Source organism: Sciurus vulgaris (assembly GCF_902686455.1).
Source record: "Sciurus vulgaris genome assembly, chromosome: 1".
Classification (NCBI taxonomy): Eukaryota; Metazoa; Chordata; class Mammalia; order Rodentia; family Sciuridae; genus Sciurus; species Sciurus vulgaris.
Window position 1 is genome coordinate 144,977,104 of NC_136461.1, and position 576,716 is coordinate 145,553,819.

The window sequence follows — 576,716 nt, forward strand, 5'->3', positions numbered from 1 at the left end:
GGGAAGCCAGTAGGGCTGACAGGGCTCCAGTGCCTTGGGTCCTACTCAGGCAAATCAAAGCACAACTCAAAGTAAATAGAAAAACTAAAACAAGCTTACCCAATCAAAACCCTACCGAACTAAACTTCTAAGTAGGGACTTCCACTTCAACCAATCAAATATATTTTCTTTGTTTTGCTTTGATGAGAACATGATAAAAGTTTAGCTTGCTCCTTCCCTTTGCAGAGCCTTGAACTGCTTGTGGTCTGATGGTGGTACCTAACACATAAATTGCTATCTGCTAAAATAAACTCATTAAAATTTTAATGTGCCTAAGTTTATCATTTAACATTAGATTCTAAGAATTATTAATAATTTCTTTGCACCCCAACCCAGTGTGATTCTACTGGATCAGCATCTTTCTTTGCAAACTGAATGACAAGTTGTCTGAATTGAGTACTGTTCCAGCCTTTGCAGGGAAGTGAACTTATGAAGAATTTGTTCTAATTTCCACATTGCTTATTGCCATTCCAAACTGGATCTAGAATCTTGTACTGAGCTCAGCAAAACACCAATCCTCTGATTACAAGAAGCTTCAATGACTAATGCAATGAGCACAAGCCTCCCTACACCCGGGAATACTTGCAGCTGGTGGCAAAAGCCTCCTTAGCAGGCCTTGTTTGCAACTAAAGGTCAGGAGGAAAGCAAGCTAATGTGAAAAGTAAAGAAAAGGAAATGGAGATTTTGCTATTGTTGTGGGGTGGCAGGGGGACCCTACGTTACTTAAGGAATGTTGCTATTTTCATTTTTGAGGAATTTTTCACTTTATTTCTTACTATGATCAGCATGTTTGGCTACTTCAGTTTAACACATCTGATCAAATTTATCTTTTCTCTGATGAGAATGTAGTTCTCACTGCATTAATGACAATTCCACATTGTTCTTCTTCTAATTTGCCAACTCTTTCTTTCTAGAAAATGCATATTTTCCTTCTATCTCTTCCAAAACTTCTCCAGCTTAAACATTAGGTAGATTTAAAATGTACTTTTAATACCTATTCCTCCTCTCCATAGCTTCCAAGTAGTACAGATTTTGTCTTTGTGCAAATTACTTAGTACATAAATGAGAGTGAACGAATGACAAAAATGTATTAAGAATTTAATTTTTTTAGGGACTACTTAATCCACCCTCAATTAAGAAAAAACAGCCAGGTGTTGATGGCATACACTTGTAAACCCCAGCAGCTTGGGAGGATTGCAAGTTCAAAGTCAGCCTGAGCAACTTAGAGAGGCCATGAGCAACTTAGGGAGACCCAGTCTCAAATAAAAAAGGCTGGGATGTGGCTCAGTGGTTAAGCGCTGCTGGGTTCAATCCCTGGTACCAAAAAGTCAAACAAAACAAACACAAAAAAACACATTTGCAAAGAACTTTTTTTTAGCATATATAGTGTATATGTGTGTTTGTGCACACAAGGGTTTGGTATGTTTCCCTACATCTGTTGTAAACCTTGTGGGATTATTTTAGTATAAAGTGTAATTGCCCTTGTTTGGAAATCAACTCAGAATAACAAGACTTATTTCCTCTAGCTAATAGTAATTCTTTAAATGGAAAGGACCTTTGACCATTGTTTCATTTTTAGAGGTTCCAATTATTTTAGTATGATTAATGAGAGCAGCAGTACCTTGACATTCTTAATAACTGTATCCTGTTAGTCTAAGACCTCATTTTGCTTCCAATTTACGGTTAAATGCTCTAACTACATGTACTATGTAATACAAATGGCTCTTACAATGACTATGACAGAATTTAGAAATCGTAGTTTTGATCATGCTGGTATCCCCATGAAGAGTAGAGAAAAAAAATAAAACAGGAGTCTAACCAATTTGACATCTTGCTTAAATTTCATTGACTTACCAGGAACTCAAGGAGCCCTACATACAAATCAATAATTAACAGAATCTCAGAGTGCCCAAATACTACTGATTCTTTAAGGAAAACATCTTTCCAATTTTATTTCTGCATGCTGGGTCTTTTTAACAGGGGTGCCCCTGCTGAGGAGGGAAGAAGCCATGGACAGAAATGGCTGCTTGGGTGATTTCCAGAATCACTATTGGGCCCTGTCCCTTGCTTGTCTGTCTTGTCTTTTATTTGTTTGTTTGTTCTTCCATTTATACTGGGGATTGAGCCCAGGAGTGCTTACCATCAAGCTATAATCCCAGTTCTTTTTATTTTTATTTTATTTTGGCTAAGTTGTTGCAGAGTCCTTCTAAGCTACCAAGACTGGCCTTGAACTTGTGATCCTCTTGCCTCAGTCTCCCCAGTGACTGGGATTACAGGTGTGCACCACCATGCCTAGCTCTGGACTTTTATTCTTGGATGGTGAACTAGGCGGTGCATTTAGAGTTCTCTGTGGCCTTCTGGACTCGGCTTTGTATATTGTTCTGGCTCTGGTTTTCCCCCAAAATATCCAATGGGAGATTTTCCTATTGTCTAAGTCTACTGCCTGCATCTATCTCCTGAATTATCATAAAGGCCAAAATAAAATAAATCTTTAGTCTTGCCTCTTCGATCCATTATTTCCAGAATAATCTTTCTTAAAACCCAGTTTCAATCCATCATCCTCTCCCTCCATCTTTGCCCTCAGCACCTTTGGAAGGGACAGAGATCATTTTATAGCTCCGGGCTCTTTCATATCGTGGCTCACCTCATACACGATGTTCTAACCCAGGTGGAGTCCTAAGGCCAGCAATGTCAGTGGCACCTGGAAACTGTTAGAAATTCAGATTACTCAGGGCCCCACCCCAGGTCTGAATCAGGAACCCTGGGATGGTGCCCCACAATCTGTGCTCTAACAAGTCCTCCACGGGACCTGTAGTGTAGGCTCAGGCTGGGGAAACCACTGCTGTCGCCCCAGACGCCTGCGTTCTACAGCACGCTTCCTCTTCCCAGCTCCAGGAGCAGCCCCCACTTTTCCTTCTGCATCCTCCTCACCTGTCACTTCCTGTTTTTCTTTCAGGGCAAGATAGAACCTCCTCTGGGTGTTCTGTAAATCCCCCAAAACGGGGTCAGTCATCCCGTCTTACTGTCTCCATTCAAACCATGTGCTACCATCTAAAAGGCTATACTTCTCTGTCATTTCTCTGTCTTCCCCCGACTTCAAGTGCGTCAAGAGTAGGGCAATATTTCATGTTTGGCCAAATTCTTTTTATCTTTTCTCGAGAAATGCCTGAGGCAAATCAGTCAATAAGTGTGAAACAAATGTTTACTGAATGAGCGTTTCCTATTTGCTTTACATTAGCTTCTAATTGTTATTAGAATGACTGGACATATTTTATACATGTGGTAAGGTCAGATGCGGGTGACCAGAAAAGGAGTCAGCCCAAAAGCAGCTGAACAAGGCTTTACTGGGGTTTGGGGCAAGATTCAGCAGTCCTGGGGCGAAAGGCCAGGGTGGAAGGCACGGGAATCTTCGCAAGGCTCCGACTGGTCGGGGCCTTTATAGTCCGGAATTGGGGCAAGGGGTCCCGCTGAGTGACAAGTGGGTGAGAGGTACCATTAGGGTTCATCTGCCAGCATGATCGGTTGTTCTTTGGCACGCGGGCTGCCTGACGTTCAGGGGCGCGCAGCCGGGGTTTCCAGCTGCCCCGCTTCCCTGTCACCATCCGCCTGAATCCAACCTAACAGCGTGTACATGATGTTTCTCTGATTTGAATTGAAGATTGAAAAAAAATCCTCAAGGGCAGGGGTTATTCTTTGATACCACCTCTGCCCACTTCTCCCAGTATTGCAAAAGCAAAATCTTCTGTACATCAATTTTATTTCAAAGCATTACCTGAAATGGCATACTGTGGCATCACTAATTATCATCAGGAGGAAGAGGAGGGTGTGGGCAGGATGGTGCCTATGAGCAGGTTATTTTTAAGTGAACCTTTAGTATGTATTTTTCTTAATGTAGATTCATATATGTTGATGAATAGTGTACAAAGTCTTTTTGGAATCAGCCTGGGAAACTGGACTATTTATTTATTATCTGGAAGTTGATAATATGCTCGCCATTGCTAAGCCTTTAGTCTTTTTATGTAATTGAAAACATTTATTCCAGAAAAATACCAGGACACATAATCAAGATCTAGTGAACGCTCTCAAATCAATGAATGATTTCTACCAAAATAGAAATTAGGGTTTTCTACCCCAAATTGCATACACATGGGTAATTGAAAGTAAAGACTTTCGTTTGTTCATTTTTTGAGGTACTGAAGATTGAACCCAGAAGCATTCTGCCTCTGAGATATATCTCCAGTCTCTCCTCCCTTTTTTTGAGATAGGGTCTTGTTGTCTGGGCTGGCCTCAAACTTGTGATCCTCCTGCCTCAGCCTATGAGTAGCTGGGATAATAGGCACCTTGCCTGACTAGAGAGCCTTAAATTATCTTAACAATTTCCAGGTTTAGGCGTAGTAAGTCAGTGGATGCATTGAGAGCCCCATCTTATGGAATAGCTGCTTAAACTCTAATTCAGAGATGGTATGATGGTTAATTTTGTGTGTCAACTTGATTGGGCCAAGGTATGCCCAGATTGCTGGTGAAACATTTCGAGGTGTTCTGTAGGGAATCTGAATCAGCAGACTGAGTAAAGAAGATTCACCTTCTTTAATATGTGCCAGCATCATCCCATTCACTGAGAGCCCAAATAGAATAAAAAGGCAGAAGATGGGTGGATTTGCTCTCCCTTCTCAAGTCAGACTTCCCCCTTTTCCTCTCCTTTTGCACACTGGAGCTGAATGGCACAGTATCTAGCATGGCATAGATGCTCATTCATGAAGGTGTTATTAATTAGGTATGCCAACCTCTGCCAATTCTTAAATGTACAACTTCAGGAAAGTCACTTAAACCCATGTTACTATCCTCAGTCAAACCTGGAGTCTAAAGTCTCTCTAGTAACCACAGTGGTGAAGTTCTCAACAGATGAAAGTGCCTTTGGGTGAGAATATCAACCATTTTCAAGCTGGTCTATTCCTGTTGAGAAAAATATTCCATGGTTATTATTATTATTATTTTTTTTTTGACTGATTCACAATTTAAAAATAGGTTGCCTAGGGGGAGAGCGGGAAGTGCTGAAAGGATTCATTTTCACAAAGTTTGAAAAACACTTAGTTCCACAGCTCTATGAAACCCCTAAAGCAGTTGCCAAAACTGGTGGTTGGTATTGTATCCCTTGGCCCAGAGTCTCCGACTTGCTATGGGCAGATTGAAAACAATACAGGAAATACCTTATTCAAGAGAAGTTCATTATCTTTTCTTCATGCTGCCCCATCTGTGTAATGTACAAAGCTGCTCCCCCGACGTTTCTGGTGCAGCCATTTCCCTGCTTCCCAACCACTTGTCAATCTATGAACATCCTAGCTAGCTATTGGTTCATCAGTCAGCTTGCAAGTATCCTTCTCCATTATTGGTCCCCTGTTAGCCCAGCAGAATTCAACTGCTTCACGGTAGCTACCCCCGCCATCTTTTCTCCACGCTTCTCCCTCTCCTACTCACTTTCTCTATCCTCGTCGCTTTTCCTTTCCTCTAGTGTGCGCCCTTTCTCCTTTCCCTTTCTTTTCCTCTCATTTTCTCTCTTACCCTGCAGTAGACACTCTGTTTGCTTAATAAACTCCCTTATGTGATTTCCTGTGTCCAGCGTGGTTTTCCGTGGGATTCCTTACACTGGTGCCATGAATCGGAGGGTTCTTCCAATGTCTTCTTAAGCAAGTGGAACCCCATCTGACGCCCCAGTGCCCCCAGACACAGCCCCACCTTCCATTCGCCCAGACGCTCAGCTTTTTGCATGCAGCCACCGGACTTCAGATTGGTGAGTTCCCTTAGAGGGTCCCCACCCTAGACCACTTAAACACACCTCTGCTGACCTGAGAAGCAACTGTTGAGTGTCCGGGGCTCTGAGGCGGCTGAGGGGTGGGGGTACCCCAAGCCACACTTTTATAGTTACGGCTGGCCCCTATAGTCGGTCCTATCTGCCGGGTGGATTTCTGATTTTGTGGTGGAGATTCTCTCTCAGAGTTGAGGCTCATCTCGTACTCGCACTCAAAAAACCCTGATATCAAGTCCTCAGACCCTTCTCGGCCTTTGCCCAGTACACACATATTGGTGCTTGTGTGATGACACAATCAATGTGCTGCCCCTCATCTCCAGCCCAGTACTCTGGCCTCGGGACGCCCTGGCCACAGACTCAGCTGTATCAGTCCCCACCATGGGATCTGGGTCCTCCAATCTGGAAGATTCAACCCTGGGAACTCTTTGTCCGACCCCCAGCTTAAAGCCATCAAAATTCCTTTGTGTAATGGCACACAGCTTCTGTGAGCGAGCGGGCAGATGGAAAGGGATTCCTTATCTTCAAGTCTCTTCTTTCTTGCTTCTTGGCTCTTCCTGCAGGCCAGGTGCCTCGGCCCTGTTTCTCCATCTTCCCTGCTTCTCCATCTCCTTTACCCCGTTCTGTTTCTGCTTCCATTCCCCGGCCCAGCCCAACCATCAGTGGCATGTCCCAGTAAGGAGTATGATATAGCAGCCCCATTCCCCACAAGTAGTGGGAGATAATTGTTTCACAATTTTCTGCGTCCAAACCTGAATTGATTACTAACCAGGAGAAAGGGTTAAAATGCCCTAGGCATCAAGTTTCTGCTAGAACATTTTAGCCCCTTTCAGATCCAGATCTCAGTCAAGGCTTACATTGAAATGTAAATGGAGGAAACCAGAGTGCTCAGTGGGAAACCAGTCTCAAACCCAAGGAAAAAAAGTGTCCATTTTAAATTTCTCCTGGGCTGCAACTCAGAATACTTTTTCTCTCCCTTTCACCTCTTCTTTCTTATTTTCTCATGCTATAATTAATGACCATTATCATTTTTCTTCTAGGACTTTTGTTTTTCTTAAATGCTATATTTTTGAGCTCACAATTTTGATCCTACATACCTAGGTTAATGATTTTGATCAGTTCTTTTTATCCAACTCTAGAGTTATTTTGAACATCTGTTACATTGCAATGGAGATAAGCATTACAGGCCTTTGCTTTTGTGTTAATATAAGCACGCATAAAAATTAAAATTTTAAAATGGATCCAAATAAGTTTGATTCACATGATTTAAAAAGGTTCAATTTAAATTGGGTAAACTAATAGAAGTAAAATGTCTTTAAAATTAACTCACAAGTCTCTAGGTGGTCAAACTAATAAAATGTTGATGTTTATAAATGTCTAACATCAATTTTTCTAGGACTTTTCTTCAACAGGAAAGAGATGGCAAACACTGTTTACATTTGTCTGACATTCTTGTTTTTTTTTTTACACTTGTCTGATATCTTGGTTTTTTTACAATAAGATGAGTGAATTAGATTTGACACATGGGATTACTCAAATGTGTTTGTTAGAGACATCTGATTAATTTACAAAGTTATTCCATGGGGTAACATACTTAAACATTATTCTTTGTATATTAATCGTGTTCTATGTTTCCAGGTATACAGGCCTTTAAAGCAGAAAATTTATCAAGCTGTTGTTCTTCAAATTAAACTTGTCTGTAATGGTAAACTATCGTTTAATGTTCTAGAAAGGACCTGTCATCAATAGGGTATATGTAAAATTTGTTAAATGTATTTCTAAAAGTTATTGAGAGCCTGATTTGTTTAAAGGTTAAGCATAAAAGCATTTTACACTTGCCACACAAAAGGAAACTTAAATGCTCTCTCAGCCTTTCTTTAATTCACGTTTTAGATATAATGTTAAATTGTGTTAACTAATGTTCATATAGACTCAGGAGTCAATATATGTAAACTTCTTAAAAGGACATTTAAGAAAGAGTGTAATGCGCAGTAGCAGAAATGGGACAAACAGTGACTGAGATTGGGGTCTCTGACCTCATGGCTGTGGCATGCCTGGTGCCTGGGAGTGCTCCTGTGCAGGGGCACAAGATGCCTAACTGCTGTGGCAGTACATTGATCTCAGGCACACAGCTCTTGGGCAGGAAGGAATTCTTTTGCTAGATAACCAGTGTTTTCATCAGCTCCCTTCTTCTGGTTCCTGCCCACCTTACAGTAACTTTGGAATCTAACATTGCACATGTATAAAGATTGCTGACATAATTCTTTAGATCTGCATTTCCATCAGAGAACAGAGCTAAAAGCCCCACCTTACCTGAGATAAGGCTCTGCCTCACAACTCTGCTGCACATTAGAATGGCTCCAAAGTAAGCCACACTTTAAGTCATTTAAAGTTGTGTTCAAAATTTGACGTTTGTTGTAAAGATTACTGTGATCTCAACGGGATATAATGAAAACTCAGCCAAAATTCAAGATAGCTATTGTACAAAACTGAATGTTTTACTGTTGGTGATTCCATTTTGTATTTTCCTTGTAAACTCTAATTGTTGCCTAATCAATATTTTGCAGAAGTACTGCTTCAGAGCGAACACTGTAAATTAACTTGGAATAGTAAGCCATCACCTGTAGGACAGATAATGTAAACCCCAATTAGATAAAAGGGGGTAATAACTGTAAAGTCATAGACATTGAAGTTAAAGCCTAGTACTCTTGCTTTATGACTGGTGAGACTGACTTGCTTGATGGTTAGATCAAATTTAGAGATTGAGATTAAATACAGAGGTCAAGAAAGTCCATATTTGGGTCTTGCCCTCAACGTCAGCCTAAACCCAGGGAATGAGAGGACTTCTCTAAGGGGGTTTGCAACTCTGGGTCACACAACCTCCTGATCAAGGAGATTGATGAGGCCACTAGAGAATGAAAGCCATGCAGTGCACCTGCTGCAGAGGAGAGTCAAGGAAAAAGGAAAACATCCCTGGTGCTTTCAAGGGAAGCCACCTTATCGAGGAGACCCTGCCTAACCAATGGCACTAATAGAGCTAAGAAGCTGCTCTTAAGTTCTCTATGAGTGACCCCTGGGGGAACTCAGCTGACTCTTTAACAGGCAGGAACAGGTCACTTTGACCAACTTGGTCTTAAACACCTAGCAAAACAGTTTAAAACCAAAATATACCCATTCTTAATACTTATACTTAATAATACTTAAACTTCAGAGTCAGAAGTTTTAGTCAGTTTAAGGCCTACAGACACAGGTAGGCTTAATCTATGTTTGCTAGTAACAGAAGTATAGAGACCTCTACTAAATGTAGTGTTTACATTCCTGATAACCTGGACAGCGTTAAAGTTCCCAAATAAAGGCCTTGTCCTCTCCAGCCTTTGCTAGGCCTTGTTATGGGAACAACTTCTCAGTTCTTCCACCCCCTGGTGAGGAATTATTGACCTCTATCATCTTTATGATATTCATTGGCATGTTCCAGATTCTGCAAACATTTATATTGTATTAATCTCATTTCAGTACTCATGTCTTTTTGTTCTTCTTTCATAGAAGCACCTATCCCCAGATGCCTATACAACCTGCTCTTCCCCAACTGGACTTCTACCATGAACCCCTCAATTGACCTGATTTCTAAAAGGGGAACTTTGAACTGCTTGCCCCACGCTGCCCCCTTCCAGCTTGAAGAAGCCAGATCGGTCATCACCCCCTTTCCCTACAGCAGTGAAGGGGTTCCTAAAATTAGAGGGGTGAATGAAGCCAGAATTGGGGACAGGCAGTTAATGTAGAAATAGGGGATCAGTCAAATAGAGGAAATGAAGTCCATGAAAACCATCTGCCTTTGGAAGTCTGGAAAGAGAATGGACTTTTTACATCTTACCTGCAAAAGCAGCCCCAGTCACTTAGGCAGGAAGGAGAGGATGGCTTCAGAAAGAACTGGAGAACAAAAGATTTTCTTATAAAAACAGAAAAGAGGGAATGTAATGTACAAAGCGCTCCCCCGACCTTTCTGGTGCAGCCATTTCCCGCCTCCCACCCACTTGTCAATCTATGAACATCCTAGCTAGCTATTGGTTCATCAGTCAGCTGCAAGTATCCTTCTCCATTATTGATCCCCTGTTAGCCCAGCAGAATTCAACTGCTTCACGGTAGCTACCCCGCCATCTTTTCTCACGCTTCTCTCTCTCCTACTCACTTTCTCTATCCTCGTCGCTTTTCCACTCTCTCTAGCGTGCGCCTCTTCTCTTTCCCTTTCTTTTCCTCTCATTTTCTCTCTTACCCTGCAGTAGACACTCTGTTTGCTTAATAAACTCCCTATGTGATTTCCCGTGTCCGGGGTGGTTTTATGGGATTCCTTACAATCTGTGCTAAATCTAATTATTCTTAAAGGTCTTTATATCATTCTGTATTGGTTGGATTTTAAAATGAAAAGGAATGTATTTCCTTTGTATTAGCTTCAGGATAAGTATATACTGTTGAATCAACCGTAAAACTAAAGTCAGATGATGGCATCCCACTGCTTCAAACCTCCCAGTGGCATTCCATCTTGCTCAAATCCTCACTCTGGGTCCTGCAAAACTAGTCCTGTCTTCCTCCCCGACCTCATCAGTCATTATCCTCCTCCTGTTATGGCTGCCACCAGGGCCTTGACACTGGCTCCACCCTTTGCCCAGACGGTTCTCCTTCACCCAGATGTCTTCATGCTTCCTTTCCTAACTTCCTTAAGGCTCTTACTGAGACTGTCATACGTCTCTGTGGACTTCTCCTGCCCCACTTTTTGTTATTGCATACTCCCTTCCCACACCTCATTTATTATCAAACAATGTTCTATATGCTTTACTATTTGTTCATTGTCTCTTCCACAACTTTGTGTGTTATAGGGAGATAAGATTGGGGGTTTTCAAAAATGTGTTTTATTCTCTACGTATAAAGTCTTTGAAACAGGACCTCGTCTGGAATAGGTTTCCAATAGAATATATTGAATGAATGAATGAGTACTGACTGCCTAATCAAGGGAAATGATACTTCAAGACAAAGCAACAGAAAGTATAGAGTGTGAGCTCCTGGTAGAAAAACTAAATCTCAGCAATTCTTTACTGTCCACTCAGAGCTTTATGAAATGCCTGGAATATATTGGACATGCAATAAATATTTCTTTTATAAATGAAAGAATTATATAAGCTTCCTAATTATCACTCTGTGTACTGCTCCAAGCTTGGAGAAATTGATGTCTAATTATAATTTGGCTACCATTTTGTTGTAGTAACTACCATAAATTCAACATTTCTGAGCCTCAGTTGTCTTGTCTTTAAACAGGAGTGATATTATTCTTAAGGTATGTATGTAAGAATTAGAAGAGGTAACCTATGTATAGTGTCCTGGCACATAGTAAAATTTCAATTAATATTATGTAATTTTTTCTCCTCTTTAAAATCACCTCTGGCTCTGAAATGACTTGTATGATCCAATATACATTTACATTATTCTCTGAGTCAGAATTCAAAATCTCAACTACAGCTCAACCATCTATAACAGTAAACAAATGGTAGAGTCTCATTCTCTTCAAGTTCCTCCCTAAATTTCAAGCTACACCTGTGCAGGAAGTATTACAGCACATAAACAAAGTCTTAACCATTGACCACCACTAGAAAGGAGGAAAAAAAGTTTACAACTTCCCCAGGAAATTCCAAGCATGAATTCTCACAGTTGCCTCTATTCACTTGTCCTGCTTTGACCATTGTTTTGGACTATGGCTCAGAGGCATATATTTGATGGTATTTTTATGTTCTTAAGCAGAACTTTAAGAACTATGGCTCCACACTAATCTTGATGCTCACAGTCCTTGCACTATACAGTCAGGTTGAACAAAGCTTGGGGAAAACTGGGAGGCCAAAGATTAAATATAGGAAGTTAAATTAAAGTGGAATTTTTTTACTCCCAACTGCCATAAAGGGTGCAGTTCCTTCATTTTTAGACCCAGCAATCAGTCCTTGCTGGACAGCATGCTTCATTAACTTTAATCATGCAGGCCTGGGGCAGATAGGAGCATCATCTTATAAAATTAATCACGTTATGCCTGTAATTTTCTACTTATCACTAGGAGTTAGATTTGTAAAAGGAATGGTTTTAAGAAATCTAGATAAGGGAACTATATAATACTTCAGAGAGATTTCTAAATTTATTCCGATTGTGAACTTGCCCTATTTATCTAAATTTCCTGGAATTTATTTTTGGTTTTGTGCTGGTCAGCCACCAAACTCATTTATCTCATTAGACTTTCTTTGTTAATTTTAATTAAGTTTTAGGAGCTGCCAGTGGTTAGAGAATAGCACTTATTGTAGTGTGGTGAAATTTGTTTTCTGAGTGGTAAAAAAATGTCTCTAAGTTGGTAAAAATGTCTCTAGTTTGGTCATTTTAGTCATGATCTGACTCTTCAGCATGGTTAAAAATGCTACTTTTTAAAAGTAAATAGGGCAATTCACAATTGGATCATTATATAAATGTCTTTAGAATAATATACATACTTTTGGAAGATTTCCTTGAAATAATAATATTGTATATAGACATGATTTAATCATCATCCATGAAAGTTGAATTCTAAAATGCTTATATTGTAACATGGTTTCTGTTTTATCATATTTTTATCATATCGTACTCAAATATAATGCTTCTCAGTACCATATAAACAAATTTTGAGCTTAATGTGACAACATTCTGTTGAGTGAATACTTGGATCAGGATAACACGTTGATTCTCTTATCTCTAAACTGACTCGAGCTCCACACAGATCCAGGACAGAAGGTGGGGATAGGAGGGATAAAAAAATGGTTGTCATTTTCAAGATCCTCTGGTATTGATATTTTTCTTTCGGTGGACCATTGCCTTACATGCTTGGTTGCCAAAACTCTCTCAGAAGATGAAAGATATACTATTTTGCGAATTATGGTTGTAGCAAATGTCTAACATTTAAATTTATTCATTCCTCAAGTATTTCCTGAGCACTACTTTAGTTATCTATTGCTGAATATGAAGCCACCACAAAATAGTTGCTCAAGAAAGCAACCATCTTACTGGTTTTTCAGGATTCTGGGGATAGGATGCAGCTCAGCTGTGTGTTTGCTTTGCTGGCATTGATTGAGGTCTCACTTCAGGTTGCAGTGAAGTAGCAGATGGGGCTGGAGCATCTAGATGACTTTTCCATTCATATTGGGCACCTGTGGATTCCTACATACAGCCTCTCTGTCCATGGCTAGATTTCTTGCATGGAGGCTCAGTGCCCTAAGAGGCATCTGCTCTTTTAAAAATCTGGTTCAAAGACCCAGAACATCACTGTCTTCTATTGGTCAAAACCAATTAGCAGATAAGGCCATTTTCAAAGAATTTTAAAGGAAGGACAGGAAGGTTTGTGTAATACAAAGCTGCTCCCTCATCCTTTCTGTTGCATCACAACCTAACTTGTCAATCTGAAAGCTGCTCTCCCCGCCCTTTCTGCTGCAGCCATTTTCCCCACCTCCCAACTACTTGTCAGTCTGTGAACATCCTAGCTAGCTATTGGTTCATCAGTCAGCTTGCTGTTATTGGTCCCCTGTTAGCCCAGCGGAATTCAGCTGCTTAAGGGTAGCTACCCCGCCATCTTTTTCTCATGCTTTCTCTCTCCTACTCACTTTTTTTCTCCTCCTCACTTTTCACACTCTTTCTTGGGCGTGCCCTTTCTCTTTTCCTCTCTTTTACCTCTCATTTTCTCTCTTACCCTGCAGGGAGACATTCTGTTTGCTTAATAAACTCCTTTATGTGATTTCCATGGGATTTCTTACAGTATGAACTCAGGATTTGAGAGCTGGATAAATCTCTCTCCTTACAAGACAAAAGTGGGACAAATTACAAAACAGACATTTTGTGAACCCTTGAGAGAACTAAGGTCACTTGGCAAATAAATATGTGAAATCTGGAGAGAGACAGCTACCTGCAGGGTGAAATAAAACCTGTGCATTTACTTCCTTGGGACATATATCACCAAACAAAATATAAACTGGTAAGAAGATTCTGCTAGCAATTTTTTTTGAAATTTATTTTTATTGTACACAAATGGGATACATACTCTTTCTCTGTTTGTACATGAAGTAAAGGTGTACCATTTGTGTAGTCATACTTTTACATAGGATAATAGTGTTTGATTCATTCTGTTATTTTTTCCTCCCCCCCTCCTACCCCTCTTTTCCCTCTATACAGTTCCTCTTTCCTCCATTCTTACCTCCTTCCCACCCCCCACTATGTGTCATCAATCCACTGATCAGGGAGATCATTTGTCCTTTGGATTTTTGAGATTGGCTTATCTCACTTAGCATGATATTCTCCAATTTCATCCATTTGCCTGCAAATGCCATAATTTTATTCTTCTTTATATATATATATATATATATATATATAATGGAATGTTACTCAGTATATATATATATATGTATATACATGTATATATATAATGGAATGTTACTCAGCCATAAAGAATAATAATATATATAATATATATAATAATATATATATGTATATATATATATACTCTACAGTTTCTTTATCCATTCATCAATTGAAGGGCATCTAGTTTGGTTCCACAATCTGGCTATGGTGAATTGAGCAGCTATGAACATTGATGAGGCTGCATCTCTGTAGTATGCTGATTTTAAGTCCTTTGGTTACAGGCCAAGGAGTGGGGTAGCTGGGTCAAATGGTGGTTCCATTCCAAGTTTTCTAAGGAATCTCCACACTGCTTTCCAGAGTGGCTGCACTAATTTGCAGCCCCACCTCTGCTAGCAATTTTTAATGAAATATGAAAGGCCACATACGGGTTAGAATGAAAACACAAGTCCCCTGGATATTACAGGTGGCGGGGGGGGACACTGCATCCATGTGCAGATTCTCCCTCTAAGAATTCCAAGTGCTCACAGGGAAGACCAGGAAAAATCCTGAGAAAACTTGCTTTCTGGGGTGGGGAATCTCACCTACTGCCACACCTCTGCCAGGAAACCTCTCCCCTATTTCCATTATAGAACAAAAGTCTTAATCTTCATGGGAAAAGACAACAAAACTGTAACGAAGCTGGGAGAAGATATCAAGAAAAAGAAAGAAAAAGCTCTATCCACGGGAAGGGCAGGGATGTAGAGAATGTGGGGAGGGCTGGATGTAGTATTAAATTTGAAGAAGGCTCAGGAACCCTGGCAATGGCACACTCCTAAGACCCAGGTTCACAGTGCCTGCCCAAGACTGAGGTTTAATCAGAACACCAGAAAACAACCTCTCCCACCACCTGGGACAACTGTTGAGCACAAATAACAACAGAACATACAGTGGCAAACACCTACCAACAGAAGAACCCACGCTAAACAGGGAACAGGTGTTAAGAAAATCCACTGGCAGATGAACCCATACCATAAACACAGAATATCACTAGATGAATTTGAAGAGTTAGTTCACCACAATAACAAAAACTTCAAACATAGCCCAATTTCAGGCTAGACTAACACAATCCCTACCTTAAAAGCCTAACAGAAGGGAAGACAAACTTATCTGCAAACTTTAAAAACTCTTTACCAGTACCTGGTATCCTATACAACATGCCCAGATATTTTTAAAGAAAAAAAAATTGTGGAACATGCAAAATGGCAAGGAAGAAAAATCTGGAAAACAAATTAAGTCCTCTTGGATTCAGATATGACACCGAGTTGGAACTACTGGATATTTTAGAATAATATGATTAATATGTTAAAGGCGCTAGTGAAAAACAAATATGCCAGATCAGATAAGCAAGTTCAACAGAGAGATGGAAACTGTGCAAAAGAATCAAATGGAAATTGCAGAAGTAAAAAAAGAAGTAAAAGAGATGAAAAGTTCACAGAAGGGCTTGTCAGTAGATTTAACCTAGCCTAGAAGAGAATCAGTTAAACTTGAAGATAAGTTCATAGAAATTACTCAAATTGGAACATAAAGGGGAAAAAAAGGTGAAGAACCAAACAGCTGTGGGACGGTATCAAATGTTATAACTTATGCATAACTGGAATCCTGGAGCGGAAGAGAGAGAAAATGAGACAGAAGAAATATATGAAGAAAAATAATGACTGGAATATATGACAAACATTAAACCATAGATCAAGAATAATTTTTTAAAATTCTCCAAAAAGAAAAAAATGTAAGCCTATACCATCATATTCAAACTGCTGAAAGCCAAAAACAAAGAAAAATATTGAGAGCAGAGAAAATTCATTAACAGAGGAACATAATAAGTTTTACAGTAGATTTCTTATCAGAAACCATGCAAGAGAAAAGACAATGAAATGACACATTTTAAGAGCTGAAGCAAAATTCTATATCCAACAGAACTATCTTTCAAAAAGTAAAGGAGAGGGGCGGGAATGTAGCTCAGTGGAAGAGCACTTGCCTAGCTCATGAAAGGCCCTGGATTTGATCCTCAACAACTCACTCACACACACAAAGTAGAGTAGAAATAAATTTCTCAGACAGAGGGAGAGGAAACAAATTCTACCTCTTGATGTGAGGAGTGGCATGTGCATTTAGGGAGAGAGTAAACGGGTGGCAACACACCCTTACAGACCAGCTCCAACGAATATCAATTGCATATAAAGTAAAGGTTATGGTATTTGTAGTAAGTCCATTTTATCTCATTGAACATAAATTTTCTTATTTATAAACTGGTGGTATTGATATTGATGATTTCCATGATTTCTTAAAATTGAACTACTTTTCTCATAGTGGTTGTGTATTGCTGTTCACTCTTTATCAATCTGGATATAGGTATTCTTTGTACAATATAGTCTTCTTAAAAGTAAATAGATGAATATATTTAAGAAATTTTTGGGGTTTTTGTTTTGTATTGTTATGCTTTTCAGGACTAGGGATTGAACACAAGGGTATTCTACCACTATGTCTTCAGTCCTTTTAATTTTTTATTTTGAGACAGGGTCTTTGCTAAGTTGTCCAGGCTAGCCTTGAACTTGTGATACTCCTCAGTCTCCTAAGTAGCTGAAGTTACTGATGTGCACCACCGTACCTGGTTTAAGAAATTTTAGAATGGTTACCCATACATAGAGATGATGGCTGATTATAATCTGTCTATGGAAAATTAACACATCTATGGAAGATTAACAAAGTATACACATAAGCTAATATCTATATGTTAATAATTAAGTCAACCAAGAGTTAAATTGATTAACAATGGTCAACAAATATAATTCCAACTTCAGAATTATGTTTATTTTATTTTATATTGGGGGGGGGGCACCGGGGAAACCACTGAACCACATCCCCAGCCCTATTTTGTATTTTATTTAGAGACAGGGTCTCACTGAGTTGCTTAGCACCTCACCATTGCTGAGGCTGGCTTTGAACTTGCGATCCTCCTCCTGCCTTCCGAGCCACTGGGATTACAGATGTGACACACAGTACCCAGCAGAATTATGTTTATTAAAGTTATCCTTTAGCTTTCTTTTTTGTCTCATAATGTAGTTAAAAGGAGGGCTGCAGTTGTAGTTCAGTGACAGAGCACTTGCCTAGTTGAGGCACTGGGTTTGAGCCTCAGCACCGCATATGAATAAATAAGCAAAATAAAGGGATTGTGTCCATCTACAACTAAAACAAAAATTTAAAAAAATATATAGTTCAAAGGAAAGATCCTGGGTATTCCAATTCAATTTTGACACCTGTGTAAAAAGAGTCATTTTCTTCACTATTTACTTTTTTAAAATTTCATTTCATTTCATTTTTGAAGTCTTGCTATATTGCTCAAACTGGTTTTGAACTCCTGAGCTCAAGGAACCTTCCTATGTTGGTCTCTCAAGAGGCCGTGACTGAAGGAGTATGCTACTGTGCCTGACTCCATCTTACTTTTTTTTTGTACTAGGGATTGAACCCAGGCGCACTTTACCACTGAGCTACATCCCCAGCCCTTTTTATTTTTGTTTTGTGACAGGGTCTCACTAAGTTGCTTGGGCACTCATAAAGTTGCTGAGGCTGACCTTGAGCTTGAGATCCTTCTGCCTTGGCCCTCCTGAGCTGCAGGTATAAGCATGTGCCACCACTCTGGCACTCCACCTTGATTTTTTAATCTGTAAAATGGAGTGATAATTCCTATGGAGTTGTTGCTAGAATTCAGAAAGCGTTTGCTACAGCGTGTAGAAGAGAGTGTGTATCTAATAAATTAAAGCTGTTGGTTCTATTTGGGATGTCTGGTGATACAGGTATCATTGAAATGTTACATTGATCTCAATACATTAACTTACACCTTCACAGGTATCAAGCAAATTAAGTAAATAGATTTTATATTTTGTTCCTGGTTATGTTAGCAGGATCCTGTTATGTTAGTACCCATTGAATGAGAAGTGACTATTTCAGTTCTGTTTCTCAAGAGGGATCCCTATTTTGCAAAACAAAAACTGCTCATCTAGTATTTATTGAATACCTTTGTGCCCAGACAGAACACAGACACACTCGCATACACGTATACACTTTACATTGAGTAAAAAAATGCCTGTTTCACTTTTCTTCTTCTCCTATGGTTTTGTCTCAAGTTGGTGCTTCAATCTGCAGGTTATACTCCTTTGCTTTGTGTCCCCTCCCCCACATTTCAACAGGCACATCTTGCATCAATTGAAGACTTGCAACAAAGTGGCTAACACATGCCTGGGCCCTGTTGCATTCTGGGATTGTAATTTCCTATGACTGAAAAAAATGAGAAGTGTCATCAAGGAGTCCAGGGGGATTTCCTGACTAGCAATGTCTTTGAAGTGGAAAAATATTTTAAAACAGAGGTTTTTAATTGTAAAGAATCTTAATCATGTCGGGAAACATGCTCTGGAAATATTTTTCTTTGAACAATACACTTGACATTTCAGAGAAACTCATTTCTATGAAATTTTTTAATATTAATATATTTATTTCCCTTGCATTGTATGTATCTGTAAAGATACAATTTTATTCTGCCTTCTATTTATTACATCTTGCAATTAGGCTACTTGCCTTCAGCTACTCTACAGAATGTTTTTATTTCTAACACTCAATGTTTTAGAGATGCAATTGTAACATTTGATTGCAGAAAACAATATGAAGTTGCCATGACCAAGACATTTTGGGTTTATCCTCTTGCCATCCCTGTGGGAGGCTGTTATCCACTTGAAAATCTGAGAATTCCCATTAATGTTAATTCTGGATATAAACTCATCATCAGTCTGCAGGAAAGAAGACTTTATTTCTAAATTCAGCTTTCCTAAATAATTCCATTCATTTGAGTAAACTAGATTCATCTTAAAATGAAGACTTGATCATCATGCAAAAGCTGATATAGAGGAGTGAAAGATTGACGTTGTTTAAGATAGGAGAATGATATTGTTCAAAGTTTATGTTCAAAAATTGCCATAAATATTTTATTATTTTCCTCACTTCGAAGGTAAGGTTATTCTTGTGGGTTCACATTCTTAAGTAGTTTATGTGTCTTGACTTAGAAACATTTTATATCTTTGGATGGTTTTATGTATAACACATAAACGTAATTTTACATACACACACATGCAACACACTGTGGAAGCCCAAAAAACTCACATTCATTAGGAAACAACACTATTCTAAATTAACTGTAATTCTGAACTGAAATCTCTTTTACTTTAGAACCCAATCACTATCTGCAAATGACTGTGTTCACATCATCAGCCTGGACTGACTGAATGTCTTCCACATTAAATTAAGTATGTCAATAAATTATACATATATATGTATATTAATAAATCTTTGGCCCAGCGTCTTTTAACATTTGAGTAGCAAATTCAGTTTCTAGTTTGCCTGTTTTGTCCAGATTTTGTTCTCAGTGATGTCAGTATTATTGCCAATACCTTTGATTTTGATCTAAGAGAAGAGCTTCTATTCTCATCTTCTTTTCTACATAAGTGTGTGTGGGTGAAATCTCTGGGTAGATAATAATGCTTTCTTTGTCACAAGGAAAGATGTGAGGCAAGGAAGTCTACAAGCAGGTACTGCAAGTCAGGTAAAGTCTTTTGGGAAGGACTTGCATTGTGAAAAGTTTACAGAGGGTGAATCAGGGCCAGAAAAATGTGGGAACCCACCTTGAACCTGACTGCACAGCACATTACATAATATCAAAGAAAAGTCAACTGCAAGTGAGGAAGAATGGGTTTGGGTAGGATCTCTGTAGGATACTAGAGATTATGATTATAGTACAGATGATACAGAATGAGGGTAACAGAGAAATAAAATGGTACATTTTAGTGTCAAAGACATTCTTTTTTTTTTTTTTTTCTTAGCTGGAGACTTGCCTGCCAAGCTACTCAGTTTTTGAAAAATAAGAATCATCTGGATTTCCCAAATATGCTTTCATCTCTGCTTAATGAGAAGCCCAGGAAAAAGGCCTAGAGCAGCTTCCTAAGTCATCTTCATTTTGGTTAAAAACAAACAAGTACACTTTAGACAATCCCACGCCTGACCCATCCAAAGTTATTTCTTAGAGTCTCATAAAAACAGTATTCCTTTAAAAAGGAGCATTTGAAAAGTCCATATGTGGCCTAAGTAATAACTCCTATGAAGACTGATATACTAAAAATTTCTGATCCAAATCAAAGACAAATTTTCCATGGCACCTGATTTGACTTATATTTTCCCCCCAAATTTGAAAAGACTGGAAATCTTGCATTATAAAGATATCTCAAAAGAAACTCAGACAGATTCTCTAATTCCATAACTAAATTTTCAAAGACCATGTCAGTTATATAAAAAACAGTCCTCACATTTTTAGCAGATTATTTTGAGTTCCAGAAAAGAAGTTTTAAGTGAAAAATACTCCCTTGTATTCATAAAAGTTAGGAATTAAGGTCAGCATCAGTAAGCACCTTTCTTGTGCTAAAGAGCTAAGGCATATTGTGATTCTTTTCAAGCACAGTTAGAATGTTTTACTTCACAGAACCATTTTTGATCTTTAGAGTCTGTGGTGGAGGATGCATAGCAATAAACTCAAAGGGTATTTAACTCTGATAGAATAAATATTTCTTTATTTTTTTAAGAATTTAATCTTTATTTGTGTTTATGTGGTACTGAGGATCAAACCTAGGGCCTCACCCATGCCAGGCAAGAGCTCTATCACAGAGCTAAGATCCCAGCCCAAGGATTTATTTTTATTTCCTTTTATTTTACAACCATTATATAGAACTAAAATATATACCAGTATGTTATATGTCTAAGCATACTAGGATATCAACTCTCACTCTAAACTTTGAATAAACGATGTGCTGCCTATAAAAAATCATCTTGGAAGAATATTGTTCATGGGTAAGATGCATTCTTTTTAAGGAATGATAGTGCCTACTAGCCACTATTCTTCAATATGCAAATAGGATATATTTTGTTTCTCTTGAGGATCCTTTTTTTTTTTTTTTTTTTTTTTTTTTTTGCGGTGCTGGGGATTGAACCCAGGGCCTTATGTTGAGTTGCTTGCTTAGCATTGCTTTGGCTATTCTGGATCTTTTATTCTTCCAAATGATTTTAAAGATCATTTTTCTAGTTCTGTGAAGAATGTCATTTGTATTTTGATGGGGATTGCAATGAATCCGTATATTGCTTTTGGTAGTTTGATCATTTTGATAATATTAATTCTGCCTATCCAAGAACATGGGATGTCTTTCCATCTAAGGGCTTCTTCAATTTCTTTCTTCAGTGTTCTATAATTTTCATTGTAGGGCTCTTATTCCTCCTTGGTTAGATGAATTCCCAAGTACTTTATTATTTGTTGAGGTTATCATGATTGGGATAATTTCCCTGATTTCTTCCTCAACTGAATCACTGTTAGAGTACAGGAAAACTATTGCTTTATGGGTGTTGATCTTTCGCCTGCTACTCTGATAAATTCATTTATAAACTCTAGAAGTCTTCTGGTGGATTTTTTTGGATCTTCTAGATGTAGGATCAAATCATCGGCAAACAAAGATAGTTTGACTTCTTCTTTTCCTACCTGTGTCCCTTTGAATTCCTCTTCTTGCCTGATTGCTCTGGCTGATTTTTGAGGACTATTTGAATAGGAGCGGTGAGAGTGACAACCTTGTCTTGTTCCTGAATTTAGTGGAAATGCTTCTAGTTTTTCTCCATTCAGTGTGATGTTGGCTTCGGATTTGTCACAGATGGCCCTTATGATGTGGAGGTAAGTTCCTTCAATCCCTAGGTTCTCTGGCATTTTAACATGTTGAATTTTATCAAAGGGCTTTTCTGAGTATACTGAGATGATCATGTGATATTTGTTCTTAATTTTGCTTAAATAATGAATCACATTTATGATTTGCATATATTGAACCAACCTTGCCTCTCTGGAATGAACCCCACTTGATGATGGTTTGTTGTCTTCTTGATTGGTATCCTTTTGGAATGCAGGGTGCTAATATTTTATTTGGGATTTTTGCTTCTATGTTCAGCAGGGATATTGATCTGTACTTTTTATCCTTGATGTGTCTTTGTCTGGTTTTGGCATCAGGGCTATAATAGCTTCATAAAAAGTATTTGGGAGTATTCCCTCTACTTCAATTTAATTTAATAATTTGAGAAAGACTGGTGTTAGTTCCTCTGTAAAGGTCTGGTAGAACTCAGCTGAGAATCTATCAGGTTTAGGGTTTTTCTATTTTGGAAGGCATTTAACTGCTGTTTCAGTTTCATTACTTGATATTGTTCTGTGTAGGGCTTCTATATCTTCCCGGTTCAATTTGGGCAGGTCATATGTGTCTAGAAATCTTCCATATTTTTCAGTCTATTGGTCTATATCCTTTAAAATAGGACCTGATAATCCTTTGAACTTCAGAAGGATCTGTGGTGATATCTCCTTTTTCATGCCTGCTCTTGTTGATTTGCTTCTTCTCACTCTTTCTTTTGGTTATTTGGCTAAGGGTTTGTCAATATTATTTATCTTTTCAAAAAATAAACTCTTTGTTACATTGATCCTGTGTATTGTTTTCTTATTTTCAATTTCATTGATTTTAGCTCTGATCTTAATTATTTCCGGTCTTCTACTGATTGGGTATTAGTTTATTCTTGTTTGTCTGTGGTCTTGAAGTGGAGCATAGCTTATTTATTTGGAACCCAATTTTTTAATGTAGGCACTCAATGCTATAAATTTACCTCTTAGAACTACTTTTATACTATCCCAGAGCTTTTGATATGTTGTCTTTGTTTTCATTCATTTCCAAAAATTTCTTGATTTCTGTTCTCATTTCCTTTTTCATCCTTTCTTCATTTAGGAGAGTATTGTTTAATTGTTGCAACCACTGTGGAAAGCAGTATGGAAATTTCTAAGAAAACTTGGAATTGGAATCACCATTTGACCCAGCTATCCTACTCCGTGGTTGATTCTCAAAGGACGTAAAATCAGCGTATTACAGTGATGCAGCCACATCAATGTTTATAGTAGCTCAATTCACAATAGCTAAACTATGGATCCAACCTAGATGCCCTTCAACAGATGAATGATAAAGAAAATGTGGTCCATATACACAATAGAATATTACTCAGCCTTAAAGAAGAATATAATTATGGCATTTGCAGGTAAATGGATAGAACTAGAGAATATCATGCTAAGTAAAATAAACCAATCCCAAAAAACCAAAGGCCAAATGTTTTCTCTGATAAGCAGATGCCGATCCATGATGGGGGGTAGGTAGGGAAGAATGAAGGAACTTTGGATTATGCAGAGGGGAGTGAGTGGAGGGGTGGGGCAGTAGGGTTGGGAAGGATGGTGGAATGAGACAGACACTATTACCCTATATACATGTATGATTATACTACGGGTGTGACTCAGCAACATATATAGCTAGAGAAGTTGTACTACATTTGTGTGCAATCTGTCAAAATGCATTCTACTGTCATTTGTAACCAATTAGAACAAATAAAAAAATTTAAAAAAAAAACAGGCAGATTGAGATGGTGGGCAACATCTTTAAACGTTCTGGAAATAAATACTACTGAAAGAAAAAAATAGGATTGCTTTTTTTGGGGGACTTTTTTTCCCTCTTGGGTAGGCATGCTACAACAAATCTATGATCCATATAAATGTTGATGTGGGGGAAAAAAGGGAATATTGTTCAACCTCCATAAGTTTATGTGGTTTCTATTATTTTTCTTGCTGTTGATTTCTAGCTTCATTCCATCATGATCTGATTGGATATATGGAATTATGTCCAATTTTTTACATTTCCTAAGATTTGTTTTGTGAATATGTTCTATTTTGGGAAAAGTTTCATGTGCAGCTGAGAAGAAGGTTAATTCAGGTGTTTTGGGGTAGACTATTCTGTAGATGTTTATTAGGTCCATTTGAGTTACAGTGTAGTGTAGGTTGGAAATATCTTCTTTTACTCCAAATGTGACCTGTTGTTTCTCTCTTGTGGCTTTTAATATTCTTTCCTTGTTTTCTGTGTTAGGCATTTTGATTATGATATGTCTTAGCGAGCTTCTAATTTGACTGGGGCTATTTGGGGTCCTGCAAGTCTCCTGTATATGGATGCCCATCTTGTTTCTGATATGGGAGAAATTTTCTGTAACTACCTCATTGAGAATGTTCTTTTTGCCTTACGTTTGTGTCTCCACTTTCTCTTCTACACCAATGATTCTCAGGTTTAATCTTTTAACGTTGCCCCAGAGTTCTTGTATATCTAGTCATGTTCTGTAATTTTTCCCTTTACTTCCTGCTGTGTATACAAGATCAGGTAGCCTGTCTTCAATGCCTGACCTTCTCCTCAAGGGCTGAGGTTCGTTTTTTTGCACTCTCCAGTCTGTTTTGACACCTTCAAATGAGTTTGTAATTTGTTTGTCTTTCATTTCTAGGAGTTCTGCTTGTTTTCTTTTCACTCTATTTCTTTATTAAAATGATCTTTCATCTCCTAATGCTCTCTTAGTTCCTTCCTTAAATATTCTCTTAGTTTATTAAACATTTTGAAATTTTCTTTTATAATCTTTCTCTGGGTTTCTTCTATCTCACTATCAGTGGGTTCCTTTGTTGGGGGAATTGTAGATTTTGGGGGGAGCGTTTTTTTTTTTTGTTGTTTTTTTTTTTATAGTTGTAGATGAACACAAATACTTTCATTTTATTTATTTCTATTTGGTGCTGAGGATCGAACCCAGTGCCTCATATGTGCTAGGCAAGCACTCTACCCCTGAACTACAACCCTGGCCCTTGGGGGCACTTTTGTTTGCCTATTTTTTTCATGTTTTCAGAAGTCTTAGTCTTGTGCATCGTTTGAAGTGGACTCCACTACCTCTTTTTTAGAGCACAGTCTTCGGTTGCTTAAGTATCCTAGAGTGATCTGCTCTGAGATCCTGTCGTAGGTGTGGTGTCCACAGTCTTTGTGTTATTTCTCTTTGTTTCTGCTAAAGGAATGGATGTCTGAAGGCAGGACCTGGGGACCCATCTCAAGCTGTTTCTACTTGGGGCCTGATCACTAGTTTGGTTTTTTGTCTTTTCTATTCTTTGTATTAAAGAATAGCTGTAGATTGAATGTCATTAATTTGTGTGTGGAGTTAGGTGTGCTATCTTTCGGTTGAGTTTATTTTAGCAGAAGAGCTTCTACTCGGTGAACTTGTAATGTCCCTATAGGTTCCCAGAAATTTACAGATTAGGGGGTAAACAATCAATAGTAACAAACAATGAAAACAATATACAGCATTAAACTAAATACTTGATTCCTAATATGATATCTACAATGTTAATTACCACACACACACAAACAGAAATGGTAAGGGTCAGCAGTTGCTAACAGCAAAAATGATAAGTAACATGTATTATATCTGGTATCAAATCAAAAAAAGGTGTCAACTATGGTATCCACAACAATAATAATTGCAACAGTATTAATGGTGGGGGCAGGCATATATAAACCAATGAGTGCTAAAAGATGGTAAGAAAACAATTAATCAAGAGAAAAGAAAATGTAATAGGAAGGTAGAAAAGAGTTTATAATTTCAAAAAGTGAACAGAGAGAATGCAGAAGAGATGTAGGATGTGATGGTTATAAGGAAGGAGGAGAAAAAAGTAGAAATAAAAAATTAAAAAGTGAAAGAGAAAACAATAAAATTTGGCTGTTAGCAGATGAAAAGAGAGAAACAGACAAATGAAAAACAATACAAAACAACACCAAAATATAACCCTCAAAAGACAATGCAAGGAAAAATAACTTAATTTAAAGAAATGCTACAAATGAGAAAAGAAAAAAAAAGTATGTGTATATATGTCTATGAACAAATCAGCACAAAACAAGAATAAACCACACAGACACACAAATAAATAAGAATTTAATGAAAAATTTAAAAATTGTTCCCACTGAGGTCATCAAAATAGTCAATGAGATATATATATGGTCACTGTCTATGCCCAATTGTCTTTCCACTTCTATGTACTGAGCTGAGAGTAAGGGCTCTTCCTCTTTTTGGGGGGTTGCTCACCAAGTCACCAGTTGGAGTTTAAAATATTCTCAGTTTCCCTTCTCACCAGTGTGAGCTAGGATGGGATGGGCTGTCCTGTCAGCTGGAGTTTTGTCTTCGCAGACCAGGCTCTCCCAGGGTAGGGCCACTGCAGACTTCTTTGAGTAGAGTTCCCACAAGGGGGGCTTGGGGCTAATCAGGCCTCAGGAGCTTTGTTGAGTGTTGACTGCTTGAAGAGTTTAGATCAACACACCTTTGGAGCCTGGCAGTTGCGATCTCTGCTGTTAGTCTGGGTCTCATAAGTTTCCCTAGAAGTCTGCTCATGGGGTAGAGAAGTCAATCCTTCACCCCTCTGCTGCCCACAAACACACCTCTCCAGGATTCCTGGGTTTAGTCCTTGAATGTTTTCACGCTCACAAATGCCTGATCTGCTTCAGCTGGGCTCCCTTTCACTTTTCTGACTTGAATCTTCCGGGGTAAAATATTCTCTGTGCCTGTTGCACTCTCATCCTGTCAGGTACAGGCTGGGTCACACAGAATGTGCTTGCCAGGAACACATGGTTATCTTTGCTCTCATCTCTCAGCTCCTGCAGCAGCAGCTGCAGTGGGGCCGCCGGAGTTGGCTCCTGCCTCAGCTCTCTGTGGTCAGATGGGAAACGCAGGGTGCTTTTTACACAGCCTCTGGGTCAGCTAAGGGCAATCTGCTTTTCTATCTCAGAATTTTTCAATCTAAATCTGTCCATTGCAATTCTCTGCATTCTCCTTCCTTCTGGGCTGAACCAGTGCTGCTACCGCTGCTGCTGCAAACAGCACAATGTAGTCCTTTTTTCTTTGTATAATGTACTCAAATTTCTGAGCTTCTAAGACACTCTGACTGTCCAATATTGAGTTTTATTGAAATTCCTCTTTTACCCACCTCACAGAGAGGCGGTATTCCCACTGCTTGAATCCTGCATCACGGAGCAACAAGGAACGCCGCAGCCTTCCTCTAGCTCACCATCTTGAATCTCTCTTTCTCATTAAATTTGATGGGAATTTTTTTTTTCATATAATGGCTCTTGATGGCGGAGTGTCTTAAATGCATTATAGTCATTCAGTAAAGGGATACATTTTCTTTACATTGGTAAAATTGAAAGAGATGAGTAAGTTGTAGTGTCAACTTTGAAGGAATTTGATACTTTTAAGAGAAGCTGAATAGATTTACACATAAGTGCAGGCAGCATGTAATAAGTTCCTGTGTACTATAAAGAAATGGGACTTTTTAAAAAAATAAGCATATCTGAGATTACATTCTGACCTTGGCATTGTCTTTTTTAAAAAGGTCTCCTGGAAAGTGTACACTGTCATGTCTCAAAAGCTTATTTGATTAAAAAATGAATCGTGATGATAATGTAACAGCAACAGTGTCACCAAGGAGCACTGGAATGTAAAATTCCTTGAACCTAGATAATTGGTTTCTCAAAAGGGTGATGATCCATAAGGAAGCCTTTCCATATCTACTTAATGGAGAAAATCCTCTATTCAACATTTTCTACACGAGACAGTAACAAGGTTAAGAATAGCTGATACAAGGAGAGCATTTGATTACTAAAGTCCCAGTTCAGGAGGTTAGGTCAAGCTTGGATCCCACAGAATGTGGACATTTTTGCAACAAGAACCAAACACAAAAGGAAGTGACTTTGAATAATAGGGGAAAGGCCATCAGATAGGACTCATTCCAGAGGATATTCCTTTCCCTACTTAAAACTATTGGGGGTAGGGAGTATGAGGAGGGAGATGTGAGTACCTTCCTGTCCAACAGAAACAAGCATCTGTGGAGGCTATCCAGGACATTCTAGGACATTCAAAAGGAGTTTAAAAGGCAAGAGAAACAGGCTGATCAACTGTTTGAGCAGGATCTGCAATCAATAGCAAGCATTGCTATAAGTAAATAGCCACCCTGAGTGGACCAGGTTGAGATTTTAAATATGAGCAACTGAGGATAATACAAAAGTAGGACAAAAGAAGAGGTTCCTGAAAGGCATTCTGCTGTGCCTTCTGGCTAGGCACTTCAGTAAGCCCTATAAAAAGTGGATCGGTAGCCAGGTGGTGGTGCACACCTGTAATCCCAGTGGCTTGAGGCAAAAGGATCTCAAGTTCAAAGCCAGCCTCAGCAAAAAGAGGTGCTAAGCAACTCAGTGAGACCCTGTTTCTAAATAAAATACAAAATAGGACTCGGGATCTTGCTCAGTGGGCAAGTGCCCATTAGTTCAAACCCTGGTTACTGCTCACCCCTGCCAGAAAAAAATAGAATGGGTAGCTAGCATCACTGCCTTGAGAAATACTCATTTACATTACTTGCAATATATGTATGTATGCGTGTGTGTGTGCCCACAAGTGCAGGAGTACTTTGTTTCACAATGTTAGTTCACTTTTTTCAACCAATTCTTTTCTGTTCCAAGTTAAAGCAAAACCTATATATATTTAAATTTATTTTTTAGATGTTGATAGACCTTTATTTTATTCATTTATTTTTATGTGGTGCTGAGAATTGAACCCAGTGCCTCTCACATGCTGGGCAAATGCTCTAGCACTGAGCCAGAACCCCACCCCCAACCTCAAGATTTTTCTTTCCTTTTCTTTTCTTTCTTTTTTTTTTTTTTTTTTTTGCAGTGCTGGGGATTGAACGCAGGGCCTTGTGCTTGACAGGCAAGCATTCTATGAACTGAGCTATATCCCCAGCCCCCCTATATATTTTTAGAAAAGTCTCTAGAACTGAATGAACGTCGTGAACGGATATTGTGTTTCTGAACTTAATGAATGCTGTATTTTCTTACATCCTGATTTGTCAACAAGTAGACATAATATTGATGCCCTTAGAGAGTGAATAGGCTCATTAAGTAAACATTTTTCTCATATAATTTTTTAAGTCTAAATTTAATTTATTCTTAATTGATACATAAAAGCATAAAAATTATCCACATTTATAATGTATCATGTGATATTCCAGTACATGAACACATTATGTGATATTTGAATTGGTTAAATATATCAATCTTCTCAGACATTTATTACTTGTGGTGAAAACATTTAAAATCCTTTCTGGTAGCTTTCTGAAAATTATACATTCTTAAATAAGCCAACATTTATTAGGCCAAAATTGTAGTTTTTTAAAGTCTCCCTGACCCCACCCACTATAGACATATAGAGAATTCTTTAGCATTGTTTGGGCTTATGCCTCTATTTCAACTGCATCATTATTCCTAAATTACATGCAGTAGTGGTTTAGTCAGCTTTTTTGCTGCTGTGACTAAAAGATCTGACCAGAACGATTGTAGAGGAGGAAAAGTGTATTTGAGGGCTCAAGGTTTCAGAGGTCTTAGTCCATAGAAGGCCAGTTCCATTCCTCTTGGCTCAAGGTGAGGCAGAACATCATGGCAGGAGAGGGTGGCAGAGGGAAACAGCTCACATCATGGTGATCAGGAAACACAGAGAGACTCTACTCTCCAGATACAAAATACATGCCCCATAACCATGTCCCAGTTCCCATGTCCTCCAGTCACACCCTACCACTTCAATTAATCCCATCAGGGATTCCTGCATTGTCTCACATGTGATCTTTTGGGGGACACCTCACATCCATATCAAGTAGAAAAACTAAGACTTTGTGAGCACACACTAGAGTCGGTCCTTCTCTGTGTGCATGTATCTCCTGACACATTCTCTGCTTTTCTCCCTCCTACGCCCTTCCCTACTCCAGGAGGCTGACCTAGAAGAACTACATTACCCAGGCATATCTGCCTTCCTCCTTCTGGTTGGGTTTGATGAAAGCATTGCAGGAGATCGGGCAGTGGACGAGGAAGAGTTCAGCACCTTTCTTCCTGCTGTTCCCTGCCTGGTCTGACAACGTGAGCATAGCTTCACCGTGGCCTCAGCTCTTTTCAAGGTGCCTTCCCTCTCAGCACTACAGCTCTAATCAGGCTCCTGACCACCTTCCTTCCTTGCTCTTTCAGGACTAGGAGTGATAACAGGTCTTCCTGCTATTCCTTCAACATCCTCTGCTGTTCCTTAACCTGTGCAATTAGTCCTTCATTAAACCCTCCTTGATTTTCCCATAAGTTGTAGGTTTCCTGCTTGAAACACATACATTATTTCCTCATACATATATTTTTAATTTTCATAACACTCTTGGAAGAGATTTATCATCACTAGAAGTCTCAAAATAGGATCATACCTATTAAAAATTGGAGTTCAGATTTAGATTGAGATTTAAATTCTAAATTCAAATTCTTGCTGCTTTCTGTGCATATACTTTCCTTCTGAGAGTTTTGTTAATACTTAGTAACATCACCCCTAAATTTACTACTCTGGTTCCCATTTCGCAAATGGGAAACTGAGAATGGAAACTATCCACTCTTCTCCTTCCCACAAACACAACTTATTGTCCTTGTTATCGTGGTTTTATTCTAACACTGTCTTCATCACTATGACTTTACTATTCCAGGAAATTTTTGTCCAAGGAGATAAAACTTAAAAATAACCTTAATGTTTCTTTCAGGGATTCAGGGGAAAATTCCTTTTTAAAAACTCAAGACTGACTTTTCAATAGATGGTATCAAACATCACTTTGCTCTCAGAAAGTTTTCCATATTCTCACCTCAAAGCCCTCATTTTGCTGCCCCCTCCAATCCTATTATGTTCTTTAGTGATCTTTATCCAATTCTCATTAAGTCCTGGCCCTAACTTCCAAAGACTTGACTTAATCCAAACCTCAAGCCACACAGTATCACGTTTCTCTCTCCCCTCCAAAATTCTACTAATTCATTTTCAAAGTGTTTTTCCTTACTGCAGCAAGTAGTGCACTCAGATTTACCTTATAAATGGATTATTCTGGCAACATTTTCAAGGATCTACTATTGGACAAGTCTCTCACTTACAAAAAATAATGGCCTACATCCATTGAGGTGGGAGGAGGTGGAGCTGAGACTCAGACCCAGGTAGCCGACCCTAGAGTCCACTCACAAACAGTACACTGTTTGGCCTCCAATGTACTATAACTTCAAAAGGAAAATGTGACAAATGATCCTTTGCTATTGTTACTGCTTGGCCACTAGATAGTTAATGAAGTCTCTGATAGCTTGAGTACCAGAGCATTATTATCTTTTTAGCTGTTCACAAATGAAGTAACTAGTCTTTTTTTTTTTTCATCTGAAGCTTAACTTTTTAGTCTTTCGTCACATTTAGAAATATGTATGCCATGGAGGTAATTAACAAAAGTAAAAAAAAAAAAAAAACTTTATGGTGTCATCTCATTTCATGGAAATATTAAATTGCATTTTATCTTTACAGAAAAGTGAAAATTGTGACTTGCCTTGGTGTGATGTATTAACTAAGTGGTCCTTTTATGAGTTGTTTTCATTGTGTGACACATTACACTATCATCTAAATGTAATACAGCAGCATTTTACTTTTTTTTTAAAAGTCCGTTAGAATAAAAATGGACACTTTAATAAAACAGCATGTGATTTTATTCTTGTGATGAGGCATGTCTTAGGGAGATGAATGAGAATTAAAATTTTTAATTGCATATTTAATGGCAATCACGAAAAGAGGAAGTGATAAACATAACCAAAAGGAATCTATAAAATTCTGGAAGTGGCTCCTCTTCCTCTTCTTGTTTATTTTGATTTTCCTGATAGTCTCTCTCTGTCCTTTGGAGACTCCTGAATTAATTGATACAAACAGTTGTTAATGTTTAGTATTCTCTAGTACATTCACATTGGGAACAACTTCCTAAGCCAGCCTCCACTGAGCTGATCCTCCTGACTAATTGGCTCTCTCCCTTCTCTCCCTGAATGACACTAGTTCCTGCCCATAGCAACCGGGCTTCACTGAGGCACTCTCTGTTCCGGCCAGTTGAGTCATATGTTTCCCTGGACTCCATCATGCTTGATCCCAAATTTTGTCATTGTAATAATATGACAACTACACATTGCCTGGCCAGATAGATGACAAGACTTAAAAGAAAAACATGGCTGTGAAAACTAAGTTAAATACTTCAAAAAGCAAACAACACAATAATATTGGGTGATTTTAATATACATCTCTCACTAGTGGATAGATCTTCCAAACAGAAACTAAACAAAAAACTCTAGATATAAATAATACAATCAATAATTTAGACGTAACAGACATGTATAGACTGTTTCATTCGTCATTGGGTGAATACACTTTATTCTCAGCAGCACATGGATCCTTCTCTAAAATAGACCATATCTTATGCCATAAAGCATTTCTTAGAAAAAAAAAAAAATAGGAATAATACCCTGCATCCTTTCAAATCATAATGGAATAAAATTTGAAATCAATGATAAAACAAAAATAGAAGCTACTATAACACCTGGAGACTAAATAATATGCTATTAAATGATAACAGAAGAACTCAGAGATGAATGAGAATAGTGACACAATATACCAAAATCTCTAGGACACCATGAAGGCAGTGCTAAGAGCAAAGTTCATTGTATTGAGCTAATTCAGTAAAAGAATAAAAAGACAACAAATGACCCAACATTACAACTCAAAGTCCTAGAAAAAGAACAAATCAATTTCAAGTAGTTGTACCATAATCAGTAAAAGACAGGAAATAATTAAAATCAGAGCTGAAATCAATGAAATTGAAACAAATGAAACAATTGAAAAATCGACAAAAAAGTTATTCTTTGAAAAAATAAATAAAATTGATAAACCCCTAGCTATGCTAACAAGAGAAAAGAGAAACCTCAAATTACTAAAAACACATGATTGAAGAAGGAATATCACATAGATATGATTAAAATGCATAAGATAATTAGAAACTATTTTGGAAAATTTATACTCCAATAAATAGAAAAATTTGAAGACATCAACAAATGTCTAGAGACTTATGACCTACCCAAACTGAATCAGGAGAACATACATGATTTAAACAGATCAATTACAAGTAATGAAATAGAAAATGCCATCAAAAGTCTACCAATCCAGAAAACCCAGGACCAGACAGATTGTCAGCCAAGTTCTACAAGACCCTCAAAGAAGAATTAACAACGATACTCTGCAAAGTATTCCATGAAAGAGGAAAGGAGAGAACCCTTCCAAACTCATTCTATGAAGCTAGTATACCCTGATACCAAAAATGGACAAAGACACTCTACTTCATAATAGCTTCAAAAAATACATAATAATATACTTGGGAATCAATCTATAAAAGAGGTGATGAGACCCTCTACAGTGAAAACTACAGAACACTAAAAAGAATTGAAGAAGATCTTAGAAGATGGAAAGATCTACCATGCTCCTGGATAGGCAGAATTAATATTGTCAAAAATGGTCATACTACCAAAAGCATTATACAGATTTAATGCAATTCCTATTTAAAATCTCAACAATATTCTTCACAGAACTAGAAAAAGCAATCATGAAATTCATCTGGAAAAATAAAAAACCCAGAATAGCCAAGTAATCCTTAGCAGAAAAGTGAAGCAGGAGGGCATCGCAATACCAGACCTTGAACCATATGATGGAGACATAGTAACAAAAAATCATTGTATTAGCACCAAAACAGACACGTAGACCAAAGGTTACAAAATAGAAGAAGCAGGAGACAAACCCCTATTAACATACAGCTATTTCACACTAGATAAGGATATTAAAAACATTCACTGAAGAAAAGATAACCTATTTCAATAAATGGTGCTGGGGAAATTGGAAATCTACATGTTACAAAATAAAATTAAACCCCTATCTCTCACCCCTGCAGGAAACTCAACTCAAAATGGATCAAAGACTTAGGCACTAGACCAGAGACCCCGTGTCTCTCAGAAGAAAAAGTAGGCCCCAAATCTTCGCCATGTCAGTTCAGGTACTGACTCCTTAACAAGACTCCTAAAGTGCAAGAAGTAAATTCAAGAATCAACAAATAGGATGGATTCAAACTAAGAAGCTTCTTCTCAGCAAAGGAAACAATCAATACCATGAAGAGAGAGCCTACAGAATGAGAGAAAATCTTTACCACATGCACCTGAGATAGAGCGTTAATCTCCAGGATACATAAAGAAACTCAAAAATTTAACACTAAAAAACAAATAACCTAGTCAATAAATGAGATAAAGAACTGAACAGACACTTTCAGAGAAGATGAACTACAATTGATCAACAAATGTATGAAAAAATGTTCAACATATTTAGCAATCAGAGGATGCAAATTAAAACTACTCTAAGATTTCATCTCACCCCAGTCAAAATGGCAATTATCGAGAATACAAAAAACAATAATTGACAAGGATGTGGGGAAAAAGGTACACTCTTACACTGCCAGTGGGAATGCCAAATTGGTTGCAACCATTGTGGAAAGCAGTATGGAGATTCCTCAGAAAACTTGGAATGGAACCACCGTTTGACCCAGTAATCACACTTCTCAGTTTATACTCAAAGGACTTAAAATCAGTATATTACAGTGATGCAGTCAAATTAATGTTTATAGCAACTCAATTCACAATAGCTAAACTATGGAGCCAATCTAGGTGCCCTTTAACGGATGAATGAATAAAGAAAATGTGGTATATATACACAATGGAAATATGGAATATATATACACAATAGAATAATGAAATGATGGCATTTTTCCAGTAAATGAATGGAGCTGGAGAATATCATGCTAAGTGAAATAAGACAACCCCCCCCCCCAAAAAAAGTCACATGTTTCTCTGATATGCAGCTGCTAATTCTTATTGGGGGGGTGGGGACTAGGAAAGAATAGAGTTATTTTAGATTAGGAAGAGGTGAGTGAAGGAAGAGGAGGGAGTATGAGTATGGGGTAGGAAGGATAGTAGACATGAATCAGACATTATTTCCCTATGTACATATATAACTGTATGACTGGTGGGATTCTACATCATGTAGAACCAGAAGAATGAGAAATTATACTCCATTATATATGATGTATCAAAGTGCATCCTACTGTCATATATAACTAATTACAATTAATACAAAAATTCAACTAATTACAACAAATAAAATAATTTTTTAAAAAATATTTTAAAAAATGTAGATTCCAAGTGACATTCCAAAAGAACTATGAGTGGCATTAGAAAGCCTTGGGATTGTAGGGAAGCAAAAATCCAATACAATGGAGAGCTAAAGAAAATTCCCAATAATGGAGGGAAATCCTGTCTGACAGCTGTGTAGCAAGCTAAGGATGTGGAATGTAATTAGGTGATTTCTCTGCTGGGAAACCTGAGGTAAACAGGATCCGGTGGCATGAAGGACTCACTACCAACAGGAAGGTGGGCACTCAGCCATGGTCTGCACTCAGCCGGTGATATGGGGGAGGTCAGCTGGCAGCTATTCAATCCTGATGCTTCACTGAGGAGACCGAGGAGGTCTGATGGGAGAGAATGCCCAGAGACTGTATGGAGGGTATGTCCACCTACGATGCACAGAATTTTCTCAAGTGTTCCTTATTTATTTCTTGAAATCTCCCTTGTATGTAACTGCCAGTCTTGTTGAGAATTTCTTAGACTAGAAAAATTCTCTTATAGGTATTACCTAGTCTATGAAAGACTCAGTAATTGCAAGTATCATTGTCTATTACTATTACATACATGGCATGGCTTTTCTAGCCAATTTGTGATAAAGTCACCCTTTTGAAGTACTTGTGTAATGGAGATATTGAATTTGTTTTCATAGCAATTTGTGCTAGAATTTCTTTGTGGAAGAAAACTACCTGGGTTTGAGGAAATGCCTTGATTAAACCTCAGTGAGATGTATTGTTCAGGAAAGCCAAAGCCACAAAAGAGAATGGTTCAAATGTTCTTTTTGGTAAAGGGATTTCTTATATTTCTGAGAAAGAGGCATATAGAAGAGAGGGAAGCCAAGAAGAGAGAGAGGAGGCAGAGTTTATGAAAAAGAAGGTATGATATGCTGGATGATAGGAGTTAAAGCAGGAGCCAGGGGGTATAGAGTGACTGAAGGACTTTCTGAGAGGACTGTTGAAGACTAGTGGAAACTGTCTACAGCCTACAATGAGAGGCATTCATCTGCTGGCTCATCCCTCACCAAGTCCCTACATGTACCACATTCACCAATGCAGGCACAGACTGGCTGGATAAAAGATGTGATTCTCACACCCTGGTCAGCTGGATGTGAAACAGAGACATCAGGTCCAGAGGTTTTGTTTTGTTTTGTTTTGTTAAAGGAATTTAATGAGAAATAGAATCTTCTCAAAATATATAATGCAGAATCTGAAAAAAAAATGAAAATGCATTTCATGTTCTTTTTTTAATTTTTTTTTATTTTTACAGACTGCATTTTTGATTTATTATACACAAATGGGGTACATCTTTTTGTTTCTATGGTTGTACACAATGTAGATTCATACCATCATGTAATCATACATGTACATAGGGTAATAATGTCCAGAGTTTTTAAACCCATAAACAGATTAGACCTTAAGAAGGTTGTTCTCCAAGTATGGGAAACTTTGGATTTCCCCAATATGCAAAATGATGATTCTAGTCTGGACTCTTGAGAATTCAACAAGGTGGGAGAGTCCAGCTGATGCGTAGATTGATAGTTCTAACAACACATCACGGTCCATGACGGTTTTGAGTGTGAACATTTTTGTCTTTCATGGCTGATTGCCTCTCATTATTTTAACTTAAAGCTTGTTTCAGTATAAGCCACAACTTGGTTTTCATTTAGTTATTTTCAGAAAATCCTGTGTGAAATTAATTACATCTGAGTGGTATGTGTTTTTTTTTTTTGTGTGTGTGTGTGTGTGAGTTTCCCATGCTTCAAAAATAAGGCCAGTTCCTTATTAAATAAGTCCTTTGAAAAATCTAATTCTGCTATGCACAATGTGTATTGTTTCCTTAATTATGATACTCAATATCACTTAAAGACATGGTATTATGTGGTACATATGTGCTAGTTTGTTCCTCTGTTCATTCAACTCTCTATATCCATATGTATAATTTATATATTTATACATTTTATATATATGTGTATACACCTACACTATTTATATACTTTTTTTGTTGCCTGTCCATTATCTATGTTGTTTTCTTCATAACTTGAAATTTCATCTCTTGACATCTAGTTCTTGTAACAGAAGGAAAATTATGCCTAAAGAGATTTCTTCCCCTCTTTGAAATCCCACTGTCATCTTCTTTTAACTAGAGTCATTTAAATTAATGTCATAGAGCAATTAAAAAATATTCTGTGTCAGTTTAAAGATTTTTTCCATAGTTAACATTTTCCTAGCTTCTGATCAAATTGATCTCTGCAACAGGAACTCATCTATTAATGTTTGGCTGATTTTTTTAAAAACATACAAGGTCTAGTTTTATTTTTTCTTTGTCTTCACTGTCCGGGAATCTTCTTTTAATGATATGACTTATCTCACTGCATTTATGAGAACATGCCTGAGATAAAGACATCTTCTTTTCCTGAACTCTCTTACCTTTACTGTGAAAATCCCCTGTCTGACTTCTAGACTTGGAAGTTAAACATACTAGCAAATCTATTCTGAAATAGAAATGAAGCTATTTCAAATATGGTTTCCAGTCTCCCCAGTTCAGGATTTAGTCCATTTGAAAAAAGAATACAAAAATCCCATCAAACCATCACCAGCTAATGCTATTAAACAGTATAGTTAATTTTTGAAAATCTGTACATTCTCAGGATAATCAATAATAAAGCATAAAAGAAAAAGAACACTGTCACTTCTCTCCTACTTCTTACATTATCAACAGATAAACTTAACGTCTGTTTTTCCTGATTTCAAAAATCTGAAGCCACAAGAACAAATTCTTCCTTTCCTTCTACCAGCATCAGATGTACTGACCTCTGACCCCAGCCTCTCCTTGTTCCCAAGCATGTCCCTTTTCTCATCCGGGCCCAGTGTCTCTGCACATAATCAAGATCCTACCTTTTCTCACCGTAAAAAAATATACCCTACTCATTGTTTCCTCCTGCAGGTTTTCAGTTTTGATTCATCCCATCAGCATTTAAATTGCTCTAATCTTTCCCATTTAAAGACCAAACCCTCCGCCCCACACCCCCCTTCCTATGTTTGTCAACCTTCCTATGTTTGTCCTAACTTCACAGTTCAACTAACCAGAAAGTTCTTCGTGTTCACTGCTTTTGTTTCCTCACATCCCGTTTGTCCCTCCACACCCTCCATCTGGCTTCCATCCCCCATGTTTCCAACAAAATGACTCTCTTAAGGTCACTGTGACCTTTGTTGAGAGACGTGTGCTCTTGTGCTTTTATTTCACCTGGTTGCATGTGGCTTACTCCTTCTACCCATGCACTACTATACTTTCCTTCTGGGAAAAAAATAAAAATGATTCTATGGCTTCCATCATCACCCACTCCTGTGGGTTTACACTGACTTTTCTGCTCCTTCCCCAGACTCTTTCCTGAATATTTCTCCTACTTCTCAACCTAAACTACAGGTACCAGTTGCTCAGGGATTGGTCCCTCTCTATGTCCTTATTTTACACTCTTTTCTTTATACATGGAGATTTGCAGATGATTTACTGACTTCTTTTCCCCAAAGACTAATTTAAATCTCAGTGGATATAAGGCAAGTTCTGATGAATCCTATTTCTGGAGAGTCTTTCTCTTTTCAGGGACAGATTCACAGAAAGGAGCTGATGTCTTGGCATCACCACATGGACAGATAATCAAAAGGAGCACTTTTGTGTGTGTGTGTGTGTGTGTGTGTGTGTGTGTGTGTGTGTGTGTGTTTGTAATATTCAGGATGGAAACCAGGGGTGCTCTACTACTGAGCTACATCCTCAGTTCTTTTTATTTTTTATTTTTGAGACAAGGTCTTGCTAAGTTGCCTAAGCTAAATTTGAAGTGTTGTGATCCACCTGCCTAAGCCTCCTGAGTGACCTGTACCACAGTGTCCAGCAAAAATGAGGAGTTCTTCAATAGAACATGAGCTCTTGAAATGAAGAACACAGAGTCATAATTTTGTCCTTCCTTGGGACTCTGTGATAGCACTTGAAGTCTCTATGGTTTATTTTTTTAGAGTTCTTCTTTTAGCTTCAAAAGGTTATTTCTTACAGGCATTATATCTCAGGCATTATTTATTCAAGATTAGTTCACTGTTGGAAGAAATATTTAAAATATTTACTCTAGAAAATTCCCAAAACCTTTTAGTGCAGTTCAGTATTTTGTAGTTGAATGGACTAGCAGATGGTTATATCTGTAGGCAACATGGCTACTTCGATTACCTCAGAAAACATTTGCCTAAGTATAAACATTTCTTAGGACCCTGCATGTGTTTAAATACTGAAAAAAAATGTCCATAGCACGAAGGAGTTCTGGTTTTATAGGGACTGTTTGCTGCCAAATCAACCAGGTTGAAAGTCCTAGTTAGCTAGTTTATATAAGGATTAACTGAATGTCTGAGTCTCCATCAAGGATATGACCATACAGTTGGTCCTTGTTGGGAGATAATTATTTGAGGAATGTTGACTTCTTCCAGTTAACCATCTTAAAATCATCCTACTATACACAGTGACAATACAAAACCGTGGGAAGGGCATTTGGAACTAGTCAAGCCCCAGTTCAAATGCTGACCCAGCCACTTGTTAACTGGTATGAATTAGGAGGTGATTGAACTTTCCTGATCCTCATTTGATCACCTATATAAATTGGTTTTAGTTTACGTAAATCATAAGATTATTATGATCATTAAATTCAATAATATATGGAAAATATTTGGTTGTTAATAATAATAATAATAATTCAATCCCAGGATAGGTTCAAAAGCTTCCTCTAGATATCCAAGTTTCTGAAATGAATGTGCTTATAGTTTGGTAGAATAATAATTAAAATGTGAACTGGGGATGTGGTCCAGTGGTCCAGCTCATGACTAGCATGTGCAAGGCCCTGGGTTCAACGCACAGCATTGCTAAAAAAATAAAACATGAACCAAATTTCACAATTTTTTGTATATGGTATGTATTTTTATCCTCTAAATTACCATCTGTTTGGCAGGACTTATCCTCATTGTGGACGAGGAAGCTGTGGTGTGGGAGTTGCTGGGTAACTTCCTTCAGTTCAGCCAGCCTTTAAGCATCAGAGCAGGGTCTCTGCCCTGCTGGGTATCAGTGAGCTAGCACTATGGAGATGGAAATGAACCTTAGATCAACAATCATAATATTCAGCATGATGTCTTACCCATAATACAGTTTCTGTTTGTCAAGTAAGTGCACCTGTCTGAGGATATTACTAAGTGTGGCAGAAGTCCAGTGCTTCTTTTACTTTTTATTTTTACTAGTCAAAGTAATTAAATATTAAATCAACTTGTAGTACAAATTGAAGGAAAGCTGGAATATGTTTATAGTGCTAAATCATCTATAATAGAGTTAGAAATAACTTCTTTTAAGATAATAGTTTTATGTTCTTTCCCATGATACATGCTTTCATCTAACTTTGTTTTTCTGATACTCTAAATGGAATATTTTAGAATTTCGATCATTGTACATTCCCAGTCCACATCCTACTCTTATGTTAGTACTTTTAGTATCTAGTGCCTAGTGTGTAATCAGTTTCTTTTTCCTTTTACCCCGACACACACATACACACACACACACACACACACACACACCCCTTAGTTTCTAAACCTACTTGATGATATTTTAAGCTTTTTCATTACTTAGTATGAAAACTTAACTAAAATTAAAACTTTTTGGCCAATTAGTCATTTATTGTTTTCAACCAGACTATTGCAGTAAGAAGAAAATAACACGAAAGCTGAAAAAAAAATGGATTTGATTAGTTTTGAATTTTTATTTAAGAATCACAGTGCTGTTAGAGAATATTTTGTAAATTTATTTTTATCGTAAACATATGGGATACATCTTGTTTCTCTGTACATGAAGTAGAGGCATACCATTTGTGTAATCATATATTTACATAGGGGAATGGGGTTTGATTCATTCTGTTATTGTTTCCTTCCCCCCACCCGAGAATAATTGTTTAAGAAAGATGAAGGCGTGATTCCTATACAAATATAAAATGAACATGTGTCAAAGATTTTATTTCTTTCATCAGTGAGAAAGCACAGAGATTTTGCAACCTGACCAAAAATGTCAATAAGCAAGGCCATGTATAGATGACAAATACTGGAAATTTTGTGCACGTGAATATGACTCAGCCTCCTACCCCCCCCCTTCTCAATCCTTCCTTCTGAGAGTACAGATGTGGGGGTGTTCCCTTCACTGGACAGAATTTATTGTATTACTATAAAAAGAATTATTGCATTGCTACCTTTGTTCTACATATTACAATTGTAAGATAGCTCAAGGGCAATGAAGGTCACAGGGCCCCCATGGAATAAAAGTCATATAATTCCCAGGGTTGCATGCTAAAGTTCTAACCAGTACACAGTTTTCCATTGAAGCACCCATTTTTCCCTCTTAGAAGGTGATGGAGGGACCAAATGAAATTTTGTGGTCAGCTTGTAATATTCACTGTTTTGGTTTTAGTACAGTTTATATTGAGACAGAAATATTTGTTTATTCCTTCTTAGAGAAATAGGTAAACTTGCTCGAAGAAAGCAAATAAGTTCATACAATTTGATAAGGCCATGGAGTAGATAAAGTAAGTGACTTTGAGAAAAAGATCTCTAAGATTGCTTACCAATCTGTTAAAATTAACTGGGAAGCCAGTAGGCTGACAGGGCTCCAGTGCCTTGGGTTCCTACTCAGGCAAATCAAAGCACAACTCAAAGTAAATAGAAAAACTAAACAAGCTTACCCAATCAAAACCTACCGAACTAAACTTCTAAGTAGGGACTTTCCACTTCAACCAATCAAATATATTTTCTTTGTTTTGCTTTGATGAGAACATGATAAAAGTTTAGCTTGCTCCTTCCCTTTGCAGAGCCTTGAACTGCTTGTGGTCTGATGGTGGTACCTAACACATAAATTGCTATCTGCTAAAATAAACTCATTAAAATTTTAATGTGCCTAAGTTTATCATTTAACATTATGATTCTAAGAATTATTAAATAATTTCTTTGCACCCCAACCCAGTGTGATTCTACTGGATCAGCATCTTTCTTTGCAAACTGAATGACAAGTTTGTCTGAATTGAGTACTGTTCCAGCCTTTGCAGGGAAGTGAACTTATGAAGAATTTGTTCTAATTTCCACATTGCTTATTGCCATTCACAAACTGGATCTAGAATCTTGTACTGAAGCTCAGCAAAACACCAATCCTCTGATTACAAGAAGCTTCAATGACTAATGCAATGAGCACAAGCATCCCTACACCCGGGAATACTTGCAGCTGGTGGCAAAAGCCTCCTTAGCAGGCCTTGTTTGCAACTAAAGGTCAGGAGGAAAGCAAGCTAATGTGAAAAGTAAAGAAAAAGGAAATGGAGATTTGCTATTGTTGTGGGGTGGCAGGGGGACCCTACGTTACTTAAGGAATGTTGCTATTTTCATTTTTGAGGAATTTTTCACTTTATTTCTTACTATGATCAGCATGTTTGGCTACTTCAGTTTAACAACATCTGATCAAATTTATCTTTTTCTCTTGATGAGAATGTAGTTCTCACTGCATTAATGACAATTCCACATTGTTCTTCTTCTAATTTGCCAACCTCTTTCTTTCTAGAAAATGCATATTTTCCTTCTATCTCTTCCAAAACTTCTCCAGCTTTAAACATTAGGTAGATTTAAAATGTACTTTTAATACCTATTCCTCTCTCCATAGCTTCCAAGTAGTACAGATTTTGTCTTTGTGCAAATTACTTAGTACATAAATGAGAGTGAACGAATGACAAAAATGTATTAAGAATTTAATTTTTTTAGGGACTACTTAATCCACCCTCAATTAAGAAAAAACAGCCAGGTGTGATGGCATACACTTGTAACCCCAGCAGCTTGGGAGGATTGCAAGTTCAAAGTCAGCCTGAGCAACTTAGAGAGGCCATGAGCAACTTAGGGAGACCCAGTCTCAAAATAAAAAAGGCTGGGATGTGGCTCAGTGGTTAAGCGCTGCTGGGTTCAATCCCTGGTACCAAAAAGTAAAACAAAACAAAACAAAAAAACACATTTGCAAAGAACTTTTTTTTAGCATATATAGTGTATATGTGTGTTTGTGCACACAAGGGTTTGGTATGTTTCCCTACATCTGTTGTAAACTTGTGGGATTATTTTAGTATAAAGTGTAATTGCCCTTGTTTGGAAATCAACTCAGAATAACAAGACTTATTTCCTCTAGCTAATAGTAATTCTTTAAATGGAAAGGACCTTTGACCATTGTTTCATTTTTAGAGGTTCCAATTATTTTAGTATGATTAATGAGAGCAGCAGTACCTTGACATTCTTAATAACTGTATCCTGTTAGTCTAAGACCTCATTTTGCTTCCAATTTACGGTTAAATGCTCTAACTACATGTACTATGTAATACAAATGGCTCTTACAATGACTATGACAGAATTTAGAAATCGTAGTTTTGATCATGCTGGTATCCCCATGAAGAGTAGAGAAAAAAAAATAAAACAGGAGTCTAACCAATTTGACATCTTGCTTAAATTTCATTGACTTACCAGGAACTCAAGGAGCCTACATACAAATCAATAATTAACAGAATCTCAGAGTGCCCAAATACTACTGATTTCTTTAAGGAAAACATCTTTCCAATTTTATTTCTGCATGCTGGGTCTTTTTAACAGGGGTGCCCCTGCTGAGGAGGGAAGAAGCCATGGACAGAAATGGCTGCTTGGGTGATTTCCAGAATCACTATTGGGCCCTGTCCCTTGGCTTGTCTGTCTTGTCTTTTATTTGTTTGTTTGTTCTTCCATTTATACTGGGGATTGAGCCCAGGAGTGCTTTACCATCAAGCTATAATCCCAGTTCTTTTTATTTTTATTTTATTTTGGCTAAGTTGTTGAGAGTCCTTCTAAGCTACCAAGACTGGCCTTGAACTTGTGATCCTCTTGCCTCAGTCTCCCCAGTGACTGGGATTACAGGTGTGCACCACCATGCCTAGCTCTGGACTTTTATTCTTGGATGGTGAACTAGGCGGTGCATTTAGAGTTCTCTGTGGCCTTCTGGACTCGGCTTTGTATATTGTTCTGGCTCTGGTTTTCCCCAAAATATCCAATGGGAGATTTCCTATTGTCTAAGTCTACTGCCTGCATCTATCTCCTGAATTATCATAAAGGCCAAAATAAAATAAATCTTTAGTCTTGCCTCTTCGATCCATTATTTCCAGAATAATCTTTCTTAAAACCCAAGTTTCAATCCATCATCCTCTCCCTCCATCTTTGCCCTCAGCACCTTTGGAAGGGACAGAGATCATTTTATAGCTCCGGGCTCTTTCATATCGTGGCTCACCTCATACACGATGTTCTAACCCAGGTGGAGTCCTAAGGCCAGCAATGTCAGTGGCACCTGGAAACCTGTTAGAAATTCAGATTACTCAGGGCCCCACCCCAGGTCTGAATCAGGAACCCTGGGATGGTGCCCCACAATCTGTGCTCTAACAAGTCCTCCACGGGACTGTAGTGTAGGCTCAGGCTGGGGAACCACTGCTGTCGCCCCAGACGCCTGCGTTCTACAGCACGCTTCCTCTTCCCAGCTCCAGGAGCAGCCCCCACTTTTCCTTCTGCATCCTCCTCACCTGTCACTTCCTGTTTTTCTTTCAGGGCAAGATAGAACCTCCTCTGGGTGTTCTGTAAATCCCCCAAACTGGGTCAGTCATCCCGTCTTACTGTCTCCATTCAAACCATGTGCTACCATCTAAAAGGCTATACTTCTCTGTCATTCTCTGTCTTCCCCCGACTTCAAGTGCGTCAAGAGTAGGGCAATATTTCATGTTTGGCCAAATTCTTTTTATCTTTTCTCGAGAAATGCCTGAGGCAAAATCAGTCAATAAGTGTGAAACAAATGTTTACTGAATGAGCGTTTCCTATTTGCTTTACATTAGCTTCTAATTGTTATTAGAATGACTGACATAATTTTATACATGTGTAAGGTCAGATGCGGGTGACCAGAAAGGAGTCAGCCCAAAAGCAGCTGAACAAGGCTTTACTGGGGTTTGGGGCAAGATTCAGCAGTCCTGGGGCGAAAGGCCAGGGTGGAAGGCACGGGAATCTTCGCAAGGCTCCGACTGGTCGGGGCCTTTATAGTCCGGAATTGGGGCAAGGGGTCCCGCTGAGTGACAAGTGGGTGAGAGGTACCATTAGGGTTCATCTGCCAGCATGATCGGTTGTTCTTTGGCACGCGGGCTGCCTGACGTTCAGGGGCGCGCAGCCGGGTTTCCAGCTGCCCCGCTTCCCTGTCACCATCCGCCTGAATCCAACCTAACAGCGTGTACATGATGTTTCTCTGATTTGAATTGAAGATTGAAAAAAATCCTCAAGGGCAGGGGTTATTCTTTGATACCACCTCTGCCCACTTCTCCCAGTATTGCAAAAGCAAAATCTTCTGTACATCAATTTTATTTCAAAGCATTACCTGAAATGGCATACTGTGGCATCACTAATTATCATCAGGAGGAAGAGGAGGGTGTGGGCAGGATGGTGCCTATGAGCAGGTTATTTTTAAGTGAACCTTTAGTATGTATTTTTCTTAATGTAGATTCATATATGTTGATGAATAGTGTACAAAGTCTTTTTGGAATCAGCCTGGGAAACTGGACTATTTATTTATTTATCTGGAAGTTGATAATATGCTCGCCCATTGCTAAGCCTTTAGTCTTTTTTATGTAATTGAAAACATTTATTCCAGAAAAATACCAGGACACATAATCAAGATCTAGTGAACGCTCTCAAATCAATGAATGATTTCTACCAAAATAGAAATTAGGGTTTTCTACCCCAAATTGCATACACATGGGTAATTGAAAGTAAAGACTTTCGTTTGTTCATTTTTTGAGGTACTGAAGATTGAACCCAGAAGCATTCTGCCTCTGAGATATATCTCCAGTCTCTCCTCCCTTTTTTTGAGATAGGGTCTTGTTGTCTGGGCTGGCCTCAAACTTGTGATCCTCCTGCCTCAGCCTCTAGAGTAGCTGGGATAATAGGCACCTTGCCTGACTAGAGAAGCCTTAAATTATCTTAACAATTTCCAGGTTTAGGCGTAGTAAGTCAGTGGATGCATTGAGAGCCCCATCTTATGGAATAGCTGCTTAAACTCTAATTCAGAGATGGTATGATGGTTAATTTTATGTGTCAACTTGATTGGGCCAAGGTATGCCCAGATTGCTGGTGAAACATTTCGAGGTGTTCTGTAGGGAATCTGAATCAACAGACTGAGTAAAGAAGATTCACCTTCTTTAATATGTGCCAGCATCATCCCATTCACTGAGAGCCCAAATAGAATAAAAAGGCAGAAGATGGGTGGATTTGCTCTCCCTTCTCAAGTCAGACTTCCCCTTTTCCTCTCCTTTTGCACACTGGAGCTGAATGGCACAGTATCTAGCATGGCATAGATGCTCATTCATGAAAGGTGTTATTAATTAGGTATGCCAACCTCTGCCAATTCTTAAATGTACAACTTCAGGAAAGTCACTTAAACCCATGTTACTATCCTCAGTCAAACCTGGAGTCTAAAGTCTCTCTAGTAACCACAGTGGTGAAGTTCTCAACAGATGGAAAGTGCCTTTGGGTGAGAATATCAACCATTTTCAAGCTGGTCTATTCCTGTTGAGAAAAATATTCCATGGTTATTATTATTATTATTTTTTTTTGACTGATTCACAATTTAAAAATAGGTTGCCTAGGGGGAGAGCGGGAAGTGCTGAAAGGATTCATTTTCACAAAGTTTGAAAAACACTTAGTTCCACAGCTCTATGAACACCCCTAAAGCAGTTGCCAAAACTGGTGGTTGGTATTGTATCCCTTGGCCCAGAGTCTCCGACTTGCTATGGGCAGATTGAAAACAATACAGGAAATACCTTATTCAAGAGAAGTTCATTTATCTTTTCTTCATGCTGCCCCATCTGTGTAATGTACAAAGCTGCTCCCCCGACGTTTCTGGTGCAGCCATTTCCCTGCTTCCCAACCACTTGTCAATCTATGAACATCCTAGCTAGCTATTGGTTCATCAGTCAGCTTGCAAGTATCCTTCTCCATTATTGGTCCCCTGTTAGCCCAGCAGAATTCAACTGCTTCACGGTAGCTACCCCGCCATCTTTTCTCACGCTTCTCCCTCTCCTACTCACTTTCTGTATCCTCGTCGCTTTTCCATTTTCTCTAGTGTGCGCCCTTTCTCTTTCCCTTTCTTTTCCTCTCATTTTCTCTCTTACCCTGCAGTAGACACTCTGTTTGCTTAATAAACTCCCTTATGTGATTTCCTGTGTCCAGCGTGGTTTTCGTGGGATTCCTTACACTGGTGCCATGAATCGGATGGGTTCTTCCACTGTCTTCTTAAGCAAGTGGAACCCCATCTGACGCCCCAGTGCCCCCAGACACAGCCCCACCTTCCATTCGCCCAGACGCTCAGCTTTTTGCATGCAGCACCGGACTTCAGATTGGTGAGTTCCCTTAGAGGGTCCCCACCCTAGACCACTTAAACACACCTCTGCTGACCTGAGAAGCAACTGTTGAGTGTCCGGGGCTCTGAGGCGGCTGAGGGGTGGGGGTACCCCAAGCCACAACTTTTATAGTTACGGCTGGCCCCTATAGTCGGTCCTATCTGCCGGGTGGATTTCTGATTTTGTGGTGGAGATTCTCTCTCAGAGTTGAGGCTCATCTCGTACTCGCACTCAAAAACCCTGATATCAAGTCCTCAGACCCTTCTCGGCCTTTGCCCAGCACACACATATTGGTGCTTGTGTGATGACACAATCAATGTGCTGCCCCTCATCTCCAGCCCAGTACTCTGGCCTCGGGACGCCCTGGCCACAGACTCAGCTGTATCAGTCCCCACCATGGGATCTGGGTCCTCCAATCTGGCAGATTCAACCCTGGGAACTCTTTGTCCGACCCCCAGCTTAAAGCCATCAAAATTCCTTTGTGTAATGGCACACAGCTTCCGTGAGCGAGCGGGCAGATGGAAAGGGATTCCTTATCTTCAAGTCTCTTCTTTCTTGCTTCTTGGCTCTTCCTGCAGGCTCAGGTGCCTCCGGCCCCTGTTTCTCCATCTTCCCCTGCTTCTCCATCTCCTTTACCCCGTTCTGTTTCTGCTTCCATTCCCCGGCCCAGCCCAACCATCAGTGGCATGTCCCAGTAAGGAGTATGATATAGCAGCCCCATTCCCCACAAGTAGTGGGAGATAATTGTTTCACAATTTTCTGCGTCCAAACCTGAATTGATTACTAACCAGGAGAAAGGGTTAAAATGCCCTAGGCATCAAGTTTCTGCTAGAACATTTTAGCCCCTTTCAGATCCAGATCTCAGTCAAGGCTTACATTGAAATGTAAATGGAGGAAACCAGAGTGCTCAGTGGGAAACCAGTCTCAAACCCAAGGAAAAAAAGTGTCCATTTTAAATTTCTTCTGGGCTGCAACTCAGAATACTTTTTCTCTCCCTTTCACCTCTTCTTTCTTATTTTCTCATGCTATAATTAATGACCATTATCATTTTTCTTCTAGGACTTTTGTTTTTCTTAAATGCTATATTTTTGAGCTCACAATTTTGATCCTACATACCTAGGTTAATGATTTTTGATCAGTTCTTTTTATCCAACTCTAGAGTTATTTTTGAACATCTGTTACATTGCAATGGAGATAAGCATTACAAGGCCTTTGCTTTTGTGTTAAATATAAGCACGCATAAAAATTAAAATTTTAAAAATGGATCCAAATAAGTTTGATTCACATGATTTAAAAAGGTTCAATTTAAATTGGGTAAACTAATAGAAGTAAAATGTCTTTAAAATTAACTCACAAGTCTCTAGGTGGTCAAACTAATAAAATGTTGATGTTTATAAAATGTCTAACATCAATTTTTCTAGGACTTTTCTTCAACAGGAAAGAGATGGCAAACACTGTTTACATTTGTCTGACATTCTTGTTTTTTTTTTTACACTTGTCTGATATCTTGGTTTTTTTACAATAAGATGAGTGAATTAGATTTGACACATGGGATTACTCAAATGTGTTTGTTAGAGACATCTGATTAATTTACAAAGTTATTCCATGGGGTAACATACTTAAACATTATTCTTTGTATATTAATCGTGTTCATATTTTCCAGGTATACAGGCCTTTAAAGCAGAAAATTTATCAAGCTGTTGTTCTTCAAATTAAACTTGTCTGTAATGGTAAACTATCGTTTAATGTTCTAGAAAGGACTTGTCATCAATAGGGTATATGTAAAATTTGTTAAATGTATTTCTAAAAGTTATTGAGAGCCTGATTTGTTTAAAGGTTAAGCATAAAAGCATTTTACCACTTGCCACACAAAAGGAAACTTAAATGCTCTCTCAGCCTTTCTTTAATTCACGTTTTAGATATAATGTTAAATTGTGTTAACTAATGTTCATATAGACTCAGGAGTCAATATATGTAAACTTCTTAAAAGGACATTTAAGAAAGAGTGTAATGCGCAGTAGCAGAAATGGGACAACAGTGACTGAGATTGGGGTCTCTGACCTCATGGCTGTGGCATGCCTGGTGCCTGGGAGTGCTCCTGTGCAGGGGCACAAGATGCCTAACTGCTGTGGCAGTACATTGATCTCAGGCACACAGCTCTTGGGCAGGAAGGAATTCTTTTGCTAGATAACCAGTGTTTCATCAGCTCCCTTCTCTGGTTCCTGCCCACCTTACAGTAACTTTGGAATCTAACATTGCACATGTATAAAGATTGCTGACATAATTCTTTAGATCTGCATTTCCATCAGAGAACAGAGCTAAAAGCCCCACCTTACCTGAGATAAGGCTCTGCCTCACAACTCTGCTGCACATTAGAATGGCTCCAAAGTAAGCCACACTTTAAGTCATTTAAAGTTGTGTTCAAAATTTGACGTTTGTTGTAAAGATTACTGTGATCTCAAACGGGATATAATGAAAAACTCAGCCAAAATTCAAGATAGCTATTGTACAAACTGAATGTTTTACTGTTGGTGATTCCATTTTGTATTTTCCTTGTAAACTCTAATTGTTGCCTAATCAATATTTTGCAGAAGTACTGCTTCAAGAGCGAACACTGTAAATTAACTTGGAATAGTAAGCCATCACCTGTAGGACAGATAATGTAAACCCCAATTAGATAAAAGGGGGTAAATAACTGTAAAGTCATAGACATTGAAGTTAAAGCCTAGTACTCTTGCTTTATGACTGGTGAGACTGACTTGCTTGATGGTTAGATCAAATTTAGAGATTGAGATTAAATACAGAGGTCAAGAAAAGTCCATATTTGGGTCTTGCCCTCAACGTCAGCCTAAACCCAGGGAATGAGAGGACTTCTCTAAGGGGGTTTGCAACTCTGGGTCACACAACCTCCTGATCAAGGAGATTGATGAGGCCACTAGAGAATGAAAAGCCATGCAGTGCACCTGCTGCAGAGGAGAGTCAAGGAAAAAGGAAAACATCCCTGGTGCTTTCAAGGGAAGCCACCTTATCGAGGAGACCCTGCCTAACCAATGGCACTAATAGAGCTAAGAAGCTGCTCTTAAGTTCTCTATGAGTGACCCCTGTGGGAACTCAGCTGACTCTTTAACAGGCAGGAACAGGTCACTTTGACCAACTTGGTCTTAAACACCTAGCAAAACAGTTAAAACCAAAATATACCCATTCTTAATACTTAATACTTAATAATACTTAAACTTCAGAGTCAGAAGTTTTAGTCAGTTTAAGGCCTACAGACACAGGTAGGCTTAATCTATGTTTGCTAGTAACAGAAGTATAGAGACCTCTACTAAATGTAGTGTTTACATTCCTGATAACCTGGACAGCGTTAAAGTTCCCAAATAAAGGCCTTGTCCTCTCCAGCCTTTGCTAGGCCTTGTTATGGGAACAACTTCTCAGTTCTTCCACCCCCTGGTGAGGAATTATTGACCTCTATCATCTTTATGATATTCATTGGCATGTTCCAGATTCTGCAACATTTATATTGTATTAATCTCATTTCAGTACTCATGTCTTTTTGTTCTTCTTTCATAGAAGCACCTATCCCCAGATGCCTATACAACCTGCTCTTCCCCAACTGGACTTCTACCATGAACCCCTCAATTGACCTGATTTCTAAAAGGGGAACTTTGAACTGCTTGCCCCACGCTGCCCCCTTCCAGCTTGAAGAAGCCAGATTGGTCATCACCCCCTTTCCCTACAGCAGTGAAGGGGTTCCTAAAATTAGAGGGGTGAATGAAGCCAGAATTGGGGACAGGCAGTTAATGTAGAAATAGGGGATCAGTCAAATAGAGGAAATGAAGTCCATGAAAACCATCTGCCTTTGGAAGTCTGGAAAGAGAATGGACTTTTTACATCTTACCTGCAAAAGCAGCCCCAGTCACTTAGGCAGGAAGGAGAGAGATGGCTTCAGAAAGAACTGGAGAACAAAAGATTTTCTTATAAAAACAGAAAAGAGGGAATGTAATGTACAAAGCTGCTCCCCCGACCTTTCTGGTGCAGCCATTTCCCCGCCTCCCACCCACTTGTCAATCTATGAACATCCTAGCTAGCTATTGGTTCATCAGTCAGCTTGCAAGTATCCTTCTCCATTATTGATCCCCTGTTAGCCCAGCAGAATTCAACTGCTTCACGGTAGCTACCCCGCCATCTTTTCTCACGCTTCTCTCTCTCCTACTCACTTTCTCTATCCTCGTCGCTTTTCCACTCTCTCTAGCGTGTGCCTCTTCTCTTTCCCTTTCTTTTCCTCTCATTTTCTCTCTTACCCTGCAGTAGACACTCTGTTTGCTTAATAAACTCCCTTATGTGATTTCCCGTGTCCGGGGTGGTTTTCATGGGATTCCTTACAATCTGTGCTAAATCTAAATTATTCTTAAAGGTCTTTATATCATTCTGTATTGGTTGGATTTTAAATGAAAAGGAATGTATTTCCTTTGTATTAGGCTTCAGGATAAGTATATACTGTTGAATCAACCGTAAAACTAAAGTCAGATGATGGCATCCCACTGCTTCAAACCTCCCAGTGGCATTCCATCTTGCTCAAATCCTCACTCTGGGTCCTGCAAAACTAGTCCTGTCTTCCTCCCCGACCTCATCAGTCATTATCCTCCTCCTGTTATGGCTGCCACCAGGGCCTTGACACTGGCTCCACCCTTTGCCCAGACGGTTCTCCTTCACCCAGATGTCTTCATGCTTCCTTTCCTAACTTCCTTAAGGCTCTTACTGAGACTGTCATACGTCTCTGTGGACTTCTCCTGCCCCACTTTTTGTTATTGCATACTCCCTTCCCCACACCTCATTTATTATCAAACAATGTTCTATATGCTTTACTATTTGTTCATTGTCTCTTCCACAACTTTGTGTGTTATAGGGAGATAAGATTGGGGGTTTTCAAAAATGTGTTTTATTCTCTACGTATAAAGTCTTTGAAACAGGACCTCGTCTGGAATAGGTTTCCAATAGAATTATATTGAATGAATGAATGAGTACTGACTGCCTAATCAAGGGAAATGATACTTCAAGACAAAGCAACAGAAAGTATAGAGTGTGAGCTCCTGGTAGAAAAAACTAAATCTCAGCAATTCTTTACTGTCCACTCAGAGCTTTATGAAATGCCTGGAATATATTGGACATGCAATAAATATTTCTTTTATAAATGAAAGAATTATATAAGCTTCCTAATTATCACTCTGTGTACTGCTCCAAGCTTGGAGAAATTGATGTCTAATTATAATTTGGCTACCATTTTGTTGTAGTAACTACCATAAATTCAACATTTCTGAGCCTCAGTTGTCTTGTCTTTAAACAGGAGTGATATTATTCTTAAGGTATGTATGTAAGAATTAGAAGAGGTAACCTATGTATAGTGTCTGGCACATAGTAAAATTTCAATTAATATTATGTAATTTTTTTCTCCTCTTTTAAAATCACCTCTGGCTCTGAAATGACTTGTATGATCCAATATACATTTACATTATTCTCTGAGTCAGAATTCAAAATCTCAACTACAGCTCAACCATCTATAACAGTAAACAAATGGTAGAGTCTCATTCTCTTCAAGTTCCTCCCTAAATTTCAAGCTACACCTGTGCAGGAAGTATTACAGCACATAAACAAAGTCTTAACCATTGACCACCACTAGAAAGGAGGAAAAAAAGTTTACAACTTCCCCAGGAAATTCCAAGCATGAATTCTCACAGTTGCCTCTATTCACTTGTTCCTGCTTTGACCATTGTTTTGACTATGGCTCAGAGGCATATATTTGATGGTATTTTTATGTTCTTAAAGCAGAACTTTAAGAACTATGGCTCCACACTAATCTTGATGCTCACAGTCCTTGCACTATACAGTCAGGTTGAACAAAGCTGGGGAAACTGGGAGGCCAAAGATTAAATATAGGAAGTTAAATTTAAAGTGGAATTTTTTTACTCCCAACTGCCATAAAGGGTGCAGTTCCTTCATTTTTAGACCCAGCAATCAGTCCTTGCTGGACAGCATGCTTCATTAACTTTAATCCATGCAGGCCTGGGGCAGATAGGAGCATCATCTTATAAAATTAATCACGTTATGCCTGTAATTTTTCTACTTATCACTAGGAGTAGATTTGTAAAAGGAATTGTTTTAAGAAAATCTAGATAAGGGAACTATATAATACTTCAGAGAGATTTCTAAATTTATTCCGATTGTGAACTTGCCCTATTTATCTAAATTCCTGGAATTTATTTTTGTTTTGTGCTGGTCAGCCACCAACTCATTTATCTCATTAGACTTTCTTTGTTAAATTTTAATTAAGTTTTAGGAGCTGCCATGGTTAGAGAATAGCACTTATTGTAGTGTGGTGAAATTTGTTTTCTGAGTTGGTAAAAAAATGTCTCTAAGTTGGTAAAAATGTCTCTATTTTGGTCATTTTTAGTCATTATCTGACTCTTCAGCATGGTTAAAATGCTACTTTTTAAAAGTAAATAGGGCAATTTCACAATTGGATCATGTATATAAATGTCTTTAGAATAATATACATACTTTTGGAATGATTTCCTTGAAATAATAATATTGTATATAGATCATGATTTAATCATCATCCATGAAAGTTGAATTCTAAAATGCTTATATTGTAACATGGTTTCTGTTTTATCATATTTTTATCATATCGTACTCAAATATAATGCTTCTCAGTACCATATAAACAAATTTTGAGCTTAATGTGACAACATTCTGTTGAGTGAATACTTGGATCAGGATAACACGTTGATTCTCTTATCTCTAAACTGACTCGAGCTCCACACAGATCCAGGACAGAAGGTGGGGATAGGAGGGATAAAAAAATGGTTGTCATTTTCAAGATCCTCTGGTATTGATATTTTTCTTTCGGTGGACCATTGCCTTACATGCTTGGTTGCCAAAACTCTCTCAGAAGATGAAAGATATACTATTTTGCGAATTATGGTTGTAGCAAATGTCTAACATTTAAATTTATTCATTCCTCAAGTATTTCCTGAGCACTACTTTAGTTATCTATTGCTGAATATGAAGCCACCACAAAATAGTTGCTCAAGAAAGCAACCATCTTACTGGTTTTTCAGGATTCTGGGGATAGGATGCAGCTCAGCTGTGTGTTTGCTTTGCTGGCATTGATTGAGGTCTCACTTCAGGTTGCAGTGAAGTAGCAGATGGGGCTGGAGCATCTAGATGACTTTTCCATTCATATTGGGCACCTGTGGACTTCCTACATACAGCCTCTCTGTCCATGGCTAGATTTCTTGCATGGAGGCTCAGTGCCCTAAGAGGCATCTGCTCTTTTAAAAATCTGGTTCAAAGACCCAGAACATCACTGTCTTCTATTGGTCAAAACCAATTAGCAGATAAGGCCATTTTCAAAGAATTTTAAAGGAAGGACAGGAAGGTTTGTGTAATACAAAGCTGCTCCCTCATCCTTTCTGTTGCATCACAACCTAACTTGTCAATCTGAAAGCTGCTCTCCCCGCCCTTTCTGCTGCAGCCATTTTCCCCACCTCCCAACTACTTGTCAGTCTGTGAACATCCTAGCTAGCTATTGGTTCATCAGTCAGCTTGCTGTTATTGGTCCCCTGTTAGCCCAGCGGAATTCAGCTGCTTAAGGGTAGCTACCCCGCCATCTTTTTCTCATGCTTTCTCTCTCCTACTCACTTTTTTTCTCCTCCTCACTTTTCACACTCTTTCTTGGGCGTGCCCTTTCTCTTTTCCTCTCTTTTACCTCTCATTTTCTCTCTTACCCTGCAGGGAGACATTCTGTTTGCTTAATAAACTCCTTTATGTGATTTCCATGGGATTTCTTACAGTATGAACTCAGGATTTGAGAGCTGGATAAATCTCTCTCCTTACAAGACAAAAGTGGGACAAATTACAAAACAGACATTTTGTGAACCCTTGAGAGAACTAAGGTCACTTGGCAAATAAATATGTGAAATCTGGAGAGAGACAGCTACCTGCAGGGTGAAATAAAACCTGTGCATTTACTTCCTTGGGACATATATCACCAAACAAAATATAAACTGGTAAGAAGATTCTGCTAGCAATTTTTTTTGAAATTTATTTTTATTGTACACAAATGGGATACATACTCTTTCTCTGTTTGTACATGAAGTAAAGGTGTACCATTTGTGTAGTCATACTTTTACATAGGATAATAGTGTTTGATTCATTCTGTTATTTTTTCCTCCCCCCCTCCTACCCCTCTTTTCCCTCTATACAGTTCCTCTTTCCTCCATTCTTACCTCCTTCCCACCCCCCACTATGTGTCATCAATCCACTGATCAGGGAGATCATTTGTCCTTTGGATTTTTGAGATTGGCTTATCTCACTTAGCATGATATTCTCCAATTTCATCCATTTGCCTGCAAATGCCATAATTTTATTCTTCTTTATATATATATATATATATATATATAATGGAATGTTACTCAGTATATATATATACATGTATATGTATATACATGTATATATATAATGGAATGTTACTCAGCCATAAAGAATAATAATATATATAATATATATAATAATATATATATGTATATATATATACTCTACAGTTTCTTTATCCATTCATCAATTGAAGGGCATCTAGTTTGGTTCCACAATCTGGCTATGGTGAATTGAGCAGCTATGAACATTGATGAGGCTGCATCTCTGTAGTATGCTGATTTTAAGTCCTTTGGTTACAGGCCAAGGAGTGGGGTAGCTGGGTCAAATGGTGGTTCCATTCCAAGTTTTCTAAGGAATCTCCACACTGCTTTCCAGAGTGGCTGCACTAATTTGCAGCCCCACCTCTGCTAGCAATTTTTAATGAAATATGAAAGGCCACATACGGGTTAGAATGAAAACACAAGTCCCCTGGATATTACAGGTGGCGGGGGGGGACACTGCATCCATGTGCAGATTCTCCCTCTAAGAATTCCAAGTGCTCACAGGGAAGACCAGGAAAAATCCTGAGAAAACTTGCTTTCTGGGGTGGGGAATCTCACCTACTGCCACACCTCTGCCAGGAAACCTCTCCCCTATTTCCATTATAGAACAAAAGTCTTAATCTTCATGGGAAAAGACAACAAAACTGTAACGAAGCTGGGAGAAGATATCAAGAAAAAAGAAAGAAAAAGCTCTATCCACGGGAAGGGCAGGGATGTAGAGAATGTGGGGAGGGCTGGATGTAGTATTAAATTTGAAGAAGGCTCAGGAACCCTGGCAATGGCACACTCCTAAGACCCAGGTTCACAGTGCCTGCCCAAGACTGAGGTTTAATCAGAACACCAGAAAACAACCTCTCCTCTCCCACCACCTGGGACAACTGTTGAGCACAAATAACAACAGAACATACAGTGGCAAACACCTACCAACAGAAGAACCCACGCTAAACAGGGAACAGGTGTTAAGAAAATCCACTGGCAGATGAACCCATACCATAAACACAGAATATCACTAGATGAATTTGAAGAGTTAGTTCACCACAATAACAAAAACTTCAAACATAGCCCAATTTCAGGCTAGACTAACACAATCCCTACCTTAAAAGCCTAACAGAAGGGAAGACAAACTTATCTGCAAACTTTAAAAACTCTTTACCAGTACCTGGTATCCTATACAACATGCCCAGATATTTTTAAAGAAAAAAAAATTGTGGAACATGCAAAATGGCAAGGAAGAAAAATCTGGAAAACAAATTAAGTCCTCTTGGATTCAGATATGACACCGAGTTGGAACTACTGGATATTTTAGAATAATATGATTAATATGTTAAAGGCGCTAGTGAAAAACAAATATGCCAGATCAGATAAGCAAGTTCAACAGAGAGATGGAAACTGTGCAAAAGAATCAAATGGAAATTGCAGAAGTAAAAAAAGAAGTAAAAGAGATGAAAAGTTCACAGAAGGGCTTGTCAGTAGATTTAACCTAGCCTAGAAGAGAATCAGTTAAACTTGAAGATAAGTTCATAGAAATTACTCAAATTGGAACATAAAGGGGAAAAAAAGGTGAAGAACCAAACAGCTGTGGGACGGTATCAAATGTTATAACTTATGCATAACTGGAATCCTGGAGCGGAAGAGAGAGAAAATGAGACAGAAGAAATATATGAAGAAAAATAATGACTGGAATATATGACAAACATTAAACCATAGATCAAGAATAATTTTTTAAAATTCTCCAAAAAGAAAAAAATGTAAGCCTATACCATCATATTCAAACTGCTGAAAGCCAAAAACAAAGAAAAATATTGAGAGCAGAGAAAATTCATTAACAGAGGAACATAATAAGTTTTACAGTAGATTTCTTATCAGAAACCATGCAAGAGAAAAGACAATGAAATGACACATTTTAAGAGCTGAAGCAAAATTCTATATCCAACAGAACTATCTTTCAAAAAGTAAAGGAGAGGGGCGGGAATGTAGCTCAGTGGAAGAGCACTTGCCTAGCTCATGAAAGGCCCTGGATTTGATCCTCAACAACTCACTCACACACACAAAGTAGAGTAGAAATAAATTTCTCAGACAGAGGGAGAGGAAACAAATTCTACCTCTTGATGTGAGGAGTGGCATGTGCATTTAGGGAGAGAGTAAACGGGTGGCAACACACCCTTACAGACCAGCTCCAACGAATATCAATTGCATATAAAGTAAAGGTTATGGTATTTGTAGTAAGTCCATTTTATCTCATTGAACATAAATTTTCTTATTTATAAACTGGTGGTATTGATATTGATGATTTCCATGATTTCTTAAAATTGAACTACTTTTCTCATAGTGGTTGTGTATTGCTGTTCACTCTTTATCAATCTGGATATAGGTATTCTTTGTACAATATAGTCTTCTTAAAAGTAAATAGATGAATATATTTAAGAAATTTTTGGGGTTTTTGTTTTGTATTGTTATGCTTTTCAGGACTAGGGATTGAACACAAGGGTATTCTACCACTATGTCTTCAGTCCTTTTAATTTTTTATTTTGAGACAGGGTCTTTGCTAAGTTGTCCAGGCTAGCCTTGAACTTGTGATACTCCTCAGTCTCCTAAGTAGCTGAAGTTACTGATGTGCACCACCGTACCTGGTTTAAGAAATTTTAGAATGGTTACCCATACATAGAGATGATGGCTGATTATAATCTGTCTATGGAAAATTAACACATCTATGGAAGATTAACAAAGTATACACATAAGCTAATATCTATATGTTAATAATTAAGTCAACCAAGAGTTAAATTGATTAACAATGGTCAACAAATATAATTCCAACTTCAGAATTATGTTTATTTTATTTTATATTGGGGGGGGGCACCGGGGAAACCACTGAACCACATCCCCAGCCCTATTTTGTATTTTATTTAGAGACAGGGTCTCACTGAGTTGCTTAGCACCTCACCATTGCTGAGGCTGGCTTTGAACTTGCGATCCTCCTGCCTCAGCCTTCCGAGCCACTGGGATTACAGATGTGACACACAGTACCCAGCAGAATTATGTTTATTAAAGTTATCCTTTAGCTTTCTTTTTTGTCTCATAATGTAGTTAAAAGGAGGGCTGCAGTTGTAGTTCAGTGACAGAGCACTTGCCTAGTGTGAGGCACTGGGTTTGAGCCTCAGCACCGCATATGAATAAATAAGCAAAATAAAGGGATTGTGTCCATCTACAACTAAAACAAAAATTTAAAAAAATATATAGTTCAAAGGAAAGATCCTGGGTATTCCAATTCAATTTTGACACCTGTGTAAAAAGAGTCATTTTCTTCACTATTTACTTTTTTAAAATTTCATTTCATTTCATTTTTGAAGTCTTGCTATATTGCTCAAACTGGTTTTGAACTCCTGAGCTCAAGGAACCTTCCTATGTTGGTCTCTCAAGAGGCCGTGACTGAAGGAGTATGCTACTGTGCCTGACTCCATCTTACTTTTTTTTTTGTACTAGGGATTGAACCCAGGCGCACTTTACCACTGAGCTACATCCCCAGCCCTTTTTATTTTTGTTTTGTGACAGGGTCTCACTAAGTTGCTTGGGGACTCATAAAGTTGCTGAGGCTGACCTTGAGCTTGAGATCCTTCTGCCTTGGCCCTCCTGAGCTGCAGGTATAAGCATGTGCCACCACTCTGGCACTCCACCTTGATTTTTTAATCTGTAAAATGGAGTGATAATTCCTATGGAGTTGTTGCTAGAATTCAGAAAGCGTTTGCTACAGCGTGTAGAAGAGAGTGTGTATCTAATAAATTAAAGCTGTTGGTTCTATTTGGGATGTCTGGTGATACAGGTATCATTGAAATGTTACATTGATCTCAATACATTAACTTACACCTTCACAGGTATCAAGCAAATTAAGTAAATAGATTTTATATTTTGTTCCTGGTTATGTTAGCAGGATCCTGTTATGTTAGTACCCATTGAATGAGAAGTGACTATTTCAGTTCTGTTTCTCAAGAGGGATCCCTATTTTGCAAAACAAAAACTGCTCATCTAGTATTTATTGAATACCTTTGTGCCCAGACAGAACACAGACACACTCGCATACACGTATACACTTTACATTGAGTAAAAAAATGCCTGTTTCACTTTTCTTCTTCTCCTATGGTTTTGTCTCAAGTTGGTGCTTCAATCTGCAGGTTATACTCCTTTGCTTTGTGTCCCCTCCCCCACATTTCAACAGGCACATCTTGCATCAATTGAAGACTTGCAACAAAGTGGCTAACACATGCCTGGGCCCTGTTGCATTCTGGGATTGTAATTTCCTATGACTGAAAAAAATGAGAAGTGTCATCAAGGAGTCCAGGGGGATTTCCTGACTAGCAATGTCTTTGAAGTGGAAAAATATTTTAAAACAGAGGTTTTTAATTGTAAAGAATCTTAATCATGTCGGGAAACATGCTCTGGAAATATTTTTCTTTGAACAATACACTTGACATTTCAGAGAAACTCATTTCTATGAAATTTTTTAATATTAATATATTTATTTCCCTTGCATTGTATGTATCTGTAAAGATACAATTTTATTCTGCCTTCTATTTATTACATCTTGCAATTAGGCTACTTGCCTTCAGCTACTCTACAGAATGTTTTTATTTCTAACACTCAATGTTTTAGAGATGCAATTGTAACATTTGATTGCAGAAAACAATATGAAGTTGCCATGACCAAGACATTTTGGGTTTATCCTCTTGCCATCCCTGTGGGAGGCTGTTATCCACTTGAAAATCTGAGAATTCCCATTAATGTTAATTCTGGATATAAACTCATCATCAGTCTGCAGGAAAGAAGACTTTATTTCTAAATTCAGCTTTCCTAAATAATTCCATTCATTTGAGTAAACTAGATTCATCTTAAAATGAAGACTTGATCATCATGCAAAAGCTGATATAGAGGAGTGAAAGATTTGACGTTGTTTAAGATAGGAGAATGATATTGTTCAAAGTTTATGTTCAAAAATTGCCATAAATATTTTATTATTTTCCTCACTTCGAAGGTAAGGTTATTCTTGTGGGTTCACATTCTTAAGTAGTTTATGTGTCTTGACTTAGAAACGTTTTATATCTTTGGATGGTTTTATGTATAACACATAAACGTAATTTTACATACACACACATGCACACACACTGTGGAAGCCCAAAAAACTCACATTCATTAGGAAACAACACTATTCTAAATTAACTGTAATTCTGAACTGAAATCTCTTTTACTTTAGAACCCAATCACTATCTGCAAATGACTGTGTTCACATCATCAGCCTGGACTGACTGAATGTCTTCCACATTAAATTAAGTATGTCAATAAATTATACATATATATGTATATTAATAAATCTTTGGCCCAGCGTCTTTTAAGATTTGAGTAGCAAATTCAGTTTCTAGTTTGCCTGTTTTGTCCAGATTTTGTTCTCAGTGATGTCAGTATTATTGCCAATACCTTTGATTTTGATCTAAGAGAAGAGCTTCTATTCTCATCTTCTTTTCTACATAAGTGTGTGTGGGTGAAATCTCTGGGTAGATAATAATGCTTTCTTTGTCACAAGGAAAGATGTGAGGCAAGGAAGTCTACAAGCAGGTACTGCAAGTCAGGTAAAGTCTTTTGGGAAGGACTTGCATTGTGAAAAGTTTACAGAGGGTGAATCAGGGCCAGAAAAATGTGGGAACCCACCTTGAACCTGACTGCACAGCACATTACATAATATCAAAGAAAAGTCAACTGCAAGTGAGGAAGAATGGGTTTGGGTAGGATCTCTGTAGGATACTAGAGATTATGATTATAGTACAGATGATACAGAATGAGGGTAACAGAGAAATAAAATGGTACATTTTAGTGTCAAAGACATTCTTTTTTTTTTTTTTTTTTTTCTTAGCTGGAGACTTGCCTGCCAAGCTACTCAGTTTTTGAAAAATAAGAATCATCTGGATTTCCCAAATATGCTTTCATCTCTGCTTAATGAGAAGCCCAGGAAAAAGGCCTAGAGCAGCTTCCTAAGTCATCTTCATTTTGGTTAAAAACAAACAAGTACACTTTAGACAATCCCACGCCTGACCCATCCAAAGTTATTTCTTAGAGTCTCATAAAAACAGTATTCCTTTAAAAAGGAGCATTTGAAAAGTCCATATGTGGCCTAAGTAATAACTCCTATGAAGACTGATATACTAAAAATTTCTGATCCAAATCAAAGACAAATTTTCCATGGCACCTGATTTGACTTATATTTTCCCCCCAAATTTGAAAAGACTGGAAATCTTGCATTATAAAGATATCTCAAAAGAAACTCAGACAGATTCTCTAATTCCATAACTAAATTTTCAAAGACCATGTCAGTTATATAAAAAACAGTCCTCACATTTTTAGCAGATTATTTTGAGTTCCAGAAAAGAAGTTTTAAGTGAAAAATACTCCCTTGTATTCATAAAAGTTAGGAATTAAGGTCAGCATCAGTAAGCACCTTTCTTGTGCTAAAGAGCTAAGGCATATTGTGATTCTTTTCAAGCACAGTTAGAATGTTTTACTTCACAGAACCATTTTTGATCTTTAGAGTCTGTGGTGGAGGATGCATAGCAATAAACTCAAAGGGTATTTAACTCTGATAGAATAAATATTTCTTTATTTTTTTTAAGAATTTAATCTTTATTTGTGTTTATGTGGTACTGAGGATCAAACCTAGGGCCTCACCCATGCCAGGCAAGAGCTCTATCACAGAGCTAAGATCCCAGCCCAAGGATTTATTTTTATTTCCTTTTATTTTACAACCATTATATAGAACTAAAATATATACCAGTATGTTATATGTCTAAGCATACTAGGAATATCAACTCCTCTAAACTTTGAATAAACGATGTGCTGCCTATAAAAAATCATCTTGGAAGAATATTGTTCATGGGTAAGATGCATTCTTTTTAAGGAATGATAGTGCCTACTAGCCACTATTCTTCAATATGCAAATAGGATATATTTTGTTTCTCTTGAGGATCCTTTTTTTTTTTTTTTTTTTTTTTTTTTGCGGTGCTGGGGATTGAACCCAGGGCCTTATGTTGAGGATCCTTTTTAACTAGAAAGTCAACTTATTTTTATTTTGTCTTGTGTTTTTGCTTTGATGATTTTGGCCATGGAATCAAGGGCCTCACACTTGCTAGATAAGCTCTGAGCTACATCCCCAGCCCTTTTCATTTTTTATTTTGAAACAGAGTCTGACTAAATCGCCCAGGCTGACCTCCAACTTCTGATCCTCCTGCTCAGGCTCCCAAGTAGCTGGGATCACAGGCATGCACCACCCTGTGGGGCAGAAAAGCAAACTTGGAGCACAGAATTAAATAATAGTTCTTCAGGTAAAAATAAAAATAAATTAAGAATATCATAAGTTAGATCTAAAGAGGATTCTCACTTTTGCTGATCGTTCATAATACATGAAAATTGACTTCTTGAAAGTTCCATAGAATTTCTGCAGAACTCAACTGGTGTCAGTGGAGTGTGACCACCTTCATTCCTACCTGATTCAGAGTTCAAACTATCCAACTTTTTCAGAATTGTCCAGATTTCAAATATTCTTCTTGTTTGACTTCCCCATATTCATCTCATCAGTTCTGATTTTAGTATAAAAAAACAGAGCTCTTTATTCACTCACCTGAATGTCTTCTGATTCTGCTTCTGAGAAAATTTAAAATAAGAGATAAGCACTCAAAAAGCTGATTTGAATTCAATTATGCAAAGCTTTGTGTAAAATAACAAAAATGTTTATATTAAGGGAAGAAGGGGAAATTTCTTTCCCAACTTTCCCTTTGACTGATATTTCAGTTTTCTAATCCCTCTCTGCCTCTCTTCATTTTGGAAATAAAATGTGAATAGCAAGGTATGAAATAAACATCTACCTCTTTTGGATGATCTATTTTTCGTTGGTTCTGTTTATTCTGTGAGATACTCGTGAAAGAATGAACATTTTTTTTAAGCTGTTTTAAAGAGTGAACATTTCTAAGCTGTAAGCTGTTCTAAAGAATGAACATTTTTTATCTTAACTCCCTAAGGTCTCCTGCCCATTGTCTTAACTCTCTGATGTCACCCTCCTGGTTATCTTAACTCCCTGAGGTCACTCTCCCAGTTATCTTAACTCCCTGAGGTCACCCTCCCAGTGATGGGAGCAAAAGCCCCTAAAAGCTGTTCCAGGAAATAGCCCCAAACAGAGGGTAAAAGAGTAAATTGGGCTAGATGACTAAATAGTGCTCAAACAGTAGGATTACCAGAAACTATTGACCAGAATCTTACGCCCTGTTGTAAAACATTGTAAAACATGTTGTATGTTATCAGACAACTTAGACCCCCTTTGGAATTTCCCGGCAGCTTTGTTCCCCCATTTTTTTCTTTTCTTTTCCCTTTTCTCCCTTTCATGTGCGACCCCTCCCGATGTGTGGTTTTCTGCCTTTATAAGCTTGTAAGATTTTCTGCTAGGGACTCGACCCTTGCACTCCTGCGTGAGTCACGAGTCGGGTCCCAGCGCGCTGGAATAAACACCTCTTGCGGTTTGCATCAAGTGACGCCTCCTGTGGTTGATTGGGGTTGCCGTCGGTCCGAGGGATAGAGTCGGGGTCTCCTTTTTGGAGGTCCTTCATTTGGGGGCTCGCCCGGGATAAGACGGCCCCCCCTCATCCGCGGAGTCGACCTTGGAGGTAAGAAGGGGTACCCCGAAGTTGTCTGTCGTTGTCTTGTGTTTTGTTTTGTTAGTTGGTCTGGTTCTGCGAGCGCGCTTTCGGTTTCGGTGGCAGCCGTTCGGTGACCCGTGAGGGTGGCCGGACAGTGGCCGGTAGACGTGCCTAGGGGGCCACAGGTTGCAGCCCTGGGGGACGCCCTAAGGGTGGAAGGAGAGCCAGGGACGCCTGGTAGTCTCCGTCGGTAAGGGTGCTGATCGGGTTCAACTGGTGGATCAGAGATTGGCACCCGTCTGGTTCTGGTTCTGTTGTATGTTTGTGGCGGACAAGGTGGAGTAGGTGGGTCCTCGTGTTTGTAGCATTTTTGTTGTTGTTATTTTTGTTGTTTGTGTTTCTAACGACGGACGAACTGACGATGGGACAGACTGTGACAACCCCTCTTAGTCTGACATTAGACCATTGGGCTGAAATTAGGGGAAGAGGTCGCGACCTATCAGTTGAGATCAAGAAAGGCCCATGGCGAACCTTCTGCTCCTCAGAATGGCCTGCTTTTAATGTAGGATGGCCAGCAGAAGGGACCTTTAATCTATCTGTCATTCTTGCTGTTAAAGAGATTGTTTTTCAGAAGGAACCTGGAGACCATCCGAATCAGCAGCCTTATATCGTGGTCTGGCAGGATCTGGTGCAAAATCCACCTCCCTGGATTCGACCTTGGGTGGCAAAACCCAAGCCCCGGCTAGCCGCACAGATCCTAGCCGCCCAATCTCCCAGTTCTGGGGGAAAATCCAGTCACTTAGAACCCCCCAAGAAGATCTATCCCGAAATCCAGGCTGACCACCTTCTCCTTGACTCACCTCCCCCATACCCTCCCGCCTCGGTTCCTGTAGGGGGTCAGGAAGAGCCAGAAGAACCGCTGGCCCCTGCAGTCGCCCCCTCTGCTCCCCTTAACGAGTCTCTGCCGGGGCCCACTCAGGACGCCACAGGACCTGCACGGGGCACCAGGAGCCGCCGCGGAGTAGTTCCCGACACTACCGTTGCCCTTCCCTTAAGGGCTTATGGGCCCCCGCCGGTGGCAACGGATGGTGGACCGGCTCCTCTTCAGCCCCTCCAGTATTGGCCTTTTTCCTCCGCAGATTTGTATAACTGGAAAACTAACCATCCTCCCTTTTCAGAGGACCCCCAGCGCTTAACCGGGCTGGTGGAGTCTTTAATGTTCTCTCATCAGCCCACATGGGATGATTGCCAGCAGCTACTGCAGACCCTTTTCACTACTGAGGAGAGGGAGAGGATTTTATTGGAGGCAAGGAAGAATGTACCAGGAGCAGATGGACGACCCACCCAGCTCCCCAACATCATTGAGACTGCCTTCCCCCTCTCCAGGCCTGACTGGGATTTCAACACGGCAGAAGGTAGGGAGCGACTGACAGTCTATCGCCAGACTCTAGTGGCTGGCCTCCGTGGGGCAGCGAGACGCCCCACTAATTTGGCTAAGGTAAGAGAGGTTATCCAGGGGGCCACGGAACCCCCGTCAGTATTTCTCGAGCGCCTAATGGAAGCTTTCAGGCGCTACACCCCATTTGACCCTACCTCTGAGGGGCAAAGGGCTTCCGTGGCCATGGCTTTTATAGGGCAGTCAGCAATAGATATTAAGAGAAAGTTGCAGAGAATAGAAGGGTTACAAGATTATACCCTACAGGATTTAGTTAAGGAGGCAGAGAAAGTGTATCATAAGAGGGAAACTGAGGAAGAGAAGGAGCAAAGGAAGGAAAAGGAGAGAGAGGAAAGAAAAAACCAAAGGGATCGTAAGCAGGAGAAGAACCTAACACGGATTTTGGCCGCAGTAGTAGGTGAGAGAGGCCAGGAACAAACACAAGGCAGGGCTAAAAAAGGGTCAGGTAACCTGGGCAACCGCACTCCATTAGACAAGGATCAGTGTGCCTACTGCAAGGAGAGAGGTCACTGGGCTAGAGAGTGTCCTAAGAAGATGACCGGGCCCTCCAAGAAAGTATTAGCCCTAGAAGAAGAAGATTAGCGGGGACGGGGCTCGGAACCCCTCCCCGAGCCTAGGGTAACACTAGAAGTGGAGGGGAAGCCAGTTGAGTTCTTAGTGGATACTGGGGCTCAACACTCGGTCCTGCTCGAACCGTCTGGACCCATCTCCCACAAGAAATCGTGGGTCATGGGAGCTACAGGGCACCGGCAGTACTCATGGACTACCCGAAGAACAGTAGACTTAGGAATGGGACGGGTAACCCACTCGTTTCTAGTCATCCCCGAGTGCCCTGCACCTCTACTTGGGAGAGACCTCCTAACCAAAATGGGAGCTCAGATTACCTTCACCCCTGATGGCCCAGAAGTGACCCGGAGCAAGAGAATAACTACTGCCCTGACTATGCGCCTGGATGATGAACATAGACTTTTTGAGAGACAGGGAGCAAAAATATCTCACATAAATAACTGGCTGAACAGGTATCCAGGGGCGTGGGCCGAAACGGCTGGAACAGGACTAGCCACAGAAAGACCACCCATAGTTATAGAGCTTAAGGCCACAGCTACTCCTGTGGCTGTACGTCAATACCCTATGACTAAAGAGGCCCGGGAAGGAATTAGGCCCCATATCCAGCGCCTCCTTCAGCAAGGTATCCTAGTGAAGTGTCAGTCACCATGGAACACTCCCTTGTTACCTGTTAAAAAGCCTGGCACAGGAGACTATCGCCCGGTACAGGACTTAAGAGAAGTAAACAAGCGAGTACAGGACATCCACCCCACTGTACCTAACCCTTACAGCTTGCTGAGCTCTCTTCCCCCGGATCATATTTGGTACACTGTCTTGGACTTAAAGGACGCTTTCTTCTGCCTGCAACTACACCCTTCCAGCCAAAACATCTTCGCATTTGAGTGGAGGGACCCTGACTCTGGGACAACAGGACAATTGACTTGGACCCGACTACCCCAGGGGTTCAAGAATTCCCCAACCCTCTTCGATGAAGCTCTCCACCAAGATTTAGCCCACTTCCGAGCCAGCCATCCCCAGGTAACACTTCTGCAGTATGTAGATGACTTATTACTGGCCGGGGCCACAGAGGAGGAATGCCAACGGGGCACGGGACTGCTGCTAGAAGAACTTGCCCGCTTAGGATATCGAGCCTCCGCCAAGAAGGCCCAGATCTGCCAAAAGGAGGTAACGTACCTGGGGTACGCCCTCAGAGGGGGACAGAGATGGCTGACGGAGGCCAGAAAACAAACTGTGACTCAGATACCCGTTCCTCGCTCGCCCCGCCAGGTGCGAGAATTTTTAGGGACTGCGGGGTTCTGCCGCCTGTGGATCCCCGGGTTTGCTACCCTGGCAGCCCCCCTCTATCCTCTGACTAGAGAAGGTGCCTCATTTGAGTGGGGTAACGACCAACAACAGGCCTTTGATGACATCAAGAAGGCACTACTTTCTGCCCCCGCCCTGGCTTTGCCAGACGTAGCAAAGCCCTTTGTTCTATTTGTGGATGAGAGGAAGGGGGTAGCCCGAGGGGTGCTAACCCAGCCTCTAGGGCCATGGAAGAGGCCGGTAGCCTACCTCTCCAAGAAGCTAGACCCTGTTGCTAGTGGCTGGCCTTCCTGTCTGAGGTCCGTGGCGGCAGTGGCAGTATTAGTAAAAGATGCTGACAAACTAACTATGGGACAAAAGCTAACGGTCATTGCCCCTCACTCCCTGGAAAGCATCATCAGACAGCCCCCTGACCGGTGGCTGTCTAACGCCCGCATGACGCATTACCAGAGTCTCCTACTGAATGGAGACAGGATCCAGTTTGGGCCGCCTGCCATCCTTAACCCAGCCACCCTACTACCTGACACGTCCACTCAGGAGAGTGTGCTGCATACCTGCCAAGAGATACTAGCAGAAGAAACGGGGACCCGAAGGGACCTCCAAGACCAGCCCTTACCAGACGCTCAGCTGACCTGGTTCACTGATGGAAGCAGCTACATAATAGAAGGTAAAAGGGTAGCCGGGGCGGCGGTAGTGGATGATGAACAAACTATCTGGGCAAGCAGCCTACCCGAGGGGACGTCGGCTCAGAAGGCTGAGTTACTAGCTCTGACTCAGGCTCTGCGGTTGGCAGAAGGGAGAAAAATTAACATCTACACTGACAGCAGGTACGCCTTCGCTACTGCCCATGTCCACGGGGCCATCTACCGGCAGCGGGGGCTGCTAACCTCGGCAGGGAAAGAAATCAAAAATAAAGAAGAAATTCTAAGCCTGTTAGAGGCCATTCACCTTCCTAAGAAAGTAGCGATTATCCACTGCCCCGGACACCAAAAAGTGGGGTCAAAAGTTGCCAGAGGGAACCAAAGGGCTGACAGGGAAGCCAAGCGGGCGGCTCAAGGACTTAACATCCTATCCTTGTCGGGGGAAAAACTGATGTCTCACCCTAAGGAGGCGGTATACCCCTCCATTAGGAACTTTGAATATTCAGAACTAGACCTTGAGGAAATGGACAGATTAGGATTTCGCCTAGAGACTCCAGAGGGGATCCGGGAAACTTCAGAAGGAAAGAGAATTCTCCCTGAAAAACAGGCGATCATATTTCTCAGACACCTTCACAAGTTAACTCATCTGGGCCCAAAACATTTAAAAACTCTTGTCCAGTCTTCACCGTATTACATCATGAAGCTCGGGGAGCTTGCAGATACAACTGTAAAAGAATGCAAGTCTTGCCAGATGGTGAATGCCCAGCCCAGCAAGCTACCTCACGGCAAACGGCTCCGAGGAGACCGTCCTGGGAGTTACTGGGAAGTGGACTTTACTGAGGTAAAACCAGCCAGGTATGGATACAGATACTTATTAGTATTCATAGATACATTTTCAGGATGGGTTGAAGCCTTTCCTACCAAGAAGGAGACTGCTCAGGTTGTGGCCAAAACAATACTAGAAGACATCTTCCCGAGGTTTGGGGTGCCCAAGGTAATCGGGTCAGACAACGGCCCCGCGTTTGTTGCCCAGGTAAGTCAGGGACTGGCCAAAATCCTGGGGCTTAATTGGAAATTACATTGTGCTTATAGGCCCCAAAGCTCAGGGCAGGTAGAAAGAATGAATAGAACTTTAAAAGAGGTCATGACTAAATTATCCTTAGAGACTGGCATAACAGACTGGACAGTCCTCCTTCCATTTGCTTTGTTTCGGGTGCGCAATACCCCTGGCTCCCTCAAGCTAACTCCTTTTGAAATCCTTTATGGAACTCACCCCCCACTCATTACCATACAACACCTTCCGTCCCCAGAATCTTACTCCTCTCAATCTCTGTACACCAGATTAAAAGCCCTTGAGACTGTGCAGAGGGAGGTGTGGAATCGGTTGGCTGAGGCTTACAAGCCTGGAGACCTTCAGGTACCTCATCAGTTCCAGGTCGGAGACTCAGTGTACATCCGGCGTCACCGTGTGGCCAGTCTGGAACCAAGGTGGAAAGGACCATACATAGTGCTGCTTACAACTCCAACTGCAGTAAAGGTTGATGGCATCGCCGCCTGGATTCACGCTTCGCATGTCAAGCCTGCACCACCACCAGACCCAACGTGGAAAGTGGAAAAATTGGACAACCCCCTCAAGCTCCGCATCCACCGTGTTCCTGCTCCTGTTGATGCACCTCCCGCCGATAAGTAGCCCTAACCCTCATGCCCCCCAACGACTAACATGGCAAGTCCTCTCCCAGACTGGAGATATAATATGGAGCACCACCGGGGAGAAACCCCTTTGGGCTTGGTGGCCATCCCTAACCCCAGACATTTGCGCCTTAGTAGCTGGGTTAGATAATTGGGACATCCCTACCCTGACTTCTGAGGAGGCCCGTAGACATTGGCCAATATCACGCAGGCCTCTCGGGGGATCAGAATACCGCCTAGTTGAAGGGTACGACCCAGGATGTAGCTACCCACGCTCCCGTGACAATCTAAAACAGACCCCTTTCTATGTCTGCCCCCGGGATGGGAGGTCACGGAATAAGGCAAGGAAGTGCGGAGGCATAGACCATTATTATTGTGCTGCATGGGGGTGTGAGACTACTGGCAACACTTATTGGCACCCTACCTCCTCCTGGGATTTAATAACCGTACAGCAAAATCTCACGGCAGCCAAATGTTACAACCAAGGGTGGTGTAACCCTCTGAACATCTCCTTCACGGAAAAAGGAAGGCTATCACGTGAATGGATAAAAGGGAGAACTTGGGGATTCCGTTTCTATATGTCAGGGAGGGACAAAGGATTTACCTTCTCTATCAGGCTTAAGATTGAAACATTAACTACCGTCCAGGTAGGACCTAACCTAGTATTATCTGAACAGCGGTCATCACCCGCCCATATCAGGCCGCCTGTTTTCCGAGCCCCAACAAATAAGCCAGTTACAACCCCCTTGGCCCCCAACCCAGCAAATACACCCAAGGTACTGAACACAGGGCAGAGACTCCTTAATTTGATACAGGGAGCTTTCAGCGCCCTCAACGCTTCCAACCCTAATCTGACTGAGTCTTGCTGGCTATGTCTGGTGTCAAGTCCTCCGTATTATGAAGGCATCGCCTTCTCAGGGACCTTTAACAACACCACCTCCCATGACTCCTGTAGCTGGGAGTCAAACAGAAAGCTCACTCTTACAGAAGTCTCTGGGCAAGGTACTTGCTTAGGTACAGTTCCTGCAGACCATAAACACCTGTGCAACCGGATAATAGAAAGCCCTCAAACAACTACCAACTATTATCTGATCCCCCCCGTAGGCGGATGGTGGGCCTGCAGTACAGGACTGACCCCATGTGTAGCCTCATCAGTGTTCAACACCACCAAAGACTACTGTGTCCTCATACAACTGATACCTAGAGTTATCTACCATGAGGCAGGCTCTTTTGAGGCTGAGTTCGACCTTCAGCCCCGTAGACAGAAGAGGGAACCGGTCTCACTCACTTTAGCTGTCCTGCTGGGCCTAGGAGTAGCGGCCGGAGTAGGGACAGGGACCGCTGCGCTTGTTCAGACTCCCCAGTACATTGAAGAATTACAGGCAGCTGTAGATGAGGATCTGAAGGCTATAGCGCAATCAATCACAAAACTAGAGGAGTCACTGACCTCTCTATCTGAGGTAGTACTACAGAATAGGCGAGGCTTAGATCTCTTATTCCTTAAGGATGGTGGATTATGTGCTTCACTAAAAGAAGAATGTTGTTTTTACATAGATCACTCTGGTGTAATAAAGGATTCCATGTCCAAACTTAGAGAAAGACTGGAAACAAGACAACGAGATCGAGAAGCACATCAAGGGTGGTTTGAAAGCTGGTACAACCGGTCCCCCTGGTTCACCACCCTCATGTCCACCCTGATGGGTCCCCTTGTTATACTGCTTTTACTCCTCACTTTTGGGCCCTGCATCCTAAATCGCCTAGTTACCTTCATCAGGGAAAGAGTAAGTGCTGTACAGGTGCTAATGCTCAGGCAACAATATCAGTCCCTCCGCCAAGGAAACAATTTGGGGGAAGAATATGTAGAGACAGAAGTTCCATGATTAGAACTTTCCGAAAAGAAAATGGGGAAATGAAAGAATGAACATTTTTTTTAAGCTGTTTTAAAGAGTGAACATTTCTAAGCTGTAAGCTGTTCTAAAGAATGAACATTTTTTATCTTAACTCCCTAAGGTCTCCTGCCCATTGTCTTAACTCTCTGATGTCACCCTCCTGGTTATCTTAACTCCCTGAGGTCACTCTCCCAGTTATCTTAACTCCCTGAGGTCACCCTCCCAGTGATGGGAGCAAAAGCCCCTAAAAGCTGTTCCAGGAAATAGCCCCAAACAGAGGGTAAAAGAGTAAATTGGGCTAGATGACTAAATAGTGCTCAAACAGTAGGATTACCAGAAACTATTGACCAGAATCTTACGCCCTGTTGTAAAACATTGTAAAACATGTTGTATGTTATCAGACAACTTAGACCCCCTTTGGAATTTCCCGGCAGCTTTGTTCCCCCATTTTTTTCTTTTCTTTTCCCTTTTCTCCCTTTCATGTGCGACCCCTCCCGATGTGTGGTTTTCTGCCTTTATAAGCTTGTAAGATTTTCTGCTAGGGACTCGACCCTTGCACTCCTGCGTGAGTCACGAGTCGGGTCCCAGCGCGCTGGAATAAACACCTCTTGCGGTTTGCATCAAGTGACGCCTCCTGTGGTTGATTGGGGTTGCCGTCGGTCCGAGGGATAGAGTCGGGGTCTCCTTTTTGGAGGTCCTTCACTCGGAAGGAGCCCACACCCTGGTTGGGGTCTTTCTTTTAAAGTTTCCCTAGCAACCTGCTTGCTGCATAATGCTCTTGTGAAATAAAAGTATTGATGAAGTCAACAGAATTGTTGCATTCAATTGTACTCAGTAAGTCACAAGAATCTTTTTATGAGTCATTCTACGAGAAGTTGGTTCTAGAAAATACAGACACGTTATCAACTTTTACACTTACGAGCATCCTAGGAGTTAGGGGCTAGAGTTGGACTCAGTGGTAGAGTCCTTGCCTAGCATGTATGAGGCCCTGAGTTGGATCCTCAGCACCACATGTAAATTAATTAAATAAAGTCCATTTGACAACTAAAAAAAAATAAAAAATAAAAAAGAGAGCATACTAGCTTATAAAAATAGATATAAAATGGTTTGAAAAATACACTGAAGAGTGTCGGGGGGGTTGTAGCTCAGTGATAGAGTGCTTGCCCCTCATGTGTGAGGCACTGGGTTGGATCCTCAGCACCACATAAAAATAAATAAATAAAGGTATCGTGTTCATCTACAACTAAAAAACATACTTAAAAAATACACTGAAGGGCTGGGGAGATAGCTCAGCTGGTAGAGTGCTTGCCTCGCAATCACAAAGCCCTGAGTTCGATCCCCAGTACCGCCAAAAAAAAAAAAAAAAAAAAAAAAAACACTGAAAAAAAAGATACACCGAAGAGAAAAGGGTACTATGTAACATATTCAATAGTAATAAATGAACATGATTTAAAAAATAATCCACCTGATTGAATGTACATGATCTCTTAGTCAAAGGAAAGGGATTTGAGAGAGCAGACACATTCTGAGTCAGGACTGCCTACTGCAGTAAATAGATCTGTAGTTCTTTTTCTTATGAAAACTTTGGGAATTACCAATCTGTCTCTCTGCTTCCTTTGTTTTCAGTGCTCAGAACACTTGGAAGCTGCTTGATGCTTGAAGAGAGGGAGAAGGTGGCATGGGAAAGACAGTGGGCTATAGGGTTTCCACTGTGTTCTGGTGTGATTTCTGGGGCTCACTTTTGAGTAGCAGGCGTCTTGCTGGAGGAAGTCACACACAAGTCAAACTGAAACCTCTATGAAGCTATGATTTTCAATTTCATCGAAACCTTCAGTTCTCTCCTTCATCATCCTCTGACTTTACGGTCCACCGGGAGGAGCTCACCCAAGCATGTCCAAACCCACCTGTGCCACGTTCGTGCCTCTTACTTTCTTCTTATGACAGCTGATCCATCGTGGTCTGAGAAGCCCTCCATCTGTGCTTTGGATTCCAGGTCTCATCCCTTCCCACGAAAGCTTCTGTTGGGTTTTCTCTTGCTCTCCTTTCTCTTCAAACTCTTTCACTTTCCTTCCTTTAACTCCATTCTCCACATATGACAAACTTTTCTTGTTAACCTAAATATGTAATTTCCTCTCTTTTCATTTCACTTTTAATCCATAAGTGTATATCATTGATTGCTGAGAAGAGAAGGAAAATACTGTTTCTACACTCCAGTTGCTCAAAATAAATAAAGGTCCATCCCCACTGTATAAATATTTTTATTTTTAGTATTTTTATTAATATTCATTACTTGCAGAAATGAATGGGGTTCAGTGTGACATTTCAACATGTGCATATGGCATGCACTGATCAAATCAGGGTAATTACCATTTCTCTCTCTTTACCATTTCTTTATGTTTAAAGCTGTCAAGCTCTTCATAGATCTGTTCATAAAATGCATAGTAAGTATTATGGTTTGGATGACCCCCAAAAGCTCATGTGTTGAAAGCATGGCATCCATCACAGCAACATCTAGAGGTGGGGTTTTTAGGAAATGATTGGATCACAAGGACTCTAACCTCATCCATGAATTAATTCATTTGATGGATTAATAATCTGAATGGATGATTAGGAGCTGGGGCCTTGTTGGAGGAAGGAGGAAGTAGGTCATAGGGGGCATGCCCTGATGCGTTTATCTTTTCCCTGGATTTTACACACACACACACACACACACACACACACACTTACTCTGTCTAGTAATGGTCAGTGGAATGAAAACCAATAACATGGTAACATAGCAGGGTCACAGATTTTAAAGTATTTTGTTTTTCTTTTTTGTACCGGGGCTTGAACCCAGGGGCACTTAACTCTGAGGCACATCTCCAGCCGTTGTATTTTTTTATTTTCAGACAGGGTCTCCCTAAGTTGCTTATGGACTAGCTAAGTTGCTGATGCTGGCTTTGAATTTGCGATCCTACTGCGTTGGCCTTCTGAGTTGCTGGGATTACAAGTGTGTGCCACTGCACCCAGCTAAAGTTTTCTTTAAATTAGTATTAAGGCAAATGAATAATTGAACAACATAGAAAAATAAGAACAGGTGCACAAACCCTGAGAATAAACAGGTGGAAACAAAGGGAGTCAATTAGGAAATACATCAAGAAAGAAAGATCAATGGAACTAACTCCTGACAGGGTCTATTGGAGTCATTATAAAGTTAGGATTTATGGCCATAGATTTTTCAATGTCTAGCAGAAGATAAATTTCCTTAGTAGTGTGGGAACGCTAAAGTAAATTCTGACCACTCACCCCAGTAACTACATTAACATAGTATTGACTTGTAAATGAAGCCCCCCCACACATGGGAAGGCCACCAAGACAGTTCCAGAGAAGACCAACTAGGGTAACTAGGGTCAAAAACTCACCTGACCAGAAAAAGGAGTTGAGCACCTGATTGGCATAGAGTGCAAAAGGTGGACCCCAGTTCTGAAGGCAACCATAAAACAGCAATAAATTTGGAAACAGCCCTGATTCCTTAATAGGGCTCTGTCAGAAATGACCCACTCTCTCGAGAGTGTTTTTGCTTGAGTCTTACTTTACATTCATGTTATTTTCACTTATAATAAAGTTCTCTTGTTTGGCTTTTCATGTCTGACTTTAAATTTTCTTTCATCAGAACACAAGAACTGAGGTCTGGAGCTTTAACTTCCCACTCTTCTGTGACAAGGTGAGCAGCTTTTCTCCACCATGCCCTGCCGCCATGTTGTTTAGCCTCACTCTCCGACTCAGAGCAGTGGAGCTGGCTGACCATGGACTGAAACCTCCAAAACCCATGAGACAAAAATAAACCTTTCTTCCTCTAAGTTGTTGTTGTCAGGTGTTTGGTAATAGCAACAAAAAACTGACTAAGACAATTAGTTATGGTAAGCTACAGTCATCCCATTGTGCTCTGGAACATAAGAACATACTCCTTCTACTGAATTGTGCTTTGATATTCGTTATCTGACCTCCCTTTATCCACCCCATTCCCCTTACCCTTTTACCATGATGTTGCCCCATTGGGCCATTCTTTCCTTTCACTCCCTTCTCTTTCCGAAGTTAAAGCTTTTTATCACTCAAGCACCGTTTAGAAATTTCTTCCATGAAGCCTTCTCTGATGTGCTCCAAGTCAGGGTGAGATGTCCCACAGTTGTGCTCAGAGCACTCTAGACTTAGCTCCCTCAGACCATTTAACATGGAAGTCAAGAGGTTCAGACTGTTTGGTGGCAGGAGCCATCTGAACCTGTTTTCCTGAAGTATTTTTACTCCTGGGCTCCATGTGTCCTCAGCTCATAGGTCTATTGTTCACTTGCCCTTTCTCAGGAATCACTGCTGTCATAGTCCAAGGTTTGAGAACTGTGGTTTCATCTATCAAGTTTGCTTTTTGAAATGTTTGAGAGGCAAAATCAAGTCCATAATATTCCATCATGGTGTGAGGTGGAAGTACCATTTGTACCCACAGTCTTTCTTATTTTTTATTTTGAGACAGGGTCTCACTAAATTTCTAAGGACCTTGATAAATTAGTTAGGCTGGCTTTGAACTTGTAATCCTCTTTACCTCAGCTTCTCAAGTTGCTGGGATTAGAGCAGTGCACCACCGTGTTTGATATCAGCAGGGAGATTTAAGGAGAACTTTTTGGGGAAGGGATTGTTTGCAGTGGTGTGGACAGGGTGAAGGCAACTCACAGAGGGTGTTGAGCACTCTGATGTCCTAGTGACAGCCAGAAACCATCACTACTTGTTAAAAAGAGTACAGAAAACTACTCATTTACTATTCTTATGAATATGAATGCAAACCCCTAAAAATAAATAAAATATTGAGTAGACTTCATCAAGTCAGTACCATATTTTTAAATTGAAAATATGATTTGAATACATAAAAATGTGTGAGAAGAGAATGTGAGAACTGGGAGAAACCTGCCCATGGTATCCATAGTTTTCATTTTCAGTTCCCCTTGTTCTGCCCCTTGCACAGCACTGCAGTTCTAACTGAAGGAACATGCAGCCTTTTCCAGACCATTCACAAGTCCTTTACCTTAGTGGTCAAGCTCAGATTGGATATTTCCCTCTTCTTCTCCATTTATCGTTTCTGATTTCTGCCTCATGTCTTCAATTTCTGACTCATGTCTTCTGTCTTTTCAGCTTTACCATTTTGGGTTATACCCTTCCCACACCCTGTATTTAGGTATTTAGATAGGAAAGCAGTCCAGCACCTTGGTGGTAGTTGCAATCCACTTTTAAAGTCCAGGTGTCTCAATGTGGAGGAACTTCATGATGTTGGCAGCAGTGGTGTGGAGTATTGGCAGAGACTACGTCAGGTTCGTGTCAATTCTGATGTGGCAGGGTAGGGAAAGGTGCCTTCCATGGTGATAATGTGGCTTTAGGAGAAGAGAGATCAGATGTTTCCTGTGGTCAATTGCTACTTTCCTACATCTGTCATAAGCACAGCCTCTTCTGTGTTTATTTCACTCTCTCCCCACTTGCTTGCATGGAATTCAGTTCATCCTCAGCTCTAAGAATTCGAGCAGATTTGATCCAAGTCAATCATGGTAACTTCTTGCTACAACAAAGAGTTTGAGGATAAGTAAAAACAGCCCCACACCATCAGTGCATGGAATTTCTTTAGCTATAAGGGATTGCTGAAGGGATGGGCCCATATCATGAAAATGGTCCAATTAGAGGCAAAAAAAAAAAAAAAATCAGAACTTCTGTTAAACGTTTCAGTAAAAATTGCTCAAGAACAAACTACTCCGAAGTGCATTGTCTTAAAACATCGAATACTTACTATTTCTCTCCCATTTGTGAACTGGGGTTGTGAATTGTTGGTTCTTCTTCTGGTGTAGCCAGATGTCATTCATGCAGTTTTAGTCATCTGGCAGCTCAGTTGGGACTGAAGAGTCCCAGATGGCGTTACTTCCATATCTAGCACTCGATGCAAACTGTTGTTGGGGTCTCTTGGCTCTCCTCTGTGTGACTTCTCATCCTATAGTAGGCTACACTGGGATTTTACCTGACATGGTAGTCTTAGATTTCCAAGAGAGGAGTAGAGGTGTTACGGTTTGGATGTGAGGTGTCCCCCAAAAGTTCACATGTGAGATAATGCAAGAAGGTTTGGAGGAGAAATGATTGTCTTGTGAGAGTCTTTACCCAATCAGTGATTTAGTCCCCTTGATAGAGACTGACTGGTAACTGAAGTGGTAGGGTGTGACTGGAGGAGGTGGGAATTGGGAGCGTGACTTTGGAGTCCATTTGTATCTGGCAAATGGAGTTTCTCTGCTTCCTGATCTCATGTGAGCTACCTCCCTCTGCCACACACTTTGCCTTGATGTTCAGCCTCAAATCAAGCCCCACAAAGAGAGAGGGCCTTCTAAGGATTAAGACCTCTGAAACTGTGAGCCCTCAAATAAGCTTTTCCTCCTCTATGATTGTGCTGATTGGGTCCTTTAGTCACAGTGGCCAAAAGGCTGACTAAAACAAGAGGTTAGAAGGTTCTTTAAAGCCTCTTTACCTCTGGTACTTGTACATTATCATTTCTATCATATTCTATTGGTAAAGATAATTACCAAGGCCAACTAAGAGTTAAGGGTAGAAAGATTAGACCCTCATCTCTTCATAGGAGTAACAGAACGGTTAAGTAATAAAGGGGTGAGAACACAAGGTGCCATAATTTATTAAGGGACATTATCTCTCTACAGTGGTTGAGTGAGGCAAATTATGTAACAAAAGTAACAGACGTTGCATAACCCATGGTCCTGTATTATCTTTAAAAATTATTGTGTGGATCACAATCTATAGCGCACTGCAGTTCATTACTTTCCCTTCAGAACTGGCTTTGTGTTCTACACATCTGTGCATATGAACATGTGTTCTAGTGTACGTGCACATGTCATTAATCAAGCTACGAAGACACCACTGATTCCATTCTTTTCTTCTGTCATAAATTCCTTTATTTAAATGTTCCTCTAGCAGCTGTATTATATTGCAATTGAAACTTCTAGTTAAAGATGGTTCAAGATAGTTGGCAGAGGATCTATCTTTCTCCTTAATTTTTAAACCAGCTCCCCACCACCACTAGATAGTAGGGAAAGAGAGAAACCCATTGTTAGGAAGAGAATTAAAGAGAAGCAGGAACAGAAGACAGACTTTGACAAAATTTTGCAAGATAAAAAGAGAATGGAAGCTTTTTACAACAACAACAAAAAAGAACAAAGTAGTGGTAGGACCCAGAGACAGGAAAGCAGGGGAGAATTGGGGTCCGTGGGATTCCTTGAGAAGTTTGTCTGCAGAGTAACTGAATGCGTTCTTCCTGACACACCCATTTATTTGCTTCCTTTCTGTGGTCTTGATATTTAGCATAGGAGCAAAGTGTCAATCTCTAAAATTACCTGAGGATTCTTTTCTAATAAAATATAAGAATCTATCTAGGCAGAATAGGCAGAATTAGAACTTTGAGTGCCAGCACTCCAAAGTGAAGCCCTGACGTTACCTTATGGTACTTGGGACCTCCATGGCTAAAGACTGGCTCCCTGGAGGGTGGGATTTGTATATGTGTGTGTGTGTGTGTGTGTGTGTGTGTGTGAGAGAGAGAGAGAGAGAGAGACAGACAGACAGACACTAGAGTGCTATCCCACTGACTGACACCCCGAGCCCTTTCTATTCTTTATTTTGAGGCAAGATCTTACTAAGCTGCTGAGGCTGATCTTAAACTTGTGATCCTGCTGCCTCAGCCCTCCAGGTCACTGGTACTGCAGGTGTGTGTCACTACCCCCAGCTTCCCTGACTGTACTTACTGAAAGCTTCACTTCATTTAGACAAGCAGGTTGAACATGTATAAAGTCCCCATTCAGGCTTCCTGCTAATGAGAGAGATCAAACAGGAAAATGGATCTGCATACAATAGGGAAAACAAAGCCTTGCTACACAGAGAAATTATTCAGTTCCTGTCTTAAATAGAACGAATGTCCAAAGACTATCAACATCATGAAAGAAAGGATAATTAAAAAACAGAAAAACTGTTTGCAGAAGAAACAAAGACAAGTCAGAGAAAGATTTGAGAGGGTAATGCTTCCAAAGTATGAAGCCAGAATGCTATATGAAAGGAACAATTGGATATTGGATAACAATTGTATCAGTTAGCTTTTCATCACTAAAACAGATACCTCAGATAAATCAATTTGTAAAGAGAAAAGGTTTATTTTGGCTCACAGTTTTGGAAGTCCAGCCCAAGATCATTGACTTTCTTGCTTTTAGGTCTGTTGTGAGGGCATGTGGGGGAGTGCATGGTGGAGCAAAGCTGCTTACCTCGTGTCTGGGAAGTCAGAGAAAGGAAGGGACCCATGGTCTCACAGTTCTCTTTCAGGGTCCTGTTCAAAGACCTGAAGACCTCCTACTAAGTTCCATCTTCTAAGGGTTCTGCTGTGTCCCCAAAGCACCACAAGCTGGAGAACAAGCTTTTAGCACATGGGCCTGGGCAGAATATTCTAGATCCAAACTGTAGCAGGGATCATATCAGAACATTTGTTACATGTGTAATCATAAACCAAATGAAAATTTCAGAAAAAGGGTTAAAATATGTAAAGTCTCTCACAACAGAGAGGAAGAAAAAAGTAAAGAGATTGAACAAAACAAAACAACAACTAAGCAAAACAAAACAAAGCGATTGGGCACTGGAGACAGATAAGAGAATAATTCTAGGAAGTCCAACTCAAGTAATAGGAAATCCAGAAAAATGGGCACTTGATGACAGAGGGGAAATATTTTAAAGAAATAATACATTTCTATGCTCACATATGAATGCACGACCAGTGTAACTTCACATCATGTTCAACCACAAGAATGGGATCAAAATTGTAATGGGTTGCACCCCATGTATGTATAATATATCAAAATACACCCTGCTGTCATGTATATCTAAAAACAACAAATAAAAAAACCTATGGCTAGATGTTGTCCAGCTGCAGAAAAAAGGACAAATGAACAGAATGCCAGTCTTTCATGTGATTAATAAAATCATTATTCCTGACCTCAAAAAAAAAAAAAAAAAAAAAAAAGAATAATATGAAAAAAATCTACCCAGAGACCAGAGAAACAACTTTGCTTTTGGGGGAAAAATATGTGTCAAGCTCCTCGCAAATCATTGAAAGAAAACCAACATGTAAACATGGTTTTGAAATCCTTTTCTGTCAGAACCCAAGAATAAAGAGAAGATTCCTAAACACTTTCGTGTAGATAAAGGATAAGAAGTCAAGCTGGCATGTACTCTCATCACCAACATTGAATGATACAAGAAAAATGAGAAAAGCATTAAGAATTCCAAACCTAAAATTCTCACAGTTAAGCTATCCATAGAGCACAACAGCAAAATAATTACATTTTAGATACACTAGAACTCAAAAATCTTATATATCTTGCACTCTTTGTAAGGAAATTATTTGAGATATAATACGTAATAGAAAATCTACAAAAGTGAGTATCCATAGCAAATGTTCCTATTTCAAATGTGTCCACAAGTTTTCGACAAGATGTTGATGTCTAAACCCCACTATATGTAAATGCAAATTTATTTGCAAATTAAGTCTTTTTGGGTTATTAAGATGAGGTCATAAATTCAGTATGATGATGTCCTTACCAAAAGAGGAAATTTGCATATAAGAGAGAGACACTTATTAAAGATGATGTGAAGACACAGGGATAACACCATCCAGAAACTAAGGAATGCTTGAGGCTATTAGAAGCCAGGGGGGACATTTTCAGAATCTTTCTTACTATCTTCAGAAGGAAAGAACTCAACAGATCCCTTGATCTTGAACTTTTACTCTCTCCAGAACTGTGAGGCATTGATAATTAGTTATGGAAGCCCTAGGCAATTACATCAAGAGAAATGATTTCTGATACAAGAAAGGATGGAATTCACCCAAAGGCCTTGAGAAAACAATACCAGGATGAGAGTTATCTATGAGATCCTCAAGTAGTCAGTCCAAATTGGGAATGGAATCAGAGAGCTTCAAGAAGAAAGAACATAAAAACAAAACAAAACAAAACAAAAAACAAATAAAATCTAGCCTAAGGGGCTAGATAATGTTAGTGACTTTGTGAAGAAAGGATATATTTCATCTTTCCACTTAGGATCACTACCAAAAATAGACAGCAAAAACAAACAGGCTGTATAATAAAGTCATGGTTCAAATAGTGAAGAAACCAAGAGATATCATGCATGCCTTTCAGCAATTGGTGTATGTTATGAAACAGACACCATTTAACCTAGGAGTAATTCCTTGAGTGTCATGAGGACTGTGACTTTATGAATACAACTGGTTTTGTTCTTAAATACTTGATTTTCCATGTATAAATTCCCAAACAACAAACCTCAATGTAATCCCATCCCAGAAAGAATGAGAGCCATATTACTTGCACCATATTACTTGTTTATGTAGTGAGCATTGTTAAAATAATTATATATACCCCTGTTTATTAACTTCAAGCTTTTAGAAAGAAACATGGTGATTTACACGTGATCACAGAACAAAAGGTAGATGTTATCAAACCTGAAAATATAAAGCCAATATGACATAGTTCAGAAGGTAGAAAGCAGAAGTTGGAGAGAGGTAGAGAGAAGGGTGGAATTGCTGAGTCTCATCTAAAATCGTGAATAGTCCTGAGACATTGTCTATTTATTTGCTAAATAATAAGTACTTGTTTAAGTGTGTTATGTATTGTATATCAGTGTAAGAATTAAAATTATAACTATAAAAAATGAGTACAACAATTCTTTGGCTTGCTAAAGAACATTTATGAAGCCTACATCTAGAATTTACTTAATAGGGAGAAACTAGATGTTGTCACATTAAGATTAGGAACAAGGAAACCATGTCTGCTGTCACCATTCCTGTTCAACATCTACTAGAAGTTCTAGCTAATACAATAAGACAAGAAAAGGAAACAAAAGTATACAGATGGGAAGAAAGAAGAGAAATAAAACTGATTTCGTTCATAAACGACTTGATTGTCCATGTATAAATTCCCAAAAAACAACAAAAAATCTCAATGCAATCCCAACCAGAATCCTAGCACATTATTTTGTGGATGTCAACAAACTGATTCTAAAGTTTATGTGGAGAGACAAAAGACAGTATAGCCAGCACAAGCAAAGTCAGAGCACTAACTCTCCCTGCCTTCAAGACTAACTATGAGGCCTGCTGTAGAAATGTTCAGTAGTCAAGACAGTATATTATTTACCAAATAATAGGCAAACAGACCAATGGAACGTAATAGAGAAACAGAAATTAGTTACTAAACAAATATAGTCAACTGATAAATGGTGCTGGAACAACTGGTTATCTACATGCAAAAATAAACCAACCAAACAAAAAAACTCACCATTCACAACCACCACCAACAAAAATAATCCAGACATGGTACTTTTTACATCTGAAAAGGCTGCCAATTGTATGACTCCAATTATATGAATTTCTGGAAAAAGCAAAACCAGAAAGATGATAAAAAGATCAGTGGTTGCAAGGAGCTTGGAGGGTGATAGGCAGGGAACAAGGAATAGATGATGCACAAAGGATATTTAGGGCAGTGTAACCATTCTGTAAGATACGATTATGGCAGGTAGATGTCATTACACAGTTATCAAAACCCATAGAATGCACTACACCAAGAGTGAATCCTAATATAAATTGCAGACTTGAGTTAATAATAACATTGCATCAATATTGGTTCATTGTTATAGTTTGAACATGGTTTGTCCCTCTTCCCACCAAACTCATTCAGGAGTTTAACACCCAAAGTCTTAATTTAATGTATTAAGAAGGTAGAAGCTTAATTCAGTGATTGTGTTTACAGATAGAGCCTTTGGAAAGTAGTTAGATTAGATGAGGTCATTAGGATAGAGCCTCTATGATTAAGTCCTGGTGGCTTTATAAGGAGAGGGAGAAAGATCACACACACAGAGATGTTCTTGTGCCCCTGCCATGATGTGATGCAACCAAGGACTGGGCCTTCACCAGAGTCTGCACCATGCTCTTTGGACTTTCCAGTCTTAAAATTATGAACCACAACAGAACTTTTTTCTTTATAAAGTAGCTTGCCTTGGGTATTTTTTAGAGTAACACAAAACCAACTAATTGACTCATTAATTGTAACAAACATACCACACTAATGCAAAATTTAAAACTAGCAGGATCTTGGAGGAGTTATATGGGGGGATGTATGGAAAGTCTCTTTATTTTCCACTCAGTTGTTCTGTAAACTTTAAAATGCTCAAAAATGATTTTGAATAATTTTTAAAAATTAATTATTTTAAAAATAATTTTTACTTCATATGGTTCTATTTTATAATTATGTGATTCCTGAAGTATTCCATAAAAAAGAAATTTTCCATTTCTAAAGGAGTCCTAATAAATAAAATATCTATTTGCAGTAAACTTACCTTTGTGCTCTGGTAATTATGATTTCTTTTCTAAACATATCATACATTTATTTCACTATTTTTCATGATTGGTTTGGGAGCAGAATCGATGAATTTCATCAAATGATTAGCACATTTCAGATGAGGTAAATGATATATCTTTGAGAATACAATAAAATAAATGTGATATTTTTTATTTCTTTTTCACCCTGAACAAGCTCACAATGAGCAGTAAAGATCTGTTATAGAAAGAATATTTTTTGTGGGCTGGGGATGTATCTCAGTTGGTAGAGTGCTTGCCTCGCAAGCACAAGGCCCTGGGTTCAAATCCCCAGCACCACAAAAAAAAAAAAAAGAATATTTTTCCCTGAGGAGACTAGCAGGGTATGTTGGCTTCTCCTAGTAAGGAATGAATGAAGACACAGCAAAATGCCACATCAGACTTATTTTTATTTAGAAATAGAATGATTAAACTCTGAGAAACCAACAGAATCCCAGTGTATTCTATTCTTTCATCCGTTCATTCATATATTTATAAGCAAATGTTTGTTGAATTACAATTCAGGTTGCCAGGTTCTAGAGAGGCTCTGGGTCCTTTCCTTAAGACAGGAGAGAGTTTTGTCACTTGCTCTACAATTGTGGTAAAGCATGATCAGTTCTGTAATAGGAGAAAGGACCCTACTATACCACAGAGCCTGGCATTTTAACAATTCCGAAAAGCACTCTGGTCTGACGAGGGTAAATATTATGTATTGGGGAACTGGCACAGAATGAAGCTGGAGAGGTTAGGTCATAAAGGACATTTGCCTTTATCTTGCAGGATCGGAAGCAGGATCAAATCCCTCTTGTATTCTCTTATTCCTGATGATCACAGAACTACTTCTACAAAAGCTCAGACCAACCTCATATAAGAACAGTCTTACCTGTAAAGTCCTCTAGCCATTTACACCTGTGTAACAAGAAAGTACAAGGGGTAATTAATGCCAGTTGGACAATCCTTGACCCGTTGAGAGTAGGAGATGATGAATAAATGGCCAAGAGGAAGCAAAAAGAAGGTCGCCTAGGACCAAACACCCAAGAACATCAACTTTCTGAAATGGGCCATGAAAGCGGACTCTGCAAGGAAAGGCAAAATGGATTAAAGGAAAACCAGAAAAACAGTATCATAGACGGCAGAGTGAAAGAGCTTTACCTGGTCAAGAGACAGCCAACACTGTCAAATGTTGCAGGAAGGTTAAATAGGACAAGAAAGGAAAAATATCCATTGGATGCAGCATACAGACACTGGTGACCCTTAGAAGACTGGTGTCTTGCCAATAATCGAAGAGTAGTCATACTATAGGAATTCGAGAAAAAATTGGGAGGTAGAGTTGTAAAAACAATGTATTAGATTTTATTTCTGAATAACAAATTCAGTGGCTTCAAACAACACACATTTATTATCATATAGTTCTGAGGGTGAGAAGTCCAAGGTTGGTGGTATTGGGTTAAAATCAAGGTGTTAACAAGTGTGTTCTTTCTGGGGTCTCTAGGGAACAATTTTCTTACTATTTTCAACTCCTGGAGTCTGCAGGAGATCCTTAGCTTGGGCCCTGCTCCCTCTGTCTTCAAAGATAGCAGTACTGCATCTCTGACCATCCTTCCTAATCACATCTCCCTCTGTAATCACATCTGGAAAGGTTTTCTGCTTTTAAGGATTTGCATGATTAGGTTCTTCCAGTCTCCCTGGTTGTCCAGGAGAATCCCTCCATCTCAAGATCCTAAATTTAATCACATCTGTATGTGATGACCTTTGGCTATTTAGACCAACATGTTTGTTGTTCTCGGGATTAGGATGCAGGACAGTTTGTATATGTGTGAGTGCTATTCTGCACATCTCAGGAAATGAGTAGAACTCTTTAGAATAATTTTACCAGGGAGCAGAGAAATAGGGTATAGTTTAAAGGTATATGGATCAGAGGAATTTCTAAGGAAGTGGTAGTGACACTACAAAGGTGATATTTTTCTGAGACAAATAACAGATCCAAATTGCCTGTTGATTTTGCTGGGATGATCATAAATTAAGTCCTCAAAAGTGATTACCCATTACATGTTAGATAATGGCTATGAGGATGATTTAATCTTAATCAAATTAATCTGGAAATGATCACATCTTTAAGAACTTTAGAGTCTTGCTGAAGTAATATCATCCAAATATTTATTTAGTTTGCTTTGCCATAAAATATCGTACTGGAAATTAAAATATGGTTTATGAAAACTGTATTTTGTTTTTTAAAACAAGACACATTCTAATAAATTTATATCAGTATGATAGAATTACATGCTCCAGAACATGCTGTACTTGTTATGCAAAATTGTCAACAAAATTAAGTGCAGGTAACTGAGGGATTAGGTAGAAATTATTAACTAAATTAATAAATATTATTAGAATTACTTCTTTTTGAAGACTCATAAAATATACATTAATATAGATGCAAGGTGTCCATAATATTTTTCTACACTAATATAATATAGGGACATCTATCATAGATCAGAGCAGTAAAGGAAATGACAGAATCAATTTTACCCATGGATAAAGAATATTTTGATTCTGTTTAACAAGATGGTTATGCATTAAAGCAATCTTTCTTTCTTTCTTTTTTTGAACTGTATCTTTTACTTGTCTTCAATATCTAATTTGATTTAGTCCTTTACCCAGACAAATAGTAATATTAAAATGATAAAGAGGCTAAAATGACCTCTTTCTAAAGTAGGTTTGGGGAGTTCTCTTCTTGCAAAGAGCCAGCCTTGGAATTTTTCAATATTTTAGTTCAGGAGTTGTCCTTCGCTGGATCTGACCAAAGGAAGCCTACTGTGTTCCTGAGCTTTGGCTCTTTGAACTTTATGATAATGGGTTCTAACCACACCAAGTTCATGCATACAAAATAAATTTAATGGCTGAGCTAGTTTAGTACTCAGCTACTTCTCTTGATGTTCTTTTCTCTCATCTCTTTTTTATTGGAGACTTCAACCTCATTAGTATTTCAGGAAAAAACTGGATCTTGTCCATCATTTTGGTTGTTGCTTTCCTTTTCCTGGCAGGCAGAGCCTAAAATTTCAATAGGGGAAGTGGGAAGGGATACAACACATTCAGAGTTTATGAAAGACCTTATTTACCATCAAAGTGAAAGTTTCCAGATACTCCAGCCCTGTTTTCTTATGCTCTTATGTCTTTGATGAGGAATTAAGAACTCCAGCCAGGGTTACAGAAGACACTGAAAGGTGCCTGGCAGAAGGCATTACATGGTGTCCTGGAGTTGTTCATTAATTATAAATGATATTGAGGAGCAGACTGAGGAGCAGAAGAAAGAGCAGAAACTATAACTATAATATTTTATACACAGGTACTTCTGAGAAAAAATTGAATCTGCACAAATAAATGAATATCTTCTAGCTTCCATTGTATTTTGTGTGTGTGTGTGTGTGTGTGTGTGTGTGTGTGTGTGAAGCATTCATTGCAGCTTGCCTGTATTATAGTTCCTTACACTTCTGACCCTCTCCCTGACTCTATTGGCTTTCCTAAAAGGAATTAAGGTGTAACGTCTGAAACGTCTGAAATACTCATTCAATACATTTTGGGGGCAGAACCCAGGAATGTTCACTTTAACAAGAGCTCAGGTGTTGTAATGCAACAAATTTTGCCCAGATATCTGTGCATTGTAGTCCTGGTGTCTTAACACTATGCGGTGTTCACAAGGTCCTGGGTGCATGTTGGTGAAGTCTAGGCAAATGTTTTGAATGCATTAAACTTCAGTGGTGATTCAGAATCAAGTATATAGTTTGCAAAAGTGAGACCACAGTTTGCGAGGTTTGCATAGGGACTAAAGTTTTTGATAAAAGGAAATTGCATAAGCAGTTTTCTATTTGGGGAAAATTTTAAGAGGATTCTCTTTTGCCTAATGTTCCTGATGAAAAACTCTAGATAAATTTACTCTGGATTATCTAGAGTTTCTAATGAAAAGATCTAGATAACTTAGTTTTTTTTCATTGAGGAAGGGTAGAGACCTGAGGAGGAAAAGATGCATTCATTCTTTGCTGTCTGTAATGCCTGGAGAGGCAGTTAGGTCGGGTTTGAGTTTCCATTCACTACTGGATGTGTGATTCCTAGCTCTTCCTTTTCTTTTGTTTATTGTTTACCAGGTGCTGTGAGGTCTGCTCTTTAATATGCCTTGCCCTTTGTTCTTCTGCCACAGGGTGTGAAGCTATCTACTTATATACTCTTTGCTCTTGGCTACTCTAAATAGCCATGTGCAAAAGAAAGAGGAAAATCTGCATCTTTTTCATCAGTTCCACACACATCATTCAAAAACTGCATTTTTCATTTAAGAAGTAGATCCCTCTCTGTCTCATTACATATTATAGTCACCATCATGCTCTGGAAAGACATCATCATCAAGCTGATGATGATTTTAATGTAAATACTGGGGAAAGCATCTTTATTTTTTAGAGTTTCTCAAGTGTTCTCAACTACAGGAACAAAATAACATGCCACACTTTCTTGCATCAAAACCACTCACTCATCTAAATAAACATTTAGATGTCATTAGTTGTGGACTGTTTAAAGTTGTTTTAAATAGAAAAAATGATTCTGAAAAATACGTGATTAATAACTAGGTGAAAATATACATATATGGGTTATTTTGTTTGTTATATTCAATGGAAGTAATCAGTTTCCAAAGTCAGGTCTTGACTCTTATTTTCAAGTGAGAAAAAGCAATGAATTTAAACCTTAAAATCAGGAATGCTCTATTTTCAAACTTAAAATAATCTCTTTCTTCCTTTTTTCTTTGTCTCTTTTCCATGAGCATTCAATGACAGTTTTATCTTTTTAAATCACAGCAGCTCTTAGAAACAAAACTAGCACAAAGATTCTGCCTCTCCTTAAATTTACATACTATGTGCATGCTGAAGAAAAGTTATAGACATGCAAAGATGTCTAAACACTGCAGTGCAGTGGTGATGCTTATTGTATCTGGAGTTTATTGAATGGATAGGGGCTGTCACTTTCCTATAGCATCCTCATTTATTATGCTAATTGACTTTCCAAGTGCAGACAGGAGGGTGTCTGTCCTGTGAAATATTCTCAGTTGGGGGTTTTTAAATGCAAACCTGTTTTGTGCCTGAATAAAACCAGAAATCAATGTGTTTCTTTTCAAAGATGGGAGGGTCAATACCGTGGTTGTTTTTGTTCCCATCAAGTTATGTAACCGCCGGGGACTTGTTTCTTTGCTTTCAGGATTTGTGCAAAACACATTAAAGCTTAACAATAGGCGGGAGTCTCAGGAGCAACCCTCGAGCTGTCTTGGAGTGTGTCCTCTTGGGTTTGGGAACCTCCAATTAGTTCCATCTCAAGTGCTGATTGTGTGTGTGTGTGTGTGTGTGTGTGTGTGTGTGTGTGTTTAGTTAGCTGGCACGACACACTTCCCCAGGGTTGTGTTTCCTTTTTCCTGAGATTTGGCCAAGGGTAAAGGGTCGGAGTCACATGGATAGAAAGCATTTGATGAATGTCCAAGACACCGCTGTGGCTGCAGGAGCCGCCTGCACTCGGGCTCAGGCCGCGTGAGGCCGGAGCAGCAGGGCTGGGCGCGCAGAGCAGGAGCGGGAGCTTGCTCTCCCGGGAGTTTCCTGCGCAGAGCCCCGCGCCTGCCGCGCGGGAGTTGCAGTCCGAGTGCCCTCCTCTCCCTCCTCCCCATTCTCACCACAGCATGTAAAGTCGCCTGTCCCTCCTCGGACTTTGCGGAGGCGGCAACTTTCCTCTCTTACCGCCGGGGGCCGAGCAGCAGCAGGCGCGCGGGGCAGCGCGCAGCAAGATCAGTCAGCCCCGCGTCCCGCCGCCCACCATGAGCGAGGAGAGCCGCGGGGACAGCCGCGCCGAGAGCGCCAAGGACCTGGAGAAACAGCTTCGCCTGCGCGTGTGCGTGCTCAGCGAGCTCCAGAAGACCGAGCGGGACTACGTGGGCACCCTGGAGTTCCTAGTGTCGGTGAGTCGCCCTGCGCTGCGACGCAGGGGGACCGCGGGGTGGCGAGGGGGAGTGCGTCCTGGAGCGGCCGCGAGCAGCGTCCGCTGCATTGTCTGGGTAGGCACTGGGGGACCCGTGGGGCATCACCCCTATCCCATCCCGCGCTAGGACGCGGACTTCGCGGGCGTGGAGATCCGCCGCAGGGATTTGTCAATGGTGAAGAGTCCCACTGAGTGTGGCCGGGGCCTTGGAGAGCTGGGAATCTGATAAGTTAAGCTCAAAAGGAAGGCGCCCTGTCCGGGAAATCCTGGCTGCCCCATCTTCCTTCACTTTTCATTTCCCCCTCCGCGGTTTGATCAGTCGCGCTGTGTGACCACCTCCCCCTCCCCCGGTCTCCCAACCCTGGAGATTTTGTTGTAAAGCCTTGGTGATTAAAATCTAATCTGCTGCATTCAGGTACATGTAGTTAAAAAAAAAAAAAAAAATCTTTGAATCTACTGGAGCTGGAGTTACTCAGGTAACCTGGCAATGAAGTCCCTTTAGTTATAATCTTTGAAACATCTTGGCGGGGCGGGTACGGAAGGAGCAGCGGGGTTACCATTCTATCGCAGCTGTTGGATATTAAAGCCACATGTGCGCTCCCCCGGTCCCTGGTCCTACAATCTCCTTCCTCCTGGTTTAAATCTGTCCTCTGCTCTGTTGCTATGCACATGAGCCCAAGAGAGTGGTGTAATAAAACTCGCGTCTAACAACTTCAGGATTTCGTAGAACGGGGCACGAACTTGGCTTGCAGGTTTCAATTTGACTCGAAGTCTGCTTTGAAAATATTTCATTTTAGGGCAGGAGGGGCAGAATTTAGTGAAAGTAACTTCTGAGCCATCACTTAAACAGTACTTTTTTTCCTGTTCACTGTTGGCAAGACAAAGAATTTGAAGATTGGCTTCTGTCCACCCAGATGCCTAGGACAGCATCATTTAAAGAAGCTTTAAAATCTCAACTCAAATCCTCTGACCTTCTTCTTCTTTCACTGTGTTCCATACCCCTCTTGTCTGAAGGGAAATATTTCAAGTGCCAAACTTCCTGCTTAGTTGTGTGAAATCTGTAAAGTTTCTGCTTACAGTCCCCATAGAGGAAATTCACTTCTTGGCTGAGTCAAGAAGGAAAGAAGGATATCTCAAATGCACAGGTTGGCTACTACTTGACTTTTCAAAGTCAGTATACTTCAGTCCCCAAGGGGCCACATTTTTTGGAAAGGTTCAGGTATTTGAGAATATCCTGGCAATTGGTGTTACACAGGACTATTTTACACTTCAGTGCCACAGTGACTGTGAAAAGAGCGTGTTTTTAAGGAGATTTAACTTTTAATAACTTTGGGTTTGGCTTTCATGATACTGTGTGGGTGACAAAGTCCTTTGACTTTTGAAGAATCTGAGTCATTTCCTAAAGAGTTACTGCTCTTTGAAAATAGCTGGAAAAAGTACCATGCAGAGTGCTAAGCTGGAGAAATAGACAACTAACATACCTTAAAAAATAACTTGTTGATCTTTATTTTAAAATGTCAGTTTTTCCTCTAATCTGAACATCTGATTATTACAATTGAAAACTTATTGTTCCCATATAGAGAGTGAGGTAAGAAAGTATGGGAGGTGTAAAATAAATTGTATATTCCTTTTTTACATGTAGAAGATTATTTTATGATTTTACTGTTTTTGTCTTATTTAGAAATTATGAACTCTTCCACTTCATCCAGTATTTGTGCTTGTGTATGTTTACACAAATGCACTTATTGACCAGAATATCATCTTAAACAAAGGTTTACTCTGTCTTCTTTTTGGTCATAACCATTCAAAGCCAAAAACCATTTAAAATTATTATATTTAGTTTTCTCTCTGGGGAGTTAATTATAAAATTATGACTTGACTTTGTCATCTGTAGTTGATGTACTCAGTGTAGTTTTCATATTAGACTATACTGATATGTCCCAAGAGCTTTAAAATATTTACACTCTTTTGCTTGATAATTTCTCTTCTAGGAGCCTATTCTAAGGGAATGATCAGAAACAGACAATTAAAATTATTTTTTTAAGACAATCAACCATAGTATTAAAAAGTTGAGTGGTAAATATGTGGCAACGAAATTGATAGTGCATTCCTAAGTCAAATCTAAATACTTGATTTAAATTGTTTTAGATTTCTGTCATTGCTTTAAGCCATACAGATGTGGAGGAAGGGTGGCTTTTTTAGGAAGAGGAAGAAGAGATGGAAAACATTTTTAGTTCTACCAACAACAAATTTTTTACTTACAGGTCCAAAGATGAGCAAACAAAATTGTATTATTTCCTTTGATTAAAAGATCATAGAACCAGAGGGGAAAATTTGTTACTCTGATCTTAAATACTTTTGAGTCCTGCCTCCTCAATTCTACCTTTTGGCCTTTTAAGGAAAAGAAGTACTTTTTCCTACCCCGTCCCCCAGAGGGCTGGTGCTCTGCACTCTTTCCTCTGTACCATAGAATCATTAGCCCTATGCATCTTTTTTCTAGTTGTCACCGGCACACACTTATTGTTTGGGTACAACTCTGTGCATTAAGGTGGCTGTCATCATTCAGAATGGCCTGCCCTTCCCATAGTGTGCCATGTTTTCTCAGGCCTCTGCCTTTGTTCTTTCTGTACCTGGTAGATGCCTACTGGAGTTTCAAGGTTCAGTTTTCTCCTCTCGTGGCATTGTTCCCTGCTTTGTACCTACTTCCCTACCCCATATCACGGCTCCCTACTTTATACCCACTCTTCCCCATATTTACTTCCTCTGATAGCCAAAGTAATTGATGCATTTATTTGTTTCCCTTTGTCTCATTCTATGACAAGCTCCTTGAGGACCCAGATATATCTTGCTTGTCTGTGCTTCCCCAGAATTATGTGCAGTGCTTGTAACACTGTAGCTGATCAATAAATGCTTATGGAGCGATTGAATGAATCAATGAATGGACCCATCCTCTATCTATCCCCCAACCCTATTTTTAAAGGACAGTTCCTCAATCATTCTTAACATTCAGATTTCCCCTTTTCCTCCCATTTGGTCTTAAGTTTCTTAAGCTTTGCTCACACACATATGAATTGGTACAACAAAAAGTTTCAAATGAGACATTTACCTGTCCTTAAACCAGAAACATGTCTTAAATCAGGCATTGAGATAGTAAAGACTTTGTAATGCACTATTATTTCATCTCAGGTATTTTTAATTTTCACTTGAGAATCATGGGTAGATTACATTATCTAGATGAGTTGTTTTGAGATCGTAGATAAAATGCTAGAGAATGACTTAATTTACTTTTATATTCTTCTTTTGCTCGGGAAGTGAAATTTTGTATTTCATTAGGAATACTGTAAAACGGTTCTTCTAAAGAGATGATTTTATAGACCTAATATCCAGTATTTATTGTCTGAAGTGTGGACAATAGTAGGTTGTGGCCTGCTTCCTGTTTGTAGTCCAGTGACACAGCATGCCAAGATCACAGACCCATTTGAGTGGATGGAGAAAGGGCAGACTCGGGGCTCTTCATGGGTGTGCATCCTGTGCAGTGGTACAGGGCTTTGAGCTCAGAAAGGCTCCTTGCTTGTTTTAGTGCTCAGCTACCACCATCTTGAAATTCTTACTGATTTTGTCTTTCATCTTTTAGTTTGCAAGTGCAATCAGATGGGACAGTGGGGCACCAGCAGAGCAGACACATGAAAGAAAAAAAGCTTTGTCTTTCCATACCTTTACTAGTATTTTCCCCCTACTGTTTGAACAAGGGGGCCTCACATTTTTATTTTTTCAGTGGAAAATGGTGTGGACAAGTTTCATCATGGGCCAGTGGCATTGAAGCAGAATGACCATTTAATATTTTGTCTCCTCTATATTTCTTTTTTTTAAAGTAGTTTTAATTGTAGATGGACACAATACACTTATTTTATTTATTTATATGTGGTGCTGAGGATCAAACCCAGTGCCTCACACAAGCACTCTACCACTGAGCTACAACACCAGCTACAACCCTCTCTACATTTCTGAGAGAGAAAGGGAGGGTGTTACTAATTATACTGGAAACAGATGCAAACAGGGATTGTTCCTGGCATACCAGAAGGCGTGGTTATTCCACATTATAGGCATATTAAGATAAAGTGTTTGAGCTATGAGTCTTGTTGTAAATATAAGATTTTGACATATGGTCTGTCTAGGTTTTGACCTCAGATCCTCTCAAATCTGAGTCGTGTCTCCAATTTATTGTGTAACTTAAGACATTCCTAAACTTCTCAGGCCTCTCTTTCTTCATCTGTAAAAAGGGGAGATAGCATTTCTACAGATTGCAGTGAGGATGAGATGCACATGCTGTGCCCTAACCCAGGGTCTGACTCTTAAGAAGGCCCGGAAGCAGTTCCTGTTATTTCTTCTGATACTACAGTTATAAAGAGCCAGGTTTTAATAGTCATTTGATATAATTTTCTCTGTATATTTTCCTCTATGCTTTTTCTATGTTTCCAAGTCTCTTCTTGTATTTCCCTTCTGTCAGTGTAGTCCTTTTCATGGGACTACATTTTAAATGCTCAGTTGACTTTAAGACAGTGAAAAAAATTTTAATTTGTAATAATCACCGTAGGTAGTATGGTGCCTTGTAGTTTACACTAAAAATTTGCATATTTTCTATCTGATTTGGCTTAGCATATAGTGCCTTTAGCTCTTTTGTTTTATTTTTTTTGGTGCTTTACTACTAAGCTACATCCCCAGACCCTTTTGTTTTTTTATTTTGAGACAGGGTCTCCTTAAGTTTTTTAGGGCCTCACTAAGTTATCGAGGCTGACCTCTACCTTGTAATCCTCCTATCTCAGCCTCTGGAGTCCCTGGGATTACAGGTCTGTTAGCTCTTTCACATCGTGCTCCTTGGAGCTCCGGGGACTCTTGCAAGAGGTCAGGGGGGAGCTGAATTTCACGACTGTTGGTTCTCTACTCTGGCTTCTCCCAGGCTCAGCCCACCTTTTTTAGATTTGTGCTTTTGCAAAAGCAAGTTGGTAAAACCACTAACCTCCATGATAAATTCCCAGTGAACAGTTTCCATTGAACAGGGATTGCGCGTGTAAGTTTACTTCCTATGTGGGCTTTTCTTGGCTTGAACACGGTGCTTTGTAAATAGCAGGTGCTCCTGAAAACAAACAAACAGGCAAACACAGCAAAAGCAAACAAAGCACAGTTTGAATGAATCTGAAAACATCCTCTTTCAGTCATGACCTGACACTTCCAGGCAAATATGAAGTGATTCAACACATTGTGCCTAAGGTTTCTGCTCCAGCCTGAATTGTGTCTTTTCCTCTGCAAGATTCATATGTTGAAGTCTTAACTGCCAGTGCTTAAGAATGGGACTGAATTTGCAGGTAGAGCTTTTAAAGAGGTGATTAAGTTAAAATGAGGCTGTTCCAGGAGACCCTAATCCTGTGTGACTGGATTCTTAAAAGGAGAGATTTGGACACACAGAGAAACACCAGATGCATGCAGAGGCAAGGCCATGGGAAGACACACAGGAGGTGGCCATTTGCAAGACAAGGAAGGAGGCCTCAGCAGACACCAAACCTGTTGACACCTTGAACCTGACATCTAGCCTTTGGAAATGTGAGGAAACCAATATCTGTTTAGGTCTTCAGTGTGTGGTATTTTGTTATGGCAACCTGAGTAGACAATTATAACTTATTGTTAGGCATTGGTGATGCAAAGAGAAGTTAGACTTGGTTTTATCCATAATAAGTTCATGATTTTCTGGAGGAAAAAAAGAAAAGTACACAGATAACTATGATCCTGTGTGGCAGCCGTAACGTTTAAGTCATAAGCAAAGTGACATGAGGACAGTAAGGGAGTCCCCAAGACGAGGAGTAAGAGAGAGGTGAAGAAGAGCAGAATCAGCAAGAGCGAGAAGGAATATGCTAAGTTGGAAGGAGTCCTGCCTGTCCCCCAAGAGCAGAATGTGCAGTGTGACCTTGGTATGGCAGAGCTTGGCACCCTGGGCTACTGAAACAGTCTTCGTGCCTGGGCGTAAAAAGTCCTGTGTTTGGGGCTATTGGTAGTGGACCAAATAAGTTCAGTCCAGCTTGAGAAAAGTTCTATTCTTGAGAATTCTGACTTTTACTCTAGGTAATGGGAAATCTACTGCGAGGGGACACTGGCTCTTTCAATAATAAGCAAGCCTGAGACCTCTGCAGTTGGCACTGAAAGGGATCTCCCTTGGGAAGAATTTGCCAGGCCAAGGTTTCCTGAATCGCTGTGTGTGAGTTTCCCCTTGAATTCTTCTCCTGGCTTACTGCTTCCCCCACCTCACTGGCCTCCTCACATAGATTTCGCTAGCGGTTTGCACAGCGTACAGAGAAGCCTTCTCCTTGCCCTTCCTAACTTGAGACAGGCTATAACCTTCAAAATGCTGTTCCTTATTTACTAAGGGCGAGCACAAGTCAGGAATCATAGAAACTGCACGATACGTAAACACAGTCTAGCTTGTGCAGGACCAAGGTGGTCCTGCTCTCAGGGTCTGCAGACCTGCCCTGTTTTCCCTTAAGCTCCAGGATTGCTCTGGTTGGATCACCCTACCTCAGCATTACTGGCTGACTTGCCTGGGTTCTTTGTTTCCTAGTCATTAGCCTGAATATGTGTACAAGAAGGATGGCATCAGGAAGCTGCCTGCAGAATGAATTGACTTTTCTTTTGTAGCGAATGAACCATGAACTAAATGGGGTTCTTTCTTAATTCTGATTTTTGGAGCATTAATCATAGGGCAAGAGCCCATTCCCTGCTCAGAGGGATATGGGTTTAGTCTTGATTTCATCTGCATAATTATACTTTAGCACAATGAGATGACATTAATATAAGAACAGCCTCTATTTGAAATTAGATTTGTTTCCTATAAAGAAAATTCCATCCACAGGGTTGAGGAACTAAGACTGGAATCTAGTTACTCATTAGGAGTTCTTGCCACTGTCTTGGTTCAGGTAAGAAATGTGGAATGTCTGATCTAAGGTAGAAGAAATCAAGAAGATGAAAAACAAACAAAAAAATCAACACCACCACCAAATCAAACCATGGAAACCAAAACCCAAATGCTGTGAGGCTTTTCTGGGGTAGGACCTTGAGTATTTGGTGTTCACCAAGAAGTGGAGGTTTAAGTAGAATGGGGAACGAAGGATGGTACCAGACTCTGCCTTCGAATGGTAGGTGGTGAGTGCCGTTAACTGAGAAGGGGGGAATGCAGGGGACAGAGGGAACAGCCTGGGAAGAGGAAAACATACTTGGTCTTGGACATGGTGATCTGAGCTGCCAATTCTTCTATGATTTTTGAAGATAGGAATGTGAAACTTATGAAAGAATTTGGGGCAGAAGTTAAAGATCTGGAAATTAATCACGAATGTTGAAGCCATCCAGTACATGGGGAGCCATTAGCTGAAGATAGGATGCTGGAGAGTCCATATGTCAAGATGAGAGGACGTGTAGAGGTCACCAGTGGCTTCAAGGTGTCAAAGGTTGAAATAAAGAACCAGGAGAGAATAGTGTCAGGCAAACCAAGGAAGGGTTTAATCTCCAGAAGAACTTCCAAAACTTTGGAGAAGCAGGTGGGGTGAAGACTGAAGAGATGGCTGGATTGGGCAATTAGGTTCCCTTGGGGCTTTGACTTCAGTCCTGTGAGCAGAAGCTGGAATGCAAGAATGAGGTGATACACGATGGAAGCTGAAGAGAATGATGGAGAAATCATTCAAGGAGTTTGATGGTAAATACAAAAAGAGAAATGGTTAGGATCATAAGGGGATAATTTTGTCCAGGATAGTTAAGGAAGTTGGGGTTAGTCAAGTGGAAGGAGACAGTAAAAGGGAACTAAAGCAGCTACAATGGAACATGGCAGAAGGCAAAAGGCATCTTCAGATAAGTCATGGCAAGGGCCTTCCTCCCTGGCATTGGAAGGTGGGTAGGCATTTGGCAAAATTCACCAAGCCATCCTGCCATGGAACATACTCACAGAAAGCTTCAGAATGAGCAAGCTGTCTCTCGTGTGTTTTAAAAATTGTGCTGCTTCTGCAGTCTACACCTTGTGAACACTGCAGTCTACACCTTGTGAACACTCATCAAGGGCTCAGCCTCCACTTTGTACGGAGAGGTGAAGCACATGGCCCAGATCATGGGCAAGGGAGTCCTAGGTCCAAATCCTGGCACTGAAACTTATGAACTGTGTCTCTTTGGGCAAACTTACATAGTCTTTTTATGCCTCAGTTACATGTTTGAAAAACATGCATGTGGTAGTATCTCACAGGGCTGGCCTGAAATTCAAACCAGCTTCTGGAAGGTAAAGTCCTGATAGGTAGTAAGCACTTCCTCCTTTTTCCCCCACCCTCTCTCCAAACCCTAAGTTGGACTCTGCAGTCTCAGAATGGGCCTAGTACTTGTTGAGATCTGCCTAGCCTGCACCTGGCCTCTTTCTTTTCAGTCTGGATGCCCAAGGTAGAGTTTAATAGGGAGAGGTCCTGGGATGGTCAGAGGGGCTTTTTGGAGTGCAGGGGAGGACTTGGTCTTGGTGTCAGGGAAACATGCTGCCAAGGACCACTTTGGGAAAGAGAGAGGTTAAAGGAGAGGGAAGTTATAGGTTTCTACCTGATGATCTGTATTTCCCTATGAAGTCAAACTCTAGTTTTTCTTGTTTTTGTTTTGTGGTGTGTTCTTGCTGAGAGTGAGGGGCCCTGAAGAGAATGGTAAAGATTTGGGGCATTGCACATTCAGGAATTAGAAAAGGGAACTGAACTTGGGCATCTGAGATTGGATATATGACACTCCTTGTACAGTTATTTTTTTCAATGTGATTTATCTGCAGCATGTATATTTAGAAGTCAAAATAGAGAACTGAGCACTCCTGGTGTATTAAATGTATTATGACTAGGTTCAAATCTTGGAAATAGCGACAATCGTTTTTTGAACCATAGTGCATATTTTATAGAGCTGCCGTTTTGCATTTTATGCACACATCAATCACTGTACACACTTAAGGAAGCATGGATTTATCTGACATTTTGATGTGATTACATTTTTTTCTCAGTGCTTCTCTTTTAAAAGTGTTTTTTGAGTCGTCTTTTTCTATATACCTGATGTTAATACCAAATAAAATTGTTTTGAGTATATTAGTTTGAATTGAAATTGTTTTTGTTTGCTTGAATTCTTAACAAATCTTACTTGTAATTTAATTTTCAAAATAGTTGAATTTTTATTAAAATATTTATTAAATTTATTTAAATTTTAGCTTATTAGGATTGTATTATTAACTATTAAAATCAAGACCTTCTTTGATTTATGCATTACAGTTGCTTTGAACAATCCAAGTTCCAGGAAAAACATCCCTGAGGATATGTTTTTATTGCTTAAAAGTGTGGTTGGGTCACTTTTCCCATGGCATTGAGCATAATCATTTGAATCCTGACACATCTAATAAAAATATCTTTTCTAAGTTTTTTCTCATTTTCATGAACTGTTGTTTTTGATCCAGGAATTCAATGATTATAATGAAAGGAAAACTGAAAATTTAAATTGAGATTATGAATTTAAAACAAATTTTAGGTAGTATAAGTGATTTTAAACATTGAGTCCTTGAGTAAATTTTCTGTCTTCTATCCTTACCCTATAGCTGAGCTTAGAGTATAAAAAAGGACCTATTTTGCTGGAGAATATCTAAGCCAAGGACATTGTGTTCTCTCATTAATGCGAAATACATATTTTCCATTAAAAGGCAAGCCCTTCATTTGAAAAGGTTAAATCGTATAATACTTAAGAAATGACTCCAGCTGGTTAAATTTAGAATACTGATATAAAAGTCTTCGTTGGGTGTATAGCAAAAATATAGCAATCTGGGTAAACATTTTTATTCATTTTAAAACTTTCGCTGAGAGTCGAATAAGGGTTGATAAATGTTTGACTTTGCTTTGCCACTTTCGCTCTTTCAATTATCTATTTAAGTTGTCTTCTTGCCAGAAGGAGAGACTTTGTAGATGGTGACACATTTTTGCGATTATGCAAGAAATGTTGATGTTTTCTTTAATGCCTTGGCTTGGCCTTGTTTCATGCTCCTTTGAATCCCAGCCTGTTCTTATTCATGACTGTGGCCCCAAAGAAAGAGATCTTAGGATTCCAGAACTGACACCTTCCTGTCAAAGCTTTGATTTTATCAGTAGCATGAGGGTAAGGTCTATGGAAAGGCATTATTATATGCTATTAATTCACCTAAATGTTAGGCTCCCACCCACATATTCCATGTCATTCTTGACGGTGTATAAATTTAATATATATTTATATTTTATGTAAGAATGTATTTATATATATTTTTACACAGTTTATTTTGAATATCTGGACATAACTTATTTCAGATTTTCTTATACCTCTTAATAAAGAGGTTATTTGGCCAAGACTTCAATACCCATTGTTCTCTTCTACTATAGTGGTAAAACAATTTAGCTCTATATATGATTGTGCAATTTAAGACCGCCTTCCCCCGCCCCCCGTGGTGCTGGGTATTGAATCCAGAGCCTCAAGTCTCACACATGCACCCACCACCCACTACTTGGCCTCGGGTTGATTCTAAAGTGTGCCCTTTTACTGAAGGAGTGTGTACTCTCCTCCACCTCCCCTTTCTCCCTTCTCCCTGTCTGGTATCAGGATGTAATGGAAGGTGATGGGGCAGCCACTTTGGACCATGAAATGGAATTTACATGTTGAGAGCGCAAATAGTAAGAAAATAAACCATTTCTTAATAAAACAGTCTCATCTGTGTTCTATCAAAAATAGGCCTAAAAAAAATGGGCCTATAAGATAAATCAGTACTTATTTTAACTGTATCCTAAAGCATCACATTTTGATTCAAGATCTCGTTGGCTTTTGCAAATCATTAACAAATTGGCCAAATTTTATATATTTTCTATCTTTGTTTTGTCAAATTGAATATTCTTCGTATTTATAGTTTTTCTTTAATGCATCTTCTCTGCCTGAGTCATGATTTCCCTGGATTATGCTTAAACTATGTGTGTGTGTGTTTTCCTACAGGTATGTTTTAGTTTTTTCTTAAGAAAAAAACTTTTTAGCCTGTACTGACATATTCTTTCTCCTGAAGACCAGAATTTTCGTGTTTATTATCTAAATTTATAGGTATATTTGTTCAGCTGCTTTAACTGAGGCCAAATTAAGAGTAGTTTAAACAATAGAGGAGAATTGTTTGTGAATAGGAAAGCCATATATACTCAACATGGCCTTTGTTTGTATCCTTATTTGGAACTCCGGTTATTTAGGTTTCTTTTTTGTTGTTGTTGTTGTTGTTGTTGTTATTGTTACCACTGGGCCCAGTGGTGTTCCAGGGGAGTAAGGAGCTCAGCCACATCAGGTCATTCAGACACCTTGGGTTCCTTCCATCCAATTGCTTCAGATCCCCAGTTAAATCAGAGTCTGTTTCTCCTGGTGTTCCAATGTGCGGAAAAGGTGGGAACTAGGACAGTAGGTGTGATTCTTGTCTGTGTGGTTGAAGCTGACTTGCCAGGACCCCTTTCCCATTCCAGTCCTGGGGGGATGAAGGTGGGAGACAAAGTGGAGGGCAAGCACTCCCTTGAAGGGTGTGACCCAGAAATTACACACATCACTGCGACTGTCATCCCTGTGGCCAGCTCTTTGTAATGTGGCCAGACCAGCTCTAAGGGAGACTGGGAAATATGCTGACTAGTTGGAGAGACATGTGGCCAGCTGGAACCTGGAGGATTTCTGCACTAAATAAAGATGGGCAAATAAATAAAGAGGGGCAAAGGGTAGTCTCTGCCACTGTTTGAACCCAGTAATTCTTTAGTCTCATGTTCTTGAAATTTTATATATTTAATTCTTTGCTTCTTTACTGTAAGAACTGATGATATTAAAAATTTAAAGATTATTTTCCTCCTATATTCTTGCCCACGTAGAAATCCACCTAATATTTATCTCTTCTCTTAATGTGTTTTAAAAGTTCCTCTTTTTTACATTGGTTTATACCATAGGAAGACTGTGGGGGATTTGGAGATTTTCTTTGATTTTAAAATTTTCTGAAAATGTAGTAATCATTGCATATTGTGTGTTTGTTATGTGTCGGTGCTGCATATTCATATACTATAACTCAGCTCCTTTACATCATTGTAACACATCTGAGGACACCCCAGGGAGAGTGGGGATCCTTTGGGTGGTTATTCTAGGACTTTCTGCTGCTGATTGACTGGCCTGGGCATTTCTGGATTGTGGGAATGGTGTGATTAATCTGGACTAGGAAAATCAAGGCCAGTGTTGGAATTGGGCACAGAACTGTTGACTCCGGAAGTGCACAGAAGCTAGAAGTCAGGAAGGAACAGTAGTTCATTTCAGGCAAACCATCAAGAGCAAGAGAGCAGCAGAAGCTCAGGGTCAGTCTAAAACAGGTCAGAGCTGGCAGGCACTCAGGAGCCAAGGTTACACAGAAGCCGGGATCTGTTTCCCTCGTGGAAATAGGAAAACACTAGGAGCCTTTAAAAATCATGCCACCTTCCTTTTCCCGTTGGTGTACTTGTTAATAAACATTATTATGGTTACTAATTTCAGTTTTGTTTAATTCTTTGGATAATTTTGTATCACTGTGTACTTAGTACACATAACAGGTTTGAAACCACGGTTTTATATTTAAGTATAGCTCCTGTGTTTATCCTATATATGAGTAGATCATAAGATATTTGAAGCATATATATATATATATATACACATACATATGTACACACACAGCAATTTTACACATGCATAAAATTAGTCCGTATATACGTATACTCTCCAAAATGTGTGTGCTATTCTGTACACAACAGCTATTACATAGATTCCTTTGCTAGAAAGCAATGTGATTTAAACATAAATAAACATAAGCGTAAATGAAACAAATTCTTCATTGTTAAAATGATCATTATTTCTCAGACTTCTTCCTCCTTTTTTTTTTTTGGTGGTACTGGGATGGAACTTGGGGCCTTATGCAGGCTAGACCGGCACTCTACCACTGAGCCATGTCCCCAGTCCTACACCTTCTTTTTTGTCATAGAATAGATGAGAGAAAGTGGTGTTCTGATACTCTCAGAACAGTTTGATAATTTGGCCATATTATATAGATGGGAATATTTTCCTCAGTTTCTAGTCAGGACAAAGTTGCACAACCATAAAATCTTAGGGTCCCAAAGGGGATCATGTCATGAATAGGTGGACATAGCTTTCAGTTAAAATAGAGAAGTTGATGTTGCTTGATGATTCTAAGACTTTGGGTTTTACCCACTAAATTCTTTAGCTCTTATTTCTTTTTAGTATATTGATTTTCACATGGTAGGTATGTAGTTTTTGGAAGTATAGATGAAAAATATGCCACCTCTCTCTGTTACAGGCTTATACCATGAAGGAGCATATTTCGTGGAGTGTTTTGCTAATAGGGTTTCAGTCCCAGCAGCTTCGCACTGAGTGGGATCCAAATTCACCACGAGTGGAAATTCCGAGTGCTGTCAGCGCATGATTGGCTTGACAAGCTTCTGAAGGGAGGTGTCCTTTAGCAAGGGGACTGCCGCCTTGAACATGTGGGGTGGGGTGTAGGCTGGCCGTCCTGAATGTGCAACAGAATCTAATGGCTCTTTCTGGCTGTTGCCAGATCATCCCAGACAGGAGTGAAAGCTAAGGTATGAAGTGCTTTCAAACATTTTTCTTCTTTAAGGCCTTTCCCTGGGAGGAAAGATAAAAAGTACCTTGCAAACCGTCCCTGCTCTCTTCCTGTGGTGTTGCCTGCTGATGGCCTGATGGTAGTGACTCCCCTGAGACTGTGGACAGCTGGATGCAGCCCCTTTGGGGCCTATAAATTGTCACTGGGAGCTGCTGCCAGAGGCTGTGGGGGGAGGGGAAGGTCACTTAAGGACTGTGGAAAATATTCCCTCTTTCCTCAGCATCCCGTGGCCTTATGTCTTGCCTAATTGTTAATAGAATCTGGAAGCTTGGGTTCTGGTGCTGAAATCTTCTTCAGGGTTAGTTCTATAAATGATATTTTAAAAACAGCTTTTGCAGAGCTTCATTCTTCAGTTTGCTGAATTCGTAGCACAGAGGAAGGGAAACAGATTCATCACTGGCGTCATTACCAACTTCAGAATAGAAATTGGTGAATAATTATATTAGGCTTTAAAAGAGTATAACCGAAGGGAAGGGATTTAGCTGTCTGTATTTTTTGATAAGGTTATATGCTTTCCTCTTCCGTTACTCTTTAAGGAGACCTTTCTATGGCTAATTCATCATAAAAGTTAAAAGGAAGTGCAAACACAATTACCGCAGAAAGTTGCAGTCTTTGCCATTCGAGTCTCCTTTGTGCCGTTTGTGACTTGTCTGCCTGATTGTTTCCAAGTAAGGAAAAACTTGGGTTCCTTATCAGCGGAACTGATTTTTGACTGTGGTGTGAATCTGACAAAATGGAGACAAAAATCAGCTGTAATGCCAACAGCCATTGTGCCAAACTAACCATGAGATGTGGACTGGGTACATGCAGGTAAGCTTTAAAGTCAAGATTTTCATAATGAAATCATGTAAGATATGGTGCCTCTAAGGGAAATCAGATATATGATGTCCCTTTAACTCCAACAAAAATTTCAATCCCATCAGTACCTCTGCTTGGAAGCTTAGTTTTTTTTTTTTTTTTTTTTCTTTTTTGTACTGGGGATTGAACTCAGGGGTACTTAACCACTGAGCCACATCCCCAGCCCTTTTTTGTATTTTTATTTACAAACAGGGTCTCACTGAGTTGCTTAGGGTCTTGCTACGTTGCTGAGGCTGGTTTTGAACTTGTGATCCTCCTGTCTCAGCCTCCCGAGCTGCTGGGATTACAGGTGTGCAACACCGCACCTGGCTGGAAGCTTAGATTTTCTGCTTCACTATGCTCAGTGCATTAGTGCTCATGCGGGTCTCCAGACTGTGGAGTGGCTGCGATCACCCTGGCCAAAGTCTGAAGAAGAGCCACTGAGGATGAATGGTGCTCACTAATCAGTAGCACAGTGGTTTTGGTGGGGGCAATCCCTGGGAAGCCAGGCTGGGTTTAAGAGTTTAGTCTAAGATAATATCTGAATATGGCAGAGGGATATGAAAGGACTGGGGTCCGTGGTTAACCCAGTTGAGGTCTGTGGTCTGTGATGACCAGAGCCAACAAGCTGCTTCCAAGGAGCTCTGCCACCATCTAGACTTGAACAACGTGGTTCGTATACTCCAGCCCCTTCCCGTGCACTCGGGTGTAGCCAACCTCTGTACCCTTTCACCTGCAGGATCCTTTGGCAGATGCAATTTTGTTGGACTGACTGGGTAGCTTGGAGAATGGACTTTGGGCTGATAACTTCTGAAGGAGGGATGATCCTATAATGTTGAAGATCAGGACTAAAAATTGTAACCAAATTAGAAGTAGATTTTGACTGACTACTTTTATTAAACTTATTTACTTGGATGATTAGAGCAATCATTTGAGCCATTTGGTTTGTAGTTACTCTCCCTGGTCCATTTTCTACCCAGGAAGTTTTATTAATATTTTACGATTATTGTATAATTTAGAAGATTACTTACCACCACTGGGACCTTCCTTTAATAAATCAAGTCCAGTTTCATCTGGAGATGGAGCCATTAGGAAAAGCTTAGAAACCTTCCTGACAGCTTGTTGGAAGGTTGCTATTTATTTTGGTCAGCAGGTCTATTTTGTTCCCACTGTGCACACATTTGAAAGGGCCTTCTTTCCTTCAGCTCATGTACATTTCCAGGTGCACACAGGGGAAATGGATTACTCTAAAGGCAAGAAATAGAGTTAGAGAATCTTTTGCCCATCATCTGAGCCCGATTCCATTCTTACCTATGATTAAAATTTCTGTGACTTGATTTGTTCTAATTCCCAGAACCTTAAATGTTTCTTCCCCTTGATTGTTGGTATTATTGTTATGATTTGTCCAGCAATTCTGAAAGTATGGGAAAATAGTAAGAGGGAAATCAGTCATTCCCATTTTGGAAAAACCAAAGTGCGAAGTGGTTTTGTTTATTAACTTGATGTGTGCATTTGAGTAACAGTTGTTTCTAGTGAGGTTAAGATCTGTTCCTTGGAACCATAGCCCCTAAATTTCAAGTAAGGCAGTATAAAGTCCAGATAGAGTTTAGTCATCAAACTTCTGCCCCAGAACAAAACCCAAAAGTGAATAGAAAACCCCAAGCCTCAAAATCTCAATTGAGAGCTATTCCTGTTTATAGGAAGACATACTATAATGATCATCAGTCTTTCAACAACGTGGAATTCATTATCCCAGAAAAAATAACAATACCCCTAATCTATTTTCATGGTTCTGTGTCTCCCATGGAACCAATTTACAAATAAAGCCTGATATTTCACTTTGCAGTTCTCAGCCCCACCAACCTCCTACAAAGATGGGGCTGGGCTACTAGTTTGGGAAAATAGAGTTAAGAGTCTCACACTAGTAGCTACAAACTCATGTTTTCTTGATCCAAAGGTAATTCTTTTTTTGACTTCAGAGTAAGTATCGTAAAAAAAAAATAAATAAATAAAAATCAGTAGAAAATCACTCTCCTTTTGTGTGTTTGTGATACAATCGATGACATCCAGTAGTTTTCCCAGAGCTCATGTCAGGAGTCCAGGGTTGGGACAGGCTGGGAATGCTCAGCTCACTTTGCCCACCTGCTGACCCTGTGAGGTCTGTACTACGTGAGCCAGGGTGTGGTTGTTCTTCCTATACTTGTTTACCTAAAGTAGACAGATTCTCTTTGTGTATGTGAGTGTGTGTGTACTGGGGGTTGAACCCAGGGGTGCTTAACCACTGAGCTACATCCCCAACCCTTTTTATATTTCATTTAGAGGCAAGGTCTCACTAAGTTGCTTAGGGCCTCGCTAAGTTGCTGAGGCTGGCTTTGAAGGCCGGATCTTCCTGCCTCAGCCTCCTGAGCCACTGGGATTAGAGGGCCAGCCAGATTTTCTCTTATCTGTCACTCTGGTAACATAGAATGAAAGCCTGTGTTTTTTGAGTAGATTATACTTTTGATGGGCATTGTTGGAAAGGGTGTCTCATCTCATGGTTTTACTTTTGTAAGAACTGTGATTAAAATGGTCTGACTGCAGACTGGTGTAGGGGAGGGGTGCAGAGTGGATGGGGGTGATCAAGGCATTCTGGGCCTGAGGGCGGACGGCTTTGAAAGCCAAAGGTAGGAATTTAGAACTAATTTAGTAGACAGTGGGGACCTAGGTGAGGTTTTTAGTGAGGGACTCACAGAACTGAGCCTTGATTCAAAGGAGTCATTTGGTAGGGAGGGTTAGCAAGGGAGTGGACTGACTCTGCTGGGCACAGTGGAGATGGAGAGAGATCAACCCATTAAGTCCAACAAATGTGGGAGGGACTAACACAGTGTGTGATAGGACAATGCCTGGATCACCTGAGACCACCTTCATTAGAATCTCACAATGGAGGGGGAGGGGCAATAGGTGTTTAAAGTAAAAGTTAATCGATTCAAATAATTGCATACATTTTGAGGCACAGGCTGATATTTTGATACAATATGGAATGACTGAATCAAAGTAATTGTAATACCTATCACCTCAGATATATGTCCTTTCTTTGTGATGAGGTCATTTGAAATCATCTAACTGTTTTGAAACATGCAATAAGTCATTATTGGTTATAGACACCCTACTATGCTGTAAGACACCCAAACTTATTGCTCCTATCTAACCATAATTTTGTACCCTTTAACATACCTCTCCCTGTCCTTCTTCCTTCTCCCCATTCCAGCTTTTGGTAACACTGCCCTACTCTACTTCTGTGAGACCTTTTTACCTTGTGCCCATGAATGACAAGAATCAGTAGTAAATTGAAAGCTCCCCAGGTGATTCCAATTTGTAGGTAGAGTTGAGAACTACAGGAAAGTGGACAACAGGACATTCGTGTGCATCGAGGATTGAGATGAATAATGTTTTCTAATGTGTCCCTAGAAAGTTAATGCCTGTAGTTTAAATTGGGTGACTGTTTTCGAAAACTCTGAGATGACAGAGGAAAATAAAATGAGTAGAGGCTGAAATGTGTTTATGGAGCAGTTTAAAAACTACCAGTAGACAGAGAGAGAGACATTGCTGATGGGCCACAATGACCAGAAATGAAGCAGAGTGACCTCACTCAAGGGCAGAACAGGCTTTATCAGCAGTTGAATGTGCTTAGGGATTTTTTGATTTCTCTCTTACTCTAATTCTCCAGATTCATGAATCTTTGAAAAGAGGAATACCTTCTACATCTTCTTTCCAAGATGTGCTGTGCAGGGGAGAGTTAGATTGGCTACTTGGTATAGTGAGATCTGTTGTTTTATTCTTCCACTGCCTATTAGGAAAAGGGAGAAGGTAACAGTATGCAACTCCCATATCATAGGAATTTATAAATGTCATCAGTAACCTGCACGCCAGTCTTGTGGTGTGAGAACTAAACCCCTAATGTGATAGAAAAAGAAAAAAGGGGAATCCAGAAAGTCTGCTGACTTAAGAGAAAACATATACTTACTCTCACTCTGAAGTCTTTCTTAGCATAGGTGAGAGAAACTTGAAATGCTTTCTCACTAAGGGGAGCACAGAGATCATTATTGTCATGATTAGTTATTGTGGTGATAACCAGATGAAATAACCCAGATGGATGGCGTCCTCAGGTACCATGAAGATAAAGGAGATTGCATAAGGGAGCAGAGTTCCCTTACTAAACCCCAACAGTAGAAAGAAGAGTTGGGCTGAAGACTCATAAATTGACCCATAAATTCACATTACTCTCTTCACATTGTTTTTTTCTTTTTTTCTGGTTTAAAATAAAACCAGCCTGAATCAGGTTTCCTTTTATTTATTATTATTATTTTTATTGTAAACAAATGGGGTACAACTTGTTTCTCTGGTTGTACATGAATTAGAGGCATACCATTTGTGTAATCATACATTTACACAGGGTAATGATGTTTGATTCATTCTGTTATTTTTTGTTCCCCTCACCCCTCCCACCCCTCTTTTTCCTCTATATAGTCCATCCTTCCTCCATTCTTGCCTCCCTCCCACCCCCCATTATGTATCATCATTCGCTTATCAGCGAGACCATTCGTCTTTTGTTTTTTTGGGGATTGGCTTACCTTACTTAGCATGATATTCTCCAACTTCATCCATTTGCCTGCAAATGCCATAATTTTATTCTTCTTTATGGCTGAGTAATATTCCATTGTGTGTGTATGTGTGTGTGTGTGTGTGTATATATATATATATATATCACGTTTCTTTATCCATTCATCAATTGAAGGGCATCTAGGTTGGTTCCACAATCTGACTATTGTGAATTGAGCAACTATTTTTTTTTATTAGTTGTTGATGAACTTTTATTTATTTTTTTATTTGTATGCAGTGCTGAGAATTGAACCCAGTGCCTCGCACATGCTAGACCAGTGCTCCACCACTGAGCCACAACCCCAGCCCCTTCACCTTGTCTTTTGAATGCAGCCCTACTGGCTTTCATTCCATCATTCTTTCAAAAATGCTTTTGCCAAAGTCACCAAGCATATTCTTATTGCTGAATCTAGTGGTTGGTTTCTTAGTCCTGATTTACTTGACATAAAGGAATATTCAGCCCCCACCTCCCTAGGACATGCCCTTCCAGGATGCTGTACTCTTCTGATCTCCTCCTGTCTGTGCTCCACCTTCTTGATTTACTTTGCAGGATGCTCTCCTTCTCCATGATATGTAGCTCTGGGGTGCCCCAGAAATCATACTCTGGGCTCCTTCTCTTCCTGACAGTGACTCCCTTGGTGATCACCCCAAGATTCCATCTTGTCTATCTGCCTCTCTCCCTCTGGATGTCCAGTAGGCAGCTCAGGCTTATCATGGCCACCACCGAACTCCTAATCACCCCCCAGACCCCTGCTGTGCTCTCTCCCTGCCAAACCACGTCTTCTTGAGATCTTATCCAGGCAAGTAAACAACTTACTCGCATCCTGCATCCAATAGCAGATCCTTCTAGTTTTATCTTTAAAAAATATCTGAACTTCAACCATTTTTCGCCACCTTTGTCTATTACTGTACCCTGGTCTTGTGGCTTCCTGGAACTTGCTGTCTCTTGTTTCCTGTCTTGCATCCTTGTAGCCACAGGTTTATCTAGTAGCTTGAGTGTTTCCTTTAGAACATGTTAGGCCATTTAATTTGCTCTGAACTCTCTAAATACAGTGGTCCCTTGGTGTCCACAGGGAGTTGGTTCCAGGACTTCCTGCAGACCCCCAAATCCACAGACGCTGAAGTCTTGTGTAAAATGGCACAGCATTTGTATATAACCTAGGAACACCCTCCTGTGTCCTTCAGGTTACCTCTAGTTTACTTGTAATACCTAATACAATGGAAATGCCATGTAAATAGTTATTATGCTATACTGTTTGTGGAATGATGACAGGAAAAAAAAAAAGTCTGCACATGTTCAGTCCAGATGTGAGGCTTTTAAAAAATGTTTTAAATCTGTGGTTAGTTGAATCTGTAGATGCAGAACCATCCGATATTCAGGGCTGGTTATACTTCTCATTTTCATCATCGCAAAAACCAGTGTCCTTCTGGTGGCCTGTGAGACTGTCTGATCTGCACCTTTGCTCATTTTCCTTCTGATCTCATTTCCTGCAATTCTTTGCCTCACCTTCCAATCACTACATCCTCTTTGCTGATGCCCTACATGCTGGCATGCTCCTGCCCCAGGGCCTTTGCACTGTTGATCCATGTTTTGGATTGCCTTCTTCCTAGAGTCCAGTTCCTTTGCTTCCTTTAGGTGTTTGGAGTGAGGCCTTCCCTGATCACTGTATTCCAGGCTGCGATCATTCCACCTTCAATCCAGGACTCCCCACCACCCTTCCTGCTTTAATTCTCTGCATCACTTGCTGACATACCCATTATCTTAATAATTTTGTTTATGTCTGCTTTCTCCACTCGAAAGTGCACTCATTAGGAAGGGACTCTTTGCTCAGCCCCTAGACAAATGCTGAGCACCTAGTATATGTTCATTTAATGTCCTTTGAATGACTTAGTGTGACTAGTGCTCAGCATATTAAAGTAAGGAAATATTTTTTAAAAACCTTTCGTTGAGAAAAATCCTGGAAACAATCATCATATTGGAAAGGAATTAGAGGTCTAATAAATGGTTTTAAATTTGAGTCAGATCCATAAATGTTACATGTTTAATAAGATAGATAGTATCAATAATAGAATAAGTAGTAAGAGCTGCAGAGACAAATTTAACTTAGAAAAAAACTAAGAAGTAACACAATGTTGAAAAGGAAGCCAAAAAGAAATAGAATTAGCCAGGAGGCTGCATTCATAAGAGATATTAAATCCAGTGGTGACCTAGTGATACTTTTTGATAGCAAGAAAAAATTCTGGTAGTGGAAAAGATATTGTTAAAGTTTTGATACAACTTAGAAAAAAAAGTCAATTTATTTTCCATGTATCTGAGCGAAGCAAAAGCTATTAGCGGGAAGTACTTTTGATGTGGGAAAGGAAGTAAGCTACTTTGGGAAATCAGGATGTTGTAGGAATTAATATTTTAAAGTCTTTCGAGGATTCCCACAGGGCACTGATGTATTTTCCAAGGTCTTTGTTGTGATGACCTTTGGAGGGTTATTTTCTAAGTGCCAACTTGTGAATGTAAGCACATGCATATCAGGGAAGATTTGAATGGCAAGAAATTGATTTATGTGATACCACTTGTTTGCTTCAATGTCCTTAATAGTTTTGCTTTGTTTTCATCTCATCCCTTGTGTCTAAAGGTATAATTAAAGTTTGCTGCAGTGAGAGGCTCAGATGTCTTTATTTTTGGCAGTAATAGACCTTGATCTGTGATTGCTGTAATTTCTGTAATAAAGGAATTCAGTCTTTTGGTGGGATCCACAGAACTCATTACCCTTGTATGTGAATAAGGAACAAAAGTGTATCTTTAATTTCTTTCTGACTATGCCACCAGCTACAGTCAGGTATTTTGGGTTGAAAAGGATGTGTAAAACCTCTCTGGAATCTCATTGCCTCTTGTCATTGCTGTGTAAATTCTCTCCCAAGATTCCTTGCCCTCTGGCAGCCATTTCCCGGTCTGACTTCCTGAACAGGGCCTTTGGAAGAGAGACCCCTGGGGTTTTCCTGTGACCATCTTTTAACCACATTTTTTAACTCTACCAATTTTGATCTCCTTTTGCATCCCTGCATTTGACTTCATTTTTCAGTGTTACTCTTTTGAAATTCCCTCCCTGTATGTTTCCCTTGGGTTCACTGATGAAATGAATCCCATATCCTTTAAAGGACACTGTACGTCTTACTTTTGCCCCTGACTCAACATGAACCCATCACTTTCCCTAATAAGACTCTCAACCTCTTTGACCCCCCTACCCCACTTCAGTAATTCACATTCTCAGTTCTCTCTGGATTGGCGGGCTCGCTCTCATTTTGTCTCCTTATCCTTCATCCCCTCTGCAGCTAGTCTCAATGCCCTATTGATTTCCCTTTCTGAATGTCTCTAGATTTACCCTTTCCCCTAGACCTCCCCTTCGTGTTCTGTGAATCAGTCTCCCTTCTTCAGAGGAGATCCGACAGTGAAGGAATGGGCAGAGTGCTATCCGTCCCATGAATATGCCCAGCTTAGTCTTTCTATAGTCCCCCCTTATTCATGGCTTCATTTTCCAAGCTTTTGGTTTCCTGCCATCAACTGTTGTCAGAAAATATTAACTGGAAAATTCTAGAAATAAACAGCTCCATTCTATTCCGCTTCATCCTGTCCAGCAGCATATATGATCCCTTTGGCCACTGTATCCATGTTGTATATGCTACCTGCCCATTAGTCACTTTTGGACTGTCATGGTATTGCAAGTGCTTGCTTTTCAGTAACCTTAATGGCCCCAGTGCACAGGAATAGTGATGCAAAGGAAGCACCAGGGCACAAAACTTGCAAGGACAGATTAACTCTGAGGAACTGGGTAGCAATACTGCAGGGCCTGTAGGAAAAGGAAACAGTATAGAAGAGACCCTCAGTATCCTTGGTGGATTGGTTGTAGGGCTCTCCTTGGATACCAGAATCCACAGACACTTAAGTTCTTTATATAAAAATGCACAGTTTGCATATAATCTATCAATCCTCCCATAGACTTTAAATAATCTCTATATTACTTCTGATACCTAGTACAATATAATGCTATGTAAATAGTTGTTATACTATATTATTTGTTCAGGGAATAATGAGAAGAAACAAGTCTATACATGTTCAATACAAATACAATTTCATTTTTGAATATTTTCAATTTTCAATTGGTTAAATCTACAAATGCAGAATCTTTTGATAGAGAGGACCCATTGTACGTGGGGTTTGTTCATAGACCTCACTTCTTTGATACTCAAACATCCTGATTTTTCAATTTGGCATTCTAGAACTTTTATAAAAAGGTCTTAGCAGGCAGGTGTGGTGACGCACACCTGTAATCCCAATGGCTCAGGAGGCTGAGGCAGGAGGATCACAAGTTCAAAGCCAGCCTCAGAACTCAGTGAGGCCCTAGGTAACTTAGTGAGAACCTGTCTCAAAATTTAAAAAAAAGGGGGGGAGGGGAGGGAGGCTGGGGATGTGGCCCAGTGGTTAAGTGCCCCTGGGTTCAATCCCCCCAATCTAAAACAAAACAAAACAAAACAAAACACAAAAAGGCCTAACTATATCTGTCCAAATGTGAATGTGCTCATTATGTCTCCTAATGAATTCTTCCTGTTGGGTAGTAGATTCTGAAGTAATCCAATTAAAAATCTTGCTGGTCCTGTACCACTCTTACTTTCTGTCAGTTTTTTATGTTTTATTGTTGATAACACATATTGTTAGACTTTGGTGTTTTTGGTTTTTGTGATCATTATTTCTGTGGCACATCATAGTTAATAAAGCATTATTTTATTTGTCTCATAAATTAAAGGGTCAGACATTCAACCGTCGGGAAGAATATTTGTAAGAGCCTCAGAACACATAGGTACTGAGAGTTACATGAAAAGAGAACCTAAGAATTAATGTCCAGGGCAATGCTATTTTAATTATTCCAACTTTGAAGGTGCTTTCATTTATTGTAAAATTTAGTTTTCTTGATATTTTTCATGGAAACTAGTATGTGTCATTTACAAAGAAATGTGAACGAAATGTTGTCTTGATTGAAATATTTATATTAATATGTGCCAAAAGTAAGCAGGCAATATTTTTCTCAATTATGAAAGTGTATTTAAGTTTATCTTTGTGCACTTAAAATTGATTGAAAATTGGAGTAAAGGTGAATGATTGCCCCAAATTGGTTAGATGTGCTTGGAAACACAGTTTTCCTAGGATAATTTGAATTACAGGAAGCTCATGTTTGACAGTTCCTTTCAGTGGTGCTTTGGTGACACTATTCTGGACTTAAGCTGGTAAGATATAATAATTTTACCAGTGTCTTGATTAAGAAGAAACAGATGATTGCTATGTTGAAAAGATAAAAAGAAAGCAAAAAAATAAAAGTGGTAGTTTTTTTTTTTTTTTTTTTTTTAATTTTAATTTTTGCAGTGCTAGGGATTGAACCCATGGGCAATTTACATCACTGAACTACATCCCTGGCCATTTAATTTCTTTTATTTTGAGATAGGTTCTCAATAAATTGCCCAGGCTAGCCTTGAGCTAGGAATCCTATTGCCTCAGCCTCCCAAGTAGCTGCGATTATAGGCCTATGCCACCATGCCCAGCTGAGTTTTTAAAGGCATTCTCCTAAGGTCGATTTTTCAAATGAAAATTTATGAATATTTTTCATAGTATGAAAATATATTTTAATAGGTATCATACTTTATAACATGGTCTGAGATGGATTAACTAAAATTCTACCTATGAATATCATAGTTTATTAAGTTTTGGAGCTAATTTCCCAAATAAAGGATAACAAAAGAATGAATGAAAGGGAGTTGAGATTTTTATTGTTTTTGGTAGATTAAAATAATGTGGTTTGGCCAAGCATGAGTGTGAGAAAATTTTCCTACTACTTATCATGCGAATTCTGAGAATTTGTTTGGAACTGATTGTACAAAAGCTAATGCCATGAAGTTACTTAGCTGGCCTGAAGGGGAGCGCCTGTACTCCCAGCTCCTCCCAGCTTCTCCCTGCTACTCCCAGCTACTCCCAGCTACGGTGGGAGGATCACCTGAGCACACTGATTTTCACCAGCCACCTGGGCAACACAGTGAGACCCTCTTAAAACACTACAGAAAAGAAGTTACTTAACTTTTATGGCAGGGAATTGTCACAAGAAGTGGTTCTCTTAGTCTAAAGATAATATGGTGATGGAGTTTTAAAAATAATTGTGTTTCAAATCCATTGATTGCTTTGGTCTCTTTTAGTTTTAGTGCTTTTTTTTTTTTTTTTTCTTTTTCCTTAAAGATATAAACAATGGGATGTTTAACTAGTTGCAAAAATAGTTGGAGAAACGGGCAGGTCTTGTCTTCACATCCAACCTCTGCTGCAGTCGGACTGTTGTAAATCGGAATCAGGTGCTCGCTCCATTTTTTTTTTTTTTTTTGGTACTGGGAATTGAACTCAGGAGCACTCGACACTGAGCCACATCTCCAGACTTATTTTGTATTTATTTAGAGACAGGGTCTCACTGAGTTGCTCAGTGCTTTGCCCTTGCTGAGGCTGACTTTGAACTCATGATTCTTCTGTCTCAGCCTCCCGAAGCCTCTCTGGGATCACAGGCTTGCTCCACTGTGCTCCATTCTTGCCATGTGTTTCTCCTTGCACCTCAAGCTGGAGACCTCTGAACTGGCTCCTGACTATTCTCTCTTCTCTAGCCCTCCTGCACTGCTATGATATGGGTTTTCCTCATGACTTCTACTTAATCCCTCCCTTTCTCAAACCAAGACATGGCTCATCATGACCTACGGAAAACTAGTGTGAACTCCAGGCCTTCCCCCACTCAGACCCCGAAGTCATTTGAGATATTCTGAACAAAGGAACAGGAGTGCCAGGGGGTCTGGTCCATTTCCCTGCACATGGTCTATCTAGTGGGGTCTCTGTTTTGCTCATTGTGTTTTTATACAAAGATTTGCAGGCAGGAACCGGGCCTTTTTCACATTTTTATTCTTTTTAATATATTCTGAATGCTGTGTCAGTCCCCTGGTGAACTGAAAGTGAATGAATGACTCAGGTTTTTAAAGTGAAACAAGTAAATGTTACCTTTTTACCTCCTACATTTCCACGCTCATAGTAATTTCTTTATAAATTAAATATAGAGAATGAGAACAACAGAATTGAACAGTTAGATGGAGATTGTTATGAATAGATATCGTGGCAGGGAAGCAGTGTGTAGGTATTATATTTTTAGCCTATAAATTATATCTTCCCAACCACATCTTATTAATCTAGTTTTTCTTTCTTTCTCCCTCCCTCCCTTCCTCTCTTCCTCCCTCCCTCCCTTCCTTCCTCCCTCCCTCCCTCTTTCCCTCCCTCCCTTTCTTCCTTCCTGTTTGCTGGGGATCAAATCCAAGGTTTCTTGAATGCTTGGCAAATGCTCGGCCACTGAGCTACATCCCCAGCCCTATCTTTTATCAGGAAGTCAGTAATTGGCTTTTATTATTATTTTTTATTAGTACTTTCCTTTTTCTTTTTTATTTTTACAGACCGCATTTTGATTCACTGTACACAAATGAGGTACAACTTTTTGTTTCTATGGTTGTACACTATGTAGATTCACACCATTCATGTAATCATACATGTATATTCTGTCATCTCTCATACCCCACCCCCTCCTCCCTCTCATTTCCCTTTACGTAATCTAAAGTTTCTTCATTCTTCTCTCCCCCCGCCACTCCCCCACTCCCATTATGTATCATCATCCACTTATCTGGGAAAACATTCGGCCTTTGGTTTTTTGGGATTGGCTTATTTCACTTAGCATGATATTATCCAGTTCCATCCATTTACCTGCAAATGCCATAATATTATTCTTCTTTATGGCTGAATAATATTCCATTTTATATATATACCATAGTTTCTTTATCCATTCATCTGTTGAAAGGGCATCTAGGTTGGTTCCACAATCTAGCTGTTCTCTCTTCTCAAGGCCTGTAGCTTGAGCCCTGAGCTACTGTAAACATTGATGTGACTATGTTATTGTAGAATGCTAATTTTAAGTCGGTTGGGTATAAACTGAGGAGTGGAATAACCGGGTCAAAATTTGGGTCCATTCCAGTTTTCTGAGGAATCTCCATACTGCTTTGCAGAGTAACTGCACCAATTTGTAACTCCACCAGCAATGTACAAGTGTGCCTTTTTCTGCATGTTCATACCAACATCTATTATTGCTTGTGTTCTTAATAACAGCCATTCTAATTAGAGTAAGATGAAATTTTGATTAAATAAATGCATGAATTCTTTCATATATATATGTATGTGTATATATATATATATATATATATATATACACACACACACATATTTGTAATTAAGTTTTTGATTAAATTATACTACACCATTGCAACTGGTCTCTAAAGTTGTCTTCCCAGTAAACCGAGCCTCCCATAGACACTGCTATGTAAACACACTTTCTTTGATTCTGGGCTGGCCCAGTAACTTGCAGTTGATGGGTCTTCACCGCTCTGCCTGGGTCTTACGGAAAATTTGCTTCTGGATTGCTCTCTCTTTACTTCAGCTGCCATGTAAGTGGTGTTATTCTTCTGAGACCACCACGTGAGAAGCTGAGTAATGTGGAGAGACCTGAAGTATGGAACACCATGGAGTAGCAGGGCAGAGACCCAGATACACTGGTGTGCCAGACCTGTAAGGGATGGAGAGAAAAAGCCACCTTAGATGTGGATCCTCCATCCACCCTGGCTGATGCCGCCTGTAGCAGAGATGAAGCCAAACTCTGCCTGAGTTACTAACCCACAAAATAGTGAGAAAACAAATGGTTATTTTAAGTTGCTAGATTTTGGCCTAGTTTGTCATGCATTGCAGTTGTTTTGGTTTGAATCTGGAATGTTGTCCAAAGGCTAATATGTTGAAGGCTTGGTCCCCATGCAGCAGTGTTCAGAGGTGGGGTTTTTAGGAAATGACTGGATCCTTGAGGACTCTGACCTCATCAGAGGATTAATGCATTGATGGATTCATGATTTGATGACATTTTTAGGAGGTGGTAGAAACTGGAGGAAGAGAACCTGGTTGAAGGGAGTGGATTTTTGGTGGTCGTGGGGTGCCCTTGGGGAGCATAGCTTGCCCTTGGCCCTTCCTCTCTTTCTCTGTTTCTTCTCTGCCATGAGATGAGTAGATTTGCTCCACCATGCTTGCCTTGCCATGATGTTCTGCCTCACTACAGGGTCAAGTAACTGGACTGAAACCTTTAAAGCTATGAATAAAAATGAATATTTTCTTCTGTTAAATTATCTCAGGTTATTTTGTCATTTCCTTAAGAAGCTAACATGGCAATGGGTTGAATGTCTGTGTCCCTCCTTGCCAAAATTCAAATGTTGAAATAGTAGCCTGTAGTGTCATGGTATTAGGAGATGGGGACTTGAGAGGCAATTGGTTCATGAATAGTATTGGTGCCCTTACAAAAGAGGTCCCAGAAAACTCCCTCGCCCTTTGTCCTTCATTGAGAGACTATGACCAGAAGTCAGCAGTCTGCAACTTGGAAGAGGGCCCTTACCAGAGCATACCTTGCTACCATCTTGATCTTGGACTTCTAGCTTCCAGTACTGTAAGAAAAAAAAAATTTCTGTTGTTTATAGATCACCCAACATATGATAATTTTGTTATAAGAGCTGGAAAAAGACATGCAGCAGTAGATAACTAAAACATAACATGTAGAGATACGTGTAAGTCATTCATAAATTTCAAAAATTGAATATTCCTGTGTAACTAGCACCCAGCTCAAGGATCAGAATATTGCCAGAGTCTCAGAAATCATTCATGTCCTCTTTCAGTAGTGGCCTTGTCCAAGGGTTATGACCACTGACTTCCAGCACTACATGTTAGTTTTGTCTGGTTTTGAATTTTATGTAAATAGACATTTATTGTATACTTTTTCTTTCAGTGCTGGAGATTGAACGCAGGACCTCTATCACTGAGCTACATATCCAGCCCATTATATATGTTTTCATTTATTATGTTTGTAAGATTTATTCCTATTATTGAGTATAACTGTAGTTAAAACATTGTCATTGCTATAGAGTAACACATTTTATGAATTTTATAAAATTTGTCTACTGTTGATGGATATTTGAGTATTTCCAGTTAACAATTTTTAATATCCTGCTATTAACATTCTTATACATATGTTTTGGTAAACATATGCACACCTTTCTTTTGGGTGGTTTTGCATTATTTTATGACAGTTTTCATACTCACTAACTTCTATTTCTAAAAGTAGCCTATAAGCCAGTTTGGAGAGTAATGACTAGATTATGTATATATATATTTTCTTCTTTCTCAATAATATACCTAGCAAGCAGATTTCTTAGCTTAGAGTGCTTATTTAATAAATATATGCTGATTGATCCTTCAGAAGTTTCAAAGCACATATTCTTGGCTCCTTATAAAAAGTTCTGAATTAATCATGAGAGTATTTGAGTACAAAAAAATAGGAAATGTCCTTTCAATTAGACATTCTTTTAAAATTAATAACAGCTTATTTGAAAGTATTTCATCTGCTCAGAGCTATTGTTATTTTGTTTTGCAAATAGCGTGAGAAAGAAAATCACTTTGTTTCTTATAATGATAAAAGAAAGGATGCTAATAAACTACTGAAAGTTTCTGTGTGGCATTATCATACTTAAGGGTTTTAAGGGTTTTTCAGTGAATCATTTGTTAGAATAGAACTAATAAATTATGTTGGTGTATGTAACAGAAAAGAGTCTGAGTGCACATATTCTTTATTTTGATAAGTTATGTTTTCAATTGCATCATATCGTTTACTTCAAGGAAAATTAATGGACACTAAAATTATAATTTTTTCTTCACATCCAATTAACTGGAGGAATTTTCTTGTTCCTTGTTTCTTTGGTGTAACATTTGAACCATTTACTTAAAAAATTGCAGTGATCAAACTATTCCAAGTAAGCCAGGTCTGATTATTTTCAATCCTAGCACACTTATTTACATGCCAATACCATATGGAAAAGTTTGACTCCAAGATGCCAGACTTTTTAAATTTTTTTGAGGGGGTGTGGGTTAGTGTGTAGCTCTGGGACAAAAAAAAAAAAAAAAAAAAAAAAAAAAACAAACAGTGAATGACATGGAGATTGAAATTAATGGCAGATGGTTTTGTAGCTTGTGGTTCATGTTTGTGGTCATTGACTCTGAAGCATCAGGATATATAAAAAGATTAAAGAGTCTTTCAACTACAAGCTTAAAATATATATGTTTACAAACAAATGCCATGCACTTTCTATCTTGGTTTATCCTTATTTTATGATGTCTTTTACATTTACCATTCGTCTATTTATTCTGTAAGCATTTATTGTTTTCTATGCGGTGAATACCACTCTGGAATATTCCAGTTCCTTAGACATGGCTCTTCCCTGGAAGAGGACATGATATCATATTTGTAGATAGATATTCACAACATGGCATCTCTTAGATAACTTATTCTGAGTATGGGAGTCCTGGAAATTTTACAGAAACGTAAGGTACATTGGGGTCAAGGAGAGAGGGGAAGCATGGGGATGAGGTAGGTTCCTGTCCTCACGGACAGAAACCAACAGGTTCTCTCCCTACCTTTTTAACTTGGAATGCTGCAGTAATCTGGGAACTGGTTACTCTTTGTGGAAACGGCAGGAGTTGAAGGAAAGGTAGATTTAAAATTTTATTTTTTTTGATTGTAGATGGACACAATACCTTTATTTATTTATTTTTATGTGGTACTGAGGATTGAACCCAGTGCGTCACACATGCTAGCAAGCGTTCCACTGCTGAGCTACACCCCCAGCCCTGGAAAGGTAGATTTTTTCATAGGAAAAAGTATAGGACTGGGTGTTCTAGAAAAGAAAAAAAAAAATGAATATGAAAAATTGGGAGAAAAGCCCAGCATGTTCTCAGAACAGTAAGCAAATCAGTTGGCTATTCCTAAAAGAGACGTACTGCAGATGAACTGGGAGCAGGATTTGGAGGGAAGCCTCCCTTAGATTTTTAAGAGTGTTGTGCCTGGCTGTCTGCATCCCTTTGTCTCTGTCTTTCAGTGACCTGTGTGAAATTGTAGAGGGCAGTCGGATGGAATAGCTGTTAATGTGATTAAGCAACAAGAATTTTTTTTCATGAGAAGATATGAAATGAGAATGTAAAATTTAAAAACATAAATTCACAGTTCCACAGTTCAGTTACAAGGAAAAAGACGTTGGGTTTTCATACAAATGCCTAATGTGAGGGAACAGTATTTTGAGACTGTCAGAGAACCAAGTGTCGTCTTACAAGGAAAGAAAGACCTGGATAAGGGAAGAGGGCCTCACCCCCGGCCTCCAGCCTCTCTACCTTCCACCAAGGCACTTCATTTAGTTCTGGATGCCATCTTTAAAAACCAACATTACGAAGAAGAGAATGGCCAGGGCAAGGAAACCAGGGTCGTGAAAACTCTGGGAACAATATTGCAGGCAAAACAGATAATGAAACTGAGGCTTTTTACCCTCTAATTGAGTTAAAGTGACCAGACAGTTGCTGAGACCAAGAATTGTCTGGAAGGAAGACAACAACCACTAAATACAAGTCCAGGGTGGGAGCTTAATTCTGTGATGAGATGATTTTTCTAATGCTTTTCATTGTGAACAGAAAACTACACAGCACTGGAATAAATACCCTGAAGACAATGAGTTCCTGTGACTGGGAGGGTTCCTGCTGTGGATGAACCCAACTTGTCAGGGATGCTGTGTGCTGTGACAGTTTCACCTAAATGACTGTCCGTGTCACTAGAAGATGTCTGAGAAGGTAAACTAGCCTCTGGATTTCCCTAAGATGTGTATGTTACAGATGGCCTCAGCTGGATGCACTTAGGAGCCTGGGAGGGCCATGTGCCCAGAGCTTTTATTGGTGGTTTTACGGGTGAGAAATGACTTGGTTGCTAAACTCGGATGTGTCTATAATAATTGCAGCTACTAGGGATTGGATTGAGTGCCTGTCAGTGTCTCCTCAGTTGGGCACTCTCTACATGTCATTTGGTTTAATTGTTATAACAAACATAGATGGTGGGACTTTACAAAAAAATCCAATCCTCTTTTTACCAGTAAGTAAATAGAGGTTAAATAACTTAAGTCCAGTTGTGGTATTTACTAGCTTGGTGACTTTGAGAAAGTTATATAATGCTTCTATGTCTCTGTTCCTCCATTTAGAAGTGTGAATAATTATGTTTGCCACATAGGTATGCTGTGAGGTTAAAATGTGAGTGTTGAAGTCTGCCATCATATTTTAGTTTTTATTGTGGATTCAAAACCGAGCCTACATTCACTGCAACACCTTGATTATCCCTCATGTAGCAATGGATGGCAGGCAATGTGACCATTAGCAAAAGAAAATATTGACAAACATTAGAATCTTCATTCTTTACAGGGAAATATTTAAAAACATATGCATTGTGTTTGAGAATTTGGTAGAGAGCCCCCTAGGAGTTCATAGACATATGGATAGACTTATATTTTCCAAGAACAGTTTACAATATTTTGCTTTTGTATTTCTTCATCAAGCACAAAATCTCTCAAAGCCAGTCTAAAATGCTACTTACTTTGTACAGCTTTTTTCTGACCCTCAAAATGGTTTGGGCCTGTGTTTTCCTTTGAATCCTTCCAGAATGTTCTTACTTGCCTATGAGGTTGTTTCTGACCTTACAATATATTTACTTGTGTTATTTTCTTATCCTCTCCAATAGAGCCAAAGCTCTATTTTGGCATGATCTTCAGTGCTCTGTTGGTGGTATTTCTTGGAATACTTTAGTTTTGGCATATAGGGACTCAAATCTTTATTTGATTGAGTGGAGTCAATCAAATAAAGCTATGTTAATCTATAATTTTTATCTCTTTTCCCAATCCTTTCAAACAAACAGCGAGGGACATCTGCAGAACATTTGCTGTGTAGAAGCCATCGTGGTGGTATTTCTTTTAAACAGATAAGCTAATTCCTAAAATTTTAAGTTTGTGTATTTCCTCAAAAACAAACATTACTCTTAATGAGATCAGATTCAGAATCTTTGTTTGATATCTGCATACTGATGATTGTGAATCAGTGGTGAAAGAAACACTCTTGGTTTCACTCTGACCTGCCCCAAAGAGCTTTCAGGAAAGAAAGATCAGATAAGAAAATGCTCCCCCCTAGTTGACCCAGTTCTGCTGACCCGGAGATGTAATTCTCCCCTGCATTGCCCAGCCGGGTGCTAGCTCAGTGGTATTTGGATATGCAGGTGCTTTGTAGTATCTGTCATCTCTCCATCCTCTACCACTCATTTTGTGCTCTGAGTTTCTTACCTGAGTTATTATAGTAGTCCCATAATTGAGATTCCTGCTTGCCTTCCCTCTTTTTCTCTCTTATGGAGATTGAACCCAGAGCCCTGCACATCTAGGCAAAGCACCTTACACTGAGCTATGTGGTTTCATTCTTTTTATTTGCCCTGCCTTTGGCACCACAGCTTGGACCGAAGGGCCCTTAACCTCTGAGCCACATCCACAGCCGTTTGTATGTTTTATTTAGAGACAAAGTCTCGCTGAGTTGCTTAGGGCCTAGCTAAGTTGCTGAGGCTGGCTTTGAACTTGCAATCCTCCTGCCTCAGCCTCCTGACCCTCTGGGATTATAGGTGTGTGCTATCGTGCCTGGCCCCTTGCCTTCCTTCTTGACTTGGCAGTGTTCCTCACTTTGCTGTGATGGGGAACTTTTTATACAGTGATCCTGTCCTTCTACCCAGAAGGGTTGCAGGATAGGTTCCTGGCATTGAAGTTGACCCCCAGGGCCTTCTATGCCCTCTGCTACTGAATTTTCAGCAGCATCCTTTTCCTGCCCTCTCCCTTCTGCCAGACACCTTGAACTTTTTGCTTCAAAATTACAAATTTGTTTGCGCTTGTTCCGTATAGATTATTCATTAAATATTTTTGAGCACTTAGTTGTGGTTGGGGACCTGGGGACCTTAGGAATTTGGGAATATTCTAGATTCTCATGACCCGTATCAAAGCTGTGTGATCCTAGAGGAGGTTCTTAATTGGTCTCCTTCGGTTTTCGTATCTGTGAGATGAAACTAGAATAGAATTGTTGCCAGGATTGAGGTGATGCCTGGAAAGAGCATAGGACAGTGCCTGGCACAAGCGAGGTATGTATCCTTTCACTCTTTGCTCTGGGAATTGTTAAAATCATGCCATTGTTCCTGCCCTTCTTCCTGTGTTATGTTCTCCTTTGTCAACTTGAAGAGTTTCTAACCGTCTTTTAGAATTCCTCTAAAGTATTGGCTTCTTAGCAAAAACTTCCCATATCACCCCTTCCACCCTCAGAAAGAACAGATCACTCCATCTTCTGTCCTGCTTCTGAATCTTGCAAACAAAAGTATATGTAACACACTTTATTTGAGTGTTTGTATACCTATCAGTGTCTCCTGCTGGGCTGCAAATTCATGAGAGCAAAGGCTCTGATTTATTCAGCTTCAGTTTCCTGGAGGTTAGCTCAGTACCTGGCACATAGAATTCGATAAATAATTGTCGAACTGTGTTTTTCAAATTGAACAATAAAGTGCTTTATGACTCTAGAAGATGGAGGTATTGCATTTCAAATTCTAGGACTCAAATCCAGAGCACTTTATCACTGTGGCATGCTGATGCACATGCATACATAAATAGCTATATGTGTGTCCTTTGATTAGTATGTGCCCGATTAAATAAAATAATTTCTGGGAGTTGTTCATTTATTCATCGACTACTGGTAGTTTATAGAAACGAGTTTCTGAGTCTTTCTCTGTAGAACTGCAAGCCAGGAGTTGTGGTGATAGAGTGCCAAGGATCTGTGACAGTTAGCCTGGGAGACTGCATGTCGGCTGGTTCAAGCTGTTCTTTAATAAACAGGAGCTCAGACACTTTATGATGGGAGGTACAGCTGAGGACTCTCTCAAGTGCATGGGCTGATCATGCTGAATGCTTTTCTGGGTCATGTTCATTTCATAGAAACAGCCAATTCCCAGCCTTTCCTGAAGAGGAAATGCTGAAGGTCCCTAGCTGCCATGTGGGATGAGGAGGAAACCAAGGATGGAGAGGGGGGAAGGGCCCTCCTGCCTCCTCATTCCTTGGCCTGTAATGGGACAGGCACTCAGCCAGTCACAGAGGTCTTCACTCAGGCTTTCGGGTTGTGCTGAAATGCAGAAGTCCCCCCACCCTTTTGTAGCAACTATGTTGTTCTAGTGACCAGAGCAACGTGACATTAGAAGCAGACAAAACACACCAAGTTCCTGCCAGTTGCTAGGCAGAGCAAATGCAGTTGGATGTTTGAGGTACGCTTCCCATGTTGATTTCCTAATCATGACTTGTTTTCAGAGCCAAACACAATAGCTTCGTGAACACTCACCAGCACTGGGTAGGCTTTGCTGCCAAGCTAATTAACAGATTTTGATTTAGAGGGACAAGAATGAAAGGGATGCTTTCTGTCAAGAAGCTCTGTGGGAAATTTGACTTTTCCTTACTTAAGGATTATCTCTAATTTTTTGATATGATGGCATAAATATGAATTCCACTGGCTATGTTAATCTTAACTCGTGTAGTGTTTAGGTAATACTTATCATCGATGCTAATGTAGTAGCAATGGATTTTACCCAAGTTTTCCTTTTAAAAATAGGATGAATTTTTGAAAAGCCACTTTGCTTTGGAGCTACATGTCAATACCAGAGCATCTTATCTGTGTGATGATTTTCTTGTGCCCCAATGGAGCTTCATTGACCTTATTGTCAGGGATAGGGAAACGACTGTTTGCTCAGGAACATCAGAGCTCTCACTCCTAAGCAGTGAATCGTAAAGTCAGAGGCTGAAATCCCTAGGAGGTTGTTGAGTTTGGGAGCTGGGAAGGAAATTAGGACAAGGACTCTCTTCCCTGAATGATCAGACAGATTTGCAGGAAATGGTTTGGGGGTTGGTGCCAGGTAGGACTTTTGGGTGTGAGTTGTCCTGGGGGTAGCTCTTTTCCTCTGGGCAGTGGCTGCTTCATCCATTCAAGCAGCCAGTGGAACCCCACCAGAACTTTCCAGAGTGATGACCCTTTAATTTTATTATCAGGACCATGAGACTTCTAGCAGGGAACACAGTTCCCTTGGAGGCTGTAAGGAAACTCTGTGAATAGAAAGTCATGTAGTGGTGGAAAGATCTCAGACCAGCTGTCCCTTGGGAGATGGAGTTCAAGGTTAGTTTCACTTGGTTGGCAGAAAAGTTTTGAGAGAAAAGTTCATTTTCATAATGTTTCTTTTGGCTAGAGACAGAGAAAGGGGAAAAGATGAATGTGCTTTTCTACATAGGCTAATTGGTTTATATTGATGAACATGATTACGTGTCCAAGGCACAATTTGAGATGCTTTGTTTCTTTTAATCCCCACTATAATCCCAGAAGGTAGGTACCATTACTCCCCACTTCTTACAGATCAGAAATTGAGATCTGGAAAGATTGTGGAGTTGTCCAGAAACACCCAGCTGGTAAGTGGCAGAGCTAAGATTTGAACTGAAGTCTTGTGACAGATCTCTGGTTGTAGCCAGCACTCTGCATTTTCTGGGCATGCAGGGAGGGTCTAGATAGTATGGCCGGGTATGTTCCTGAGCTCTGTAGCGTTTCTGTGAAGCAGTGTCCCATTGGGTGTAAGTCATCAATCTGCATTTGTGTGACTTCCGGTGGACTCCTGGAGGGAAGGGTTCTATTCCGTGTCCTGGCACCCTGCTTGGTGCCTGCCATTCAGGACCTTTACCCATTTGCAGATCACAGTGCCAGCAACCTGGGACAGAGAAGAACAGGAAAGCAGAGGGCTTCAAGTGGTCTCTGACTCTTGTCAGCTCTTACCAGGATGAACAGAGAAAATGTCTTAGATCAGAGTTTAGAATTCACTGAAACCAAAGTTAAAAATGATTTTAAAAAAAGAAAATCACTCATTTCTGATGTGTTTATTTGCTTTCCCTCTTTATCATCAGTATTTTCATTTTCCTTGAATGATGTACGGCCAGTCAACCTCCCCTGTTCTCTGAAAAAGCTAAGCTAGGAAGGTGTTTGGTTATCTTTGCCAAATAAATTAATTGAGAGCCACTTTTGTCATCTTAAAGCTTGATTCTTTCCCTTTGTATTTTCTGGGTGTTTCTAGAACTTTTTTTCCTCTCTAAACTGCTGGACTTCTGCAGGGGTTCTGGATTTGTCTCCCCATGGGGAGAGTTATGTGCATTGAGTGCAAAGCTTCGGTTACTTAGTGCTTAGTTTAGCTGTGGTTTGTTCACCAAGGGTTCTTGTGTTGGAAGCTTACTCCTGAGTGTGGTGATGTGAGGGATTGTGGAACCTTAAAGAGGTGGAGCTAGTGGTAGGTCACTGAGGTTGCTGCCCTCCAAAAGAGAGACCCGGACACACTGCCCTCAGAGGAAACTCTGGTTAGTTCTTGCAGGAGGGTTGTTAGGAAAGTGTAAGACTTCTCCCCAGTCTCTGTCTTCCTATCTCATCACATAATCTCTTCCTTTTGCTTGTATTCCTGCAACGATGCCATCTGCCATGATCTGACATAGCCAGGGGACTTTCACCAGAGGCTGAATCATATGGAACTTCTGACTTTGAACTTTTCAGCTTCCCAAACTGTAAGCTAAATACACCTCTTTTCTTTGTAAAGTGCCAGCCTTAGATATTTTGTTATAGCAACAGGAAACAGACTAATACACCACGTGTATCCTGAATGAAGTTGCAGATTAGCATTGACATCTTCAGTGTTTACAGAGAGGCAAATCACCAACACTGAGGTCTTCCAACTGATAATCCTACACCTGAGCCCATGACTGAAGCACAGGTCTGCCTGATTCTTCTGTTACCATTATAACTGTCTCTCAACTACCCAAAATATATAAAGGAAGCTTTTCCACATCTTCCTTATTTCCCAGGGTTTCTGCCTACCATTCACCTTCCATCTTCCAGGTCCCATCCCAGCTATGTAGTCTTGGGCTTAGGTTAAGGAATCTCTTCCTTGATTAGCTTATTCTTTTTGTGAAAAAGTTGGCAACTCAAAAGTCCCCAGTAGCTTGGTAGGTCACATATTCATGACTCACAGGTTGTGGTGACTTAAGACACTGGAGAGAGCCTGTGCCTGTTCAAGGGGGCAGTGAGACTTAGCTCCAGCCAACAGTTGCTAGGAAAATGTGACCCCCATGTTCCTAGAGCTCCTGCTTTTCCAGAAAAAACTGGAATCTGGATTTGGCTGTGAGTTTTTCACTTTTTAAAAACATGGAGCAAACAAATGAAGCATGTGTCTGAAGCAGGTTCGTTGGCCATCAGTTTTTGATCTCTGTCTCAGGACCTTGCTCTGCTGCCACTTAGCTTGGGTGGTCTGCCCACCCCATGGACATCCAAATGTGCAAAATTTTTAAATGAGATGCAGATATGAAAAAAGAGGTAAGATAAGAAAACTAATGCTTGATTAAAAAAAAGTCATGCTAAAATAAGTGGAACACTTCTAAATTTACATTAAAATACAAATGGAATTCTAATTTAGTGACTTGAAAGAATGCATTTCCTTAAAATAATCCCTTTTCCAAAATTAGTTATCACTTTACCTAAATTGTGCTTAACAGTGTTTTTAAATGTTTTTAAACTTCTAAACTTAAATATTCTGAGCTAATTTGAATATCAGATTACTAAAGAATTACAATAACATTTTATTTTATTGACAAAATTGCTTGAATGACTAGTGATTTTGTTTATTTTTTATTTTTTTGCTATTCTAGATATGTTACTATAGTTTTGATAAACGTTAGTCAAATTAGTATGGAGATTAACTTTTATATATGAATGTTGTTTTAATATTGTTGCTTTACATTTCATGCCATTTTAAAGTAGAGAGCTTAGAACTTGACCACAGCAATTTAAAGTTGTCTTAGTATTAAATACAAACAGTCTTATCTGTCATTAATTGATTACTCCATATGGTATTGCTAAATTCAGTGAAGTTTTGAAGTTTAAAAATTATTCCTAAATCTGTGTAAGTGAACCTAAATAGGCATTTAAATTAATCTCTGTGGGGACACACTTTTAAGAAATACCATATTCCATGGAGTGTGGTGGTGTACACATGTAATCCCAGCCACTGTGGATGCTGAGGCAGGAGGGTTGTGAATTTGAGACCAGCCTCAGCAACTTTGTGAGACCTTGTTCTAAAATTTAAAAAAAAAAATTGAAAAGGGCCTTGGGCAGTAGCTCAGTGGTAGAGCACCGGTGGATTCAATCCCCAGTATTGCAAAAATGAAAAAAACACAAAACACATTCCATAAACATTTGTCTTCATATTTTTCTAAATGTGCAACAGTGGTGACCACAGTGCAGGCATGTTTACAACAGTATTTTCTGCTAGACAGACAAGTAATTTCTGAGTTGTAAAGCTTCCTAAGCTGCTCATGGTAAAATGTAGACCTCTTCATGAGTCTTGCTGGATGGGCTGGCTGCTCTGTGTGCCATAGATCAGTGGTTCTGGAGCCTCTCTGTGCATTAGAATCAGTGGGACCTTAAAAAAAAAATCTAGGTCCACTCCAGTACATCCTGATTTACAGGTTCTGGGGTAAGGCCTGAGCATTGTTAGTTTTTAAACTGCTCCCAAGGTGGTTTTAATGTGCAGCCACTAGTAAAATCCATCATTAGCCTTCAAGGAGAATGCCAGACAAACTGAGTGATGTCTCTTGAATTTCAGCACTCAGCTCTCCTCCCCCAAAACCCCCAGCAGCGGACATAAGTGATGCTCCCAGGCTCTGGTTCATCCGCCTTGACCTAAGGTTAAGTCTCCAGGAGATGGCAGTAGAGGGAATCCCATCTAACCTCATTTGTATGTTTGTGTGTTTTCTTTAATAACAGGTAATTTGTGAAGGTCCTGGGCTATGTGCTTGCTGTCAGAATCGTGTTTAATTCTCCCAACTACCCTATAAAGTAGTTAGAATTATTATAATTTTATAAGGAGAAAACAAAAGAGCAGAAGGAAGAAGGAAAGTAATATGTCCAAGCTCACACAACTAGTAGGTGCCAGAATTAAAACCCAAGCGATGCTGATTCCAGCATTCACATGCTTCATCTTCATACCAATGGGCCCAAATAAGAACATTTCTGATGTAAGACAGGGAGCAGAAATAAGGGGTATACTTTAGGGAGTAGTGGGAACTGGGGAACACAGAGGCCCACTGCCACTCAGCTCTGACCAATTGTTACCAGGCCAGAATGTGATCCCCAATATAGTTGGGATATGTCATTTTCTAGGAAACAATCTAGAAAGTTTGAAATTTTAAGCATGAATCTTTTACAACTTTTTAAAGCAAGTCATTCTTTCTTTATTATAGGTTACATTCTCTTCGTTGTTTTTCATTCTTGCTAAAGCAAGCCCTAGCCAAGACTGAGGTGCTGAAAAGATAGCACAATTAACGCATTAAACTCTGAAAGGAAGTATGTGGACTCTTGGTGAGGGATTTATCTTTCTCATAGACAGGGTCTGTAGTGACCTATACTTGCTCTTTGTCTTTCTTTCTCTGGAACTGGTGTAGACTAGTGTTCTGGGAAGTCAAAGATAAGGTATGGAAGCTGGAAAACCATATTGTTCTGAAGGTCATGCCAAGGTCAAACGCCCAGTTTCCTTGTCATCTCTATGGTCAACAAGGATGGGAGAATTATAATGTCACATGTAGGTGTTAAGATGCAAACCTAGTGATGCAGGACTGTAATCCCAGCTCCTTGGGAAGCTGAGACAGGAGGATCACAAGTTCTAGGCCAGCTGGGTTACTTAGTGATATACTGTCTCAAATAAAATAAAATCGGTCTGGGGATATACTTTGGTGGTAAAGCACTTGCCTCACACATGTGATGTCCTGGGTTTGAACCTAAGTGCCCCCCCCCCCCCCCCCACACACAGATACACAAGAAAAAGAAAGGAAGAAAGAAAAAAAAAAAGAAAAAGATACAACCCCCTAATCAACTTAACATCCTGGTTTTGCTCTATTTTCTTGTATCATTTTCTAATTTGTGTATATTAATTAGGCTTGGCTGAGAAGCATGATTAATGTTTCTTTAGCAGTTATTCATTCAGTAAGCATGTAGGCTGAGAAGCATTTTAGAACTTGGAGAGATACAGCATTTGTAATTTCACGGGGCATTGCTTAAAATCTCACTTGATTGGATATGGAGCTTTTTTTCCCCCCCTGGGTACTGGGAATTGAACCTAGGGGCTCCTATATGCAAGGCAAGTGTTCTACCACTGAGCTAAATTCCCAGCCCTATTGAGACAGTGTCTCCCTAAGTAGATGTTAAACCTTTTTAAAAAAGCATTTCAGAATAAGGAGCGTTAAAAGCAAATTTTAAGACATGGATTTCTTCTTCATTATGATGCATTAGGTATTTTTTTAAAACAGTGCAGTGTGTTGCAAAAAATACATTGTAAATGGCCATATAACTACAGGATCTGAAAGTTGGCACTTTGATATTGAAGCAGACAAAAGCTTATTTCCATAGCCGCTATAGCAACGGTCCAGATTCCTTTAGTTTGGGTTATTCATCTGAACATAATAGTAGCTGTCTTCTTGTTAGAGGAACCAAACTTTATTCTTTCAGGGACTATAGGGGGTCATGACTGGTACCCTACAAAAACAGATGCAATGTAATTAGTTATTCTGAAGGAAGAACTTCAGATAAATACATTTCAGTTGAAAACTCTAAGGTCATTAAAAATTGCAGCATTTACTTGAAGAAAACAGACATTTGAAGGATATGAATGGCTTCTTTTAGAACTTGAACCATTTGAAAATATTGGCTTATATTTAGAAGAAAATTTCAGAATGTTCTGATTTTTTTTAGTAATGAAGAAACAATGATTTAAAGTGGCTCTAGATGTTTAAGTATAGGTGAATGTTCTAACTATTAATTCTGTGTCTGTCTTCAAATACAAATAGTTTCTCTAATTTAAACCTTGCTTTGGCTGTATTTTATAATATTCACAAGCTGTTTTCTCAGACCATGTACCTTTTTCAGCATCCATTTAGAACCATACGATGACTTGAGAATGAAATGTTAATTAGTAATGTAAATGTTTCAATTTGCACTTTCTTACAATACTACCTCTTGCAACTCTTTTTTTGACATTTTAGACTATTACTTCAGTTCAGTAGCTGTTTATTGAATATTTACAGTGCTAAATCACCATGGGAAGACTCAAATATTAAACAAGTAAGCATTTTGTCTAGTATGTTCTATCAGCGATCTAATTAAGAGAAAAATATATGGGTTAAAGAAATCTTCTTGGAGAAAGTGATCTTTGATTTAGGGATTCAAGGATGGGTTGAATGTATATAGACTTTTTTTTTTTTTTTTTTTTTTTTTTTTTTTTGCAGTGCTGGGAATCGAACCCAGGGCCTTGTGCTTGCAAGACAAGCACTCTACCAACTGACCTATCTCCCCAGCCCACAGACATTTCTTAGTCAGTGGTAACATTGATAATGATGGAAGGAAGAAGTGATTAGAGTGACTGTAAGAAGATAATATTAAAGATAATATTAAATTAGGTAATGGATAATATTTGAAAAGGTAAATTAGGTTCTGTAGGAATGAAGCAGAGCAACTGTATTTATCTCTAAAATAAGTGTTACTCAGCAATTGTCAACTGGCCCTGGGTGATTCCATTGGTAAAGCATATTTACGATGGAAGCCAGACCATGTTGGTTCTGGTCCAAGGCTGTAGGCAGCACTTAACTGTCTCAGAAACATGTCTGACTGGGTATCAGCAGGCGAGTGGCGTGATCACCACTGTTAGGTAAGAGAAGAAAGTCTGGGTTAGTCCAGCCCATCTTGTTTGCATTTGACAGATATTACACCCTGGTGTAGATAGGAAAACCAAATTTCAACTGTTTTAATGACCTTAAATTGTTACTGGATGTATTATTTTAAGTCGGGGAGGGTAGAGTTATAAGTTTGGGGGTAGAGAACAGGGGAGCTTCATTGATTGCAGACTTTAAAACTAGGTGGTTTTCTTATATCTGGAATGAGATATCTTCCTGTACTTGAAGAAGATAAGGCTGGTTATGAGTTATTTTTTACTTTAATAGTGCATTTAACAATTGTTGGAAAAATCAATTCAGAAAGAAACCTTGGAGAAAGGAAATATGTGCATATATAAATATATCATGCTTTCATTAAGCATTTGATATTATGATCTAGTATTGGGCTGGGTTCGATGGGCAAATCAGAGAAATAGACTTCATTCTGATCTTCAAGAATTTTATCAATAACTGGCATTCCTGATTACATTTTTAGGACATGAGGTCAAATCTATGAGTTTGCACAGGTTAAGTGCTATGTTCCAGGTGGTGTCAAATTTAGGGGGATTTAAAGAAAAACAAACAACAAAAATGAAAACAAAAAAATAAAAAACAAAACAAAACAGAAACAGGAAGTTTGTCTATAGATGAACTAGGGGTTAGATCCCAGAGGACATTTTACACTAAGAGTTCTGTAGTTTTTAGATAATTCCATATGTGTATAGCTCTACTTAAAACTACATTTTAAGCTTTATAAGGTGAGGAGTTTTATTTCCTTGTATGTTTTTCTTTTTCTTTTCTTTTTTCCTCCCCTTTTCTCTCTTCTACAGTCTCCTCTTATTTTCCTTTGTAAGACTAATTACTTGAAGCCTTTATGTCCACTGCTCTCCGTACATAGTAGTACCTAAGAAATATTTTATGAATAATGAAAGTATACATTTAGAATTATATAAAGCCAAATGGAATTTACATGGCATTTCATTATTACATTCTTCATGATGAGTACAATGTCTAATATTTTCTTTTTATGAGAACTTTTATTATTGATTTTAATATTTTATATTCATTAATATGAATCACAAGCAGAACATAAGGCCCAGATTTGAAGATAATTGGTGATTGTCACTTTCGCTTATTTTTAAAATATCATTTGTATTCCAGAAAAAGCCATATGCACTTGATTATGTAATACTGCAATTTGAAAATCATTATCTTTGCACAACAGATAGAATTAGTTTGTTATTTTCCTGCATTTTATTATCCATGTTCAATCTATTTAGAGAAAATTTTATTCACAGTGAAAACTTTCAAAGTCAACATGAGTGAAATCTATTGAGTTGTTTCATTAGATAGGTAAATATTTACTTCATCAGTAATAACTTAAAATATGTCTTAATGGATAGGGTTTATGATAAAATGATATGTTCACTTATGTTTATAGCACATAATGAGAGCATAATTTGCTTATTCATTCACTACTTGATAGATGTTTGTTTCCAGTTCTTATCTATTATGAATTAAAGCTACTATGAATGTTTCAACATGAATCCTTGCCTTGATATGTAGTTCAGTTTTCTTGGGTGAATTCCAAAGAGTGAGATTGATGGGTCATACGGTAACTATATTTTGAACTATTTAAGAAGCAGTTTCTTCTTAAAGTTGCCGTGCTATTTTACCCTCTCAGTAGCAATGCATATGAGTCCTAGTTGTTCCAGATCCTAGCCAGTGCTTGGTACTGTCAGTGTTTACGATTTTAGTTCATGGTATTTAATTTTCATTTGAACTTTTCTGATAACTGATCATCTGAAGTACCCTTTAATATACTTGACATTTCTATATTGTTCTTACATTTAAAAATTGAGTAGCAGGGCTGGGGAGATAGCTCAGTGGGTAGAGTGCTTACCTTATAAGCACATAGGCCCTGGGTTCGATCCCCAGCACCCGGGAAAAAAAAAAAAAAAATTTGAGTAGCTTTCTTTTTCTAGTATTGACTTTTAGTATTTTAAATATATTGTATATAAGGAAGTGTGTGTGTGTGTGTGTGTGTGTGTGTGTGTGTGTGTGTGTATGAGATACTGTTTCCCAGTCTGTGGCCCATAGTGGTGTTTCTCATGAGGACAAAAGTTTTCAATTATGATAAAATCTGTTGTACATGTTGATCCTAAAAATATTTGCCTATCCCAAGATCATGTTATATTTTTTCTACTTTTTCTTTGTATCTATTTCCAGCTTATTCATTTAGGTCTGGGATAAAACCATGATTAATATTTGGTAAGGAATGAAGCAGGAATTGATGAGTATTTGATTTTCTTTATATGAATGTACACAGCTCTGGCAACATGTATTAAAATGGCATTTCTTTCTCTATTAAATTCAGTTGGCATTGTAGTAAAACATCAGTTATTCTTTATGCTTGAGACTGTTTCTCCATGGGTTGGGATATTCTGACATGAACAGTATATTAAACAATATGCTATTATTTGGTAACATGCAAGAGAGGGAAGCCTGTGTTACTCAATCCCGGGAATCATCTTGCTTGCATTTGACAGATATTCTGTTTTATAGATTTGTCTATTCTATGCCCTTGCTACCTTGTTTTGATTATAGTATCTTTGCAATAATTCTTGAAATCATAATATGTAAGTTTTCTAACTTCCTAATTTTGTAAAGATTGTTTTGACCATTCTAGAGCTTGTTTTCCCAATAAAATCAAGAAACAACTTGTCAATTTCTAAAAAAAAAAAAAAAAAAACCTACAAAAAATTTGATCGAGTTTGTGGTGACTCTGTCGTCAATTTTGGAAAATCGATATCTTAATTTTAAAAATAGCTCTCTAATCTGTGAACATGGTCTGTTCTCTATTCGTTGGATCTTCTCTATATCTCTCAGCTGTATTTTATAATTTTCAATGTAGAGATCTTTTACTTCTTTCTTTTGATTATTTGCAATAGTCAAAAGAAAAGATTTTGATGTTATTTTAAACTATAACATAATTTTAGTCTTTTTATTAATGGTATTTAAAAGAAGCTGCACCTTTTCATTTGTTCACTTCTATCTTTGAATGCTTTGAATATGGGTCAGGATTTCCTCTTCTGCTCTGCTTGGGCTTGGCGTGCTGCTGAGGGTCAGGAGATCTCTTTGTATTTTGCAGCCCAGTTGCCAGACTGGGAGAGTTCACCCTGCTTTGCAGTCCTGCTGTCAGCTTATTATGTAGTGTGTTAGTCCCCACAGCGGGTTTTCTGCACCTCTGCAGTTCTCTTTCTGTCCACTACTCCTGAGCCCAGCCTTCTGAGAGCTACTGCAGTGCACTCTGTAAAGAACTGAAGGACTTCCGAAGGATTCCTCTCACAGCTCTTCTGCTCCCTTTCCCACTTTCAGTGGGTGCCTGCCTTGCACTGGTGAGACCTCGAGCAGGTCTTTCTCAGCTTTGCTGCCCTGCCTTCGACACACTTCAGCACTGGGTGAAGACTTGTTGGCTGGTGCAGGGGAACTTGACCTGTGGCTGGGTCTCCCTGAGCTTCTAGTTTTGGATGCAGCCTATAAAAGTTCGTTAATCATGTAGCTGATTGCCCTGTACTCTGATCTGCAGCAGGTTCATATTCCTCCTGTTGTTTCTCCAGGTACTTAGAGAGGGCTCATCACTTTCTAGAATTTTATTTAATTCAAGTGTCTTTGCATCATTAGCTTTCTGAAAAATCTGTGAATTTTTTGCTTATGTAACTTGTTCTGCCTGTTTAGGTGGGAGCACTGGTATCTTGCAACTTCCTGTGTCACAGCTGAAATATGGAAGTTTAAAGCAAAGGTTTAAAAAATATTCATTTAAGATGCATGGAGAAGAAACTAATTTTCTTAAAACGTTTGTCCCTGTTTTGGTAAAAGTAATTGGTGTATTACTTGTAATATGTGAACTTATTGGGAATATATTTGTAATATGTAAACTCAGGAAATTCAGACAGCATTCTTAAATGGATCTTTTTTTTTTTTCCTCTCTCTTTTCTTTTTTCCCCATACCAGGGATTGGACCCAGGGATGCTTAACCACTGAGCAACATCCCAGCCTTTTTTATTTTTTATTTTGAAACAGGGTTTCACTAAGTTGCTTAGGGCCTCACTAAGTTACTGAGGCTGGCTTTGAACTTGCAATCCTCCCACCTCAGCCTCCCGAGTTGCTGGGATTACAGGCCTGTGCCACTGTATCCAGTCTTAGATGGATTTTTACACCCATCCAAATCCATTTTCTTTAATAAAAAATTTTGGTTTTGAGAAGTATTCCCTAAAACTGTGCTGCAAAGTGTATGTAGAACTTGCCAAATTAAGAAATTTGGAAAATACCATCAATGAATTTAAAAACAATTCACGGTGGAACTTGTTGAATGCTTGGCTTATGAAAAGTGGCAGACATTATATAGTTTGATGACTGAATAAATGTAAGTTAATTTTGTTTGAATTACAAAATTCAGGGAAGTGCTAGTAGATAGAGTGTGTTGTTTAAGGGACACACATTTTAACATTGCAAAGGGAACTAATAGCTCTCCAGAAGATAGCTGCTTAGTATAATAATTATGACTTTTTTGTGTGTGTGCCAGGAATTGAACCCAGGCACACTCAACCACTGAGCCACATTTTCAGCCCTTTGTATGTTTATTTTGAGACAGGGTCTTCCTAAGTTGCTTAGGGACTCACTAAGTTGCTGAGGCTGGCTTTGAACTTGCCATCCTTCTGCCTCAGCCTCCGGAGCCACTGGGATTACAGGTGTATACCACCACTACGCTTGGCTAAGTATGATTAATTTTTATCATTGACTTCATTCGTCTGTTTCAAAGGAGATTTTTATATTATTTTTAATTAATTCATATGTTATTCTTAAGACTTTTGAAGACTCGGGGTTTGGGATTTATTCGACCTATATTCTAAAGTCTTTTTAAACTCATATATATCTTTGTAAAAATTTCTTAATACAGTAATTTCTAATTAAAACAGTGTAACTTTTTAAAAGATCTGAGTTCCTTGGGATGGGGAGGGGACACCTTTCCTGGTGGAACTAGTGAGTATGTTAACTAGGAAAGCTTTAGCCTGTCCCTGGTAACACCTGGAACTTGTTAACTAACAGTAGGTGCTCCTTGGCATTGTGTTCTTTAATGTGGTCTTCTTAACTTACATGCTATAATTAAGATGAGAGGAAAGGATTTCTGGAGAATTTTCTTTTATAAGCAATATTTTTTTTCAGAAACATAAGGTTACTCCAATTCTGTGATTTTTTTTTTTTTCTTTTAAGTTAAAAAGAAAGAAGAACCATTCAAGTTGGTTTTGAAGAAGAGAGTTTTAAAATTTCTCTGTTGAGGCAAGCAGGTATTGAGTCCAATCTCTTTCATTCATTTCCTGGTTATTCCACCTTTGGGAAATTAATCTGTCTCTCTGAGACTCAGTTTCTCCATTGCTGAAAAGCAGCTAAAATGACACCTAACTTCACAGGATGATTGAAGCATTAATTGAGATAATTTATGTAGCTGGCAAAGAAATGAACACTTTATAATCTTCGGTATGACTCATTATTATAGAGTGTGTTGGAGTTGTCACTTTAATTGTTCTGTAGCTGCTTTTCTTGCTTTTTCTGATCATCTAATAAAGTTTATGTATCTATGTATGTATTTACTTATTTGATGGTGGGGAGAGAACCCAGGACCTTGTGCATACTAGGCAAGCACTGTACCATTGAGATAAATCCTCAGCGTATTTTCAAAAAATTGATGGATAAAAACATAAAATTGTATAATTAATGGGATATCATGTGATATTCAGTATGGGTAGTTATTTCTGGCCATTCATTTATGTGTTTCATTTGCCTGTTTAGAATGTGTGTGAATCTGCTATGCCCTTTCTTACTGATTGGGACTCTTGAAAAATTCACAAGTCTTGGTTTTTGCAACTAATTAAAAGACCATGTCAATGTACATGAAACATTCTCTTTAGTTTAGATTTGCAACTTCATATTGGTGAAATAATTTCTTGATGAAAATAATTTTTAATATTTCTCTTTAATATTATTAATCTCTATAATAGTATACACAGTGCTTTTCATTTCTGAATCCATATACCCTCAAGCATGGGCTTTTGATATCAGCAGGTTTTCATTTATTGATGTCATTTTGAAATAAGAATTCTAAAACAAGCATGATAATATCTCATTCTTAATTTAGACATAGAAAATAAGAAATGAATTGTTGATGCTATTTACTAGTAATGTTTTTGATGATTTCCCTTAATTTGGTTTGTAGAACAGAAGGTATTTAATGAAGATAAGAAACAAAACAGATGAAATAGCCATACATCTATTTAATTGATGTTTCAAGTAATTTTTAGAAAAGAGAATTCCTTAGATAAGTGCTTATTAATTGATGTTATTTTTGTGTGGATTGAGTTTTCTCCGTTGATTCAGGTACTGCTTTGACCAGATAAGAATTAACTTATGTTTTTCCTCCAACTCTGCCATCCCCTGTCCTTCCCTAACCCAGTAAATGGCCCCAGTATTTACTCAGTTGCTCAAACCAAAAATTTATGAGACAATCTTGATTTTTCTCTTTTCCTTACAAGTTCACATCAGTCTATCAGCAAATCCTTCCATCACTACCTTCAAAACATATTCAGAGCACTTGCCATTTTAGCTACACACAGTATCATCTCTATTTGTTTCAATAGAAACCCAGTTGGTCTCCTCCACAGTTAGTTTCCATGCAGTAGTTGGAATGAGCTTTCAACCAGCTCCTGTGCTTACAGTCCTTCAGTGGCTTCTCATCACACTGAGACTAAAATGCCAAGTCCTCACCGTGAGCCCTCAGGCCCTCTGTGAGCTGCCTTGTTAGCTTCTTGTTAGCTACTCCTTGAGTCATGCTGTCCACTCTTCCCTTCCTTGTTGTCTGCACTTCCCCTTCCGTCCTTCACTCCAGTGGCTGATACCTTTGCGCGCTATTCCTGTGCATCCCCTCAAGATCTCTTCTCAAATGACAACTACTCAGAGAAACCTTCTCCAGTTGTCAGTTCCTCATCTCTCCCCACTAGCTTGCTTGCTTTATTTTTCCAAATGTTTACCACCACCTAATCTTACATCCTCCATTTAGCGATTTATTCTTCTCCTTCTTTTTTTTTTGGTACCTATGATTGAACCCAATGATGCTTAACCACTGAGCCACATCTCCAGCCCTTTTTATATTTTATTTTGAGACAGGGTCTCACTGTGTTGCTGAGGCTGGCTTTGAACTTGTGATCCTCCTGCATCAGCCTCGCTCCCGCTGGGATGACAGGTGTGTGCTGCTGGCCCCACCATTTATTCATCTTTTGCATGCTCCTTGAGGGCAGGGAACAGGCCTTTCCATCATCACTGACCTGGTGCTCAGACAGGGCCTCGCATAGAATAAATGACTGTCTCATTCAATGAGAGTATTACTCCTTTTGGTCTAATGACAAGGGGTAAAATTATTCAGATACTTCAGGACATATGCATTAGTTCTGCAGAAGGACACCTGCTCCTAATGTATCTGTGGGAATATTATTGTATATGCATTTTATAATACAATTTCTACCATAATCCTTTGATCAGAATGTATAATTTTGCAGCTGACATGGAGGGAGCTGGTCCTGTAAACTCTTGTGTGAGCAGCCTTCTCTCATTCTGGAGGGTAAGAGAAACTTCATCCACACCAGCAAGCAAGGGTCTGAAATTAGTCTTGCTGTCCTGGAACATCAGGTATCCTGGACTGAGATGAGGCCCTAGTTTCACTACTGAGCTACAGACCACCAGTCTGTCTCCATAGTGTATATCCATTCTATAAAATTATATTTCATCCTCATCCAGAGTTTTACTCTAACTCTTGAGAGCAGATCTGGGCCTCAAACCTAAATCAATCTGCATTTGAAAAAGGCTATAATAATCATCATCATATCCTATTAGCTATTACCTCCTGGTTTACATCTCTCTTATTTTCATTCCACTTCAAGCAAGTATCTCGTTGGTGTCAACATCAGTGACCAGGTGCCATCTGCTCCTTTCTGCCTGAGTACTCTCACTATTGCCTGGAGTCTATTTTCAGAGGTGCTTAGGGCCTCCAGTCCACACTCCCAAAGATTGACTCTTGTTCAGATTAGGTTTCAGTTTACCATATCCTTTTACATATTATATGCACTTACAGGCTTCAGACTCTGCAAATAATTGCCCTAAACCAGATTAATTATCATACCCAGCCTAGGAACCATTTCATTTGTATCCCCAAATGGCTATTGCATGTGAACCTAAAATTTTGCAGATCTACTTCAGGCAAGAAACTATTGTTGCTAGTAGATATTTGCCTTTTTGCAGTAGTTAAGTAAATATGTTCTGTCTTTGTGGTTATGTAATAAAACTCATCACACTGACATTAGGTATGTTTTTCTTACTGTCCATAACCCAAATTGGAAAAATATGCATACAACATTTTTCAATTATGGTGTTTTCTTCTGGAAGGAAAGTTTTCTTGTTTACCTACACCCAACTTGCCTCATGAATATTCAGCTGTTGACAGAGCTGCAGGCCAATATCCATGGAAATGAACTCATTAGTCATGTTTTGCTGGTTCCTGTTTGATTCATGAAGTATGTGGAAGTGTTTGTGATATTTCATATTTTATTTTCTTGATTTTTGAAGCACAATATTACTGATAGTTTTAATCCTAAATTTTCAGTCGTTTATTATTTTTTCTCATCTTTCCCAAATGCATAAGCAAATGGCCTCCTATAGGTTGTTGATATAATTTTTACAAAGCAAATTATGAATAATAAATCTCAAATGTCTCTAAAACAGATTTAAAATGTTTTACATATTTATGCATCCCCAATACCCATTCCTCTTAGTTGGTGAATTCTCTCGAAGTTGACTTGTTGTGTGGATGTTGTACAAAATAATGATTCTCCTTGACAGTATTCCTTCAAGAATGTATTGTTAATAAAAATAATGGTTAAATTGTGTTATGTGCATATATGAATATGGCAGAGTGAATCCCACTATTATATATAATTATAATGCACCAATAAAAGTAAATAAAATAAAATATTACTAATCTATGCCAAGCTAAGTAGTTGGTTTTATAAGGTGGTAGATGAAACGGTACCCTTGTATATGCCAGTAAATTAATATTTTTGGCGGGGGATTACCAGGGATTGAACTGAAGTGCACTTACTCATTGAACCACATCCCCAGCTCCTTTTTGTATTTTATTTAGTCAGGATCTCACTGATTTGCTTAGTGCCTCACTAAGTTGCTGAGGCTGGCTTTGAACTCGTGATCCTCCTGCCTTAGCCTCCCAAGCTACTGGGATTACCATGCATGTGCTCCTGGGCCACACAGTAAATTAATTTTTAAAGAAATATTTCATGGGCTTTGCATGCCTAATAAAATATTAAGTGTTTAAAAAAAGAAAATAATGAAAACAGCATCCAACAAGTGTTTTTGATGATAGAAAAAAATTAGTAACAGAAAACACTTATATATTGATCCTGGATGTGCCCATTACTTATATTAATTTATTTAATCCTTACAGCAAGTTGATAGGAATAGACACCGTATTAATTTTATTATAAAAACATGGAAACTGTCTCAGAGGAGTAAACTTAACTATCTAGTATTTGGCAGAGTTGGGATTAAACCCAGGGAGTTAAAGTAGTTTTTGTTTGTTTTGTTAGTTTAGTACTGGGAATTGAACCTGGGGCACTTTACCACTGAGTCACATCCCCAACTCATTTAAAATTTTTTGTTTTGAGACAGGGTCTTGCTAAGTTGCTTAGGACCTCAGTAAGATGCTGAGGCTGATCTCAAACTTGGGGTCCTCTTGTGTCAGCCTCTCGAGTTGCTGGAATTACAAGCATGTGCCACCCAACCAGCCAGAGTTTAAGCTTTTAAAAACCACTTCATGTTGTTATCTTTTGTTTTATTGAACTGCCTATTGTCCCAACACCTGGCATTCTTTCTCCACTGATTTGAAATGCCCTCTATTTCAAATATGGACTCCCTGCACACTTGGGATGTTTCCAGAGCACCTCGGTGCCATTGATCTTTTTGTCTATAAACAACCCAGTGGTAACCATTTCCGTTACCACACATTAATTCCTTTAAGGAACAGAGGAATGAATAGAATTAAGAAGGAAAGGAAACAAAATTATTGACTAAGAAACAGGCTGCATATTGAATGAAGGTAAAGACAATATTTGGTCATGAGAAAAGGTGAGGAAGGGATATATGAAGTTAGAAGTGGCAAGAGGGAGGAGTTGGTCTGCATTGTAGTTGTGTGTTTTCAGGAAAAGGGTGAACAATTTTAGAAGTCAGTTTTAAAGAACAGGTAACAGGTACCGAAGTTTCTCAGGTATAAAACTTAGAGAAGGTGAATAATTAAAGAATAAAAAAGGACTTTTTATTAATTAAATCCAACATCGATCATGAAACTGTTTGCAAATCCTCCCTCTGTCCCTCATGGAATTACATAGTGAGTTGGATCCTAGGGAGAGGGCAGAGGGCTGTGGAGGCCAGGCCTTCACAAATCTTCACATCGCTATACTGATTCATTTCTTTGGGTTGTTTTCCAGCATTAAATACTTTTCCTTCCCCCTCTGCTAACATTTCCTTTTCATGGGAACTGAATTCTTGAATAACGACTTGAACAGGAATAGCGTTCTGCACTTTAAATTTGGGAAATGACCAGTTTCCTGTGCTGGAGAGAAGTCTGTGCCTGAGAATATTATCTATAGACTGTGCTTTGTACTTCCCGCTTTGCCTTTTCTTTCATTGTGCTGTGTTATTTATCTGCTATCAATGTAAATTCCTGACCAACACAATATGAAGTATTATATCAGAGACACAATAGTCCACTGACATCTCAGTATAAATATTTGTGTAAAAATAAAAATAAGGTTATGTAGCCAGTGTCTTACTAAGGAAAAAAACAATTCACAAATATGTTCATGTAAGCTTGTGAACTACTTTTAGAAATCCATTTTCTTCCATGGTGATCACCATCTGACACTGTGAAACACACTTTTATGTGAAATGCCACCAGAGAAATTGTGGGGTATTTGAAATCTCTTTATTTCTTTGTTTTTTTTTTTTGTTTTTTTCCTCATTATTTCTTTGTTAGTCTCATTCAAAATTTATTGTTTTCTTCCAATGTTAAGTGTCTTTACAAAAGTAATGATTTGTCAGACATAAAAGAATACATTTTGTTTTAATTTTTGTAAACCAGTCTGAGCAATTGTCATTGTTTAATTGTTCTTTTGGTGCTACAAAGGGTTGGTAGTATAGAGAAGAACTAAGACAACCGCAAGAGTAGTGGTCACGTGACATTTCTAAAGAGGCTGTCTCAGCTTGGTCTGCCATTTTCCTTCATCAGCCTGTATGATTCTTATCCACACACAGACCTTGTAGCATCTCAATGAAATAAAAACGGCACTCTGGCCATGCTTCCCACATATTCCCCAATTTCATTAGCACTTTGTACCAGAAGGCCTGTCAAAGATTGAGGAGGCAGACATCAATCTCTGTGAGATCTTTTAGTTTGATCCTGAGTGATTTTTTTTCCCCTTTCTTCCACCCTTGGTGAATTTCCAAATTTCCAGAAGGTTGAAAAAGTAAATGTCTGAATAGAAATATTGACAGGTATACACAGTTTTGGGGGAACAGGCTGGAATCCAATAGAGTATGAAAGATCCACTATTTTAAGACTACAGACAGCTCTTGATTTAGAATGGTTTGATTTAGAAGTTTTTTGATTTAACAATTGTGTGCAAGCCTCGTACATTCAGTAGAATCCATACTTTGAATGTGGATCATTTCCATGGTAGTACTATGCAAAGTGGCCTTCAGCCCAGCTCCCAGTCATGCGACCCCACATGATCATGAAGGGCAACAACTGGTAACTCTATGAAGGACCCACGTTGTTAGCAAAGATGTTCTGTAGGTTAGGGGATGAAAGGCATTTTTGACTTAGGATAGTTTCAGTCTGCTGTGGATTTGTCGACATGTAACTCCTACCATAAATTGAGGATCATCAGTAAACATCGAGTTTTCTACCAAAGTTCTCAACTGCATTTGTTTTCAGATCAAGGGATGATCCAGAAGTTGGAGTCCCTCAGATTGAATTAATATCAACAGAGGAGCAGAGAGGAGAAGGCAGCGACTTTCCCTTTTGGGTTTGTTCTTTTGAGTGTTAGTCATAAATACAACCGATGGAAGGAAAAGAAATATGACTGTAGATGTAGATAGTGATGATAGTGGCAGTAGCAGAAATATCAGCTAACATTTTTTTGGGTCCTGATTGTGTGTTTGTAGTATTTTACTGGGCAAAGTGCCAACTAAAAAGACCTCCATGTAATTGTCTCCATCTTTCTGTGAGGCATCTATCATTACTAACCTGACATTGGGTGAAGAATCTGAGACCTGAGCCTTTGGCATCTCATAAATGCTCACCACAGAACTGAATGCCACCCCCAGGAGACATCTGTGTTTGTGTATGTGTTGGCTGAATATTTTCAGGTGTGTTGGGGGAGAAGGTGGAGAGTTGATTTTAAAGAGCTTCCAAAGAGCTCACTGTAAACACTATTCACTTTCCAGTCTTCTGTACTTTCTTTAATTGAATTCTCCCTAGATTTTGGTGTATCCATGACCATTCTGGAAAGACGTTAATCACCCCAAACAATACAAGGGAACACAGGATCTTCATGAATCAAATGACACTTGGAATGACTATGCTAAACAAAGTTTGTTGCCAGCAAGTTGCCTCATTAAAAGCATAGTTTAAAACAAAGAACAAGAAGTTGTTTGAATCCTTGTGAAAACTAGCTAAATACATGACTGTCAGAGCTGGCTTTAGCAAGCATCTTCTGAGGGTTAACATCTCACCTAATATTAGATTCTTTGGAAGACTCGAGTTAAGTAAAATAGGCACCATTTTTGTAGGTTATTTTTGAGTTTTTAATTTCTTCCTTCTCATCATGGGAGGACTTTTAAACATTTAAGGTTAAGTGCCATTTAAAAACTTAGAACTTTGGAATGATCAGTACTTAAAATTTGTAAGATCCAAAGAACCTTAGCAAAAACCTCAAGATGGTGACTACAGAGATTTCTAAGTCACAAAAATGAGCAAAGCAGGCTTTGCATGAAGAAAAAAATAATATTAATGTGGAATTGCATAGCATTAACATTCGACTTTGGCGTAGAGTTTAATAGGGAATAGTGGTGGCTGTGGCAAACCGAAGTGAACATGCAGCCCCCTTAGCTCTAGCCTGCTACCATTGAGGAATATAGATAAGCCTGGTGCTGGGTTTCTCCAGGTGTTTGAAGAGAGGCTGTTATTATTGACTCTGCGTGAATGCTTTCCCCCCCACCTTTTAATGGTAGCAATTGAATCAATGTTTTAACTGCATTGTGCTATGCTAAAAAATACCTCCATTGTTTTTGACCTCTACAGTAGACAAGTTTGTTGTTTTAGGGCAATGGGAAGTTAAACATCATATTAAAATAATATTTTTACAGGTTCAGTTGTGAGATGAATTTGTAGGAATTGAATAAGCAGAAAATAAAAACAAATTAAAAAAAGCAAAAGTTAAATAAAACCAGGAACAATAACAAAAATCTCACCTAAGAAAAGTTCGCATTTTTGTAGTATTTTACTATAGGCATCTCAAAATGTTTCCCCATTTTCCCTTTGACTTTTAATAATCTTATGCTTAGCTCTAAGTCTGTAATGTTTTTGATTTCTTTTTCATTTTCTCCAGCTTCACTATTGACTTTCTCAGTCATTTATTAAACATCTTTAAAACCTTGTATCTTATACAGAATAAACCCATCATATGTGGACAGATGATGAACTTTTTTCCTGAAAACCTCTGAAGAACATAATTTTATTATATTTGTTCTTTGGCTTATTGAGGTCAAAGTGAGTATACTAAAAATGTTTTAATTATCTTTAATCATCTTCAAATCCTGGCCGACGGAAGTTTTAAAAATTTTTAAATGATAAGATAAAAAATTATCTTTACCTAGCTGCTGAGATGAATGAAGTTTGGTTGATCTGAAAAGAATTAAAAAATCTTTTAGTGGGAAATCGAGCATATGTTAAAAGTAACAGTGACACAAGTCCCTTTAGCTGTGAATCACAATAAAGAAGTGTTGACAGAGTCTTTCCCTGGGAGTTTGGCCTGCAGTCCTTTGTGGGCATTTATTTGAGTAACCCAAGTGTGTTCTTTCCATGGCTTGTAAAGTGGTGAATGCCCTTGAGGGTGTTTTATGCTAGTGAACTACTAAAAAGTGAGTTATTATTCCATACATTTTTGCAGTTTTGTATGGATGGAGCATTGTCATGACAGTTGAAGGATAAACCAATGACTTGGAGAGATGAAAAGAGGTGCTGCTTATGTCCTGTAGGGACCTGTGGTCTGGTGGGGAGCAGATGTGCAAACCAACATAATTTTATGACTACTGTTCTGTGTGTCTGAATAGGAAAGACACTACTCACCATCCTAGAGTGCACAGGGCAGTCCACACAACAAAAAAATTACTCAGCTCCAAAAGTCAGTGGTGTCAGGATCCAGAAGTGCTGCCCCATGGTGATGGAAAATAATATGATGTGATATCCTGTATTCCAAGTTGCTTATGAGTATTCAGGAAGACAATATACTAGGTAAATTAATTTTTGGCATGCCCAACCTCTAGAACAGGGGTAACAAACTTCTATTGTTTACAAATTACCCAGGTTAAGGCATATTGTTATAGCAGCTTGAATGGACTAAGACTAAGGCCTTGTGGGCCTGGGCAAGGTATCTGCATTATTTTTTTGTGGGAATGGACCCTTTGAAGATTTTGTGCTGGAGTGTAAGGCAGATTTTCATTTTTAAAAATGGCCATTGGCAGTTGCATAGAGAAAACCAGGTTTTAGGGAGACAAGAATAGAGGCTAGAAGTTAATAATAGGAGGTCTAAAACCCTAGACCAGGGCCATGATGGTAAGATAATAATAAAACTATCCTGAGTTGGTCATTTTCCTGAGTTTACGATTTTTGTTACTCTACTGCCAAAAATGAGATTGAGGAATACTAGTATCCTTTTTGGGGGGGCAGTAATCAGGAAATGGAGATGGGGGCCTAGGGCTTCCCCTCACACTGAGTCTTAGGTATACAGCAGGTGCCAGACTAGGAGAGACCTAGAAGGGAAGGAAGGAGAGGAAACGAAGTTGACCTGTGTGAGAAGTGATGCCTGGGATGTACCATGGAGAAAAGTTGTTAAATAGTAGCATTGAGTGGTACACATTTATTATGATGAATCTTGAGCATAGGAAATGGAATTACTATAAGGTTTTTCAAATATTTTGTTTTTAAAGTTATTACGGTAAAGTTATTGCTCAGTTTTAGCATAACTTTTTTTTTTCCTCACATACACTAGGCAGGTGCTTTACCACTGAGCTACGTCCATATTGTTTAAATTTCTTTAGGTAAGGCTCTGTAGTTGCCCAGGCTGACCTTGAACTTGAAATCTTCCTCCTTCAGCCTCCTGAGTAGCTGGGATCACAGGCACATGCCACTGTGCCAGGCCTAACCTTATTACCTTCTAAAATACCAGAAAATTTACTATTTGTTTTATTTATTATGTATCGTCTGACTTTCCCCCCGCAGGATATAAGCAGGGACTTTTGACTATTTTGTTTATTGGTTTGTCCCATATGCCTAGGCCAGTGTTTCCCAAGGCGTGGTCTGCGGACATTTGGAGTTTCGTGACAACCTTTCAGGAGACATACAAGGTCAAAACTATTTTCATAGCAGTACTGGAGACTTGCTTTTTTTATTATGCTGACATTTGCACTGATGGTGCAAAGGCAATGGTGCATAAAATGCTCATGCTTCAGTATGAGTCAAAACAGTGGCACGGAACTGTACTCAAAGTAGCCACTGTGGACTTCACTGTCACTCACTCACAGCGGGTACGGGGAGCTTAATATTCTTGATAGAATTGTAAAGATGAATTTTATTAAACCTTGACTGTAGAGGACTTTGTTTTTGGTATTTTTTTTTTTTGGGGGGGGGTGGTTTTAAATTGTTTACTGCAATATAACAAGTAAACAGTCATTAGACACCTCCTAATTTTCCCCCCAAACAAACAAACAAAATGTAAACAGGAAAATAACTCTGCCTATACTTGTATAACTTCTCAAATTATGTTTGAAAGCTCTCTCATTCAATGATTAAGAAATTTTAAAATAGCAGTAATTATTTTCAATTTAAGAAAAAGTTCCCCCTCTTCCCTCGCCCAAACCAAGTATTTAAGATGAAAGAATGGGCTTCCTTACACATTAATTTTATACTTTATGTGAAGCAGCAACAATAACCATTAATAATTTGGCATTTCTGTTTACAGTTGCCCCAAAATTTTTTTCAATTTTAAAAAGCATTATCCTGTGTTGTCATGAAACAGAAACTAAATTCTAGGTAGCAAAGATTCTTTCAGAAATCAATATTAGGTCAAAGAAATATAAAGCAGGGCATTACACTAAATTTCTGGGTTTAGTACAGTAAAAAGAGTGAAATCCAGGAAAAGGTACCTACTGTTTCAGAGAAGAAATAAAGACCTGCAAAAGCTGATTTTTGGTTGTATAATATTTTACACAGTGTTTGGATTTGCAGCATCTGCTAATGGAAGCAGACAGGCACTGTATTTATCCCTGCACAATAATCAAGATCCCTCCCTCCCCACCTTAGCAATCTACTACCATATACTAAGTACTGTGGATATGAGCCCAAGTCATCGCAGACATTCCAGTGAACAGTTAGTGTAATGCACTGGTGTGAAGTATGAGATGCAAAAAGTTCCCTTCAGTCGTCATCAATGTTCTGCTGTAGAAGAAAATTGGCAATCAAATTCTCATTCTTCTCACAAGCAAAATATGCTTGTGTCACAAGTCCTTCAGGAAATCCTAATGCCTTTAACCTTTCTATAACTTCTTTTTCCTGAGGTGTTACTTGAATGTAGTTCATATGCCCACTTCAAGCTTCTGCAGTTCCTCCACTGCCACTTCCACCTCCTCCTCCTTCTTGACCCCCAGCTTCTTGAGCTGGTTCACTTAACATCTGAATAAAATGGTGTTGGCTACAACAGCAAGTTCAAGGGCATCCCCTTGAAGTTTTACGGAATCAGCCTCAGTTTCAGCAGAGAGACAAATTATTAAACAAAATCCTTCCCTGCTTCCTGCATTGCTACAACAGATAGGTCCAGAAAATCCTCAGTTACTGCAGCAAATTAGCCAGCACTTCGTTTTTAATATCCTGTGTATCCCTTAAGCACTTCTGCTGCGTACCCAAGTATTATGATGGTCTCCAGGAAAAGAACTGCATGATGGCTTGAGTTGCTATGGAACATCATATTTACTTGAAATCATAGTTTGCAGGACAAACTATGGTTACTGTTTCAGAGTATTTGGGTAATCTGGCAGACATGTGCTCAAAAAAATGAAGTGATTCTGTCACTTCAAGGAAAACAACTGATACTTTTAGTTGATGATAACAGAATTCAAGCTCATAAGTGAATTTTGAATTTTAGAAAATTTGTGTCTGTCTCTGTGAACTTGACAGTTTTCTAATACTTAATGACTTTTCTGATAAGCCAACTACTGATATTAATAAATGCGATGTGTTTATTTTAGTATTTAACAAAATATGACAATAGTTGGAAGATAGCTATAATTCTCCGTGAACCAATACTGAAAAAAGATCACACATGGGTGAAATATCCCTTCAAAATGCAAGATAGACCAATGGATTTTAATGTAACTATGTGAAAAGTTAACTGATATGATTTCCAACCCTATGCTACTACTAACTTTTAAGAAACAACCATGTATTGAGTTTTGGTTTTGCATAAAGGAATAATACCCACAATTAACCTGAATAAGTTATAGCAAGGAACATACTGTTTGCTTTTTCTACTATTTTCTGCATTAGGTTGCATTTTCTTCATATAGTTCTATCAAAACTACATATCACAACAAATAAAATTGTAGCATACATGAGAATTCAGCTGTTTTCTATTCAACTAGGCACTAAGAAATTTGCAAATATCTTAATATACTTTTCATTGGAATTTTTATTATTAACCTTAAATTTATAAATAAATGCATTTATTAATAATTTAAAAATTCCTCACATTCGATTTCTAATATATTAAACAGTCTTCAAGTTGTCAATTCCTGTATCTGCTTTGTTTCACTGGATTTCTCACACTGTTGAGCGGTTGACCACTGCCTTGTTCTTAAAGCCCTCTCTTTTTCTGTCAAAGTCCTCTCTTTTCCTAGCTTTTGTGATAACATGCTGTCCTGGTTTTGCATCTAGCTTACTGGAAGCCTGTTCTTACCCTTCTTTGGCTTCATTTCTTCTGCCTTGAATTCTTCTGCCCAAAGATTCTGTCCTGGGGTCCGTTTTGTTTTTCATCTACACACTTTCTCCAGTGGACAGGGGTTGTTGTCCCTTCTTCTTCCTCTTTTCCCTGGGTTTTGTGTTCGTGCTCTTTACCTTCAGCCATGATCTCCCCACAGAACTGCTCAGGTTGGTACAGCTAATCCTCTACTGGGGATCTCCATACGGCTGTCCAGCAGGCATCTCAGACTCGACCTAGCCACTGCCAACTCTGATTATCTCATCCCTTCTCCTGTTTCTGTCTTCACCATTCCAGTAAAATGGCACCATATGATTAAGGCAAATTCACTGGCAAGCTTTTTCATTTATTAAGACTTTGTTTTCTCTCAGGAAAACAAAACAAAAGCTGATCTTTCAAATACTTGTGATGTGATAATATCCTAAATTCAAAAGATAAAAGGAAAGTATACTTTAAGTTTACTTTCATAAAATGAATATACTTTTTTTTCCCTACAACAGTGCAGCCCCTCTTGAAATTTTCCCTTTTTGCCATTGCATATAAAATGTTCTCATCTCTATTCATATTAAATATTTCTTAGATGACAGGGTATTGGTAAGATGATTCTGAATGTAGAATACTTATGGGAAAAATAAGGATTAGTACCTATATGATGTTATGAAATTCATATTGGCCTTGTATGTCTAGAATCAAAAATGTAAACTATTAAAATCTGTGAGAATTTTGAGAGTGATCTGTGATGTGTGCCTCTTATGGTTTGGATGTGAAGTGTTTCCCAAAGACTCCTGTGTTGAATGCAGCAATGTTCAGAGGTGGTGCTTTGGTAAATGATTGGATTATGAGGGCACTGACCTCATCTATGCATTAATTCATTGATAACTGAATGGACTACTGGGAGGTAGTGGAAACTGTAGTGGTTGGGGGAAGTAGGTCACTGGGGGTGTCCCCTTGGGGACTATATCTTGTCCCTGGCCCCTTCTCCCCCATTCTCTCTTCTTTCCTTTCTCTCTGTTGTTGGCTGTCTGAGCTGAGCACCTTTCCTCCACCATAATCTTCCCGCATGATGTTCCGCCTCACCTTAGGCCCAGAACAATAGACAGAAATCTCTGAAACCATGAGCTGAAATAAACTTTTGCTTCTTTTTATTTTTAATGCTAGGTATTTTGGTCATAGCAATGAAAAGCTGACTAACATTGCCTGACTGATGAAAAGAATGGGAAGGACAAAAATGAGGGAGACTGTTTAGAACATTGAAATGATAAGAAAAGTGTATTCTGAGAATGAAATTCTTGGTCGGCATTGCCTTACTTTTGAACTAGCAGCAGCACAGATGTACGAACGAGGAGAAAAGAGATTGCTGTCATTTCCCTCTTCTTTCTTAATGAGTTTCTTCCTCCTTTTTTGACCTTTTGGTAGCAAATTGGTGACATTTCTAGGGTTCTGAATCTTGAATTAGCATATTCATTTTAACATGTACTTTTACCAAATACATGATAAAAGGAAAACAATACAGGCAAGGTAAAAAGCAAATGAGTTCTGCTCAGAGTAGGAAAAGGTGGCCCATGACCGGAATGGTTCCTCGGAATACATTGTATGGTGCCACTGTTAGGGGAATGCTAGAGAACTGAGCGTGTGAGTTGTCCTTTGAGGGGCACCTGCCAGCTTCACTTCCTCCAAGTGTGACATCCTATCTTATTTAGCCCACCTGTCTCTATTTTTCAAGTCTTCAGAGACGATCATGACCAGTGTATTTAGCTCAGGCTGTAATTTTTGTGGGTTGGGGTTGGGAAGGCAATCCTTGGTCAGGGCACCAAAACCTCCATGAGGTTGGATATGAAGGTGATGTACAGAGATAACCATTATTTGAATTCAGAGTCAAGGTGAAATTAGTGAACCTGTTTTCCCCACTAAAAGTCACTTATGTGCTCCTCAAAGTCGGTCTTGTTTTTCAGTCTGGAAGAATAATCATAAGGGACTGACCATCAGAAGGTGGTCCCTTGAGCAGTACGCAAGTTACTGAGGAATCCTGCTTGTAGTGCAGATTGTTGAGTCATAAACTAATCTGCTGAATCAGGCCTTCCAGGACTGGGGTTAGGAATCTGCATTTAGGAGACACTCTCTAAGTCTTACATAAATTGTAAAGTTTAAGAATCACTAGCATTAGCAGCTATTTTCCAGGGCTTATTTTCAAATGTACTTGTATCAAGATGAAGGTGGTCTAATTTTAATGAAATTATGGACTGGCAGTAATAAATGAAAGAAGAAAACAGTGTATAAAATCCTTTGTGGGGTTTTTTTTTTTTTGCCTAAGTTACTAGTGCTTCCTTGGTTTACATAAAAATTAAATGCCCAATTGCTAGAGTCTGAAGGAACTCTGTGGATACTGGTTGTTAAAGAATGGTTCTGAAAACATGTATTTATTTTTGTTTTCAGGAAGAAAGACTTAAACATTTTCTAAAAAATGTCAACAGTTGTCGTGATTCTGCATTCCCAGTAAACCATCTAAATCTGCCTTCACCGTTGTATAAAATGAAGCCCTTAGGAAAAATAAATGCTTGGTCAGAGATGCTAGCATGTTCCAGGTTTCCTTTTATATATAGTTTAACAAAATAGTCCATACTGTCATGGGGGATAAGAAGATAAAAAAATTGTCAGATAAAGATATGGTGTACCATATTGGTTTGTATGTTCCCTTTTAACTTATATGTTGACTCAATTTTATTACTTTGTAGCTTTAAAATTTTTGGTTTCAAAATGTGACTGAGTTGTTTATGAAAAAAAGGTTTATAATTGCAGAGGTGAAGTTTCAGTTTTACTTGCATGAGAGGTTACCTGTTTACTGTGTGGTCAATGTAAAATGTAAACTAGGCAAGTAAACCATCCATGTTATTTTAAGACTAAATAAAAAGGACTGGAGAATATTTGGTATCAGCATTTGGAAAATATTCAAGAAAAGCAAAACTAAAATTAAAAATTAAAAAGAATAATACTAATTAAAATAGAACTCAATCATTTTCCATGGCCATTTATGTATAAGTTCAGATAATAGTTAAAAGATTGTATCACATATTTTCAATAGAAATGAAGATTACACCCAATACTTATTCATTTTATTTAATTCAGCTGATGTTAAAGAGTTGTGGTATTAGTGTTCTTTTGTATTTTGTTTTTGGTAGGTACTGAAGATTGAACCTAGGGGTACTTTCCCACTGACCTGCCTCCCCAGCCCTTTTTAAAAAAAATTTATTTTGAGATAGGGTCTGGCTAAGTTGCTGAGACTAGACTTGAACTTTCAATCCTCTCGCCTCAGCCTTCCAAGTTGTTGGGAATACTGGCTGGGGCTATTAGTTTTGATATGTCTCTATAGTTATAGAATCTGAAACATGAACTGGTAGAATCAGGAACAAAGACGGTGTTGAAGCTCATGCTATATGTGAGTTCTTCGGGCTCATTTGATTTCTTTTCAATAGTTTTTTTTTTTTTTTTTTAAAGTTATGCTGAATATTCTGGAAATAAAGTGTACAAAGGTCTCCTTCCTACCACATGTAGGTAACTATTGTTTTCATTTTGGTATATGCTACCTATTTTTTTTCAGTCTGAATAGACACATCATACATGTGTGTAGATGTATGTATATTTGTATATATGTACATATATGTACATATATGTTAGGTGTGCTACTTAATACATAGTTTTTACCACACGATATTTCATGAGTGTCTATGCTATATACCTTCATGCATATGTGTGTACCTGTAGTTTTCTTCACATTCCATTTATGATTATACTTTTGTCATAACCACAATATCCCCTCATTTGTATATACAGTGTAATATATTTAATGATTCCCTTATTGGTGGGCCTTTAGTTTCCAATATTTCTACTTTTGTAATCAATGTTTTGAAACACTTTGAAAATTTTTTTAGGATAAATTTCTAGAAGTAGGATTTCTAGATTTTAAAAAAAAGTACCCATTTAAAAATTTGGGATTAGGTCTGGAGATGTGCCTCAGCAGTAAAGTGCTTGCTCAGCATGCGCAAAGCCCTGGGTACAATGCCCAGCACCTAAAAGAGAATAAATAAATAAATAAATAAAAATAAAAAACAACAAACAAACAAAAAAACTTTGAGCTTTGAAATACTAATGTGCTCATTTATCTACCACAAGGAAATAAAGAGCTCTGACTTGAACCCAGAAACTTAAATTTTCACTTCCTGAAAGTGTGTTTGTATGGGGTAGAAATGAGGAAAGGAAATTCTTTCATTCCCTTTAGAACCTGAAAATAGTTATTGGCAAGGATGTGTGTATGTATGTATCTATTTCTGATTCTCTCAGTTTTAAGGGAGTCACCTTAGAATTCCTGGGTCTTTTGTTTTTTATCCGAAATGCCGTTTTTCTTTAGATTTTGGTCTTTTTATACTTTGCAATGCTCATAAATTTAGGAAACACCTGATTCAAAATATTAATTCCATAACTTTGAAAGCCTGTTGGATAAATTTAGTTCATGTAGACTTGATCATATTGGCTCTGCTCAACATCATAAAGTGGATTTAATTCCCAGGTAGAGAGCAGTGCACAAGGGTTTCATATGTTAAAACAAAACTGTTTTCAGCATCAGTCAAAGTTTTATTCAACTATTGGATTTCGAGCTTTGGTTTCTTATTAAAAAAAAAAAAAGAAGTGAATTTTGATCAACACCCAGTCATTTTATGAACCTAATATTCTCTTCATAATTTCTTTTCTTGTTTCATGCAGGCTTTCTTACACAGAATGAACCAATGCGCTGCAGCAAAAGTTGACAAGAATGTAACGGAGGAAACAGTGAAGGTAAGGAGGTGATTTCTGCACCCAAACACGTGTTCCCCGTAGATAAACTATTCCTTGTGGGATGCTCCTTCAGGACCCTTCAGTGTGTCCTCGATTCCACTCGAAGTTCCTGTGTCAGTTATTTGCATTGGTAATCATGTGAAAAGGGTAATTAGGATTTGGATAAAGGGAGGTTAAGAAATGGCATATAAGGTATATAGATTTTTTTTTTTTTTTTAAACCAAGATCTTGGAAACATTTGCAGAGGAAGGAAAAAAAATTCTAGGAAGTAAGACTAAGAAAGGACTTCAAGAGGGAGGAAGTCGAGTAAGGTGTCAGCCGATTGCTAGAGGTTATTCAAGAAGGCAGACAAGGGCGAATGCGACTTCCTGTCTGTGATAGCTGAAGAATAAGATTTGGATGGTTCACTGTGGTGCACATGACATGTTTAAGTCAGACACAAAAGTGTAAATATTTTCTTTTAGAATGCAGGAAAAGGGCACTGGGGATAGAGCTCAAAGATAGAGCGTGCTTATTGTGCACGGGGCCCTGAGTTCCACCCCTAGTGTGAAACACACACACACACACACACACACACACACACACACACACACACACACACACACCACACACCACAGTAGTAAAGAAAAAATTGGGAAGAAAAGGATGGCAAATGCACTCATTATGCTATAGAGATTATTCGTTTAAATTATATAAATCGTTGATGTTGATGCTAATTTACTATTTCATTTGACTGAAAACAATTTTGAAGGATTTTTTTAGGTTCTTCTGACCCTATTTCCTCATAATTTAAGTATGTAACTTTCTTTTTGAACCTTCTATTTTTTTTTATTCGTGCATTATGATTATACATAATAGTGTCGTTACATATCTGTACAGCCACATAACATAATTTGGTAAATCTCATTTCAGAATTTTCTGCCACGGGAATATTTTAGTTAGCGAGTTTTTGGTTGCAAGAAAAAGCAACCTATAATTCAAATGAACTAGAAGACACTTTCACTCACACACTGGGGACTCCCAATGGAAGTAAAGGTTCCACCCAGGGATTCAGGGAGGCCAAGAAGTTGCTAGATCTTCTCTTGCAAGTCACTCTTCATCCAGGTTATCAGTGTTGTCCCTGAGCTGGCTCCTCCCATGGTTGTGAAGTGATCTTGTAGCTGTCCCAATTGTCACTTCCACCCACAGCACCTTCTAGAGGGGAAGGGACTGTCCATTCCAGGATACTCTTCTTAAGAGCAAAGACATGCTTCCCCCAAAAGCCTGCCCACAGACCTGCCTACACTTTTATCTGAAGCCCATCCCAGGAAGCAGGTGGAACTATCATGCTTGGATTTGGAGACTCAGGCTTTGTCCTGAGAGCCAAGAGTAGGGTCCTGGTTCCCAGAGTGCATGGGAGTACAGGGGACGTTCAGACAAAGTAAGGGTTAAGCCAGCAAGGTGAGAGAAAGGATTGGATGTGGGTAGCTCTCCACTGAAGGTTTCACTTGGAGAGAGAATATTGTACCCTCATAGCCCATTGGGGTGATAGTCTTTCCCTTCTTATTTTTTCGCTGAGGCTACCATGTTGTAAGAGGGAGAGAGAACGCAAAGGTGATGTTTTTCTTCTTTCTTCTTTTTTTTTCTTTTCAACTTTCTTTGCTGTTGCACTTAATCCATTTGTTTTTTTCTTTTAAACAGATGTTGTTCTCAAACATTGAAGATATCCTTGCAGTACATAAAGAATTCTTAAAAGTTGTGGAAGAATGTCTACACCCAGAACCCAGTGCTCAACAGGAAGTGGGGACCTGCTTTCTTCACTTTGTAGGACAAATTCTTATTTATTTTACAATCTCTGTCTCCCTTGATCTTAAGGTTTAGCTCTTGGCATAGTAGTATGTGTGAATTCAGCATTAGAAATAAAATCTGACGCCAAAAGTTTAGGGTCTTTTAAGGCCAATGAAATCTTGCACTTCAAGCCAAAAAGGGGAGAGTGCCCACATCATCCATTTTATTCAACAAAGAATAAACAGCCTTTTCTTTTCCTGACAAGTTAGTTCTTCGCATTCTCTGTAGCTTTGAATTCTAATGAATATTCAGGCTGTTCATAATGAATAGATTTTTATGTTTCTCTCAAACATAGAGCATTTTTCTTTTGAGGTGGAAAATCCTCACTCTTATAATGCACTACGAGCCTTTTATTAGTCAGAATGTTCCCTTGTTAATTGGCTTGTGACAAACCTGGAGGTGAACTAATCCAGTATGCCTGGGACTGAATTCTCCTCAAGGGTGGCTTCTCAGAAGACTATTCTGAGTGAGCAACGTGGAAGGAAGAAGCAGTCGATGCTCAGTTTTCTCAGGTTACATGCCCTGTGCCTGTGTGATCATTTCCCTTTATATTTGATAGCTGAAATCATTTATACAATCAATGTGTAAAATTAGAAGCCACCTGTACAGTGAAAATTGTTTCCAGGCTAAAGGACATTCATACTTAAAAAAAAGCATGCACTATTTATACCATTTATGGATACTCATTTTGAGAATACCAGTTTGAGCCCATGTATCTATCAGAATGCTACAGAATTCATGTTTTACTTGAAAAAATAGGTGAGAGTATTATAGAAATCCAACCTTGTATATTTTTGATTTTCCCATTTAGTCTTTTATAAAGATCTCTGTATTTGGCTTCTACATCTATATGTGATGAGCAGGGTCTGTATATGTTCTTCTTATAGTCAAAATATTTCATGAAGATAATTACCTTGAAGGCAGAGGCTCCTTGGGAGCAGGAAGATCATGCCAGGCTTTTCTGGGGCACAACGGGAGGACATGGGTGTTTGTGTCCACTTACTCTAACCTATTTCCTTTCATGAAGGGATCAGAATCTTCTGCCAACTGGACTAGTTGCTAATCTCAGGCCAGGGGTGCACATGGGAATCTTGTATCCTGACAGTCACTTCCTTAGTAGCACATTATGAATCTGTCATCCCTGAATTTAGCTAAGTTATTTCTGAATTTTTTTTTTTTTTTTTTTTTTTTTTTTCCTTTTTTTCCTGGCTCATACCATCTCTAGAGATAAGTAGTTCAGTACATTCTGTGCTGGCTATATAAAATAGGGCTTAATGTTTCTAAATGCATGCCTTTAAAATTTCAAAGGACATACTTCTGTTCTGATATTTGATCAATTATTTTTTGTGCCTTTCTCTTTTGTTGTTACTGCCTTGATACCTCCTAGGTACTTTGAGAAAAAAATCTTACAGATGGAAGGGGGCTTAGGGATTATGGGTAAAATTACTTTTTTTCTTTTAAGGAAAACCCCCTCTATCCATTTATGAGGACCCTTCATTTTGTTCCTACTTCATCACTTTTAGTGACAGCTCTAATTATTAGATGTCTACTTTGATCCCACATCTGTCCATCACTGCCCTTGCAATTCCCACCTAATGATCCTTGTGTTCTTTGTTATAGCTATGTAGAATTGTCACTCTCTTACAACATGACAGCTATTTGAAAGTAGCTATCATTCTCTGACTTTTCTAAACCAACAATTATCTCTTTCGGAAATGATCTCACAGATACCATGTCTTCAGGGTCTATCATTATCTCAGTCACTTGTTACTGGATATTGCTCTGTTTGTCAATGTCCCTGTTAAATACAACCTTTCAGATTGGTGTCTATTAACTGCAGGTTTGTATGGCACATGCTTTTTTCTTGATCAAAAATGATTTTCCCCTACCTGCCTGGGAATCATGGATTTATCCCACTGGACCTTGCTTAGAAGTAGCAGCTTTTTTTTTAAGCTCAGTTCTCATGGCAAAGCTGAGTACTCTCTTCTCTGTGCTTTGTTACCACTTGATTCATTTTTATATTACTGCTTTCATCATATTGGAATATAAAAATATATATATATATATATCTGTCTCCTTTTCTTGACTATTTTTTATGAATCAGGGAAAATACATAAATAATAAGCAAACACACACACAAATACACACACACACACAGGGTGGCTTTTGAGACATAGTAAACAGTAATGTTTATCTATGTATATCACATAGATTGAAATTTCAAAATGGTGAATAAGCTGACTCTAATTTATTTTATTTTGAATTCACAGAAAGACAGGTTTCGTATCTATGATGAATATTGTAGCAACCATGAGAAGGCACAAAAATTGCTTCTTGAACTGAACAAAATAAGAACAATCCGGACATTTCTCTTGGTAAGTGTATATTTATGAGTTATCATAGGCTGATGTTTATTGATAGGCCCAGGAAGAATCAAGGAAGTATCATTGTGGTGTGAAAAGCTGATTGTGAGATGACTTCCAACATACCCAGGCTGGGCAACTCGAGTCCTTTGATAAAGGTAAGCAGTGAAAGCTGGAGCAAGTTCTTTATAGGGAGGTACTGCTAATGCCCTCTCCTGGATGATCATAAATTGCTTGTGAGACCCCACAGGTTCTAAAGGAGCAAAGACCTTCTGCTAGAGTTCATTGTTGCTTTATATTCTCAGCTCCCTAGGGCTTTATTCCCTTCTCCTAAGAACTTTAAGTAGGGCAGTGGCAGGCAGGAGGCAAATCATGGATATGGAAGAAAATAAATGTAAAGATCACCCTACACATCTTAGTTTTCACAAAAATGGCAAAAATATATATTTCATTTTTCAAGGCAACACAAATAAATGCATATTTTGGCAGTTACTCGTAAAATCTAATTGCCAAAGAGGACCACATTGTAAGTGTACAATTCAGCAATATTTGGCAAATTGTGAAGTGGTACAACCACCCCCCAAATCCAGTTTTATAATATGTCCATCCCCTAAAAAAATCCCTCATGTTCCTTGATTTCCCTTGACTTTTTTTACTGTCTCAAATCTGCCATTTAGCCTATCCCATGTCTATATGCTTTGACTTTATAATTTCTGTTTCTCTATTGAGATTTCCTATTTGTTTATTCACTGTTAACATATTGTCCTTCAGTTCAAAAAATTCTTTGAGCATATTTGTAATAGTTGTTTTAAAGTCATTGTTTGCTAAATCCAGCATCTGGGTATACTCAGAGTTATTAACTATGTATGAGTCACATTTTCTTGTTCCTTTGCATATCATAATTTTAAATTAAAAAGTGGACATTTAAAATAACTTATGATAACAATTCTGGATTCTGTATTTTCTCCCTGAGATTGATTATTGTTATTTTTTTGTCTCTTTGCTCTGTGTTTGATAACTTTCCTGGACTTAATTGAGAAATCTCTTTTCTCATATATCTGCAGTAAGTGATATCTCTGCTTACTTTATTTTCATAATTCAACCTTGCTTTTAGGGATCTCTCCTTTGACTGCTTAGTTTAGTGGTCAGCCAGTGATTTGGAGCATTATTCTCTCTCTTGTCCATGGGTCTGTGTGTGAGTGTGGTTATGGACACATTCAAAGGTCAGATGGTCTGCAAGTTGATTCAGGTCTCTCTTTCTAGGGGTTTCTCAGGTCTTTTTTTTCTGCATGCACACACAGCCTTCCAGTCAGCCAGAGATAAATGCAAAGTTTCTCTAATCCATCTATAGCTCTCCAGGTTTTCCCTGTAAAGGTTTGGCTAATCTGCCCATCTTACCCTTGCCCCAGACAGGACTGCACTCTCAGGCTGAAACCAGGGGTATTCCCTGTTTTCCTTATGGAGTGTTCTAATCTAATTGACAGCACTCCTGGGTGTGGAAATTTTGCCTTCTACAGGCCCCATCCCCCCTGCATCCCCATTTGGCAGAAGGTTTTCCCGGCCAATGCTACTGTTGCACAGAGTGTGGGGGCGGATTCTTTGTCTCAGGAATTTGAAGAATGAAATCCACAGACACAAGGGTGAGAGCAAAGTAACAGGAGTTATTAGAGTAATAGAAAGAAAGCAGAGCTCCCAAAGAGGGAGAGGTCCCAAGAGAGGAATACCTAAGAGTGACTATTATCTAGGGATTTACACAGATCTGTAGGTTTAAGGAAGTCAGCCCCCTGCCCAATTCTGGGTAGGGCAGTCAGTGTCCATGAGGTATTCATGCAATCTTTAGTCCAATCAAAATATCAATCAGGCATTTTTCCTTCTTTGGAGAGGCATGGACCCTAGTCACGTAGGTCCTGATTTAAAAATAGCCTCTTTGTAAGTTTCTTAGCAAATATCTGCAGGTGCTGTTTGTCCAGGAAGTTACCCAGGGGCCCATGTCCCTGTCCTCCCAGTCTTATCTCTTCTGACTTCACTGCTGTGATGAAGCCACCTAGAGAAATCCTCCCTGGAGGATGAGCTGTGGGTGGGGACGGGGTCAGGGGATCAGGTGAGTCTAAGGGAGAATGCCGTGGACTCTCACCATTCTCACCTCAGATTAAAAGTTTCTCGTGAATACACATTTCTAAATTTGTTATTTGATCACTGATGTCTAGAGTATGAAATTGGCCCTGTTTTTTTGTCCAGCATGTAGTTGTCATTTGGAAAGAAGATTTACTGATCATCTCTTCTGCCATGGCTAGAAAAACCCTTACCTTGCTGAGCATTTTGGGCTCTTTCTGAGGTGTGAAAATTCTTGTCCAGTATATTCTGTTCCACTTTTAAACTAGTTTGCTTAGTAAATTGTGTGAGGCTCCAAGAACCGGTGTTTACGTGATCCTATGGCACACTCTGGTAGACAGAACCTGCTTCTCTACTTCTTGCCCTGAATTATCTGGAAGACCTTAGGACACTGATTACATCCCTGGTGTCATTTTCCTTCTTCATAAGATGGGAATAGTGACTATACCCTTTAACAAACATCCAAGAGTTCCTGGGTTTGACCCCTTGACTGCTACCTCTAAGTTTCTGGCCAATGAAATTTCTGGAGGCTTGTTCACACGTAGTCTTCTTTATGTGTGCAGAAAGAGTCTAAGGTATACATAAAGCCAGTCTAAAGTGGTGATCGGCTTCTGCCATTTTTTTCCACCATTGGTCTTCTTTTTGCATTCGATCTTGTTCAGCACTTGGCCTGTCTTCTCAATGAATATGGAAGGAACAGCGTTTTAAATCTGTGCCTTGAAAGTACTAACTTACCAGTTAGACATAATGAGAGGCTCTCTTCTTCCTTCATTAGATACTTAATATTTATTATATATTTATTCTAGGTGGTCATTCTGATAGGCACTGCAAAAAAAGAATTTGGCAAGTTTCGAGTCTATTTCTTTGCATTGATGTTTAGGAGAATGTTGGCTTTATCAGAATCACTTTTCTGCTGACCACCACTTTAAGGTCATTGGACACACCTTCAATTTCAGGTCACTATGATTACAGATTTAGAGATTTCTCCATTCACATTGAATCTGTGGAAAGCCTGTCTGACTGACTTCTTTGAGTTGGCTGCCTGGTATCTAGCGGAGTGTATCAGCAAATAGTAACTTAGAGATCATTTGGTTAAACCTACCAATTCTACAGAGAGGAAAACTGGAATTCTGTGGTTAGTCTGTGCTGTGTCAGCTAATGGCAGAGCCTAGAAGTAACCAATTATCTGTACACTTGCTCTTCCACAGCACAATGTATCTCTCCTTATAAATGAAATCTGTCATCTGTTTGTCTATCTATCCTCTCCCTCTTCCTCTCTACCTTTTTTCTCAATTTTCATTCTCAGGAGAATATATAAACTAATTTTAAGCTAGCTATACATTGAAAACACATTTTGGGTTCTGTGTCCAATTTGAAAGGCCAAAGTATTTCTCTTTGGCTCTGTGTTATTTGTGACAAGAACAGTGTGCTCTTCTCAGAGAAAGAAGGCCTGTAAGGACACAGGCTTTCACAACTTTTCAGCCTAACATTTTACCATAGAAGAAAAGTTTCACAGACCCAGGTTTATAAAATATACTTAATTATGTTTATTTCCACCTCAGAACTGCATGTTGCTTGGAGGACGAAAGAACACAGATGTTCCCCTGGAAGGATACTTGGTAACTCCAATTCAAAGGATATGCAAGTACCCTCTGCTCTTGAAGGTATTTTATGTGCTGCATCATTGTAGCATTTTCTTTGTGTCCACATATGTTGCTGATGATCTTTTAAAGACTTGTCTTTTAAAGAGTCTGTCTTTTTAAAAAGACAGGCCATAATTACTGGAAAAAGTGAACTATTTTTTCACAAATTTATATGAGTTAGAAAGCAAATTTCCATCGGAAAAGGCACTGTAAAAGGCTTTTAGTGCTCTTTGTAGAATACATACTTGTTTTCAGTTTCATTTAGAGTAAATGCATTAGTTTGAAGAGAGATCCCATTAAGTGCATTATGACTAGTTCATATAGCACTTTAGCTATAGGGCTCTTTAAGTGAAACCACAATTGGTATAGTTTTTGATTTCCCCAAACTTCAGTAACTTCATGATGCTAATGAAGTTAAGGTCAAAATTGCATAATTTTAGAGCCTGGTTTAAAATCATTATTGTAGGGACATAGTGTGGATCAGATGGGACAGTAAATGGTAGAACATGAAACGAGATTGCTAAGAAAACACGACACCTCTTAAAGATAGGAAGTGCCCCACTAATGGTTATAGATCTGTTGCCTCATTATAGTAAGCAATATTTTTATAATGACAAACATATTGTACTGTACTAACTACTGCACTTACTGCAAGGTTTTATGACTAGGTCCAGAGTATCAATTTTTAAAAATGTTTTTTGGAACTATAACATCAGGATAGGCAGTTGCAGGTAGTGGTTGAGTAAATGAGCTGAGTTTAGATCCCAAGTATGGTGCTTACTAGCTCTCTGACTAGAGTGTGTAATGTAAACCCTCGAACCTTGGTTTTTCATTTATGAAATAGAGATGGTGATCATGATTATTATAAAAGAACAAAAAGAAATTACAGCATGTAATTATGAGAACGTGTATATGTCTGTGTGTGACTATGCATTGACATACATAAGATTTAACATAATGATTAACTATTTTATATAAATCATTTAGCATAGTAGGTAGTCTATACATTTTAGTCATTATTCTATTTGATTCTGCTTTATTTTGATACATCAATATCTAGTTGACATCTACATTTTTTAAATACTCAAATGGTATGGACATTAGTGGTGTTTTTGTTGATTTATTTTTTAAGATATACATTTAACTACAACTTTTGTCAGTTGCATAAACTTTATCTATGTAAAATATGTTTGAAAAGAATGCCTCTTAGGAAAAAGTCAAAAGTTGCTTGGCACTAAGCTATGAAAAAATTCATACAGTGAAGCTAATACAGGTGTCTCCATTGTGCAAAGCTTTGGCGCAGTCTTTGGAAGGTAGAAAGTATTGGTGCAAATGTAATTCTTTTCTTTCTTTCTGAGATCCCTTCTGTCCTCTAACTATGGGACTCAGTTTGTATGTGTATTCATAACTACAGTTTTTCTTGGTCCTAAATTTTATGGAATCTGAGGGGACATGTGATCTCTAGCTTTCCTTCCTTCTCCTGCCCCCTTTCTTTTTCCCTTTCTCCCTCCCTCCTTCCTACTGGGAATTAAACCCAGAAAAAGCACTCTCCCACTGAGCTACATCCCCACCCCTTTTTATTTCTTTATTTTTTGAGACACAGTCTCACTAAGTTGACTGGGCTCCTTAGAATTTGTAATCCTCCTGAGTAGCTGGGATTACAAGTGTATACTACCATGCCTGACAGAAATTTGTTTATTCTAAGAATAAGAAGGGAATGGGAATATTAAGAAGACCGTTTTCCCTTTTGGTAAAGGTTATTTTCACAAACATGGAAAAACTGTTTACTCATGTAGCAGATGTGTTGGTGTTGATGTTTGTTGTTCCATCAGCTGAAGGATTGTTCTGGGATTCTCTTTGATTTTGGGTGTTTTTTTTTTTTTTTTTTTTTTAAACTCAGAGAAAAATGTTAAAGGTATTGGGATACAAGTGTTCAAAAAATATACCATTGGTCTTGTGGAACTTGAAATTATTGAGTCAACTAGTCACCTCAAGGTTTGTGACAAGTAACTGTCAGATTATTATTGATGGTGTCTCTTGTTATTTTATAACATCTAACTCCACACATACCCATTAGGTACCCACCTCATGGCCTACTGGTTGACTTGACTACTTCACAGAACTTACCAGTACTTGGACTCCACAGAATTTCTGGAGAAGGCCGTGTCTCTCCTCTATGGATCTGTGCTCCAGTATAACTTTTTAAAACTTGTCCTGGGAAGTGGCACAATGAGTTTTTTCTGGGTGTTAGCTCTGCAGAACAGAATGTGAACAGACCAAATGCAGGGTCAAAGTTGGGCAACTCAGGAGAGTGTAAGAACTGCCCACTTTCCACTGCATGTTGAGAATTAAGAAAATTCTTTTGAAGGGCTGCCTCAGGGTTTCTGTAATTGTGTTAGCTACATGATGGCAGCTGTAGTAAGGAAACAAATGACTAATTAAAAGTAATGTGGTCACAACTGTCTAGACAGTGGGTGAAGATGTTTAATTTTGTGCTTCTAAACAATAGCTAACAAGACCTTTTAATATATTTAAAAGATTAAAGATTACTCTAATTTTGATATCCTGAGTGGAAAAAATATAAATTTAAAATCCCCCCCCCTCCAATCCCCTAGACACTAAAAACAAAAAAGGAAGATATTGGGTATGTGTTCATTCATCAGAGGAAGAATCTACATACCTAGTGGAAACAGCGTAAATTCCTCCTTTTAAAAAAATAATTTTAGTTGTAGATGGACACAATACCTTTATTTTATTTATTTTTTATGCTGTGCTGAGGATTGAACTCAGTGCCTCACACATGCTAGGCAAGCGCTCTACCACTGAGCTACAACCCCACCCCACAAATTGCTCCTTAATGAAGAGTATTGTGAAATGTGTAGACTATTTTACCTGAGTGTAAGACATATATAACTTTTGCTTTGCTTAGTTTCTCAAAATATGTTAGAAAATAGACATTTAAATTACTTTTGAATTATGGGACATACTTACTTGAAGATTTGTTCTGTTAAAGACTCTGGGAAAATGTAATTAACATATAAAGATGTGCTTCTGTTCGAACAAAAGTCAGAAATTTTAAAAAGTTACATGCTCCAGGTGAGTTAGTTGATGTTTTGAAAGAAGAAATCGAACTTTGTTTTTAAAAATAAGTTTGAGGATAAAACTGGAGTGACGAGAAAATATGCATTGGGATAATGCTTGCTTGCTTATTGATGCCATCTTTGGTTTTGATCTTAATCTTACTGGAGTTTGTGATGTCACTTAAAGTAGCTCTCATGATCTTTGTAATTTTCATTTCCTGGTCAGTCTGAACCTGCTATACCAGAAAACTGAAGATCAAAGGGTGATTCCTTTTTTGGTGTGTATAAACAGGAGTTGCTGAAGCGGACTCCACGGAAACACAGTGACTATGCAGCAGTGATGGAAGCCCTCCAAGCCATGAAAGCAGTCTGTTCCAACATAAATGAGGCCAAGAGACAGATGGAGAAGTTAGAAGTTTTAGAGGAGTGGCAGTCTCACATTGAAGGCTGGGAGGTACATTCATTTTGCCCAACTATGGAGATTCAGATAGATCTCTTAGGTCATATGCTATGAGTGGAATTATTGGCATTGGTGGAACCATAAGTGGTTGTTTTCCTAGGTATTGCTAAAGGACTATAATCAATTCTGAGAAGTGCTCACAATATTTTTAAGGTGGCAGTTAATTGACAATCTCATTCTGAGAAATTTGTGATGGAGCCAATACACACTGTAGCTCTAAACCTTGGTATTTCAGAATTTGTGCTTTATGGACTCTCCTTTTCCCTGTCCTAACTTGATTAACAAATGCATAGCCTGATTCATGAATGAGCAAAGAATGGGAATAAAGTTCAATACGTGTGTTGTGATATTATTTTCAGACTCTAGGTGTTTGATGTTGAATTTCATTTTAAGTCCACCCAGTCTAAGTTTTGATTTCTTCATTTCTAAAATGCAAGAATGTTCTGTGATTTGTTTTTTAAGGTCTGTTCAAAATGAGAAACATGGTTTCATGAGTCATTAAGGAAAGGTTTTTAAAAAGGACAAAAATACAAATGAAGTCTAAGGGCCAGAATCTATAAGATGCTTTTCTGCTATCATTAACTTTGAGTCCCAGTTGTTTCATGGGGGTTGGAGTCCTACATACTTTTCCCGCTATACAAAATATAAACCAAAATTCTGTATTTAAACTGTTTTAACTTAAATGTCTATGAGCTTTGAGTTACTATAATTTTTCTGAGTTATAAAGTAAGCAATTAAGATAAGTTTTAACAAGTGTAAGCAAAATTAAAAATGTTCCCAACCAAATGCTATATCACATAAATTCAAGTAGATTGCTTTTATCTTTAGGAATTTATAATTGGCCATTTTGTTTCTTATCTTCAATATGTTGGTTTTCATTTAGATCTAAAATTATATTCACTAAGATGTGCAAAGAAACTTCAAATAGTCTCCTTCAGGAATTCTTGTATTTGTCTACAATTTCTCTGCTATGAATCTTTTAAAATGCTAACTGGGATCTGACTTAGCTTCCTCTTTGGCTATACTCTTCCATTTCAAGTGTCCAGGGTGACCTCCCATTTGGGCATGAATGCCACCTCTTTCAATCAGTTAGAATGGTTGTGTGTTTTACAGTTGATTCATGATGATAATTTCTCTCCTGGGGAGCCGGTTGTCCTGCTGGGATGAGAAAAATGGAGTAAAGTTTGCTTTGCAGTTCTGTTGTCACTCAAACATTGGAAGAAAAACTGAACTTGCTTTAAATTGCAGGATTTGTCAGTGAAATCTGCCAGGCCTATTCCTAAACAAGAATTTCAGAGACTTCTTCTAGTACGCTAGGGAAACGAAATCAGTCGTGACTGATTTTGTTTCCTTCTGGTGTGTATTCTGAAGATTGAATCTACTGCAGAATGAGAGATTCCTCAAACACTAACAGTACTGTTTGCACAGTATGCAACAGCTACTGAAAGGGAGATCTATGTGGTTCTTACTGTGTCATGTAGCCCGTAGCAGAGGGCGCCTCAGCTTCACCAGCTGCTCGAGTTTGGATCTAGAATGTCCCCCAAAGGCCCATGTGTTCAAGACTTGGTTCCCTAACCTGTAGCACTATAGGGAGGTGGTTAAAAAGTTAGGTCATTGGGGGCATACCCTTGAAGGGCATATTAGGACCCCAGCTCCTTCTGTCTCTCTCCTTTGCTCCCTGATCACCATGGGGTGAGCAGCTTCCACTGTCCCATGTTCCCATCAGGATCTGTTGTGCTGCCATAGGCCAAAAGCAACAGGGCTAAGTGAATCATGGACTGAAACCTCTAAAAACATGGGCCAAAATAAACTCTTCCTTTTTTTAAGTTGATTTATCTCAGGTATTTTTTACAGCGATGAAAACCTAGCTAGTGCACCACCTGGCTGATTTTACAATACTGAATACAAGAGAAAAGTGGAGTATTGAAGCCAAAGAAAGTTAGTGGTATTTAGGGAATTCAAGTTTTCAGGAAAATCAAGAAGGCACAAGGCAGGTAACATGAATGTGACCTTCCTAGAAGGCCGGCAGCGTGAGTTCCAGTTGAGTACATTTTGAGATGTGTGCTGCACAGCTGGACAGAGTGTTTGGAGTTTTGGTACTTTGGGGGATGTAGCTTACAGTAGGGCTTAGCCAGCTGGTTGGCAACTTGTGGTCAGAACCTGATTATCATTGTAGTTCACCCTCTGGAGAGATGGGATGAAGCTATTTCTGAGGACTTTAGGAGAAATGACTAGTCTCGTAGGACTCTGTAGGAATGTAGAGTTAGACAGAATGCATTCAGGCCCTGAGAAGTAAGGAGTGGATTGCCAAGAGCTATTTTTGAATGCCTAACAAGAATTACTGCTCAGCCTGAAGACAGCTTTGTGTATATGTGGTGTGGCTCTTGTGGGGTTAGGACAGGGCCAGGTTCAAATGTAGGTGGCAGGACAATTCCAGAAGCCAGACTTGCTTGAAGAGTTTTCAAGGTAGCCTTGAACAAACACTGTGAAACAGTTCCTGACTATCAGGACCACCTCCAAAATGGCACCCTTGCTTCAGTAACTAAAATTCTCTTGAATGGCATCCAAGTCTGATGCACTATGAATTTGCACTATTTCCATTTTAGGTGGATATTCTCTCATGTAAATTACCCAGGATGTCATTTTCCCATTAATCAACTGAAGGTTTTATTGTTTTTGCAATAAATTCTTGGATCTAGAATTGTCCTTTATGTGAATAAATGCTACTAAATTATCATTTATATGAATTTAGGTAAAATGGCAATTGAAATTTATCATTCCCAAATAATATGCCATAGTGAAAAGCATGACTTTTGAGTAGACTTTGTTTTAAATCTAATTACCCCTTTGTTCTTGGGTAATATGTCAGACATCTTTTATATACAGTGTGAGTTATTGCAGGGGTCAAATGAAGTAAGTGAGAATACTTAGAAAACTGTAAAATGCTCCGCAAATATGGTAGTATTTAAATCTTTGGTCCAAAAGTGGGACTTTACCCTTGAGAAATTTCCCTCATTTGTCCAGTATGCCCATACACTGAAGGTGTTGATTATCTTAGGTTATATAGTTCCATGCAATGGAAACTAAAAGAAAAATTAATTTAAAAGATATTGGATCACTTACAGAATCAATAGGAAAGCCATTGTCAGATTTAAAAGGTGCATTATGGTAACTGTGGCTGTCTGGTAGTCTCATCAGCACCCAAGCCCACAAGAATCAACTCTCATATTTTTTCCATCCTTATTTTACTCCATTCAATATTAAGAATTGAAATCTTAAGATTCCTCTAATTTGGGGGATAAATTTTCTTAGGGAAGGGCAGAGGTCCTAGATTGCCAGTCATCTACTTTCCTTTCAGGAAAATACTCATCTTCCATTATATGCACGCAATCTAACAAAATACCTGATTCTAGGTACTTTAAAAAGGAAAGAGGTTTGTTTAGCTCATGGTTCTGGATGTTCAGGATCAGGTCACAGGCTCAGCTTTATTGAGGGGCTTATGGTGGAAGGCATCATAATGTGGGAGTGCAGGAGGAAGAGGCCAATGATGTGATGTGTGTGGAGAGGAATTCAGGGGAGGTGCAAGGCTACCTTAAGATGACCCACTCTTGTGGGAACTAATTCCATCCCGTAAGACCTGCATTAATGCCTCCTAATGGTAGTGCCTCCATGACCTAATTACCTTCCACAAATTTCTACTTCTTAAAGGTTCCACCACAACACTACTAGCACATTAATCTTTGGGGGATAGATGATATGCAAACCCCTTCAGTGGGGTTCAGCAGTTTGCTGAGGTAGTATCATCCCCATTACATAGACTTAAAAAAAAGTGAGGCCTATTTAACTTACATTCCTACAACTCACAGGTGGCAAAGTTCAGTTTGAAAAACAGTAGCCAGATTCTAAAGTTTAATATATGTCTTACTTTGTTATAACCACACTTAGAGAAAAATTTAGCCAGTACTTTGGATTTTTTTTTTTTTTTTTTTTTTTCTTGTTTTCCTGCTTGCGTTTTCCAGTAAGTTGATTATAGAAATTAGGTTTTTGTCAGCATTTATGTAGTAACTGGCATCGAAGATCTGTAGTTACTGTTTTAATTGTTCATTTAAAAAAATATTCTTTAGTTATAGATGAACACAATACCTTTACTTTATTCATATTTTTATGTGGTGCTGAGGATTGAACCCAGTGCTTCACGTGTGCTAGGCAAGTGTTCTACCACTGAGCCGCAACCCTGGCCCCGTAATTGTTCATTTTTGAAGTAATGCCTTTTATTAGCATAATCTGTTATATCTGTTATATATCTTATCTAACATTCAGAGCATCCCACAAGATATTCGACTGAAGATAATTGTATGGAAATAATGTGTTTTGGACGGGAAGTTTATCAGCTGTTTAACCACTTGCCGATTCATTTTGTAGAATAGGACCATTCTGTTTCATCCTTCTTCTTTTTTGGTTGACTGTATCATAACAAGTATAACTTTTGGAGTTGTATAGAAGTATTTTGACAAGGGAATGTCAATAAACACTGCAATGTTTAGTAATTGAACTTTAAATCCTTGATGTGCCTATTTGGAATTAGTCTCTCAAATCTGGAAAAAAAAAAATCTCAACAAAAGAGAAGAGAAGGATTGTTAATATTGAAGGTGTTGGGGAAAATGAGATTCAAGATGAGTATTGTGAATCAGAAATTAAAGAGAAGTAGAAGTCTGGCATTTTTTGATTACTTTTTTACGTGGAGAAATATAGTGCTACAAGACCATGTCGAAGACATCTTGGAATCTACTGCCTGCGTTTGATTGAGTGTGCTGTACAGTGTACTGACTGCAGGTCATGTTCTTTTGTTATTTCTTGAGTCTGAGTCTTCCTGAGATTGGTGATGATGCTGTTTTCTTTTGTATTCTGTACTATGTGATTTGGTAGGTACAAATTCATCTACCTTGAGGTGGAAATGATTTATAGATGGTCCTTGTTATTTGAGGATAAGTGGATTTGGTAAAAGATCACTGAGACTGAATGTACTTAAACAGAGGAACAAACTTCTTTAAGTGGCAGTGGGAGAAAGTTTTATCTTGGCAAAATGAATATTTATATTATTGTTATGATTTATATATGACAGAATTCAGTTTACAGTTCTAGTTTGAACCTCAAAAAATGAATAAAAGTTGAGTGCTTTTTTTGGGGGGGATTGTACATTTTATGATGAAGTTGTATGATAAAATTATGCTAGTCATCATGTTTAATTACACAGCATTTTAAAAAATTGCTCTTTTGTAAGAATATTCACATGCTTCATTAGTTTTCTCAAGAGAGAACTTTGGTGGGAATAGATCTCCTGAAAATCAAAGGGAGATCAGTAGAGGAAGGGAACCAAAGGGTGGGAGGGAGGGAGGGGGGAGTACTAGGGATTGACTTTGGCCAAATTTTATTGCCATATTGTGTGCATGTATGAATATGTAACAACAAAACTCATCAATATGTACAACTATGATGCACCAATTTAAAATGTGGGGGGGGAAAAGAGACAACTATGATGTTGAACTCCTATCAAGTTGTTGTTCTTGTCAGTTTTCTCACTATTAATGGGCCTGTCTCCATTAGATCTTGTTTGGTTGTGTGTTGTATATAGTGTGGAAGGTGCAAGCCTTTCTGTCATTTCTCATCTTTTCCAAGACTGTGGTTTCTCTCTGTGGTCAGTTTGTTTTTCTGATTGTCATGCAACATTTAGTTCACGAGATGAACTGATTATGGAGTCTGATTTTAAAAACTAATCAATGGTTCCATATTAAAATAGGGTCAACTTGGTAGAGATTCATATCAGGATAAAGTGTTTAGCACATTGCATGACATGAATAGATATATGAACAGCCCAATTTTAGAATTTATCTAGATAAGATGTGTATTATGCATGGTTGTTTAATGACTAAACATATTTGCTTAAGAATAGATATGCAGAATGAAAAATGAACACTGATTTTCAAAGGGAAGGAAAACTACTAACAAGATAAATAACAGTATGTAGGCGTAAAGGAATATTCAATGATGATGAAATATATATAGTAGATTTAAGAAAAGATGTTCAAAAAGCCAAATTACTCAAAGATAGGCTGGAGGAAAATAGCTGGGGGTTTTGGTAACTACCGAGCTCTTTGAATCAGTGGTAAGATAAGGCTGTCATTATAGTTAGTTCAAATTTATGCAAAATATTCCCCATATTTGTTTATAATCCACAACATGTCAGGATTTCTGTCATATAGGAATGTAACTACTATTATCTGCCTATGTTAATTTGGGGGTAAGTAATAATTGTTTAATGTTCAAGTCAGGATAATGTTGCAAAATTCTAACCATTTTGTAATATAATTTACCATCCTTGGTTGGCCACCATAAGCATAGTCTAAGGAGGTGGTATTCTGAGCTGTTAGTAAAATTGCTACTAATACTTTCCATAATGTTATGCAAGGTCTTTATTTAAGAATCAATTTTATGTTTCCATTTCTATTTTCCAATTCTATTCTAGCCTTTTTTTCTAAGGGTACTAAGAATAGATAAGGGTATATTCTTTACAAGTAAATAGTAGGACATCAAGAAGTAAATAATAGGACATCATTGATACTGGCCACTGGATTTGAAGTTTATATTCATATTTCATGACAACCCTTGCTTAATGAACTCATGACAGAGTACATGAAAGTGCATAAAATTTTTACATCTCCATTTATATATTTACTGTTAGAATGAAAAAAATAAAATAGGAAAATGTCTAAAATTTAAAATGTATTTGTGATATAAATAACCAAGTTAACCTAGTAGCATTTTCTCCTAAGTTATGTTCCCTTTTGGAAGTTTCTTATTATAGACATAAAGAGTTGTTAATTTAAATTTTTATGGTCGACTAGAAAAACTATATTAGTAATTTTGTGGAAATGTGAAATTTTAAAAATAAAATTAAAAACATTGATTCAATCAAGAATCAGAAATTCACCTCAGATTAAAAGAAACCAGACATATCTAAACTTGAAATTCTCTTGCTAGATCTCTACTGAAAACTTCCAAAATGTTTTTTATCCATCTTAGTGTATTAGTTATGACACGTTAGGTATAGGAACATTCTACATTTCTACATTTCCATAGAAAATTATGTGTAGCTCACACGAGAAACCCTTGTGTATTCTGCTTAGAAGGGCAGCTTTCTCTGTTGAAGATTCAGGGCCCAGGCTCCTTCATCTTGTGGCTCTTCTCATTGTTTAATGGTTAGCATTGTGTTAAGAATCAGCATTGTTGATCTGAGAGGTGTAGTCAGTGGTAGAATTCTTGCCTAATATGCATGAGACCTGGGTCCCATCTCCAACACTGAGAAAAGAAAAAAAAAATCAGATTTGTCACTAATCATGTAATCTTTGTGGGTACTCAGTAAAGCCTTGTTTAATCAGTAAGTGTTCCCGTGCCGTCCTTTAATAAATCTGAGGCTCTTTGGAAGGTTGTTTCCTTTACGTCATTTTTTTTTTCTCTTTTCCTTTTTCATACCAAGGATGAATATATAAATTGATAACTGCTAATAATTTAAACAATTTCATACACTTTTTTTTTTTTTTTTTTTTTTTTTTACATTTCCATGGATCCTTTTCTCCATACTGGAGAAACAAATAAGAAAGGGACAATATGAACATTAGTGTTATGAATTAGTTTGAAGTTATCTCCTTTCAAAATAACATAGACAACATGATTATAATGCTTGTGTCTTGTGCATATGTACATTAGCTGTCTGAACACACACCCAGAACATCTCTGCTGAGACTGACCAGGAACCTGGGAGGGAAAGGAGACCTACATTCAGTATAACTACTTAATAGTGTTTGCACTTTATCCTGTTTCTATATTGCTTCTTAATAAAAAGAAGTATACTTTTAAGGAGAAGAATCTTTGCATACAAAGGTCTCAACCAAGTAATCAGAGGTTATTAATTTAATTCTTTTTTTGACTTAGGGGTCCAACATCACTGACACCTGTACTGAAATGTTGATGTGTGGAGTCTTATTGAAAATTTCCTCTGGAAATATTCAAGAACGGGTGTTTTTTCTTTTTGATAATCTTTTGGTATACTGCAAAAGGAAACACAGGTAAGATCATAAACAAGTTTCACTTCAGAAATGGTCCATTCATCTCACAGTTTCTTGTTTTCCTTTGTGTTTCCCAGAGCTCATCCTCTCACCAGTAAATTGCTTCATGTCCTCAGCCTGTCTGCTTGGTCTCTTCACCTTCTTGGTAGACCTCACAGAAGTATCACTCCCATCTCGGGACGCTGTCTCCCAGGAGCCCTACCAAGGAGGGGTGTTTGTTCCTAATCTGTATACCCCAGGGCCTGGAGGAGAGACCCATGTGCCTTCCCTGTTTCCCAAACCTGCTTCTTTCCCCCTCTTCCCTCAAGAATCTCAGCAAATGTGAAGTTCATGCCACTAGTCTTCCTGACCCACTGATGTTCCTGGTGACTCTCTTCTATGGAACACTTATTATCTCCCTGCTGCACACAAATCCAGTGATTGCTTTAGCTCTTGGGTCACTTTCTTTCTACCCTATTCCTTGTCACCATTTTTTGGAAAGTTCAAAATTTACATAGAGATCTATCCAGACTTCGGGGCCTGTATGTCCAGTGTCTTCATCTGTGATGATCCTTTTCCTCCACACTTGAGCTGCCTATCTTCTGATGTCCCTTTACCTTGTCAATACCAGCAGTTGTGAAGTGGAAAATCTTCCATTGTAAGCATCCCACTCTGACCACCATCCCCTGTCCTGCTACTTCTCCTCCTCTGATGTTCCCACCTAAGTTACTCTCTGACCCTTGAACCTATTACTTTGGCTCCAAATATTGCTTGATATCTCTTATCTTTAAAAAAGACATATCTCTTGTTGTCACACTGTCTCCTATCTCTCTGCTCTCTTTCATAGCTGACTTTCTGGGAAGAGTTTTAGGTTGTCATATTTCTAATTCCTCTTTTCTTGTTCTCCCCTTCACAACATTCAGTGAGACTCTAGTCCACACTAATCCACTAACCTGCTCATGTGCAAGGATCCACTGTGTTTCTAATCCAGTGGTCGCTTTTATACTTTTTCAGGTTTTCCTTGTTTTCTTAGGACCTTTTAACAGGTTGAGTAAAACTTCTTAAAATGCTGACTGTAACTGGGACACTAGTTTCAGTGAGATGGTACCAGTAAGCTTCATTCAATTAATAGGCACAGTGAAAGGTTGGAAGTGCAGAATATTGAGTGATTGTATATGCTAAGTTCAGAAATCAGGAAACTCACCGACCATTTTATGGTAGAGTGAGAATGAGAGATACAAAACTGATTTACTAGGCAGAATTAAGGGAGCTTCCATTTTTATCTCTTGAAATGACTTTTCCTAAGTCTGTTAAGCAAGATGCCCAGAGAAAATGAGTGAAAATTTGGCAGCTAAGTTGATGATGTATGGTATATCAGCAATGTGGATTAAATTCTCTAGCAAGAGATAGTAGTTTTTAAAATGGTGATGACATGAAGCAAGAAAACATAGAACTGCAACATGAACCTTCAGGAAAGGGAACAGGTCTAGGAGAATCAAATTGTTGTCATCTCTACCTTAATGGAGTTTAAAAAATTCTGCCCTCCCACCCATCTCCTTTTATTTGAGATGGGACCTTGCTGTGTATCCCAGACTGGTCTTGAACTCCTGGGCTCCATCTGTCCTCCTACCTTAGTTTTCTGAATAGCTGGGACCACAGGCATGTGCTACCATGTCCAACTCAAAATATCTTTTTACTTTGTGGAAATGAACCTATTTATTCTTTATTGTTCTCTTTAAAATTCTTGTGTTTGATAGCGTAGGGGTGAATAGAAGTAAGCTTTAGGAAGATGAGGTAATTAGTTTTACCCATGCCTGTAATCCTAGGGAGTTGGGAGGTGGAAGTAGGAGAATCGTAATTTCTAGGCCAACAACTTAATGAGGCCCTGTCTCAAAAAATAAAAAGGGCTGGGATGTAGTGTTAAAGCACCCCTGAGTTTGATCACCAGTACCACACACACAGAGAATATTTAATGTGAATGAAGGTGTTTTGGTGGAATATTCAAAGGCAGCTGTTTGAGAATGAGATCTTTTCTCATTACAGTTAATCTTACCGATCTGTGTATCAGTCTGTCTGTCAGTAAGTCCAGAGCTTTGGTAAAATTAGCATCAATATACAAATTGATGTTATGTTATGGCTATAATTGTTAAATAAGTTAACTGAAAATGTTTTACCAAGTTAAATTCCTACTGTTTAGTAAGCATCCTTAATGAATGTATAATCTGACCTTCAGTGATGCCAATTCATAGTTACTTGCCCTGAATTTCTGATTTAAGGATTTATTTAGGCTTATTAACTAAGGATATGTAGAGGTTGCTGTCAACATGAAGTTGAGAATGCAGGGTGGTGCAGGTTTGGGGCTCACCGACTCTCCAGTGAGATTAATTATCATCTGTTGTTCTTAGTAGTGATGAAAGACTGCTAAGTTTGATGAGGGTTTAGGATAAAAAGACCGGGAATATACAATCTTTTTCAAGGAGGGAGCCCTGGGGCTGGAGTGGCAGTATCTTGAGACACCTCCTGTGTCCATCCACTCACTTCAGGGCGGGTGTCTAACTGCAAGGGAGGAGGGATGCTGCAGGTGGTGGACAGGCACATCTTGTACTAGGTGTGCCTAGATAGCACAGTAAATTAATCTTTGCTTCTGTCTATTCAGTTGCTGGCCAGACTTTTGTCAGTGAGTCAAATTGAAGAGTCTGGGTCACTGAAATCTCTTGAGTGACTAGGTATTTTTTAGCCTCTGTGAATAATTTCTCAGACTCAATTCTGTTTAATTTAAAACATGTTTTGTTGTTTTAAAACATTTAAATTGTTTAGAATTCTAATCCACAACTTCCTAGCTCATTGTTAATGTTCATCTGTAAACCTTGGTGCTTTACTGTGTTATATACTTTTGTGATTAAAGGTTGGCACTACACATAGTCTACACAGATTTTTTTAAACATGTTTTGAGTTATTTTTAAAATAACTTTGGAAAGGATTATACATGCATTAAGTGAATTGTTCAACAAGCATGCAGCAATCATATCATAAAATGAGTATAGAAGAAATATTTTTACACCTGAATGTCTTTCATCTTAAGAACTTCTAACACAGTCAGTTTCTTTGAAGAGGAGAGAACTTATTTTATTTATTTACCAGGGATTCTTAAAAATGGGAATTACTAGCTACTGAGCAATGAGAAATAAAGGTGAAACTAACTCAAATGCAGCATCAAAATAATCAACCTGTAGTATGTGTCAGAGTTTGGGCAAGGCAGATATTGAGCAAAAAGTATTTGGTCAACTCTCCCACCTGTGTATGATCTTTAGCTCAGAACGTAAATTTATTTAAAGAAATTAGTTTATCTGTCGCATCTTTTAAAGCAACTAGAACATAAGTCAAATCACCAAGTGCCAAAAAACTCTTATACCGTTGACTGAATTGATGCCTGTTTTTTTCCCCGAAGAATCTCTTAAAGTATGATGTTTTGACATCGTTTTGCATGAAGTCTAGTAACAAAGTCTTTGTGGTCTCATTCATTTAAAGACGGTTGAAGAACAGCAAGGCATCCACAGATGGACATCGGTACCTCTTCCGGGGCCGGATCAATACCGAGGTGATGGAAGTGGAGAACGTGGACGATGGCACGGGTGAGTGGGGGGTGGATCGAAGACCCAATGCCAATGGTAAAGTCCCCCGGGAGACGGAGTCCATCTGCACACATTAGAGTTTAGAATTATTTTGTCAGATAGAGCCATTGGGCTAAGGGAGGAGGAAGGGTGGGTAAATGAGTGCAGGACTGTTGTGGAGAGTTAGGGTTGGCTGACACTCCGTCATTAGTACAAGAATGCTGAAGGAAGAGCTGTCTTCTAAAAGGTTCCTATCCCCAGGAACTGAGGCCCTGAGGCTGGAATCTTCACAGTCCCAGTGAAACTTTTCATGGGATTGAATCCAAGGACCCTTGGTGTAAAATCTGTCCAAGTCACTCCTCACTGGATCTCACTCCCTGACCACCTAACTGCATTGTATGCCCAGGCCCCCAAAGGCCCTGTGCCCTTCTACCTCTTCATCCAGTGCCCTGGTATCCCATAATCATCATCAAAATTCAGTCTGACCACCAGTGCAGATGGTACCAGTGGTGGCAATCACATCATTAGGGGGACAGAGAAGGAGGCAGAATGCAAGGGGTGGAGGTTCCATCCTCAGGAAGTGAGGCCAGGAGCTCTCAGCCTATGGAAAAGCATAAAAAGGAACCAAATAAAAGAGGCGACAGAGTCAATGGGGAAGAGCGGTCCATCAGGGAGAGAGGAAGAATTTTAAAAAAACAGAGTGGAGGTTGTGAGTTCTGACTGCTGACTCTTGTGTAAAGTGGGCTTTTGTACAGCCTCTTCGACATTCAGGTTCCTGGAGCAAGACCGATCTTAACATTCTAGACAGACAATAGTTTTAAATGCCCTCACATAAAATGACTTACTGTCTCCTTATGAAAAATAATATGTACATCCAGCCATGGCAAGTCAGCCTGTTGGGTTCACACATGAGCATCTGCAACTGGTTTAGCCTGCAGCACAGAAAGGGATTTGAAGTGGGACAGCCACCTGTGCCAGGTGTCGGTCAGGTCCACACTCTGCCTCACAGTCAGTCAATGAGGAGCCCCTCCACGTGGTGAGCGGATGCGCAGGCATGTGATTCCTCCTCCCAGGCGCCTCCAAGTTTTGATTAATGTCTGCCTTTTTCCAGTAAATGCCACAATCAGCTCACTCTTTTCAGTACCTGACTATATGTCATGATGCCCACAGTGGGGTCGAGAGATAGCTCACAAGTGAGCATTTGAAAATCTCTACCCCTTTCTGGTGATAAACACTCTTCTCTCTGGGACCCCAGAATGACAATACAGGTACATGGGAGGTGGACAGCTGAACTGTGCCCCATCCCATGCTTGTAATGAACATTATAAAGACATTCCTCTACATGAAAACAAAAGTCACTTAGCAACAATTAATATATTTTATTTCATCCTATCACTTTCCCTAGTTTACTTTTGAAATCATAATAGAAATCGCTGGGGAAGGAACTTTAGATTATGTAGAGGGAAATGGAGCAGGGTATGGAAGATAGTGGACTGAGACAGACATCATTACCCTATGTACATGTATGATTACATGAATGGTGTGAATCTACATCATGCACAACCATAGAAACAAAAAGATGTACCCCATTTGTGTACAATGAATCAAAATGCAGTCTGTAAAAATAAAAAAAAATTAAATTAAAAAATAAATCACTGGGGAAAATGTGATTCAGTTTCCTAATCACTCAATTTACAGACAACTTTTTTCAAATAGAAAATAAAATTTATTTTAACTTCATTTTATTTAATACTTGTGACTAATAATTTCATGAGCTTGTCTGCAAAGGTTCATACCTTCAAATCTACAAAACAAAAAAGTATTCCCTTTGAGTAATAAGATATTTAAAATAAGCATTTAAAATCACACAAATCACCTCAACCCACAACTTTCCTCTATAAGCAAACTGACAGCCCATCTATACTAGTAACAGTTGTGTAGCACAAACAATTCTACAGACTGTTATATACGATGGTGAATTTGTTACAGGAACAAAATGTCATACACAGACTTCTAATACGAACTAGAACTTTAAGAGAATTAAGTTATTCATTCATTAGATATTTTCCATGCATAGACTCGATATACTAAGAATTGTGCACGTCCTGTGGGATTAAGGCAAAATGGATATTCTCAGAGAGAACACTATTAAGCTCTTCCCTTCAGCATTCTTGTACTAATGACGGAGTGTCAGCCAAACCTAACTCTTCACGTTCGCAACATTTTGACATATTCACAAAAGCATGGAAGGAATATAATTTGCTCTAATTTAGTCCTTAGCACTTCTTCCCCTCTCCTGCCTCCCCCTGCTCCCCTCTTTCTACTGATCTTTCTGAAATCTACATATATATATGCATATATGTATGCATATATATATAATTAATTAGTGTCTTGTGGGATGGATATATTTGAAGTTAAGATTCACTGTGGCATATTCACATAAGTACATATGAAAGTTCAGTCATATTTATACCACTGTTCTTTCCTTCTCTGGTCCCTCCTTCCTCCTTCTCTGTTCCCTTTATAACAATGGAATATTACTCAGTCATGAAGAAGAATGACATTATGATATTTTTTAGTAAATGTATGGAACTGGAAAGTGTAATGCCAAGTGAAATTAGCCAGTCCCCAAAAGTCAAAGGTTGAATGTTTTCTGTGATATGCAGAAACTAATCCAAAATAGTACTGGCGGTGGAGAGAAAAAAAGAGAGAAAGGAAAAAAAAAATGGGAAATCCATCAAAATAGAGGAGAGATCAGTAGAACTACATTTCTTTGTGATGAGCTCAAGTTTTAAGTCTGCTTATTTGATACCTTGTGATTGGAGCTGTGATGCTGATAGGTCTAGGCAGTACTGAATGATGCCCACCTGCCAAATACTCTCCTCACCTGGACCCTGGATAAGTTGAGTGAGGGATGGGCAAATACTTTCAGGCTTATCTGTCATTGCCAAACCCTAAAACCAACATCTACACCATATCTAGTTATAAATAATGAAAATGGATGAATCGAGATATATATTTAAGCATGCTTGGAACTTTTGATGGAAAACTGAATAAAAAAGTTTTTCCTTCCAATAGAATTATAGAAATGTTGAATATTCTTGTATACTGTATATATAAGTAAAATGTTTTTTTTTTTTTTTTTTTCTAAGAAAGAAGCTCTGTCAGAAAACTAATTGCATTGATTTAGCACAAAACTTGCAGAAGAAATAATTGCTTTTGGAATGAGACTAAGCTCTCAGCTGACATGTAAATATCTCAAAACTTTTGAGAAATAAATGATCATAATTTCATTGATAATACTTAATGACTTGTATTAGATCATAGTTAATGTTAGTAAAGAAAAATGTAATTAAATGATGGTATGAAATGCAGAAGTACAAAAATTTGACTATTTACTTAAATCTGTTCATGTTATTATTTCCTGTGTTCAAGGAAGATATTAACCATATAGTTTGTGACCTGAATCAGATTCTCTAGATTACAATTCTGACTTTGTTGAATCAAACTTAATTCCTCTTTGAGGATTCTTTCTGGTGATCTTGGTTTGACTTAAAAGTTAAAGTAGGAATAATTTTCATGGTGATTTTCATAGTGCATACTTGAAAAACCATACAAATAGTAGCACTAGATATTTGTATTCTCTCTTAAGACCTAGTTTATTTGTGTGTGTGGACAGAAGGAAAAATGTTCACCTGTAGAAAATGTGTCCTATAATTCAGTTGTGGCAGATCATAGATTTCCATATAGCAGTCAAATTTGAATTATATTGCAAATTTCAATATAGCAGTCATTTTTTATTCTTTTAAAAATTTGTTCTAATTAGTCTTACAAGACAGTAGAATGCATTTTGACACATCATACATAAATGGAGTATAACTTCTCACTCTTCTGGTTGTACATGATGTAGAATTATACCAGTCGAGTAATCATATGTGCACATCAGGTAATAATGTCTGATTCATTTTAGTGTCCTTCCTACTCCATACCCCCTCTCTTCCCTTCACTTCCGTCTGTCTAATTCAAAGTATTTCTATTCTTCCAAATGTCCCTGCAGCCCATTGAGAATTAGCATCCAAACATCAGAGAAAATATTTAGCCTTTGTTTTTTGGGGATTGGCTTATTTCACTTAGCATGAGTGTCCACTTCCATCCATTTACCTGCAAATGCCATAATTTCATTCTTCTTTAAGACTGAATAATATTCTATTGTGTGTATATATATATATATATACCATATTCTATTGTGTGTATATATATATATATATATACCATATTTTCAATTGAGCTACTATAAATATTGATGTGGCTGTGTCACTGTAGTATGCTGATTTTAAGCCTTTTGGGTATAAATCGAGGAGTAGGATAACTGGGTCAAATGGTGGTTCTATTCCAAATTTTCTAAGGAATCTCCATACTGCTTTCCAGAATGGTTGCACTAATTTGTAGTCCCACCAGCAATGTATGAGTGCATCTTTTTCCTCACATTCTCGCTAGCATTTATTGTTGCTTGTATTCTTGATAATTGCCATTCTAATTGGAGTGAGATGGAATCTTAGGGTAGTTTCTTCTTTTTTTTTTTTTTAGAGAGTAAATATTTTATTTTTACTTTTTAAATTTCATTTATTTATTGTGGTGCTGGAATTAAACCCAGGATCTTGTGCATGCTAGGCAAGCATTCTATTTTACTTTTTTTTATTGTAAACAAAAGGGATACATGTTGTTTCTCTGTTTGTACATGGAGTAAGGCATACCATTTGTGTAATCATAAACTTACATAGGATAATGTTGTTTGATTCATTGTTTTTTTTTCCTTCCCCCTCATCCCTCCCATCCCTCTTTTACCTCTATACAGTCCTTCCTTTCTGCATTCTTGCCACCCTCCTTAACCCTAACCCTAAACCTAATCCTAATCCTAACGCTAACCCCTCCTACTCCCCATTATGTGTCATCATCCCCTTATCAGCGAGACCATTCGTCCTTTGGTTTTTTGAGATTGGCTTATGTCACTTAGCATGATATTCTCCAATTTCATCCATTTGCCTGCAAATGCCATAATTTTATCATTCTTCATGGTGGAGTAATATTTCATTGTATATATATGCCACAGTTTCTTTATCCATTCATCAACTGAAGGGCATCTAGGTTGGTTCCACAATCTGGCTATGGTGAATTGAGCAGCAATGAACATTGATGTGGCTGTATCTCTGTAGTGTGCTGATTTTAAGTCCTTTGGGTATAGGCCAAGGAGTGGGATAGCTGGGTCAAATGGTGGTTCCATTCCAAGCTTTCTGAGGAATCTCCACACTGCTTTCCAGAGTGGCTCCACTAATTTGTAGCCCCACCAGCAATGTATGAGTGTACCTTTTCCCCCACTTCCTCGCCAACACCTATTGTTGCTTGTATTCTTGATAATCGCCATTCTAATTGGGGTGAGATGGAATCTTAGGGTAGTTTTGATTTGCATTTCTCTTATTACTAGAGATGTTGAACATTTTTTCATATATCTGTTGATTGCTTGTACATCTTCTTCTGTGAAGCGTCTGTTCATATCCTTAGCCCATTTTTATTGGGTTATTTGTATTCTTGGTGTAAAGTTTTTGAGTTTTTTATACATTCTGGAAATTTGTGCTCTATCTGAAGTATGAGTGGCAAAGATGTTCTCCCACTCTGTAGGTTCTATCTTCACATTGCTAATAGTATCCTTTGCTGAGAAAAAGCTTGTTAGTTTGAATCTATCCCAGTTATTGATTCACGTTTTTATTTCTTATGCTGTGGGAGTCCTGTTAAGGAAGTCTGATCCTAAGCAAACATGATGAAGGTTTGGATCTACTTTTTCTTCTATACGGTACGGGTCTCTGGTCTGATTCCGAGGTCCTTGATCCATTTTGAGTTGAATTTTGTGCAGGGTGAGAGATAGGGGTTTAGTTTCATTCTGCTGCATATGGATTTCCAGTTTTCCCAGCACCATTTGTTGAAGAGGCTATCTTTTCTCCATTGCATATTTTTGGTACCTTTGTCTACTATGAGAAAATTGTATCTATTTGGGTTGTGTCCATGTCCTCTATTCTGTACCATTGATCTACCTGTCTATTTTGGTGCCAATACCATGCTGTTTTTGTTACTATTGCTTTGTAGTATAGTTGAAGTTCTGGTATTGTGATAACCCCTGTTTCATTCTTCCTGCTAAGGATTGCTTTAGCTATTCTGGGTCTTTTATTTTTGCAGATGAATTTCATGATTGCTTGGTCTATTTCTATGAGGTATGTCATTGGAATTTTAATTGGAATTGCATTGAATCTGTATAGCACTTTTGGTAGTATGGCCATTTTGACAATATTAATTCTGCCTATCCAAGAACATGAGAGATCTTTCTATCTTTTAAGGTTTTTTTGTATTTCTTTCTTTAGTGTTCTCTAGTTCTCATTGTAGAGGTCTTTCACCTCTTTTGTTAGATTGATTCCCAAGTATTTTATTTTCTTTGAGGCTATTGTGAATGGGGTAGTTTTCCTAAATTCTCTTTCAGAGGATTCGTTGCTTATGAATTAGAATGGCTGTTATCAAGAACACAAACAATAATAGATGTTGCCATGGATGTGGGGAAAAATGTACATTCATACATTGCTGGTGGAGTTGCAAATTGGTGCAGCCACTCTGGAAAGCAGTGTGGAGAATCCTAAGAAAACTTGGAGTGGACCCACCTTTTGACCCAGTTACCCCACTCCTCGGTTTATACCCAAAGGACCTAAAATCAGCCAACTGCAGTAACACAGCCACATCAGTGTTTATAGCAGCTCAGTTCACAATAGCTAGATTGTGGAACCAACCTAGGTGCTCTTCAACAGATGAATGGATAAAGAAACTCTGGTATATACACACAGTGAAATACTACTATTCAATCATAAAGAAGAATAATATTATGGCATTTGCAAATAAATGGATGGAATTGGAGAATATCATGCTAAGTGAAATAAGTCAATTCCAAAAAACCAAAGGCTAAATGTTTTCCCTGATATGTGGAGAATGATATATAATGGGGGTGGGGGGTGGGAAATGATAGAATAATGGGCGAACTTTAGAATATGTAGAAGGAAATGATAGGGAGGGGGGTATGAAAAATGGTGGAATGAGACAGACATCATTATTCTATGTACATGTGTGATTACGCAAATGGTATGAATCTACATTGTATACAACCATAGAAACGAATGATGTATCCCATTTGTATACAATGAATCAAAATGCCGTCTGTAAAAAATTAAAAGCTAAATAAAAAAATGCATTAGATTTATGAGCATTGATTTTATATCCTGCTACTTTACTGAATTCACTTACGAGTTCTAGAAGTTTTCTGGTGGAATTTTTCGTCTCCTCTAAATATAGAATCATGTCATCAGCAAATAGGGATAGTTTGAGTTCTTCTTTTCCTATTCATATCCCTTTAATTTCTTTGGTCTGTCTAATTGCGCTGGCTACAGTTTCAAGGACGATGTTGAATAGAAGTGGTGAAAGAGGGCATCCCTGCCTTGTTCCAGTTTTTAGGGGGAATGCTTTCAGTTTTTCACCATTTAGAATGATATTGGCCATGGGCTTAGCATAGATAGGCTTTGCAATGTTGAGGAATGTTCGTATTATCCCTATTTTTTCTGGTGTTTTGAGCATGTAGGGGTGCTGTATTTATCAAATACTTTTTATGCATCTTTTGAAACAATCATGTGATCTTAACTTTAAGTCTGTTGATGTGGTGAATTACATTTATTGATTTCTGGATGTTGAACCAACCTTGCATCCCTGGGATAAAACCCACTTGATCATGATGTACTATCTTTTTAGTATATTTTTGTATGCGATTTGCTAAAATTTTGTTGAGAATTTTTGCATCTATTTTCATTAGGGATATTGGTCTGAAATATTCTTTCCTTGATGTGTCTCTGTCTGGTTTAGGTATCAGGGTGATAATAGCGTCATACAATGAGTTTGGAAGGGTTCCCTCCTCTTCTATTTCATGGAATACTGTGAGGAGTATTGGAATGAGCTCTTCTTTGAAGGTCTTGTAGAACTTGACTGATAATCCATCTGGTCTTGGACTTTTCTTCGTTGGTAGGCTTTTGATGACTTCTTCTATTTCATTACTTGAATTTGATCTATTTAAATTGTGTATGTCCTCCTGATTCAGTTTGGGTGGATCATATGTCTCTAGAAACCTGTTGATGTTCGAGATTTTCTATTTTGTTGGAGTATAGATTTTCAAAATAGCTTCTAATTATGTTTTGTATTTGACTCATGTCTGTCGTGATATTTTCTTGTTCATTCTGGATTTTAGTAATTTGAGTTTTCTCTCTCTTTGTTAGTGTGGTTAAAGGTTTATCAATTTTGTTTTTTTGTTTTTTAAAGAACCAACTTTTTAGTGTCATTTTTTTTGATTGTTTCTTTTGTTTCAATTTCATTGATTTCAGCTCTGATTTTACCTATTTCCTGTCTTGTACTACTTTTGGTGTTGCTCTGTTCTTCTTTTTCTAGGGCTTTGCGCTGTAGTGTTAGATCATTTATTTGTTGACTTTTTCTTCTTTTATTGAATGTGCTCCATGAAATGAATTTTCCTCTTAGTACTGCTTTCATAGTGTCCCAGAGATTTTGCTATGTTGTATCTTTGTTCTCATTTACCTCTAAGAATTTTTTTATTTCCCTCCTGATGTCTTCTGTTATGCATGCATCATTCAATAGTATATCATTTAATCTCTAGGTGTTGTAGTAGTTTCTGTTTTTTATTTTGACATTGATTTCTAATTTAATTCCATTATGATATGATAGAATACAAGGTAGTATCTCTATCTCTTTGTATTTTCTAAGAGTAGCTTTGTGGCATAACATATGATCTATTTTAGAGAAGGATCCATGTGCTGCTGAGAAGAAAGTATGTTCGCTCATTGATGGATGGAATATTCTACATATGTATGTTAAGTTTAAATTATCAATTGTGTTATTGAGATCTATGGTTTCTTTGATCAGTTTTTATTTGGAAGATCTGTGCAGTAGTGTGAGAGGTGTTAAAGTCACCCAGTATAATTGTGTTGTTGTCTATTTGGTTCCTGGGATTGAGAAGGATTTGTTTGATGTATACAGATGAGCCATTGTTTGGGACATAAATATTTATGATTGTTATGTCTTGCTGATTTATGCTTACCTTAATGTCCTTCTTTATCCATTCTAACTTTGGCTTTAAGTCCACTTTATCTCATATGAGGATGAATACCCCTGCTTTTCTTGCTGAGTCCATGTACATGGTATGTTTTTTCCCATCCTTTCACATTTAGTAGGTGGGTATTCTTTTCTATGAGTTGAGTCTCTTGAAAGCAGCGTATTGTTGGGTCTTTCTTTTTAAACCAATCTGCCATACTGTGTCTTGTGATTGATGAGTTCAGGCCATTAATATTCAGGGTTATTATTGAAATGTGATTTGTATTCCCGGTCATTTTGGCTTCTTTTTGGTTTTCAACTTAACTTGGTTTCTCCTTTGACTAACTTTTTCTTTAGGGTAGTTCCTCCCTTTGCTGACTTACATTGTTGTTTTTCATTTCTTCCTCATGGTATATTTTGTTGAGAATATTCTGGAGTGCGAGCTTTCTATTTGTAAATTCTTTTAGCTTTTGTTTATCATGGAAGGATTTTATTTTGTCGTCAAATCGGAAGATAAATTTTGTTGGGTATAAGATTGTTGGTTGGTATTGATGTTCTTTCAGAGCTTGAAAAATACTGTTCCAGGCCCTTCTAACTTTTAGGGTCTGGGTTAAGAAATCTGCTGATATCCTTATTGTTTTCCCCCTGAATGAATTTGATTTTCTTCTTTCACAGCCTTTAAAATTCTGTCTTTATTTTGTATGTTAGGTATTTTAATTATAATGTGCCTTTGTGTGGGTTTGTTGTTATTTGATTTTCCATTTCGTTCTTCAGATTTGTGAAATTTTCTGACATTATATCATTGAATAGATTGTTCATTCCTTTGGTTTGTTTCTCTGTGCCTTCTTCAATCCCAATAATTGTTAAATTTGGTCTGTTCATGATGTCCCGTAATTCTCGTAGATTTTGTTCATGATTTCTTACCATTTTCTTTGTTTGGTCAGCTTTTTTTCAAGATTAAATATTTTGTCTTCAATATCTGAGGTTCTGTCTTCCAGGTGTTCTATCCTATTGGTTATGCTTTCTATGGAGTTTTTAATTTGGTTTATTGTTTCCTTCATTTCAAGAATTTCTGTTTGGCATTTTTTTCAGAATCTCTATCTCTTTATCGAAATGATCCTTTGCCTCCCGCATTTGCTCTTTTAACTGTTGATTGGTGCGATCATTCAATGCCTGAATTTGCTCTCTTATCTCATTGTTTGCGTCTCTGATCATTTTAACTATGTACATTCTGAACTCTCTTTGAGACATTTCTTCTGCCATGCTGTCATTGGATTTTATTTATTTATTTTTTTTGGATGCTATGTTCTAAATTTTATTTTTCCCAGCCAGCTTTTCATACAGTAAAAGGTAGGCAGTTACACATGTTTTTTCAGAACAGGAAAAGGTCACATGGAGAAAAACAAAAATATTTTGTATGATCATTACTAGACTAGACAATGAAGTATACTAATTATTCTAGTAATTGTTTACTTGTGATAACCTATAACTAAACAATAAGACATATTAATATTTAACTGATCATAAAGGTTAAAGCAAGTTAAGTAGGGTTGAATTAAAGTCAGCCCTGTGACTACTGCTGCTGTAGTTAATAAATGCTAGACATTTTAAGCTAACGAATATATGATATCATCTTATACTGTGTGAACTTAACGTTGAGGAATGACGCCGTCCAGCGGAGTCAATTTGGCGTGGGCAACAAACGAGTAGTAAGGCTCTTGAATTCGGAAGGGTTTATTGTTGATTCAGGAAACCCGGGAACCCAGGTGCTCGAGGGTAGGGCTAATGGTAATTATGCGAGGATTAGGCGAGGAGCTAGCTGTCCAATCACGGTAAAGGTCAACACGAGCAGGCACGATCAGGAGCACTCGGGAACACCTGTGCATGCGTTGTGTGTGTGGACTTAATTGAATACGGCCAATGATAAATCACCTTGGTGTGCTTATGTTAATCAACCTCTTCACCATGGATGTGATCAAAACAACCTCTGGCCGGCTGCCAGGCGCCATCTTGGTGTAGTCCGCATGGCGTAGCCCCCAACAGAGGAACAATTTATTTCTTCTGTACCTGTTATTCCTTCCTGATGGTGTTGGAATTATTTGCCTACGTGTTTCAGGTCATCTGAGAGTAGTCAACAGGGAATCGGCAGCTAGAATCTGTTTTTGTATTTTCTCATAGCAATCTTGGTTACTCAGAGTTTCATAGCAAATGACTAAATCTGAAATCACTGTTCCACAAGAAATCTGGTTTTCATGTTCTATCCCTGGTTCTGTTAAGACCCCTATTTTCAGGGAAAACACATAAAATATTAATAGTAAACCTACACATACTAAGCAAGCAAAGAAGGAAAGCCCACAATTCAAATTCCCAATGAGATGAGACTTTGCAAACATCTTTATTACTCAGCAGAATCCTTGTCAAGCACTGAGGGGAATTGCAGGTGGTGTAACACAAATCAAAAACACCCTATTAGTTCATCTCATTTCAATTAGAATGACTATTACCATGTCATTGGATTTTATTGATGTAGCATGTATGTTTGTTTGGGACTCTTTCTTCCCTTGTTTTCTCATATTGCTCATGTATCTTCCCCTTTCCTAGTCTTCAGTAGCCTGAAGTCTTGGAGAAACTTGATAATGCACTGACCCAAAAAGTATGCTGTGCCTCTAGGGATGGTGGACTCAGGTGGGGTATATTCCCTGTTAGTGGGCATAGGCACCTCCACGTGTTGACAGATGGTCAACTGCAGGGGCCCTAGACTGCGGACTGGGGCCCGACTGGTCTGGTCCTGGCTCTATGGGCCTACCTCCCCAGTGGGGAAGGCTCGCCCAATGACTCTCCTTAGAGTTGTTTTAATTTACATTTCTCTAATTCCTACAGGTGAACTTTTTTCATATATTTGTTGATTGACTATATTATTTTCTTCTGTGAAGTGTCTATTCAGTTCCTTAACCCATTTATGATAGGGTTCAATGTTTTTTTTTTTCTCGGGGGGTGTTAAGTTTTTTGAGTTCCTGGCGATTAATGCTCTATTTGAGGTGAAGGTAGTAAAGATTTTCTGCCATTCTGTGGGCTCTTTCTCCTCATGTTCTTGATTGTTTATTTTGCTGTAAAGTGCTTTTAGTTTGACACAATCCCCTTTACTGATTCTTGATTTTACTTCTTGTGCTGTAGGAGTCTTCTTGAGGAGGTGGGTTCCTGAGCAGTCATGATGGAGAGTTGGGTCTACTTTTTCTTGTATTATGCACAGGGTCTCTGGTCTAATGCCTAAGTCTTTGATCCACTTTGAGTTGAGTTTTGTGCAGGGTAAAAAATAGGTGTTTAATTTCATTCTGCTGCATATAGATTTCCAGTTCTTCCAGCACCATTTGTTGAAGAGGTTATCTTCAACAAATGAAAGCACCCAAAAACCACTCCAGATGCAGGAATACACGCAAGAGAGAGGCAGAGTGTTTGCCTGCAGGGTGAATGAGAGAGAGAGAGAGAGAGAGAGAGAGAGAGAGAACGAACTAGATTGCGCCAGGAGCGAGAACAAGGGAGAGAGGGAAACAATGGCAGTGGAGTCATTTTTAAGCTGTGGATTTTCGTGGGCTAATAACAACGGACCAATGGATGTTGAGGAATTTGCGGACTAACCATCTGGACCAGTTACTGGCTAGTAGGTTTGCGGGCTAGCAAGCTGGGTTGTAAAGTGGTGTGGGGGAGAGAGAATAATGATGGCAGCAAAATAGCAGATCTAATGCCAGTAAAATCAATATGAGCAGCACCCAATGCAAATAATATGCAGCCTTAAAGCAAATAGTCCCTATGAAGACGTTTACAGTTTTGTTGCAATAAACAAAATGATGTGTTCGATTATTATCTACAATACAAGCGGTAGGTTTGCAAAAGGGTCTACAGTTTCTAATGATGGACAAAGAACTGGGGTTGTGTAGGATGTGTTGTTTATGAGGCAGGAGGTGAGTATGTAGAGATATTAGATCATAGGAAGAGTGAATGTGGAATCCATAGAAGTCAGCTGTTAGCAGGAGAAAAGAGAGAATGCGACTCTGGGGAAACAGATCAGTGAGAGGAAAATATATAGAGCGAGTTAAAAAGAAAAAAGGAAAAGAAAAAATGTAAAAATAAAAGAATGTAGAACAAAACTGTAATATACTATTCAGACATCCCAGTCCACAGTAGCCTGATACATGAAGAATACTTGGTTTCAAAATGTCGGAGATGTGAGGTGAGAAAAGAAAGAAAGAAAAAAAAAAACTCAAAGGCAAATTAAATAATTGCCTCTGCTGGAGTTCAGTATCTTCTCTGCTTCCCTTTTCATCCAATAGGTGGAGTTGTCAGGAGTTTGCTGGATCTCCACCCTCAGGAAGGTGAAGGTTACAAGGGTGGGAGGAGTTAGTTTTGGAGGCAGACCTCCTGGAGGCAGGGTATAGTAATTGCCAGTCCCTTTTTTAAGACTACACCCAGGAATCTCCTTTGGGGTCTGCTCGTGTGATGCAGGAGCCTCGTCTTAGCCCCTTATATCACCTGCGGACCCCACAATTCCTGGTCTCTGATTTTGTCTCCACACTGTATCTCTCCTTCCCCTAGCTTTTCAACTTCCCAATCAGGAACCTCTCTCTCCAGAGGTCTTGAGGGCTGAGTGCTGGGACCTGTGCACCTGTCATGGAGAGCTGTTCTGTATTTGGCAGATCAGGACCAGGCGTTGAGAGATGCAGGGTGGCCACAATGCTGGACCAGATTGTTGGCTGGAGGGGGTTGGGAGACTGGGGTGTGGGGAGCCAAAGAGACCTGTTGACTTCCAAACTGGTGGAACCAATTGATTGGTGGATGCTGGATTCCAGGCTGGTTGCCTGGTTGAGCTGGGATCAAGATACCCTCACATCCTCTTCCAATCTACCAATCCTGTGCATAGTTCTCACCTGCCTCTTCAGCAAGATGATGGCTATTTTCACACCTATCAGGGAGACCTCAGGTGTAACCAAACCTGCAGGAACTTTGGTGATGGTCTTTTAGTCCCTGGCTGTTGCCCCTAGATGGAAGTGGCTGTGTCCCCAGTTGGTTGCAATGGTGGTCGCAAACCTCTGTGTACCTTTCAGAGATGGGGCCACGAGGGTGGGCCATGTGATGGTGTTCGGTGGCCTGTTTGGAAATGCAGTGCTGTTGTGGGTGGTGCTGCAGTGGGCGGCTGCCTCCAGACCTTGTCCAGTGTGGAGGCTACCATGTTGAGGGCGCTATGGTGGCAGCTGCCATTTCCCAAGATGGAAGTGGCTGGGGGAGTAGATGGGAATCCCGCGGAGCACAGGCAGTACACCCCCGGACGAAGTTACGCCCAGGGTGGTGGTGGTGCTGCTGGTGACGGTGGCACAGATCGGGGAGCCTAACTATGTACATTTTAAACTCCTTCTTTGTCATTTCTTCTCCTGTTTTGTCATTGGATTCTATTATGGGAGCATCTTGGTTTGTTTGGGGCAACTTGTTGCCTTGTTTCTTCATATTGTTTGTGAGTCTGCTCATCTAGCTGTATGGATCTGAGGCAGTATGGTTTCTACCCTGTAGACTTACAGTGTCCTTGAAGGTTTCAAGTATCTCACTTTTAAGGGGGTGACAAATAATAGCTCCCAATGCAAACAATATACAGCCTTAAACCAAATAGCTCCTACTAAGATGTCTAGTTTTGTCACAATAAAAAGAAATGATGTTTTCAATTATTGTCTACAATATAAACAGTAAGTTTGCAAAAGGGTTTACATTTTCAAAAGGTGGACAAAGAGAGTTCAGATGTGGTATAGGATGTGATGTTTATGAGGGAGGAGGAGAAAAGAAGTATAAAATTGTAGGAAGAGTGAAAGAGGGATTAATAGAGGTTGACCATTAGCAGGAGAAAAGAGAGAAAGAGATCCAGGGAAATGTAAGTGAGAGAAAAAAAAACCACATACATAATATAAAAATATAAAAACAATTTAAAATAGAAAGAGAAAAGCAAAAATAAAAAAAAAATACAACAAAATGGCAATATACTATTCAGATATCCCAGTCCTCAGTAAATTGATGCATGAAAAGTACTTGGTTTCAAAAATGGTAGAAATGTGAGAAAAATAAAATATAAATAAAAGAAAAATTAATGTCCACGAAAAATTGAACGATTGTTTCCATTGGAGTTAAAAAGTTTCTCAGATTACCTTCTCAGTAGGCAGATGGGGTTGTTTGGTATAGAATGCTAGCTCCTATCCGGGTGGGTCAGGTTACTAGGGTGAGAAGGTTCATCCTCGAGGCGGAACTACTGGAGGTGGGGTCTAGGCTTAAGTATGGTCTGATCTGTTTGCTGGATGCCAATTGGCTGGAGATTTTACGTCAGCCCCATTGCCGATCTGGGCTGGAAGACCGCACCCCAGGAATCTTCTTTGGGTTCCGACCGTGTGGTGTAGGAGCCTGTTCTTATCCCACTAGGTCGCTTGTGAACCCCACAATTCCTGGTCTCTGATTCAGTCTCTGAACTCAATCTCTCCTGCTCCTGCCCTTTTGAATCTTTGGAATTCCTGGTCAGGTGCTTCTCTCCAAGCCAGTCCTGGAAGCAGCCGGATTGGAAGGGAAGGAAGAAGCCAGGTGGGTTTCTGCAACCAGTATTCCCCTGTTTAAACCTCTCTCTGTGCTTGATTTTACCCTGGTCACCTAGGCACACTCGGTCAGGCAGACTGGGTTTGCCAGACTTGTTTTTTGAGCCAGACTTGGGTCTGCCAGTAATCGACTTTCCTAGCTGTCTGCCGGGCTCCATGTTGTGGCTGCAAAATGGTTCCCTTCACTGTCCTCTGTGTCCACAGGAGAGATGGCGGCTTCTTTGGTGGCTTCTTTCCTGCTCATGGGTACTGTACAGCACAGCTGACTGTTTTTGTTGGGCGATGACTCTGATCTCTAAACTCTCTGTACCCTGACACACCTCTGTCTTTCTCAGAAAGGGGGTTCCTTTAATTCCTTCCTTACTTCAGTGTGTTCATGGAGGGACTTCTCTGGCTGCCTCTGGCCGATGCGGTGGCTATGGAGTTGGGTTTTTTTCCCCATGTTTTATTATATCTGATCCTCTCAGTCCCCAATCTGTTGTTGGTTTTTTTTTTTTTTTTTTTTTTTTTTTTTTTTTTTTTTTTTTGGGGGGGGGGGGTTACATTACACAGGGTATTTGGAGGACTTCCCCGGATCCTAGACAGGGCAAATTGGTGCCGCGTGGCCATGCCGCGTGGCAGTGCCGCGTGGCGGTGCCACATGGCCGCATGGCAGTGCCGCGTGGCGGTGCCGCATGGCCATGCTGCATGGCCACGTGGCAAGCTCTCCTGTCCAGGCTGATCAGAGGGGTTTGGGGGCAGAGGGCCCTTGCCAGGAGCCCCCAAACCTCCAGTCAGCCCCCTTCCAGAGCTGGAGAATGGAAGGGCTCGGGCTAGGGGACTTGTGTGTCATAGTCCTGTCCCGTGCCACCTACCTCCCTGTTAGGTCAGAAATTAGGCGACTGTAGGGGGCAAAGCTGAACAGCTGGAACAAAGACCAGCTCACCAAAAGGTGACCAGAAAGTTTGCAGCAAGGTGGATGGAAAGTTCCGATGACCCTTCACACCCACCTGTCACTCAACAGGACCGCCTCCCATCCCAGTCTATAAAAACCCTGGGCAGCCAGGGCCACTTGCGATTTTCTCTGGGTGCCTATACCCCGGGGGTCTGGGAGTTTCACCCGAGAGCCAAATTCCAATAAAGCTTGCTCTGGCCAATTTCTGTTCGATTTATTTGGCTGCTAACTGTGCCCGCCAAGCCTGCCGAACTTACATTTGGTCCTGCAGCCGAGCCCACCCGAGCTTACACTCCCCAGCTCGGAGTGAGGGTAGCCGGTGGGCACAGGAGAACCCACCATTGCTACTTACTCCCCTGTGTCCTGCTTAATTACCACCCCCCTCTTTTTCGAGTGTCCAGTTTTAAGTTCCGGTAAAGTACCCCCTAATTCCTGGATCATTTACCCACCTTACTGAAAAACTGCTCGTCTGCTTTTCTTAGTTCACACCAAGGAGCCACCCAGGAAGCCACCCCCTATTCCAGCATCTTCTCACTCTCCTCCATCTTTCTTATTTTTTGAAAGTAAGATTATTTTAAAGAAAAAATTCTGCCTTCATTTTTAGCATAAACATCTGAAACTGTCTTAAAATATGAAATATTGAGTATAAAATTAAATCTTGTTTCTAAGTGATATTTCAAAAATATTTTCTTCCATTTTTCTTTTTATGTGTAAATTTTAAACTGTGTTAGAATGTGAACTGCGTATTTTTTTGTCCTTTTTCATTTAAAAGTGTTATCTTACTGATAGTTGTAAGTTTATCTTCATGTCTTATGGCCAAAGAAATGTAGTTTTAAATTGTTGCCTAATGGTTAATTGAGTAAACCAAAATTACCTTAGCAATTATAACATTATCCCATAGGCTACATCAAATATATCATAATAACTTTACAATGTTGAAAAGAGAACTAAGAGCATGATAGTGATTTTCTGATACACTTAAAATTTGAATGTTACTAATTTAGGGGATTAAAAATTCAAAAAGTTTGAGGAATGAGCTACATTTTAGCATTATGAGGAAAAGTAATTTAGAATCTTTGTGTTCATTGTTGCCATAAATAATGTTCTATGCTATTGTGGATGCCAGAAAAAATGTCTGCTATTATTTGATAAAAATCAAAGAATTATTACAAAAATATGTTACACAACATTAAATATTCTGTTCATGAATAAATTGTAATTTAAAAAATTTCATTTAGAAATTTGTATATTTATACTGTTGTCATTAGAATGAGGACTGACTACATTATGTAGACCCTTGTTTTAAACAAAATTTTGGCATTTTCTTTTGATTCTTTGTCAATGAATACAATACTTGGTTAGTATTCATCTTATTAAAATGCAAAAGTATTGAAAGGAACCCAGCGTGTCCACTGAGATTTCTAGAATATCAGTTTTGGATGAACCCCATCTCATTAAATGAAACTGGCCTGCAGTAAGAGTGATAATTTGCAAACTATATAACTGCAAGCAATTAATGATATGTTCAGTTCCATCCCATGGACTTTTCTGATTTTGAAAGAAATAGACTATCAGACTTGGATTCTCCACATTTAATCAAGCAATTTTAATTCAGTTTTTGGACACTTTCTATAAAATTAGTATTTTAGATCTATTGAGGCTTGTGAATTTCTGTTTTTCATTTGAGAAAATATTTATTATTTAATTAAGAATTTTTTAAAAAAATTCCTACAAAGAGCAAAGCACTGTTGTGCTTTTCCATAATCTTTGAGTATTCTTTATGGATAAGTTTAGTTCCTTTCTTGACTATGTTGAACAATATATTTAAGTCATGACTAACAATATATTTAATTCATAACTATATCTTTTGAAGTAAACAAGAAGCAGTTACTTATTTTGTAAAATAATTTGTAATTATTGATAGCATTATGAAATAGGTATACTACATTTTGAGGCCTGTTATATGTATATGTGTGTGTGGTTTATATATGTGTCTGTGTATAAATATATTTACATGTATATATTTAAATTTACATATAATTTTAAAAATTGGCATAGTGAAAATCAGCATGTATACTTTAAACGGAACATTATTTTTTCATTTAAAATTATCTTTTGACTCTAGGGAAGGATCCCTTCTTGCCTCCAGTGACAAACCCTCATTTTTCTTGGCATGTAGCTTCATGACTCCAATATCTGCCTATGTGTATCTATATGTCCCTCCTCTTCTTAAAAGGACATATTGCTATGGTGTGAAGTGTGTGACTTGTCCAAATGCCTGTGAAACTTAGTCACCAATTACCAATAGTAGCATACAGGGCCTCGTTAATGGTTTAGATACAAGATGTCTCCCCCGAAAAAGGAAATAATCTGTGCAAAAGAGGAGAGGAGGGTGGCTTCATGAGAACCTCATCCTGAGAAAGTGTCCACACTCACAGGACAACTAGGAAAGCAACAGATGAGACCAGAGTGGCGGGAACATATTAGCTCATTGTGGAAAATGTCAGCTAGATTGAATGGGGATGTTACAGGACCCTAGTCTGGGTCCTGTATGAGCTCACGGCTCATACGGTTCAGTTAAGTGGAGAGATAAGAGATGAAGGCAAGGAAGGAGACTTTATTTGAAAAGCTAGTTGGTTACAAAGATAGAAGTTTCTTAACCCACAGTCCCTCTTTCTGGGAAACTAATTCAGGAGTGGTTTATTTTGGCAGTTAGTGGGTATTCCCAGACTGATGGGCACCTTTTCACACTGCGTGTACAAGACGATGCATACCTAGTCCTAATAATCTAGTTCTGAGTTGGTTTTCAGTTCTGCTAATTTCAAGAATGTTTCCATCAATGCTCAGCTTCAGGCATAGAAGAATCTCTAAAGCAAGTTCTACACATTTTGACTTGATTTGGCGGCAAGACACCAAAGACTTTTGAGCTCAATGTGATGTGATGAAAAAATAGTAAAGAGCCAGCAGGGTAAAAAGAGGGCCGTGACATGACTTGAGTAACCTAGGAGGGGAAGGAAGGAAGACTGGGTTCCAGAGGTGGTTGTTCCAGAGCGTAATACCTGTGCATGTCAGGAGCATTGGCCTGATGACTTTGGTGTATGAACTAGTTTTCTCTTGTGCTCTATAGGAGAAATATGTTTCTTAGTTGTTCATTTTTGTAGCTATTAAGGAGGGCTTGGAGTATAACTATGAAGTAATAATTTTTATTTTCCCTCTGCCCATTAAAACTTAACCTGACATGCATGACGAGGTTCTGCTACTTTGCAAGGAATGTGAACACAAATCAAATATGTAAAAGGAAGAAGAAAAGTACAAAAATTATAACATCTATATAATTCTATTCTAACCCAAATGTATATTGAGAGTTTGAGAGACCCACCACTCTGCAACATCATTTGTGCTTTGGGAATTAATAGTCTAAGAGCAAGTCATGTGTGGTGATTTGGTCATTAATGAAAGACTGGGAATCAGATTATCAGAAACCGAGTGCCAAGAACATCTGCTTCTACTCAGAACTTAACGAAGCAAAATCAACCTTTGAGAGAAAAACCACCACGCCAGTGCCAGTGCTACAGAGTCCTTCTCTAAGCCACCTTTAACCTTTTTCTGACTCCTCTCTTGTCTATTGGACATTGCTGCTCAGTGAATTTCAGGAGAGACAAAAGGGTCACTTTAATTGCTGCAGATGCTGACACAGCCCTCTGTACCCCGTTATTCTATCTTGAAATCTTTGTTTCACAGTGGCCTCCACTGTGCCACTAAAGTTTTCTTATAAACTTTAAGAACGTATAAACTTTCTTGTCACTGTTCTCTATCTGTAGTCAGAGAGCTGCGGTAGAGAGCTTGTTGGGGACATTTGCAAATCCACCTTAGCAGTTTAGCTGAAGTTATGGTAAGATAGCAAATAAAACAATTCAGTGTGGTCTTCAAGGAAATTTTATCTTTTTGTGAGTCTTTGTTCCTGAGAATGATATGAGATAATGTGATTTTTAAGAATATGTTTTAACTACATGCCATGATAATGGTTTGGTATTTGTGTGTTTCCATTGTATTCAGCTTTGGTAAATACTCTTGTGTTCCATTGACAATTCTTATTTTTCCTGTGCTGTTTCTTAAATAATAGAGGATTGTTCTCCAGCTATAGACTGTCCCTGAAATCTTTTATTGCTTTAGAAACTTTAACAATATTTTTGGACCTAGAGCAAATGAATGTTAATTAGTTTGTAGTGCTTAATTTCATTTAATATGTTATGAATTAGAAAAGTTGCATAGTTGAGCACTGACTGCATCCAACATATAACTATTTCTTTATTTTTTTAAAATATTCATACAAAAACAAAAATATCTTTAAGAATTCTGTGGTTTTGAAACTTTCATGAATCGAATGATCATGTTGATGTGATATTGTATATTATGTGTTGCTCATGGGCCTTTGCACATTAATTTCCAGCTGACTTCCATAGCAGTGGACACATTGTTGTTAATGGTTGGAAGATACATAACACAGCAAAAAATAAGTGGTTTGTGTGCATGGCAAAAACACCTGAAGAAAAGCACGAGTGGTTTGAAGCTATTTTGAAAGAAAGAGAACGACGAAAAGGTGGGTAAATGAATTGGGCACTGTGATTTTTGTGTGTGTGAAGAGTCTAACTTGGCACCAGAGCAGATAACAGGAAAAAGCTATGAGAAGGTGGACTGGCAAATAATGTTCACTTTGATTTGCTATGTGATGTAAGGTCCACCCTAAAATATTTTTGGATCATTAACAATATTGTTAATAACATAAAAGGGAAACTTTATAAAGTTAGCAAAGTAATTATGGTATAGATGACAATGTCTTTTAGTTTCACTTATTTTAAAAGTTGTTCTGTTATTTGGCATGTTATTCTTGCTGCCTCTAAAGCAGATCACAAAGTTTTCCTTTAACCAGACTTCAATAATATATCTCAGTGAAGACTGGGGATGTACCTGAGTCGTAGAACACCAGCCTAGCATGTGTGAAATCATGGATTTGATTTCCAGCATCTAAAAAAATACACACCCACACACACACCTACCCACGCACACAGTAGACTTCTCTGGTTTCAGATATTTCCCCTTGAATATACAAAGTATTCATAGTATATATCTAAAAATTTCTGAAGCATTTTCAAATCCTTATTCCTTTGATGGATCATGGATGAAGAACCCAACAGAAAATTGTAAAAGATACAGATGTGTAACTGACTCTAAGATTTGCTGAATCTAGCAATCAGTTCAAGTAGAAAAGCAAATAAATTCAAAGGAAAACTGAATTTTTCATCAAGTTGAAACTTTAAAAAAAATGCTTCTAGAATAACTATGATACACCCAAGACAAGATCTTGAAAGCAAAAGGGTGAAAAAAAATTTAAGAAACGCATTTTATAAAATTATTACACAAAATTAGGCTCTGTTCCTGTGGTATTATTCACTATTTTTGGTAAATGTTAAAGGCTCCTATATTGTAAGAAATTAAATTTTAGTAGGTATTTTTGTAGCTTGGAAGACTAAAAATAATTGAAATGTTTCTTATATAACAGTCCTTTCTCCGGCCTATCTGCTGATTAAGTGTTGCTGGTCCAGCATTTCAGCTTTGGCACTAGCTGCTAAATAGATTCCTTTCTTGGGTTATCTATTCCCAGTAGATTAACTTCCACTTTACACTGCCAGTTTCCCAATCTTCATGTCCAGCCTTGTCCTCTGTCCCGGGCTCCATACTTGTGCATTTTACTGACCCCTGGATTCCACTCAACACTCTGAGCACTGATGGACTCTTTATTGCTTGAATGCCTTTTTCCAGCAAGCATCCCATTTCCATCTTCTTCCTCTCATCAAACCCTGGAACATCCTGGTTTCTTCTCCCTCCTTTACACCTACATTTAATCAGTTGCTCTGACCTATCATTGCCACCCCCTACCTGTTTCTCAATTTCATCTTTTTTTTGCCCTAGAGTCCCTTATTGTTACAGGGTCTTAGACTTGCTTAAACTTTCAGTTTCCTCTGAATAGGCTCTGTATTAGTCAGCTTTTGGTTGCCGTAACCAAAATACCTACAAGAACAACTTGAAGAGGAGGAAAAGTTTATTTGGGCTCAAGGTTTCAGAGATTCAGTCCAGAGTCAGCTATCTCCATTGCTTTCAGCCTAAGGTGAGGCAGAATATCATAGTTAAAAGGTGTGGCAGGGGAAAGTTGCTCCACTCATGTCATTTGGAAAGCAGAGGGTGGGGGAGACAAAATTAATCAGACAGAGACAGAACTGAAGAGCTAAGGCTAAGTTATAGCCTTTGAGAGCAACAACCTCAGTGACCTACTTCCACCAGCATGGTCCCACCAGCCTATAGTTACCACCCAGTCGTTCATTCCAGATATTAATCCATCAAATTTATTAATCTACATATGAGGTTACAGCTCTCATAATCCAGATTTTTCCTAAAATCCCCATCCCTGAACCTTGCCACATTGGGAAATATGCTTTCAACACATGACCTTTGTGCGGGTACATTCCAGATTCAAGTCATAACATTCTTCCACTTTGTAAATCGACCCCATGTTGTCCTCTGAACTTTGTTTCCAAAGCAACAAAATTTCTTTCCTACACTCCCCTGCCTTTCCTTTCCTGATATTTAAAACACTTAGATGTTTCCCCTCTTTTAAGTCGAAACCATAAGCATCTTGCTTAACCCACCAGCATATCTCCTTGCCTTCTTGCCTAAAACCCAGAACTCCAGGGCCTCTGTGTTGCTTGACATTAGTCAGCTCTTGCAAATACTTTCTCTTTGTGTACAGATACCTGTTTGTAATGGTGCATTTAAACATGGCCCTTCTGTAAAAGATTTCTTAACATTTCCCAGGTAGAGATATGGTATATTCCTGAATATTCCTCTATTGTATCACACTTTCCCCCTCAAGAGGATGCCTAGGGCCTCCCTGCCTGGTATTGCTGCTCTTATCTGTGGCTCTCACTTCCCTATATTCATTTGAGGTGTGATTGTACAAAGGTGCTCTATGCTCTGAGAATCTTACCTCTCCCTAGCATTCCATGAGCTTCTTGAAAAACTGCCCTATCTTACAGAGCTCTGCATTTCGTGGCTATTTCGCGCTATGACTAAATGACCCGACCAGCACATCTGTAGAGGAGGAAAAGTTTATTGAGGGCTCATGGTTTCAGAGTTCTTAGTCCATGAAGGCTGGGTCCATTCCTCAGGGCTAGAGGTGAGGCTGAGCATCATGGTGGGAGAGGGAAGTGGGGGAAGCAGCTTACATCACGGTGATCAGGAAGCAGAGAGAGAGAGAGATAGAGAGAGAGAGAGAGACTCCACTCGCCAGATACAAATATATATACTCCAAAGTCAAGCCCCAATTCCTGCCTCCTCCACCTATACCATACCTGCCTCTATTTACCACTCAGTTAATCCCATCAGGGATTAATTCACTAATTAGGTTAAGACTCTCAAAACCCAGTCATTTCTCCTCTGAACGTTCTTGCATTGCATTGTCTCACATATGAGCTTTCAGGGACATCTCAGATCCAAACCATAATAGTATTCATACCCTCCAGTACATGGTAGACACGTAATAAATGCTTGTGAAGCTAATGAATGAAGAGACTTTTTCAATTAAATGTCTTTTGTCTTTTTTTTTTATATATAGGTTTAAAATTAGGAATGGAGCAAGACACCTGGGTTATGATTTCTGAACAGGGTGAGAAACTTTATAAAATGATGTGCAAACAAGGAAATCTGATCAAAGACAGAAAAAGAAAATTGACAACATTCCCTAAATGCTTCCTTGGAAGGTAGGGTTGGTAACTTCACTGCTCACATTCCTTTCGTGTTTACTACCTCATGTTACCTTTCCTTTACTTTTTCTTTCTTTTTAAAAAATATTACCTAAGCATTTTTGAATATTTCTTTATGATTCACTTTTTCCTGGACCATGGCCAGATAAGGGGATGGAAAAGAGAGCCAGGAACCTGACTAGATAACTTAAAAGCATCCATCCATTCATCTATGACTTCAATAGTTTCTGATATACCATGTTCTGAGAGTCAAGTAGAGGTTGGGGCCAGACAGGGAGTAGCCTGAGATTTGATGTACTTGTAGGGGACAGGATGGTGTGTCTGACATGGAAAGGTACACAGGGCCTGAAAGTCAGAGTTGACAGTGCATCCAGATTAGGGAATACAGAAGAGCTGAAGGGAAACAGTCCAAAATCCCAATCAATTTGGAATTTAGACAGCTGGGTTCGGGGTGAAGGGGAATAGATGAAGAGTCTAAACTAGTGAGTCATGTGAGGGGCCAGGCACCATCAACAATGTCATTTGTTTTCTGCAGACAGCATTTAGTGGGATTCTCCGGTTTAATCAGTGCAAAAGCAGTGAGAAGGATACCATCTTCAGGTAGCTCTCCATAGGCTAGACTCTGTGCTGGCCTCTTTCTCTGTACATAATTTCTAATAGCCTAATACATACCTGGGAGGTAAATGCCTTTATACTTTTTTTAAAGATGCAGAAACTGTGGATCAGGAAGCTTAATAAGTTCCTATGGTTTTTCAGTGTTGAGTTCATTAATGTAGATTGAAATAATAGTTCAAAGCACAGATTACAGTCATGCTTTTTCTGTTCAAATCCTGGTGTATTCACTGACTAGTCATGTGACTTGTGGAAGTTAAGTTTCTGTTTCCTCTGGATACATGGAGATGATCATAGTGCTTACCTGCAATGCCCATCAGCCTGTCTTTTAAACTAGTGTGGGGACATACAACACAACCATATCCATGTCTGTCCCCTACCCCAACTCAGGAAAATATAGTCCCTTCCTGCAGAGCATCCTGGACTTTCTCCAGGGAGAATGGACCTCAGAGAAGGCCATACAGCTGTCCTCAGTGGCATAGCTCCTGGCTGCCATGCTCTATTGTCAGTCCCCCAGGTGACAACTCTTGTTGAAAGAGCAGAGCAGATCTAGAAGTCGTGTGCAGCAAAAGGATAGTGTCTCTTGTAACCACTCCATGGGTATTAACTCCCAAAGTCCCCACAAACATATCAAGCATATGCCCACTTGCAAAACAGTCACTTCATGCTATGACTTCCTACCAGATTTTAATAGGCATGCAATTGAACCATTAGGAGTCATTTTTATCATAGCACTGCTGACACTATACCTTCACCAGGTGAGCAGGTATCTAGGGGGATAAAGCTAGAAAGTTAGTGCAGGTCAAATTTGTTTTTACTACAGGAGAGAGGGTTTTGCTGACCCTTAACTCACACTATCTCATGTATTGCTCATTAATAGTTCTGATGATACATGAAGCATTCTTCAGAGCACCTGATGCATGGGATAGGCTTAGTAAATGTTTAGCTCTGGCTTTTCCCTAAAAGCAATCCATTTTGGCCAATTTTCAGATCTTTCCTGAGTGGGCCATGATCCTTTAGCATAGTGTTGTTGGAATCTTCTTGGTTCTGAGTAGGTCCCTTGACAAAGCCACTCCTTAACTTCCTTTCTGACCTCCTTTCCATTTCCAAAAATAACATTCCCAGTGTATAGCAGTATTTAAATGGGCTCTTTCTCTCCTTTAAATTTGACATTTTCAGGACTCTGGTGACTTCAGAATGGAGAATTACAGGTTAGCTACATGTCAGCCATTTCAACTCACCGGTTAGTCACTAATACGAACTCATGGTGTGGTAGACACCATGCTGACGTACACCATCTCACTGAATCACCTGATAGCACTGTCACATCGATATCTTGTGTTATGATGGTAAAACAGATTGAGAGCTAATCGACTAACCCAAGATCACATAGCTGATAGAAGGAGAAACAGGATTTGAATTCAGTTTGTCCTGTTGCAAAATACATGATCTCAACCATTATAGTTTACCTTCTCATATCTTTGTTTTATTTTTCTTCTTTTATTTCTCTTATTCCTTCTTTTTCTTATTTGTGGCCTTTCTTTTGGATGGTTCTTATTTGACAAGAGAATTGAAAGCACTTTAACAACTTTTTCTGCCTTAAAGTGTATTTTTTAGACTAGACAGTTTATTTTTAGAATATCCTGTCTCTGGATTATTTGAAGCATTTGTGTTGCTTTTGGTTTAGAAATAAATGGAAAATAATTTCCTGATGCTTTCTAAAGGTTTGACTCTCTGACCTCTGTATAAAAAAAGGTAAGAAGTCTTGAAACAAATTCATTAGTATGTCAAAGTTTCAATGTTAGTTTTAAAAGAAAATGACCATGAAAATATTTTTATTTGTAAAATGCCTGTGTATTTAGTATTCTTTTAATGATAGCACATGATCATTTGCCTTTATTTGGACAGTAGCCTTATAATTAAGGCTACTCTAAGATTTTCACTTTGGATTTATAAGGGACCTCAAGAATTTGAATAGTTTATTAAGTATAGTTTAGGAGAGTCTCAATGTGTGGACCTGGGTTTTCTAGAATTAAGTCCACTTTCTATGACTGCAAGTCTTACATATGTGAAAAAATATCTGCTGACATGGTATTGCCAGTATCCCTTTATACTTTGAGACTCCTTTCATAGTTGTTTCATGACTGCATGGTACAGATAGATTTTCTGGGAGGGAAATGAACTGTTCTACTTTTTTTCTTGCTTTCTGTTACAGTGAATTTGTGTCATGGTTGTTGGAAATTGGAGAGATTCATAGACCTGAAGAAGGTGTTCACTTGGGACAAGCATTATTAGAAAATGGAATCATCCACCATGGTGATTATTTTATGAATTTAATTACTTAAAATTCATACTTATTTAATCTATTTATTTACAAATTGCCTATCTCTTCATCCCATGGATCAGTTTATAATTTTCCACATTTTAGGAAACTTATGTTTTCCTCGGCATTTTCAGCTCCTAATGTATGTAGAATAGTGAGTGTGGATTGATGGTGAGGTGGGTTTATGAAGTGTGGGTTTATGGTAATACAGTTGGAAACATTAAATGAACACCTACCGCATAGGCAAAGTCGTAATACTGATAGGAGCTGTGGGATTATGGAGTAAGAGATGGCTTGTACTAACTGAAGTATGTTGCATTTGTTTAAGTTATAAATTAATTACAAGTTAATACAAAATAGAACAAAATTTTAGTCTTGATCAAATTACCCACCCAATCTTAGGTACCACTTTCTTCAAATAATACGGTTTTGAAATGAAAGTACTAAATACATTTTGAATTAAATTAATTTTGTTAAGTCCACATGCAAGAATCCTTCAAATATCTAAATTATGAGAACTGAAGTTTTTGAACAATGATATCTATAATCTGATTAAGTCTTCGAGAGATGTAGTTCCATTTATTTATTTATATATGTATGTGGGTGTGTATGTATGTTTGTTAGGGATTAAACCCAGGGCCTCATGTATTACAGGCAAATGTTGTATCATTGAGCTACATTCCCAGCCCCAGCACTGATTTCTTTCTATTAATACAGTTCCACTTGCTAAATTTGATTTTAGTGGTCTGGCCTTTTACTATTATCAGGATTTGATCAGTTGTAATACACTGAATTTTCTTGATGAGAAACTTTTTTTTAAAGTCTCTGATTACTCCAAACTGGGGGTTAAAGAACATATTCAGCAATTTCACATTAATAGAGTAATTCTATTAGACGGAAGTTATGAGGCAAATGTGCTAGTTTCATTAGTATGTAGTTCCAGCTGCATTTTAGTGAAAACAGAATCCCGAAAATAAAGTTGAATGAACCATCTGTTATAAGAGAGCAAGCAAAAAAATAAAAAAGTTGACTGTTATTGTTATTCACTGGGCAAATATTGTTGAGAATTTGATCAGGGGCAATACCCGACTATAGCAGTAATTCTTTGGTTCAGGTAGTATGTGGTTTTTCCATAGTATGCTGTTAATATGTATCTTGTTTGACTTTAGTACTAATAGCTTAAATGCTTATGTGAGAATTCAGAGACTTCATTTGTTAAATCCTATAGTGTGCTGAAGTTGGCTCATAGAAGCGTCTGAGAGCTGATAGTTGAATTAAAATTATTTTGCAAGTTGGTTGGTTGTTAAGAACAATTATTCGGCCTTTGGTTTTTGGGGATTGGCTTATTTCACTTAGCACGATATTCTCCAGTTCCATCCATTTATCTGTAAATGCCATAATCTTCTTCTTTATGACTGAATAATATTCCATTGTGTATATATACCAGTTTCTTTATTCATTCATCTGTTGAAGGGCATCTAGGTTGGTTCCACAATCTAGCTATTGTGAATTGAGCTGCTATAAACATTGATGTGTCTGTGTTACTATAGTATGCTAATTTTAAGTCTTTTGGATATAAACCGAGGAGTGAGACCCTGTATGATTACACGAATGGTATGAATCTATGTCGTGCACAACCATAGAAACAAAAAAATGTATCCCATTTGTGTACAATGAATCAAAATGCAGTCTGTAAAAATAAAAAAGAACAACTATTATTAACATTGAAATGATATAAACCTTTACATGAGTTATAAGAAAAGGTGATACATTCATGAAAGTTTTAAACACTTCCTAATTATTTCACTTCATTTTACTGTTACCTATGCTTCTGAGGGTATTTATTGTTGAGATTATTATTTCTGTGTGGTGGAAATATGCTGTAATGGTGGGACACTTGTAATTAATCCTGTGTTCAGTAACTGTTAAGTTGGTAGCTTGATGTTGCCTAGAATGAGAGTGTTTATATCACAGAAATTAGCATATACTACAAATCAGAAGTCCTCCTTCCCCACTTCCCTCTACCTCTTTGTACCTACCTGGTTATTTCAGAGTTGTTGAAAAGATTGCATTAAGCAAGATGGCCTAAACTCTTCCCTGTTAGTTAATAATTTTTCATGCTTGAGAATTTGGGGTAGTGGATTTGAATGTGTTTTTCCAAGTCTTCAGTGTTTTTCCAGGGCAGTGTCTAAGATTTGCAGAGTAACTCAGGGCTAGACTATCAGAGTCACAAGCATTTGCCTTACAGCTGAACCCTCCCTTATCAATGAGTTCAAATATCACTTGTTTTATTGTGGTGAGAGACATTTGGGCTCAGCATTTCCTTGAAATTTGTAATATCAAGACAATAATTTATTTCAATGAATATTAAGGGGTAAAAATAAGATTAGACTACATAGGAGAAATAAATTACTGATCTTGAAACATTCTATAAAATTTCAAAGTATTTCTCTTAATTTTAATTTTTTAGTGTGTATGCTTTGCTTTATGGCTTATCCTGGGAAAAAAGATTCCAGAAGACTGTATTATTTGTTTTTGGGATGGGAACACTCTTGGTTCAATTTTATGGCCATATGCCACAAAGTTTGGTGGGCTGTGTAAAAATGTGTGTGTGTGTGTGTTTGGGGGTGTGTGTGTGTGTGTTTGTGTGTTTGTGCATACGCAAACACCTGTATTGTGCGTGTGTTTACTAATAAACTTTTAATATTCTACTGGTTTCATCAAATGTAGTTAATGAGAATTAATTTTGACAGTTTTTTTTTCTCCCCTTTCAGTATTACTAGCAAAAAATAGGGGTCAAAGTCTCCTGAAAGTATAGGTCATGGCAGCAAATTGTTTCTTTTTCAAATGTTGCATTCCCCATAATGAAAATATTTAAATGTAAACCTTTTTTTTTTTTTTTTTTGTGGTACTGGGGATTGAACTCAGGGCCTTGTGCTTGCAAGGCAAGCACTCTACCAGCTGAGCTATCTCCCCAGCCCCTTAAATGTAAACCTTTGAACTTATTTTAAGTTTTTATTTTCTAAAACAGTCACTTAAAAAATTTTATAGTCTGTGAAATAACTTAGCCTGGAAAAGAGAAAACCTGAGAGGAGGTTTAATGGGAGTCCTTTATTCCATGGCTTTACTGAGATATGATTGACAAATAAGGATTATATGTAATTAAGATGTACAACATGATCTTTCAATAAAGTATGAAATGATCACCAATCTAGTTAGTGAACATATCCATTCCCTCACATAGGTTTTTTTTTTTTTTTAAACATCTATTCCCTAAGCAATTTTCAAGTGTACAATCCATTGTGCCACATTTTCTGTTTATCCACTGGTGAACACTTAGGTTGATTACATATCTTGGCTGTTCTGAGTAATGCTGCAGTGAACATGGGTGTGCAGATATCTGTTTGCATACTGATTTCAGTTCTTTTGATTCTATTTCTACAAGTGATACTGCAGGATCATGATTCTATTTTTAATTTCTTAAGGATTCTCCATGCTATTTTCCATAATGGCTGTACTAACTTACATCCCCACCAGCAATGTACAATAATTCCCTCTTCTGCATATGCTCCTCAACACTTCTAGTTTGTCATTTTGATAATTGCCATCCTAAGAGATGTGAGTGTTATTGTTGTGGCTTCGATTTGCATTTCCCTGATGACTAGAGCACCTTTTCATGTGTCTGTTGGCCATCTGATTTTCTTTTTTGAGAAGTACCTATTTAGATCCTTTGTCTATATTTCAGTGGGGTTATTTGTCATGTGGCATTGAGGTAAATGAGTTCCTTAATATGTTTTAGAATTTAGCCCTCTAATTGGATATATAGTTTGCAAATACTTTTTCCCATTTCATATATTTCCTTTTCATTTTGTGAATTATTTTACTTCCTATGCAGAAGCTTTTTAGTTTGATATGGTCCCATTAATTGATTTTTGCTTTTATTGCATGCACTCTCGGTGTCATATGCGATCAGTCATTAACCAGACCAATGTCAAGAAGCTCTTTTATTAATCTTTTTACTTTTTTTTTTTTTTTCTTTTAACAGTGTCATATCTTTAAATCTTTACTCTATTTCCAGATGATTTTGGGTATAGAGTGAGATAAGGGTCCACTTTCACTCTTCTGCATGTGGATATATAGTTTTACCAGTACCACTTTTTAAAGAGACTGTCTGTTTTAGTCAGTTTTTCATTGCTGTGACCAAAAATGTCTGAAGAGAACAACTTAGAGGAGGAAGAGTTCACTGGGGTTCATGGTTCAGAGGTCTCTGTTGCTGTGGGCCCAAGGTGAGACAGACATCATGCATGGTAGAAGGATGTGATGGAGGGAAACTGCTTTCTTCATGACCTGGTCAGAAAGCAGAGAAAGAGGGAAGGGGCCAGGGGGAAGAAGAACCCCTCCAGGGCATGCCCCCAGTGACCCACCTCCTTCAACCATGCCCCACATTCCTAGAGTCCATTCAAACTAGAATAGACTGATCAGGTTACCACTCTGATGGTCAGGTCATTTTACCTCCAGACTTTTCTTGCATCAACACCGAACTTTGGACTCATTCCTCACATTCATGTCATTACTCTCCCTTTTTCTATTGGGCATTCCTGGTAACTGTTTTGGAGATAAATTGACTATAGATATTTGGGATATTTCTGAGATCTCTGCTATGTTCCATTGATTTCTTATCTCTTTTTATGTTAGTGCTTTGATGTTTTGATTACTGTAGCTTTGTGGTTTGTTTTGAAGTCAGGTAGTGTGTTACATTCAGCTTTGTTCTTTTTGCTGATAAGGGTCTTTGATGATTCTATTGAAGTTTTAAGTTTTTTTATGTCCATGAAATATGCCCTTGGAATTTTAATAGGGGTTGTAGTCAATCTGTAGGTTTCTTTGGGTAATATGGACATAATAATAATTTTTCCTTTTTATGAACACAGTACGTCCTTGAACTTATTGTGTCTTCAATTTCTTTCATTAGTATTTTCTAGTTTTCAGGATACAGATCTTTTCATCTTCTTGATCAGGCTTATTCTTAAGTGTTGTGTTTGATTTTTTGAGTACTATTATAAATATGATTGTTTCCTTAAGTTCTTTTTGGATAGTTCATTGTTAGCATATGATTCTTGCTGTTCTGTTGGATTTGATTTAATAGTGTTTTATTGAGGAATTTTGCATTTATGTTCATTGAAGATGTTGGTCCATAATTTTATTTTCTCGTAGTGTCCTTGTCTGTTCTTGTAAAATGAGTTTGGACATATTCCTTTTTCTTCTGTGTTTTAGAAGAGTTCGAGAAGAATTTGCATCAATTCTTTAGAAGTTTGTTAGAATTTGCCAGTGAAATCATCAGGTTCTGGCTGTAAGCAAAAATAACCAACGCAGTCTTGGTACCATTATGAAAACACATAACTGGGACAGAAGCAGACCTCAGATAGATCAGCTAGCTTTTCTTTCTTTTGCAGTGGAGTCAATCAGTGAGGCACTGGGGGGGGGGGGGGGGCTCATTTTCTGGGTAAGAAACTGGCCACTGGCTACAAAGGGGCTCTGAGTTTTATAGTTTACTGTGAGGGTGGTTTAATTATTGGAGACTGAAGCAGGATGTGTTAGTTTGGACAGTTAAGAAAAAAGTTGTAAAAAGCCTGAAATTCATTGTCATTGGGAAAAGCCTAGAACTCCGTATTTGGTGCTTATCCTCTTTCTTTGGGATTCATTGTTTCCCAGAACTTCACTATTTGCTTTTCTCCTTCCAGGACTCATCAGCAATGGGAAAGGGTAAAAGTCCAGGGTCCAGCCTTTCAGTTTCCACCTCCTCCCTTCAGGTCCCATCTTTGTTGGGAAGGGATGGATGTTTGCTTTGGTGGAGATGGTGGAGATGCTGGAGATCGAACCCAGGAAGAGATAAAAGTTGGCTTTTTTCCTCTTGGGGCTCATTGTTATTGGGAGAGGATTTACTGGGAGAAGATTAATGATTGCTTTCCTCCTCCATCTTCCTCTGGATCAGACAGTTTTGGGGGTTGTCATTTCCTTGTCCTGGGGATCGTCATTTTCCTTATCCTTCACTGGGAATAGGAGGTTTTAGGAATATGACGGTCTTATCCTCAGGATGGTAGTGAAGGATGACCACTCTCATTTTCCACTGAGACAAAACATTTTAAGTGACTGGTAAGAAAAGCATTTCTTAGTGTAAGAACTTAAAATTTTGGAATCAGCGGCGTATTGAAATTATTTAATCTACTCTGGAGGTCTGGTCAAGATTGGTATATGTGTGGTCTTGGCCTGATCAGAGTGTGATAAGACTGATAACTGCTAAAATTCAATTCCAAGACTGAGAATCAGATCATAATTCCAAATATGAGTATCTGCTCTTTGAAAGTCACTTTGTGTTCAGTTTTGTATTATTGTAAAGAAATGTAAGACATAGTCTTGTGCAGTCGCGTGAATATAGATATATACTCTATATATTTATACACACGTATGTATGTGTATTAGTTTTTGTCGAAGTTTCAGTATTTGGGAATATGTGTTTCAAGAATGTTTTTTGGTCTTTTAAATTGTCACCATTTTAATGTATTGTTCCTATGTTCTTAGTTACTGATAAACATCAATTCAAGCCAGAGCAGATGTTATATAGATTTCGCTATGATGATGGTACGTTTTATCCAAGAAATGAGATGCAGGATGTGATTTCAAAGGTAATGCTCTCTGCCACAATCTCTTCAGTAGCAGAATTCATGTTGTCATGCTAGGGAAAGATAAAAAGCCATCGAGAGACTTAAAAATAATTTCTTCTATCACAGAAAATTTAAAATTCCACACACAACAAGCCTCTTTATTTCTTTTAGTAATTTAAAAATTCTAATGTTAGATCATAACTTTGTTTTCTTATGTAGTTTAAAATGGAAGTAGTGCTATTACTTCATTCAGAAGCATGAATAGTATTCATATCTGTTGAAAACTGTTTTACATGTAGCAACATGTGGTCATGGTACCTGAATAAATTCAAGAAATATAGGTATCAAAATAAATAAAATACCATTTTTAATTATATATGTGACACAATGTGTACTGACCTTCAGTGAACACATTTTCCAGATTAATTTACTGTAGAGATTTACTTCCTGATTTTGTCTTGAAAATTTTATACTTTAAGAAAAAGAATTTAGAAAAACCTATCTAGAAGGTATAATGTATATGATAAATTCAGAGCACAGTTGAGTCCTATTATTTAATGATTTGAAACATTATTTTTGGATTTAGCATAACATTGGAATAATTTTTACATTGGTTGAAATTGGTGTAGTGATTGAAGGATATTGACAGTGAATTTGCTTGTTCTTTCAATACCGTGTTGACATGTCCCTTGAAGGATCTCACTTGCTTTTAACATGTCTATATTTTTCATAGGGCGTAAGATTATATTGTCGTCTTCATAGTTTGTTTACTCCAGTGATAAGGTAAGTCTGGTTTCTGTGTTTCAGGAATCTTAAATAGAAATATTTATATTGCATGTTAGAACTTAGTTTATTTTGTCTTCTTCTGAAAATGAAAATTTTACTATTTAGTATTTTAAGGAATTATTTATCTTAACGTATACCTCAGTTTTTCTGATTCTATACAGTGTCTTACTCTTTTTTATTACAACTTCCAAAGTTATTTTGCTATTTTAAACTATTTCATAGTAAATTATAGACTTGAAAATGGAATAATCCACACTCAGTTAATATTAATAAGTAATAGTTGAATGGGGATGATTTGAAAATACCATTAACTGAATGTTTACCATTATGATTACTTGTATACTGACCCTTTTAATTACACTGTGTAATTAGTTATTAGATAATATATTTTACCTTATGGGATTTCCTTCTAATAGTCTTTTTTTTAAAGAAAAGTTTTATATTTGAAAATTTAAAGTTTATTTGAAGTTACTAAGTACAATTTTTAAATTTTATTTTCTTATGTTTTTGTTACTGAAGAGATGACTCTTTTTTTTTTGGAGGAATTAGGATTAATTTTGTTTTTGTCTTAGAAAGTGGATGATCTTGAGTTCTATATTAATGATTACTGATAGATTAGAGAGGAATATTGTTGAGCCTTGGTAATATACATTAGCTGATAGAATGTTAAATTCATTTCAAGTGATCAGATATTATTTGGAATTTCTTCTCCAAATCATATTTTCAGAACAGAAATGCATATTCCATTTCTGAAATGAATAAAGATGCTTTTCATTCTTGGCTGCACGATCCAAATGTTTTATGTGTGCAGTGTTTCTATTTTTCATTCTGATATTCAATTTCAAGAAATGCAGAGACTAAGAGAGAGAGAGAGAGAAATTGCAGAAGTCACTGTCTTGAGTGTGTGCAGTGTCCTCTCACTCTGCATAATCACACTACATACAGGTTCTGCGGAGAACTCAGGATCGTATCCACTATTCCTGAAAGTGTTGCATGTCCTTTGACAAATAGGCTTTACAAAGTAGAGAGAAATGAAAAGAATGAATATTTATTCACTTTATGCCATAATCCTATAATAGATACCCTTCAAATATTTTGGATAACTTAACATTGAGTACTTATTAGTGACTGGGTACTTATTTTTTTTTTTTTTTTTTTCTGCTCAACGAATAGAAAATAGTAATGGTTTAATTCTACATGTCACCTCGGTGCATGTTGATCTTATATGTGTGAAAATGTGTTCTGAAAATATATTTTAGCCATATGGGATTTCTTATCAAAAAGGTTACTTTCTATAAGAACTGATAAGAAAGAATTGTTCTCTGGCTAGAAATGGCAATTGTTGGAGTTGTCAAAGGAAATTTTATGGGACCAAAACCTAATACAGATGGAATGTATGTTAGTCATGCTTTTAACATGTTTGACTTCAACTTACACAGAGAAAAATGGGTATATAGAACCACAGATCTACATGTGTTTTATAATAGACTACCCCTTTCCTTTCTTATTGATAGTTATGGAAACCAAGATGAAATGGGTGTTGAGGTATCAGAAACTTGGAAATGGATTAAAAAGAGTATAAAAGAAAACGCTGCTGTTGATTACTGATTGACCTAATTTACTTATATTGAAATCTCATAATTTAAACTATTTTTGGGAGATTTTTATGCAAGTGGGTAAAAGGATGGAAATATTAATTGTAAATTACTGACAGAGCTAAACAACAGTGACTATAGCTAGTAATTTGTAGACACTTAAAGCTTTTTGCAGTTTGCATTTTTTTTTTTTTTTTTTTTTTGACATTTTGAAAGGACCATCATTTTCTCATTCCCTTTTGATCCAGGCCTGCAAAATGAATGAATTATAGATTTCTGCCCTTGGGCCTGATCATGAGACTTTGTTGGTATCTAACTGAACTTTGAGTGGTTTCTCAGTTCTGGGAAATCTACTGAACTGATAGAGAGCCTGTTGGGCCGCTTGTTCCCTAGAGATGTGGTTTCCACTGTGTCTGTGCTCTGATCAGACAGAAGGGGTAACAAGTTCTCAGTGTGTCTACTTCAGGGCAGGCCTATAGGTTTTCCAGGACAACAGAGCCATGGGGATAGTCCTGCAATGCAAATCCTTCCTTCTTGGAGAATACAAAAGCAGTAATAATGGGTATTGCTTTCTTCTCCACATTTTGAGCAGATTTTTAGTAGAACCTACTGTGACTTAAAGGAAGAAATTCTATTTTATTATTTTATTTATGAGGTATTCTACTTCTAGCTAAATTATTACTAGACATTATAGCATTAGTAGTCTATTTGTATATAAGAAAATGTTCTGCTTCAGTGTCATAGTGGGTCTCTCTTCCCCTTGTATGAGATGATGAAGGATTCTTTTTAGGCATTGTACTTACATGCTTTGCAAACCTCTTTCATTTGCACAGAATGTGGGCAATTGATTCTGATTACATTGGTAAACTTTTGTACACTGACACTTAATGAAAAATATTTACTTATGCTCACTTATTATTTACTCAATGTTTTCGGTTTCTTTTTTCTTTATAGAGATAAAGATTACCATTTAAGGACTTACAAATCTGTGGTCATGGCCAACAAATTGATAGACTGGTTAATTGCACAGGTAAATACACAAGTTGCTGAGTTTCATTTACTACTGTTCTAAACTTTGAGCCATGTGACTTAGGTACTTTTTAAAAAAATTCATAGATGCCTACAGATGAGGTACAATGAAATATCTTTTCCATTCCTATCACTAATAGGAAGCAAAGTTAGAATTTGAACCTAGATACTCTTGACTTCAGAGTTTTTAAACTTAACTTTTATGCTGTCTTGTCTTTCAAAATTGTAAGATGTCCCTATCTTAAAAGTATCAGCTGAGATCCATCAAAGAACACTAAGCATAATTTGAGTATCATTGAAGACCTGCTATGTTCACACACTGTTTTTTTTTTCCATATTTTTTCTTTTCTTTTTTGGGGGTGCTGGGGATCGAACTCAGGGCCTTATGCTTACAAGGCAAGCACTCTACTGACTGAGCTATTTCCCCAGCCCCCATATTTTTTCACTAGTTTGTTTTAAAGTTTATTTTTTATAAGTCCTAGCAAATTATTCTAATTTCCGCCTTTTTCTCTATTAGATAACAATTATGCTTTGGTAATGTGAGCTTTAATATGTCTATGTATATTTTAAATAGCAAAGTATAGGTTTTATTTTTGTTATTGTGGTTCTGCTTCTTAGGAATTAGATGCTGACAGCTTGTGTTGAGAAAATAATTTGCTTATAAGTGTAAAACAAAATAAGGCATCTAGCCCATCATAAAAGATTCAAATATAATACTTACTTAGATGTTTTCTCATAATAGGTCAGCTAATAAGTGACTGAAAATATTCCACTGATGAAAGAAAAGGCTAAAAGAACTGATACCCTTTTAACTGAACTTATCTGGAGGCAAGATAGTGCTTGGCTGAAATCTTGTTATTACATTTGCAATTCGAGTCATTTTATGAGCAGATTAACTCTTGTTTTTAAAGAAAGTCTCTTTGTTACAAGTAGATAATAACATTTGGTATTTCATCGTGAACTGTTTATTTTTGTTTCATTTATTAAAATTTAAACCCTATTTGGTTCATCTTTGCACATGTAATTTGAGATTTTTATTGTTTTATATTATTTTTAGATTGTTCAAGACCACTTATTTTTTAATGACACCTAAATTTTTACATTTAGGAGTTTTTAATATTTTAGATGAAACCAAACAGTTATTTTCAGATAAAACCCTAATTTGTGTATCCAGCAGCTTTGCCTCTTATAACATTGTGATTGCATGTCACTGGAATCAATTCTGTATTCAGTATCAGAGTTGGAATTTCACAGATTATACTGATATAAAAATCACATGAACGCATGCAGTATGTTGCTTATATGAGAAAATTGAAGAAAATTTATTTAAAGCAAAAACTAGTACAGTGTAAATAAAGTTCTAACTCTGGAAATCAGCTGTCAACTTTTTCTTTTTCACTTTTACTTTCCAGTGGTAAGCATTTAGAAGAATACAATAAGCTGCTTGAAAACTGGATCAAGTCAAATTCTTTTTTTTTCCTTTAGTTTTTCATAGTGGCCTGCTTTGATGAGGCCTGTAGTTGTGTGTGGTAGAAATTGCACTGGACTTGACTCTCAACCTAGTTGTGCAAATTTGGGCAAGGCATTCCATTTCTCTTGATTATAGTTTTTACAGCTGATTACTAGACAGTGGCATAGCAGTACCCGTCATCTTTTAACTATCATTGAAGCTTTATGATTCTGATATTGTGGAGCTTATCCAAGTTCAAGGAGCAGACATACTTAAATTCATCGCTTAACTCCAAACTAGAATAGTATGGGCTTGTCTTGGAAGAGAAAGACATACTAATGGAACGATAAGAGACGAAGTTAAAGTTTTAAAGCTAGTTATGAAGAAGAGATTTTAATAAAATAAAAGTCTCTTTCTATCACGATTCTCAAATGGTAAGACTTAATTTACAGTATTGACCAGTATTGACTGGATCGATTTGGGTAGTTTTGTAGGACAGAATAAAGACTGATTTCACTAAGACTGTGTATGTGTTGTTTTGGAATGTAGTCTAGCTCTTGTAGTTTTCTTCAGTATATTGGGTGATGTCATTTTGGATGATGGAATGACTATTGTTTTCTTTTTAATACCCTTCTTGCTTGCTGTTGTGCTGCTTCTTGTATAATGCTTTATAATAAAGTAACTTATTCCATGATGTCAGGTCCTTTCTGGACAAGGGCATCAGGTACTTCTAGCATATTATTTCCTCTTTTTTGCAAGTTGTGATGTGTGCACGCATCACTCCTGATTTATAATTAAATAATGCCTTGTTTCATCAACCCCAAGCAGTTTGTCTTGTGCCTTTCTTTAATGCTCACACGTTAATGTGGCACCAGTAGGATTTTTAAAAGGCATAGGGAGGCCAAAACATTTCAGATCATATATTTATACTGTTAATGTTCCATGTAATATTTGTCTGACCTATGAAGCATTTGAATAATTAATCAAAATAAACAAATGTCAGTGAGTATTAAACAAGCTCTTATTGTAAACTGAACATTTAAACAAGCCCTTTCATGATTAAAATAAAAGAAACCAACAAAACCGGAAGCAGGTATAATTTCTGCCTTCAGGCGCTGTTGGTTACTGGGCTGATTGTTCCAGCATTGTCTGCCTCAGGAAGCCGTGCTAGATTCCCTGACCGGGCTCAGGGGTTTCTTCTATGTCCTGGTACACTGGGTATATCTGCCTGATCAGGAACATTGACTATAATTGAATAATAGTACTTACTATGTGGCACATTCTAAGTGACCAAGTTCTTAAAGTAGATTTGAAAGACTAGAAGGCAAGGAAATATTTTATATTGAACGTTTTAAAATTTGATCTGTAGCACTTGGAATGATATGCAGAAAAAGTATTTTGAATTGAATGTATTGTAATTACCAAAAAGCTAGATTTTTGAAGAAGGTCTGAGGTTCGAAATTACAGATTATAAATGCTTTGGGAGGTAACGGGGTTGCAGGTGTCACAGTATGAGGTGAAACTTAATCTGGGTTCTTTATAGACAGATGGATAGAATTTAAATGAATGGAGGGTAAAGGAAAGGGCAGTGTAAGCATGAACAGTTATAAGAGTGAACACAAGGATGAAAATGACAGAATTCAGACAACACAGGGAGACTGAACTGACTAGTGTGAGAGCTGTAGGTCTTAAACTTTGTAAAATGAATTTGGAGAGGGACAATAAAACCAGGACATGGAAGGTCTTAAAAACTCAATAAAATTTTCGATATACTGTGATTCTTTAAAAAAAAAAAAAAAAAGTTCCTGTAAAGTTTTGGAACATGAAATTCCTGTGTATGAAAGTTTGATTTTATAATTGCATATGTTAAAAATCCAAAAAATAGTTGATACTTTGTACAAGGGATAAACAAATATCAGATTAGGGTACTGACAATAGAAATTAAATAGAAGCCAGAAAGAAGAGAAAATAGATTTGGTAGAGGACCTAAGTGCTAAAGAATAGTCTAGGGAAAAAAAAAGGAGACAGAATTTGAGAAAAAGATTCTTAAACTATAAAGCATACAAATATGAGATTATATATCCACAAAGATACATGTTCATAGAGGTATATGGATCCTTATTAGTAGAATCATGTTTTCCAAATCAAAAAACAAATTAAAAGATTGTTTTGGGCTGTTTTGTTGGGTTTAGTTGCTTGATCTGATTTTTTTTTTTTCCAGATAGTGAAAGAAAAGCTTGCATTTACTGGCTTGGCCAAAAAACACTTTAAGGTTTTACAAGTCACCAGAGATTAATAGGCTGTTTTAGGGCCCCTTCAAGAGCAAGGGCATTTGGTGGAAGGGAAGAGTGAATGGCCACAATCATGCAAAATGATTTTTACTTACCTTTATTTAGAGTATTATCATTTTATAGCTATTTTTCTGTTACTTAACTGGGATATGGTATCTATGAAAAAACAGGGATTATGTATAGAAGCAACAAATTTTATATACTTATATATTTTCATATTCAATAAAATTTTTACTCAGAAAATATTAAATATTTTTTATTTATTGTCAAAGGAAAGTGTTTCATATTGAGTGAATGTTGTATGCATTCTGTCTTCTGAAAGGATGGATGTGTGTTGTAACTGTTGGATGCCTTTTGTCTTATGAAATGATGGATGCAGTAATATATGAATGACTTTGCCTGAATCTAGTGCTCGGGGCGTCGAGTGTGGTAAAGATGCAGCCTTGAGTTGACTCTGACTTACACTGTACTTTTTTTGGTTAACAGGGGGATTGCCGCACCAGAGAAGAGGCAATGATATTTGGTGTTGGACTCTGTGACAATGGATTTATGCACCATGGTAGGGATTTTTGTCTTGGAAACTTACAGATGTATTTCATTGTTTTGGTTCTTCTTAGGACATTGGGAGTATCTCAATACTCTATTGAGGTCGAGATGAACCAGCAAGGCTGTCTGGGTGTTGCCTTGGGTCCGTGCTGAGTCACCACATCTGCAATCCATTTCATTGCTGGTGCCATTTCTGTGTCAAATTGCTGTTATCTACCCGTTGCCATGACTTCTTTTATTTTTCTAGCTGATGCTGATTCCAGAAGAGCAATGGCTTGAGCTAGAAGTTTTGCTCATGTACCTCTTTGAATTGATTTCAAATTAGACTCTTTTTTTTTTTTTAATTACACTAGAGTGTAGAATAATTTAATGACATGTGGTTGAATATTTACTTTTCTTTTTGGGAAAATATTTTCAAAATCACCTTAGGGATTTAAATTATAGATCTCTGGGGGAGATGTTTCTTTTTGGTCATTTGAGATAGATTCTTGTTTGATGACTTTTAGCAAATCATCAAATAAGAGTTTTTAAATAAAGTTCATGGATTTATCAAAACAACAAGATTGGGCTTTTCCTTTGTCTTCACACTAGGTTTTAGAATCCATGGACCCAACCATTTTTCTTTCAATTATTAATGTATTATGCCTCTAAATGTATTTCCCAGCCCTTATATTTATTTGTCAGTTATTTATAGAAGATTGTTACATCTTTATGAAGGAAGTACACCCAAAATCACAGCAGTTCTGAGAGTATCCTTGGTTATCATGTGTTTGTTGGGGATTTCTGTCCCTTCTCACTCTGTGTAGGCAGATCACTGTGTGGGTTGTCAAAGAGAAACACCAGTCCCTGAAGAACAATTTAATGGAAGAAATTATAACATTTTAGGGAATTAAAACTAGACCATCAAGCTAAAAACCCTCAAAAGTTTTGATTCATTCTTCATTTTAACATAAAGCATCGGCAAGCAGTAAATTTATCTAAACATTTATTGTAAAATATGAAGTGACAACAAGAGTAGAGAAACTGGCAAGGAAAACCAGTTTGCCTGGTGCCCCCCTATACTGATGCCTTCCTCTGCTCCTGGGGATGGGTTGTTTGGTGAATGAAAACAGCTGTAGCAGAAGCCTCATGTGAGCTTTGGAATTCTGCTTAGATCCTTTAGGAAGACTTAACCTGAACTATGTTATCATTTCTGTTTTTTCCCATGGCTTGTGTTGCTTTTATATCATGGTTGATACATTGCCAGCGAGTCTTTCATTCAAAGATCAATACAGTCTCTCCATCCAGTCAACAATTATTTATTTGAACTCTGTAAAAATAATGAAATAAAATAGGGGTCTTTTGGGATTGCTTAACCAAGTTGCCAAGTGATTTACATGGATTACCTCCTTTTAGTTTAATGCAACATGGTGAAGGTTTTATTACCCTAACTTTACAGATTGAGAAAATGGAAGTTTGGAGTGTTTAGGTTATATTCTCATTGTCACATCTAGAATCAGTTCCAGACCTGGGCTGATCTGTCACAAAACCTAATTCTTTCTACTGTGCCCTGGGACCACTGCCATGGCTTTAGCTCCTGGCTCTGTGAATCAGCTTGTCTCATCAAGTACACTTCAAGGTAGTAAGGATAGATAATGAGAAATAAAGAAGATTTCTCCTGTAAAGCATTTTGACAGCTGTCAGGATCTCATTCTGTACAAATTCTTTAGTAATTACACTTTATTTAAACAAGGCTAACAAAACATAAACCTTATGTCATCAGTCCATGGCAAGGATTTTAGGGGCTTTGGGGAAAAACGTTAATGGTCAGATGGAAGGGAGAAAACTGACTCTGACAGAAATGAGGTTATCGGAGAACACTGCTTTTAAACAAAAGAGAACTATAAATTTGTAGAAACTAACATCGCGTTTCACCCAGAAGGCACCTTTCTGGTTGAAGTCGTAGAAGAAAAGTGACACAGTGTGATTTTTCTCACACAAGCAGGGCAACCCTTCACCCATTTGAATTTTCCATAGTTGTACTGGATATTAAAAACATGCATAAAATGTTTACTGTGAGTTGAGAACACTGCAGGTTTCTAAGTTTGCATTACATGCATTTTAGGATTTTTCAAAATCTTCTACTTAAATTTGGATTTTGATCTGCTTAATGACAGACTTGGATAAATACAAAACAAGCTCACATTGGAAAAATAATTATTTTAAAAATCTAAAAATATTTACATAACAGTAATTTAAAGGAAACATTGATTTGAAATTATAGAAAGAAATGGAAAAAAATATCTGAGGGATATTTGCATCATTTGTCCTAAAAATATAAAGTTGAGGTTATGGGCAGATATTTATTTACTGGATGTCTACGGCTATGAAACACTAATTGGATTTTTGAATTAAGTGAAATAATTTAAATCTTTTTCTATTTTCTATAGTCCTTGAAAAAAGTGAATTCAAAGATGAACCCCTCCTTTTCCGTTTTTTTGCGGATGAGGAAATGGAAGGATCAAATATGAAACATCGACTTATGAAACATGATTTAAAAGTTGTGGAAAATGTTATAGCTAAGTCACTGTTGGTAAGTTTGTTAATATGTAAGTCTTCTGTATGGTGGGAGACAATGCAAGAAGGTTTGGAGGAGAAATGATAGGGTTATAGCCTTAACCTAATCAGTGAATTAATTCCTGATGGGATTAACTGAGTGGCAATTGGAGGCAGGTGGGGTGTAGCTGGAGGAAGTGGTTCATTGGGGGTGTGGCTATTTTGTATCTGGAGAGTGGAGTCTCTCTGCATTCTGATCGTCATGTGAGCTGCTTCTCTCTGCCACGTTCTTCTGCCATGAGGTTCTACCTCACCTCGAACCCTGAGGAACAGAGCTAGCCTTCTATGACTAAGACCTCTGAAACCTTGAGCTTTCAAATAAACTCTTTCTCCTTTACAATTGTTCTGGTCAGGTCTTTTAGTCACATCAGCAATAAAGCTGATGGAAACATCTTGATTAGACAGTAGCAGGAGACTGAATAAACATATATGGTGGTGATGCATATGACTTCATGACTTCATTCTGTTTTATTTTTAACTTTGTTCATAGTTGTGCTAGCAATAATGTTATTATTTTGCATTTCAGATTAAATCTAATGAAGGCAGCTATGGCTTTGGGCTAGAAGACAGAAATAAAGTTCCAATAATAAAATTGGTAGAAAAAGGGTCTAATGCTGAGGTAATGTAAATTAACATTTTTATTTAAAATTGTTGTCATGATATACAAACAAAAAAGTTCTAAACAAACTGAAATCAACCTTTTAAGTAACCTTTTCGAAGACAGTGTCTTTGGATGATCTAATTCTCAGGTTCTACCAAATACCCTTGAGGTTTGTGGCAGATGAACTCCTATCTATGCAGTCAGAGATATTGGGGATGGGGAGGTGGTGACATTCCCAAGATCTACAGCTCTGAACTTGTTGACCTCTTAGGAGACCAAACAGCTTGGCTCTTCCTATATACCTGGGCCCTCCCTCATCACAGATTCTAACAGGAGACTTATAGGGGTAGCATAGGGTGTGACTGTCTGTACCATTTATTTGAGATGACTCTTCTTCAATCAAGGGCTGTATCTTCTATTTATCTATCCTCTTTATCTTTTCTGTGAATGTAACTTCCATCAATAAGGCACATGCTTTGATTTATTTTCTCATTGGATTAATGCTGATTGACATTCTTTTATTTTGCCAGGTTTTGAAACAGAGGAATCCCCTAATCACTTATTCCTTCATTCAGAAATATTTGTTTAATAGCTGTTATGTGCTTGATAGTGTTCTAGTCTCTGCTAATACAGCAATGAATGAAACAGACAAAATAAAATCCCCAGCTCTCTAGGCACTACTTTCCAGTGCTGTGTCCCACACGTATTATGTTGAAAGTATCCTCACCTTGCTGCCTTTCTCATAAGATACTTCATCTTCCAGCAAACATGTCAGTACTCATATCTCAATAAAGAATGTGAGAATTAAAGAAATAAAACTTTTAACTTTGAATGTATTTAAATTTGATGGTAACTTGTCAGCTGTCCTCTTGTCTACTAATGTTTATGGTCTCTGCTTTTACCAAAACACAGATGCATGCGAGATAAAGCTTTATGTAGAGCATGCTATTTTCAAGCAAAGTAACTCTGGCCAACGTATACTTTATTCATGGGCCTGGTTAGCAGATGACCTCAAGATGTTTCTCCATGTTGTTTTCAGCAGATGCTTTTACAGCCCAGCTGCATCTGCTCTGATGCTGATGAAACGCCCTCTCCCAAGGTGTTCATTGTTTAGCTGGCCGCCAAAACAGCAGGGAGTTTGTGGGTAGTAGGTTGGGTAAGAAAAGCTTCTGGTTGACTTAAAGGGGTGATGTCTTCCTTGTCCTCTTTCAGCATCTTGCACTGTTGATGCCTCCATGATTATTGGAGCTTTCTGGCCCATTCCTCTCCTCTGCCCTGGAGACTGATGCTAATGAATCTGGTCTTGAAAATCAGGATCAGGTCTCTTACCCCTGGTGTTGAAGATTAAACACCAAAGAAATGCTGAGGCAAGAACAAAAAGTTTTATTTAAAGGCTAAAACTGAGAGACAGAGAGACTTCTCCAGAAAGGAGGGTGTCCAGAACCGGTGCCTAAGGGAGTGGGGGAGCTTTGCCCCTTCAATAGATTTTAGGTTTCCTTTCTCTCATGTCCCCTCCTCCTCTTATCTTTCCTACCTGATCCAAAGCCAGGAGAGGAGCTTCCCAGGGGGTTCCTCTCCCTGTTTTCCATTTCTGCCCTGAAAGGCAGGAAGGGAGCCACCAGGAGGTACTCATTAACAACTCTGCTGGGAAGAACAATTCCCTGGAGGCAGGTGACCTTGGCAACAGGTGGCAAAGGAGGGGAAATGTTCTGGAGGTATTAGCATTTGATTTCCTTTTGAACCACCCCCATCTTCCAGACCCAATCATTCATTATCTACACTGACTGTCCTTTTGCACCAGTCTCACTAATGTCAGGCTAGAGATGTGTAGTAGATAGTATATAGACTTACACACACATGCAATGATTGAAACTCTCTTAATATTAAAAAAAAAAAAATTACCTGGGGTGTGATTATAGTTTTAATGGGTAAAATTTTAAAAGGACCTCTCTACAACAGAAAAAGGAGTAAGAGGAATACAGTGTCAACTCAAGGAGGAAAGGATGAGCATTTCAGTAAAGCTTTGTAATCAGATTCAAAACTAGGCCTGGGAAAACGATGACAGCTATGTTATTTCATCCATAGATCTCTGAATTTGCATAAAACATTACAGATGTGTTTGTAATGCCAGAGTCTAGGCTCTGAACTTTTTCAGATTCTAGTTCTGGGAAAACCTAGATTCTTTGTTAAATTACTATTTGAATTTTTTTTTTTTTTTTTTTTTTTTTTTTTTGTGATTTCTCTTTTAGATGGCTGGCATGGAAGTTGGGAAAAAGATTTTTGCCATTAATGGTGACCTGGTTTTTATGAGACCTTTCAATGAAGTGGATTGCTTCCTGAAATCATGCTTAAACAGCAGAAAGCCTCTAAGAGTTCTCGTGAGCACAAAGCCAAGGGAGTAAGTTGTATGATTTTTGTGGGATTAAAAAAATTATACATAGATGAGTGAAATAGAAAGTTAACTAAATAAATTTTAGAATTAAGCATCTCATATTTTAGAACATTTAAACCTAACCAGCTCACAAATACTGGTCTGTAGGCCATGGAAAACTGTATCACTTGTTGTGAAAAGTGCTTGCTACTTGAATCATGTAGTTCAGTAGAGAGATGCTTTCCTTTTGCTACCAGATTGCATGTGAACTTGTTGCCAAAAGGTCGGTCCTTGTCCCTGATACCAATTCAATAATAAGGACACGATTTTGAGAAAAAGGAGAAAGAAAATTTTATTGCTTTGCTAGCAAAGAAGAAACACAGGGGACTTCTGTCCTGGAAGCCGTGATTCTTATCATCAGCAGGAACAGGGTACTTTTAGGTGATTCAAAGGCTATATTCCATGTGTTCATGGTTGGAGTTGTAATTCACTTGTTCATTTGGGAGACAGTCATTTCTGAGATCTTCTGGTACCATCCCCAAAGTCTGGATTACTTCATTCCTGTGGTGAATTTGTACTCAAGGACATATAAATTGTCCTAAAAGGGGAATAAAGATAATCCTGTTTCCCCTGAGATGAGGGAGGAGCAGAGAGAGAGGAAGAGAAAGATACATGTCCATTTTAAAAATAAGTTGCAGTGGCAGAGCAGCAAGGGCTATGTTCAATGCATAAAGTAGGCCAGTGTTAGAAGGCTATCAGACTTTCTGATACTCTGAGGTGATTAGATACCATTTTTAATTTAGTGCTCATAAGAAAGGGTATCAGCCTGAGAGTTGCTTCAGGATTGTGTATGCCTGGTAATACACTCATTGTTTAAAAAAAATCTGTAGAAATACCTTTCAGTTTTCTGCCTGTACTTAGAAAAATATTCATGTTTATTGTAGAAAAGTTAGTACAGATTTTTCTAAAGGGAACATTTTTCTTATAGTCTTATCCATAGCCATTTTTTTGAAATTTTGTGTTTGATGCATTTTCTCAATGTCGATGCATATATGTGTAACCATATGCATACAATGTGGGGCCATGCTTTATATGCTGCTATGTGTTCTGGCTTTTTAAAGGCATATTGTAGGTGTATTTGCAACTGAGTGATTTTTCTTCTGAAAATTATTTTTATCAGTGCACTAATATTATCAGATTTGCCCTGAATTGTTTAATCAATTGAGATAACACACATAAAGTACTTAATGCATTGTCTTTGTGTACCATGATTATATCAGAATTACTGTTTAGACATTACTTACATCATTTATCAATAAGCAGCTTCATTAATTTCAAGATAAATGTTATTATCACTTCAAAACCAAGATTATTTACTTACAAAAATTTAAGTACACCTTGTAAACACAAGGCCTTGGGTTCAATCCCCAGCATCACACACACACACACAAAAAATTAAGTCCATATAGTATCCTTCCTTGTCTTAAAATGTATTATTATATGTAAAAAATATTGCATAGTTATATATAATCACAAACATCTGGATGCCCTGTGTATAGTTTACTGGAGTCAAAGTGCAGTCTAATGGGCTAGATTCTCCCTAGTAAGTCTATTTCTGGCAATGTTAAATCATTAAGGTGGATGAATGCTTTAGCTCCACCAGTAACTTACCAAGTGGTCTAACAGAGTGACTCATTAATTAAAGTTAGTAATTTAGGAAGACTGGGCTAGGGGGCAGCAAAGAACCACAACAGTGTCTTCCCTCTAAACCTAATCATGATCTGTTCCTCTCCCTTAATCCAGCTCTGCCTGGGATGAGGCTATTCCACTTGCCTATCTCTTGATACTTTGAGGAACTTTAACAGGGAGAGGACTGACTGGAAAGGAATAAGGGAGTAGTATTCCAAAACAATCATAAGTAAGCATAAAGGCTTTGCCCATTTCTCTCTAGTTTAATCCCATAACTACTGACTGGTCCACTGACATAGATATATATCAACAGTTAGAAGGGTGTGAGTCCAGTGTCTTCAAACTAAGCAGACAAACTAAACAAATCCCCTACTAAAATTAGTGCTGGAAGAGCAGAGCTGGGACCTGTGGAACCTGACCTTTCCCTCAGCATGGTATTTGAAACCAGAGGTCCAACCCTTTCTTCCTCTGCTTGCCAGCTGAGTGTGGCACTTTACTTCAACATTCACTTCAGTGTTAACTTCCGCATACTCATTCATAAGATGGGCAGGCTTGTGCACAGAGCTGCCAAGACACTCAGTAAGTCTAGGCTCGTTAATGAAGTGTTTAGCACATAGTGAGTACTCCCATGATGTTATACATGGTACTTTTACCCATTTTCTCATTTCATTTTGTCCCATTGATGATTATATCAAGAACATATTTTGTTTCATGTCACGTTTAATGTATAGAAAATTTGAGGTGAGAAGACCATTCCTAAAAGACAAGGCTTGAAAATACTAGAATTTCATTATCAAAAATGTATTTTATATTTAATAATAAAAAAGGACCTATTTTGTATTTAAAAACTTTTTTGAAGATGGTATATTCCTTTTTCCCCTTTTCTTTTGTTTGACTCCTTATTCCACTGAGTACTGTAAATTACTCATTTACACACACCACACACACACACACACACACACACACACACACACACACACACACACTTTAAGAGACAGTTTGAAATAGTATGGTCATGCAATTTACTAAGAGAATAGGAAAAAAAGTTGTAGTATAGTATTTTAGATAATATACTTAACCAGTAAATAGGCTAGAGTGATATTTCATGTGGAAAATCTTAACACAAGTCGCAAATTTTATTGCACGATGTGAACATGTACATATTCTTTTTACAGTTATGCTGGTTCCCATTCAGGAAAATTTCTGGTGAAGTAAAATACTCATCTGCTAACTACATCCTTGAGGACATGCTGTGTGCACTGTAGATGTTTACCTGCATCCCCATCCTCTACCCACTAAATGCCAGTAGAAGCTCCCAAATTCCAGTTGTGACAATCAAGACACCCTCCACAGTAGTACAATGTGCCCCGACAGGCTGTGCAGCTATTATTCTATTATTATGGAACCAAATATTTTGAAAATATTATCAATACCAAATTTAACATTTCTTTTGAAAATTAACATTCAAATTATGTAAATCGATAGCTTCCCCATCATTACAAGTGTTTTTGGAAAGTTTTGACATATTAAAGATAATTATAAAGATTTACTTCATTCTTGGTGTTCATTGTGATATCCTTGCTTGATAAGGCATTCCCGTTGTTTACAGTTTCTCCCCGTGAGTTCTTTGATTTTCTTTCCCCTTAAATTGATGAGAGTGAAAGGTGATAATGCATGTTTCTCTCTTGTGAGAATTTTCTGATAAAATAGAACAGGTAATTTTTCTTAGGAAGTCCATGAGCTGAATTAGCTACTGTGGACTACTTGTGGTCCAAACAGAACACACACAGTGGCTCAGCAGAGCAGGTATTTATTTCGCACATGAGTGAATGAAGTACAAATAAAGGGGATTTGGATAGAGGTGGAAAGATCTCTGCTTTTTCCAATCAGTTCCTTTTGTTTTACATCATCGTTACCTTCTCCTGCCTTTAAATTCCAAGGCTATGCTGGAGATTACCTTCACTTTGGGACTAGAGGGCATGAGACCTCAGGAAGAGCTGCATGGAAGTTTTTGTCTGGCGCCCTTATATTTTCTTAAAATATCTTTTTAAAAATTTAAGTAGTATCCTGTTTGGAGGAGAAAAGGCAAAAATATCAGAGGCAAATACAATAGAGCTTTCTTTTGATTCTAACTGTAGTTTACACTTGATTATATCAAGGATTTTTTCAAAAGCCTATATAGCAGAACTTAGCAAACTTATTTTCTACAGGAAATAGAACATTCCCCTTGTATAAATTTAATTCTTCTTTTAACAGGAAATATAGTATTCCTAACAGGAGAAATATTTTCTCACAAGATCATTTTATTATTGGAGTTGAACCATTTCCCTAAAAATGAATCTTCTGGTGTTTTGTACAGTTTTGTTAACAAAAACAAAAGAATCTTCTTGAATATTAGAGTCAACCTTACATAGCAATATCAGAAGGATAGAAAAACCTGCTCAGAAAGGGTTGAAAGGCAACTGTAAATTACACTTAATTTGAAAGCAACAGTAATTCATCATGCCCCAAAACTCCTAAGTTATTTCAGTACAAGTGAACTTTTATTCATAATATGCAGGCCATTTTTGTTTCATGCTCACCAGAATATGTATTTATAATCTTATTTTTCTCAGTATCTTTCATTTTCAGTGTAATGCAAATTCACTGTGTATCCTTGACAGACACTATTAACTCTGTGCTATTCAAAGGAAATGGCTATAGTCTTGTACACCAAAGGGTTTTTAATTAGGGATAAAGGGCATATTAATTCTCTGACCCCATCCCACATATATGTAGGTCACTTCGTACTGTATAAATTGATTTATAATAAGGCTTCAAAGTTTCCCTAGAACATACAGTTTGTATTTTTATCACCAAATGCCTTATATGCAAGGTTGCATGTATAGCCTTTGCCATCATTGCCTAATGCAGTGTATGACTTTCTCAAGTTTTCTAGGCACAGAGTATTGCTCAAATTACTTCCACCAGCTCTGTCTAACTTCAGACTTTGTCCAACCTGCCCTTGAAGAGCTGTGAACCTTGATTTCATAATTAATTCAGTTTTTGGAAAATGTTTCTTGAGCATCAAGCATTATCCATCCAAATTTATTGCATTGTATTCTTTTGGTTTTGCCCTCTTCTGCAGTCTATTTTGTACTCATTTTTATTGTTATGATGTTACATCTTATCTGGTGTTCTCTGCTTTTCATTGTTGCTATCTGATTTCTGGCTTCCTTCTGTGGAGTGCCTCATTTATTAGTGACAAGTTGAACATCCTTCACTGGTTTGGCATGACAGCTGACTCAGGTTTTCCATGCCTTCATATTTTTTTTCTGCATGGATTTAAAAGAAATATTCCTCTTTTTTTTTTTTTAATTCAGGTTTACCTTTTGATGTATTATTCTTTTAGAATTACACTGCACAAATACTAAAGTTAATCATATTCTTTAATTATTTTGATGTAGTGTTTGACAGCTCTGTTCTTTATAACTGGTTCTTTGTTGGTGATCTTTGATGAAGTTCTCAACAGGTAGAAACCTATTAACATTGTGTTTCTGTTATATTAATATTCATCAAGAAGTTTCACAAGGTATTCCTTTCTTTCTTTGTACCAGTAAATTAATGAGAGAAGCTTCCATTGTATTAAGTACCTACCTAGCTCATGGCACAGCACAGGGCAGTTTATCAACTGTGTCTCTTTTAATACTTAATGACACCCTGAAAAGTAAGTTTTAACAACAGTTAACTTTCTGTGAACAGTTTCTTTGAAGCTTTATGTCAAAGAAGTTAAGGAGTCTGTATAACTATCAAGTGACTGAATGAGTTTGTCTATCCCCAGACTCCATTCGTTTTTCAGGATATGCTATGTAATGATTGTGTTCAATTTAAAAATTAAGTATTGCATACCTGCTCTGTGCTTTTGTGTTGGTGGGGACCATATTTGTCTCCAAGGGCTTCTAGCCAATGTCTTTTATGTGGCAGACCCTCCATATGTATTTATTGAAAGAGTGAGTAAAGGTGTAGATGACTGTCATTTTAACCAATTGTGGCATACAAAAATTATCTTACCTTATTTTTCTGATTAATATTAGGACAGTGAAAATCCCAGATTCAGCTGATGGGCTTGGATTCCAGATCCGAGGATTTGGCCCTTCTGTTGTGCATGCAGTAGGAAGAGGTAAGAAATTCATCTTGCTTGGTATAGAGTTTTGCAGCATGGTTTGGATATTCCTTTCTGAATAGGAATATGTTTAAAATATTCACAATCATGTTGCAATGAATTTTCTCACTAATCATTTTCACTGTATTAACTGAATGGTAGTACATTCAGGAAACAAAAATTTCCAAGGAAATCTCTTAAAAATTCTGAGATCCTGGATAAATATTTGGTAATACAATGACTGATACCTCAATCTCACTTTTCTATATGCTTCATCTTAACCAAAGGATATTGATGATTTTAAGGTTGTATATTTGTATTTTACTTGACTGCAAGTAATTATTGTTTGTTTTGTTTTTGGTTAGTAATGCAGTTTTAAGACTTTAGAGTGTTTTGTGAACTCTATATCCTGTTGCTACTTAATTCCTTCAAGTATTCCTCTGAATCTTGGATACATTTATTTTAAATTAAATAATTTTGATAACTAAAAAGTTGTTCATATTTTATTCTATTTTTTGAAAAACAAGTCAGCTATTGACATGTTGTTATATGTATTTTTTGTTTTAATGACTCTAAGAGTGGAAGGGAATAACAGTTCCCACATTGCTAAATATAATAAATAACTGAGTACTATTGCAAGAAGTGTTACTATAAGCATGAGAAGCCATGTATTTATTTAACAAAGGGGACATAAATACCTTTTAGTGCTGAGAAACATGAAGCATCTTAATATTATCACTCAGACCTTAGAGAGGAAAATATTAAAAGGGCCTTGCTATCAGAATAAAATTTATGAAGAACATATAGTTAGACATTTATTAGATTATAAAATTTATTGTGCATGTTATGATAAAAATCCATCATACCAAAACTTGTCTTTTCACTTAAAGTTTTAAAAGTAGAGATGGATAGATTTTTAAAACTGTTTCAGTAACTCATTAAATTTTTTAAAATGGAAATGGGATATTAGATATTAAATTTCTTTTTCATTTTCAAAAACCCAAAAAAGGAGTTCACATCACCAAGACTAGAAAGTTACTGAAATCCTGAGTGAACTGGGTCTATTTATTAGTGTCCTCTAAGGAACAAGGTTCTGTCTTTGATGAGGTTGGTCTAAGTCTGGTTCTTGTACTTTTCCGCTTCTGAAGAAAGACAAATGCTTCTATGTTTGCCCTCTCAGGTGTGCATTACTTGAAAAGATGTTTTTTTCTGGTTTCTTTTCACACTGATGGTATGTGGTCAAAGCAGAGAGGCCTCCCCAGCCTTGTTCTCACAGTGAGTCCCTGCAGTCAACTCACTCCAGCATGATCAGAAGTCCTCTTGCCTGTATTCAGGCCACTGGCTTTCAGACTTGGATGAAGATTTTTGTCCCTTCTCCTGAGCAGCTTCATGATTGTGGAATTAGTGACTCCCAATAGACTGTCTTGTCTTTACTGGACCACTGTTATTATTCAGCAGTTTTTAAATGTATCCTTCTTTTTTTTAAAAAAAAATTAATTATTTAATTATTTTTTAATTTTTTACAGACTGCATTTTGATTCATTGTACACAAATGGGATACATCATTTTGTTTCTATGGTTGTACACGATGTAGATTCATACCATTCATGTAATCATACATGTACACAGGGTAATGATGTCTGTCTCATTCCACCGTTTTTCATACCTCCCTCCCTCTCATTTCCTTCTACATAATCTAAAGTTCCTCCATTCTTCTCTCACTCCCCACACCCCCACCCCCATTATATATCATTCTCCACTTAGGGAAAAGATTTGGCCTTTGGGTTTTTTGGAATTGGCTTATTTCAGTTAGCATGATATTCTCTAATTCCATCTATTTATTTGCAAATGCCATAATATTATTCTTCTTTGTGGCTGAATAATATTCCATTGTGTATATATACCACAGTTTCTTTATGCATTCATCTGTTGAAGGGCATCTAGGTTGCTTCCACAATCCAGCTATTGTGAACTGAGCTGCTATAAACATTGATGTGACTGTGTTACTGTAGTATGCTGATTTTCAGTCCTTTGGGTATAAACCAAGGAGTGGAATAACTGGGTCAAAAGTTGCTTAAAATTATCTCCTAAGGTTGACTTCTGTTTTCTTACCTGACTAACTCTGGCTCTTAGACACAAGGCCTTCAGAGTCTTCTATGCCTATAAAGTTCAGAGGCTGAGGGCTTCACACCAGCCATACAAGGTCGCTGGGGCTCTGCTCAGCTTCCCATGTCTCTCTCCTTTACACCCTCCTGCCCAGTACTGAGCTCACACCAGGAGAGCTGCTTCTGTGCCCCCACATATCCAGGTGATTTCTTGACTCCATTCCTTTCTTCCTGCTGGTCTCTGCTGGGAATGTCCTTCCTTCTCCCAAGACTCAATTCAATGCAGAAAAACCACTAGATATTTTGGGGAGTGAATTTTGTTGGGGACTGAGAGGAAAGGAAAAGGTTCATTCATAAATATTAATTTTCTTCAAGTGTTTAATACTTCCCTCATGGGAGAAAATGCTTACAATGAACATCTTTTCTAGCATATTTATGATATTTTACAACCATTTGTGAAAATTACGTGTATTATATTTAAAATGGTATTTTGTCAGTGTTGACAATATCAGTCACTGGAAGGTTCAGAAAAGTCTTAACTCATTGGTTAGAATATGCTACTTCTTATTTAAATCTGTACCCATGCAAACAAAGTGACTGAAAAATTGGTATTATCTGCTCTGTTCTCCACAGATTCTCTGGTTCCTGAACATTTATTTTTCTTAGACCATCTAGGCTGCTCATAGTGGCTAATTGACTTGAGTTTTTTGCTTTTAAGAATTTATTTTTAGGGACTGAGAATGTGACTCAGTGGTAGGGTACTTGCCTAGCATATGCAAGGCCCTGAGTTCAATTCCCCATGCCACCAAAAAAAATTTTCTTTTTTATATTTATATTAAATTGTTGGCATTTTTGGAAAAAGTAAATTCTCTTAATGTTAAGTCTTCTGTAAAGAAAGATAAGACATATGTTTCTGACTTGTAGTTTTTATTATATATGTATATTAGGAAATTAGGTAGACTAGACATTTAAAAAGGAAAATAACTGATTAGCATTTTAAAGGTCACTGTGAAATATTCCCTCAAACTAATTCTTAGGAAGGTGGGAAAATGTTCTTTTAATCACAGTTTGAATGGTGAGTTAAAAAGCAGAAAAATGTTGAGAGAGCATTGCTATCAGAACCAAATTTATCAGGAGCTAGACCTTTATTATATTTTAAAATTGCTTTCATGGTTCTATGTATGATAAAGATGAATCTTATTCTTTAACTTCATTTTTGGCAATTTTCCCATTTGTATTTAAAGGAACTGTGGCCGCAGCAGCTGGCCTTCACCCTGGACAGTGTATTATCAAAGTAAACGGAATCAATGTCAGCAAAGAGACCCACGCCAGTGTCATTGCGCATGTTACAGCCTGTAGGAAATACAGGCGACCAATGAAGGTAAAGTGCTCCTCAGTTTATCTGGATGTGATTCAGACTTGCAAAGGAGACCGAGGGGATAGCCTAGAATAGTGCCAGAGCTGTTTGTCTTTTCCACTTCTAAGTGAATTTAAACACAGCATTGTAAATCCCATAATGACTATTTTATCTGCATAATTAATCAAAGTTGACTGTGTTTAATTGGTTGCATCTTATTGTTATGATATTATTACTTGCTTAAAAAAGTGCTGTTGGGTATTTTCATTTTCATTTTGGTAAGAGTTTATCTAATTGAAATTCAAAGGTTTGAGCTATTTTCTTAGAATCACTTTAGAATATAATAATGATCACTGTATCTGTGTATGTACATGTAAATTATAAATATACTGTTTATCCTAAGACTTCTGTGAAAAAGTTGCAATTGTGGGTTGATTTTTGGATATTTTTATTTAGGAAACTGGGTTAGCTTTTAAGAGAAAGTGCCAAAATGTGCTTGGCTTTCCTTAAAATTTTAATCACTATTTTTTGATCCATAAGTGACACAGAGAGATAAAATTAGAATCCTAATTCACAAGCAAAGTTCATTATCTCATGGCGAAAAAGTGAAGGTTGGACTATAGGAGAAAATTTTGCTCAACTTAATCAACTAGATGCAGAAGGAACTTTAGAGAGATCTTGTATTTTTAATAGTCATACACGGTGAAGTACTGTCTTCTAGATTTGAGAATTTGAATGTGTTCATGCCAAGAACGTAAATGGTGATTTTCTCATAGACCAGGGCCAATGTTCTGCAAAATTTTGAACTTGCATGGAAAGAACCGATCAATTTTGCTTACTGATAAGGTCAAAGCTAGCATGGAAATTGGAATTTACACATAAACTCATAGCTTATTCTGATTTATAGTATAGTTCAATAAATATTTGTTAAGCTATATGATTGAATACATTTTTCAAAAGATTTTTAAGAAATTATCAAACCTTCCCCCTTTCAGAATTTTTATCAAGGCCCAAACTGAAATATTTGAGTTTCATTCCTTTTCTCTTTCCCAGCCTGTCTTCTTAGAGGAGTATTGATCAGTGAAATAATTTTAAAAAAGCAATAAATGGACAGAAAAATTCACTAAATAACATGTTCTCTCAGGTATCCATTGCTACAAAACAGACTACCCCAAAGTTTAGTGATTTAAAGCAACAGTGATTGATGATTTCTCCTGACTTGACTGGGGGTGGGATCCTACGTGGCTGTGTTCAGCTGGGATCTTACTAGGTGCCTCAGTTGCCCTCCCCGTGGCCTCCTGCCTCATGTGGCAGGTTGTTCTCCAGAGCTTCTGTGTACGGCTTCCCTTTCCAGTCTCCTGCAGAATTTCCTTTTCTGTATGGTGTGTGGATTTCCAGAGGGAATATTATCCCCTACTTGAACAGGTACTTGCCTTGGACATATGGAGTCACAGGATTAAGCCCAGGTTCAGTATGGGAAGGCACTACAGAAGGTGTGGATACAGGGCGTGTGGTTCATTGGTGGCCACAGCAGGTGACCAAGTTAACTAGCATGCTTTTATTTGCTTTGGGTTCTGGGGATTGAACCCAGGGCCTTTTGCGCGCTAAATACATACTCTACTACTAAGCTACACGACATCCCCGGCTCTTAACTATCACTTTAATGATTTATGATAGTATAATAAACACAAGTGTGAATCTGGTACAAGGGAAAAATAGATTATATCATACTTCAGTAATTCTGTTCAATTTGATTTATAACTTTTTCTAAGAAAAGTATAAACCTTGAAATAATATAACTCTTGAAACATTTATTTGGTAGCCATTTCATCTTTCTCATTTCTCTAAATAAGATTGGAACTTCTGTTTCAATTAAAATACAAGATGATTTATGGCACGGAAGGATTAAAAGATAGTTACATGAGTTAGAAACTCAATGAGATAAAAGATGTTCTTCCAATTTTCATGTTGGTTTGATTCAAAGCAGCATTAAATGTATTAAAATAATGTGACTGTTGGGGGGCATTTAAGTGGTTTGTACAATTATAGAAAATTGATTCAGCTCCAAACTGTCCATCTAACATTTTCTTATTTTAAAATATAATTTATAACTCATTTTAAGATGTGCTTGAGGCATTTAAGTAAGACATTTGAGAAATACATCCTATTTAAAAAAATATCTTTGGAACATATCTTTGGAAGATAAATTTACATAACACATATCTTTGGATGATAATTTAAGCTTGAAAAAAGTCAGTTTGTTAAATTGTTATCGACTCTCCATTCTGATATTGTCTTTCTCTTTCAAATTTTGCTATTTTTCAACAAACTGGAGTAGTAAATAAGATGGCCAACTCTTCTTCTAAAGCAAGTTTATGAAATGGATATGCATTTTAAGAAGTACTATTTATTACCTCTGAGGTTTCTTTCTCCCCTCATTTCCAGCAAGATTCCATACAGTGGGTTTATAATAGCATTGAGAGCGCTCAGGAGGACCTCCAAAAAGCCAACTCCAAACCTCCTGGAGATGAAGCAGGGGATGCTTTTGACTGCAAAGTTGAAGGTAGGTTTCTTCTTTTTCACCCTATACATTTAAAATTTTCTTTTCCACTCTGTATCTACTCGCTAATATTGAAGGTCTTGTGTGTTCCATTCATGACATCGAATCTTAAGTCATTATTACCACATAGATGTCCTGTCAAATAAGTGGTAATAGCCATACCCTGATTGGTAGGCACTATTTAAATGTTTTACATGAATGATCTCACTTGGTCATTAAAACAGACCATCTCATCAAGTAGGTAAGATTATAAACATCCAGAAATTGAGGTCTTGCAGGTTGAGGGCTTTGCTTGTGCTGGTTAAGTGGTAGAGTGAGAGTTCAATTCTGAATTATGTCACATTTCCTTAGTTGGAATTGAATGTTGTTTATTTACTTATTTTTGTTCTTTTGCAGTTGTATATGAAAGCAGAGTATAATTTGACATATTTATACAAACATGGAGTACATCTCATTCTAATTAGGATTTCCGTCTTGTGGTTGTACATGATGTGGAGATTCACTGTGGTGTATTTATATATGTACATAGGAAAGTTATATCCGAATCATTCCACTGCTTTCCTATTTGCCACAGACATCATTTTATACTTAGAAGACACAAAAAACTCCACCAGAAAACTTCTAGAACTTATAAGCAAACTGAGCCAAGTAGCAGGATATAAAATTTAACACCCATTAATGGGTGTTAATTGGGGTTCCTATACAGCAATGATGAATCAGCCTAAAGAGAAATTAGGAAAACTATCCCACTTACAAAAGCCTCAAAACAAAAAACAAAGCAAAACCTGAAAATCAATCTAACAAGAGAGGTGAAAGACCTCTACAATCTACACTATAGAACACTAAAGAAAGAAATTGAAGAAGACCTTAGAAGATAGGAAGATCTCCCATGTTCTTGAATAGACAGAATTAATATTATCAAAATGGTCATACTACCAAAAGCACTCGTACAGATTTAATGTGATTTCTATTAAAACTTCAATGACATTCTTCGAGAAATAGAAAAAGCAATCATGAAATTCATTTAAAAAATCAGAGGCCAAGAAAAACCAAAGCAATCCTTACTGAGAAAAGTGAAACTGGAAGCATCACAATACCAGACATTAAATTATACTACAGAGCTATAGTAACAAAACCAGCATGGCATTGGTACCGAACAGACATGAAGACTAGTGGAAAATAATAGAAGACCCAGGGTACAGTTACCTCATACTGGACAAAGGTGCCATAAATATACATTGGAGAAAAGATAGCCTCTTCAACAAATGATGCTGGGAAAACTGAAAATCCATATGTAGCAGATTGAATGTTGTTTAGACTTTGCTATTCCAGTGATCACAAACCAGACAAAAATGCAGAACCTCAGCTGGGTATGGTGGTGCATACCTGTGAGCCCAGTGACTCAGAAGCCTGAGGCAGTTCAAAGCCAGCCCCAGCAACTTAGCAAGACCCTAAGCCACCCAGCAAGACCCTGTCTCTAAATAAACAAACAAACAAACAAAAAAAGGGACTGCAAATGTGACTCAGTGGTTAAGGCCCCTGGGTTCAATCTGTTACCAATAAAAAAAAAAAGCAGAACCTCAGGCCATCCTCATTTTGACAAGATTTGCATGTTCATTAAAATGTAGAAGCCCTGGTCTGGGAGGTCCATAGTTTCTTTAAAAAAATCTTTTCTTGATTTGAGTAGCTTTTACTTTATTCTAACGTTGACAGTAAGGAAAGAGGCAAACTAATAATGAGAAAAGAAGAGAGAGAGGTCTTTGGATAAATTCTCCTGCTATTTCTGTTTTCTCAATTGAGCAATCCAGCAAATGGCTTTATCCAGAGGCTTCTTTGCCAAGAGCAACTGAGGCCATTACATTTATGTCTACCTCTGACAGATACCTTGAATTTTTATTCTAGAACTTTTTCATAGAAAAAGAATCCTCTTTTATCATTCTTTTCTTTCCACTCATCTTATTGGTGGATGACTCTGGACATTTTTATTTATACCATTAGATTCTTTCAAACCAGTACAGCTGGAGAATTCCCTATTCTGGGCAGTTTTTACTGGCAACACTTCTAACACCATATGTGTGGGGTTTTTTTCCCCCCACATCAAGCAATTCTCCTACTCTCCAGATACCAGTGGGGTGTGCTGTAATTCAGTTCCAACACCTACTGCTGGGAGTTAGCATGGACCTCACAAGTAAAAGGCTCAGTCCCTCAAGACTGCCCTTTCCTTAGATGCTGTTCAATGTCCCAGGTTTTCACCTGTATTTCTGACAAACTGGATCTAAATTCAGGGGTTCGCACACCCTCTTCTTGGCTCCAATAATTTGCTGGAATGATTCATGGAACTCAGTAGGACACTTTACTTACTATCACTGATTTATGGCAAAGGATACAACATGAACATGTACACAGGGTGAGTGCTGGGAAGGTCCCAGGCACAGGAGCTCAGTCCCCATGGAGTTGAGCTGTGTCTCTCTCTGGGTGTATGCTTGTGTTCACCTCCTTGGGCCAGGGGGCTCTTTAGTCTACATCGGTTTTTAGGGGGTTCCATTATGTAATGTGTTTAACTAAATCATTGGCTATTGGTAACTAAACTTAATCTCAGCCCAACCCCCACCCCCAGACGTCTGTGGGTGGAGTTGAAAGTTCCAAACCCCTAAATGCATAGTGGATTCCTTTGACAGTCAGTCCCCATCTTGAAGTGATCGAGGGGCTCGCTAAGAATGACCTCATGAACACAAACTAGTGTATGGCTGAAAGGAGCTCATCATGAATATCAAAAGACACTCCTGTTGTCTCAATAGCTCAGTAAGTTATAAGTATTTTAGAAGCACCTCATCAGGAATAGGGACTAAAGACCAACTATGTTTCTTGTCATATGACATCTGTATATACCATCATGGAAGGGATTCCTAGGAAATGCTCCTTAGAGGGCTGCTTAGTTGGATCTTATCCAACCCATGGACAAGATCAGAAATATCTCAACTTCATTGGAGCAGTAATAGTATTATGTTAAGACATGATAGTAGTTATTCAAAATAGGATGAGCCTCAGAGCCTCATCCTGAGGCTTGTATTCCGCATTTGACATAAATCCACTTTGGTGTCACAATGTAAGATAGGTTGGTTTATTGATAGTTGAAAATTGATTTCTGGCTGTTCTGGGACTTAATTACTTAAGGTAAACCAGTATTCCCCTTCAGTCTATTTAATACATACAGTTTACTATCCTGTTCTAAGACTGTTGTTCTAAATGATTAATTTTACTTTTGCTTATTTAATATTTATTGTTGAGTCTCCTAGTTTCTTACATGGCATTTTAAGTGTTTTTCCACCAGGTGACTGATCACAGGCTAAAAATCTATAGGCGGACATTCTATATAGAAAGTTTTAGTGTAGTGAATAATGATGAATTTTCTCAGTGAATTCTCCCTAAAGATGCTGTTTGGGAAACTTCAGGCATCCTATCCTCTCTGTTGAAAAAACAATTCTTACATCTCCTTTCTCTTCTACAATATGCCCTTCTTTATGTTTTTTTGCTGCTTTGAGAAAATACTCATTCAGTGTTTGAAGCATTTTTAGAAACCCTAACTTTAAATTGTGTATGCTTCTCATGAAAAAACAAACAAAATCACATCTGTAGTGTTTATATTGGTAAAAATAAATATACATATGGTCCACAGATCTAAGTGGTATGCAGATGAGACTGATCATATTAAAGTGGTGAGATTTGGTTCACTCAGTTATTTGCTTTCTAGAACATGCTTTTATTTTTCAAATTGTTAACAAGAATAGATGCTTCATTTATTAGCACATCAGATTTAGCCATCCTTTAAAGAACTGTTTAAAAATTATTTGAGTATCAAAATTAGTTGAGGAAATGAACAAACCATTCATGACTTTGGTGAAGTAAGATTGTCTGCATTCCAGAGGCAATTGACAAGTTCAACACCATGGCCATCATCGACGGGAAGAAGGAACATGTGAGCCTGACCGTGGACAACGTCCACCTGGAGTACGGGGTCATATACGAGTATGACAGCACGGCTGGGATAAAGTGCAACGTGGTGGAGAAGATGATTGAGCCCAAGGGGTTCTTCAGCCTGACGGCCAAGGTGGGAGTGGCCCCGCCACCCCCAGGGTCACCCTTAGAACTAAAGCAACCTGATAAAGTGGAATGGCTGTATGTGTTGCAGCTGCTAGCTCATTCAATTTTTTTTTCCCCCTTTTTCCTTCATTATTAAGTATGTGTGCAGTCTTCCTTTTATTGATCCTTTTGGATCACAGTGTTGACTTAGATAGAATTCTTGCCCAGGCAAGCATTAGCTAATTGGGCAAAAAGACTTTCCTATGTTTAGTAGGTTTGCTGCCTCCATTAACTCAGTATTGTGAATATGTTTCAGATAGTTTTCATGACAGGTTTTTTTTTTTTTTTTTAATGCACATTATCTCCTGACCCTAGTCATTGACATCCTGAAATACCTTATAAAAATTTTCAAATTCTGCAAGTATCAAAAATTTCAAGAAACTTAGAGATAAGGTTATGAATAGATCCACAGACATTTATACAAGTCGTATTTGGAAAGGACATCACCATATGGTCCTTAGATGAAAGCAAGATGAGGGAGGAAGTGAATTTATATCCAAATGGACAAAACATGTGACTCTGAGCTTTCTTTTCATGGCACTTCTAAAAGTTGAGTCCCTCAGACTCCTACTGTGCCCTCCACAGCCTGGACTCTAGTGTTTCCTTCTGCTTAGCTCTCATCCTGTAAGAACTCAGATATTCCAAAGAAAAATGAGATATATCTCTCCTATCTATATTTTTTCATTTTATTTCTTGTTCTAAATATATATAGTTGAGACAGTTACCAGTTACAATATGCATTTTTAAAATTTAGTGGAAGAAAATAATATGGATATCTAAGTGAGCTATTTTAAAAATAAGTATTTTACTTTTTTATTTTATATTCCAGAAGCCAACTTTAAAGAAAATATAATTATGATGATATTGTACCATCTATGGATATATATTTCCAAAATGCAGTCCCTTTCCAACTACATTATACAATCAGTGGGAACCATGTAAGAGTTTAGAACCACATTACTATAGTTATTTTATCTCATTGTTAATCTATTTCAAATTTGTAGAATTGCATGGATTATTCTACATATGATAATTATGTTAGTACTGCAAATATCATTTCCATTTTACACATGAAGAAAGTCAAAGGAATTCAGTTATTTAGCTAGGAACATACTGCTAATGATAAGGCCAACTCTGATTGCTAGACTAATGATTAAATAAAAAACTCACACTGCATACTTAGTGTAAAAGGGAAGTGGAGGTTGTAAGAGGCTGAAATAAATAAATGGCAACACATTTTATGTCTTACAGAGTATTATTAAAATATTGGTTAAGGGTAAGATCAATCCCCGTGATCTCTAACAGTCATAAATGCCATCTATAAACACACCACATAATTCTCAATCCATTGGAAGTTCTCAGCATCCTAAGGTAAACACACACACACACAGCCTTACAATTGATTCAAATATTCAAAAAAATTGTTAATTGAAAACATTATATGGATGCTTTATTTGATGCTTTTATCAGCTAAAGCTCAGACACAGCATAAACTTAATTTATATTTTACCCAGATTACTTTTCATTTATTCATCCCTTCTGCAAGCATTTGTTAAATGCACTCTGTGCTGGGCTCTCAGTTATCAGGATGCTGTTGCTTTTCCTGGCTTTTTTTGTTCTCCCACCAAATTGAAGGGAAAAAAATGTTCTGGGTTACTCTGACTAAAATATAGAAAATATGTTCCCACATCAGAAGTACTGATTTGTCCAGCAGGGAGTCTTTGAAGTCCACTTGCCTCCCCAAGCAGCCTTTTATACTCAGCAGAGGTGTAACCTGAGATACCAAACAGACAAATCAAATCACCTCCCTGACAGTGCCTCAAAGAACATGGAAATCCTGGGGAGCCACTAAGAGAAGAGCAATACCAGAAAGTCACCCTGGAGTGTTAACTTATGAAAATTTTATGTGGCTACTTTTGAAGTTTGTTTTTTCCTTATTTGATTTTTGTATTGTGTGTTTATCACTACAGATTCTTGAAGCCCTGGCTAAAAGTGATGATCATTTTGTACAAAACTGTGCTAGCCTAAATTCTCTAAGTGAAGTGATTCCTCCTGACCTTCAGAGTAAATTCAGTGCCATGTGCAGTGAAAGAATTGAGCACATTCGTCAGAGAATTTCCAGTTATAAAAAGGTAAAGATTCTCTAAATCTTACATGTAATTAGTACTGAAATTATTGATTATTAATGTGTCAAATTTAAATCAAATCTTGATATTCCCTATATATAATATGTATATGTACACACACACATACATTTATATATTACATACTATATTTATTGAAGTAATGATAACATTTATACAACTACCCTAGTCTGTTGCTTTCTGTTGCTATAGCAAAATACCTGAGGATAGCAAAATAGGTAGTTTATAAAAAACATAAATTTATTTAGTTCATGGTTCTGGAGCTTGGGAAGTCCAGTATCAAGGTGCTGGCAATTTGGCAAGGCCTTCTTACTGCATCATAATGTGTCAGAGGGGACACGTGGGGAGACAGGGAGCTTGCTACCTTGGGTCTTTTTCCTCTTTCTTCCACTAATGCCATCATGGGAACTGCACCTCATCTAATCTTAATTCTTCCCAAAAGCCCAATTCCCAGTGCAATCCACACATGAATTTGGGTATTAAGTTTTCAACACATGAATTTTGTGGGCTTACATTCAAACCATAGAAATAGTATGTTAGAGTATTTTTAAAATCTCTTTGTATTCATTACCTCATTTGATCATTGCAAGCCTGTAAGCTATGTTATTATCCCGCATTTTCCAAAAGAAAATAGTAGCTGAGGCCTAAAGAAGTAAATAATTTACTTGTAAAAGACAGAGCTGGGTTTTACATGCAAATCCTTTAATTCAAATTTTTAAATTACGCTACAGCTCTTCTTTCCTTTTTCTCCCAACAAAGGGAACAGAAGGCCTCCATCAAAGTATGTGGCACACAGACTGCTTTAAGTTGATTGATTGGCTTATGTACTTGTTGTACATTCTTGGGTACCTTCTGTGTGCTGAGCACTGCTCTTGTTATGTGGAATGTAACCTGGAATGGGACATACAAGATCTCTCGTGGTGCTCACATTTGAGTGGGGAAAATAACAAAGAATTAAACTCCTACAAAGGTGATACTCAAACACTGAAAAGACATGAGAAAATCAAACTAGGGAGGTGTGGTGGGTAGTTCCAAGATGGTACCTCTGGACTGGGTGACTAGGGAAACCCTTCTTGTGAAACCCTGGGTGTGAATGACAAGTAAAACTCTCCCTTTGATTTGGAGGAGGGAACATCTGGCAGAAGAAACAGCTGGTACAGAGGCCCCAAAGCAGAAAGAAGTCCAGGTGTCCCAGGGGAGAGTGGCTAGCTGTAAGGTCAGAGCCTTCTGCAGGGGCCAGTTAAGTTAGAAAGAGTTGTAGAAACGTGCATTTTTTTTTTGGAACTTTGGAAGGAGTTTGGGTTTCATTCTTATATTGATGAAGACCAATTGGAAGACTTTAAGCAGGGGGCCCCTATGATTTTGTCTGCTTTAGGGTTTTAAGGAATCATGCTTTTGTAAGCATGAATTGCAAGGGTAGGAATGGAGAAATGGAGAGGAATGGAGAAATGAACATTTGGAAGCAATTATAGTAGTCCAGTTGAGCAGTAGTGCTAGCAGTGAAGATGGAGGAGACAGAAAATTAGATGGACTTGGAACTAAATCCTGGAAGTAGAATCAATGGGAATTGACCTCCAATGCATATCCTATAACAGTTTTTAATTTTTTTCTATTTATATCAATAGAAGACTAATTAATTAAAAATTTTCCTCAAAATGCTGTGATTGCTTAAAATTTGGTATGTCTACACTAAAGATTATTACTTATTTTGGTATATATGGATATTATTTAACCATATGTGTGTTTTATGTTGCTGACAGGGTAAGTGAAAATAAGCCCTACATGTCTATAAACAGATGAGAATAGGAATGTATATGAATGAGCACCCAAAGGACTGTCATTACTGGCTGCATTGGGTAGAGTGAGACAAGAGGGAGAGGGCTGTTGCTTTTTTTCTTTAAGAACTTCTTTAATGTTTGGTTTGTTGAGTATGCATTACTATCACAATTTTCTAAAAGTTCAGTCATATGAAAAACTGATTTCAAAATCGATACTTGCCTGTCACACCTATTAGCTCTCTTTCCATCATTGCTGAACTCAGTTCACCTGTGAGTTTGGAAGGAGTCCACAGAGGGACCTTGTTGGAAGCTGAAGGGCAGAAGATTCTCCTTTTACTTCTCTTTTTTATGTAGAATGTGACAGTACTTTGAAGTCAAACTCAAAAGCTCTCAACAAACGCAAACTCGTTTTATTCTCCTTTTGATCACATTTTGAAAAAGAGAATCATTCTACTTCAGAGATGGATCTGTAAAAGACGTGATGGGGGCTCAGGCAGATTCTGGGTGTCAGACTGATCCCTTGTGTCTGTGTGGTTTTTCCTTCTTTTTTTGATTTTCTTCCCTTCTTTCATACAAGAAAAACGCTGCGAGTAGCTTAAAGGAACATACAAGGAAGGGGTAAGCTATTACACTTCCAAAACATTAGGAACGAGGGTAGATTGGGTGTGAATTGCTTCAACTGCTTCACAAAGGACCAAGATAACACAGGCTTAGAGAAGATGGATTGATTTTTTTTTTTTTTTTTTTCCACATAAAAGTTCATCCTGACAGGAGTACAGAGGGGTGGGATTTGGAAATCTTAGAAATGTTCTGCCATGTATGGTTTTGCTCTTTCTTCTAGACTATTGCTATCTTCTGCAAGGTTAAATCTGGCTTACCATCACATCTAGGCTGTGACCCCTCAGAAGAGCAAAGAGGAAGTACAGAGTATGAAGAGTGTGCTTTTGCTGCCCAACCCAGAAATTCTCCACACCATTCCTGTTTACCCCATAGTTATTTAGTAAAAGAGAGATTGAGACATATTTTCTCAGACTGGCATTTGTGAACTCAGCTAAAATCTGGGGAGTCTTATTGTAAAAGGAACAAGAGGAGAATGGATGTTGGAAGAAAATTATTAATGTCTACACCGTGGTAAAGCTGTATTAGAATAGATGGTACTGGCCACCAAGGGAAAGGGTCCTAAGGTCCCAAGATTCTCTTTAGGTGCTAAAATTGAATACTGCACTTGACCTTCCACTTCCTGGTAATCAGAATGTAAAGGCAAACAGCCTGTTGTTTTTGTCAGCATCCCTGTGAAATAGACATTTTTCATAAGAGAAGAATAGTTTTTCTTGGGCTAAGTTAAAAGAAATCTCTCACATAGATATTGTAGGGCAACACCAAGAAACATTGGTGGTGCCCGTAAGTGTACCATCTAGAAAGAAGGAAGGGATAAAACAAAAAAGCATCTGTTTTACATTGCAGATATTTTCATTGCTCTCTTTAATGAAAGCCAAAGACAAAAAACTCAGTCTCATCAAAGCAAATCTGTTGTAGGACGGGGCAGGAGGAATAGGGAAATATTAACTAATATGCATTTTTCATGGAAAGAGTAGAGGCACAAGCATAATTGCTCAAGGATGCCTGCCCTCCCACACTTAGCGTCTAATCAAAAGGAAAGGCTAAAGGGACATGAGCAATACAAGTATCCACTTAACCTGCTAGGAGTACCCCTGAATGGCTGAGTTTGCTGGCCCCATATAACCTGGTTTACACGGTGATCTCTAGAGCTATGTAGCTCACAACAGTGTGTGCACATACATATAGGTGTGCGTATGTCCTGTCCTTTCTCTTCCCTTCCTTTCTTTCATAGTACTGGGATATAACCCAGGACCTTGAGCATGCTAGGCCAGTGCTGTACTGCTTTTGAGAGAGGGTTTTGCTAAGTTGCCAAGACTGGCATTGAATTTGCAGTCCTCCTGCCTGAACCTCCCAAATAACTGGTATTTTTGTCAGGCTACAACCAGGTATTGGCATCGCCTGAGTCTTTTTCCAGTTTGTTTACATTGTAGAATTTACCAAAACAGTGAAATGAGGTACACATTACTCATTTTGTGGAATGAAGTGCCCAAAGTTCAGAGTGGTTAAGGAACTTGCCCAATGGCCCACAGTTGGCAACAACAATGGGATTTGAACCTTGCTCCCTTTTATACTGACACTGGTTGTTGTTCGTTTACCTGCATTTGATGTTGTGTTACACAGCTTAATGTGGTTCTGACTGTAAGAGCAATAGGATTTCAGTAAAGAAAAAAATCACTGTGGGTTGAATAGTCACCAAATCCTATAAGTTGGGATGATTTGTCAGAGTGAAGGGAAGGATGACATAAAAAGAGATCTAAGTTCAGGCAGAGATATAGAAATGAGACTGATCCAATCCCCCCAAAGCAAAAGCCAAATGTTTTCTCTGAAATGAAGATGCTTATTCACAATGGGCGGGGCACTAGGAAAGAATAGTTACTTTAAATTAGGTATAGGGGAGCAAGAGGAGGGGAGGGGTATGGTGGTAGGAAGGATAGTAGAATGAAACAGACATTATTACCCCTTGTACATATATAACTATATGACCGGTGGTATGCTACATCATGTATAACCAGAAGAATGAGAAATTATACTCCATGATATATGGTGTATCAAAGTACATTCTATTGTCATGTGTAACTAATTAAAACAAGTTTTGAAAAATAAAAAAAAAAAAGAGGAATGAGACTAATCTTATTGATAAAGAATTAGCATACTTCCTGTACTAGAAAGGAAGATCTGAGTTTGGATGTAATTAAAAAAAAAAAAAAAGTGACACTATCACACTTTTCCAGTGATATTTTGGAATAACATAATCATCAGATTTGTTTGTAAGAAAATTACTTTGGCAATTGTGTAAGGTATCTGTGAGAGAAGAGCCAAAGCAGGGGGGTTGGCAAGTGGTCTTTTCTACGTGTGGACGTGCGAGTTGATGGTGACATGGACCGTGTAGCAGTATTGGAAATGGAGAGGTCATTCCAAGATACGGTAGGAGGCAAACAAATATGTAGAAATATGAGGATGTGGTTATGGCAGATGAAGACACTGTCATTTCTTGGTTTGTAACAAAAACATGGTTTGCAATAAACTGAGTTATGCGTGTACAGGAGATGAGAAGCATATGCCATAGTGTTTCCCCCTGAATGGTGGAGATTCTCAAATTCATCATCTTGGTGAGTAAAAAATGTGTTCTGCTTAGTCATAAGTAACTAACATCCTGGAAGTTTTAAGTTAGAAATGGACAGGCTAATGATTTTATTTATTGGCAATGATTTTATTTTATTATTGGTGGTGCTGGGGATCAAACCCAGAGCCTCTTGCATACCAAGGAACACTCTACCACTGAGCTAAACCCCCACAGCCACAGGCAGCAATTTTAGATAACAAAAATTATGTCATTGAATTATAGAAAGCACATTATCGCACATTATTGTTCTCTGAGTCTCAGAACATCTGTGTGTACTGAGGTGTCATCTGCTTCTTCCTCTAGAAGGTAACATTTGCCTCCGGTCACATAGCTGGCAAGTAGCAGACTGAGTATTAGTCCTATAGAATGCTGTCTCACTTATTTTTATGTATCATTTAGAAATAAAAAGAAAAGTCTGGTCAGAAATATCAGGGCCTAAGTGCTTTAAAAGTTAATCTTATCATCATCTCACTTGGCCATAAATATTCTTAAAATAATTGGCCATCTTCTCAATAGAGAAGCAAGGTAAGCAAGAAAGTGTTACAAGGGTCTTTTCAATTTCAATGAAATGTAGACGCCTAGGATGATAATTCTAATAGGTTATATAAGGTTAGCTTCCTTTATATTTCAAATGCATGTCAACCAAAAACATTTGTGATTATAGATTTTTTAAAATGTTCGCATATTTATTTTAAAACTATTATTAGCAACGTATTTTTCTTCCAGATGAAAATTTCAGCACTCCTCTTTTTGTGAAAGAAAATGTATCCATAGAAACTAAAATCTGAAAGAGTCGAGCTTTATTTTATTTTGACTGTAAAAGTTTTAGGTTTTAAAAATAGTAACCAGCTGATTTCTCTATTTCTATAGCCAGGCTATAATAATAGATTTCCTGACTGTGTGTACAGATATTTTATGATAAAGTTGGCTTGTATTGAAGGCTGTACTGAATCTTAAGCAGGCATTTATTCTCTGTGGAGCAGGATGTGTGGACAGTTCAGATGTAAAATTATGCCCTGTTTTGAGGAATATTTGCCTTCTAAATTGTCTGGGAAACTCTTCTTAATTTTGGAGTCATTCTTTACCTTGTAATAATTCTATAAATGGGCTTTTTCCAGTATTAGGGATACTTCCTAGATATGCATTCAAAAGATAGTTTCTGTTTGTACAAAAGTAGTGTTAGTAGGAATCAGAAGTCTTACTTTGAATATTCCAAACACTTTTACTTACCTAATGTCAATTCAATTCCTCAGACTTCTAGTTGGATTTGGAAACTTGCATGTAAAATTCTTCCCCATGTCCCCTTAGAGGACAATCTAATACAAAACTTTTGTATATCCTTGCCCAAGGAGTTTTATTAATTGAAATGGGAGACTATCTTCTGCACAATAATAGCTTACTTTGTATTATTTATGACTTTTAGCCAAATGACTATAATTGAATTTAAATATGTTGCCATGGTCAGTAATTTATGAGTTAGCTACCAATGTATTAAAAACTTGAAGTTCCAACTGTAAAAATTTTTTCTTCCCATCAATATACAAATGTGCTATGATATCACCTTTATTAGAAATAAATGCTTCCCTTGCCTGTTACACTCCCCTCTACCTCCCATTCCAATTCTTTGACCTTCCTGGAAAGAACTTTCTATACCCCTGTCTGTCCCTGCTTTCTCACCTCTCATTCCCCTTAACGCTCCAGTTGGACCTGGTACCTGCCACCTGACTGAATTGGCTCTATTTTGCCAGAGCCTGTTCATGTCCTGTGGAATTCCTTGTCTTAGTAGGCCCTGATGCAGCTGACTTAGAGCCTCTCTTTAGCCTTCTCTGTGACACTGTGGATGCCTGACTTCTATCCTTTTTGTTGGGGGCTCATTCAAAATGTTCTATGCTGATTCCTCCTTTCCTTCCTGACCTCTTCCTTGACCACACCTCAGGCCTCAGGCTTTGGTCTTCTCCTTTTCTCTCCTCATCTCCATCTCCCTTGGTGATCTCAGTCTCCTGACTCCCTTGACTTCTCCATCTGACTTCCATGAGTCTCACAGACTTTGCATGTTTGACATCAACTCCTAATACCAGCCCTCTCCACACCCATCCTTCCGTTAATTATCTTCATCCCTTTCCCTCTCCTCTGTTTTGACTCCACCTTCAGAATATGCAGACCTTCCTTACTGTCTCTGTCACTGATGGCCTAGGTGAGCCACTGCCATCTCTCCCCAGTAGGTGGTCCTTCTGCTCCCACCTGTGCTCAGCCAGTTCTCAGTGGCTCTGCATTTCAGTCCTGGTAAGAACCACATTATTACGTTGACTACGTGTGTCTTTCCTGTCATCAAATGCAACTTCTCAGAAGTCAGGAATCTTTGTTTCATTTACTGATGTTCCCCCACGTGCCTAGGACAGTGCCTGGTACACAGATACCCCCGTGATTCCAAGTGGTCCCTCCATATTCATGGGTTTCATATCCACAGATGATATTAACCACAGATTAAAAATATTCAAAAATATAATACGAACAACAAACAATGCTGTGTAAGGATTATTTATGTGATGTTCACTTGCGATTAGGTATTATAAGTAATCTAGAAATGACTTAAAGTATATAGGAGAAGGTGTGTTGGTTATATGAAGTACTGTGACATTTTATATAAGGGATTTGAGCCTCCATGATTTTTTTATATACTTGGGGAATCCTAGAACTGATCCCCTGAAGATACTGAGGAACAAATGTAATTGACAAATGAATAAAAGTGGTAGTAAATTCAGGCTATGCTATTCCATAATGGGTCTAATGTGAGCCTGTATTTATGGGCTGTGAATTTTCATACTTATTCTTGAATTTGACCTAGGAAAGGTAGAGAGTGAACCTTGTAATATTCGTTTTTATTCCTTTTAATGACAAAATTATTACTCTATTAGTATCATAAGTAGGTAGGATCATGGTTATAGTTTTGAAGCAAGAAGAGAACATAGAGATCATATAATTCATATCCCTTATTTTACCAAGAATGATGAAAAACCTTGACTTGTTTGACTTCTTATTAGCTACTGTGACAGCTGCAAGAAGCATACAGGAAGCTAGTGACTTGCAGTCCTCTGCTTTTGAGACTGCAGTTCTGTTCAGCTCTATGAAATACCTATTGATGGTCACAAGGTGGATGTAGTCATTACCCTCTTGGAGTTTACCATCTGCTGCCTGAACTAGAGATGAGCAGTTATTTACAGTTGTAAAGAGAGTGACAATGTGCTATATCTTAGCATATAGCCAGGAAGAGGGAACCTAGCCTGGGACTCAGGGAAGGCCTCTTGATGATTTGCTAGAATCTGAAGATGCATAGGAAAAAGTTTGGTCATGAGAGAAGAAGAAAATTATAGGCACAATGAATAATGTGTAAAAAAAAAAATAAAAGACTCAGCATGAGTAGATAGTGTATGAGAAGAACCACGTGAAAGGCTGAAGGAGCTCAGAGGACAAGGGAGGAGAGCTTTGGGTAGATAATAAAATGGATAAGAGCTGGATTTCAGACAGCTTTATAGACCCTGGCAAGGAGTGGATGGGCTTGATTGGAAGACTACTGTAAGGTTTGAAGCAGGGCCGAAGCAGTGGACTGGCCACCCATGGAAGTCATACATCATTTGAGTATCAGTTTATGGTCAATGGCATAAAAGTGGAGTGAACACTGGTCTCATGTTCATTGTGACCCCAAAACAAAGCAGCCATTAGCAGGAGACATGGGTACTACAGTTGTTCAGCCATTCTGGTCGACACCACAGCACTTTGCTGTCTGGCTTGGACTTAGGCTTTAATTTGGCTTTCTGATGATACTTGAAATAATCCTATCTTCTTTCACCCTTGACCTGATAGTTGCCCTATTTTTAACATCTTGCCTTGCATCCTGGTGCCCTAGGATGCCAGCTTCTCTGTTATACTCTCTCACGTGCTGGGAGGCAGTGGGACAGAGTCCTAATAAGTTGCGTTGGTCACTGAGATTCATTTCTTTTAGCACATAGCTTGCAGTCAAGAGTTTCAAAGGAACCATGCATTAACTGTCTATATTGCTTTGCTTTATTAAAAAATGTTTGGCTTTTGAAATAGCAATTTAATTTCTAACAACTTGTAATTTATTTCACTTGTTCCAGTTGGCATGATTTAATTTTCTTTTGATTTTGTTATGGATGACCCAAGCGAAATGTTTGAGTAATTATTACTGTGTGTTCACCTGCTTTTTCTTCCTTCTATAATTTGCAGTTCTCTCGTGTGCTGAAGAATAGAGCTTGGCCCACCTTTAAACAAGCCAAATCTAAGATCTCCCCACTGCACAGCAGTGATTTCTGCCCTACCAACTGCCATGTCAATGTGATGGAAGTGTCTTATCCTAAAACATCAACCTCCCTAGGGAGTGCATTTGGTGTTCAGCTGGATAGTAGGAAGCATAATTCTCATGATAAAGAAAATAAATCTTCGGAGCAAGGTATGTAAGCTTTTGGAATTTTATCACATGAAAATTTAGGAAATTATAACTATTCCTGCATTTTATAATAGGATAGATTCTTGGTATACAAGCAATCTTGCACTTAAAAAAAAAAAAAAACAGAGTTCTCACTTGGATAGTTATGCATAAGTATATACAGAGTGAAATCAGAGTTAGTCATTCATTATTATCTTTCTTTCAAGAAAGTCAATTGCTCTTTTCTTCCTCTCTTGTATGATAGGCCTAGCTCATCTCAAATGTGAAAGCTGCTAATCTGAAATGGCTTTGTAACTTTGGGAAAAATCCCAGAGGAGCTGGTTAGAGATGCATAATGTCAGTCTGCACCATTGCAGTGGGACAAGATATTGGACTATTTGTAGTTTTTAATTACCACCCCCTAAAGCTTTAATTCCTCAGTTAAATTCAACATTGGATTGGCATTTTGTTTTATATAAGCCTGAACCTCTAAAATATATTAGACTGGATAGTCATCCATTAAAGGTAATAAATATTACTGTGGAATGATTTTGATTCCTTAGGGAAACTGAAACCTATGGTGTACATTCAGCACACCATTACAACCATGGCGGCCCCTTCGGGTCTGTCTCTGGGACAGCAGGATGGCCATGGTCTCCGGTATTTGTTGAAAGAAGAAGACTTGGAAACCCAAGATATCTATCAGAAACTACTGGGAAAACTCCAGACTGCACTGAAAGAAGTGGAGATGTGTGTTTGTCAAATAGACGAGTAAGTGTTTTATACTATACTTTTAAGTTTGCCTGATAAACTAGCTGTAGACAGTGGAACTTCTGAAAAATTTATTCATTTTCTAGAATGTAGGAAATTTTTGCTAATCATACAGATCATCTTCATTCCAATATTCCATGGATAGATTTTTTTTATTTGTTCTGATTAGTTATACATGACAGCAGAATGCATTTCAATTCATTGTACACAAATGGAGCACAAGTTTTCATTTCTATGGTTGTACACAATGTAGTCGCACCATTTGTGCAATCACACATGTACCTAGTATAATGATGTCTGTCTCATTCCACCATCTTTCCCACCCCCATGTCCACTCCCCTCCTCTCACTCCCCTCTACCCTATCCAAAATTCCTCCATTCTTCCCTTGCCCTACCCCATTATGGATTAGCATACATACATCAGAGAAAACATTTGGCCTTTGTTCTTTGGGGATTGGCTTATTTCATTTAGCATGATAATCCCCAACTCCATCCATTTACCTGTGAATGACATAATTTTAATCTCCTTTAAGACTGAGTAATTTTCCATTGTGTATATATTATATACCACAGTTTCTTTATCCATTCATCTATTGAAGGACATCTAGGTTGGTTCCACAGTTTAGCTATTGTCAATTGAGCTGCTATAAACATTGATGTGGCTACATCACTGTAGTATGCTGATTTTAAGTCCTTTGGCTATAGGCCAAGGAGTGGGATAGCTGGATCAAATGGTGGTCCCATTCACAGGCCCAAATCTTTATCATGTCAGTTTAGGACCTGACTTTTTTTTATTAAGTAAGACTCCTAAAGTTCAAGAAATAAAATCAAGAATCAATAATGGGATGAATTCAAACTAAAAAGTTTCTTTTCAGCAAAGGAAACAATCAATAACATGAAGAAAGCCTATAGAGTAGGAGAAAGATCTTACCACATGCACCTCAGATGGAACACTAATCTTCAGGATATATAAGAACTCAAAAAACTTAACACCAAAAATAAAAAGAAAACCAATCAATAAATGGGATAAGGAACTGAGCAGACACTTCACAGAAGAAGATATACAATTGATCAACAAATAAATGAAAAAATGTTCAACATCTCTAGTAATTAGAAAAATGCAAATTCAAACTTCTCTAAAATTTTATCTCACTCCAGTCAGAATGGCAATTATCAAGAATACAAGCAATGATAAACATTGGCGAAGTTGTGGGGGAAAGGTACACTCATACATTGCTGGTGCGACTGCAAATTGGTGCTACTGATCTGGAAAGCAATGTGGAGATTTCTTAGATAGATATTTTAGTAGACATTTGATACCAGGAAAGAGAATGACAAAATTCTATCTTATAGAGGAACATCTCAATGTGAAACTATGATGTGAAAAACATGTTTTGTTTTGTTTTTTAATATATATTTTTTTGGTTGTGGATGAACCTTTATTTTTATTTGTTTTTATGTGGTACTGAGAATTTAAATCAGTTCCTCACATATGCTAGGCAAGCGCTCTACCACTGAGCCACAACCCCAACCCAGAAAAACATGTTTTAAAGTGTAACAACTGTGTATGAGGGTTTCCTTGTTATCTTTTGAGTTCAAATTCCTGATATTTGATATATGTACACTGGAGATATTTATGAAAGATGTGAAATATAATAAGTGTTTCACATAGTTGTTAAATGAGTAAATACAGAACATGTACCTCCAGGACCAATGCTTTTTTTTAAATTTTCTGTTTTACTTATGGCCCAAAAAGCAATAGCTCAAATTGGTGGGCCAGTAATTTGGAAGTTTTAACCAAGATAAGATGGAAGCATTTAATGAGAATGCTTTTTTTTTATTTTCTGTTTTACTTATGGCCCAAAAAGCAATAACTCAAATTGGTGGGCCAGTAATTTGGAAGTTTTAACCAAGATAAGATGGAAGCATTTAATGAGAAGTTTTCTAACCAGATCAATATTAATTCTTACTTAAGAATTTGACAGTTGGTAGCTAGACACCATGGCTCATGCCTGTGATCAGCGTTTTGGGAGGCTAAGGCAGGAGGATTGCAAGTTGGAGGCCAGCTGCAACATCAAGCAAGGTCCTAAGCAACTTTGCAAGACCCTGTCTCAAAATAAAAAAATTAAAAGAACTGGAGATATAGCTTAGTGGTCTTCCCCCTCCCCCCCCAAGCTGGGTTCAATCCCTGGTACCACCAAAAAAAAAAAAAAAAAAAAAAAAAAAAATAAAAATATATATAAATAAATATATCTTATCTGAGGGTTGGAAAATTGCCTGTTCTCTGTAGGATGACTTGTCATATTCTTTTCTGTGATTAACTTCACATTTAGTCAAGGCAGTCCAGTATGGTCAGAACAGCATGGCTTTGCAGGTAGCTCAGTTTCTTATATATTGAAGGAGATAATAATGAATTTCAAGTTTTTGGTGAAAATTATAGAAAGTAATACAGAAAGCAGTCAGCATAGTACTGAATATCATGCTTGCTCATTCAGTCAATGGATGGAAATCTTTGAATACATTGCAAATCGGCATATTCTGAGAACAGTTATAAACACCATTCTCTTGTTAGTATTTTACTCTTTACGAAGTTGTTGATTTAATTTTCTGCAAGAAGTATATTGTTTACTTCACACACTCAATATCATCTCATACTGAACTAGCTTTTTAAAATTATAACATTTTACATATTAAATCATAACTTCCCTATTTACAGATGAATTAAACTGACTGCAGTTGCTAAGAAAACTATTTTTAAGCAATTGCATTGTATTTTTGAATTCTCTTAAAACCCTGTAACGGAGAAGTTTATAATGTAGGACATCATATTTTGCTTAATCTAATACATGTGACTTTATTACATGATGTGTTCTGCTTTATAAACCAGTTCTTTTCCCCTTGAGATATTTGGAAAATATATAGAAGAAGCATCTTTATCAGTGAAGCCATAAATAATGGCACTGGTAAATCATCAATGCCAACTCTCAAAGGGATTTCACAAGAATATCTGGAACAATCTCATACTTCCAAATGACTCCTTTTTCTGTGACAGAATTTTTGGTGTGCCTTAGCTGAAACTGCCTCAGAAACTAAACCTCTGATCCTCTGACTGGCCAGCACTGCCTGGCGATCATCAGACTTGTCTTTATTGATTGATCTTTTTTTGTTTTTCGAAGGAGGTAGCATAGATACATTTTTAAGAAAAACGTTTGAGCCACAAAGGTTCCTTTACTTGATCTGAAATGTTTATATTGAAAGCATTAGCTGCAGAAAGGCATTAGGTGTCTTTATTAGCTAGAACTACTTAAAATGATTAATTATTTTTCATTTGTTCCCCCCCATTCTGTTATTCTAAAAGCCTTTTCTCAGCTCTGTGTGTTTATCAGAAAAGTGACATGACATAAACAAGTGATTGGTGCAACTCACTTGGTCTTCTCTGTGCACATCATATAATTTAATTCTAAATATAAACATGTTCCACATAATTCAATCTGCAGTATAATCACTTTAAAACAGTACAGTTGTCCAAGTGCCTGAATTCCCTGTTGCCCTTGGTATTCAGAGATGCTGTAGTGCATTGGAGCTTAACAATTTATTTAAAAAGCTAGTTACCAAACAATTTTCTCACCATGTAGTAATTATTCTTGGTCACAGTGGAAAAGCAGATCTCAGATGCTTTGCCAAGTTTTAAGAGAAATTGCCTCTTAAGAAGTTGCTTATTCCTATGCAGGGTTGGTGTTGAACTTGTCTTATCATGAAATCTAGACATCCTGTCACTTGAAACACTTCTCCTAGAAGTAAAATTTCCTTTAATACATAGGCATTTTGCTAAATCCTCCTACTTAATTTCAGATCCTAAGATAGTATTAGAGATGAATTTACTATCTAGTAACATGAGATAAGGTGATATTATGAATTTAGCCAAGATTTTATGATTTCTCTTTCACTTTGTGACACTAAGTACTTTTGCCCTTGAATGGGCTACTTCTGGTTAATGACACTTAGATTTGAAATATGTAAAACAAAAAATAATTTATGAGTAGACCAAAATCTTTTTTAGAATAAAGGATCTGTGTGTTATTCCAGGAAGGAAACAGAGTATTGGGGAGTAAGAAGGTTAGGAAATTTGAGAACAGATTTCATTTTGCAGATGCCCCAAGATTAAGAGATGAGTTGACTGCATTATAGGACAGTTAGTGACCTGGTGGGGTGGGGGGGGCGTACAGATGGAAAGGGTGGTGAGATTATTTTTGACATCTCCTCAAACCTCGTGCTGAAAAATGTATGAATAGAAGCATAGATTGATAAAAACCAATATCTATGATAGGTGCTTCCATGCCAGGCAGGATTACTCTGTTGTATACACTCATTTCATTCTCACAGTTCCTCTCTGATTTGTATTATGAAACCCTGGGATATGTCCAAGCACCTCAAACTTAACTTTGTTTCCAAAACTGAATTATAATTTCCTTATCTTCAAACCTATTTTCACCATTCTTCACCCAGGCTTCCCATTCTCAGTAGATGATCCCCTATCTCTTCAGTTCCTCAAGCCAGCATCCAGGAGTCCTCTTTGGTTCTTTTTCCTTCCCCTCCATCTCTGATTCCTTACCAGGTTCTGCCAGTTACACCTCAGAAGGCATCCATATCTGTCACTTTAGATTAGTTACCATCCTCTCTCATTGGCACCCCCGAGGAGTTTCCACACTCTGCCTCTCTCTGATACATTCAACGTTCAGCAGATTTCAGAGGGACCTGTAAAGGAAAGCTATGCTAGTCCCGTGCTTAGAACTACTAAACATTATGCTACAGTTAAGCTAGGGCTGTCCCTTGGTATTCACAGGAGATAGGTTTGAGGATCCCTTGTAGATACCCAAATCTCAGGATGTTCAGTCCCTTATGTAAAATTGTTTATTATTGATATGTAAACCTGCACCCATCCTCCTGTATACTTCAGATCATCTCTAGATTATGTATGCTGCCTGTACATTATAAATACTATACAAATAGTTGATATATTATATTGCCTAGGGAATAATGGCAAGAAAAAATTGCACATGGTCAATATAGATAGGTTTTCTTTTCTGAATATTTTTGATGTGTGGTTGGTTAATTCTGTGAATGCAGAATCTATTGATACAAATGTGTTATTGGGGCCTGCAAGTGCCTATATAATCTGCCCCTGTCCTCCTCTCCTAACACATATCACTGAGCTCCAGCTTCAGTAGACACTTTCTGTTACCAGAACTCTGTTCCACCTCAAGGTGGCCACTGCTTCCAAGGTATGAATGCCTGGCCTTCTGAGTGCTCAAGAGTCAGGCTCACAGAGAGGCCCTGCCTACTCCCCAGTTAAAGCAGATACTCCTTTGCCTCTGTTACTCAGTCCTCTCTTCTCTGGACATCTCTCTGATGTACCTGCTTTTCACCCCCTTCATTGTTCGCCAGAAAGTCTCACAGACAACGAAGGTTTCTTTCTCACTCGCTCTGAGGCCACCTTGGCCCACGAGTTCTCTGTTCCACATTGTGCTTGCTCAGAGTCAGTGGCAGCCATCCCATCTGATGGAATGTTTCTGTCATGGCAGGGAGAAGGGAATGAGGCAAACTGTACTGGTGTGTGTAGAGGCTCCTGCCTACCTACAAATGACCCATTCACAGGCACTCACATTACTTTGGCTAAAGCAAGTCTCATAGCCATGCTCATCCTCAGAGGGTTAAGGGAGCACCTCCTAATCATGTGCTCACTCTAATGACCCGGCTACTCCCTCCAGAGCATGTAAGGCATATGCAGGGAAAGAAGGTTCTGCTTCATTTGCAAATCATATGGAACAGTGTGTCTTTCTCACCTCACCACTAAAATGAAATGACAAAGTTACCTTGCTTCATAAGGTGGTTTTGGGATTAAATGAATTAATACCTGTCAAGTATTTAGCATAATGATGGACATAAATAGCATAATAAATGTTACTTGTGGTGAGGATGATGAGTATGATGATATTTAAAAAAAAAACAAGTAGTTGAAATTCACTGTGCATAGATTTTTTTTTTTTTTTTTTTAATCAGTGACATTAGGAGGTGACTAATCTGGAATGAAATGTTGCCTAGAATTTTAATTAATGGACATTTAGTAAATAGCTTAATACTATATATGAGCAAAAGCAAAGGAAAATATTTTTTGCACATATAGATAAGTTCTATAGTCTGATGCTTTATTGTTGCTTTTCAGAATCTGGAAATTTTATGCAAGAACATGGTATTGAAAACAGGTCTTCCTATCATTTATTTGTGAGCTTAAACACTTGTTCCCACAGGGTCAATGCAAGCATGATCGCAGCTGTTTGAAATGAAAAGTAAATATGTGAAAATAATTCTCTTCACTTTGAGAAAATGTTTTATGCTTAGCCCCATGACTTCTAATTTAAAATATACACAAGCACAGAGGGCTCTTGGCAAAATGAGAACTCCTGCATATCTTTCCTCTTTGATATTCAGAGTTCATCTGTCTGTGTAGTGTAGTGCCTGGGTAATTGGAGTTACTCTAATGTTTTAATCTTTTGGGTAGAAGGAGTGAATAAATATACAGTCTGTCTTACAAGACATTAAAAGTATATTTTCAAATAGAGAGACTGTGTTTAAAATAATTCATAGCTTTCAGTTATTGAAAATGTTCGCAGAGCCTTGAGCAATGTAACAGGGCTCCTTCAAACTTCCACTGATGTCTAAAACCTGTGAAATGCCAAAATAATATTCAAATATCACTTCACAGCAACTCCTTCCCCAACTCTACTATTTGAAATTGTAGCTCCATGTTTTCTTTATTTTTCTGTTATGCTCTATAACGTTTACTTCTTCACTCTGCTTCTCTTCCAGTGAATTTTATACTCCAAGAAGGCAGGACCTTTGTGTTTTGTAAACTGCTGTATCCACAGCACCAAAAATAACACCTGGTACAATGAATGTGCCTAATTAGTGAGACCTGTTAACAGGAATTTCTCTGAGCACACAGCTTTGGGTTTGATGTTAGGGGATATGTGTAAGAGGTAGAAAGTCACAAATAATAAAACTAACCTTGCATTGCTATGAAAAAAAAAGGCAAGATGTGCTATTGGTTGGAACTCAGATGTCATAAGTATGTGGAATGAGCCTGTTTGCTGTAGCCATGCGTGGGACCTTAGTTTAGATATGGTTTAGTTCATGTGAGTTTGCCTACCTGTTGGGTAATAAAGCCCAATTCCGCTTTTGCCTAATTTTGAGTTGGTTCTAATGGAAGCGTTCCACGGCCAAATGTTCAAGCCTTAGGTTAGAGTGGTCGATCCAGCAGTTTGCAGTCTTCCTCGGGCCTCACACCAGTTCATTCTCCATATGGTGTTCTATCCTTGAGCCTTATAATCACTAAAGCCAGGCTTCTGCTTGTCTGAGCGCTGAGAAGCCATTGGCGACACGATGCTGTCTCTATCAAATAGAACAGGCCTGGGAGAAATCCCAGGTGGGGCTCGATGCATTGGTGGGTTTTTACTATTTGAAGGTGAGCCAGTGAGGATTATAAAGCACATTTAGTGTCTGGGTTTAATATTTAGGAAGCACTTAAAGCTTACCAGGTGTTTTCATATGGTGGCAATAGCAGTAATTGTGAGAGGAAAGGGGAGACAGCTATTATGCCCCAGAAATAAGTGGCTCTCATTTCAGTCCACAGCACCATGTGGGCTAGTTATTCTTATCTTCCCCCTTGTATGAGTGTCCATAGCTTTGTTCTGATAGCAAAGCTGAGAGTTTTCTGTCCTAAATTATATGTTGTTTCTGTATGTATTCTAAGCAGAAAATGTGAGCTCTCTACTACGTGCTTTTTATGTAAGAGGATGTATTTGATGTGAAATGTGTACATACTCAAGAAATATTTGTAAGCCTATCACATTAAACAAAGTAGTTATCTGTAGCAGCCAGTTTGAAAATGTGCATTTATTTATTTATTTTTTTAAATATCACTTTTCAGCCTTCTGTCTTCAATCACATATTCTCCTAAATTGGAGCGTAAGACATCAGAGGGCATAATACCAACAGACAGTGACAATGAGAAGGGAGAAAGAAATAGCAAACGAGTTTGTTTTAATGTAGCAGGAGATGAGCAAGAAGATTCAGGTCATGACACCATCAGCAACAGAGACTCTTACAGGTAATTCATTCATTTATCCCCCTCATTTCACCTGTGATTATCAGTCTCAGACAAAGCATAGTGGGACAACTTAATCTTTCAAATACTTCCATTTTATAATCTGAGTAACTTGGAAAGAACATTTTTTCTCTAGCTGTATGGACCTAATTTGGGAGACTTGTTCTAAAAATGGATTGTGTAACATGCAGAGCAGGTAAGAAAATTGTACCTACATTAACTGTTTTTTGTTGTTGTTGTTTGCTTGTGTTTTTGGATATCTGTTTCAGATCATTGGTTTGTTGGGTAGTAAGTGGGAGTTCTTTTTGCCCTGTTCCTCCCCCTTTCTTCTTAAATTCTGTATTCCAATCTAATTGGACAGATTCCACCTGTCCAACTGCATAGCCCAACTTTCTGTTTGTTTCTTCTCTTGGATGCTTTTTGTATTAGTTTGCTAGGGCTGCTATAGCAAAACACATACACTGGGTGGTATAAACAACAGAAATTTATCAAATGAGAGTTCTGGAAGCCAGATGTCTGAAACCAAGGCATTAGCCATGTTGGTTTCTTCTGAGGGTGGAGGGAAGGATCTTCTAGGTCTGTTTGACATGTAAATGGTCATCTTCTTCCTATGTCTCCTTACATTGTCTTCTCTCTGTATGTATCTTTGTGTCCAGATTTCCCTTCCTTATAAGGACACTGTTCATATACTAATAACCAGTCCTAATGATTTCATTTTATCTCTCTTACCTCTTTATAGCCCATATCTCCAAATAAGGCTGTACTTTGAAGTACTAAGTGTTAGACATCATCATTTAAATTTGGGGAGGGTGCAGTTCAACTCTCCTTTCCAAAAAGTCTGTTGTCATGTTCCTTTAGACTCTCAGGTGAGAATTCCTCCAGTGAACTTCCTTCTTTGAAAGTGCTTTTTCTCCCTTGAATCCTTATATCACCTGAAGCCTCATTGAGGACTGTTGCAATCAATCAGCCACAGATGCTGCATGGGCACTGTGACATCTCCTGCTCCATTTAAATTAAAGGCAAAAACCACCTCATTCACTCATTTCTTATGCATCATTTTCCAGTGAAAAGATATTGTGTGAATATTGATTACATCAAAGATATTCTCACAAGGAATGTTTATTACAAACTATAACATTTTTAAGAATTCACTTTTTTTCTTGGCACTGGGGATAGAACCCAGGGCTTCATGCACAGTACCTCTGTACTCTACCTCTGAAATGTATTCTATCAGGCTCATGGGGGAACGCGAGGATTTCAACCATTTCCCCGCCACAGCCCCTTGTGGCAGGTTCTGGTAGACACTCCATTTTACATGTAAGGAAGCTGAGCCCCATTTGAGTTGCATGATTTACCTGCATGACCAGGTTGTCTGGCTTTCCCATTTCTCTATTATCCCAATTCCAGTGTTTCTGGGATGAATTTTAATGAATACATAAGAGCTAATTATTCCTAGAGATTTAATAATATATCACACAGATTAACCACCTTTACCATTTCATTTACTTTTAGCATCTAAAGAGAGCAGCGTGCTCTTTAATAGGAATCTGTGGTTTTTCTCCGGTGGGAAATTACATGTTTTAAACTTCTTTCTACCTCACATTCTAGTTATCAGATAATTAAAATTACCCTCACAACCTCCCTCTAGGCTAAGAAAGAGACTTCAAATGCAAATTTAAAGTTAAATAAGTCCTTTTTACTAACTCTAAGAGGAAAAATATTTGTCTCCTGCACCATTTATGAAATCCATATTTATGTCCATATTCCCACACAAATAGTTTAAGCTTCTTTTCTTGGATATTCATCATTATTGAGCACTTACCTGTGGGGATAGACAAGATATTTAATTTCCTAAAAGACTTTTGAATGTAACCCAGTACCTTAAAATTTAAGGTCCTGGAAAGGATTGAAAGACAGAAATCATGAAACAGAACTTTGTCCCTCTAAGCAAATTAGCTGCAGGCCTGTGTCACCAAATAGATTATGAAGACTTTTATGTGTTTGAACTCCTAGTGTTATAATTATACATTTTTTAAAAAATTCACTTAGGATTAGATTACATGGCATAGGAACATTTGACATTTGGTCAACTTAAATATGCATTTTTTAAAGTGAGATATATAAAGTTGAACGAGCTTTTCTGCCTCATAACTTAGTAGAAAGTGTATTAATAAACATGACAGAGGCATAAATTCATGTAAGAAGTGCTAGCAGAGGACTTGGGAAGGTGTGTTCTTAAAGTGATGTGAAACCGGTTCTTTTCAGCGACTGCAACAGCAACAGGAACTCCATCGCCTCCTTCACCAGCATCTGCAGCAGCCAGTGCAGCTCCTATTTTCACAGTGACGACATGGACTCGGGTGCGTTGGGTGAAGGCATTTGTGTTTTCTGATGTCGGTCTCACTGGAGATAACTTTAAGGGATTCCTGTCTTTGATCCATAGGCATATTTACCATTTATCAGTCATTCTCAGTGGCCGCACATACTGCATTCCAGTGTTATGTGCTTGATAAAGTCAATTTCCCAATCTCAATTATAAAGTGAGTGAATTAAAAGGAAATGAGGGGCTTGGGTTGTGGCTCAGTGGTAGTGTGCTTTCCTAGCACATGTGAGACACTGGGTTCGATCCTCAGCACCACATCAAAATAAATAAGTAAAATAAAGATATCGTGTCCATCTACAACTAAATTTTTTTTTTTTTAAATGAAAGAAGCAGACTCATTTTTATCTTATGTGTTTTATGGTCTTTCTATGGCACTGTAAAAGATTATAAGTATATAGGAAATAAATTTTACTGAAAGCATTAGGTATCGTTGATTGGGGTGGAAGTGTGAGAAGGATTTTCAAACTAAGGATTTTTTTCAAGACAGCAGGTGTTCCTGAGGAGGCCTTACATGTGGGAGACGGGGAGAGGGATGGTGAGAAAAATACAGAGTGATCTAAGTAGCTTATAAAGTCCTCTTTTTTGTGTGTGAAGAACAAAGAATTTTAATCCAATGGAAAAAAATCTAAATTCTTCACTGTGCGGTTTGTTTCAAACCTTCCGCCATTAGAAAACCAGACCCTTTGAAAGAATTATTAGCATGGGGCAACCAGGGTCCTTTCTGTATGTCATTTTCCTTTCCCCTGAGAGGGAGCTGTGATCTGACATCCTACGTGTTCTGAAAACTTTTGGAGTTGTATTTTTGCACATGACAACTAATGTGGAATAAGAGCTTGTGTTCATTTTTTTTTTTTTTCTTTTAATGTGAAAATATTTCATGAAATGGATGATTTTTTTTTTTTTTTTTTTTTTTTTTTTGACATCTAGGTGATGAACTTCCCCTAAGTGTTCGCATTTCTCATGACAAACAGGACAAGATACATAGTTGCCTTGAGCATCTTTTCAGCCAGGTATGACAGAATGGTTTTCAGTCTTTTTTTCCACACATACAAAAGAAACTTCTCAGGTGTAGTAAAAAAAAGTCTGGAGGTAGAATGGAGAGGCCTCTGTTCCTCCCCTGCCCTCACTTTAAAAGGGGAATAAAGATTCCTTTAGCCAAAAGATTGTCGTGGTTATCAAATATTTTACTGTCTTTGAAAAATTAAAAGTGTTAAGCACATAAAAGATAGTTTTTAGATTATTTGTGCGGTTTTTATATGTGTGCGTCTGGGGGTTTTCCAAATACTTTGACATTTCTTGCTGTTCACTCAACATCATTCTTAATTTCAAAAGGTACAAGATTACCCTGGTTTTCATGTTGCTGTTTTGCATTTTAGAAAAAATTATAACCATAACTAAAGTTTGTAGTGTTTGAAACTTTTACTACTTTGAAAAGGAGTCTAATAACTTTTAGTTTCTTAATAACTACAGTTGTGAAGTTAATATATTAATGTGTGTTAAGATAATAAGACGTCTTTGGAACTGTTATCACGTGAACAAGTGAGTTTATTACATTATTTTATTCAAAGATTTTGCAAACATGGTGGGATTTCCAAAGCAATTGTTTCTTTAAGGGAAAAAAATATTTAGACAGGTGTGGTGGTATACTCCTATAATCCCAGCAGCTCTGGAAACTGAGGCAGGAGGATCACAAGTTTAAAGCCAGCCTCAGCAATTTAGTGAGGCCTTAAGCAGATTAGTGAGACCCTGTTTCTAAATAAAACATTAAAAAAGGCTGGTGATATGACTCAGTGGTAAAGTGCCTCTGGGTTCAGTCCCTGGTACCATTAAGAATATGTACATTTTACAGGATTTACCTCTTAGGAATATTTTTATGTATTATGAGAAGTATGTAACTCCTAGGACTCTGCTATTGGCAGGTGGATTCAATTACCAATCTCTTAAAAGGACAAGCCGTTGTGAGGGCCTTTGAACAAACCAAGTATCTCACACCAGGTCGGGTATTACAAGGTAAGTTTTAAAAAATAAATAATATAAGAAATTGGGTAATAGACAATATCATCATGGAGGAAATACATTTTATAAGAAGAAATTACCAATCTCTTAAAAGGACAAGCCGTTGTGAGGGCCTTTGAACAAACCAAGTATCTCACCCCAGGTCGGGTATTACAAGGTAAGTTTTAAAAAATAAATAATATAAGAAATCGGGTAATAGACAATATAGTCATGGAGGAAACACATTTTATAAGAAGAAACATGTTATTGCTCATGTTTCATTATTCACTGGATACTTACCTCTGTTTTTGATAATTTTCAAACATATAAACTGTTCATAAAAATCTTTTTTTTAATAGATCACTATGAACCTTTTTCGGTTTCCTTGAAAGTTTAATTTTAATATTGATAGTGGCCAGGGTAAACAAAAATGTATCAGTTGAAGATACTTAAGTATTAAGTTGCTTTTGCTGAATTCAAGAGTGATGCCTACTTCGTTATTTCCTGGGGATGAGAAACTGGCGTGGGAATGTGAATCTGCAAACAGAGCAGCCAAACAGAACAAGAGGTAGAGCTGCCACTCTCTGACATCTAGTTTAGGATGTTTAAAGTAGAATTTTTGTCTAAATTTGCTTTGTTGAAACATCTATCAGAAAATAACATTAAGGTTTGACTTTTTAGATTTACCAATTCTGCTATAATTAAGCTAAGGAAATTACCATCTTGATGTTATTTTAGGACGACAGTGATTTTAAAAACAAAAAACTCTGAAGCTTATGGGCTGAACCATTTGCGACTTGCTGAGAATTAAAAGAGATTTTTCTGTATTTATTTAGAATTTCAACAGGAAATGGAATCAAAGCTGAGTTGTCCGAAAAGGTTAAGGCTTCACATCAAGCAAGATCCTTGGAATCTTCCCAGCAGTGTGCGGGCCCTTGCTCAGAACATCAGAAAATTTGTTGAAGGTCAGCATGAAAAGCAGAGAACATTACATGATATCAGCAGTAATAATTTAAAAACCCATTAAAACCAAAAGTCCAGTAATGCCTCATTACTTTTCAGTTTTTCATATTGTGAGGAAAATAAAAGGAATGAAATGGGTGAGGGAGAAGCAAGGGAATAAGATTGCAGAATCTTGTATCTCAGGGATCTGAAAATTTGTATAGTGGATCATGGAAAATAGTCTCAATGAATAAAACAAGGCTCCTATTTAGAAAGACAAAAGCAACATAGATTATTTTTCCAAAAGATCACAAAAGGCATGAAGCTAAGTTTTATGGAAAGTCCAAAAAAATTCAGTTGTGTATCTGTGTGAGAATCAGATAGTTTGATATAGTTTTCTTCAACAGTTTTAAAGTTTCTTAATCACAGAAGTGTTTGTCTCGGTCGATTGTCATTGACTACTACGGCATTACTTACACGACATCCTTTAATTTGTACGACCTATAAATTGGAGATATAAAACATGGAGACAACTACACTGAGTCTGATTGCATGTTGTTTGAGGCCAGAGTAATTAAGTAGAAAATTCTGGGCTGGGGAGATAGCTCAGCTAGTAGAGTGCTTGTCTCGCAAGCACAGGCCCTGAGTTCCATCCCTAGTACTGCAAAAAAAAAAAAAAAAAAAAAAAAAGAAAAAAGAAAAGAAAAAAGAAAATTCTGAGAATTTCCAGTATGATTATGGTGGAAAACATAAAATGAGAAGTTTTGCATAATCTAAAAAAATTTATAATTCTGTGGTTCCCTTCTCAGTGACTCAGCTAGTGGCTAGCCATGTCTGATAACTTTTGCTTGTCACAGTCATGAGTATGCTATCTGCACCTAGAGGTGGGGCCACGGGTGCTACTCAACTTTCTTGCAGTGCCACAAAGTCACAAGCAAGAATTATTTGGCCCAAAATGTTGACAGAGCTGAGTCTGAAAAACATGTACAGTAAATATCATGCTTCTTTACCTTTTATTCCTCAGTCCTTTGTATGCCAGTTGTGTGTGATAAATAATATTCAACAGGATTTCAGCATAACTCCAGTCTCTATAATTTTGGGGGTAAATTAGAAAGAGTTACATACTTCACTGACAAAAGACAGCTCCTAATATCTGATGGAGTTTGAGCCTGTCACTCAATTGCTTCATGCCTCAGCTTACTCATTTATTAAATGTCAGAGATGGTCTAAGTGTTCTGTGATTATTAAGTCTTCTGTGTAGAAATATTTTCCAGTGTAGCAGCTCAGATAATGTTTAAGATTGGAAAATTTTGGATAGCTATGGAACACTTTCCCAAATAAATCACAGCAGTTCTATTGTGTAATGAATGAAATATTTTGATCTTGACAGCTGAATTTCTTGGCCATATTTTTTATTTTATGGCTTCATGTCATTGTACCTGTGACACTTTTTGATGTCATATTTAAGGGAAAAGTCTGAATTTAACCCCCACCAACTAAGGAATAGCAAAATTGATGAATGCATCTATTTTTTATAACACATTCATTTTTATTGTGGTAAAATTGGCACATTACATTTACCATTTGAACCTGTGTGTGTGCATGTGTGTGTGTATATACAGTTCATTTGCTTTAAGTACATTCTTATTGTAGTGCAAGCATTATAACCATCTATCCCTAGAACTTTTTTAATTTCTCAAACTTAAATTCTCTACTTACTAAGCAATTACTTCCTATTCCCTCCTTCCCCAAATCCCAGTAACCACCATTCCATTTTCTGTATCTTTGAATTTGACTCCTTTTGATATCTCATGTAAAAAGAATCCAGACATTTGTTTTTCAACATCTAGGTTATTTCACTTGGCATAATATCCTCAAGGTTTATCCATTTTATTGTATGTGTCAGAATTTCATTTCTTTTTGAAGCTCATATTTCATTTTATGCATATACCACATTTTGCTTATCCATTCATTCATTGATGGATAATTGGTTTGTTTTTACTTTTTGACAATTATGAATAATGGTGCCATGAACTTTAGTATACAAATACCTATTTCAATCTCTGCTTTCATTTCTTTTGTGTGTATCCCCAGAAATGGAATTGCTGAATCTTACAGTTCTATTTTTAATTACTTGAGGAAATGTCATACTGTCTTCCAAACTGGCTACACTATTGACACGTTTTTTTATTTGTTCTTTTTAGATATACATAATACAATGTCTGACATATTATACATAAATGGAGTATGACTTATTCTAATTAGGATCCCATTCTTGTAGTTGTACATGATGTGGAGTTTCACTGATCATGTATTCATATATATATGTCTGATTCATTCTACCGTCTTTCCTATTCCCAAACTGCTCCCTTCCCTTATTCCCCTTTGTCTAATCCAGTGAATTTGTAATCTTCCCCTCCCTATCTTCTCTTGTCGTGGGTTGATGAATGCATTTTTTAAAAGACAATTAAGTCTTTAAGTAGGGAATTTAAGCCTATACTGAACTAAATAGATGCCACTATCATAACACTCTAGAAATTGTTAAGTCTGCAGTTCATTATCCTTGAGTTTTTCTTGATGAGCAAGGAAATTAATTTAATTATATTTATTTTTACAGTAAATGCTTTTATCTATTAGAAATGGAAAAATTCTTAAAACCTCTGTTGTTTTTGAAGAAATAAGACTTCTAATGTGGGATAAAAATCGTAATTTTTAAAAAGGGTTTCATTTAAGAATCCTGCATTTTCATCTCAAGTCCTGCTTTTATACTCTTTGTACCTCGAGTCACAGTTGGCAGCCATAGAAATGATAACTGTGTATGCTTTGATTGACTGACTAGTTGGTATACTGCTACCTCTCTTGGTCATGGGAGCCCAGTAGCTGGTTGAGCATGGCTGGGTGTACTGAGAGCTCTTAGTAAGTGGTATGAGGAGGGCTCTCTGCAAAATTTAACATAATGCCGTGTGCCAGAATTTCATGGTTTATGTATGTAGATGGGATGACCCCATTTCTGATGTTTCCTTGTCTCTGATTTCAAAATACCTCATCAAAGGTATGCCAAATATAATATCAAAATATCACCATTCTATGATCTTTACTTAGGGAGGATTGTTACAGTGCTATTCAAAAATTATATTTTGGCAGGAGAGGTGGCTCACACCTGTAATTCCAGCTTCTTGGGAGGCTGAAGCAGGAGGATCATAAGTCCAAGGCCATTCTGGGCAGGTTTGAGGCCAGCCTGGACAACTTAGTGAAACGCTGTTTCAAAATTAAGAATAAAAAAGGGCTGGGGTTGCAGTTTAGTGGTCAAGTGCCCATGAATTCAATAACCAGTACCACCCCCTAAACACACACACACACACACACACACACACACACACACACACACACACACACACACACACATTGTTGTATCCTTATGCTCTCATCCATTTGTAGCTTCCTAAATTGAGGGAAGAAGAGGGTGGGGGAAGTTAGGGGACTCCATAGGAGACTGGTTATTGCAAGTTGTTGTCAAGATGGTACCTGTTTCCTGCTTAATCTCTCAGTTAAATTATGATCTTATAATATCAGATGAATGAAGATACATTTTTTTGAGTAACACAGCATCACCTTAAATTCAAATATTAGTCAAAACATTTTCAGTTCTACCCCTTATGAAAATTGTACTCTTTTCAAAATCTGTCCCCCCCTCTTTTTTTTAAGCAACCCACTCTTTCATTTTTTTTTTTTTTTTAAATTTTTCTCTATTTATCCCAGTGTCATAAAGTACAGCTCTTACTTTTTCCTTTTTTATCACATCTCAGTAATGGTGATGATTTTCTGGCTAATCTTCCCGTCTCCATCTTTGCTGATTCATATACACCATTACCAAGTTCATCTTCTTAAAATATCTTATTTGTCTTTTCAGTGCTCTGCCCCAGAGTCTTGTAGTGATTATCTGTTATATAAATCCAAATTTCTCAATCTGATTTTATAAGTTATTTTTCATTGGGATTTTCTAATTTTTATTCCTATCTCAGTCATTTAATAGATAATAAAACCTCTCTGTTCTAGATTGTGGAATATTTGTTACTCATTCTCTTTCAGATTCCTTTGTGAGCACTGTTTCCCACTCTTAGCTTATATAACTTCCCTGACAGTCTGAATTTTCAGTTTTTTATAAAAGCTTTTCTAGTTTTACTTAGAATTCTAGCCAAGCTTCAGCTAGGTCTAGATTAAGACAATAATAATCTTATCACACATACAGAATGTTAAACAACTTTCAAAGACTTTTAATATATATTCCCATTCATTTTTCCTACACTGTACTGTAAAATTGATAAAGTACATGTTATTATCATTTATGAATGAGCTGGTTGAGACTTACAGTAATTTAGCAATTTTCTAAAACCACAAAGCTAGCGTATAACAACTCAATTTTTTTACTTTTAGCTCACTGTACTTCCCTGCCTCTGAAATCCTTTTATTCTTGCAGTCTCATAAAATTGCATGCTCTTTGAAGTATTTCCTGCATTGCTGAAGTTAATTCTGATTCTAATTCCACTGTGAACCTGTCTCAATTAGGATGCAAATTAACTTTTTTTTGCTTCTCATAATCTTGGGTACTTCAAAGGGACTTTGTAAGTTTTTTAATTCACCAATTACAAGTGATGTGTTTTCCACTTGGAAGCAAATGGTAACACATACCTCATTGGATACACAGCAATGGGTGTGGAGCTAGTACACATTTATCAAATGTCTGTGTTTTGCCTTATGTAAGATGGGGTAGAAAGAAGAATGTGTGTGTGTGTTTCTTTTAAAGTTTAAGTAACAGTAGCAAAAATGTTTGACTCTTTATTGATACAGACTATAATAGCTACAGGAGATTAGAGAACCCCATGCAGCTACAACAGCTAAGGGTGACCTAAAAGCTGTCAGGGTGCGATGTTTCATTGAGTAATATAATTCAGAACTGGACGACATGTTGGAGTTTAAGTGGTGGGTAGTATTTATATAGGCAAACATAACATGTCACAAAAATGAGATTTTTATTATCCCATGTAGTACATTCACGCTAATTTTTACTACATAGTTAAAATGTGATGTTTGTGACTGAAAAAGAGTGAACAATTAACTGAAGTGTTTTTTTTTTTACCCCTTTCTCTGCAGAGGTAAAGTGTAGGATACTCCTGGCTCTTCTTGAATATTCAGGTAACATTTTACATTATTTTTTGAAGCATTTGTGCTCCAGGATCTTACAAGTCTTATAAGGTGACGGCAATACCTTCAACTAGTTTAAAGATAGATGAAAATATTATCCCTGTCTTCTTTAAAACTTTGAAACGATTCAAAAAATACATACTTACATAGTTTTAATAAAAACGCAAAGCATATGCTTATTTTTGATTACAGGTAGTAACATTAAGCATTCATAAATATCTAAACAGTATTATTGAAAAAGAGGGAGCAGATTTTGGTAAAGTTAATTGTTCAAATAGGATCGATTGTGAAACTGTGTCTAACTTTTGTTTATGAACAAGGATGCCTGTAACCATTTTACACATCTTATTCATGTTAAGGCACTTCTACCATGCAATAGTAGGAATTCAAAAAATATCAACACTGAGAAATGACACTAAGGACCACTAAGTATTTGATCAAACTCTAAAATACAGGCGATAAGATGCTAGCCTTATGCAGGCAGGCACTGTATCTATTTTGATCATCAACAAATGCTTAAAACAATAACTGGAATGTAGTGTTCAACAAATATGTCTGCAAGAATATGATTTGCATTAAAAAGGGAAATTTTATGAAAATATTTCAGCTAGGTTTTTATTCAAGATGCATTTAGAAGGATATGGATCAGAAGATTGGGAAAACTCAGATGTCATTTTTCTGTAAATATAAAAGCATATGGGTATTTTGATTGACTTATTTCTGCTATTTCAATCTCTTCCTTATCAAGTATGTGCATATAAATAAACAAGTACTATTATAGTAACTTTAGATTTGGATAGAAATTCACACCTAAAAATGCAAGCTGAATAATTATCCATTACATCAATTAGTTTTTGCTTTTTTTTTTTTTTTTTCTTTAAAGAACATACTATGATCTTTGTGGCTTTAAACTATAACTTAATCATTGGTCCCGTGTCTAGTGTCACCTGAGCTGTTCTGCTGATCTCCACCAGGTTTGGTTGATGGTGGTTAGGTTTGCCCATGTGTCTGCAGCCAGGAGGAAGTTGGCTGGGCACAGATGATCTTGGGTGACCTTGCTTGCCTATGTGACAATTAGTTGGCTGATAACTGGGGTAACAGGACTGATGGTTATGAGGGTCTTCAAAACCACTATGTGGGAATGTAATTGCCTCAGTTCTAAAGGTGAATAAAGTCGACATTCAGGCAGATTAATAATAGCTAGTAAATGGTATTCATCTGACACATAATTTTGAGCATCATGAAGATTAGGTAAATTAGATCTTATTGAGTAAATTAGTCCTTTCATCATCTATGAAATGAGTCTGGTCATTTCCATGTGGAGAATTTGCAGAGTTCCAAGAAGAGAGCAGAAGTGTGCAAGAACTCACTGTCTTCTGTTGACCACAACATATAACTGGCAGCCTCAGAGCTTCAGATGCAAGATGCAAGGTTGGAGACAGACAATGCCTTTTTTTTTTTTTTTTTGAGGCAGGGTCTTAGTATGGGTCCAAGCTGGCCTTTAACTCCTAGGCTCAAGTGATTCTCTTGCTTCAGCTTCCTGAATAACTGGGACTGCACGTGTGCGTGTGCTCATCTTGGGACTATGATATTGATGGGAACAATATCAAAATTGTATTGCAAGGGCCTGGATACATAGAGGGGAAAATTTGTGACCACTTTTACACTCTACCACCTGTGGTGGAAATTTTCAGTTATAAATGAATGAATGAGTCTAGTTAACTAAGAGAGCTTTTCTCCTTGTTGGTTGAGTTTTGCTTAAATTAAACAAGTTTTTGTCTTGCTTTTCTGAGTAACAGTAATAACAGCAACAACAAAAATCTTGCAGTTTTAAAATTTTCCTAATAATACCACATGCATCGTGGGCCAAATTTTCACAGATTTTGCTGGGTCCTCACAACCACTGTGTGAGAATGTTATTGTTTCCAGTTTTAAAGGTAAAGAAATCACCATTGAGACAGATTAATACTAACTAATAAATAAGAAATAGTTGGTTTTCATTGAACATAATTTTGAGCATCATGAGGATTAGACAAAGTGGGCCTTAAGGAGTAAATGAATAAAAGTTTTGAATTCATACTTAGTTTAACCAATTCCAGAAGTGATCCTGGAAAGCATTGTTTTATCATTAACATTCATTAACATTCTGGTAGATGCTTATCTTCATTTTTTTTTCATTCCTCCCACAATTTGTTTTCCTACTTCATTGCTTACTCTCTTTTCCCACCTATACATAGGATGGCATCAAAACAGTAACCAAAATACTCCATGTTTCTGGCTGTATTATTCACTTGAAAAATTGTGCACAGGTCCACTAAATATTTTCTTAACCTTTTGTTTCTATCTTTCTTTTTCTCGTGTTCTTTCTTGTTGCTCTATTTTCTTTCAGCTATCTTTCCCCTGCAATCTGTCAGTGTGATGTCTGATAGTCGCATGGATCTAGAAAACATCTCATTCTTTTTTGACCCGCTAACTAGTTATAGAACTTGAACTTTTAAATAGTTGAGATTGTGAAGTGTTAATATTTAAAAAATAATTTGTAGGAGGTGAATTTAGTAGGTGCTTAACTATTGAAACAAAGCCATTTATTTGGAATGTATTCCCACTATTAGAAAAGTCTTACTCCACAAAAATAATAAGCAATCTGTCCGAAAAACCTAGAATCCCTTGCATTTCTTCTTTTTTGCTGGAAGCTAGAAGCAGCTGTTGTAATTCTTGTTGAACTTCTTTCTTCTTGGTAGAAGTGCAAAGAGCTTTGGTAAAAGTTCCACTTTTGTGAACTTTGAATAAATGATTAAAGACAACAGAGTGGATGTTTTGCTGGGAGTTAGCAGATTTGGGTTTTTTGTTTGTTTTTCATATTGTTTCTTCTCCATTCAACAATAAAACTGAGCGCCTACTTAGTGTCAGGCACTGTACTATTCTGGAGAAAAGAGGAATCACAATAAGAAGTCTACCCAATTTCACTTTAAGTGCTTTCATTGTTTTTAATCTTATTTATCTTTATCACAGACATAAGAAGTAAAAATGAACCACATTTTACATATAGGGATCCATGACCTAGATGCTGTGGTTTAAAGTGGTAGTTGTATGGAGATTATGTGCCTCTAAAACCCATAGGCATAACCCACATGTTACACCACTTCCTCTGGCCTTGGTGTAGTGATGATCCCTTGGAGGACATACATATGTAAACGGACTTACAGAATGCTATGAGGTCAGCCCTCTGGCAGGGACACCCCAGGTGTGTGGTGACAAAAAGAAGTTCAAGGTGCTTCATGGGAAGAGGGGAAGTTTTACAAGGGCAGGCAGAATGTTTTAGTATTTCAGTGAGTTCAGGGAATTGACATTTGAGGAATGACTTAAAGTTTGCTAGTTGGAGAGGAGAGGACAGGGCCCTTTGCCAGAGGAAAACACGAGATCAAATATGGGCTGTAAGGTACACTTAAGTGCATTTGATGTTTGAGGAATGTCGGGCAGTACTGTGTGACTCAGAGGGCAGGTAGTGCACCCTCTGTTCTGGCAGCTTTCAGATCCATTATTTTATTATATTCTGACAACTCTGAGAAGACTGTTGCTGGATTGTGGAATACATGGAGAGAAAAGTTGCATTGAGAAGCTGTAAATATAAATTAGGGCTATGTTGCCAGTATCCCTTTATACTACTGAGTTTTCTAACTTCTTTATTCACTGTAAACTAACTTGTTAAAGTACTTGAAAAGCTCTTGATATACGATGTGCATTTTGAAGTCTGTGCAAACAAGTCGTATGCTGTCTGTTGAAAATAGGCAGGTGGCAACAGAATATCACCTCATGAAGTAATAAGCTTTTATTGAGTACCTGTCATTTGTAAATATGATTTAAATTTTAAGTGATAATGTGGTCCAACACATCTTGTATATCTATGGTTCTTGTGAGTAGAGACGTGGCCAATATCCCAACTTCAACTTCTCTATACCTCAAGTATATTGGTGCAATGTTTAATTCCTGTGAGGTATTCAGAGTTAAACATTTGAATTAATGAATGAATACAACTTTCACAGGGCAGTTAGAGTTATCAACAAGTTTTTGCATATTGGCAAGGCTCGTGAACATTAATTGTGATCAATTGCAAGTCAATAATGAGGTTGAATGAAAATTTCAATTTGGCTTCAATACATATAGAATATAGTAGCAGGGAGTAGAATAAATATCTATATATTCTTTTTAAGATTAAAAAGAGAAGTTTGAGAATTTCATCTCAAACACAGTTTGTATATAAGTATGTCTGCTCATGGCTAAGTTATTAAACCTTGGAATCTCTTCTAAAGCTCACGATGGAACCAGAGCCCTCCTGCTCTAGACTTTTGGTATCAGAAAATTTCTTTCAAATTATATTTTTATGAAGTTATTCTCAAGTTACAGGTGATAACATTTCTGCAAAGCTTCTGAAGTAGCTTTAAAAGTTTTAAAAAACTTCACTCAGGTTTTCTGCTATAGTATAGGACAACTGAAAAGTAAGAATGTAAAAAGAAGCAGTAGGGAAATTACTTCTTTGGTTTCTTGGACCTCAGTACTCTAGCTGTACATTTGAAAAAACAAGCTATATGAATTTCTCTCTTAAGTTCAACTTGGTCCAGAGATGCCAGGAAGCCAGAGGATTAATTAATGCATTTCTGTTTCATTTCATTCATTTATTAGCTTCTTTGGTTTGTTATTTTCATACATTCATTTTGCAGACATTTACTGAATACCTACTCTTTGTTAGAAATCATGCACAACCAAATAGTCATTTGGTTTTTTGTTAATTGAGAATTGGAAAATACTAATTCCCAGTTTAGACATTTTGTATTTATAGAACACTTTTTCCCATCTGGTAGCATGAGGCACGTGGTATAGACCTACTTAAGGGAAATATCTAACATATGTGGATTATATTAGTAAAGTGAATCATATGGACCTGCCATATTCAACAATTTTGACCCCACAAAGTGGCAAGTTCATATAGCTCAATGTACTAAAGGAATATTTTCAATGTAAAATTAAATATTTTAATAGTTAATGTATTTCTAAAAAAAAATTTCTAGAGTACTACTTTAGAATTTCTACGTATTACTAATGATTAAACTGAGTAAAATGCACAGCAGATACTTATGTGCACATGTGCTTTTCATGGTTATTAAAAACAGATGTTCAGTATTCTTGGTAAACATCTTAAAATTATGCCTCTTTGTCAATAATGCAAGAACTTGATCCTGAATAAAGGCAGCATTTATCTCAGTTATACACTAATATTGATAATGCTTTTTTATACCAGAGGTTCTATAAGCCCTTGAAATGTTTAGAACATTTTTGGGAGGAGATTATTTCTTGCTGTGTTTTTCTTTTAGTGCGTATAATTTTTCAGCGTGCAGAATGTGTTACTTGGAGTTATATGCATTTACCCATAGACAGAAATTCTGGATGTTAGTTTCTTTTCATTTGAAAGAAAACTAGCTCAGGAATGGCAATTCACAGGGCAGGCATACCTTTAAATGGGTCAACCAAAAAATCCAGGCAAATGCAGGAAATATAGCTTCTATATCAAAGATATATATGTGTATATATCTTCGATACATAAAAATCAATTTGTGATAGAACTGTAAATCCATTACTTATGTCAAAGAAATGTAGGAATTTGTCTCTTATACATTTGAACATATTTATAGCTGATGAAATGACTGAATCAATTCAGGAGATACAGATTTGCTTATTAATATGAATAATTGGACAGCAAATAATCTTTCCCCATATGCATTTTGCATTAATATTAGGACAGGTTTAGTAGGTAATAACTTTTTAAACAATATTAATAATATCATATTTCATTCATCAGCATAACCTGAGAAATTAGACATTGAGTCTTCATGGCAAATGCAAATTATGTCCTATAGGTAAAGAAAATATAGATAAATGAACCCTATCTTTTCCTCACATTTTATAAAACAATTTAATGATTGCACAATAGAGTCACAATATAAATAAGAAGAGCTACTTTAATATTTCTAACACTTTTTGGGGCTTAAGATTGCCAAACAATGTATTTGGTAAAATGTGTGCTCATTAATAGAATCCAAAGTCAGTTTTCACATGGTATGAGTTTGATGAAAAGGTGTAATACTAATAGACAGGTGTGGTGGTACTCACCTGTTAATCCCAGCTACTCGAGAGGCTGAGGCAGGAGGTTGGCAAGTTCAAGTCCAACCTGAGCAACTTAAGGAGACCTTGTCTCAAAATTAAAAAAATACAAAAGATTGGGGATGTAGCTCCGTGGTGGAGTGCCTCTGAGTTCAATTCCCAGTACTGGGACAAAAAGACGAAATACTAGTCAATGTAATGTAAATGCTTAATGAATTCATCTTCTCCATCTGTGATATTTTTTCAAAGCTGTTGTTGTGTTCTCTTATTTCACAGACAGTGAGACACAGCTCCGGAGAGACATGGTTTTCTGCCAAAGTCTAGTGGCTACCGTCTGTGCCTTCTCTGAGCAGCTCATGGCAGCCTTAAACCAGATGTTTGACAACAGCAAGGAAAATGAGATGGAGACTTGGGAAGCTAGCAGAAGGTGGCTGGACCAGATAGCGAATGCAGGTGTTCTCTTTCACTTTCAGTCACTTCTGTCCCCAAACTTGGTAAGGAATCATATGACTCTGGCTGTCTATATCAGCTGTAACCTGTATTATCACACAGACCCAAACATGAAGTGGTTAATCATTTCCCCCTCATTCTCTCCTTCGTTATTACATCAAGTGCCATTAGCTACTTTATAAGGTTACCTTTTTCCATGGTCATTCAAGTTTTAATAAGTATGTAAAATATATTCCTTCTTTCCTGATTTTTATCTCTTTTCTGTTGCTGGTAAAAGCAGAGAAAACCTCCATGTGCTACTGCTTCTTGTGTTCCTAAGCACTGACTGAAAAAGGTCATCAGGAAAAAGAGGTTCTTTCTACTGCAGTTCCCTTATCCAGTCCAAAAGAAACAGCCCACTTTGAAACCCGAGCTCCCATTGAGGTTGATAATCAGGAGAGTGCTTGATAGAGGTCACACAACTCACATGCATATGTACTGTCTGAGGATCTGTTTAGAATTTGCATGTGTTAAAGGAATTAGTTCCTTCTGTAGTACATTTGCTCTGTTGAATCTATGAGCCCTGTGTTAATTGCAATAGGATTGCCATTTTTGTGCATCTACACTAGATATATGTAAGGCATCTTGAAATATTTGAAAAATAAAACCATGGTGAATTCAGAGGGTTTTTTTTTTCCACATATACTTTCTGTGATTGTGATAGTTATCATGATGTTTAAAGGCACAGAAGTTCACTTTTACATATAAATCTCAGGTGCACATTAAAAGGAATTACGATTTTAAACATGAGAGCCTATTTCATTTGTTAAAGTATATATAAAAAATGTGGCTCCTAAGTAACACGGTTGAGTTTTAAAGTAAATATGTATGAAGTTATACATAAAATAAGGCTTTGGGTGATGGTGAGGATAGGGAGGTGATTGATGAACTGCACAGCACAGCCATAGAAGGTTCTGGAATGATGGGTAAGGAAGTCCATCTCGGTGTACTTCAGAGAAACTACATAGATTCTTTTGAAAAGACTGTGCATCCATGTGGGTGATTTAGTTTTACTTATTTGTGGTACTAGGGAATTAAACCCAGGACCTTGTACTTGCTAGGCAACTGCTCTCCACTGAGCTACATTCCCAGCCCTTTTAATTTTCTTTTGAGATAGTTTCTTTATGGTTCTCAGCATGGCCTCAAACTTGCAATCCTTCTGCCTCAGCCTCCCAAATAGGTGGATTACAGGTTATCAATTTTTTATTTGGTTAATTTGAAATAATTATTTGGTTAATTTGAAATAAGGCACTTTTGGAAAAGCATTTTAAAACAAGATGAAAATTAATCATTACTTATCAAATATAAATTAATTTATGACAGGAAGCTCTCTTCCTATCACATAGTACACATTTAGTATTTGTTATATGAGCAAGTAAATGAATGAGACTTCTCATTCTCCTTACTTTAAAACTATTATTGTCTAAACAGATGCTGTTAATTTTTAAGCAAAATTTAATTTTATTTGCTTTCTCAATGATTAGGAGAAAATATTTACAAATCATGTAACTAATCAGTGACTTATTCCAGAATATATGAAGAACCATTACAACTCAACAGTAAAAAGACAAATGACCCAGTTTAAAAGTGGGCAAAGGATTTGAGTCAATATTTCTCCAGAGAAGTTACAAAAATGGCAACGAGAACATGAAAAGATAGCCACTATCAGCCACAATTGGGGAAATGCTACTCAAACTGTGAAGAAGAACCACATTACATACGCTATGGTTGTGGCTGTAATCCAAAAGACAGATAGTAACAAGTGTTGGTGAGGATATGGAGAGATTGTGGTCCTCATAAATTGGTCATGGGAATATGAAATAGGACAGCTATTGGGAAAACAGTTTGGCAGTTCTTCAAAATGTTAGAGTTTCTTTATTATCCAGAAATCTACCCATAGGTAATACCAAGAGAAATGAAAACTTACAGTAACACAGAAACGTGTACACAAATATTCCTAGCAAGATTATTCAGAACAGTTAAAGAGTTGAAGCAATCCAAATGAACGACTAAACAAAATATAGCAGACTTGTACAAAAGAATATTAAACAGAACGAGGAATGAAAAACTGATACATGGTGCAGCACAGATGAACCCTGAAAGCATGATGCTGAGTAAAATTAGCCTGTCATCAAAAAATCACATATTATTTGATTCCATTATCATGAAACATGTTAAATGGGTAAATTTTAGAGACTGAAATTAGACAAGTGGCTACCTAGGGCTAGGCATTGGGGGAAGGAAAAGGAGATGCTAATGGGTGCTGGATGATAAAAGTATTTGGGGGATGATAAAAATATTATGAAGTTAGATGTTTGTAATAGTTGCCCAGCTCTATGAATTTACTAAAAACACCTGAGCTGTACATTCTAATTTCCTAGTATGTGAATTTTCTCAATGAAGCTGTTCTTTTTTAAAAGTGGATTTTGTCAAACCCTTAATTTATTTAAATAATCGATGTAAAAATATCCCCAAAGATTGCTGGGCGGGGGATGAGAATCAAACCTGTAGTCTTTCTTCCTCCTATCACAAACATAAGAATCCACCTAGGATTATGAACAGCTATCTGTGAGCTGCAGACACTGGGGTCTGTCTGTTCCTGAGTTCTACGCACAGCCAGTTGTCTGACCACTTCTGGTGGGAAGTCATGCCTTGTACTGTTGCACTCAGAAGCCAGACTATTTGGAATTTTTCTTCCTGAGTGTGTTCTTCTCACTCAGCAAAACTGATTCTTCAGTCTTGTCCTTTCCTTCTAGCTTCAAGACACTTTTCTGGTGCTTCAAATTTTTTAAAAATTAGAATTCAGCAAACATTTTTTCCAGCATTTACCATACTGTGCACTTTATCATGTAGTACACCAAGGTGCAAAGATGACATTTTTCACAATCTATTTGTGTCCATGTTGTACTTCTTTGACATTGGGGGTTGCCTTACTAATTCTTTTTCACATAATGAAAATTCTTTATCACCTCCTTTCCCTACTCACACTGCCCTCCAAACCATGGTAAAAGGTTATACCAAGATATTAAACTGTTGTTTGAAACATGTTGCACTAGTTGTTTAAAAGGATCATACACATTATTAAGGGAACAAAAGTTACTTTTAAAAGTTGTATGTGGTAAGGTTAATTATATTTTCATTGTGAGACCATTAAAAGACCCTATAGAGAATGCATTACACTGCTGATAGGAAGGTAGGTCAGAATCTAGTACCAGAAAGGTCATATTGCACTGATATGATTTCTATATCTGACATAGCTACCACAGCTGGAAAATTGTATGTTGTAAGAATGAGACAAATGGTTAAAACAAATTGGATCAGGTATTCACCAGATTCTAGACTAAATCCCCATAAAGACAAGTTAGGTGAAAATTATTCCTGCCCCTAAGCTCTTTATAAGACAAATATATACATACATAGAAATTGCTTTTATCACAGTTCTAATAAACAGCAAATTGAACAGTGAAGAAATTATCCCATTATAAATTAGGGTAGCCATTATGTAATATGGCTTTTAAATAAAACAGTATTTTTACTTTTCAGCTGTTATTTTTATCAGACTTTAGAAATTAAGTGTCAAATGGCATGCTCTGTGCATTTATTTGTAAATGAAATCAACAGGATTAGAGTCTAGCTACAAAATAGATTGATAAAACATGTATAACTATTTAAACAACAGAGCAAAGGAAATATAGAAAATCATAAAAGGAATATGTAACCTGGTGGAACTTGTTAATTTCACTTTGGTCAGGAAATTCTTAGGGATGGATTGATAATATTTTGCATGTAAATAAAGCACAAATGAATCTGTTTCATCCAAATTCACATTATGTCATGCTATCTTATATTACATTGCATTATATTTTGTTATATATTGTTTTTCTTTCTCTGTAGACAGATGAACAAGCCATGCTAGAAGATACACTGGTTGCACTATTTGATTTGGAAAAAGTTTCATTTTACTTTAAACCATCAGAAGAGGAACCACTGGTTGCAAGTAAGTAATTACATGTTTGTAGAGTTTCTTCAGCACCAGACTTTGATATTAAAATCTTTTATAGTTACTTTATGAATTAAAAGATTGACAAGTACCCTGTTGTTTTAGCAATTTTCTACCATTAAACCTGACAAAAGCAATAATTTAAAAGTTATACATTCAGAAAAGTAGCAATACCTACAGTTTAATGTTCCACATCTTCTAGTTTCTGCAAGTTGTGATAATTCATATACTGTTTCAACATTGTCGTGAATTGGTTTAAAATGGATTTATCAGTCCAAGGAATCTTCAGCAGTTTGCTTTTGTGTGTGTGTGCCTCTTGTTTTTTCATAAATACAAGGATCCCCCATGTTATGATAAGAGATGTAAGCTTCTTTCAGGCTGTAAGAGGTTACTTTTCACCTTTTTAATGTTTGTGCAGTAAATAGGGACTCAGTAAAGGCTCATTGAATTTGTGATCTGATTTAGGGAGTGATAATTATTCTTTCATTTGTTCATCACAAGTTTCTTGACTGCTACTTCTTGCCAAGGATCTTCTAGGTGTAAGAGTCGAGAGAGAACTAAACAGATGATATCTCATTGGGTCTATATTCAAGTCGAGAAAGAAAATAATATCAAATGAACAAGTTAATTTTATAATGAATTAGAAGATAATAATAAAAGGGAGTGAGGGATAAAGATGAAGGGGTCGATGAGAAGTCACAAATAATAGGGAAGTGAGGGAAGTTGTGTTAGGAAGAATAGAGCCCTGACAGAGTGGAGGGTATAAGTCATGCAGTCTTAGGAGAGGGGTTCCCACTCATTGGACTCTGAGGTGAAGTGTGTGTAGTATGCTTTCAGAAGAGCAGGCAGGCCTCCGTGGGTACAGGATAGCGAGTGAGAGGAAGAGAGAAGGAGACCAGACCAGGCAGCACTCAGCAGCCATTGGAAGAGCTTTGCCTTCCCATCCAACCCATTGAGAACAACAGGAATTTGGCTTACATAATAAAAGGCTGCCTCTGTCCGCTGTGTTGAGTTGACAGTTACCTGGACTAGGATAGAAGCCCAGGGATGAGTTAGCTAAGCACTGAATGACTCGGGTGAGACATCATGGCTACTTGGCCTCAAGGGTAGCTGTGGAGGTGGCAAAAAATGTCAGTGCTGTTTATATTAATTTAGGAAAGTAGATAGAACAGAGTTTTATTAAAGTTTTGTTTCCAGTAGTGGACCAAACAACCAGAACATGAAGTACAAAGTTGGAAATACAGATTATCTTCAAGAGAGAATATGGCAGGGGGCATTATTTGATGAGGATAATATTTGAACCAATTATGTGATCTTCTGTGAATATGTATAGAATAGGATGTATTTTTGTTTACTTCAGTAGCATAGGCACAATTCTGCTGAAGGCAGAGAAGACTGTGTTTTTGGTCTAATTTTTTAAAATGTTTTGCCTGAGGAACTATAAACTCACAAGGGGTACTGTTTTCTGTGATTCCAATGTGACGTTTTTGGCAAGTGGTCTGTGGAACAGTGGAAGAATGAGTATCATATGCTTGTTAAAACACTTGTTACAAAGCCATTGTAAGAGCTTTTTAACACTGTCACATTGGAACACATGCTAAATATTAAAAGTAACTGAGACCTTGTAAGTAATGGTAGTGTATGAATGTAGCTGTACCTGTAACAATCTTTGTGATACATATTCAGCAATATATTTTTGTATTTTTTCCTCAAAACATGATCTTGACTTCCAAAAGTAGGTCTCTAATGAAGGGCTAGTTTCAGTGCTACATGAGTAAATATCCCAAGCAAATATTAAAAAGTGATGATAAGAATATAGTTCTCATTTTATGTTGGTTCAGGAAAGAATTATTCAATAACCAAAGGTCATCAAGTGTTATTTAAATGGTATAAGAAAACTAGAGTTTTATCATTCATTGCACATAGTTTCATGTTTCTATACATGTAGATGCAGAGAAGTCAGATTGACTAATAAATTCTGCATCGTGGGAATGGATTCTAGTTGACTGCTTGACTATGAAGGAGGAAGCATAAGAGACAAATGTCTTTGACCTAGAGAGATCTGAGTTCAGATCCTGGCCCCATTTTCACCTGCAAACGTGAGAACATTAGTTTCCCCTAACTTACAGTGTCGAGGGACTTCAATAAAATAGTATTTAAAATGCTCTAGCATCATATGTGGCTCATTGTAGTACTAAGTGTTTAAGTCTCTCCTTACTTTATTTCTCTGACATTTTTTTCAAAAGCTATTTTTATAGTCTCACCCATAGTCTTATTTTTGTACTAGAGAATAATGAAATTTGGAAGAATATGCATGCCAAGCACATGGAACTCAGAAGTCTAGATTGAAGATATCTTGTTTTTAGTTGAGGAAATAATTTTTATACACACATACCACCACTACCACTACCACCAAGTGCTGCACCAAGTTCAAGGAATATAATGATAAGTGAATAAAACAAATTCCTTATCAGCATGGAACTTAGAGACTAGTGAAAGATACAAAGGAATAAATGGGCACACTTTGCCACTTCAGTGATAAGGAAAGTACAAGGTACTGCCCATGAAATACTTTAGTGAAGGGGTAATACACTAGCTGAATGATTATATTGTATAGAATTCAATTTACTGTATAGAATTAAATTCATTTTGTGGAAAATATGCATTTTTTAAAAGAAATACTGATAGCAAGTCTTTTCAATGAAAACTGAAATGGAATATGAAATAAAAGAGGCTTACAGAACACCAGGTGCACAAAATTACAACAGATCCACACCAAGGCACATTATGATGAAAATGCCTGACATACAAAATAAAGATAGGATTTTGAAGGCTGTAAGAGAAAAGCAGCAGATTACATATAGGGGAAAACCAATATGGATATCAGCAGATTTCTCAGCCCAGACTCTAAAATCTACAAGGGCCTGGAACAACATATTTCAGGCTCTGGTTGCCAACTAAGAATCTTACACCCAGCAAAACTAACCTTCAATTTGAAGATGAAATAAAATCCTTCCATGATAAACAAAAGCTAAAAGAATTTATAAATAGAAAGTCGGAACTACAGAACATTCTCAGCAAAATATTCCATAAGGAGGAAATGAAAAACAACAAGCAAAGGGAGGAATTACCTTAAATGAAAAACAAACCAAAGAAGAAACCAAGTCAAGTTAAAAACCAAAACTAAGCCCAAATGACTGGGAATACAAATCATATCTCAATAATAACCCTGAATTTTAATGGCCTAAACTCGCCAATCAAAAGACACAGACTGGCAGATTGGATTGGAAAGAAAGACCCAACAATATGCTGCCTTCAAGAGACTCATCTCATAGATAAGGACATCCACAGACTAAAGGTGAAAGGATGGGAAAAAAACCTACCATGCTCACGGACTCAGTAAAAAAGTGGAGGTTTCTATCCTTATTTCAGATAAAATGGACTTCAAGCCAAAGTTAGTCAGAAGGGATAAAGAAGGACATTTCATACTGCTTAAGGGAACCCTAAATTAGGAAGACATAATGATCGCAAATATTTATGCCCCAAACAATGGTGCATCCCTGTACATCAAACAAATCCTTCTCAATTCCAGGAATCAAATAGACCATGACACAATAATTCTGGGTGACTTTAACACACCGCTGTCCACTGGATAGATCTTCCAAACAAAAACTAAACAAAGAAACCATAGAACTCAATAACACAATCAATAACATAAACTTACCAGACATATATAGAATATTCCATCCACCAACAAGCAAATAAACTTTCTTCTCACCAACACATGGAACATTCTTGAAAATAGACCATATGTTATGCCACAAAGCAGCCCTTAGTAAATGCAAAAAAACTTGTCTTTTTTCAGGTCATAATGGATTGAAAGTAAAAGTAGTTGTTAAACTGAGATCTGTAGGATGAAAAAGATTAATCATACAAAGGGTTAGGAAAGGGTAATCCACTCAGAGGGAGCTAATAACTTCAAAGTCATAGACTTATTATCAAACTTAATAATGGCCCACTCAGTGGTTGGCTGCCATGTTTATGGAGATGTTGAAACTCACCTTAGGTTGATTCCCTCCACAGGCTCCTACCACAGAACTTTTCCTCAGGGAAAAATGGTTTTGAATCTTTCAATCATCATATCCTAGTCACAGAGTTTGTTTTTCACAGAGATAAATTTCCACAAGAAAAAGGCAATAATTTTCAAAAGTGCTTTTGAAAAATTTAAATTTTTTTTTATTTTGTTGAGTTTTGAGAATTCTTTGTATATTTTGGATGACGGTGCTTTATCAAATGTGTCTTTGCAAATATTTTCTCCCAGTCTGTTGCTTCTCTTCTCATTGTTTTGACATTATTTTTACAAAGCAGAAGTTTTAAATTTTAATAAAACTCCCTCTTCAATTCTTTCTTTTATTGAACTCCCTCTTCAATTCTTTCTTTTATTGATATTCTGTTGGTTTTGTCTAAAATGGAATTACCATACTCAAGATCTTCCAGGAGTTCTCCTCTACCATCTTCTAGGATTTATGTAGTTCTGCATTTTACTTTTAGATCTGTGATTCATTTTGAATTAATTTTGTGAAGACAGTAAACACAGTGTCTAGATTCTGCAAGTAGATGTTCAGTTGTCCAGGATCATTTTTAAAAAGACTATTTGGTACCATCATATTATCTTTGGTCTTTCTTTCAAAGATAAATTGACTCTGTGCACATGGGTCTGTTTCAGGGCTCTCTATTTCTGGGTTTTGTTGATCTGTTTTTCTATTCTTTGTCAACATTACACTATCTTGATTTTTGTAGCTTTATAGTAATCCTGATGTCAGGTTGTGTCTGTCCTCCTATTCTTCTTCAACATTGTGTGGGCTACTCTGGGTCTTTTGCCTCTCCATTTAAACTTTAAAATCTTTTTATTGGTTTCCATGAAATGACTTGGAATCTTGATTATGTATTGCATTAGAACAATAGTCAAGTTGGGAACTTGCAGTAGCTGGAACTTGTAGTACCGTGGAGAAAAGGAGTAATGACATCTTGACATTATTAAGTCTTCTAACCAAGGACATGGGGTAGTTCTTTATTTAGTTCTTATTTTGATTTATCAGAATTTTTTAGTTTTCTTCATCTTGTACATTATTTGTGTTATATGCTAATATTCCATTTATAAGGGGTACTGATATAAGTGATACTGTTTTTAACTTCAGATTGCAATTTCATTTAGTAAAGTAATTGCATTTTGTATGTGACTTTGTATTCTGCAGCTGTACTAAAAGCACTTACTAGTTCTAAGAGTTTTTCCATTGACATTTTTTTTTAAGGTTCTGTTTGGTTGATCATCTTGTCTGTGAATGCAGATGGTTTTATTTCTTCTTTTTTAGTCTTTATACTTTTCATTCACTTTCATTGTCTTTTGCATTAGCTGGAACTTGGAGTACAGAGAAGAAAAGAAATAATGAGGGATCATTCTTGCCTGGTTCTTTAATTAGTGGGGAATCTTCTGCCTTCTCACCATCAAATATTATATTAGCTATGATTTTTGTAGATATTCTTTATCAAGCTGAGGAAGTTCTCCTGTCTTTCTAGTTTAATGAGAGTTTTTATTATGTTTGAGTCTTGGGGTTTGTCAGATCCAACTTTTTTGATATCTATGGATATGAGCATGATGTTTTTCTTTATCTTATTGACATAATAGATTACTTTAATTGATATTTCAAATGTTGAACCAACCTTCCATACTTGAGATAAATTCCACTTGATTATGGTATACAGTTTCTTTATACATTGTTAGATTTGATTTGCTAATTTTTGGAGGATTTTTCTGTCGCAGTTCATGAGAATTAATCTCTTTTACTGGTATACCACATATTTTGAGGGAAACATTTTCCATTCTTTCATGTAGTTCACTTAGTTTTAACTGCACTTGGAAATAATACACTTGCTAATTTTTATTAAGTTTTTCCTGCTCAATTCCTGATGTGTCTTCATTTATTCTGTGCTAGTCTTGCTTAGGGAATGGAGCTAACAAAACCCTAATATTTCCCATTCAAGGACATTATTCATTTGCTAACACAGAGATTGGTAGTATTGATACCAGCAAGTATCTGTCTGAACTTTAACATGATTTAAACTATATATGATGGTGTATGAAAGAAAAGCTAGAAGAAGCAAATATTTAGTATGTATATAAATCTGTTTCCTTTAGTGTCCATAAAACATATATTTTTTATTTTAGAAACCAGAATAAAAGAAAAGATTTTCCATCATTAAAATGTTATTCATTTGCAACCCCTTCACCAAGAAACTTATTTTCTCTTTCCTAAACTTACCCATTTCTTTTTTTTTAAAAAAGTAACAAAGTACAATATTCATTATTATGTGGTCATTATCATTACAAACAAAAGATACTTGTAAAGGTTAATGTAATGTCTCCTTTATTGATAAGAATCAAATAGATAAATTTAATAAGGAGTTTGGAATCTATGGTCATAAATGGCATTTGACCTTGAACTCTACTTTCACATCATTCATATTTCAAGAAGCAGGTTAGAAGTAGTAAATACTGAATTAACAACATATATTAAATGCCTACTACACATTGGCTTTGGTTTCTAACTAGTTATTGTGACCATTCTAGCTTTTTAGGAAGATTTTACATTCTTTTTTAATGAGGTAGAAATATTTGTCATGGATAAGTATCATAAAATGAAGAGGATTTATGATAGCATTGTTAAATACATACCATTTCAGCTTTTCAAATAGTTGATTTTTTTTAAGTAATTAAATTTAGAATCTTTGGAAGTAGCTACAATTTGGACAGATAATTTCTAATGACTATAGGGCATCAGTAGAGGATGATTCATTTTTGATCTGGTGCTCAGGGAATGGAGCTGACAAAACCCATGCTAATTTTGTTAATGGTTGCTATGTACTCAATTCCTTGCACACTACTTAAGAAGGATACCCCAAGGACTCATTTTGACTAAAATATGAATGAAGCAGCTGCCCTAGGAGATTTTGAATCCAAACCATGTGTAGCTAAACTCCTCATTTAGTTAAGTGAGACATCTGGTGTGTCAAAGTATAACGAAGTTTCATATTAAAATTTTTAAAATGTGGTATAGTAATAAATCTGTTGCTTTAGCTAATAAGAATGAGATTTAATACACTTTGACTGAACAACACTTTATGTCTAACCTGAACTTGATACACGTGAACACTTTTAATGTATTAGTTTCTAGTAATTATCAGGATTCTTTGTAAAGATTAAAAATACCTGCCTTAAATAATCCAAATATCCTGAATAGCATATTCTGATTTCAGGAAGTAATATAACATTGAATGTCATTTTAGATGTTCCTCTTACATATCAAGTGGAAGGAAGTCGGCAAGCTCTGAAGGTTTACTTCTACATTGATAGTTATCATTTTGAACAACTGCCCCAAAGATTGAAAAACGGAGGAGGATTTAAAATTCATCCTGTTCTTTTTGCACAAGGTAAACTTTTCCTTTGTATGCTTCACGTACTAAATTATTTGATATTTATCAATTTTTAAAATAAATTTAATTTTAACAATGAAGCTTTTTTTCATTACTTTGAAAATTTTCATAATATTTAGGTAATATATTTACTCTGGGGAATACTTACTGTGGAAGGAATCATCTGTGATTTAAATATTTATCTAATAGGATTATAGCATTATTTATAAGGGAGAAATAAGATGCTGTTTAAAAAATAAGAATAAATCAAATAAGGTTAAAAAAACTTGCTTAAATAAGTGGAATTATGGTAAAGTCATTAAAATTGCATGTTTAGAATATTTTAGTAGAGAAAAAGTTTGATAATATAATGCATGCAAATTATTTTATATATTTTAATCTCAATTCTGTCATTTATGTGTGAACTCACATGTATGTTAAATGTTTTCATATCTTGGGGTGATTAAATTGATACTTTAAAAAAAGTCATTATGTCAATTCTTTTGTCAAGAAATACATATTCCTGACCTTCCCTCCCCCCCCAAATATAAAGATGTTAAGAATAGTATGAGTAAGAGTCTTGCCATGGACTATGTTTACAGGGGAAGATCCTAAATCTTTTATGCTGCATCTTTTATGGTGCCTGAAAACGATCAGAAATCTGAATTATTATATAGTTTCTTTTAGTTTAGGATCAACCCTGGCCCCTAAAATGTGCGTGCACATTGTTATTACAAGATTATATCAACCTCTCTGATTGATATCATAGGAAATTTCATTTATTCTTTAAAATTTTTAATACTGTATTGTTTTTGCTATGGAATCTTAATGTTTTTATAAAAAAATGAGAAGAGGAGAAAATAGAATCCATCTATATGATGACTAAAGAATGGACAGGTTTGTGAAATCTAAATTCAGTACCAAGTAAAAATTTTGTTTTGTGCTAAATACATATTATTTTAGAACTCCAAATACTAAATGATAGATTATCCTCCCTTCAATTGTCATAGTTTGAAACTGTGTCTGACTTAAGACAGATTCTTGGCAAGAATACATTTATGCAGAGGAAATTTTCAGTGAAGTTGTTAGTAGATGTTTTCATTTAGAAGTTGTTAGGAGGTATTTTCATTTCATTTCAGAGGACCATGATTTATTGGTAGACTCAGTGTAGATAATAAAAATTCTGGACTGAAAAGGAATACATAAGAAGTAGGAAAAATGAGCAAAAAGACACTTGGAGATATATTAGACTAATTTAACCTTAAATATGTTAAAAAACCCATGCAGGGATAGATAGTTTAAGAAGACAGCATTCTAAAATGTTAACTGTTGGAGTTTAATTAGTGCTTAGAGTTGTTAAAGATTTATGTGTTATACTTTATTTCTTTTTGCTTAAAATATTTTTCTTTGAAATAATTATTGGCATGACAGATGGCAGTAAGCATATTTTTAAAAAAAATCTTGCATTTGTGAACCATCCACCTTAAATAACTGAATAATCATACCCAACAGCAAATATGCAAAAGAAAATGATTATTTTGCAAGCAACCTTATTTTCCAATTTTTGCAAAAATGGATTTAAAAATATTCCCTAAATATATAGTGTTCCAGTGAACCTAATATTGCTTTTAAAATGTAATTTAAGCAAAACTGTAATAAACATTAGGTTTTCATATTACCAAAGCAGTAAAATGTGAAAAATGGTTTGAATAAGCAATACAGGAAATAACTTGTGTACTTGAAGCCACAGATAGGTAAAGATCACTAGAAAAAAGTTTGTCTCATTAAAAATCTGCTAGTGATAAGGCACGCATGGTGTCACATGCCAGTAATCCCAGCTGTTAATAAGACTGAGGCAGGAAGAGCACAAGTTTGAGGCCATCCTGGGCAGCTGAGACCCTATCTCATAATAAAATAAAAAGGCTGGAGATGTAGCTCAGTGGTAGAGCAGTTCTCTAGTATGCACAAGACCCTGGGTTTCATCCTCAGCACCTCAAAATAAAGAAAACTCTGCCAGTGATAAAGTTGTTTCTTTTAAAGGAATGCAACAAGTTCTTCTTCCATCATAAAACTCACATGAGGAATCTTTCATAGTTCTCAGTATTTGGATTAAGGAGAAGGATAGGATCTAGACCTAATGTGAGTAAGTCAATCTGGTAATTGGAAGTAGTGATAAGTGGAAGAGATTCCAAATGCAGCCTATTCCTGGAATGAAAATTTATTTGAAGGGGTTTAGTTTTGTATGGTTCTTCCCTAGGGAACAAAAAATTAAATGAAGGTGAAAATTTCCTGGGAAATTTATCGAGCCTGCCTGAAGTTGTCTGTGGTACCATATACTTAGTGCCGAAGCAGCAAATACATCATCCTCTCCCATTTTTCTTGGCTCCATAGAGGATTAGATAGAGGTGGACAAGTAGTTGATGGTGGATCCTGAGAGACAGAATCAACTGTGAGATCAGGAATTTCAGAGTTGGAAGTGAATGTATATTCACTTCAGGGTTGAAGATGAATGTATATTGCTGAGGAAGACAGGGATCCAGACAGACAAAAGTGATACAGATTTCCAAGGAAAGGCACACATAAACAGCCAGACAGGAGAGTGAGCACAATGCATACCCAGAATGCTAGAATATGATCATATTAAAGCAGTCTTCCACCTAATATCTATACAGGTTCCTATAGGTTAAGGAATTAATGCTGTTGGCACCTGTGAGCCCTTAGTGAGATAAAGCAAATCATTCAACTGAATGAAAATAGGAGCCCAAGGAGGGTACATATTTGGGTCCCCTTCCACCCACTCCCCACTGACTTATTTTCATTGTCTGATAGTAGTTCTTGACTAGCTGTACCTTAATCATCTTGGAAAGGTTTTAGAAAATACCCATACTCAGCCCCACCCCAAATGAATGAAGATAGAACTGCTAGGAGGTGGGACCCAAATACCAGGATATTTTAGCATCTTTTCAAATGATTTTGGAGTTCACTAGGATGAGAAACCAAGGGTCTGTGTGGATTATGAAAAACTGTATAATCATGCAGTTAATCTTTGTTTAATTAGACTAATTCATTTCATAAATGTTCAACTTGTCTAGATTCTGGTGCGCTGAGGCAAGGAGGCTTGGGACATTGTAAAAGATTTTTATATTTTTAGGTCATCAGGATGTAGGCTGGCCCTCGAAGGAGGTGTGACCTTGGGTGGTACAGTTTTCTTAAACAAAGGCTAAGATGCTCTGGGGATTGGGCAGCTGAGGATTGTCTTCTGCTGCAACCACAGCAGCTGGGCACTAAGCCTGTATTTATGAAAGGAGATCTAAGCTCTTGGTCTGACTTGGCCATGCCTTGTATGTATCAGACTGTTGTCTTAGTGTAAGATCTGGGAGAGACTCCTCTAGGATTCAAATGGGCCTCCCTTCCTGGGGTAGGGATAATTTAGGAGACAAAGGTTACTAGGACAAGCTATAGCCTTTGTTGCTGCATCTGATTTTGGGACCTCAATAGATTCCTCCCTCTTCTCACAGGGCCACAGTCATTGAATTTTTCTGATGGAGACACCAGTCATTGAATTGGAGCCTGCTCTAATAGATTAGCTTCGTTCTCAGCCTGAACCTCTACTGGTCTTGTTAGCTAACCTGTGGCATGACTAAGACCTTTGTCCCTAAGGGACTTGATCTCCTGGTTGCTGTGCCCTTCTCAGGCCAGGATAGTTGTCCATTTACCATGATATTCAGGCAAGAGAACTGCAAGAGAAGGCCCTCAGTAGATTATCTGGTTTCTTCCTTCTCCATTTTAAACAATAGCTCTGTCTCCCTGTGATGATCAGGGTCAACTAGCCTTGCCACCTCTATTGTTACTTGTATTCTTGGTAATTGCTGTTCTGACAAGTGAGATAGAATCTCAGTGTAGTTTTAATTTGCATTTCTCTAATTGCTAGAGATGTTGAACAGTTTTTCATATGTTTTTTGATCATTTGTATTCCACTGTCTTTCCTTTTCCTATTCTCTCTCCTTTCCCTTTATTCCCCTTTGTCTTATCTACTGAACATCTCTTCTTCCCCTGGCCCCCCTTATTGTGGGTTAGCTTCCACATATCAGCAAAATCATTCAATCTTTGATTTTTGGGGACCGGCTTATTTCACTTGGCATAATAGTCAAAGTCATAAAGTCACTCTTCATTATGGCTGAGTCTCCATTTTTTATATATACCACAATTTCTTTATCTATTCATCTGTTGAAGGGCACCTCGGTTGGTTCCATAGCTTAGCTATTGTGAATTGAGCTGCTGTAAACACTGATGTGACTTTGTCTCTGTAGTATGCTGATTTTAAATCCTTTGGATATAAACTGAGGAGTGGGATAACTGGGTCAAATGGTTCTATTCCAGGTTTTCTGAGGACTCTTCATACTGCTTTTTACAGTGTTTGTGCCAATTTGCAGTCCCACCAGCAAAGTATAAGTGTACCTTTTTCCTTACATCCTCACCAATAATTATTGTTACTTGTATTCTTGGTAATTGCTGTTCTGACAAGTGAGATAAAATCTCAGTATAGTTTTAATTTGCATTTCTCTAATTGCTAGAGATGTTGAACAGTTTTTCATATGTTTGTTGATCTTTTGTATTTCTTTAGAAACTGTTTTTCTTGATTAATCCATTTTTTGGGGGGACGGGGGACAACCTTGAAGTGTTTGAGTGAGTGGAAATGAGGCTTACTTTCAGTTCCAGAATAATTTCGCCTTTAGTTTTCTCTTAACATTTACCTCATTTTCCTTCTGTGCTAATGCCTAAGTTTAATAGAATGTGTTCCCTCCTCTAATTCAAAAGATAAATATAAATAAAACATGCAAGTTATATTTTAAATACTATTTTTAACTACATACTGCTAAATAAATTAAATATTTAGTCAAACAAATATGTCCATATTACTTTTGTGAAATATGTTATATGAATGGAAACTAGGAAGTGATGATAAGGAAAAACCAAGGTTTGAAGTTACCATGACATTTTTTCATATCTAACCTAAATTTATTGAGACTAGAAATTAACTTGGCAGAATGCCATTCTGTTGTCTTTCTTCAAACTACATAATAATAAATAAACATCTAATTCACCCAAACTAAAAAATTTTCCTTCCTGTTCCTGGCCATATAAATTTTAATTTTTAAATACAGAACTCATCTTTTCTTGTTCCTTTCCCACAATCCTATTATGTACCATAAAATTCTTGCTAAACCTCTTGGAAAAATTATTAGTTGACACTATTTCTATTTTTTATAAATTTTGTGTGATTGCCAATTTTAATTGCTTGCTAATTTGAAAATATTGTCAAAAGATGTGATGAAAACAAATTTATGGGAATGCAGAAGCATTTATTAAAATTAATTTCATATAATTGCTCTTAGAGCAGGACTGGCCATTCTGGCCAAAGTTGAACCATCAAGACCTTTATAAAAATTAGCTCCAATGGACACACAGTTCAACTACTTCTCTTTCCCAGTGTTCTTTGTTTCTCTGGTCCTAAGTCACAAATTGAAGTGTCCTTGCATACACCCTTGGTTCCCAAAACATTCTGTTTAGCTAAGCACACTGATGCATAATCTATATCTCATGGAAATTGAATTAAATAATGCCTGAGGAGTATTTGGCATGTTGCCTAGTACATAAAACTCATCCAATAAATAAGAATAGTTGTGGGTTTTCTTAATAATATTATTTAATCATGTTCTTTCCAATTAACCATAATTAGTAGATACTCTTTAGTTTCCACGTGAAAATTGAGAAACCCGAAGATCTCAGATATTAATTAACTTGCCAAAGTTGCAAAACTACTGAGGAACAGAAATTGGGCTTTTACTTTAAACCTGGAGGTCTCATCATTAGCTTTCCCAACTAGTAAGAGTAACTCACATTGACGTTTGACTAGTGATAGACTGAATCCTCCTGGGATCACAGCTTGTTACCAGAAAAACAATTAGCAGAAGTTAGTGGAAGTGAACTTGGCATGTATTTGAGGCTGGTTTTTCCAGGAGGCTTCCTTTTACTTCCTGTCAGTTTTCAGGACCTGGGAGTTGACTGAGCTAGTTGCAACTGTTCTAATTAATGCCAAAGTCTAAGGAATAAGCAAACACAAGGTCCATCAAGACAACCCTATACATTTGATATCCTATACTGAAATAAATGTAGTATGCTCCCTCTTTACCCTTCCACAGATGCTTTAATCAGTTATAAACCAATTATACCATCTTAAAATTCCAAACTTAGTAATATTCTTAAATAGCTTCCTTGTTTGTCCAATGCTCTAGAACTAGTTTAGAAAATATAGCACAGCTAAAATTAGCAGTATCTTTCCTGTTTTTGTGGAAAAAAGTGGTGATTACTTCCGTTGATTTGTAGAAACCTCAGTATTTAAGAAACTATTAAATTTAGCAGTTTTGAAAGTTTAATTTTTTTTAATCAATTTCAAAATAGTTTGGAAATTGAGGCTCAAAAAATAGCAATGTACTTCAAGGAAAAACAGTTTTCATTGTCAAATTAGACCCATTATCGTTTCTGATGCTGGCAAACTTTGCATAGGAAATTTTCCATTTCTGAGTCCTATCGTGATGCTTGTCCTCTCCAAAATTTAAAAATATCTCTAAATAGAGGTTAAAGGGAAAAGAAATACTTGATAAAAAAAATGTTAGTTAAGAAAAGGAAATATGTATTAACCAAAAGACATTTAAAATAGTGTAGTGTTTAGTGAAGAATTGAAGGGAGATCAGTAGAGGAAAGGGACCAAAGGGAGGGAGGAAAGGAGGGAAAGGGGAAATACTGGGGAATGATACTGGCCAAATTATATGGTTATGTTTTGTGCAGATGAAAATATGTAACAATGAATTTCACCATCATATACAATTATATATGCACCAATAAAAAACCATGGGAAAGCTGGGCACAGTGATGCACACCTATAATCCCAGCTCCTCTGGAGGCTGAGACAGGAGGATTGCAAGTTTGAAGTCTGCCTCAGCAAAAGTGAGGTGCTAAGTAACTCAGTGAGACCCTGTCTCTAAATAAATACAAAATAGGACTGGGGATGTGACTTCGTGGCCAAGTGTCCCAGAGTTCAATCCTTGTACTCAATAAATAAAAAAAAAAAAAAATTTAAAAATGGGAGAAAAAAATCAATGGAGTGTTACATGTGTGTTAACTAAATTAAGTATTTGAGTAGAATTAGTTTCCTAAGATTCTACTTTATCTATACTTTTTATTTCACTATATTGATTAATTTAATTGAGACTATAAGAATGTAAACATACATGGAAAGTGACAATATCCTTTCTTAAAATTCTGGTGTATGTTCATATATAGTTCTGCCTCTAATGCATACGTTCTCAATGTGTATGCATAATGCATAATCTGTGCATATGAGTTTATATATACTTAAATTGTATATTTGAATCTTGAGTTTAGTTTCACAAAGATTGTTATAGGGATGGAAAATAATTTCTGCCCTTCATAGTTCTGAGTTGAGATGACCCCTATAACAAAAAAAATTCACAAGAGAAAAACAGAAGTTTAATAACCTGTGCGCCTCATGCCTACGTGGGAGACACCCACAGAAGCACGAGTGAATTTCTAGGAGGTGGTTTTGAACTTAGGCAGGTTTGCATACCATAGTCCCCCTTAGCTGTGTTCTCACGTTTCATGGCTTTAGCTACCTACAGTATGGTCTGAAAATATTAAATAGGAAAATTCAGGAAATAAGCAATTTGTGTTTTAGAATGTCTGCCATCCTAGGTAGTGTGGTGTGTCATATCCTGCCCAGGACATGAGCCATCTTCTTGTCCAGTGTCCAGGCTTTTTTACACCACCTTCCCATTAGTCAATGGTTCCAGTTACCACATCATGACCATTGCAGTACCACAGTGCTTTTGTCCAAGAGACTCTGATTTTACTTAGTACCAGCCCCACAGCTCAAGAACATTGATGCTAGCAATTAGGATATGCCAAAAGAAGCCATAAAGTGCTTCCTTTAAGGGAAAAGCTGAAAACTCTTAACTTAGTATCTACGTGAGACTAGATCTTCTACCCACAAAATATTAAAGAAGGAAAAGAAAATTATCCTAATTTTACTGTAAAACCTCAAATTGTAGAAGTTAGAGTCACAATAAGTGATAAACACTTAGTTAAGATGAAAAAGGCATTGCATTTATGTGGTGACATAGAGGAAAAAACACAAGATACACAGAATCCCGACTGTGGTTTTGGCTGTCCCCAAGGTGGCTGGTGTCTTGGAAGGTACACCCTATAGATGAGGGGGCCCATTGTACCATCATCCATTGAAACAAAGAAAGAAGGGTTGGGAAGGATTCAGTCATGGTGAGGTAACTGGAAAGAGCAGGTGATAAGTAGGGGAGACCCTTACAAATGCAGATTTTCTTTACAGATGCAAATTTCCTTTATAAAAGATAGCTTCTTTTGTTTTCAGAGTTTCTCCTATGTTTGCAGTTTCTCAAAATAACCAGCTCAAAATAATCCTTATGCCAAACAGGCATATTTCGGGGTGCATATTCTAGTCTTCTACAATGCATACAAAATGTTTTAAAAATAGATGACAGTTTAAACTAGAAATTTCCTTTGCCTACTTAACAGAAAAATCACCAAATGTTTGGTATTTATTTTGAGAGCAGAAAAACAGTTTTCATTCTCTTTTGAGCTATTTAAATACAGTAAGTATGCTCATATTTGGTGCTATCTCGTGCATTTACTAATAGTAAAATTTGAAGGTGGAGAAATTGAGTTATCAAGTTTCATATAAAGTATACTAACTTGTCTACACAGCACTGGAAAGCATGGAAGGATATTATTATAGAGACAATGTTTCTGTGGAAGAATTTCAAGCCCAGATAAATGCAGCCTCCTTGGAAAAGGTCAAGCAGTATAACCAGAAACTCAGGTATGTACTGCCCAGATTGGCTGAATGTTGTTTTTTAAGTCTCTATTTTGAACACATCAATAGGATTTGTGACATTTCCATTATATTATTTATTATTTTTTCTTTTGATATGAAGTCCTCTTATGTAATGTTTAATATATTCTAATGGCTAATCTTATTCCTAATAAAAATGATTAAAGTATTTTTAAAATTTTTTGTTTTAATGTTTTAATTTTTGAAAGGATAAAGAGAAGAGAATAAGTATACAGTAGGCCATTTCCAGGGGAGGGGGGACATTGACATGTTATCGTGGTGTCCCCAAGGAGATTCTGTGGATTAAGAGTAACATAGGTTCCTTCAAGTACATGGAACAGCTGGTGACTCCTCAACTGGGAGAATATCTTCCGCGTGGAAGATATGACAGGTCACATCTGACAGGTCATATTGACAGGTCATATTTTTCCAATACCAAAATATCTTCTTACAACTAGATATATTAATGCTTGTATGTTATTTTTTTCCCCTTAAAACAGTGTTATGGTCCATTGATAAATGGCAGGAGAAATTAACCACCATCAGTGGCAGAGAAGTTTATTGTAATTCAGTAGCTTTAATCTTCAACAATTTTGGCATATGTATCTTTTTGAATTTGCTTGAAAAATGTAAGTTTTTTATTGTTCGTTTATGTTTGTGCCTCTAGGGATCAAACCCAGGACCTTATGCAGACTAAGCAAGTACTCTACCACTGAGCTACATTCCTAGCCCAAGGCTTTTTATAGATAAAAGAAAAAATGCTCTATTCAGAAATACTGTTGTGGTATTTCTTGATTTTTGTCTACAATTTGGTCACACAAAGATAATTCCTAAAATGTCCAGCAGGAGGTGGTATTGGTTCAGGTGGTTAAGATAAATGGGTTAACTTTTTCCTCTAGGAATGCTTTGCCTCCTTCCCTGGTCTCACAAGCCTGGCCCTTCTCCTAGGGTCTCTATGTCTTCCACCATTTATCATCTTCTGAAGCTCTCAGTCTCAAATTCCTACAACCTTTTTACCTCCTCTTAAAATGTGGTTCAAAATCCTGAGGAATCTGAAATGTCTCTTAGACTGCTCCTACGTTATCACCTTGTCTAGACCACTATTTCTTAAAGGCATTCGATGTACTAACTCTTTTCACAACAAGAAGCTAATCTGATGTTTAAATATCCTACTCTGGTAGAAAGTCTACTTTCCTTTATAAAGTATCTTTCTTTTATTTTGGAGTTAGAGTGCAGTTGGGGCCCTAGAATGTTTTAGAAACTCCCTAGGAGATTGTAATGTGCAGCCAGAGTTGGAAAACAGTTCCTAGATCTAAAGTTCTCAATGGATGATTCCCAGACCAGCATCATCAGTGTCATCTGCAGACTCGCTGGAAATCCTGGGATGGGTCCAGTAGCCTAGGTTGTAACTAGCCTTCCTGGTGATTCTTTTGTACACTCCCAATTTCAGACCACTATCCCAGGCCAAAATTAATATCAGATCATTTTTCCACCCTTTCATTTTGCTTCATGATACTATAGAATCCTGAACTTCTCCTCCTCATTAATACAATTATGTGTACAGAATTCTCATCTTCTCTATCTAGTATAACCTTTATGAGATGAGGGGTGAACTTATCTTGGTATCCCATTGTATTTATCAAAGGGTTTTGCATAAGAAGCTCTCCACAAATGTGCTTCGTTTCTCTAAAGTATGTAAGTGAAACTAAAGTTATGGAAAATAATATTCCTATAAGATGGCTCCCCAAGAAAAATGGAGGGTTGATGTGGCTGGGGAGGAAAGAGGGGAAATTAGCCAAACATTAAACCTCTCCCAGTGCTTTCTTTCCTGATAACAATGGGCCCTAAAGGAAAGGGGCGGCTGCAGAATGCTGGGCCCTAAACCTTGACCTTACCCCATGGCAAATTAGTCCTAAATAATAGTGGGCAAGATTTGAGTACTTAACCCTTGGAATTTGATTTAAACCTGTATAGCTAGCCCCTGACGGTCAAAACTGCTCCTACAGGACTTTCAATGATTACATCATTGTATCCTATAAAACCAAAATCCCCTCTGTAACTGAAAACCATTTTCCCATCCGGAGAACAGGCCCCAATAGCACCCAAGTCCCTGAAGGATAAAAGGCTTCTCTGAGTCTGTTGAGGTCTGCTTCCCGTTCTTTGGCACTTTAAATAACTAGCAGAAAGAAGTGGGGCTGTGGCTTACCATTCTCAGCCCTGTGGGGTCTTTAAAGAAAAAAAAAAAAACACAAATTTTATATGTACGCACATAAGCCAGATTCCTGATGTTTATTAAGAAAATAACACATGCATTAGTTATGTGCTATCATATTCTTCTAGGAAACATTTTAGCGTATCTTTCCTTGAGAAAACATTTTGAAAAGTATCAGCTCCTCAGTACCAGTTAGGTGCCCTTGTCAGTAACTGCCTGCTATGCTTCCTGCTTACTGCATGTTAGATTTACTTTGCAGAGAAAGGCAATTATCTTCTTCTTTCCAATAGTATTTTTCCTTCTTGCTTGTTTCTGAAATAAGGTGCTAATTTCTTTCTTAATTTTTCCTGCTACTCTGTAAATACAAACAGTCCTAAATTGCTCATGGACAATTTGTTCTTGGTTTTCAGAGCTTCAAGTCAACATTAACCGTTTCAAGGGGCACTTATTGTCCCCTCTTAAAAGTAGTCCTGAGGTGCCTGTTTCCTCATAACCCTAGCGCCCTTTTCACATTTACACTGGAAATCATTTCATTTTAGACATTGATTTATTTGCAAATTGGATGCCAGAAACAGCCTCTTTCTCCTTAACCTTACATCAAACTACTGTTTAATTAGGAGGCATTTTTTCGATTATGGATTTCAGAAACCAAACTCAAATAGGTATAAGCAAACCCTATTTTGGGCTAACATAATAGGGCTGTCTAGGACTGTGGCTGCTACAGGCACAGTGTGATCTGAGGTTATGAGTTCCTCAGGAAACTGTTGAGCTTTCCATCTGCTGGTATTCCTTTCTTCTGTGTACACTTTATCTTTGGGCTTCCTTTTACTCTCACATTTCGATAAAGTTGGTTACTATAGACCAGTGTTACATTTGCAGAAGAAAAGAAAATGCCCCAAGCCCACCAGCTCTAGCCAAGGACTGGGACAGACATGCATTAGGTCAGACCAGATCACAGCCCATTTCTGACTGGGTTCAGTATCATAGGAGCAGCAGACTCTCACCAAGAGTGAGAAGGGAGAAGGATACAGGATAAGCAGAAACAACAGTCTCCACTCTAGTTATAGAGATTGCTCCAGAATGGTCAAGAGTAGATGGAAATAATTTTCTACTTAAAAGAAAATGATAACCGTAATACAAAATACCAAAATTTTCAGAATGTATGAGTCAGTAAAAATGCTAGACAAGTAATGTGGATTGTTTTAATAAAACCTAATGAGTTCCATACTATCATTTCCATTGTAAAGGGAACTTAGGTTACCCAGATAAATATATGGTGAAACCAGGATTTAAGTCAGACTTTTTTCTCTTTATTGTCTATATATTTTTTTAATATTTAATAAGTCTATCTCAACGAATGGAGTGAATGTTTTACACTGAAAACAAATCCTCTGATACTAAATATTGGTTTCATATATTACCCACAGCCCACATTTCTTCTGGTTTTTTGCTATTGGTCTTTCATTCATCCGGAGTGCTTGAAGTTTCCATTCTTGTGGGAATGGGGAAGACAGAAAATGAACAAGCAAACAAATCTATAAACAAAGTTTTTCATATAGTGAAAGTATACAGAAGAAAATACAAAGCAAGTTGATGCATTAGGAGTATGATAATTCAGAGGGGTAGTGAAGGATGACTTAAACATTAGCCTGACTTACAAGAAGGCAGACTTGCCAAAATATGGGGGAAGATCTGGACAGAATCAGTGGATGGATGTCATATGAACAAGCTTGTCCTGTTGGAGGAGACAAAGTCACTGTGATTCTAGCACATACTGAGAGATACAGGCAGAACCCAAATCTGTAAGGTGGTAGACCATTATAGGATGTTTGGTTATGATTGTAAGAACAATAGAGAAGCTGTTAGAAAAATTTTATTGAGTTAATGCTGTGCACTTCTATTTCATGCATCAACTACAAATAACATTAAAAAATGGTTGAAGTTTTCACAAGGTAGTATTAAAGCAAGCCACAGCCAGCTGACTGGTCTAACCTCTTGTCTCCTGTGGAAATCCACTGAGACATGCACTTGAGTGTCTTTGTCACATGTATGATGGCTCTGGTTCTGGGTGCCTAAAGACACCTTCCTGTGGCTGTTTCCCCTATGAGCAAGACTGAGCTGCAGAAATGGTTGACAGATGTTCTAAAACATAACCTCCCTCCTGGGCCAAGTCAGGTAATTTTTAAAAATGTTATTATTATTATTATTATTATTATGTACTGGGGATTGAACCTAGGGCCTCACACATGAAAGAGGCAAGTGCTCTACCACTGAGCTATACCTCCAGTTATTTTTATTTTACTTTGTGACAGGGTATCACTATGTCGTCCAGGCTGGCCTTATATTTTTGCAGCCCTCCTGTCTTAGCCTCCCAAGTGGGTAACATTCTTGATTGATTTCTTTCTACCTATTTAAGAGGAGCAGCATACACAGTGTTTAGCTCTGATATTCTGACAAATTTATGATTATCTTCTCCCTTCACTGTCCTCACCTATCTTTATTCTCTTTTCTACCTAGGACTTTCCTTTTTATTCCCTCTGGCCATAAGCCATAGTCTCTATCAGCCTCATTTTCCTCTGCCCTACTTAAAGGTAATTTATTATTACTAAACCCTTTCATTTTAATGCATCCTTTTTATTGGCAAAAAGCACCACTTCGTGGTGACTAATGAGATAAACTATAAATGTGAACAGTGTTCCCTGTATCAAAATAATCCTTTCAGTTTCAGAGGCCTAGATTATTATTTTTTTAATACAATATTTTCAGTGTAAAATAAATGGGAAATAATGAAATTCAGAAGGAAACAAATTACATATTGGCTGCTGTGATCTTTTATTTTTTTGTGAAATGACAGCTTCATACTGATTTTTTTTAGAGCCCACAATTTGGGGTATCAAAATGAAATTCATCATCTCCGTAGTAAGAAAACAAGAAAATTATTCAAAACAAATGTGGTCTTGAGGTGTGCCTTTGTGGATAAAGAATGACATATTTCTTTTAAAAAAGGGTTTTAGGAATTCTAAATGCATTTTCTGTAGTAAATAGAAAAAAGGTAGAGATATGTTAACAGGAAATACTACACATAGACACCAACCTCAGAGCTATAAGTTTTGGAAATTTTTACAACTGAGAAATGTCTCCCCAAAGTGTGTGATTTAACTCTTCCCATGATAGTGTCTCCATGAGACCTGTCACTTCTCTCTACCTCTGCAGAAAAAAAAAAAGAAAAATGTTAGCGAGTATGCACCCCTGACACAGGATGGATTTGAAAGATGTCAGTGCCTCACTGCCATTTCACATCTTTACCTACAACTATCAAACAGCAGGAAGGGACAATGGGACTGCAGCTTTTATATCCTCTCCTGGATCCCAGACTCACATTCTTCTCTCCCTCGAGATCCTCAACACATAAAACACTGTTTCCCATTCCTTGATTGGATAGCAAACAGTATGTCCAGGTTGAATAGAAAATATCATGTTCTATTGATAAGTATCTATGGAAAATCCATATTAAACTGCCACAACCAGCACAGCCAAACTTGCAGTTCCAGGGAGGGGCGAAGGGGGATTAGAAAAATAAAGACTCACAAACATGGATTTTGAAGATTAAGCTGGGATCAGGTGGAGCTCTGCTTTCCAATGGACATGCAAATCTGAAGAGTTATGCCACCAATCTTTATATATGTCTCATTATCAAGTTAAAGACTATGCAACCACTAATCTTTGTGTTCAGGAAAGTTACTAGGACATCTATGTAGCTTTTCCATACTTGCAATCCACATTTGTAAAGTGCAGTGTTTGGAGCTTTGTGTAGCTCTCAAGAACGTCCATTGTTTAAAGTTACTGTAAAGTGGGCAGGAACTGGAGAAGCAGAGCTGATGAAACACTGTGGTTGTCTAGCATAAGAATTTCTTCCTTCTTAGGAGCTGTGTGTCTGAGATCAAGGTCAGAACTGATAGGACTCTTGCCCAGAGCCTCCTCATGCAGTGCATCGCCATATCAGCTAAGCATCCTGTGCCCTTGCATAGGCACCAGGCATGCCACAACCATGAGGTCATCAGAGACCCCCAATGTCAGTCACTGCTCTCCCATCCTCTGTCACCACTCTGCACATTTAATCAATGAGAGTATAGGCTAAAATTAGAGAACAAGTGAATGAGTGTGTGATAATATTAATTAGGGTATAAATAATGCCTATGTTATTAAAATTATTTCTATATAGAGCTGAAGCTTATAGAGTTAAGTGATAGAATTTCTCTTTTAATTAACCAGAAACTTTCTAGTTTCATATTTGTCTCCTCTATTAGCAGTTCAATATTTTTTCCACTGTCTTTCACCAAGTAATTGTTATTTTTGTTTTGTTGTTTTGCCTTATTTTTAGCTTAAGATAATCCATATTTTGGTTTCTTTACAACTATCCATATATCAGATATCTACATTCAATTCATTTCTGTTTTATGAATGTGAACACAGAATTTTCAGTGTTGTGAGTTTTGTTTTATTTGAGAAATAATTATCCCATGAAAGGAGAAAAAACAGTCTAGAAACTAGAATTTGAATTAGCTTATAATGCTTAAAAGTTCAGAGACTTTTTTTCTGTATATGAAGTGTAGAAAGGATCTACTATTTATAAAGCATAAGTTATACTGGAGTGCCAAATTCTCACAAAGTAAAACTAAAGGAACGGGTAGATACTTAAATTTATTCAATAAATGTTGTTTGCCTACAAAGTACCAAGGACAGCGCTAAATATTGGTGTCAGAACAATAGATAAGGTCACTGCCTACTAAGAACATTTTTGTCTGTGAGTTATAATAAATATTAAATATTCTTTTCACTAAAACATTGTAAAAATATGTGAGACAAATTCTGTGGGGAAGCTGTAAGGTGCTAGGCAGGTGTTCAGGAAGGGAATGGGGTGAAGATTTCAGGAATTTATTAGTTGAGCAATGACCTTTAAACTGAGATCTGAAAGAGGACTTGAGGTCACAGTGTTTAGGAAGAAGGGGATAGGAGGTAAACTTGTGATGGGGGGAGGTTATTTTCTAGCAGAGGGAACAACATGTGTGAAAATCCTAAAGAGAAATTGTAAGGTGCTGTGGAGGCTTGAGTTCAAGAGAAAGAGGGCCATGAAACTAATCTGTGAACGGAATCTATATGCTCCTTTTCAGTTTTCCCTTCTTGTTTTTTAACTCAGCCTTCAGTCAAGACACACTTCAGCTCCTTTGCTATTTGCTGAACGAGTATAATTATTTAGGACCCATCTCAAATTTATCTTCCTGCAGGATACTTTCAATTATAGCTTTAGCTGGAATTGATGACCTTCTTCTTTAGAACTGAACAGACTCTTCTATTCCATTTGTTTTATATTGTGGATTATTTACCTGCCTCCCTCATGAGGCTAACCTGGTCCTAGATCCCACTATGCTCAGTACATAAAATCATAAAATTAGTTGAATTGGGAATCCTATTAATTGTAATACATGGTGACTTTTTTGATATTATCATGTTATTGAATTTATTCCATTATCCAGTCTATTCAAAAAATTTCAGGCTGTTTGAAGGGTACAGATGCTGACTCTGTTGGAGACCTCACTAGAAAATTTATCAGTGTAGCCAAGGTTCATAAATTTCACATGAGACAAGATCAAATGAAGTTGTTGTGGCACTTTGAGAGGAACATATCTCTTTTTTATTTGAAAAGTACTATAATGCTATTAAACCTTTCCACCGTTACCTTACCAAGAATGGAGTACAGCTGTATATACATTTATGCATGTAATCATATTTAATTCACCTCGAGTGTACTTATTTGAATTCAGACTAATTCATTTGCCCTTGAGGGATTTTAATTATAACTATTTTACCTTAAAAGAATTTTAGTGCAGTTTTTAGATAAGGGCAGCACTTTAGATTAGGATTCCTTAACTATGAGTTTTCATTTTTGTGAAGAGTCCTGCATTGTGGTAATATTCACAAGGATGAACAGATAGACTGCCTGACAAGTAGAAGCAGATAAAATGGTCTTCATTTTTTAAAGGATCCTTTGAAAGGAATCATCTCTATCTGAATGCTACAAAAAGCTATTGTTTTTCCATCCCCAAGCTAGGAAATGTTACTGTGTTCACCAAAGCAAAGGAAAGATCACAGTACTTCGTGCTCAGAATTTCCTTTGGAATAAATGAGAACTGGAAGCGTCAAAGAAAAACTAAGCATACCCCAAAGCATCAGTTAGGGAAATATACTCTGTGATGAAAAAGTTTTCAGTGCTTATAGAAGCAAGATTGATTTTTATTTTTAACTCTGCTGACTTCTCTATCTGATCACAAGGACAATCAGCCTTAAAAATATATTCAAGGCAACTTAGTCAAGCTTTCTTGAGTGAATTTTTTTTCCTATTGCTTTTTGTTCAGTTCCTTTTTGTGGACATTTATTTTGTGGATATGCCATGGAAGGTGAATGAATGGTTATAAATAATCTTTTCAAAGAGTTATCCATACTTCAGTAAGGAAATTTAGCTTGGGCCCAGCCCTTCTCATGCAAAAGACCTGATTCTAACTTGGAAGAAATTAATATGCATATATTGAAACTCATGATTTGTGAGAAGAAAATAGCACTTGATTTGTTAAATCAGTCGCCTCTTTAGATAGACTGCCCAACTTTGCCTGAAGGCAAGGTTCTATTCTTACAAGTTTATGAAATTCTGTCATTTAGGAAGAAAATCAAACAAACGTTTGCTTGGCTTTTGGTAAATTAAGCAGTAATGACTCATTTCAGTTGCCTTGGCCAACTCTTAATCATCTCTCCTGACACCTCAGAATTCACTTCCATGAGGTCTTTCCAATCTCTCCAGATTACTCTTTTTCTTTACATTTCCTTATGTGTCTATGTGACACCATTTATCACATTGTGTTTTATGTTCATTTTATGTGTTTCTCCTTTTCATCTTGCCTTGTCTCTTTCTTTCTTTCTTTTTTTTTTCCTCCATTGCTAGTAAAGTGTCTACTAATAGACAATTAGTAAGTATTCATATAAATACAAATGCCCGGAAGTTAGGACAACCAATCCAGAATACAAGATAACAAACTGTGGCAGGTCCCTGACTAGCATCATGATAACTTCAGCAGACTACCTGGAGAATAATCTGGACTCTAATCAGTGTCAAATGGGTCTTCCTAGCCGCTCCCATCCTGCTGTGGGAACTCTTCCTTATGACTCATCAGTATTGTGCTCTTTACTGCAAGTACAGGCATGTGCATAGCATTGGGACTACAGAGATGATTCAGAATCCAAGAGAAAAGAAGAAAAAGTGAAATGAATGGACTACCTTGAAATACTCCAGTGAACACCATGGCGGAGGTAGCAGGATGGGTAGGGAGCGTGGCAAAGGAGCCCTAGAAAAAGCCTGGGAAGTTTAGGAGCTGTGGGTAATTCCAAAAGATGAAGGTAGTAGGCCTGTTGGAGGAGGAGATAAGCACTGTTTCAGTGGGTGGGAACAGTATGCTTAGGCACCCAAGAGCTGCGAGGGGTGAGGAGGAGCAGAGGGTGAAGCAGGAAGGGTGTGCAGACCCTGAAGATGCCAGTGGAGGAGCTTAGGCTTAAACCTGGAAGGGAAGCAGTTTGCTTGTGAGTTCTAAGAAGTGGGGTTCTGAGGGGTGATGGCACCGCTGAGGACAAATAAAGGGTGAAGAAGGTAACGGACAAGCAAATCCCTTGCTAGTCTCGAGGATTACTGTTTTCAGTAGATTTAATAGGCATTCTTATGAGCCAAGTGAGAGATATGGGGGGGAACCCCAGAAATAGTAGATCAAAGGACATTTACGATATGGTGGCAGGGATAGCAGAAACATGAAAATCTGCAAAGATATAAATAAGAAGAAACAGGATAATGACATGAAATTGGCCACTGCTTTATTCTACTAGAGAATGTCCATCAAACTTGTAATCCAGTCCCCATTTCTCTGTTGCCTAGCTCTATGACTGGAGCAAGTTCTTAATATTTCCAATCCTGTTCCCTCCATTGTCTCTTGGAACTAATTGTGCTTTGTAGACTGTTAAGAGTATTAGCTGAGAAGTATGTTCAGTCCTCAATATTTACCTAATATTTACTATCACAGAGGTTTGTATCTGAAGATGGGTTTCGGAGGTTTCCTGCAGAGCAAATTAATTGAAGAGCAAAATTAGCGTCAAGAGTTTCTTTCTCCAAGATGCTTGAGGTTGGGGCAACTAGCTTCACTGTTCAGTGGGAAGAACGTAGAAGAAACTTGCATAAATGCAATGCCAAATGGAGCAGGAAGATGCTTCTGAGAATAATGCAGATAACTGCATTTGAAATCACGCCTGAGAGCTGCACAAGGATAGGCGATATGGGAAACTGTCAGAACATACAGCTCCAGCTGTGCTTCCAGTCCCAGTTTTAGCTCAAAGACAGGAAGTAGGTTTGCCCAAATCTACCATAAACAATTTTGTTCTCCCTCCAGAGACTATGCCCATCTGGTGCGTACCAGAATGCAAGATCCCTGAGGGAAGGAACTTTTCCTCTTGCTCATTGCTGTATTCTAAATATAGAATATTGTTCTGTGCCTAATTGATGCATAAAAATACTTATTGAAGTAATTCAATGAAAATATTAAGAACATGTCCTTATGAATAGAAATCATAGTTGTGGAAATACTGTATTTTATTACTCTCAGGCTCCTGTTGAATGCCATGGGGGTTTCAGGAAAGTAGAGAAGATTTTTTTTTCAGTAGTTTTTCAACAGTAAGGGCAAGGAAAAAAAATATTAAGCATCACATCATTTACCTCTTTACTTCTGTCTAATACAACATAGCAGAATCTATGATAAATAAGGGATAAGACTCTCACTCTCCTTCCCCCTCCAGCCTTTTTGTCTTATCTTCTTCCTCCACTTTCTGATTTCACCATTTTTTTCTTTTTCTTTCAACTACTGTTCATATCTACTCAGTTAATCCCCCAATTTTTTTCAATGCTTCCCCTCTCCATGGAATTCAGTAGCTGTACACAGACTTAAAGTTCATGATATAGATGCACATTCTTTCTTTTTCTTACCTGTAAGACCCTCCTCATGCCTTAAAGACCCTTCTTTCCCTTAACTTATTAATACCTCCTTGTCCTAGCATGCTTAGTAATGTGCTTTTCTAGTGTGCTGCTAAACCTTTGTAGTAGTCACACTGGATTGCAATTACCCTTTTATTTTTCTTTGTCAGTCAATACTGGTGGGTCCTTTGCAGATAAATTTTGTCTTATTTTCACTTTATTATCCGAACATGTGGCAATGTACTTGACCTGTGAATTATTTGTTTATGAACAAATATCTGAATACAGAAATCTGGAATTTAGAGATATTTGAGTACCTATGATAAATAAATAAACAAACGAATAAATAAAGCTGACCTGGGAGAATGTTCAGAGCAAAAATAGAGTGGCAAGGCAGAACCTAAGAAAACAGATACTTTAAGGGTGGTATGCAATGAAGAGTAGTATAGGGAGGAGGCAGAAAAGGTAAAGCAAGAAAAATATTTGAAAATCAGCAAGGCAACCAGTTTTCAAAGACAAATTTAAGAGAATAAAGAGTTTGAAGATAGAGTGGGCTTCATTTATAAGAAGAGATTCAGAAAGTAATGTCTGAAAAATCTCCATTGGATTTGGTTAATGCACAGTCCTGGACATCATTTGAGAGGATGACTTTAGCAGTGTGGCAGGAGCACCCTGGCTGCCATCAACAGAGCGTGGGTTGAAGGGTTCAAAGTGGGATCAGTCAGTGTGGCTTCCTTGGGAGGAATTTTGGCTGGAGGAGGAGGGAAGTTACCGGACAAGATCAAGGTGGGGCATGGAGTCAATGAATTTAGTCAAACTCCCAGTTCTTTGCAGGAAGGACTCAGTATGGCAGGAGGTTGTCCTTTGTTAATCATGGTTGATTTTCATTTTGTTCTTAAATTCTTTACTTTTGTTTAAGTTCAGAACTTCTTATTGAAGAATTTCTCTGTTGGACAGTTTTCTAGGTGTTGATCATGTGGTGTTAAATGTGACAGAGTCCCACCCTCATGCAGATTATCTTCAATTCCAAATATTTCTTGAAGATGTACCTTTGATGTCTTTGCTTATCTGAGGAGTGAAGTTACCTAAAGAGTCTCAAGGAGGGGGCTTCATTTAATTAATATAATTCTTTTGCCATATTTACTAAGTCTTTAAATTCTCATGTCTCCATATCTATAATTCTAGTATGATGACATTTCTCCTGTTATTCCCTCAGAGGATAATAATGGATAAATAACTGTTCTTCTACAGTTATTTTATTTTTTTAGTTATTTTTAAGATGAGACTCATTCTAGAAGTATTGATCTTAATATCTTAGAAGATGGTGATAATTCCATGCTGCTTCTGCTAATTTTAATTGAGCTCTGTAAAAGTTTAAGATAGGACAAAGACCTGGATTATCTTTTCCAGCCAATTTTATCTTACTACTGTAAATTCATTTTATAAGAGAAATAGTGAGCATGTCTGTATGTTTTGTGATGGAGAAAATTGATGATACTTGATGGGTTTTTTCCTTGACCAAATAGCTAGCTACCATTTATGATGGACAATTTTCAGTACTTTGTGAAATAGAATCTTACTTGAAAGAAGATGCAGTCTCTTTGGAATTGGTCGAAAGCTGACATTCATGAATGCATTTTGGAAATTAATTATTCATTTATTTATTCAAACAAAAAATGTTGAACACTCAGTGTGTGTCTGGTACTCTATAAGGTGATGGGTAACAAAGATAAACTGTCCATTGTATCTTCAAGGTGCTGATAGTATAATGGGGAGAGAAACATGAACAAGTCCCACAGATAGAAAACTGTAGACACTGATGTTAGGAGAGGTACAGGAGGCTGGGGTATATGGAAAAGCCAGTGACTCTAAAGATTAACTGAGAAAGTTTGAGAGAGGAAATTTTGCTGACGATGGATCTTGGATAATGAATAATAATAATAACTAGCACTGAATGACTTACTATGTGTAAGGTTCTATATTTAAGAGTCTTGAATTTGCCCAATAAATGAAAACAGCTTTCTGTAGATTCTAGTACAGAGTATACAAACTAAGAATTAAGATACATAAAATTCTCAGTGTTATAGAAGATAACCATATTTATTTTCATCTCTTCTTCTTTAGAACTGAAAAAGAATTTTGCTGTGTCATTTTCTACAGTCCTTTATAGGTAAAACAGGGCTGACAGAGGTTGCTAGGGATTCTGAGAAATTTTTCCTCTTGATAATACTTGTCACTCTCTGAAGTAGGGGTTGTCAAACATCCTTGCTCACTAATGTTAAGTTCTAAAGATTGTTTAAGTATTAGGTTTCAATATTAATTGAAATGCAGTCTAATACTTATAAGACTAAGAATTTCTCCTGCATACAGAAAAAAAATCCTTTTTAAAATATTTGTAAAAATGATGATTTAACTATCTGTAATTAAAATTTTTAATGTATTTCTTTTCCTCTTTCAAGTCACATGTATTTAGTAGCTTTATAGTATAGTAACTCCAACTTTTTATACTTAGCTCCCAAAAAATAAAGTTCAATTCAGTTCATTACTACTTCAAATATTAGATATATGGCATGTGTTAGAAAGGTTTTGTGCTCACCAAGAGTACGTAATTTTGCTGCCAGGAAAGGTGGCACAGGCCTGTAATCTCAGGGATTGGGAGGCTGAAGCAGGAGGATCACAAGTTCAAAGCCAGACTTGGTAACTTCACAAGAGTCTGTCTGAAAATAATTTTTAAAAAATTTTTAAAAAGATAGGGATGTGTCTCAGTGGTTAAAAGCACTTCTGGATTTAATCCCTGGTGCCGAAAAAAAACAAAACAAGAAAAAAACATAATTTAGCCTAAGCAACAAAATGAGATCAACCCAGTATAATAGAATGAGATAATTTATTTCAATAGAGTTCTCAAGATGTCATATTTGAGCTGGACTTTTTAGGATCAGTAGACTTTTGCTGAACAGAGGTAATTCCAGGCAGGAGAGAACAATGTGCAAAAAGGTGGGGAAGCTTATAATTTATGGATGGTGTGTTGGGGGGATGGGGTATGAGCAGAGCACAGTTCTGAGACGGGATGGAAAATCTTGTTGGTAGATCATTAGGAAACCCTCTAAGACTTGAATTTGTTGCAGACTTCTGGGATTGAACCTAGGGTTGCTTAAATACTGAACCACATCTGCAGCCCTTTTTTATTTATTTATTTATTTTTAATTTTGATACAGGGTCTTGCTAAGTTGCTGAGGCTGGCCTCAGATTTGCAATCCTTAAGCCTCATCCACCTGAGTTGCTGGTATGATAGGCATGCTCCACCATGCCTGGCCTAAATGATTTTAAAGCAAAGCAATAAGATGATTATATCTATGCTTTATGTAGGTAATCCTAAAAACCACAGTTATTTACAGGGGGTATACAGAGAAGTAGTGAAAAAGGAATAGACCCATCCCTAGTAATAAAATATTATTATTATAATTATTCTATTATAAAATAATGTATGGCAATATTATAATATTAATAATGTCTTTATAAGACTTTTATCATTTTAAACCTAAAAATTTATTCTTTGATATGAAAATGCCAAGCTGTCTTGAAATGTAATTATAAAATTAAGTAGAATTATTTTAAAAATAAAAATGTCACTTTAATATTTTTTGTGGGTATGATGAGATGTGTTTTATATGGTATAGCTAAACATTATTATTTAGAAATGCTTTCTAACTTTAAAGGGTTTGCTTCTTTTTCTCTCCATTTCTACAGAGATTGTGTCCCATGATGGCAGGACATTGTATTGTCATTGGAAAATAAGTATATATGCGTATATTTTAGCAATTGATGGATACTATCTATTCTATAGCAGGTGCAGGAAAAGCAGTGTCACCCTAGCAGACTCATGAAAGGAAGAGCAAAGATCAAAGTGGAATAAAAGGATATTTGTAAAGCAGATAATAAAATTTTAATCCAGTTAGGTCACTTACTGTAGGGTCTCAAGAAGGAGAGGAGTAAAAAGAGATTATTGATCACAGCATGTCTGACACCATAATTACATTTTCAGAACACAAAAGAAGTTGGAGAAATGCTGTCTATCCAATATCCATATGAAAGTTTTTCTCTCTGTGGTCACATACCCCTATGGTCTTTCTTGTGAACCTTCGGAACATTTGGATATGAAGCTGAAAATTGATATTGGAAGTTCTATGACAACTATAAGCTTAAGTTTTTCCATTTATGACAGGCAGACAAACATGCAGTCAAATCAAAGATTGTCTTAAGTTTAGAATTTCTGTTCATGTAACTTGAAGCAAAATGTCAAGACTAGTGCTTATGGTCAAGGAAAATGGATGGAATGGGGGAGCAAATGAACATTCTCCAACTTTCTCACTCAGCATGTATTCTTTTACCATATGTGGCCACAATTTGAACTTGTCCAGTGATTTTCATTTACATAAGAGAGCAGAGGCTTTTAATGAGATGTTCTATAGTTTTGGTTTTTTTCCTAACATAAATGTCATGGTAGTTCTACAGTAATTCCCATGAGACACCCAGTCACACCTGTGCTCAACTTCTAGACCATTGTAATGACTTCCCTAATCCTATGAACAATATGCCATTATAGTTCTTTTTGAAATTCAGAGTAACCACTAAAATCCAAAGTAAAATAAAATAAAATAATAATAACCTGGTAACAGTTTAGTATATTTTTTACACGATACAGATATTAGGAGTTATATGTGTGTCTGACCAAGCGAAAATGTTCTGTAAATGGTCATAAATATAGAAATGACCTCATAAGCAATGATCTGGAAAAACAGCAAGAATATAGCAACGATCTGGGCTGAAAACTTTACTTCCTTTTTATTTACAAAAATACCAGAGGCTCTTTTACCTTAATCATCTCTCTTAGAAATTGGATATTCTCTAATCTGCCCAGAAAAGTCGGGGGGAAAGTTTGCCAATATGAAGGATGCCTCTTTTGTCATTGATTTAACTTTTGTGTCTCTTCCATGACAAAATTAATTAGTTTAAATATTTCAAATGAATCTGCTTCATTGTCTTTATGTGAAAAACTGATTAAAACTGGTCTTCTCATTCATGGAGCATGAGGCTGACCCTGTTCAGCTAGGGTCAATTTACCTATTCAAGGAGGCAGTTTCCTATTAAGTTAGTACATTAACTTGCGTGACTGTGTAAATTAATCTCAGTGTGCCACAAACTGTGTTTTGTTTTCTCTCATGGCAAGCATCAGTTCCCTTTTTATATTATCACAGTCTTGATAGTAAATGATTTTTTTTTTCACCTCTAGGATCTCATGCAACTCAAATTCCCTCAATTTTCCTGTTTTATGAGTATGCATTTTTTCCTGTCCAGTTCTTATCATTGCTCATAGCTAAGCATGCATTTTGTAGCCCTTCTTTACTGCTTAAAAAATGAACTATAGTTCTTTAGTTTGCTGTTTTATCTCCCCAGAACATGTATCCAGTCATCTTCTCTGGTGTTTTCTCTCCTTCTCTTCCCTGAACCCAGTCTTCAGTCCAGTTGGCCCCATCTGTTCTGTCTGCTCAGTTGTTCATGGTGTTACCTTTACTTCAAATGTCTCTTTCCCATTTGACCTGTCAGAATCCTAATTCAGCCATTCAGGTCCAACTCTTACACTGCATTCTTGTGACCTTCCTTCTGTATACCCAGAAACTGTTTGTACCTTTTAATTCACCTGCCATTGTCTGTCTTCCATTATAAATGCATGTCTAGCTGTCTTTGCTATTAGATGGAAGGCAAAATGTGCCAAGATTAGTTTGTCCTTATTTAACATGGATATATTTATTAACACTACTTACTGAAACATATGATATTATCACCTCATTCATTGGTATCTTATTTTATGGGAACTTAATGAAAAATAGTATCAATATATTTATTTTACATGGCAGAATTAATTTACAGACTTGTGACAGTGAAGTCTGATGTACATCAGCCTGAAAGGAAACCCACAATTCAGCCTGGGTGAAATAGCAGCACGCTTTCAAAATGGCCTTAATAAGATTTCTATATTCAGACGAAGGGACAATGACTTCATTCTTACTAACCTCAGAAGCATAATAAACTACCATCAGTTCTGGCTTTAATCCAATTTTTCCATTAACTTTTCCCATAAAATTTGATTAAGGACATTACAAGACTTTCATAATTAAGGATAGTGCATTATGAATTTATTTCTTGTCCATGGTTTGTCATAGTCTAAATGATCATTGAAATTCTGTGAATACCTATAAACCTTGTGGCTGGTAAAATACTTGGCTGAATAACCTTTGTTCTGATGAGAATACCCCAAATTAATTTCATCCTTAGTCCAAATTCTTACTTTAACAAATAATAGAATTTAAACATCAGTTAGTTGGCTTTGTATATTGCATGGGAATGTTGAAGTGGCTATCACTCCTAATTATCTTCTGGACTTTATCAGTGCATTGTTAATTAATAGTTGTTACTGTGACTTCCATATTCATGGATTAACAATTGTTAATAATTTTTAATTTGTTTTCCAATATCATGGATTAACAAATATTAACCATGGGCATAAATGTGGATGTCAACATATTCAAATTTGAATCTGTAGTAAGCCTTTATCTTTTAAGAATATTTTTAGTGGTTCAGTTATGTCATTTGCAGTTATGCTATGTAGCAGTTAAGATGTAATTCTTTCTAAATAAATTTTTATGTGATGCAGGCTACATTTCCAACCTATAAAATTATTTATCTAACTTATTTTCTCTTCATCAAATATGGGCTTTTTCTTTAAAGATTTTGCCCCATTGAGTGTTTAAAGATATTTGTCAGGTCTCTTGTGAGTATAGCAGAATCAGATCAACATGCTTTCAACTGCTCTTAACTGTCTAAATCAGTGACAACTTTTTGTTTTGTTTTGTTTTTAAAGAAATATCTTTTTTCAGAAAGAAGAAAGAGTGTGCCCAGCAATGGTGGCAGATTTCTATAGCAGTACTCTCCTTAGGTGGCACTAATTATCCATGGGCTGCTTTTTTGTTTTTCTCCCCAGATGATTCAAAATTTAGAAGACCTGCAGTTTCTACAATTAATGCAATAAACTCTTTAAATGACAGTCTTTTTTCCTTTAACCTAAAAATTTTTTTTTTCTCTTTTAGACCTAAACTTCTACTTATGCACTTATGGAATTATCTAGATTTCAAATATCTAACTTTATTTTCATTTTTCAACATCTTTTGTAAAACATTCAGGTGACCTCAGGAGAAAGCAGGAGGTTTTGTTTTATATTCCTAACTATATCTAAAAATCCTCCTAGACTGATTTCCCACTGTGTGCACTTGAAAGATGGTGATTATAACCTATTGAATGAGTCCTACTAGTCAGAGGTCTGAGTGTACTAATTTAATCTTTTATACTATAATATATGTATGTTAGACAGTTTCAAACTCCATTTTTAAAATGAGGAAAATCAGACCCCAGGAACCCAAATAACTTCCCTGTTATTTGTTGTTATGTTGTTCTTTCTACCAGTGATGCTCGAGGAAAGGCATGAAGAGTGTCTGTCTAGTCAGGGCACTTCTGAGGGTTCCACATTTGAGGCCCACCTCTGTTCCAAGTGTTTGGTTATCCTAGATTTTAAAAAATATACATATGAATACAGAAGTTAAAATCACAGCTGAACTCAAATACAATTTCTTATCTCTGTGGTCTGTGAATTGAAATGCAAGAGATGAGTTATAGGCTGTGCTCAGGCTGCTAGCCTTCTGAGCTCTGGAGAAGGACGGAACAAGCCAGGACAGCTTCTGCAGGATGATGGGATATCAGTGTTCTCTTACACTAAGTGGAAATCCATAGCTAGCCTCAGCATTTGACATGAAGTCCACTTTATCTGATATAAGGATGGAAACCCCCGCTTTTTTACTGAGTCCATGTGCGTGGTAGGTTTTTTTCCCATCCTTTCACCTTTAGTCTGTGGATGTCTTTTTCTATGAGATGAGTCTCTTGCAGGCAGCATATTGTTGGGTCTTTCTTTTTAATCCATTCTGCCAATCTATGTCTTTTGATTGAGGAGTTTAGGCCATTAACATTCAGGGTTATTATTGAGAAATGATTTGTATTCCCAGTCATTTGGCTTATTTTTGGTTTTTAAGTCGGCTTGGTTTCTTCTTTGAGTTATTTTTCTCTAAGGTAGTTCCTCCCTTTGCTGACCTCCATTGTTGTTTTTCATTTCCTCCTCATGGAATATTTTGTTGAGAACATTCTGTAGGGCAGGATTTCTATTTGTAAATTCTTTAACTTTTGTTTATCATGGAAGGATTTTATTTCATCTTCAAATCTGAAGGTTAGTTTTGCTGGGGCAACCATGTTCTTTCAGAGCTTGAAATATGTTGTTCCAGGCCCTTCTAGCTTTTAGAGTCTGGGTTAAGAAGTCGGCTGCTATCCGTATTGGTCTCCCCCTATATGTAATCTGATGCTTTTCTCTCGCGGCCTTCAAAATCCTATCTTTATTTTGAATGTTAGGCATTTTCATTATAATGTGCCTTGGTGTGGATCTGTTGCGATTCTGTGCCTTTGGTGTTCTGTAAGCCTCTTGTATTTGATTTTCCAGTTCATCCTTCAGGTTTGGGAAATTTTCTGATATTATTTCATTGAATAGGTTGTTCATTCCTTTGGTTTGTATCTCTGTGCCTTCCTCAATCCCAATAATTCTTAAATTTGGCCTTTTCATGATGTCCCATAGTTCTTGGAGATTCTGTTCATGATTTCTTACCATCTTCTCTGTTTGGGCCACTTTATATTCAAGATTAACTATTTTGTCTTCATTGTCTGAAGTTCTGTCTTCCAAGTGGTCTACTCTGTTGGTGATGCTTTCCATGGAGTTTTTTATTTGGTTTATTGTCTCCTTCATTTCAAGGATTTCCATTTGGTTTTTTTTGAGAATCTCTATCTCTTTGTTGAAATGATCTTTTGCTTCCTGCAGGTGCTCTTTCAGCTTATTGGTATTATCATTCATTGCCTGCATTTGCTCTCTTATCTCATCCTTTGCTTCGCGAATCATCTTAATCATGTATAATCTGAAGTCCTTTTCTGACATTTCTTGTAACATACTGTCATTGGAGTCTATTAACTATAGAATCTAGATTTGTTTGGATCATTTTCTTCCCTTGTTTTTTCATGTTGTTCATGTATCTTCCCCTCTAGCAGTGCAGATCTGCAGATTTTGAGACAATAGCCAGGCCCCATAGGACCCCTGGCTGGACTGATTGAGCCCCATCTCCAGGATTCCTCAGCCCACTGACCACTAGCAGAATCATCTTAATCATGTATAATCTAGCAGTGCAGTGCAGATTTCCCCCTATAGGCTTATAGTGGCCCTATAGGTTTCCAAAACCCTTTCTTTAAGGGGAGATCAATATTAGCAGTGCCCAAATCAGACACTATGCAGTCCTAGACCAAATAGCCCCTATGAGGACAATAACAAAATTGTCATAATAAACAAAATGAGTTCAAATATTATCTTTGGTAAAACAAACAGGTTTGCAGTAAGGTCTGCAGTTTCTAATGGAGGACATAGAGGATGCAGAGGGATGTAGAATATGGCTGTTAATGGGATAAGAAAAGAATATACAGAAGTTCTAGAAAATAGAAAGAGTGAGAGTGTAATCAAAAGAAATCGGATGTTAGCATGCAAAAAAGGGAGAAAGAGACTCTGAGGGAACAGGTAAACAAAAGGAAAAGAAAGCAAGAAAGTAAAGAAATAAAAACAAAAATTTTTTTAAAAAGGAGAAAAAAGAAAATCTATTGTATAACAGTCATATACTAATGAAACCTCCCAGTGTTCAGTAGCCTGATGCATGAGAGGTACCTGACAATGAGCTTCAAGCCTCCAGCAGGTGTCTCAGAATGGGATTTGCCCCACCCGAAAATTGGAGCTATGGCTTCCAGGATTATCCAAGATGGCCGCTCTGGCTTCGAAATGTGTTGGCAAATGGGGAGCTGCAGCTCAGGGGTGGATGTGGTCAGCTGGAGGTCCTGGAGAAGGGATGCAGTTGGTCTGGCAGGGGTCCTGGGGGTCCAGTGTGTTTGGTGTAGTTGTGGGATCCTGGAGGCCAGGTGCAATCAGTCGGTCTGGGTTCCCGGGGATAGGGCTCAGTCAGTTGGTCTGGGGGTCCTGGCGGCAGGGAGCAGTCAGTTGATGTGAGGGCCCCAGAGGCAGGGAGTGGTCAGTCGGGCTGAGGGATCCTGGAGATGGGGCTCAGTCAGTCCGGCCAGGGGTCCTATGAGGCCTGGCTGTTGTCTAAAAATCTGCAGATCTGCACTGATAGAGGGGAAGATGCATGAACAACATGAAAAAACAAGGGAAGAAATGATACAAACAAGTCTAGATTCTATAGTAATAGAATCCAATGACAGTATGTTAGAAGAAATGTCAGAAAAGGACTTCAGATTATACATGATTAAGATGATTCGCGGCAGCCACGTGTAATCAAACCTGCAGGTACTGTGACAGTGAACTTCCAGGTGACATCAGGCAGCTGGTGCTCCACTGGCGGTCTGCGGTCAGTCTGCTGGCAGTTGTCCGATGATGGGGAGGTGAACCTCGAGCGTTGGATGATGGATAGGGGTAACGTAGGCGATGGACAGGTGAGAGGCAGGCAAATGGCAGATGATAAACGCCTGACAGTGAGCTAGCCTCAGCATTTGAAACCAGGACTTAAAATACTTGTCCACATCTGAGTGAAGGATGAAGTCATCTGCCTCCTACTGTTTTGGGACTACCATTACTCTGATGATCAGGGCTTAAGGTGGCAGAAGGAAACCAACAGGGAACTAAGAACTAAACCAGACCCTCACTGGTTAGTGATGTGGCTGTTAATAATCTGGATGTCAACACAATGTAATACTCAAACTACTGAGGCAAAGATGTTCCAGGTATGTGATTCTGGGCACAAAATGGCCACAGAAACCATTCTCAGGAGAAGGATGATAATAGAGACTGTATTTTTTTTTAAAAGGCTAAATAAAAAAACTGTTTTAAAAAAACTAAATAAAAATAAATGAAAAAAATTCTTATTTCAAGAGAACTTACAGACTGTAATTCCAAAGCTCTCGGGGAAACCTGACACTAAGAAAGACAGCCAAAAAACTGACTATGGAAAATAAATATATCCTAAAAGAATTTGATAAATGGAAACAGCCAGGCAGAGTATATTATGGATGCTTAAAATATAAACAAAGTAACGTTATACATAAAGAAAGGCAGAAAGTACTAATACAAAAAAGTCAATTAATTATCTTGATACTAGCAATTCTAATTGGAGTAAGATAAAATCTTAGAGTTGTTTTAATTTGCATTTCCCTAATTACTAGAGATGTTGAACACTTTTTCATATATTTATTAATCATCTATATCTTCTTTAAAGTGTCTGTCCAGTTCCTTCACCCATTTATTGATTGGGTTTTTTGTATTTTTGTATAAAGTTTTGTAAGTTCTTTATAAATTTTGGAGATTAGTGCTCTATCTGATGTGCGTGTGGAGAAGATTTTCTCCCACTCTGTAGGCTTTCTTTTCACATTAATGATTGTATTTTTTGCTGAGAAAAAGCTTTTTAGTTTGAATCTATCCCATTTATTGATTCTTTCTTTGATTTCTTGTGCTTTGGGAGTCTTGTTGAGGAAGTCTGCTCCTAAGCCAACATGATGAAGATTCAGGCCTACTTTTACCAAGAACATAAACAATAATAGATGTTGGCGTGGATGTGGGGGGAAAAGGCACACTTTTACATTGGTGGTGGAGTTGAAAATTGGTGCAGCCACTCTGGAAAGGAGTGTGGAGATTCCTCAGAAAACTTGGAATGAACCCAAGTTATCCCACTTCTCAGTTCATACCCAAACAACTTAAAATCAGCATAGTGCTGTAACACAGCCACTTCAATGTTTATAGCAGCTCAATTCAAAATAGCTAGATTGTGGAACCAACCTAGATGCCCTTCAACAGATGAATGGATAAAGAAACTGGCAGATATACAAAATGGAATATTATTCAGCCATAAAGAAGAATAATATTATGGCATTTGCACATAAATGGATGGAATTGGAGAATATCATGCTAAGTGAAATAAGCCAATCCCCAAAATCCAAAGACTGAATGTTTTCCCTGATAAGTGGATGATGATACATAATGGGGGTGGGGGAGAGGGGGGTAAGAGAAGAATGGAGGAACTTTAGATTATGTAGAGGGAAATGAGAGGGAGGAGGGGGCAGGAGTATGAAAGATGGTGGAATGAGACACCATTACCCTATGTACATGTATGATTACACGAACGGTGTGAATCTACATCTTGCACAGCCATAGAACAAAAAGTTGTACCCCATTTGTGTACAATGAATCAAAATGCAGTCTGTAAAAATAAAAAAAAAAATTTAAAAAAAATGCTTAACTTCCAATCTAAAGATAGCTTGCTGGTCAAAATATCAGCTTAATATTCTGTTTAAAATTAGTTTTTGTATTAGTTTCATACTGTGACATTTTCACAGTAAGTATTCTCCAATAGTCACAATGTATGCTTTCAATCTTCATAATAATTTTATTGTAAATATTAAAAAGTACTCACTCTGTGTTAGACACTGTTCTAAGCATTTTTTCCACATTAACTCCTTTACTCTTCTTGGCAGTTACGAAGTAGAGGCTAACGCTATTCCCAAACTACCAATGAGGAAAATGAGCAGACAATTATCTGAGGCCACACAATATATAATAGAACTGATGGTAGATTTAATTGCCCCCACCTCAAGAGATAAATGTGGACTTTTGTGCAACCCCATTCATCAGTGGTTCAATGCTTTATTCTTTTAAAAAAAAGAAGTCAATGAAAGTTGAACATCTTCATGCATTTTAAGTTTTTTCTACCAGTCAACGATAATTTCTATTTTTGGATTCTGACAGGGCGTTCATTCTGGACAAGTCAAATTCACCACCAAACTCCACATCCAAAGCTGCCTATGTAGATAAGGTAAGAGTATATAATTATATTTTTCAATGCTTTGTTATTCCTAAAGCTTCCTTACTTAGCTTTTTTCCTGTTCTTGAGCAATGAGTAATTGCAACATTTGTAGACTCCAGCTCTGTTACCTCTGTAACAAACTAATTTTAGTTTAGTCTATACTTTAAAAGCTGTAACAACTGTGAGTTGCGTCCCATCTAAAAGGGTTTCTACTAAACATGTTGAATTTTATGTTCATCACTTTTTTCTGCAGCTAATGAGGCCTCTCAATGCTTTGGATGAACTTTATCGACTGGTAGCCTCATTTATCAGATCAAAACGTACAGCTGCTTGTGCAAACACAGCCTGCAGCGCCTCTGGAGTTGGACTGCTGTCGGTTTCCTCTGAGCTGTGCGACAGGCTGGGAGCTTGCCACATCATCATGTGCAGCAGCGGAGTGCATCGGTACGTGAGCTTCCTCGCCTTGCTTGCATTTGTTAGTCCCCATCTTCAGTGGTGGTTCTTGTCTACAGATGGGCTGCATGAAATCAAAACTGGAAGCATCAAAAGGATGCAGATGCATTTGGAATAAGATTTTGGATGTTTTCTGGTTTTAGTACTTATATTTTTAGTGAATACAAATTTAGTCCTACAAATGAATGCAAGCCTACATTTATACCATGGTGACCCAGAATCTTATCCTTCTTGCATTTGTATGAACCATATTTGTATTTTTGGTACAAAAATGTGCTTCCTTATTCACTGTAGGGATTTGCTTAGAAGGAGCTAAACTCAACGAGCTCAGTAATACTCTTTTCTCAGTAGCTTGATAGGCATTCCACTGTTCAGTGCTTCCCATCCTTATAGCACAGGTGCTATGAGCTCCATGCTACCCTGGGGTTGCTGCTACCTTCCTCCATTGAATAAAATCATAAATGGTCTAGGAGCTCACCCATTATGCTCTTCTTGAGAATACAAGGTGAAATCTTTGACAGGTTCTATTCAGGTGGTTTGTTTTAGGCAACTGTGCTGTCTGGGGCAGCCAAGGCAGGTATGTGAATTCATGTGGCTTCATCAGACTCAGACTTGTGATGTGAGTGGGCACCCCCAAGTCAAGTCCCTCTTCATAATCCTCTTTCATACTCATGATGATATGAACCCTTATAGGTGGAAAGCAGGGGCAGAATTTTAGTCCTTATCTTAATCTGTGTAGGGAGCAAATCTTCTCTCCCAACACTTAGTTCATAGTAGTGGGCCACTTAGGTTTTGAAGATGGTGTTTACTTATTTATTCAAATCTACTTGGTACTTAATCCATGCAAAAGTTTGCAGATGGTGCTTCACAGCCTGCTGTGTAACATCATAAAGTGGGGCATCCATCTTGGAGACATAAGGCGTGAAGAACAGAATCAAAAAGCTAACAAAAACATTAATAATAAGATCAAAAACAACACAGTGAAGAAAATGACACACAAAAAAACAGACTATAAGAAAAATATAAGTGGCCTAGAAAAGTTACAGCTGAAGAATGAATTTATAGGGGCAATATATCTCTGAGATGGTGAGATCTGGAAACTTTCCGTGGAGACGGTGATGTTTGAATGGGGGTTTGATGGATTGGGTTGTAGAGGTAGAAAGGGCTGAGGGGCCATTCAAGGCAGCAGCCTCTCTCTGTGAAATTCCATTTTGACGTGGTGTGGCCTGGCACTAGCTTTGAAGCCCCACACAGCACTCTCTGGCTTAAGAAACGTACCAGGACTATTTCTCTGAAAGGAACATTACATTCTTGTAGTTGACAAAATACATGGAATTTTCCCTTTGTTTTGATTGCTGTGTACCTTGTGCACTATTGTAAGCTTACTAAGAGCTTAATTGAAAATCTTATCTCCGACTGAATGGATCAAATATTATTTTATATCCTTTTAGTAGCAGAGACTCGATCTCACCTCTGATAAACTCATGTTCATTCAGTCTGTTTCTCATTCATTCATTATGCATTCAAATAATCAGTGGCCACAGAGCATGAAATAGGTGCCAAAGCTGATCTAGTTGCTGGCGTTCTTGCACTGAAAAAGTGAAGTCCTTACTTTCGGATAGTGTGCATTGCATTGGGATAAAATAGATGAGGAACATGATTATGGCAGGTGGAATAAATACACAAGCACAGAAGTCAGAGGAGCAAAAAGGTTACACAAAGGGAAGGAGAGGTATACCTTCTAATCGGAGTGGGAGGATTCATTATGTGAAATAAAAAAGTGAGTCCTGCTCATGTCTCGGAGAAAGAATTTTCCTGCCATCGGGAGCAGCATTCCCAACACCAAGGGGGAGCCTGCCTTCTGTATTCAGAGAATGGCAAGCAGTCCACAGTGGCATCACCTGGGCTGTGTTGCTACCTCACCCTACTTTACAGTAATAGTTAGACTTAGATGCACCTGGTCAATTAAGAAGACACTTTCCACTTTAACCTCTGTAGATATACTCTTACCTCTGCGTTAAGTTATGAAAAGTTAATATAATTAAATCTCCCATTTAATGCCGGAGAACATGACCATGTGCAAATTACTCTTATAGATGTTCCATGACAGTTTTAGAGTTCAATAGGTGTTATATAAGAGAAACATGTCAGTGTTTCCCCAATATTTTCTATTGCTATGTTCCTTGATTGGCATGCTAGAATTTTAAGTAACATTAATTTTTAAAATAATTTGACTTTCTCCATTCCTATAATTCAAAATAAATCGAGCTTTAGTTAGTTCACTTCAGAAGATATTAAGACTTAAGCCCCAATGCACCATAAAAGATGCTGAACTTAAAGTTAAACCTATTTGAAAATCCTTTATTTTTCTATTTTGTAGAATAAATGAAACTTTAACATAATCTTTAATATTTCAGTGAAGGCTTTCCTAAGATTTTTTTTCAGAAGATAAAACCTGTGCTAATTTATACTGGAATCCAAAATCCCACAGAAGACTGTTCTAAATAACCCTTTAGAAATTCTAATACAGACAGCAAGGAAAGAACCAAGCAGCTCCCCACCTGCTTGGGGTTTACCCTCAGGTTCCAACAGAGGGGAGAAATTCACAGGGTTAATCAGAACAAACATCGCACAGGTTGTCTTTATCATTTACTTTTTAAAATTAAGATGAGAAATAGTACAAAGTACGGTATTCACATTAGGCTATCAACTTTCTGCCTTTTCTGACTTTATTGGGCAAACACAGAGGACCAAAAATATTTTGCTAAGTATTGAATTATATTGCATATGTTCGATATTAAAAGAAAGAATGTGGATTTCAGAATGAAAAGGCAGACTTAATTAGCTTTAACGTGTAGATATTTTGATGCCAGCTTGAATCAGAAGCCAGAGCTGCATACAATAATGAATATAAGATTAGTAGGAATCGAATTCAGGATGAATTATTAAAATCTCTTCATAGCACTAAGTCTGGCTTTGTTTTTCTTTATGTTATGGTTTGGATCTGAAATGTGCCCCAAAGGCTCATGTGTTGAGCTTGGTCCCCAGTGCAACAGTGTTCACAAGTGGGGCCTTTGGGGAGTGATTGGCGCATAAGGACTCTGACCGCATCAGTGGATTAATCCACTGATAGCTGAATGGACTATTGAGAGGTGGTGGAAAATGTGGGGGTGGGGCATGTCCAGTAACAGTATTTCTTCTCTTCTGCCCCTCCTGCTCTTTCTCCTCTCTCTTCTCTCTCCTCTCTCTGCTTCCTAACTGCTATGAGCTGTGCAGCTTTTCTCCACCACACCCTTCTACCCAATGTTCTGCATCATCTCAGGCCAAAACAATGGGGCCAGCTGACCGTGGACTGAAGTCTGAGCCAAAATAAATGTTTTCTCCTCTCAGTTGCTCTGAGAGCAACTCTGTCAAGCAATACCCATTTGGACATTGTTTTAGTAGTATGTATAGCATCTTAGACTGTTGGAGCCACTATTACAAAATACCCCAGACTGGGTAGTGTTAAAGAATAGAGTTTCTTTCTTACAGTTCTGGAGGCTTGCATTTCAGGATCAAGGCCACCCACAGGTTCAGTATCTGTTGAGGGCACCTGTCTCTGCTTCCAAGATGCCACTTTGTTGTTGTTGTTGTTGTTATTGTTGTTTTTAATTGATTGATTGATTGATTGATTTATAGACTCTGTACACAAATAGGGTACAACTTTTCATTTCCATGGTTGTACACGATGTAGATTCACACCACTCATGCAGTCATACGTGTACACAAAGCAATGATACCCCCACCCCCTGCCCCCCTCTCATTTCCCTCTACATAATCTAAAGTTCCTCCATTCTTCTCCTACCTCCACATCCCACCCCCATTATGTATCATCATCTGCTTATCAGGGAAAACATTTAGCCTTTGGTTTCTTGGGATTGGCTTATTTCACTTAGCATGATATTTGCTAGTTCCACCCATTTACCTGCAAATGCCATAATTTTATTCTTCTTCATGACTGAATAATTTTCCATTGTGTATATATCCCACATTTTCTTTATCCATGTATCTGTTGAAGGGCATCTAGGTTGGTTCCACAATCTCGCAATTATAAATTGAGCTGCTATAAACATGGATGTAGCTGTGTTACTATAGTATGCTGATTTTAAGTCCTTTGTGTATAAAATGAGAATTGGGATAACTGTGTCAAAAGGTGGGTCCATTCCACGTTTCCTGAGGAACAAGATGGAACTTTGAATGTTGTATCTTTACATGGCAAGAGGAATAGAAGGAAAAGGGGAGGGAGGCAACTTGCATTTCTTTTGTTTTGTTCTTTGAGTTTTTGTCATTTTATACCAGGGATTAAACCCAAGGGTGCTTTACTTTACCACTGAGCTACTTCCCCAGGCCTTTTTTTATTTTTTATTTTGAGGCAGGGTCTTGCTTAGTTGCTTAGGGAGTAACTAATTTGAGGCAGGCCTTGGACTTAATCCCTAATGCAATGGTGTGCAGAAGTGGGGCTTAATAAGAGGCGATTAATCATTACCTCTCTGATAACCCATGTCATTATCATGGGAGTGGATGGGTTATCACAACTGTGTGTTGCTAAAATAGTGAATTAGGACCTCTCTTGCTCATCTGCCACTCATCATGTGATGATGCAGCAAGAAGGCCCCCACTTTACACTTAGAAATGCAGGCCTCTCAACCTCAGAGTTCTCAGCTTCAACTATAAGAATGAAATCTGTTCTTTATAAATGACCCAGTCTTAAGTATTCTTTACAGTGGCACAAAAGGAACTAAGCCTTTCCTCTTATCTATCTGATAACCTGATATTTCAACCAGTGGATATACCAAACACTAAACACTGTGTTCTATGATTTATCTTCTTTCCCCATTGCACACAATACCTGCAGCAAGACAACTTTCTAAATGTTGATATTTAAGTGCCGGTTTATTTTCTTAGTACAAGAAACAAAAATATCCTCCAGTCAGAATTTAAAATTAAAGAATTTAAAGCTCTTTGGTTAATATATTGTTGTTTAGGCTCTCAAGAAGATTGTCCTTTTATACAATATAACTAGCGGGGTAGCTAGCTGTGGAGTACTCTCACACCTTACCTGGTCTTCAGAGGGTATTAGAATCCATTTGTGTATTGTTTCATTGCTAGAAGTGAAATTATATTTCCATAGTGTTTTAATTTGTATTTCTTTATCCATAAATGAAAGCACTTGATACTTTTTGACTTTTCCTTCCTACAAAGACTTATGCTGTTCATATTGTGTATATTCCTGCTTTATTGACAAAGTTATTTTTTTGCCAAATTGAACCTTGTTAAGGCATTGAATCAAATCAGCTCTGTGACTTTTCAAGTTCTTTTCTGTACCCATGCCAGTTATTTGTTGCGCGCAATCAAAAAGCTTGCTACAGGGGATTTCTAAATTTCCCTTTTCTTTCTTACTGTAGCATCCTTCCGTTCAATGCAGTATTTTAATTTGTTTTGATTCTTTATTCCCACCCTGCTTAAATAGCCAACTGTTTTTTTCTTTAACCAGTTTATATCAGCATACTGCAAATGTTACCCAACTCAAAGCCTGTGTCTTACTGAGTAGAGAAACAAAGACATCATTTTTATTGTACACATTGGTTTCTGCTTCCTTAGCCAGAGGGATCAAGTGAATAGAAAGTTCCAAAGAAAACCCTCAAAGAATAAAGGATATGTAAAAGAAATTTCTAGTGAGGGCAAGAAATCTCGGATCTTAGTTTTTCTTTCTAAGGACTCATTCCAGAGAATTTTTGTTCTCATATTCCTCTCTCTATTTTTAATGATGGATTGTCAGTGGTGTGTGAGCCTTGGTATGGCCCTATTGCAGGTGGGTGATTTGAGTGCAGGTCTCATGATGCCAACTAGCCTGTGGTCTTTGAACCCAAACGTTGGAGATCTGTATACATGAATTACCTTTTTCTTCATGTTTCTTGGGAGGTTGAATCTCTCCCAGGAAGCAAAGCTCTGCATTTTAACTAAATATACCTTGAGTTCCATCATCTGAAGGGAGGTGGTTAGTGACATCATCAGGAGGACCTCAATGTCTTTGTGACTCATCAACACCCAGCTCCCATTACATGAAACTCTCCTGTGGGTACAGTGCCACACAGGCATGAGGAGACGTGGCATGCAACAGTGGTCATTGTCAGGCTAGCTACTGCTTGCACAATCCAGTTGCTTTCTTTAATACACTGCAGAAGTTAGCTTTAACATATATAAAATTTTAAGAATTGAATTAAAAGGATGTATTTCCAAAATGCACTTATCGGTTGGTAATTTGGAAATTAAGCACCATAGGGTGGTTGAATTCCCTGGGTCATCCTCCCTGCCCTTTGCCCACTAGCAGAAGCTTGTGTTACTCATCATTTAACCATAGTGCAGGACCCAAAGTATTATTGTGAGCATTTGTTAAAGAGTTGAAAGCCAGGAGATAAAATACAAAAACAACTAAAAAGGAATTTGTACTACCGGTGTGGTTCATGGAGTAGTTTTCATTTCAAATGAAGATCAATATGAACTTTTTGTTCATATAAGCTTATATAAGAATCTTATTCAGGCAATACCAATTAATAGTTTTAAAAATCACTTTGAACTTCTAAAGGATTCTTTCTTAGTAATATTTTATTCTGTCATTACCATGACATCAAAGGACAAATTGACAAATAGGCCCAGATTAGGTAATGAAGTCTTGTAAGAGCATTCAAGGTAACCTGACTTAGGTAATCAGAGTCCCAACAGGGCGAAACAGGGAAGCTGCATCTTTTCCACTGTGTGCAGATAGGTTAAGAGGAGTGGGTTAGATTCTATATGTGGGACAGAAAATAATAAATTACTTCCACAAGCAAATGAAGGTTTCAAATGTATCCATTTATTTTTTGGTGCAAAAATGTTTGAAGGGATCTAGTAACAAGATTAGAGGAGACGATGGAATTTTAAATCACTAGAAAGATGACTAACTAGAACCGAAGAAACACTTCTGCTAGCACATGATTCAAGAATATTGTACATTCTCAGTAAGAAGTAGTTCTAAAATTATGTTCCAATTTTTAGAAGGAAAAAAATAATATACTGCAGTAATGGGGCTCTGAAAGACAAAGAGATCCAACTTATGATAGATAAGTAGCAATGTCTTCTGTAAGTGTCCATCTTAGGCTCATGACTTCCCTTCATTAGAAGTAAATCCAGAATTCTATGTTTTACTGAATTTTAAAGTTGGCAAATAAATACTAAATTTATGCTTATTAAGACAACTAAAGAGGTATTTTTTTGGTTGGAATAATAGGGAGAAATCAAACATTTCAAACATGGTGGCTCTTCTTTCTTTTACTGTTCTATTATCTTTTATAAAAGTTTTTTACCCTAAAAAGCTGGTCACATTTTTCAGGGATATCATTGTCTGATTGTCATCTAGTATCTTTGCTTGATTGATATGAATCTTGATAGATTAATACAGTAAATTATTTTGAAATTTTTATTGTGTTCTTAAGGGTACTATGAACAAAAGTTAATTAAGCAATATTTCTGAGAGTGACGTATTATTGCAGGTCTCTAATTCTGACATCTGTGAATCTTGTGATGCTGACCAAACAGGCCTCACTTTCGGTACATATCAAACAAGAGTTTATATGTGATTACTTTCCAACATTAAAATAAGAAAAGTCTAGGTAATCATGATTTGTTAAGCACATAGTGTAACTAACTAATATAATTAAGCATATCTCTATAACTAACGTTATTGGTTATATTTCACCTATATTTACCAAACCAAATTTTACTCCTTGAGCTTATTAATGAAATTTAAGTATTTATATTACTGAATTTGTATTTAGCTATGTAACAGTGATAAATGCATAATCTAGTTTTAAAACTATTAACAAGGGCATGGTTCTTCAATATTTATTTTAAATAAACCAAAGTTATTGTTTTTCCTAGCTGTGCAAAATTATGTTAAAAGCAAAATAAAATTCCAGTCACTTTTCTGGGTTATATTCCGAAGGGATTCAAGGTTAGTGCATCTGTAACCACTCTGATGAATGACATAAAGGTTCTTCATCTTCTGTCTGTTGGAGGACAGAGTATAGGTATCTCACAAGTACAAATGTACATAGAGAATATTGATATTCACTGGAGAGCCTCTTCCTGTCCTCTATGCCCTGATGGGGAGATGCCTCAGAATAAAACATGGGAAGGATCAGCTAGAAATGTATGGAAACATAAACCTCTGTTCCATGTCTTGGATAAATAGCTCAGAGAGAAAACAATTACACAGTGTTGAAGAACTAGGGGGACAGATGAACATCGTGTACCAGACACCTCTTTTAAATATTGATGTCATCAAAGAACCTGTGAGAAGTGAGCATAGAAGTCAGATGGCAGATGGGAGAACACAGACCCAGAAAGGTGGTATCAGGCAACTTTAGTTAGCTGGGAAGGATACCTACCCAAGCTGTTCAGTTAAATCCCAAAAAGTAAAATAGAAATAAGAGTAATAAAGGCAAAATGAAATAAGTTGTTGAAAGAAACAAGGCTGAAGAATCTAAAATGTAGGGAAGCAGATTCTAACCTTAACTGTCTGATATGCATACACATCCTCAGCATAGCAAATACCTCATCTAGGGCCTAAAAACTTCTCCATTACCCAAAAGGTCAGTGGTCACCTCTCTGCTAACCTTTACACAGAAGTGAAGTCAAAGAAAACACACCTTAGTGTGCTTTGATAGAAAGGCACGGGGGCTGTGGAATTGTTTATGCCTGGCAGTTGGTTTTTAAGCCTAGGTTTGAAGATATACGTGGAGAACTTCCAGCGAATGTATTGAAAGTTGTAATAGAAAGTCCCATTATCTTTAATGAGAATTTCATGGCTAATTCCCTGTGCAGTGCTGAAAATGTGCCCCTTAAACTCGATTGCTTTTTTGCCTTAAGATAGATGGAGTGAGTGGAGTATTCAATTTAGCTCTGCTTCTGTCACCAGGATCTCACTCCAGCTGTTACCCATCACTTCTGCATTCTGTTCTGTTGTTTTCCACTGGGCCTTTCTCTGCCTTCCATCTCTCTCTCTGGTTTTTTGTTTTGTTTTTTTCTTTTTAAATACCCGTTAACCCCTTGCCTTTCTACTCTCAAGACTATAAAACATAGGAACACAGTACAGCCGTGGGAAGATTTCATCACTACTGTCTGTTTGACAAGAGCCAAAGAATTCATATATCTGGATAGCAACAGTTATCCAGATATCCAGGGATTGTTTCTATAAATTATACCGAAAATTTGCCTGAGTGATTACTGGGTTTTGGATTACAGCTATTGTTGTACCGTCATTCAAATTGTCTTAAAGGGAGAGAGTAAATATTTAATGTTCTATTGTGAGCATGTGTAAGATACGATAATTTGTTGATGAAACAAATAGTCTGCTCTCTTTTTTCACACACACACACACAAAGTGCTTCAGGATAGGGCTTCTCAGTTACTGGGGAACAAGAACATAAGTGCTGGGTTTTTGAAATCCCTGTTGACTTGTGGCAATTTTCTCAAGCTTTTCATATGTCACCAAGGCATTGCTAAGGGTGAATAAGATGGGAGAGATCAATAGGTCAGCAGCTGGCCTTTCCATATTAATTTTGTGGGGTTCTGCCTGTGGAGAAAGAAAGTAGGCATTTGGGGATTGATGAGTGCTTAACATACTGCATTAGACCTCAGGTGTACATTTCTGTTCAGTGCAAGGTAATAAAAGGGAGCAGGGAAAAATATAACCATGCACCATGGAAGTATTGGTTTCTTCAGTTGGGTGCTTCATCCTAGTTGTCAATAGACATTTCACAACAGTACTCTGTGCTCTGTAGTTAAAAATAATTAGAAGTTAGAATAAATGTGATCATTGCAGGAATGAACACGTTTGCACAGAACAGTGCATTTTATGTAGAAAAATGCAAATCTTTAGTGGAAAAAGAACACATGCTCCTTTCCATTTATTTTTATTACTTGATCGCTTTACAATCGATATATTTACTTAGCATGCTTCAAAATACTTACTTAGCATGCTGCAAATCTAGTTCCTTTTTAATCATGAACACATTTTAGAACAACGAGGCCCTCATCCCTAGTGCAGTAATTTGAGCTGCTGGATTTGACTCTGCCAAAACAATGCATTTAAAATACAAATGCCGGGATCAAGATTGTGATTGTTGAATTATGGATGCAGGGAGCTGGGATTCTCTAAATGTATTTGTCTACGTGATGCGAATTTGGCATCCTGCAAAGAGCCCTGGATTTGGAATCAAAGAAGGGTTTTTGAATCCTGTCATTTACTCCGTGTTTAAACAAGGAAGTGAGTGCCTCACCTGGTCTCTCAGAGACATATAGGTGAAATGGGAATAATGATTTCTTTTGCACAAAGATGGTGTGAGCATTCAGTGAGCAGAGTGCATTATATGTGGATGCATCTCACAGGATCTAGCATTGGTGAGTACTCTGGTTGTTCAATCTAAATCTGTGCTTTCAGCAGTCAATCCATCTTGTCATTGAAGAGTTGAAAATATGAAACACATCTAACTTTATTTTTTATTTTTGAGATCCTTGGGATCGAACTTGAAGCCTGGCACATTCCAGACAAGCACTCTGTCACTGAGCTGCATTCCCCAGCCCACAAAAGCATCTTCTTAAAATGACTACATCATATCTACTAAAACAGAGGAAACCCAGTAAGAACCATTACAAAATCACTCTATGGGGTCACCATAGGATGAAAAGGAGGAATGTGAAAAATACAAAGAGTTTACTCTCTGATTCATAGGAAATAGAATCCACAAAACCCCAGGCCCTATTACAGTTGCATTTAGAATCCTCCTTTGATAACTCATAGACAGTCATCAAAGAACAGCAGAACAGCTCCCACTGAATTCAAGGTTAAGATGTTTACTTTCCTAGAGTGAAAAACCAAGAGCATGGGTTAAAGACAAATATTTAGGACTTGAAAAGAGTCAGGTGTTTTAGCAATTGTTTATTCTTATTTTTCAGGAGTGTACATGTAATATCATTGGCACATATTAGGTAGGAATTCATGTGACTTTTCAGTAAGGATATGTTGAATGTTTAATGGGTCTCAAGAAGTATACTAGGGTATAGAAGGGCTATGAGTAATATAGAGATTAGTCTAACCTGTTGTTGTTTGGGGTATTAATGAAAATCACATTTGTTGAGAATATACTGCATGCCATATACCCTGTGCTAAGTATTGAACATGAGTTATTTCATGTGATCCTAAAAACAGCACTCTGAGGTATATACTATTATTAAACTCAACATGTGGAAGAGAAAACATCATTTAAGAACTTCAGTAACTTGCTCAAGGTCATGTAACTCTTAGCAAACCTGAAATCCTACTCAGGAGGTTTCCTCAGTGTCCATGTTCTTAATCCCTACACCATTCAGACAAGTATGTAGTATGATTGGAGATATGGTATGTGACTTAAACTAAGGCATGTGAATGAGGTCATGTAAATGAGGGAGCACCACTTGAGAGTTTGAGATGGCAGAGAACTGTAAACATTATAGTTGAAGCATGGGTAGAAACCAGGAAAACCAGCTACCGTATTGTGAAGACCTTATATTCATGAACCTTATAGTTCAAATGTTTGTATTTTCATGTGCACTTTAAAAGATCACCTTGGCTCTAGAGGAAGACCAGTGGGAAGAGGCCAGATGAGGGATTGTTCCAGCAGAAGCAAGAGATGGTATTAACAGTGCAACTAAAGAGATTTGAGGGATTGTAAGAATAGGAAATTAGTAAGTCTCAAATGTGCTGCAGTAGATCCATTTACACACAGGACTGCGCAAATACATTAATCTCTTGTAATGGATGAGTTTAATTCAGTAATTTGGGGATTTATGAAATTCCTGACCCAAGATGTGAAAGATAACAGGTTATCAAAAATGCTTGACAAAGATTTTTTGGAAAGCAATCATTTTAATCCTGACCACACCCATTGGGAATGTTTTGTAAAAATAGAAAGGCTAAGGTCCTTTAAAATTCCTGTACAATGCACCTTTAATAAATTAAATAATTTCTGTATCTCATTTCTCTTTTTTTCCTTAGGGTCAGTGAATCTTTAACATACAGATGCTTTCTTTAGAGCTGAACAAGAAATAAAATGGGACCCCAGGAAAAACTATATATTTTGAAACTGAGCAGAATCATTGACATTTTCCCAACAGGTAGAAATGTATGTTTGGCTTAAAAAATCATTGAAACTAATCTGCCTTAGACTTCCCAGGACAGAAGTTCAGATGACGCCCTGGAATGCATAAAATCAGTTGGCATTCCCTTGCATCTGTCAGGAGAAGCATCTGTGTTTCAAAGAGTGGTGTGAAAAGCAGCAGGAGCTGCTGACATGCAGCTCCTTGCACCTTCGTCATCCTCCTGGTGTTGAAATAGGTAGACATCATGCCTCTCCCAAATTCGAATGCTGCTCAGGTCGCATCAGCTTAGTAAAGTATCATAGAGAACCACAGTTGATTAGATTCCTAATAAACTTGTTCACAATAGTCGCTTGAACAAAGATAATGACCTGGCTTTTAATGAAAGGAGAAATACAGAAGAATCTCAGAGTAGGGGACATAATTTCATGTTCCAAAGTCTGAATCTGTAAGATTCTAAATATAAAACTCTAGCTATATAAAGGCACAATTCATGGGAAGGATATTATCAAAATGATGGGTTTTTCAGGCTGTCCTTCTATATAGCCTCTCGCAGGGTGTGCCCTAAGGGAATTTTCTCCCTCTTGTTTCTGGCACTAAAAGGTGGCACCTTCGTTTTAAAGGGCAGTGGAAATGGGGCCACACATGTAAAAGTTCAGAGCTAAAAATCAAAATCCGATTGTGAGTAATGGGTGGAATCCTACATCAAGGCAAACCTCGCTGATTTCCAATGTGTCAACAAATGTTTACTTATATTACCAAGTACACAATCGAATTAACCTGTGAATTGGTACAAGGGAGCTAATATGAGTTTCTTGATTAACCAGTTTGTCTCGATTGTTAGGGGCCATTTGTGTCTAGTGTGTTTCCATAGTCAGAACTACTGTTCAGCACATGGTCCCTTAAACTTAGAAAACCCTGACACATGCCTTTTAGAATTTGAGTATATGTTTATCAAATACCATATTTTTCTTTTATTATTAATTAATTTTGGTACTGGGGATTGAACCTGGGGCCCCCAAATGCCCTGTTTTCTAACAATATATTAGTCTGCTAATAATAAATAGCATGCCAAAAAGATCACATTGGTGCAAGGAATTCAGTTACATCATTAATGCTTAAAATAGTTAAAAATTGCTGTGCAGGCAGTTTTTGAATTATCAATATAAATGTGTAAGTTCAGCGATTGCAGGGGACTTTTTTAGGGGATAGTTTTTAGTGGCAACTGAGTATATAACATTTTTTGAAAGGAACAACAGAAATTTTCAAAATAATGTTCAGTCCCACTGTAGTTTTCTAAATGTGGGGAAATCATAAAGTACTTTTTTATTAAAGTTTGCATTTTCTGCTTTTGGTTACTTTAGAAAGTTTTTTTTTTTTTTCACCTCAACATCTGCATAATATCAGTTTATGACAAATTGAGCTACAAATTTAGATATTATCACTCCAGTTTTTCATGTGTTTAATGTGTTTTATTTAATGAATCAGATTATAACAAGAATCTGAATAACCCTCCTCCACTAATAATAAAACTCTTTGAGATTGCCCCCAAGAGATAGCAGTTTGATGATTAGCTACCAAGCAAAGCATCACAGGTCCTGCAAATAAATCCATTGGAGGGAAACAAAATGCAAAGCCACTACCATCACATTGTTCTGGTTCCTGTCAGGTTTTTTTTTTTTTTTTTTTTTTTAAATAGACCTTTATTTTACTCATTTATTTATATGCCATGCAGAGAATTGACCCCAGTGCCTCACACATGCTAGGCAAGGGCTCTACCACCGAGCCACAACCCCAGCTCCTCCTGTCAGTTTTTTGTGAATTCTGCATCACCCTTGTGGCCTAAAAGAGGTACTACATTTCACCCTGTGGAAGATTGGTGTCCTTGTTTAGTACAATTAGGATTGACATTACACGAGTTAGTAGACCTCTGGAAGTCTCAGAATATAGTCAGAATTATCATGATATTTTTGTATGGGATTATGGTAAGTTACAAATACGGAGAAGGTTCTTTTCGAGAATTTTTAATATAAAAATGTCATTAATCTTCTTAAAGGGGAGGATTAACATGTATAAAAAGTTGCTTCGAGTGATATGAAGTCTTACAAGGTGAACTAAATATGGTATAGTCGATATGCTATGTTTAATAAATGGATAAAGCACAATATTTTGTTTGTAAACCAATTTAAGAAACTATGATTTGTCTCTAGTGAGGCTTAGTTGAGGAGAGACGAGAGTGGCAGAGTGTGCCTCGATCATTTTGTACCCCAACATCTGGTGAACAGGAGACTATTTCGCATGCTTTTCCTAACCCTTAGCTCTGCAGTTGGGCATATAAAGTTGAGACCTGATGTCTGACATCTGTTGAGACAAACTCATGAACAAAAAAATCATAAAGAATTCTATCAGTTCTATCAGCAAATACCAGATTATGGTCAGGTGAACTCTAACTGAACCTCAATTTATGGAAAAGATGTTAGTGGAAGTTTGTCAGTAGCTTTATGAAATCGTCATAACCCTATCATAATTCACTCCAAGGTTTCCTTAATGAACACCTCTATAGAGAGGTTAAATAGTTAAAATATGATGAGGTTTGTGAAACTGGAATTTACAAAAAGCTCCTGTTCCTCAGATTTTCAAAATAATATGTTGCCGATAATGAGGAGACTCATGCGAAAACATACAGTATGAATTTATCAGCAAAGAAAGAAAGAAATGGACTTACCATGGGCAGTACTGAGTGACTACACAGAGCACTTCAGATCTTCCTTACAGACTTTATAAAGACAGTGCACCTGCTTTCCTCGTCTCACAGATGAGGAATGGAGACTGAAAGAGTAGAATTAACTGGCCAGGATCCCACAAGATTGTCCCAACGTCCCCATGCCTCTGAATGTGAGACCCTTTCTGCCAACTGCCATTCTATATTTGGGAAGATGTTCCAAGATATTTTGAAAGTCATGAAAGACAAATAAAATTGGACAAACATTCAGATTGGAGTGAGTTTTCTGTAATGGTACCAAGACATTGACCACAAGACAGAAAGAAGTTGTGGGTTGGGTGGAGTATGCCTGGTATAGCAAGGAGTTGGGGTAGGATCAGGATGTAGAGCTTTGATTTTACAAATATTGCCATTAGAAAGAAATTGAAAATGTCTGGAATTAGGTATTGATATGATATTAAGACTGGGTACTTTAGCAAATTAGTTAGCAAATTTGCTTAACAAATTGTATTTTAATATCATATAATGTAAATGTTGAAATTCTTTCCACGTCAACCAAAGAAATAAATAAGAAGCCAACTTATTCCTAAATTCTGACCCCCAAGGCCTGCATGTTTGGGCCCAGGCTGTTTCCTTAACCTCATTGTCTTCATCTTTGTGTGTGCATTTATATAGAGAGAGCATCTTGCTTTCTTGTGAGCAGACCAAACAGGTATTAACTTCAGGTCCTTTCCATTTATTCCTCCTGAAATAATTTTCCCCAAAACAGCACCTCCTTCTGCCATCCCACCTTCTCTTAGTGCCATTTCACTTTATAGTCTGCTATAAATTTTTTTTCTAGACAACTTATCTCCATCTGATACTATCTGTTTGCTTCTTCTTTTTTTTTTTGTTTTTTTTGTTTTTTTTGTTTTGTTTTTTTCCTTCCTAAAGTTTGATTACTGAAAGGAATGGTACTTGACTTTGCTTATTGTTATACCCCAGACTTGCTGGAATGATGGAGACTTGAGATCTTAAACTAAGTGCCCTCTTTAAGAAGAAGAATAGAAAGTCACCAAACAAAATGGAAATGAAAATTATTATTTACTCAGAATGCCAGGAAAAAAAAACAAATTGTAAAGTTTAAAGATAAGCATTATAAAAATAAGCAAAATCCAGAAAAATAATTTTATTACTTTATTGCCTAACCTGCTGCTATTCTTTTTCCTCCCACAATCTTTAGTAACATTGTCTTCAATTGACTCTTCAAATCATAAGTTTAGTCATATAACATTCTGTTAAGAGAATCGAAAATTTTTCTATATTTTTACTAGCATGGCTGATGAAATTTAAATTACTGAGAGTTTAGAAAGCCTTTCAACGTCAAAATACATTATTGCAAATGTCTTGTAAATTTTTAAATTATTGTGAAATACAAAAAAAGGAAAAACCTGTATAAAGTTCTTTAGCATATGAGCCATAGTGTTTGAAAGATTATTCCACAGAGTAGCTTCTGGCTTTATGCATTTCCAACCTGTTTCTTCTCTACCACACCCATACTTCCCAGTCCTGGGGACCCCAGGACATAGTCATATTTCATCACAACCTCTGACCTTAAACTTCTCTTCCAAATGGGATGACTGTGCAGTGAGCTGTAGGAATGTTCTGGAAGCCATTCCTATACCAGGACACAATAACCTAACTATAAACAGAAGTCACTGTGAATCACATAAATAAGCCCTAATAAACCTATCCTCAGTGCATCTATAACTCAACTTCTCTTAGCTCAGTTCCAGAAATAACTGCCAGCCATTTAAACACTAAACATCAGGACAGAAGGAAGATAGAATGTGAAGAAGACAGCAATTACAACCTTGCAGTTAAATCATTTTGGTTTTGCAAATTTTACAAAAGCATGTGACTCCTGAGTGTATTTCAAGGTTCCTGCAAGAACCTTGAAAAAAGATGTGTGCGTGTAAGGGGCCATGGAAACCAAGCATGTTTAGTTTTGCTGTATATTCACTTCTACCAGCACCTAATGGTACTTGTAGGTACAAACTAGACCCCAAGGGGGAAGAAAATACACACACAAATGTATTTGTTAACACCAATTCTGTGGAAGAAACACAAAGAAGTACTTTCCTACTCACTTAATAAATACATAATATAACAAAGTACTTCTTCGTGTTTCTTCCACAGAATTGCTGAATCAAAGTGTCTTAAATTTAATTGGACCCATTAACTATATAGGTACATCTGTCATATTAAACTATGCTAACTATGAGTGATTTGGGATCTCAATACAAAATATGTCAGGAAGATATATTAATGAGAAGCACAGATATATTAACTCTTTCCCTGTTCGTTCTATGGGGAAATCAACAATTTCTGTATGATTTTACCACTTCATCAAGTGCACTTCCCCACAAGTACAGGGCAGTACTTGGAATGTCTTATTATGGACATAATGGTAAGACGTTTTTTAGTGAATGTATTTGTCTTTTTAGGACGAATAAATGCTAGCCTGTGACATTTATTCTTATTTTTTGCAACATCTCGGGAAGGAGTTGTCCAAAAGAATTTAATGACATAGCAGCTAGAGGGAGCTGAAAATTTTGAAGGCCCACATTTTCCAGATGGTATAAAAATATAACTTTACTTGAATTTTAATTCAACTGTCTAATGTGAAACTAGGGATGATAATAGAAAGGAGATTGGTTGTTCAGGCAAGAAAGCTCATATTGAATGGGATCTGCTTAGAGTTCCTGGCCTTCAGAATGTTCCTTTCACGCTCTTGCCCAAGGTTACCAGATCATTTCTCCAGTGATCAAAAGAACCTATAAAATCAAATGATGCCTTATAAAACCAGACTCTGAGTATACATTTATGTACCTTTGAAAAACCATGTGCCATTTTGTGGACCTAGAGGCTTTTAGAGAATGCCACAATCAAAACATGTCTTGAAAATGCTAAGTTTTTTTTCTGGTAGGCATTCAGATTGATATAGTTGAAAGAAGATAAAAAGCTATGGGGCAAATAATGATCTATTGACAGCAAAGTTGTGTATTACTGCTAGGCTTTCGTTCATGTGCTTAATTTAAGGTGATGGGATTTTCGTGATGCTCTGAGTGGAAATAACTAGGCCTCCATTGGATCCAGCAACCCTGAATCAAATACAGGAAATATTTCCAACATTTACATGGTTGTCGCTTTCACGGTTTGTTACTGTTTAAAAACTTCAAGTCAATCTTGGAACCTAACTGAATACACACAGTATTTAATATGAAAAGACAAATATAGGTACAGTTATTGATTTTGGATATGTTGGGAAAGAAAATATATGTATCCATTTGGATATATCCAGTGGATTTTTCTGGGAGGTGATATGTGATTGGTTCCAAAGAGGTGACACTTTGAGGTGCCCTATGAGAGACAGTGTCACTGGCATATTGATTTTCTGATCATAGTAAAATTGGCTTAATCTCTGGCAGATAATTTGCTGCTATACTGCTGTTTACTACAACTTGAAGAAGGGAGGAATAGGTCAGTTTAAAAGGATTAAGAGAATGGATAAAAATTATAAGCTGTTAAAATACCCTCATAGTGTGTGTTTGTTATAAGTAAAGAAGGGTGAGTCATGCTTTATCAGGAAAGTACAGACATGTTTCAGCATGATTAGAAAAAGGTAAAGATTTTTTCTCTTAGTGTCATTCAGCTGGCGTAATGAGCATTATTGATTAAAATGTTAAGATCAATAAAGATTTAAAGTTGGAGTAGAGGAGACCTTACAGAGGAGAAAAAGGTTACGGTCTGTTGAGTAGGCAGGCAATTAAATGCTTTGTAGAAAATTGATTTCTTAAACTTGAACTGTCATTTATACCTCTTGGCCTTCATCGGCATGGATTCTTCTGCAGAATGTGCACAGAAAACAATATGTACTCCTATAAGACTCATACACTAAATATTTGTGAACATCGTATACAACAAGAAGCTTGTTATTTAAGGTTTTCCAAAGAATTCTCCATAATGGTAATGAAAATGAAGCATGACTTGCCCTGCTCTACTATGCTTTTCATGTCATTGAACAGTCAATGAACTTAACTTTTTTCTCTTTAGAATGCAGATATGTATAATACGTGGTCATATTTTGTAATACTTAAACAGTAATGTCTTAAATCCCTCCTTTTCTCAATTCCTCAGGCTCAAAAATCTACCAAATGTATCAGACTTTTTATGTTACAGCCTCATAATCAAGGATCATGAGCCAGATATTCTTCACACAGAAGCAAATCCATTGTTATTTGCTGCTTATTATTATTATTTGTAGGGGAAAATACTGGACAGATCTGGAAAAATACATGACTAGAAAACCAAACCATACAGGGGTTCAGGGCAAGAGTGGAGAAAAGACTAATCAAACTATCAACAAGACAAAAAAGGAAGTAAAATCCACTAATATCAATTTTAAGTAAAACATCGCAAATTAATAAGCATTTTTTTGAAATATGGGCAGAGTACCCCTAAACAGTTCACAGGCCAATACCTGAAAAAACTAATGACTAAACGTGGGCTTTAAGGGGTGCTATGGAAAAAAACATGGACAAGTCTTAAAAGAAAGGGCTTAAATGGAAGGAAAAGAACAAAGCCTATTAGTCCCTCACTTCTGGTTAGGACATGTATTTTAGGGTTATTCTTTGTATTATATTTCCATATAACTAATTTAAGTTCCTTTAAAAACTTTTACAAATAGTATTTTAGATTGGGTTCAAGAAACAAATTCTTTTAAATCATACCTCACCTTCTTGAAACAGTGAATTTCACTGTTTATTTTTCTAAGATATTTGTGCATAAGTTTAATCTAGTAACTATCAATATGTAGAAATGAATGATAAACATTACAAAGACATTTCTTCTAAGTTGCATAAAAAATCAATAAGGAATAGTTAATTATAAAAGTTTTAATTTTCTTTGGAGGAGCTCTTTTACAAACAACTCATTATAAATTTGTTTCAATTTTAAATTCTTAATCTATGACTCCAGTAATGTGCCTGTTTAATCTATTTTTAAACAGATATTCTGGGTAGAAAAATCAGTGGTTCATTATCTAGCTACTTTGATTTTGGTTGATTTCTGATTTTGTAATCAGTATTTCATGCTTTCTGGAAGAGTGTTTTGGAAACCAGTGAGGTCTGACTTCCTCTTGCCTTGGCACACAGGTGCACCCTGAGCGTGACACTGGAGCAGGCCATCATTCTAGCCAGAAGCCACGGGCTGCCTCCTCGCTACATTATGCAGGCTACAGATGTGATGCGGAAGCAGGTGAGTCTAATGCATCTTTAGGGAGCTGATTTCTAGAACCTGGATTTGAAGTTTCCTTTGTTCATTTATCAGGTCAGGTGTCTGACTGGTGCCTTGATGTGTAGGGCACTTTTCCAGGCACATGACTTGCAGGTAACTCATGGGTGAGAAACAGTCCTATGGGATGAGAATTTAGGGTTCTCCAAGAATTTTGGACAACTCTGGAAAAAAGAACACCTGTGCAGTAATTTCAAGGAGTAAAGGGAATTGGTTATGCAAATTAGGACAGGAATGGATTGGGGGCTTGTATAAGGAACAAGATAAAGGACATATGGAATTTTCTGGGAATTGTAGGTGATTTGGTAAATCTGGGAGAATGGATTGGGAGAGGGACAGAGGCAAGGAAAAAGAAGAAAAGATTGAGCCCTGCTTACTTCTGGTGATCTCTCAGAGACTTCTATGCAATGCTAAGAAGTATATGTATTGTTTCAAGGTTAAAGTACTGACTTCAAATTTTCCTTTAGAGAATGAATAACAGCCTTTGGACTGTGTTTAGGTCACTGTGATACTCAGTTGAGAATGAATTCTCTTGTTAATTGAATGAACTTTGTGTACCACCACCCAATAACTTTTTAAGAGTAGTAGCTTAGGACTGGGACTGTGGCTCAGTGGTAGAGCACTTGCCTAGCATGTGTGAGGCACTGGGTTTGATTCTCAACTCTGCATATAAATAAAACTCCATCAACCACTAAAAAAAATTTTTTTTAAAAGAGAGTAGTCACTTAGTTTTTAACCTTTAGAATTCTTTCAAAAAAAATTTGAAATGCACTAACTTATAATTTACTGATTAGGAAATGGGCTTAATCTAGAAGAAAAGACAGTTAACCTACAGAATGACAAAAAAATCAAAAGACATCAGTGTCTTACTTTTTTCTATCAACTTTGAGCTACCACAACAGCAAATCTCTTTACTGATTTGGTTTAAGTTGTCCTCTGATAATGAGTGATTATTTTTTAATATATGCTTTTGTAATTATGACCACTTGTATTTATCAAAGATTTAGTGTATAACTCTTAAGCAAACACATAAATCCCTTTGGATTTGCTCCCAAGATTACAGTACAGAATGACAATCAAGCCAATGGAAAAAAAAATCAACAAAGAGACTACCACTGAGCTGGCATCTGCAATGTGGAGATCAGGCACAGTAAGGGCATATACATGACACTTCTGAAGAAGAACCCAGGAACTGAAGATTGACAACCTAGATCTTAGAAGGTCAAAGAGATATTTACTAAGTAAAGGTTAGATCTCTCAGAAGTATGTGATATACTGTTGTCCAGCTGGCAAAGGACAAACACAGATGAAAATTGCCAGAGGGCTCAGAAGAATTTTTGGAGCATAGCTATAAAATTATGCTTTAAAAAGTAAATCAAAACTTATGATTCGCCACATCAGAGTTGGTATTTGCATTGCTATGACAGAGATTAAGTGCCTTTTTGTTTCATTGTGTTGCTCTTAGAGTAAGTTTCTAGGAGGATGTGGAGGAGCCATCTCAAAATTGTGACTTATGGCAAGAAAAAGAAACTGGAATCAACCTTTCTTTGGAATATTCCACTAAGGAGGTTAAGTCACTACGTATATATTCCTGTGCTGTGGAAATGAATAACCATAATTCAAATATCTTTAACTTCCTAAAACCAAAAATGGAAATAGAAAAAATAGAGATAAAGCAAAGACAATGTTATATAGGCCCTAATAACTCATTTTGTGGTGCAAAGCTCCTTAAAGCATGGTGTATTTATATAGTATTAATACATGATATTTGAAATATAACTTAAAATACTGAAAAATTGTGCAGTTTCTTGTAAAATCTTCATTGATTTCTAAGCTGCATTATTTTCCCAGTATTTATCATTCTTTCATGCTTTTGTTTTTTTTAATACATACATTTAGAATAGGTAACTGTCTTTCTTTGTTGCTGATTCCTTGGCACCAAGTTATGCATCCCAAAGAACTGATTTAAAACTGCTTTGTGGAAGATCTTAGGGCCTGGGACCCTCTTTTAGGGAAAGCAAGCAGGGTGCTGCTGTACAGCAGATATTTCTGCAGTATTCCTTCTGTGGCTGATCATCTTTTCAGTATTCAGCAGAGTACATGGTGGGCTTAGTGGCCGGGATCCAGTCCCCAAGCCAATTCTTACCCACTTATGATCTGAGCCGTTAGAATACAAATCTGAATCAAAACTCTAACTTGGATTTTCTGTCCCTTTTGCCTTTCAACCTCAGAGAAAATTATTTAACCATTTAGACTCAACTCTTCAGAGATAGGTTAGAAAATTTGCCATCTTTACAATACATTAAAGTATTTGAATTATTTCATTATCAATTTGAATTTTTATATATTAAGGCATAATAATTTATTAGCTATATATTGAAGTTTTGCAATAAATAATATAACGAATAAGCTAAGATCTTCAGTTTCTTTCTAGAAACAAAGCTTTTTGACATGATTTATTGTTCTTATTTACAATTTCAATATTATTTTCATGTAGAGATTTTGTGTATGTATTTTTTATACACATGATATTTTAATTTGTTGCTCAAGTTCGTAGAAAAGATAAAAGAAGGGAAAACTAACAAATGCCTTGCCTTTTTTATAATGATTATAATAACCATAAGCAGCTCTTTTATATAACCAAGTGATCTGATTAATAAAAATATTGAGGTCTACTCTTTCATTTTTATTATAAACTTATTAAAGTTTTCTATGCTATAAATTATGCATACCAAATGTCCTTTGGAGGAAATCTGTACAAAAGTTTGTTATCAAGGATCCTACTAGTCACCAAGAACACAGACCTGCAGATGATGAAGTCCTGCCTAGTCTCATGGTAGACATGTGTAGGCAAATTGCCATGATATGGGCATCCACGGGCAAGTGCTCTAAATGGTATAAAACCTCAGTCTATCAGGACACAGAATGGGAGCAAATGAGTAGACCATGGCCCCTCAATGGCTGGGAAAGTGAGACTTATTCACTGAGGTATCAGTTTCCCACAATAGTACCGAGTACAAAGTTAGTGCTAAATGATATTTGTTCAGTAGTGGTTCTAACTAGGAAGATTGGGAAAAGACATCCTGCACAAGGTGAATATTTGATCATGGCTAAGAGCACAGATTCTTGAGTCTAGCCACCTCAGTTGGAGTCTCAGCTCCATTGTTCTTTATCCCTGTGACAAGAGTTTAGATTCTCTATTCCTTAATTTCCTCACAATTATAACAGAGACAATAAGAACACTTGCCTCCTAGTGTTTTTATGAGAATTCTGTAAATCAATAGACTTAATGCACTCAAAGCAGAACCTGATTTACTGAATGACCATTTATTAGCAAATAAAATGATATTTTATTTGGGCTTCAGAGAATAAATGCAATGCAGATCGAGAGAAGGGGAATTAGGCAAAGGGAGCAATGTGAATGCGGATGTAAGAATTCAAGTAGGGCTGGGGAGATAGCTCAGTCGGCAGAGTGCTTGCCTTGCAAGCACAAGGACCTGGGGTCCATCCCCAGCACCCAAAAAAGAAAAAAAAAAAAGAATTCAAGTAACTGGCATGTTGAATATATGAAGAATTATATAAACAGATTCAAGGTAAACTATACCAAGAGATGTGTTCAACATGGTGAGCATCAGATTTAAAGAAAGCAAAAAATATTTCTATCCACTACTTAATGGAATATTATGGCATTGTTGACAAAGAATTAAACATGAATACTGGGCTTTTGTTATTGAAACTTTTTCACATGGATTTTACTTAAAAATTCTAAAACTAATTTATGTGTACACTAGGATTGAACAAATAAGTAAAGATGTTTTAAAGAATGAGAAGCCAAACTGTCAGTGACTGAAAAAGAAGTCACACATAAGGAAAGGGTGAAGACTAAAATCTAAAATGAACCCTGTGGTACTAGGTTGGAATTAGCAGTATCCATATGACTGATGGATGCACACACACAACACACACATAGATACAAACTGATACAGGAATGATATGATGTGCAAGTGTGTGTTAGTAAACAAGCCCTATCTGCTGGAAAGGCCTGGAAGTAGTTGTGTTACCAACAGTAATGAATACACCCTTATGCAAATTCTGGCTTCTAAATAACTGTATTCTAATGAAAAGAGCCAAAGCCCTTGGAGAAGTGATAAATTACCAACTGAGAGAGAAAATGAACCTCGAGCATCTTGAAGTTCCAGAAAATAAAGTACTAAAATTAAAACATGAGTGTATATCAAAAGGGCACAAGAAGTAATGAGAAGGAGCTCCCAGTAGCCAAAACTAGAACAATTTGAGTGCAAAAATTAATAAAAATATTGGATTTCTCATACAATGAAACTAATATATCTAAGTCCATCCTGAGTTAAATATATAATTGAATAACTAAATAATTTGAGGAAAAGAGATAGCTCATCTTTACAGAAGAATCCAGTCATAAACACTACACTATTTTTGTTGCAGATAAAACATACCTGTGGAGGCTAACATAGTGAGTGAACATTTAAAGAGAAGCAGGATGTTTGCAAAGTCTCATACTATGTTCCCCAAAGTCTTTGTTAAGTCTGCCAAGGAAAGGTGGTAATGTTATAGTAGAAAAATGCAACAGACGCCACTTAAGCCAAGTTAATGTTACGGGTCGTAAGATCTATTGGCATCATGTGTCCCCAAAACAATGCATAGAGAAGGGCACAACATCACTTCTGTGATTTTATTGTAAAAGAAAAAAAAATGCTTTTCTTTTACCTAATCATGTGAAGACAGCAGACAAGGATACATGGAGACATTCTGCAAGGTAATGACTAGCCCTCATCAAAAGTGTTAAGGTGATAGAAGACAAGGAGAGACTAAGGAGCTGCCCGGGGGGATGAAGAGATCTGAAATGAAATGCAATAAGGGATACAGGATTGGGTTATAGAGTAGAAAATGAATATTAGTGGGGGAAATATAGAATTGGAGTAAGATGTGCCATGTAGTTAACAGTATTATGCCAATACGGTTCCTGGTTTGGGGATCATTATACTGTGGTTAAGTAAAGGGTAAACATTAGGAGAAATGGATGAAGCATGCAAAAAATTTCTGTTCTATTTTCATACATTTTCTCTAAATCTAAAATTACTTCAAAATAGAAAGTTTTAGCTACTTAATTGCAATTTCTTAATCCCATCCAAACTGTCTTTTGTCACCAGCACTTCCACCCCCACCGTTTCCCTATTTTTTATTAGGTCCATCCTAAGAAAATATATTGTTTTAGGTTTTCTTTCATTTTCTCCTTCTTTCTCTTCCCTTGACTTAGTTCAGTATTTACTAGCTGGAGCATTTCACAGTTTCTTTTTTCTTTTTTTTTTTTTAATATATATTTTAGTTGTGGATGGACACAATACCTTTATTTTATTTATTTATTTTCATGTGGTGCTGAGGATCAAACCCAGTGGCTCACACAGGCTAGGCAAGTGTGCTACCACCGAGCTACAACTCCAGCCCCAGTTTCAGTTTCTTAAGCAACCTTCCTTCACCTATCCCCAGCCACAAACTCTGCTGTTTGATTCTCTATAATAACTAATTTCCATTAGGAACTGAACAGTAATTATAACTTTATTCATGAACTTGACCAATTTTAGAAGCTTTTTTCATTGCTAAGGAAGATTATCTTTGCTGGGTGCGGTGGCACACGCCTGTGATCCCAGCTACCCAGAAGGCTAAGGCAGTTCAAAGCCAGCCTCAGCAACTAGTGAGGCCCTAAGCAACTCAGTGAGACCCTGCCTTTAAATAAACACATAAAAGGGCTGGGGATGTGCCTCAGTGGTTGAGTGCAGAAGAAGATGATTAAGGGGAATTGGGGGAAGGGGAGGGGGAGGAAGAGAAGGAGGAGATGATGATCACCTTTAAAATATAAATCTTGAGATAAAATTTTTAAATTTCAGAGATCCATGTGGATATGACTTATCCAGAAATACTTTAGAACTATTTTTGAAAGCATTTTCTTGCTAAATGCTAAATATTAAGTTTAAAATAGCCAACTATTCAGCTAAGGAAAAACAGGTGCCTGACTGTAACAGAACCATGATTTCTGTTCCATGAAGGTGGTAGCACAGCAGGTATTTATACCTTGCTTGTTTCCTGTTTTCAGCTTTTTTTTTTTAATTTAGTTATTGATGGTCCTTTATTTTATTCATTTATTTATATGTGGTGCTGAATTAAACCCAGTGCCTCACACATACTAGGCAAGGGCTCTACTACTGAGCCACAACCCCAGCCCTGTTTTCAGCATTTTAAGTTATTAATTGTGTCTAGGAATGAAGACAAATGGGATGTTGAACAGAAAGCTATTAAACTTATTTGAATGGTTTAGATGTCTTTAGAAGTAATTATTAATAATTTTAAACAGCATAGCATATTTTCTTTTTTCTCCCCCTTTGCTACTGGGAATTGAATCCAGGGGCTCTGCCACTGAGCCATACCCCCAGTCCTTTGTTATTTTTTATTTTGAAACAAGGTCTCCCTAACTGGCTTAGGGCCTTGCCAAGTTACTGAGGCTGACCTCAAACTCATGATCCTCCTAGCTCAGCCTCCTGAGTCACTGGGATTACAGGTATGCACCACCATGCCTGGTCATATTTTGATTTCTTAAAAACATTAATTTCAAAGATGCTCACGTGATGATTTCTCTTAGTCCTTATCCATTCTCTCTTGATGTTAAATACATTGTTGGAATAAGTATTCTACCCTCAGATATTAATGATATTTAAGTAGGTAGAAATATAGTATGCAGCTAAAAGTGATTTTCCTAATTTCCAGGGAGCAAGAGTTCAGAACACAGCAAAGAATTTGGGAGTGAGAGACCGGACCCCTCAGTCAGCTCCAAGGTAAGTACATCCCTGTCTGCTCTTTCTGTAGGGTTCACTAGCTTTTCTTCTACATGGCTAGTGCACCTACTTTAGGATATGCCCACTGTGGTACTGATAGTATTCCTGGGCTTTTCTCTCATAAACAACACTCAGCAACTAAATGTGATTAGGGGTAAATGATCTCATAATTAAGTGGACATCATCCTATTTTGCACATTCCATCATGAATTTATAAACAAAAGTCCACACAGGTACAGCTAAAGATTTTAATCCAGCTGTGCCAACAACCATAATGCCATTTTCATTTATCCTTCTATGATCATCCATATTCTCTCCCTCTGTCATGATTCTTTCCCATCTGTTTCTATATGGAAAACTCCTACTTAACCCACAAAACCTACCTTAGATGTCATCTCCTGCTTGTAGTCTTGCTTGAGTTCCTTTTTTCTGGTCTCCCATGGTATCTTGTATATTGCTTTATGATAGCCCTTCTATCATGTTGGTTAACATGTTTCCGTGCCCAAACTGGATGTGATTTCTAGGGAGTCAGTATGTATTTTAGATTTTATTTATTGCTCACTGTGGATGTCAAATATCTAAACTGATTTCAAGAACATATGAATGAGTAAGTACACTAATAGGGATGTTGTTTGAGATGCTAAATATTCACAGTTCACACATCATCATAAGAAAGGACTCTAATCTACCTTTAAAATAAATGAACATAGTTAGCAGCCACAGAGAAGTGTTTTCAGCTCAACTTCCCTGGTGATTAGGGTAGGCAGTCATCTATCTTGAAGTGGAACAAAGCTAACTAATTTCTTGTACATTCGATTGTTTTTATACATTTGCCTTTGAACAGGAAGTAAGCTCCTCCAAACACTGTCACAGACAAGATACTTTTTATTTGTTTTTATTTGCAACACCATTACCAGAGCAAGAATGAAGACTGCAGCATTTATGAAGTTATATTTTATTCTGAAAAACTGCATGGACAGTGAAAATTCTTTCTAAAGGAAAAACATATCCCCCCTGAAAATGGATGAAGCACTCATGTTATCGTTGCATTTATTTTTAGTGCTGACTCCTAACTCTGTTTAATCCTCATCTTGTTAACATTATCTTCCATAGTTGATTAGATTAGAATTTCTCATTTTATGCTGCTGAAGAATCATTTCACATAAGCATTGTGTCCTCAAGGCCTTGAGCAGACATGGTATATTGTATAACAGACCCACTGAAGTGTTAAAACCCCAGTAAGGAAATAAGATAATGGCTCACAAGGTGTTTTTAGCTAGAGCTTCTAAGCACTAATAAACAGCGGGGCTGGGATGAGACTTTAGCATCCTGATCAATAAACCAGGATGCAGGCTGAACACAAGCAACTGATGAACTCACTTGTTTTCTTTATTGGTTTATGTAATACTTGAAATGAAGCACAATAAAATTAGCCAGCTATAAAGTTGAAATAATAACCCTGAGAGAGAAATTAAGAGTAATTTTTAAAATGTACTTTGTTTACTCTTTTGTTCATTGTACAAGCATCTATTGAAATGCAACCCACTCTGCTATGCCTCATGGAAAATGTAAATCTGAAATAGAAGGTAGCTCTGCCCTCAAGGAGCTTTCAGTTAAGTAGACTCGATGAGGAAAACATTGTAAGCAAAGGTAGAGTGTGAGAAGCCATCCTTGGAGGATGCAGAGAGGATGCTGAGGAGCACAGAGGGGCTGGGATCCCACCAACTGGAATATCACTCCAGCCCCAAAGGCAACAGTTAAAGAAACTTTTGCCTTTCTGAGACCATCCACAGGCAAAGCTGTAATGTTTCTGGAAGGTACCTTCACAGAGGTCTGGTGTGCTCTCTCTGCCTGAGATGGTCCTTGGTTCGAATCTCCCAACCCATCTCCATCACAGTATACCACATGTGATAATAACTGTGACAAACCAGGCATAAATTGTCATGAGAACACAGAGAAGAATCATACACAGCCAAAGGAGGGAGAAGGAAGGTCACACAATACTCCTGGTGCAGACTCTGGGCCCAGAGAAAACATCACATTCTGAGAACCATACTTCAGTCTGTGTGACTGACAGTTGAAAGTGATTTAAGAACAGGTTTATAGTTGAGGCTCAGTGGTAGAGTGCTTGCCTAGCATGTGTGAAACACTAGGTTTGATTTTCAACACCTCATAAAAATAAACAAATAAAACTATTATATCCATCTACAACTAAAATATATACATATATATACACACATATATATAAAGAATAATGTACAGCAAGACTGGAGAAGCAGATCAGGAAGAGCCTTATCAGAAATACTGAAGATTTTTCATTTTAACTTGAAGACAATAGGGAGGCATCAATAATCTTACTATTTGGAAGATCTTAATTTTAGAATTTATCTCAGGTGACATTAGAAGGGTCCATTTATAAGACTGAAAACATGGTCTGAAAGAAGACTGTGATGATGTTGAGAACCCAGATGGGAGGGTGAATTAAAGCAGTACTTAGAAGGTAGACTTCATAGTCTTTGGACACTAATTGAAGGGGTCAGTGATTACTGCTACTGGGAGAGTGGGTGAGGGGAACTTCCATATGGGTTGTTTTTTTGGGCAGTTCATACTGGCCTGAAGCCAACAAGAGGCAAATAGGTGAAGCTGTGGTCCTGTGAGTCATCAATATTTAGAAGGTCAGTGAGGATCTAGAAGTGAATTTCATTGCCGTGATGAGTGGATAAAAGATGAGAGAAGATCCAGAACCCACCAGAGATATGTCAGTATTGAAGAGAAAGCAAAGGAATAGGAGTGACAGTCAAAGATGAGCAACTGGAAAAGTTAAAGGAAAATAGGAGCTGGTTTTTCTGGAATTCAGAAAGGAGGAAGTGGCCATGATCACACCATAGAAAGAGTGAATGTATTAATTTCAGCAATCAGAATGCTGGAGAGAGGAGTATTAGGATTTAATAATGCCGAGGTAGGTTGGGTCTGAGTAGTGACAACTTAAAATTCTGCTCCTGGGAGTGGGTTTCCTGGACATCCTTGGCCCATCACATTTTGCATACTCCCTCTAGGAATCAGTGTCTGAAATGTGCCAGAAACTGCTTTTGGTTTTAGGATATCAAGATGGATGAGAAACACTCCATGTGCTCTGGGAACTTGCTGTCTTAATAGAATGGAAAGAAAAAATAAATTTGGGCCATCAGATAAATGTGTTGTGATTGAATGGCAGTGACGTAGGGGTTGGAGGTAGACTTTCTCTCTTTGGCTTCCATGTTTGCATTGGATTTTCAAAGCAATTAGCCAATTTTCGTCAACAACCAAATATTACACTCCAGATGTCAGATCACTAGTTGTGGCATATTGGCCTTATTTTCTGTTATGTCGCAAAATCTGGAACTATTTTGCTGTGAAACTTGATTTTATTTATGTAATTGGGAGGCAACATCATACTATAGTGGTTAAAAATGGGAAAAAAAAAAAAAAAAGGTGATTTTGAGTCCCAGACCCTGCTATGTGATCTTAGTGAGGTTTTCTTTTTCTGAGATTCTGTTTTCCAACTTACAGGATAAAGAGAATTGTCTTGAGATAGAGTACCATTAGTAGTTTAACCTCCGAAGAGGCATTTGCTTTGTGGTCTCCTTTAATACATCTTTTATTTTTGCTGTGTAGAAAGATAAAGAGCCTGATCTATAGAATCAAGTTTGAAAGTTCTTCTCTCTGCTAATTTGAATTTGGACTGAAACACCAGCTCCAAAATGGCTGCCTGAGCCCAAACAGGAATAGGAGAAAGTAGAGCCAAGAACAGACCTCATTCCTGCAGGGCACTGGTGTGCATGAGTGTAATGAGAATACAGGAAGGACCCCAGATGTTGGGCAAACAAAGGCCTCCCATTGCCCAACAATTTAGCTGCCAAAGCACAGATGCCTCAGAGCAGAGTTGAAGTCCAACTCTTTACCTATTACATTTTACTTCCAAACTTCATCTGCCTGCTCTGAATTCCCACAGCTCCACAATTTCCATTACAAATGTGTCTGAACTCAAATAACCCTGAGTCGCTTCCAAGAAGCTTCAAAGCTGAATCTGTCCAGCTCCACAGAACCCAGAGCTATTATTTCATTAGGTGATCACAGGGAGTAGCCTTTTCTCCAATTTGCAAGGCAGACATTTCAAAGACTTGTCTACCAGTGGCGTTGGTTACATTCTGTGCAAAGGAGGAGAGCAAGGTAATGGAATGTGGTGGCCCAACCCAGATCTCTTGGGGCAGGACGTCCACCACCCGTTCTACCTGAGTAAAGCCATTGTGCTTTTCCCCTTGTTAGACAGCACTGTCAGGGAAATAAGAGGACAGAAATTAAGGAGGAAAAGAAACTTCTGACATTCTAATTTTTCAGCCCTGAGAATGCAATTTGAAGCAACACCCTATCTTTCAGCTGCAAAAGAACATTTCAAGTACATCGGCTCAATTTAATACATTATTTTCTCCAGGAAGGAAGAAATAAGCTTTTCTGATGTGACATGTCCTTAGTTCAGTATCCATCTCTTCCATGCAGATAACATATAGAGCATAAAGCCACCTTCCAGACTTGAAGTACATTTTGAAGACCTTCAAAGATAATACAGTCTGTTTCCTAAGAAAGTTCATGTTTTTAATCAAATTTACAATTCTAAATTAAATCTTTCTCATTATTTCCCATTGATTTAGAATTAGTATGGAATTAAATGTCAAATTTATAATTTACTAAATAGGTTAACGACTCATTTAAGCTGTGTTCAACTTAATCTGTAAATGAATCACTACAGCTAGCCTTGGGTTTGGACTGCTTTTTAAAAAGGTGAAAAGTTGGGACTCACAGTGTAGCTCAGTGGTAGAGTGTGTGCTTAGCATGCATGCAGCCTTGGGTCCAATCCTTAGCACCAAAAATAAACAGATAAAAGTGCAGCATTGAATTCTGTATTTGAAGTCATTAGCTTAAGCTCTGCAGTGGGACCAGTGTGGCCTTGGTCACTATTAGGGGTAACAGTTTGTAGTCTAATACCCACTCAAGGTCAGCCCATCTTCTTTCACGATACACTGCAAGTAATGCATATGGCCTTGAGGTCACTAGGTTTAGGGTTATCTGGCAGCTATGATGTTTATTTTTACTTTGATTCTAGAGTTAGGATTTAACCATTCAGAAGAATTTGGAGACTGGAACTTATGTAACCCTGCTAATTCCTCTGAGTTTTGTGTTAGTGCTCAAACAACTAGACCTGGGCTGCAAAGGGGAGCATATTCAGGCATCTCCACAGTTATAGGGGATTCTTTGACCTACTTTTAGACTCCACTGACAGGTGGGTGATAGATAGCAGAACCAGATGACCAGTCCTTAGGAACCCCCAGTTACAGTGCCTTTGAGATCCAGGCCTCCACCACAGGCCATGCACATCCACACCTCGGGCAGAGTCCAAAATGCATTAAACTTCAAAACGGGTCAGAAAACCAGCAGATCCCTGTGACATAAGTACTGTGTTCCTGTAAACAAGATATTCATGATGATAGAGGTGATGGCAATTAATCACAATAATATCACCTCCTGGAATTCAGAGAATAGATTTTTTGCTACCAGCAAAATAAGCAGCCTGGGTTGGCAGTACTGGAGCAGAATAGCAGGTTTTAAAAATGCAATGTTGCATAATTAGTAGCCATTGAGAGACGTAAAGAAATCTGCTTTTGTAAATCATAGAACCAAAATTTTAGTTTGCTAATTCATTTGCAATGTTAAGTGAAATAAACAATGGGACCTTGAATCATAGAACCAAAAAATTATATCCAATGTATTTGTTCTACCAATGAAAATATCTCAGGTAAGGGAAATACACTGGGCAGATGTCAAACTTAACCTGTGCCTTTTCTAGGCTGTACAAGCTGTGCGAGCCCCCTCCCCCGGTTGGAGAAGAATGAAGAAAATCAAGGAACCAAACAGGCGGAAGCTTCCGAACACTGGCCATGACTAAGTACATGCTGGGTCAGCATTCACCAGCAAGCTAAAGAAAAAAAATAAAGAGAAGTGGTTTTTGTTTTTTGTTTTTTGTTTTCCTCTAAATCTTCCCCATAGTGTAAATAACTAATGCTCAGTTTCTACTTGGATATTTATGCTGGAAATGAGTAGGAGTTCATTCAGACTATTCAGCCTCACAAACTGATCTTTCTATAGATTGACCTTAAGTCTTCATTTTTAGGGCAAAATTCGTCTCTGGAATTTATAGGAAAAAAAATTGTCAGAGATTATTGTGTCTCCTCTCTGATTCATGAATTTGATTGTGTGTTTTCAGTTTCTCCAAATGGATACATGTAATAATGGATAGTTTTGCTTGAAGACGTCTGGCCACACTTGGCACATCATCATGTTGAAAATGTTAAGAATGATATAGACTGGGAGTCATAGGTGTTCTATCCCCCATTTTTGTCAGAGGAGGGTATACGTGTGGAAGCTGGAAATACATGCTTCCCTCTTTGCCCTCAGGGCTGCTCAGTAGAGGGGAAGAGAGCTACCAGGCCTTCAGCAAGACTTTCTTCCATTGCTTCCAAGTGTACTTTATGCTCATGGGCAAGTCCAATGAGCTGGTGCTGTCCTTGGTCTCTACTGTGGGCCTGGCTTCCTACGGACACATGTCCTGCATGCTGTAGCATCAGTGACCCTGGGTAGGGCATGGTGGGGATCAGGAAGGTGAGGGAAAAGGGAATGGGTGAAGAAGAGAAAAATGAACCTATTTAAAAACTCACATCTCTACCTTAGAAAGATACCTAAAACTCAGGCTGGGGCTGTAGCTCAGTGATAGAGCACTTGCCTAGCATGTGTGAGGCACTGGGTTAGATCCTCAGCACCACGTAAAAATAAATAAATAAAATAAAGGTATTTTGTCCATGTACAACTAAAAAAAATGTAAAAATAAGAAAGAAAGAAAGATACCTAAAACTCTCAATTTTATGAAGCCTTTCCACAAGATGTCAGACTCTTTAAAGAGTATACCATCAGGTCTACTTTCTCAATCAAGGTATTATACAAGACATGAAAATAAAACTTGTTATATTTTAAAAGAACCATTAGAAACCTTGATTATGGACACAAAGTATTTTCCATCTTTATTCTAAAGTATATGTAATTTTTGTCATTTCTCTGTTGATATGATATATTGTTTTATCATTGTGATTAATTAACATTTATTTTAAATTCATAATTTTCAAAATCATGGAAAGATTCTTATTGTGGTTGTAATAATTCGAGTCACACTTTGCTTAACAACAGGGGGAAGCTCTGAGAAAAGTGTCACTAGGCAATTTCCTCATTGTGCAAATATCATAGCGTGTGCTTACACAAGCTTCAAGAAGGCTACAACATCATTAGTCAGATGGTTAAATTTGTGGGACCCCTGTCATATATGCTGTCCATTAGTGACCAAAATGTCATTATGGAGCACATGAAATGTATGTAGATTTAGACTAAGTTGTGAAATAACTAAAGTTTAGGGAAATCATTATTACATTTTAACTTGTGAAATCTAAGAATGGCTTTCAAATTATCCTTAAAAATCTTCATCACTAGCAGTTGTGTTTTGAATAACAGAAATACTGTGTTCTATGCTATATTTATGTACTACTGGGTCAGGGTAATAATTGTTATTTGACACAGAAGCACTTGAGACTTTTCTGTTGAGCCCATAGGTATAGTGACAAACAAGGAAACCAAAGTTTCCAGAAGGAAAGGTCGAACATTTTGAGTTTAATAAAGACAATGACCTCCACCTAAGTCTCTATGTTAAGTAACTCTTTAACTCTCAGAGGTCTCACATTCTTGATGTTTTCAGCAAGTGATCCCAAAGGCTCATCGAATTTGAGATTTTTCCTGTTCTGAAAATTTGATAACTTCCAATGCAGGGCTAATGAGTGAACAAAACTGGTTAATTAGTCAGCACTTTTCATGTTGTCATTACTGTCTTTGAGTCACCACTCTGGCAGTGATCCTCATTAGAGGCATGAAAGGGTCACCTGAACATTTCAGTACTTTGCTACATCTCCTGGGTCCACTATCTGCTCTTTAGGTATTTACACATTAACATATTTTAAAGGATCTAATCTCTATATAATAGAATATGCTTAATATTTTCAGGATTAAATGTAAGTGTACCATCTATCAGTGTATATGCCACTTACTAAATTCATGAAAGCCAGTAATGTTTTCTATCAACATGGGTTGCTGTTGTTTTTTACTGTAATAAAATCTGTAGCTAACATTTACTAAATGATCACTTTGTACTGATACCTCTGATTGCTTTGCCTGTATTTTGTTACTACTTCACATAATCCTCATAACATTGATGTTAGGTGGTATTCTTTTTATTACTCCCATTTTACATTTGAGGAACTGACTTGTACAAGTTCACATGACTAGCACTTGGTAGAACCAAAATTTGAACAGGAAATCTGCCTTCTTAATATGTTATGCTGCTTTTTCTTGTTGATACAAGAACTATTGTAATATTACCAATTACTTGTTACTAAAGTTCAAGTTATATGGCATGTGTTGCCATTAAAATATGCATATTATGCTGAAAAGAAAAAGTGAATGGAAATATGTAAAATGCCTTTAATGCATGAAAATCATAGGATTTCCTGGAAAATTTACCATTTGTATACACATTTTGAGGAAAGCCAGTGCTGTTGCAACCTGAACAAAACATTTTATATCATATTTCTAATAATTTAAGATAGCAGTTTTAGACATATATGTATTGCAAGTCTGGAATATAATAATACAAAATTCGCTGATAATTCCAAAACAATGGTAACAGTAAAAAAGTAGCTAATGAATCAATTTTTCCAATACCATAATATATTTCCTTATGATATTGCACATTTAACTTGCCTTGAGTTTTACAATGTGTTTACCTAAGTGCTCCATGCTCCTTTGTAACCATTGTTCCTTTGAACGTGGCTAAAGCCTGCTAAGTGTTCATCCAAACTCTGGATTTGGACATCTACCTAAAAGGAAGGAGGGTCATCATTGAAATTTGGGATCGCAACAAAGGACCTGACTTTAAAATAATTAGTTAGTAATTCAGAGCCAATGCATCATAAACGTCCCATCATAACTGACTTATTTTCTAATATTATAAAATTTAACATGCTGCTAAGAGTATGAGGAATTTGAAAAGACTGGGAATTTGCATCTATTTCCATTAAAATTTAAAGAGAAAGAGGAAGAATTTCTGTACTAGCTTTACTTATGTTGGGTATGTAATGTTGGACTTAGATTGTAAGCTTTATTTTATAAACCAGTATCCCAGTCTGAGGTCTCATACTGTCATCTGTCCCTTTAAAGTACATTCTTTCAGTGGCTTAGAGTCCTGTGCATTTTGGCCACTCTTCTTGCAGCAACAATATTCTATTCAAAGTGAGGTAAATTTCTTAGGATATTATAAAACATATGACATTGGTTGTGACTCTATTCATTTGAATTTTGTGATCATTAAGTGAAAAAAAACAAAATGGAGTTGACCTTGATGATGACCGTATTATCCAAGAAAATAAACAGGCAAACAAATTGTAAGGGGCAAACTGATTTAAGAAAGCAATACATCAAGTTTAAGAAAGCAATCTTGGGCTGGGGAGATAGCTCAGTTGGTAGACTGCCTGCCTCGCAAGCACAAGGCCCTGGATTCAATTCCCAGCACCACCAAAAAAAAAAAAAAAAAAACTTTTTAGTCTTCTGGCAATACATTTTATAGGCAAGATTAATATTTATTGATTTGGAAGTATTGGGTTGAGAATAAATTACTCCTTGTATTTAAAACTAATACATTTTTACCTAAAATGCTAAAGTAGCCTTTCTTTAGATCAAGTAGATCTTATTCTGTATAGCATTTAATGCTGATTAGTGGGCACATTTTTATTCGCTTATGATTTTCTAAACTCATAATAAGGAAATTAAGATCAACAGTCATCCTTCAAGTTGCTTGTACTTCATATTTTATTTTAAATGTCACTTTCAGACTTCCTTCACAAGTGGTATTGGAGCTAACTTTAGGTTTGACTGAATTGCTTCTGAATTTTTGGAAACTAATTTTCAAGGACTAACTTCAAGTGTAACATCTTGCTAAATTATAGTTTAACAACTCTCATAGCCAGTAGTAACCTCATGAGCAGGTATATATTTTCACCTGTTTGCTGAATGAGTTGTCAGTTGTCCTGTTTAGGTATTTAGGGAAGAAGATTTTGAAATGGTTTAGGATGATCTGAATTTCAGTTATGAAAAAAATATTTTGTACTCTCTCAAGTATTTGGATTTTTAGAGATGATCCTCAGCAAAGCTTTAACTTTCAGAACAGGTGGGAGGAAAATGTAAGATGGCTCTGTGCCAAGAATGGCCCCAGGTGATTCCCTTTACACATACTGACCACCATCTCTCTAGGTGCTGCAATTTCAGAAGAATCTTAACTACTTCAACAATTTGCCATTAAAAGCATGTAAAATGCCTTTAATGCTCTGTCATCATTCATATTGCCAAACATCTACAAGCAGGCATGGAAGACTGTTAAAAGTATGGCCCCCTGTGTCTTTTAGCATTTGTTCACTGGACAGGAGGCCTACTTCACTCAGGATAGTGTGTGTCTCTCACTGAGAAGAGATTTCTGAAGTCTACTAGGTGTACTAAATGAGATATATGTGTATGTATGTCTATATATATATTATATATATTTACTACTTTTGTTTATATGATAGCACATTATAAAATTACTGAGATTCTTAAGTCTTGTTTTATAGTAAAATATGAAAAATGGAATTGTTCAGTGTATGTAATGTAGACATCAGAGCTGTCCAAGTAGTAAGTGTATTTGGTTGAACATCTTTTTGATCACTGATGCTAGTTTGGTGTTAGTCAGCTTTCTGTAACCATTATAAAATGCCTGAAATAATAAAATTATAAACAAAAAAGGTTTGTTTCAGCTTACAGTTTGAGAGGTTCTAAATAACCAGTTGGCTCCATGGTTTTGAGCAAGAAGGGTCCAGGGTCCTACAGTTCTTTTCAAAGGTACACCCCGCATGACGTAACTTTCCCTCATAAGCCCCACTCTGTGGTTCCACCAGTAGTGCCACTCTACTACATGAACTTTTGAGGGACATTCAAATACCAACCATACCACTATTCAATTTGAAATTATTTAATCTGGCTTTGCCATCAAGAAGTAGCTGGTTAAGAAAAAAATTGTTAAATTTTAAAATTACATTTTTTCTAGAAATGGGAAACTTTTGATATTTAATTTTAGGTGCAAATAACAATAAATGTCATGTAGTAATTTAACAAATGTTTTCAAGATTTTATGTTGTACACGGTGTAGCCGGTGGGTCTAGTATATGTGTTGTGTTTGGTTTGAAAATCTTTAATATCTGTGTTTATTGATCACTTGTATCTTTTAAAATGGTAATATTCATAACAAACCTAATACCATGTACTCATAAATATTATATGTAGTCAAGAATACTAAGTTGATGAAATACTTTAGAAGACACTTTCAAATTTGAATATCTAATACTTTCAAGTAAATTTATTAGAGTTCCAGATGAATATATATTTTTGTAATTGCCAAGTAAATTAGAACATAGCTTTTTGATTAAAAAAATATTTTTATAAATACTTATTTACACAGCATTTGTTATTTTAAACAGTAAAATATCAAATTGGTTCTATAAATAGTAATTGTTTTGAATATATCTATATTTAACATCATATAACATCCCAAATTTTATGATGTATTTCATCTGAATGTGTTATTAGCCCTTTTTCTTGTAAAATATCTATGTAACATAGTTTTGATCACTTCATATTTTGTGTATGATTAAAATTACCAGAGTACATTATATATTTTATGTCATTTGTGTCTGCATAAAAGATTGAGGTAGTAACATTGTATCATATATATCAATAATAATAAAGGGAATTGTAGTGTAATCAGTTTAGCTCCTTTTCATTACATTTAACTAATTCCTCTTACATTCTTCCCTGATTAAAAGATGAACTATGAAATATAGATTTTCACTGTTAAAGAATTCACAAACTCAACTGGCTCAGTGATGCATACCTGGAATCCCAAGGACTTGGGAGTCTTAGGCAGGAGGGTCGCAAATTCAAAGCCAACCTCAACAACTTAGCAAGGCTCTAAGAAATTAGCAAGACAATGTCTCAAAATAAAAATAAAAAGGCCTGGGGATATGGTTCAGTGGTTAAGCACCTCTGGGTCCAATCCCTGGTACAAAAAAAAAAAAAAAAAATTGCAAACTCAGTAGAAGAAAGTCAATGTACGCATGAAGCAAATCTACAAATACCAGCTGGAGAGATGGGAACTGCTAAGAAGGAACCAGAATAAAAAGCTTGATATGAGGCATAGGAGAACTTCATGGGAGATGAGACCTACGCTGTTCTCTGAATTAACTAACTGAATTCTCAAGGTGTCTCCAGTACTTAAATTATGTATGAGCCATTCTCCTGGTTGCTGAGGGTGTTACAAATGCACACAATTCCCTAAACATAAGGTTAAAGAAATTGGTATATTTAAAGTGATTCATGGAGTGCACAGACCAAAATGTTAACTACCAATGGAAGGCAATGAGAAGCACAGGCTATAGAAATTGAATTTAGATTCAATTAAACTTGAACTTCTGGAACATCTACAGATTACTTATCAGATACTAAGCGAGGCTGGAGAATTTGTAATTAGAACACATGGCCATTGTCCTTATGGAGTTTACAGTTTAGAGGGGGAAATATTGATATTAAAAATTACCAAAAAAACTGATGGGAGGCTAGGTCAGCAAGGGTAGTTGCTTTCAGGACACATAAGATTAAGCATCAGGAAAGGGGAAACTTTTTAACCTTGTTTGCAAGAACTGAATGAACACATACTCTAAAATGGAAATGCACTGGTATTTTGGTAGGGTGTTGAGTGGACTCGTCAGGGCAGAGGATAAAGACGTATGAATGTGATTAGAAAAAGACACAGATGGAAAATAAGCTTGGTTTTGGATGGTGTGCATTTCTGAAGGCCAGGCTAAGAGGTCTGGACATAGTATAAGGAAATTGAGATAAATAACTGATGGCAGTGATAAGGAATTACACATTCAAAGTGGGAAGCTTGAAGAATATGTATGCTGTTGATTGTGTAGGCTAGCTCAGAAATGTCAAAACCAATATTAATGGAAGAAACAAAAATCAATAACTGGATTTTACTTTTTGCAGATTGCTAGTATACTCTGAGATGGCAAATTTAATACAGCAATGAGAGTGAGAAAATAGAATCAGCAAGTGTAGGCTGTTTGTTTTAAAATAGACTTCTAGCCCCTGTGTTCCAGAGATGTTATTAGACAACACACACACACACACACACACACACACCATGCAAGATTTGTGTGTGTGTGTGTGGTAAAATTAGGTTTAAGAAACACAAAGTTAAGTTTATTACAGGACCCCCCCCCCCCCCATGCTTCTAATGTCTTAATAACAAACGTGACTTTGGAGGAGAGAGGCAGTATGGGAATGTTCCTCATGCTCACTAGAAGATGGGATGTGTTTCAGGGAAGACTTGTTAATATTTCCCTGGAATACAATTATTCATCAAAGTTCAATATGGGGAAACTTCTGGGAAATAACATGAAAGAAAGAAAAATAGTTAACACATTAAAGGGGATGGCAGCGTGTACCTGATGGGGTGTCACTGAGGCTTAAAGGAAGAAATGACAAGTATTTACATAAATGAACTTACTGTTACATAAATGAACTTACAGCAAGTTAGGGTTAAAAGCAGGTTGTGATGGTGTAATTCTTTTGCCCTTCATCTGTGTTCAGGGCATGGTGGTCAGGAAAAACTTATTCCACAGAAATGCAAAGGTATCCCTCTCCTTCTAATGCCTAGACACGTGATGCGATGTCGGGTCATAGGGCACTTCCATATGAAAACTTGTTTCCAGTTTGTCCTGATTCTGGACTAAATTTAGAATGCTTGATGGCCATGGCCAGGGTGTCATAAGTTAGATGACTTAAAGACTAATTTTCTCTTCACAAAAAGTATTCTGAAGACAGGCTGTATGGGGTTCTCCAGCTCGGCCTTGGTTGACCACTTGAAGATCATCTAAATGCAGTGATATAAATTCTGATTGATTTCTCGAAACCAGGTCAAACTGCGAAAACATAAAGCCCTAGATTTAGAAAGATATAGGTCCCACCCTCTGCCCTCTCCAAAGTTTCTTTTAATCTGAAAATTTTCCAGATTTAAAGGTGGATCCTGTCATTGTGAATATGTGGGAGGAAGTTTCAGTCTGGGACTGCTTGGAAATTCAGCAAGTCATAGACATCTTAGACTCTCTGCCCTTGACTCACTGTGTTGCTCTCATTTAGGAGAAGCCTGTGAACTCCTTGCCAGAAAAGTGATAAAATATATTATTCCAGAGCTGTGTGCTCAGAGGGAAAGGCAATGATTACCACATGATATAATAGAGTGTTCTGTTGAGGGCACTTTACTTCAGAGGGATGAAGACAAGTGAGGATATAAATAATGGTCAAAGAATGACTAAGGACATGTGGGGATTGATTGCCAGGAAATATTAGGTCTACTAAGAACTCCTGCTGTTCTGACTGCCCACATGTCGTCTCACTATTAAAAATGTTTACCCGGAGGTTAGACATTAGGACATTACCTAACTTTAGCAGTGAGGGAGTTGGAAGCTGGAAGCACATACTGAATGATGAATAGACCAAAAGGTGCCGAGAGGCTTCTGCACTCAAACTTTGAAAAACTTATTTTGTATAGATCATTAAAAGAATGCTTAGCTAGGATAAGCTTTTCCTTCATTCTTTTATTGAGATGAGATTCACAACATAAAATTAACTATTTCAGATCCACAATTCCATGGCATTTAGTGTATTCACAATGTCAGCTTGATCTACTTCCAAACAGTTCTCATCACCCTGAAATAGGGGTTTCTAAAATTAAACATATTGACACAATTGAAGATTCACATTTTGACCAAGATGGAGAAGCAGTTCAATGAAGGTTGGATAGCCTTTTCAACAAATGGGGCTGAAATGGTTGGACTTTTGTAGGCATGAAAACGATCCTCAAACCAAACATTACATCTTACACAAAAAAATGAATTCAAAATGGATCATGGACTTAGATTTAAAACATAAAATTACAAAACTTTTAAGAAAAAATATAAAATAAATTCTTAACTATCTAGAGCAAGACAGAATTTTTAGACTTAACACAAAGTCATAATCCATAAAAGGAAAAAAATTGATAAATTGGACCTTATCAAAATTTAAAGCATTTTCTATTTTGAAGCCTATGTGAATACAATGAAAAGATGAGTTACAGACTGGGAGAGAAGAGTGGAAAGCCATTCCATAAATCACGTGTCTTAAAGTATTCCTAAAAAAGTTGCAAAAGGTTTCATGCCCTATCACTCTAATCACATAATATTCTCAAATGGCAAAATGCTAGAAATGGAGAATAAATCAGTGTAGACAGGAGGGAAGTCGGCGTGGCTGTATGAGAGCAACAGGAATGTTTCTTATGGTAAAGGGAATATTCTGTAACTTGACAGTATTAATGTTAATATTCTGGTTTGAAACAACTACGCTTTTGCAAGTTGTCACCTTTTATTTTTTTATTGTAAACAAATGGGATACATGTTGTTTCTCTGTACATGGAGTAAAGGCATACCATTTGTATAATCATAAATTTACATAGGTTAATGTTGTTTGATTCATTCTATTTTTTTTTCCTCCCCCTCACCCCTCCCACTCCTCTTTTCCCTTTATATAGCCCTTCCTTCCTCCATTCTTGCCACGCTCCTTAACCATAACCCTAAACCTAACCCTAACCCTAACGCTAACCCCTCACACCCCCCATTATATGTCATCATCAGCTTATCAGCGAGATCATTTGTCCTTTGGTTTTTTGAGATTGGCTTATCTCAGCATGATATTCTCCAATATCATCCATTTGCCTACAAATGCAATAATTTTATCATTCTTTATGTTTGAGTAATATTCCATTGTATATACATGCCACAGTTTCTTTATCCATTCATCAATTGAAGGACATCTAGGTTCCACAATCTGGCTATAGTGAATTGAGCAGCTATGAACATTGATGTGGCTGTATCTCTGTAGTATGCTGATTTGAAGTCCTTTGGGTATAGGCCAAGGAGTGGGATAGCTGGGTCAAATGCTGGTTCCATTCCAAGCTTTCTGAGGAATCTCCATACTGCTTTCCAGAGTGGCTGCACTAATTTGCAACCCCACCAGCAATGTATGAGTGTACCCTTTGCCCCACATCCTCGCCAACACCTATTGTTGCTGCTTGTGTTCTTGATAATCGCCATTCTCATTGGGGTGAGATGAAATCTTAGGGTAGTTTTGATTTGCATTTCTCTTATTACTAGAGATGTTGAACATTTTTTCATATATCTGTTGATTGTGTGTACATCTTCTTCTGTGAAGTGTCTGTTCATTTCCTTAGCCCATTTGTTGATTGGATTATTTGTATTCTTGGTGTAGAGTTTTTTGAGTTCTTTATATATTCTGGAAATTAGCGCTCTATCTGAAGTATGAGTGGCAAAGATTTTCTCCCACTCTGTAGGCTCTCTCTTCACATTACTGATAGTTTCCTTTGCTGAGAGAAAGCTTTTTAGTTTGAATCTATCCCTGTTGTTGATTCTTGCTTTTATTTCTTGTGCTATGGGAGTCCTGTTAAGGAAGTCTGCTCCTAAGCCAACAAGTTGAAGGTTTGCACCTACTTTTTCTTCTATAAGATGCAGGGTCTCTGGTCTGATTCTGAGGTCCTTGATCCATTTTGAGTTGAGTTTTGTGCAGGGTGAGAGATAGGGGTTTAATTTCGTTCTGTTGCATATGGTTTTCCAGTTTTCCCAGCACCATTTGTTGAAGAAGCTATCATTTCTCCATTGCATATTTTTGGCCCCTTTTTCTACTATGAGAAAATTGTATTTATTTGGGTTTGTGTCCATGTCCTCTATTCTGTACCATTGATCTAACTGTCTATTATGGTACCAATACCATGCCGTTTTTGTTACTATTGCTTTGTAATAGAGTTGAAGATCTGGTATTGCGATACCCCCTGCTTCGCTCTTTCTACTGAGGATTGCTTTAGCCACTCTGGGTTTCTTATTCTTCCAGATGAATTTCATAATTGCTTGCTCTATTTCTGTAAGGTACATCATTGGGATTTTAATTGGAATTGCATTGAATCTGTATAGCACTTTTGGTAGTATGGCCATTTTGACAATATTAAGTCTTCCTATCCAAGAACAGGGGAGATCTTTCCATCTTCTAAGATTTTCTTTAATTTCTTTCTTTAGTGTTCTGTAGTTCTCATTGTAGAGGTCTTTCACCTCTTTTGTGAGATTGATTCCCAAGTATTTTATTTTTTTTTATGCTATTGTGAATGGGGTAGTTTTCCTGATTTCTCTTTCTGAAGATTCATCACTTATGTATAAAAATGCGTTGGATTTATGAGCATTGATCTTGTAACCTGCTACTTTACTGAATTCACTTATGAGTTCTAAGAGTTTTCTGGTGGAATTTCCAGGTTCCTCTAAATATATAATCATATCATCAGTGAACAGGGATAGTTTGAGTTCTTCTTTTCCAATTCGTATCCCTTTAATTTCTTTGGTTTGTCTAATTGCTCTGGCGAGAGTCTCAAGAACGATGTTGAATAGAAGTGGTGAAAGAGGGCATCCCTGCCTTGTTCCAGTTTTTAGGGGGAATGCTTTCAGTTTTTCACCATTTAGAATGATATTGGCCATGGGCTTAGCGTAGATGGCCTTTACAATGTTAAGGAATGTTCCCACTACCCCAATTTTTTCTAGTGTTTTGAGCATGAAGGGATTCTGTATTTTATCAAATGCTTTTTCTGCATCTATTGAAATAATCATGTGATTCTTAACTTTTAGTCTGTTGATATGGTGAATGACATTTATTGATTTCCGGATGTTGAACCAACCTTGCATCCCTGGGATAAAACCCATTTGATCGTGGTGCACTATCTTTTAAATATATTTTTGTATGTGATTTGCTAAAATTTTGTTGAGAATTTTTGCATCGATGTTCATTAAGGATTTTAGTCTGAAATTTTCTTTCCTCGATGTCTCTCTGTCTGGTTTAGTTATCAGTGTGATATTGGCTTCATAGAATGAGTTTGGGAGGGTTCCCTCCTCTTCTATTTCATGGAATACTTTGAGAAGTATTGGAATGAGCTCTTCTTTAAAGATTTTGTAGAACTTGGCTGAGAACCCATCTGGTCCCGGACTTTCCTTTGTTGATAGGCTTTTGATGACTTCTTCTATTTCATTGGTTGAAATTGATTTATTTAAGTTGTGTATGTCCTCCTCGTTCAGTTTAGGTAATTCATATGTCTCTAGAAACTTGTTGATGTCTTTGAGGTTTTCTGTTTTTTGTCACCTTTAAATAAAAAATACATATGCTCTTTACTTAGTCTTAAAGAGCAAAATACCTGAAAATGAATCCTGTTTTGAGAGTCAAAGCTAATAAACACCATGATTGCTTTTTTACCTTTGTGCCTTCTAGCATTGGTTCATATTAGAAAGTTGGTTGCACACATTGAGCATTTGCTATATGACAGACTTAGTATTAGTATTTGGTACCCTGTCAGATCCTGAGGAGTTTGTATTTCAGAGGTAGCAGCAAGTTTGTAGCCTGATTAAGAGTCCAACACCAGGACTTAATAGCTCTATGATCATAAGCAAGTTATTTCTTTTAACATCAGATTCTTTGAACTGTAAAATTATAGTCATAATGCCATTTACTTCACATGGCTATAATATGAATTAAATAGATAATATAGATCAAAATTTAGCACTGAGCCTGACAGCTCGAAGCACCTTATAATGTTGACTAGCTGATGGAGTGTTAAGTATTATGGGATTGATCTAAGTTAGCAATAGAAGGAAAGATCTACTCTCCAGAGACATTTTCTTAAGACAGATGGCTTATTTGAGGAATTGAGAAATAGAATTGGAAGAGTTAGCTACAGTTTGAAAACTTGTTTTCCCGTGTAAGGGAGTTGTAGTATATCTTGAAGGCAGGGGTGAACCTTTGAAAGTTTCAAGCAGGGGAATCAATGAACTCATCATAAGAGTTACATTCACAGCAGTGCACTTAGAAGACTATTGAGATAATTCAAATAGTGTTTCTCAGAATGGGATTTTCAGGTTAAGCCCATCAGAATACTTTAAGGAATTATACTTGAGGATATCATTCTTACTAAGCTTTCTAGGTTCTGGGTTTTTTTTTTGTTTTGGGTACCAGAGATTGAACCCTTACATGCTTAGCCACTTGGCCATTTCCCACATTCCTTTCCTACTTTAAAACGGGGCCTCGCCAAGTTGCTTAGGGCTCACTAAACTGACTTTGAACTTGCAGTCCTCCTGCTTCAGCCTCCTGAGCCACTAGGATCACAGGCAAGCAACACTGCACTGGACCCAAGTGTTTTTTTTTTTTTTTTTTTTTTTTTTGTGCACTTGTATTTGTGAATTGCTAATCTAAAAGTGGTAGAATTCTTTTTTCGTTGGTTGGTTAGTACTGGGAATTGAACCCAGCGTAGCTTTACTATTGAGCTATATTTCCACCCCTTTTTTTTTTTTTTTTTTTTTTTTAATTCTTGAGGTAGGGTCTCACTAAATTGCAGAGGGTCTTTCTAAATTGCTGAGGTTAGCCTGAAACTTGTGATCCTTCTGCCTCAGCCTCCCAAGTCAGTGGGATTATAGGTGTTCACCACTGTGCCTGGCTAAAAGTAGTGGAATTCTTAAAAAAGAGCATCTGAGAAAATAAAGGTAAAGGAGCTGTTTTGAGAAAGACTTAGAAGGTAAATTAACAAGCGTTGCCAATCCATAGGGTGTATAAAAGTGAACTGTAGAAACGAGATGGTATGTTGGCAAAGTGTTTAGTTTGGACAGTTCGTCTTCATACTAAGAGAAAGCAGGATGAGGAGCAGACTAGGAAGAAATGAAAATACATGCCATTTGGCACATGTGGAATTTGAGGATTTTCAGATGGAGGTAGTGAATAGTCCTGTGGAAATCTCATCTGGATTTCAAGTGAAAGATGAGAACTGCAAAACCAGCAAGTGTATGTGAATAATCAAGGTATCAACAGGAGCACACGAGGTGAGAAGACTGGAGATCTGAGGATGGTATTCTGAGGCACTGAAATTTAAGCAAAAGAAAAGACACTGTGAATGAAATCCAAAACAAATATTTGAAGTGGGGTTGGGAGGAGACCCAGTTAAATGCCTGGCCATGGCAGTCCGGAAAATGGAGTTCAAAAAGGGAATTATCAAATTATTTACTCAGTCATTTGGTTGAGAAGTAAAGAGGACATTTAGTCCTTGAACTACTTTTATTTTTATGTGTGCATGCTTTCTTTAATTTTAGTTACAAAAGTTTTTATGTACTTGTTTTAAAGATCAAGAACATTTTATTTTTCAAAAATTTTACAGCAATAAATAAACAATCCCACCAGAATTCCTATTGCCCAGCACCTTTATCAACACCGAATGATATTTATATGAGTTCAATACTTTTAGTATTAAGTAACAGACACCAAAGTATGACAGGCTTTGACAACTAAAACATAACATTGAAAAGAATGTAACAAAACTGTAATATGTTGCAGGCGACTCCTCTGGGCAAGACCACACTTCATAGTTAAAGTGCTTCCATTGGGAATTCCTCTTTATCTCCTTTTACTCTTCTTATACTAGCTGACCCTTGAGATCAACCAGTTGAAGAGAGAGAAATAAAAGAGATAAAACTAAGAAAGGAAGAAGTCAAATCATCACTATTTGCAGATGATATGATCCTATACTTAGAAGATACAAAATCCTCCATCAAAAGACTGCTATAGCTAATAAACAAATTTGGCAAAGTAGGTTACAAAATCAACATGCAAAAATTAATAGTTTTCCTATATGCTAACTATGAATCTGTTGAGTAAGAAATCAGGAGAACAATTCCAATAACAATAGCCTCAAATAAAATAAATTACCTAGGAATAAATCTAAGCAAGGAGGTAGAAGACCTCCCTAGTGAAAACTGTAGAATGTAGGAGAAAGAAATTGAAGAAGATCTCAGAAGGTGGAAATACCTCCCATGTTCATGGATAGGCAGAATCGATATGGTTAAAACGAACATACCACAAAAAGCAATACACAGATTCAATGCAATCCCCATCAAAATACCAATGACATCCTTCACAGTAGAAAAATAGTCCTAAAGTTTATTGGGAAGAATGAAAGACCCAAAATAGCTAAGGCAATTCTAAGTCAAAAAAGGAATGCTAGAAGTGCCACAATACCTGACTTCAAATTATACTGTAGAGCTGTAGTAACAAAAACTGCATGGTACTAGCATAAAAACAGACACATAGACCGATGGCACAGAATAGAAGACACAGAGACAAACCCACATATCTATAATCATCTGATTCTTGACAAAGGTACTAAAAATATACATTGATGGAAAGACAGCTTTTTAACAAATGGTGCTAGGAAAACAAGTTATCCTTATGAAGAAGAATGAACCTAGACCCTTACCTTTCAACCTGCACAAAAATCAATTCAAAATAGGTCAAAGGCCTAGGAACTAGATCAGAAAACTATGCAACTCCTAGAATAAAATATGGGGTCAACCCTCCAGCATACAGACACAGGCAACAACTTTCTCAATAGGACCTCTGAAGCTCAGCAAATAATGGCAGAAGTTAATAAATGGGATGCATTAAATTAAAAAGCTTCTGCACAGCAAAGGAAACAAGAATGTGAATACAGTCTACAGAGTAGGAGAAAATCTTTGCTAGCTACACTTCTGACAGAGAATTATATGAAGAACTCAGTAAACTTCACAACCCTCCCCCCACAAACCCAAATAACCCAATTAATATAAGGGCAAATGAAACAGACACTTCTCAAATACATGAAAAAAAAAAAAAAAGATTCAGCATCACTAGCAATTAGGAAAATGCAAAGCAAAACTACATTGAGATTTTATCTCACACCAGTCAGAATGGCAGCCGTCAAGGATATATTAAATGCTGGAGAGGATGTGGAGAAAACACTTTTACACTGTTGGTGGGATTTTAAATTAGTACAACCATTATGTAAATCAGTACAGAAGCTCCTCAAAAGACTAGGTATGTCACCACCATACCACCCAGCTATACCACTTCTCAGTATTTATCCTGAAGAATTAAAGTCATCTTACTGTAGTGATACATGCATAAACATGTTTACAACCAAACTATGGAACCAGCCTAGATGTCCATCAGTGGAGGAATGGATAAAGAAAATATACACATACACAATGGAGTTTTATTCAGTCATAAAGAAAAATGAAATGTCATTTGCATAAAAATGAATGGAACTTGAGATCATTATCATTATATTAAGCAAATAAACCAAATGCAGAAGTCCAAGTGTAAGCTTTCTTTCATATGTGGAAGTTAATTACTCAGCCATAAAAAAAAGAATGATTTTATAACTTTTACCAGTAAATGAATGGATCTGGAGAGTAACACGCCAATTCCCCAAAAACAAAGGTCAAATAGTCTCTGTGCTATGTGTGCTAACTCACAAGGGTAGGGGGAGGAGAAGAATAGAAGTTCAGTGGATTAGACAAAGGGGAATGAAGGGAAGAGAGGGAGATGTAGGAATAGGAAAGACAGTGGAAAGAATCTGACATAACTTTCCTATGTACATATATGAACATACCACAGTGAATATCAGCATCATGTACAGCCACAAGACTGGGATCCTAAGTAGAATAAGGTATACTCCAAGTTTGTACAAGTTTATCAAAATAGACTCTACTGTTGTGTATGACTAAGGACAATGACAACAACAAAAATGGTGTGGTGGGGTTGGGGTGTCCCATGAAAATCAAAGGGAGATTAGTAGAAAGAGGAAAGAGACTAGGGGATAGGAGAAAGGGAGAGGTGGGGAAGTGCTAGGGAGTGATGTTGGCCAAATTTTATTATTATAGTATACATATATGCAAATATGTAACAACAAATCCCATCATCATGTATAATCATAATGCACCATTTTTTTATTGTAAACAAATGGGGTAGATCTTGTTTCTCTGTACATGAAGTAGAGGCATACCATTTATGTAATCATACATTTACATAGGGTAATGGTATTTGATTCATTCTGTTATTTTTTCCTTACCCCTCACCTCTACCACCCCTCTTTTCCCTCTATACAGTCCTTCCTTCCTCCATTCTTGCCCACCTCCCACCCCACCCATTATGTATCATCATCCACTTATCAGCAAGATCATTCGTCCTTTGGTTTTCTGAGATTGGCTTATCTCACTTAGCATGATATTCTCCAATTTCATCCATTTGCCTGCAAATGCAATAATTTTATCATTCTTTATGGCGGAGTATTATTCCATTGTGTGTGTGTGTGTGTGTGTGTGTGTATATATATATCACAGTTTCTTTATCCATTCATCAATTTAAGGGCACATAGGTTGGTACCACAATCTGGCTATTGTGAATTGAGCAGCAATGAACATTGATGTGGCTGTATCTCTGTAGTATGCTGATTTGAAGTCCTTTGGGTATAGGCCAAGGAGTGGGATAGCTGGGTCAAATGCTGGTTCCATTCCAAGTTTTCTAAGGAATCTCCATACTGCTTTCCAGAGTGACTGCACTAATTTGCAACCCCACCAGCAATGTATGAGTGTACCTTTCTCCCCACATCCTTGCCAACACCTATTGTTGCTTGTGTTCTTGATAATTGCCATTCTAATCGGGGTGAGATGGAGTCTTAGGGTAGTTTTGATTTGCATTTCTCTTACTACTAGAAATGTTGAACATTTTTTCATATATCTTTTGATTGCTTGTAGATCTTCTTCTGTGAAGCATCTGTTCATTTCCTTAGCCCATTTGTTGATTGGGTTATTTGTATTCTTGGTGTAGAGTTTTTTGAGTTCTTTACATATTCTGGAAATTAGTACTCTATCTGAAGTATGAGTGGCAAATATTTTCTCCCACTCTGTAGACTCTCTCTTCACATTGCTGATAATTTCCTTTGCTGAGAGAAAGCTTTTTAGTTTGAATCTATCCCAGTTATTGATTCTTGCTTTATATCTTGTGCTATGGGAGTCATGTTAAGGAAGTCTGATCCTAAGCCGACATGTTGAAGGTTTGGACCTACTTTTTCTTCTGTAAGATGCAGGGTCTCTGGTTGGATTCCAAGGTCCTTGATCCATTTTGAGTTGAGTTTTGTGCAGGATGAGCGATAGGGGTTTAGTTTCATTCTGCTGCATATGGTTTTCCAGTTTTCCCAGCACCATTTGTTGAAGAGGCTATCTTTTCTCCCATTGCATATTTTTTGCCCCTTTATCTAGTATGAGAAAATTGTCTCTATTTGGGTTGTGTTCATGTCCTCTATTCTGTACCATTGATCTACCTGTCTATTTTGGTGCCAATACCATGCCGTTTTGCTACTATTGCTTTGTAGTAGAGTTGAAGATCTGGTATTGCGATACCCCCTGCTTCACTCTTTCTGCTAAGGATTGCTTTAGCTATTCTGGGTTTCTTATTCTTCCAGATGAATTTCATGATTGCTCACTCTATTTCTGTGAGGCATAACACACCAGTTTTTAAAATGTGGGGGAAAATAAAAGAGTGGCAAGTTGGCCACCAGGATTACTAAATTTATATTTCACCCACCAACTTCAATAGAAGAGAACATTCCAAACACCCCAAAAATTGTTGCCTTGCTTCTGGTTGGTCTAGACAGAGTCACATGCTTTCCCCTGAACCAATCACTAGACTCAAATGGTACCTCATTGACCAAACCAGATGACACTGTCCATCTCTTGATTAAGAAATGGAGCTGACAGAGATTTTCCAGAAGAAAATCAGAGTGGTATTATCAAGGAAGCAGGAATGGATTCTGGGCAGGCATAAACAACAGATGGCTAGGAGAGTAGCACTAGAGTGTTCATGTGCCAATCTTAATTATGTACTTTATCTTGCATTGACGTGCCAGTCATGGGAAATGGACTGTAAATTCTGTGAATTTGCTATCTTTTAAAACATGAACAAGAGAGTAGTTATCTTTAAATGGATGCTTTGTCCAGAAGCCAAGGGGTAAAATACTGAACAGAAGAGGAAGGCAAAGCAACTGTGGATCACTTTCTTATTTAGTTGCTAGAAAGAGAAAGGAGAGAGCTGGGGAGTTCTAGTTTGAGTAGGAGACAGTAAAAAAAATATTTTTTTCTATTTCCTTATAGGCAGGGATCACTTAGGATTTCTCTCTTATCAACAAAGAGGCTTATTTTCCATGTATTAGGGAAAATGCTCTCACTATAAGAGTCTGTAAATATTCCATGTCTTGGATTTTTTCCCCCTGCCCTGTTTTATTTGGCTTTAATCCCTTGCAGACGCATTATTCAACTATGAGTTTCCAATGTGAAGTTAACCTTGGAAGGGATCCTGTTTTGTGTGAAAACGGGTTAAAGAGTCCCAAGGCATATTGGCAAATTGATGATACAAACGTGAGCTTCATATTTTACATCAGACATCACCAAGAATTGAAAAGCAAATGACCTAAACGATGGTGGTTTCCATGTTTAAATGGTAAACATTATTGTCCATATCATGAAAATATTATTTAAAAATAAAGTTCTTTGGCACACCTTTGAATTCAGCTCTAGACAATGGGTGGAATGTGCAATTTTGAACTTAACTTCCTAATCATTCCTTCTAGGATAAAATAAAAGCTGTGAGATGGAAGATTTGAGGATTATTACCACGGTAGTAATTGCTGCATATGTGAAAGAAGAAATATCAATGCCTTTGAACTTAGATTTTAAAACTGAGATCCAAAACCAATGTTTTGTGCCATGATGAGTAAAAGGAGATGATTGAAGTCTACTATGCAATGTTGACACATCCGATGCCCCAAATCATGAGGTTGTGTGCAAGAGGCACTGCCTGTGGCTTCTCCTAGGCATCTAGGATGCATTTCCAGCATCTTTTGGAATGACTTTAACTTACTGTCACTTTACTCCTCAACCAGAGGGGGAAAAGGAAAGGACTATGATTAAGTTTCATTTTACCCAGGGCTAGTTCTTCAGAGTTGCTGACAGAAGCTCAACAGTTCACACCTGTGCTTAGGTCAGCAGATGAGCCTGGATCATAACACCAAATTTGCCTTCAGAGAACAGGCACAGTAGAAAGTGGTCTGAAATATCTGTTTAAATAACATTTATATTGACATTGGTTAATGGGAATAGATTGAGAAAATAAAATTGATTGAGAAAACTTTGAAAGCAGAATTCTGATGGTAACCCCTGCCAATCTTCATGGAGTAGCAGCATCTGAAATGTCGCAATTGAATCACATCTCAGCTTTCAGAATCATATTTGTCATTATGTTAAAAATAGAGACGGTGGAACATGATATGCCAGAGAGGAAGGGGAGGATATTAACAAGGAGATGCATTTTCTACAGGACAGAACAAATTCTAAGACAGGAAGTAAATAAACGTTTCTGATTCTGGCAGACTAAGGGTGGTGGGGCAGGGGCACTGTATTAATCATATCTTTTGTTTTCTGTATTTCTGATGCTTTGTCAATTTGCATTGCTGACCCTGAGGGATTGCCATTCCCAGAGGTAGTCAGTGCATAGAGGTAGAACACAACTCACACACAGTGTGCTTTTTCATATTCAAAGCAACCAGTCCAGAGCCCAAACACCTGGCCAACTCTATCATGGGTTTTCATGCCCCAGACCACTATTCTCCTGCCCTCATCACCCCAGAGCCAGCTCCTAGACAACCAAGGACAGCCCTTTGAGCCACTGAAACTATTCAAACCAGCTCTTCTTGAACCTGCTTACTCTGCCCTGCCCATTCCTTCCCAGAGAAACCACAGGAAGACTCTTGTCCTCACTTCCTCCCTTCCCTTCTGCCTCCTGAGTCCAGTGCTTCCTTCCTGGTGCAGGCTGACCCTTCCACTTGGAATCGGAGAGTATAACGAACTGAATTTTCGAGGGCAATTGTTTCTTGATCTTTTTATCCTCACCATACCTGAATGATACTAAAATCTATTTTTAAATAGGGATGGGGTGAAGGGACAGCTGTAAATTTCATCTTAGTGTCTCGGAAAATATGACAATAAAACTCTATTGGAGTTCTAATTGTTCCTGAAGCCATTTGGGAACGTCCTAGACAGATACTCTTATTTTTAAACTGCTTGAAGGCACCTCCTTTGGGGTCACCAAGGCTCATTAACATCATCACCTGTACTTAAATTCTTAACCGGTTGTGCTAATTAGGTAGTTACTTTTACTGAATTAATTGGTTAGATTGTTTATCATATGCTCATAACTGAGGCATAGGACCAGATGACCTTTTTCTGAGGAGGCAAGGACTCATTTTCTCTTTAAAGCCTGTGGTAAGCTAGTCTGTATCTGGAGAATAGGAGTCAAGTTGTGGTTTCTGAATCTGGCTCACTATCAGAGCCACTCAGATAATCAGAAGGAAAATAATGCACTGTTCTCAGGCCTCACTCTAATTTTTTTAAAATTAGATTCCTATTCATTTAGTGAATAATTTGGTGACACATTTTGACTCTAAAGCTCTAGCCAGAACATTGATTTTTATGCCCCTTAGTCTGATTGATTGATTTTGTTGTGCTGGGGATTGAACCCGGGCCTAATAAGTAATTTTAGTGACAGGTTTGAAAAATTCCCAGAGATATAACTTAGGCCAGTTCTGACTCTTTTTTTGTTCCAGTGCTACGGATTGGTCCCAGGGTCTCACACATGCTGGGTAAGCACCCTATGTCTCCAGCCCTTTCTTAAATTTCAGTGCACTTAGCAATCCCTAGGATACCTGTTAAACCTCAGTTGTTCTGAGTGAAGCCTTAAAGTCTGCTTTTTAGCAAGTTATCTGATGCCATAACCACATTTTGAAGAGTAACCATGAACATAATTTACCTGAGTACCTTGTTTAAAAATAAAGATTACTGGGAATTTGCCTGGAGATTCTGATTCAGCAGGGTGGGTTGAACCTGGGAATCATTCCAGATAATTTTATCATCAGACAAGTTTGGAACCTACCAGCCTACAGAAAAATATCTGCATGTCATATAATAATGACAATAACAGTAATAGAACTAATTTATTCATGTGGTATTTTTTGTCAACTATTCGTTGCTAGTTTCTGTTCTAGGCTAAGGGCTCTACTATGATAAATTAGAACAAGAATTCTTGCTCTCACGAAGGAGACAGCAATGAAATAACAAACACTACAAAAGACAAAATAATTCCACAGAGGGTTAGTGCTTTCAAAATACAGAGCAAGACTAAGGAGTGCAGCATCCTAGACAATTGCTGATAGGTACAATGGCAGAAAGAACAGTAACTATGATAAGGACAGTCAACATGTAAGGAAGAGTATTTACAAACCAGGGCACATTGAAGCATTTTACATGCATGATTTTGTTCATTTTTACAGCAAATGCATGAGACATCTGTGACTATCTTCATTTTACAGATGAGCAATTAAGACAAAGTTTTAATAACTTCTTTAAGCTTCATTTTTAAAAATACTGCGTTTAGTTATAGATGGACACAATACCTTTATTTAATTTATTTTTTATGTGGTCCTGAGAAATTGAACCTTGTGACTCACATGTAGTAGGTAAGCACTCCACCACTGAGCTACAATCCTAGCCCTAAAATTCATTTTTAATTACAGTAATACACATAAAATTTACCATCTTAACCATTTTAAGTGTATAGTTCAGTGATATTAAGTACATTCAAATTGTTGTGCAATTAACTAATCTTCATAACTTTTCATCTTGCAAAGCTAATTCTATACCCATTAAATAACAACTCCCCACTCCTCCCTCCTCCTAGCCCCTACCTCTGTGAATCTGACTACTCTTAAGTATCTCATATTAATGAAATCATACAGTCCCTTGTCTTTTGTGACAGGCTTATTTTACTTAAAACAAATTTGGTCCATCCATGTTTTACTATGTGTCATAACTTCCTTATGTTTTAGTCCAAATCACACTCCATTATAAGTATATACCATATTTTGTGTATGAATTCTCTGCTGGTGAAACACTTGGGGTTGCTTGCACCTTTGGGTTATGTGAATAATGTTATTATGGATGAGCGTTAATAGCTGATCTTCTTGCCTATTGTTAAACACACTGATCTCACCAAAGTCCTTATCTCAGGGCATTATTGTTATCCTTCTTCCAGGAAAGCAATTCCCAGATTCTCCTGGTTCAGTATAACATGTAGCTCAAGTCTTTGCTGAACTATTATCTACGAGGAGAGGCTGTCCCTGTCAACCCCATCTAAAAGTGCATCTCTCTGGTCATACCTGTAATCCTAGCAGCTGAGGAGGCTGAGGCAGGAGGATCACAAGTTCAAGGGCAGCCTCAGCAACATAACAAGGGCCCTAAGCAATTTAGTGAGATCCTGTCTCAAATTAAACAGACTGGAGATGTTGCTCAGTGGTTAAGCACCCTTGGATTCATCCCTAGTACAAAAAAAATTAATTAATTAATTAATTAAAAAAATAAATAAATAAAAGTGCATCTCCACACACGACTCTAATTGCATCTATCTTGCTATTTTATTCGTCAGAGCACTTGTTGACGTTAGGCTCATATATGTACTGAATTTATTTGTTTATTTCCTGTCTCCTCCTAACCCTCAAGAAGACAAATTTGATATGTTTGTGTAATGTTCTATTTTCAATGCCTAAGACAGTCCCTGGCAATGAGTAGGTGTAAGTACTCTTTTTAATACCTTATTTTATTTATTATTATTTTTATGTGGGGCTGAGGATTGAACCCGCGCCTTACACATGCTAGGCGAGTACTTCACTGTGGGGCCACAACCCCAGCCCCTAGGTGTAATATTTATTAATTAATGGGTGAATGAACAAACAAATGGAATGATGGAATCTATATTTGAACTCAGGCCCTCAGTTTCCAAAGCCTCTGCATAGAAGCTCCCTTGTCTTACAAGTCGGATGAAACATGAGAATGGAGTTTCTAGATGGAAGAAAACTTGTGGTTGGCATGAATGGTATCAGTCATGAAATTCTGGAAGTATCAACCAGGTGCTGAAGGTTGAAGAGACAAGATCCAGGCATAAGAAATTATAACTGAAACAATATCTTGATAGTGGGTTGAATGGTAGCTCTCAAAATGTATGCCCTTTATTAACCCCTGAAATCTGTAACTTTGGAAAAAGGATCTTTGAAAATGTAAATAAGTTAAAGACTTTGCTGGGAAGCAGTATGGATATTTCTTAGAAACCTGGGAATGGAACCACCATTTGACCCAGCTATCCCACTCCTTAATCTATACCCAAAAGACTTAAAATCAGCATACTACAGTGATGCAGCCACATCAATGTTTATAGCAGCTCAATTCACAAAAGCTAGATTGTGAAACCAACCTAGATGCCCTTCAATAGATAAATGGATCAAGAAACTGTGGCATATATATAGAATAGAGTAGAATATTACTCAGCTTTAAAGGAGAATAAAATTATGGCATTTGCAGGTAAATGCACAGAGTTGGAGAATATCAGGCTAAGTGAAATAACCCAATGCCCCAAAACCAAAGACCAAATGTTTTCTCTGATATTTGAATGCTGATCCATTATAGGACAGTGGGGAGAATGGAGGAACTTTGGGCAGAGGGGATTGAGGGGAGTGGTAGGAGCAGGGGAGTAGGAATGATGGTGGAGTGAGATTGACATCATTACCCTAGGTACTTGTATGATCCCACAAATGGTATGACTGTACATCATGTACAACCAGAGAAATGAAAAGTTGTGCTCCATTCATGTACAATGAATTGAAATGCATTCTGCTGTCCTGTATAACCAAATAATAAAAAGATAAGTTAAAAAACAAATTAAAAAAAAACACACATATACACAAAAATTTTGAGATGAGATTATCCTGTATTATCTGAGTGGACTCTAAACCCAATGACAGATGTCCTTAGAAGAAAAAGACAAAGGGAGATTTGAGACAGAAAAGAATTCTATGTGAAGACAGACAATACGAATGAACCTATAGAACATTATTATAGTAAAAGTCAGACAGACAAATACTGCATGACCTCACTTCTGTATGGAGTCACAGAAACTGAGTAGAAAGGTGGTTATCTAGAGCTGAAGGTAGGAGACTGGGGAAATAGAATCTGGGTGTGAGGGTACAAATTTTCAGTTATGAGATGAATAAGCTCTGGAGACCTAATGTACAACATGGCAACTATATTAATAATACTGTACTGTATATTTGAAATTTGCTAAGTAAGTAGATCAGTGTTTTCACCATAAAAAAATAACTTTTTGAGATGATGGATATGTTATGAACTTGATTGTGGTAATGACTTCACAACACATATCAAAACATCATGCTGTGCGCCTTAAAAATGTAAACATTATTTGTCAATTACACCTCTTTAAGGCTGGAAACGAAAGACAAAGAAACAGTTTGGAGGGATGCAGCCACTCAGAGAACACCTGAGGCTTCCGAAGTTGAAAGAGGTAAGGTAGGATTCTCCCCTAGATCCTTTGGGGGATCACATCCATACTGGCACTTTTGTCCTCCAGAACTTTGAGAGAGTAGATTTCTGTGGTTTTAAGGTCACCAAGTTGCAGTAGTTGTTAACCAGCCACCCTAGAAAACTATACAATTCTAGACTTAGTGAACCCAGAATAGATGAGGAGAAAAGGCTGGAGTTTAATGTTCTTGTTAGAGCCAAGACCCAAATTAGCAACAGCAAAGGCACATCTTGGTGCAATAGGGTGTTATTGCATTCCCTATTTCTCATCTGCCAACCCACTGGCTATGACACTGGACTAGGTGACAGAGGGTAACATCTTCATTCATTGAGCTGACTGGGAGGGAGTTGGGTAAAACCAGCAGGACCAACACAGTGGGGAGTACAGTGGGGCTTAATGAGCTGGTCTGTGCTTCTGGTCCGACAATCTTCATGATTGTGAATTCTTCAACCTCCCAAACGGCAGAGGATTATAAAGTGCTGAGATGCACAGCAATAAGATAATACTGCAGCCATTGAAATAAAAAATCTCCCAAAAGTAAATTCTTGTCTGAACGATAAAAAAAATTCCCAAGTCTTTTTTACTGATATGAGAAAACCTATTGGGGTAAAAGAGAACCCAAAGGGAGGGGAAGATGGATACAATCAAAGTACATTATATGCATGTGTGAAAATGTCCATACAGAACCACCCACCAAAAAACAAAACAATAACAACAACAACAATAAAACATTGCTGGGCGCAGTGGCTCATGCCTGTAATTCCAGAGGCTCTGGAGGCTGAGGCAGGAGGATTGTGAGTTCAAAGCCAGCCTCAACAAAAAACAAGGCACTAAGCAACTCAGTAAGAACCTGTCACTAAATAAAATACGAAAGAGGGCCAAGTGCTCCTGAGTGGCCCAAGTGCTCCTGAGTTCAATCCTCAGGCAAATAATAATAATAATAATCCAATTGAGATCTTAAAAAAATGGAAAACTGTATGCTTCAAAGGACTTTGTTTTAAACCATATATGGCTTATACTTCAATGAGTCTGATTTAAAAAAGTTAAAGAAGAAAACTTCTTGTTTTTAATTAAAAATGTTTGTATAATTGACAATTTATAACTGCATATATTTATGGAGTACAAAGTGATGTTGTGATTTACAAAGTTCATGTGCAATAATTAAAGTCAGCTAATTGCCGTTCATCTCTCAAATACTTTTTGTGGTGGCAACATTGAATTTACTCTCATTGTTTTTTAAATTTTTAATACACTATTATTAACTCTGTTCAATATACCGTTCAAGAGATCTCATGGAGAAACCTATCCTCCTGAAACTTTGTATGCTTTGAACATCACTTCCCCATCTCTTCCCCCAACAGCCTCTGATAGTGCCCCAACCTCCTCCACCCCAGCCTCTCTAGCCCCCATTCACTCTCTTCTTCAACTAGTTTGATGGGTTTAGATTTCACATATAAGTGTAGACATGTGCTTAAATAATATATAAAATTATAAAGGCAATACCAAACAGAGTTTAATATACTACCATACTAAGATAATTTTTAAAAACCTCTTCCACTTTCTTTTCTAGATAAGGTAACAAGCTGGTATTGTGGGCAGTTCTTCTTGGTCAGGACTAATCATATAGCAAAATATCGACTCATTACTACAATAATTCCCACACGGACAATTTTTTGGTTCTCAATTTATTTTGCATCTTCATGAGGCGTGCGTGGACTGTGGAAGGAACAATATATACAACAATAATTGTGGCAAGCAGTCTGTATAAATATTAATAACTGATTATTAACTTTGGCCAAGTCATCCTTTTTCACAGTGTGGTCATATGAATTAAATAAATAACATAAAGGGCTCAAAATAATACCTGCACATAGTAGCATTTAATATATGTTATTCTGCGTGGTCAACATATCCCTTTTTTCCTTTTCCCATAGCAACTTCATTTCTTTGTCAACTTCTAGAGAAATAGTCCTATTCCTATGCCTGTTTGTATATCAGGAGTGTTTTTAGAAAATTTGATTTTCAGTTCTAATGTCACAATTGTAGAAATTTCCAGATTATCAACTATTCTCATCTTAGAACACTGGTTGCATAGCATTCATTAGCACAGCTTTCTTCTACTTGTTTTTCCACTGATGTTTCTGTATAATAAGTAGCCAGTAAAAGCAGTTCCACCGCCTCCAGAATATGTCTGCATATTCATGCTGTTTCTGGTCTAAAGGTCCATTCATCTCTTAAGATCAGCAGATGGAGAGATCCCTTGCTGACAGGTGTGAATAGAACTCTTCTGAGCCTGTCAAGAACTTGGCTTGGCTTTGACAGATAAGATGGTTCTGCTAGATGGAGTTAATAGGAAGAGGCAGACAGGATTTATGCTAAGATGTTCAGAAAATAAAAGGCCCTGCTAGAGCAATGCTACGTTGACTATTATTATGGTTATCTTTTGCAAGGGGGCTCTGAAACCAATCTTGCTAATAATGCAACACATTGGCAATAAAACATGTTAAACAGGTTAAACCAAAAGACGAGCAGAGCAGCCAGATCCTAATGGAAATTAACAAAGCACTGTGGGGGTCATGGAAAGAACATACTGCCTCGCCAGTTCATCTTCGACCTTTGCTAACTGCTTCATCATAAAAGCTGAAAGCTGTAGTTTAGTTCAGAAAATGATTTCAGTTTCTAGATTATAGTTGAAGAGCTCATAAAAGCTTCTCTTTGTGAAATTAATATCATTGTGATGTATTTGGCTTTAAAGTGCTTTATTAAAATAAGTCTAGAACTTAGGCGAATATATTCAGTTCATATTTATGAAACTGAGAAATGCTTAAGTATTAGACTCACGAATAGAAATGTATTTCACTGTGAACGTTTCTGATTTATGAATATCCTAATTAAAAAGAAAAACTCATATCGAGTGAGAATAAGTATTTCCAGAAAGTAGGACAGCACTTTTTAATTGTAGCATCTTTGCTGTGGTGACTTAGGTTGACAAGAATACCCACACATCCATCAGATGTGTTAGCACTCTGAGTTGACAACAGCGAGGTTGGCCATCTCCCTTAGGAAGGTAGCACTGTGCAATAGAAAGAACACAGGAGACCTGATCTGCAAACCCAGGCCCTCCCACTGAGTCGAGTAGCCTTATGGGAAGCCCAGGATGCTTTGAGGCTCTGCTTTCACATATGCTGAATTAGAAAGTTGGGCCAAATCAAATTAAGGCCCCTTCCAATTCTAAAAACATGTAAAAGGGAGCGACGAAATGTTTAAGGGTTCCAAATGGAAAAAGAAGACCAGGAAATACTTCTCAGAGAAGGCAGAATTGGAAACAGACCTTAGAGGATGCATATTCATCACCAACATTCTGGGTTTGGGGTTTAGGGAAGCAATTAAATCCTCTATAAGTGTATAGGAATGAAAGTTGGGCTATGTTGTGCCCTTAGGGCACCAACCAGTGGCCTCCTTTGACTAGAACAGGAAAAATATTTGAAAAACAGGCTTGCAGGTTGGAACCATGCAGCTTATTCAGCAAATATTTATTAAGCACTTGCTATGTGCCAGACACCTTAAACATAGGATACAATGGTAGCATGATAGAAGTTCTCTTGGAAGCTGATAGTCTATTGGGACAGAGATACTAGTTGAGAGTTATGATAAGGAGCACATGGTAAGAACATCTAATGAAGTTTCCAGAGGAATGGTTTTTGAGGAAATTCTGTTTAAGCTGAAACCACTGGTTGAATATATGTCAGCCAAGAACTGTTTGAAAAACTTTCTACTTTCTCTAATCCTCTAATGTCCAAATCCTATTAACCAAATTATGCATTCTGTGTCCAGTAGCCAATACATATGACTTACTGGTACTCTAAGCAATTGAAATTGGCATGAAAAAGTATATTTGTCGTTCCTAGTCTAGAAGATAGTATGCCAAATACAGCATGATTTCTTCATTTTTAAATGAAAAAAAGATAATTATTTAAATATCTCACAAAGAGCCTTTGAGAAACTCAACAACAAATTGTTCACTCCAGTTTAACCAAATTTTGATAGTTCATTTTTTAAACATAATATATGGCACTTGGACAGTAGAGAGAGCTTCTGGTTATATGTTCATTGTCTGCTGAGAGCCCAGAGGTAGGATACTATATATTTTAAGCTGTGGGGTTCTTTAGCAAGATTTTCCAATTAAAGTATATGAACAAAATAAACCTAATGAATTTACAGGAAAAAGTAGGATTGATGGAAGTTGTCAGAAAGAGGGTCTAGGCTAAAGAGAAAAAGATGCTAGGTCAGAGAATTACTGATAGATTGAGCAAATAAGGAGATGCCCAGGAACTTGCCCAGGAAGAGAAGAGAATGAGTTACAGACAAGAAAAGGGAAGTGACAGACATCAACAGAGAAAGTAAGCAGGGAGTGGGATACTAAAATATCAAGCATCAGAAAGGGGACAGTTCCGGGGATGTGCCAGTTTTAGTGTGTCTATAGGAATGAGTGGCTGAAAGAAATGGAGAAAAGCAAAGTAAGTGTGAAGCTAAGATGTTGTTTGAACCCTGCTATGGGTGGAAGATGGTGGGGTTTAGGGGTGGTGTCAAAGCATTAAGTCACATGTGAATATTCACATTACCCCAACTGGGGACCAAATGGGAAGTAAATCTCAGCAACAGGGTGTATGCAAGAATCTGATGTAACAATCAGCCTACTAGGATTCAGGGTTAACTCCATTCTTAGCATGGATCTGGGGTGAATTTCAAATTGATGAGCAGTGGTGAATGGGGAGTTGGGAAAATGCAGAAAGAAAGAATTGTCTTGACGTTTGTCCTATACACAGGCCACTCGATTTCTGGATAACAATGAAAAGCCACAATACTGGAATCAGAGCCCTATCACTTTTCACAAGAATTCACAAAATTTTTCCAAATATCACTCCCTTTGATTTCATGACCAGATGCAATGAAGGCAGCGGTACAAGAGTGGCATGAATCTACATAACTTTGGCTATGAACACGTTGACAATCTGGGTCATTTAGGTGCAAGTCCTTAAAAATAGTTGGAAAACAGGGTAAGAATTTTAGAGACAGACTATTTTACCTACTGAAGATGAGCAAGCTCATCCCTCCAATGAGGAAAGAAGTCTGAGGCAGACACAATTTACCTCTTTCTCTTATCTGGACAGAAATCTGAAGAGGACTGATGATGAATGCTGTCCTGAACCAGATGAAGACATATGCATGCTTAATGTTGTCAACATGTACAGTAGCAGGCCCTAAAGACATGTATCCTGGATGTATCCTCAGTGTTCAGAGTATCTCTCAGAGCATGGAAACTTTTCAGAGTACAGCAAACCAACACCATCCCCAAATTCAAGAAAAGAAAGAAGGGGAACCTGGAAAATGCTTAGATCGCAAGTGACCTTTTAAACCCAATAAAAGATGAATGTGCTATATAAAGACTCATAATAACAAGGCAAATAGCAACCAAATGTTACCCTCTAGAGGACAATGGCATCATGGCATTAATAATATACTAACAGGCTGGGAACATAGGTCAGGTTTTCTTTCTATGGAGTGATTTTCTCTTGGCTTTTGATGATGTGAGATGAGCTCATAATTTTGTTTCTCAATGGTAGATTTTTCTTAACCTGATGATCTATTCAGGTAACAGTATTTGTCAACTAATATGTTAAGCGAAAGGAAGGTGAAATGTAACCGTATACCTCCAAGATTGTTAAATTTTCCCATTTTGGGATATACTTACATTTCTTGGAACATATCTCCATAGTTAAATGACACATGCCTAATTACATTAATGCAGGTATATATTTTATTATGTACTTATAATTGTGGACTTTATTTCATTTAAAGTAGCAATGTATTAACACTAAATTTATTTCCAAGTGGTTTCTCATGAGTCAAATGACATCAGTTAAAACTTTCAACTCATAATACACATATTGTAACATTTAAATTTCTTAGACATAGAGTATTGAGATACAGAATCATCTTTGACCAAGTCTACACAAATTGCAAATACATGGATGTCCAGTGCATTAAGGAAGTTTTGTAGAATTTTAACTCATCATGGCATTTTTTTCCTATTGATAATGCAGGCTTCCTACAACCATCTGGGTTCAAGAGATGAAAAGAAAACTGTAAAAGCTATAAAGGAAGAACACAGCTGGTCCTTCAAAGTTTTTTACAATCCCATATCAATCTTCGTGCGTTCTACTAGGGGAATATTGAGGGTCAAACTGAGAAAAGCATAATCTGCAACCAAACTCAAAGGGTGGGATGTAAGCTAAAGGAGATACAAAGTCTATAAAGTATTAGCAACTGAACACCAGGAATGTGACAATGAGCAAAGTTGGTCTGAATCCACCAAGCTCAGGGGCTACCAGCAGACTGGAAGGCCACCTTGGTTTTTCATTTTCTTTAATGCAAACTCTTATTGAACTTCATGGTATGTGGGCATGTTGGCCTATTTTAAAATTAGACACCAAGGAATCTGAGTTTTATTCTGTCACTATTGGCATGCACACAGAAAGGAAGGTTTAAGCAGGAGAAACAGATGAACATTTCAGAACTCTTTCATCTGGCAATAAGGCATAGGCTCAACTTCAGGCCAACCTTGATCAGTTAGAAGCAGTAATTCAAAAGGGAAGGAGTGAAAAGTCAGACTTGAGTAAATAAGCATAGGAATGAAAAACAAATTTATTTTGGAAACAGTTGGCACAAATTGGCAACTCACTGCAATAAGGGATTTTGATTAATAAATTAATTAATTAATTATTTGGTAATTCTTAAAGATAAAATTCAGTAATTATGAAATATACTATAGAACATCTTTTACCTTATTTCTGTTCTTCCTTTTGGGCCAAAGCCAATTTGATGACATTGAACTTGCCAGGTGGTTGAGTATATGCCTCATCTATAAGTATCAATCAAATACTAAAAAGGTAGAAATGTATAGAGAAGAATAATCAAAAAAGTCCATTATTATCTCAGCAAGTATGTATATAATGTTCCTTTATTTATCCTTTCCCCTGACACTACATTTTTAGGTTGTGATTCTTTGTAAGATCCATTGGAATGCCTGAAAACAGGACCCAGCTTTCCATTCAACTTGTCCAACAATCTTGTGACCTGCCTATCATATATGGGCTCTGGTCCTCAGGGCTATGCAGTTTCTAACTGATCTCAGCAGTAGCTGTTCCAACTTCACATACCACATGAAGCCTTTGCTGATTTCTGATGCTGTGAGCAAAAGGGGATCTTAATTACATTTTCTCACCATTGCTATCTTCCCCCATGACTTACTAAGGTATAGACTCACTTCCATTACCATTTTTGTAGACTTTTGCCCCCATTTAAAATTCCAAAGAGTTTCCTGCCCTGTCAGCTCTATTCCCAATTCTTCCTAGTGTAGTCTTGCACTACACTCAGATGTAACCATTTTGTCCCTATTGACAAAAAAATTATCAAACATCATTTGGTTTAGGAATTGGAATGCTCATTTAAATCAATGAAAAATGTTTTGTGTTTCAACAAAAGTTTTGTGCTTCAAAGAATTTAGTGGAATTTAATTCCAGGTTACTTAGCAGTAGTAATTTAGGGAGCTGGCTGTCCCCCGCACAGAGATCTGAACAGAAGACCCAAGGTAGCTCCATTGCAGTTGTCTCGGCACTTCTGCTGGATGACTGGTCATTGATAGATGGTGCCTTGATGGATGTGTATTCACTGTGGTGGTGTGTAAATGTCAAGGGCACTAAACCATGGGTGAGTTTTCATTTTATTCTAATCATTTTTGAAGTGACAAGACAATACTTTCTGTGTCTGGAAACAATGCTGCAAATCCACTGAAACTAGTTGGAGAGTGAAATTTGGGCTGTTAGATCTGCACTCTTAGGATGTATAATCACAGGGTTCACAAGAGGCCACTTTTTATATTCAGCCAATTCACAAAAGCCATCACCCAGTTCTGCTATCTTTATTTGACTTTTTGAACTGTAGAATATTTTGTTTCCTGGCTGAATGGAAAAATAAGATCAAAATAAATACACAAATAAAGTCTTCTTAGTAGAAATCACTTTGGATTGAACTATGATTTCTCATGGTCATGAGCAAGTAGCCACCTGTCTCAAAGAAGTGATTGAATTCTGCTCTGATGGAACCTAGCAGGGGCAGCCTAAAGCTATGAATTTAAAAATAATGTGTTTGTATCCTTCCTAAGGGTGGTGGTCTGGGATTTTATGAACTGTGCTTTCCACGAGAGATTAGTTTCCTACATGACAAAGCCCAGGTTCCTTCCATTTAAAATGTTTTATGAACACTATTTTACACAAAATCTTCTGTTTCTTCAGAAACAGAAAAAATGTTGGCAGTAGCAGAGCTACTAGGCATTGTTTAATTTTACCTCCAGATGCTTCAGAGCAGAGTGGAGGAAGAGAGGCAGCTTCAGATTCAGCTCCACTGTTTATAGCAGGGATGCTTCTTTTTGTTTATTTTGGGGAGTATGGACCAAGCTATTTCAGAGGTTCTCCTGAATTTTCTTCTTCCTTTATATTTCCATGTCGAATGTTTTGTTTCTGCACCTATATTTTTGGTGAAAATTGTCAGAATCAAAATGCAGTCACTCAGTGGTACACACCTGTAATCCAGTGTTTTGGGAGGCTGAGGCAGGAGGATCACAAGTTCAAGGCCAGCCTTAGCAAACCTAGCAAGGCTCTAAACACTTAGTAAGACCTTGTATCAAATTAGAAAAAAAAGGGCTGGGGAGATAGCTCAGGTTGGTAGAGTGCTTGCCTCACAAGCACAAGGTCCTTGGTTTCAATCCCCAGGACCCACAAAAAAAAAAAAAAAAAAAATTAGAAAAAAAAGAGCGGGGTATGTGCTCAGTGCTCAATACTTCTGGATTCAATCCGTGGTACAAAAAAAAAAAAAAAAAAAAAAAAAAAAAAGGAGCTACTTGAGTCCAGTCCTAACTGCAACAAAAATATAAAGCCAGGAAGTTATGAAGGAAAGGATCTCATGTATGTATACCTAATAACAAGAGCTACTCCCAAAGACTCTATCAGAACCACAACCTTGCACAAAGTCCATTGCACCCTTACACCAAAGAATATTTCTGTAATGGCATCTACCCAGCAACTCTGTTTTTTAGGGTGCTATCCTTGTTATGAATTCTTGTGGCCAAAAACATAAAAAATGTCTAATGTAATTCTTCTCATTTTTGCCTTAAAATCTTTTCCATGCCTTAACCTCCTTGAAGATGCTTATAGATCAGCGTGGTGTGCATATCCCAGCACAATGCTATTCTATTCTCAAATAAACTCATTTGGTATTTAAAGAATGTCTCTTTAATTGTTACTTTGGTTGACATCTTTTATTGCTTTATACCTGGTTCACTTACAGCATCCTCCACATCATGGCCTAGTTATCTGTTCATACAGAAATGCCTAACTACTGACTCATGTAATAAGGAATTTACCAATGTAAGAAATCTCTATTCTAACTATAGTATCAGAATAATGATACCAAAATATGTTCATTCATGGTTCAAGACTATGGGTCCTATGCATTCAAATTTGACTGTAGAAATATACTTTATTTTTCACTATCAAGGTGTTATGGCTTTAAGTGTATGTCTGTCCATTTTAAAGTGAAGAACAGAATGTGAATTGGTATTCATTCCATCATACATGATCAAGATTTATCAAAAATACTCTATCATCACTTATTTTACCCAAAGAGTGATACAGTTAATAGACTTGAATGCAAATTCCAACTCTTAAACTGTGCAGATTTGTAAACATGGATGAGTTTTTGATTCTTAGTCTTCTTGAAAGAAATTAGCAACAGGAATTGGCACATAGGATTAATAAAAGAATCAAATAAAAGTTCATATGAATGTACTATGTTGATATTTATTGTTTCAGTAATTAATGAAGCATGGGTTTTTACGATCATGCTCTACAAAAAAGTATCTAGTTCTTAGGTCTTCTGGGATATGCAAAAAAAAGTTGATTTTCAAGATATTATATTTCCAAGAAATCATTTATCTTTACTCAGAAAAATAGATCAATGATTCAGAAATATTGAGGAAGTAAAATGTCAGCTTTATTAAAAACATTTGGTAATGCTATGATTTGATGACATATGTATTCTCACTATAATTCTCTACTCATTTTCACATCCAGTAAGACATCTACAAAACTGGAAGGAATAATTTTGTTGGGTATTTTAAAAGCATTTTTCTCTATTAAAAATATGAATCTGATTTAATTGGTTCACAAATGACTTTCTTTAAAGAAAACTGTAGTTTTTTAGTAGGCATATAATTAAAATACTGAGTTAATGTTTGAAATCTTTGAAAATACATTTACCAACTTAAAATGAAGAGGTATCAAAAACTAAGAACTTTCCTTAGGCATTCTTGGCTTGGAAAGTGGATTTGATCCTTGTATACATGCATAAGTTAATTTGAATTTATTTTAAATGCAATTAGTAAACTTACATATTATGGTTTTTTATCTGAATTATGGTTTAGATGTAGAATGTTCCCTGAAAGCTCATGTTTTGAAGCATGGTCCCCCAATGCAGCAAGGTTCAGAGATGCAACTTGTAAGCAATGATAAGAACTATAACCTCATCAGTGGATTAATCCATTTCATGGATTAATAATTTGAGGTGAACAACTAAGTGCTAATTGTAGGTAGGTGGATATAACTGGAGAAAGTAGGTCATGGGGGTGGCACTTTGGGGACTCTATCTTGTCCCTGGTTCCCCACTCTCTCTCTGCTCTCCTGTAGCCATGAACAGAGGAGCTTTCCTCCACCACACCCTTCCTCCTTGAGCTTCTAACTTGCCTGAATTGGCTGAGCATGAACTGAATCCTTTGTAACTGTGAACCTAACATAAACTTTTCTTAATGCTTTCATATCTATTTTTAAATTTTTAAAAATTTGTTCTAATTAGTTTTACGTGACAGTAGAATGCACTTTGACACATCATATATAAATGGAATATAACTTCTCATTCTTCTGGTTGTACATGATGTAGAGTTACACAGGTCATGTAATCAATACATGCACACAGGGTAATAATGTCCAATTCATCCTAAAATTCCTACCTTCATAACCCCTCTTCTTTACTCCCCTCTGACTAGTCCAAAGTACCTCTATTCTTCCTCCCATCACACTGTGAATTAGCACCTGCATTTCAGAAAAAAAAAATATTTGGATTTTTTGGATTGGCTTACTTCACTTAGCACAGTATTCTACAGTTTCATCCATTCACTGGAAAATGTCATAATTTCATTCTTCTTTAAAGCTGAGTAATATTCCATTGTGTATGTATACCACATTTTCTTTATCCATTCATCTGTTGAAGGGCACCTAGGTTGATTCCATAGTATAGCTATTGTGAAATGAGCTGCTATAAATATTGATGTGGCTGCATCACTGTACTATACTTATTTTAAGCCCTTTGGGTATAAACCTAGGATAGGATGACTAGGTCAAATAGTGGTTCCATTTCAAATTCTCTAAGGAACCTCCATATTGCTTTCTATAGTGGTTGCACCAATTTGCAGTTCTACCAACAATGTATGAGTGTAACCATTTCCCCACATTCTTGCCAACATTTATTGTTGCTTGTATTCTTGATAATTGCCATTCTGACTGGAGTGAGATGGAATCTTAGAGTAGTTTTGATTTGCATTTCTGTAATGGCTAGAGATGTTGAACATTTTTTCATATATTTTTTGATCAATTGTATGTCTTCTGTGAAGTGTCTCTTCAGTTCCTTAGTTCATGTTTTGAGTATTGATTGGGTTGTGACTTTTTTTTTGGTGTTAAGTTTTTTGAGTACTTTATATATCCTGGAGATTAATGTTTATCTGAGGCGCATATGATAAGATTTTCTCCCATTCTGTAGGCTCTCTCTTCACATTATTGATGTTCCTTTTCTGAGAAGAAGACTTTTAGTTTGATACAATCTCATTTATTGATTCTTGATTTTACTTCTTGCACTTTGGGAGTCTTGTTAAGGAAGTCGGTTCCTAAGCCAACATAGTGGAGATTTGGACCTGTTTATATTTTATTGGGCACAAGGTCTCTATTCCAGTGTCTATGTCCTTGATCCATTTTGAGTTTAATTTTGTGCAGGGTGAGAAATAGAGGTTTAATTTCATTTTGCTACATATGAATTTCCAGTATAACTTAAGGTCTGGTATTGTGATGCCTTGTGCTTCACTTTTCTTGCTAAGGATTACTTTGGCTATTCTGGGTCTATTACTTTTCCAAATAAATTTTATGATTGCTTTTTCTATTTCTATGAAGAATTTCATTGGGATTTTAATAGGAATTGCATTAAATCTGTATGATGCTTTTGATAGTATGGCCATTTTGACAATGTTAATTCTGCCTATCCAAGAGCATGGGAGATATTTCCATCTTCTAAGGGCTTCTTCAATTTCTTTCTTTAGTTTTCATTGTAGAGATCTTTCACCTCTTTTGTTAGATTGATTCTAAAATATTTTATTTTGTTTGAGACTATTGTGAATGGGGTAGTTTTCCTAATTTCTCTTTCAGTGGATTCATCACTGATGTGTAGGAACACATTTGATTTATGGGTGTTAATTTTATATCCTGCTACTGTACTGAATTCATTTATTAGTTCTAGAAGTTTGCTGGTGGATTCTCAATATAGAATCGTGTCATCGGCAAATAGAGATAGTTTGAGTTCTTCTTTTCTTATTTGTATTCCTTTAATTTTTTTGGTCTGTCTGATTGCTCTGGCTAGAGTTTTAAGGACAATGTTGAATCAAAGTAGTGAAAGAGGGCATCCCTGTCTTGTTCCAGTTTTTAGAGGGAATGCTTTTCAGTTTTTTCTTCATTTAGAATAATGTTGACAGTGGACTATGGCCTTTACAATGTTGAGGTATGTTCCTACTAGCCTTATATTTTCTAGTGTTTTGAGCATGAAGGGGTACTATATTTTTATCAAATACTTTTTCTGCATCTATTGAAATGATCATATATCTTTTCTTTAAGTCTATTGATGTGATGAATTTTGCTTATCGATTTCTGTATGTTGAACCAAACTTGCATCCCTGGGGTAAATCCCACTTGATCATGGTGTTATTTTAAAATATGTTTTTGTATGCAATTGCCAGAATTTTATTGACATTTTTGCAGTCATATTCATCAGGTCTGAAGTCTTTCCTTGATGTGTCTTGGTATGGTTTTGGTATCATGGTGATACTAGCTTCATAAAATGAGTTTGGAAGGATTCCCTCCTTTTCTATTTCATGCAGTAATTTGAGGAATATTGGTGTTAATTCTTTGATGGTCTTATAGAACTTGACTGAGAATCCATCTGGTTTGGGGCTTTTCTTAGTTGGTAGACTTTTGATGGCATCTTCTATTTCATTACTTGAGATTTATCTGTTTAAATTGTGTATGTCCTCCTGATTCAGTTTGGGTAGATTATATGTCTCCAGAAATTTGTTGGTGTCTTCAAGATTTTATATTTTATTGGAGTATAAATTTTCAAAATAGTTTCTGATTATCTTCTACATTTCAGTAGTGTATGTCATGATGTCTTTTTCATCATGAATTTTAGTAATTTGAGTTTTCTCTCTTTCTCTTCTTTAGTGTGGCTAAGGATTTATCAATTTTATTTATTTTTTCAAATAACCACTTTTTTGTTTTATTAAGTTTTTAATTCCTTTGTTTTGATTTAATTGATTTCAGCTCAATTTAATCATTTCCTGTCTTCTACTGCTTTTGGTGTTGATTTGTTCTTTTTCTAGAGCTTTGATATATAATGTTAGATCATTTGTTCATTGACTTTCTATTCTTTTAATGAATGAGCTCAGTGTAATGAACTTTGCTCTCAGCACTGCCTTCATAGTGTCCTGGAGTGTTTAATATGTTATATCACTATTCTCATTTACCTTTAAGTATTTTTTTTTAACTTCATCCCTGATTTCTTCTGCTATCCAGTTGTCATTCAATAGCATATTATTTAATCATTTAATCTCTAGGTGTTAGAGTAACCTCTACTTTTTATTTCATTGTTGATTTCTAATTTCATCCCATTATGATTTGGTAGAATGCAGGGTATTATCTCTATTTTTTTTAATTTCCTAAGAATTGCTTTGTGGCATAACGTATGGTCTATTTATAGAAGAGTCCATGAGCTGCTGAGAAGAAGTGTATTGGCGTGTTGATGGACGAAACATTCTATATACATCTGTTAAGTCTAAATTATCAATTGTAGTATTGATTTCTATAGTTTCTTTGTTTAGTTTTTCTTTGGAAGATCTATCAAGTGGTGAGAGAGGTGTGTTAAAGTCACCAGTATTATTGTGTTGGTGGTCTATTTGATTCTTGAACTGAGAAGGGTTTTTTTGACTTATGTAGATGCTCCATTGTTTGTGGTATAAATATTTACGATTGTTATGTCTCGTTGATGTATAATTCCCTTATGCAGTATGAAATGTCCTTCTTGGTACCTTCTGATTAACTTTGGCTTACGTTCACTTTATCTAATATGAGGATAGAAACCCCTGCTTGTTTACATGATCCATATGAGTTATGTTTTTTCCCATCCTTTCACCTTTAGTCTGTGAATGCCTTTGCCTATGAAGTGAGTGTGTTGAGACAGCATAGTGTTGAGTCCTGTTTCCTAATCCATTCTGCCAGTATTTGTCTTTTGATTGATGAGTTTAGGCCATTTATGTTCAAGGTTATTATTGAGATATGATTTGTATTCCAGGTCATTTTGGTTTATTTCTAGTTTTTAACTTGAGTTAGTTTCTCCTTTGATTGACTCTTCCTTTAGTGTTGTTCCTCCCTCTGCTTGTTTCTTTTCTTTTTTTTTTTTTTCAATTTTATTTTCATGGAATATTTTGTTGACATATTCTGTAGTGCAGGCTTTCTAGTTGTGAATTCTTTTAATTTTGGTTTATCATGGAAGTTTTTTATTTCATCTTCAAATTTTAAGCTTAATTTGGTGGATATAGGATTCTTGGTCGGCATTCATTTTCCTTCAGAGCTTAGCATATGCTGTCCCAGGACCTCCTAGCTTTGAGGGTCTGGTTGAGCAATCAATTGAGATCTGATTTGGTTTACCCCTATATGTAATCTGATATTTTTCTCTTGCAGTCTTTAAAATTCTATCCTTATTCTGTATGATAGACATTTTCATTATTATGTGCTCGTTATAATATGATGTGGGTCTGTTGTAATTTTGTTCATTTGGGGTCCTGTAATCCTCTTGTATTTGATTTTCCACTTCATCCTTAGATATGTGAAATTTTCTGATATTACTTCATTGAAAAGACTGTGTGTTCCTTTGGTTTAAATCTCCACATGATAAATTTTAAATGTGGCTTTTTAATGTTATCCCTTAATTCTTGGAATTTCTGTTCATGGTTTCTTAACATCTCTCTGTGGTCAATCAACTGTATTTTCAAGATTATATATTTTGTTTTCATTGCTTGAGTTTCTGTCTTCCAAGTGGTCTAGTCTATTGCTGATGCTTTCTATTAAATTTTTAATTTGGCTTATCAAGGATTTCTGCCTTTTTTTTTTTTTAAGAATCTCTGCCTCTTTATTGAAATGATCTTTCGCTTCCTGTATTTTCTCTGTATTTCATTCCTTATACTGTCCTTTACTTTGCAGATCAGTTTAACCACGTACATTCAAAACTCCTTCTTTGACATTTCTTTCCACTGTGATGTCAATGGATTCTATTATTGGAATATCTTGCTTTGCTGAGTTGACTTGTTCCCTTGTTTCAGGGTCCACGTTGGAAGACTTTACCCCAAGAATCTCCCCTGGGTTTCCACTTGTGTGGTGGGGGAGCCAATTCTTAGTCCCCTATATCATTTGTGGACTCCATGTATCCTATTCTTGGATTCAGTCTCCAATCTCTCCTGTCCCCACCCTTCTGAATTCTTCACCAGATGTGTCTCCCAGCAGGTCCTGCAAGTAGTCAGATTGGAGGGGGAGGAGTAGAGTCAGGTGGGTTTCCATGACCAGTTGTCTCCTGTGTAAACCTCTCTCCATATTTGATTTTGTTCTGGTCACTTAAGCACACTGTATGTATGTTTACTCAGTCCTGTATTTTGGGCCAGATTTGGGTTTGCCAGGAATCAGCTTCCTCACTGTTGGCCCCTGCACTGCAGCTGCAAAATGGATCCTTCCTATGGCAGTTTCTCCCCCCCACCCCCACCCCCACAGATATCATGCAGTGCATCCTTCAGGTTTGTTGGGCAATGTCCTTGGTCCCTCAACACTCCATACCCAGACACGCCTCAGGCTTCCCAAAAATGTGGTTTCCTTTAATTCTCTTATCCCTCCACTATGGTCACAGAAGGACTGGCTTGTGCTTCTGGCTGTGCTATGGCTGTGGCTGTGCCACTGGATATCGTTCCACTATTATATCTGACCTCCTGTGTCCCCAGTATGCTTTGAATAACCAGTTTAAGTTCCACTAAAGTACCCCCCCCCCCCCCCCAGCTTTTTTTGTTCACCCACCTTGCAGAGAAGCTGCCTGTCTGCTTTCTTGGTTTCATGATGCAGAGCAGCCAGGAAGATGACCTCCTCTATTCTGCCATCTTCCCAACATAAACTTTTCCATCCTCTAAGTTGTTGGTTTTCATAATAAAGACTTAGACCATGTTGAACTTTTTCCATATTTATCTGAAATTATGTTTCATTTTACTTTATTTGTGCCATGGTGTGGAGAATTTTGTTTGTTGATTCTCCTCCAGCTTGTTGATTTGTGGTGGTATGCTGTATTTCATATGCCTTATATCCTCAGCGATAGAATTAAGAACCACCAGTGATTGCTGTTATTCAGTTAGTATTATGTTCAGTGTTGCTCTGAGATGAGAACCAAATTACAAAGAAGACTTCAGGAAAGGTCTTGACAGTGTGTGGTACCACCACTGAAACAAAATGGTGTCCAACACAAGGTCCTAAGAAAGCTTCCTACCATGACAATCTTGCTCTTCCCTTTCTGAGGTTTACCCTACTGTCCTGATCCTTTACCAGCCTTTCTCTGTCTTCATTGTTCTTGATCTCAATGGAATATATGGAATAGGACACTGTGGAGTGCCTTTTTTGCTTAATCATTTCATCACTATATGACCAATTACATGGCTCCAACTTTTACCTGAGAGAAAGCTTCAATATCATTTTCCAGGATTGATTCTTCCTTAGTGTTCAGTCCAATTGTTTCTTTTACTTTCCTCATTATCGAGTCAAACTCCACTGGTACACAAATAGATACAGTAGTTCCCTCTTATCTCCAGTTTTGGTTTTAGGGGCTTGAGTTACCTACACTCATGCATGGTCTATAAATATTAAATGTAAATTTCCAGAAATAAATCATACTTTTTGAACTGTGTGCTAGTCTGAGTAACATTATGAAATCTCATGCAGTCCTACTCTATCACCCAGGGTGCAAATCATCTCCCTCTAGTGTGTTCACACTGTCTGCACTACCTTCCCATTAGTCATATAACAGCCTTTGTGGTTAAGTTTGTCATAGTATCGCAGTGCTTTGTTCATGTACCCTCACAGTGTCTACAACATCAAACCTCTCCCGTGGGTATTTATTGTCTCACATCATCACAAAAAGGGTAGTACTTTATAATAAGCCATTGTGTGAGAAAGATCATATTCACAAAATTTTTCCAGCATATTATTATAATAAGTCTTCTATTTGATTATTAGTGATCTTCATCTCTTTCTGTGCCTAATTTGTAAACTTTATAATTGGTATGAATGCATAGGGAAAAACAGAGGAAATGCAGGGTTTGATCCTCTCTGTGATTTTAGGCATCCCCCTGGGGGTCTTGGAAGGTATAACCCATAGAAAAGGGGAAACTATTGATACCACCGTTTACCCAGTGACGAGTTCTGCTCCTTCTAATGTTAAAGATTGAACACTAGAGAAGCACGCCAAGGCAAGCATATTAAGCAGGTTTTATTTAAAGGTAATAATACAGACTTCTCCCGACAGGAAGAAGGGGGGCCATGACTGATGTTCTAAAGTCCCAAGAAGTGAGCGCACCCTACATCTTTTATAGGTTAAAGTCTCTTTTGTTCTCCAGTTTTTCTCCCCCTTATCTCTCCTTCCTGCCTACATGACTAGGCCTGGTTTCGCATTAAGTGAGAAGCCATGGACAGGGGGAGGGACAAGGTGATTCAGGTAGGTAAGGGCCCAGGGGGCATTAATTAGCAGCTCCATGCTTGCAGTCCTTGATAAAAGTAGGTAAATTTGGTAATCAATGGGCTCCGGAGATCCTTGACATTCCATTCTTCCAGGGGCAATCTCCAACTTCCAGAGGCAGATGGCTTCATGGCTTCATTTCCTCAAATTGACCCGATCTCCTATTTCTACACTAACTACCTGTCTGTAATTCTGGCTTCATTCCCCTCCCCTTTAGCTTTAGGAACTCCTAACTGCTGTAAGGAAAAGAAAGGGGGCACCGATCATTCTGGCTGCTTCAAAGCTGAAAGGGGGCAGTGAGGGACAAGCAGTTTGGAGTTCCTTTTTTAAAAACCGGGTCAATCGAGGGGTCCAAGGTAGAAGTCTGGTTGGGAAAGGGCAGGTTGTAAAGTCATCTGGGGGTGGGTGCTTCTATAATAGAACAAAAAGACATGAGTACTGAAATGAGATTAGTACAAAGTAAATGTTGCAGCATCTGGAACATGCCACTGAGAATCATGAAAATGACAGAAGTCAATCTCTCACCAGGAGGTGGAAGAACCGAGAAATTGTTCCCATAACGTGGCCTAACAAAGGCTGGAGAGGACAAGGCCTTTTTGGGACTTTAACATTGTCCAGGTTATCAGGAATGTAAACACAACATTTAACTCTTAATGTCATAGATGTCCCCAGAAAATATAGTGAAGCTACTTAATGTCATCTGATTTTTGTAAAATATCCCTTTATTGGTATAACCTGTGTTTAGTAGAGATCTCTATACTTCTGTTACTAGCAAACACAGATTAAGCCTACCTGTGTCTGTAGACCTTAAACTGACTAAAAACTTCTGACTCTGGCAATTTCTCTTGATGGTTATCAGGCACATTTGACCTGATCCCCTATTTCTACACTAACTACCTGTCCGTAATTCTGGCTTCACTATGCTACACAGTTCTACATCTTTCACAGGCGATAACAGTTACTTTCTTCATTTCACAGTTTCTATAGGGAACATCACCTTTCCTCCCAAGGCTTAATATTTTATAGCAACATCTAATCTAGATGCCACATAGTTTCTAACTTGGCTATGTGTTTCCTACCTCCTACCTAAGTTCCATCTGTAATGCCTTCCTGTTTTTTGTACAAGTGATTAAAGTTTTCATTTTGGAATCATTTTCCTTTTCCCATTTAATAGCCTTTTTATAGCTATCAAAATGATCTCCTAAAACACAGGGATATTTGGAAGTCCAAAGTTAAAAAAAAAAAAATTACTTACTCTCCATTGCCTTTTGAGATCATCAAATCTTTGTACGACATTCAAGGTCTTCATTCTGCTACCCTCAACTGTTTACTTTGGTGTAACACCTGCTTCCCTACCAATACCCTATGCTCAAATCAAAGTCACTACTGTTTGATGGATATGTTCTGTGCTTTCCCAATCTTGCTCCTTTAGGCATTTTGTGCTTCCTAACCTCTCTATTAATATAATTCTACCCATGTCTAATGACACAATTGCTTTGAGTTTCTTCTGAAGCCCTATGGCTTTGTGTTTGAGACTCATGGCACCATGAGTCTTCTCTTAGATATACTGGCACAAGCATCCTATTAACTCAACTACATTGCAAGCCCTGCAAGAATCAGCACTATAATAGGTACACAACTACATTGCAAGCCCTGCAAGAATCAGCACTATAATAGATACTACAATATAATAGTGTAGTACCTGACACTATTATAGGCTCTGGATGAATTCCACATATGCAGTTTTTGCCATTGCATTTTGGAGCTGCTGCTTTGAATAACCAACCATGATCTAGGGCCTCCTCATTATTGCTGCTGAATATTTACTTTTGAGATTTTATTTTATTAATGGTGTCTTGATTTTTAGTCATAGGGAAAGGATTCTAAGTGTTCACTTCAGGATGGAATTGTATCCAGAAGGAAGACCAGGGAGAGAGGATGAAGTTCTAGGCATCCCGGAATCATATACTGCAGCTTTGTGGGGACTCATGAGCAGCCAAGGTCCAAATCAACCCAAGTCCCTACTCCTGCTGCCCTAAGTTCTGACAGCAGGAAGAAAGGACTCAGGAAATACATTACTAAATAAGACTACAGAGTAACTCCTATGGGTGAGCTAGGATAAGAACTCGTTGGGGTTCAGAAAATGATACCCCAAAGTAGGACAGTTTGGAGTGCTGAGTATTCTGAACTAAAAGATATTGGTAGAACCAAGAAGTAACCTCAGAACCAAGGTCTCTCTGCCCTCCTGCCCTCTTGTCTCTAAGCCCTCATTTTTCTCCAAATGAAATCATAGAAATCAGAATTCTTCTCCTCTAAGAGGGTCGTAGAAACTAGAGCTCCTTTTCCCCAAGCAAGCCATAAAGCCTAAAAGATTATTCTAACCTTTCCTTGCCCTTGTATTTAAAAATGGGTCATAAAGAAAAGATCTGTCTGCCTTGTCTAGTAGTAGACAATAAGACCCTCGTTCTGGAAGGGGTCCTGCTGCATACCCTGGAGGAGGAACCCTGCACAATGAGATCCAGAAGAGACTGAATAGACCGGCTTTGCTAAATTTCCAGTCCATTACATTAGATGAGTCTGAAGGCTCCTGTGTCACATAAAACTTTGATTAAGTTCTTCTGTTATGTTTTTTCGCTCTCTAACTTTTGTTAGAGAAGCGTTGGCTGTGACTCTTAGGAGAAGGGAGGAAAGGATGATACCTGTCCTGTCCTCTAAATTTAAACCTGAACAGTGAGAAAATTGAGCCTCATCCAAGGCAATCATGAGCATTAGCTTTCCTGTGAATGTGCTTCAATCTCACTTGGACAGAAAGAGTTGAAAGAACAGGTTGGATTATTTGGGGAGCCATGCAGACATTCCTAACATGATCTTTGACAAAGAAATCATTTGTTTTTGTATCGATTCTCTTCTATGTGCCAAGTTCAGATCTTCACTAGGAATTTCAGATAGAGTAATATATTTCATCCTTACATTTTCTGTGAAATCAGCACTTCTTTTCCATTTTAGAGATGATGAGACAATCTCAGGGAGATCAGGCAATTAAAGAGGTGTAGTGATGAAGTTCTGGTAGACAGCTTCAGAGAGATCATCCTAAACCACAGGTAGTGAGAAATGAGCATGCTTTGTTCAGCACTGTGAAGTGGAGGAAGTACAAATAGTAATATGTCTATAGACAGCCACATAAGGAAAAGATAGTCTTTAACTACAAATAACCACAAATCAAAAGATAGTCTCTATGTACAAGAGTCGTTACAGGTGTTCCTTCCACTTTGCTATCAAAACAGATTTTCAAATGTGAAAAGAAGCAACATTCTCAAAATGCTTTGAAGGGAAGAAGTGTCTTACTTTTTATCTTTTAATAGCAGAAAACTTAGGTCAAGATCGACTTTTGGTATTAAACCCAGTTTAACTGATGGTGGGACAGTGCACAGTAGTGACAGGTGCTGAATATCTGGCATGAAGATATTTTGCAACATGTTTTCTTTATTACTGCTTCATGTGAAACATATCTGAAGCTGCAGAAGAAAGAGATTTAATTCTCTGTTTTCTCACTTCAGTTGAGCAATCTAAAACTTTCAGGAAATTTAACAATATGCTGGGGTGCTGGGAGCCATCTATGAAGCTTATGTGTGAATTGAGCAATGTTCAAGTGGCAGGGAAGTTGCTGTCTGGGGAAGTCCCAGGTGGAAATTCACTGACTCAAGACAGCCCACTTCATGCTGGCACCTGACCTGCTCACCCAAGTTTAAGCACAACCTCCCAGGAATGCCAAGGCCAATCAGCTCCTTTACTGCAAGACCCCTGCCACCCCGGGGAAACAAGCACCCATACAAAACTCCTCCCACTGAAACCTTATCCCTGCCTTTGATGTGCTCCCCCTTAAATAAAGAACTGGGACCTCTTGAGTCGTTCAGTTCCAGTTCCTATCAGGACTAAAAGACCAATCTGGTGCTCCATTTTTTAAATCTAAACTTTGGCTTTGTCTTTAATCTTTGACTGATTATTTCAGACTTTTGTTTTCACAGGCGCTTCACACCTTCTGAGCAGGAACCTGCTCTGTCCGGGTGCTGGCACTCCATCATACTGGAGGCCGTGCTCATCCCTGTAATCCCAGCTACTTGGGAGGATGAAGCAGGAGGCAAGCACATTTGAGGACAGTCTGCGAAACTTTGTGAAACTCTTTCTCAAAAAAAAAAAAAAAAAAAGGGTGGGGATGTAGTTCATTGGTAAAGTGACCCTGGGTTCAATCCCCAGTATGAGAAGGAAAAAAAAAGTTACTAATATTTCATTTCTTAATCTTGGTATTGGTTGCACAGATAGGTTCAATTTGTGAAAACTCATTAAGCTATATACTTATGTGCATTTGTATGCGTTACACTTTAATTAAACAATTTTAAGCAGTATCTTTCTCACAAAAATGAAAAGAAAGAAAAGAAAATGGTATGATATTATTCTGTCCTACCAACACAAAAGTCCTATGACTGTGATCATATAATTTATATATGGTATGTGGGTAAATTCTAGTAACTTATATGTAAAGGCTATGAAAATTTTAATGTCTTTAAATTGAATGGCTTTAAATGCAATTGGCCCTAAAATACTTTCTGAAATATAATTCAATTATCTTTTATTGTTTATAAAACAAATCATGGGAAACTAAATGTCAACCAGATAATGATTTTGTCTCTATGAAAGTACAAATTCCTTATTATTAAGCAACTGCACAATCCTTTTATGTTTCTAATGATGTGGCTATTATAAAACTAAATTGAATAAACTGCTCATTGTTTTATATTTTCTTGTGAAAATGATTTCATCAAGAACAGTTAACTTGCATGTTGTGAAGATACGATCAGAAATGTTATGGCATTTAAGTTGTAAAATGTTGAACAGCACAATATTTGAGAGAGTTGCTTCTATATTAGAAGTCTATGTTTCCACTTTCAGATTTTTAGCAAAATCCATTTCATTGTGGCTTAACCTAACCACATCTGTAATTGTATTTATACGGTGGTATTTTGTATTAGGCTTATTAGAGACTTGAATTCTAAAACTTTGTGAGCTCCAGCTTAAAACTGGCTGTCAAGTTACATAGAGATCTTCTATTTACCTCTTGCAAACTCTCTCTCTCATTCCTCGGAGCTGTTTTTTGTTTTGTTTTCAAAATATTACCATCTTTTCAAGTTCCTTTTTTACCCATTCTTGTTTCTTTTGTGTTTGCTTTTTGGTATTCTTGCATCTGGTGTTTATTTTTAACCCATCTATGTCTTTATATTTAGCATATACATTTGAGATGAATAGTTTGATTTTATTTGCTTTTTTTCTTCCAGAGTAGTAATTTTTGTCTTTTGAGGATTTAATCTCTTCACATTTAAATTAATTCCTGTTTATGTTGGTTTAATTCCATTATCTTGCTATTTGTTTTCAGCTAGTCTCATTAATGTTCTTTATTTCTCCTCTTCTGACTTTGGATTAATAAGTAGTTTTTATCATTGCATTTTTCTCCCTTATTAACTTCTTAGTTTTACATTTTTATGTTTTTAATGGTTATCTCAGTACACATTTCAACATGTACCCTTAACATTTTGCAGTGTATTAATTTCTAAAAGGCACGAAAAGCTTACAAGAGCCTTTCTTGTTTGCTTTCTTCCCACAAAATTGGGACAAGCTGGAGAATGAAAATGTGCATTGTTAATAAACTGGGCACATGCTGTAACTGCATAAATTTTTGGCAAATTAATTAAACTGCAGCTCCAGTCTTACCTGTAAACCAGGGAGAACATATGAGCAAATGAGATCAAACTCATATGGACGTTCTGAGAATTTAAAAACAAAATGCTGTAGGGCATGAAACCCTGCCTAGCATATGTTAGCTATTTAACAAAGGATAGTGATTATTTTTTCTATAACATTTTTCACAGACAGATGCTTGCCTTAACGCATGTTTATCTTTTGCATTTTTGAGAACTTCCTGATATTCAGATTAAGAGGTACTATCCCAACAGTTTGTTGGAATGACCTTCTGTCTATACTATACTAATCTTTCTAGACACATATGGAGTGTGTCACACTCCTGCTGCAAGTTGGCTATCACTCAAGAATAAAGTTCAAACATATTTACATGGTTTCACACTGGACCAATAAGGGTGGGCTGGTTCTGTGATAATTTAACCTCAAGGATAATAATTCCTCCAAGAGGGGCAAACTGTTTATTTTCAAGGCAGATGAAACAAAGATAGTTCCTGAATTAATTGGTTTATTGCAACATAGTCAAAGCAAAATAAGCAAAAAGAATATATGAAATTACAGGCCAAAATAAGTAAAATTAAATTACCAAGTACAGAGTGCTAGTAATGAACCAAACACATGCATTTATGGAAGAAATTGTCCAAATGGTCTGGGAGATCAGTCTCTCCAAGGTTACTCTCAAACAGATCTAGAATGCTGTCAAGTTGTCCTTGGTGAAGCAAAGGACTGCTCCCTCTGGCAGAGCCTGTGATGGCCAAGGTCAATGCAGAATGAATACTCACAAAGCCTGATGTCATGGTGAGATGGGTCTCAAGCCTGGAGGACATCAAGTCTGGGAGGCACTGATATTTATGGTTCCAGAAGGGTTTTATCCTTCCAGATGTCAGGTTTGAAGGGAAACATCCAGGACACCAACTCTCCTATTTGCATACAGGTGCATAGTTGTCAAGGTTGCTATAAGCCAGCTCCTTGGCTCAGTTACAGCTTGTGTTATAAGAGAAGGATCAAAATGGAGTTTGCTGTTAAAGAATAATCATATTAATTAGAACTAAAATACCAATTTACATAGATTCACAGGAATCATCACATGGCAAAACACACACGACAACACATGGCAAAGAACTTTCCAAGTCCTTCCCTGCCAGTCCACCAACATAGCCTACATTCTAACAAACTTAAATACTTCTACAGCCTATTCAATCAAATCAGGCAGAGGGGCTTTTATTCAGACTGCCTGGAGTTAACTCACTTACTCTTCAGATCCATCTCATCAGCATTACCAAGGTTTCTCTGGTCTTTCACAATTAAGATAATTGTTCCCTCTTTATGCTCCCATATAACTGGTGTGTAGGCAAGTCTGAAAGCAAAGGAAATGAGTATTTTGAGACTTAAACAAACAAATGAGCTCAACATGCCAAAGACACCCTAGAGATAATGTTTCCTGAACCAGAATCAGGAAGAACTACAGCATCCAAGTAGTTGTAGCTATTATCCCAAGAGCATTTAAAAAAATTTGTAGGGTGTTTTTGTTATAACAGTGATTGAAGTACAGTCACTTCTGCTATAATGTTGGTTTTAAAACTGTGAGTTTGTTCCAAGGCAATTAATAGATTAGGGAATAATGTGAGCATTAGCAAATTTTGAGTTTGCTTTTTATAACATTCTAACCATGGGGATCACTAAAGTGAATGCAGAATACTGCACTCGGATGTACCCAAGTGTTTGGAATAAACAAAATGTGCATTGGACACACTTCAAGCCTCTCCCAGTTACCTAGGTCACAATGTGTGCTACTCTGTGAGGTTGTTTTATGATTCTTTAGCATTAGTGAAATTTTATATATATGTATATAATATATAAAATATATATATACATACATATATATATGTAAACACAAAACCAGTGGAACATCCCAAATCTGTGTAAGCATCCTGGTTCAAAAACACCAAGTGGTGCTTGCAAAATATAAATAAATAAATACATAAAAAGAAGAAAAGAAAAGCACCATGTAGTTACAAGGACCATATGGAAATCAAATCATGTGTTAAATGCTCCTTTTTGTGCTAGTAATGTCAGGTTTAGTGGTTTCAGATATCAGTACAAATTTTAAAGTTTTCAACTGTTGAGTCAAGCTCTAAATGAAGACAGGAAATGTGGACAGAATGTTTAGCAATGATACAGGTTAATTAAAGAAAAAAAACATACATTGGCTGGATCAGATTTTCATTTTTGATCAAATAGGTATTACAATAGTTTGGATCTTATATGTCCCCAACGGGACATGAATGTAGAAGAAAATCTATTTATTATTATGAAGCCTAAATTCCTACTTAATTTTACATGTAAATTTAAAATGTTCAAAAACATTTTGAATTTACATATTTGCTGAATTTTTCAACAAATGTCATTACTATGTAAATTGAGGGAAGACTTTTTTTCCCCCCCCAAAATTGCTCACCACTTAGGAAAGGCAGTTTCCTGCTGGCAATGCCAATTAGGATATCTGAGTCACAAAAAGGCAGGGGAGTGCCGGAAGAACAACCAAAAAACAAATAAAAACCCTTCCAGCAGGAACAGTCTGTTCTTGCATCATATTCATAATTATTCTATCTTTTTATGCAAAGATCTCACTACTTAATATAGCTTGTGTAATCATAAGTGAGGTTTTACACATTGAAATATATAAGTCAAATAAATGCCTTTAATAGATTTAGGGCATAATATTGTATTAATCGTGTCTTTTATTTTCTGTATACCAATGCTGTGGGATATTGCCAATGGACACTAGAGGGATTGCCCTCCCAGGATTACCCACTTGCTTGAGAGAGTGAACAACTCACTTGTGAGCACTCCTTTCAAATGCAAACCAACCAACCCAGAGCCCACACCAATGCCTGCTATGTCAGACTCTCACACTCCAGTCACCATCCATTTGCCCTAGTCACCCCAGGACCAGACACAGACAAATAGGAATAGGTCTTCTGCATAGCACCATCCCCAAGCCTGCCTACTCAGACTTGCATAGAAACCATGATAAAGGCTCTTGGAAGAGTTTCTTTTCCTTCTGCTGGTCCACCCTGGAAGCCCCCCTCCCTCCCCACTGCATGGCTTATTGTGCTCCTACTCTTAGGAATTGTAACAGATCATCTTACCAGGGGCAGTGGTCTCCTAACTTGTTGGCCTTACCACACCTGAACAGTTTTATCAACATACTATATTTTAGAACAAATATTTATTTTAAAGCATAAAGTTTGACTTTTTCCTATGCATTTCATGATCATGAGTGGTTATTATAATATATTGGTTAAAAATGGCAGTCAGTCTAACCAGATTGAAGACTACTGGGCTAGAACTTGATAGTACTGGATGGAAAATATTAGCATAGTTTTAGATAGACTATGTCAGTCAGAGGATGTTGGTTAGCTTTGAGCTGAGACAAACAGCAAGACACACATTTTATCTGTGTGTCTCGGCAGTGATGAATGAAGAGATGTCTTGATAAGACTTTGTATAGTTTGACTTTCTCTCCCTATTGTGTATGGGAAGCACCAGATGGGGCCGGACACAAGCAGAGTCTCAAAACTGTCATGACTCCCTGTACCAGGTCCCATGATCAAATTTACAACCTTACATTAATTTGACCTCAAATACCATGTTTTAACATGGAAAAAATATGATAATCAAGAATGAGAATCTTTTTTTCTTGACAATTAAAAATTTCCAAATAAAATAAAAATTCTATTCTTGAGATTATAGTTTGTACAAATCATCATCCCAAATCTGTTCATTCTAAAATAGTACCAACATCAAGTCACTGACCCTAGGCTTTGTTCATCTTCAAGATCAGTTCTGACCTTGATAAATGCAGACTCTGGTTGAACATCCTTGAGAAACTCTTGTCTTAAATTTTCCCTCCAAACTTCCACAATACTTCTGGACTATAAGTCATTGGATTCTGCTATTACAGTATTTTATTAGTTTGTTTTTTAATCTTCTTCCTATTTTTCTGTCTCTCCTCAATACCTAGTGTATGTATTAAAAAATATGTGAAGTGTTTAATGAAGAGCATGGTTCCATAAGCCCTTGGAAAATTTTAATTTTCATTACTACTATTTCTGTTTTTAATATAATTTTCAATCTTTTTATGCTCCCTCTCATTAGAAGTGATCAATTGATTTTCATCTCATTCAAGTTTTTTGCTTCCCTCAACTTTGGTTTCTGTGTGATGCAGAAACTAAGAATGTGACATTTGTATCTCAAATTGAGTATCTCAAATATTCAAGAATAACTCCAAAAAATTTGCCCTTACCCAGTGTTCTAAATTCTTAACTTTGTGAAAAAATACATTTTACCCTTCTTGAAAATGATTTAGATGAAGAAATTTTGTCCACATTATCTAAGTTTTGACTGAAGATTAGGCATTTGGATAATGAGGAATAATATTATTTTATGATTTGATGTGAACCTAAATGAATGGAAAATCAGCAAGGAAGACTGTTAAAGGAAATTTAATGCATTCAGATAGAGAAGAAAAATCAAACTTTTTTTTTGCAAAGGTAAATCACTTAGCTATCATTTATGTACAAGCAATATCCTCCAGTTCCAGTCTTTTTTCCTTTATTTATCTTTTTTCGTTTGATTCTAATGTCATAAAAACAACCTATGGAACACACACAAAGGATAAATTTCCAATTCTAGAATTACTTGGGTAAAATAAGATCATACGTTATTACCAAATAATGTTGAAGATAGGGACAAATATTCCAAAATCAACAGAAATTCAAAATACAAAATTTTGTGACTTTTAGTTTCATATATTTGCTGGAAGAGCTCCTGTAAACTTGATAATTTTGAGGACAATTCTGGCTATTGTTCTCAATACCAGTTCCAGTTTCCCCTTTGTGCTAGACATTGAAGTTCAAGGTAGATTCAACAAAGTTAATGCCAGCACTTCACAGGTGTTGATAAAGTCATCAATTCCTTAAAATAATGATGTTGGAAAAACAACAGTGAACACCAGCACAGTAGTCAACCCAATAATTTTCTGAAAGTGTTGGACAGTTCCTTCATAGGCATACCTTAAGATGGTGGTGGTAAAAAGCTTCATTGAATAGTAAGTAATCTTCGATCACTTCAGTTTGTTAGCATGTAAATACAATGACTTAATGTTGAGATATTCCCAAGTAAAACCCAAGGGAAAAATGCCTAAAATAGTAATATCTGTCTTAAAATTTCCCCAAATAATTAAGCATATTACATGAAGCATACATTTGGATTTTAACTCAAATCCCAAACCTTACTATTCAGTCCTAAACTAGATGGTACAAGGACTATAAGAGAATTTCATTTAGTTGCTAGTTTGTAACTACTTGTTTATAGATATGAAAAAAACCACATGAGTTATATGTTTTTACAAATCAATTTTATAATTTTGAAAACCAGTCTTGGGATATTAATAAACAACATATCACATTTTACTGGTAAAAGAATAAGAATGACCAGAGTGAAGGAGAAGATTTTAAAGGACAGACAAACCGAATAATATGAGCAAACAGAGTGGAACAAGAAGTCATCAAGAACCCAATTTTCTACATGTGGAGGACAACAGATCTTAATGCTTTAGCAGCAATCATATGTGATAAGCTCTTAAAAAAGGAATCCAGCAAAACAAACACCAGTGTTAAGGTATTTGCTAAAAAATTAATGGTATATGAAAATATTTGCTAACTATAATTCTTTTAAAAATTAGAATTGAATCTATACATCAAGGAAAATGGGAACATGTAATCCTTATGCAAACCCCTAAAGCTTAGTGCTGATTAGTATACAAGAGCCATGAGGTACTGGCTTTTCATGGAGGTCCACAGCTTCTAGGTTTCCATGGAGGAGTTGGTTTTGGAAGGGGTAGTCATTGTTAGGGGTTTCTGGAAGTAGATATCAGGACTCTAGTTTTTGGAAAGTTCTAAGTTACTCCCAGAGAAGTTAGAGTACCTGCTGGACACCAAGTTATACATCCAGGTGCTCAGAAAACAGAAATTATGAATGAAGATTGAGAATCAAACAGATCTAGGTTCTAATCCAGACATTAAGCTCTCTTTGTGGTTTTGTGAAAGTTATTTTATCTCTGCAGGCTTTGTTACCTAATCAGTAAAACTGAAAATTATAGTGCATTCTTTGTGACTCTTAAGAATTACATACTTTAATACACTTAATAAACTTGGCCAAAAATGCAGATTGTTTTTATTAAAGTTGGCCTAATGTTGAGCTATTAGAACTAAAGAAAAGGTTGAAGACAAAGTTTAGGACAGTTCAACATGACAGAGGGTGGGATGAGTATCAAGGGTGCCACAGACAAAAGAAGACAGGGCTTCTGCTGGGGATGTAGATCAGTGGTGGAGTGCTTGCATAGCATACTTGAGGCTCTGGGTTCCATCCCCAGCAGCACTAAAATAGAAAAGAAGGGAGGGCCAAGAGCCATAGAACACAGAAGACGACGATAGGATGAAGTAGTGGCTGCGTGAAGAAGATGGAAGGGTTCCATATATACCATGAAATTATTAAGAACTTGTGTGGATGGATATATTTGTGCATTCCCTCCTACACCTCTACACCAGGGAAAGCATCTGTAGTTATTAATGGCTTTCAAAGGCAATTTGCAACCTAAAATAAAGGACTAGGAAATGCTGGTAGAGCATTTCTCTTTCTTCTGCACTATTGAAACTTCCTTTTTTATCATTTATTTATTTATGTTTTACAGACTGCATTTTGATTCATTGTACACAAATGGGGTACATGATTTTGTTTCTATGGTTGTGCACAATGTAGATTCATACCATTCGTGTAATCATACATGTACATAGGGTAATGATGTCTGTCTCATTCCATGATATTTCTTATATCCCCTCCCTCTCATTTCCTTCTATATAATCTAAAGTTCCTCCATTCTTCTCTCACTCCCCACCGGCCCCACCCCCATTATGTATCATCTCCACTTATCAGGGAAAACATTTGATCTTTGGTTTTTTGGGGATTGGCTTATTTCACTTAGCATGATATTCTTCAATTCCATTCATTTATTTGCAAATGCCATAAATTATTCTTCTTTATGGCTGAATAATATTCCATTGTGTATATATACCACAGTTTCTTTATCCATTCATCTGTGAAGGACATCTAGGTTGGTTCCATAATCTAGCTATTGTGAATTGAGCTGCTATAAACATTGATGTGGCTGCATTACTGTAATATGCTAATTTTAAGTCCTTTGGGTATAAACCGAGGAGTGGGATAACTGGGTCAAAAGGTGGGTCCATTCCAAGTTTTCTGAGGATTCTATACACTGCTTTCCAGAGTGGCTGCACCAATTTGCAACTCCACCAGCAATGTAAGTGTGCCTTTTTCCCCACATCCACACCAACATCTATTGTTGTTTGTGTTCTTGATAATAGCCATTCTAATTGGAGTAAGATGAAATCTTAGAGTTATTTTAATTTGCATTTCTCTAATTACTAGAGATGTTGAACACTTTTTCATATATTTATTTATCACCTGTATGTCTTCTTCTGTAAAGTGTCCTTCAGTTCCTTGGCCCATTTATTGATTGGGTTTTTTATATTTTTGGTGTAAACTTTTGTAAGTTCTTTATAAATTTTGGAGATAAGTGCTCTATCTGAAGTGCATGTGGAAAAGATTTTCTCTCACTCTGTTGGCTCTCTTTTCACATTATTGATTGTATCCTTTGCTGAGAAAAAGCTGTTTAGTTTGAGTCCATCCCATTTATTGATTCTTGCTTTGATTTCTTGTGCTCTGGGAGTCTTGTTGAGGAAGTCTGGTTCTAAATCAACATGATGAAGATTTGAGTCTACTTTGTCTTCTATTAGGTGCAGGGCCTCTGGTCTAATTCCTAAGTCCTTGATCCATTTTGAGTTGAGATTTGTGCAGGGTGATAGATAGAGGTTTAATTTCATTTTACTGCATATGGATTTCCAGTTTTGCCAGCACCATTTGTTGAACAGGCTATCTTTTCACCATTGTATGTTTTTGGTTCCTTTGTCTAGGTGACTGTATTTATGTGGGTTTGTCTCTGTGTCTTCTATTCTGTATCATTGTTCTGCCTGTCTATTTTAGTGCCAATACCATGCCATTTTTGTTACTATTGCTCTTAGTATAGTTTAAGGTCTGGTATTGTGATACCTCCTGCTTCACTTTTTCTGCTCAGGATTGTTTTGGCTATTCGAGGTCTCTTATTCTTCCAGATGAAATTCATGATTGCTTTCTCTATTTCTATGAGGAATGTCATTGGAATTTCAATTGGAATTGCATTGAATCTGTATAATGCTTTTGCCAGAATGGCCATTTTGACAATATTAATTCTGCCTATCCAAGAACATAGGAGATCTTTCCATGGGAGGTTTTCTTCAATTTCTTTCTTTAGTGCTCTGTAGTTTTCATTGTAGAGATCTTTCACCTCTTTCGTTAGATGGATTCTCAATTTTTTTTTTTTTTTTGAGGCTATTGTGAATGGAGTTTTTCCTATTTTCCTATTTTCTCTTTCAGAAGATTCATCACTTATGAATAGACATGCATTAGATTTATGGGTGTTTATTTTATATCCTGCTACATTGCTGAATTCATTTCTTAGTTCTAGAAGTTTTCTAGTGGAATTCTTTTGGATCCTCTAAATATAGAATCATGTCATCGGCAAATAGTGACAACTTGAGTTCTTCTTTTCCTGTTTGTATCCCTTTAATTTCTTTTGTCTGTCAAATTGCTCTGGCTAATGTTTCAAGGATGATATTGAATAGAAGTGGTGAAAGAGGGCATCCCTGTCTTGTTCCAGTTTTTAGCGGGAATGTTTTCAGTTTTTACTCCATTAGGAATGGTGTGTAGCATAGATAGCCTTTACAATGTTGAGGTAAGTTCCTACTATCCCTATATTTTCTAGTGTTTTGAGCATGAAGGGATGCTGTATTTTATCAAACACTTTTTTCTGCATCTATTGAAATAATCATGTGATTCTTAACTTTAAGTTTATTGATGTGATGAATTACACTTATTGATTTCCAGATGTTGAACCAACCTTGCATCCCTGGGATAAACCCCACTTGATCATGTTGCACTATCTTTTAAATATATTTTTGTATGCGATTTGCCAGTATTTTGTTAAGGATTTTTGCATCTATGTTTATCAGGGATATTGGTCTAAAGTTTTCTTTACTCGATGAATCTTTGTCTGGTTTTGGTATCAGAGTGATACTAGCCTCATAGAATGAGTTTGGAAGGGTTCCCTACTTTTCAATTTCCTGGAATACTTTGATGAGTATTCATATTAGTTCTTCTTTAAAAGTCCTATAGAATTCAGCTGAGAGTCCTTCTGGTCCTGGGCTTTGCTTGGTTGGTAGTCTTTTGATGGCTTCTTCTATTCCATTGCTTGGAATTGATCTGTTTAAAATGCTTATGTCTTCCTGATTCAGTTTGGGAGGATCATATATCTCTAAAAATTTGTCAATGTCTTCAATATTTTCTGTTTTGTTGGAGTACAGATTTCAAAGTAGCTTCTAATTATGTTTTGTATTTCAATGGTGTCTGTTGTGATCTTTCCTTTTTCATCATAATTCTAGTAATTTGAGTTTTCTCTCTCCTCTTTGTTAGTGTGGCTAACGGTTTATGAATTTTGTTTACTTTTTCAAAGATCCAATTTTTTGTTTTGTCAATTTTTTGAATTGTTTCTCTTGTTTCAATTTCATTGTTTTCAGCTCTGATTTTAATTATTTCCTGTCTTCTACTACTTTTGGTGTTGATCTTTTCTTCTTTTTCTAGGGCTTTGAGATGTAGTGTTAGGTTGTTTAGTTGTTGACTTTTTATTTTTTTAATGTATGAGCTCAATGCAATGAACTTTCCTCTTAGTACTGCTTTCAGAGTGTAGTAATTAATAATTAAAATTTTGAGAGATTTTGATATGTCGTATCATTGTTCTCATTTACCTCTATTAATTTTTTTATTTCTTCCCTGATACGTTCTGTTATCATTGCATCATTCAATAGCATATTATTTAGTCTCTAGGTGTAGGAGTAGTTTTTGTTTGTTATTTTATCATTGATTTCTAATTGCATTCCATTATGGTCTAATACGATACAAGGTAATATCTCTATTTTTTTGTATTTACTAATGGCTTCTTTGTGGCATAGCATATGGTCTATTTGGAGAAGGATCCATGAGCTATTGAAAAGAAAGTATATTTGCTCAGTGATGGATGAAATACGCTGTAAACGTCCTTTAAGTCTATATAATTAGTTCTATAGTTTCTTCATTCAGTTTTTTTTTGTTGTTGTTGTTTTTTGTTTTTGTTTTTTTTTGGTACTGGGGATTGAACTCAGGGGCACTTTACCACTGAGACACATCCACAGCCCTAGTTTGTATTTTTATTTAGAGATAGAGTCTCACTGAGTTGCTTAGCACCTCATCATTGCTGAGGCTAGCATTGAACTGCAATCCTCCTGTCTCAGCCTCCCAAGCCACTGGGATTACAGGTGTGTGCCAGAGCGCCTGGCTTCTTTGTTCAGTTTTGTTTTTTTTTTTTTTGTTATTTATTTATTTATTTATTTTTATTGCAAACAAATGGGATACATGTTGTTTCTTGTTTGTACATGGTGTAAAGGCATACCATTTGTGTAATCATAAATTTACATAGAACAATGTTGCTTGATTCATTCTGTTATTTTTTCCCTTCCCCCCACCCCTCCCACCCCTCTTTTCCCTCTATACAGTATTTCCTTCCTCCATATTTGCCCCCCTCCCTAACCCTAACTCTAACCCTAATACTAACCCTTCCCTCCCCCCCATTATGTGTCATCCTCCACTTATTAGCGATATCATTCGTCCTTTGGCTTTTTGAGATTGGTTTCTCTCACTTAGCATGATATTCTCCAATTTCATCCATTTGCCTGCAAATGCCATAATTTTATCATTCTTTATGGCTGAGTAATATTCCATTGTATATATATACCACAGTTTCTTTATCCACTCATCAATTGAAGGGCATCTAGGTTGGTTCCACAGTCTGGCTATTGTGAATTGAGCAGCTATGAACATTGATGTGGCTGTATTTCTATAGTATGCTGATTTTAAGTCCTTTGGGTATAGGCCAAGGAGTGGGATAGCTGGGTCAAATGGAGGGTCCATTCCAAGTTTTCTAAGGAATCTCCACACTGCTTTCCAGAGTGGCTGCACTAATTTGCGGCCCCACCAGCAATGTATGAGTGTACCTTTCTCCCCACATCCTCGCCAACACCTGTTGTTGCTCGTATTCTTGATAATTACCATTCTAATTGGGGTGAGATGGAATCTTAGGGTGGTTTTGATTTGCATTTCTCTTATTACTAGAGATGTTGAACATTTTTCCATATGTTTGTTGATTGCTTGTAGATCTTCTTCTGTGAAGTGTCTATTCATTTCCTTAGCCCATTTGTCGACTGGATTATTTGAATTCTTGGTGTAGAGTTTTTTGAGTTCTTTATAGATTCTGGAGATTAGTGCTCTATCTGAGGTATGACTGGCAAAGATATTCTCCCACTCTGTAGGCTCTTTCTTCACATTGCTGATAGTTTCCTTTGCTGAGAGAAAGCTTTTTAGTTTGAATCTATCCCAGTTATTGATTCTTGCTTTTATTTCTTGTGCTATGGGAGTCATGTTAAGGAAGTCTGGTCCTAGGCTGACATGTTGAAGATTTGGACCTACTTTTTCTTCTATAATCTGCAGGGTCTCTGGTCTGATTCCGAGGTCCTTAATCCATTTTGAGTTTAGTTTCGTGCATGGTGAGAGATATGGGTTTAGTTTCATTCTGTTGCATATGGATTTCCAATTCTCCCAGCACCATTTGTTGAAGAGGCTATCTTTTCTCCATTGCATATTTTTGGCACCTTTGTCTAGTATGAGAAAATTGTATTTATTTGGGTTTGTGTCTGTGTCCTCTATTCTGTACAATTGATCTTCCTTTCTATTTTGGCACCAATACCATGCCGTTTTTGTTACTATTGCTTTGTAGTAGAGTTGAAGATCTGATATTGCAATACCTCCTGTTTCACTCTTCCTGCTAAGGATTGCTTTAGCTATTCTGGGTTTCTTATTCTTCCAGATGAATTTCATAATTGCTTGCTCTATTTCTGTAAGGTATGTCATTGGGATTTTAATTGGAATTGCATTGAATTTGTATAGCACTTTAGGTAGTATGGCCATTTTGACAATATTAATTCTTCCTATCCAAGAACATGGAAGATCTTTCCATCTTCTAAGGTGTTCTTTAATTTCTTTCTTTAGTGTTGTATAGTTCTCAATGTAGAGGTCTTTCACCTCTTTTGTGAGATTGATTCCCAAGTATTTTATTTTTTTTGATGCTATTGTGAATGGGGTAGTTTTCCTAATTTCTCTTTCTGAAGATTCATCACTTATGTATAAAAATGCGTTGGATTTATGGGCATTGATCTTGTAACCTGCTACTTTACTGAATTCACTTATGAGTTCTAAGAGTTTTCTGGTGGAATTTCCAGGTTCCTCTAAATATATAATCATGTCATCAGCGAACAGGGATAGTTTGAGTTCTTCTTTTCCAATTCGTATCCCTTTAATTTCTTTGGTTTGTCTAATTGCTCTGGCGAGAGTCTCAAGAACGATGTTGAATAGAAGTGGTGAAAGAAGGCATCCCTGCCTTGTTCCAGTTTTTAGGGAGAATGCTTTCAGTTTTTCACCATTTAGAATGATATTAGCCGTGGGCTTAGCATAAATGGCCTTTACAATGTTAAGGAATGTTCCCACTATCCCTATTTTTTCTAGTGTTTTGAGCATAAAGGGATGCTGTATTTTATCAAATGCTTTCTCTGCATCTATTGAAATAATCATGTGATTCTTGACTTTAAGTCTATTAATATGGTGAATTACGTTTATTGATTTCCTGATGTTGAACCAACCTTGCATCCCTGGGATGAAACCCACTTGATCATGGTGCACTATCTTTTTAATATGTTTTTGTATGTGATTTGCTAAAATTTTGTTGAGAATTTTTGCGTCGATGTTCATTAAGGATATTGGTCTGAAATTTTCTTTCCTTGATGAGTCTCTGTCTGGTTTAGGTATCAGTGTGATATTGGCTTCATAGAATGAGTTTGGGAGGGTTCCCTCCTCTTCTATTTTATGGAATACTTTGAGAAGTATTGGAATGAGCTCTTCTTTCAAGGTTTTGTAGAACTCAGCTGAGAACCCATCTGGTCCTGGACTTTTCTTTGTTGGTAGGCTTTTGATGACTTCTTCTATTTCAGTACTTGAAATTGGTCTATTTAAATTGTGTATGTCCTCCTCGTTCAGTTTAGGCAATTCATATGTCTCTAGAAACCTGTTGATGTCTTCGAAATTTTCTATTTTTTTGGAGTACAGATTTTCAAAATAGCTTCTAATTATGTTTTGTATTTCAATGCTGTCTGTTGTGATATTTCCTTGTTCATTCCGAATCTTAGTGATTTGGGTTTTCTCTCGTCTTCTCTTTGTTAGTGTGGCTAAAGGTTTATCAATTTTGTTTATTTTTTCGAAGAACCAACTATTTATTTTGTCAATTTTTTGTATTGTTTCTTTTGTTTCAATTTCATTGATTTCAGCTCTGAGGTTAACTATTTCCTGTCTTCTACTACTTTTGGTGCTGGTCTGTTCTTTTTCTAGGGCTTTGAGCTGTAGTGTTAGCTTGTTTATTTGTTTAGTTTTACTTCTTTTATTAAATGCGCTCCATGAAATAAATTTCCCTCTAAGTACTGCTTTCATAGTGTCCCAGAGATTTTGATATGATGTTTCTTTGTTCTCATGTACCTCTAAGAATTTTTTAATTTCCTTCCTAATATCTTCTGTTATCCATTCATCATATAATAGCATATTGTTTAATCTCCAGATGTTGGAATAGTTTCTGTGTTTTACTCTTTCGTTTATTTCTAACTTCAATCCATTATGATCTGATAGAATACATGGTAGTGTCTCTATCTTCTTGTATTTGCTAACATTAGCTTTGTGGCATAATATATGGTCTATTTTAGAGAAGGATCCATGTGCTGCTGAGAAGAAAGTGTATTCGCTCTTGGTTGGATGGTATATTCTATAAATGTCCGTTAAGTCTAAATTATTGATTGTGTTATTGAGATCTATGGTTTCTTTGTTCAATTTTTGTCTGGAAGATCTGTCCAGTGGTGAGAGAGGCGTGTTAAAATCACCTAGTATTATTGTGTTATGGTCTATTTGGTTTCTGAAATTGAGAAGGATTTGATTGACATACATGGATGAGCCACTGTTTGGGGCATAGATGTTTATGATTGCTATATCTTGCTGATTTATGCTTCCCTTAAGCAGTATGAAATGACCTTCTTTATCCCTTCTGACTAACTTTGGCTTGAAGTCCACATTATCTGAAATGAGGATGGATACTCCAGCTTTTTTGCTGAGTCCATGTGCATGGTATGTTTTTCCCCATCCCTTCACCTTTAGTCTATGGGTATCTTTTTCTATGAGGTGAGTCTCTTGCAGGCAACATATTGTTGGATCTTTCTTTTTAATCCAATCTGCCAGTCTATGTCTTTTGATTGATGAATTCAGGCCATTAACATTCAGGGTTATTATAGAGATATGATTTGGTTTCCCGGTCATTTGGTTCATTTTTAAAATTTTATTTATTTATTTGTTTGACACAACTTGTTTCCTCCTTTATTTGACAATTCCTTTAGGATAATTCCTCCCTTTGCTGATTTGCTTCTTTGTTTTTCATCTCTTCATTATGGAATATTTTGCTGAGAATGTTCTGTAATGCTGGCTTTCTTTTTGTAAATTCTTTTAGCTTTTTGTTTATCATGGAAGGATTTTATTTCATCGTCAAATTTGAAGGTAAGTTTTGCTGGGTATAAGATTCTTGGTTGGCATCCATTTTCTTTCAGGGCTTGAAAAATGTTGTTCCAGGCCCTTCTAGCTTTTAGAGTCTGGATTGAAAAATCTGCTGAAATCCGTATTGGTTTCCCCCTGAATGTAATTTGGTTCTTTTCTCTCACAGCCTTTAAAATTCTGTCTTTATTTTGTATGTTCGGTATTTTCATTATAATGTGCCTTGGTGTGGGTCTGTTGTAATTTTGTGTATTTGGAGTCCTGTAAGCCTCTTGAACTTGATTTTCCATTTCATTCTTCAGATTTGGGAAATTTTCTGATATTATTTCATTGAATAGGTTGTTCATTCCTTTGGCTTGTTTCTCTAGGCCTTCCTCAATCCCAATAATTCTTAAATTTGGCCTTTTCATGATATCCCATAGTTCTTGTAGATTCTGTTCATGATTTCTTACCATCTTCTCTGTTTGTTCAACTTTGTTTTCAAGGTTAAATATTTTGTCTTCAATGTCTGAGGTTCTGTCTTCCAGGTGTTCTATCCTACTGGATATGCTTTCTGTGGAGTTCTTAATTTGATTTATTGTTTCCTTCATGTCAAGGATTTCTGTTTGGTTTTTTTTCAATATCTCTAACTCTTTATTGAAATGATCTTTTGCTTCCTGTATTTGCTCTTTTAATTGTCGATTGGTGCGATCATTCAATGCCTGCATTTGTTCTTTCATCTCATCATTCAGTGCGTGCATTTGCTCTTTCATCTCATCGTTTGCTTCTCTGATCATTTTAATTATGAACATTCTGAACTCCTTTTCTGTCATTTCTTCTGCCGTGCTGTCATTGGGTTTTATTGATGTAACATCTAGATTTGTTTGCAGCATTTTCTTTCCTTGTTTTCTCATGTTGTTTAGGTATCAGTGGACCGCTGAGATATTGCAGATTTCCTCTATTGACTTACAATGTCCCTGAAGATTTCTATATATATCCCCCCTTAGCCTTCAGTAGTCTGAAGTCTTGGAGGAAGTTGATAATGTGGTGCTCCACAAGGAAGCTGCCTCTCTAGGAGTGGTGGCCTTCAGGTGGGGTATAATCCCTGCTAGTGGGCAGAGGTGCCTCCACTTGTTGACCAATTGTCATCCAAAGGGGACCTAGGCTGCGGGCTGAGGCAAGGCCTGTTTGGGCCTGAGTCTCTGGTTTTACCATCCTTGTGGGGAAACCTCACCCAGCAGGGAAGACTCACCCGGTGGGGAGGTGTCGCTGGTCAATTCCCTCCTAGAGGTTCCCCTCAATTTACAGCTACCGCCTGGGCTGGGCTGCCTTCCTCTGCAAAGTTCCCAGGGGCCCGGCCCTACCTCCTGGGCCTGGGAGCCTCACCCTTCGCAGATGAATCTCCTTAGGCTGCCCCTCCTCAGAGAATCTGCCCACAGTCCTGGAACCTTCGCTCCGCCCTAAGCCTGTCTCTGTGCGGCTCTTCCACCCAGAAGCCTCCTAGATCCTGGGACCCTGCTCTGCTTCTAATTGCCTCCCTATGTGGCCCCTCCTCTGAGCAGCCACCTGGGGCCCCGTACAATCGCTCTGAGACCCAGAGACCCGCCACACGCTTCTTCCTCCAGACAGCCGCCCAGTATTCCGGTGCGGTCACTAGGAGTTCAAGAAACTCACTGCGTGCCTCCTCCTCCCACCAACCACCCGTAGCCCTGGGCAATCAATCACTCTGAGTCGAAGTGACCCTCCCCGTTCCTCCTCCTTCTCCAAATAACCCCCTGGGTGTTCAGGAGCGATCTCTCTGAGTGGCTCTGAATCCACGTGACCCGCTGCACGCGTCCTCTGGGCAACCGCCCGGAGCTCTGGTGCAGCCACTCGAGACCAAGCGACCCACCGCGCTTCCCCTCCAGGCAGCCCCCCTGTGTTCAGGAGCTGTCACTTTAAGTCCAAACAACTCAGCACTTGCCTTCTCCTCTGAGCAGCTGCCTGGAGCGCTAATGCAGTCACCGCGAGTCCAAACGACCCGCCATGCTCTTCCTCCTCCTCCTCCTACTCCTCCGGGCAGGCCCCGGTGTTCAGAAGCGGTCGCTTAGAGTCCAAACAGCTCGCCGCGCAGCTTCTCCTCTGGCAACCACCTGTAGCTCTGGTGCAGTCACTCCGAATCCAAGCGGCCACGCTCCTCCTCCTCCTCAGGGCAGGCCCCGGTGTTCTGAGTCCACACAGCTCTCCTCGCCACTCCTCCCCTGGGCAGCCCCCGGAGCCCCAGTGGTTGCTCCGAGACCCAGTGCTGTGCTGAGTGGCCTCCTCTCCGATGCTCCCAGTTGTCCGAGTTCACTGCTCCAGCGGGGGGAGGGTGTCTGACCGGCAGCTCTACTTCACAAAGTTCCCTGCGTTCCGGGCCCACCGTCCCATCTGGGATGCCTTCCCAACGGGTGAGAGTCACCTGGCTGCTTTGAGTTGGTCCCAAGTGTCTCAATATCTCCTCTTTTGAATCCTGAGTCCTGGAGCAACATGAAATGCAGCCACCCTCTAGGCCGCCATCTTGAAACTCCCCCTTTGTTCAGTTTTTGATTGAAGGATCTATCCAGTGGTGACAGTGGTGTGTTAAAGCCCCCCACTATTATTGTATTTTGGTCTATTTGATTCTTAAAATTGAGAAGGGTTTGTTTGATGTACATAGATGCTCCAGTGTTTGGGGCATAAATATTTAAAATCAGTATGTCTTGCTGATTTATGCTTCCCTTAAGTAGTATGAAATGTTCTTCTTTATCTCTTCTGATTAACTTAGGTTTGAAGTCCACCTTATCTAATATGAGGATGGAGACTCTGTTTTTTCACTGGGTCCATGTACATTATATGTTTTTCCCCATCCTTTCACCTTTAGTCTGTGAATATCTTTTTTTATGAGATGAGTCTCTTAAAGGCAGCATATGGTTGGATCTTTCTTTTTAATCCAATCTGCCAGTCTATGTCTTTTGATTATTGAGTTTAGGTCATTAACATTCAGGGTTATTGTTGTGGTATGATTTGTATTCCTGGTCATTTTGGTTTATTTTTGGTTTCTAACTTGACTTGGTTTCTCCTTTAATTGGCTTTTCCTTTAGGGTCATTCCTCCCTTTGCAGACTTGTATTGTCGTTTTTCATCTCTTCCTCATGAAATAATTTGCTGAGAATGTTCTGTAGTGCTGACTTTCTATTTGTAAATTCTTTTAACTTTTGTTTATCATGGAAAGATTTTATTTCATCATCAAATCTGAAGGTTAGTTTTGCTGGGTATAGGATTCTTGGTTGGCATTCATGTTCTTTTAGAGCTTGAAATATATTATTCTAGACCCTTCTTGCTTTTAGGGTCTGGGCTGAGAAATCTGCTGATATGTATGTTGGTTTCCCCTGATAAGTAATCTGACGCTTTTCTCTTGTAACCTTTAAAATCCTATTTTATTCTTGTATGTGAGGTATTTTCATTATAATGTGCCGTGTTGTGGCTCTGTTTTAATTTTGTGCACCTGGTGTTCTGTAAGCCTCTTTATTTGATTTTCCATTTCATTTTTCATCTTTGGGAAATTTTGTGATATTATTTCATTGAACAGATTGTTCATTCGTTTGGTTTGTATTTCTGTGCTTTCCTCAATCCCAATAATTCTTAAATTTGGTCTTTTCATGATATCCCATAATTCTTTGAGATTCTGTTCATGATTTATTACCATCTTCTCAGTTTGTTCAACTTTATTTTCAAGATTAAATATATTGTTTTCATTGCCTGAGATTCTGTCTTCCACAAGATCTATTCTGTTAGTGATGCTTTCTATTGAGTTTTTAATTTGGTTTATCGTTTCTTTCATTTCAAGTATTTCTATTTTTTTTCAGAATCTCTATCTCTTTATTGAAATGATCTTTTGCTTCCTGCATTTGCTCTTTTAACTGTTTATTGAAATGATCATGCTTTGCCTGCATTTGTTCTTTTGTCTTTTTTTTGCTTCATGGATCATTTTAATTATGGAGATTCTAGACTCATTTTCTGTCATTTCTACTGCCATGCTAAAAAGGGGCCAAAATAGTTCAGTTGGGAGAGCATTAGACTGAAGATCTACTGCCATGCTGTTATTGGATTCTATCAAAATAGCATCTTGATTTGTTAGGGACACTTTCTTCCCATTTTTTCATATTGTTTCTGTATATTCCCCTCTAGCAGTGAAGATTTGAGGTACTGAGTTTCCCCCCTGAAGGTTTATTGTGACCCTACAGTTTTCCAGTACCTCTCCTTTGAAGGGGACATCAATACTACTATCACCCAGTACAGAGAAAATGCAGCCCTGAACCAGATAGCCCCTATAAAGACTTTAGCATTATTGTAATAAACAGGATGAATTTGATTATTATTTACAGTATTTCTAGTGGTGAACAAAGAGGATGGAGAAGGGTGTAGGATGTAAGTTAGTAAATAGAAGTACCTGTCAAATGGCCTCCAGTCTCCTGTAAGTGTCTCAGGAAGGGAGCTGCCTTTTCAATGATGGTGACCACACCCTCAGGAATAATTCAAAATGCCCGCATCAGCCTCAAAAGAAGCTGGGGAGCCCTAGTGAGGATGCACTGAGTCAGCGGAGGGAGCGGGGAGAGGCAGTCTTGATGCCTTTCATCCGTCTGTGGTGGGGATGGTGGGCAGGCTCTGAAACTTTCCCTTCTCTTGTCTTCGGGGAACTGTTCTCCTGGCCTAGTCAACTCTTCTTAGTACCCTGGACAGGGGCACAGAGCTCCATAGACCTGCAAAACCACAATCACCTGAAGGAAGTGACACTGACATGAGCAGATTTTCTTTGACGTTTTATAGAAAAAATGATTACCTGAGATTCCATATCTGTGCTTTCATATCGTGACAATGTCATTACTAAAGCTTGTATAACATTCAAAATTGTTTTGATTCATAAGTACAGGCATTCTTACCAAGTAAATTTGCTTTAATTTATTGTGCTCATGCATAGCTGCTATATTATTTCTAAGTTTATTACTTTCTCAAATTCATTGAGTTCAAGCAGTTGGTAAATTGAGACCTCTTGTAAGATGAAGGTGTTATTTAGCACTGTAAGCTTCAAATGTTTTTGATTATAAAAATAATTTTTATTTATTTGTGAAAACTATATAAACTGGTTGTGATAAATCAAAGTATAGTTACCTCGAGTTGAGCTGGATATTATAGAAGAAGTTCAGTTCTGAAACTTCAAACTGCAATTTCTAGTTCATGACACCACTCCTCAGTTGTGATTCCACAAAAAATTTCTAAGGCAGATAATGCTAATTTTATCTTTTAGCTAATATATAAAATTTACTAAAATATTTCAAAGGTTTTAGAAGTTTTTGCTTTTTATCCTACTGGGGGTCAAAATAAGTGACTCCATTCATATCTGAAATAACTTGAATTGCTGCTGATAATATAATTTTCTTCTCAGTATATGATTCAAGTTTTGTTTCTCCACAACTGTAAGATCTCAGCCAGCTACAGCAATCAGAGGTGAAATCAAATCAAGTCATCTGACTTAGGGTTAAATTTAGATGACATTTCTTGATAAACATTTTGACTTAAAGTTAAACAGAATAATATCATATTATTATATAAATATAGCTAGTAATATAGCAAAAAGTTCATTATCATTTATCAGAATGTGTAGCACCCAAACAGGATTTATTGAATATTATGCATTTTCATCAAAGAATGAGTAACAACACTTCTTCATCAAACCAGAAAATCCATGACACATCAGTTGGCCTGATTGTTGATAACTTAGTTGATAATGTTTATTTCCTATTCATTAAAAATGTTTTTTCTTTTATATTAATATGCTTCATTTGGAAAATTTGTTCACATTTATTTAGAGGCTTATAGTTAATAAAATCTTATTCAAATTGGCATCAAATTCTAAGAAGGTATTATTTTTTGTTTTTATTTTGCAATTTTGTTGCTTTTTTGAGAAAGAGAACATTGACATTTAAAGTATGTCAACACAAATCCAAACCAAGTCTTTTCATCTATAATATTATTTAAGATGCCTAATGTGATTATTGATGGCCTCATATAGTGTGAGGCATGAAAGTTTTTCTGAATCACCCAGAATTAATTAGAATAATAAATAATTTATTAGAATAATAAGAATTTATGGAGACACTGAGTGTATAATGTGGAATCGGAAAAGTTCTTATAGAGTACTGACTTGGCCACACATAGTGTTTTATGATGGCCAAAAACTTTCATTATTTGTGCCTCAGTTTACTCACCCGTAGAGTTGAATTAGTAATAGCATTATCTCAAAGGACCCATAAGAATCTGAAGATATAATGGATGAAACTATGCTTTATAAATTATACAAAGAGACATTTACATATGTATGTTTTGTTTATAGTTTTAAGAGTAAGTTTCTCATATTCCAGTATTTTGAGATTAATAATCCAAAAATAGAAACCAATCTGTTACTGTTTGGATATTGTTTCCCTCAGAAGCTCATATGTTGAGGCTTGGTCCCCAGATTATGCAGCTAAGGGAGGTGGTGGAAACATTAGGAGAAGGGGCTTGCTGGAGGAAGTTATGTTATTGGGGGTGTGCCCTTGTAAGGTGTAAGGGGACCCTGGTTCCTTGTTTTTTCTTTTCTTTATTTTTTGTGTCTCAGCTGTCATAAGGTGAGCAGCTTTGCTCTACTGCATAATCCCCACCACGATGTTCTTCCTCACCACAGCCCCCATCCCAAATGGAGTCATCTGTATTAACATCTTGTGAAAATACATATAAAAATGTGATACATTACCTCAAATAGGATATCAACATTGACCTTATTATTGATTTTATTCTAACTCATTTGCATGTGGGGGTGGTGTATGCACACCCGTGTGCTCATTGAGTTGTATACCTCTTTTTCAACTGTGCAGGTTCATACATTGATCACTGTAGTCAAGATAAAGAACTATTCCACTATCTCAAGGGTCTCCTGTTAGTCAGCTTTTTGTTGCTGTGATTAAAATACCTGATAAGAGGGACTGGGGTTGTGGCTCAGTGGTAGAGCGTTTGCCTAGCATGCGTGAGGCCCTGGGTTCAATCCTTAGCACTACATAAAAATAAAATAAAGTTATTGTGTCTACCTACAACTAAAACAAATTTTTTTTTTTTTTTTGTAAAAAGGACACCTCAGGGGAGAAAGTTTATTGGGGCTCACAGTCTCAAAGGTCTCAGTCCCACACATGTCTGGCTGGCTCAATTGCCCTGGGTCTGGGATGAGGAAGAACATCATGATGGAAGGGAGTGGAGGAGGATAGCCACACAATTCATGGCAGCTGGCAAGCAGGGAGGGAGACAGTGTGGAGTCAGGGACTAAATACAATCCACCAGGGCATGCCTCCAATGACCTACTTTCTCCAGCCATGTCCCATCTGCCTATAGTAAAGTAATCCCTTCAAATTATTAATCCATCAAATGGACTGATAAATTATTTATCTATCAAATGAATTAATCCATTTAATTAGAGAAGGTGAGAGCTCTTTTAATCTAATCATTCACCCCTCAGCACAGAGACATTGAATAACCCATGAGCTTTTCAGGGGATGCCTTACATCCAAACCATAACGGGTCTCTGCTGAGCCCTTGTGTTACCAAATCCATCTCCCTTCACCATTCCCTCATTAGCCTGTCATTAAGCCATTCTCCACTTCTGGCTCTTGTCTTTTCAAAGATCTTATATAAGTGGAATTATATAGCTTGCAACATTTTAGGATTGTCTTTTTAAAAAAGACATCTTCTTCCCCAGAGATTCACTCCAACTATTGCTTATATCAGACATTTGTTCCTTTTAGTTTCTGAGTAGCATTCCATGATATGGATGTGATACAATTTGCCTAACCAGTTACCTATTGAAGAATGTCTGTGTTGATTCCAGTTTTCAGGTATTATAAATAAAGTTTTTATAATAATTTACATACCGGTTTTTTAAGACCGTAAGCTTCATTCTTCTGGGATAGATACCGAGAAGTGCAATTTCTGGGTTGTATTGTAATTGCCAAACTATTTTCCAGTATGGTTGTTTCATTTACATCCTGATAGGCAATGCATGAACGATCCAGTTCCTCTGATCATCACAAGAACTTGATGTGTTATCACTATTTTTTACTTTACCCATCATGGTAGGTATAGAGTGATATCTTATTGTGGCATTAATTTGCATTTCCTTGATTGCTAATGATGCTGAACATCTTTTAATGTGCATATTTACCATCTGTGTCCCTTTGGAGAAATTGCCTCTTCATGACTTCTACCTATTTCTTATTCAGATTGTTTGGTTTTTTACTGTTGAGAATCCTTTCTATATTCTGCATACTAGTTCTTTTTGCATACATGGTTTTCAGAGTCTCTTCCAGTCTGTAGAAGTCCTTTCATCCTTATAACAGGACATGCTGATGAAAAGTTTTAAATTTTGATAGTCCAATTTGCTTTTTTTTTTTTTTTTTTGTCTTTGGACTCTATATTACTCTAAATCCTGAAAAAAATTCTCCCATTTTTCTAAGCATTTAATATTTTTACATTTTACATTTGAATTGCTTTTTGCATAAAATGAGAGATTTAGGTTTCTTTTTTGCTTATCGATGTACATGCACCATTTGTTAAAAGAGAGTTATCCTTGCTCCTTGAACTGCTTATGTATTTTTATCAAAATTCGGTTGAGCATATTTGTGTGGGTTTGTTTCTTGGTTCTCCTTTCTGTTCTATTGAGCTATGTATCCATCTCTCCAACCATACAGAGTGTCTATTTCATCTTGGTTTCAACTTGGTAGTGTTTTAATCACATCCAGTTTACCTGTTGGTGAGGGAGGGAATCCTACCTTTGGGTTATGGAGATGGTCGATCACATGGTACCTAATATTGGATAGAAGAGATTGATAGCATTCACTTATACTCACAGCCTAGTGGAGAATGACACCCCATGCTACAGGGAGATAGACACAGGTGTACTCAGGAACAGACTGAAGAACCAGAGACTGTGGAAGGCAGGCTTTGTACTATTAAGAGAATGGAAAGCTCTTTGTCTTTGGGTAGTGACAATTATTTGGTTGGTCCAACATTAGTAAGGTTTCTGAGTCTTCTAGACTTATCTGTTTACTTCCTTGTAAAATCCAGTTTAAGCAAAGAACTCTTTTCAATAATTTAACAGGAACACCCTTTCTCCTTGACATCTCATTACAATTGATATCTCATCAGGTTCTTCATTCTTCACTATCCCTCAGGTGATGTCTGATCTCTTTGACCTGCCTTCAGCAAGAATCCTGTTATGTTGGGTTAGCCAGAATCTCTCTTGCCCCTGATATTTTCTTTTAGTACATTTCTATCTACTGACCCCCACCCTGATCCTTGGCTATAAATTCTCACATGCATATTCTATATTCAAGTTTGAACCCAATCTCTCTCCCCCATTGCAAGACCCTATTGCAGTGGTCGCTTTGCCTATTTCAGTAGCCCTGAGTAAAGTCTTCCACACTGTGTTTTAACAAGTATCAAATCAAAGGATATGACTGACTTGTTTGAATAATCCTGTGGACTGGCAGGAAACTGAAACCTGCAACTCAAAGATTAATAGGAGCTATGTCTGGTCCTCTGGATAAGGAGGATTGTTTGGTTAGTGGGCCTTAACCATAGGATCAGAGTGTGGAGGAGAATTTGCCATTAGGCCATTCAAGGCCCTCCGAATTTCATGAGGTAGCAAAGCAACACATAATATCGGACTTAAATTTTAGGCCTTTCACTACAGGTAGTCCATAGTTTTTGAAGACTAGTTTGTTTCTTCTAAATTATCAAATTTAGAAATGTAAACTATTTGTGATTTTTTTATGATTAGTTCTATAATAACTAGGATCTGTAGTGATAATTCTTATTTCATTCCAGACATAGTGATTTCTGTATTTTCTCCTTTTTTTATGTCTTGCTTTAGGTTTACAAATCTTAGTGATTTTTTGAGATAATTTTATAAAACTGATTTTTTATTCTATTGGTCTATTTCCAATATCATTAATTTCTGCTCTTATCTCTGTTACTCCCTTCCTTCTACATGTTTTGGGTTTAATTTGCTTGTAATCTTTCTTGATGAATAAACATATATGTGTATATATATATATATATATATATATATATATATACACACACATTTGAAGCTTTTCTCATTCCTAATGTAAAAATTTTTGTTGTTAAGTTTCCCACTTAGGACTGCTTTAGCTGCACCCTAAATATTTTGATATGCTGTATTTTTAAATCAGTTGTATATTTTATATTTGCTTTGAGACTTTCTCTGTATAGTCAATGGAGTACTTAGAAGTAAGTTGCTTAATTTCAATGTGCCTAAAGATTTTATTGCTCTTTTTCCTTATTTTTTTCATGTTTGGTTCTATTATGGTCAAAGAACATACAGAATTTTAAAAATTTGTTGAATATTTGTTATGTGGCCCAAGAAATGGTCTATCTTGTTCTATGAACACTTGCAAAAATTTTATTTTCTGTTTTTTTTTTTTTTCTTGGATGAAGTGTTCTTCTACAAACATAAACTCAGTACTGTTGGAAGATTGTGTTGTTCAGCACATCTATGTTCTTACTGATATTGTCTAATAGTTCACTCAGTCGCTAAAATGGAGATTAGAAGTCACCCATTGCAATTGTATATTTATCTATTTCTCCTTCCACTGTTGTCAGTTTTGTTTCATGTATTTCAAGGCTCCATTGTTTGATATATACACAGTTAGAATCCTTATGTCTTTCTTGTGGATTTATGTTTTTATGATTATAAAAATAATGGCCTTCTTTGTCTTTGGTAATTTTCTTCAATCTCATGTTGACTTTATGTGATATTAATATAGCCACTCCTGGTATTGCTCCTTTTTAATTGGTACACTATAATCATACATAATAGTGAGGTTCCTTGTGACATATTTGTACATGAACATATGTGGTCTGTATCACTACCTAATACATCTCCTTTTCCCACCCTCTTCCCTCCTTCTGGCCCCCTTCCTCTACTATACTGGTCTCTTCTCTGTTTGCTTGATTTTCTAAAAAAAGTAATGTTTACATGGTATATTCTCTTCCTTCCCTTTAGTTTTAACCTGCCTGTGTTGTGGATTTAAAGGGAAATTTTTGTAAACAACATATTGGATCATGTGTATATTCCATTCTGCTAATATCTGTCTTTTGATTACTTTATTTATATCATATGCATTTAAGGTAATGATTAGTATGTTAGAACTGAAGTCTTCTATTTCATTATTTGTTTTCTCTTTATTCACTCTAGTTCTAATTCTTTTGTTTCTTGTTTCTTGCTCTTTTATGGGTTGTTTGATCATTTGGGTGGATTTTACCTAATTTCATTTATGGAGTTTTTTAATATATGCCTTCAATAGTTTTTCTAGTAGTTGCTTTGGGGATAATGATATATGTGTGCCACTTATTTGTCAACTGGTGTGGACATTTTACCACCTTAAGTGCATGGAAACTATACTTCTTTTATGCCCCTCTACTGTCTTTACTTTTAAACATATTGTCCAAAGTATCAGATGGTGTTACAATTTTTGTTTCAATTATTAAATATGATTTCTGAAACTCTTGAGGATAGTATATACCCATATATCCACTTGTTCCATCGTTTCCTCCCCCCCCCCCCTTTTTTATCCTTTTCTTTCTTTTTGAAGAACTTTTCTTAGAGCTGGTCTATAAGAATATGTCTCCTAGCAACAAGCTCTTTAATTTTCCTTCTTCTAATAATGTCTTTGTCTGTCCTATCTAACTGAAAGATAATCTTGCTGGATATAGATTTTTTTTTTGTGGTTGATAGTTCTTTCCTTCTTGAACTCGGAAAATGTGCCACTCCCTTCAGGTTTCCATGATATCAGAAAAAAAATTCACTGTTACTGGAATTAATGTTCCTGATAGGTAGTATGTTACTTTTGTCTGGCTGCTTTCAGGAAAAAGTCTTTCATTTTGATGTATCTTTGTGTGAAATCTTTGGATTTATCCTCACTGAGGTTCACTCAGCTTCTTGAATCTGTAGGTTTGCATCTTTTACCAGTCATTTTATTTTTGAGCTTAATCCTACTCTTTCTCTTCTCATTTAAGAGAATTTTGGTGGCACAAATGTTGGAACATTTTATTATCATCCGACTAATCGTGAGATTCTGACTTCTTTGCTTTTTAGTGTATTTTCTTGTGATTGTCCTAGTTGAATAAACTCAGTTAATCCATCCTCAACTTTACCAGATCTTATACGTATCTCCACACTGCTATCAAGCTCATTGAGTCAGTTCTTTTTAAATGTAATAATTTTTTTAGTTCTTTAACTTCCATTATTTTGGTTCTTTTCCTTCCTCTAATTCAGCAATGAGTTTTATGATGATTGCTTCAAAATCCTTTGTCAGATAATTTCAACATCTGATTCATCTCGATGTTGATATTTGCAGATAAATTTTACTTATTCAAGTTGTGACTTTCCTGGTTCTTAGTATGACAAGTCATTTTTAGTGTATCTTTGGCATTTTGGTTATATTAGGAGAATCTGGGTGCCATTTAAATATTTTATTTTAGCAGGCAGTCAACCTGTTTTGGTTGAACATGCAGGTTGTAGTCTAATTTTGTGGGCTGTGTTTTCCGCGGCAGTTCAATATTCAAAGTCTGTATGGTGGTATTTTGTTCTACTTGATTTTCTGGTACTATTAGTGCTCTGCCGGTATTGCCTGATAGGTAGGATGGGATGTGCCAGGCCGTGATACCTGGTGCCTTTCTGCAGGAGAAGTGAGTGTTAGGCCCTTGCAAATGAAGTTCTCTACTAGGCCAGGTGCTTGTTACTGTGGATACCACCTCACAGTGCCCTCTATTGACGTTGGACAGGGAAGAGGAGTCTTTGATCTATGGAAACAAGAGGCTTTCCAGGTCAGGTCGTTTCTCATGGAAGGGTTCTTCCTAGAGGTGACATCTTATTGACCCTGTATCTCTCAGAGAGAGAGGGTATCAGACCTGTTAGGGAGGGAGAGCCCTTTCCTCAGCCACTTACCTTAGCATGGCTCCCAGTGGATTCCCCATTGTTGTTGGGCTTGCCTAGTTTTGCCTGTTTTTGTTGGGGGGACTCACATATGATTCAGTGCAGGAATGACACTACTTGAGCTGTCTCTGCTATTGTTAGGTTGTGTATCAAAAACACTGAGCTTGGCTTGATTTCTTTTTACAGGGTTGGAAGAAAGGGAGCATAAAATGTCCTGCAGTTGTATTATTCCTCTAGTCCTGGGGTCACAAATTGGTTCTCCTTCTTCCTGCCTTTTAGAATTTCTTTTTGGCTGCCTGTTGCATTATTATTGTACTTATCTGGGAGAAGCAGACAGAAACAAGTCTATTCCATCTTGAGCTTGAAGTCCTAGGCTAACTAAAAGCATGATTTTTATAACTGGCAGAGTGTTGTGCTTCAAAATCAGATGACTTTATGTGTGTGCATATATTTTTGGACCCTATTTTGTTTCAACACTCCATGTTTTGATTAATCAAGACTGCCTCTGATCTTCATCACTCCAAGTTATACCTCTGCTCTACAAAAAAATGCAAGTTACAATTTAAATATATTTTTGCTGTTGCTGTGGCTGCTACTTGTCTATATTCAGCTGACGGTGCTTGAGCAAATCAAATTGTCTTCTGCTTCATTTTCTCATCTGTAAAAATAGGGAGATTCATTGAAAATCTGTCTCTGAAATCTGTTACTAAATAAACCATGGAGGACATGAAAAATGTTAACTAGCAAATGAGGGAGGTATTTGGCAAAGATTCTCCTGAGATTTTTTTCAAGTCCATCAAATTAATAAATACTTACTCAGAATATCTCACCATGTGACTTTAGACTTCTGTCTTCAATCTTCAGTCTTCTCCCTGTCAATTTCCTATTTGGCAATTCAACTTTTTAAAAATATCGTTCTCTTATGGCTCTTTCAGTTTTCTTTAATACTGTGTTTTATAAGTCCTACTCTGGGTATTACGTTGGGTGCAACTAAATGCTTGAAATACAGCCACAGACATAAGATACCTATATATATGTATCTCATATGTGTTGTGTATGTATATATATATATATATATATATACACACACACATATATATATGTACTTAAACATATGATATACATACTTACATATATATCGTATGTCATACTTACATACTAACCAAAGGATATTATCAGAATAAAATTATGGTAAAAAATCTGAACAAAATCCTGCTGAAGTATAAGCTCTATTAGGGGAAAGAGTGGATTGATTCACACATGCCATGGTATCTCTGATGTCCAGAGCAGAGGCTTAATGCATATTTATTGAATTAAGAACAAGTAGCAAAAGTAAAATTTAAAAAGCTGCATTTTCCATGGCACGAGATCCAGTCAACAGGAAAGTGTAGCGAATCAATCTGAATGGAGGCTGGCTGCTGTGCTGTACCAGTGGGCACCATGGAGTGTGGTGCTTGAATGCAGCTCTGGGAGGGAGAGTTTGGTGGGTGGCTAGAGGGTGCCATGTGAGCAAGGCTTGAAAGCTTTATGGATTTCACGTGGAATTAAGGGAGCAGGAGGGTATTTAGCTTGGGGAAATAACCTGATTAGAAAAACAAAAGGGAGAATTCTAGAGAATAGTAAGCAGAACAATTTTATTTAATTGGAGAACTAGGAAAAGAGATTTTGCAATTTGCTTGGAGTCCAACGATCATAGGGCCTAATATTTGAACTATTTTTGTATTTGTTTGTACTCTTCATTTTGTACTCTCACCTATGGTTGCTTTTTTTGTGCTTTAAAAAAACAAATAAGAACAGCAAAACAAAAATGTCCTAATATATTTTCTGTCATTTCTATTATTATTATTATTATTTTTTATTTATTTATTTATTTATTTATTTTTTGGTACTGGGGATTGAACCCAGGGGCACTTGACCACTGAACCACATCCCCAGACTTTTTTTTTATATTTTATTTAGAGACAGGGTCTCACTGAGTTGCTTAGAGACTCACTAAGTTGCTGAGGCTGGCTTTGAACTCATTCTCTTGCCTCATTCTCCAAAGCCACTGGAATTATAGGCATGCGCCATAGCACCTGCCCCTTTTTACTATTATTAAGCTTATTAATTTAGCATAATTTTTGGAAGTTTAAGTTTAAATACCAAATGAATCATCAAACTTTAACAAATAATATTTAACATGTAGTAGGAGCTCAAAGTGTATAATCACTTCATTTATTGTGACAATACTTAAATGTTCTTATAAAATTTAATGAAACCTATTACCAATATTTTTTAAATGAATGAGAGAAAAAGGTACTTCTTGAGCATGTTATCCTTGGAGGCTGTCTCTTTGATGATCTCTTTTCCATAGGAGAAAATTGGAGCAACTAGTAAATTTTTCATAAGCATAAGTAGTTAAGAGATGGAGGCTCATGTTACATGTTCATAAATAAATCATATCAAGACTCCTTAATATGTCTTACGCTCTCTCCAACCCTGTTCTGATCTAGAAGACGTTGACGAGAAAAGAAAGGAAAAAGCATTACTTAGTAATAGAAAAGAAAAAGCTAATAAATTCTAAATACATTCTAAATGGTCTCTCTTTTCCCCTATTTTCCTATCACTATTGACTGGGACACAAATTGTCTTCTGTCCAAAGTTGGAAAACAGAGTTAACCACCAGTTAAAAAAAGTTACATGTGAGGATCCATGTAGGTGGAATGACAGTGTTAATTATAATCCTAACTTTTATGAAGCCTCATGTATTTCTATTTGCTCTTTGTACTTTACCACTGCAATGACAAGAACATTCCTCATATATCTCCCTATTTACAGATCTTCTAATTCTTAGCCATTATACCTATAAGAAATAGATTCTTGATGTCTATGAAAGTACAAGTTCATGGAATTTTTGTAACAGCAGTAGAAATGGACTAAGACATGCTGTATCTGCTACGTTTTGAAAACAAAATTATAGTGCATATGATCTTTAAGTACATAATGAATGGAGGTATAAAGATGATTATACACTACAAACCTGTCAGAAATGATGAGTTCAATAGAAAATGCAAACAAATCCAATTAATAAAAATATACAATTGCTAGCAAGTCAATATAGATGACTGAATATGCTGAAGATGTAATAGATGATGTGAAAGAAATATATGACAAATTCATTCATAAGGTAATATAACAAGATAATATTAAAAAATGAAATAGAATTTGTGTTTTTGTGTGCATGTGTGGGTGTGACCATACATCTGAGGGAATAAAATGTGAGAACATAGAGAAGAGGGAGGAAAACAAAAAGAGATATTGGTTACAGGGTTTCCCCGACTGACAAAAAAATAAAAAATTAAAAGTATGAATCTAAAGATCCAGGAAAAATATCACATCAAAGGAATAAAATGAGTAACAATCATAATTTTCTGTTGCCTTAGTCTTCTGAAACTAAAGATTTGAGAAAAAAAGTTTTTAAAAATTCAGAGGAAAAAGTAGTTAGAAAACTTATGGTTACAATGATAGCATATTGGCAATAACAACAATGAAAAAATTGGGAGATAAAAGGTAGTCTTTTTTTGCTGAGGAGAAGAAAAGAACTTTTCATGTGTAATTGTCTACCCAGGAATATAAATTAGCAATTACACCCTTCAAAAATATATGCACAATGAAGAGATTTGTAGATACCTAAAATGTACCATTGAATATTCGTTTGTAAGTGAACTTTTAAAGGACAAACTTCAAGAAAAAGAAAGTATTTTTCCAAATCGGTTTAAGATGTAAGAATATATAATAAAAGAACATTTTAGTTGGCTGTTAAAGAAAAAAAAAGTTATACCCCATTTGTGTACAATGAATCAAAATGCAGTCTGTAAAAATTAAAATAAAAAAAATTTTAATTTAAAAAAATCTGAAAAACCATTATTCTTTCTGTTATAGAAATAGTTAAAATACTTATTTCTTTATTAGATTTTTACATGGTATTTCAATGGAGGCCGGGTGTGCCAATGAATACATATGAAAGAGCAATCTCAGGATTGTTTTACTGTGTATTCTCCCACCAAATAGCACAAATGATTCTATTTGGGAAAGTAAAAAGATAAAGAGATGTCCCCATATGCTGAAAATGCAAATATGATTTTAAGTCTTTTATTGTAGCAAATTTTTATTCCTTTTTATTCCTTTTTCCTCTTAAAATGGCAAAATTGACCCATCAGAGGTAACATACAACATTTGCCTTAAGAATTGGTTTTATGCCTTTAACATGTTAATTGATGGTCACTCAACTAATTCAACTTCTCCCAAAGGCAGCAGATAGTGAAGGAGCACACAACAGGGCTTAGATTCTTTCCCTTCATTAGTTTTGAAAAGATGCTGATCTCAAAGACCTCTATAGGCCAATTTGTTAAAAAGAAAAGTCACTTTAATAGTTGGTGGATGAAACCTCCCAGTCGCAATTAATCAGTTCAGCACCAACTTCACTGAGGTATTAGACTAATAGGAATCTTCACATTTAAATCCTATGTCTCTTGTACTTCTCCAAGGCTCTCTAGCAGTCTCTGATTTCCTCTGCCATTTCATTCTTTCTTATATTCTTATATCTGCTACATGATAATTTACATTCCTCTTTGCATTATTATTTTTAATGTAAATATTTTATACAACCAAATGGAGTATTTTTATTTCAAAATGTAATGCATATGCAAATGATAAAAAAGATATATATTTTTGCCAAGTCTTCAAAATTCAGTGAATAATTATACACATATAGCACATCTTGTGTTGAAAGTTAAATTTTATTAGTATACCTGGTATGTATTTAGATTTTATCAGATTTATAGTTGAAAGGAAGATTCAAATACCTAAGTTGTTCTGAACACCTTAATGTTTTCTAAAAACTGAATCAAATATAAGGTTGTAAATTTAAATTTATACTCATTAAGTCAGATAAAACATTTCGATTCTTTTTGTGGCTGAGCAGTATCTCACTGTATGGATTGGCCTGACTGTTTATTCATTCATCCACCTAAAGACATTTAAGCTGTTTCCAGTTTTTGGCAGTTCTAATAGAGCTGCTGTAAATATTTGCACGTAGGTTTTTGTGTGAACATAATGCTTAATTCCTCTAGGGTAAATGTTAAAGGAGGGAATGCTGAGTCATACAGTAAGTCTTTGCTAACTTCATGAAAAATTGCCAGTCTTCCAGAGTGGTTGTACTCTTTTGTGTTTCCATCTGCTCTGTATTTCCACCAGTCTTTGGTAGAGTTGAGTTAACTTCTTTTAGTCATTATCATGTGTTGTGGTATGGAGTATTTCCCACACAGGTAGTGATGTTGTTACCTATGTCTTTAACATGGCCTTTTTGGTTGGTGATGTATCTGTTCAAGTATCTGTACCTGTTGCAGAATTGATGACCTGTGTGGCTATGGGTGGCAATGGTGTAAGTTAGAGAACAGTGCTGCTCCAGAGGTTCTTTTGCCCTTGGTCTGGCACACTGTGGTCATTTCTAAAGTTACTGAGCTCAGCCCTTCCCCACCGCCTCCTTGGGAAGTTGTTTCATGTGTGTGTGATACAGTCAGATTATTTTGTCATACTCTGCATTTCATCTTGAGATCCTTCAACTTCCAAAGATATTTTCTAAAAATTTGGGTACATTAAGGTTTATTCTTTGAGTTGTAATGTTCTGTAGGTTTCATCAAAAGCATAGTATCTGGTGTCTACTGTTTTAGTATCATAAAGAGTAGTTTTATTGCCTATAGATCTACAGTGTTTTACCTATTCAACCCACGCTACCCCTAATCCAATCCAACTACTGATCTGTTTACTGTCTCTTTAGTTTTATCTTTTCCAGAATATCATATAATTGAAATCATAAAGTAACCTCTCAAGTCTTTTAGTAATGTGTAGTTAAAACACATTACTAAAATTAATTCTTTTAATTTTTTAGCTAAGGGATAATAATTATACCTATTTATAGAATATAATGTGTATTGAATATAATGTGTATAGAATATAATACATGTGTATAGTATAAATTGATCAAATCAGGATACGTAACTTATTCATGACCTCAAATATTTATCATTTGTGGTGAAAACATTTGAAGTTCTCACCTAAAGCTGTTTTAAAATATACAATATAGTATTGTTAACTGTAATCACCCTTCTGTGCAATAGTGTGCCCAAACTTATCCCTCCCATCTAGCTATGACTTTGTACCTGTTATCTCCCCAGCTCTATTCTCTCCTACCCCCCGAACTTCTGTAACCACTATTCTATTCTCTACTTCTGTAAAAATAAGCTTTTAAAAGATTTCACATAAAAATTAAATCATGGTCGTTTTTGGTTTTTGCCTGACTTAGTTCACTTTACATTTTGTTCTTCAGGTTCACCTAAGACCATTTAAGTCTTTTTTGTGACTTGTTAGTGCATTTTTTATCATTAAATCATCTTCCATTTTTTAAATGTACCCCAATTTGTTTACCCTTTCATTCACTGAAGAACATCTTGATTGCTTCTGAATAATTTTGGCAATTCTGAATAAAGCTACTATAAACATGTGTGTGTATGTTTTTTGTGTGAACATGTCTTCATATCAGTTGGCTAAATACCTAGGGGTACAACTGCTGAATCATAGGGTAAGACTATGTTTAACATTATAGGAAACTGCCAAAAGCTCTTCAAAGTGGTGGCACCACTTTGTATTTCTAGGGATGATGCATGAAAACTCCCATTGCTCCCATCTTCTCCAGCAAGTGGTATGGCCAGTTTGGGGATTTTTAGGTTGGGTGCTACTCCAATGTGACTGATGTTCTCACGAGAAGATGGAGAGACTTCAGGGATGTATGCACGCTGAGAAAAGACCATGTAAACTCACGAGGAGAAGCCCGTCATCTGCAAGAAAAGGAACGTGGCCTCAAGAACCTGCCAACACCTTGATTGTGGTCTTTCAACCTTTAGAATTATGCAAAAATAAATTCTGTTATTTAAGCTACCCAGTCTGTGGTACATTGTTACACCAGTTCTGTGAAACTAATATACAAGATTTCAAAAGTTTTCTCCTTGCTTTCTTCAAGACGATTCATAGTTTTGCATTTTTTATTTTGGTTTGTGATCCATTTTGAGTAAGTTTTTGTGGTTTAGTAGAAGGCCTGTGTCCAGGATTCTTCATTTTTGCTTATTTGCATATGGATATGGACTTGTATCAACACACATTATTGAAAAGACTATCTTTCTCCATTGGATTGCTTTTGCACTTTTGTCAAAAAACAAAACAAAACAAAACAAAAAACAGTTGGCTAGTGCCAGGCCACAATGGTGCACACCTATAATCTCAGCTACCCTGGAGGCAGAGGCAGGAGTATTGCAAGTTCAAGGCCAACCTTGGCAACTTATCAAGACCCTTTCTCAAAATAAAAAATGTAAGGGGTGGGATGTGACTCAGTGCTTGTCTAGCATGTGCAATGAATTGCCTGGGTCTAATCACTTGTACTGAAGAAAGTAAAACTCAGTTGACTATATTTGTCATTATTATTTTACTATTTAGTTAAGCAAATGTGAATTACTACTTAAAACAGTACTTCTTACAGATGTAGCAATGATCCATTTAACTCAATATTAACTATAAGGCTATAAACCCTTTGGTACAACTCATTAAATCATTTATCTATATCTTGAATTTTTTTTTTCATAGATGCTGCCAGACAGATCTATTCCATAGATGAGAACATTTCAATTTAAAGAAAGAACAGTTCATTTACATTGGCATTTAGGAAGTAAGTTTCCAGGCCCAAATCCTTTAAGTTGTTTTGGATTCAACCATAGGAAATTACAAAGGCTTTACCTGTTGCCTCCAGGGGAAAAGCTATACAACCAGAGCATTGTAATCTCTGGAGGGAGTTGCAGTCAGGGACTCAATACCCATGCCCTGCCTTCCACAACTTATCGCATCTGCATTCCCAGCTTAGGCAACTCCATTCTGAGAATGTATTGAGAAGGAGAAGGGGACTCAGCTATAATAGTGTCTAGGGACCTCTGCTGAGACCTACTTACAGGTAAGACTTGAAGCTGTTCTTCTTCACTCAGACTGAGTAGTTTTGTATTTCTAGCACTTCCCTCTCCTAGGATCCATAAAACTGTGAGAAACTTTAGTTCATGGCTTCCAGGGCAATGAGATCTGGGATAATCCATCTGACCTTTTCATTCTGTTCCTTGTGAGAAAAAAAGTGAAAAACTTTGGGGAAGTCACCATCTATTTTTCTTCTTGCCCTCTTCCTTACCATTGAAGTGTTGATTCCCAATGCAGCAATGTTCAGAAGTGGGACTTTTTGGAAGTCATTGAATCATGAGCACTCTAACCTCATTAGTGGATTTCATCAGTGGCTGAATGGACTACTGTGAGGGGGTGGAAATTCAGAGGTGGGGCATGGCTGGAGAATTAGATCATTTGGGATATGCCCTGGAAAGGTATTTCTTGTGCTTGGTCTCTTCCCCCCAACTTCCTCTCCTTCCTGGCTGACATGAGCTGAGCAGTTTTCCTCCACCATGTTCTTCTACCATGATATTTCTGTTTTGGAGTCAGTCCGCCATGGAGTGAGACTTCTGAAATCATGGGTGAAAATAATAAGTCTGTCCTTTTCTAAGTAGATTTTCTCAAATATTTGTCATAGTGATGAAAAGTTGACTAACATGCTCACTATTGGAGTATGAGTAAAGGCTTCATTGCTTGATTGAGTTTGTTTCATTGTCTTCAAGTACTAGCATGATTCCTACAGATTTCTAGCAGTATTTATTACAATTTAGTCTTGAAAATTCAGTATAGTCCTTAGTTCTTTTCAGTGATCTTTCTATTATCTATCTATCCATACCTCCGCCCATCCCTGACTCTATATCTAGTTGTACAGATATTTTAATGAGTTTTATGGATTGTGGTTGGAGGATGGGAACACAGTCTGAAAGCATCTTGGAATACTGAGATCTCAGAACCCATATGTCTGAAAATAACTTATCATTTTCAACTTTTAAAATCCCCAAATGTAATCATCTCATGTGACAATCATGAGTGGTATGCTTAAACTGTCCTTAGGAAAAGCAGATGATGGGCACCAACTGAATTTCATTTCTAACTATGACCTATGTTGCAATATTTCTTAGCTTCTCAATGATAAAGATGATCTGGATTACTTGTTAAAGTCTAATTTCCTGAAACCACCCCAAACTGACTCAGTAAAGTTTTCCAAGGAAAGGAGCTGGGAACTATTATGGTTAAGTGCATGGGCTTATTCTTGCCATCAGAAAAGTTTTGGAAAACATTTCCTGATCTGAAAATACATAGATATATTACAGTAAGAATCTTAATCTTTCTGCCTTCCATTTGTATCAAATTGTAAAATTTATTAGGTTCACCATTGTAAATCATTAGAATGATAATATTGTGCTTTTTTTGGTACTAGAGATTGTATCCAGGGGAGCTTCATCACAGATCCACATACTCAGCCTTTTTTGTTTTTTATTTTGATGCAGAGTCTTTCTAAGTTGCTGAGGGTCTCACTAAGTTGCTGAGGCTGGCCTTAAACTTGCAATCCTCCTGCCTCAGCCTCCTGAGTCTCCGTGATTACAGGTGTGCCCCCCCATGCCTGAAATAATGTTGCTTTGATTATGCTTTATCCTTTTTGTTTCTTTGATTCTCTGGATTATATTTGGTTTGAGAAAGCATTCATTTTCATGGTTAAATTTTCATTTACTTCACATTTAGAGTGAGGAAATTTATAAGAATTCTCAGGAAATTGGTGGCAGGCTTATTTTCAGAGATATATTTCATTTGAGTGTTATGAAACTTACATTAGACACGTTAAAATGAAGACAGACTCCTTTATAATTTCACTTTCATGTTTCCCGCATTTCTAAAGCTGTAGCAAAGTGCAGTCCTAAGATATTTGTAATTGTAATTTTCATCATGTCAAATTTCTTATGGTTTATGACTTATTGCATCTATTTGCAATCCCTGAAGAATTCTACAGAATGTTGAACTAAATTTACTTGGAGAATACTTTTTTTTCCTAATGCTTCAGCAGATTCACACAACAGCTGCTGGACTCTCCTTCAAATAGTTTAGTAACATGAAGATCTTGAAAAAGATTTGGGCTTACTCTATGCAACAGGCTCAGAGTTTGTCACTCATAATTAAAACAAGTTTCCATATATTATAAGAAATCATCCTATCTCCATCACTAAGTAAAATCTATAATATTTAAAAAGTTTTTATATGTATTTATCCACGGACAGCTGCACACATGAATGTATCACTTTCCAAAAGAAAGATGCATATTTGCAAATTCATTACAGAAACAATCATCTCTCAGATTTCACAACAGAAACCATATTTACACAACAGACAATAGACTTTGTGCTACCTACAATGAGTGAATTTAAGTTTACAGGATGATGTTCTATATTATCATATCAGAATTTTAAATACTTGAATATAAAATAGATTTAGGTCCTACTTTTCCAAGATGTAAGGAGATACACACTTATGTGTGTTTTTCAAAGAAATGTTATTTTTTAATAAAACATGAGCTCTCAGCTGGGTCAATCTGACTCTTACTATACATAGACTGAGTAGAAATGTGATTGGTATGGATCTCTTTAGTCAAAAGTGAAGATGTTCTTATTCAGTAAGATAGTTCCATAAGATATGTGGGCTCTTGCCTTTTATCAAATTCTCAAGCCAATAAAGGAGACATATAAATGAGATATTGGAAGGAAAAACAGTAAGTATTTTAGAGGTAAATGCACTATTTTAGGGAAACCTAGAAGGATGAGTCAAAATAAGTCTGTGTGGAAGAGTCAGAGGTCCTTACAGGAGAGATTGCTCTGCTGGATATTGAGGGAAAGTAGTAGTTAGAAAGGGGGCATTTTAGGAAGAAAGAATTTCTGCACAGTCATGGAAGGCGTGAAAGACTAGGATCTATTTGACAAAACAGTTGTAGATTGGTATGTTCATTTCATAGGATACATGTGAGAAAGAAGCCTTGCTTACTAATGATAAAATAAAGTTCCAATGAAAGTAAAGGTTATTGGAATATCCTGCTGTCACCTGATACTTAAAATGGCATTAAAGTTTTTTATGAATTTTGTTTTTTGATTTTCATATTTAAATTAAATAACTAATTCAGCCAATAGGCCACTATTCACTAAGAAAAACACAGGAAAATACAAATAAAGTATATGCAGTGTATTGGAGAAGGGAACTTCATTAAATATTTTTATCTTTGTGATTGAACCACTTGATGCATTTTCAGCATATGAACATGATATCAAACCAGGACCCTAAGAAAGATCTGCAGGTATGCACATATGAGGGTGTCCTATGAAAATAATCAGAAAATCTCAGCAGAGTTGAATTTAAGAGGATTCTACTATTTCATAAGCTATAGCCATCAGTGTGGACCCTGTAATCTACATTTTAGTGTACTCCTTTTAAAAATGAAAGGGCCACCAAAGATCACCAGAAATTGCAGAAAATCTTTTAAGTGGAAAGATAGTCTCACATAATTAAATATGAGAACATCATCAGAAAGAACAGAGAATACAGAGAGCAGGACAAAACTTCAAACATAAATTACTGGAAGTGGTACAACTTCCAGTGTGGGTCCCAAGTCTTTTACTACTAGATGGAATATCCTACAGATACAACCTATAAACCCTGGACAAAACATGAAAACTCTTACCCAAAGCAGGAGATAGAACAATAGTTGGCAGATTCTGGAGAGTAGATGACTTTTGGAAGGGAAAACTCTCTATCCCTGCCAACTCCATTTAAATTAGTTTTTAACCTAAAAGCAGCCTGAAGTTTACATCACACTATGTGGCTAACTGTTAAAAATATCCCTCTTTCTGTCCTTAAAGAAACTGAGGACAGTATTCAAAGATATCAGAGACACTGGAGAGTAAAGTGTAAAACCCTGGAAAGGTAAGAAAAAGAGAGGGTAATATAGAAACTTTGAAAATAATCTGTGGTTCACCCTTATCCACACATATGGAAAGCAGACTCCAAGTAGCAAATATTCAGATTGAGCTAAACCAAGTTATTTGCCACAGGAAGAGCCTGAGTCTTTAAATCACAGAGTTCATGATAGTCAGGGTACAATGCAGAATTATTCACCAACAAAAAGCAGGAAAGTATGAATCATTGTCAAAAGAAAAGTCAGTAAAGGGAGCTCGAATCCAAAAGTGAGGAAGAAATAGTAGGTAGGATTTTAAAATGGATATAGAACCGTGCCAAAAGAGGTAAAGAGGAATCTGTTCCTGATAATTGAAAAGATAAAATTTGTTTGAAAAATACAACCAAATGTAAAGTCTAGAACTGAAAACACTGTATTTGAAATTAAAATTCACTGGGTGAGATTTGCAGCAGAATGGAGATGGTAGAAGACAAAGCAAGAAACCTTGATGATAAAATACAAAGAATTTTTCTGATTTGAAGAAGCAAGAGGAAAGACAGGGAGAGAGTTAGTCTTAGGATTCTGTCGGAGAGCAGGGAAGGGTCTTAGATACAGTCAAGCCTCAGGATAACATGAAGGCAGCAGCGGGGAAAATGGGTGGAATCAATGGCTGTGACTTTCATTTCCAACCAAGATGGAGTAACTGGGGCCAGATTTACCATCCCAAATGAAGAAACAAAAAATTATGTGAAATACATGAAACATCACTTAAAACAATGGAAATCAAGCAATGGTTTCCTTAAAGACAGCAAATAAATGAGGTTAGTACCAAGTCACCCTCAGCTTATGGACCTAAGGGCATTTCCAGGCTACAGTGAAGGGAAAGTCCCATGATTTCCAGAAGTAGGATGAGACAGAACTGAAAGTCTGGGAAAAGCACAGTCACCAGACACCAAGGGCAGAATAGCAGAGAGAAAAGGAGCTACACAGACAGAGCATCCCAGAGACCTACAGAGGATCCCCTCAAGGGCTGAGCAGAGTACTGATCTGTGCATTTAAGTGCTAAGGAAACTATGTAAGGTCAGAGAAAAAAATGACCTGAAAGGATTTAGAGGGAACCATGCCTGGTATTCACACACAACTGGGAATAGTGTCTGATCTCACCATTCTGGTGTGTTCTCCCGAAACTACAAAGATATTGCTGAGATACATTGTGCTCACGGTCAGAAGACTCCGTGTTGTTAAGATGTCAGTGCTTCTCTATTCATTTCTAGCTTCAATGCAATCCTAACCAAAATCCCAGCAGACTGTTTTATATAAATTGACAAACTGATTCTAAGAGTTGTGTGGAATACAAGTACCTAAAAGAGCAAAGAAAAAAAATCGTAAAAGAAGAACAAAGTCAGACCAATGTTTCTTAACCTTAATTTTTAGCTTAAAAATATGGTAATCAAAACTATGTGATATGGCATAGAAATAATGAGATCAAAGGAAAGAACAAGAGAGATCAGAAATATGTCTAACATATGGACACGTGGATTAGGGACAAATTATTTTTTCCAAAGATAAAAAAGTCATTCAATGGAGAGAAGATGATCTTTGAACATAGTTAATGGAACAAGTGGACATTCATACATAAAATTGATCTTTTTTTCTATTGTTCTATGTAGCATAGTGGGGTGACTATAGTCTACAACAGTTGGTGATATACAATGCACTGTACACGCACAAAATTTTTGTGCTGTACTTCATAAATATGTACAAAGATTGTGTCAAGAATAAAAAATTTATTTAATGAATAACAAATGAACTTTTACCCACAAAGAAAAATTTACTCAAATAGACCATAGGCAAAGATGTAAAGCTTAATCTATAAAAATTCAAGGAAAAAACCTATGAGAATATCTTTGTGAGCTTCAGCTAGGCAAATATTTCTTAGAGACAACGCCAAAGGCATGAGCTACAAAAGTAATCAGGAAGTTGAATGTCCATTTGCAGGGATTGGGGAAAGGGGAAAATAGGAAGTTGTTTAATGTATACAGAATTTTAGGTTTGCAAGATTAAAAAAAGTACTGGATATTGGATATATAACAATTTGAACACATTTAACACTGGACTTTACATTTAAAATAGATAATTTGGTAAGTTTTGGGGGGTTGTGTGTTTTATTATCACAATATTTAAAAAGTGAAATCCTAAAAATAGCCCAAATATCTTACAATAGGGACCTGATATTATTGAAGTGTGTCACTGTTGTATGACAGAAAACTCAGGGAGTCACTGAAAGATTTCAAGACTTCAAGATTCAGTTTTAAGAAAAAAATAAGATTAAAAAAAGATTTGTGAACTATAATTAGTTTTTTAAAACTTCAATATCTAATTTTTGAAAGACTATAATATTAACAGGCATGATGACTAAAGGATGCAAGTAATTTTTTATTTTATTCTTGTGCATAGTTCTGAAAATTTCTAATGCATATTATGTTTGTAATCAGATTTTTTAAAATTACTGAAATCATTTTAGTAAGTGAAAGTACATGGGTAATAAATGTATAGAACTTTTAAGTTACCCATGCACTTTATTAGCTATGTACTCTCTCAATTTGTAATGCACCCAAAGTAGAAACAAATGTCCAACAGGTGAATGGATGATATTGTGGTGTAACTGAACAATAGTATACTATTCAGCAATGAAAAGGAGTGAACTACTGATATGCACAATAGTTTCTGAATTCGAAATAATTATGCTGCTTGAAAGTAGTTAGATAAAAAGTGTATGAGTTCATTTACTTAAAATTCTAGGAAGTGAAAATTCTATAGTGTCAGAAAGGAGATCAGTGGAGGTCTAGGAATTGGGTGGAAAATGAGAGGAATTACTAAGAGGCAAAAGGAAACTCTATGAAGTAATAGATACATTCTATGTTTTCTATTATAATGATGGATTCCTGAATCTATCTATCTATCTATCTATCTATCTATCTATCTATCTATCTGGGAAAAAATCTGTCCAAATGTACACTTAAATATGTGCTGTTTAGTTGTATGTCAATTACAATTCAATAGATTATTTTTAAAGATTAATGAACTCCAAGTTGAAAAATAAACATAACCAAAATTTGGCTCAATAACAGCACTGAATATCTGAAAGAAGGAGAAAATATTAAAGCACCCTGAGAAAAATCACATTTTATATACAGGTGAACAAGAGAGTGGAACAATGTATTTTTAGAGTTCTGAAAGAACAGAGAAAAGCCTGTCAATTCAAAATTTTATATTTAGCAAAAACGAGGGCAAAATAAAGGCAATTTTAGACAAGGAAAAGAGAATTTGTGACCAGCAGACAGGTCCTTTGAGAAATGCTAATGGGAAGTCTTTAGGTTGTAGGGAAATGATACCACATCAAAATTCAGATCTTCCAGAAGGAATTGAGAACACTGGAAATAAAGATAAACATTTCATAATGCTACAAGGGTCAGTTCATTGGGAAGACAATATTCACAAATCATTATCTTCTCTCTGGACAGCTGCAAAATCCATGAAACAACAATTTCAGAATCCGAGGGAGAAGTCATTGTACAACCACAGTTGAAGTTTTTAACACCATTCTCTCAGCAATTGATAGAACTAGATAAAGAAAATCAATAAAACCAAGCTGGAGCTGAATGAACTACCAATTACTTTGACCTAAATTATATTTATAGAAAATGCACTCAATAACTGCAGGATATGCAATCTTTTCAAGTACACATGATGTGTTCACTGAGATAAAGCATATGTTGAAATCTCATCAAGAATTAGTAAATTAAGAGGGCTGAAAGCAGCCAGGCACAGTGGCACACACCTGTAATCCCAGCAACTGGGGAGGCTGAGGCAGGAGGATTGCAAGTTTGAGACCAGCCTCAGCAACTTAGCAAGGCCCTAAGCAACTTAATGAGATTCTTTCTCAAAATAAAAAAAATACAAAAGACTGGGGGTGTAGCTCAGTGGTAAAATGCCCCTGGGTTCAATTCCCAAAAGCATATGGAACATGTGTTGGGGGGTGGGAGTGTGAGGTCAGGTGGGAAGAATGGGAAGAGAAGGAAGCAGAAGCAAATGTCAATCAAAGACTGGGGATCAGAAAGGCATGTGATATCTCAACCACATAATTTATCAGAAGATCATGGGAATGGGTCATCCAAATTCAGAATTATTTCTAATCTAGCATTTATTTTATGGCCAAATGGTGAAGTTAAAATAAAACACTTTAAAAGATGCATCAGTTTTAGAAAATTGATCTTCCACGTGCACTTTGTCAGGAATTTACTGGATGATGATCAATCAAAGTCAACCTGTAATCCAAGAAAGATAATATGGGCCCTGGGAAACAGGAAACCCAGCTTAAGAGCAAGGTGGAGTAGACCCCTGGGATGGGGGGGAGGGAAAAGCCTAGAGTACTTGGGAAGTGAGCCCAGGGAGCTAGCCTTCCCAATTAGAGCAAGGGTATCCAGGGATTCCATGAGGTTGTTCTAAGGAGTGAAATAATCACCTTAACCTGCTGTTTATGAGCTGTTGTGAGGAGTTTTATTCACACTGGTAGGAGAAAGTGGGACATGAATCAGGGCAAGGCATATAAGAAAGGAATTAAACTAACGGGAGGCCTTGATTAAAGTCAAGGACTCAAAACGTTTTGCAAGGGTATTCTTCCTCCATTAATGAGTGCACAGTTCAGCTGTGGGTTATTATATTAATATTAATTTCATTAACCTATCCTTAATCAAAAATAATGGATAACTACATTATTAAAATACAGGAACAAGTACATAAAAGAATTAAACCCACGTCTTCCATAGCATGAAGTCAATAAATATTAATATTGAAAAAAAAATCATAAATAACAGTTTTTGTGATAATTCAGAACTTTGATGGAATATATGAGAAGAAAATGCTTGAATGTCACTTCTTTGAGGCAGCATAGATCTGAGATTAGAAGACATCAGGGGATGGCTGAGTCTTTTTATTTTTCTCCTTCACCATAAGCCTTATAAAGCTTCTTGGATTTTAAATAGGTAAGTAAATAATAAAAATATGCAGTGATATCAAAGACAAGCAGCACTCAGATGACTATTTGTTGAGAAAATTCATTCCTCTAACTCAAATTCATATTATAAAATAGAATAATTCTAATGATTTTCTCCATATAAATCATTAGGGAATTGTTAAGCTTATTAGACACTTGTTGACATAACAAGTGAAGCAATGTACACTTTCTAGCACACTGATTATTTTTCTGGTGGTGCGATATTTTTTTCATCTAAGAAAGCTCTGGGATATTTTCTAGAGGTCTCTTCTCAAAGAACTTATTCTAGAGCAGTAGAAATATAAAAAGTTCGCCAATAAATATAGGAGACATTTTTATGGAATATTGAATTTATTTAAAAGAAATGACTTGCAAAACTTACTTTATTGTGTTGTGTATAGATCCAAGAAATATGTCAGGGACATAAACTGTTACAAGACTGATGCCCATAAAACACAGGGCTAAGCAAGTCACCCACCAAGTTCACTTTTATCCCATTGTCTACAAAATGAAGCCTAAACTTCTTACCTTGACATTTAATGCTGTCTGGGCTCTCCCTGTAAAACACATTTCCTTAGTATTTCTGCTCCTGGACTGTATTCTTTAGCAGAGTCAAACCGAGCTTCCAGCAGTTCTTCGTTTCTCTTCTCCATGATATTTTTTTTTGTGCTATTTATTTTGCTAGGAATTCTTTTGTCTTCTTTACAATGCTATTAAATTTAAAAAATGGATGTTTTATGTTAATTTTAATTAATTAATTACTAATTATTTAATTAAAAATCAAGACCTGGAAAGGAATAGTAACTATTACACACCTGGGTCACAGTAGGTTGTCAACCTATTTCTGGTGAATTACTGACTTGCTCAAAGGGATGCACATCTAGGAATATAATCTAGGTTGCCAGATCACTTTCAGGGCATTTGTTCCACTCCTTCAGGTTAGTATCACAGAGAAAATATTTCCTGTTGTATTGGTTAGCGTGATTTATCAGTTAGTATCAGTTAGGTTATGCTTTGGTAATAAACTTTTCCTCCTGTGTCATCTACACACACATGGGGCAGGTAAGCATTTCTCCCATTTTAGCCTTTCTGGGCTGTAGATCTCATTCTATCATTTCAGGGATCCACAACCTCCATCACAGATGAAGAGCAGAATTCAAAGTTCTTGTGATGACAATTAAATGATCCAGTCTGGCACTGACATCTCTTAGAACATCTTCCCACAATCAGGCGGCCAGAGCTAGTCATATGGCCACGCCTGACTTAAAAGAACCAGGAAGTACAGTATTCTAGTGCCTAGAATAAGAGTGAATTCAGGTATTTCTAAATGAAGAATGTTGTGTGGTAGGAAAACTATAGAAACATGGTTGATAGGCCTATCTGTAAATCAAACCTGTTTTGGTATGGATTTTCTTTTTCTCTTCACATTTGATATAGAATAACACTCCCCACCCTCCAGCAAAACTATAAGTGAGGTCCAAAAGCTTAGTAGTAAATTGTGCAGTCGTGAACCATATTGCAAATAAAATTTTAAAATCAGTCTCCCAGTTATGGTATGCAAATACAAAGAAGAAATAACTCTTATTAGATGTGTGTGAAGTTAATTGCATATTATTAGCAGAATATACATCTTCCTATGCATGAGAAAGTAAAATACAATCATTGGCTAATCACTTTGTCCCTTCATACCCCCAGAGAGAAGTTCCTTTGGCCATCTTTCTTTGAGAATGGGCATGGTGTAGATGAGGTAGCTTATTGTGTTATATTAAAATTGATATTTTTGTTATTATTGACATTATTTGTTATTATTTGACATTATTATCAGACTTGTATGAGCTGTGTGGTGAGCCTTAATTAAGTTATCCCAAATTAAATAAAGTGTATTGTATGCCTAACAAGCACAAAATATTATCATGTGTATATGGCATGAAAGAGTCTATTTAAAAAAAATTAGGGGAAGTCATCATTTTGGGCTGACCTCCTACACTAGAACCCTGCAGACCAGAACAAATCCAAATGGAGTCACTCTTCCTAGGTGCCACAATGGACCAGTTTCCCAAAGAATGGAGATTCACAGCAAAAGTTGGAAGGGGACCCAATCTATTTGACCTGGCATGATAAGACAACTGCTCTGTCTTAACACTGTAAAGAGAGTAGCTTTGAAACGACTAGTCCATTCATTCCCAGTATCTGCTTCCTTCAGCCATTTTCTGCCTATAAAGCCCACCCCTCCACTCAGCTCACAGGAGCACCTTTCTATTAAGTAGATGGGATGCTGCCAGTTCATGAAATGACAATAAAGGCAATTGGATCATTGGAGTAAATTTGTTAATTTCTAAAAACAGGAGGTAAGAGAATAATGACTTCATAGCAGAGTAAGTAATGTCACACAGATTTTTTTCTAATGCTCCATTCTTGCAAACAGTCAGATGATTGCAACGTGAGTTTTCCGGGCTTGGTTATCCTCAGATGTGGAAATTGGCTATTTTAGACTACAAGAAATCATTTTCCAGTACTTTTTTTTTCTTTCCCATTTTGCCTCTTTGAACCTAAAAATTGTGTATGGAGAGCAGTAAGTTGCGTGGCTGAAGCACAGAGCAAGGAAAGGAAGAAGGGAAGGAAGAGGCCACTCGGGGAGCCTGGCACTCTGGCCACCTCCCCGGTTGGGAGGAAGACTGGATCACATTTCTCTTGTCCTTCTTTCTCATGTTTATCCCCTTCTCTCCCTTGTCTGTTAACAGGCTTGCTCCCAGTCCTGTGTAACTGACTGGTTGAGCAGGCAATTCTTTCTTTGTGTCTAGACCACAATGGACAACTATTGTTTCACTTGTATTCTGAGGCACAGAGACACTTTCAGGTAAAACCCCTTTATCTTTAGAATCATGAAGCCTGAGAAGTCATGCTGTGATGTTTCCATCCTTAGATTGTCCATGTTAAGGAAGGAAGGAAAGATCATTATTAAAATATTCATAGGTAAGATGGAAATGTATGTTTAATATTCATTATTCCACTTTGTTCATTTGTCAAATGATTGCATAGTACATGCTAGGTGTCAGAGGCAGTTCTAAGTATTTCTACGACTAGTAACTCATTGAATCCATGTACCAGGTCTACAGAAGAGGTACCATTATGGCCATACTCACCTTACATATGAAGAAACTGAGGCCCAGAGAGATGAAATGCATTGCCCAAGGTCATATTGAATTGGGACTCAAACTCAGGAAGTTTGTCTGTAGAGTCCCTGCCACTAGTTGTTATGCAATGTTGCTTTAATGTTGACTAATGAAAGCATGGGAAAAGAGTTTAATAGCTCATTGTAGCTGCTAATTTGATTTCATTTACTTTCTTTATGGTGTCCAACATCTGGGGGTGTTTAAAGATTGGTCAGGCGCTGAAAACATTGTCAGGGATTTAAGAGCCTGGCAGAACAGATAACTTGAAAACCCTCCAGCTACAAACACCAGGAATTGCTCAATAAATTATAACTAACATCCTTATAAATGCATGGCTGAACTGCTAAGAAAGTCAGGGAAATTGCCTTGGGCCAGAAATGAAGAAGGAACTGAAAATCAGGACAATGAACTGCAGAGCTGACACTGTGTTTGCCCTGGGGTATTTATCACTTTAAATAATATAGAGGCAGGAATTTAATACCGGTGTAGGAAATGGGCCTGAGACCCACAACTTTTATGACACCGACTCTTCAGTGTGAGTGAAACTCTGAAAAGTTGTGGGAAGGATTATAAATTTATACAACCACTTCAGAGAGCAATGTGACAATGCCTTATGCATTTGAATATGTGCGTCCTTATGACCAAGTAATTCCTTTGCCAGGTTTATACTGGAGATGCTGTAGGCCATAGGAAAGGCAGACATGGATAAGAATTTTATTGCAGTATTGTTTGCATTAGTAAATACTTGGAACAAGAGAGGGGATAAATGAATTGTGCTATAATCATACAATGGAATATGCAGAGCAGGGAAATCAATGTACCATACACATGTATCACCAGGGATAATTCTCTAAAGCTTCACTTTTGTAAAAAAGAAAGACAAGTTGCAGAATATTTGCTGCATCGAGCCTAAGAGCTGAAATGCAGCGGATCAGAAAGAATTTTTAAAGTTTGTAATCCTTCAAAGAGGGAGACACACACACACACACACACACACACACACACACACACACAAAGGCAGACTTCTAATTATCTCTCTCAAAAATGAAGACAATTTGCCTTGCAGATGTTAGCTTCCCTTTAGCCTAGTCCCCCAGCTGCCGAAGGCCCTTGAAAGCAGAGCTCACAGGACAGTAAGAAATATGGAATGAAGATTTTAGCAAATTTTTCTCAAGTAGAGGCAAAAGTAACCTAAAGTAAACTTAGACCAAATTTCACAATTCAAATCAACTCCATATACCTGTAACTCTTTCTCTGCATACCACATATTTGGCTTTTTCTGGTCTTACCCAGAATCTCATTTCCTAAAACCATATAGATGCATATAGCTTCAAAGTAATGGGAAGTCGCTTAACTTGCCTTTTCTTTTAAACATGCACCTTGACCCTATTATGTTGCTCACCAAATAGTCTACTCTTCAGGATCTATTTGTTATTCTACGTGTGTGTATGTCTTATAAAAATACTTTTTCTCTGCACTAAACAATTTTTTTAAAAAAACTTTCAAGAACATCTTGGAACCAACAAAATTTAACAATTTCATATGAATGGATGCATACAATAGGTGATACTTTGTGATTAGTTTCTTTTATTTGCCATGCTGTTTTTCAGGGTTCATCCATGTTGAAGTGTGTATCAGTACTATATTCATTTTTATCACCAAATAATATTACATTGTGTGGAAAGATCAGATTTTATTTACTTGATCATCAGGTGATGGATATTTGGGTCTTCGAATTATTTTACCTTTTCACTATTGTGAGTATTATTGCTACAAACATTCAAGCATAAATTCTTGTGTGACAATTTGCTTTCACTTAAACCCAGGAGTGGAATTGCTGGATCATATGAAAATACTATACATGACCTTTTGAGGGACTGTCAAACTGTTCTGCAAAAGTGGCTATACCATTTTAGTTTCACAAGCAGTTTATGAGGGTTCCAGTTTTTGGACATCCTTGACAACACATGTTATATGGTTTTAAAATTATATTTAGCCATTCTAGTGGTGTGAAGTAGAGTTATTGTTTGGATATGAAGTGATCACTCATGTGATCAAAGACTCTTGTGTTGCAGGCCTGGTCCCCAAGGCATCAATGTTCAGAGGGGCATGGTTGGAAAAAGTAAGTCACTGAGACCTGCCTCGGGGACTATATCTCCCTCTATCTGTCTCTGTTTCCTGGATGCTATGAGCTGAGAAGCTTTCCTTTGCCATGCCCTTCTGCCAGGATGTTTTTGCCTTAGAGACACTTGACCATGGACTGAAACCTTCGAAACTACGAGTAAAAATAAAGCCTTTTTTCTTTTCAGAGTTTATGTCAGGTATTTTTTTCATAGCATTGAAAAGCTGATTAACACAAGTGGTATAACATTGCAGTTTTGATTTGCATTTCTGTAATAGATAATGATGTTAGACATCTTTTCATGTAGGTTTTGGCCATTTGTATGTTATCTTTGAAGAAAGGACTAATCAGCAACTTTGCTCATTTTTAAAATTGAGTTGTTTGTCATTTTTACTCTTGAGTTGTAAGAGCTTTTCATAAAATTACAAGTTCCTTAACATATATATGATTTGAAAATATTTTATCCTATCCTGTGAATTGTCTTTTCATTTTCTTGATAGTATCCTTTATACCAAAAAGGTATTTATTTTGATTTAATCCATTTTATCTACTTTTTTGTTTGTGCTTTTAGGCCTATATCTAAGAAACCACTACTTAATCCAGTGTCATCAAGATGTGCATTTGTGTTTTCTTATATAAGCTTCATAGTTTTTGCTCTTAGATTTAAGTCTTTAAAACAGTTAATTTTTATATTGGGAGGTACAGATCCAACTCTATTCCTCTGCATGTGGATATCTAGTTGTCCTAGCACCATTTGATGGAAGTGACATTCTTTTTCTACTGAATGGCCTTGGCCTCCTTATCTAAAATTATTTGACCATAAATGTATTTTTATTTCTGGACTCTCAATTCTATTCCATTGATATATTTCTTTGTGTTACTACCACAGTTTTGATTATGGTAGATCTTTGTAGTAAGATTTAAAATTAGAAGTGTTCTTCTATTCTAAAATTGCATTTCTGTATGAATTTTGGGATCGGCTTGCCAATTTATGCAAAGAATCTGTTGGAATGCTGATGACAATTGTGTTAAATCCATAGATCAATTTCAGAAGCAATACCATCTGTATTAGTCCATTTTCTGTTACTATAATGAAATACCCGAGACTGGGAAACTTTAAAAAGAAAAACTACTCAGCTCATAGTCATAGAAGTTCAAGGGCATGGTATTGTGGCAGTTCAAGGTATTGCACTTTCAAGGCACTGACTCTTCTTTGGTGAGGACCTCATGCTGTATGGCATCAAAATGGGAGGAATGTGTATGGTAATGAGAGTTTACATCACAAGATAGGAAGTCAAAGAACAAGGGGAAAGGCTTTTTGGTAAAAACTTGCTCTCTCACAAATTAACTCAGAGTTTCATGAGAACTACTTTAATCCCTTCCTAGGCAATGACCTAAACACATCCTAACCTCTTAAATGTCCCTCCACCTCTTAACATCACCACAGTGACGATCAAGCTCACAACACGAAAACTCTTGGAGAACAAACTCAAGCCATATCCAAACTATAGCACCGTATTAACAATAATAAGTCCTTTGATTGTTGAATACAGAATAGCTTTCATTTTATTTACTTTTTGACATTTTTCATCAATATTTTGTAGGTTTCAGAGAATAAGCCTTGCATTTCTTTTGTTAAATGCATTTCTAAGTGTTTGACTTGTTTTTGATGTTATTGTAAATAGAATTATTTTGTTAATTTCATTTTTCGATTGTTCACTGAAAATGTATAGAGATAAGTTGCATTTTGTATATTGATCTTATATCCTGCAACTTTTCTAAACTCATTTATTAGTTTCAAAATTTTTCTTTTTTAGTGGATTCCTTAGGATTTATATATACAAGATCATGTCATTTGCAAATGGAGACATTTTTTCTTTTTCCTTTCTAATTACATTGATTTTTATTTCCTTTGCTTGACTATTTAGAACAGAAGGGGTAAGATGCTGTTTTAAGCCTGAGTTGCTCCTGGATTTTTTTTTTTTTTTCCTTTCTTATGTTTAGTGATAAAGTCTGAAAATGGGGAAGTAGTGAAACGAATGAGCTTGCATCTTTTTTCCTTAGGAGCAGTAAAGAAGGAGCAAGTTGTGGCAAATCACACACTCCCTGATGGCCACTCTCTATGAAGAGCTAAATGGGCAAAAGAGTAAATGATGACCATTTACAGAAAAATGAAAGGCCAGCAGGGGCTCTGGCTACTCTTTCAGGGAACTTGAGGAGGGCAAAGACTGGTTTGGGCCTGAAACATGTCTTGAGGATTAACAATGTGAAAGTTTATGATGGGTCCTTGTTAAAAAATAAAGCTGATTCTTGAACTGGAGGCCATCATACTAAGTGAAACACACACACACACACACACACAAAAACCCAAAGGCCTAATGTTCTCTCTGATAAGCAGATGCTTACACTTAATAAGGAGGGTGGGGAGTGGTGGAGGTTCATTGGAATGGACAATGGGGAGAGGGGGAAGGGAGGGAGGATGGGAATGGGAAAGACAGTAGAAGGAATCAGATATAACTTTCCTTTGTCCATATATGAATCCACAACCAGAATAACTCCACATCATGTATAACCACAAGAATGGGAAGTTATACTCCATGTATGTCTATTCAAAATACATTGTACTGTCATGTATAACTAAAAAAAAGTAAATAAAAAGTTGATTCTTTTTAGAATATGCACCAACTTATATAGAATTGTCATATATAAGGTATTTTAGATCTCAAGTTTTTTTTTTTTTTTTTTTTTTTTTTTTTTTTTTTTTTGTGGAGGGGGTGGTAATCAAGGATTGAACTCAGGGGCACTCAATAACTGAGCCACATCCCCAGCCCTATTTTGTATTTTATTTAGAGACAGGGTCTCACTGAGTTGCTTAGCACCTTGCTTTTGCTGAGGCTGGCTTCTTGTGATCCTTCTGCCTTGGCCTCCCAAAGATCTCAAGTTTTGACTGGAGAAAAGACTTCATTAAAAAAAACCCAAACTTCTGTTAGTGTTTTTGTATAATTTGTGAACATCAAAAATCAAATTCATCAGTTTCAGGTATTAATTTATCTTCTCAATTTTAAAAAAGAATATGTTCTTTTGAATTAGGTCTAGGAGACTTGTGATATGTTAGTGTATTTCTTTTTTTCTGAGTTTTAAAAGAGTAAGTATCTTCAAATAAAGTCTTAAATGTACTAGACTGTCAGCAATTTTCTCCAAGATGATTTTTTTCTGTATTCTTCCTCTTTTTGTTTTTGATGTTGGCTTTGAATTTCATTAAATTATTAAGTACTACCCTTTCAAGCAACTGTTCATTTAAATCTCCATCTTTTCTCTAAGTGATGAAATGGTGAAAGGGGAATTATTTTAAACCAAGAACTAAGACAAATAAAAAAGTCAGTCTAATGTGTATTTTTTTTTAAATTAAGCTTTTCTTACCTTTAAAATGGGTAACAGAAAATTTGGAAATGTGGGAAACTTCTGAGTTATCTTGTAGTATAGTCAGTGTAGCACAGTTAATATTTAATGAGTACTTACTCTGGCCAGCATTGAACCAAGAGCTTGACATATTCTCATATAAACCTCACAGTGGCCCAGCAATATAGGCCTCTTGGTTTTGGTACTGTTTAGCATTCTACCTGAGAGAGATGAGGCTTAGAGAGAAACTTGCCAAAATTCACAAACTTGGTATGTACCAGACCAGTATTCATACGCATGGAAGACCACTCTGTGATTGTCAGGCAGATATTTGAGAGACGACCCAGGAGAGATTCAAAGAAACAAATTATGTGGACTTATGATGGTTTTCAACTCATAATTTTCCAACTTTATGATGGTGGGCATACGTTTAGTAGAATTTAGATCTTTCCCTGGGTTAGGGAGATGTGGCATGATTCTCCCTCCTGAATCTGGGCAGCAGCAGTGATCACAGCTCCATCAGCCAGGGGATCACAAGTGGAAACATCTGATACTCTATGGTGCATGATGTTGCTAAGCTAGGATATTCAGTAGGTGACAGTTATTAAGTGCACTTTTGAGGTAGGATATTCTCAATTTGCAATGGGTTTACCAGAGATGTAACCCATCTGCAATTGAGGTGCACCTCCACCACATGCAGGGCAACCTGGGGAAGGCTTAGGGTAGTCAGGAGGCAAAACTCAGGAGGGAAGGAAGACCCTAACTCATAACATCTATTAGAACTTCTGAGGCAAGGCAAGGCTGGGTGGAGTAAACAAGTTAGGATTGCCTAGTTTGAAAAATTTCAGTCAACTGTAATGTTTGTATGTGGTCTCTAGTTGCCTGGTCCCTGACCCTGGGATGATTATAGCAAAAGAATATTGTCTTCTGTGGGGTTCAGGCCAGATAGAGGAGGTGTGTCTCTGAATTGTTTATTCTGCACGTCAGAGACATGCTTCTGAGCCCTCTACTATTTTTAAGAAATGATTATTATTGGAAAGGATAATCTTTTCTCAGCCAAAAGGGATTTTAAGATGTCAAAGCATATTACAGAGTCCATATATTTAGGTTCTTGTGTTCTAAAAACAGTGAAAATTTACCAAAAAATTCTAATATGCAGACACACACCTCTTCATATTGTTGAAATACAAGATTGCTCAGTTGTATTATAAGAACATTAAGTGACATTATTGAATTTTATTCTAGATTGAAAGAGCTTTGAAAGTAAAAACATTAGAAAAATAATAGATGGGCTTGAAGTGTTGATGAGTATTGACAATAAATGTCTGTCTCCTTGAGCATACTGTAATCAAGCTCTTCTGACATATCCATAGCTGGGCCCAACTATTGAACTTCTGCATCTACTTTTCCAGTTTTAGCAAGAATCTTGTTAAGAATCTTGTTGAGTTGGCTTAACCACAATCCCTCCTTCTTAGTAACTTTTCATCCACCGATTCTTGGCTTGGAATTCCCACTTTTCCTTGTTTCTGAGGTTGAGTCCAATCTTTGCCCCTTACCGCAAAACCCCATCAGAGTAATTCCTACACTGATCCAAATAGACCTGAACACAGTCTGCCATTTTTTTTTTTTTTTGGGTGGGGGGAGAGCTTTATAGTTATACATAATAGTTGGGTTCATTCTGACAAACTCATACATGCCTGGAATGGAAATCTATTTCAGATCATGATGTTCCCTTTTCCTTCCCCCTTCTCCCCCATTCTCTCACCTCTCTCCTATTCTTCTTCCTCTACTAGACTTCCTTTCACTCATCTACTTATTTATGTTTGATTGGCTCTTTCTACGTACCCATAAACATAAAAACATAAAGTTTCCTGTGAGATATATATATATATATATATATATATATATCACATAATATATATGTACACACACACATAATGTTTTTTTAAGAATTCAGTCTGCCATGATTTAACAAGTATCATGAACAATATTTCTTTATCACTATTCAAAACAATAACAATATAAAATGATCTTGCATAGCAAATCAAAGAACATATGCTTTTGGAATCAGACAAACTTGGATTTGAATTTTGGATGTTCCGCCAGTTATTTTGGTGTGTTATTGAACAGCGATCAACCTCAGTTCCTTTATCTGTAAATAAAGAGTGATAGTCATGTGTGATTGTGATTCACACAGTTGTGAGCAAGTAGCTGACCTTATACTTCTGTCTAAGTTTGTCACCAAAGCCAGTTTAACTGCTTTTGAGAAAATTACATCTTGAGAGAGATAAAGATCTCAAAGGGCATTTAAATGTGTGACTAAGCAAGCATGCATGCTTAACAAATATAAAAAAAAGCTATTTATTCAGGGGAACAGGGAAAACACACTTTAGAAAAATCCAGTTTTGCACATATCACTTTATTCTATTCCTGCCTAATTTATTTTTGCCTAATTGATATTTGGAAAAGAAATATCAGTGAAAAGTAGATTGGCCATATTTTCGTATTTTCTGTCTGATTCCTAAAATAGTCTTGCTGTAATTGCTTTATTTGAGATAAGTTTTTGATATAATGTCATTTTATTAAAGATAATGAGATGGAAAGGGAAAAAATGTTTTGATAGCATTATTTGGCAAAACATATGAGTCAGTATGTGTTGAAAGTAAGTAATAAGTATTCTAAGATATATGAAATCTTGGATTCAGTAAAAAAGATATGATAAAAAAATATGCCTAGGAACATGAACTACCAAGAGCAAACATTTATAGACAAAGGATCTTTGCATGTTTTAGAAAGCGGATGTAGCAGAAAGTATTTGTCATTAATTCCAGTCAATTGGCTTTCAGTGACAATTGTGTAGAGATGTTTGTGTAGAGATGCAGCCCAGGCTGCATGATGAATAGGACCTCCATTAAGAAAGAGGGGGCTGGGAGAGAGGGAGAGAGAACACACAAATTGACAAGGAGAGACTCAGAGAAACTCATGGAGGTAAATCAATGCTGTTATCTTATTGAAACACTTACCGTCTTAGTCTTTTTTCTGTTGCTGTAGAATACTGGAGACTGAATAGTTTATAAGAGGTTTATTTTGGCTCATGCTTCTGGAGGCAGGGAAATCTGAGAGCACTGCACAGCCCTCTGGTTACCGGTGAAGGCCTTGCGCTGCTCCAACAAGTCAAAGGGCAAGTGAGTGGGTCTTAAAAGAGGCAAAGCAGGAAGGAAACCCTTGATTTATAACCACTCACCAGGCCTGCTGGAGCAAGAACTCATGGGAGAAAGGCATCAATCCATTCATGAGGGCTCCACCTTATAACCAGACTAGCCCTACCCACCAACACAATGGAAGCGGCACATTTCAACATGTGTTTCAGAAAGGACAAATTATACTCCAGCCATAGCACTTACTGTAAATACTTTATACTTAGAAATTATTAAATAAAAACAGTTTAGACTTTATTATGCATGTTTATTAATCATGATTTGAACATAAATGACAGAGAACCTGATTATTGGATGTGCTTCCGAACCACTGAATGAATTACCAGCATTTTATTTATTTGTTTTTTCTTTAATTCATCCATTCTCTCATCTTTCCACTCATTCATTCATCCAAGTTTTAGTTTCCTAGTTCTCCCAGGCAAAGTGAGTAAGTTTAATTGCTGATCCCTATGACCCCATCATACATTTTTGTAGCAGATACACAAGTTGGTGTGATTTCTGAGGTTTGTGGAAACTCAGCTTATCCTTAGACGTCACAGAATTCTTTGTCTCTTAAGATCAAAGCCATCTGAGAGAGGGAGGGTGGGTATTATCTATAGGGTATGTGCCAACATCTGCTCTGGAAGGAGAGAATTTGCTGACTGTTTTGGCTACTGTAGTATTCAGAATGTTTTTGCAGAGAGCCAAGTCATTCCTTTTTATTTTTAAGTTTAAATTACCTCTAGGCAATAGTGGTTCTACTAATTCTTTTAAAAAGTACCTTTAACCTTTTGTGCTAGGGTTGTTGTGATGTTTTTAATTATGACTGAGAATTAGCTGGCATTTGGAGAGATGCGTGTTTGAGAAATAGGTCTCATGTTGCTTATTCCTTGATAGTTAGTCTGGAACAAAAGCACATCCTGTCCTAGGCAGAGTGCCTGGTTCCCCAGGGTGCACACCACGTAGAATTGTTTTGACTTACCACATCATCTTTTGTTTGCTTACTTGTTCTTATTTTCTCCTTCCTTTCAATAGATTCAGTATTATGTGACAGTATCTTGTGATATTTTCTGTAGTTTACTTTTTTTTCCCTTCCTAATAAAGACTCTCACTTATTAGGATGAAAATTCAAGACAATTTCATTTTAGAAGTCATAAGCAAAAATCATATTAGTATTAACAGAATTTACTGACAATAATAAGGGTAAACTACAAAATTTAAATCTGTAGATTTCCTTTAAATGATTCATGACAATGCAAATATTTAAAAAACTATTGACATAAGTTCAAGGATTTTGGATGAATATTGCTTATAAATATTCCACATGCTAAAAATTAAACATTAGAAGTCATATTATATGTGGAAAGGAAAGAGATGGAACTACCACTTGATAAGACTGAATGGCAGGATTTCACAAGCTGGTAGCATCTTTTGAGTTCTGAATTGAGTAGATCCAGTAAGTTGGTGTGAACAGGATAGTTAGGAGCACTTATTCTATTGTGAATGATTAGCCATCATTCAGACTCACAGGAGACAATCTATTCATTCAATATAGGGCCAGAAAATTACTCTGGTCTCTGCCACCCAGGTTACACCCTTTCCCATACCCACACATCGGGAAGTCAAATTATTCATCAAAATCATTCTGGGTTTGAACAGATTCAGAGAAAGGGAACTGTTACTCCTGGGATATTGTTGGCCAGGGTTTTTGGAGTTTATTATGCTACCAGTGTTCAAATACATAGTATGTGACTTACTAACTCTGGCCTTCAGCAAGTCTTATCTGCTGAGCAAGTCTTATCCCAATCTAGACAAATGGGGAGGATGACAGTTCCTCTTCATGAGGTTTTGAGGATGACATGAGTTAGTGCAGGGTATCAAGTGATTGTGATGATGCTTAGAACATGATGAAAGCTTTTCTGTGCTTGTTTACTTAAGTTGTAAGAAACATTTAGCAGAAGTGAAGAAAACTAACTCACTATGCCCACTCCCCTTTATTCAAAAGTGCCGGGTCCTTTGGGAAGAACTTTGTCCCTGTGTGTTACAAAGTGGCAAGGTTAAAAGATCGAGTATCTTCCAGGCTTGGTAGTCTAAATTCAAAAAATTTGTGTAGAACTTTCCTGCTTCACTTCAAAATTAAATTAATTTCAAGGGATTACATTGCTCATACTCCTTAATTGGGTCAACTGGACTTCACCATTGTTCTCTCATCTTTTATTGAAAATCATTTGTTTAAGGATTGGTGCAAGGTGTCTTATAAATGAAGTTAGACAAGGGCTTTAATACATTCTATAAATTGGATTCCGTATACTTGTAAATTATGCTGACAGGCACTCTTATAACACAATGAGGTCAGAACAGTCTCACTAAAAAATGGCCCTTTCATGCTGTACCCAAGCCAAAAAAAGTGGAAAGGAGCATAAAGGTACCAAGTTATAGTGCAGAAAAAAAGTTGCTAAATTCAATCCTAGACCATGGTTACTTTTCAGTGAATCTTAGAGGGACTAAGTAATACAAATTATTCAAACATAAAGCAATGGAATCTTAATTTAAAAATATGTTTGTGAAGAACTGACTATATGAAAATGTAATATGTAAGTGTAAGAAAATTATTGAGATACAATTCATGATTTTTTAGAGAGTTGGCTGTTTAAAAGAGGGACCAAAATATGCATGCAATTAGCTAAATGAAACAAAACAGACTTTAAATGCCATGAGTCATAGATAAAGTTTAGCCTGAAAGAACATAGCTGGATTGCATTAGTCCTAAAGACTAGATCAATTCATTTAACTGCTATTTATAGAGTACTATTATGTGCCAGTTCATGAGGCATGGCCCTTTCCACAAAGGAATGCTAGTATCTATAGACTCATTTCTTGACTGATCTTCAAGTTTCAGTGTAGAGAGTGGAAAGAAATAGCTTCAATTATAGAGTCAGAAAAACCTGAATTATAACCTTCCCCAACCAATTATACATTAGGTGACTTAAGCAAATAACATTCATCTCTTAGCTTCATTTCAGAAATGGGTATCATCTTTGATTTATCTCTTACAACCTCATTTCTATACATTGATCAACAGATTAGTCCTTAAATACGTGTTGAATACATTTTCTCAACCCCCACGCTCCCATTCTTAACATTGGTAACATCATTTGTTATGGATTCTGTAACCAGCTAGTCTCTTCTCATCACCCACAGAAGTAAGTTATTCTTAAAAAGGTGTTTAAAACCTTCAATGAACTGAATTCTGTTTGTGTTTTTTAACCTCTCATGATACTCCTTCACCATATATACCTGTTGCCCCTCCAACCATCAAACTGTTGTGCACCTCTGTACCTTTGCACATAATATTTTTAATGCCAAAGCCTGATACTTTATCCCTAATCCACTAAAAAGAAAAAAAAAAAAAAAGGAAAACTTAAAAATTTTGCTTTTCTTTCAGAAAAGCAAAAGGACTTGAACAAGTCCTGCTGGGTGTAGTGGTGCATGCCTGTAAATTACCCAGCTGCTCACGAGGCTGAGGCAGGAGGATTGCAAGTGGAAAATCAGCATCAGCAACTTAGGGATATCCCATCTCAAAATAAAATATCAAAAGGGCTGGAGATGTAGCCCAGTAGTTAAATGCCTCTGGGTTCAATCCTTGGTACCTAACAAACAAGCAAACAAAAAAACAAGCTGTTTATGAAAAGTACAAATTGTACAACCAAATAATTATTGGTTAGGAGACCAAGCGTATGATCTTGATCCTGCTTTGTACTTTTTTTCCAGCAGTTCTATAAGAAGAATAATTTCTCCAGACGGATTAATTTATTTAGATAGTAAGACCTAAAAGTAGGCTTGCAGAAAATATCTGCTTCTGAGCTGTGATTTATAAGTCCCTCAGCTGAAGGACCCTGCCATACCTGGCCCCACACTCTTGCTTACCACCCGCTTCCCAAGGATTAATCTATAAACTTGGCATGTCTAGAAAAACTCAAATTCCCTGCGAAAAAGGACTTAAAAGATTTTTTGAGCTCAGTTATCTTCTCTGGATGAAATTTAAACTTCTGCTTACTCTTTGTTTTTCTGATTCCTTGTTAATCATCATCTCTTCTTTCTTCTGCTCTCTGCTCTCTGAATTGGGTGGTCTAGAGGAGGAGGGCTGATTTTGTTCTAGCCTGTGTTCTTGCTCTGTCCAAGTGAATCTCACTGGGGTTCTGAGTCCTTAGGTTGTTGGTTAATCCTTAAGATAGCAGGCGCAACTCTTACTTTATCAGTATGGTCAGCATATTTTATATAACTGTATTAGCAAAATGCCTCCATTATCTGTGCATATGCCAATTGTCCCAAGAATAGTGGATACCTGAGGAGAAAGACAAGTCCTTTTGCTTTTGAATTCTCAGTTCTAACACGTTGTCTGCCATAGCGAAGAAGTGCAAGAATTACTTACCCTAGCAATGATCTCAGATTGGAGGAAAAGTGTAAAGAACCAGGAAAATGCTTTGTGGAGGAGGTAACATTTAATGTAGGCTTTGAAAGGCTTTGAAAATATTTCAGAAATTTTAGATATGTAATTTTGGGATGTTCATGTTTTAATATACATAAATGGGTATGTGTATCTTTATGATTCTTTCCTTAATACATAGGCATTTTACCAGTTGTGCTTTGAATATGGTGAAGACTTGGTAATTATACTAATTATTTGTAAAGAATGCTCCTCCTCATGCCTCATAGAGGAGGAAGACTCTGCTTTTAAAGGGGTGCCATGCTGATTTTCCAATTATATCAAAATTACTCGACTTTAAAGCTGGGTCATAGATGATTTATCCTTATGGTTATTCTTCATAGGTTATTAATAATCATATTATTCCTATAACAAACAAGTGTTGGTAGTCATTCCATATTCAATTTCTCCTGAGAATATTAAAAAAATATCAAAGTATACCCTCGAATCACAGTGGAAAGCACATTTCAACCTTGGCAACCTCACTGCTGTTTGTTTAACTCTCTGGGTAGATCACCTAAATTGAATTGTAAAAGTAACATCTGGGACATTTTCTTTTCATCTCAAATCATGTCCATTTCAGGTTATCAGCGATGGGTTAAGCTCCTAGTTCATCTGAAAAATTTCTTCTATCTAAATTATTAAATGGAATTAAAAATACTTTCTGGAATATTCCATTCTAATCTTAACTATTGCATATTGCCACCTGTCACTTAAAATATAGAAGAAAAGGTGTTTTTCATTGGTGATCACCAATGAAAAAATTATGAGTAACAGAAATCCAGAATAGTGGAGATAGAAAAAAAATCTATACCAGTGTAGTTTGCTTTAAGGAAAATGATTCCCCTTATTCTAAATATTCATATTTATTAATATAAGTATTTTGATTTTGGCAGCACATAATCATGGTTAAGAACCAGGAAAATAATCACTGGGGCGTCAGTGACTGGGGCGTCGGTGTTTCATTTCACAGGAAAGAGAACTCTGTGAAGAAACCTGTCTTGTCTGCAGATCTTCAACTCCGAAATCCCTGCGTAATAAGAAAGGTATTGGTTAAATTTAATAAAACACAAGGTATCTAGAGGAAACATTGTTAAGTGGAGGTGTAGCGTCTGGATGCAGCTAGAGACACGGATTTGGAAGGCAGGGCTGGCTAGCTCTTATCTTTTTTCCCTGTGAGATGCTGAAGCAGCTTTGTTTCCAGCCTTTCCGTGTCCGCACTTTGGGAGTTTTCAACCGGTTTTCAGCTTGCATTCGCCCCTTGACTTGCTCCAGGCAAGCCAGGTTTTTGTTTTCTTATTTGTATTTTAAGGAAAGCAACTTCGTTTTCGCAGCAAGTCCTTCGACCCATGCACCTGCTCACAACCATGCCCTTCTCAGACGCTGAGTTAGTGTAGGCAGCGCACAGGTGCCCAGGAGAGGCCCCGAAGGGACGGTGGGGACAATCCCCTTTCGAACTGTAATTGTAGCTGCCAAGGAGTAGCCAACAAGGACCAGATTTATGTGCACTTTGAAAGAAGCACCTTCACCATTGGCTTTTTGAGAGGCGCTGTCGCTAGGGAGCGGCTGGTAGGGCGAGCCCAGCTCTGAGAGAAGCCCGGGCTGTTTGTTCCTGCAACCTGGGAGAGGGGCGCACACTGTCGCGCGCTCTCGGACGCACACTCCCGCTCGCCACCCTTGTGCGCCCGCGTGCGCCCCCCGGCGCGGCTCGGGGAGGAGCAGCACCGCCGCGGCTCGTCTCCCGCCCCCTGATTCCTGCTGCTGCCGCCCAGAGGAGAGACGAGCCTCTGCCTCGAATTTCCCCTCGGCGCCGGCGCTGCGGAGATCCGCGCGGGTGGGCGTGAGGAAGAGAACCCGATGAATGAGTTCTCCCATCGCTTCGGAGTTGTCTGAGTTGGCTGCACAGCGCCCGGGTTTCCGGCACTCAGCCCCCCACAGCCTAGCCTTTCCCCGGGCTGCTGCCCACGCCCGCGCCGAGGGTGGCATCAACCGCACCGGGGTTGCCCAGGCTCCGGAGCTCCTGTCCCGGCCCCATTTCAGGGCAAAGGAGGGTTGTCCCCCGCGGAGACGCACAGTCGCGCGCTCTTCTCTCCGCGGCCCCATCAGAGTCTCCATGGCGTCTCATCAGCAAACCCGAATCCAGGCTTACCTAGAGAAGAACAAGATCGGTCCTCTGTTTGAGGTAAGGCAATGTGGAGGAGGACAGTCCCGCTGTCTTTGGGGGAAGGGGTGTAGAAACAACCAGAACACCCCCAAGGGAAGGAGGGTCGGAGAATAAACGCGCGCGGGAAAGGGCTCCCTGTAACCCCAGTTCACTGCCTAGTTCTGCCCAGCTCAGGTGTCCTGGAGCACAGCCCCGCGGGCATTTCGCCAGTTACCTGGACGCGGACAGGTAGACTCCATAGCGCCCAGCCTCCGCCTGGCAAGGCAATTTTGAGCCATTTCACTGACTGTCCTGCGCCTGGTGGCCACGTGTGTGGGACCCGGACAAATTGAGACAAGCGATGTGCACAGATGCACACACTCAGACTGTCTTACACATGCACACTTTCTTCCTGAAATTCACACTATCTTGCCTGGCAGATTTTCATTTTTTCTTTTTCTTTTTAAAAATGTGGGCGGTAGTAGAACCCGAAAAGGTGGAGGAGGTGCTTAACAGTGGGAAGGAATATGGTTAACTGGAAGAAGGCTTAACTGGCAAGGAATAGGTTTCAGTAGGTGCGGATATGTTGAGTAAATCTGGCAAATTGGGCGACTGATATTGATCACTGGCTGAAAGAAGAGTCCTTTGCATTGCAGAGTCTACCTGTGTTAGGGGGAGAAAGACAGGGAGAAAGGTTTCAGAAAAGCACTCGCGTATTTATGGGAAAGAACTATAGCTCTGAGCTATTTTCTTTCGCCATGAAAACCGATGACAAAAACACACTGGGAGGAAAAAAAAAAAAAAAAAAAAAAAAAGAGCGGGAGGACGAGAAAAACATGAGAACGGGAGACAAACCTGGCATCAGCACAGCGTCCCGCTGGTTGCCAGGGCGCTGGGCAGGGCTGGGGCGTGTGGGGCAGGTGTGCAGGTACTGAGGCCCATGGGAAAGGGGCCAGCGTTCCTTACCCTCTTGGTTCAACTGTCCATCTGGGCATTCAGGGTGGAGAGATACATAGGAGGGACATGGTGTCCCTGGTAACGCCCACCGCCAGAAACTGCTGTAGCTGTTCTGGGGTGGAGGGGTGTTGTGTATCTTCAGTGATTGATCGAGGCAGAATCGCAGGTGGGGAAGAGTGTGCATTGGAGGTACCAGAGAATCTAGCAGTTTCTCTGGGAGTGAAGAGAAAGGAAAGATCTGCAGAGAGAGACCAAAAAAAAAAAAAAAAAAAAAAAAAAAAAAAAAAAAAAATTTAAAAAATAAGGGCGAATTAATGCCAGCGCACAGAAAGAGAGAGAAGGGCACAAGTGTGGTCAAATAGGTCTTTTCCCCAGGAGGATCGATTTTATTTTATTTATTTATTTTGAGGATCGATTTTAAATAACCAAGGTTTGCAGAGTTTACAAGCTCTCTGAAGTTTTCCTCTCAAACTTTAAGTTAATGTTGTAGCGTCTCCAAAGATAGGATCATTGTTTCAATTGAAGCTCTCTGAAAGGGGTCAGGAAGGTCTATGGTTGCATTAATTTTTGTTTCTGACAAAAGCATTAGCAAAAAAATTCTTTCTGGTAGCGAAATAGACTTGCTGAAGCAAATAAATTTTTTTTGTCCATAGTGTAATGATTATTGACATTAGTATAGCAACAACAACAAAAAAGGTAGAAGCAGAAGCATAATAACCCTTTGCAGTAGTATATGAATCAAAAGAATCATAAATACATTTCAAGTGTACATTTGCTGGATGCTTTCCTAGAATATAAAACACAGTAAGCTAAGGAAAAATAAATGAATTGTTTTTAATAGATACTGTTCTCATTTAACTTATCATAAAATTCCCAAGATTCTTTCCAAGTAATAAAAATAGAGTTTGGAATATATGTACACTTTCTACATAATTAAGAAATAAGCCCAACTTGATATTTGTCCAACAGTCCCTCTTTTTAACACTCACCAGCTAATTCTGCACTGAATAGTCTTAAATGCTATCAAAATTTTCTCATAAAAACTTTAGATCTCCCCACCAAAAAAATTATTGCTTTGTATTTTGTTGAATACATATTACATAAGCTTGGAACCCTTGATCATGAATTGCAGTGATGAGCAGTTAATTTTTAAGGGTTGATGTGCACTTTATATAATTGCAGGGGAAAATGTACAAGTTCTATTCTACTAAATGCAGGTTGGGGCACAGATCCTCATGCAAGAATTTTGATCATGACAGAGCTTGGTTTTGAGAGTAGAATTATATGTACTTTGCCAAATTTGGACATCTCACTAACTTGTAGCCCATTTTCCTTCATATGGTGAAAAATGGTGAAGAGATACCACCCATGAAAGGAACACTGTTGATCTAACACTATCATCAGAATTCCCAGGAGCTCGCTCATTGGTTCCCATTACTGATTCAGGAGATCAGAGGAAGTTCCCTGGAATCTGAGTTTATTAAGAAGCAACACAAGGTTGGGGTTATGGCTCAGTGGTAGATACTCACCTAGCGCGTGTGAGGCACTGTTCAATCCTTAGCGCCACATAAAAATAAAAAATAAATAAAGATATGAAAAAAGTTTAGTTAAAAAAAAAGAAGCAGCACAAATGATTTTCACATTTTTAATTCCTGAGTCACATTTTAAGAAACAATGACAGAAGCTAAAATCTCTTCTGACTGATCACAAATTGAAATTTAGACACTTCCTGTTTTTATCACCTGTGCTTTGTTGTGATTTGTGATACTAAGGCACTGGCGTTGATGACATAGAGTTCCTTCATAGTTTTGAAAATATGCAATATCTGATAATATGTCCCCTTGTGGATTTTGTAAGTTAGGAGAAAAATTTTTAAATTTTTGGAGTGAGACACTCCAAAGAGATCATATGAAGACTATTTAAAACAATAACAAAGATAACCTACATACTGTATTTAAAATACCTTTAATTATTTTTAACTTACAAGGCTTATCGATTTAGTTTGGTTACTTAGTTTCTTACTTTATTTCTAATATATTATCATTTGAGCTGCTTGTAATAGTGTTGAATGCAATATGGTGTTCCAAAAATGACTTGAATTGAAATTAATTTTGTTTCCAAGTGACTTAGGAGCATAAATTTATACTACCTTTAGATGTGATCAAATATTTTTTAGTATAATATTTTTTATTAGAGCTTTATAGTTATACACAGTAGTTGAGTTCATCCTGGCAAACTCATACATGTATGGAATTTGATTTTAGTTCATGACTCCCCCCCATCAAAGATGTTTTGAGACTTTACAAACCATGCCTAAAAATCATTGAAAGTGCTCATAAATGATGCTTTAATTAAATAAAAAGACATAAGGTGAAAATGACTTGCATTCCACAAACTATAATAATTTCACGGTTCTTTTCCAGCTTAGTTGGAGCAGGCAAGCAGGGAACACCTTAGGAATCCTTGAGGTTGCTGAAATAAGATAGAACTATAGTCCGACTTACTTTGTTTCCTTAGATAACAGGCAGGTGTAAAATGGTTTGGGTCTCAACAAAATAGAGTATTTTTGTAACATACATGAGCAAGATCCATAGTGCAAATACAGAACTTGTCTCAAAACCTGAGGCTGGCCAGTTAATAGTCAAAGAGTTGTCAGTCAGAAGTTCTGAAGTTGAATAGTTATCTGGCGGATTGCTGCTTAGTTGATTAAAACAGTTTGTTTTACCTGTATTGTAAGCAGTTTGACTTAGTTCCTGAGAGGTGATATGATTTGGAACATCACAATTCCTTACTTTGACGTTAATTGGTATACAATTTTAGTTTCTCCCATTCCCCTTAGATAAGTACAATAATTTCTTCAAAGTTATGGTTTGACAGGTATACAGAGAAGTCCTATGTCTTGATTCAGGATTGAGCACACTCAAAAGAGTATGAAATCTTAAACTATTAAAAAGCAGAAGAATTGGAATCTTCATTAAACTTTCATGGAATTCTAAAGTCTCTTCATATTGAAGATGTGGCAGACCAAATGCTCCACATTTCTCCAAGAGTGGTCTGCAAATGGCATGGTTTTGTCATCATCCTTGTTAGTTCAGAGTTCTCATGGGCTAACTTCGCACAGACTGGCATGCATGTCAGAAGGTGGACTCTTGGGCCTCCCTCAGTCTGCATCCTTATGTGCTTGGCTGCTGCACAGCTCACTTTTATCTGGTACCTTCCATGTTGGCAACCCCAAATTCCATTCTGCTTCCCCCATTCCCACGCCCATCACTTTCCTCTGCTCACATCCCTGAATAATAGTCTGAAAAATGTCCCCTCCCTCATCAGAGAGCTTGTGGCATTGGTGGAGCTCACTTCAGTTCTTCTAGGGATCACAGTCCTGGGCTGGCTGTTGTTCCATGCCTGAAAACAAGTACTGCATTGATTTTGGTCAGACTTATGGCTCTAGTATGGAGGGCAGTGGTGATGAGGATGAGGATGAAGAGGATACTAGTTACTTGGCTCAGGGCTGAAGGTGAAACTCCATCCCACTGTCCCCTGGAAAAGAAGAGATTTTAATAGTTAATAAATGCTTTATCTTTAAAAATACAAAAAATATCATTTTCATAAAAAATTAGGAAAATATTTTTATGGGAGAAATGATAAAATATCAGCTTGGAACTTATGTGTTCAACATTATGATTTGTAAATGTTTTTAGTGAACTGTCAGGGTATCTTTTCCAGTGCTTGAAGTTGTATTATCCTCTATCTAAATTTGTACTCAGTTTTATAATCCCAGAGCATGTAGAGGAGCAGTAGACAAAGCTGTTGCTAATAACATTTTGTTTAAGGTTAAACATTGTCATTCATTTACTTCAAAATAATCTTAAAAATAAATTATCTTTCATTTCTGCCATATTTTATTTTTGAACAGTTTATAAAGAAATAAAACAACTAAAAATTTAATACAATAAATAAATCACTAACTTTTCAAATAATAAAAGAGAAGCTTACCAAATGTGGCATCAATGTATGTGAAAAAAAATTTGTGGGTCTTTTCTAAGAGAAAGTAATCTGTGGAAATGTGAGGCTTCCTCACTTCTTCCTTTCCTGAATTAAATGAATGAGTCATTAGGCAGAGTCATGCAAAAGGAACAACTGAGTGGGGCAGTTGGCCTAAGAGTGTCAGGGCAAGATTAAAGAAGAGGGCTGAGTGAGGCAGTGACCTGGCAGGGTCAGGAGATTTGTTAGAGAAAATAAGTAAATATGTTGAAAATCATGTAAGTATTGATGATAGAAGTCACAAAGATTAAAAGGGGAAAAGATAGAATGAATCTTGTACTGCACTGAAATGGCAGTTATTGGTGTAATCTCATGCCTTTCAATAATGTAAGTAGGTGTATATATAATAGAAATATATTTGTAGATATTTACATACACTGAAGTACTTGCATCTGTGTTTATTTCTCCACTCTATCGTTACAAGGGAATAGTAACACCTTAATAGTAATGAGCACATCTAGTATCCAGATTTTGGCTCCTAAGTACCATTCTCCACTAGTAGAACCAACTGGAGCAATGTTTGATTCCTGGTTTGGGACTGAGAAAATGCAAGATGAATGAATCTGGAACATCTTATGTCAGGAAGTAAAGAAATATTCAAAGAATGATAGGGATGTTGTCAAAAGGACTCAGAAGCCAAATTGAAGAGGCTCCTAACCCTGAAACAAGTTGTGGATCAAAATAAAAAATGATAGTAATGGGCTGCCTTCTGAATAAGAATTTTTTTTGGACTGTGTTATAATGGAATACAGAATTTGTTCAATTCCTGGGGAGAAGAGAAAGTTTTACCTTTATAGTAAAATGACAGCTAATAAAAGTAGGGGGATAACAGAATTAGAGGATCATTACTTGGGAACCATCTGGGTGATAATTTAGGCAAGAAATATTGATGCTAAAACCAATGGGTGAAAGTAGGAAGTACAATGAGATGTTACATACTCTCTAATTATCTTCTTACAAAATACTTGTTGATTACAAAGGAAAAAATAAGAACCTTATAGCAAAGAAACCTGGCAGATGCCACTTCTCTCAGGTGGTGAGACAAATCAATATTGTTTCCCTGGATGCAGTTAAAAAAACATAGCATTGTATTTTTCCTGCTAATCACATATGATGACAATTTAATAATTAGAAAATATCTAATAAATCTAATGGGGAAATTCTACAAAGTAGTTTTCGAACATCTTCAAAAATGTTAAGGTGGTGAAGGTTAAAAGAGACTTCAGACTGAGGATACATGACAAGTGCAAATATGGTTTTGAATGCACTCTGAAGGGCATTACTGGGAAAGTTAATAAAATAAAATGGTATCTCTAGGTGAAGGGCACAGGAAATTCTAATACTAATGTGATTATCTTAAGAGGTGCAGCCTCTTATGATTACATGAAATTCTTTGTATTCATATAATTTTTCTAAAAATTTCAACTTGTTTCAAAATAAAAATATTGAGAAAAATAAAAAAGAATATCCAGGAAATGGGTATTTACAAAACAGTTCGTCCATTGGGTTTTTTTTTTTTTTTTCAAATCACAATGAGGTTTTATTAAAGCAAGCGGGAGCCTGGACCACAACCAGCCCCTCAGACCGATACAGTGGCTGGGGGAAGGGAGCGGCCCTGAGGGGCGAGAAAGCCCTCTATTTAAGAGATTTCCAAGCATTCACACACAAAGACCTGTACGTAATTGGTTAACATTTTTTTTTTTTTTATTGTAAACAAATGGGATACATGTTGTTTCTCTGTTTGTACATGGCGTAATGGCATACCATTTGTGTAATCATAAATTTACATAGAGTAATGTTGTTTGATTCATTCTGTTATTTTTCCCTTCCCCCCCACCCCTCCCACCCCTCTTTACCCTCTATACAGTACTTCCTTCCTCCATACTTGCCCCCCTCCCTAACCCTAACTCTAACCCTAACACTAACCCTTCCCTCCCCCCCCATTATGTGTCATCCTCCACTTATTAGCGATATCATTCGTCCTTTGGCTTTTTGAGATTGGCTTATCTCACTTAGCATGATATTCTCCAATTTCATCCATTTGCCTGCAAATGCCATAATTTTATCATTCTTTATGGCTGAGTAATATTCCATTGTATATATATACCACAGTTTCTTTATCCACTCATCAATTGAAGGGCATCTAGGTTGGTTCCACAGTCTGGCTATTGTGAATTGAGCAGCTATGAACATTGATGTGGCTGTATCTCTGTAGTATGCTGATTTTAAGTCCTTTGGGTATAGGCCAAGGAGTGGGATAGCTGGGTCAAATGGAGGGTCCATTCCAAGTTTTCTAAGGAATCTCCACACTGCTTTCCAGAGTGGCTGCACTAATTTGCAGCCCCACCAGCAATGTATGAGTGTACCTTTCTCCCCACATCCTCGCCAACACCTGTTGTTGCTCGTATTCTTGATAATCGCCATTCTAATTGGGGTGAGATGGAATCTTAGGGTGGTTTTGATTTGCATTTCTCTTATTACTAGAGATGTTGAACATTTTTCCATATGTTTGTTGATTGCTTGTAGATCTTCTTCTGTGAAGTGTCTATTCATTTCCTTAGCCCATTTGTCGACTGGATTATCTGAATTCTTGGTGTAGAGTTTTTTGAGTTCTTTATAGATTCTGGAGATTAGTGCTCTATCTGAAGTATGATTGGCAAAGATATTCTCCCACTCTGTAGGCTCTTTCCTCGCATTGCTGATAGTTTCCTTTGCTGAGAGAAAGCTTTTAGTTGAATCTATCCCAGTGGTTGATTCTAGCTTTTATTTCTTGTGCTATGGGAGTCCTGTTAAGGAAGTCTGATTCTAGACCAACAAGGTGAAGATTTGGACCTACTTTTTCTTCTATAATCTACAGGGTCTCTGGTCTGATTCCGAGGTCCTTAATCCATTTTGAGTTTAGTTTTGTGCATGGTGAGAGATATGGGTTTAGTTTCATTCTGTTGCATATGGATTTCCAATTCTCCCAGCACCATTTGTTGAAGAGGCTATCTTTTCTCCATTGCATATTTTTGGCACCTTTGTCTAGAATGAGAAAATTGTATTTATTTGGGTTTGTGTCCGTGTCCTCTATTCTGTACCATTGATCTACCTTTCTATTTTGGTACCAATACCATGCCGTTTTTGTTACTATTGCTTTGTAGTAGAGTTGAAGATCTGGTATTGCAATACCCCCTGTTTCACTCTTCCTGCTAAGGATTGCTTTAGCTATTCTGGGTTTCTTATTCTTCCAGATGAATTTCATAATTGCTTTCTCTATTTCTGTAAGGTACGTCATTGGGATTTTAATTGAATTGCATTGAATTTGTATAGCACTTTAGGTAGTATGGCCATTTTGACAATACTAATTCTTCCTATCCAAGAACATGGAAGATCTTTCCATCTTCTAAGGTGTTCTTTAATTTCTTTCTTTAGTGTTGTATAGTTCTCATTGTAGAGGTCTTTCACCTCTTTTGTGAGATTGATTCCCAAGTATTTTATTTTTTTCGATGCTATCGTGAATGGGGTAGTTTTCCTAATTTCTCTTTCTGAAGATTCATCACTTATGTATAAAAATGCGTTGGATTTATGGGCATTGATCTTGTAACCTGCTACTTTACTGAATTCATTTATGAGTTCTAAGAGTTTTCTGGTGGAATTTCCAGGTTCCTCTAAATATATAATCATGTCATCAGCGAACAGGGATAGTTTGAGTTCTTCTTTTCCAATTCGTATCCCTTTAATTTCTTTGGTTTGTCTAATTGCTCTGGCCAGAGACTCAAGAACGATGGTGAATAGAAGTGGTGAAAGAGGGCATCCCTGCCTTGTTCCAGTTTTTAGGGGGAATGCTTTCAGTTTTTCACCATTTAGAATGATATTAGCCATGGGCTTAACATAAATGGCCTTTACAATGTTAAGGAATGTTCCCACTATCCCTATTTTTTCTAGTGTTTTGAGCATGAAGGGGTGCTGTATTTTATCAAATGCTTTTTCTGCATCTATTGAAATAATCATGTGATTCTTGACTTTAAGTCTATTAATATGGTGAATTACGTTTATTGATTTCCTGATGTTGAACCAACCTTGCATACCTGGGATGAAGCCCACTTGATCATGGTGCACTATCTTTTTAATATGTTTTTGTATGCGATTTGCTAAGATTTTGTTGAGAATTTTTGCGTCGATGTTCATTAAGGATATTGGTCTGAAATTTTCTTTCCTTGATGAGTCTCTGTCTGGTTTAGGTATCAGTGTGATATTGGCTTCATAGAATGAGTTTGGGAGGGTTCCCTCCTCTTCTATTTTATGGAATACTTTGAGAAGTATTGGAATGAGCTCTTCTTTAAAGGTTTTGTAGAACTCGGCTGAGAACCCATCTGGTCCCGGACTTTTCTTTGTTGGTAGGCTTTTGATGACTTCTTCTATTTCAGTACTTGAAATTGGTCTATTTAAATTGTGTATGTCCTCCTCGTTCAGTTTAGGCAATTCATATGTCTCTAGAAACCTGTTGATGTCTTCGAAATTTTCTATTTTGTTGGAGTATAGATTTTCAAAATAGCTTCTAATTATGTTTTGTATTTCAATCCTGTCTGTTGTGATATTTCCTTGTTCTTTCCGAATTTTAGTGATTTGGGTTTTCTCTCGTCTTCTCTTTGTTAGTGTGGCTAAAGGTTTATCAATTTTGTTTATTTTTTCGAAGAACCAACTATTTATTTTGTCAATTTTTTGTATTGTTTCTTTTGTTTCAATTTCATTGATTTCAACTCTGTGTTTAATTATTTCCTGTCTTCTACTACTTTTGGTGCTGTTCTGTTCTTCTTTTTCTAGGGCTTTGAGCTGTAGTGTTAGTTCGTTTATTTGTTGAGTTTTACTTCTTTTATTAAATGCGCTCCATGAAATAAATTTCCCTCTAAGTACTGCTTTCATAGTGTCCCAGAGATTTTGATATGATGTTTCTTTGTTCTCATGTACCTCTAAGAATTTTTTAATTTCCTTCCTAATATCTTCTGTTATCCATTCATCATATAATAGCATATTGTTTAATCTCCAGATGTTGGAATAGTTTCTGTGTTTTACTCTTTCATTTACTTCTAACTTCAATCCATTATGATCTGATAGAATACATGGTAGTGGCTCTATCTTCTTGTATTTGCTAACATTAGCTTTGTGGCATAATATATGGTCTATTTTAGAGAAGGATCCATGTGCTGCTGAGAAGAAAGTGTATTCGCTCTTGGTTGGATGGTATATTCTATAAATGTCCGTTAGGTCTAAATTATTGATTGTGTTATTGAGATCTATGGTTTCTTTGTTCAATTTTTGTCTGGAAGATCTGTCCAGTAGTGAGAGAGGCGTGTTAAAATCACCTAGTATTATTGTGTTATGGTCTATTTTGTTTCTGAAATTGAGAAGGATTTGTTTGACATACATGGATGAGCCACTGTTTGGGGCATAGATGTTTATGATTGTTATATCTTGCTGATTTATGCTTCCCTTAAGCAGTATGAAATGACCTTCTTTATCCCTTCTGACTAACTTTGGCTTGAAGTCCACATTATCTGAAATGAGGATGGATACTCCAGCTTTTTTGCTGAGTCCATGTGCATGGTATGTTTTTCCCCATTCTTTCACCTTTAGTCTATGGGTATCTTTTCCTATGAGGTGAGTCTCTTGCAGGCAACATATTGTTGGATCTTTCTTTTTAATCCAATCTGCCAGTCTATGTCTTTTGATTGATGAATTCAGGCCATTAACATTCAGGGTTATTATAGAGATATGATTTGGTTTCCCAGTCATTTGGTTCATTTTTAAAATTTTATTTATTTATTTGTTTGACACAACTTGTTTCCTCCTTTTTTTGACAATTCCTTTAGGATAATTCCTCCCTTTGCTGATTTGCTTCTTTGTTTTTCATCTCTTCCTCATGGAATAGTTTGCTGAGAATGTTCTGTAATGCTGGCTTTCTTTTTGTAAATTCTTTTAGCTTTTGTTTATCATGGAAGGATTTTATTTCATCGTCAAATTTGAAGGTAAGTTTTGCTGGGTATAGGATTCTTGGTTGGCATCCATTTTCTTTCAGGGCTTGAAAAATGTTGTTCCAGGCCCTTCTAGCTTTTAGGGTCTGGATTGAAAAGTCTGCTGATATCCGTATCGGTTTCCCCCTGAATGTAATTTGGTTCTTTTCTCTCACAGCCTTTAAAATTCTGTCTTTATTTTGTATGTTAGGTATTTTCATTATAATGTGCCTTGGTGTGGGTCTGTTGTAATTTTGTATATTTGGAGTCCTATAAGCCTCTTGAACTTGATTTTCCATTTCATTCTTCAGATTTGGGAAATTTTCTGATATTATTTCATTGAATAAATTGCTCATTCCTTTGGCTTGTTTCTCTAGGCCTTCCTCAATCCCAATAATTCTTAAATTTGGCCTTTTCATGATATCCCATAGTTCTTGTAGATTCTGTTCATGATTTCTTACCATCTTCTCTGTTTGTTCAACTTTGTTTTCAAGGTTAAATATTTTGTCTTCAATGTCTGAGGTTCTGTCTTCCAGGTGTTCTATCCTATTGGATATGCTTTCTATGGAGTTCTTAATTTGGTTTATTGTTTCCTTCATGTCAAGGATTTCTGTTTGGTTTTTTTTCAATATCTCTAACTCTTTATTGAAATGATCTTTTGCTTCCTGTATTTGCTCTTTTAACTGTCGATTGGTGCGATCATTCAATGCTTGCATTTGCTCTTTCATCTCATCGTTTGCTTCTCTGATCATTTAATTATGTACATTCTGAACTCCTTTTCTGTGATTTCTTCTGCCATGCTGTCATTGGGTTTTATTGATGTAACATCTAGATTTGTTTGCAGCATTTTCTTTCCTTGTTTTCTCATATTGTTCAGGTATCAGTGGACCGCTGAGATATTGCAGATTTCCTCTATTGACTTACAATGTCCCTGAAGATTTCTATATATATCCCCCCTTAGCCTTCAGTAGCCTGAAGTCTTGGAGGAAGTTGATAATATGGTGCTCCACAAGGAAGCTGCCTCTCTAGGAGTGGTGGCCTTCAGGTGGGGTATACTCCCTGCTAATGGGCAGAGGTGCCTCCACTTGTTGATCAACGGTCATCCAAAGGGGACCTAGGCTGCGGGCTGAGGCAAGGCCTGTTGTGGCCTGAGTCTCTAGTTTTACCGTCCTTGTGGGGAAACCTCACCCGGCAGGGAAGAATCACCCGGTGGGGAGGTCTCGCTGGTCAGTTCCCTCCTAGAGGTTCCCCTCAATTTACAGCTACCGCCTGGGCTGGGCTGCCTTCCTCTGCAAAGTTCCCAGGGGCCCAGCCCTACCTCCTGGGCCTGGGAGCTTCACCCTTCGCAGATGAATCTCCTTAGGCTGCCCCTCCTCAGAGAATCTGCCCGCAGTCCTGGAACCTTCGCTCCGCCCTAAGCCTGTCTCTGTGCGGCTCTTCCACCCAGAAGCCTCCTAGATCCTGGGACCCTGCTGTGCACCTAATCACCTGGCTATGCGGCCCCTCCTCTGAGCAGCCACCTGGGGCCCCGTACAATCGCTCTGAGACCCAGAGACCCGCCACACGCCTCTTCCTCCAGACAGCCGCCCAGTATTCCGGTGGGGTCACTAGGAGTCTAAGAAACTCACTGCGTGCCTCCACCTCCCACCAACCACCCGTAGCCCTGGGCAATCAATCACTCTGAGTCGAAGTGACCCTCCCCGTTCCTCCTCCTTCTCCAGATAACCCCCTGAGTGTTCAGGAGCGGTCGCTCTGAGTGGCTCTGAATCCACGTGACCCGCAGCACGGGTCCTCTGGGCAACCGCCCGGAGCTCTGGTGCGGCCACTCAAGACCAAGCAACCCACCACGCTTCTCCTCCAGGCAGCCCCCCTGTGTTCAGGCGCTGTCACTTTAAGACCAAACAACTCACCACTCGCCTTCTCCTCTGAGCAGCCGCCTGGAGCGCTAATGCAGTCACTGCGAGTCCAAAGGACCCGCCGCACTCCTCCTCCTCCTCCTCCTACTCCGGGCAGGCCCCGAGGTTTAGAAGTCGTCTGAGTCCAAACAGCTCGCCACGCAGCCCCTCCTCTGGCAACCGCCTGTAGCTCTGGTGTAGTCACTCTGAATCCAAGTGGCCGCGCTCCTCTTCCTCCTCCTAGTCCTCAGGGCAGGCCCCGGGGTTCAGAAGCGTCGTTCTGAGTCCAAACAGCTCGCCGCACAGCTTCTCCTCTGGCAACCGCCTGTAGCTCTGGTGCAGTCACTCCGAATCCAAGTGGCCATGTTCCTCCTCCTCCTCAGGCAGGCCCCGGTGTCTTGAGTCCACACAGCTCTCCTCGCCACTCCTCCCCTGGGCAGCCGCCGGAGCCCCAGTGGTTGCTCCGATTCCCAGCGCTATGCCGAGTGGCCTCCTTTTTGGCGCTCCCAGTTGTCAGAGTTCACTGCTCCAGCGGGGAGAGGGGCATCTCGCAGGCAGCTCTGCGTCACAGAGTTTCCTGCGTTCCTGGACCACCGTCCTATCCGGGACGCCTTCCCAACGGGTGAGAGTCACCCGGCTGCTTTGAGTTGGTCCCAAGTGTCTCAATATCTCCTCTTTTGAATCCTGAGTCCTGGAGCAACATGAAATGCAGCCACCCTCTAGGCCGCCATCTTGAAACCCTCCTGGTTAACATTTGAACAGCTAAACATTAGTCCTCCTCTGGTTGGATCCTGCCAATTTATTTGATTCTCATTGGGTCCCACCAGAATTGAACGGTCCTAGAAGAAGAAGGATGGAGGGAAGGGGTGAACTGTGCAGGAGATGGGTCAGGTTTAGGACCCCCTGTCCTTGATAGATAAGGTTTCTAGGCAACTGCACATTCCTCAGACAAATGTCTCTTAACAACCTCAGTAAGCACGGGGGCCCAGCAGTCCTGCTTGCGCTGTATGGGCTCTTGAGGATGCAGTCGCAACTGCCTGCATCTTGGTGATTAAGACAGTTAGCTGCACAGATATCACCCTGTTCCCAACATTCCCCCCTTCAGTTGTTCATAACGAGGAATGATGCTCATTCGGGCATCGTGCATATTCATCTTCTGGGGCCGGTATTCTCTCATATTGTTGTCTGAGCACCATTAGTTGGACCATGCTTACATGGTCCTTAACAAAAACTATTAACTTACTTAAAATGCAGGGTACAAAAGTTAAAACAAGCAAAAGCAGAGCTAAGGGGCCTACTAGGGTAGAGATTAGGGTAGCAAGCCAAGGGGACCTATTGAACCATGCTACAAATTAATTTTCTTGGGCCTCCCTCTCTTGCTTTCTCTTGGCGAGACCCTCTCTGACCTTAACCATGGATTCCCTCACTACTCCAGAATATTAGCATAAAACCAACACTCTTCTCCCAGGGTTACACATAGACCTCCTTGCTTACAGTCTTTGAAGGCAGGTAAATTTGGTAATCCATGAGCTCAGGAGATCCCTAACATTTCATTCTCCCAAGGGCAGTCTCCAACCTCCAGAGGCAGATGGGTTTCATGGCCTTCATTTCCCCGACTTGACCCAATCCCCCATTTCTACACTAACTGTCTGTCCCCAATTCTGGCTTCATTCCCCCCCCCCTCTAATTTTAGGAACTCCTTGCTGCTGTAGGGAAAGGGGGTGCGACCGTTCTGGCTGCTTCAAGCTGGAAGGGGGCAGCGTGGGGCAAGCAGTTTGGAGTTCCCTTTTAAAAATCAGGTCAATCGAGGGGTCCAAGCTGGAAGTCTGGTTGGGGAGGAGCAGGTTGTAAAGTCATCTGGGGTGGGTGCTTCTATGAGAGAAGAACAAAAAGACATGAGTATTGAAATGAGATTGGTATGAAGTAAATGTTGCAGCATCTGGAACATGCCACTGAGTATCATGAAAATGACAGAAGTTAATCTCTCACCAGGAGGTGGAAGAACTGAGAATTGTTCCCATAACTAGGCCTAGCAAAGGCTGGAGAGGACAAGGCCTTTATTTGGGGACTTTAACATTGTCCAGGTTATCAGGAATGTAAACACAACATTTAACTCTTAATGTCATAGATGTCCCCCTAAAATATAGTTAAGGTACTTAATGTCATCTGATTTTGTAAAATATCCCTTTATTGGTATAACCTGTGTTTAGTAGAGATCTCTATATTTCTGTTACTTAGGGATAGATAATCATACTAGCAAACATAGATTAAGTCTACCTGTGTAGCTTAGGAAGGTCTGCAGGCCTTGAACTGACTAAAAACTTCTGACTCTGGCAGTTTCTCTTGATAGTTATCAGGCACATTTGCTGAAGAATCTTTCTCCCATTTGTAGCTTCCAGTCTTTATTCTAGTGGGCTAATACAAGTGTACATCTTAAGTTACATTTAACTATTATTTTTTAAATGCCCAAGAATGGCTGTATTTTGGTTTTAACTGTTTTGCTGGGTGTCTAAAATCAAGCTGGTCAAATTGACCTGATTCCTGTCTTGTTAAAGAGTCAGCTGAGTTGCCACAGGGGTCACTCATAGAGAACTTAAGAGTGGCTTCTTAGCTCCACCAGTTCCATTAGTTAGGCAGGGTCTCCTTGATGAGGTGGCTTCCTTGGAAGCATCAAGGGATGTCTCCCTTTTTTCCATGACCCTCCTCTGCAGCAGATGCACTGAGTGATTTTTCATCACTCTAGTCTCAACAATCTCCTTGACCAGGAGGTTGTGTGACCCAGAGTTGCAGCACTCCTTAGAGAAGTCCCCTTATTCCCTGGGTTCAGGCTGACTTTGAGGGCAAGATACTGGTTTTTTTTTTTTTTTCTTGGCCTCTGTATTTAATTCCAATTTCTAAGTTTGATCTTAATCATCCAGCAAGCCAGTCTCACCAGTCATAAAGTAAGAGTACAGGGCTTTAACTTTAATGTCCATAGCTTTACAGTTATTTACCCTTTATCTAACTGGAGTCTGCATTAGTACTGGAAGTTACCACTATCTGTTCTAGAGGTGATGGCTTATTATCACAAGTTACCTAGGTTGTGTGTTCTGGAAGCAGCTACTTCTGCAAACAGTAACAGGCAACAGTTTTACAAAATGAAATTAGCAGGAGTAAAACATATTTAACATATTTATATAATAGCTCTCTTGAATTTTGGCTGAGTTCTACATTATATATCCTGTTTGAGATCACAGTAATCTTTACAACAAACATCAAACTTTTGGATACAACTTAATGAGTAAAAGTCTGGCTTACTTTGGAGCCATTCTAAAATGCAGCAGGGTGAGGCAGAGCCTTATCTCCAGTAAGGCAGGTCTCTTCACAAATCTTAAGTAAAACGTTCTAATCCTGAAGCTAATTTTTACCCCTTTTGCCAAGACCAGCATGACCAAATTTTCAAGTTCAGTGAGGGGCAAAGGAGTATTAGAAAATAAAGGTTTATAAACACAGATTTTGAAGATTAAGCTGAGATCAGATTGAGCTCTGTTCTCTGATGGAGATGCAGATCTAAAGAGTTATGTTAGCAATCTTTATACAGGTCTTATTATTAGGTTAAAGACTATGTAAGCATTATTATTTGTTTTCAGGAGAGTTACAGAGACTAGAACATCTACGTAACTTTTTCCATAACTGCAAAGTGCAATGTTAGGAACTCTGTGTAGCTCTCAAAGAAGTCCACTGTCCAAGTTACTGTAAGGTGGGCAGGAACTAGAGAGGGAGCTGATGAAACACTGATTATCTAGCAAAGCAATTTTTTTCTGACCAAGAGCTGTGTGCCTGAGATCAGTGTAAGAGCTGATAGGATTCCTGTACAGAGCCTCCCCAGGGAGGGTACTGCCACAGCAGTTAGGCATCTTGTGCTCCTACACAGGCACACTTCCAGGCAACAGGAATGCTACAGTCATGTGGTCAGAGACCCCAATCTCAGTCATTGTTGTCTCATTTTTGCTATTGCGCATTTTTAAACAGTAAATTATGTGAAATTCAGTTTGGAATTTTTTCAGTGTTTGTACATGGAAATTATTGATATGATAAATTATAAGGAACATAAATTCATTTCTCCAGTTCTAGGAGTCCAGAAGGTCCAAGATCAAGGTGCGGGTATTTGGTTTGGTGAGAGACTTCTTCTCTCATGTGTCCTTATACGGCAGAAGGCAGAATGGCAAGCTATGCATATGCTGTTCTGAAGCCTCTTCTAAAATAAACCCATCCCATTAATGAGAGAGTAACCCTTGTGGCCCAGTCTTCCTCTTAGAGGCTGCAGGATAATCACATTAGCAACTCCTGACTTGAAGGGGACACATTCAGATAACACGTAGTGGAAATACTGCTGGGGATTCCTGGATGGTATTTAAAATGTGTCAAAGCACTTGGACCACTCCCAATTTGCTCTCCATTCTTTTGTTGTCTATAATGCCCCTTTGGTCATTCCTCCAACCACTCCTTACTCTCTTCACATCCCCAAGTAACTACGTCCTATATGTCACTATAGATTCCTTTTCATTTTCTAGAGTTTTGTGGTAAATGGAATCATACACCTTGTACTCTTTTTTTAAAGAGGTGGTACATTTTCACTTAACATCTTTCACTTGCTTTGGTATTCATCCATTTTGCTGCATTATCAATAGTTCATTATGTTTATTGCTAAGTCATGTACTATATGGGTATATGCTTTCATTTTTCCTGGACAAATAAACAGAGTACATTGAATGGATCAGATGACAGTTGTATGTAAAATTTTAAGAAACTTGTGTACTGGGGTCGGAAATTTATGTACAACTTTACATTTATGAAGTGTGTGGAAGAGTTTCAGTTTTCCCATTCTCACCAAAACTTGGCATGTTAGTTAATTTTAATAATAGTCAGATGAAGTATCTCATTATTATTTTAATGGTGATATTTTAATAATTTGTAAAATTATTAAAAATATAAATTATTAAAATATCACTTATGATATTTAAATATATAATTTATATACATATATTAAATGATATTTTAATAATTTATATTTCTCTCATGCTTAATACCATTGGTTATCTTTTCATATGATTATTTGCCTTCAGTAAGTAAATCTTTGAAGAAAGATTTTCTTTGTGCAAATATTTCCCTATATTTATTGAGTTGTTGTGTAGTCTTGTTTTTTAGTTTTAAGATTTTTTAAACAAATTTTAAGCCCTATGAATTATTATGTAAATTTTAAAATCAGTTTTTCAGTTTGCACACAAAAATATCTGCTGAGATTTTGACTGGGATTGTATTGAGTCAATAGATACATTTAGGCAGAATGGACATCTTAACAGTTTTGAGTGCCATGTAGAAGATCCCAGAAAAATCTACAACACAGGAACTGAATCTTTTACAGGAACTGTAAGTTAACTAAAAAATCAATTTATTAAGATTTTAAATACAAAAATCAGTTATATATTTATTTTCAAATAACAATGAAATTAACATAGAAAAGTACCATTTATAATGGTATTAAAATGTTTAATGTTTAGGAATTTATTTTTTAAATGATATATAAGATCTCTATACTGAAAACTACGAAACATTCCTAAGAGATTTAAAAAGGCCTAAATAAATCAAGAGGGATATTTTTATTTACGAATAGGAGGCATTATACATATTTAATGTATTGTTTTGGTTGTAGATGAACACAATACCTTTATGTGGTGCTGAGGATCGAACCCAGTGCCTTACACATGCTACGCGCACACTCTGCCACTGAGCCACTGTCCCAGCCCAAGACTTAATATTTTTAATATAGTGAATCACATGTGCTATCTGGCTTCAACTGTTATTAAAATGGCTGTAAGAAGGGAGTGCAATATTGGTGCAAAGAAAGAGTGATATAAGGAGCAGTCTAGAAATGGAGCCAGTGGTAATTTGAATGGGGAAGTGATAATCATTGCAACAAATGGTGTGGAGCAATTAGGTAAACATGTCAGTAAAAGAACTTCAAATCTCTATCTTAAACATACAAAAGTTAACTTGAAATGGATTATACACCTAGATGTAAAAATATGTACTTCTAAAAGAGAATATAGGAGATAATTCTGGTGATGTTGGGTTTGGCACGTATCTCTTAAATATGATAAATATATTATAAATGAAAAAAATCATGAAAGTAGACATTCAAAATTAAACATTTGCTTTTCAAAAGACAATGTTGGGAAAATCTGCTGAAAGAATGTACATCTGAAAAAGGACTTATGTTTAAAATACATTTCTAGGATAACATAAAAGTCCCGATTGAAAAGTGGGCAAAACTATTGAACACTTTCCATAAGATGATGTCCGCAGGTGACAAAGCAAGTGCATGAGTAGCTGCTCAACATCAGTAACAAGATGCAGGCTAAATCTACTCCCCACTCACGAGAATCGAATGTGAATTGAAAAAGACTGACCAGGTTAAGTGCTGGTAAAGATGTGGAGCAATTGGAACTTCCGGTATCATGATGGCAGGAATACAAAATTGTAGAAGCACTTTGGGAAACAGTTGGGCAGCTTCATTTCTAATAGCCCAAGTAGTAAACAGGTGAATTCCTATATGAATGGCTAAACAAATTGTGTACATATAGCATAATACTATTCAGTAAAACATGATTTAGCGATACACGCAAAATATGGATGAATTTCCCAATAATTACACTGAGCAGAAAAAGCCAAGTCAAAAGTTTATGTGTTCTATGATTCAATTTTTGCAATAGTAACAAGATTATAAAAACGGAAAACAGATTTGTGATTTCCAAATGTCAAGGGTGAGGTAGAGGGAAAAGGAAAGGAGTAGATTTTCTTTAAACATGAGGGATTCAATGGTGATGGCATGTCCTTGACTTGGTGGTGTCAAATCAGTGTTCAGTGGTGATTCTGCAGTAGCTGAATGGTGTTACCTTGGGGGATTTCTTTGTTTTTTTTTTTTTTTTTTTTTTTTTTAATATTTTTAGTTGGCAATGGAGCTTTATTTTATTTGTTTATTTATATGTGGTGCTGAGAATCAAAACTCAGTGCCTCGCACATGCTAGGCAAGCGCTCTGTCACTGAGCCACAACCCCAGCCCTGGGGGTTTTCTTGGTATTCTTCTTCTAATATAGATGAGTCTATATAGATGAGTCTATATAGATGACTATATAGACTCTTCTAAATATAGATGAGTCTAAAATTATTTCAAGATAAAATTTTAATAAAAATATTCTTAGTCCTGAAATGTAATTTCTTTAAAATTTTTTTTTTTAGTTGTCAATGGACCTTTATTTAATTTCTTTGTATGTGGTGCTAAGAATTGAACCTAGTGCCTCACACATGCTAGGCAAGCACTCCACCACTGAGCCATAACCCTGGCCCCCAAAATGTAATTTCTTAAATGTTTTTAATTTTTTTTATTTGTTCTTTTTAGATATTCAGGACAGTAGAGTATATTTTGGCACATTATACATAAATGGAGTATAATTTCCCATTCTTGTGGCTGTACTTGATGTGGAGTTACATTAGTTATGTATATACATATGAACAAAGGAAAGTTATATTGATTTTCTTTCTACTGTCTTTTCTATTCTCATTCCCCTCCCTTCCCTTCATTCGTCTTTGTCTAATCCAGTGAACTTCTCTTCCTCCCCTCTTATTGTGTGTTAGCATCTGCATATCAGAGAGAACATTTGGCCTTTGGCTTTTTGGGAATGGCTTATTTCGCTTACCATGAGAGTCTTCAGTTCCATCCATTTACTGGCAAATGCCACGATTTAATTCTTCTTTATGGCTGAGTAATAGTCCATTGTGTATATAGCACATTTTCTTTATCCATTCATCTGTTGAAGGGCACCTAGGTTGATTCCATAGTTTAGCTATAGTGAATTGAGCTGCTATGAACATTGATGTGGTAGCATCATTATAAGTTCTTTGGGTATATACAGGGGAGTGGGATAACTGGGTCAAATGGTGGTTCCATTCCAAGTTTTCTGAGGAATCTCTATAATTAGGCAGATTGCCTAATAGAAAGAGCAAAGCAAATTAAAGAATTAGATATTTGGAAGGTAAAGTGATTTCCACATATGAATAGATGAGATAAAGTGATGAAAAATCTGAGAAGAAAAAAATGAGATATCAAACTTTTTGTAATTATTTTCAGGGGAACAACATGGGTACTGACCTGTGATATTGATGGAAAGATAATTAAATCTGTGTTGTAATAGTGTAACTAGAAATATAAGTAGTCAGTAATATTTAACAGTAGTGAAAGTTAAGAACATTATGTTAGTGGTACCATGTGAAAGCATGAAAAATATAAAACATAGAAGGAGATATCAGAAACAAGTCCAGACATAGTAGAATTATTCTTATCAAACCAAATTTTTAGATTAGATAAAAATATTAACTATAATCTGGGAAAGGAAAACAGCAGAAATGAAAGGATACAGAATGGCAACACAAAGGAAAATGGGGAAAATATGTACCAATAAAATAACTAACTAATCAGGAAGTTGATACCGTATTTCTAGTGTCAGATACAATAGGATTCAAAGTGAGGTCCATCACACTGGATGGAGAGAGTTCAAAGTATTTGTATTTCATGATGATAGATTTCATAAACTTTTACGCACATAAGGTACATATGTGAAACGTAGGAAGAAAAACCAAGAAATATAAGGAAGAACTGACATTCATAGCAGGCATATTTAAAATATTTTTATTGGGAGTACATGTATTAAATTGGTAATGTAAGTACTGGAGGAATTGAATAACCAACTAATGATCTTGATAATAATTACATGAAATGGAAATACATAAGGAATATTTGCCATAGTAGTCAAATTTAAAATGTTCTTTTTAGAATTGCACATGGATAGAATAAATAACTTAATAGCAAGGGTTTAAATAATGCATTAGGAGTCTTGATTATACATATATACATGTATAGCACATACATATATAAATGTTGCTTATATATGTACATATAATTTGGTCTATGTATGTGTACTTTTGTGAGCATATAATATATATCTGTGTATGTGTGTTGTGTGTGTGTGTGTGTGTGCGCTCTGTCAAGATACAGAAAGATTGTCACCATCAAATAATTTAAAAAACACACTAGTAGCATATAGAAAAATTCCCCATAATTTGAGCCACCTCTATCACTAATTTAGAAAACTGGCCTCATTCTCTGACCACAATACCTGATAATATTTAACAGTCACAGTCTAGGTTAGACTCCCTGAATAACACCTCTTGCTGTCCCCCACTCATCCCTCCTTTAAAATATTTTTACACTACCATACTAGTAATTCAGATTACTAATAAATCATTTTGGAATTACTTCTATGAAGTAGGATGTATTATTTACTTTGATACATATGGGCAGCTGCCTCAGTATCACTGATTGAAACTTCTGGGTTGGAAATTTGTTGAAATTTATCAAAATGAGAAAGAACTCTGAGCCAGCAGTTTCATTTGTAGTTTTGTGTTCTATAGAAATATCTTCACATATGCAAAAAATTCACAAGATCATTAATCATACATTATATGAAATGGTCAAAAGTGTTGAGCAATGTAAATGCTAATAGATAATAAAACAGTTGAATTATTGTTAAATCACATTTTTGAACAATTACAACTGTTAAAATCAGATATCCATATACAAACTACACATACTGATATGGAATGGTATCTGTAATATATTTTTAAGTGAATGAGTCATGGAACATTTGTGTGTCTTGAAACATATTGAAGTAGAGATCTGAAAAGATTCTGCATTAAAACATGACCCTGAACTCTAAATGAGTAGGGACCCAGTAATTGTTCTGGTAATTTGATACTGAATCCCCATCTGCCCTGTTTGTGGGTGTACTTCCCCTCCTGAAGTGTGAGCGTGGGTTAAATGGCTATGTAAGAGAAAGAGGACTTGGCCTTGAACCTAAATGATGAAAATATTAATAACTGAGATTTCCCTACCTCCACAAACAGGGATAGGCACTATATAATAAAATATAAATACATGATAATCATAATAAAAAATTAGGAAAGTTGTAATAATATCTTTGAGGTGTGGTGGGGATGGGAGTCTAACTGCTTTGCTGATACATTCCAGTGGTTTTATGATGGGAAAAAATACATACACTATATATATATATACACTTTATATATATATATACTTTTTATATATACTTTATATATATACTTTATATATATATACTTTATATATATATATACTTTATTTGTGTCTCTTATCTGAACTTTTCAATAAAAATTCATGTATGTATTAGAATGCAATAGTGTATGTATTGTGTATGTATATGTGTGTGTAGCATATGTGTGTGTCTCTGTGCGTGTGGTTTGGGGAATTAACATCAATGGTTGGAAGAGAAAGGAAGGATTAGTCAAAGGGTGACTTTCACTTTGTACCCTAACTTATTTGAATATTTAAAAATATTCATATAGTACATTTATTTCTCAATAAAACAAAGGTAGAGATTAGTTAGACATGCAAATACTTTATCCAGTAAAGTACAGTCCAATTCAATAGAAGACACTTTATTTGGGAAATTTTATACCCAGTTTCATTTGAAAGGATAATAGGTTCAATAATCATAGTACCCTTCTAGGCAGTTTATTATTTTGAAGTATTTTTATTTGGAATAGAATAATGGTAAAGGTCTTTGGGTGTGAAGAGTGTGGCACAGTATCATTGCCTGATTGTCTGCCAGAGTCGAGTGGATGACACTGGTCCACTGTGTGCACCTGCTTTCTGTGCTTTTCTCTGATTCATCCAGATATAATAGGGCTGTTCTGCAGGCAGGGGTTTGTGATTACCAAGAATCTACTGACAAAGATGTTTGTTCATGTCCTATCTCACAGCGGATCTTAGGTTCTTGAGGGTGGGAAACAAGTGTTTTGTGTTTATTATGCATCTACTCTGGTTTCTATGGAGCATGAGCTGTAAAGCAGGGATTCAGCAGAAATCTATTGAAACGTTGGTGTGTAGTTTATCCTTCTATGGAAGAAAAAAAATCATTAACAATGAAACCAGTGAGCAAATAACAATCTTATATTTCTTATTTTAAATCTCACTGGGGTTCTGAGTCCTTAGGTTGTTGGTTAATCCTTAAGATAGCAGGCGCAACTCTTACTTTATCAGTATGGTCAGCATATTTTATATACTGTATTAGCAAAATGCCTCCATTATCTGTGCATATGCCAATTGTCCCAAGAATAGTGGATACCTGAGGAGAAAGACAAGTCCTTTTGCTTTTGAATTCTCAGTTCTAACACGTTGTCTGCCATAGCGAAGAAGTGCAAGAATTACTTACCCTAGCAATGATCTCAGATTGGAGGAAAAGTGTAAAGAACCAGGAAAATGCTTTGTGGAGGAGGTAACATTTAATGTAGGCTTTGAAAGGCTTTGAAAATATTTCAGAAATTTTAGATATGTAATTTTGGGATGTTCATGTTTTAATATACATAAATGGGTATGTGTATCTTTATGATTCTTTCCTTAATACATAGGCATTTTACCAGTTGTGCTTTGAATATGGTGAAGACTTGGTAATTATACTAATTATTTGTAAAGAATGCTCCTCCTCATGCCTCATAGAGGAGGAAGACTCTGCTTTTAAAGGGGTGCCATGCTGATTTTCCAATTATATCAAAATTACTCGACTTTAAAGCTGGGTCATAGATGATTTATCCTTATGGTTATTCTTCATAGGTTATTAATAATCATATTATTCCTATAACAAACAAGTGTTGGTAGTCATTCCATATTCAATTTCTCCTGAGAATATTAAAAAAATATCAAAGTATACCCTCGAATCACAGTGGAAAGCACATTTCAACCTTGGCAACCTCACTGCTGTTTGTTTAACTCTCTGGGTAGATCACCTAAATTGAATTGTAAAAGTAACATCTGGGACATTTTCTTTTCATCTCAAATCATGTCCATTTCAGGTTATCAGCGATGGGTTAAGCTCCTAGTTCATCTGAAAAATTTCTTCTATCTAAATTATTAAATGGAATTAAAAATACTTTCTGGAATATTCCATTCTAATCTTAACTATTGCATATTGCCACCTGTCACTTAAAATATAGAAGAAAAGGTGTTTTTCATTGGTGATCACCAATGAAAAAATTATGAGTAACAGAAATCCAGAATAGTGGAGATAGAAAAAAAATCTATACCAGTGTAGTTTGCTTTAAGGAAAATGATTCCCCTTATTCTAAATATTCATATTTATTAATATAAGTATTTTGATTTTGGCAGCACATAATCATGGTTAAGAACCAGGAAAATAATCACTGGGGCGTCAGTGACTGGGGCGTCGGTGTTTCATTTCACAGGAAAGAGAACTCTGTGAAGAAACCTGTCTTGTCTGCAGATCTTCAACTCCGAAATCCCTGCGTAATAAGAAAGGTATTGGTTAAATTTAATAAAACACAAGGTATCTAGAGGAAACATTGTTAAGTGGAGGTGTAGCGTCTGGATGCAGCTAGAGACACGGATTTGGAAGGCAGGGCTGGCTAGCTCTTATCTTTTTTCCCTGTGAGATGCTGAAGCAGCTTTGTTTCCAGCCTTTCCGTGTCCGCACTTTGGGAGTTTTCAACCGGTTTTCAGCTTGCATTCGCCCCTTGACTTGCTCCAGGCAAGCCAGGTTTTTGTTTTCTTATTTGTATTTTAAGGAAAGCAACTTCGTTTTCGCAGCAAGTCCTTCGACCCATGCACCTGCTCACAACCATGCCCTTCTCAGACGCTGAGTTAGTGTAGGCAGCGCACAGGTGCCCAGGAGAGGCCCCGAAGGGACGGTGGGGACAATCCCCTTTCGAACTGTAATTGTAGCTGCCAAGGAGTAGCCAACAAGGACCAGATTTATGTGCACTTTGAAAGAAGCACCTTCACCATTGGCTTTTTGAGAGGCGCTGTCGCTAGGGAGCGGCTGGTAGGGCGAGCCCAGCTCTGAGAGAAGCCCGGGCTGTTTGTTCCTGCAACCTGGGAGAGGGGCGCACACTGTCGCGCGCTCTCGGACGCACACTCCCGCTCGCCACCCTTGTGCGCCCGCGTGCGCCCCCCGGCGCGGCTCGGGGAGGAGCAGCACCCGCCGCGGCTCGTCTCCCGCCCCCTGATTCCTGCTGCTGCCGCCCAGAGGAGAGACGAGCCTCTGCCTCGAATTTCCCCTCGGCGCCGGCGCTGCGGAGATCCGCGCGGGTGGGCGTGAGGAAGAGAACCCGATGAATGAGTTCTCCCATCGCTTCGGAGTTGTCTGAGTTGGCTGCTACAAGCGCCCGGGTTTCCGGCACTCAGCCCCCCACAGCCTAGCCTTTCCCCGGGCTGCTGCCCCACGCCCGCGCCGAGGGTGGCATCAACCGCACCGGGGTTGCCCAGGCTCCGGAGCTCCTGTCCCGGCCCCATGTCAGGGCAAAGGAGGGTTGTCCCCCGCGGAGACGCACAGTCGCGCGCTCTTCTCTCCGCGGCCCCATCAGAGTCTCCATGGCGTCTCATCAGCAAACCCGATCCAGGCTTACCTAGAGAGAAACAGATCGGTCCTCTGTTTGAGGTAAGGCAATGTGGAGGAGGACAGTCCCGCTGTCTTTGGGGGAGGGGTGTAGAAACAACCAGAACCACCCCCAAGGGAAGGAGGGTCGGATGAATAAACGCGCGCGGGAAAGGGCTCCCCTGTAACCCCAGTTCACTGCCTGTTCTGCCCAGCTCAGGTGTCCTGGAGCACAGCCCCGCGGGCATTTCGCCAGTTACCTGGACGCGGACAGGTAGACTCCATAGCGCCCAGCCTCCGCCTGGCAAGGCAATTTTGAGCCATTTCACTGACTGTCCTGCGCCTGGTGGCCACGTGTGTGGGACCCGGACAAATTGAGACAAGCGATGTGCACAGATGCACACACTCAGACTGTCTTACACATGCACACTTTCTTCCTGAAATTCACACTATCTTGCCTGGCAGATTTCATTTTTTCTTTTTCTTTTTAAAAATTGGGCGGTAGTTAGAACCCGAAAAGGTGGAGGAGGTGCTTAACAGTGGGAAGGAATATGGTTAACTGGAAGAATGCTTAACTGGCAAGGAATAGGTTTCAGTAGGTGCGGATATGTTGAGTAAATCTGTGCAAAATTGGGCGACTGATATTGATCACTGGCTGAAAGAAGAGTCCTTTGCATTGCAGAGTCTACCTGTGTTAGGGGGAGAAAGACAGGGAAGAAGGTTTCAGAAAAGCACTCGCGTATTTATGGGAAAGAACTATAGCTCTGAGCTATTTCTTTCGCCATGAAAACCGATGACAAAAACACACTGGGAGGAAAAAAAAAAAAAAAAAAAAAAAGAGCGGGAAGAGACGAGAAAAACATGAGAACGGGAGACAAACCTGGCATCAGCACAGCGTCCCGCTGGTTGCCAGGGCGCTGGGCAGGGCTGGGGCGTGTGGGGCAGGTGTGCAGGTACTGAGGCCCATGGGAAAGGGGCCAGCGTTCCTTACCCTCTTGGTCAACTGTCCATCTGGGCATTCAGGGTGGAGAGATACATAGGAGGGACATGGTGTCCCTGTTAACGCCCACCGCCAGAAACTGCTGTAGCTGTTCTGGGGTGGAGGGGTGTTGTGTATCTTCAGTGATTGATCGAGGCAGAATCGCAGGTGGGAAGAGTGTGCATTGGCTAGGTACCAGAGAATCTAGCAGTTTCTCTGGGAGTGAAGAGAAAGGAAAGATCTGCAGAGAGAGACCAAAAAAAAAAAAAAAAAAAAAAAAAAAAAAAAAAAAAATTTTAAAAAATAAGGGCGAATTAATGCCAGCGCACAGAAAGAGAGAGAAGGGCACAAGTGTGGTCAATAGGTCTTTTCCCCAGGAGGATCGATTTTATTTTATTTATTTATTTTGAGGATCGATTTTTAAATAACCAAGGTTTGCAGAGTTACAAGCTCTCTGAAGTTTTTCCTCTCAAACTTTAAGTTAATGTTGTAGCGTCTCCAAAGATAGGATCATTGTTTCAATTGAAGCTCTCTGAAAGGGGTCAGGAAGGTCTATGGTTGCATTAATTTTTGTTTCTGACAAAAGCATTAGCAAAAAAATTCTTTCTGGTAGCGAAATAGACTTGCTGAAGCAAATAAATTTTTTTGTCCATAGTGTAATGATTATTGACATTAGTATAGCAACAACAACAAAAAAGGTAGAAGCAGAAGCATAATAACCCTTTGCAGTAGTATATGAATCAAAAGAATCATAAATACATTTCAAGTGTACATTTGGCTGGATGCTTTCCTAGAATCTAAAACACAGTAAGCTAAGGAAAATAAATGAATTGTTTTTAATAGATACTGTTCTCATTTAACTTATCATAAAATTCCCAAGATTCTTTCCAAGTACTAAAAATAGAGTTTGGAATATATGTACACTTTCTACATAATTAAGAAATAAGCCCAACTTGATATTTGTCCAACAGTCCCTCTTTTTAACACTCACCAGCTAATTCTGCACTGAATAGTCTTAAATGCTATCAAAATTTTCTCATAAAAACTTTAGATCTCCCACCAAAAAAATTATTGCTTTGTATTTTGTTGAATACATATTACATAAGCTTGGAACCCTTGATCATGAATTGCAGTGATGAGCAGTTAATTTTTAAGGGTTGATGTGCACTTTATATAATTGCAGGGGAAAATGTACAAGTTCTATTCTACTAAATGCAGGTTGGGGCACAGATCCTCATGCCAAGAATTTTGATCATGACCAGAGCTTGGTTTTGGAGAGTAGAATTATATGTACTTTGCCAAATTTGGACATCTCACTAACTTGTAGCCCATTTTCCTTCATATGGGTGAAAATGGTGAAGAGATACCACCCATGAAAGGAACACTGGTTGATCTAACACTATCATCAGAATTCCCAGGAGCTCGCTCATTGGTTCCCATTACTGATTCAGGAGATCAGAGGAAGTTCCCTGGAATCTGAGTTTATTAAGAAGCAACACAAGGTTGGGGTTATGGCTCAGTGGTAGATACTCACCTAGCGCGTGTGAGGCACTGTTCAATCCTTAGCGCCACATAAAAATAAAAAATAAATAAAGATATGAAAAAAGTTTAGTTAAAAAAAAGAAGCAGCACAAATGATTTTCACATTTTTAATTCCTGAGTCACATTTTAAGAAACAATGACAGAAGCTAAAATCTCTTCTGACTGATCACAAATTGAAATTTAGACACTTCCTGTTTTTATCACCTGTGCTTTGTTGTGATTTGTGATACTAAGGCACTGGCGTTGATGACATAGAGTTCCTTCATAGTTTTGAAAATATGCAATATTGATAATATGTCCCCTTGTGGATTTTGTAAGTTAGGAGAAAAATTTTTAAATTTTTGGAGTGAGACACTCCAAAGAGATCATATGAAGACTATTTAAAACAATAACAAAGATAACCTACATACTGTATTTAAAATACCTTTAATTATTTTTAACTTACAAGGCTTATCGATTTAGTTTGGTTACTTAGTTTCTTACTTTATTTCTAATATATTATCATTGAGCTGCTTGTAATAGTGTTGAATGCAATATGGTGTTCCAAAAATGACTTGAATTGAAATTAATTTTGTTTCCAAGTGACTTAGGAGCATAAATTTATACTACCTTTAGATGTGATCAAATATTTTTTAGTATAATATTTTTTATTAGAGCTTTATAGTTTATACACAGTAGTTGAGTTCATCCTGGCAAACTCATACATGTATGGAATTTGATTTTAGTTCATGACTCCCCCCCATCAAAGATGTTTTGAGACTTTACAAACCATGCCTAAAAATCATTGAAAGTGCTCATAAATGATGCTTTAATTAAATAAAAAGACATAAGGTGAAAATGACTTGCATTCCACAAACTATAATAATTTCACGGTTCTTTTCCAGCTTAGTTGGAGCAGGCAAGCAGGGAAACACCTTAGGAATCCTTGAGGTTGCTGAAATAAGATAGAACTATAGTCCGACTTACTTTGTTTCCTTAGATAACAGGCAGGTGTAAAATGGTTTGGGTCTCAACAAATAGAGTATTTTTGTAACATACATGAGCAAGATCCATAGTGCAAATACAGAACTTGTCTCAAAACCTGAGGCTGGCCAGTTAATAGTCAAAGAGTTGTCAGTCAGAAGTTCTGAAGTTGAATAGTTATCTGGCGGATTGCTGCTTAGTTGATTAAAACAGTTTGTTTTACCTGTATTGTAAGCAGTTTGACTTAGTTCCTGAGAGGTGATATGATTTGGAACATCACAATTCCTTACTTTGACGTTAATTGGTATACAATTTTAGTTTCTCCCATTCCCCTTAGATAAGTACAATAATTTCTTCAAAGTTATGGTTTGACAGGTATACAGAGAAGTCCTATGTCTTGATTCAGGATTGAGCACACTCAAAAGAGTATGAAATCTTAAACTATTAAAAAGCAGAAGAATTGGAATCTTCATTAAACTTTCATGGAATTCTAAAGTCCTCTTCATATTGAAGATGTGGCAGACCAAATGCTCCACATTTCTCCAAGAGTGGTCTGCAAATGGCATGGTTTTGTCATCATCCTTGTTAGTTCAGAGTTCTCATGGGCTAACTTCGCACAGACTGGCATGCATGTCAGAAGGTGGACTCTTGGGCCTCCCTCAGTCTGCCATCCTTATGTGCTTGGCTGCTGCACAGCTCACTTTTATCTGGTACCTTCCATGTTGGCAACCCCAAATTCCATTCTGCTTCCCCCATTCCCACGCCCATCACTTTCCTCTGCTCACATCCCTGAATAATAGTCTGAAAAATGTCCCCTCCCTCATCAGAGAGCTTGTGGCATTGGTGGAGCTCACTATCAGTTCTTCTAGGGATCACAGTCCTGGGCTGGCATGTTGTTCCATGCCTGAAAACAAGTACTTGCATGGATTTTGGTCAGACGTATGGCTCTAGTATGGAGGGCAGTGGTGATGAGGATGAGGATGAAAGAGGATACTAGTTACTTGGCTCAGGGCTGAAGGTGAAACTCCATCCCACTGTCCCCTGGAAAAGAAGAGATTTTAATAGTTAATAAATGCTTTATCTTTAAAAATACAAAAAATATCATTTTCATAAAAAATTAGGAAAATATTTTATGGGAGAAATGATAAAATATCAGCTTGGAACTTATGTGTTCAACATTATGATTTGTAAATGTTTTAGTGAACTGTCAGGGTATCTTTTCCAGTGCTTGAAGTTGTATTATCCTCTATCTAAATTTGTACTCAGTTTTATAATCCCAGAGCATGTAGAGGAGCAGTAGACAAGCTGTTGCTAATAACAATTTTGGTTTAAGGTTAAACAATTGTCATTCATTTACTTCAAATAATCTTAAAAATAAATTATCTTTCATTTCTGCCATATTTTATTTTGAACAGTTTATAAAGAAATAAAACAACTAAAAATTTAATACAATAAATAAATCACTAACTTTTCAAATAATAAAAGAGAAGCTTACCAAATGTGGCATCAATGTATTGAAAAAAAATTTGTGGGTCTTTTCTAAGAGAAAGTAATCTGTGGAAATGTGAGGCTTCCTCACTTCTTCCTTCCTGAATTAAATGAATGAGTCATTAGGCAGAGTCATGCAAAAGGAACAACTGAGTGGGCAGTTGGCCTAAGAGTGTCAGGGCAAGATTAAAGAAGAGGGCTGATTGAGGCAGTGACCTGGCAGGGTCAGGAGATTTGTTAGAGAAAATAAGTAAATATGTTGAAAATCATGTAAGTATTGATGATAGAAGTCACAAAGATTAAAAGGGGAAAAGATAGAATGAATCTTGTACTGCACTGAAATGGCAGTTATTGGTGTAATCTCATGCCTTTCAATAATGTAAGTAGGTGTATATATAATAGAAATATATTTGTAGATATTTACATACACTGAAGTACTTGCATCTGTGTTTATTTCTCCACTCTATCGTTACAATGGGAATTAGTAACACCTTAATAGTAATGAGCACATCTAGTATCCAGATTTTGGGCTCCTAAGTACCATTCTCCACTAGTAGAACCAACTGGAGCAATGTTGATTCCTGGTTTGGGACTGAGAAAATGCAAGATGACTGAATCTGGAACATCTTATTGTCAGGAAGTAAAGAAATATTCAAAGAATGATAGGGATTGTTGTCCAAAAGGACTCAGAAGCCAAATTGAAGAGGCTCCTAACCCTGAAACAAGTTGTGGATCAAAATAAAAAATGATAGTAATGGGCTGCCTTCTGAATAAGAATTTTTTTTGGACTGTGTTATAATGGAATACAGAATTTGTTCAATTCCTGGGGAGAAGAGAAAGTTTAGCCTTTATAGTAAAATGACAGCTAATAAAAGTAGGGGGGATAACAGAATTAGAGGATCATTACTTGGGAACCATCTGGGTGATAATTAGGCAAGAAATATTGATGCTAAAACCAATGGTGAAAGTAGGAAGTACAATGAGATGTTACATACTCTCTAATTATCTTCTTACAAAATACTTTGTTGATTACAAAGGAAAAAAATAAGAACCTTATAGCAAGAAAACCTGGCAGATGCCACTTCTCTCAGGTGGTGAGACAAATCAATATTGTTTCCCTGGATGCAGTTAAAAAAACATAGCATTGTATTTTTTCCTGCTAATCACATATGATGACAATTTAATAATTAGAAAATATCTAATAAATCTAATGGGGAATTCTACAAAGTAGTTTTCGAACATCTTCAAAAATGTTAAGGTGGTGAAGGTTAAAAGAGACTTCAGACTGAGGATACATGACAAGTGCAAATATGGTTTGAAATGCACTCTGAAGGGCATTACTGGGAAAGTTAATAAAATAAAATGGTATCTCTAGGTGAAGGGCACAGGAAATTCTAATACTAATGTGATTATCTTAAGAGGTGCAGCCTCTTATGATTACATGAAATTCTTTGTATTCATATAATTTTTCTAAAAATTTCAACTTGTTTCAAATAAAAATATTGAGAAAAATAAAAAAGAATATCCAGGAATGGGTATTTACAAACAGTTCGTCCATTGGGTTTTTTTTTTTTTTTCAAATCACAATGAGGTTTTATTAAAGCAAGCGGGAGCCTGGACCACAACCAGCCCCTCAGACCGATACAGTGGCTGGGGAAGGGAGCGGCCCTGAGGGGCGAGAAAGCCCTCTATTTAAGAGATTTCCAAGCATTCACACACAAGACCTGTACGTAATTGGTTAACATTTTTTTTTTTTTTATTGTAAACAAATGGGATACATGTTGTTTCTCTGTTTGTACATGGCGTAATGGCATACCATTTGTGTAATCATAAATTTACATAGAGTAATGTTGTTTGATTCATTCTGTTATTTTTCCCTTCCCCCCCACCCCTCCCACCCCTCTTTACCCTCTATACAGTACTTCCTTCCTCCATACTTGCCCCCCTCCCTAACCCTAACTCTAACCCTAACACTAACCCTTCCCTCCCCCCCCATTATGTGTCATCCTCCACTTATTAGCGATATCATTCGTCCTTTGGCTTTTTGAGATTGGCTTATCTCACTTAGCATGATATTCTCCAATTTCATCCATTTGCCTGCAAATGCCATAATTTTATCATTCTTTATGGCTGAGTAATATTCCATTGTATATATATACCACAGTTTCTTTATCCACTCATCAATTGAAGGGCATCTAGGTTGGTTCCACAGTCTGGCTATTGTGAATTGAGCAGCTATGAACATTGATGTGGCTGTATCTCTGTAGTATGCTGATTTTAAGTCCTTTGGGTATAGGCCAAGGAGTGGGATAGCTGGGTCAAATGGAGGGTCCATTCCAAGTTTTCTAAGGAATCTCCACACTGCTTTCCAGAGTGGCTGCACTAATTTGCAGCCCCACCAGCAATGTATGAGTGTACCTTTCTCCCCACATCCTCGCCAACACCTGTTGTTGCTCGTATTCTTGATAATCGCCATTCTAATTGGGGTGAGATGGAATCTTAGGGTGGTTTGATTTGCATTTTCTCTTATTACTAGAGATGTTGAACATTTTCCATATGTTTGTTGATTGCTTGTAGATCTTCTTCTGTGAAGTGTCTATTCATTTCCTTAGCCCATTTGTCGACTGGATTATCTGAATTCTTGGTGTAGAGTTTTTTGAGTTCTTTATAGATTCTGGAGATTAGTGCTCTATCTGAAGTATGATTGGCAAAGATATTCTCCCACTCTGTAGGCTCTTTCCTCGCATTGCTGATAGTTTCCTTTGCTGAGAGAAAGCTTTTAGTTGAATCTATCCCAGTGGTTGATTCTAGCTTTTATTTCTTGTGCTATGGGAGTCCTGTTAAGGAAGTCTGATTCTAGACCAACAAGGTGAAGATTTGGACCTACTTTTTTCTTCTATAATCTACAGGGTCTCTGGTCTGATTCCGAGGTCCTTAATCCATTTTGAGTTTAGTTTTGTGCATGGGTGAGAGATATGGGTTTAGTTTCATTCTGTTGCATATGGATTTCCAATTCTCCCAGCACCATTTGTTGAAGAGGCTATCTTTTCTCCATTGCATATTTTTGGCACCTTTGTCTAGAATGAGAAAATTGTATTTATTTGGGTTTGTGTCCGTGTCCTCTATTCTGTACCATTGATCTACCTTTCTATTTGGTACCAATACCATGCCGTTTTGTTACTATTGCTTTGTAGTAGAGTTGAAGATCTGGTATTGCATACCCCTGTTTCACTCTTCCTGCTAAGGATTGCTTTAGCTATTCTGGGTTTCTTATTCTTCCAGATGAATTTCATATTGCTTTCTCTATTCTGTAAGGTACGTCATTGGGATTTTAATTGAATTGCATTGAATTTGTATAGCACTTTAGGTAGTATGGCCATTTTGACAATACTAATTCTTCCTATCCAAGAACATGGAAGATCTTTCCATCTTCTAAGGTGTTCTTTAATTTCTTTCTTTAGTGTTGTATAGTTCTCATTGTAGAGGTCTTTCACCTCTTTTGTGAGATTGATTCCCAAGTATTTTATTTTTTTCGATGCTATCGTGAATGGGGTAGTTTTCCTAATTTCTCTTTCTGAAGATTCATCACTTATGTATAAAAATGCGTTGGATTTATGGGCATTGATCTTGTAACCTGCTACTTTACTGAATTCATTTATGAGTTCTAAGAGTTTTCTGGTGGAATTTCCAGGTTCCTCTAAATATATAATCATGTCATCAGCGAACAGGGATAGTTTGAGTTCTTCTTTTCCAATTCGTATCCCTTTAATTTCTTTGGTTTGTCTAATTGCTCTGGCCAGAGACTCAAGAACGATGGTGAATAGAAGTGGTGAAAGAGGGCATCCCTGCCTTGTTCCAGTTTTTAGGGGGAATGCTTTCAGTTTTTCACCATTTAGAATGATATTAGCCATGGGCTTAACATAAATGGCCTTTACAATGTTAAGGAATGTTCCCACTATCCCTATTTTTTCTAGTGTTTTGAGCATGAAGGGGTGCTGTATTTTATCAAATGCTTTTTCTGCATCTATTGAAATAATCATGTGATTCTTGACTTTAAGTCTATTAATAGGGTGAATTACGTTTATTGATTTCCTGATGTTGAACCAACCTTGCATACCTGGGATGAAGCCCACTTGATCATGGTGCACTATCTTTTAAATATGTTTTTGTATGCGATTTGCTAAGATTTTGTTGAGAATTTTTGCGTCGATGTTCATTAAGGATATTGGTCTGAAATTTTCTTTCCTTGATGAGTCTCTGTCTGGTTTAGGTATCAGTGTGATATTGGCTTCATAGAATGAGTTTGGGAGGGTTCCCTCCTCTTCTATTTTATGGAATACTTTGAGAAGTATTGGAATGAGCTCTTCTTTAAAGGTTTTGTAGAACTCGGCTGAGAACCCATCTGGTCCCGGACTTTTCTTTGTTGGTAGGCTTTTGATGACTTCTTCTATTTCAGTACTTGAAATTGGTCTATTTAAATTGTGTATGTCCTCCTCGTTCAGTTTAGGCAATTCATATGTCTCTAGAAACCTGTTGATGTCTTCGAAATTTTCTATTTTGTTGGAGTATAGATTTTCAAAATAGCTTCTAATTATGTTTTTGTATTTCAATCCTGTCTGTTGTGATATTTCCTTGTTCTTTCCGAATTTTAGTGATTTGGGTTTTCTCTCGTCTTCTCTTTGTTAGTGTGGCTAAAGGTTTATCAATTTTGTTTATTTTTTTCGAAGAACCAACTATTTATTTTGTCAATTTTTGTATTGTTTCTTTTGTTTCAATTTCATTGATTTCAACTCTGTGTTTAATTATTTCCTGTCTTCTACTACTTTTGGTGCTGTTCTGTTCTTCTTTTTCTAGGGCTTTGAGCTGTAGTGTTAGTTCGTTTATTTGTTGAGTTTTACTTCTTTTATTAAATGCGCTCCATGAAATAAATTTCCCTCTAAGTACTTGCTTTCATAGTGTCCCAGAGATTTTGATATGATGTTTTCTTTGTTCTCATGTACCTCTAAGAATTTTTTAATTTCCTTCCTAATATCTTCTGTTATCCATTCATCATATAATAGCATATTGTTTAATCTCCAGATGTTGGAATAGTTTCTGTGTTTTACTCTTTCATTTACTTCTAACTTCAATCCATTATGATCTGATAGAATACATGGTAGTGGCTCTATCTTCTTGTATTTGCTAACATTAGCTTTGTGGCATAATATATGGTCTATTTTAGAGAAGGATCCATGTGCTGCTGAGAAGAAAGTGTATTCGCTCTTGGTTGGATGGTATATTCTATAAATGTCCGTTAGGTCTAAATTATTGATTGTGTTATTGAGATCTATGGTTTCTTTGTTCAATTTTTGTCTGGAAGATCTGTCCAGTAGTGAGAGAGGCGTGTTAAAATCACCTAGTATTATTGTGTTATGGTCTATTTTGTTTCTGAAATTGAGAAGGATTTGTTTGACATACATGGATGAGCCACTGTTTGGGGCATAGATGTTTATGATTGTTATATCTTGCTGATTTATGCTTCCCTTAAGCAGTATGAAATGACCTTCTTTATCCCTTCTGACTAACTTTGGCTTGAAGTCCACATTATCTGAAATGAGGATGGATACTCCAGCTTTTTTGCTGAGTCCATGTGCATGGTATGTTTTTCCCCATTCTTTCACCTTTAGTCTATGGGTATCTTTTCCTATGAGGTGAGTCTCTTGCAGGCAACATATTGTTGGATCTTTCTTTTTAATCCAATCTGCCAGTCTATGTCTTTTGATTGATGAATTCAGGCCATTAACATTCAGGGTTATTATAGAGATATGATTTGGTTTCCCAGTCATTTGGTTCATTTTTAAAATTTTCTTTATTTATTTGTTTGACACAACTTGTTTCCTCCTTTTTTGACAATTCCTTTAGGATAATTCCTCCCTTTGCTGATTTGCTTCTTTGTTTTTCATCTCTTCCTCATGGAATAGTTTGCTGAGAATGTTCTGTAATGCTGGCTTTCTTTTTGTAAATTCTTTTAGCTTTTGTTTATCATGGAAGGATTTTATTTCATCGTCAAATTTGAAGGTAAGTTTTGCTGGGTATAGGATTCTTGGTTGGCATCCATTTTCTTTCAGGGCTTGAAAAATGTTGTTCCAGGCCCTTCTAGCTTTTAGGGTCTGGATTGAAAAGTCTGCTGATATCCGTATCGGTTTCCCCCTGAATGTAATTTGGTTCTTTTCTCTCACAGCCTTTAAAATTCTGTCTTTATTTTGTATGTTAGGTATTTTCATTATAATGTGCCTTGGTGTGGGTCTGTTGTAATTTTGTATATTTGGAGTCCTATAAGCCTCTTGAACTTGATTTTCCATTTCATTCTTCAGATTTGGGAAATTTTCTGATATTATTTCATTGAATAAATTGCTCATTCCTTTGGCTTGTTTCTCTAGGCCTTCCTCAATCCCAATAATTCTTAAATTTGGCCTTTTCATGATATCCCATAGTTCTTGTAGATTCTGTTCATGATTTCTTACCATCTTCTCTGTTTGTTCAACTTTGTTTTCAAGGTTAAATATTTTGTCTTCAATGTCTGAGGTTCTGTCTTCCAGGTGTTCTATCCTATTGGATATGCTTTCTATGGAGTTCTTAATTTGGTTTATTGTTTCCTTCATGTCAAGGATTTCTGTTTGGTTTTTTTCAATATCTCTAACTCTTTATTGAAATGATCTTTTGCTTCCTGTATTTGCTCTTTTAACTGTCGATTGGTGCGATCATTCAATGCTTGCATTTGCTCTTTCATCTCATCGTTTGCTTCTCTGATCATTTAATTATGTACATTCTGAACTCCTTTTCTGTGATTTCTTCTGCCATGCTGTCATTGGGTTTTATTGATGTAACATCTAGATTTGTTTGCAGCATTTTCTTTCCTTGTTTTCTCATATTGTTCAGGTATCAGTGGACCGCTGAGATATTGCAGATTTCCTCTATTGACTTACAATGTCCCTGAAGATTTCTATATATATCCCCCCTTAGCCTTCAGTAGCCTGAAGTCTTGGAGGAAGTTGATAATATGGTGCTCCACAAGGAAGCTGCCTCTCTAGGAGTGGTGGCCTTCAGGTGGGGTATACTCCCTGCTAATGGGCAGAGGTGCCTCCACTTGTTGATCAACGGTCATCCAAAGGGGACCTAGGCTGCGGGCTGAGGCAAGGCCTGTTGTGGCCTGAGTCTCTAGTTTTACCGTCCTTGTGGGGAAACCTCACCCGGCAGGGAAGAATCACCCGGTGGGGAGGTCTCGCTGGTCAGTTCCCTCCTAGAGGTTCCCCTCAATTTACAGCTACCGCCTGGGCTGGGCTGCCTTCCTCTGCAAAGTTCCCAGGGGCCCAGCCCTACCTCCTGGGCCTGGGAGCTTCACCCTTCGCAGATGAATCTCCTTAGGCTGCCCCTCCTCAGAGAATCTGCCCGCAGTCCTGGAACCTTCGCTCCGCCCTAAGCCTGTCTCTGTGCGGCTCTTCCACCCAGAAGCCTCCTAGATCCTGGGACCCTGCTGTGCACCTAATCACCTGGCTATGCGGCCCCTCCTCTGAGCAGCCACCTGGGGCCCCGTACAATCGCTCTGAGACCCAGAGACCCGCCACACGCCTCTTCCTCCAGACAGCCGCCCAGTATTCCGGTGGGGTCACTAGGAGTCTAAGAAACTCACTGCGTGCCTCCACCTCCCACCAACCACCCGTAGCCCTGGGCAATCAATCACTCTGAGTCGAAGTGACCCTCCCCGTTCCTCCTCCTTCTCCAGATAACCCCCTGAGTGTTCAGGAGCGGTCGCTCTGAGTGGCTCTGAATCCACGTGACCCGCAGCACGGGTCCTCTGGGCAACCGCCCGGAGCTCTGGTGCGGCCACTCAAGACCAAGCAACCCACCACGCTTCTCCTCCAGGCAGCCCCCCTGTGTTCAGGCGCTGTCACTTTAAGACCAAACAACTCACCACTCGCCTTCTCCTCTGAGCAGCCGCCTGGAGCGCTAATGCAGTCACTGCGAGTCCAAAGGACCCGCCGCACTCCTCCTCCTCCTCCTCCTACTCCGGGCAGGCCCCGAGGTTTAGAAGTCGTCTGAGTCCAAACAGCTCGCCACGCAGCCCCTCCTCTGGCAACCGCCTGTAGCTCTGGTGTAGTCACTCTGAATCCAAGTGGCCGCGCTCCTCTTCCTCCTCCTAGTCCTCAGGGCAGGCCCCGGGGTTCAGAAGCGTCGTTCTGAGTCCAAACAGCTCGCCGCACAGCTTCTCCTCTGGCAACCGCCTGTAGCTCTGGTGCAGTCACTCCGAATCCAAGTGGCCATGTTCCTCCTCCTCCTCAGGCAGGCCCCGGTGTCTTGAGTCCACACAGCTCTCCTCGCCACTCCTCCCCTGGGCAGCCGCCGGAGCCCCAGTGGTTGCTCCGATTCCCAGCGCTATGCCGAGTGGCCTCCTTTTTGGCGCTCCCAGTTGTCAGAGTTCACTGCTCCAGCGGGGAGAGGGGCATCTCGCAGGCAGCTCTGCGTCACAGAGTTTCCTGCGTTCCTGGACCACCGTCCTATCCGGGACGCCTTCCCAACGGGTGAGAGTCACCCGGCTGCTTTGAGTTGGTCCCAAGTGTCTCAATATCTCCTCTTTTGAATCCTGAGTCCTGGAGCAACATGAAATGCAGCCACCCTCTAGGCCGCCATCTTGAAACCCTCCTGGTTAACATTTGAACAGCTAAACATTAGTCCTCCTCTGGTTGGATCCTGCCAATTTATTTGATTCTCATTGGGTCCCACCAGAATTGAACGGTCCTAGAAGAAGAAGGATGGAGGGAAGGGGTGAACTGTGCAGGAGATGGGTCAGGTTTAGGACCCCCTGTCCTTGATAGATAAGGTTTCTAGGCAACTGCACATTCCTCAGACAAATGTCTCCTAACAACCTCGGTAAGCACGGGGGCCTAGCAGTCCTGTTTGTGCTGTATTGGCTCTTGAGGGTGCAGTCGCAACTGCCTGCATCCTGGTGATTAAGACAGTTAGCTGCACAGATATCACCCTGTTCCCAACATTCCCCCCTTCAGTTGTTCATAATGAGGAATCATGCTCATTCGGGCATCCTGCATATTCATCTTCTGGGGCCGGTATTCTCTCATATTGTTGTCTCAGCACCATTAGTTGGACCATGCTTACATGGTCTTTAACAAAAACTATTAACTTACTTAAAATGCAGGGTACAAAAGTTAAAATAAGCAAAAGCAGAGCTAAGGGGCCTACTAGGGTAGAGATTAGGGTAGCAAGCCAAGGGGACCTATTGAACCATGCTACAAATAAATTTTCTTGGGCCTCCCTCTCTTGCTTTCTCTTGGCGAGACCCTCTCTGACCTTAACCATGGATTCCCTCACTACTCCAGAATATTAGCATAAAACCAACACTCTTCTCCCAGGGTTACACATAGACCTCCTTGCTTACAGTCTTTGAAGGCAGGTAAATTTGGTAATCCATGAGCTCAGGAGATCCCTAACATTTCATTCTCCCAAGGGCAGTCTCCAACCTCCAGAGGCAGATGGGTTTCATGGCCTTCATTTCCCCGACTTGACCCAATCCCCCATTTCTACACTAACTGTCTGTCCCCAATTCTGGCTTCATTCCCCCCCCCTCTAATTTTAGGAACTCCTTGCTGCTGTAGGGAAAGGGGGTGCGACCGTTCTGGCTGCTTCAAGCTGGAAGGGGGCAGCGTGGGGCAAGCAGTTTGGAGTTCCCTTTTAAAAATCAGGTCAATCGAGGGGTCCAAGCTGGAAGTCTGGTTGGGGAGGAGCAGGTTGTAAAGTCATCTGGGGTGGGTGCTTCTATGAGAGAAGAACAAAAAGACATGAGTATTGAAATGAGATTGGTATGAAGTAAATGTTGCAGCATCTGGAACATGCCACTGAGTATCATGAAAATGACAGAAGTTAATCTCTCACCAGGAGGTGGAAGAACTGAGAAATTGTTCCCATAACTAGGCCTAGCAAAGGCTGGAGAGGACAAGGCCTTTATTTGGGGACTTTAACATTGTCCAGGTTATCAGGAATGTAAACACAACATTTAACTCTTAATGTCATAGATGTCCCCCTAAAATATAGTTAAGGTACTTAATGTCATCTGATTTTGTAAAATATCCCTTTATTGGTATAACCTGTGTTTAGTAGAGATCTCTATATTTCTGTTACTTAGGGATAGATAATCATACTAGCAAACATAGATTAAGTCTACCTGTGTAGCTTAGGAAGGTCTGCAGGCCTTGAACTGACTAAAAACTTCTGACTCTGGCCGTTTCTCTTGATAGTTATCAGGCACATTTGCTGAAGAATCTTTCTCCCATTTGTAGCTTCCAGTCTTTATTCTAGTGGGCTAATACAAGTGTACATCTTAAGTTACATTTAACTATTATTTTTTAAATGCCCAAGAATGGCTGTATTTTGGTTTTAACTGTTTTGCTGGGTGTCTAAAATCAAGCTGGTCAAATTGACCTGATTCCTGTCTTGTTAAAGAGTCAGCTGAGTTGCCACAGGGGTCACTCATAGAGAACTTAAGAGTGGCTTCTTAGCTCCACCAGTGCCATTAGTTAGGCAGGGTCTCCTTGATGAGGTGGCTTCCTTTGGAAGCATCAAGGGATGTCTCCCTTTTTTCCATGACCCTCCTCTGCAGCAGATGCACTGAGTGATTTTTCATCCTCTAGTCTCAACAATCTCCTTGACCAGGAGGTTGTGTGACCCAGAGTTGCAGCACTCCTTAGAGAAGTCCCCTTATTCCCTGGGTTCAGGCTGACTTTGAGGGCAAGATACTGGTTTTTTTTTTTTTTTCTTGGCCTCTGTATTTAATTCCAATTTCTAAGTTTGATCTTAATCATCCAGCAAGCCAGTCTCACCAGTCATAAAGTAAGAGTACTGGGCTTTAACTTTAATGTCCATAGCTTTACAGTTATTTACCCTTTTATCTAACTGGAGTCTGCATTAGTACTGGAAGTTACCACTATCTGTTCTAGAGGTGATGGCTTATTATCACAAGTTACCTAGGTTGTGTGTTCTGGAAGCAGCTACTTCTGCAAACAGTAACAGGCAACAGTTTTACAAAATGAAATTAGCAGGAGTAAAAACATATTTAACATATTTATATAATAGCTCTCTTGAATTTTGGCTGAGTTCTACATTATATATCCTGTTTGAGATCACAGTAATCTTTACAACAAACATCAAACTTTTGGATACAACTTTAATGAGTAAAAGTCTGGCTTACTTTGGAGCCATTCTAAAATGCAGCAGGGTGAGGCGGAGCCTTATCTCCGGTAAGGCAGGGCTCTTCACAAATCTTAAGTAAAATGTTCTAATCCTGAAGCTAATTTTTACCCCTTTTGCCATGACCAGCATGACCAAATTTTCAAGTTCAGTGAGGGGCAAAGGAGTATTAGAAAATAAAGGTTTATAAACACAGATTTTGAAGATTAAGCTGAGATCAGATGGAGCTCTGTTCTCTGATGGAGATGCAGATCTAAAGAGTTATGTTAGCAATCTTTATACAGGTCTTATTATTAGGTTAAAGACTATGTAAGCATTATTCTTTGTTTTCAGGAGAGTTACATAGACTAGAACATCTACGTAACTTTTTCCATAACTGCAAAGTGCAATGTTAGGAACTCTGTGTAGCTCTCAAAGAAGTCCACTGTCCAAAGTTACTGTAAGGTGGGCAGGAACTAGAGAAGGGAGCTGATGAAACACTGATTATCTAGCAAAACATTTTTTTCTGCCCAAGAGTTGTGTGCCTGAGATCAATGTAAGAGCTGATAGGACTCCTGTACAGAGCCTCCCCAGGGAGGGTACTACCACAGCAGTTAGGCATCTTGTGCTCCTACACAGGCACACTTCCAGGCACCAGGCATGCTACAGTCATGTGGTCAGAGACCCCAATCTCAGTCATTGTTGTCTCATTTTTGCTATTGCGCATTTTTAAACAGTAAATTATGTGAAATTCAGTTTGGAATTTTTTCAGTGTTTGTACATGGAAATTATTGATATGATAAATTATAAGGAACATAAATTCATTTCTCCAGTTCTAGAGTCCAGAAGGTCCAAGATCAAGGTGCTGGTATTTGGTTTGGTGAGAGACTTCTTCTCTCATGTGTCCTTATACGGCAGAAGGCAGAATGGCAAGCTATGCATATGCTGTCTGAAGCCTCTTCTAAAATAACCCAATCCCATTAATGAGAGAGTAACCCTTGTGGCCCAGTCTTCCTCTTAGAGGCTGCAGGATAATCACATTAGCAACTCCTGACTTGAAGGGGACACATTCAGATAACACGTAGTGGAAATACTGCTGGGGATTTCCTGGATGGTATTTTAAATGTGTCAAAGCACTTGGACCACTCCCAATTTGCTCTCCATTCTTTTGTTGTCTATAATGCCCCTTTGTCATTCCTCCAACCACTCCTTACTCTCTTCACATCCCCAAGTAACTACGTCCTATATGTCACTATAGATTCCTTTTCATTTTCTAGAGTTTGTGTAAATGGAATCATACACCTTGTACTCTTTTTTTAAAGAGGTGGTACATTTTCACTTAACATCTTTCACTTGCTTTGGTATTCATCCATGTTGCTGCATGTATCAATAGTTCATTATGTTTATTGCTAAGTCATGTACTATATGGGTATATGCTTTCATTTTTCCTGGACAAATAAACAGAGTACGTTGAATGGATCAGATGACAGTTGTATGTTAAAATTTTTAAGAAACTTGTGTACTGGGTCGGAAAATTTTATGTACAACTTTACATTTTATGAAGTGTGTGGAAGAGTTTCAGTTTTCCCATTCTCACCAAAACTTGGCATGTTAGTTAATTTTAATAATAGTCAGATGAAGTATCTCATTATTATTTTAATGGTGATATTTTAATAATTTGTAAAATTATTAAAAATATAAATTATTAAAATATCATTTAATATATGTATATAAATTATATATTTAAATATCATAAGTGATATTTTAATAATTTATATTTCTCTCATGCTTAATACCATTGGTTATCTTTTCATATGATTATTTGCCTTCAGTAAGTAAATCTTTGAAGAAAGATTTTCTTTGTGCAAATATTTCCCTATATTTATTGAGTTGTTGTGTAGTCTTGTTTTTTAGTTTTAAGATTTTTTAAACAAATTTTAAGCCCTATGAATTATTATGTAAATTTTAAAATCAGTTTTTCAGTTTGCACACAAAAATATCTGCTGAGATTTTGACTGGGATTGTATTGAGTCAATAGATACATTTAGGCAGAATGGACATCTTAACAGTTTTGAGTGCCATGTAGAAGATCCCAGAAAAATCTACAACACAGGAACTGAATCTTTTACAGGAACTGTAAGTTAACTAAAAAATCAATTTATTAAGATTTTAAATACAAAAATCAGTTATATATTTATTTTCAAATAACAATGAAATTAACATAGAAAAGTACCATTTATAATGGTATTAAAATGTTTAATGTTTAGGAATTTATTTTTTAAATGATATATAAGATCTCTATACTGAAAACTACGAAACATTCCTAAGAGATTTAAAAAGGCCTAAATAAATCAAGAGGGATATTTTTATTTACGAATAGGAGGCATTATACATATTTAATGTATTGTTTTGGTTGTAGATGAACACAATACCTTTATGTGGTGCTGAGGATCGAACCCAGTGCCTTACACATGCTACGCGCACACTCTGCCACTGAGCCACTGTCCCAGCCCAAGACTTAATATTTTTAATATAGTGAATCACATGTGCTATCTGGCTTCAACTGTTATTAAAATGGCTGTAAGAAGGGAGTGCAATATTGGTGCAAAGAAAGAGTGATATAAGGAGCAGTCTAGAAATGGAGCCAGTGGTAATTTGAATGGGGAAGTGATAATCATTGCAACAAATGGTGTGGAGCAATTAGGTAAACATGTCAGTAAAAGAACTTCAAATCTCTATCTTAAACATACAAAAGTTAACTTGAAATGGATTATACACCTAGATGTAAAAATATGTACTTCTAAAAGAGAATATAGGAGATAATTCTGGTGATGTTGGGTTTGGCACGTATCTCTTAAATATGATACAAATATATTAATTATAAATGAAAAAAATCATGAAAGTAGACATTCAAAATTAAACATTTGCTTTTCAAAAGACAATGTTGGGAAAATCTGCTGAAAGAATGTACATCTGAAAAAGGACTTATGTTTAAAATACATTTCTAGGATAACATAAAAGTCCCGATTGAAAAGTGGGCAAAACTATTGAACACTTTCCATAAGATGATGTCCGCAGGTGACAAAGCAAGTGCATGAGTAGCTGCTCAACATCAGTAACAAGATGCAGGCTAAATCTACTCCCCACTCACGAGAATGTCTGAATTGAAAAAGACTGACCAGGTTAAGTGCTGGTAAAGATGTGGAGCAATTGGAACTTCCGGTATCATGATGGCAGGAATACAAAATTGTAGAAGCACTTTGGGAAACAGTTGGGCAGCTTCATTTCTAATAGCCCAAGTAGTAAACAGGTGAATTCCTATATGAATGGCTAAACAAATTGTGTACATATATAGCATAATACTATTCAGTAAAACATGATTTAGCGATACACGCAAAATATGGATGAATTTCCCAATAATTACACTGAGCAGAAAAAGCCAAGTCAAAAGTTTATGTGTTCTATGATTCAATTTTTGCAATAGTAACAAGATTATAAAAACGGAAAACAGATTTGTGATTTCCAAATGTCAAGGGTGAGGTAGAGGGAAAAGGAAAGGAGTAGATTTTCTTTAAACATGAGGGATTCAATGGTGATGGCATGTCCTTGACTTGGTGGTGTCAAATCAGTGTTCAGTGGTGATTCTGCAGTAGCTGAATGGTGTTACCTTGGGGGATTTCTTTGTTTTTTTTTTGTTTTTTTTTTTTTTAATATTTTTAGTTGGCAATGGAGCTTTATTTTATTTGTTTATTTATATGTGGTGCTGAGAATCAAACTCAGTGCCTCGCACATGCTAGGCAAGCGCTCTGTCACTGAGCCACAACCCCAGCCCTGGGGGTTTTCTTGGTATTCTTCTTCTAATATAGATGAGTCTATATAGATGAGTCTATATAGATGACTATATAGACTCTTCTAAATATAGATGAGTCTAAAATTATTTCAAGATAAAAATTTTAATAAAAATATTCTTAGTCCTGAAATGTAATTTCTTTAAAATTTTTTTTTTTTAGTTGTCAATGGACCTTTATTTAATTTCTTTGTATGTGGTGCTAAGAATTGAACCTAGTGCCTCACACATGCTAGGCAAGCACTCCACCACTGAGCCATAACCCTGGCCCCCAAAATGTAATTTCTTAAATGTTTTTAATTTTTTTTATTTGTTCTTTTTAGATATTCAGGACAGTAGAGTATATTTTGGCACATTATACATAAATGGAGTATAATTTCCCATTCTTGTGGCTGTACTTGATGTGGAGTTACATTAGTTATGTATATACATATGAACAAAGGAAAGTTATATTGATTCTTTCTACTGTCTTTTCTATTCTCATTCCCCTCCCTTCCCTTCATTCGTCTTTGTCTAATCCAGTGAACTTCTCTTCCTCCCCTCTTATTGTGTGTTAGCATCTGCATATCAGAGAGAACATTTGGCCTTTGGCTTTTTGGGAATGGCTTATTTCGCTTACCATGAGAGTCTTCAGTTCCATCCATTTACTGGCAAATGCCACGATTTAATTCTTCTTTATGGCTGAGTAATAGTCCATTGTGTATATATAGCACATTTTCTTTATCCATTCATCTGTTGAAGGGCACCTAGGTTGATTCCATAGTTTAGCTATAGTGAATTGAGCTGCTATGAACATTGATGTGGTAGCATCATTATAAGTTCTTTGGGTATATACAGGGGAGTGGGATAACTGGGTCAAATGGTGGTTCCATTCCAAGTTTTCTGAGGAATCTCTATAATTAGGCAGATTGCCTAATAGAAAGAGCAAAGCAAATTAAAGAATTAGATATTTGGAAGGTAAAGTGATTTCCACATATGAATAGATGAGATAAAGTGATGAAAAATCTGAGAAGAAAAAAATGAGATATCAAACTTTTTGTAATTATTTTCAGGGGAACAACATGGGTACTGACCTGTGATATTGATGGAAAGATAATTAAATCTGTGTTGTAATAGTGTAACTAGAAATATAAGTAGTCAGTAATATTTAACAGTAGTGAAAGTTAAGAACATTATGTTAGTGGTACCATGTGAAAGCATGAAAAATATAAAACATAGAAGGAGATATCAGAAACAAGTCCAGACATAGTAGAATTATTCTTATCAAACCAAATTTTTAGATTAGATAAAAATATTAACTATAATCTGGGAAAGGAAAACAGCAGAAATGAAAGGATACAGAATGGCAACACAAAGGAAAATGGGGAAAATATGTACCAATAAAATAACTAACTAATCAGGAAGTTGATACCGTATTTCTAGTGTCAGATACAATAGGATTCAAAGTGAGGTCCATCACACTGGATGGAGAGAGTTCAAAGTATTTGTATTTCATGATGATAGATTTCATAAACTTTTACGCACATAAGGTACATATGTGAAACGTAGGAAGAAAAACCAAGAAATATAAGGAAGAACTGACATTCATAGCAGGCATATTTAAAATATTTTTATTGGGAGTACATGTATTAAATTGGTAATGTAAGTACTGGAGGAATTGAATAACCAACTAATGATCTTGATAATAATTACATGAAATGGAAATACATAAGGAATATTTGCCATAGTAGTCAAATTTAAAATGTTCTTTTTAGAATTGCACATGGATAGAATAAATAACTTAATATAGCAAGGGTTTAAATAATGCATTAGGAGTCTTGATTATACATATATACATGTATATGCACATACATATATAAATGTTTGCTTATATATGTACATATAATTTGGTCTATGTATGTGTACTTTTGTGAGCATATAATATATATCTGTGTATGTGTGTGTGTGTGTGTGTGTGTGTGTGTGCGCTCTGTCAAGATACAGAAAGATTGTCACCATCAAATAAATTTAAAAAACACACTAGTAGCATATAGAAAAATTCCCCATAATTTGAGCCACCTCTATCACTAATTTAGAAAACTGGCCTCATTCTCTGACCACAATACCTGATAATATTTAACAGTCACAGTCTAGGTTAGACTCCCTGAATAACACCTCTTGCTGTCCCCCACTCATCCCTCCTTTAAAATATTTTTACACTACCATACTAGTAATTCAGATTACTAAATAAATCATTTTGGAATTACTTCTATGAAGTAGGATGTATTATTTACTTTGATACATATGGGCAGCTGCCTCAGTATCACTGATTGAAACTTCTGGGTTGGAAATTTGTTGAAATTTATCAAAATGAGAAAAGAACTCTGAGCCAGCAGTTTCATTTGTAGTTTTGTGTTCTATAGAAATATCTTCACATATGCAAAAAATTCACAAGATCATTAATCATACATTATATGAAATGGTCAAAAATGTTGAGCAATGTAAATGCTAATAGATAATAAAACAGTTGAATTATTGTTAAATCACATTTTTGAACAATTACAACTGTTAAAATCAGATATCCATATACAAACTACACATACTGATATGGAATGGTATCTGTAATATATTTTTAAGTGAATGAGTCATGGAACATTTGTGTGTCTTGAAACATATTGAAGTAGAGATCTGAAAAGATTCTGCATTAAAACATGAAGACCCTGAACTCTAAATGAGTAGGGACCCAGTAATTGTTCTGGTAATTTGATACTGAATCCCCATCTGCCCTGTTTGTGGGTGTACTTCCCCTCCTGAAGTGTGAGCGTGGGTTTAAATGGCTATGTAAGAGAAAGAGGACTTGGCCTTGAACCTAAATGATGAAAATATTAATAACTGAGATTTCCCTACCTCCACAAACAGGGATAGGCACATATATAATAAAATATAAATACATGATAATCATAATAAAAAATTAGGAAAGTTGTAATAATATCTTTGAGGAATGTGGTGGGGATGGGAGTCTAACTGCTTTGCTGATACATTCCAGTGGTTTTATGATGGGAAAAAATACATACACATATATATATATATATACACTTTATATATATATATACTTTTTATATATATACTTTATATATATACTTTATATATATATACTTTATATATATATATATACTTTATTTGTGTCTCTTATCTGAACTTTTCAAATAAAAATTCATGTATGTATTAGAATGCAATAGTGTATGTATTGTGTATGTATATGTGTGTGTAGCATATGTGTGTGTCTCTGTGCGTGTGGTTTGGGGAATTAACATCAAGTGGTTGGAAGAGAAAGGAAGGATTAGTCAAAGGGTGACTTTCACTTTGTACCCTAACTTATTTGAATATTTAAAAATATTCATATAGTACATTTGTATTTCTCAATAAAAACAAAGGTAGAGATTAGTTAGACATGCAAATACTTTATCCAGTAAAGTACAGTCCAATTCAATAGAAGACACTTTATTTGGGAAATTTTATACCCAGTTTCATTTGAAAGGATAATAGGTTCAATAATCATAGTACCCTTCTAGGCAGTTTATTATTTTGAAGTATTTTTATTTTGGAATAGAATAATGGTAAAGGTCTTTGGGTGTGAAGAGTGTGGCACAGTATCATTGCCTGATTGTCTGCCAGAGTCGAGTGGATGACACTGGTCCACTGTGTGCACCTGCTTTCTGTGCTTTTCTCTGATTCATCCAGATATAATAGGGCTGTTCTGCAGGCAGGGGTTTGTGATTACCAAGAATCTACTGACAAAGATGTTTGTTCATGTCCTATCTCACAGCGGATCTTAGGTTCTTGAGGGTGGGAAACAAGTGTTTTGTGTTTTATTATGCATCTACTCTGGTTTCTATGGAGCATGAGCTGTAAAGCAGGGATTCAGCAGAAATCTATTGAAACGTTGGTGTGTAGTTTATCCTTCTATGGAAGAAAAAAAATCATTAACAATGAAACCAGTGAGCAAATAACAATCTTAATATTTCTTATTTTAAGACCTATAAGAAACTATCCTACATCCCATTAATTTACCTTTATGTACAGTGAATAACTTTTAATTACATTCATAGCTACCTAATTAGCTCACAGCCATCTTTTTTCTATTTTAATATTTGCTATTAAGAAAGAAGACAATAAATTAATTCACACCAAAGTGCAAGGTGTAATGCATAACCCTCCTCTAGTGCATTTGCATCTAATAGGGAGGAAGTTGCATGACATGAGTGTGTGTGTGTGTGTGCGTGTGTGTGTGTGAGAGAGAGAGAGAGAGAGAGAGAGAGAGAAAGAGAGAGAGAGAGAGAGAGAGAGAGAGAGAGAGAGAGAGAGAGAGAGAGAGAGAATGAGAGGCATGCAGAGGCAGGTGATCTTTGGAGATAACTGAGGCTTAGCAATTAATTGATTGCTCTCTGCTTGATCCAGAGCAAGTTATTAATCCTGTGAGTATTGGTGTCTGAACCTATAAAATAATATGTAAAGGGGATATCAGGAGGAATATAGGAGATGAAAAAAAGCCTAAAGAATGTAGTTCAGTGCCTGGCACTTGGTGGACACCCAGTACGTTTTGGCTGTTACTTCTTTTGTTCCAGCAACATTAATGGCTCAGTGACAGGCCAAGTGGAGAGAGGCTTTTGGAAGGTTGGCCTTCTGGTGTCCTGCAATTAGAACTCAGAGTGTACCTCTGCTCTTTTATCTCTGGAATTGATACTCCTATAAAAATATCACGGCAGTGGTGTCCAGAGGAGCGGCAGCATTACAGCCTGTGTGCGCATGCTCATGCACGTTCATGGTGGGGACAGGGGAAGACTGGTCTACTGCTGCATCACCAAGTGACAATATCCCCTGATTGAAAAGCATGCCATGAAATTAGAAAACAATCTAAAATATCTCTTATGGTGTTAGAGAGGTAGCCTGGATCATCCTTCATTAAAATAGCACACACAACCCTAACTGTCCTGTCACTTCTGTAGTGTGATTGCCTTGGCTTTTCTTCATACCCCTTATCATCATCTCAAATTATCCCACTGGGTTTTTTATTTTTATTTCAGTTTATGTTTTTTTATTCTTACTGAATATAAACTTCTTAAAGAGGGAGAGTTTTCTAGATTTTTTGACTTCTTGTGTCTTCATGCATAGAAAGTGTCTGGTACATAGAAGGTATTCTACTAAAAAGTTGTCAAATACATTTATGAATGAAAACCTTAGGACCAAACTATCAAACCTGAAGTACATGGTTTGTGGTACACTAATCATTTGCTATGAGGAATTTATGGCAGATTTTACTTTCTTGTAAATTCATTTAGTTCATGGTTAACTTTTCAACAACTATTAAAAAAAGTTCATGTTTAACTTTTCAACGGCTATTAAAATTTTTAGTGCATGATATTTAGAACTTTGTATACATCACTTCATACATTTTTTTTGTTTGACACATTATGTACTAAGAAAAATAAACATGAATAAGTCTCTTCCTGTCCTCAAAAACACGTGTATTTAGAGAGCACTGGTATACTTCAGATTCTCAAATTATGAAGGCAATTTTACAAAAGTCTATCATAGTTTTCCTGGTCAAATTTTCACACTTATCAATACATTCAGTCATTATAATACTAGAAGTAAAAAATTAATAGTTGAAATTCAGATTTAGAGATTGGTTAAGAAATTTGCCATGGAATCAAGTATGTAAAATTGAATAAGTTAAAAGGAAGATTTATTAAATAAAGCACTTTCCATTATGGTCACTTTGTTTTTAGAAATTATTATCAACAATAAAACATCTAAAATGGGTTATTAAAAATATCTAGGCATAGGTAGTATTCTACAGGAAACATGTTGATAGTTTTAGGTTAAAAGTTGTTTCTAGCTGGGTGTGATGGCACATGTCTGTGATCCCAGAGTCTTGGGAGGCTGAGGCAGGAGGATTGTGAGTTCAAAGCCAGCCTCAGCACCTTAATGAGGCCCTAATAAACTCAGGAAGACCCTGTCTCTAAATAAAATATAAAAATTGCCTGGCAATGTGGCTTAGTGGTTAAGTGCCCCTGGGTTCAATCCTTGGTACCAATAAATAAAATAAAATAAAATAAAATAAAATAAAATAAAAGTTGTTCCTGATATAAAAAAAGATGAGTTTCTTTTGAAGAATAGTCTGCAGCATAAAGGGGTGTATACTCCTGCTATTATTTCACTGTTAGAACACATTGACCTGAAATTCACAGTGACAAGCCATATTGCATTGATAGGTACAATGTACAGACATTTGATTTGTCTGTACATTAAAATAATATACTTATGTGTATGAAGTGAACTTCATTTTATAGGATTTATTGTAACTGTGAGATTTTGAGACATTGTCTTTAATTTTATGCTTTTACTTACATAAATTCTCTCTAGAAAACCTGGTATTGTTATGGTCATATTTTTTTTTCTTGTTAATTTTTAATGAAAACTGTAATAATCATCTTAGTATTATAAAAAATGGCAATTAAAACCAGTCAAGTTTACTAGGCACAGAATATAATTCTGTTCTGATCAAAAATATTTATTGAGGGGCTGGAGTTGTGGCTCAGTGGTAGAGCATTTGCCTGGCACATGTGAGGCACTGGGTTCCATCCTCAGTACCAAGTAAAAAAAATAATAAATAAAAAAATAAAGGCATTGTGTCCTTTTACAACTAAAAATTAAAACAATTTATTGAGGCATTCTCTGTCATCTATCCTCTTAGCTTTAAGGCAATGATATGATAAATAATACTCCTAAGTTTATACAGATTTAAGATACTGTACTTTGTGAACATTCTAAGCCTTCCCACAGTTTCATGGAAAGTTCCAGCTTTCACAGAAACATTTTAACTCTAATCCTCATGTAACAGTCAGCTATGACATTGACGTCTGTGTATACCTGGCAGTGTTCCATTCCTACAGACTGGTAGGGATAACAAGAAAGTGGTCAGCATCATGAGGCTTACCAGTAGTTCAGGTTTAAAGAAATAATACTGAGAGAAGAATTCATTAGATTCATGTGTTAACCTTTAAGTTAGCAAAAAAGGTATTTTTGGATAAAGTTACGTGAACAATGACCTGGATACACATTTTGTGTAAGCTTAGCCCATTGACTGAATTACTTTCATTGAGTTGAGTGGCATGATTGAAGAAGCTGTTTTGTTCATTGAAGGATGTTAAGGAGGGACATGTTTATTACATTAGATAGCAAGCTCTTATGATGACTACTGAATTATTTGTATGTCAGAAATTACTCGACAATAAAGAAGAATGACATTATGGCATTTGCCAGTAAGTGGATGGAACTGGAAACTATCATGCTAAGTGAAACAAGCCAGTCCCTAAAAGTCTAAGGTTGAATGTTTTCTCTGATATGGAGAACTTAATCCAAATAAGGGAAGGCAATAAAAAAATAGAAGCAAGATCAGTGGTATAGATGAAGGGGAATGAAGGGGAGGGAAGAGGGATGGGATAAGGAAAGAACAGTGGAATTAATCTGACCTAACTTTCCTATGTACTTAAATGAATTTATTGCTGTGAATCTCACCATCAGGTATATCCTCAAGACATTAATTAAAAAAAAATCTATAAGTAAATAGCAGAATGATCAGTAGAGGGAAGGGAAAGGAGAAGAAAAGGGAAAGTACTGAGGACTGATTTAGAACAAATTATATTCCATGCTGTTATAATTATGAATCATAATGTTATACATAATTAAAAAGAACCAATAAAAATAAGTTGAAATAGTTATATGAATGTTTCAAAATGTGCAACTCAGCTCTCTCTTCACCATTTGCGAAGACTTCAGAAGACTCATAACCTAGCCATTGCCAGAATATAGGCAATTATCACGAGCATTTATACCTTTTCTTTTTCCCACATTGCTTTCACCTTGCTTTATGTTAACTCATTCTTAACTCCCTTTTTTATTTATGCTGTTTGATTATAATTTAGACTTCTTTGAAAAATGCCTTAAATCCTTTCTGAAATAGGGATGCATATAAATATGTTAAATCAATCATAAGACAACATACTCTTAGTCCAAATATTTTTAGTATATTATAGGATTCAATCTATTTCCTGGAGCTGGTTTTCTTCTAAAATTATTCATCTGTCTCATTCTGAATTGTTTAGTGAGAATTTATGTGTAGACAAAGCCTTTCAGGATTCATCTTATGGGCAGCAGAATGAAGCTGCTTAAAAGGCAAGATGGTACCCTAGGGCCTTTGAAGGATCTGTTTCCTCCATCGTGTGGCTGACTCTATATTGCCATTCAGACTTCCCATTGAAAATCTCATCAGATCGACCCTCAGAGTCCCCTCATCTCAGCGGCTCCCCAGCCAACCTCCATCAGGCCACTCTGTTTTATTTTCACCACAGCTTTTATCAATCACTGACATTTCCCTATTTATACATAATTTAGTGCCTGACTTCTCTTAAAGAGAATCTCCATGAGGACAGACACTTTGGCAGCCTTGTTCTCTGATATATCTTCATGATCAGCTTGTTCCTACAAGTAGCTATTCACACTATTTGGGGGAAATATTTATTATTGTTTTAAAATTAACAAATAACAGTTGTATAGCTGCTCATTCAGATTCCTTTTATATTAAAAAGGGATTAAATAAACTTTTTCCTAGATGGAATGCTAGGGAACCAATAAAATTTAGAAGATAAATTTGAGATTGTATGTGCAATGCTGTCACCATGGTTTAAGATGTGAGAAAACAATGGAGAATAAGAATGGTTTATAGCTTTTACGTGATATTCTAGGTTAATGGGCTGTTTTTAAAAGTTGATGTTCTAGGTTAATAGGCTTTTTTAAAAAGTATGATGTGCTGGGTTATCGGACTGTTTTTCTCCCACCCAACCCATTCCGTTTTCCAAGCCCTCTTGTATTACTGCACTATCGCTTTTAGTATTGTGAAGTCACTGTTTCAGATGATTTATTCTTCTAGAGGTCCCTAGTAATTGCCTCTTGGATACTGTATTTGCATATTAATTCTGCATTTCTTGTCAGTTAAAACCTTAATGGGAATTTTTGGCAGGGACTGAAAGGAAAACTATAATTGAACAGGCCAAATAGAAGTGATGGTAATGAGAGGACAAGAGTAGGTAGAATGGAAATGACTATCAGGTGAAGCCAAATAGTGCCAGGTGGGGAGGTGGAATGAATGAGTCTGAATTTTCAAATACAGCCCTCCTATCCTGATATGCTTCCCCTCTTCCCTCTGCCCCTTTAAACTCTTTTTCTTTTAGAGAGCTGAAAAAAAAATTGAGAATTTTGATGGCACATGCTACCTGGCTTCACAAAGCTTTGTGTTATTTCATCCTGTGCCCAACTCTTGGTAGGAAAACTCTAGAATGAACTGCGGTAAGTAGGAAGGGACATGAAAGCTGAGGCAGCCTCGAGAAGGTGACTGAAAGTCTTCTTGTAACACATTTCCTTTATAGGAGTCTGTCTCGGACAAGTCCAAGGCCAAGTTGGAATCTGCTCTTGTTATCGACAAGTCAGCAGCTGTCCATGTGGCATGCTGATGTCACAAATATTTTTGAGGGAGTAATATTTGAAAGTGTTTTCATCTTTCAAAGAGTTGGCTCATGTTGCATATGCCTTAAACTCAGAATGACAAAACAAGATGTTGCTTCTGCTGTAATGAAAACATCCTTTTTTTCACTCCCCGTGGCCATGCTTTTCAAACAGCATGTGTATATGAGCTTTGACACATGCCAAAAACTGCAGAAAATGAAAATTCATGTAAATTTTAAAGATAATTAAGATTTAAGGAATTATTACACTTGTAATTTATCACTTTTAGCTCTGCCTCCATATATCCAGGAGGATGAATGTACAGTCCTTGGTCACTGAAGATGCAAACATTTTGAAATGATGATGAATTCCAAACTAGGGTGACATTCAAGGTCCTCCAAAATCTCCTTAGGCATATATTTTATTGTCCTCTCATGCTGCCTTCTGGGTTAGCCTCAGGGTAGGTTGTCCAATTTCCTCAATACATATGACATCAAATTTTTATTGGATGATCTTTGTACATGGAATGTCTCTTTTTTTCTAGAATGTCTAGACTTGGTTCCTTGGAAAATGTACTCTTGGAGATTCGTATACAGATGGGTATTTAGGGAGTGCTCTTGGAAGCAGCAACTTGCAAGGAGTGAGGGCAGCAGGATTGAGTAGGGGGAGAAGTTGAGCTATGAGCCAGTTACAGCAGAGTCAAGCCCCTCACATAGGGAGCTCGCCTAGGGGTCCCTGGACCTGGAAGGCACTGAGGGTTGTCCCATAGAAGCCTTGGGTGGGCCATTGTACTTCACAAGGACCCATCTATAAAAAGAGGCTTCCTCCAGAGACAGTGTGAGGTCTTTAGAGTGAGGCAGCTGTCTTCCGAGGAAGGGCAATTCTGGAGGGACCTGAGCTGAGAACCCTCAACTGCTTATACTCCTGAAAGCAGGTGGAATAAGCTCTTGGGTTGGGAGGAAGGATCTGGGCACATATCATGACATTATCTAAATTTCCCTACCCAACTGTCAATCACTTATTAGGGGGAAAATTTGTGTTTTCCTTCTTGAATTAAGTATTTATGATTGCTCTGGCTTCCTTACCTTTTTCCATTTCTGTGAATTTCTGTTCTGCTTTATGGGCTATTCCATACATTTTTGTGGCTAACCAAATTGTCAGTTAACTGTTTTCTGGGTTATGGATTACCATCTTATCTATGTTATTGGCTTTTTTTCCTGATGCTCTTCCTAAGTATCTAATTTATAGTATATATATATTATATGAATTTAATTGAGTACTTGTTGAATGGACAATGCATAAAAACAGCATGGTCTACAGAAGCATAAAATATATTTTGCTTTATATATAAAGCAAGCCAAACCTTTCTATTGTTTCTGCCTTCACAGATAAAAAGTACACAGTGACCTCAGGGAAGGTCAAAAGATGATCTTAAAAAGTAAAAGAAATTAAACCTCTGTAGTTGGTTGCATGAATTGATGGAATCTCTTAGTCATGTATAAGTTGGGCTTACTCGAATTTTCTGTTGTTTGTAAGATAAGAGACCTCACTTACCCATGGAGTTACACATATTTTGACTTGTGTGGGAAAAAAACCACACAAAATAATTTTTGTGGCTCCAATCAACCTATGAAAGAATAAGAAAAAAGCAGTTGAATTAAATGGTATTTTTATTTATTTAATTGATTGCCTTCTCTTTAATTTAGATTATAAACTTGGAGTTTTCTAAATATAGAGTTTGGTGTTTTTTCATTCTGGTTCATGTTGAATAAGCAAAATTATTTGTTAAAATCAGAGTTTGTGTAGAATAATTCTGAAGTTGATGTTTCCTTTGTTAATTCCATTTTGTCCCATTGTCCCAGATGTGGAACACCTATAAACACTTAAACTTAGGGGTTAACATATATTACATATTATATATATAAAATATTTATATATATAATATATATATAAAATATATTTTTATTCAATATTTAACAGAGTCTGCTGTCAATGAAAAGCAAACATACCAGACAGCTCATGAAGGATAAATTGATAATTTTTACTCTACTCTGGACTTGTGAAAGTGCTATAAAATCTGTATTCAGTTTATGTTGTTTGGTATTTTAATGTATTTGAAAGTGTAATATTTCTGGATCATACAGCTTAAGGAAGACAGGACTGTGCATTAGAGTTTTAGGTGTCAGCCTGCTTTGAGAAAGTAGCTTGTGGGAAGGGATTTCCACATACTATTCACTGAAATGGGACCACAAAGTAGGTTTAATTATGATGAAAGGAAGTTTTTCACATTGATTTTAAATGTGTGTCTAGAAACATGCTACATTCTCTTATTTTTCTTCCTTAGATTGGAATTTTCCTGAATTTTCTATGCAGAGAGCCCCACTGTTCATGAAAATGATAGTGTTGTCTCTTTTTTTCAGTTGTTATACCTTTCATTTCCCTTTTTTTGTCTCATTATCATGGCCATTATTGGACAGAGAGAGGAAGAATAGAAGTTCAGTGAATTAGACAAAAGGAAATGAGGGGAAGTGGGGGGATAGGAATAGGAAAAATAGTGGAATGAATCTGCCATAACTTTCCTTTACACATATTTGAATACACCACAGTGAATCTCACCATCTTGTATATCTACGAAACTGGGATCCTAATTAGAATAAATATATTCCATACTTGTACAAATATATCAGAATAGATTCTATTGTCATGTATAACTCAAATGAAGCCCCCCAAAATAAATAAATAAAAAATAAAAAAGAAGCAGCAAGGGTCACATTCTCAGGAATCACCCAAATGCATGCATCCCAACTTTCATTTTACCACCCTGTGATATGGATTTAGCCACAAACAGCTATTAAAAAACAAAAAACAAAAAAACTGCTTTGTAGCATAATCCAGGGATATTCAAAATAAACTAGGTGATCAGATGTTGGTATATAAATTACATAGTAAAAGGAAAAAGTGGCTAACATTGATTTGTGGTTTGTTTAATAGTTATATGTTTAATTAACTTGTTTTAAATTTATTCATGACTCCAATATGAATGTACTCTTTTGGCTACCTGTTCTGATATGATCCTATATCATGAAACTATAAGTAGCTGCTCTTTTTATACTTTCAAAGTGATACATAAAGTTTAATGGATCATTGATCTCTTGAAACCCAGTCTATGAAATTTCTTCCTAGAATATTTAGGTTCTACTAATGCCTCATGTATGAGATTTTGTCCTTACATCTGTTAATACAAAGGCAATACATTTTTGTCAAACTATTATAAACCAACTCAAGAGAAAATGTGCAAACTTTGTTGCATGGTTTCATATAAATATCATATAAGAACACAAATTGATTTATTTGGCATGCTTGGTGCATTATTATAAACTAAGCTGCCATGCTTTGATACCAAATATATATTATATTTAAAGAGGTTGGTTTTATTATTTTCTGTAATAAGATAGGAAATTAGAACCAGTGACAAATTTATGATTTCAAATAAACCCTTTAAATGGAATATGTTAGATTGAGAGATCCTGATGAGTAATCCTAGAAGAGAAATTTTTTATTGCTGAAGTTAAATTACAGTTGTCCCTCTCTCTCTGTGGGGGATTTGTTCCAGGACCCCTTGTGGATACTCTCATCTGCAGATGCTCAAGTCAGTTTTATAAAATGGCATAGTTTTTCAACCCTCCCCTGTGCAGCCTTTTATATTATCTCTGTATTTCTTACAACACTTAGTGTAAAGGCCATATACTCTCTTGTTTAGGGAATAATGATGAGAAAAAATGTCTGTTCAGCTCAGAAATAATCATCATGGACCTAACTACACACGGCACATGAGCACCAATGTACAGGCTTGTGTCCCTTGTCACTGTTATTTCAAAGGTATATCCCTTTTGATCACCACTATGCAACAATCTTCAACTGTCTGGTGACACATGGATAACATACTCATATTACACTTAGAAATAAATGTATAACACATTGTAATTCAGATGCAAATAAAGACTGGATATAAAGGCCTTCAAATGTGGAAAATAACAAACACTGAGGTATTCTAAACAGTGTGCAAACATTAATGCCTTTTCCCTGTCATATGCACAGAAAACAAAATATTTGGGTTCCATTTGATATTCTCTGATTTGAAACTGTTTTTGGAATAAACTGTTGATTGTCATTGCCTAAAAGCATGATAAATGAAATGTCTCTTTTATTATTTGGTGTGCTTTCAGGTAAAAACTTCATGGAGCAGTCCTGTTTCCTATAGAGTATGGTAGCTTTAGTCCCTTTTGTGATAAACCTTGTTCTTTTCACAACAATAAAAAGAAAAAAAAAATGATGGCCATTATGGATAAAATATATGAAAAAGATATATTTTTTTCGGTCTCTATAGATTTTCTGTCCTCTTCTGACTAAGAACTTTAACACATGTTCAATGGAGGTAGTAGGCAGGCCTTTGTATTTGCGTGTGTGTCCTGATTTTAAGAGAAAAGACCATTAGCAGCTTATTTGATAGTACCTTTTATAAAGTTAGAAAAGTTTTCCTTCTCTTAATGGTTTGCTAGAACTTTTAAATTAAAAGTTGAGTCCAGGAATATTTAAAAACCTTTATGTACTGAGATTATCATATGACTTTTCTCTTTTATTCTGATAATGGGAAGAATTGCATTACTGGAGTTTTAAGATGTTTAAACAACTTTGCATTCTGGACAAACTGGGTTCTGCTCAGGATATATAATCTGTATATTTTTTTGAATTGCTGCTGTTTTGTTTCAATATTTTTTTGCCCCTTCTACATTAAGAAATTTTAAACTCAGTTTCTTTCTTTTGTTGTCATCCCAGATGTAATAGGTCATACATATGATTTAAAGATATGAAGTTGAGCACAGGGCTAGGTGTTACATGGTACTAATAGTACCATGGACTTGAAGGCATTATATATTACGAATAATTCATAAGTGCATTTAGCAGCATTACAAAATGGCTAAGAGAATGAGCTTCAGAGTCAGGCAAATCTAAGATTGAATCAAGTCCAGAAATTTAACTTATTCCTCTGATTTCCATCCATCAATCCAGCCATGCATATGTTCTAGAAGCTTTATAAGGTTCCTACAAAATCCTATTAACTGTGCTCAGTACTGAGGTGCTGTATGTGGCAAGGTTTAGATACAGTCCTTTTCCTGTTCTGTTCACATTTTTATCTCCAAGACCTAAAACAATGCAAAGATTTTTTGTGTGAGTGAAGGAGGGTAGAGGAGATCATATAGTCTCTTAGAAATGGCAAACATTGAACGAAACAAAATTAGATAAATGATTAATATCGATTGTATTGAGAAGAGAAAGAGTTCTTAGGACAGCTTATAAATTGCGGGTGCCTCATGAACACTTTGGGTTGTGAAGGCTTTCTTGGGTAGTAAAGTCAAGGCAGAATAGGGGTGCAAATAGTTGAGGTTGATGAAAGGATAGGAACAGAATTTGAGCAGAGGAATAACCTAACAGTGTGGAAGAAAGCCCTGATGTAAGGAAGTACTTGAAGTTGGAAGTGATTGAAATTGGAACAATGCCAGTGTGCCTGGGAAGTAAAGAACGAAGGGAGGAACAAAAGATGCAGGATATGACTGAACAGGGGTCAGGGCCAGGTCATCAAAACCCATGAGGTTACTGAAATCCCTCCTTTTAGTCCCTCTTGTCTTTCATTTCATGTGCTCTGCATTTTCTTCCTTTTCTCTCAAGCATTTCACTCTGTCTCTCGATGCCTGTATATTCAGCTGTGTTTCGGCAGATCAAAACAAGAAGCAAAAATCCTTGTCCACTAGGTTGTACATCTTTTAAAGGAAAACCATCCCGGGTTCCTTGTTATTTCTTATGTACCACTGAAATCAAGTGTTCTCGATGGGAACTACCTTTGAGTTCTAATATAGTCAAAGTGGCTCATGACAGTTTTACACAAGGGAGAATCTATTTCCAACTTTCTGTAGTAGATATCAACAGAAACCCCATGCCCTTTGGGACCAGAGACCCAGTGGAAAAGTAGTCTATAACCTCTGGATTTGGACCTGAGACCCAATTGCCCAATTCAGCAGGGGATACAAGGTACACACTTCTTTTTCTTGTTTAAAATGTCAGCATGGACTGGGTGTGGTGGCACATGCCTATAATCCCCAGCAGCTCAGGAGGCTGAGGCAGAGGTATTGTGAGTTCGAAGCCAGCCTCAGCAATTTAATGAAATATAAAAAGGGCTAGGGCTAGGGATGTGACTCTATGGTTAAGAGCCCCTGGGTACAATCCCTGGTACCCCCACCCAAAAAAGAAAAAAAAGTCAGCATGAAATGCTGAGAGAAAGGGCCATCATTAGGGTCCAAATATGAGACAGGCAGAATCAAGGGAGATTTGGTGAGTTTACCATTGGGAGTGCAGGCAGATGGTAGAGGAGATTTTAGTTAAGATAGCAGTAAGAATTTCATAGGATTCTGCCATTTTCAATTATGTAAGCCTCATTAGTATCCTATACTGTATTAAATGAGAATCCTTAGGAAGCAATTTACACAAACACTTTTTTTTTTTTTTTTTTTTTTTTAAGAAAGTGAGTTTTAAAGTTTCTTTTAAAGGCCTGCGTGTCTCCAATCCCTCACCCCTAACCCCACCCCACCCCCAGTCATATGTGTGATTGTAGTAAGGCAGAGATCTGATAAATTGATTTGGATCACACTACACTACTTCTTGGTTCATTTGTTCAACAAATATTTATTGAAAACCTGATTTTTTTCATGTTCTGTGTTTAAATGATAAGTGTCTTCAGAATAAATCCCTTGTCCATGCCTTGATTTGTTGGTAAGGTTAGGTTTAAGTTTTTCCTCCAATAAGGTAGGGTGCCTGTTTTAAGATTAAATCCACAGTATGGATAGCAAAGCAGAACCAACCAGATCCTTGGTGGTGTTATTGAGCCATTCAGTCAACAAACTTGAAGTCTGTCCAAGTTGGGGACATTCTAGTTCAGTAAACCAATAAATTTTCATTATTATTTAAGTTAGTTAAAGTTGGAGTTTTCTGTTTCTTTCCACCCCAGGTGTCTTAATAGCCATATATGATTGGTAAGTTGGGGATCAATTACAGAAAGGTTAGGATGCTTTTGTTGTGAAGAACTTTAAAGTTTGAAGGTCTGGATCAATATATGAAGGCTGACATTGAGCATGTCCAGCTAAAAATACAAATCTAACATTATAACTTTCAAAGAGTGAAGGATTATCTTTGAGATGAAAAGGGAAAATGAAGCATCAAACATTTATATAAATTTCCTATATATTATTAAGTGCTTTTCCAAGTTAGTTTCTTAGAATTTCAAAAGAAAGAGTTGCTATATGACCACAAATGCATCCTTTTACGTTAGTGAAGCACGTGTATTTATATAAATCAGTTATTTAAAATTGAACATTGTACTGATTAATAAATATTAGCATATACCTTCATTATTTGAAGAGAAAAACAGATAATGGAACACTTTAACTGTTTGATATAAAGTTAAAGCCTTTGCATCACTATGAAATTTCAGTGTTACTGCAGTTGTCAATCCAGGCCCACTCCATTCCTGGTGGCACGAATCAGATTCTTTTGAATAAAACTGGAAGAAGGAACTGTTGCTCTTCCCGAGGAAGAATGTCTAATAGCGTTTCCACATTCCTACAGCCTCATGAACTGAGCATGACGTTTATCTGTTTCTTCCTCTCCTGGCAACTCCCCACAGTGTGGAGCTAGGTAACAGTTATTGGTATATCATTTTGACCATTGTTACTACTCTTGTATTTCTTTCTGACTTTGGTCTCATGCTTGCTTTCGCTACAACTTCATCTGTTCTTGTCTTAGTCTATTTTCAGTTACTATAATAAAATACCAAAGACCAGACACTTTATAAAGAATATACATTTATTTACCTTGTGGTTCTGGAAGCTGGGAATGGCAAGAACTTGGTGCTGGCATTTGGTGAGGGCCTTTTTGCTGCATGACAACATGGCAGAGGGCATCACATGTTGAGAGACAGCATGTGTATTAGCTTGGTTCTTCCTCTTCTTATACATCCACCGATGTCATCATAGGGGCCCCACCCTCATGACCTCATCAAATCCTGATGATTCCCCAAAGGAACCTGACCTCCAAATATTATCAACACATGAACTTTGAAGAGCACATTGCCCACAGCACTTTCTTTTCATTATGCCCATAACTTCCCTTCTTTATTTCTCTGCTGTACCAGGAAGCCCTTCTATTTTTCTTGAGTACATGCATATACATCTCTGTTTTTCTTTGTTATATATGAACCTCAGACTCTGTTCATGATTAGAGAAAATATCTTTAGAGTAATTGAGACTTATAATATGGCTGATTATGCCCTTAAGTTCACTCGATAAATTAGAAAAAGTAGATCCACTCTGCCCTGACAGGAACAAGATGTACTTGAGAGAGAAATTGAGTTCAACCCAGAAAAATAAGTGGTCGAGATTGAAAGAACCTTGAGGAGAAATCTAGCATTTAATTAAGCTTAATTGTCACTGTGAAAATGACTGTTTACAGTATTGTCATTTTAAAATACGGTATTTTCAGAAGTGACATTTTGATTAGGATAATTTCCTGCTTCTGGCGTAGTGCATTTTTATCATTATTTGGCTTTGTGGTTGTCAACGCCAGCAGAACTGTTGACAGGTTTTTAGATTGGATGAATGCAGGCCCAAGATGTCTTGGTTCTAGCTGGGGTTTGTTGAAAGCATCAATATTTAATTGACATAAAAAAACAACTGGATGCCACACTAACTGGATTTGATTGTGCAACTTGCTAAACAGATATTCATAAGATTGTGATGAGTTCAGCAGATCTTTTATGTGTACAGACAGTTTGCAGAGAAACTCAGGATTGAAACTCAGGCTTGGCAGAGTTTATATACACATATATTATATTCAATTCAAGGCAATCAACACTTAACGACATATGCATTTGCCTCAAAAAGTTCTTAGGGAAAACATTAATTCCTTTCTCTATAGCCAGTTGTGCCCTGAGGCTATCTGCTGATAGTTCATATTAATATATTAGATAATAAAAATAAGAAAGCTACTGAGATAAAATTGTAGCAGGGAAAAGAAGGCTTAGAGGTGACAGAATTACAACTGAGATCCAGTAAAACAGGGGAAGAGGACCCAGAGGAGGGAGGAGGGCAGGAAAAGGGAAGATACTAGAGAACAAAATGGACCAAATATTGATACATTGTGTGCATGTACAAATGTGTAACAATGAATTCCACTATTATGAATAATTATAATGCACCAATAGAATTGCAATTGAGAATACTGGAGAAAATTGTCATAAAGCACGAACGATTTCATTTATTTAGAACCAGAAAAAGTTAATAAGTTATTTACTATGATTTTCTGAATATTTTAAGAAGTGCAACAAGAAACTGGATTATAGTGGCTGACTTAATTATGTTATCTGAAAGAAAAAGACTAGATTACAGTATTCTAATGAAAGAACAAAACAGTAAACTCAATCTGTATTCAGTAGCTCTACTCTAAATATTCCAAAGATCCTAAGGTAACTATAATAGCTTTTAATTAAGCACTAAATAGCTTTATCTTATATACAGTCAAATTACATTTTCAGGCTTGCCAGAGTTGCTTTTCAAATAATCTGGCATCATTGGAAGACTTCCACTATTTATTTATTTCTTTTTAGAGTATTGTAGTTATACATAATTATTGACTTCATTTTGATAAAATCACACATGCAAGACATTTGATTTACTCCATTTTAGACCCCATTCCCTTTTCATCCGCTTCTCCCTCCCCCTTTTCTCCTTTCACTAATCTACTGGTCTTATTTGCACTTATTTATTTATTTCATTTTTGATTGATGCTTTCTACATATACATAAAGGTGGAATTCCCTGTGGTGCATTTATATATAAACATATTATGATTTTGGTAAATTCATTATGTATTTACTCCCCTTTCCCATTACTCCTTCCTCTCAATCTTCCCTCTCAATCTTCAGCTCAACTGATCTCCCTGTATATCTATGATATTTGATTTCAAACCCCACCTTTTCCCCTGCATTTTGCTCTAACTTTCACATAGAAGAGAAAACATTTAACCTTGATTTTCTGAGTCTGGCTTATTTCACTTAGCATGATGTTCTTCATTTCCATCTATTTACTTGCAAATGCCATAATTTCATTCTTCTAAATGCTTGGGTAAATTCCATTGTGTATATATACCACATTTTCTTAACCCATTCATCTCTCAGTAGGTATTTGGGCTGGTTCCATAATTTGGTGATTGTGATTTCTGATGCTACAAACATTGATGTGACTGTATGCTGATTTTAGTTCATTCAGATAGATATCAAGGAGTGGTATAGTTGGCTCACATGGTGGTTCCATTCTTAGTTTTTTGAGGAATCTTCATACTGCCTTTGAGAGTGGCTATACTAATTTGCAGTCCCACCAACAATGTATGAGTGTACCTTTCCCCATCTGAACCTCACCAACACTATTATTTGTATTCTTGATAGCTGCCATTCTGACTGGAGTGAGATTAATATTCTAGTGTAATTTTTATTTGCAGAGTTTGACCATTTATTTCCTATGCTTAAAACCTTAGATCATTTAAAATAGTCACAATAAATGGGTTACAAATTGAACATAGTATATGTGTGTTCTGTTTCTCTTTTAAAATTATTCGAGTAACCATTGATTAAAAATAGAAAGTAAAAGTAATCAGATAAACATAAGTCTTCTCTAACCTGTTCAGCAGAAATGATTTTTTTAGAAAATTGAATATATACTTTTGAGTCTTCTTATGCTGTTACTTGTTATTTAATAAGAATGAATTACACTTTTATAAACTGCATTGCAACTTTCATTTAGAACTATATCTCCCATAAAAACTCTATTGATAAATTAAGTGTAATGGCATTCCACTGTGTAAATACACAATAACATTTATTTTGTTCCTATTTTGTTGGGTGTTTGCTCTTTTGTATCCTCGCAATTATAACCATTGCTGTGGTAGATGTACCAATTGATATGATTACCTCCTAGGGCAAATTCTTATTGATAGATTTGCTATATGAAAAAATGTGAACAGTTTTAGGTATTTCACATATACTGCCTAATTGCTCTTCAAAGATTTTTTACATTATATAATCTCGGCCGTGTCTTAGGTTATCATTTCTCTGTATTTTTCCCACTGTTTTCTCATCTGTGAAATAGTAATAATTATAATAACAATATTCTTCCCTACTTTGTAGGCTTGTTGGGATAATAAACTGCAGTGATATATGAAAATATTTTATATGAAAGAATTAGAAACTTGAAGTTCCAAGATCCTGATGGGGTTTTCTCCAGGAACCTGAAGTTCTCTATCATGTTACTGGGCTTCCCCAGGTTCTTCCATGGTTGCTGATTGGTTCCACCTCTGTCTCTCACTGTGCATGACCCCCTCCCCATCCCATCTATCTTTCTCCCCTCCTAAGTTCTTATGTGCCAGGCACCAGCCAATTATTTCCCATTTAGTACTAATAAGAGTCTGAAGAGATGGTATTGGGACCCACTCAACCAATCAGCTGATTCCTTTCTTTATATACTCTATGTACAGGTCGCTTGATTTGTAGACCGTGCAACTTTTCTTCTGGGAAAAGGTGTTCTCTTTGTTTTTTTGTGATTTGCCCTTCTCTGTGATAGACCCCATGCATGATTGCAAGGGGTGCCCCCATCTACCCTTCTAAGAAAGATTCTCTTCTGTAATTCCACATGATCTCCTAATTTCACATAATTTATGAAATATTATAGAACTTTACTTATTTAAAAAGTTATCTAATCAGTCTCTGGAAGGAAGCCCCTGCAGTTAGGGCAACTGCTAGAGGTAGGTAACAGTTATCAAAGAAATGTCATCCTAGAAAAGACATTGATCTCTTGAGATCTGAGTCTTGGTTTAGAAAGTTTATAGAGATTAGCTCTTGATATCCTGCCTGTGTATCTCTGACCAATCTCTGAAAAACTAGCTCGCCTGTACCAAAATGCACATCAGACAGGTGAGGGCAACAGAATGCCAGGTTTAAAAAAAGATTTACAGCTGTCCTATGGACCAGCTGGTGCTCATGACCAGAAGGCTCTTGTCTTGGTGCTAAGTCTAATAAAAGGGAAAAAAAAATTATTTGAAAGTATTTTATTTTTTTCTGAAAAAAAGTCTTCATTGCTGTTACTGAATATAGGCAATCTTGTATTTTGTGGGATTTTCTCTCCATATGAATAGAGTTACTTAGGACTCTGAAGATTCCTTAGGGATATTGTTTGGAGCAGTAGGAGGTAAATATGCTGATCTTGCACTGTTGTCACAAAAAGGTGGCCCAACACATTGACATCACAAAGGAAAGTTTTAACTTTTGTCCCTAGATAATTATTAAAACTGGTCAGTAAGGTCTTTCCTTTGGGTGAGGCATGAATGAACACTGCTAGTATTTGCCTGTTATGCTTCTGTAGTTGACAGTCTCCGTTGTGGTTGAAAAAAATTGCTTTGCTTTTGTAGATTTGTTAAGTGCAGTCAGATAAATCAGGAAGCCTTTTTTTTTTTTTGGTGCCAGTGATTGAACCCCGAGAGGTACTTAACCACTGAGCCACATCCCCAGCCCTTTTTGGTGTTTTATTTAGAGACATGGTCTCACTGAGTTACTTAGGACCTCGCTAAGTTGCTGAGGCTGGCTTTGAAATTGTGATCCTTCTGCCTCAGTCTCCTGAGCTGCTGGGATTACAGGCATGCACCACCGTGCGCAGCCAGGAAGCTTCTTTTGCATGAGTTTTGATATCTATGTTTTTATCTATTATGTGTAGTTATTCTGGATTTTTGCTTGGAAGTCCATTATTTTTTTATTTATAAATTGTTAAGAGGTGTCACATCTCTAAGTTAACTTCGTTAGTGCTTTTAAACACTGCTGTTGTTTTTAGCATGCCTGTTTTATAGGTGAAAAGTCTTAGCTTTTTAGAGTTTATTTAACTTCCCACAGAGAATAAGTGGAGAAGTGGATGTGAACCTGCTATATAACTAAGTCTAATGCTTAGACTATGCTATTCAACCACTGTCTCCTTAACATCTACACTGTCCAGTATAACAACCACTAGCCCCAAGTGGCAAATTAAATTAAATCAAATTAAATTTTCTGTTCTCAGTCCCACTAGCTACACTTCAAGAGTTCAGTAGTAATGTGTAACTACTGTATTGAGCATACCATACCTGGAATACTGTGATCATTGCAGAATATTCCATTGGCTAGCAGACTCAGAGGCATTTCTATTTCCTGTGTTCCCTGGCCTTCTCAAATTTCTAAACAATGAGATGCTGTGTCTTATTTAATTTCCTGTTGCTATAACAAAATACCTGTTGCTGAAGAATTTATAAAGAAAAGAGGTCCTGGAGGCTGGGAAGTCCAAGATCAAGCTGCTCCATCTGGTGAGGGTCACGTACATCATAACTTGAAAAAAGTGAAAGGGCATGTGGGTGCTTGTTTAGGAGGCAAAACAAAAGGGTTAACTTTACTTTGTAATATCCTGCCCTCACAGTCTTACTCCCTCACATAAGACAGTATTAATGCATCCATGAAGGCTCTGTGCTGTCACACAAACACCTCTCACTGGGCCCTACTTCCCAGTACTGCTGCATTGAGGAATTAAGCCTTATCTTAAGTCTTGGTGGAGACAAACCGTATTGAAACTAGAGCAGATGCTGTCTTCCCTTGGCCTGTATAAACCATTTTTTCCAGCCTCCTCAGGCCATTTCTTCTCAGTCTCCTTTGGGAACTCCTCCACCTCTCCCTGATCTTTACATGCTGAATATTATCAGAGCTCAGTCCTAGATCCGCTTTGATTTTCATTTTATTATACTTTGTTCTTGGAAAATGTATCCACTACTACAGAGTCAGATACTTTCTGTTTGATGACGGTTCTAATTTTATACTTGTAACTCGATCATATCTTCTGATATGCCTATTTTGCATCCTTGTCATTTGGATTTGTTGCCTGTTTTCATTTCCTGGGGAATTAGGGGCTCCTCAGGCAAGAGCTAGAAACCGAAGAATGACTATAATGATCAGAAGAAGAGTCCTAGTTTCTTTTGGCTTAGATTACTGGGATTGGAGATCTAGGAGTCTTTCACTGTGGTATGGGTGAAAGATAGTATCAGACAAAGAATTAGGATATAGGAGAAGCAAGATGTGACCATCGGTTAAGGTCTAGTACACAGGCGAGAGTGAACTTCTCCAGGACCATCATCCTGACCCTTTTCATATTCTTACTTCCTAGATTTGAGTAAAATTCTATTAAAATTATGAAATCATTTTAACTACACTATAAAGAGCATATTAAGAAGAAAACCCTTTGTCTAAATTTAAGTAAACTTGTTAACCATGAAATTGTGTCCTCCATCCCTCCTCCCCTCATACCCTGCTTCAGACTTATATGGTGGTGTCTTCTTGCTTGGTTTGTCTTACTGGTAATGGCTCAGACACTTTCCCCATCATCGATTTTTCCTTCCAGTGTTCATATTAAGGTTTCTAATTATATATAATTAAAATGTGTATTCCCATCAAGTTGCTTGCTAGGAGGAAATATATTTGAATCTGAAATGTTCCTCTAAGTTTCAGTCCACCATAGGTGTTGTAGGCAGCTTTTTTACTGCTGTGACTAATAGACCCAACCAGAATAATTTTAGGGGAGGAAAAGTTTAGTTGAGGGGCTCTCAGTGTCAGAGGTCTTAATCCGTAGAAGGCTGGCTCCATTTCTTGGGGCTTGAGGCATGGCTGAACATCATGGTGGGAGAGAGTGGCAGAGGGAAACAGCTCACATCAGCAGGAAGCAGAGAGAACTTCCACTCACTAGATACAAATGTATACCCAAAGCCACACTCCAATTCCCACCTCCCCAGCCACACCCTACTACTTCAGTTACCACTCAGTTAGTTCCTATCAAGGGATCCATTCACTGATTGGGTTATGACTCTTAACAACCCAATCATTTCTCCTCTGAACCTTTTTGCACTGCCTTACACGTGAGCCTTTGGGGGACACCTCACATCCAAACCATAACAAATATACATCTACATGCACAGTGTGAGCACAAATAAGCTTATAAGTTAAAAATTCATGCTTTAAACTGTAATGTGAACTAATAGTGGACCCTTCTGGGAAAAATTATGAAAAAACTCCTCCACCCCACATGGCTGCTCATCTTGTTTTTAATTTCTGCTGAAAGTTGGTCATATCCTTTCTATGGTACCTGGTATGTCCTTGAATATTTTGTCCTAGCATTCCCAAGAGGAGAACCAGGCACTGACTAGGTGCTGAAAAACAGTTGCTGAATGGAATTATCCATGATTATACCATTAAGCAGTTCAAATCAGATTGTGTAGCTTCCTTGGTAGGATAAGAGGAGATTTCTCTTCCACTAAAAGCATCAAACAAGACTTTGGAATATGGGTGTTTTTCAGGTACTTCAGATGTGTGTCCTATTTAGAAGTAGACACTTAGCAGACAAAATTATAACAGGAAGGGACATTTTACCGCTAAGTGCTTTAGACAGTAATTTGGCTTGTTCCAATTCTGTTTTCTGGAAATATTATTTAAAAATTCTCTTGGCTTCTAGCAGTGATATCAACTTTGAGTTCCCAAACCTCTCCTTGAAATTTCACTCGGTTCCTTAACCAGAAAGGGAAAAGACATTCATAGCAAAACAATGGATCAGAAGAACACATATTCAATGACTTTTGTCAGTTTAGTGTTCAGAATAGAAATATTTGGCTGTTTGCATCAATTGTGGATTTGCAATTTGGCCCAGCAGCATGTTTGGAATGAAGGGCTGTCTGTGTAATATATAGAGCTGGCCTCTGCCCCTGGGTCTGTGCTTTCATTGCCAGCAGATTGCTTTACTTGCTAAAGAGAGGAAGACAAGATTAATTGGTTAATTGTAAAACTCTAGGATGAATTATTAAATATTGCATAACAGCAAACATTATGTGTTTAGGAAAATGAAAGATGCCCAGTAGAAGCCAGAATAAGCTTCCTGAACAAGGGTGCAGTTTGCCCTCTGCTGTCACTGATTACTATCAACTTTAATAGGCTAAACTTGGTTGTTTAAATACATAAAAACACTTTGACAAGGAAAGTGGTTCAGTTGTTCTGTGTGGACATAGCTGTTATTTCCACTCAGCCAAAGGTATTGTTCTCTCTCTCTTCCTATCTATTTTGAAAGATTGGAAATGTGGGGTCCAACAATAACATGATGGAACAAAGCTCACAGTAGAAGCAGATGGCGAAATTTTAACAGACGACATGAAAGATTGGAAAAATCCAACCTTTATTTTGGTGATATGTTTTCCATTAAAGAAAGAGAATTATCTTTAAACACTACAAAATGGGGTGTTCCTAAGAAGAAGCTGAAAACCAAGAAAGAGGAAAAATAATGCAATATGCTTTCAATGAGTTTGAAGTTTCTTGGCTCAGAGCAGTTGTACCCTTGTGAATTTAAGCAACTCGAATTGAGTGTACAAAACCATATATATATATATATACATCCTCTTTAATTAAAAGGCCAACACCTCACTATAATTACTTTGTGCCAGTCACTCTCCAGTCGCTGGGAAAAAATTACTTTAAATCTCATGATAGTCCTGTGTAATTTGTCACGCCCATTGTAGGAATAAAGACATTAAGGCACAGACAAGTAAATTGTCTAAGGTCACAAATGAAACAAATGGAGGAAGAAAGCAGGACTGAAACCCAGGTAACGTAATATCGGTATCCAAATGCTCAGTCCCCATTCTGTACCTGCTAAGCTGATACACAGGAGTGCCAGAGCACTAGAGGCAGGAAGAATGTTTAATTTTCAAGATAGTAGATTAAGCATGTTCTGGAATCAACTTAAGCTAAGGTTAGTTAATCTGTAATAAAATTGTAGAATTTATGATTAAATATTAAATAATTTAGAAATGCTAATAAGTGGGACATATGCTCCACTGAAGCCAGTGTGCATTTATTGAAAGCAAATCTTTCCACACTAGCTTAATATTTCTTTCTGATAGGATAACTAGGCTCATTGATAAGACCCATGTAGGAGAAAAAGCTTATCTGAGATTTTTTTCCCCAGACAATTGGAAAGCCTTTCATATGCCGAAGACAGATGTGCATAAGATGGAGAAATGTGTAGCAAGTGATTATGCAGATATTTGGAGCTTATTGAATCACTCTACCCATGGGGATGGATTGGTGATTGTTGTGAGCCTGGAGGACAGTCCCTGCTGCCAGAATATTTTTTGTTCGATATTGAGTTTCAACCAGAAACTTAAATATGAAAGGCGAGCCTTATTTTTAAAAAAATATATTAAAAAAACAAGAGCCTGAAACTTAAAATGAATAATATGAAACTTCGTAGGCATCAACATGAAGCTCAGCATTTGATTTTTAAATGTTCTAAGGGCAGTTACATTACCAAATGGCTAGGGTATGAGAAATATTTGGCAATATTCAATAGAAGACTTGGAGCATCACCGTCTTCAACCATGTGGAAGGTTGTTGTATACGACATGTAGTTATTCTATATATGTTTAGGAGACAAAGGTAGAATCAGTGGACAAAACAACACATTAAGACTTCCTAACGATATTCACTTTAAAAATCAAACGGGTCATCTTTTTTTCTATAAGCTCTTAAATGTCTATGACATTGAGACTGGCCTTAGCTGACGATCAATTCTGCTTAGATCTGTGAGTTGAGAAATAATGGATTCCCTTTGCCTCCTTTCTAAATGCCTTTTACCGTTTAATCTCCTACAGATTCTTTAGGGCATTAGACCAGGGTTTGCACCACCTCAGCACTATTGACATTTTGGACCAGGCGACTCTGTTTTGAGGCTGTCCTATGCATTGTAGGGTATTTAGCAGAATTTTTGACTTTTAACCACTAGAGGCAGGAATGGCCCTCCTCTAGCAGTGACAATCAAAAATGTCCCCAGGCAAACATGCCCTGAGAAGCAAAATCCCCAGATTGATAACACTTGCTTTAAGGAAAGGCATTTAGATTCTTGTTAAAATGCAAATGTTAGGAGAGGTCTAAAACAATTACTGACCCCTGATTTTTTAGGTTGGCCTAGTTTATCATTAAGCGCTTAGCTATGGCCAGAAGGAATCGAATTTAGGACAGGTGAAGTCAGGGAGACAGTATGACAAGAATCACTAAAACCTAGCTGTTTTAGCCGTTTGGGCTGCTATAATAGATTTACTATAAACTGAGTGGTTTTTTCAGAACAGAAATTTATTTCTTATGGTTCTAGAGGCTGGAAGGTCCAAGACCAAGGTGCTGACAGATTTTGGTTCTGTTGAGGAACTACTTCCTCTTTAGAGGACCATCTTCTCACTGAGTGCTTACATGGTAGAAGGGGCAAGGAAACTCTCTGGGGTTTCCCTTTTAGGGGTACTAATCTCATTCCTGAGGGTACTTTCATGACTTAATCACCTCTCACCCCGCCTATAGCAACTATGCACAGAGAACAGCTAGGTACAGTTTTAGTGGAGCCTAAGTCCAGGTGGGATTTCCAGTAGGTGTTCCTGTCAAGCCAGGGAACAAAACGCTTATTTTTCTCACTTAGCATATATGACATACATATAAAAGAATACAAAATGAAGAAAATTCCATCTTGGCTTTTGAAACCAACAGCATGAGCTCCCTTTCTAGCCTGAGAACTCTTACTTTGTACTTTGTGTAAGACTTTGAAATTTTTTCTTTGTAAATTATCACTTAGCCCCCTAATTACAAGTTTATTAAGAAAAGAAATTGTTACAGTGCCCTTTGTTCCCTGCTCTGCCTTAGCATCTCTCACTGTGTCTTGTTCATGCTCCAGAAAATAGTTGTTGAATAAACAAATGAACGGATAAGCGAATGAATTTGCATTTGACTAAACCTTGAATTTTTAGGTTTAGACGGTACAGTAAGAGATTTGGGAGGTGTGCAAGGCATTTCAAGCTGAAGGATGGACCATACAAAGATGGGCTTGAGACACTTAAATGAAATGCTTTCTTGAAGGAGCAGCTTGGTGTACTTGCCTTAGGGTGCCTGTAGGAGCAAAATGGAAGATGGACAGTTGACTGGTTCTATATAAGAAGCAACTTCAAGGGCAGGCTGGAAGTGGGTGCTTATGTTGGTAGGCAAGTGAGAACAATGATATTTGTGCAATGCTCATCAAATTGCTGTTTTAGGAAGATATAGCTTTTACAATTGTTTGAGGGGTGACTGGGATATAGAAGGCACTAATTAATATTTATTACTAGGGAAGAAATGATAATGGCCTGACCTAAAGTGATAGGTAAGTAAGGAGGCGGCGGATAGGGCTGTTAGGAGGCTTGATTGAACATTTGTGAGGTAAATGAGAATTGGACAAGAATGGTTCTGAAGTTTCAAATGTGGATAAAAATGGTAATATTAGTTCCATTAAAAATAGAGAAAGGAGGATAGTCATAGTGGTGGAGAGGATAATGACAAAAGTCCTGAACAGACAGAGTTCCTAAGCAAGAAGACTCAGTAATGGATGGAGATTTGCCATGAGCAAGTAGTTTGCTTCACAGTACTGTGCACCGAAGGAAGGGACTACTCTTAATATTTGTGGAGAACCAAAAATTATCCAAATAGATCATTCCTTGTGATCTGTACCTTATTGTTTTCTGAAATCTAAAACCCAATAAGCAATGGGCAGAAATAGGACATCTCTAGGTAGTGTTTCTTTTTAGCTTTAATGTATGTATATTATTTTGAAAAAGAACATAATGTTATTTCCTCTTATCCAGTGTTTAGTCATTTAGCTCAAGTTAGTAAAAGACCCTCACTTGCACCCAAACTTAAACTTCTCACTGTTGTTGCAGGGCTTCTTTGCCGTTTGAACTGCTCTCTGATTAGCCCTGGCTGTGCATTTCCTGGTGGTATCACAGCAATACTTGATTGCCTTCTATTGTTGATGATTATTTTTCCACTGATCATTTCTAGTCATGAATTCTATGAAGATTACTTCCATGTTTTGGTCCTAAAAACCATTTTGAACTCTTTTCCCTCCCTCCCTCCTTCCTTCCTTCCTTCCTTCCTTCCTTCCTTCCTTCCTTCCTTCCTTCCTTCCTTCCTTCCTTCCTTCCTTCCTTCCTTCCTTCCTGTTTCTTTCTTTCAAATAAAATAGACTTTTAATTTAAATCCCCTCCTCTTAATTCACTATTCCATGGAAAAAGTTTTTCACAAAGCCTGTTTAAAGGGTTTGGAGACAGTGTGCAGTTACTTATATTTTGTATTTAGCAAGTTCAACCACTGAGCTTCCTGGTCTCTTTGTATCTCATTTCAGAGCCCAGTGGAGTCTAACCCTTCTTTTCTCCTCTCTAGAGCTAATAAAATGTCTTAACTGTTCCAGCTCGTGGAGAAACGCCCCTCCTCTGAGGTATAAAGCACTATAATCGCTTTCTACCTTTATTGTAATGGTGCGCATTTTGATGTAAATATTTTTTCTTTATTATCCAAGTTTAAACTCCTTATGAATAGGGACTCCATGCTCTGCCCCCTGGCCAAATTATTTAGCAGGCTGAAGTGCTATGGTGTTATGATAATGAATCCCCTAAGAAATGAGCAGTGGGTGCTCATATAAAGTTGTTTTTAATTTAATCTTTCTTGATACAGGTCAATTGATTGATACCAAATCATGCGGGCAAAGCAATGCTAAAGAGGACTAAAATAACATGACTTGTGTTTTAGACTATTTAGAGGAGTGGAAGGACCTCACAGACTTCAAACCACCTTCCATGAATTTTATCTCTGTAACCAGTGATTCTTCAAACATAATGTGTATCAAAACCATCCAGAGGGCTGATTAAGGCACAGTTTGCTAGGACCCATTTTCAGAGTTTTTGATTTGGTAGATTTGAAGTGGTAGCTAAGAATTTGCATCTTAGCTCCCAAGCATGCTGATAATACTAGTCCATGGACCACATTTGAGAACGACTGCTCTAAATTTAGCTTTCCATGAATGTTGTAAATTTCTCATTAGCCGTTTCTGTCAAGTAAGCGCACCACGACTCTTTTGTATTGCTGGTTGATAAAGAATGCATGTAAAAATACCAGTTACCAGGTGTGCTGCTCAGCAGGTAGTCAGTGAATTGAAGCTTTATCAGTGCTAATAAGATCTGGCATCCATATTTTTGTATGCATTTATTATAGAGATTTACTAAGTCTCCCGTCTTTGCTAGAGAATAGAGATAGAATAGTGAGCAAAATAGTATCCTCGTGGAGCTTGTAATGTATTGAGGAAAATGAATAGTAAGTAGTTTTAGAAGTCCAAAGACACGGTTCTCCTCTCGGTTGTGTGCCAGGATCTCTGATCTTGGACGTGCTCCTCACTTTCCACATCTGACATGTAATGATGAGAATAGGACTTGTGTAGCTGCCATGAACTAAGTGAGCTATCATCTGTTTAAGTGCCACGTATGCTATTGAGTGCTCCGCAGATGTGCGGTCCAAACTGAAAAAAATAAGAATGCTCCTGGTGCATGATGAGACTACAAGAGATTAAAAAAAATGTGGTTATATACAGCATTGCAATGATGACTTATAGGCACATTTCAAACACACCCAATGTCCACGTGCACTTGATATTCAGATTATTGTACATGCTGCTCAAACATCCCTCTTTAAGAAGTGTGAATTGATTTTGTAGTGATTATATTGTGAAGGGCATGGGTGACTATCGTTTTCATGTTACTTAGGAACTCTGGATTTATCTGGCACTTGGAGACTTATTTATCCAAGAGGTTATATATGAAAAACCTGAAGATGTGACTGAATAAAAGAAAGAAAGTGAGTTTTTGACATGTGTGTGTGTGTATATATATATATATATATATATATATGATGATTTGGCAATTTATTTTCTATTTGCTTTCCAAAAGGCTTAGTGAATTTATGTGAAGAGAAATATATTTATTTTTCACATCAGAAGCAAAATCTGATTCAAGGACAGTTTCTTTGGATAGAAATTGTTTTTAGACTTATATAATCCCAGTGCTGACCATGTTTCTTTTAGAACCTTTGCTAAGCTGCTTATGTATTAAGGCATGTGAGTAAGCATCCTGGTGAGCTGTAGTTTCTCCTCAAGGAATCATTCCCCCACCATTAGCAGTAGAAGGTAGCTCCACTGTTATCCCAGATGTGTGTGTCCTGTTTCAGATTTGAATGTGTTTTGCCTTTCCCCCTCACTACTACTGTGCTTTTCCTTTTGGCAAGGGATCTTTTGCTGTGGCTAGAATGAGAAGAAAGCAGGATACAATGACTGTGCACTTGATTGGGGTGTGTGATGTGGATGCTGCCTCTGAGTCTGGCAGTCTGTCCCCTGGACCAGTTCCCTACTTTTTTTTAGTTAGCATTTTTGCCACTGTGACCAAAAGACCTGATAGGAACAATTTTAGAAGAGGAAAAGTTTATGTGGGCTCATGGTTTCCGAGGTTTCAGTCCATAGACGGCCAACTCTGTTACTTTGGATATGAGATGAAGTAGAATATCATGGTGGAAAGCTGTGGAAGGGGAAAGCTGCTCAGGACATGGTAATAAGGATGCAGAAAGGGGAAAGGAGAGAGAGAGAGAGAGAGGGGAGAGGGGGGAGAGAGAGAGAGAAAGAAAGAGAGAGAGAGAGAGGGGAGAGAAAGGGAGGGAGAGAGAGAGAGAGAGAGAGAGAGGAGAGCAAGAGAGAGAGAGAGAGGAGAGAGAGAGAGGAGAGAGAGAGAGAGAGAGAGAGAGAGAGAGAGATCCGCTTACTAGAGACAAAATATAAACCCCAAGGCACACCCGCAGTGTCCTACCTCCTCCAGCCACGCCTGCCTGCCCACAGTTACCACCTTGTTAATCCACTCAAGTGGATTAATGCACTGATTAGTTTCTGACTCTCATAACTCAATCATTTCACCTCTAAAATTTCTTGTATTGTCTCTCACATGGAATTTTGGAGAACATCTCATATCTAAGCCATAACACATACCTTGAAGTGGTATGTATGGGAGTTGAGGATCGTGACTGAGTCTCTTCTTGAAAAAGCAAAACTTGAAAGGTTATACATCTAACTCTTTATGTGATTTCTTTTTAATTCAGAGGAGGTATCTACTTGCCTTCTACATGTAGCATAAATGAATCAAGAAGAGATAGCACAAAGGTCATATATATAATGGTAAACCCTTTGGTGGTGCAAGCTGACCCGAATCAGAGGGGATTATGAATGAGGCAATGTCACATAGAACTCTTTACAACCAGGACAGACTTTCTGTGCTGCCATTTCCTCTTTTCATTGGCTATGGGAATTGTATCAAGTTTTGATTGTGCAGGTTGAGTATCTTCTTCAGGCTACAGGTTTTGGAACTAGGAGATCTGAGTTGGAATTCAAGTTGCACCATTTATCAACTTGGTTTTATTTCTCTAAAATGGAGATAAAAGTTACCTTTGAGAGTGTTGCAGTCTGTATCAGAGTTCTCCAGAGAAACAAAACCAATAGAGATTTATTTTAAGGAATTGGCTCATGTGATTGTGGATCCTGGCAAGTCTGAAGTCTGCAGGGCAGGCTGGAAACTCAGACAGACATTAGTGCTGCAGTCTAGAGATAGAATCTGTTCTTTAAAAAAAAACTCAGTTTTTGGTCTCAAGACCTTCAACTAACTGAACGAAGCCTACCTTTGTTATCAAGGGTAATGTATGTAAAGTCAATGATTTTAGTTGTTAACCACAGCCAAAGAACGCTTTTACAGCAAAAGTGTAAAAGTGTTCGTGTTTTGTCAAATAACCAGACACTGTGGCATAGCCAAGTGACATGTGAAACTACTACACAGGCATCTTACTCCAAACAGCCAGTATTTATTTATTAAATGAACCTGCAACTTATGTGAATTATTTCATTAACCATGATAGAAACTGCAGAAGGAGATATTTTTATAATCTGAGAAAGGATAAAACTTGCCACTGTAGCTCACATGAGCATGGGAGCCAGCCTGTGTCTGGGGCAGAGTCCTGTCACAAGACCGTTCACATTCAAGCCTGGAAAGAGAATGGTTTTGTGTCTCAAAGTCCAAGGCTGTATTGTTATACTGGTGACCAGGTCCTGCACCCCGCTTAAGAGCATGAAGCCAACGTGGTCAGAGACGCAGCCATGATGATGAAATTCAGAGGAAGGTAGCTAACCCTGAATGGTTCAAGGGACTTTCCCCCTGTTCAGTTTGGCCTTGTTCACTGATTTTTTTTCTCTTCTTTCCTTAAGCAACTTTGAATTGGGCTTCTGTCATGTGCTGTCAGGATTCAGCATAACACTGCCATCTTTCTCTCACAGTGACAGGTAACAACCAACTCTAAACTCTCTGTATTTTAAATCACAGAGGTTTTTTTTTTTTCCTTTCCTCATACTCCATGTTTTAGTCAACTTTTTGGCTGCTGTGACTAAAATACCTGACCAAAACAACTTTAGGGGAGGAAAAGTAGTTCAGGAGTCACAGTTTCAGAGGTCCTACTCCGTAGAAGGCCGGCTCCAGTCCTTGGGGCTCAAGGTAAGGCTGAACATCATGGCAGGAGAGCTTGGTAGAGGAAAGCAGCTCACAGGGTGATCAGAAAGCAGAGAGAAGTCTCCACCTGCCAGATACAAATATACACCCCAAAGCCACCCCAATCCCCACCTCCTCCAGCACATCCCACCACTTCAGTTATCACTCAGGTGATCCCTGTCAGGTGATCAATTCATTGATTGGGTTAAGAATCTCACCACCCAATTATTTCTCCTCTGAACCTTTTTGCACTGTCTCACGCTTGAGCTTTTGGGGGACATCTCACATCCAAACCATTGGAGTCCATATATATCTGGGACAGTGGCAAGTTCTGGTCTCTGTTATCTTTCATCTTCACTTAGAACTCTCTGCTTTCTGAAGTACAGCCAACCTCCACAGCAGAGGGACAGGAACATGGCAGATCTTGTACTGGCATTTAAAAACTTCTCTTCAGAATGTCATAAATCACTTCTGCTTGCATTTCCTTGTCCAAACCACAAGTTTAAGAAACGGAGAAAGTGCATTCCTACCACGTGCTCCAAATAGGAAGAACCAGGAAAATGATGAACATCACTAATGAATACTGAATAGTTCCTACAAATTGTTACTCATGTGCAGCTTTAGGGAGGGTTTTGTTGGTAAAGGGTAATTGATGTTATGAGATTGTAAATTTGGGTTTCAGGATTAACAACTTTTTGGGCTGGGGATATGGCTCAGTTGGTAGAGTGCTTGCCTCAAAAGCGCAAGGCCCTGGGTTCAATCCCCAGCACTGCAAAAAAAAAAAAAAAAAAAAAGAATTAGCGATTTTTCCATTATTTGCTATGATTTTTGTTTTCTTCTCTGAGATCATAAAGATTTTCTTTCTTTTTTCCTAATAGATTTCTACTCCACCCCACACTAAGGACTTTAATACATCTGGAGTTTATTTTTCTTTGGAGGTCAAATCAGGAATCCAGTTTTATTTTACATAAAGAAAAAATGATCTCAGTGCCCTTTATAAAATAGTCCAGTATACATAAGGCCATTTCTAACATATATCACATTCCCATATTTACTTGGGGATATAGAGAATTCTAACTTTTTTTGCAATTTTTTATTTATGTTGTAGTTTAAAAAAACAGAAAAAATAATGTAACCTACCACGGAGTTGTGAGTGCAGTAATATTCACTGCATTATTCTTCATATATCTTTTCTCAAAATATTAATGTTTTGCCAAAGCTAATTTTTTTTGAAATTTTATAACTGCTATAGGAAAATTTCATGACAAAATAATATTACTTACCAAATACTTTTCCTAGTTATGCTTTACTTTAAAAATACTTAATACAGAAGTATTCTAGTTAAATATATAAAAAATGGGTAGCCTCTGAGAGTCCACTTGAAGGGAGACTGACCCCAGTTCATCCTCTACTCATGATGCTAAGAATATGCCTGTTGTAAGGCCTGCAGTCCTATTTTCTTATTTCATAGGTTCTTAGGATTTTGAAAAGTGATAACATCGTGTTCTTGCTTCAGGTAATAAAGACTACATTTTGGAAAAAGTCCAAAAATTGAATGTTGACCTTGGAAATGTTTCCTAAGGAAATGTATTAGAAAAACACATTACTTTCTTATTTTGTTTAATCCATTAGTCAAAATTTTATTTGTAAAACACTGCTGTTGTTCTTACTTATGCTTTAGGCAAATTACTTGGGACTGGTGAAGGAAGGAAAAGCTAAAGACTGAAATGGATGTCATATTTCCACACTTAGTGAATTTTGTATAACTGAACAACATTTTCCTGAACATCGTGAGTTGAATTCAGGTATTAGAGGTGTTTGGTAAAGCCTAGATTATCTGAAATTGGAGTAGTCTTTCTACGTGTTACAAAAAATGTTGGCTATGTTGTTGCGATCTGATCACGTATAGACAATGTGCAGGCTTAGCGTATTCTTGGTGTTCAGTGTTGCAGGAAACAGAGGATACCATGAAGCAAAATAGAACACACCAATATCCTATATTTTCGGTGGAACAAAGCATGAGAATGTGACCAGATCAGTGGAAAATAATGAATTTTACAGTGAACCCTCGCTCCCCCTACAGTGCGCGAGTACCAGGCTTCAGTGTCTAATGGGCAGCTGTGTCCCAAAGCCAAGCTTTGGCATGACTTTTTCTTTCACTTGGCTTTCTAAGGATGGCATGGGGGAAGTAAAGGATCATTGTGGCAAGAACAGAGAAAGGACCGCCTTTGGAATATTCACCAAGAAGCAAAATATTTCAGTGTAGAATTTGAGAGTAGACAAGTGGCAAGAGATGAAATTAGAGAGATCAGCAAGAGCAGTTAATGCAGGTCCATCTAATCATCTTTAGGAGTTTGGACTTTATTCTGAAGGTGACAGAAAGACATTGAAGGGCTTCCAACAGGTGAGTGAAATAATTAGATAAAGTGTAAATTATGCTCTTGTCTGTTTGCAAAATAGATCCAGAGGGAACATTTGTTAAGAGGGCATTATAGGCTGGGCACAGTGGTGCACGCCTGTAATCCCAGTGGCTTGGGAGGCTGAGGCAGGAGGATTGCAAGTTCAAAGCCAGCCTCAGCAAAATCGAGGTGCTCAGTAACTCAGTGAGACCCTGTCTCTAAATAAAATACAAAATAGGGCTGGGAATGTGACTCAGGGGTCGAGCACCGTGAGTTCAATCCCTGGTACCCCTGCCAAAAAACGGGGGTATTACAGCAATCTAGGGGATAGATGGTGGCATGAGGACTAGGGAATTGCAGGGGACTGACGATATTCAAGATTGACATATCAAGTGTCATCAGTTAGGCTTAGGATTCAACTACCTGTGTGCGGGGGGAGCTGAAGGTAGAGGAGGGTGCAAGGATAATGCCACAGGCCAATGAATGTGTGAAAAATCTCCATGTCACTAATCATTAAGGCAAAGCAGATTGCCTCACTCCACTCCAGTTAGAAAGGTATCAAAAAGACCATAAAAAACAAAGGCTGGCAAGGATGCAGAGAAAAGGGAACTCTCATATACTGTTTGAGGGAATGTGAATTAGTACAGCCATTATGGAAAACAGTACAGAGGCTCTTCAGAAAAAAAAAAAAAAAAAAAGAAAGAGAGAGAAAGAAATAGAGCTACAATACCATATGATCCCACTCTACCATATCTGGTATTATATCCAAAAGAAATGAAGTTGTTATATCAAAAAGACACAAATTCCCATGTTTATTGTAGCACCCTGCACAATAGCAGAGATATAGAAACAACCCAGGTATCCATCCACAGATGAATGAAGAAAATTTGGTGTATGTACTCACTGGAATATTATTCGGCCATGAAAAGGAGTGAGATCCTGTCATTTGTGGCAATATGGTTGGAGCTGGAAGACATCATGATAAGTGAAATAAGCCAGGCACAGAAAGACAAATACCACATGTTCTCACTCATTCATGGAAGCTAAAAATGTTGATCTCATAGAAGTATAGAATAGACTTGTGATCATTGGAGGGTTGAAAGGAGAGGAAGGAGGGTAGGTTGAATAGTGGGTACTAAAATACAATTAGGAGGAATTAATTCTGTCCTTTGGTAGCACAGCAGGGTAACTATATCTACAGCAATTTATTGTGTCAAAATAAATGAAATTAAAAAAGAATTCAGTTTTCCAACTCACAGAAATAATAAATGTTTGAAGAGATGGAAATGTTATTGATCAATACACAGCATACATGTATCACATCATTGAACTGTATGCTGTAAATGTGGACACATATTATGTGTGAATTAAAAAAAAAAACAAAATAAACAGAATAATGGTACAGGCAGCAAAATCAAGTGAGTAGACGTGCTGTTTCTGAGAAAAGAAAGGTCCCTGGAAAATTATTGCCTGATTTTTAAGGACCAGGTGTTGTGCAAAGTAATTTTGTGTCTAGCTTTATGATATCCTTACAAATTAGTGTCAAATTCCACCTTTTGAACTCATTTGCTTTATAGTTTAATTTCTCATTTTAAGTAAAGGTAGTCATCTCAATTTAGTACCGAAAAATACTGACGTTTCTGCTATTGCCATCTAGTGGCCACTATTAGTTATGGTGCCTTTCCTTTAATTTTGTCCTCAAGATTTCATCTTGAACGAGAAGGCTATGCTGTGGAAAAGTTAACTATTAGAAAACCAGTTTTTGAAAATGCAGTAATTAATTCAAGGATACCTATAATGGAATGTGTCATACTTAGTAGAGTGTTAATGATATAAAGATACTAGTCAGTTTTTGTAGTTCAAATTCTACAGTTTTCCTAGAGGAGGACTTGAAGCAACTTATTTTAGCAGCTTTGAGAGCATTTAGCAAGAAATTCAGCAATGCCCCGAATTTGTCCATATCATATCCCTTAATGGCAAATACACAGAAAAGATAGAAAAGTATTTTTATAGCTATCCATGTATGACACCTACTGACCTATGTTGGCATGGGTCCAGCAACTAATCTTGTCACATTCTGGGGGACACAAGTGACTTTCCTCTCGATATAGAATTTAGTGGGTGAAGTTAGCAAAATATACTATTTGTTTCCACGCCTCTCTGAATCCAGCCTACACACACACACACACACACACACACACACACACACACACACATTCTGACCAGTAGTAGGACATGTTCTGTTTTATACCTCTTATGTTTGCCACACAATCTCAAAGAAAAAAAATTAGAAGTCTTACCTAATCACTACCAATCTTGGAGGATCTGTGCTATAAGAAATGTAGAAGTACCTGTGAACCAGATCCTTGTGGCTTAGAAGTTTCTAACGTACTAAGAGAGTGGCAGGGAGACAGGGATGACCTCAGAGCTACATCTGTTGTTAGAATAGCTGGATGATGGCAGGCTCGGAAGGCCCAAGAGGGACACCAGGTCCTAAGTTAACTTCAAGTGTCTGTGCTGGAGTTCGATGTTGTGGGGTTGAAGGATCACGTCCTTATTCTATCCAAAATCTTCAGTGAGAAGGAAACTAGAACCCGAAGGCAGGGATAGGAAGTGGGCCAGTTCTGTGGAATGGCTCTTGATGTGTGATAAAAACATGCTTTCCAATCTGTCCTAAGGAGGCAGAGATGTAGAGGTTACTAACTTCTGTATTTAGTGGCATATTACCGTACCCATGCTTTTGAAAATTTTACTATTATTAAACAACAGACACTTTATTTAAAGCACTTTGGGGCCTATTTTTCTCAATCTCTGTACCCCCTCACCCTTGCCTCCAAATGATTGGAGACTATCTTATTCATCCTAGCATCTCCCAAGCACTGCTGCAGAATTTATCTTGTCAGGAAAAAACAACAACAAAAAAATCTCAACAACAAAAAAATCAGCATGTTTTTCATTTATATTTTCTAAAAAATTAATGATGAATTTCTTTTCCATAATTGACCATCATAATAAATGAATGATGAATTCCATCTTGTCACCAGAGGTACCACAACTCTTAGTGGCTTTGTAAACTTGGACAAGTTAGTTTATCCTGGGGGTCTTCTGTGAAGCAACTCCCAGCCATTTCCAGGGTCCCTGGAGATGTACATCTTAGACTCTCTCTCTTGTTCCCCTCACCCATAACCTTCATTGCTTTTGCAGTAAAACAGTCTCCCTTCTCCTAACCCCCCAATATTTCTCCATTCTCATTGAAATCCCCAGGGCTACCCTAACTAGGCACCCAGATTTCACTTTACTGGATGATCATCTTAAAAATCATTAACTAACTTGAAGTGTTTATTTTTTAATTTTATAACTTAATTTGCAGAGAGAGTCATATGAGTATATGTTAAGTGCTTTATTTGCTTTCGAATGGTAAAATATTACAAAGTATGTGGTACAATGATTTCTTTAGCAAAGATGTTCTCAGTGAACTTTTAGGTTGTTTACAATCTACATAATAAATAATGTCCAATAATTATCCTTTTACATTTATCATTTTAGAGTTGCTAGGTCTGGATGCACATTTTTATTTTTGAAATGTATGGCCTAGTTGGGCTGTTTTGTTTAACAGCGGTTGCTTTTGTCCTGTGAACTTCCCTACGTACTTTTTTGCTGGTTTCTTCTTCCTCTCCTCCTCCTCCTCCTCCTCCTCCTTCTTCTTCTTCTACTTTTACTCAAAGAAAAGCAAAATACATGTATCACAAGTCAAGCAAATTCACAATCCTGAAGCAAAGATTATAGAAACATGAAACTATTAAAATATATCCTATGATTTTTCTGTAGTCACTTTAACTTATTGGAGTCTGTAGTCCCTCTTAATGAACTTAAAAGCCTAATAGATATACTCAAATAAAGCTAATTCAGGTTCTCTCATAGTCAAACCTGTGATTAATATTGGTTAGGATGAACCCATTTATATTAAATATACATTTACAGATTGATTAGCATGCACCTGGAGTAAATATATAGTCAGCCAATTATCATGAACGTAATATTATCTACTGAAATAATATTTTCAAAACTCAATAATGTTATAAAATAAAGTGTCATTTTTGGTGGCAAGATCATGCACACACAAAAGAGGGAACTATTTGAGATGATGGATGGATTAATTTGCTTGACTACCATTTCACCAGATATAAGTTTATCAAAACATCATGTTATATACCTTAATTATGCAATATGAGATTAAGTTATTATTCTGGCACAGAGAACTCTACTTATGTAACCCAGCATCCCGGTCCAAGAAACAATTTTATACTCATTGGAGAAAGTTTCAAATAGTCTTGAGATAGACATCCTGTATTTCAATTGTTTTGCTATATATGCAGTTTTAACATTGAGGAAATTTACTGAAAAAGTGGTTTATAGCACAGCAGTCTCTGACTCAGCAACTCTTAACATTCTTTCAGTCAGGGCTGACTTCACAAGCTTGCAACCTGTGCTGTCATTCAGGTCCCCACACTCAGGGTCCCTACTCTTTTTTTTTTTTTTTTTTAATTTCTTTTTAGATGTTGATGGACCTTTATTTTATTCAGTTATTTATATGTGGTGCTGAGAATTGATCTCAGTGCTTGGTAGCATAATTTGTGGAATGCTTTGTTCAAAAATGATTGCTCTGTTATTTCTGTCTTGAGATTCCTAATCATTTTTTAACAAAGCGTACCACAAATTATGCTACCAGCCCTATCTTTACTATAGTTTTCAGGATGAAACTGTCATTTATTAGAAGGTATTCCTGAGTCAATATTAATCAACCCTAATTACAAATGGGAAATTTCCAGTTGAAACAATTGGAATGTCTGTTTTATTTGAAACCAGTAGACAGAATGAATGGTGATCGCAAATTAAGTCTTCATCCTACAGGGACAGTGGGAGTAAGCCCCATGCATTCCAGTGATTGTCTTCCCTCTCCAGTCACTGAAGAGCTTTGGGTTCCTCTGACGAAGTTTCCCTTACTTGGATGATAATGGGCACAACAGTCAGGGTGATGGACTGGGAGTCTTTGTGTCTGTTGATGACTCAGTTGGGAAAGGTGGGAGGCATGATGGGATCCACCTGAGTTTCTTTTAGGTGAAGGGAGATCTCAGCTCACACTGGACTAGGAGCTTCTTGGGTAATACTGTTCCCATGGTGACACCATCTCCAAGTACACGTGACTGGGTGAACTGGAGTGCAGGTGATGCTGGGAGATCATCTTTTTTGTGGTGGGATTTGATGCAGGTGACTCAGGGAGAGGAAGGTCAAGCAGGAACAGGAGGTCAGGAGCTGTCCCAGAAGTTGGAGGCTGTATAGGTTGGAGCAGGAGGAACCCAGGTGAGAACTGCCTCTACTCTGTGGCTCTACATGCACATAGAAACTGAAAAGTAATCTTCAAATCTCTCTTGAAGAACTTATGAAAGTTCAGGTTGTATATTTTTAAAAAGTTTTCTTGAGCATCTCACCACATTTCCATGTATTTGGCTGCCTCTGATTTTTGTATTCTTATTGTATTTTTTCTTAGATTCCTTTTTTATCTTTATTGCATATCTCTTCTAGAAAATTTTTGTCAAGTAGGATGTGAAATCGATAAACTCTTTGAATTTCCTGTCTAAAAATATTCTGATTTTCCCCCCGACACATTTGATGTATAAAGACACATTCATAGAACTCTAAGATCATAGTCAAGGATTTTAAAGGGACTGCTCTTCTTTTAAGCATCAAGTTTTACTGGAAAGAAATTTAGTATCAGATTCTTTTTAATTTACTTTTTCTCCTCCAAAATCTTTCCTTATTTTATTTTTGTCTTCGAAGTCACAACATGTTTAGTTATGGGCCTTTCCATTAATTCTGAATTCTTTGATGCGTTGAGTATCTCTTCTTTAGGGATTTGTGTTTTGTTTCTCTTTACTTTCCCATCTGCATTGGAACCATATTCTCTCAGATTCTTCTTAAAAGGATGCTAGTTCTTCCAAAGTGTCCATATCTTCTATTTCTCTTAATTTTTGTTTTCCCAATTTGTGCTTTGTTTCACTTAGCATTAGATTTATTTGGCTTTTATTTTTAGTTCATTAATGTGACTTTGATTTTGTCATTCAGTCCTTCCATTTGTAGTTTAACTTTAGCAAAATATTTTAATCCCCATGGACTGTATATTTTCCTCAGTTGCCCCACTTTTCTTGACAGCATATTCTTATTTTATAAATGCAACATTCTGTGGAAAGCAGTAACAGGATTGGAGAGCAGGGACTGAGATTGTGAGTCTCAGATGACCTCATGGCTGTAGCACACCTGCTCCTGGGAATGTTTCTGTGTGAGAGCACAGGATGCCTAGCTGCTATGATAATGCCCTGCTAAGGAGGCTCTGTGCAAGAGTCTTATCAGCTTTGACCTTAATCTCAAGGCACACAGCTCCTAGGAATAGAGGAATTCTCATGCTAGACAACCAGTGTTTCACCAGACCTGCTATTCCTGAACCTGCCCACTAAACTAACTTTAAACAATGGGCCTCCTTCAGTGCTACACAAAGTTCCTAACATTGCTCATTGCAACTGTGGAAAAGCTGCATAGATATTTCTAGTTCTGTAACTTTCCTGAGTACAATAATGCTAAATGAAATAAGCCAATCCCAAAAAACCAAGGGCCAAATGTTTCCCTGATAAGTGGATGATGACATATAATGGGGGTGGGGAGTGAGAGAAGAATGGAGGAACTTTAGATTATGTAGAAGGAAATGAGAGTGAGGGGGGTATGAAAAATGGTGGAATGAGACAGACATCATTACCCTATGTACATGTATGATTACACAAGGGGTATGAATCTACATCATGTACAACCATAGAAACAAAGTGACCTCATTTATGTACAATGAATTAAAATGCGGTCTGTAAAAAATGTTTAAAAAATAATAAAAAAAAAGAATAATGCTTGCATAGTCTTTAACCTGATAATGAGACATATATAAATAAAGATCACTGGCATAACTCTTTAGATCTGCTTCTCCATCAGAGAGCAGTACACCACCTGATCCCAGCTATTCATCTTCATATCTGCATGTGTGAGTCTTTATTTTCTAATCCCCCATGGCCCCTCATGGGTACAGTGAGTTTGGAGTGGGCCGTGTAGGATGTGGCAACATTCTTTCCCATCCTACTGAGGATCCCACTTTCTATAGTTTTCTAATATAGCTCTATTTCTCCCTGACTCAGGCATTCTCTTTAGTTATATACACTTGTACGGTTTTTTTTTTTTTTCTGGTGATTTCTGGTTGCCTAGTCATAAACAGGAATGAAAGGTAAGGTTGCTTATGATAGCTTGTTGCTTGTTGAAAGACAAGGTTGCTTGTTTGACAGCTTATGTGGAAGTTACTGCAGTCAACTGCAGCTCCTTGTTTCCTTGACCAAAGAATGATCCTCCTCTCTCTGGGAAGGTGGTCCTCTTTGACCCATTGAATGAGCAGCTTTGGGAGGGACGCTTATGGAATGGAGAGGGAGAAATGGGACATCTGCCTAGCCCGCTAGATCAGCTCAATCATTCTTGGCAATCAATAATCAATGAATGGAGTGATGGATGTTGCAGTCAGATTGCTCTCACAAATGGAAGTTTGAGTTTCTCCCTCATCCTTCTGCATAACTAGAAAGGCGACGTGAGTTAGCTAGAGAGGGTAGCAACTGGGCTTCCTGTGTAATATGTACATGGGAAGTTAAAGTGCCAAAATAAAGAGGACCTTATTTTGTGAGCAAGGTCCTCAATGTTAGCATACAGCTACATTAATTTATGTGCTAATTTTGTGTATGCCTAATGCTGTGATTTTTAATTAAATGTATTAGGGCTACGTACCTTGTCATTCAACCTTTTTGAACTCTGTTGCCTTATATATTTGGATAATTGAAGGAATCTGGAGAGGAAATTCTAAGACCAACACCATCAGCTGCATAACAGGGATATCTTTGTGTTTTATTTATTATCTATAACACACAGTGCCTGATTTGTGGTGGATGTTCAATAAACATGTATTAAACAAAGACATCAAATCAGCCATTTCAAAGAAAACATGAAAACTTTAATTTAAATATTACTACATATCTCATCTAACTGGCCCCTTGACAACTCCATTTATCATGCCCAAGTTGGAGCTCTTGTTCATCTACCATAAATGTCCCCTCTCATTGTCTCATGTCATGGTGAGTGGAACCAACATCAGCCCAGAGGTTCAACCCTGACTCCTAGATAGTCTTATTCTTTAGATCGCCCTCTTCCTGGGTCAGGTCTCCTGAAATTTGTACAGTCAAGCCCCTGTTTTTTATCCTCCTTTATACCACCACTACAGATAGTCTCTGAACAGTTCTCCTGCATCCTCTCTTGACCTTCATGTATTGTTCCAGGCGTGGCTTTTAAAAGGTTAGTCAATGACACTCCCTTTGTTAACACTGTTCATTGACTTTTCAATGTGTTCAAAGTAATAATCAGATTCAGTGTCTTAGTGGAGAGACTGCAAGGTCGAACCTCTCCTACCTCTTCAACTCATGTGCTTTTGCATACTTTTGTTCATTTTGACAGCTCCTTAGACTGTACCAAGCTCCTCAGTGCCCTGGAGTCTTTGCATTTATTATTCTGTCTGTCTGAAGGGCTAGCTTTTTGAATGTCTGGTTCTAGTTTTATCCTAGCTCTTAGATTAGATATTACCTCCTCACAGAGGCTTTCTTGTTCACCCTATGTAATATATCCTACCTCTGTTTTTCTATAATACTTTAGTCTGCCTTTTTTTCTTATAGAATCTTCCTGAATGCATAATTTATCTTATTTGTTAATTTGATTATTTGTTTAATGCCTGCCTCCTCTCAAGAGCATAAGCTCTCTAACTCTGGACAATGTCAATCTGGTTTATTCTGATAGGAGAGACTACTGTAAACATGTGATATGAAAGTGAAAGATGCATCAAGAGAATCTAGAGCTTATTATCATAAGAGATGAAACTGCAGGTTGAAACAATTTGTATGTGGTCTTCAATGCCATGATAAGAAGAATGTGTTTTTTTTTTTTCTGGGTAATATGCATCTACATGAGATTTTTAGTAGGTTTACTGACATAATTTATTCATTTATTCTTTCTTTCCTTCAGCTAATTTGCCAGGAACTATTCTTTGATTTTGGGAAATAAAGATGTCTAAGACATGTTTTCTGACCTCAAGAACTCTACAGAGAGCTGCACTGACAAAAGTCTTTTGTTTTAATACAGTGGGATGAATTTCATCTAGAATTTTATTTGTGGTTTTATTCTAATGCCTATTATGCCTGACTGACTGCAATGATTAGAGCTATTTTTTTAGTTCCCTGGGGTTCCTATTGTCAGGATAACTTCTTTTAAACTGCATGTAGTCAGTGTCTGTGATATCATTTGTTTGTCATTCCTTGTCTTCCAATAAACTTCCACTTCCAATTTTCACATGGCCACTAAAGAAACCATGATGTTCTGCATGGTTAATGCTCTTGCCACAGTTGATGACTGTAGTTGGACAGCTGATCAGTATGTGAACTATGTCTCTTCCCTGGAATTTAAATATATGAGACCCAGACAGTCAGAATTCATTACGGAGTAGATGGAATCCAGGGTGATAAACAGTGCACTGGTGGCCACTTTCCCACTGGAATGACTGGCCCCTTCTAATGCTTTGAAAGCCTCCTGAGGAGGGCCAGCAGTTGCACCCAGGGACTGCCAGAGTCAAGACTCAGCAAGCCCCTGCACTTCGGACTGGGACCCAGAAGAACTTCTCTTATTCCACGAGTAATAAAGAAACGGGAAACTGATTCTCACAAAGACTGCATCATGAATCTGAATTTCCACGAAAGCTAAAGTCTTAAAATTAATTCAAAGTGATCATGGATTGTTAGTGACCACAGATACTAGGCACTTTTCTACTCTTTGGAGGAAGCTGATAGCATCCCAGGTCTCAAATTATTCCTAAAAAAATCATCAAGTGTATTATCTGACTTACAGTAAGAAGATAACCAGGCACAACATTGAGAAGAGGCAGAAATTAATACAATAAAATTAAACAAGGAGAACCTAGAGATATTAGAATTCATAGAGACAGATATTGCTTTTTAAAATAACTTCTATATCTTAGATGAGATTTTCTACTTTTTCATTTGTTTTAAGATGATTTATAATTGTTTAACCATGTTTATGACAGCTGCTTTAAAAATCCTTGTCTGATCTTTTTGACATCTTTTAATAACTTATAGATATTGTCTTCATTTCATGGATTCTTTTTCCATTCAGATTGTGGTTTTCCTAGTTCTCAGTATGAGAAATGATTTAAAAATATATATACTGGGTATTCTGGTTAATATGGTGGGAGACTCTTAATCCTACTTAATGATACCCTGTCATTTACATTAGCAGGCAATTATACCATGTATGTGATGGCCTACTTTTGTAGGCTTTAGTTCCAATGATAGTTTGGCTTCTAGAGGTCTTTCAGTGCTAGTTTGGTCTGCTTCTCTCTTCTAGTAATGCTGAACCAAAGTTCCTTTCTGCATCAGTTGGTATCAGTGAGCAATGGGGTAGGGGCAGGAAGAGACCCTGTTCTTTGGGCTTCTTATGCCATTTGGGGAATGAAAGTAGACACAGAGCTTTGCTTTTGCTGCCACTGTAGGTGAATGATTGCCTGCTGGAGACCTGATCTGTGGAGCCAGGGTTTGTTCAGTCTGGGGCTTTGGTGCGGCCACAGTGGGAACATCCGCCCCCCAGCCAGTTCCCTGATCATGTAGCAGTGACTGCATAATCTAGGGATTTAGTCATGCTGCTTTTTGGCAGATCACACTGCCCACGTGTGCCTGGCTGTCCAGCGGGAGTTATGGGACTCACTAGGAATCTGTTGGAGTTTCCTGGTTCTTTCGTTGTTCTCGTTTTGTTTTGTCTATGCCTGTTGGTGTTCCAGGTTGCAGATATCTTTGGTGACCATTTCAGTGTAGGTGGTATACAAAAGACAACAGGGGGAACTCATCACATTGTTTTTCTTCCTACCTTCTTCTATCTGGATTTTAGAGTTCTTGCATCATTTTCGATGGAAGGACTTTAGTTATATTTAGAAGGAAGAAGTAGGGGAAACGACTCTGGTTTCAGAACTTGAAGCACAGTTTTATTATTGCTGTTGTTGTTTCAACTTCAAATTTTTCTATGATGTGTTTATATGTGGATTTTCTTTTTTAACTTCTTTTACTTGTGACTTCTTCATCTTTTAAATCTATGAATTTATGTCTTTCACAATTTTGGAAAATCCTCTGCTATGATGTCTTAAAATACCTGTCCATTTTTTCTGTCTTCTACCTCTGGGACCTCAATTAAGTGTTCATTAAACTTTCTCAGTGCATCAGCTCTGCTTCTGTGTTTATTCTTTGCATGCTTTTTTTTTTTTTCATATTTTGTTTCTGTGTATTTCACTAGTAATATTTTCTTTGGGCCTTTCATTTAGTTTCCAAATTTTGTCTTCAGAGTTGTTTAATCTTGCTATTAAACTTGTGTTTTGAATTCTTAATATCTCAAAGTACATTTTAGTTTTATGTATTCATAAAGAAGTTTTCTATTGAAGCTAGGTGTGGTGGTGTTTGCCAGTAATCCTGGTGACTTGGGAGGCTGAGGCAGAAGGATTGCAAGTTTGAGGCCAGCCTCACCAACTTAGTACAATCCTGTCCCAAAATTACAAAAGGGAGGGTCATTCTGGGCACTAGGGATGTAGCTCAGTGGTAGAGTTCCCCTGGGTTTAATTCCTAGTACCAAAAAAAAAAAAAAAAAAAAAAAAGAAAGAAAGAAAAAAAGAAAAAAAAGTGATAGTAGTTTGCTATTGACTTTGAATATTGCCTTTTACCTCATTGAACATATTTTAAGCCACTCAGTTCACTTTGTGGTGTTTTGTTATGACAGCCCTAGGAAAGCAATACACTGAGGATGGATATGGATAACTAAGAAAAAGAAAGAAGGAAAACAAAAACTACAATGTGTCTTATGTTTAAAAATAATATTAAGGTCCATAAGATAACAGTCACTGTGGGAGAACATCTATGGTCAGGTACTGCTTTACATAATTATATCTTTAAATCCTTTCAACAGTCCATGGATGGATGGATGGATGTTATAGTACTGGGCAGATAAATTTTAACAACTGACTCTGTGGAAGATAGAGAGGGCTGAACCCTGATTTGAATATTTGCCACTTTCTGAGCTGAAAGTGTTCCCAACATGGCCTATTGAGAATGGTTTTAGAGATTTCAATCAACTTGTAAAGTTCCTGATAACTGAACATGATAATTTCTGATAATTGGACAAGTCAGTGTGAACTGGTCCCTGGAAGTTATTGATCCCATTTCATTGATGAGTAAACTAAGCTTTGCATAATTAAATAATTTGGACAAGAGCATCAGGTTCCCAAGATGACAGCCCAGTGGAAAACTGGAAACTGCCAGTGGAGATAGGTTCTGCTCAATCACAGATTAAGTCACAGACTGTGACAAGTTTGTGGAGGGTCTGCAGGACCTTAGCTGTCAGCAGCAGCATTTCCATCACAAACACCATTATATGATCATGGATATATTGAATTAATTGAGTTAAGTACACTTTGCTTTTCTGTGTCATGAATACAGAAAACTCAAAATAAGCTATCTCAAGAAAAAAAGAAGGAAAAGAAAAATGGTCTACTGCTGGATATTAGTAATATGTTACTCTTAGAACAAGCAGCAAAACCTAGGAGGAGCAGCTACGGTGGTTCTGGTAAGACTCCAGCTCTTCCTGATTTCCTTATCCTGTCCTCACGGCTTCCTTGAGTGGGCAGCCTGTTTCTCACATAGTCCTGGTGCTACTCCACACTGAAGCCAGATACCACCCGAGAATGTGAGCATCAGAGTGGGGGACAGCATCCTCTGCAAACTCCTCTTTATGGCTTCTGCTACACAAGGACCCTTGAGATTCATGGTGTAATGGGTGAGTTAGGCAGGACAGTAAATTCAGTCATCATAACCTCCACCATTTGGTCTGCCCCAGTGAACGTGTACTTGAATAAAAATGTGATTGTGAACACTGCTTCAAGCCGAGTTTCCAGATCCCCTGCCGTCTAGTCACAGCCTCTAACCATCATAGGACTTCCAGAACACTTATCGATCCTTGATTGGACAATACACCATTATATTAGGGAGTCAAACTCCCTGCTATATGATAATATTGACTCTTCTTAGTAGTGATGCTTGCTAGTTTAAAACTTATTACTACAGAATCAAACCAGCTGATCTAACTCAGTGGTGAAGGTTTGGCAAAAAACAGAGAATACGTTTTTCAGAAGGACCTGTCTTACTGTGTTTTGAGCTTCTGCAACCAAATGCCTAAAATGCAGTAATATATAAAAACAGAAATTTATGTCTCATAGTTCTAGAGAATGGAAAGGCCATGATCAAGGCCATTCTTTGGTCTGATGAGACCTTCTTGCTGCATCTTCACATGGCAGAAGACAGAAGGATGAGCTAGCTAAACATCATGTATTTTTTGTTTGTTTGTTTTTTCCTGATACTGGGGATTGAACCCAGGGGCACTTTACTATGGAGTTACATCACCAGTCCCTTTTATTTTTTGATTTGAGACAAGATCTCACCAAGTTGCCCAACCTGGCCTCTAACTTGCAATCCTCCTGCCTCAGCCTCCCCAGTTGCTGGGATTACAGGTGTGTGCCACCATGCCTGATTACTATGCTTGATTTTAAAGTGTAAGATGGGAACACAGAAATCAAATACATTGTAGTGCTGGTGGAAAGACAGACATACAGATCAATAGAACAAAATAGAGAACGCAGAAATAGGTATACAACAAATAGCTGATTAATTGTTGACAAAGGAACAAAAAGTGATTCAATGAAGGAAGTATTTTCAATAAATGGTACTGGATAAAGAACATTCATTGGCAAAAAAATTGAACTTTGACCTCAAACTTTGAACTTTGATACCTGGATGCAAAAATTAACTCAGAATGAATGAGCCATTGAGTTTAATGTAAACCAGAAAATTATGAAACTGTTCAAGGGAATTCAGAGAAAAATATCCTAGACATAAACTTGGTGAAGAGCTCTTACATATGATAGCAAAAATATAACCCATAAAAGGAAAAATTGATAAGTGGGACCTCATTAAAATTAAAAACTTTTACTCCAAGAAAAATTCTATAAGAAGGGCAAAAAGTGAAATTATGGGATAGAACAAAGGATTCTGAAATTACATATTGAACAAAGCAATAGTACCTGTAAGGCATAATGAACTTTTAAAACTTAGTAAGCAAACAATTCCATTAGAAAAATGATCATTAATGATCATGGAGAAGATACACAGATGGTAAATGAGCATATCAAGAGATGTTCAATGTTTTTAGTCATTAGAAAAATACAATTAAAATTACAGTGAGATGTTACCATAAACATATAAGAATGGCTAAAATTTCCCTTATATGGCAAATGCAAAGGCAAAATTGTATGTCACTTTGAAAATAGTTTGTCAGTTTTTTTTTTAAACTAAAAAAGCTTTAACATATAACTCAGCAATTGTACTCTTAGGCATTTAACCTGGAGAAGTGACAATGCATGCTTACACAAAAGCCTGTAAATTAATGTTCATAGCAAAATCATGCATAATATTCAAAACCCATAAACTAACCAAATGTCCTGTAGTGGTATTAATGAATGGTTAAACATACAATGGAACATCTATATTATTAATAATACTCAGCATAAAAAGAAATAAAACATTGATACGCACAATGACTTAGGTGAACCTCAAAGAATTATGCTGAATATAATACAGAATTGTCAAAGTGAACTATACTTTCTTTTTTTTTTTTTTTTTTTTTTTTTTTTTGTGGTGCTGGGGATCGAACCCAGGGCCTTGTGCATGCAAGGCAAGCACTGTACCGACTGAGCTATCTCCGCAGCCCCCTATACTTTTTTTTTTTTTTTTTATTGTAAACAAATGGGATACATGTTGTTTCTCTGTTTGTACATGGCGTAATGGCATACCATTTGTGTAATCATAAATTTACATAGAGTAATGTTGTTTGATTCATTCTGTTATTTTTTCCCTTCCCCCCACCCCTCCCACCCCTCTTTACCCTCTATACAGTACTTCCTTCCTCCATACTTGCCCCCCTCCCTAACCCTAACTCTAACCCTAACACTAACCCTTCCATCCCCCCCGATTATGTGTCATCCTCCACTTATTAGCGATATCATTCGTCCTTTGGCTTTTTGAGATTGGCTTATCTCACTTAGCATGATATTCTCCAATTTCATCCATTTGCCTGCAAATGCCATAATTTTATCATTCTTTATGGCTGAGTAATATTCCATTGTATATATATACCAGTTTCTTTATCCACTCATCAATTGAAGGGCATCTAGGTTGGTTCCACAGTCTGGCTATTGTGAATTGAGCACCTATGAACATTGATGTGGCTGTATCTCTGTAGTATGCTGATTTTAAGTCCTTTGGGTATAGGCCAAGGAGTGGGATAGCTGGGTCAAATGGAGGGTCCATTCCAAGTTTTCTAAGGAATCTCCACACTGCTTTCCATAGTGGCTGCACTAATTTGCAGCCCCACCAGCAGTGTATGAGTGTACCTTTCTCCCCACATCCTCGCCAACACCTGTTGTTGCTCGTATTCTTGATAATCGCCATTCTAATTGGGGTGAGATGGAATCTTAGGGTGGTTTTGATTTGCATTTCTCTTATTACTAGAGATGTTGAACATTTTTCCATATGTTTGTTGATTGCTTGTAGATCTTCTTCTGTGAAGTGTCTATTCATTTCCTTAGCCCATTTGTTGACTGGACTATTTGAATTCTTGGAGTAGAGTTTTTTGAGTTCTTTATAGATTCTGGAGATTAGTGCTCTATCTGAAGTATGATTGGCAAAGATATTCTCCCACTCTGTAGGCTCTTTCTTTGCATTGCTGATAGTTTCCTTTGCTGAGAGAAAGCTTTTTAGTTTGAATCTATCCCAGTGGTTGATTCTAGCTTTTATTTCTTGTGCTATGGGAGTCCTGTTAAGGAAGTCTGGTCCTAGACCAACAAGGTGAAGATTTGGACCTACTTTTTCTTCTATAATCTGCAGGGTCTCTGGTCTGATTCCGAGGTCCTTAATCCATTTTGAGTTTAGTTTCGTGCATGGTGAGAGATATGGGTTTAGTTTCATTCTGTTGCATATGGATTTCCAATTCTCCCAGCACCATTTGTTGAAGAGGCTATCTTTTCTCCATTGCATATTTTTGGCCCCTTTGTCTAGTATGAGAAAATTGTATTTATTTGGGTTTGTGTCCGTGTCCTCTATTCTGTACCATTGATCTACCTTTCTATTTTGGTACCAATACCATGCCGTTTTTGTTACTATTGCTTTGTAGTAGAGTTGAAGATCTGGTATTGCAATACCCCCTGTTTCACTCTTCCTGCTAAGGATTGCTTTAGCTATTCTGGGTTTCTTATTCTTCCAGATGAATTTCATAATTGCTTGCTCTATTTCTGTAAGGTACGTCATTGGGATTTTAATTGGAATTGCATTGAATTTGTATAGCACTTTAGGTAGTATGGCCATTTTGACAATATTAATTCTTCCTATCCAAGAACATGGAAGATCTTTCCATCTTCTAAGGTGTTCTTTAATTTCTTTCTTTAGTGTTGTATAGGATCTTCCATGTTCTTGGATAGGAAGAATTAATATACTTTTTTAATACGTAACATTGTGAGATTTTAATACATAACATGATTGTAGAGATAGAGAACAGATTATTGGTTGCTGGGTCTCAGAAACGAAGAGGGGACATGACTATAACATATCACGAGGAATTATATGATGATGGTACAATTTATTATCTTTTCTGTGGAAGTGGTTATTCCTAGCTACACTACCGTGGAATTGCATACATGCCCGTGCACACACATACATGGATGCATGTAACTCGTTGAAATCTGAACAAGCTCTACACATCATGCCCACCAGTGTCAGTTTCCTAGTTTTGATATTGCACTATAGTTTTCAAGCTATCAACATTGGGGCAAGCTGAGTGAAGCGTATGTGAAACCTCCTTGTACATTTCTTTGCAACTTCCTATATAAATTTATGGTTTTAAAATAAAGAAAACCACAAACAAAAAAATAATGAAAAAAAACTTTAGAAATCTCTAAATAAAGTCAGATGTTCCTGAAAGAAATTTGATTGACTTTTTAAAAGGAGAAAAAAAAAATTGTTATTTTTTTTGAGATGGGATGTCACTGTGTTGTCCTGGTTGCTTCAAACTCATTGGCTTCCTATGCATCTGGAACTACAGGTATGTACCACCACCCCTAAATCAAAACAACAACAACAACAACAACAAACTAACAAAAAGGAAAGGAATCCCAATTTATAATTAGATACAATTAAAGCATTTTCCAGTTTAAAAAGCAAGTGAAATATTTCTGTGCATAAAACAGAGGCATGTCACCACGGGAATAAGAGGTTTCCCTTATGTTATTGAGAATGATCTCAAGGATAGTTGGAAATCAAGAAAGAAATAAGAGCAATAAAATTGGTAAATATGTGGAATATATCTAAATCAATGCTAATGGTATAAAATAAAATACATAGAGAGAATTATAATATACAAGAATAAAGATACAAGCCAGAGGTGATAGTAATATCGAGTATTCTAAAATCCTTGCAGAATTTCACAGTATGTTTTATTAGAGCAAAAGAAGCATCTGTCACTCTGATCACTTAGGAATTTCCAAGGATCTTAGGAGCTCTATGCTGGGAACTGGAGACAAAGATCTAATATCTTTCTGTAATACCTTGCCTCAGGCATTACAGATCGTTTTTCTTTTTTTTCTTTCTTTTTTCTTTTTTTTTCTATTTTGGACATTATTAAAATAAACAGACACAGGTAGTACTTGTTATTTAAGTCTTGCTTCTTTTGTTTATCTCTATGCTTTTGGGATTTACCCTGTTATTAGGTGCAACTATAGTACTACTCATTTCCATTGTGGTTTAGTTTTTCACTATGTGAATATAACAAGAATTATTTTTTCACTCTACTGTTAAAGGAATTGGGTATTTCCAAGTTCCCTTTATTTATAACCAATTCACTAGAAAGGCAAGCGACCTGGCACTTGCTGTTGCCATTTGAAGTGGGGGCAGGTTTGCGGGCCTGCGTTCTTTAATTTGTGGGATCTGATGCTAATGTCAGGTAGAGAGTGTCAGAATTGAATTGAATTGTTGGACACCTGGGTGGTGTCTGTAGCATCAGAGTTTGTTGTTGGTGGTGTAAGACTCCTCAGAAAACTTTTTAATCAGGTGGCAAATGTATAATGAAAGCACAAAAGTGACTGTCATAAAAGTGTGGAGAGTGGTTAATTTTAGGGGACTGAAACAATCATTTTGAAAAGGGCGGCCATGCTATTTTCAGCTTAACAGTTCTAAAACTTGCTCTTGCAGTTGCCTGTGGCTGAATTGTCTTGAGGAATGACTTATAAGCCAACTTGACAAAAATGTTTACTTATCTTGAAAAATATAACATCTAGAGAGACCAAGCAAGGCAGCTCTCTGCCCTACATCTTCTTTTGTTACGGGAAACTGAATGGGAACTCCCACTGCTATGAAATATGGTCATATATTCCGAGGGGTATGCCACATACGTTTACTGTCATCTGGACAACAAACTGATAAGTAGACACTGTCCTACCCATTTTAGGGATGAGACAATTAAGGCTTTGAGAACTAACTAAATTGATACAACCATTATAGAGACAGAAAATAAATCAAGGTCAGTTAATTACCCCAATCTTTATTTTCCTGTTAACTACAGTATTTTTCCAAATTCTCTCCTAGATGCCTTGGAATCAGAGTAAGGACTTTCTGGGTACTAGTATTTGCCTATGAGGCTCCACTGCATTCATCAGCAATTTGCAATGCAGAAATGTACATCCTTTCCTTAGATCATCAGTCCCCAAAAGAGGTCCTGAGTGAGCACTATGAAATTTTCTCATGATTCTGCCAAGCTGAATACCCTATTTTAGTTACACATTTTATAGGAATGATAAAAGGCAAAAATAATTTTTACTCAACTGAGAGAAAGTTTCCTTTTAATGGCCATTTCTACATACATCTGTTACCTCCATCATGGTTTTACATAATTAATTTACTTGAGTTTTGCACTGCTTCATTATTTCCATTTAGTATCACCTATGTTGTACTCCTACAGAGTTATTTCCAAGTAAAATTGTGGAAAATTCCACCTAACACCAGATAAGTTGCTTTGATGGACTATTATGTAGGGCAATATAATTCTCTAACTAAAAGTATTTCCATGTGATATGCCAGTATTTCTCACTGGGGACCTCTATCTTTGCCTATAAATTCATCTACAAGCTTGTATTTTTTATGAGGGGAATCAAAGTGTATACTGAATCTTCAAAAATTTTATCTGAGAAGACATCTCTGGATTAGAGAAAAATTGCTAGGCATTAGGCAAAATATTGCATCATCTGTCATTGAATAGTTCTGCAGGCTAGATATATTATTTTCTTATATTATTAAAAGCAGACAGGATTCCATGTCTATGATTCAGCTTTAGAATTAAGAATGATTAATTTCTAGTTGTGGTATTTTCATTTTTAATCTTTATTATAAAGCAATTTATTTTATTTTTTACTTTTTTTACTTTCACCTCTGGATTATATTCTATAGTATACAATGTGGCTAATTAGATGCTTTTTTGTTTATTACAAGTGAGCAGCATAAAGCTAATTTTATATTAAATCATATTTAACAAGGGCCAAAAGACTTCCAGGTCAGGAATATTTCTTATTCCCTGGGTCAGGACAGTGGTGGGTGTGCAGGAAGCTGTGACTGTTAGCATTGGTGGGTTGTTGGTGAAGACCAAGTGAATTGAAATAAGCAGGGAGTTAACAAACACCTTTGTAAAAGTGTTGGCTTTTTTTTGCATCTTATATGTAATTCTTTAATGCACAGTGACTGATTAATTCTATGTGAAATACTTGACAATTGTATCTGGAAGGCTTGATATACCAAACGTTTGGTATATCAAATAATTATTGTTCATATTGTTTTATTTCCTGATGAATTCAGCCTTTTAAGGAAATTTCACTTGTAATTGGGAATGAGAGAAGTGAACTTAGGGCAGGCTTGGGCATGGTCCCAACTCAGAGCAGTCTGAATTCTCTGAAGGGTATAGAAGAGTCTGACAGGAAAATATCAGAGATGTCTTTCTTGTTCTCACTGTGCATGGAAACCTGTATACTGCATTGTAATCATTTCTTGCTTGCTGACATGAAAAGCTCTTAATAAATCTTAGAGATATAATGAGGCAGGGGGAAAAAACCCTCCATTTTACTGCCATTTAAAAAAAAGAAATGAGAGAAAAGATCAGCATGGGTTATGTACAGGTAGAAAGCAGGTTGGTTCTATCCATCAGGAATGGTAATATCCATTTAACATAGGGCTGTTTCAGAAGCAAAGATGTTTCACAGGCAACTGAATATCAAGCACACATTCCTCACATTTATTGACAATTCAACATCCATTACCTACTTATTTGTGAAATACAGTTGGGTGGCGTGGATGGGGATGGATGTTTCAAAGGTTATGATCCCAAATGCAAATTAGTAAGAGAGCTAATTAAAAATAGAAAATTGAAACATGTGGATATAAAATAAACTAATTCAGTCAACAGATCCTAATGCCAGTTGTGAACTAAAATAAC

General features: G+C 37.4%; 2 protein-coding genes and 3 long non-coding RNA genes across 7 annotated transcripts in view; 4 read left to right on the forward strand and 1 right to left on the reverse strand.

Moving 5' to 3' along the window:
• Positions 1-90,462: 90,462 nt before the first annotated feature.
• On the forward strand, positions 90,463-360,541 carry PREX2 (phosphatidylinositol-3,4,5-trisphosphate dependent Rac exchange factor 2). 3 transcript variants are annotated; one of them, XM_079101557.1, is made up of 40 exons: positions 90,463-90,948; positions 157,182-157,253; positions 158,934-159,056; positions 161,351-161,455; positions 165,118-165,219; positions 168,571-168,732; positions 176,728-176,861; positions 180,369-180,472; positions 201,630-201,779; positions 204,849-204,993; positions 207,824-207,924; positions 214,508-214,611; positions 215,324-215,373; positions 217,926-218,001; positions 222,228-222,300; positions 224,717-224,859; positions 225,409-225,501; positions 227,733-227,881; positions 233,617-233,702; positions 237,034-237,170; positions 239,592-239,709; positions 243,630-243,814; positions 245,817-245,978; positions 255,258-255,480; positions 256,020-256,227; positions 264,215-264,394; positions 266,657-266,751; positions 267,702-267,784; positions 268,694-268,784; positions 269,606-269,734; positions 274,863-274,904; positions 281,346-281,563; positions 285,453-285,555; positions 292,903-293,046; positions 301,846-301,960; positions 326,177-326,243; positions 326,488-326,678; positions 346,818-346,920; positions 353,752-353,819; positions 359,701-360,541. In XM_079101557.1, the coding sequence occupies exons 1-40, from the start codon at positions 90,808-90,810 to the stop codon at positions 359,744-359,746; spliced, it is 4,821 nt and encodes a 1,606-aa protein (XP_078957683.1). In that variant the 5' UTR covers positions 90,463-90,807; the 3' UTR covers positions 359,747-360,541. The 3 variants fall into 3 exon arrangements, with proteins under 3 accessions (XP_078957683.1, XP_078957684.1, XP_078957685.1); XM_079101558.1 differs by lacking the exon at positions 90,463-90,948 and adding an exon at positions 147,844-148,690; XM_079101559.1 differs by lacking the exons at positions 90,463-90,948; positions 157,182-157,253; positions 158,934-159,056; ... (24 more) ...; positions 267,702-267,784; positions 268,694-268,784 and adding an exon at positions 268,871-268,947.
• Positions 218,013-221,746, forward strand: LOC306641540. The gene is made up of 2 exons (XR_013758190.1): positions 218,013-218,359; positions 218,462-221,746. It is a non-coding gene; the product is annotated as an uncharacterized lncRNA (long non-coding RNA).
• LOC306641320 lies at positions 320,138-324,058 on the reverse strand. Its single transcript, XR_013758132.1, has 2 exons — positions 323,924-324,058; positions 320,138-321,089 (listed from the first exon to the last, which is right to left on the reverse strand). It is a non-coding gene; the product is annotated as an uncharacterized lncRNA (long non-coding RNA).
• Positions 320,972-324,233, forward strand: LOC306641489. The gene is made up of 2 exons (XR_013758170.1): positions 320,972-321,107; positions 323,942-324,233. It is a non-coding gene; the product is annotated as an uncharacterized lncRNA (long non-coding RNA).
• Positions 360,542-472,355: 111,814 nt separating the features above from the next.
• LOC306641205 (uncharacterized protein C8orf34 homolog) overlaps positions 472,356-576,716 on the forward strand; it is a 490,512-nt gene continuing 386,151 nt past the window's right edge. Inside the window, 3 exon segments of the mRNA XM_079106179.1 lie at positions 472,356-472,758; positions 472,761-472,872; positions 472,874-472,961. Coding sequence (XP_078962305.1) covers positions 472,641-472,758; positions 472,761-472,872; positions 472,874-472,961 — 318 coding nt within the window. The 5' untranslated portion in view covers positions 472,356-472,640.

Coding starts and splice junctions, on each gene's coding strand:
- PREX2 (XM_079101557.1), top strand. CDS start 90,808: ATGAGCGAGGAGAGCCGCGGGGACAGCCGCGCCGAGAGCGCCAAGGAC. Junction 268,785..269,605: donor ACCAGGTCGGGTATTACAAG/GTAAGTTTTAAA, acceptor GTATTTATTTAG/AATTTCAACAGGAAATGGAA. Junction 346,921..353,751: donor CAGATGTGATGCGGAAGCAG/GTGAGTCTAATG, acceptor CCTAATTTCCAG/GGAGCAAGAGTTCAGAACAC.